This window comes from Schistocerca gregaria, chromosome 5 (genome assembly GCF_023897955.1).
Source record: "Schistocerca gregaria isolate iqSchGreg1 chromosome 5, iqSchGreg1.2, whole genome shotgun sequence".
Classification (NCBI taxonomy): Eukaryota; Metazoa; Arthropoda; class Insecta; order Orthoptera; family Acrididae; genus Schistocerca; species Schistocerca gregaria.
In genome coordinates this window covers 89,310,566-89,792,661 of record NC_064924.1, presented here as the reverse complement: position 1 = coordinate 89,792,661, position 482,096 = coordinate 89,310,566, and the positions used below count along the sequence as shown (strand labels likewise).

Here is a 482,096-nt window from a genome sequence, read left to right as displayed (position 1 = left end):
AGTGCATCTTGCAATTTTAAATATGTCTGACCAGCCTGTGATATGTCATCGTAGAAAAAACATATTTCTGGTCGTATAGACCAGCTGTCGTTTTTCACTCTGCACAATGCAGCCATATTATGTATCTTCGATATGTACTCATCTCCTGCAATACGACAACTCATCTTAGAAGACCAGAAATATGTTTTTTCGACGATGACAAGTGACAGATGGGTAAGATACAAGTTTTAACATTTCAGCATGAACCTGAGAATGGTTATAAAGTCAAAGTCACAGCTATGTAAAACAAATGGACAATTAATAGTGAAATGGCGGAAGTTTCTAAAAAAGAAGGGCACAGTGTCAGGTAATGAGAGAGGAAACAGAGTAGACGAAAAAGAGAGATGAGTGGACACCATACACAGACCTTGAGGAGGGGGATCTGGAGCCTCCTAGACCGGCCAACATTAACACTTAGGTATGCCAGAGGGTGCATTTTGGACTGAAATTTGAAACACATGGGTACAGGGACGCCCCAGAATTTTTTAATTGCCGATGTGTTGTGGAGACAGTGGCAGTGGCAAAGACAGACAAAAGTGGCAAAGGAAGACAAAATGAGACAGTGTAAGTGAGAATGGAGACAGTAACAGTGGGATATACAGTAAATCGATGGGAGAAAAATGAGATAATAGGAGAGACACATAGACAGTGACAGGGAGATGAAAGCTTAACTACAAATAGAGACTCGATAAATCAATTTAGAATATTATGTTAAAACAGCGGGAACATGCCAAAATTTTTGGTCAGCAAGGTGAAATGAAGACAGCTGGTTGCCCACCATTCTGTCGGTCTTTTAAAGAGGAACATATTCGCCGTTTATGTGCTCCGACAGGAGCATTTTTACACTGATTTATACTATTGTGCTATACGCTGCACGGTATATTGCTGGCGAAATTAGAGCGAATTTACGGTCGTTCGTGGTGCAATAGGCTGAATCAGAGAATGCGATAGTATACACACTTGTATCATCGAGCCACTGTTCACAGTAGTAAGTTCGGCTGCATACTGGCTGCAGTGTTGTCCTCTATTTCAGAACATGTGAACATTCTAGTTTCTAATTTTCTGATGTGGCAGAGGACAAGAACGTAAACATTATTTATCAATAATACAGTGTCTGCCAATGCTTCGTTTTTCCGTGCAAAAGCCAGTGCTCATCACTCCGATTTTAGATGCTTTGGCTTGAGCTGTTTTTCTTACCAAGGAAACAAAGAGCTGCTGAAATTTGTTTACCTAGTTTCGGGCATTTACGAAAATTAGGATTGACGGGCTTCCTAGTTAAAGAACTGACACTGAAAACTAAATTTACTGCTTCCATTAGGTAATATTTTTTCTTAAACACATTTTCTGCGATCACATTTTCAGTCAAAATTAGAGCTGACTGCGTTATATAGGAATTTAAATAAAATTTGTGAATGTATTTGTAATTTTCATTGTATTTAATTATAATAATTTCATAGAAAGAAAACAGTAGCATACCTAAATACGTGATGTGTCCCTGATAGGCTATGATCTAAATTTCACACTCGTTTTGGAGTGAAGTACTTCCAGCACTTTTATTCCCTCCCTGTCCGAGTACAAAACAATGCTTTACTGGATACTGTTTGTGACGGTACGTCACATAAATGGACATTTGGCGAAAGGGAAAGGAAGTTTTTGTTATGAGTCGTGTGAATTATAAATTATTTCAAGACTGTACGTGTGCGAGATGTATAACAAATAGTAAAGAACACAAGTTATTATTATCAAAACACGTATATCAATGTAATTAACAAAACACAGTTATTTTGGTATAATCTCTGTATAACATAGGCCATGAAGATCAAAGACAATGCTTTGATTGAACTAGCTCTCCTGTTTTGTTTCGTGTAGCGGTAGGCCGCCATTGTAGTGCTGTCTGATAATTAACTTAAGTTTTATCTGTATTCTGCAAAATGTAACAGAAATTGTTATTAGAAAGTGTGTATTATTGACTTAGTTGTCACCTCTCATGATCGCAACCGTTAATAATAATTAACAAAGTTTTTAAAGAACTTTGCAGTACAGGGAGCTCATCTCCCCTAGCAGGATTTAGTCGACCATTACGCTGACTGTATTATTTAATTAAAATATCATGTCATAATATTAAATGTAAATGCGAGAGACTTCTCAATTTTGATCCTTCATTAATTTCAAAATTAAAAAGAGTCAAAATAGATTTCGTTTATTAATATTTAGAATACCGAGTGAGTTCAGTATGTTTCATTTTGGCCGCCTAACGGTAGACGAGATTCTCTCCAGTTTTGCCTTGCAAATAATTAAAAAGAAAGATTAAAAAATCATTACATTACGCAATATCTCAGTTAATCTTCGTATAATTTGGAACATAAATAACCAGTAGCCCCTGTGACCCATATTAATAATTACAGTTTGCATAAGAATACGCATATTTTCTTTTCTAAATAGCAGCGCTCATGCAAACTATTTATTAGAAGGCGGTGAGTCGCGCGCTGTGTTTAAAAAATATTATATCGTGCGTACTCCGGGGCAGCCGATGTCCGCACGAGTGTTATCGCAGTATAAGTTAATTAAAAGTCTCATGCTAGCCCACAATATTTAAATCCACCCCAACCAAAATCATAAAATATATAATTATAAAAAACATAAAACATATACACTTATACCGTGATATGTTTTATAAAGCAAAATGTTAAGTTTCATGCCCTCCACTATTTCAGTAACAGCTACTACGATACATCTTATATAATGTTCTATTAAAATCAAAATTATTTGGAATGTAGTAAAACAAAACATATTCGTAAACCATATCTCCAGTTTTCCATTGCGGCTTTGAAAGAAGAAACACACCAGATGAATCATAGAGAAGTGTGCAAAGGTTAAGTATGTCGAGAAAGAATATCAGCGCTATGACGTTTTCATGGGAAGAATAGCAGTAAACTGGTTTGAAAAGTAATGTCGAAGAAAGTTGCCAGCAGCCGAAGACCACCATAGCTAGGGAACTGGATGATAGCTCAACCAAACATAGTAAGGGAGAAAACTGATAAGACTGACAAACTTGCAATCTCGGCTTCAGATGCTACTCAGTAATGTATGACTGTAAAACGCATGTATGCTCTATTTAATTTACTTTTTTAAAATTAGTTTAACTTACTTTCACTCCACTTTAAACCAAAAGGCAAAATATTATACTGAATTGTAAAAAGACGAAATGCCTGGTGCCAGCAATGCTGCAGTATGGAATGTTATGCCCCCTCTCTTTCCCCGGCGTGCCCATACGTTTCTGTAAATAGATTTCAGCGCTCTCTCAAGTAAACCGCCATTGTTCATGCAACGGGTACCACATTATAACCTATTTGCCTACAACACTGTCAATGGCGCATTGCAAACCTTTCTTTCAGGAAATTTTTCATCTAAAATCTTGACTGTTTCACTCTGGTTTCTGTAGTTACGCATTAGATTGTCAACAATGACAATAATCTGTTCTTTGTTTCATCATGAAATCATTTCCTCTTCTTAGCGCGCACTTCCCGAAATTCAGAATCGATATTAATTGCACTGGCAAAAACTTTAGATCAGAGGAATGGTGTCCCAATTTTTGCAGAGATACTTTGAGTCACTTACTAAGCTCTCAGAGTGTCTTATCTCAACATCAGTGGCAGTATTTCGAGCTTGTAGTAATTTGCTTCTCTGGTCAACTGATGCCAACACCATTAGCTAAATAGATGTCACGATGACCTGAACGATCTCACATAATCCAGAACAACTCGTACCACAGCACGTGTTTCAGTTGACAAATTTAATACCGCAAAAGCAATGGCAAGCTCACCTAAGTTAGCTGCAATTGGTATTGCAGCGCCAACCTGAGCATTCCAGAGAGTATCAGACAAGGAATATAAAAATCTTCAATACAGTGTTTCAGAATTTCCTGCCGTTGTGGATTGCTACTGAACAGGCTGTAGAAAAGTTGAATCTCTTCGAATAACGTATCAGCTTCGTGGCAACACTCAACTGCTTCTATTCCATGTATAGCTATGACAAGCACATGCTTATATAAGTGTTATTCGTCTTAAGCAAAGCGCGACTTTGTAGCTATACTTTTGTCTGAGCCATCCCTGTTGGAGTAATTTGACGGAAGGAGGCCAACGTCATTTCACCCCACTTCAGTTTCCCACAAGTGAAAGTAGGTAGCTAAATGAGATACGTTAATGTCTATCTAATGGAAGTAAAAATAACATAGCGCATCATTTTCATATGAATGGGTTCCTATGTTCAGATGCCGAGGACGCACACCAGGAAAACAGAAAGAGCTTCTTGGACGGCGGGTGCATTAAGAAATTCCGTCAACGCTGTCCGTAATGGAATTTCTATTACACAGAGCGTTACCCTGCACAACATACCAGAGGCAAAAATGTGTAACCCGTATATGGTCAATTCGACAAGATAGCGTGGAATGTTACTGGTGTATTTCTTGTGCTTTTTTGTGTCATTCTGAATGCAGTGTGTGGGACAGTTCTGAAAACTGTAACTGAGACTCAAGCCTGAAGAAGTGTTAGTTGTTTTATAGATATGCAAGAGACCAATTACTGAATACGCTTATACTTGAATCTTCTTCCCCATTTTTGTGGCTATTTTATAACAAAACTATTATTTTGTATCTATTCCATAGTTAATTAAGCTGATGTCTTCGATATTTTCCTTTTCTAAACCCTATCGTTTAGTGTTTTGTTTAATAAACATATCACATCATTGCATTGCGTCATTTTACTCTATATGTCGGGTAAAATGACGCAAGGCAATGCTGTCATAATTATCAGTTTTTTTTCCGAAAACGTGTAGCTGTATATTCGTAGATTACAGTAAACACATGCAGCTAATGCTATACGAAAAGTGAAGCCTCTAGGTATAGAATAAAGGTTATAGTCCAAATGCCTTAAGTGTGCTAAATTCGCCCACTTTCCCCTGCTATCAGGGGAAACAGCATAGAATGACGCAACTTTTTATAAGTCATCCAAGATTAGTCCGACTTCACTCAGTAAGGTTACGCCGTTGTTGCTGCCGAAGGTGTGAGGTCAGTGTCCTGATTTCGTATCCTGTACAGCTCGAAATTAACCTGCAAATGTAATAATATATTCTCAACCAATAAGTAATTTTTTATACGTTTTCCTCCAACTAGTTGCGGTTTTCCATATCACTCCGGAAGAGTGAATGACGCTCGCGAACAGATACAACGATATAATGGTTTAATAAATAGGAGAGCTCAACTATTGTGCTATTTTGTTACGTAATTTGCAAGTGGCGAATCGTCTAGATCAGCCTTTCTCAATTTTCTTTCTTTTGGGACACACCAAAGTACGTTTCAAACTTTCGTGACTCTCCTACATGTGGTTTTTTTCTAGATGCAAGAAGTCATACACACAAAACACATAGAATACATTTTATTATTATGGAGCGGTATGAGATACCAAATTTACAAACTTATCTTGTAATATTCCTGGATAGGAACATGTGAACATAAACATAAGGCATGCGATAAAAGAAACTTATTATTCTTAAGTAGGAACATAAAATTCTCGCGACACATTTGACACCAATTGTAAGTAGGCTGTTCAGGTTTTTATGTTGGTAACGCCAAGTAGCGCTCTATATGAAAATCACTGACTGTGCTGTGTGAAGTCTGTGGCTGGTTTGCATTGTTGGAATATGTGCTATTGTAGTGTTGGGCAGTTAGATGTGAACAGCGCGTAGCGTTGTGCAGTTCGAAGTGAGCCGCCAGCAGTGGTGGATGTGGGGAGAGGATGGCAGAATTTTGAGAGCGGACGATCTGGACGTGTGTCCATCAGAAAAACGAAATTTGTAAGCCTGGATGTCATATATAATGACTTTTGAACACTATTTATGTAAACACATTGTTTGTTCTCTATCAAAATCTTTCATTTGCTGACTGCACCTATCAGTAGTTAGGGCCTTTCGCAGTTAGAATCTTTTATTTAGCTGGCAGTACTGGCGCTCGCTATATTGCGGTAGTTCGAGTAACGCAGATTTTCGTGAGGTAAGTGATTCATGAAAGGTATAGGTTATTGTTAGTCAGGGCCATTCTTTTGTATGGATTATTGAAAGTCAGATTGCGTTGCGCTAAAAATATTGTGTGTCAGTTTATTGTTGATCAGAATAAGTAAAGAGAGAAATATCTGAGTACGTCCAGTTCTGCTCAGCTGTTTGAAAATCAAATAACGTAAGAAGTTTATCAGCACAGTAATTCATTAATTCTTCTAAGGGGACGTTTCACAATGTGTTATGACACAGCAGTTGAGAAACGTTGATCTAGAGCAGGGTTTCCCAAAGTCGTGTTCCGTGGAATACTGGTGCTCCGCTAGAACCGAAAAGTGCTCCGCGAAAAACTTTCAATAAAGTGACGATTCCTTTTGACATTGTTACTATACTAATTATTGTTTAAAAGCTTTGTTATGATTTTTGTACTGTTAGCCATAATTTAAAATTGAAGCAATCGCTGACTAAAACAAGTTTTTCTCATTTTTTAAAAATTTTATTAACCTTCGAAATAAACTATGTTTTCTAGCAAAGTACCAGGGTTCTCACAGTGTTCAGTCAAAGGAAAGGTTTAGGAACTCCTGGTCCAGAGGTACGCCGCGTGTCTTCAAGGTGGGACTAACTCCACCAGAGCAAGTACGTGTGGGGGCATTTGCGCATAGAACAATACTGAAATCTATCAAGAAAGATGGAACCATTGAAGATTTCCAAACGTATTCATTCCGTTGTTGTATTCCGAAATGTCAATTGACGTTTCCTATGATATTCTGCGTCACAAATCTATCATAATATTCCGGTGGAAAGAACTGTTTATCCTCGAGAGTAAATTGTATTATGCTTCAAGAATAAACGGCAGTGGCCGAGCGGTTCTAGGCGCTACAGTCTGGAACCGGGCGCCCGCTACGGTCGCAGGTCCGCATCCTGCCTCGGGCTTGGATGTGTGTGATCTCCTTAGGTTAGTTAGGTTTAAGTAGTTCTAAGTTCTAGGGGACTGATGACCTCAGCAGTTAAGTCCCATAGTGCTCAGAGCCATTTGAACCATTTGAATAAACGACAAATAGATTTATGTACGAATTTCCATATTGCACAAGGTTCTAGACTTCCAAGATCTACTGCAGAATCAGAAGACCAAGTCTGAGCTTTTGTTACCCAAGTCTGTTAATGGTTTGTCGAAAAATGGAATAACATTTTTAGCAGTCAATACTTGAAACTAAATTCAGTTTCGAAAAATATCCATATACCAGGTTATCAAAAAGTCAGAATAAATTAGAAAACTGAATAAATCAAGGAATAATGTAGATAAAGATGTACAAATTGATACACATGCTTAGAATGACATGGGATTTTATTAGAACAAAAAAAAAAAATACAAAAGTTCAAAAAACATCCGACAGATGGCACTTCATCTGATCAGAATAGCAATAATTAGCATAACAAAGTAAGACAAAGCAAAGATGACGTTCTTTACAGGAAATGCTCAATATGTCCCCCATCATTCCTAAACAATATCTGTAGTCTAGGAATAATGTTGTGAACAGCACTGCAAAGCACGTCCGGAGGTATGGTGAGGCATTGGCGTCGGATGTTGTCTTTCAGAATCCCTAGAGATGTCGGTCGATCACGATACACTTGCGACTTCAGGTAACCCCAAAGCCAATAATAGCACGGACTGAGGTGTGGGGACCTGGGAGGCCAAGCATGACGAATGTTGCGGCTGAGCACACGATTATCACCAAACGACGCGCGCAAGAGATCTTTCACGCGTCTAGCAATATGGGGTGGAGCGCCATCCTGCATAAACATCGTACGTTCCAGCAGGTGTCTATCAGCCAGGCTGGGGATGATGCGATTCTGTAACATATCGGCGTACCTCTCACCCATCACGGTAGCAGTTACAAAACCAGAATCACGCATTTCCTCGAAGAAAAAAAGGCCCGATAACGGTAGATGTGGTAAATCCAACCCATACCGTAAGTTTCTCGTCGTGCAATAGAGTTTCCAAGACAGTTCTAGGATTTACGGTAGCCCAAATTCTGCAGTTTTGGGCGTTAACAGACCCTCGGTGCCTGAAATGAGCTTCGTCGGTCCACAGCACGTTACTCAACCAATCGTCATCTTCCGCCATTTTTTGAAACGCCCACACCGCAAATGCGCTCCGCTTCACTACATCGCCAGGTAACAGTTCATAATGCCGATGAATTTTGTACGGATAGCATCGGAGAGCACGCCTCAGTGCCAACCAAACGGTAGTGTATGAAATGCCGATGCAACCTGCGACTCCACGAGCGCTGACTTCCCCGTGCATAGACGAACCCGCTACAGTCTCCATTTCTTCCTGAACTGCCTCATCAGCATTTCGCCTTGTGCTCGATCGGCTACTACGGGGTCTATCGTCTAAACAACCCGTGGCTTCGAACTTCGAAATCATTCTCGCCACAGCTGCATTTGTCAACGGACCTTTACCCGTTCGAATCCCCTTCCTATGGCGATACTAAAAGCGCCTTTCTCAGGTAACGCCAACATGCTGCGTCTGCTGGCGCATCTGATTCTCTCTCTCATTACAGCTCCTTTTATACACGATTGTCATGCGCAGTCACTGACGTTTTGCTGTCCAGCGCCATTGTCGGACATTTTGTGAACTTCGTTTTTTTTGTTATAATAAAATCCCATGTCATTCCAAGCATGTGGGTCAATTTTTACCTATCTACATTATTCCGTGATTTATTAAGTTTTCAAATTTATACTGACTTTTTGATCACCCGGTACTTAGAAAACTTTACACAGGATACAGTTACGAAACAAGGCAGCGGTATAGTGATAGGAGAGGAATTACTATTACCAAATTCTGAATAGGAGAAAAGCGTAGGTCACAAACCGAAAAGGAGTGACAAATCGGATCCTACTCCTCTGTCAGGAACGCTGCGACGAAGCCGAAAACGGATGTCAACCAAAAACTCATCGCCTGACACAGAATCTCCTGTAGGCGCTGCAGTCTGGAACCGCCCGACCGCTACGGTCGCAGGTTCGAATAGTGCCTCGGATATGGGTGTGTGTGACGTCCTTAGGTTAGTTAGGTTTACCTAGTTCTAAGTTCTACGGGACTGATGACCTCAGAAGTTAAGTCCCATAGTGCTCAGAGCCATTTGAACCATTTTTGAACAGAATCTCCGTTTACGACTCCTGAACCCCTCTAGAGATTAATCCACTTTCTGACGGGTTGTCGTCTCCACTTAACGTGTTTGCCCCGAATCAGAAACAAAGAAAGGAACGTATTTACGCTGAAGTGGAATGACAATTGAAGGTGCACTGGAGTCCGCATAGGATATGGTGGGCGACGCGCTGTGACCAGTTTTCGTCGAAAGGGCTTGACGATTTCATTCGTTTGTTCGGAAGGAGAGGCCGACGTTGTTTACCCGCTTTCGGCCGGTCAGCGATGCGGTGCGGTGACATAATCTAGGCGCACACCCTGCAGTCTTTCACAACCGATTTTACAGAAACTACTCGGTGAAAAAAATTTCATTTTTGCATTCATGATGACATGACCATCATTTCGTTGATGGTCATGGGTCCTGTGATATTTGCATATAAGTAAGACACTTCACCAAATTCGAAAATGTTGACAACGAAAAATAGGGGTCGCCATGATTTTGAGTTTGGTGCACATTACATAATGCACATGAATTTTAGCTATAGAGGCGATGTACGTGAGGACAATATTATGGAAATGGAAGATGATGTCGATGAAGATGATTGGGAGATATGATACTGCGTGAAGAGTTTGACAGAGCACTGAAAGACCTAAGTCGAAACAAGGCCCCGGGAGTAGACAACATTCCATTAGAACCACTGACAGCCTTGGAAGAGCCAGTCCTGACAAAACTCTACCATCTGGTGAGCAAGATGTATGAGACAGGCGAAATACCCTCAGACTTCAAGGAGAATATAATAATTCCAATCCCAAAGAAAGCAGGTGTTGACAGATGTGAAAATTACCGAACTATTAGTTTAATAAGTGACAGCTGCAAAATACTAACGCGAATTCTTTACAGACGAATGGAAAACCTGATAGAAGCTGACCTCGGGGAAGATCAGTTTGGATTCCGTAGAAATGTTGGAGCACGTGAGGCAATACTGACCCTACGACTTATCTTAGAAGAAAGATTAAGGAAAGGCAAACCCACGTTTCTAGTATTCGTAGACTTAGAGAAGGCTTTTGACAATGTTGACTGGAATACTCTCTTTCAAATTCTGAAGGTGGTAGGGGTAAAACACAGGGAGCCAAAGGTATTTATAATTTGCACAGAAACCAGATTGCAGTTATGAGAGTCGAGGAGCACGAAAGGGAAGCAGTGGTTGGGAAGGGAGTGAGACAGGGTTGTAGCCTATCCCCGATATTATTCAATCTGTATATTGAGCAAACAGTAAAGGAAACAAAAGAAAAATTCGGAATAGGTATTAAAATCCATGGAGAAGAAATAAAAACTTCGAGATTCGTCGATGACATTGTAATTCTGTCAGAGACAGCAAAGGACTTGGAAGAGCAGTTGAGTGGAATGGGCATTGTCTTGAAAGGAGGATATAAGATGTAAATCAACAAAAGCAAAACGAGGATAATGGAATGTAGTCGAATTAAGTCGGGTGACGCTGAGGGAATTAGATTAGGAAATGAGACACTTAAAGTAGTAAAGGAGTTTTGCTATTTGGGGAGCAAAATAACTGATGATGGTCGCAGTAGAGAGGATATAAAATGTAGTCTGGCAATGGCAAGGAAAGCGTTTCTGAAAAAGATAAATTTGTTAACATCGAGTATAGATTTAAATGTCAGGAAGTCGTTTCTGAAAGTATTTGTATGGAGTGTAGCCATGTATGGAAGTGAAACGTGGACGATAAGTACTTTAGTCAAGAAGAGAACAGAAGCTTTAGAAATGTGGTGCTACAGAAAAATGCTGAAGATTAGATGGGTAGATGACATAACTAATGAGGAGGTATTGAATAGAATTGGGGAGAAGAGGGGTTTGTGGCACAACTTGACTAGAAAAAGGGATCGGTTGATAGGACATGTTCTGAGACTTCGAGGGATCACCAATTTAGTATTGGACGGCAGCATGGATGGTAAAAATCGTAGAGGGAGACCAAGAGATAAATACACTAAGCAGGTTCAGAAGGATGTAGGCTGCAGTAGGTACTGGGAGATGAAGAGGCGTGTACAGGATAGAGTAGCATGGAGAGCTTCATCAAACCAGTCTCAGGACTGAAGACCACAGCAACGACATGAATTTTAGCTAACATATTGAAATTTTTCTGTCCGTCACTGATGTCGAGAAAACTGGCCTGATGTAGCACACTCATTTGAGAGCGCGTGCGCCAGTGATAAAACCAGAATGAAATATCCACAACATTTCTCGTACCGCTGCGCTGTATGGGTGCCGTGGACGACAACCAAAGTGGATCTGCTATGAAAAGAAAAGGCACCTCTGACCATTACTCTTGGTTGTCAGGCCGTATGATGTCAGGTTTGTATCCCACTGCTAACCGGTGCATCTCCAGACACGTCTTCGGCCTAGGATTTCGTTGACTACAGAATTTCGTTGTCTCCGGTGATGAGTCCCACTTCGGACTCAGCGAAGACGTGTCTGAAGACGCGCCGGAAAGCGATGGGGGTACGAACCTGATTCTCACCTGCCAGACAACCTGGTCTGGGGTGCCGTTTCTTTTCACAGCAGGAACCCTTTGGTTGTCATCTGTGCCATCCTTACAGCACAGCAGTCGATGATATTGTACTCCCCATTTTATTGCCCTTCATGGCAAGCCATCCTGGGCTTACATTTCAGCAAGATAATGCCTTTCTGCACATGGTAAGAGTTTCTACTGCTTGTCTTAGTGCTCGTCAAACCACATTTTGGCCAACAGGGTCGCTGCATCAATTCTCAATGGAGAACATTTGGAGTATTATGGCAGGACCTTCCAACCAGCTCCGAATTTTGACGATCTAACGCATCAGATGGACACAGTTTGATACTATGTCCCTCAGGACGACATTCACCCATTCTGACAATCAGTGTCAAGCCAAATATCTGCTTGCATAAGGGGCAGAGATGGACCAACGCCTTACGTACTGCTCGACTTGTGAATCTCTTTCTCTTGAATAAATGAAACAATTTTCCTGAAATTGTGACCATGTGTTTACCTCTACATGAATGTCACTGATTTCAGTCCTATTAGTATAATTCCCTCGTGGTGCGTCGTCTTTCTTTCTTTTTACTGTGTACCGTATTTTACAGACTATAAGACGCTACAGACTGCAGAATCCACTTTAATTTTTAAGCAATTAAAAGAAATGTTTTCACCATTTTTATTATTAGACTGCAAAGCTAGACTAAAAACATTCTTAATTTTATAACCAAAGTGGCCTTTAAAATCTATGAAAACTGTCATATGAACTTTCTTCTTCTTCTTTTCCTTTCTCCTCTTCTTCGTCGTCATCATTGTCATTTTCAGATATAAGATGGTCATCACTGCCATCGTTACTTATGCCGTACTTCTTGAAAGATATACCAATAATGTCTTCTCTCACTCTAGCCCTTGGCTGTTTTATCCACGGCTCCTCTTGTTTCATTCTAGGTCGTTTTTAAGCTACCTTCGGTATGAATTCATGCTGGGCTTCATCCATCATCCATTTGTTAATTCCTCTTCTATATACATTTTAAGTGGTTTATTTATCGAGACATCAAGAGGTTGAAATCGCGAAGTAAGTCATCCCATAATAACAGAAAGCTCTTTATTTCCCTGCCTCAATATCTCTTTGGAAGTATTTTTCAAACCACTGTAGCACAGTTCTGTTTCCGAGACAAGGACAATTATACTGCTAAAAGATGACATCGCAGTCCAGGAAGACATCAAGCATGAAAGAATGCAGGTGGTTCGCAGCTGTCACCGTGTCTTCGATTACTACCAAAGGTCACGTGCAAGCGGAGGAGAATGTTTCCCATAGCATAATACTGTTCCTGCCAGCTTGCGTTTGTGCGCGCTGCACGTTTCGAGCCGCCGTTCACCTCGATGACGGCGTTTGTGGAGACGACCATCGACCTAGTGTAGCAAAAATGTGGTTCATCCGAAGAACCGACACGTTTCCACTGATCGACGGTTGAATTCTGATGGTTCCGTGCCCGCTGCAATCGCATTTGACGATATCGTAGGTTCAACAAGTAAACACGCAGTTTGGGATTCTGCGGAGCTCCTGTTCTCCAGTGTACGATGAACAGTGTGCTCCGAAACACTTTTGCGTGGCCCAATATTGTGCTCCTTCAGCAGGGATGCCACAGATCACAGTCTGTCCTACTTTACAGAGAAGACAAGCCTCCGAACCCCACGTTATGCGAAGAGTCGTGGACTTCCAGCCAGTTAGCGCCTAGTGGTAGTTTAATTGTCCTTCTACCTCTTCCCGTATATGTTCACGACATTGCCTGTGAACTCTGACCAGCTTCGCCGTTTCCGAGAGACTTGTTCACAGGCTCTGCGTAATAATAGTCTGCCCTTTGTCAAAGTCGCTTATCTTAGTGGATTTCCCCATTGACAGTCCATATCTTTGCTAGGGTGATCCCCCTCCATGTCTGCTCCACTCACAAGAAAAGTTATTAAAAAGTCAAAAAACGATGATGTATGCGACCCAAACTGTGAATGAAAAAGCTACGGAGGCATCAAATTTGGTCAGCTATGGCACTACACAAGCGGGCGAAGTGCATACTATCGCCAGGAATTTCATAAAATCATGTGTGACAGACATAACAAAATGTATTCTCGATGAAAAGGGTGTAGAGTCGGACTATCCTTCAACGCAACTGACTTCTTTTCATTTGAGCTGGGCAAAAGAACAGTAACATTTACTGAACTTTGCTTCGGTGGTTGGCAGAACATAATGACAATATTAAAAAAAAAGCTTCCTAATATTCTGTAACACTGTGAAGAACAGTAGGGAGCTAATGTCCTTTTTAGTATTAAAAGGGTAGGTCTTGAATCTAAACAATTAATAACACTGTGCAATAATGAAAATGTAAATCGAATGAAAATAGCCAATTCCTATCAATTCTAATGTGCTGATCGTGAATATCACAAAGACAATGCAAAATTAGCTCTACTTTTCATTTTACGCTGTTCTATTACGGATTTTTATGTTAAATTTGAAATAAAATATTATAATGGTTTGTCAAAGTCATAATAAGTAGTAACAATGGATTATATTATTGTCCCTGGTCTTACTTGTGTGCAATGTTTTGTATATAACCATTTTGATACCAATTTGAGTGACCTTTTCGTCTCCCTCCTCTTCAACTGCAGTGACTTTGTTAACGCATACAATAATTTTTGCACATTTGTTTCCAGATTAACTACCAGTTGTTCAAGCTGACTGCTAATCAAGTGGACAAAAATGCCAGGAGTTTGTGTTAACAGAGCTGACACATATTGCTACGTGTATGGAGAAGTTACATTTGCTTCACAAAAACAGCAAATAGCCCCATTCATTATAGAAGCTTACAGTTGTTATTTTGGGTGCAAAATAGGTGATCAGGATAAACCCTGGGCTCCACATGTGATCTGCAAAACTCCTGCCAGCAGCCTCACGAATTGGATACATGGGAAAGGACGTTCAGTGCCGTTTGCAGTTCCCATGATCTGGCGTGAGCCAACTAACCATGTCACTGACTGCTACTTTTGTATGGTTTCTCCTATCAAGAAGGGGATATCTAAGAAGAAGAATCGGACAGTGATATATCGTAACATTCCAGTTCTTAGGAGACAAATGAGCAATAAATTACAAGGAGATTGTAGATAACATGTTGTCATCTTATGAAAAATTGGTTGCAACATGTCACTGTAATTGCATTTCTTAGATAGTCACCTTGACTTCTTCCCCGAAGATTGTGGTGCAGTAAGTGATGAACATTGGGAGCTATTGCATCAAGATATTGCCACATTTGAGAAGAGGTAAGCCGGAAAGTGGAGCTGATTACTGCTGGACTGTCATAAGGGTTGTTCCCGTGTATGTGTATAATCTTCAAGCCAAGCGAAAACGGTTATCTTCTTAATTTACCTTTGAACAAAATATGTAATTGTATACGGGGTGAGCCGGCCGGAGCGGCCGAGCGGTTCTAGGCACTACAGGCTGGAACCGCGCGACCGCTACGGTCGCAGGTTCGAATCTTGCCTCGGGCATGGCTGTGTGTGATGTCCTTAGGTTTAAGTAGTTCTAAGTTCTAGGGGACTGATGACCTCAGAAGTTAAGTCCCATAGTGCTCAGAGCTATTTGAACCATTTTCTGTATACGGGGTGAGCCGGTCGGTGCGGCTGTGCGGTTCTAAGCGCTTCAGTTTGGAACCGCGTGACCGCTACGGTCACAGGTTCGAATTCTGCCTCGGGCATGGATGTGTGTGATGTCCTTAGGTTAGTTAGGTTTAAGTAGTTCTAAGTTCTAGGGGACTGATGGCCTCAGAAGTTAAGTCCCATAGTGCTCAGAGCCATTTGAACCATTTTTATTTTGGCGAATCATAGCGGACTATGGGGAACATACGTTGGTACATGCACAATAATCACAACGTTTATATTGACCGAGATAATGAGGCAAGTACATGTTTTTTTAAATGGGACGCTATACTTTTTTTCACCATCATTCGAACGCTCTGCAAAAGACGCGTATATTGATGTAACGCATGTTGCTATTGTGATTCAAACTTTGCTTAAAAGAGGGCGGATGAGGATTTACCTACGTAGCGTAGGCCGTACGTGCTGCAGAGAGCACAACTCGGCCCGTGGGTCGCGCGAGGCGTGCTTACAGTCTGCAGCCGCTTCCCACCGCCTCTACCTTCAATCGTACAATATTTCCCAGCGTCTTTTAAGCGAAGTTTGAATCACAATAGCAACATGCGTCACATCACTATACGCGTCTTTTCCAGAGCGTTCGAATGGTGGTGAAAAAAAGTATAGCGTCCCATTTAAAAAAAAAAAAAACATGTACTTGCCTCATTATCTCGGTCAATATAAAAACGTTGTGATTATTGTGCATGCACCAAAGTATGTGCCCCATATTCGGTTATGATTCGCCGAACACCGCTTGTCAATACGTGCAATCGCCCCCGGAATAATGGGGGTGTTACGTCTTATGCGACTCACCCTGTATACTGTACACATGGACATTTAACATTTGTAATCGTTTATATACATTTGCGACCAGTTAATTTATGTATTTCCCTTTGTGCTTTACATAGTTGTGGTTCAAAGTAGACTTACAAAGTATTTTCATTCACGTAATATTATCTTCATTTTTCCTTAATATTTTACTTTTGTTCTTCCAGAATGGCACTGAAATTTGTCAGTGCATAACAGATAACATAATTCAAGTAATTAGTCACTTTTTGCTTAAGCTTCGAACGTGAATTCATATTTAGTGAGTTATTTATACAAAAATGTAGATTACTTTTTTAAAATAACTGGAGCTCAATATTTATGAAGTTGATGATTTATGTATCATTTTATACTGAAATAAACATAACTAACTTAAAATCATGCAATTTACACACTTTCACTTCAAATTTGTTGTTCAGTATGATTCGAAAAACATTCAAATTTCCGATGTGTCTGAAAGAGTAGTGCATAATGGCCACGTAGCTGACAATGGCTAAGTAAACTGAAAAACTCAGTTTTAACTTTGAAAAAGTAACATCAGAGGAATAAGAACTAATTTATATTATAAATTACATACTGAGATTAAAGTCTTACGACATAATATACTTAAGTGACAAAAATCGTGGGATAGCGATACGCATATACACAAATGGCGGTTGTATTGCATACACAGATATAAAAGGGCAATTAAGTGGCGGAACTGCCATTTCTACTCAGGTGATTCATGTGAAAGCGTTTTCGACGTGATGATGGCGGGACGAAGGTACTTAAGAGAGAACGGGGAATGGTAGTTGGAGCGAGACGCATGTGGCACTCCATTTCCAAAATCGGAAGGAAATTCGATAATACGACATCCACAGGTCAAGAGCGTGCAGAAGATACCAAATTTCAGGCGTTACGTCTCACCACGGACAACGTAGTGACCGAGGCCTTCATTTAAGGGGAGTACGTACGTCCTATACCCACAGTGTTAAATTTGCAATATTGATGACCCATTATCTCAGAACCTGTGACAGATAGAGATCTGAAATTTTTGGGATGTATAGTATCACATCTTTTCTGATTACGGAAGTAGAATCAAAATGTACAGGGAAATAATTAGGTAGTTATGATTTTTTAAAATTTGGTTCAATATTTTCTTTTAAAAGTACACTTTTTCTTCCGTAAGTAAAAAACCGTTAGAGGTAGAGATGTTTTGGGAGGTTCAGTAGCTGTATTATACTAAGTGGTAGCATAGTGTAAAATTATAGATATGTATCTAATAGTTCCTGAGATAATGGGTCAAATAATTTTAAAAATGTCATTTCCGGCAAATCAAGTTCAAACATTTTATTTGATATTAACTTACACATGGAGGCATGCAAGCTTCTAGAGACAGCCAGGTCCATAATCAGCATTATCTGGATCCTGTTCTTGACTATCCTGCAATGTTAGAAGTTTCCTCCTTTTCCTGCCTCTTGCTTCTTTAGTCATTTCCTCTGCTGCACGCTGGGCTTTCATGATCCTAAGTCGATCCATTCGCTGAAAGGCTTGCAGTGCGTTGACACCTGGAGTGATACCAAGTTCCTCTAGTACCCCAATTCTTCCCTTTATACCATCATTAAACATTATCACAGCATCACAAACACCCAAGCATAGACTTTTTCTTCCTACAAAGACATTTTTTGGTATGCGGGTCCAAATTACATTATTGAAATACTCAATCGGGTTTTGTGTTCGACTGTGGAGACATTTGGAAAGAAGGTCAGGATGAGCTAATCCTCTGTATATTGGTTTAATAGCTTCCATCACTGCAGATGGTGTGCTATTTTTGTGCCTAAATTGTTTCTCGCTACCCGCTGCCTGAACTTTGCGGTACTTGCACCATCAATCAGCACCAGTGGACAAAGACCATGTACAGCTGTGTCATCAGTGGAAGATTTGTGGAAGAATGTAGCCCAAACTGCTCGTTTCATCCCTTGTAGGTGATGTGTATTGTTTCTTATTGCCATTCCGTAATAATGCTGGAGCTCATCGATGTTTTTGTCTGTAAGTCTTCCTTTACCATTTAGAGTCTTTCCATCTGATAACTTCTCTTTTCCTTTTGTCTGCTTCAGTTTCCGGAGACGTGTTCCCATCCGTTTTTGAACGTGCCCCACACATTCAATCTTAACAATCTACTTATTACCATAAGGTTGGCCTTCCACTACTGATTTGTAGGCTTTTGAATCACCATCCCCCATATACTCAGTGTAACACACACCTCTCTCCCGTTGTGAACGTCTGAACATAGAAACAACTGCAGTAGCCTCCATACACCCACTAGTTCCCTCATAATTCTTAGCGCAATTTGTTTTATGGCTTTCACTTGTTTCATCAACTGATTTACACTGATGACAGTATTTAGTTAGCACTTCAATGTCTAAAATTTTACCTGTGTCAACACTAGTGACAGTTGCAACTGCATTTTTGATGTGTGACCTCTCTTCTGCCATGTGCCATCAACTGCCACAGATAAGTCTGTTGTGTTATTTAATTCTACTGCTTCTTTAGCAGCAGCTTTCACAGAAGCAACAGCAACAGATTTGACACATTCACCAATTACTTCTGTGTACTTACTTGATCTGGTTGGTGGGTTTAGCAAGTTCAGCGTTGCACATAATACTTCAGCTGCAGTCAATCCTTTCCATACAGGAATCTAACATTGCTCTCAATCAAGTCATTCTTGCACTTTTCAGAAGTCCAAAATGATGTCGAGAGCCTGCAAACTTCGCACTGAATATCAAGTTTGTTAGCCAGTCTAGTCCTTGCAGATGAGTCCTCAGAGATGATAATTTGCCCACCACAAATCTTTCAAGAATCTTGAAAGATTTGTGGTGGGCAAATTAGCATCTCTGAGGACTCATCTGCAAGGACTAGACTTGCAAAACTTGTCCTAACACACTCAAATCTAAAAGAACATAACCTCAACTATTTTGACCTTTGCCAATAAATAGATCCTCATGGTCTCCGAGTTTCCTCTTCAAAGCACTAGTAGGCGTGTCCTTATCAAGGGTCTGTGAAAAATCTATTTCAGGATCAACACTGGATTCAGATTTTGTGATATGCTGATTTCCACGGAAACGTCGTGTCTTAAAACAACCATTTCTTTTCGTCATGATGAAAAGAGGTATAAGAGCGTGTAATAACACACCAAACCACTATGTTTTCAGTTCAAAACTTAAGAAAAACGACAACCACAAAGTAAATACACAAAATGCGTATGTTATACCGCCATTTCTGTTTACATAGTACGTCCAACCTCTTAACACGAACATTAACATGATTTCAAGGAATAAGTAGCTGAAAACCACACAGCCTTCTAGATTGAATTGTTCAAGAGATAGAGATACATAGGCAAGTCAGTGCAAAACGGCCGGATAATTTTACACACGCGCTATTAACTTTGAAATGACAAAAACTACACTTCCAATTCGAATTTTTCGACAAATAATGCATCAAATTATTCAGGAGAGATCAAATATTAATAAGAGGTAATAATCCGAAACTGTCACTTTTTGACCAATTCCGCCATACGTACTCCCTTTAACGACCGAAAACAGCGGCGTTTGCGTGTAGTTATCAGTGCTAACAGGTAAGCAACACTGGGTGAAATGACCACGGAAATCAGTGTAGGACGTACGATGGACGCCTCTGTTAGGACAGTACGGCGACATTTGGCGCGAACGGGCTGTGGCAGCAGACGACCGACGGCAGTGCCTTTGCTGACAGGACGACGTCGCCTGCAGCACCTCCCCTGGGCTCCTGACCATGTCGGTTGGACGCCAGGCGACTGGAAATCCGTGGGCTGGCCAGAGGAGTCACGATTTCAGTCGGTAAGACCTGATGGTAGGGTTCGAGTGTGACGCATACTCCACGAAGCCGTGGACCCAAGTTGTGACGAAGGCACTGTGCGAGCTGGTGGTGGTCGCATAATGGTGTGGACTGCTGCTTAACCCATCATTGACTGGAAATGTTTATGTGACGATCTGCAGACATTCATCGACTTAATGTTCCCAAACAACGTGGATGACATTGCGCCATGTCAACGGCCCGCAGTTGTTCGCGATTGGTTTGAAGAACATTCTGGACAATTCGAGCCAATGATTTGGCCAGCCATATCGCCCGACGTGAAGTCCATCGAACACCTATGGAACGTAATCGAGAAGTCAGTTCATACACAATGTCCTGCACCGGCAACACTTTACCAACTATGGACTGCTATAGAGGCAACATGCCTTAATATTTGTGCGTGGGACTTCATCCACTTGAATCCATGCCACGTCGAACTGCTGCACTGTGCCGGGCAAAAGGAGATCCGACACGATATTAGGAGGTATTCCACGACATTTCTCACCTCATTCTTAATTGTTGTCTTTTGTTTTGAGTTAAAAATGAAGTTCCACTCTGCAAGTACCTTCTTGCACCCGGTAGCACGTAATTTATCATCATTTTGATTTGCAGCTCCTTGTGCTGGCCGTGTTTGCATTTAAAATTGTTGGATGTGAGGTCTGCAAGGGCACACTATTTAACACATTAGAGGAACTTTACAAATAAAAACAGCATAAATAAATAAAGTCTACACACACACACACACACACACACACACACACACACATGCACACGCACACGCACGCACGCACGAGCGAAAAATAGATACAGTAAAATCTACAAAGGCGCACCATTTACATACACGAGGAATACCATATAAAAGGCAACACGCACAGCTAAGAAGCGTACAGAAAACACACACATACGCACACACAAAGATAAAATACAAACAAAATTCAAATTTGGCGGCGAACTCTTTGGTGAGCAAATGAACACTGGGTTGGCTGTGACACACAACAAACCACAATCACACTGTGTTCTGGTGTAGTGAAAAGTGTTTTACTACGTTATTTGTGGAAAATACTTGTTATAGTTACGTGTGCATCACAACACCTCGCCATGATGCGGAGAATGAAAGTGCTTGCCACACGAAAACGTAAGTAAAAACGAATATAGGCGCGAAAACATTGCGACAAAGTAAATTACATTCTAGAAGGTAGGTCAACTCCCAGCATAAGACTTTCTCATCAACATCGTTTGGTTGCAGGTGACAAGCTACCTGTAGTAATTAACACACAAGTGATCAGAAAATTCTTGCTCACCAAATGTAAAGGTATTTACAAAAAGAAACGATCTATTGTCTGAACTAAACATCCACGTAATTTTATAATCATTTAACAAAAATGTTCACATTACAGAATAAATGAAAACGGAAACCCACTGATGATGGCACAGTGGTGCCAAATCATGTTTGGGTACTGAGAAAAAACGGTGTTTTGCACAACTGGCGTACCTCACATCCAACAACGTAATTTTTTCTTCAAAGCTCTTTTCTTCACCTCATTACTTGCAACTCGGTAGGTGCTTGCAGGAGTTTTAAAAGCCATGCCGACCTTCACTCTTCGTGAATGCATGATAAGTTCTTTTCTTTGTGGTTATATGAATACCTCATCAATATAAGGAAAAATATTTATTATTTAATAACCGTTATTATTTATTATCGCCGAGAAATTAGCGTATTTGTTATCAACTATTAATATTTGTCTCTACTATGCAGCTACATTCCGCGTTTTCTTCGATAAAAGGCAGTAAAAACAGAAGGAAAAAGGATTAATTCACGGCGAGTATACTGGCCACTGTATTGTCTCCCCGTACATACCACTCCACAAAAGCCGTCGGTAGGCGACCGCATCCGAGGACGCATTCGTCGACATGTTAGGAGAACCTGACTGATTGCCTAAGTTCGTAGTAATTACATGCAGTCGGATCTTACCTCGGATCTGAAGGTCTGCGAGACTACGCGATACCCTGGCTGCTTCAAATGTCTGTGCGTAACCGGCGGGTTGCTAGTACCCCTTTATGCTATTTTGTACGATTTGCAACATAGTACGAACTCTAAAGTTCAAGTAGCCATATAGTCGCCTTTTCCTTCTCTATATTTTCTCTAATCTGATCATTATCACGTACAAAAGATACAGAAGCAGGTAAGAAATAGCTGCCTGTATTAACCGATAGTCTAATTTCTCAAAAACTAATCGCAGCACTAACACCTGAGCCATCCCATGTCACTGTATTATTACTGTTTCATCTCAACAATTTTCGACATCAGAATTCCATCAATTCCGTGTCCACTTACTTCCATACGCTCGTAGTTCCTCTTTACTGTTCCTGCGCATTCAGACTACACTGACGAGAAAAATCTTAAGACAAAAAAAAGAGTGATTAACGTTGTGCCTGACAGAGGGGTCATCGAACCACCTTCACAATAATTCTCTATTATCCAAACTCAAAGAGCGCGCATACAAAACGGACACCTATATCTTTCCGTGCGAGTTCTGATTTCCCTTATGTTACAGTTCTTGTTGTTCTGGTCTTCAGTCCTGAGACTGGTTTGATGCCGCTCTCCATGCTACTCTGTCCTGTGCAAGCTTCTTCATCTCCCAGTACCTACTGCAACCTACATCCTTCTGAATCTGCTTAGTGTAGTCATCTCTTGGTCTCCCTCTACGATTTTTACCCTCCATGCTGCTCTCCAATACTAAACTGGTGATCCCTTGATGCCTCAGAACATGTCCTACCAACCGATCCCTTCTTCTAGTCAAGTTGTGCCACAAACTTCTCCCCAATCCTATTCAATACCTCCTCATTAGTTACGTGATCTACCCATCTAATTTTCAGCATTCTTCTGTAGCACCACATTTCGAAAGTTTCTATTCTCCTCTTGTCCAATCTATTTATCGTCCATGTTTCATTTCCATACATCGCAACACTCCATCCAAATACTTTCAGAAATGACTTCCTGACACATAAATCTATACTCGATGTTAACAAATTTCTCTTCTACAGAAACGCTTTCCTCGCCATTGCCAGTCTACATTTTATATCCTCTCTACTTCGACCATCATCAGTTGTTTTGCTCCCGAAATAGCAAAATTCCTGTACTACTATAAGTGTCTCATTTCCTAATCTAATTCCCTCAGCATCACCCGACTTAATTCGACTACATTCCATTAGCCTCGTTTTGCTTTTGTTGATGTTCATCTTATTCCCTTCTTTCAAGACACTATCCATTCCTTTCAACTGTTCTTCCAAGTCCTTTTGCTGTCTCTGACAGAATTACAATGTCATCGGCGAACCTCAAAGTTTTTATTTCTTCTCCATGGAATTTAATACCAACTTCGAATTTTTCTTTTGTTTCCTTTACTACTTGCTCAATACACAGATTGAACAATATCGGGGAGAGGCTACAACCTTGTCTCACTCCCTTCCCAATCACTGCTTCCCTTTCATGTCCCTCGATTCTTATAACTGCCATCTGGTTTCTGAACAAATTGTAAATAGCCTTTCGCTCCCTGTATTTTACCCCTGCCACCTTCAGAATTTGAAAGAGCGTATTCCAGTCAACATTGTCAAAAGCTCTCTCTAAGTCTACAAATGCTGGAAACGTAGGTTTGCCTTTCCTTAATCTAGCTTCTAAGATAAGTCTTAGGGTCAGTATTGCCTCACGTGTTCCAATATTTTTACGGAATCCAAACTGATCTTCCCCGAGGTTGGCTTCTATTAGTTTTTCCATTCGTCTGTAAAGAATTCGCGTTAGTATTTTGCAGCCGTGACTTATTAAACTGATAGTTCGGTAATTTTCACATCTTTCAACACCTGCTCTCTTTGGGATTGGAATTATTATATTCTTCTTGAAGTCTCAGGGTATTTCGCCTGTCTCGTACATCTTGCTCACCAGATGGTAGATTTTTGTTAGGACTGGCTCTTCCAAGGCCGTCAGTAGTTCTAATGGAATGTTGTCAACTCCCGCGGCCTTGTTTCGACTCAGGTCTTTCAGTGCTCTGTCAAACTCTTCGCGCAGTATTATATATCCCATTTCATCTTCTTCTACATCCTCTTCCATTTCCATAATATTGTCCTCAAGTAAATCGCCCTTGTATTGACCCTCTATGTACTCCTTCCACCTTTCTGCTTTCCCTTCTTTGCTTAGAACCGGGTTTCCATCTGAGCTCTTGATATTCATACAAGTAGTTCTCTTTTCTCCAAAGGTCTCTTTAATTTTCCTGTAGGCATGTCCGTGACACTCATCCCTAATTCTCGATAATACAAAACCTGATGTCCATCTTTGAACTTTCTCGGTGTACTCCGCTAATCCTGTCTGGTAAGGATCCCACACCGCGCAGCAGTATTCTAAAAGAGGACGGACAAGCGTAGAGTAGGCAGTCTCCTTAGTAGGTCTGTTACATTTTCTAACTGTCCTGCGAATAAAACATAGTCCTTGGTAAGCCTTCCCCACAACATTTTCTATGTGTTCTTTTCAATTTGAGTTGTTCGTAATTCTGATTCGTAGGTATTCAGTTGATTCTACGGCCTATAGAGTTAATTGATTATCACGTAACCGAAGTTTAGCGGATTCCTTTTAGCACTCATGTGGATGACGAAACACTTTTCATTATTTAGGCTCCACTGTTAATTTTTGTAAATCGTTTTGCAACTTCGTTTTGATCTTCTGATGACTTCAATAGACCATAAAAGACAGCATCAAGTGCAAACAACCTAATACACTTGGTGAGATTGTCTCCTAAATCGTTTGTATAGATAAGTAACGGAAAGGGTCTGTAAACTACTTTGCCGAACATAAGAAATCACTTCTGTTTTACTCGATGACTTTTCGTCAGTTATTACGAACTGTGACCCCTCTGAAATCACGAATCCAGTCGCACTACTGAGACGATATTCCATAAGCCGCTTGTGTGATACAGAGTCAGAAGCCTTCGGGAAACCTAGAAATGCGGGATCGTTTTAAAATCCCTTCTCAATAGCACTCAACTCTTCGTGTCTGTAAAGAGCTAGTTGTTCGGCAAGAACGACGTTATCTAAATCCGTGTTGACTGTGTGTCAATCAACCGTTTTCTCCTAGATACTTCATAATGTTCGAACTCAATATATACTCCACAATCCTGTAGCATATCGACGTTAGCGATATGGACCTGTAATTTAGTGAATTACTGCCTCTACCTTTCTTGAGTATTGGTGTGACCTGTGCACGTTTCCAGTCTTCGGGTACGGATTTTTCTTTGAGCGAACGGTTGTATACAGTTGTTATGCATCGATCTATTGCATCAGCATACTCTGATACTAACTGGTACTCAGTATCTTACTTTTATTAAGTGATTTAAGTCACTTCACTCCTCCGAGGACATCTGCCTCTAATTTATCCATATCGGCAGCTGTTCTTTAGTCGAATTCTTCTCTAGGGAATGAATCTCGGAAGACTGTGTTTAGTAGCTCTGCTTTGACAGCACTGTCTTCGACAATATTTCCACTGCTATCGCGTAGAGAAGGCCTTGACTGTGTTCCCGCTACCATACTTTACATACGAACAGAATCTCTTTGGATGTTCTGTCAGTCTCGAGACAAGGTTTCGTTGTGGAAACTATTATCAGCATATTGCATTGAAGTCCGCGCTAAATTTCGAGCTTCTGTAAAAGATCTCCACCCCGGGAGAGTTTGCGATCGTTTAAATTTAGCATGCTTTTTTTGTTGTTTCAGCAACAGTGTTCTCTCGCGTTTTGTGTACCATGGGGGATCAGCTCCGTCATTTGTTAATTTATTTGGATTAAGTCTCTCAACTGCTGTCAGTACTATGTCTTTCAAATCAAGCCACATCTGATCTACACGTACAGTGTTAATTTGGAGGGAGTGGAAATTGTCTCTCACGAAGGCGTCAAGTGAGTTTTTATCTGCTTTTTTTAATAGGTATATTTTTAGTTTATTTTTGGATGATTTGGGGGTTACAATATACAATCTCACTACGACAACCCTGCGTTCACAAATCCCTCTATCCGTTTTGATGCTCTTTACTAGCTCAGGATTTTTTATTGCTCAGAGGTCAAGTGTGTATTGACAACCGTTTACTTATGAACTAACTGCTCGAAATCATTTTCAGAGAATGGGTTCAGCACAATTTCGGAGAATGTGTTATGCGTACCTCAGGAATTCAATATGTACTTTTGCCAACATATCGAGGGTAAAATGAAGTCAGCACTAACTATAATTCTATGAGTCGGATACGTGTTTGAAATCTAACTCAAGTTTTCTTTGAACATTTCAGCGAGTGTATCATCTGAATTGGGTGGTCGGTAAAAGGACCCAATTATTATTTTATTCTGGTAGCGAAGAAGACTTCTGTCCACACTAACTCAATCTACTTCAATTTCGCGACGAGGTAAACTACTTCTAGCAGCAACAATCACGCCACCGCCAACTTTGTTTAGCCTATTTCAGCTGAACTCATCTCCAGCTTCAGCCAGCTTTCAGTGCCTATAACGATTTGAGCATCAGTGCTTTCTATTAGCGCTTAGAGCTCTGGTACTTTCCCAACACAACTACGACAATTTACAGTTGTTATACCGAAGGTTCCTGTATCTACATTCTTCCTGTGTGTGGCCTGCACCCATCTTGACTGAACCCATTTTTGTGTTTTCCCGAGACCCTCTAACCTAAAAACCGCCTATTCCACCTCCTGCGTATAATGATTGCGTGATCTATTCAGCGGAACCCAAAACCCAACCACCCTTTGGCGCAACTCGAGGAATCTGCAGCATACACGGCCGCAGAACCGCTTGACTCTCTACTCGTCTGTGTACCAGAGGTCCGCAATTGGTTCTGTCGGCTATGCTGCAAGTGATGAGCTCTGCTTTCATCCCCCAAGCAAGATTAGCAGCCTTCACTTCCATTAGCCGCTCGAAACCAGAGAGATCTCTTTAGATCCATAGCGACACTCATCAATGGTACCGACTGAGCCACCACCTACAGCTGGCTGCACCCTGTGCTCTTCATGGCATTCGGACGGACCCGCTCCACGTCTGGACTGACTCCACCTGCAATGCAGACAGAGTACACATTGGCTTTCTTCCCCTCCTTGGCAGCCATGTCCCTAAGGGGAAGCGTAATGCGACTAATATTGGAGCTCCCAACACCAATAATTCCACCCTTTGTGACTGCTCCAATCTTGCAGGCTGAGAGGTGTAGGTGGGATATAAGCCATTACAAATATGAAATGCTGGTACAGATCCGTCAGAATGTGTCATCACGTCTGTCTCTAAGCTGGTCGTAGGTTGTGTTTCAAAAATGAACAGCATAGAGACAGAAGTGATAACATTTTCTGCAGGACCTGACCATCATTTTGCAGGACAATGTTCAACTACTTACAGTGCGAGATGTTACTGATTTGTTTGACTGATGGGGCTGCTAAGTGCTATACCACCTACTGCACTCCCCTGACTTAAGCCCTCGTAAGTTCAACTCGATTTCTAAACTGAACGAAACACTTAACGGCATTCGCTCCAGAACTGCTACAAATTCGTCGGGCAATAGACCACGTCGCTCGAACTGTCAACACAACTGGCACTGCTAAGAATATCCTACGACTTCCACATCGCTGGCAACGGGTTATACAAAATGCTGGTGACTACTTTGAAGGTCAGTAAAACTTTGAAACACATATATATTTTGTATATATACTGAAGGACACTGATTATTTGCATGTTGCTATTTCCTTGAGACGCAGCTTTGTGAATACACAAAGCTAAGTATTGTCATTTATTTTTGTAATAAACTCCATTAATTCAATTTGCGTTCTCTAGCGATCCAAGAAAGCAGGTTTCCTAGGCATCCTTTATTAGACGAGTGGGCAGAACACAATAGAGACTGCTGACGAAATAAGGCGAGAGTCTTGCAGGGCTATAACTAAGCAGAACATCAACACTGAAGAAAGATAATCTCGCCGTTCGTTAAGGGAAGACACAGAAATAGTGATGTTACCTGCTGACAAGGGAAACGCTACTGTTCTTCTGCCGGCAACATCTTATTTGGCAAGATGAGGATTTACTGCAGGGCTCAACGTACCGTCGTCTCCAGAAGGATCCAACGGATGCAGTACAACGGAAGGCATCCGTGCTCCTCGCATCCAGCCAGTTTCCTGAACATCTTAAAAAGACTTTAGAGTACATCCGCCAGTTCCAACAGGACTTTACGGGCTGCTTAAGAACCATAAAGAAGGGGTTCCGCTTCGCCCCATTGTGAGCAGTATAGGAGCCCCGACATGTTACCTAGCAAAACATAAGGCTTCTCTTCCGAGCCTCTGGTAGGAAAATGTGAACATCATATTCGAAACTCAGTAGATTTTACACAACTACTGAAGACATTGCGTTTCGAAGCAGCTGACGTATTAGTGAGTTTAGGTGTGGTCTCTTTGTGCACACGAGTACCTCTGGTGGATTCATTACTACTTATAGGAGTTAAGTGGGAAGAGGACGTCTTACGTCTATTCATACATGTGCTTCCTCGGCTCACTTTTTATTTAATGAACTATATTTTGAGCAAACTGACAGTGTTACTTGCGATAGCCTTTGTGTCCCGTCGTAGCTAACGGTTTTATGTAAGATTCCGAGGAAAAAGTACGTCAGTCAGCTATGATGAAACTTAAATGGTTCTGGAGATATGTGGAGGACACCTTTGTAGTTTGTCCACATGGAGCAGCAACGCTCCATGCGTTTAAGGAACACCTTAACTCCCTTCACCATGGAAGTGGGGAAAAGTGGAGACCTCCCGTTCTTAGATGTCTTGGTCCGCAGAACAGAAGACGGTTACTTAGGTAACAGTGTGTTTGGTTACCCAACTTATATTGACTTACATGTACGAGCTACGATCTGCCATCACCTGTCTCAGCGCAGTGGCAGATTACGGACTATCGTTCATAGGGTTAGGATAATCTCAGATGCAGTGTGTTTACCAGCAGAGCCTACCTATCTTCGCTCTGTGTTCTGATAAACACATCCGTAACGTACTTCAATCTGCAAGCACTAAAGCTCAAGAATAGCCAGAAGAAATGGAGAACTCCACGAGGGTGGTTTTTCTACCCCATATTGACGGTGCTTCCTTTACGATTAGCAGAGTGTTCAAGACACATCAAATGTCTTCCGCCCTCCCGCGCGAGTGCAAACTATGCTGAGTTCCGTTAAAGACAGCCTAAGTCTAAGAGGACCAGCGATATACACTACAGGCCATTAAAATTGCTACACTACGAAGATGACGTGCTACAGACGCGAAATTTAACCGACACGAAGAAGATGCTGTGATATGCAAATGATTAACTTTTCAGAGCATTCACACGAGGTAGGAGCCGGTGGCGACACCTACAACGTGCTCACATGAAGAAAGTTTCCAACCGATATCTCATACACAAACAGCAGTTGATCGGCGTTGCCTGGTGAAACTTTGTTGTGATGCCTCGTGTAAGGAGGACAAATGAGTACCATCACGTTTCCGACTTTGATAAAGGTCGGATTTTAGCCTATCGCGATTGCGGTTTATCGTATCGCGACATTGCTGCTCGCGTTGGTCGAGATCCAATGACTGTTAGCAGAATATGGAATCGGTGGGTTTAGGAGGGTAATACGGAACGCCGTACTGGATCCCAACGACCTCGTATTGCTACCAGTCGAGATGACAGGCATCTTATCCGCAGGGTTGTAACTGATCGTGCAGCCACGTCTCGATCCCTCAGTGAACATATGGGGACGTTTGCAAGACAACAACCATCTGTGCACGAATAGTTCGACAACGTTTGCAGCAGCATGGACTATCAGCTCGGAGTCCGTGGCTGCGGTTACCCTAGACGCTGCAGCTCAGACAGGAGCGCCTGCGATGGTGCACTCAACGACGAACCTGGGTGCAGGGTTAGCAAAACGTCATTTTTTCGGATGAATCTAGATTCTGTTTGCAGCATCACGATGGTCGCATCCGTGTTTGGCGACATCGCGGTGAACGCACATTGGAAGCGTGTATTCATGATCGCCACACTGGCGTATCACCCGGCGTGATGGTATGGGGTGCCATTGGTTACACGCCTCGGTCACATCTTGTTCCCATTGACGGCACTTTGAACAGTGGACGTAACATTTCAGATGTGTTAGGACCCGTGGGTCTACCCTTCATTCGTCTCTGCGAAACCCTACATTACAACAGGATAACGCACGACTGCATGTTGCAGGTCCTGTACGGGCCTTTCTGGATACAGAAAATGTTTGACTGCTGCCCTGGCCAGCACGTTCTCCAGATCTCTCACCAATTGAAAACGTCTGGTCAAAGGTTGCCGAGCAACTGGCTCGTGACAATACGCCAGTCACTACTCTTGATGAACTGTGGTATCGTGTTGAAACTGCGTGGGCAGCTGTACCTGTACATACCATCCAAGCTCTGTTTGACTCATTGCCCAGACGTATCATGGCCGGTATTACGGCCAGAGGTGGTTGTTCTGGGTACTGATTTCTGCGGATCTATACACCCAAACTGGGTGAAAATGTAGTCACATGTCAGTTCTAGGATAATATATTTGTCCAATGAATACCCGTATATCATATGCATTTCTTGTTGGCGTAGCAATTTTAATGGCCAGTAGTGTATAAAATCCCACGCCAGAGTGGGAAATCATATACTGGCTAGAAATGTCGCACTATTAGGGACAGATGTGCTGAACACAGACGTTACACCAGACTGGGTCAGCCAGAAAAGTCTGCTGTGGCTGAACGCTGTGTTGACACGAGACACAGCATGAACTACGGAGAGATAAAGATCCTTTCGTCCGCCTCCACCTACTGGGACTCCATTACTAAAGAAGCAGATGCAATACATATAAGCAACGACCTAACTAACAGAGATACGGGATTTCAACTCAGCAAGGCACGAGAACCGGCTTTGGCGCTACTGAGACATCGTCGACAGCAGACGAACGAATCAGAGGCAACACAGACTGGGAATCGGAGTCCAAACATTTACGCTGGGGTCCAACACACTGGCCGCGTGCACGCTGGACCGCGATTTGCGGCGCGTTTTTCCCCCAGATGTCGCAGAACTATGTTTCGTCTATGATGACGTTACAGCACGCCCCATGGCGCCTGCGCTTTTCTCGTGAGTCCTCCTGTACATCGGCGAGCCACTGCAGCAACACGTTACTAAGCACCTCAAAACGACGAGCAGCTCTCTCGCTGAAACATTGTACAGCTTCCACAAAATTATGCGACACGACGCCCGTGAACCAGAGAAGCAAGTCCAATGCACGATTCGAAACAGATCTGGTGATCGAGCAGGCCAAAGCAAGATGTCGACATTCTATAGAGCGCAAGTGAAATGGCTCTGAGCACTATGGGACTTAACATCATCAGTCCCCTAGAACTTAGAACTACTTAAACCTAACTAACCTAAGGACATCACACAACACCCAGCCATCACGAGGCAGAGAAAACCCCTGACCCCGCCGGGAATCGAACCCGGGAACCCGGGCGTGGGAGCGCAAGTGAGACCTATACAGAATGATAATGACATAACCAGAATAATACGTAATCCCGATGGCTGGAACACAATAAATAGCGTAGCCGATATTGTATCGAACATACTCCACGAAGAATACAAGCGCCACAACCAACATGGAAGGAGGCGTAGGCAAGCACGAACAACGCAACAAACAGCGCAATTTGGAGAATGCTCAGAAAGCAAAGGCAGTTGCACTCGCGGTACAAGAAAGATCGGGAGAATGAGGGCAGGCAAAAGTTAGCAAAGATTCGTGCTGCTGTAAAATGAGCGATGCGCGAAGCATTCAACCACTACCACCGTCATACCTTAGCAAAATATCTTGCTGAAAACCCAAGGCAGTTCTGGTCTTCCGTAAAATCCGTAAGCGGGTCGAAGGCTTCCATCCAGTCACTCACTGATCAGTCTGGCCTGGCAACGGAAGACAGCAAAACGAAAGCTGAAATTTTAAATTTAGCATTTGAAAAATCTTTCACGCAGAAGGATCGTACAAACATACCGTCGTTTGAGTCTCGTACAGATTCCCATATGGAGAACATAGTGATAGATATCACTGCGGTTGTGAAGCAGCTGAATGGGTTGAAAATAAATGAATCCTGATGGGATTCCAATTCGGTTTTACAGAAAGTACTCTACAGCATTTGCTCCTTACTTAGCTTGCATTTATCGCGAATCTCTTGCACAACGTAAAGTCCCGAGCTACTGGAGAAATGCGCAGGGACGCCTGTATACAAGAAGGGTAGAAGGACGGATCCTCAAAATTACAGACCAATATCCTTAACATCGGTTTGTTGCAGGATTCTCGAACATATTCTCAGTTCGAATATAATTAATTTCCTTGAGACAGAGAAGTTGCTGTCCATGCATCAGCACGGCTTTAGAAAGCATCGCTCCTGCAAAACGCAACTCGCCCTTTTTTCACATGATATCTTGCGAACCATGGATGAAGGGTATCAGGCGGATGCCATATTCCTTGACTTCCGGAAAGCGTTTGACTCGGTGCCCCACTGCAGACTTCTAACTAAGGTACGAGCAAATGGGATTAGTTCCCAAGTATGTGAGTGGCTCGAAGACCTCTTAAGTAATTGAACCCAGTACGTTGTCCTCGATGGTGAGTGTTCATCAGTGGTGAGTGTTTCATCTGTAATGCCCCAGGGAAGTGTGGTAGGTCCGCTGTTGTTTTCTATCTACATAAATGAACTTTTGTTTTGGGGTGGATAGCAATGTGCGACTGTTTGCTGATGATGCTGTGGTGTATGGGAAGGTGTCGTCGTTGAGTGACTGTAGGAGGATACGAGAAGACTTGTACTGGTTTTGTGATTGTTGTAAAGATTGGCAGCTAACTCTAAATATAGATGAATGTAAATTAATGCAGATGAATAGGAAAAAGAATCCCCTAATGTTTGAATACTCCATTATTAGCGTAGCGCTTGACACAGTCACGTCGATTAAATATTTGGGCGTAACATTGCAGAGCGATATGAAGTGGGACAAGCATGTAATGGCAGTCGTGTGGAAGGCGGATGTGCTTCATCTATAAAGGAGACTGCTCATAAAACACTAATGCGACCTATTCTTGAGTACTGCTCGACCGTTTGGGATCCCTATCAGGTCGCATTGAGGAAGGACATAGAAGCAATTCAGAGGCGGGCTGCTGAATTGTTATTGGTAGGTTTGATTATCACACGAGTGTTACGGAAATGCTTCAGGAACTCGGGTGGGAGTCTCTAGAGGAAAGGAGGCGTTGTTTTTGTGAATCGCTACTGAGGAAATTGAGAGAAGCAGCATTTGAGGCTGACTGCAGTACAATTTTACTGCCGCCAACTTACAGTTCGCGGAAAGACCACAATGATAAGAGATTAGGGCTCGTACGGAGGCATATAGGCAGTCGTTTTTCCCTCGTTCTGTTTGGGAGTGGAACAGGGAGAGAAGACGCTAGTTGTGGCACGAGGTACCCTTCGCCACGCACCGTATGGTGGATTGCAGAGTATGTATGTAGATGTAGATGTAGAAACCACATGGGAGGATACAAACACGACGACAGATTCTGAAACGTAGGAAGGAACACTAAGTGAACATGACTCAGAAGGGATAAACATGTAAGAGACCAAAACCAATAATGTATGACACTGCATGCCACAACACAGTCACAAACAACACAACAATCATAAAACAAATAAACACCGGCACCACATACTAAGACTGCAGTAATAAGGTAATGACGCTTAGGAGAAGACTCGAAGAACTTTTATTCCGAGGCTCCTCCTCCCCAGTGGCATCCTGCATAGTGTTTAAAGTATACTGCACACAAGTTGTAATGCATTGCTCGTCTTATTGTGTCCAGACAGAAGTATATTCTCTTCTCTGTTCAAAGCTATAATCAATGAATTTCATGTATCAGAAATGTATTAAGTTATTAAAGGAGTAATGCATTCAAGTAGCAATGAACTATATTCTATTTCAACTAACAAGTTACAAACATAAGTATTTCTCATGTGAAGCTAAAATTCATGTATTCCATATATGAAGTGCTCAATCAGCATTTAATCTGTATAGTCTGTGTAAACATATATTAGCACAAACCATTTCAGATGAGAATAGTTCAAGGTTGTACCGAGACCTCATCTGAAATAGAAATAGGCCATTTCTAACCGACATGCTACTTAGACTGTATTACTCATCCAAATACAGCATATCACTTCCCTCTATATATTACAAATTATTCTTAACCACGCTCATTGTGTTTCATTTTCTGTTTTTTATTTTTCTTTGACATTTGCATTGTAGAAAATATATTCTCATCAACTAGGTAGTAACAAATTATATGGAATCATTTTAACAATTGTTAAGCACTCAAATCGCTGTAAGCTCAGAGAAATCATTATATATTATATTCTTTATATTATTTTTAAAAAAACCATTAACAATTTATACCAATAAGACTGTAACAATGAGAAGACTTTGCTATTAGGTTCAGAAGCATCCGACCCACCTTACATTTCAAGGCGGTGGGTTACTCTGTACTGTTAATGAAATAAATAAATATATAATACATAAATCTATAGAGCATGTCGGGTTAGATGGGCGAGCGTTATTTTGTTGGGAAACACCCCTGGAATGCTGCTCATGAACGGTAGCATACAGGTAGAATCACGAGATCGCCGTACAAATTTGTAGTCCGAGAATGTTAGAGTGCTCCTATTGTCATACAAAACCGCACCCCACACCATAATTCCAGGTTCAGGTCCTGTGTGTCTAGCACCAACGAAATCGCAAACGGTGGTTCAATAATGGTTCAAATGGGTCTGAGCACTATGGGACTTAACATATGAGGTCATCAGTCTCCTAGAACTTAGAACTGCTTAAACCTAACTAACCTAAAGACATCACACACAACCATGCCCGAGGCAGGATTCGAACCTGCGACCGTAGCGGTCGCGCAGTTCCAGACTGAAGCGCCTAGACCGCTCGGCCACATCGGCCGGCTCAAACGGTGGTGATTTGGGGTTAGTGGAAAGTACGTTGCAGGGCATCAGGCTCGGAGCTATCCTGGAAACAAGAGAGATGTAAAAGTTCGTTGACTCACGGTGGCGGCAACTGCTGCTCAAATTGCTGCTGCAGATGCATTATAATGCGTCAGAGCCACATGCCGAACACGATGGTCTTCCATTTCGGTAGTGCCACGTAACCGTTCGGAGTGCGATGGTCTCGCGACTATACATTCTTGTGACCAACGCTGCCAGCAATACATTCCTGCAGTATCGCAGAAGGAACAACCAGCTTCTCGTAACGTTATTAGATTACCTCATTCAAACTCACTTAGCTGTCGATGATACCGTCTTTGTCACCTTGAAGGCATTCTTGGCTAACAACTCATCACCCCCAATCTCAAAGGTAACAAACACTTACGACTGTTACTGCGAGTATTTAATGCAATTCTAATATGCATCCATTAGTGCAAAATGGCTAAGATGGGATGGCTAGAGGACAAATGTAAGGATGTAAAGGCTTATCTCACTAGGGGTAAGATAGATTCTGCTACAGGAAAATTAAAGAGACCCTTGGAGAAAGGAGAACCACTTGCATGAATATCAAGAGCTTTGATGGAAACCCAGTTCTAGGCAAAGAAGAGAAAGCAGAAAGGTGGAAGGAGTATATAGAGGGTCTATGCAAGGGCTATGTACTTGAGGACGATATTATGGAAATGGAAGAGGATGTAGATGAAGATGAAATGGGAGATATGATACTGCGGGAAGCTTTTGACAATGTTGACTGGAATACTCTCTTCCAAATTCTGAAGGTGGCAGTGGTAAAATACAGGGTGCGAAAGGCTATTTACAAATTGTACAGAAACCAGATGGCAGTTATGAGTCGAGGGGTATGAAAGGAAGCAGTGGTTGGGAAGGGAGTGAGACAGCGTTGTAACCTATCCTCGATGTTATTCAATCTGTATATTGAGCGAGCAATAAAGGAAACAAAAGAAAAGTTCGGAGTAGATATTAAAATCCATGGAGAAGGCATAAAAATTTTGAGGTTCGCCGATAATATTGTAATTTTGTCAGAGACAGCAAAGGAGTTGAACGGAATGGACAGTGTCTTGAAAGGAGGATATAAGATGAACATCAACAAAAGCAACACGAGGATAATGGAATGTAGTCGAATTAAGTCGGGTGATGCTGAGGGAATTAGATTAGGAAATGAGACACTTAAAGTAGTAAAGGAGTTTTGTTATTTGGGGAGCAAAGTAACTGATGATGGTCGAAGTAGAGAGGATATAAAATGAAGACTGGCAATGGCAAGGAAAGCGTTTCTGAAGAAGATAAATTTGTTAACATCGAGTATTGATTTAAGTGTAGGAAGTCGTTTCTGAAAGTATTTGTATGGAGTGTAGCCACGTGTGGAAGTGAAACATGGACGATAAATAGTTTAGACAAGAAGAGAATAGAAGCTTTCGAAAAGTCGTTTCTGATAGTATTTGTATGGATTGTAGCTATGTATGGAAGTGAAACATGAACGATAAATAGTTTGGACAAGAAGACAATAGAATCTTTCGAAATGTGGTGCTACAGAAGAATGCTGAAAATTAGATGGGTAGATCACATAACTAATGAGGAGGTATAGAATAAAATGGGGGAGAAGAGGAGTTTGTGGCACAACTTGAGAAGAAGAAGGGACCGATTGGTAGGACATATTCTGAGGCATCAAGGGATCACAAATTTAGCATTGGAAGGCAACGTGGAGGGTAAAAATCATAGATGGAGACCAAGAGATGAATACACTAAGCAGACTGAGAAGGATGTAGGTTGCAGTAGGTACTGGGAGATGAAGAAACTTGCACAGGATAGGGTAGCATGGAGAGCTGCATCAAACCAGTCTCAGGACTGAAGACCACAACAACAACAACATTGTTTACTGGTGGTATTATCTTTGCCTAAATTTTTTGTCGGTGTAATTTTAATTTTTTAGTTCAGTTTGGTCATTTAAGATTTTGCTCGCGTATTTGCGGCTACGATTGTAAATTTCTATTGTTTCCCGAAAATTTAAATTCGGGCCCTACGCTGTTAGGTGCAAGTTTTCTTTAGCGTATTCAGTCTGGTCTACGATGTGATTTTCTGTTTTGATGTGATGAAAGAAAGATGTTTGGTTCTTATGATTGGAGAAAAGGATGATAAATAAATGATCAATAAGTCGTAAAATACCCAAATGACCACTGTGCGTGGGGGGGCAGAGTGTAAGGGATACATAGCTAAAATGGTTACAGAAATTGAGGAAACCGGTTTTAATAGTGGAGAAGTATAATGAGAGGAATAAGAACTTATTCACGTTATAAATTACATGTTTAGAGTAAAAAGTAATGTACGTAATATAATTACGATTTTTTCCGAGGAAAAAATTATTTCTGTAGAGAACAGGTAAAGTGATTCAAAAACTTCTAACGGTAGTTTTCGCACAAATAGTCATCTCCGACCTAACCTATAGCTTCACACTTTTCGGGGTCCCACACTGTTCAAATGTGTGTCAAATCTTATGGGACTTAACCGCTCATGTCATCAGTTCCTAAGTTTACACACTACTTAACCTAAATTATCCTAAGGACAAACACACACACCCAAGCCCGAGGGAGGGCTCGAAACTCCGCCGGGACCAGTCCATGACTGTAGCAGCTGAGACCGCTCGGCTAATCCCGCGCTGATTGGGCACTTGACTTCAGCCTCAGTGTTGGAAACATTTTACGGAAACCAGCAATGCATCCGTTTCCAGGAATTTCGGCCTCCTTGTCAAAATTAGAAGGAAGTTCTTCCTCCCTGCCAGTTCTCTCCGACAACAGGATTCAAATGGCTCTGAGCACTATGGGACTTAACTTCTGAGATTATGAGTCCCCTAGAACTTAGAAGTACTTAAACCTAACTAACCTAAGGACATCACACACATCCATGCACGAGGCAGGATTCGAACCTGCGACCGTAGCGGTCGCGCGGTTCTAGACTGTAGTGCTTAGAACCGGTCGGCCACCACGGCCGGCCGACAGCAGGAGATGGCCGTAAACTATTTTTCTTGTTTTGAGACAGAAACACATTGAAGCCCTCTAAACATTTACCTATTGCAGTGGAGTGTAGATTTTTCTTCAGAACTCTTTTTCTTCAATGTATTAGTTGGAACTAGATGCATGATAGCATAAGTTTTGAGAGACGTACCATCATTAACAGTCTCTTTTGCTCCCAAAGTGTGATGTGAATGCCGTGACTGACTCCCTCCATTAAGCTGACAAAAGCTATGGGATAGCGACATGCACATATACAGAGGGCGTTAGCATCACGCACACAAGGTATAAAAGGGCAATGCATAGGCGGAGCTGTCATTTGTACTCAGGTGAATCATGTGGAAATGTTTCAGACCTTACGTCTACATCTACATCTACATCCATACTCCGCAAGACACCTGACGGTGTGTGGCGAAGGGTACCTTGAGTACCTCTACCGGTTCTCCCTTCTATTCCAGTCTCGTATTGCTCGTGGAAAGAATTATTGTAGGTATGCCTCTGTGTGGGCTCTAATCTCTCTGATTTTATCCTCATGGTCTCTTCACGAGATATACGTAGGAGGGAGCAATATACTGCTTGACTCTTCGGTGAAGGTATCTTCTCGAAACTTCAATAAAAGCCCATACCGAGCTACTGAGCGTCTCTCCTGCAGAGTCTTCCACTGGAGTCTATCTATCATCTCCGTAAAGAAGGCTTTCGCGATTACTAAATGACCCTGTAACGAAGCGCGCTGCTCTCCGTTGGATCTTCTCTATCTCTTCTATCAACCCTATCTGGTACGGATCCCACACTGCTGAGCAGTATTCAAGCAGTGGGCGAACGAGCATACTGTAACCTACTTCCTTTGTTTTCGGACTGCATTTCCCTAGGATTCTTCCGATGAATCTCAGTCTGGCATCTGCTTTACCGACGATAAACTTCATATGATCATTCCATTTTAAATCACTCCTAATGGGTACTCCCAGATAATTTATGGCATTAACTGCTTCCAGTTGCTGACCTGCTTTATTGTAGCTAAATGATAAGGGATCTTTCTTTCTATGTATTTGCAGCACATTACATTTGTCTAATTGAGATTCAATTGCTACTCTGTGCACCATGCGTCAATTCGCTGCAGATCCTCCTGCATTTCAGTAGAATTTTCCATTGTTACAACCTCTCGATATACCACAGCATCATCCGCAAAAAGCCTCAGTGAACTTCCGATGTCTTCCACAAGGTCATTATGTATATTGTGAATAGCAACGGTCCTACGACACTCCCCTGCGGCACACCTGAAATCACTCTTACTTCGGAAGGCTTCTCTCCATTGAGAATGACATGCTGCGTTCTGTTATCTAGGAACTTCTCAATCCAATCACACAAGTGGTCTGATAGTCCATACGCTCTTATTTTCTGATTCCTACATGCTGATTCCTACACAGTAGATTTCTAGTCTCCAGAAAAGTCATTATACTCGAACATAATACGTGTTGCAAAATTCTACAACTGATGGACGTTAGAGATGTAGGCCCATATTTCTGCACATCTGTTAGACGTCCCTTCTTGAAAACGGGGATGATCTGTGCCCTTTTCCAATCCTTTGGAACGCTACGCTCTTCTAGAGACCTATGGTACACCGCTGAACAACGCAGTGGCCGTCTAAAGTTAACGACCGAGAGAAGCGGCGTTCGCATAGAGTTGTCAGTGCTAACAGAGAGCAACACTGCGTGAAATAACCGCAGGAATCAATGTGGGACGTACGACGAACTTTTTAATTAGGGCAGTGTGGCTAAATTTGGCGTTAGTGTGTTATGGCAGTAAACGACCGACGCGAGTGTCTTTGCTAACAGCACGACATTGCCTGCAGTGCCTCTCCTGGGCTCCTCACCATATCGGTTGGACCCTGGACGAGAGGAAAACTATTGCCTGGTGAGATGAGTCTAGACTGCAGTTGATAAGAGCTGATGGTAGGATCTGAGTGTAGCGCAGACCTTTCAGATCCACGGACCCAAGATTTCACAAAGGCGCTGTGCAAGCTGTTGGTGGCTCCGTAAGGGTGTGCGCTGTATTTACGTGGAATGGACTGGGTCCTCAGGTCCAACTTATCCGATCTTGGACTGGAAATTTATATACCTTCGGCTATTTTGAGTCCATCAGCAGCCATTCACGGACTTCACGTTCCCCTTTTTATAGATGACAATGCGCCCTATCACAAGGTCGCCGTTTTTCATGATTGGTCTGAAGAACATTCTGGACAATTCAGGCGTATGATGTGGCCACCCAGATCGCCCGACATGAATTCATTTAACATTTATGGGACATAATCGAGAGGATTGGAAAAGGGCACAGGTCATCCCCGTTTTCAATAAGGGACGTCGAACAGATGTGCAGAACTATAGGCCTAACGTCGATCAGTTGTAGAATTTTGGAACACTTATTATGTGCGAGTATAATGACTTTTCGTGCACAAGATCCTGCACCGACAACACTTCCGCAGCTATGGTCGGCTTCAGAGGCAGCGTGACTCAGTATTTCTTTAGGGGACTCCCAACGGCTTGTTGGGTCTGTGGCCCATCGAGTTGTTGCACTACGCCGGGCAAGAGGATGTCCGAGACGATATCAGGAGGTATCCCGTGACTTGTCACCTGATTTATTCCCAATCAACGTATGGGAAAAATAATTTTTTATTATTTAATTACAATTATTATTTATTATCCTTAGGTAATATTATACTTATTATCAATCATTACTATTATTTTTACTATTGTAAGAAGTCGCGAACATTTTTAGTGTTACCTTGATGACCTGACTGATACAGCAACGAAATCAGATCGATCCCCATGAGTCAACACTGATTAATTAAGCTGCACCACCCGGAATGCGGTCTGTTGTGGTCCCTGAGCACTGTGTCCTGAGTGGCTCGCTCTTGACTTCCTATTAATCCTGCCTATGGATAAGCTTTCATTACCTAAGAAAGGAAAATCAAGCAGTAAATCACATTTGTAGGTGCTTAATAAACGGTATACTTCACTTTCAGATAGTGACGTTTTGTTAGTCAGCACGACGACGATATACACAACTGTCATCATATGTCGTATTACAGTTCCGCTTATTGGGTGATATGAAGCGAGTGTCCGCCAACTGCACACACACAGATGCTTGCGCCGCGGACAGCTGAGAGCGCGATATTCCCAAAGTTGGTCGTTTGCGACGTTGTCAGTGGATAGGTAAGAAGTGACTTGTGAGCTGAGGTCGCTACAGCACACTCACAAAGAAAAGAAGAAAAAAGAATGTTTTTACTGACCTGAATTGTGAATGTTTGCTGGGTAGAAACGGAATCGCACTTTCCTTTCGCAATGCACTTCTGTTGTGGCTGGATGATGATGGACTGGCCTGTTTCAAGGTGACTGCAGCGTCTGGGTGGTGGTTGGTGGCTGGTCGATTTCCAGGCGGGCGCCGCTGCTCTGGATGAGTGAGGTTGCAGTGTCGGTGGCTGCAGCGTGGCGGGAGCTCTGCGTCCGATGGTGGCGTGCGTTGCGGTGGCATCATCTGCACTTCGACAGGCTGGCTTGCGCCGATCGATGGACACTACTGTGTGCCCCCATTTAAAGCGGAGACCGAGCGACCTGTCATTTCTTCCAGTGACTGCGTATGGGCCTCGGTAGGATGCTTCCGGTGTTCGGCACAGTGGACCGTGTCAGAGGGAAATGTGCTCCATCGTTTCCAGACCTTTGAAAAGGAGGGTGTTTTCTGTGCTGTGCTGTTCCAACTAATCGCATGGCGTCCATTTGGTTCCGGAATTCTGTGAGGAAATCTTGGGTACATAGCAGGGAACCTGTTGTTTGAAAAACTCTCCTGGTACACACCAATGTTCGTCATACACCTGCTCGGCTCAGGAGAACTGCAGGTCTTCTTTTAATGCTCTGTGCATTCCCAACAGCACTACTGGAAGGACGTCAGTCCACAAATCCGTCGTGTGACACATTATAGCCGCTTAAAAGGAATGGTGCACGTGCTTCATCATGCTGTTTGCAGCTGTGTAGTATGGTGAAGTGCTTATTAGATGTATCTCTTATAATTTGGCCATTGCGTGAAAGATACCTGCCTACCTCTAGCTGCCCTGTTGCATGTATCTTGGGGAGAGCCGAAACGAAAAATCCAAGCACAGGTGAAGGTGCGCGCTATATTTTCGGGCAGTTTGCGTTTCCAGTGGGAATATCTGCGGCCACAGGGTGCATTTATCAATCGGCGTGAGACTGTACCGGTAGTTACATGAAACTTGTAGTGGTCCTATCAAGTCCAGGTGGACATGTGAGACTCGTGCCTCTCTGGTTTCAAAACTTCCAAGTGCAGCATGTATGTGCTGTGTTAGTTTTCACTGTGGCTAGGCAATGCAGGTCTTAGACCATGTATGGTAGTCGTTCTATGGCTGCAAAAACGCGAACGTCAGTGGCCAATGGTCTGCGCATATAGTGAAGGCAGACCTAACATGAATTTGAAGTGTCGAATGGCTTCATAGCCTGTGTAATGTATTACTATCTTTACGACGTTTCTCATCGAGCCATATACGTTATCTCGCATTTCTAGCTGCTTTTCTCACACAAATAACGATAAAATTTCAGAAATTCAGGGTCGCCACCAGCCCAAGCCCTTCCAAACTATTTTGAAAAAAAAAAAAAAACCGGAGCTACAAAATTATTAGTTTAATTACTTTAATAATTTGATTATAAGTATGCAAATTTCTTTAAGTAGCCGGATAAATAGTCATGTCATGCATGAAGTAACTTGATTAATTCACGATTGGAAATCGGAGTAAATGGGTAAGATCAACACCACAGAATTTATCTTTCACGTAGATTATTTATTGTATCTAAGTATTTGGTTGCACATCCTAACTACACATAACTGGTACCTGACTAGAGATATTTAAGTAAGAATTACCTGAGAATGTAACAGAGCACAATTTAACTTCAGCAAGAAGAAACACAGAAAACGGGGGTGGGAGACAATGATACTATCATCTCCTCTGCATTCATACCATAAAAATACCTCAGTGACATTCGCATTACGATTCTACTCATGGACTGTTCTGGACAGAGGTTTATCCAATGCACGAGGCTATGCAATAATAATTCAACACACTAACTGCGTCTGCTGCTTGCAACCGGCCGAACTAGAGCAAGTGATGCATTCCGAATCAAATAGTTGTGCTGCTTTGTAGAAAACGCACGAAAGAACAGATATTATCGCAGAAATTGTAGCTCATTAAACAAGCAAACTGTTAAAATAAAGCCTATTGCGGTGCCGTGGTGGACCAGAAGGGTCATTGATTACCAAACACGTGGCACAAAAGCGACACACAAAGACAAAAGCAACTTCCACAAAAGATAAGATTAAAAATTATTAAAAATCATACACACTTCGACACACTATTACACTCACGTGCGGTTGATGTGATCCTAACCAGCTTTTCCTAATCAGTTTTACCGTTTGGAATTCTACTTCATCGTTGTTCAAAATGAACAAAGTAACTTACACACTTAACTCAAACACCCAAAAATCATCTATTTAAAGTAATATAATTATGGCACATTCGGCAAAATAACTCGCTTTCCACGCTTCAGTTAAGCTGAAGTTCTTAAGTATTTCAACAGTTAAACATGGCGAAGTCCTAACTCAACCTGCTTCCTATCACCTGAAAGCCCCCTAAAGAGCTACGATCCGTACTCACCAAGCGTTCACCGAAGAGTGCCCCTTTCTCTTTCGAGATTACCTAGCTCCCCGTGCAGCGGGGTAGCCCTCCGTCACCAATCTCACACACAAAAATAGCCTTCAAAATGGTTCAAATGGCTCTGAGCACTATGGGACTTAACTTCTGAGGCCGTCAGACCGCAAGAACTTAAAACTACTTAAACCTAACTAACCTAAGCGCATCACACACGTCCATACACCAGGCAGGATTCGAACCTGCGACCGTAGCGGTCGCGCGGTTCCAGACTGTAGCGCCTAGAACCGCTCGGAAAACAGCCTTCGACTATGATTGGTAAACATCTCTGTTCATGTATTGGAAACCTAAGTTGGTCACCCTGTGCTCTCCTTCGAACGAGAAGCAACATCGTCTGCTCCCAGCAGACGATGACCACGTCAGCGTTTCCCACAAAACTCAACCGAAACCCCATATAAAACGCACATATAATAATCAATAGGCCTTATCTGAGTGCTCATTATTTCTGGAAGAGCTCATGAATTGAGCTAAAATCAGGTAGTAATGTGAATAAACTGTACCGAATTCGACAAGCGTCTTATGAAACGACTTCACAGACATTTCAGCTGCTAACAGTTCTGTGCAAGAGAGTGGCGAAGGGTGCAGTTTCTGTGATCTTCTTGGGGAAGAGATACAAAGACTACCAGTGCTCCTTTATGTTATGTTGCAGCATGGCACCGACAGCATGGGATGAGGCATCTGACAAAATTGTTAGTGGAGCGTCAGGGATTGGATGCGTAACGAGGATGGCGTGTTTGAGGCTCGTCTGACAGGTTTCAAATGCTGCCTCAGGTCATCAGTCCAAGTGACAGGTATGGAGCCACACAATTTGGGACCAGTGAGAATGGCATGGAGTGGCACCCGGGCTTCAGCAGCTCGAGGTAAAAGTTCATCATAGACAGATAGCAAAATACTTTGCACACTGTTTGTAGGGCCAAGTAAGTTGCAAGTGTGGCGATGCACTCAGCTGGCACATACCTACTGGTAGCAGAAACCTGAGATCCAAGAACTGTTACTTTATTAGCATAGATGAAACATGTAGCTGGACTTATGAGGATTCCTTGGTCATCAGACCTTCGGAAGACAATGTGTAGGTATCTTCAGTGTTGTTCTGTGGATGATGATGTCACCAACATGTCGCCGATATATGGAAAGCAGGAGTCCAATCCCTGCGAAACTTCATTGATAAAGTGCTGAAAAGCCTTTGCTGCATTCTGCAAGGCACACAACATGTACAGGAATTCAGTTCAAGGTGCATTTATTGCTGTTTTATGGACGTCCTCTATTTGAAATTTGGTTGTAGGCTTCCATTGAGTCCAACATCAGGAAAACGATGCACCCTGCCAGCTGGAAAGCAAAATCTCTGATGTGGCACTTAGGGACCTGCGGCCGGTGTGGCCGAGCGGTTCTAGGCGCTTTAGTCTGGAACCGCGCGACCGCTACGGTCGCAGGTTCGAATCCTGCCTCAGGCATGGCTGTGTGTGATGTCCTTAGGTTGGTTAGGTTTAAGTAGTTCTAAGTTCTAGGGGACTGATGACCTCAGATGTTAAGTCCCATAGTGCTCAGAGCCATTTGAACCATTTGAACTTAGGGTACAGGTTGGCAAATGTCCAGGCATTGAGCCCTCTACAATTGCCACAGGGCCGCCAGCCATGTGGTTTGTTTGGTACCAAGTGAAGGGGAGAGGCTTAGTTGCTTTCTGATGTCTGTCTGGATCATTGTGTCGGATTCTGCTTTTGCAACGCACAGTTTATTGGTAGCCAGCTGTATGAGCCTTGAGAAAACAGCAGGACCGGGTGCGATCCTGATGTGATGCACTGTTCAGTGGCGAGGTGATGGCGGCACGCCAGTAGGTCATGCGAATGAAGGGAATTTATTTACCTGCCACGCCAGTGGCGGTGGCGTGGAGAAGTAGTGTACTGACAGATTGCTACACTGTTTAGGCTGGCATGCAACATTCAATGCATGTAACCTGATCAAAATGGAACCGATCCTTACACACAGGATGAGGTCATAGGAGGACAGGATCTCCAGCTCTGGTATATTGAAGGTCGTATATGTGAGCATAAAACGCCACTCCAGTGACCTTTGCAACCCGATGTTCAAATTTAAAGTCATGAGTCCACAGAGTCCATACTTAACTATGAGCGAACCATTTGCAGCTGCTAAGTCGTAATTTTGCACTTGGTCCCCGTTACCACAACAGGCGCTTTGGGAACACTCACACATCCGAGCCAGCATCAGAAGAACCTGCACCTTAGTATTCCTGTTCTTTACCACTAAATGTCACAATAGTTCCAAGTACCAGTGTTGCTGGCAGACTTGCCCGCCAGGCAAGGGAGGCTGTGAGGTATTAAAAAGTCTATCTCTGGTTGGCACTGTAGTAAACACCTTCGGAGCAGCGGCATCAGCTACTGTTTCTGTAATCTGTGCCAGCCTGCTCATCTTCGCCTCTTGTGTTACCAAGAGCAGGATGCGACGCATCTCTGGCAAGTGAGTCATCCATGTGGTTCTAGGATTGGTTATGGGACGTCCAGTTCAGTCAAGATACAGATGTGTCAGGAGCTGTGATGGCTTGATATTGCCACTTTCCTTCCTGTGCAACAATTGTCTTGAGCGTTGCCTATTAGAGAGGGAAAGCCGCCAAATAAGCTTGCCTTTTAGTAACTCTCGACAGGCGGATGCGTTACCTCACTAACCTCGCTGGCAGAGTGGCTGTCGAGTAATGCCACTATATGTGCATATTTGGTTGAGCCTTGCGTTATCATAGCAGTGACAAAATGGTTTTCAGTGTGTGTGAAACAAAGTGACGGACAATCTGCCTGGAGGGCTGCTGCTTTGAATGCCACATGATTCATTTGTACTACTGGGGCGGTCCCAGGGGGTGGAGACATGTAACAGAACTGATCGACCTTGTGGTTCAGCCAGGTAGGGTGGCTGGGAAAGCATGCATGAATGTGTGTCCATAGTAACTTGACGTCGTAATTCTGAATAACACAACACTGCAATATCGTATTTATCTGACAACACTGGGCAAGCGACTTTCAAGCCAAGTGTCTCCCCTGTACAGGAGTATACGTAATGATGTAAGAGTACAGGATGGTTGGTGACATATGGAAGTTTGGGTGTGGTCAGGAGTCGTGCTCGAGTAGCCAAATGGTAAGGCGACTGCTAGCGATAAGCGGGAAATCCGGATTAGAATCCTGGTTCAAAAATGGCTCTGAGCACTATGGGACTTAACACTGAGGTCATCAGTCCCCTAGACTTTGAACTAAGTAAACCTAACTAACCGAAGGACATCACACACAACCATGCCCGAGGCAGGATTCGAACCTGCGACCGTAGCAGCCGCGTGGTTCCGGACTGAAGCGCCTAGAACCGCTTGGCTACCGCGGCCGGCCAGAACCTAGGTTCTGCACAAGTTTTCATTGTTGTCATTCTGTTACACAGCTGATGGTAGTCCACATTCGCAACTGAAAACACGTTTCTTGTGCTATTGTAGTCCCACTTGTTATTGCTACATAACGGACGTACAGTAACTGCACACACATCAGTGCTCACGCTGGCGCATACTGACCACTGGAGAGCACAGTCTTCCCAACGTTGGTGGTTCGCAGCGTTGCCAACGGATAGGTCTGTAGTGAGGTCGCTGCATGTTCATGATTTATTCCATAATTGAATTAAACATTCATTATAAACAGTTCTGTATCAAGTAGTACATAGGTGGACGGATTAACGACAATTTGGTAAGGTTCTGATGTGGATGGGAGTAGTAATTTGATAACGCCAGTTTCCTTTCATCGTTATCCCACTGCAAAGTTAAACAAGAAGCATGCAATGATGGCGAGCATATTACTGGGGCAGATTGACTGACTGAGGGTTCACTACTTCCATAGAGTTAACACGCCTATCCAGCCCTATCGTGTTGTTACTGCAGCGTGTTCTTACCGCAGTCAGAGGTGACTGGCGTCGAACCCTAATAGCGTCACTGGAGGAGGCCAACCGTCTCTCCTCAGAGTATGGATCTCAAGACTCCTCTCTAGCCATTTATGGAGCCAAAGTGTCCTCTCTCATCTCCACAGGTTGAGTATGTAATCTCCTGTCTCCACCTGCTGAGTGTCTAAACGCAACTCCTCTCGGCCTGGCAGTTGTTTCCCTATAGCCTATTATCTTTCCGAGTGATCACTGAATTTACTGCCAACACCGGCCAATAGTATATTTTTGTAATGTTTTCCACCCTCCCTCCACTAGCTCTGTAAAACTATTCTCCCATTCACGTTCATTACCACCCCTCTCAGTTTAAACTGTGGTACTCAGGACCTATGGCACAAGCTGTCTACCAATGCAGGATCATGTTCTTCCTGACAGCGCATTTTCGCCACCATAGGAAATAAAAAAGGGGAAAAAAATTCCAAGTCACTTGATGTCAGATTGATGTGTCACCAGCCACTTGATAATAAGTGAAACTCTGTGATATTTCGGGTACTCTTTCTGGAGGTGTTATCTGCAGGCAGATGCCGACAGGGTTTCTCTGAAATTCCTCACACCACCGGGAAAGATATTCTCGTTAACCTGTGGTCGCGTTGTATGGCCTACAAGTTAGACTGGGGAAATAGGAAGGGCGTAGTGTTTTAATATTTTGGCAGGATTTCGTGTATTGTCCTTCGGCACTGGCGGTCTGTGGCCTGACGCCTGGTTGGCAACAACATGGCCGTCTGTGACTCGTGGTCACGAAGCACCGTTCTTCTGCTATCCCCTGGCTGTGAGATCACTGTCCAGTTTGAAAGGACGCTGCCTCTGTCCCAAGGGACGACTCCCATTGCAATCATTTTCAAATTCCTTGACTAAATTCCAAGTGCAGTTGTTGAGTTTACTTGTTATGAACGGGCTAAGTGAACCTAAGGCTTCTCTTCAGTCACTTGTTGACCAGTTTGGTGCAGCTGTAGGAGACAGCAAAAGTGTGGTGTGCGTTCTGTAAGACCTTCGGTACACACACCATCAGATTATTTGACTTGTCGCTTTAACGCAATAGGCGAGTGTCAGCAATATGTCTCGTGGTCTTATCTTCTGCTGCTAGGTCAGACGATAGAAATGCCACTTGCACACTTAGAGTAGCAGATTGACGGCGACCAACTTTAAACAGAACTTGATTAATTTTCACACGTTTATTAAAATAATAACCAGCATAAACATTACTTAACTTAGTTCTGGGTGCTATTTACAATTGACAATCTGAAGTTTCTTTGGTCTTGGTACATTAATCTTATTTTCACATATTTCTGATACTTGACAAAGTGTCTATTCATTTATCTTCATGGCTATGTACAGGAATATGATAATATTATTAGGCGCAGACTGAAACATGACAACAGATTAATGCAGACTGACTAATCGGAGGTCTGTACACTCGTTATAATACCTCACGTGTTCTGGTATCATTGCGCGAGTGTGATCCGCGTGGAGAAAAGGTTCTACGTTAGCAGAAATCTCATTGGTTGCGTTACATATTAATTCGCGGATCGGCGGAAGCAGAATTTGGTCCGTCCCTAAGACAGCGCCATCTCGTAGTGCAGGGATGGACGAGCGCTGCGCCTGCGCTGTTGTGCTTAGCGGGGCGCGCTCTATTGGGAAAGTTGCGTACGCGCTGACTACGCGGAACTACGTACACAACAAAAAGTAAAGCAGAAAATTTAAATTTTGCATTTAAGAAATTGTTCACGCAGGAGAATCATATAAACTTATCATCGTTTGACCATTGTGCAGATTCCATATATGGACGACATAGTAATAAGTATCGTTGGTGTAGAGAAACAAGAACAGAGTTGAAAGCAAATACGTCGCCAGGTCCTGATGCAACCCAAATTCGGGGCATTGGCCCCTTACCTGTCTTGCATTTACATCTACATATACATCTACATCTACATCTACATCTACATCCATACTCCGCAAGCCACCTGACGGTGTGTGGCGGAGGGTACCCTGAGTACCTCTATCAGTTCTCCCTTCTATTCCAGTCTCGTATTGTACGTGGAAAGAAGGACTGTCGGTATGCTTCTGTGTGGGCTCTAATCTCTCTGATTTTATCCTCATGATCTCTTCGCGAGATATACGTAGGAGGGATCAATATACTGCTTGACTCTTCGGTGAAGGTATGTTCTCGAAACTTTAACAAAAGCCCGTACCGAGCTACTGAGCGTCTCTCCTGCAGAGTCTTCCACTGGAGGTTATCTACCATCTCCGTAACGCTTTCGCAATTACTAAATGATCCTGTAACGAAGCGCGCTGCTCTCCGTTGGATCTTCTCTATCTCTTCTGTCAACCCTACCTGGTGCGGATCCCACACTGCTGAGCAGTATTCAAGCATTGGGCGAACAAGCGTACTGTAACCTACTTCCTTTGTTGTCGGATTGCATTTCCTTAGGATTCTTCCAATGAATCTCAGTCTGGCATCTGCTTTACCGACGATCAACTTTATATGATCATTCCATATTAAATCACTCCTAATGAGTACTCCCAGATAATTTATGGAATTAACTGCTTCCAGTTGCTGACCTGCTATTTTGTAGCTAAATGATAAGGGACCTATCTTTCTATGTATTCGCATCACATTACACTTGTCTACATTGAGATTCAATTGCCATTCCGTGCACCATGCGTCAATTCACTGCAGATCCTCCTGCATTTCAGTACAATTTTCCATTGTTGCAACCTCTCGATACACCACAGCATCATCTGCAAAAAGCCTCAGTGAACTTCCGATGTCATCCACCAGTTCATTTATGTATATTGTGAATAGCAACGGTCCTATGACACTCCCCTGCGGCACACCTGAAATCACTCTTAATTCGGAAGACTTCTCTCCATTGAGAATGACATGCTGCGTTCTGTTATCTAGGAACTCCTCAATCCAATCACACAATTGATCTGATAGTCCGTATGCTCTTACTTTGTTCATTAAACGACTGTAGGGAACTGTGTCAAACGCCTTGCGGAAGTCAAGAAACACGGCATCTACCTGTGAACCCGTGTCTAAGGCCCTCTGAGTCTCGTGGACGAATAGCGCGAGCTGGGTTTCACACGACCGTCTTTTTCGAAACCCATGCTGATTCCTACAAAGTAGATTTCTAGTCTCCAGAAAAGACATTATACTCGAACATAATACGTGTTCCAAAATTCTACAACTGATCGACGTTAGAGATATAGGTCTATAGTTCTGCACATCTGTTCGACGTCCCTTCTTGAAAACGGGGATGACCTGTGCCCTTTTCCAATCCTTTGGAACGCTTCGCTCTTCTAGAGACCTACGGTACACCGCTGCAAGAAGGGGGGCAAGTTCCTTCGCGTACTCTGTGTAAAATCGAACTGGTATTCCATCAGGACCAGCGGCCTTTCCTCTTTTGAGCGATTTTAATTGTTTCTCTATCCCTCTGTCGTCTACTTCGATATCTACCATTTTGTCAACTGTGCGACAATCTAGAGAAGGAAGCACAGTGCAGTCTTCCTCTGTGAAACAGCTTTGGAAGAAGTGATTTAGTAATTCGGCCTTTAGTCTGTCATCCTCTGTTTCAGTACCATTTTGGTCACAGAGTGTCTGGACATTTTGTTTTGATCCACCTACCGCTTTGACATAGGAACAAAATTTCTTAGGATTTTCTGCCAAATCAGTACATAGAACTTTACTTTCGAATTCATTGAAAGCCTCTCGCATAGCCCTCCTCACACTGCATTTCGCTTCGCGTAATTTTTGTTTGTCTGCAAGGCTTTGGCTATGTTTATGTTTGCTGTGAAGTTCCCTTTGCTTCCGCAGCAGTTTTCTAACTCGGTTGTTGAACCACGGTGGCTCTTTCCCATCTCTTATGATCTTGCTTGGCACATACTCATCTAACGCATATTGTACCATGGTTTTGAACTTGGTCCACTGATCGTCAACACTGAGACAAAACTTTTGTGTTGAGCCACCAAGTACTCTGAAATCTGCTTTTTGTCACTTTTGCTAAACAGAAAAATCTTCCTACCTTCTTTAATATTTCTATTTACGGCTGAAATCATCGATGCAGTAACCGCTTTATGATCGCTGATTCCCTGTTCTGCATTAACTGATTCAAATAGTTCCGGTCTGTTTGTCACCAGAAGGTCTAATATGTTATTGCCACGAGTCGGTTTTCTGTTTAACTGCTCAAGGTAGTTTTCAGATAAAGCACTTACAAATATTTCACTGGATTCTTTGTCCCTGCCACCCGTTATGAACGTTTGAGTCTCCCAGTCTATATCCGGCAAATTAAAATCTCCACCCAGAACTATAACATGGTGGGGAAATCTACTCGAAATATTTTCCAAATTATTCTTCAGGTGCTGAGCCACAACAGCTGCTGAGCCCGGGGGCCTATAGAGACATCCAATTACCATGTCTGAGCCTGCTTTAACCGTGACCTTCACCCAAATCATTTCACAATTCGAATCTCCGTCAATTTCCTTCGATACTATTGCACTTCTTATCGCTATAAACACGCCTCCCCCTTCACTGTCCAGCCTATCTCTGCGGTATACATCCCAATCCGAGTTTAGGATTTCATTACTGTTTACGTCTGGTTTCAGCCAACTTTTTGTTCCTAGTACTATATGGGCGTTGTGACCGTTTATTAATGAGAGCAGTTCTGGGACCTTTCTATAGACGCTCCTGCAGTTTACTATAAGCACATTAATATTGTTATTCCTTGTTGCATTTTGCCTACTCCTGCCTTGCCGCGTCTCAGGAGGCGTCTTGTCGGGCCTAGGGAGGGAATTCTCTAACCTAAAAAAAACCCCATGTGCACTCCACACGTACTCCGCTACCCTCGTAGCCGCTTCCGGCGTGTAGTGCACGCCTGACCTATTCAGGGGGACCCTACATTTCTTACCCGATAGCGGAGGTCGAGAAATTTGCACCCCAGCTCTCCACAGAATCGTCTGAGCCTCTGGTTTAAGCCTTCCACTCGGCTCCAAACCAGAGGACCGCGATCGGTTCTGGGAACGATACTACAAATAGTTAGCTCTGATTCCACCCCGCGAGCGAGGCTTTCCGCCTTCACCAACTCCGCCAACCGCCTGTACGAACTGAGGATGACCTCTGAACCCAGACGGCGGGAGTCATTGGTGCCGACATGAGCATCAATTTGCAGTCAGGTGCACCCGGTGCTCTCTATCGCCGCCGGTAGGGCCTCCTCCACATCTCGGATGAGACCCCCCGGCAAGCAGACAGAGTGAACACTGGCCTTCTTCCCCGACCTTTCCGCTATTTCCCTAAGGGGCTCCATCACCCGCCTAACGTTGGAGCTCCCAATAACTAATAAACCCCTCCCCCCATGTGCCTGCTCGGACCTTGCTGAAGGAGCAGCCACATGTCCACTCACAGGCAGAGCGGGCGATGCCACACGGCCAGCCTCCACATTGACCCTCCGCCTCGTGCGCCGCGAACGCCGCTGAACCCGCCACTTCCCTTGGGGAGAGGGTGGCCCAACCGCGCCCGGTACCCGCGAAGATGTCTCGACAGCAGGGACAGTGGGTGAAGCATGTAACACCTGGGGTGTACCTTGCGACGCACCAGACTCCCCACTGCCGCTACACTCCGAGGCAGCAGCCTGAAGACGGCTGACCGCGGCCATCAACACGCTCAGCTGTTCGCGAAGAGTGGCCAGCTCCTCCTGCGTCTCTCGCCCAGCACAAAATCCCAAGCGACTAGAAAAAAGCGCAGGTGACTCCTGTGTTTAAGAAGCGTGAAAGTACGGACCCGCAAAATAACAGTCCAATATCTTTAATATCGGTCTGATGCAGAATCCTCGAACATACTCTCAGTTCGAAAACAATAAATTCCCTTGAAACGGAAAAGTTTCTGTCGTCAAATCAGCACGGTTTTAGAAAGCATCGCTCGTGCGTCGCTTAAATACCTAGGCGCAACGTTACAAAGCAATATGAAGTGGAATGAGGATGTAAGGATTGTAGCAGGGAAGACGAATGGTCAGCTTAGATTTACTGGGAGAATTTTAGGAACATGTGGTTCATATGTAAAGGAGACCGCATATAGGGCACTTGTGCGACTGAGTGCTGAGTGCTGCTCGAGTGTTTGGAATCCAAAACAGGTCGGATTAAAGGAAGACATCGAAGCAGTTCACAGGCAGGCTGCTAGATTTGTTGGCGTTACATTCTCACAACATGCAAATATTACGGAAATGCTTCGAGAACTCAAATGTGAATCAGCTGACTGCAGAACGATTCTACTGCCACTAATGTACAATTCGCATAAGGACCATGAAGATGAGATCAGACAGATTAAGGATCGTAGGGCGGCATTTAGACAGTTGTTTTCAAATGAATTATTCAAAATGACAGTTACAATCGGATTATTTACTTTGCCGCCAACCGTTTTCAACCCGCGATCGAGTCATCTTCAGGACAATTTACACCATTTGGTCGCTCGCTGGAGTCGTCACCCTGCCTCTTTGTGCGTGAGCACAGAAGAAGGTGGTCAAATGGCCGGTGAGCCTTAACTATATACAGGGTGTTTCAAAAATGACCGGTATATTTGAAACGGCAATACAAACTGAACGAGCAGCGATAGAAATACACCGTTTGTTGCAATATGCTTGGGACAACAGTACATTTTCAGGCAGACAAACTTTCGAAATTACAGTAGTTACAATTGTCAACAACAGATGGCGCTGCGGTCTGGGAAACTCTATAGTACGATATTTTACACATATCCACCATGCGTAGCAATAATATGGTGTAGTCTCTGAATGAAATTACCCGAAACCTTTGACAACGTGTCTGGCGGAATGGCTTCACATGCAGATGAGATGTACTGCTTCAGCTGTTCAATTGTTTCTGGATTCTGGCGGTACACCTGGTCTTTCAAGTGTCCCCACAGAAAGAAGTCACAGGGGTTCATGTCTGGCGAATAGGGAGGCCAATCCACGCCGCCTCCTTTATGTTTCGGATAGCCCAAAGCAATCACACGATCATCGAAATATTCATTCAGGAAATTAAAGACGTCGGCCGTGCGATGTGGCCGGGCACCATCTTGCATAAACCACGAGGTGGTCGCAGTGTCGTATAAGGTAGTTTGTACGGCCACAAATTCACGAAGAATGTCCAGATAGCGTGATGCAGTAATCGTTTCGGATCTGAAAAATGGGCCAATGATTCCTTTGGAAGAAATGGCGGCCCATACCAGTATTTTTTGAGGATGCAGGGACGATGGGACTGCAACATGGGGCTTTTTGGTTCCCCATATGCGCCAGTTCTGTTTATTGACAAAGTCGTCCAGGTAAAAATAAGCTTCGTCAGTAAACCAAATGCTGCCCACATGCATATCGCCGTCATCAATCCTGTGCACTATATCGTTAGCGAATGTCTCTCGTGCAGCAATGGTACCGGCGCTGAGGGGTTGCCGCATTTGAATTTTGTATGGATAGAGGTGTAAACTCTGGCGCATGAGACGATACGTGGACGTTGGCGTCATTTGGACCGCAACTGCATCACGGCGAACGGAAACCCGAGGCTGCTGTTGGATCACCTGCTGCACTAGCTGCGCGTTGCTCTCTGTGGTTGCCGTACGCAGTCGCCCTACCTTTCCAGCACGTTCATCCGTCACGTTCCCAGTCCGTTGAAATTTTTCAGACAGATCCTTTATTGTATCGCTTTTCGGTCCTTTGGTTACATTAAACCTCCATTGAAAACTGCGTCTTGTTGCAACAACACTGTGTTCTAGGCGGTGGAATTCCAGCACCAGAAAAATCCTCTGTTCTAAGGAATAAACCATGTTGTCCACAGCACACTTGCACATTGTGAACAGCACACGCTTACAGCAGAAAGACGACGTACAGAATGGCGCACCCACAGACTGCGTTGTCTTCTATATCTTTCACATCACTTGCAGCGCCATCTGCTGTTGAAAATTGTAACTACTGTAATTTCGAAAGTTTGTCCGCCTGAAAATGTACTGTTGTCCCAAGCATATTGCAACAAACGGTGTATTTCTATCGCTGCTCGTTTAGTTTGTATTGCCGTTTCAAATATACCGGTCATTTTTGAAACACCCTGTATATACATGAAGATGGTGACTGTTCTTTCTGAAATGACCATTTGACCATCTTCTTCTGTGCGGACGCACAAACAGTGCCCAAACTCTTACGGGAATTGTCAGTAAAGCCGTGATTAATGAGTATAATGTGCAGGGGCACTATGAATATAGTGCGGGACAATAAGTTGCGAATGTGGGTCTCACGGGAGGCGTGCCAGAGATAAGTCGCTGCAGTCGCACTATCCTCTGTGTCCTCGGTGGCTCAGATGGATACAGCGTCTGTCATGTAAGCAGGAAATCCCGGGTTCGAGTCCCTGTCGGCGAACACTTTTTCAACTGTCCCTGTTGACTTATATCAACACCTGTATGCTGCTAACGGTATTCATTTCGTTGTAACTCCGTCAGTTACTACAAACTATGACCTCTCCGACAGGAAATCACGAATCCAGTCACATAACTGAGACGATATTCCATAAACACGCAACTTCACTACAAGCCGCTTCTGTGGTACAATCTGAAAGTCTGCTGGAAATCTAGAAATAGGGATTCAATTTTATTCCCTTGTCAGTTCGTGTGAGTAAAGAGCTAGTTGTGTTTCACAAGAATGCTGTTTTCTAAATCCGTGTTGACTGCGTCAATACACCACTTTCTTGGATCATCATCATCATCATCATCATTTAAGACTGATTATGCCTTTCAGCGTTCAGTCTGGAGCATAGCCCCCTTATAAAATTCCTCCACGATCCCCTATTCCGTGCTAACATTGGTGCCTCTTCTGATGTTAAACCTATTACTTCAAAATCATTCTTAACCAAATCCAGGTACCTTCTCCTTGGTCTGCTCCGACTCCTCCTACCCTCTACTGCGGAACCCATGATTCTCTTGGGTAACCTTGCTTCTCCCATGCGTGTAACATGACCCCACCATCTAAGCCTGTTCGCCCTGACTGCTACATCTATAGAGTTCATTCCCAGTTTTTCTTTGATTTCCTCATTGTGGACACCCTCCTGTCATTGTTCCCATCTGCTAGTACCTGCAATCATCCTAGCTACTTTCATATCCGTAACCTCAACCATGTTGATAAGGTAACCTGAATCCACCCAGCTATCGCTCCCATACAACAAAGTTGGTCGAAAGATTGAACGGTGCACTGATAAATTAGTCTTGGTACTGACTTCCTTCTTACAGAAGAGAGTAGATCGTAGCTGAGCGCTCACTGCATTTGCTTTGCTACACCTTGCTTCCAGTTCTTTCACTATGTTGCCATCCTAAGTACTTGAAACCGTCCACCTGTTCTAACTTTGTTCCTCCTATTTGGCACTCAATCCGTTTATATTTCTTTCCCACTGACATTACTTTCGTTTTGGAGATGCTAATCTTCATACCATAGTCCTTACATTTCTGATCTAGCTCTGAAATATTACTTTGCAAACTTTCAATCGAATCTGCCATCACAACTTCTTGGAGGTGATTCATAATGTTCGAAAACACAATATATTTTAAAGTCCTGCTGCATATCAAAGTTAATTATATGGGCCTATGATTTAGTGCATTTCTGCTACTGCCTTTCTTAAAGCAGTTGCTCTAGGATTACAGAGTCGCAAGCTCAGATGATCTTTATTCCTGCACTGGCCATTATTCCTGCCTTTCCCCTACCTTGACACTGTCTAATCTGTACAACTGATATACCACACAGAGAAATGAGAAGCAGTTAAGGAACAGCTTGCTGTGATGACCAATTCCTAAATAATGTACGGACTGAAATTGATATCACTGCTGTCTAATTTCTCAGTAACAAAGTGGTTCAGATGGCTCTGAGCACTAAGAGGTCATCAGTCCCCTATAACTTAGAACTAATTAAACCTAACTAACCTAAGGACGTCACACAATCCATCCCCGAGGCAGGACTCGAACCTGCGACCGTAGCGATCGCGCTGTTCGAGACTGTAGCGCCTAGAACCGCTCTGCCACCCCGGCCGGCTTCTCAGTAACAGATCACAGCAACGACACCTGAGCCGTATCATATCACTTCATTATTATTGTTTTATCTTGATGATTTTGTGCATCAGAATTCTGTAAATACTGCGTCCACATATTTCCATGTATTCATAATTCCCCTTTACTGTTGCTGCGCATTTAATCTGTAGTTAATGACAGACTCATAAATCATCTGCAAGTAAAACCAAATGAGGAATGTCGACAGCGACATGTGAACCGTCGCTGCCAATATGTGGAAAACCTTACAGAATGTAACTTACTTTTTCGTCCAAGAATTCCCGTGTGAGTTAACAGAAAATTTTCTTTTGAATTGCCAAAACAACTTTTTACTGGCTGACGGGGATTGTGAAAACTGTCGTTTCCAGGGAATAACGTATAAGAGCCTGTTTCTTTGAACTTTCTGAAACTCCTCTTGTAAGCATCTCTAAGGAATGACAGATTAGCAGTGGGAAAATTTCTCGAAGGTGACTTTCTTTCTGAGTTTCTTGAAACTCGTGTTGTCATACACAACTTACCGCAGCCGTTCAAGTTATGCAAATATTTAACAGGGAGGCCACGCCCAGCTATCGCACTGCCATTGGCCAGTACCTCCTGACAAGACCAGTGGACACAGCAGTACAGCAGGCTACAGTTTTGCGCCGGGCAAAGAGGTGACTGCTGTGTTGTCCTCGGTGTACATTGGCACTGTTGTTTAAGAAGTTATACCTTTTAGCTCTGATACATTTAAAGATAAATACTCTTCTAATTAGTCAACCAGAAAGAGTTCTGTAACAACAGGGTTAAAAAACAGAATAAAATTGCTCAAAGCAGACGAATGTTGTACAATAAGCTTTACGTCTCTCACAGTCGCATCTATTTATTGTTTTAACAATAATCAAATCAACTTGCAAACCATTTTCAGGAGTAAGTTTATTCTGTGAAGTTGATGGGACGTTAAACTCTAATCTCCCATCCTTTTTTATTCTACAAGTACATAATCAAATACACATACACTAGGTTAAGGCTATTACTGTGGGATATATCGTCAGAAGTATATCAGTGCAGGCTCAAGAACACGTAAACACAGGGTGATGGACCACTCAAGGCCCCTGCCCAAGCCTCTCGGGCAATTGCGTGTGCTACATTCACGGTCCGGAGGTAATCTAAAGCCCTTCCCATGTCTGCCCATGCATATTGGCCCATAGGATCTTTAAAAATGAAGGTTATCCATCTGCTCTTCCGATTCCAGCCAAGATAATGATCTAGATCGAGGTCACCCTCCTCCTCCTACCCCCCCCCCCCCCCCCCCTCTTTTCCTCTCTAAACCAATAAGAAGATGGGGATGAAGTCTTCAAGTCCCCTATCCCAATTACTCATGTTATTACTATTCCAAACGGTCAGATTTGTCATTTGAGGTCTGTGCACTGTAGTGCAAGGATCATCATCAGCAGAGTAATTCTGCTTACAAATTTTAGGTAAATATTACCGTAAATCGCATCATGAGATGTTCTGCTAAAGGGCGGGAAATATTAATATACGCCGAAGAGCCAAAGAAACCGCTACACCTGCCTAATATACTGCGAGAACACAGGAGTGCCGCAAGACGACGTTGCATGGACTGGACTAAGTCTGAAGTAGTACTGGAGGGAACTGACACCATGAATCCTGCAGGGCTCTCCATGAATCCGTAAGAGTACGAGGAGGTGGAGATCTCTTCTGAATAGCACGTTGCAAGACATCTCAGAAATGCTCACAAATGTTCAAGTCTGGGGAGTCTGGTGGCCAGCGGAAGTGTTTAAACTCCGAAGAGTGTTCCTGGAAACACTGTAAGAATTCTGGACTTGTGGGGTGTCGCATTGTCTTGCTCGAATTGCCCCAGTCCGTCGGAATGCACAATGGACGTGAATGGATGCAGATGATCAGACAGGATGCTTGTGTACGTGTTACATGTCAGTGTTGTATCTAGACGTTTCAGGGTTCCCATATCACTCCAACTGCATACGCCCCACACCATTACAGAGTCTCCGCCAGCTTGAAGAGTCAGTCCCCTGCTGACATGCAGGGTCCATGAATTCATGAGGTTGTCTCCATACCCGTACATGTCCATTCGCTCGATACAATTTGAAACGAGACTCGTCCAACCCCATGTTTCCTTTCACCAACAGTACACTTTCTGTGCTGAAGGGCCCAGCCGAGGCGTAAAGCTTTCTGTCGTTCTGTCATCAAGGATACACGAGTGGGCCTTCGGATCCGAAAGAACGTATCGATAAAGCATTGAAATCTGCAGCAGTTTGCGGCAGGGTTGCACTTCTGTCACGTTGAACGATTCTCTTAGTTGTCGTTGGTCCCGTTGTTGCAGGCTTTTTTTCCGGCCGCAGCGATGTAGGAGATTTGATGTTTTACTGGATTCCTGATATTCACGGTACACTTATGCAATGGTCTTACGGGAAAATCCACACTTCATCGCTAGTTCGGAGATGCTGTGTCCCATCGCTCGTGCGCCGACTATAACAGCACGTTCAAACTCACTCAGTTCTTGATAACCTGCCATTGTAGCAGCAGTAACCGATCTAACAACTGCGCCACACAGTTGTTGTCTTACAGAGGCGATGCCGTCCTCAGCGTCGTATTCTATCTGTTTACATATCTCTGTATTTCAGTACGCAAGCCTAGACCAGTTTATTTTGCGCTTGTGTGTTATAAGATTCTTTTACATTACGTTTTGTGACTGGGACGCTGCTAATTTGCTGTAAACTTAAGATGTCATGACATTTCCTGTAAGCACTCCAGCGTTTGAGCACTTCCGATTGCTTTATACAATTTGTCGTGATTTTGGTGATTTTTTCCGTATGCCCACTTTTCAAGAACGGGAAACTAAATACAAGACTTCAAGTGTTAAGATTTATCACATTGTAGTACTATTAACAAATACGCCAGTATTCTACGTTAAACACTTAGCACAGTACGATATTGAAACAAATACTCCGATATCCCACGTCAGACAAATATAGCACTGCGACAAATGCATACTGAGAGTATGAGGAACTCGCCACTGTATTATTGGTGTGTTAAAATCAATGTGAGGTAATTCCTTTGGCTCCTACGGAGACACCCATTTAAGAATCTGTGTTCAAAATGGTACAAATGGCTCTAAGCACTATGGGACTTAACATCTAAGGTCATCAGTCCCCTAGACTTAGAACTACTTGAACCTAACTAACCTAAGGACATCACACACATCCATGTCCGGGGCAGGATTCGAAACTGCGACCGCAGCAGCAGGGCGGTTCCGGACTGAAGCGCCTGGAACCGCTCGGCCACATCGGCCGGCTAAGAATCTCTGTGCTGTGATGGTATCTTCTTGTTTACTTTCCGACTCTCGCTGACGTGCAGAAGGACGGCCTTCACTTTTGTATTAAAATTACGAATTTTAGTTTTGCATGTTGTTCCGGCGTGCCGACAAGCGCAAGCACGAAGATGAAGAACGCAAGGGCAGAGAAGGCTGACTATGACCGCACCGCGATAGGAGCCGCCTCTTGAATCTTGGACCTACTGATAACAAACAGACCCGAACTTTTCGACTCTGTATGTGCAGAACAGGGAATCAGTGATCATAAGGCCGTTGCAGCATCCCTGAATATGGAAGTTAATAGGAATATAAAAAAGGGAGGAAGGTTTATATGTTTAGCAAGAGTAATAGAAGGCAGATTTCAGACTACCTAACAGATCAAAACGAAAATTTCTGTTCCGACACTGACAATGTTGAGTGTTTATGGAAAAGTTCAAGGCAATCGTAAAATACGTTTTAGACAGGTACGTGCAGAGTAAAACTGTGAGGGACGGGAAAAACCCACCGTGGTACAACAACAAAGTTAGGAAACTACTGCGAAAGCAAAGAGAGCTTCACTCCAAGTTTAAACGCAGCCAAAACCTCTCAGACAAACAGAACCTAAACGATGTCAAAGTTAGCGTAAGGATGGCTATGCGTGAAGCGTTCAGTGAATTCGAAAGTAAAATTCTATGTACCGACTTGACAGAAAATCCTAGGAAGTTCTGGTCTTACGTTAAATCAGTAAGTGGCTCGAAACAGCATATCCAGACACTCCGGGATGATGATGGCATTGAAACAGAGGATGACACGCGTAAAGCTGAAATACTAAACACCTTTTTCCAAAGCTGTTTCACAGAGGAAGACCGCACTGCAGTTCCTTCTCTAAATCCTCGCACAAACGAAAAAATGGCTGACATCAAAATAAGCGCCGAAGGAATAGAAAAGCAACTGGAATCACTCAACACAGGAAAGTCCACTGGACCTGACGGGATACCAATTCGATTATACACAGAGTACGCGAAAGAACTTGCCCCCCTTCTAACAGCCGTGTTCCGCAAGTCTCTAGAGGAACGGAAGGTTCCAAATGATTGGAAAAGAGCACAGGTAGTCCCAGTCTTCAAGAACGGTCGTCGAGCAGATGCGCAAAACTATAGACCTATATCTCTGACGTCGATCTGTTGTAGAATTTTAGAACATGTTTTTTGCTCGAGTGTCATGTCGTTTTTGGAAACCCAGAATCTACTCTGTAGGAATCAACTTGGATTCCGGAAACAGCGATCGTGTGAGACCCAACTCGCTTTATTTGTTCATGAGTCCCAGAAATTATTAGATACAGGCTCCCAGGTAGATGCTATTTTCCTAGACTTCCCGAAGGCGTTCGATACAGTTCCGCACTGTCGCTTGATAAACAAAGTAAGAGCCTACGGAATATCAGACCAGCTGTGTGGCTGGATTGAAGAGTTTGTAGCAAAGAGAACATAGCATGTTGTTATCAATGGAGAGACGTCTACAGACGTTAAAGTAACCTCTGGCGTGCCACAGGGGAGTGTTATGGGACCCATTGCTTTTCACAATATATATAAATGATCTAGTAGATAATGTCGGAAGTTCCATTCGGCTTTTCGCGCATGATGCTGTAGTATACAGAGAAGTTGCAGCAATAGAAAATTGTAGCGAAATGCAGGAAGATCTGCAGCGGATAGGTACTTGGTGCAGGGAGTGGCAACTGACCCTTAACATAGACAAATGTAATGTATTGCGAATACATACAAAGAAGGATCCTTTATTGTATGATTATATGATAGCGGAACAAACACTGGTAGCAGTTACTTCTGTAAAATATGTGGGAGTATGCGTGCGGAATGATTTGAAGTGGAATGATCATATAAAATTAATTGTTGGTAAGGCGGGTACCAGGTTGAGATTCATTGGGAGAGTCCTTAGAAAATGTAGTCCAGCAACAAAGGAGGTGGCTCAAAAAACACTCGTTCGACCTATACTTGAGTATTGCTCATCAGTGTGGGGTCCGTACCAGATCGGGTTGGCGGAGGAGATAGAGAAGATCCAAAGAAGAGCGGCGAGTTTCGTCACAGGGTTATTTGGTAACCGTGATAGCGTTACGGAGATGTTCAACAAACTTAAGTGGTAAACTCTGCAAGAGAGGCGCTCTGCATCGCGGTGTAGCTTGCTCGCCAGGTTTCGAGAGGGTGGGTTTCTGGATGAGGTATCGAATATATTGCTTCCCCTTACTTATACCTCCCGAGGAGATCACGAATGTAAAATTAGAGAGATTCGACCGCGCACGGAGGCTTTCAGACAGTCGTTCTTCCCGCGAACCATACGCGACTGGAACAGAAAAGGGAAGTAATGACAGTGGCACGTAAAATGCCCTTCGCCACACACCGTTGGGTGGCTTGCGCAGTATAAATGTAGATGTAGATGTACCCGAAGAGAATGTAGAGCCGCTCCTGCCAGCCTCGGCCGGACAGCAGAAGACGGACACTAGAAGGCCCGGCATTAAAAGAGCGGTCATCCTAACTGTTAGACTGAGAATCGTGCCTTATATCAATTGCTTAAACGGACACTGTATTTAGAGAATGACACTGAATGTTTGCTTGTCGCCAGTCGCTTGCGACACGTTCTTGTAAACCAAACTTAAGTATTGTCAATCTACTTTATTGTAATAAAAACCATTACTGTGATTTGCTTCTATTGTTGTATAGCTATCCGAGAAAGCAGCACCCTTTAAGCACCCTATAGGAGGCGAGTGGCCAGCACCCCACACATGTGATGTTTCTGCTTCTCCATACTGAATACAGCTGTATGGCGGCAGTATTTGCCTTCTTTATGCGGGTGTTTACATTTCCTGTCACCACACTACCCAGATACAGGAATAAATTGAGTCTCCACTTGCTGCTCCCCTACAAACAGTAGTACATCCATGTTGCCAGAATTTATTCTCATTTCCTTTGTTTTGCCTATGTCTACCTTGAGCCCATCTCTGCATCTTTTTTCAGTGAGTTTAAATTAGCTTTCATATTTGCCAGCCTTTAAGCTACTAAAACTGAGTCGTCTGCGAAATCCAAATCGTCCAGACGTTCATGAACCCTCCTTTGAATTCGTCGTCTCCCGCCCGCTGTGAGTCTTCTCGTAATCCAGTCAAGGACAGATAGGAAGAGCGTTGGTGACAAAATATAACTGTGCCAGACTCCGGTTGTTACCTGTGTTGGATCTGTGAGTTTCCGCTTGTAGAGCAGACAATATCTGTAGCCATCATACATATCTCTGATGATGATTAGCATCTTCTGTGTTACGAAACCCGTATCAGAATCAATGAATGCCAGGTACATGGTTGCCTCTAATTCTTTGCTTTCATCTGATGTGATCCTAAAAGTATTAAGATCAACAAAACTGCGTTGTGCCCGAAAACCTGCTGTTCTTCACGCAGTCGATTTTCAAATGAATCTTTAAGGACACAGGGTACTTGTAAATGGTGGAAAAATCGAATTTTTTATGACTTTATTAAAACCTATAGTCTTTCCTGATTACAGTGATATACACATTCTAGGGTTTCAACTGAGAAATTACCTATATATACCAAAATTTGAAGTTACTTATACCGCCACGCTCCCTTTATTTCTGTTACAGAAACCAGTATTATTTCGAAAAGAGCTGTGAACTTTCTATTTCCAGCGATTATACGTATGATACATTGTATATGTTGGTAACATTTTAGGTTTCTACCTTCTGAAAATGACTATCTTTGCTAGTATTTACTTTTTTTTCACTGAAGCAGTTTGTTCACGTGTTAGTGAATATTTGCTACATATATTTGTGGAAGTACATATCCTTTAGTGTGCGATAAATACGAACTATGCCACGCATGAAGAAATTCACTAAAAGGAAATTCCGTGATAACCAGTTCACAAACAAAGCAAGCCGCACTGTACAAAGTAACCTATGTAGCAGTTCTTCAGGCAAGAAACTCCCACAAGCCACGCCTCCTGGTGATTCAGATTTTTGTGTTAACAATGACGCTGTTTGAATTGGATTTGTTCTTCTTGATGTGCGCATATTATCTTCCTGATAAAGGAAGTGGCAAAATCTAGAAAAAGTGATGGTGTAGGCTGTCTGGAAATAACTGCAATAACTATACCTCGAAAATGACTTCGAACATTATGCATAATTCATATGACGTGAATTTGAAGTTAGTGTTTGCAGTGTGTGCAATAGGAAAAGGAAAAAGAGCTGCTCAAACCTTTTGTGGTTTGATGGACTTTCCTCCTCCTCCCAGTAGGTTCAGCAAGTACATAAAAATACTTTTAGGTGCCTTGACGGTTGTGTCTAAAGCACCAATGAAACGTGCAGTAGAAGAAACTGTAAATATTAGTGCAGCCAGGGACATTGCTGTTGCACTTGATGGGACATGGCAACGTCTATGACATCGTTCCTTGAATGGTGCTGTAAGTGCTACTTCTCTGGAGAATGGAAAAGTTGTTGATGTTGAGTGCTTACCTAAGTACTGCCACACCTGCCATGGTAACACTGAAGGACATATTAAACATCAGTGTTCTAAGAATTATGATGGTTAGAGTGTAGGTATGGAGTGTGATGGAGCTCTAAAAATATTTCAGAAGTCGGTGCCCGTTTATAACGTTAGATATACGAGGTACCTAGACGATGCTGACTCTAAAACTTTCAATAAAATTAACGAGTTCAATGGTTACGGTGATACATTGGTAACAAAACTGGAGTGTTGTGGACATGTGGAAAAGAGAATAGGTGCTAGATTGAGGAAGCTATGAAGAGAAATGAAAGTAAAGTTGCTATCTGATGGAAAATGTCTGTCTGGGGGAGGCAGATTGACAGAAACTGAGACAGACCTTCTTCAGAGTTATTATGGACTGGCCATTGGACGAACTGCACCCCTGAATGATGTTACAGCAGTGAGAAAAGCTGTATGGGCCACGTACTTTCATAAGTTGTCCACAGACGACCACCCTGTTCACGGATTCTGCCCTAAAGTCTGCTTATGTAGTAGGCCTAAGTTTTATTGCAGAATCAACTAAATTTTAAAAAAATATTTTTACTAGGAAAAATTATATAGATTAAAATGTAAGAGGTGATATTTTTTATCCTTGTAATATACATAATAGGTAGAATTAAACAGGTCTAGTACCTCAGCCATCATGTCATGCATATCTGGTAAAAATTTGGTCTCCTTCAAATGAAGAGCATTGGATTAAATGGTACCTTAATTTGAGGAAGCATTTTGGAAAAAATTGCATCACTTCCTTTGTAATTTGTTTAATAACCGTAAACATGTTCAAAAATATTCAAAATACCACTAATTTCTTTAGAAAGTGTGCTGCATTACCTGATATCAACAAAAAATCAACAAAACATATACATTCTAAACAGCGCCTAAGAGAAATAGGTGTTGATTTTTACGTTATATTGGGCCGGAAACAGTACGCTGTATTCTTAATCCCATTTGAAACAACTCTCGTAAGGAACTTACTGAGCACTGACTGCAAAGTAATAGCAGCCCAGTTGTTGCAATCCGACAGATTTCCTGTTTTCGGGAGCTGTACCACCAATCGACTTTTCCATTCCTTCTCCCTCCGTCCATCTCCTCACGTGAAAACTGTCTTCAACAGGTGTCTGTAATAAAGACGTAAGAAATTAAAACGCCATGCTCCTTGCGGCACTTTTACTGCTTGAGCAGCGAATATGCAATAAGTGATAAACTTCTTTCCCTTTCATCATTTTTCGGAGGTTGTCAAAAAGTTTCGTAAAGGTTTGAAATTATGTGTAAAGTTCGTTTGCAAGCCACATTTTCAAATACTGCGTGGTTGAAGTATGTATAGTTGCGCGTCGTGGGCTGCATTGCTCATTCAACCACATCCCTGTGATAGGTATGTGGTTCTTACCCCCACAAGGGTCTTTCCAGACAGTATGTAGCATGTGTACCAAGTTTGGTTGAAATCGGTCCAGTGATTTAACATATGTGGAACATACATACATACATACACAATGTTAGCAAAAGTATCCGGACACCCCGAAAAGCATACGTTTTTCATATTAGGTGCATTGTGCTGCCAGGTAATCCATATCAACGACCTCAGTAGATATTAGACATCGTGAGAGAGCAGTATGGGGCACTCCGCGGAACTCACGGACTTCGAACGTGGTCAAGTGATTGGGTGACACTTGTGTCATACGTCTGTACGCGATATTTCTACGTTCCTGAACATACGTAGGTCCACTGTTTCCGATGTGATAGTGAAGTGGAAACGAAAAGGGATACGTACACCACAAATGCGTACTGGAAGACCTCGCCTATTGACTGACAGAGACCGTCGACAGTTGAAGAAGGTCGTAATGTGTAATAGGCAGACATCTATTCAGACCATCACACAGGAATTCCCAACAGCATCAGGATCCACTGTAAGTACTATAAATGTGAGGTGAGAAAACTTGGGATTTCAGGGTCGAAAGGCTGCTCATAAGCCACACATTACGCCGGTAAATGCCAAACGACGCCTCGCTTGGTGTAAGGAGCGTAAACAATGGACGATTGAACAGTGGAAAAACGTTGAGTGGAGTGATGAATAACGGTACACAATGTGGTGATCCGATGGTAGAGTGTGGATATACCGAATGCCCGGTGAATGTCATCTGCCAGCGTGTGTAGTGCCAACAGTAAAATTCGGAGGCGGTGGTGTTACGGTGAGGTCGTGTTTTTCATGGAGGGGGCTTGCACCCATGGATGTCATGAACTGATATATACACTCCTGGAAATTGAAATAAGAACACCGTGAATTCATTGTCCCAGGAAGGGGAAACTTTATTGACACATTCCTGGGGTCAGATACATCACATGATCACACTGACAGAACCACAGGCACATAGACACAGGCAACAGAGCTTGCACAATGTCGGCACTAGTACAGAGTATATCCACCTTTTGCAGCAATGCAGGCTGCTATTCTCCCATGGAGACGATCGTAGAGATGCTGGATGTAGTCCTGTGGAAGGCTTGCCATGCCATTTCCACCTGGCGCCTCAGTTGGACCAGCGTTCGTGCTGGACGTGCAGACCGCGTGAGACAACGCTTCATCCAGTCCCAAACATGCTCAATGGGGGACAGATCCGGAGATCTTGCTGGCCAGGGTAGTTGACGGGATACATGCGGACGTGCATTGTCCTGTTGGAACAGCAAGTTCCCTTGCCGGTCTAGGAATGGTAGAACGATGGGTTCGATGACGGTTTCGATGTACCGTGAACTATTCAGTGTCCCTCGACGATCACCAGAGGTGTACGGCCAGTGTAGGAGATCGCTCCCCACACCATGATGCCGGGTGTTGGCCCTGTGTGCCTCGGTCGTATGCAGTCCTGATTGTGGCGCTCACCTGCACGGCGCCAAACACGCATACGACCATCATTGGCACCAAGTCAGAAGCGACTCTCATCGCTGAAGACGACACGTCTCCATTCGTCCCTCCATTCACGCCTGTCGCGACACCACTGGAGGCGGGCTGCACGATGTTGGGGCGTCAGCGGAAGACGGCCTAACGGTGTGCGGGACCGTAGCCCAGCTTCATGGAGACGGTTGCGAATGGTCCTCGCCGATACCCCAGGAGCAACAGTGTCCCTAACTTGCTGGGAAGTGGCGCTGCGGTCCCCTACGGCACTGTGTAGGATCCTGCGGTCTTGGCGTGCATCCGTGCGTCGCTGCGGTCTGGTCCCTGGTCGACGGGCACGTGCACCTTCCGCCGACCACTGGCGACAACATCGATGTACTGTGGAGACCTCACGCCCCACGTGTTGAGCAATTCGGCGGTACGTCCACCCGGCCTCCCGCATGCCCACTATACGCCCTCGCTCAAAGTCCGTCAACTGCACATACGGTTCACGTCCACGCTGTCGCGGCATGCTACCAGTGTTAAAGACTGCGATGGAGCTCCGTATGCCACGGCAAACTGGCTGACACTGACGGCGGCGGTGCACAAATGCTGCACAGCTAGCGCCATTCAACGGCCAACACCGCGGTTCCTGGTGTGTCCGCTGTGCTGTGCGTGTGATCATTGCTTGTACAGCCCTCTCGCAGTGTCCGGAGTAAGTATGGTGGGTCTGACAGACCGGTGTCAATGTGTTCTTTTTTCCATTTCCAGGAGTATATATTCCCGGCAATCAGTTCAACAATTACGCATATAATAAGTTGTTGAAAGTCGTTTGTCGTGGAAAAACTGGCGACTTCGAACATCATTATGTTTTCCGCAAACAAAGTTTTATTTCACAAATGTTATTAATTGTTTGCATAATGTTAACCATGTATAGTTAACGGAAGAAGTAGAAACGATATTCCGAAACGAATACGTATAGTGTAAGTCAAACGTTCGAATTCGAATAGAGACCCCACGAACACAAATTTGCTGTGGCAGGTATGAAATATAAACTCCGCTACTCGCTCGTTACACTTGCAGGACAGATGTTGAATGGGCCGAAAATAGCCGCCGCATAACAGCGTAGTTGCCTGCTAACTTCGAAAGAAGGTAGATGCGGTCCCTAGCGCAATTATAACATCGTCGAAAATCAGTGCGGACGGGAGAGCTTCGGTACACCCTGTTAAACAAACAGAAAAATGGAGGCGGTACAATTGGAGAGCGATCCACCTTCACCAACACGCATCAGCAATTCATTAATATTTGAATTACAAAAAACTAATAATAATAAAAAATGCATGGCGCGAGATTAGATCTGGCGATCTTAGTATTACGAACCCGAGCGCTTACCGCTGCGCCACGACGCTGTAGAAAATTGTTAATCGTAGAGAGTATTTCACAGCAACGCTTTCTTTTAACTGTCGATTTTCTCGACAACTGTTGAGAAGTGCATATTGGTGCTTTGCCACATTACACCTCTGGCCATGAGCTTTTATTATGCGCAGTATGAATCGAATCTGATTTTCACAATTGGCAGCCTCCCCTTGTAGGTGCGAATGTCAGGACACTGACCAAATGTACTTCCTGTAGCCACCCCATGATCCTCCCCCCTTCCCCTGAATTTATAACGGACTATGTGTACCCCAACTGTCTGCATGTAGTGCCATTCGTGTGAAAGCAAGCGAAGTTTTCTAAATACACTCCTGGAAATGTAAAAAAGAACACATCGACACCGGTGTGTCAGACCCACCATACTTACTCCGGACACTGCGAGAGGGCTGTACAAGCAATGATCACACGCACGGCACAGCGGACACACCAGGAACCGCGGTGTTGGCCGTCGAATGGCGCTAGCTGTGCAGCATTTGTGCACCGCCGCCGTCAGTGTCAGCCAGTTTGCCGTGGCATACGGAGCTCCATCGCAGTCTTTAACACTGGTAGCATGCCGCGACAGCGTGGACGTGAACCGTATGTGCAGTTGACGGACTTTGAGCGAGGGCGTATAGTGGGCATGCGGGAGGCCGGGTGGACGTACCGCCGAATTGCTCAACACGTGGGGCGTGAGGTCTCCACAGTACATCGATGTTGTCGCCAGTGGTCGGCAGAAGGTGCACGTGCCCGTCGACCTGGGACCGGACCGCAGCGACGCACGGATGCACGCCAAGACCGTAGGATCCTACGCAGTGCCGTAGGGGACCGCACTGCCACTTCCAGCAAATTAGGGACACTGTTGCTCCTGGGGTATCGGCGAGGACCATTCGCAACCGTCTCCATGAAGCTGGGATACGGTCCCGCACACCCTTAGGCCGTCTTCCGCTCACGCCCCAACATCGTGCAGCCCGCCTCCAGTGGTGTCGCGACAGGCGTGAATGGAGGGACGAATGGAGACGTGTCGTCTTCAGCGATGAGAGTCGCTTCTGCCTTGGTGCCAATGATGGTCGTATGCGTGTTTGACGCCGTGCAGGTGAGCGCAACAATCAGGACTGCATACGACCGAGGCACACAGGGCCAACCCCCAGCATCATGGTGTAGGGAGCGATCTCCTACACTGGCCGTACACCTCTGGTGATCGTCGAGGGACACTGAATAGTTCACGGTACATCGAAACCGTCATCGAACCCATCGTTCTACCATTCCTAGACCGGCAAGGGAACTTGCTGTTCCAACAGGACAATGCACGTCCGCATGTATCCCGTGCCACCCAACGTGCTCTAGAAGGTGTAAGTCAACTACCCTGGCCAGCAAGATCTCCGGATCTGTCCCCCATTGAGCATGTTTGGGACTGGATGAAGTGTTGTCTCACGCGGTCTGCACGTCCAGCACGAACGCTGGTCCAACTGAGGCGCCAGGTGGAAATGGCATGGCAAGCCTTCCACAGGACTACATCCAGCATCTCTACGATCGTCTCCATGGGAGAATAGCAGCCTGCATTGCTGCGAAAGGTGGATATACACTGTACTAGTGCCGACATTGTGCATGCTCTGTTGCCTGTGTCTATGTGCCTGTGGTTCTGTCAGTGTGATCATGTGATGTATCTGACTCCAGGAATGTGTCAATAAAGTTTCCCCTTCCTGGGACAATGAATTCACGGTGTTCTTATTTCAATTTCCAGGAGTATATATATATATATATATATATATATATATATATATATTTGAATTACAAAAAGAAATAATAAAAAAAAAGGATTGCATGAGGCGAGATTCTATCCAGCGAGCTTCGGATTACAAACCCGAGCGCTTACCGCTGCGCCACGACGCTGTAGAAAAACTGTTAATCGTAGATTGTTTTTCCCCGCAACGATTTCTTTTCACTGTCGATTTTCTCGACAACGGCTGAGTAGTGCATCTTGGTGTTTTGCCACATTACACCTCTGGCCATGAGCTTTTATTGTGCGCAGTATTTATCGAATCTGATTTTCACTATTGGCGGCCTCCCCTTGCTAGTGAAATTCGCACCCAGAGAAGGTCGAGGAGAGGTCCTCTAATCTCTCCGTCCGATGTCCGTCCGACAGGTAGGATCTCCGACAGCAGGCAGGAGAGCCGAAGGCCTTATTTTACGGCAATGTCTGGCCGCAATAGTGTTGCCAGCAACATTGCTGCAACTCGTCAATGCCCGGGCTATATCTGTTTCAGTTCTTGTCTGTATGTGTTTGCCTTTCACTCTCAGATTCGATTGTTCTTTCTCAGTCGACAGTGTTTGTGTATCAAGTCACGTGAAACAGCATTATTTCGTTCTTGGATATTAGGTTCGTGTAATTAATTACACGAACCACTGCTCCAAGAATAGAGAAGCAGCTACAGGTATGTAAAATTGGGCAAACGAGAAAACCAATGAGAAATCCATGAATGTGATAAATACGTCTACAACTAGAGCGATAGAAACGGAAAGTAATATATACAAAGACTGAATTCTGAAAAAGGACGTTCCCACTGCTATCGTTTTAGAAGATCTGCAGTACTGAACAGACATTTTACTCTACATCTGAAACGTCCCCTTAGAAAAATTGTACAAGACTGTGCTTCAACTGAAACACAATATTTTTGGCGCAACGCAATCTGACTTCCAAAAATCCCTACGAAAGAATGGCCCTGATTAACATAAACCTATACGTTTCACAAATCACTTACCTCACAAAAATCTTCGTTACTCAAGCTACTGCAATACAGCGAGCGCCACTACTGCCAGCTAAATAAAAGATTCAAACTACTGAAGGCACTAACTACTGATAGGCATAGTTAGCAAATGAAAGATTTTAATACAGAACAAACAATGTATTTACCTTAATAGTCATTATATATATATATATATATATATATATATATATATATATATATATATATATATCAATTCATGACACCAATTCTTACAAATTTCAAAACTCCGCCACAGCACAGCACAGCCAGTGATTTTTCATGCAGAGCGCTATGTGGCGTTACCAATAAGAAAACCTAAACAGCCTAGTTGCACATCGGTTATTACGACGCCTGAAAGCTTTTGAAACTTCATCACATATCTTAAATGGGCAACAATTTGGCAACTATTATTATTTTATTGCGATGGTTGTATACATCACTTTGTACGCTCTGGTCGACTCTGGTCTACTACTTTAATAAATTCTTTGAGCCCTTCCACCAAAGCATTGCAAATGCCTTGTACTTAGAAGCATGTGGATGAGAAATGAACTGTAAAGGTATGATATTTTTCAGTGCGTCGTCTCTGGCAACTCAAAGATGTGGAAGAAAGGACATATTAAATATTTACAACAAAGTTGATAACTAATTATTTAGTGTTGGTTGACTAGTTTCGGACTTCGCCTATTTTCACAAGGCACTTCTAACACACAACAAAATATGTTACGAGTGGATGCGTTGATTGTAGATCATAAATGTATCATAAATAATATGGTTCATATGGAAACTATTTACGTATTTTGTATTTATGATGTGTTTGGTGTGGACAGTTCTGTTTATGTCACCACACTTGAATGTATCCCAGACCTGCGTTCGTAGATGTCACAATTGTATTTACACCTTACTGTACCGTATTGTGTTAATGTATGTATAACGTATATATGTGGTACCGTCATTTGGATTACGCTGGCTTATTTATTGCAGGCATTATCGTAAATTTGACAGAAACACGCTTGACACCAACATAATTTATAAAGTAGCCAAAACATGACGATACAACTATTCCTGCAGTTAAAACGAATGCAAAAGATGTAATAAAGCCTACGTTCGGCGGGCGGATTTTTAACGTGATCTGAATATGAAATGACCGAAATTTTTGAAAACATATTTTTTTCACCATCTGAATCACAAATTCCTCTCGTTTCAAAAAATGTATTTTTTATCTGTTTTTCAATTGTTGATTTGGTCTTAAACGATCTTTGAACAATGTCAGCGAACCAGCCACGCTCATGCGCCACGCGAGGAATATTACCATAAACATTTCTTGCCTGCCATAGTCATGGAATCAATAAAGCCAACATACAGGGACCTTGCAGATATAAATTACTTAGCAGATGTCTACATGGCCATACACCAAACCCTAATGAGTTTCAACAGCTGTGTGTGGCAAAGAGTACCAAAAACAGTGTTTGTTCGATTGACAGTACTCAGGTTTAGTGGATGCTGTCATCTATTTCAGTGATGGTGTAATCAGCAAGACAAAACTAATGGACAAATTAGGTATCGAACCAGGAAATAATATGATAGCAGTATGAGGTTACCTTCCATTCGGAAAGTGGGTGCACTCAGCGACTGTTATATGACTTATAAATTATAGAGTGCAGCAATCAGTCGTCCTTTTTTAGATTTTATTACGCAAATCCAGATTTCGACTAGTAGCTAGCCATTCTCAGTGCACTATTTTTTATGCTCAATGCATGTAATTCCCTGTTGTTCGGGCGTCAGTCACAGTTCCTTGAATACTATACTAATACAGATAGTATTCAAAGATTTAGAGTAGTATTCAAAGATCTGGATTTGCGTAATATAATGTAAAAAAAAACGATTGATTGCTGCACTCTATAACTTATAAATGTATATGATAGCTGTGTTGAAGATCAAAGATCGTCAGCAAGTAGTTGGAGCTGAAAGGGTTGCGAAAGTTAGCACTAACGGTCCAGAGTAAGGAAAAGATTCTTGAAAAAGTCTACAGAAGATGAAGAAGCAGCTGGCCAGCAAGAATAATGCTGCTGGAATGTTCTGTAGGAGGTAGTCGTTGAGTCAAAAACACTGAGAACAATGATTTCTCATTTTCTCGAAACTACATTTTCAGGACATTAGGTACATATATCTTAACAATGATATGAGCTATGTTCACCAAATTACTCTAGAGTGAACCGTCTCTTATACAGAATGTCGTATTTCTTATACTGTAAGAGATAATTAAATAGCCTTCCTTGTACAGTTTTAGTTAATTTCATTCAGTGTTGGTACAAAACCACAACTTCCTTCGCATTGTAGACCAAGAATAACACGCGATGAAAGCGAGGAGTAGATATGCAGCCCTTTGAACTCCAGAACCCGTCAAAAAGACATATACAGGATACATAAACAGAAGCGGAAATAACCTTTCAATTCTCAGCAGGCGCCTCAGAGAATAATACACACTCCATTGAAAATATCGAGAGAAATGTCACTACTTTACAGATGTCTTCAAAGGCCACTTGATGGACATGCTAGAAGAAATATCTGTGCAAACCTACATTCACATGACTTAGTTCCCAGAACAAATGTCATATCAACAAACAGAATCGTGCAGCAGAAAAATCATAGAAAATTCCCATAACACCTCAATCAGCACATGGAAGGCTTTCCACCATGCATTAATCATCAAATACGCAACTACAAACCATTCATGGAAACCTTGAAGAGTACCTTAATGAGCATATGAATCGCAATCTATACAGTGAGAATTATAACAGCAGAATACTATTGTAAGTAGATTTCATTTAAATACAAATTAAACAATATGTTTGCTTTCAAATAGTGCTGACAGGAAATGAAATACTTATTGTACAACTGTAATGTGACGGATCACTGTCTTACACTGGATATAGTTTTTGATCTTAATACAATCGCAAAGTAAACTGAATACATCAAAGATTATATAAGACGTAATAAAATTGGTTGCATCAACATCTGTCAAAATTGTGATAATATTTACGATAAGTAAGCGAGCGTGACGCACAGTGTAGTTCATTGAGGAGCTTTTCCATTGTATATAAAATATCGTTGTCACAGGAATCACATGATGCTGGGTTATGAAGGCACAACAATTAAGGAAAATATATATCACACAGATATTTTAATGTAATACACTAAGGTGTAGCCACAATTGCGACATATTTTAACGCACATCTGAGATAAATGTAAGTGTTATGTCATAAATAGAACTGTTCACACCAAACACATCCTAAATACAAAATACGTAAGTGGTTACCATGTCAACCATACTATTACTGGTAGGATACATTTATTATCTACATTCGACTCATCGACTCATTACAAATTTTATTCTTGCAGCAGGTGGCATCTGAATAGAGGCAAAGCCCGAAACTTGTAAGCCAACACTAAATATCTAGCAGCTCTTGTGTAAACGTTTAAAAATGTATTTTTTTTCAGCTCTTGAAAGAAGAATATCAGATCTCTGTATCAACCCCCACTAGCCGAAAACTGAACGGTCGCAACTCGTATATAGTAGGTAATAGTGGAATTGGTTTCACCAATTCTCGGCGAGTTACTTTTAAACGATATATTAGAAATCGACTTTCAGCATTCTGGAAAAGATACGTTGCCGTAATTTTGGCTGTAATTCGTGTGGCAGTTTTTTATTATTTCGTTTGGCACCAAGGATACATTACTTGAATTGAACAGCAATGATGTTACTGGTAACACAATATGCATATACTACAAATAAAATAGATTACATTCATTTATGCTAATAAAAGTCTTAGATTAGATCGATAAATCAATAATATTCATATGGATAAAAATACTAGGATGAGTTACATGTAAAAGAGAAAAAGTGGTTTTTATAAACAGTAATATTGACAAACAGAGTTTCAAGTTGTAATAAAAACTATAGGTTAATATCTAAAGTAGCCAGCCAGGAGATTGCTTCCTCAGAGACCTCATGTATGCTGGTCAGAGTTCCAGCATATTTCCGTAGGGGACACTCGGTGAGTATGTGGTGTATTGTTTGTCGTTGGTGTCCGCAGTCACACTTGGCGCTTTCAGCGATTCCCCACTGATGCTTCAAGTCCTGGCATCTTCCGTGCTTGGTGCGTATGCGATTTAGGGTGGTCCACGACCTCCTAGGTAAGTGGAATCCAGGAGAGACTCGTGTAGGATCAGCAATGAGACCTGCAAAATCGGGATTGGCTGCGAACCATTCTTCCAGCCATGCTGTTTCTGCTTGGAATCCTTCAGAAGTAAGCCTTTTTCCAAGTCTCCAGGAGGGTTTCCTGGACTTACGACGTTGCCTTTGAGTGGAATCACAGTCCTGGTGTAGCGGTAACTCGGGATTCTTGGAGCATTTCTCCCATTCCCTTTTCAATGCTGCTTGACGTCGTAACTTCGGTGGTGCAATATTAGACAGAACAGGTAGCCATTCTGTGGGTGTGGATTTTATTGTCCCGGATACGCTTCTCATGGCTACATTCAGCTCCGTGTCTATCATGGCTGTGTGAGCGCTGTTCAGCCATACTGGGCTGCAATATTCCCCGACAGAGTATACAAGTGAGAGGGCAGTTGTTTTGAGTTCTGATGCCTTAGCTCCCCAGCTTGTTCCGGAGAGTTTGTGTAATATATTGTTTCTGGTTCTCATTTTTAAAGCTGTTTCAGTTAGGTGTTTTCTATATGTTAGCGAACGATCCAAGGTCACGCCGAGATATTTTGGAATGGGTTATATAACAGCAACTGATTTCTAAAGGAAATTTGCGGTTTATAGCAAGCATGCCTATTACTCAGATGGAAGGTGGAGGATTCAGTTTTATTTCCGTTTACTTTGAGTCGCCATCGATTAAAAAATTCATCAAGAATTCGCAGATCCTCAGTGAGAGTCATTTCTGAAGTTGTAAAATCGTTAGCCTGCGTCACCAAGGCTATGTCATCAGCATAGATAAATGTTCTTGCTTTCATTTCTGGAAAGTCAGCGATATATAAATTAAAAAGTAGGGGGGCCAATACTGATCCTTGTGGTAGTCCGTCATTTAAATTGTATCCCTTACTTACTTGACCTTTTAGGTGAACTTGGAATTTTCTGTTGGACAGCATGTTATTGAGTAGTTGTGCAATTCTTTTACATGGAATTATTCTTAAGAACTTAAGAAGCATGCATTTCCGCCACACTGTATCATATGCTGATGTTAGGTCAATAAACACGGCCATTGTTTTCTTCAGGTCTTCGAAGCCCTTCTCTATGTATGTTGCCAACCCTAGCACTTGATCGCTACAACTGCGATCTCGTCTGAAGCCAGCCTGTTCTACAGGAATGTGTTTCAGGATAGTTGGTGCAATTCTATTATAGAGTACTCTCTCCAGCAGTTTATAGCAGACACTTAAAAGTGCAATGGGTCTATAGTCTTCAGGATTGTTACCAGATTTTGACGGTTTCAGGATGGCAATTATTTTAGTTTTCTTAAAAAGATTTGGCAGTCTTCCTGTTGCGAGAATTTCATTAAACAGTGCAGTTAGCCACTGCACTGCACCTTGGCCAGCATGTTTAAGGAACTCCGGGTATATACCATCACAACCAGCCGCTTTACCAGATTTCAGAGTATCTAGGGCTGAAGAGATTATCTGTGCAAATTCAGAAGGCTGTGCTTGAGACATTTTAGACTTTAGATCATGTTTTATTTCTTTGGCTTTCTGTTTGTTGTTGTTGCTTGGTGTTCTTGTTATATTAACAATCCTGGCTGCTATTTTGTTACGATTTATTTTGTCTGATAAGATATCAACTTTTGTGGCACTGCCAAGCTTTCGTAATAAATTCCAAGCTTTCTTGCTCGAGTGTTGGAAAGACATGTTTTCAGTTAGTTCCATCCATTTCTTTTGCCTAGCTGAATCTAGGGCCGAAATCAATTCATCTGATACCTTGGTGTCTCGAGTCGTTTTAAATTCGTCATACAATTCATGACATCTAGGGCTCCATCCAGGAATGTAGTTCTCTCTGTAGCCTCTTGGAATATGTTTTCTGGCAATGGAATGAATTAGTCTAACAAAGCGGTCATAGTGCCTAACTTTAGGTGGAATAAACTGAATAATATGATCAACCTCTTCAGAGAATTTTTCCCACTTGGTTTTTTGGAAGTTCCATCGTGGCTTTGGTATAGACTTCACAACTGGGATTTCGAGTCCAATTTTCACCAGTACAGGTTGGAGTTGGCTTCTAGGGAAATCACTGAGCACCTTCCTGCTGCTCTGCAAGGGTAATCCTTTGTTGTTAGTGGTAACGAAACAGAGATCAGGAGTGTAGTCTTGAGTCCATCTAGCTGAGCGGAATCTCCCTTTGTCCTTCCCGTCAAATAGTAAGAAAAGGCGTTCCATTTCAGCCCATTATGATACTTTCTCACCATCTTCATTCGTGGTTCTGTAGCCCCATTGTGTGTTATGGCTGTTGAAGTCTCCAATTACTATTCCTGGATGTGGAATATTTTGAGCAGTTTCATTTACCCATGGTTGTGCTGGGGGCTTATAGATGTTCACAATCTCTGTGTTGGCGACTTTCAGCCTGATGGTATGGATGTTATTTCCCCTTTTTTGTTTGGACATCTGTTACCTCTTCAACATCATTCTTGATATATGTTGCAGATCCGTAACTTGCATGGTATGTCGCAGCAGCTAACGTGTAGCCAGGGAGCTTACACCTGGAATGAAGTTGGGTTTCGTCTGAGCAGTGGGTTACCTGTAGTAGAACAACGTCCACCTTGTTTTCAATCAATATTTGAGTGAGATATTCACTTTTTGCTCTGCATGTTCCCTCTATGTTTAGCTGTAAGAGCCAGAGGGTATTCCTTAAGTCCTTTGTCAGGTAGTTATTGGCAGAACTGTTTTGCTTCATTGCTATGTATCCTCTAACATCTGGGATATCCTAAGGTAATTTGCAACCACCAGAGGTCCAGCAGCCGATATCTGTAGACTATTTAGCCGTAACTTAGTTACGTTGCCCGGGGTACACCACTTGGAGGCTAGTCTACTTTGCCAGACAACACTGCCGGCCTATATTGTCAGCAATACCCAATTTTTGCAGTCAGTGTAAACGTACTTTTATCTGGTGTACAGGTGAATGGGACTAGTGATGATGGAATAAGATTCGTACTGCCACATTACTGATTATGAGAAGTAATCATTTTTTCTGTTATATGATTTTTACCTATTAAATATTTGACTGCTGGGGCACTGTCAGATGTGAACGTAGTTTGATGTTGTTTGTTCAGTTTATTTTTTTATCTGTTGTGAAATGGTATTAATTATAGAAGGGTCATATTCATTGTTTATTGGAATATATGTTATGGTTTCTATTTCTTGTTGGATTTCTGTATGTTGAAGTGGAAATTTGTGTGCTCTGTGCTGCATTGATCTATAAGCAGCTTTTTTGTGGGGGGAGGGATGTGTTGAGGAGTTTGGTATAGTGGTGTCAGTGCCAGTAGGTTTTCTGTAAACATTGAAAGCTACCTTTTGGTTCTGTTTTCATATTTTTATGTCAAGACTGTAAATCTATCTCAGTACAACTTGCTAAAGCTAGAGGTGAGAAGTTCTGGCTAAGATGTGAAGTAAAACAGTTATATAAAAAGAAAGAAGACCTCAACCGATTAGCTTACAGCACCTATCTGGAATTAATATTATTAGCACATCCAGCACAGATCCCATTACTCCATTATATCCTTTGAAACATAATAAAAAACACACATAATAAAATAAACAGCACTCATCAAACGAAGCTTGACAGTTTGAGAAAGAGAAACAAGCTGCCCATCGATAAAGAATAGTAACCCCCACAAATTTTTCCCAAGAGTTGTAAATTCAACTAACACTGAATAAAGTCAGACAGAAATGACACTACTAAATAAGGGTTTGAAGCAATAATATAAATCCAAGCATCAATCACAAAAACATGAAAGACACCATATGCTCACTAAAGACAGCCAGTGACTTTGTAAAACTTAATGACACTGAACAAACAGTACTAGGCCACAAGGCTCATGAAATTATACAGAAGTACATAACCACAAAAGCAACAAAAACAAACAACTTTGAAATAAATGTACTCTGGTCAATCAATAAGAAACTACAAAACCACAATGCCCTGACAGTAAAATCTGATAAAGGTTCCACAACAGTTATTATGTTTAAGGATGATTATATACACAAAACACTCGAATTCTTTGTAAACAACCACATACTGGAAGTCCAAGTTGATCCCACACAAAAGTTTCAAGCTAAAATAAGAAAATGCCTCAACAACAGTAACTTCTTTTTCACTAAGAATGAAGTACAAGACCTTATTGTGATGAACCCAACAGCCCCAAACTCAGAGCACAACCAAAAGTCCATAAAACCAACACACCTATCAAGCCTATTGTGAACTCAATTAATAGCCCAGCCTACAAATTAATGAGAGAACTAAATGACATACTTGTAGAAAAATACACATTTGAAAAATCAGATTCCACAAAGAACGGCTATGAACTTATTAACAGTTTGAAAGATTTGACAGTACCACCTCAAGCCAAGCTTCTATCCCTAGATATTATTAACCTTTACAGCAGTATACCTGTAGATGAAACTGTTGAGATAATAAGAATGAACCTATTGAGAAACAAGACAATGAACAAACCAGAAATCATACAACTTGTAGATGTACTTAATCTAGTGCTCTCACATACTTACTTCTCTTTTAACAGTAAAATTTACAAGCAGGACCAAGGACTAGCAATGGGAAACCCTCTCAGTGGCCTATTAGCTGAAATATTTATCAACCATACAGAAAATAAAATTCTAACACTAAATAGTAACATCACAAGCAAGGTTAAATCCTATAAGACAAATGTAGATGACACCGCCATTCACTATTATGAACCTATACATCGTAAAACTGAAATATGGACGTGAAAATAACAATAATTGTGTAACTAAGTGGCAAATCTATCACCACAGCGTAACTGTAATAATGGTTCTTCATCTTTATGTAAGTACAGATATATTTTCGTCAAATGCTGCCTTACTACTTTCCGTTGTCCCACTTGTAACTGTGTAGTCACCAGCAAATAATTTTTTTGTATTTATACAGTGATCTCCAACAGTATAAACATGTACATGAATGTATAAACACCTTAGGATGGGTGCAAGCCCGAAACCGGTTGTGTGACAAATAAATGACCTTTATTGTGACTGGTAGCGGATATTTTTCTACAACCTATAAAGGAACAGTCACAGAGGTCGACAACATCCACTGTGGATAAAATTCACTACATTTTCTGATACCCTTTGCAGGAACAAAACCACCAGAGAGGTTGTGCAATTCGTACGTTATGTGAAAAGAGCCTATACTCTGGTTACGTAGACGTCTTCTAATGAAATATTTCAATCTCGTTCTGGTGTGATAATTCCCTACTTCAGTCACAGTTATAGATGACGACATGCGGTTTACAATCTGAAATGGGTAAGTAATCCTCAACCATGCAGAGATCGATCAAAATCTTTTGCCTAACTACGACATGGGACAGGAATCAGGGGGCAGGAATCAGCAGTTCTGTGCTCAGCGACCAGAGATCTACAATCGGAAGCTGTTATGAAGCATTACTGACGTATATGATTGTCTGTTACTGAGTTACTTTGTGCCAGAGACCAGTCATGGTGAGTCATCATTCCGTCAAGAGTCCAGTTCTGAGTGCGACACACCGGTGCTTGAGTCACATTAAGTGTTTCACATTTTATCAGAACCAGACTCAGATAACGATCTCTTAAGCACACACCGCTATAACTGGCTCACAGATGTTGCTGTGATGCGATAGTTACGACACCCAACACATCAACACTGTCACGAGTAGGAACCGAGTTCCGCTAGACGGCAAATTTAAGTAAGTACTTGCTTTCTTGAAAGCCTCTCTTAACAATTCCTATCATTCCTCTGAATTAAGTTAATAACGCTACTGCCTCTTATTAGCACTTTGGTGCAACGCCCATCGGGACAGTGTGTGGTCTGCTACGAACAATTTTGGTCCGGTCTGTGTCTTAGGGTCTACCACATCGCGAGTAATATTTTATGCTTAATCAAAAATGGTTCAAATGGCTCTAAGTACCACGGGGCTTAACATCTGAGGTCATCAGTCCCCTAGACTTAGAACTACTTAAACCTAACTAACCTAAGGACGTCACACACATCTATGCCCGAGGCAGGATTCGAACCTGCGCCCGTAGCAGCCACGTGGTTCCGGACTGAGGCGCCTAGAACCGCTTGGCCACTCAAACCGGCACGCAATAAGTATCTGCCATCGATGTGAATAATTAGCTGGGCCACCGCGGCCAGCTATAATTAATCAGTAGCAAATTATTTAGTTTCGCATGAGTGCTTTGGCAGTTCAGTTTTTGAATCTCTGCTTGTTAACCGCTACGGTCGCAGGTTCGACTTCTGCCTCGGGCATGGATGTATGTGACGTCAAAAAATGGTTCAAATGGCTCTGAGCACTATGGGACTTAACATCTGAGGTCATAAGTCCCCTAGAACTTAGAACTACTTAAACCTAACTAACCTAAGGACATCACACACATCCATGCCCGAGGCAGGATTCGAACCTGCGTCCGTAGCGGCCGCGCGGTTCCCGACTGAAGCGCCTAGAACCGCTCGGCCACAAGGCCGGCTGTGTGATGTCCATAGGTTAGTTAGGTTTAAGTCGTTCTAAATTCTAGGGGACTGATGACCTCAGAAGTTAAGTCCCATAGTGCTCAGAGCAATTAGACACAGTTCTTGCGTTTCCCTCCATGTCTACAATATAGTTCCGTAGCCAGTGTCGACAATCGTTTAATCGTTCGTTTTGAAAGCTAGTGACCACTTGCTTGTTGGCGTTAGTCAGTTTGTCAGGCAGCAGCGACAGGCCGAGACACAAGCAGCAACAGGGAAGTAACAGATTTTGTGACACTTTGCGAGTTCTTAACCAGGAGCGAATTGTATAGTTTCATCCGTGTGCTTCGCTAGTTTAATTTCTCGAGTTTCTGCGTCTTAATTTAATATTTAATATAGTTCTCGCGTTTTCGTTTGTGTCCGAAAGTAAACCATTTCGTGACATATTACAAGTTCCTAATCAGCAAATTATTTAATCGCACATGAGGCTCGGTATTTGAGTTTCTGAACCTCTGCGTATTAATCTAATTTATTAGACAGTTCTTGCGCTTTCGTCAGGGCCTACAGTACTGTAGTGTAGTGTATGTCAATAGCCCTTTGTCTGTCTGTGTAGTGTAGGTTTCCACGGTCTTTGGTATGGTGAGGGACTGTGACGGCTGTGTGCGGATGCGAGCCCAGTTGATGACACCATTTGCAGCGTAGTCGGCAGGACCGATTGCGGACCTTTGGTACAGAGCCCAGTGGACGGTCTGAATCAGAGACTCAGACCGTTTTGCTACCGTGAAGGCTGCAGATTCCTCGACTTGAGCCATAGCGTGGTTGGGCTTCGGGTTGTGCTGAATAGACGTTTTTCGTCGCGGCGAGATCTATTTACGAAATTTCAGTCACCAACTTTCTCTTCCGAACGCGAAAATATTTTGTTGAGCCCAACCTACATAGGGAGGAATGATCATCAAAATAAAATAAGAGAAATCAGAGCTCGAACAGAAAGGTTTGGGTGTTCGTTTTTCCCGCGCGCTGTTCGGGAGTGGAATGGTAGAGAGATAGTATGATTGTGGTTCGATGAACCCTCTGCGAAGCACTTAAATGTGAATTGCAAAGTAGTCATGTAGATGTAGATGCAGATCGCGAGTACAACACGTAGGAGGTGGCTGCACGGGTACCGAGGGCTGTGTGGCGTGGAGTGGGCGGTCTTTTTAGGTTAGAAGGTCTGAGGGAAACACAAAAAGGGCTTCAGTCTCCAAGGGTTCAGGTCTAACACAGGAAGAACTTAGATCCAGGAACCATTGGAACTGCTCGAAAGTAACGTACTCCTAAAATAGCGTGAACACCTGCGATTTATTTTATGAGCATAACATGATGACATAGGCTCAACGACGTACATAACATAATCTGCTACTAAAAAATCATCCATAAAGTACTTGAAAATGGCCTAAGGCCGAAACTTTACAATCGTACAGGAAATAAAGAGAATGGCAGCTGAAGGCTTCAATAAATCTTTCAAAAAAAATTCATCGTGGCTGCGGGCGCTATCGCACTGAATATTATGGATATAACAGTTGTAAATTGTTGGGAAAGTACCAGAGCTCCAAGCGCTAATAAAAAGCATTGGTGCTCAAATAGTTACATGCACCAAAAGCTGGCTAAAGCCGGAGATACTTTCTGTCAGCATTTTTGTGGTCTTTAGTCCAAAGACTGGTTTGCAGAAGCTCCCCACGCTAGTTTCCTCTTTGGAAGTCTCTCCATCTATGAATAACTGTTACAACCTAAATCAGTTTCAACCTGCTTGCTGTATTCATGATCAGGTCTCCCCTACAGTAGCCTCACTCTCCTCCCGCTTTCATTATTACTAAAGCGACGATACGTTCAAGCCTTAGGGTGGCTCCGTCAAACGATCTCTTCGCTTAGTCAAGTTGTGCCACATCCTTCGTTTCTCCCCAGTACGATGCAGTATCTTCTCTTTAGTTATTCGACCTGTCCGTCTAATCCTCAGCATTTTCTGTAGCACCACATTTCGAAAGCTTCTATCCTCTTCTTGTCTGAACAGCTAATCCCTCACCTTGCACTTTCGTACAAAGGCCACTACACTCTAGACAAATACTTTCAGAACAGACTCCCTAAAACTTAAATTGATATTGGATGATGACAAACTTATTTTCTTCCAGAATCACTTTTTTATATAGCCAGTTTGGGTTTTATATTCTCTCTACTTCGGCCATCATCAGTTGTTTCACTGCTCAAATAGCAAAACTCATTGACTAGTTCTGTCACCTCACTTCCTAACGTAATTCCCCCGGCATCGCCTGATTCAATTCGACTGCAATCTATTACCGTTGCTTCACCTTTGTTGATGTTAAACCTGTAACCTCTTCCCAGTACAGTATCCATTCAGTTCATCTACTCCTAATTCTCTAACGTTCCTGACATAACTAAGGTGTCATCATCAAAATGAAAACTCTTTTTTTTCTTCTGTCTGAACTTTAGTTTTCTCTCCAAATTGCTCTTTGGTTTCCTTACTGCTTGCTCAGGGCACAGACTCAATAACATCGGGGATAGGCTACAACCCTGTCTCACTCCCTTCTCAACTATTGCTTCCCTTTTATATCTTTCGGCTCTTACAACCGCAGTATGGTTTCTGTACAGTTTGTAAATAACCATTCTCTCTGTTTTATCCCTAATGCCTTCAAAACTTCAAATAGTACAGTCCAGTTAATATTGTCAAAAGCTTTCCCTACATCTGCAAATGCTATAGGTTTGACTTTCTTCAACATATATTCTAAGATAAGAAGCATGGTCAGTACTGCAGCATCTGATCCTACATTCCTCCGGAACCCAGTTTTCTCCTCCATAAGCTCGGTTCCTACAACTTTTTCCATCGTTCTGTAAATAATTCGTGTCAATGTACTGCAACCATGACTTATTTAAACTGATGTTCTGGTAGTATGCGCACCTGCCAGAACCTGCCTTTTTCGGAACTTGAATTATTACAGTCTACTTGAAGACTGAGGATATTTCTCCAGTCACAAATGTCTTGCCCACCAGGTAGATCTATTCTGGGGGACCATATTTTTGCTCAAAGTAAAAGCCTTGTCGCTGCATCATATCTGCCATCTCATCTTTATCAGCTTCCTCTTATAATTCTATAAACCGTCCGCATGGTTGCATCCCTTATGCAGACCGTCTACATGTTCATTCCATCTTTCATCTTTCGTTCTTTGCTTAGTACTGGATTGCCATCTGAGCTTTTAATTTTCACACAATTGCTCTCTCTCTCTCTTTTTTTTTTTTTTTTTTTTTTTTTTTCAAAGGTATCTTTAGTTTTTCTTCAGGTAGCGCCTCCGAGTGGACTTCGAAAAGCAATTACAGATTATTATGAAAGACTGATTAACTTTTATTCAATGCTGCACTAAATTTCAAAGTGACATAGATATATGATAATATTTTTCAACACAGTCAGCGATAATTCTCAAACAACGGTCGAAACTTTCAGCCAATCGTTCAGCTTCTCGACAACATAAATCTGATGTTTTCTTGGGGAACCATTAGAGAACTGCTGTGTGAATTCCTCATTGTTGGAAAATCCCTTTCTTCCCAATATATGGACTCGCCGATTAGCATAACCTAAGTATGTGCGGTATTAGTCAAATTGTTGGCACCATTTCACTACAACTGGACGCGACACTGCCTTTGGTTCATACGCCGACAGATTTTCACGGTGAATCAGTGTGCAATTTAGACATTTTGCCCTCAAGAATCGTAATGTCCCGCGTACGTAAACTTTGCAGTACGTTTCAGTAGCTGCTCCATTTCAGTCGCACATTGTAGAGGGCAAGGAGGAGATTAGCGTCAAACGTACCATCGACATCGAGGTCATTAGAGACGGAGCAAAAGCTTGGGTTAGGAAAGGAAGGAGAAGGAAAGCGGCCGTGCCCTTTCGAAGGAAATGTCCCGGCATTTGTCTTAAGTGATTTAGAGAAATCACGACAAACCTAAATCTGGATGGCCGGACGCGGGTTTGAACCGTCGTGTTGCCGATTGCAAGTCCAGTGTGCTCTGTCGCGCGTTATGATTCATCTGTAAAGTTCAAAATTCTTGGCTGTCCACAGTGATCAGAATTTAAACTGAAAAAAGCACATTTTGGAACTCCTAAAACAACTTGAATAAGTCACATGTGCACCTAGAGTCATTGCAAATGTTAGGGAGAGAGAAATAAGTAAGTTGACATACACGGTATATTTTCGTTCAATGATGTCTGGGGTAGCTCATCATTAAGAGAGAAAGTGTGCATTGTTCAAAACAGCGCTATAAGAATAATGAGGTGCTCATCCACCACCATCTTATAATTTAAGGAATTGGGCATTTTGACTGCTGCTTCACACTTGTTTTCACTCCCTCACGAAGTTTCTTGTAAATAACACACTGCAGTTCAAAAGGAACAATAAGGTACACAATTACAATAACAAAAGGAAAAACGACATTCATTACTCCACATAAAGGTTGTCTTTAGTCCAAAAAGGGGTGCAAAATATTGCAACTAAAATTTTTGACCCCTTACGCAGTGGTATGAAATGTCTGAAAGACTGCAAAGTAAAATTTGAAAACAAATAGAAAAAAAAATAGTTCCTTCAGAACTCTTATTCAATAGAATAATTTCTGATATTGAAATGTGTAAAAGGTTAGCAATTTCTGTGTCACATCTGTATTTAAAAAAAAAAAGAGCTCTTACAAATGTTCAGCATGTAGCCATATTTACAAAAAATTTGCGATGGAAATGTAAAATGTCTCGTTCGACATCATTACGAAGTATGGTGAAAAATCATCCGCAGAACATGTAGCTAACTGCTTAGGTCTATGGCAAGAGAACCTTTTGACAGCAAACGCTGAACATGTATTCTCTTCCGATAATGTGTCACTCTTGCGATCTTCAGTCCGAAGAACGGTCTGACACAGATCTCCGCTAGTAAATCTTGCTCAAGCCTCTCCATCTCTACGTAATTGCTGCAACCTATGCACATTTGAAACTGCTTACTGTATTGATGCCTTGGTCTCCGTCTACAATTTTTCTTCTCACACATTCATCCTTCACCAAACTGATGATACCTTAATGTCTCAGGATCAACCGAGCTCTTCATTTAGTCACACTGTGTTATAATTTTTTATTTTTTATTTTTATTTTTATTTTTTATTTTTTTTTGCATTGCGATCTAGTATTCGATTTACGCATGTAATATTATCTTCAGCATTCTTCTGTAGCACCACATTTCAGAAACTTCTGTCTTCTTCTGGCCACAATTATTTATTGCCAACCTTTCACTAATCTACAAGTTTACACTCCAGATAAATGCCTGTAGAGCAGACTTCGTAACAATTAAATCCATATTCGATTTTAAACAGTTTCTCTTTTCCAAAAATTCTTTTTCTTGTTATTGCCAGTTTGTGTTTTATATCATCTCTATTTCAGTCATCGTCAGTTATTGTGCTGCTCAAATAAAACTTCTCTCTTACTTTTAGAGTCACATTTCTTAATCTAATCCCCTCACTATCACCAGACTAATTTTTCTAACTCCATTATCCTTGTTTCACTTCAGTGGATATTCACCTTACAAATTCTTTTCAAAAGACTGTTCCTCCGTTCTAACGCTCTTCCAGGACCTTTATCACGTCTGACAAAATTACAGTGTCATTAGCAAATTTCAGAGTTTTAAGTTCTTCTCCCTGAACTGCAATACATTTTCCAACATTTTATCTTTGTTTCCTTGACAGCGTTTCCAATGTGTATATTGAATAACACCAGGGATTGCCTACAATTCTGCCTCACCCCGTCGCCAACGTCTGCTTCCTCTTCACGTCCATTTACTCTTATAACTGCATTCTGGTTTATGTACAAGTTGTTACTAATCTATCGTTCCCCTCCCTCTATTTCATCGCTGCTACCTTCAAAATTTAAAAGTGTAAATTGTCGTCGACATTGTCAAAAGTTTGCTGTAAACCTACAAATGTTAAAAATGTAGGTTTCCCTTCGTCCAGTATATCTTCTTAGACAGACATAGGGTCAGTATTGCGTCACGTGCGTCAAGTGTTACCACTCTTCTGCAAATAATTCGACTCATGTTGTTGACCGGTAACTAAATAGAGCCTTTGTGAATAGAAATGCATGACTTATTACAATGTAGTATAAACTGATTGATTTGATTATCATCCTGCAAAATAGTGAAGCGTGTGTCGCCACAGTTGGCTCGATGTGCGATATCAGCTGTTTTGATCGCGACCTTGTCTTGGTGCCTGACCAATGGGACAGAACATCTCCGAGGTCGCGATTTCTGTGGCCTTTCGATGTGTTATCGTTCGAAGAACGTTCCGCTAGCTCGATTCGGGGAAAGGTCCCGCCGCCTGCTTGTAAGACAACGTGCTCAGACTAATCTCTAATGGACCACCAAAGACACTCACGAGTTACTCACTGAGACAGTTGCTGCAGAACTGTCTGAGCGCTGCAGCTGATGTCATCATACCCAGTGTGCCCCATCGCCGTGACAGTCTAGTACAGTTTAGACACTACACAATTTGTGGCAGTAACTTAATGTTTACCCAATGTAAGGGCAATTCCATTTCGGAGGCACTGGACGTTTCACGTGCCAGTCTGTCGGGAGTGTTCCGCGAGGCATGAAGACCCAGAGAAAATCGCCCACAGTCGGTCAACCTACACTATTGGTCATTAGAATTGCTACACCACGAATATGACATGCTACAGACGCGAAATTTAACCGACAGGATAGATGCTGTGATATGCAAATGATTAGCTTTCCAAAGCATTCACACAAGGTTGGCGCCAGTGGCGACACCTACAACGTGCTGACATGAGGAAAGTTTCCAACCGATTTCTCATACACAAACAGAAGTTGACCGGCCTTGCCTGGTGAAACGTTGTTGTGATGCCTCGTGTAAGGAGGAGAAATGAGTACCATCACCTTTCCGACTTTGATTAAGGTCGGATTTTAGCCTATCGCGATTGCGGTTTATCGTATCGCGACATTGCTGCTCACGTTGTTCGAGATCCAATGACTGTTGGCAGAATATGGAATCGGAGGGTTCAGGAAGGTAATACGGAACGCCGTGTTGGATCCCAACGGCCTCGTATTACCAGCAGTGGAGATGACAGGCATCTTATCCACCTGGCTGTAACGGATCGTGGAGCCACGTCTCGATCCCTGAGTCAACAGATGAGCACGTTTGCAAGACAACAACCATCTGCACGAACAGCTCAACGGCGTTTGCAGCAGCATGGACTATCAGCTCTGAGACCATGGCTGCGGTTACCCTCGACGCTGCATCACAGACAGGAGCGCCTGCGATGGTGTACTCAACGACGAACCTGGGTGCACGAATAACAAAACGTCATTTTTTCGGATGAATCCAGGTTTTGTTTACAGCATCATGATGGTCGCATCCATGTTTGGCGACATCGCGGTGAACGCACATTGGAAGCGTGTATTCGTGATCGCCATACTGGCGTATCACCCGGCGTGGTGGTATGGGGTGCCACTGGTTACACGTCGCGGTCACCTCTTGTTCGCATTGACGGCACTTTGAACAGTGGACGTTACATTTCAGATGTGTTACGACCCGTGGCTCTACCCTTCATTCGATCCTTGCGAAACCCTACATTCCAGCAGGATAATGGACGACCGCATGTTGCAGGTCCTGTACGGACCCTTATGGCCAGTACATTCTCCAGATCTCTCACCAACTGAAAACGTCTTGTCAATGGTGGCCGAGAAACTGGCGCGTCACAATACGCCAGTCTCTACTCTTGATGAACTGTGGTATCGTGTTGAAGCTGCATGGGCAACTGTACCTGTACACGCCATCCAAGCTCTGTTTAATTCAATGCCCAGGCGTATCAAGGCCGTTATTACGGCCAGAGGTGGTTGTTCTGGGTACTGATTTCTCAGGATCTATGCACCCAAATTGCGTGAAAATGTAATCACATGTCAGTTCTAGAATAATATACTTGTCCAAGGAATACCCGTTTATCATCTGCATTTCTTCTTGGTAGCAGTTTTAATGACCAGTAGTGTATATGACTAATCACGTTGAAGCGCATCTGCTTTTCGCGTCGGCTCGTTTGACGCGTCAGTTTGGCAATATTCCGTCTTCTGCAAAAAGGCACGTAATTTAGATACGTTACTATCGACGGTAACCTGTTTGCTTCGTTGCATGCTACATGCGTGACGACCGAGCTAAGCATTGGTCAGCACACCGGACTTGCGTTCGGAAGGATGACGGTTCAAACCCGCTTCCAGCCATCCAGATTTAGGTTTTCCATGATTTCCCTAAATCGCTCGAGACAGATGCCAGGTTGGCTCCTTTGAAAGGGCACGGCCGATTTCCTTCCCCACCCTTGACACCATCCGAGCTTGCGTTCTATCCCTAATGACCTCGATATCGACGCTGCGTTAAACCGAATCTTCCTTCCATCCTTACTGCTTGCAGACGTGACGAAGCTCGACTAGCATCTGCCAGAAAGGTGGGTTGTCATGAGTTTCCAGTTGGTACGTAGCATGGCATAAGTAGGAGTCTGCTCCATATACGAGGGACGTTCCGAAAGGAAAATTCATCATTGTTTTTGAATGAGAAGATGGTACACCACATGACACAAGGAAACTCCATATGAATCTACATCCGGCGCTTGTTCAACTACGGAAGGGGTGTCATTGGAGGAGGAATGACGCATGTGCAGAACGCCAAAGAAGAGAGAGTAGCAGGAGGCCGGCGTGTGTGCTGTTATTCGAGTGTACATCACGATGGCAGACGGACGTGTACTGATAACGTGGTCCCAGGTGGAAGTGCGTGCTGTTATCCGGTATTAATGGGCACATGGGACTAGTGTGCTTGTCACCCACGAACGTCTACAGACTGTGTAGGGTGAAGAGCTCATGTCTCGCCAAGTGGCTGGTCGCTAGTGTTGCATTTCAAAGAGGGACTTCCACCTGTTCCCTGCATTGAAAGTTGCACTGAATCACTTCCAAACCAATAATGAGGTGCAGCAGGCTATGTGATAATTCCTTGTATCGCAGGGCACAGAGTGGTACGACAGCGGTTTCTTCAAGCTGATCACACGCTGCGACAAATGTCTCATTGTTGGCGGCGACTATGTTGCAAAATAGTGCACGTTGCCATGGTGAATTTGTTTTGGTAATAAAGTTTCGGTGTGAAAAACTACGAAACCTACTTTCGGAGTAGCCCTTGTTATTGTTTTCGGAAGTGTGGTCGCTGGCTGCTGTTTCACACAACGCTCCCGCCGATCTCCTGGATGATATCGATTCGGCTTCAGCAACGCTTCCCGAGTATCTTTCGCTGTAAAACTCCCTGGCAGATTGTAAAACTTCCTGGCAGATTAAAACTGTGCCGGACCGAGACTCGGGACCTTTGTCTTTCGCGGGCAAGTGCTCTACAATCGGAACTACCCAAGCACGACTCACGCCCCGTCCTCACAGCTTTACTTCCGCCAGTCCCTCGTCTCCTACCGTCCAAACTTTACAGAAGCTCTCCTGAGAAACTTGCAGAACTAGCACTCCTGAAAGAATGGATATTGCGGAGACATGCCTTAGCCACAGCCTGGGGGATGTTTCCAGAATGAGATTTTCACTCTGCAGCGTAGGGTGCGCTGATATGAAACTTCCTGGCTGATTAAAAGTGTGTGCCGGAACGAGACTCGATCTCGGTAAAGTTTGGAAGGTAGGAGACCAGGTACTAGCGGAAGTAAATCTATGAGGACGGGACGTGAGTCGTGCTTGGGTAGCTCCGATTGTAGAGCACTTGCCCGCCAAAGGTCAAGGTCCCGAGTTCGAGTCTCGGTCCGGCACACAGTTTTAACTTGCCAGGAAGTTTCATATCAGCGCACACTCCGCTGCAGAGTGAAAATCTCATTCTGAATATTTCGCTGTATTTCTGTAGGACGTGTTCTATTTGCGAAGTCATGGTTAGTTGGGGTAAATCCTTTGCACTTGCTGCACGTTAGCGTTGCATCTGGTCTTTGTTTTCTGTCTGATCAATTTCACATCGCCTTTTCACATGGACAGAAATAGCGTAACGTACTTGATTCAACCGAGAGCGTACATTGAACTGAATCTGCCACCATTCATCAACAAATGAGCACATTTCTTTGATAACTTTATTTTGTGAATACTGTGAGAATGGTCCTTCGATCTCCTGTGATGTTATCCCCTGGCGGCTATTCATAACTGCCCTTTCTGTCTGAAGCCATTTGAATTACGCCAAATTTGTAACCGGAATCAGGGTTCGTCTGTTTATTTTGTTTAATCATCCCTCGCAAGCTACTGAAAGTACGACGTTATGCACGTTCGCGACATACAACTTGTCGTACCACAATTTCTTGTCCTTTTTAATAGCGTCACTAAAACGGCCACATACTTCCTACTAACACATGTTATTGTTATAATAATGTTTCAGCACTTTTGATAAGCACTTGTACCGCAGTTTAGTGATGAACGAAGTTTCGCCGACAGCTCCATTTTATTAGATAAATTCCCTCAGAATATTTCAGCTAAATGCTCTTGATTATTCAGAGATTAACGCTTTAGTACCTAATTCAGATTCAGTGTTATTTCAGGTTCAGTGTCATTTCAGTTTCCATGGACTATGTAAACATATGCAGTACACGAGTGTATGTGTATAAGACGAACCTCTTTTCACTAAATTTAGAATGCTTAGCCTCGGCAAATCTCTTCTGGCAATACACTGGTGTGCAAAACGTAAGGACGAAAGTAACTTTCGCGCGATGTGTCGCTATCAGGTTACGTAGCTCTATGAAACATGCAGCATGCACAGAAAGAACTGCTTCAGTATACTACAGAAGATGACTTGAAGAAACCCGCAATGAGACGAATGGAAGTATCACTTTTATTCAAAGACAATAACTACACATAAGTCACTCTGATTCGCGGATCTTAATGCAGTGTGTTGTCACAGCAATGTATGCTCTGTAATGTGCTCTCATGTTGGCCACAAGGTTGGCAAGGAGGTCTCGTGGTAGGGCGTTCTATTTCTCCACCAACACGGTTGACAAACTGCTGGATGATTGTTGCCGGTGAGTGTACCGTGACAAAGACCTGGAGGTCTTATTATGCCTCCACCACACCGTAACATCTGGACCCCTAAAACCATCATGTTCGACAATGTTCCTGGCTCCATTACATATTCCCGCCTCTCTCCGTGTAGGGGTATGTCTAGCATTGTCGAACATGATCATTTTTTTCTCATTATCGTGTTAGCAAGTTTAGAATATTATGCGACCTAGTACCTCAATAGTTTGTGAATACTGGCATAAAGCGCCTTCCATGTCGATACCGCACTGTCTCGCCACGGAAAGTAGTCCTGATACACACTGCCTCACTGGACTCGCATTCGGGAGGACGACGGTTCAATCCCGCGCCCGGCCATCCTGATTCAGGTTTTCGTGATTTCCCTAAATCGCTCCAGACAAATGCCGGGATGGTTCCTTAGAAAGGGCACGCCCGACTTCCTTCCCCATCCTTCCCTGATCCGATGAGACCGATGACCTTGCTGTTTGCTCTCTTCCCCCAACAAACCCAACCGCCAACTGCCTTATTACCGCCCGTGCTACCGACAAAGCCAGGTCGACAATGCCTCAGTTCAAACAAGCTGCGCGGTCGCGCAACTAAAGAGTTCAAAAACTGAATAAGTTGCGACGACATTATGCTCACATTCCGACGCACACCATTTCATTATTTGTTGTAATCGACTGGTCTTTGACATTAACTACTATGGCTGAAGCAATATAAATTCGAATTTCCAGAAAGTTTTCCTCACTCTTTACAACCATGGTATCCAACTAACTAATTCACTAACATATCTAGAACTGACTGTTGGCTGTAAACTAAGCTCGTCACTCTGTACTACATAATACGTCAATAGAAAGTTCACGTTAAAATAGGAAAATTGCATACATTTGCGATTTATGTTTGCGTACAAACACTACGTCTTTTCCTAGCATATTCTGCTGTATGATCTTCTCCTCTCGCCAGTAAGACCCGACGGTGCACTAAAAACTAAAAATAGCTGGTGAGTACATATAGAAAATGAAAAGGAAGAAAAGTAGAAATAAAATACGGCAACAGAATGAGAATGGTGTTCATCATACCATTATCTTCATCTGCTTGTATTATACCTCTCGCGACACAACGTGATTTAGAAACATAATAATATGCATCAATCTTTTAAAATAATGTGCTTTGTATGACATGCCTGTATTGTTAGGTACCAGATGGTCTAGAAATTATCAAGCCTGTTTCTCATAATGAGCCTTTCTATTATTTTCTGTTTGTTATGATTGCTTTCATATGACATTTAATTTTCAGAAAACTGAAGTTCTTTGCAAGTCAATGTCACAGCACACCTAGGATTACTAAAAGAGGTACCACAATTCGTTTTAAATGGTATAAATGCAGTCTATTTAAAACTAGGTTCTATAAATAAACACGGACCAGTGACATTACTATGACCACCGCCTACGTTCGACGTCAGCGTGCAGTGACCACATCGACGGCAGGTGGCAGCAGTAACAGCGAAGGGTGTAAAACTGTGTCTGAGGACGTGGGAAACAGTGCAGCCGTTGTCGTAAAGCGGAAAAAGGAGCAGTTCATCTGACCTCTAAAAGAGCATTATCAGTGACGTCCAGGCTAAGGGTGGAAGCGTTTCCAAAACGGCTACGTCTGTAAACTGTGTGTGTGCCATAGTGGTTCAAGTACACAGTGAATCGCAAAATCATACTATCCGAAACTGGCGCCGCGGCAATTGTGGTGCATCACAGGCCAAAGCTGACAGTGCTGAATGATCATTGTGGAGACGTATACGGGCGAACAGACGTGGAACTGTTTATCAACAGACCTCGCACATCAACCGAGGGGCTACCATCAGTGTCTCCTCAACGACCGTTCATTGGAGACTGCTGCTTATGCGTCTCTGGAGCAGGAACACGCTCCTGTGCTGACTGCTGTTTATCGCGACGAAGCGGCGGCAGAAGTAGTATGGTACTGCCGGTACTGGCAGAGAATGCACTTTCTTGTCTGTAGTGTCACATGGCAGCTGAGGCAATTACACATGTCATATCAGCATCAGCACTTCCTTATCTCAATGTTCATACCAGGGACTGCATCCAGCCAAGTGCCAAACCCATGGACGGGGAGGGAGGGCCTCTGCGTGTGCCTGTTTGACAGCCAATGACAAGCACCTTCTTCAATTTACGTATGTGTTGTCATATGTTGATCAGTAGGAAACACCCCCTTCCCCGCGCCATCCCCCTTGACTTCGTACCCTGAGCATCCCTGCACTAATGCATAACCAATTGCATGAAAGTTCAGCTTCCCACCCTTCGACCATCTGCTTTACAATAAGTCGACTGCACGTGCATCATCGTTTGCTGTACAGCATAAAGTGCCGCCAGCAGCAGCTGTCAACCAGCTAAAAGAAGACTACTCTTAGGTCCTTTGCCAATTTATCGCGAATTACTCTTATTGTTACAGAGAAGGCCAGTTCACAGCAGTAGCCCACAGGGTGTTCAGTGTAGTCAGATTGTGCTGTAGCACGAGTAGACCAGGTGTAACGAGTGCCTGACCCATTCCTGAGAAAGGACCCTCAGCTGTTCCTGCCTCTTGAACAGCATATCTTCCCGGTCTTTTGGACCGGGTGTCGTTCGATTATGCCACAGCACAGTCACATAAGCCTACTCTCGCAGGAGTACTGTTATTCGCCAACAATGATCTCCCACTGGTTCTAAACATGTAAATACAGGGCCAACTCATGACAACGACTTCGAAGTAGTTGTAGAGATAGAAAAGGTATAAATATCAGCGCTAAACCGTAATATTCATGGCACAAGTGGGACTATCTGTGCAGTATAATGGAGTTCGTGGAGAGAAGCATGATGATTGAATGATTAGCGTGTTAAAGGGGGAGACATCAGTTATCAATATATATGCTAAGTCAGTTCCTGAGTTTAAATCTGAGTGATCAATGCATCCTTCTATTAGAGCTGCATACTATGACCTCTGTGACTATTAACGTAAGCACAGTGTGACTATAAATCAACTAGGACAGTGTAAGGGTGCCTATGTGCATGTGGCACCAAAATATGCAACTGGAAACCCTATAAGCAGAAAAATCTGTGGAGGGCGAATTTACTGAAGGAGTACCAATGTATGTAATTGCACCTATCCCTACAACACAATTCAGGTTGAATTCCAATTACACAAAAACAACTATTTGGGTACTTCTGTAAAGCTGAATAATTGTACAAGGTGTATGTAGAATACTTAGTATTGTAGAACACTCAGTATAACGTCGTTTATTGAAACTGAACTACACTTCTCGAACAATCACTATATACACACAAAAACAAATAACTTGTAGACGACCACTCATCAAGAGCGTCGGTGAGGTCCATTGGAACTGGTCCTAGCTCAGCAAGGAACTGGCTGTACTGCTGCTGCGCTGGCCTTATAAAGCCAGCGGAGGCCGGCAGAGTTCTCCAACTTTCCCTGTATCTGTAAGGCGACCTCTGCAGAAAAAGGTTCGCATTAGTCTCTAGCTAGTTTTGTTTGCTTTGAATAATTGTTTTCCTCTTGGTTGCGCCTGCAAGTGCTTGTGTATGTTATATGGTACACAGGAGTGTCTTGAGTGTAGTCCGCCTTGCAGGGGCCATCTGTGGCAGATGTAACATACCTCCCTTCCAGGGTGGAGCTGCACAAAAGATCGATAGCTGCTACGTCGTGGAGATCTCTGGCTGTAGCTCCATGGAGGAGGCTGTGGAGGCTGCCTCTTAGAGAATATGATGCTGTATGTCCTGCGATGCGGGCTGACCTGCGTACTGGTTGTGATGGCGGCATGGGTGGGACCAATGGCATCGATTCGTCTTCATCGGTGGCCAACGGCTATTGGGGAAGCAACGAAGGGGGGGGGGGGGGGGGTCGGGCAGCTGTCCGTCGGCTGTGGCTGCTGTGTTGGTGGTGGAGACTGATGCACTGAAACGTCACTCATGCAGCGATTAGATGGCATTAGTGAAGGGGTCTGTGTAGGTGGTCTGGAATGGGTTGTAGAAGTGGCGGTGGTCCGTGTCGTAGGGCGCGGTGCAGGTGTAGCAGCGTAGCGAGAACGCAATTGATTTTGGTGGCGACGAACTATGTGGCCATCGAAGATGACATCAAAAAGTTGGCGACCCCGGGAACACTAGATGATGGTGGGCAGCCAACCTGCTGTAGTGCCAAAACCTTGGGTCCAGACTAAGGAGCCAGGGAAGAACTGGGACTGTCCAGGAGGAATCTAATGCTTGGAGATGGCAAGAGAAGATGTAGGAGGGTCCTGGGTTGGCGGCCATGGAGTGCTTCCGCTGGGCTTTTGTCCTCTATTGGAGTGACTCAATAGGAACTGAGGAATAGCCTCAGAGAATCTTCATGGGAGTGGTCTTTGGTATATTTGAGCATTTGTGTCTTGTAAGTTCTGACCAGGCATTCCGCTTCCCCATTGGATTGGGGATGGAAGGGCAGGGTGAGAAGATGCTGGATGCCATTGTCAGTGCAAAAGGAGAGTAATTCCTGGCTTCGAAATTCTGGTCCATTGTCCGTGACTATGGCTTTCGGTAATCCTTCCAAGCAAAATATTTTTGCGAGGGCTGATAAGGTAATGTGTGTGGTGATTGCTGAACACTGAATGATGTACGGAAAATGGGAAAACGCAATCGTGACTAGGAGCCATTGGTGTCCCAGAAATGGTTCTGCGAAGTCAAGGTGGATGCGTTCCCAGGCACCGTTCGGCATAGTCCAGGGAAGGAATTTTTGGGGGGTATGGGGCAATTGTTGGGCACAGACAGTGCAGCACTGCACCATCTCTGTGATGTCAGATGTGAGGCCAATCCAAAAAACATGCCTTCCTGTGAGGGGTTTGGTGCAAACAATCCCCCAATGCCCTTGGTGAAGAATGTGGAGGATTGTCGGCTGCAGGGATCATGGAACGATGACCCTCGATTCTGCTGAATCTAAGTGAAGGAGGACTCCATCCACTACCGAAAGCTGGTGTCAGATGGAATAGTACAACCGGAAGTGGCGTTGATCCTGAGAAGGTGACAAGGATGGCCAACCATGCAGAACATGGTGTTGGATGACTCAGAGGAGGGAATCTTCTGCGGTGGCTGCAGCTACTTTGACAGCTGTAATGGGAAATGCCTTCAGGGCCTCTTGGATGTCATCATCAATCTGAAAAAAGAGGTCCAACTGGTCAAAAGTAGGGTACAGACCTTGTGGTAGATGCAACAAGGTGTCTGCGTTGGCGTGCTGGGAGGTGGTATGGAAATGCATGGTGTAGCGAATCTGGGATAGGAACAACGCCTAACGCTGGAGACATAGGGATGTTTTGGTCAGTATTCACGCGCAAGGCGCAAATAAGGAGAAGAGCGGTTTGTGGTCAGTAATAATGTGGAAGGACTTGCCATAGAGAAAGGGATAGAACAGGCAAAAAGCATGGCAAGTGCTTTTTTCTCGATTTGGGAATAGTTGATTTGTGGTGTGGAGAGAGCTTTTGAGATGTATGCTATGGGGCGCTCTGTGCCATCTGGCAATTTGTGAGACAGGACGGCTCCCACACCATACTCAGAGGTGTCCGTAGCAAGTATCAAAGGAAGATTTGGATCATAAAGCATGAGACATGCAGTGGATTGGAGCTGCTGTTTGAGGGTATGGAAGGCGGTCTCGCAGACTGGGGTCCAACAGAATGGGATATTTTTGCAGCAGAGGTGGTACAGGGGTGCTGCCACTTGAGCTTGAGAAGGAACGAATTTCCTGTAATGCGAAATTTTGCCCAAGAAGGATTTCAACCGATGAAGGTTCCAGAGACGGGGCAGGTTGTTAATGGCGTCGATATAAGAGAAATATGGAGAAATGCCATTCTGGGAAATGATGTGACCCATATAGGAAATAGATTGTTGGAAAAACCAACATTTAGAAATATTACATTTCAAACCTGCAGTTCATAGGCAGAGGAAGAGGAGGCGGAGGTTGGCTATGTGCTCTTCGGAGGAGTACCCTGTGATGACTATGTCGTCTGAGTAATTTATACAGGCCGGGATGTCAGTGAGAAGTTGTTCAAGGTATCTTTGAAAGATTGGAGGAGCACCGGCTAAAGCGAACATGAGTTGGTTTAGTTGGAAGAGGCTGAAAGGAGTATTTATAACAGTGTATTGTTGGGAATTTTGGGATATGCTTCTGCTAGGTCGATTTTGGTAAAGTAGGAGCCTCCTGCCAATTTGAGAGAAAGATCTTCCGGCCATGGAACGGGATAGTCGTTAACAAGAATCTGTGGGTTGACTATAGACTTAAAGTCACCGCAGAGGCGAAGGCGGCGGCCTGGCTTCTGCACGATGACTAAAGGCGTGGACCACAAGCTGAGCCGCACGAGCTGGAGAACACCATCTTGAAGACGTTGGAGTTCTTCTTTGAGCGGCTGTTGTAGTGCCACTGGTACCTGGCGTGCCTGGAAGAAGCGGGGCCGGGCGGCGCGATGGAGTTGGAGCGAGGCCTCAAAGTCCTTGGTGCAGCCTATGCCCGGTGAAAACAGGTCCTGGAATTCAATACAGTGTGCATTAACTTCAGGGAAAGGAACGTGCTGAGACGCTAGGTGGACATTGTTCACAATGGAAAATCCGAATAAGTGGAAGGCGTCCAGTCCGAATAAGTCTGCTGTGGAGGAATTGTTGACAACCAGAAACGTGACTGGACGGTGAACCGATTTGTACTTGACTTGCGATGTGAATTGTCCTAGGAGGGTTCTCTCTTGCTTATTGTACGCCAGTGGGCGCTTAGGGGCTGGAAAGAGGGGTGGTGAACCAATGTTGGCATATGAAGTGTAATTAATCAAGGATGGGGCTTCACCTGTGTCCACTTGCAGATGTTGAGGAGTTGGCTATCTGGTTGATGCCCATTGGGGTGTTGTTCACGCTGTATGGATATGGACTGGGCCTGCAGTTGCTGGAGGTGGTGGTTTTTGAACGACAAACGGACGCTAAATGGCCTTCCCTGCCGCAGTGTGTGTATTGCACCAAGCGGTCTGGGCAATCTTCTCTATCATGTGTCGAGTAGCAGGTGGGGTAGGAGGTAGGCGGAGACGATCCCCACGACGACGCTGCTGGTTGTGTTGGTGCTGTAGTGGTTTCTGGCTCCGGTCGGGTTGGTGCCACTCGGCGTCTTGTTGTGGAGTCCGTCTTCGACCGCGGCGGCGGTAGGAGGGCGGCGTTGAGCCCTGGATTGCTGTGACGTCTTCGGTGTCCGTCATGGCGTCGTCACGGATTGCTGCTACATCTGCCCAGGATTCCAGTTGACGATCGGCGGCTGTAGAATTTTCGAACTTATAGGCTAGTTCTATGATCTGCTCGAGGGATGGGTCTTCTAACTTGAGAGCGTCGCGGTGGAAAGCGGTGTCTGGGGCTGCCTGTATCAAGTGGTCACGCACCATGTCATCAGTGTATGATTCCTTGGAAAGATGTGTGTGAAACGTACATTTCCTGCTGAGACCTTGCAGCTCGGCGGCCCACTGGCGATAGGTCTGCTCGGGTTTCACCCATCATTGGTAGAACTCGGCGTGGGGTGTGAGTACATGATATTGGCGTTTGTAGTAGGCATTTAACGTCGCACAGATGGCGGTGAAGCTGAGGGAGTCGGGGTCCAGTGGCTATAGTTTCCTGAGCAGTACGTACATTTTCGAGTGGTTCCATGACAAGAAAAAAGCGCCTCGCCTGTCTTCTTCAACTTCATCGTTGAATGCTTGGAACGGCGGTGGCGTCGCAAAGCTGTGGAGGCTTCGGATTTCGGAGACAATTGTGTCTGCGTTTCCAAAAACTGGTGCAGAAGTCTTTGAAAGAATTGTTACCATTCCGTAGGTGCTACTGTCGTAACCATGATGTTCGTCAGTTCGTTCCACTATACTCGTTGCCACTGTAGAATACTCAGTATTGTAGAACACTCAGTATAATGTCGTTTATTGAAACTGAACTACGCTTCTCGAACAAACACTATATACACTCAAAAACAAATAACTTGTAGACGAGTATTCATCAAAACCGTTGGTGAGGTCTGTCGGAGCTGGTCCTAGCTTGGTGAGGAACTGGCTGTACTGCTGCTGCGCTGGCCTTATAAAGCCAGCGGAGGCCGGCGGAGTGCTCCAACTTTCCCTGTATCTGTGAGGCGACCTCTGCAGAAAAAGGTTCGCATTAGTCTCTAGCAAGTTCTGTTTGTTTTGAAGAATTGTTTTCCTCTTGGTTGCGCCTGCAAGTGCTTGTGAATGTTATATGGTACACAGGGGTGTCTTGACTGTAGTATGCTACAGCGGCCGTCTGTTGCAGATGAAACAGTATATATGTCAAATAAAAAATGTTCTATAAAATAAAATTGCTCTTATTTTGCTTCCACCCAGAATAACATTATTTTTGAAACAATCAGATAATAATAACACAGATTTAGCAAACTAATGTATAATTTTATCATCATTAACAATAATTTTTTTCAAAAATAGAGATTGTTTACATGGAGAAGACTTCTATTTACGTAATAGTAACTAATTAACTACACTGTATTTACAGCATCACATGACTAGCTGAGATACATTATACTAAGAGCAGTCGAGATTGATTTTTTGTATACAGTATTTGTCGTGTATACTATCAGCAGCAAGTGAAGAACCAACATATATATACCTTCACATATATATGAGGACACATTGTGGTAATGTATCATAGTTCAGTATCAATGTATAGGCAGGAATTGTAGGCGAGAGACTCATAGGGCCAAACACTTTACCAAATAGATTAACAGATGCAGTGTATCACCAATTTCTGTGCAGCGCTGTTGGTGATTGTTATCCTTGCAGAAAGACAAGGATGGTTTATGCACAATGGGGCAGAAGCCCAATTTTTACAGATCGTCCAACAGTACCTCACTGCAGTGTTTCATTGGTTGAGGACATCTGGTAGCATGGCCTCCTCAGTTACTGGACCTGAATCAGTTGGATTTCTGGCTATGGGGACATTTAAAGACATTGGTGTGTACCCCCACCCCATCACTTATGTTACAGGGGCATGAAACCAATGAATGAGACGCATTCCAAATGGAACTGGGTATATTTGGAGGATTGTGTGGTCCTCTGAGATGTGTCAGGCTGCTTGGTAATCACCTGGACCACTGCCTATTATGTCTACTTCTGCATAACAGACAGATGGGAATGAGTGGAGAGCTGGATCTATATCTCAACAGGTATTGGTTCCCAGACGTATTGTTACAGGAACTTTTCTTCTAGTTTGGCCAATACTACCTGTTGCAGGAATATTTGACCCTTTTTTTAAGCACCCTGTACGAAATAGGCTGATCCTTAGGGGCTCGCGACTACTAGGATTTCTACTTAGCTGGTGAGCATATTTACGTTGAATGAGGCACGACTTTTACTTATCCTTATGTTTGGGCCTCAGTGAGCGCTAAACACTGAGACGATTCACAGCACCATCATTAATTGGCAGGGACACTGTTTTCAGGATGCAGCTCACCACATGGTTAGCGATTTGCACAGTGGTGGCTCTGGCGTCAGCTACCACGGAAGCGGCCAACATCTTGGCTGTCACGTCGTTTCCCGGTCCCAGCCACTTCGTCATGTTCCGCCGTCTTTTCAAAGAGCTGGCGTCCAGGGGCCACAACCTCACAGTCGTCAGCTATTTCCCCCTGAAATCACCACTGGAGAACTACACCGACATAACACTCGAAGGCAACTTCGGAGACCCGCGGGATAATGTAAGTCACCATTTTCAATTGATGTATCGTAAGGTTTGTAACACCCCACCCGTCACTTATTTGGTTTCGGCGTGTGTTCGCCCCAGCTAATTGACTAATAGATCAACAGAGAATGTAAAACTGCCGCAATTTCGGATAACGCAAAGAAAGTAATAAGGCCCTGTGACTCCTGATTGAACTGCGGTGGCAGTGTTGACATTAATTGATTCAGAATTGATCACTTTTAATTAAAAAGCGGTGCACATTGATGTTATATTCAGCTATTGAACACCAGATGCAAATGTTGAACACAAAATTAATTAAGAAAATGATTTAGGATTTCAACTACTTGACTGAAAACAGATGCAGTCGATTAGCACAAATTTATTTTAACTCATGACCTTCAATTATCACATTACATGACTCTCCTACCAGGCAGTGGTAATAAATTGCGTTTGCTTGGAGCAAAGCGCGATAACTCAAAAGTAATTCTTATCGACTGACCCAGGCGTAATGCGAAGTGTGAGAAGAATTCTACAATACACGGCCCATGAAACCCTCGTGCAAACTTTGCCGACGTGATCAAACAAATTAATCAGTGGCCGGAGCGGGCGCAATCTCACCTAATACAGCGTGGCGGAGCGTCGTCGTTGTGTGGACGTCGGCCGACCTCGTGGTGCTGCAAGGCTGCACTCATCTATTCACTCCTAGCTATCTTGCTCAGTACATAGCTGAACTAAAACTTCTTATCTCCAAGCTCAATCGTTCCATTTGCTAAGTCTTAAACTGCAGAGGTGCTCACTTTTTCTCAGGCAAGCTGAGTAAAGAATGCCACATCCGTACTCTAGACAAGCGGGGAACGGAAGACCTCTATGGAGACTTATCCCAGTGTACTCTTCGCCTCGGTTTCCCCTCCAGCAAAATCACTTACGCCACTTGCAGCACAAGTCGCGTTAATTATGCATCACTTCCCAGCACCGACCAATGCCTGCTCTGGGAAGTGAACAAATTCCCACAAAATTTCCCTTCCTCTCAACTTCTGCCATTTAGCTCCTCCCAGGCCACCCATCAAGGTTAGCGGGCACAAACACCAATATTTCCGGAATTCTGACTCCCAGGAGAGTACTTCATATTCCTTGGTCCTACATTCCCATCGGAGGCTGGCGTATTTCATTCTGTCACTCTTTACCTGATTTACTTGACACTCTGCGGACTGTGAATTCAACATGAAGTTGCTATAGTCACGAACACGCATATTTTGACCTCTGTTGACTGCTCCACCATAGCTTTGCATGGCTTTCTTGCATGTTTCACTGAAAATGGGACGACGGACATTTATCAAGAGGTGTACAAGTTCTCAGTCTGCTTCCTGGTACACCAGCATGGGGTAAACCACCCACTCATTGTCACTCATCTTAAGGCAACTGGAGGCCGCACCCTGTTACCGCTTTCTCAGAGCTTGAGGCGCCCTTAGCTCCCTATTGTCGCTTCCCTTCGCTCCCCCGCCGGCCACGGTCAATTCTGAATACTTCCCTGGCATAAATTAGCCTGCAGTAAATCCATGTGTTTACACAAAGTTTTCATGTCATGTGAATTACTTTAAAACCATTACCCAACATTAATTATTCCAATAAGTCCATACTATACCCTCTACGAGATGCATTGTGCCTTGTCAGTCATTTTTCTGCAGCCCTACTGTTCGCTCAACGTGAGTTCGGTGATCTTTAATGCCTTCATGTAAGGGTCATAGTTCTTGCCATCTTACAAGTTCGTTTCAGCAGCTGCTAGACAGCTTGATGTTCAGGCACAGAGTTGAATTCGTGTACAAGCAGCACCTCTTCCCGCTTCGGGCTACTTGGAGTATGGCTGTTTGCTGTATACGCAGTGAGAACAAGCTGCCAGAATCTACCTGGAAAATCTTTTCCGGCCTGCCAAGCTGCCAGATTCGCACATGTGAATAGCTGAGTTTCGTTGCCCCTCCCACCAGAGGTTCGAGTCCTACCTCGGGAATGGGTGTGCGTGTTGTTCTTAGAATAAGTTAGTTTAAGTTAGTGTAAGTAGTGTGTAAGTCTAGGGACCGATGACCTAAGCAGGTTGGTCCCTTAGAAATTCACACACATTTTAACAAATCACATGTTTATCCACCGTTATGTGCGGAAATCTAGCCAGATATTGGACGAGAAGCGTTTAAGCAGTGGAAAGACCAAATACGGATTTACACGTCATCTCCTTTTATTTTTTATTTATAATTTTTTTAGCGCTTAAAAGTAGCAATCTGACAGTTGCTTAAACGTACCTATAACAAGAAGAAAGCTTGTATTATTAAAGTTACAATACAAGTACCTGATAGTCACAGTTCACGCGTGGGGGCTGGTTTCCTCCAATCAGAGTACTCAACGTCACGCCCGATCCGTTCGCCATTGGCAAACTGCCACAACCAGTCAATTTGCTTCAAATTCCTGGTACGGCTTGCTTTTGCTGATCTGTCTGGAACCCGAATAATTGGTCTGGCAGTTTTATTTCGTATTTCATCGCACATGATAACCCCCTCCCGACACACACACGGAACTATGCTCACGTTTCATAAACCATACTGGATTCTTCCGTACAAAGTGCGTTTCAGCGTCACATACATAGCTATCATAATAACAGCACGGCAAATATTAGATAAGTTTCACACGGAATTGCGTGAATTCAAATTTTTGAAGCCTGCATTTCATCGTTGCGACTGGGTAATGACAGTTACAGCTATTTTAACCATTGTTGTGGCATAGCGCGATGGTTGCCGGAGGAATGTGATGTGTAGAAGGTCTTACGTTCGAATCTCCGCAAATGTATTTTTTCTTATTTGTGAATCTGATCAAAAGAGCTTGATTGTTGCTTTTATTCAATTAATTATTGTAAATATATATTTTTTATTTCTAATTCTTCGCTGCGTAATTTTCGTCATCGTACTGACTTCATTTGCTTTTGTTTTTCTTCCTATCATTCGTTTTTCGTTTGGAATCGGCAACCAAATGCCAACGAGGACTACTCATCGGCTGATAACGCGGCATCTCGTGAGCATAATTTCACGTAACCGAAGATAGCGAGAAATTAAAGTTTGCTTTTATCCCTGACATTGATTTTTTTCTGTCTTGAGATTGTTCGTAGACGCTAGCTTTAATCGCCGTGAACAAGGCGATCGTGATTTCATTTCTACCGCTGATTGTTGACCGCTGTTTCCTCGGCTGCACAGCACATCACGAGGTCGTGGTTACCCCAGGACGTGAGTGTCAATCCAGGGCTGCAAACAACGTCGCCTGCCGCAGTTTAGTTCTCAGCCACTTAAAATCAGCTGCAGACCGAGCAGCTAGCATTGTCGACATGCCTCGCGATGGCCACTTCGAACAGTGTTCCATGTTAAACGTTAACAGCATTTGTAAAGTGACCCGCCGTATTTGTGTGTCACCTGTAACCGAGCGGTAGCCAGCAGCCCATGTCGCAACATCCTAGGGGCAATGACAGACGTCAGATTCAACTAATTTTGGTCGGACTGTATGTTCCGTGCACATTTTCCTAATTGTTGGCTTTTGTAAATAGTGCTTTACGTAAATTACAGTAAATCACTAAAACACCAAACGCTTAGGAATAATATTGTAACAGACGAGAAAGTTCAAAGTTTTGTTTCGTTCTTTGCTACTATTTTAGAGATCACCGCCCTGTTCTGAAGCAACCATATACCAAACAGTATAGAAAGAGTGAGTCACATTATAAAGATACAGATCTTGGGTACTTATATTGTGACAGCATTGTACTACCCTAGTTTACATGAGGTGTTCGATAACTAAAGTGACACTTTTTTTAAGCCAATTTCGGTTGAAAAATGACGAATTTGCTGTGAGACATCGTCGTATATCCCCGCTTCAGCTCCTATAGTTTCATGAAGTGCCGAAAGGTGACACTACATGCTGCCTTTAAAATGGCGTTAGTAACAGAGATCCATTCCAACCAGAGAGCTGTCATTGAGTTTCTTTCGGAGAAAAGCTAGAGCATCGCAGATATTCAAACACGCTTGCAGAATGTCTACAGAGACATGGAAGCGAAACAAAAGCGCGGTGAGTCGTTGGGTGGGACATCTGTCATCCTCACAACAAGGTCGTGCAAACCTGTTTGATCTCCCATTTGCTGCCTGGCCACATACGACTGTGACTCCTGCAATGTTGGAACGTGCAGACACTCATTCGAGGTGACCAACGGATCACAAAGACACACCTCGGTTCTCAACTGGACGTCTCTGTTGGTAGTGCTGACATACTCGTCCACCAGTTGGGGTACTCTAATATGTGTGCTCGCTATGTTCCTCGCCGCCTAAGAGAAGATCATAAAGAATTTTGATCTGTTTGGCTCAGTGAAGGATGCACTCCACGAGAAGCAGTACGTGAAAGATAGGGAGGCTACTGATGCAGCAATATGTTGGCTATGACGCCAACCAGCAGAGTGGTACGATCAGACAAAGGCCCTCCAGTAATGTGACATAACGCCGTCGCATTGAACGGAGAGTATGTTGAAAAATGGGTTTTCTAGCTAAAAGTGTGGGAAATAACATGATGTATTGGAATCCTGAATACAACCAACCTGCTTTCATAAAAAAGTGCTGCATTACTTATTGAATGCATCTCATATTTAACAGATAATCGAAGATTTATCCTTGCAGGACATAAAATGTAGTTTCGTTGACAAGTAGCTATCTAATCCGAAAGCCAATAGTTCAACTTTGTCATGAGACACTGAAGTTCCAAGGGTTGAACACGTGTACTGGTCCTTCTGTCGCCATAATTCAGTCATGCATGTCCAAGGGCTACACGCCCTCTCAAACACCATATATTGTAATAGGACCACTGTCTTGTATCACATTAACTGTATGTTTACAGTGGACATCCAAAGGGATGATATTGAATACCATAAACTGCAATGACTAAGAACCTGGCGCATGTGAGGGAAAATCAAATGAAAAACCCTAAGGGCATAATAAAACAAATAAAAGATGGCGACATGTAAGGGATAAATCAAATGATAACCATAAGGGTGTAATAAAACAAAAGAAAGACAGCGTCAGTAGCCTATAAATTGGTGGGTATCTTCCTAAAAGGGTAGTGTGAGTATGAGTGCTGACTTCTGTGATCGTTGACGTTTTGTGTAAAGCTTTTATGGGTATGTGAACACGTCATTATGTTATCTCATAAATCAGCATTCTTGTCTCTGGTGCAAATGGTCATCTGTTATATATGTGTGTATGTCTGACATCTCTTACCAAACCTCTGGATCATTTCAACCAAATTTCGCACAGAAACAACAGGTCTCATGCGTATCAGCATTATGGGGTTTATAATCTCCTAGTACCATTAGGAGCAGAGATAGAGGCAAAAACGTGTTTTTTCATCCCCCTGACATAGGCTTTCCTGTGTAACAGACATGTAGTGTGGGAACAGTATTGGCCTACCAAACAACCTGTTTTGCAGGACAACCTACTTGTCAGGTGCAAGAAAAAGGTTTTCAGCACCCTGACATGTAGACTGCCCCGTATGACATGTAGGTTGTATGGACCTGTTTTGCATGGCACCCTGTTTGTCACGGACAAATTCATGATTACAAAGCCCCTGACATGCACCCTGCTCTGTTTGACAGCCTACGTAGCTGGAGACGGGTTGGAATGAATAGAGGAGGAGATGGGTGAAGGAGGGGAGGATGAAATGAACAGAGGGAGGGGAGTAGGGAGGGGGGGAATTCATGAGGCAGATCCCCATAACGCTGATACTCATGAGACCTGTTGTTTCTGTGCCAAATTTGGTTGAAATGATCCAGAGGTTTGGCAGGAGATGCCAGACTTACACATATATACACTCCTGGAAATGGAAAAAAGAACACATTGACACCGGTGTATCAGACCCACCATACTTGCTCCGGACACTGCGAGAGGGCTGTACAAGCAATGATCACACGCACGGCACAGCGGACACACCAGGAACCGCGGTGTTGGCCGTCGAATGGCGCTAGCTGCGCAGCATTTGTGCACCGCCGCCCTCAGTGTCAGCCAGTTTGCCGTGGCATACGGAGCTCCATCGCAGTCTTTAACACTGGTAGCATGCCGCGACAGCGTGGACGTGAACCGTATGTGCAGTTGACGGACTTTGAGCGAGGGCATATAGTGGGCATGCGGGAGGCCGGGTGGACGTACCGCCGAATTGCTCAACACGTGGGGCGTCAGGTCTCCACAGTACATCGATGTTGTCGCCAGTGGTCGGCGGAAGGTGCACGTGCCCGTCGACCTGGGACCGGACCGCAGCGACGCACGGATGCACGCCAAGACCGTAGGATCCTACGCAGTGCTGTAGGGGACCGCACCGCCACTTCCCAGCAAATTAGGGACACTGTTGCTCCTGGGGTATCGGCGAGGACCATTCGCAACCGTCTCCATGAAGCTGGGCTACGGTCCCGCACACCGTTAGGCCGTCTTCCGCTCACGCTCCAACATCGTGCAGCCCGCCTCCAGTGGTGTCGCGACAGGCGTGAATGGAGGGACGAATGGAGACGTGTCGTCTTCAGCGATGAGAGTCGCTTCTGCCTTGGTGCCAATGATGGTCGTATGCGTGCAGGTGAGCGCCACAATCAGGACTGCATGCGATCGAGGCACACAGGGCCCACACCCGGCATCATGGTGTGGGGAGCGATCTCCTACACTGGCCGTACACCTCTGGTGATCGTCGAGGGGACACTGAATAGTGCACGGTACATCCAAACCGTCATCGAACCCATCGTTCTACCATTCCTAGACCGGCAAGGGAACTTGCTGTTCCAACAGGACAATGCACGTCCGCATGTATCCTGTGCCACCCAACGTGCTCTAGAAGGTGTAAGTCAACTACCCTGGCCAGCAAGATCTCCGGATCTGTCCCCCATTGAGCATGTTTGGGACTGGATGAAGCGTCGTCTCACGCGGTCTGCACGTCCAGCACGAACGCTGGTCCAACTGAGGCGCCAGGTGGAAATGGCATGGCAAGCCGTTCCACAGGACTACATCCAGCATCTCTACGATCGTCTCCATGAGAGAATAGCAGCCTGCATTGCTGCGAAAGGTGGATATACACTGTACTAGTGCCGACATTGTGCATGCTCTGTTGCCTGTGTCTATGTGCCTGTGGTTCTGTCAGTGTGATCATGTGATGTATCTGACCCCAGGAATGTGTCAATAAAGATTCCCCTTCCTGGGACAGTGAATTCACGGTGTTCTTATTTCAATTTCCAGGAGTGTATAACAGATGAGGCAGGTGGAAAAGTGGAGGAAGCAGAGATGAAAGAGAGAGGGGGAGGATGATATCGTCAGAGTGCAAGATATGATCAGAGAGAGAGGATGGAGGAAGTGGACAAAGAGGAAGAGATGAAGTGACAGAGAGAATGACGAGGAGGAGATAGAGATGGGAGGATGGGGGGGGGGGCAGAGCAAGGAAGACGTGGACACAGAGGGGAGGAGGTGTGTTCAATACATAAGTCGAACACATACTTGGGGGAAGCTGCTGGGAAAAGGCTGGTTAATACGTAAATCTGAAGGAGACCATTTGCAACAATGGCTGAAACACTGGTCTACAAAATAACATGGTGAGGCAGTCACATACTGGTAAAAGTTTTATTGAGACACGCAGTATAGTAGAGCACTGCAGGCACGTGCCTGATCCACACGGTGTTCATTCGGCTGCTATATGTGAGAGACAGAACAAATAAACTTTGCACAACTTGAACGAAGACGCCAAAGACGACATACTACCTCGTGAATGACACAGCTCGCGAAACTGAAGAGGACGTGCAGAGGGTGCGAAGCTGTAGTGTGTTCAGGGAGTATGATCTTCTGCTACACATTATGGTGCGTTGTCACACAGATAACCGCCGCGCTTTCTTTGCCACGTGGATGCGGCCGCGGGCCTTTCGGTGTGCAGTCGGCCAGTGCTCACCTGTCTGAAAGCGAGGAAATCGAACCGCGTGGATAGCGAGTGAGGGGGGACTACTGACACTCCCTCTGCTTCGTCACGCCGATGAATTACTCCGACGTATATTCATTAGGCTACAGCACCGTGTAAATGCACAGTGTCACAGGAATAGCATAAAGGCGACTGCCGTGTTGGCAATTTGCACCAGGGAGAAGAGTTTTAATTTATCGCAAAATGAAAGTCTAGTTTGATGACGTTTGTCTGTCACGACAAGAAGTCAGGAAATGGAGTCGGAAGTTCGCACACTGTATAATACCTTGTGAAGATATGGCCATTAGTGACTGGTAATTTTTTCTCTTTCTTTGCTATCGTTTCTTTCTGTTCCTTAGTCTAGGTATTCTTATCTTAGATGGTGTAGCATAGCTGTGTTTAGTATTAATGTTAAAATTTATTTCTCTAAAGGATATATCTGTTTTCTTATTGTTACTTGAATATGGAAAGATTTTAAAATTTTTGTTAATTTTGTCCGCATTTGTAAAATTACCTCTGATGTGAAGAGCTGCTAACTAAACCTTAGACATGAAAGCTAAGAGAGCGCTAACGAAAGTAAATCAATTCAATTATTTCTGACAAAACCTCGTATAAATACACGGCATATAATCTCGCGGAGTACATCCTCGAGAACAGTTTTCCCCACAACTTGTGGAAAATGGTGCTCTCTTAGATCAGTCAAGTCGCGTTGTTAACCCGCATAACGATGCAGCCATTGAATTCATGGTGACTGAAAACTATGATATTGAGCCTATGTTAATACACTGAAGAATATACAGAGTGGTTATAACTAAACTTTTACTACTTTAGCCAGGGTAGATGGAAAACTTTTAAGCCTACCGTATGGGTACCAAATTTAACAGGAATGATGCTCACATTCTGCGCTGCACAGTTTCCGCTGTTAGTGCAGTTAGTGTCAGGTTTTGCCGGTAGACACCGGTACTGATACATCGACGTAAGACTGAAACACAAGCATCGTTGTGCATTACAATTGCAGTTTGTAGTCAGCGTGGATCGCGAGGTGACCAGGGCTTTACTCGTAAAGCTGTGTTATAAAAAAACAGTAATAATGCTGCTGCTTTTCGCGCGTATCGACGCATTACGGAAATACTTTCTGTACGCGATTCGCACGTTCGAATTAACTGGAAATTTGGGAACGCTGGTGGGAGATGACGACAATTGCGCAACCAATTTTTGAAGAAGTCCCTGTCCCCATGGCTGAGACAAGGGGGCGCTAACGCACGTCGGAGGCTGAAGATGAGCGTAGCGATGGAGGTATCCGGCACCCCACAGGAGGTCAACCTGTAGTGCGGGTTCCAGGCTGTCGTGTATGCAGATGGTCGTCACACTGATCTACGTTTGTTACCTGGTATGTATAAACATGGTACGTAATTGACAAATGATACACTGTCGTTTGGTGATGAAATGTGTTTCTTTCAAAGATTTGTCCGCTATTTTCAGTCTTCATGTCCTTAAAAATATTTCCACCAAGTTTCATTGCTCCACGATCACTTTTTTTGTGTGGGGGCCCTCTCAAGTAGTGAAATTATAACCACCTTGTACATGTGAATAGCACAGCTTTCATTAGATCTCAGCAGGACAGTAAGAAAGTCAGAAGTGACAGAAGAGTCCAACAAGGAGATTCCGTATCACCAAAACTATTTTCAGCAGTGTTAGGAGAAGATTTCAGAGCCCTAAAATGGGAAAAGAAAGAAAGGATGCATGTGATCTACTGGTCGCCTTCTAGCGGACTGGAAAACCCTGCTTATGTGGACGACGTTGTAATCTTTGTCTCTGGTGTCATCAACAAATAAAACAATAGAAAAAGTTTGATAGTATGCTTGAATGTAATTACAGAAAGCCTAGAATAATTATTCACATACCATTTGCTTTCCTAATGTCTTCTGTTCTCGAACTGTCCTGAATTTAGTATTTAGGCTTTTTGGCAGTTAAATATTATATCAAAGTAATTTTTTGTTTGGAAACGTTAAGTTCATGAATGGTTGCAAATTGTCAAATAACGACGTGAACATGACCGGTTCCATTCAATGATTGGTTCAGTTGGACCAGAGGACACAGTGTATTCCATATAAGCGCAGCCCACATTATTATGGAGACACCACCAGCTTGCACAGTACCTTATTGACGAGTTGGACCCGCGACTTTGTGGGGTCTGCGCCATAGTCTAACCCTACCATCAGCTCTTACTAACTGAAATCGGGACTCATCCGACAAGGCCACGATTTTCCAGTCGACTAGGGTTCCAACCGATATGGTCACGAGCCCAGGAGAGGCGCTGCAGGCAATATCGTGCTGCTAGCAAAGGCACTCGATGCGAAACATCTGCTGCATAGTCCATTAAAGCCACATTTGGCCGCACTGTCCTAACGGATATGTTCGTCGTACGTCCCATATTGATATCTGTGGTTATTTCACGCAGCGTTGCTTGCCTCTTAGCACTGACAACCCTACGCAAACGCCGCTGCTCTCGGTCGTTAAGTGAAGGCCGTCCGCCTCTGCGTTGTCTGTGGAAAGAGTTAATGCCTGAAACTGTGCTGACACTGTGGACCTCGGAATATTAAATTTCCTAACGATTTCCGAAGTGGAATGTCACATGCGTCGAACTCCATCTATCATTCCGCGTTCAAAGTCTGTTAATTCCCATTGTGCGGTCTTCGTCACATCCTAAATCTTTTAACATCACTCACCTAAGTACAAATGACAGCTCTGCCAATGCAATGCCCTTTTATTCCTTGTACACGCGATACTACCCCCTTTTGTATACACTATTGGCCATTAAAACTGCTACACCAAAAAGAAATGCAGATGCTAAATGGCTATTCATTGGACAAACATATTATACTAGAACTGACATGTAATTATATTTTGACGCAATTTGGCTGCATAGATCCTGAGAATCAGTACCCAGAACAACCACCTCTGGCCGTAATAACGGCCATGATACGTCTGGGCATTGAGTCAAACAGAGCCTGGATGGCGTGTACAGGTACAGCTGCAAACGCACCTTCAATACGATACCACAGTTCATCAAGAGTAGTGACTAGCGTATTGTGACGAGCCAATTCATCGGCCACCATTGACCAGACGTTTTCAATTGGTGAGAGATCTGGAGAATGTGCTGGACAGGGCAGCAGTCGAACGTTTTCAGTATCAAGAAAGGCCCGTACAGGACCTGCAACATGCGGTCGTGCATTATCCTGTTGCAACGTAGGATTTCGCAGGGATCGAATGAAAGGTAGAGCCATGGGTCGTAACACATCTGAAATGTAACGTCCACTGTTCAAAGTGCCATCAACACGAACAAGAGGTGACCGAGACGTGTAACCAATGGCACCCCATACCATCACGCCGAGTGATATGCCAGTATGGCGATGACTGATACATGCTTCCAATGTGCGTTCACCGCGATGTTGCCAAACACGGATGTGACCGTCATGATGCTGTAAACAGAACCTGGATTCATCTGAAAAAAAATGACGTTTTGCCATTCGCGCACGCAGGTTCGTCGTTGAGTACACCATCGCAGGCGCTCCTGTCTGTGATGCAGCATCAAGGGTTGCCCCAGCCATCGTCTCTGAGCTGATAGTCCATGCTGCTGCAAACGTCGTCAATCGTTGGTGCAGATGGTTGTTCTCTTGCAAACGTCCCCATCTGTCACTCAGGGATCGAGACGTGGCTGCACAACCCGTTACAGCCATGCGGATAAGATGCCTGTCATCTCTACTGCTAGTGATACGAGGCCGTTGGGATCCAGCACGGCGTTCCATATTACCCTCCTGAACCCACCGATTCCATATTCTGCTGACAGTCATTGGATCTCGACCAACGCGAGCAGCAATGTCGTGTTATGATAAACCGCAATCGCCATAGGCTACAATCCCACCTTTATCAAAGTCGGAAAAGTGATGGTACGCATTTCTCCTCCTTACACGAGGCATCACAACAACGTTTCACCAGGCAACACCGGTTTGTGTATGAGAAATCGATTGGAAACTTTCCTCATGTCAGCTCGTTGCAGGTATCGCCACCGGCGTTAACCTTCTGTGAATGCTCTGAAAAGCTATTCATTTGGATATAACAGCATCTTCTTCCTGTCGGTTAAATTTTTGCGTCTGTAGCACGTCATCTTCGTGGTGTACCAATTTTAATGGCCAGTAGTGTATGTGCATATTGCTAGCCCATGACGTTTGTCATCGCAATGTATAGGATAAAGAAATAAATTAACATCTTTATGACGAGGGTTATGCCAGTGCTCAGCCACACTCTTTGAAAAATTGTCAGCATAGAATGAGAAAACGTCTAACCTCAGTAATAAGATGGTATCAAGTCCTAGATATTTAACTACTTGAGAGTTTCTATTCCTCCAGCAAAGTCAATTTTATGCTCTTGGGTGCACGTTGCCAAATTTGGAGCGATTCTAGGACATGTTCTGCGTGTCAAGATAAGAAATGTGGTCCTATCTCAGTATAACCGCATGCCATCGCCAAAGATAAGTATCGTCGTCTCTTTCACGGTTTCACTACCATTTTGGTTCTTCGTTGTCACTCGAGGACAACGGTTTTTTAAATCTCTTACTATTGCAGTCTAGATGTACACAAACAGCTTTGGCTAACTACGACTAATGCGTTACCCGCAGTTCCTAAATGTCAGTCCCCTTTCACTCTGGTGTTCCCGTAGTATTTTTAAAAAGGTATTACACCTTCTCATGGTAGATATTTTAAAGTATTTTTCCCATGTAGAAATTCTGAAGCTTCTGCTGTAATTAAAGCTACACTGTTTTATCTTACTGAAAATATTTATTTAAAGGAATTAAATAAGTTTGTAAAACTAGATGTCACGCTGGTTAATTAGATATCCCACTTGTCCATTTCCAATTCTACGTTTGGCCTTAAAGATTCAGATAAAAATCCATTGCGTAATTTCTAGGAAGTCTTATTTTCGCTCGGCACAGACATTTTGACCAAAACGAAAAAGGCAAAATCAGAAATGAAGTCATAAAACTCGTTAATGAGCTTAATGGGCTTTTGTATTTCGGATAGTTAAAGACAGCATCGACAGCAAAATAAATAAACGTAACACTGAAAGTGTCATGGTGTGGTTTCATGAAGTTTACGATTAGTTTATCAGCTTTGATTTAGGGCAGTGAGATACAGACGTTGTAACCAAAAATGTGAGGACGTCTGCGAGACCTTGGACGGATGAGAAAACACAAATGTACACTATCTGATCAAAAATATCCAGCTATTATTAGTGGTCGTTAATATAGGCTGTGTCCACACTTCGTCTATATGACGGCTTGAAGACTTTCATTTAAGTGTGTGAATGCCCTTGGAGTAACGGCAGGATTTTCTTCCTCAGCAGCCAACTCCAGATAAGTTAGTGACGTTGGCCTCTGAGATCTGGTCCCAAGTCAACGTTCTGTCTCATCCCACAGGCGTTCTATTGGGTTCAGATCGTAACTACAGAGAGGGCAGCACATTTTATTAATATTATTGCCCATAAACCACTGTTTCGCAGCTGTAATTTTATGACGGGTGTGTTGTCATGCTGATACAAACAATTACCGTCTCCGAAATGCTCCTCTATTGTAGGCAGTCCACAATGCTGTAGGATCTGTTTCTGTTCTTCCGTATTTAGTGTTTGACCAAGCACCATAATCGAACAAAATCCTAACCACAAAAAACACCCCCATACTGTAACACCACCTACTCCTGTCCAAACCTTTCCATCGGATTCTACAACTACATCTACATCCATACTCCGCAAGCCACCTGACGGTGTGTGGCGGAGGGTACCCTGAGTACCTCTATCGGTTCTCCCCCCTATTCCAATCTCGTATTGTTTGTGGAAAGAAAGATTGTCGGTAAGCCTCTGTGTGGGCTCTAATCTCTCTGATTTGATCCTCATGATCGCTTCGAGAGATATACGTAGGAGGGAGCAATATACTGCTTGACTCCTCGGTGAAGGTATGTTCTCGAAACTTCAACAAAAGCCCATACCGAGCTACTGAGCGTTTCTCATGCAGCGTCTTCCACTGGAGTTTATCTATCATCTCCGTAACGCTTTCGCGATTACTGAATGATCCTGTAACGAAGCGCGCTGCTCTCCGTTGGATCTTCTCTATCTCTTCTATCAACCCTATCTGGTACGGATCCCACGCTGTTGAGCAGTATTCAAGCAGTGGGCGAACAAGTGTACTGTTACCTACTTCCTTTGTTTTCGGACTGCATTTCCTTAGGATTCTTCCAATGAATCTCAGTCTGGCACCTGCTTTACCAACAATCAACTTTATATGAACATTCCATTTTAAATCACTTTTAATGCCTACTCCCAGATAATTTATGGAATTAACTGTTTCCAGTTGCTGACCTGCTATATTGCAGATAAATGATAAAGGATCTTTCTTTCTATGTATTCGCAGCACATTACACTTGTGTGCATTGAGATTGAATTGCCATTCCGTGCACCATGCGTCAATTCGCTGCAGATCCTCCTGCATTTCAGCACAATTTTCCATTGTTGCAACCTCTCGATACACCACAGCATCATCTGCAAAAAGCCTCAGTGAACTTCCGATGTCATCCACCAGGTCATTTATGTATATTGTGAATAGCAACGGTCCTATGACACTCCCCTGCTGCACACCTGAAATCACTCTTACTTCGGAAGACTTCTCTCCATTGATAATGACTTGCTCCGTTCTGTTATCTAGGAACAATACAGTCACACAATTGGTCTGATAGTCCATATGCTCTTACTTTGTTCATTAAACGTCTGTGGGTAACTGTATCGAACGCCTTGCGGAAGTTAAGAAACACGGCATCAACCTGGGAACCCGTGTCTATGGCCCTCTGAGTCTCGTGGAGGAATAGCGCGAGCTGGGTTTCACACGATGGTCTTTCTCGAAACGCATGCTGATTCCTACAGAGAAGATTTCTAGTGTCCAGAAAAGTTATTATACTCGAAGATATTACGTGTTCCAAAATTCTACAACTGATCGACGTTAGAGACATAGGTCTATAGTTCTGCACATCTGTTCGACGCTCCTTCTTGAAAACGGGGATGACCTGTGCCCTTTTCCAATCTTTTCGAACGCTACGCTCTTCTAGAGACCTACGGTACACCGCTGCAATAAGGGGGCAAGTTCCTTAGCGTACTCTAAAATCGAACTGGTATCCCATCAGGTCCAGCGGCCTTTCCTCTTTTGAGCGATTGTAATTGTTTTTCTATTCCTCTATTCCTCTGTCATTGGCAAGGGATGTAGTGTAATTCGTCACTCCAGACACTCGTTCACAGTTACCCACCACTACAAGCGTTGCTCAACTATGACTGCTGAAATATGTGGATATGAGCAAGTATTCCATCATTGTACTCCTTTTTTTATTTCTAACTCCCTACACAGAGTCATTGTGCTAGCTGGGCTGATGGTAGCAGTTTGGAACTCACGATTGATTCCTTCCTCTGATTTCATGCAGTTCTTTTGACAGCCACCCCGCGCAATGTTCGACACACCCTGTCCGTCAGTACAAGTGGTATGCTTGGTTTTGATTCAGCTGTGGCTGTTCCTCCGAGTTTCCACTTCACGATCACATCAGCAAAAGTCGACTTCGGGAGCTTTAACAGGGTTGAAAAACCTCTGATGGACTTGTTACCCAGGTGATATCCAACAACTAGCCCATGTTCGAAGTTACTGAGCTCGCCTGACCAACTCATTGTGCTGTTACTGCTTCTCTACTGAGAACACAACTCCCCGCCTCCTTTTGTACTGACGAGCCAACCTCTCGCGACATCTCCTGGTCAACTCCGTATTAAGTACACTACTGGCCATTAAATTGCTACACCACGAAGATACGGGCGCGAAATGTAACCGACAGGAAGAACATGCTGTGATATGCAAATGAGTAGCTTTTAAGAGCTTTCACACCAGATGCGCGCCGGTGGCGACTCCTACAACGTGCTGACATGAGGAAAGTTTCCAACCGATTTCTCATACACAACCAGCAGTTGACCGGCGTTGCCTGGTGAAACGTTGTTTTGATGCCTCGTGTAAGGAGGAGAAATGCGAACCATCACCTTTCCGACTTTGATAAAGGTCGGATTGTAGCCTATCGCGATTGTGGTTTATCGTATCGCGACATTGCTGCTCGCGTTGGTCGAGATTCAATGACTGTTAGCAGAATATGGAATCGGTGGGTTCAGGAGGGTAATACGGAACACCGTGCTGGATCACAATGGCCTCGTATCACTAGCAGCCGTGATGACAGACATCTTATTCGCATGGCTGTAACGGATCGTGCAGCCACGTCTCGATCCCTGAGTCAACAGATGGGGACGTTTGCAAGACAACAACCAATTGCACGAACAGTTCGATGACGTTTGCAGCAGCATGGACTATCAGCTCGGAGACCGTGGCTGCGGTTACCCTCGACGGTGCATCACAGACAGGAGCGCCTGCGATGGTGTACTCAACGATCAACCTGCGTGCACGAATGGCAAAACGTCATTTTTTCGGATGAATCCACGTATTGTTTACAGCAACATGATGGTCGCATCCGTGTTTGGCGACATCGCGGTGAAAGCACATTGGAAGCTTGTGTTCGTCATTGCCATACAGGCGTATCACCCGACACGTCTCGGTCACCTCTTGTTCGCATTGACGGCACTTTGAACAGTGGACGTTACATTTCAGATGTGTTACGCATGTTGCAGGTCTGGATACAGAAAATGTTCGAATGCTGCTCTGGCCAGCACATTCTCCAGATCTCTCACCAATTGAAAACGTCTGGTCAATGGTGGCCGATCAACTGGCTCGTCACAATACGCCATTCGACTACTCTTGATGAACTGTGGTATCGTGTTGAAGCTGCATGGGCAGCTGTACCTGTACATGCCATCCAAGCTCTGTTTGACGCAATGCCCAGGCGTATCAGGGCCGTTATTACGGCTAGAGGTGGTTGTTCTGGGTACTGATTTCTCAGGATCTATGCACCCAAATTGCGTGAAAATGTAATCACATGTCAGCTCTAGTATAATATGTTTGTCCAATGAATACCCGTTTATCATCTGCATTTCTTCTTGGTGTAGCAATTTTAATGGCCAGTACTGTAGATGTGACCGGATACGCTTGATGAGATAGTATATCTCAAGTAATAGACTGGAATCGGTGACATAATTAGGACTGCAGGAAAAATGAAATGGAGGAAATGGAGATGGATAGGAGATGTTGCGACGCGCTGACTCGAGTTTTGCGCCGAAGTAGTTTTCACTGGATTCCAAAAAATTAAAAGCAGCGACCAGCTGATGGAACGCAGGTAGAAGGCATTAGGAAGAAGCAAAATTAATGCATATCGTTCAATAGGATAATGAAAGGAAAAGTTAGAGAAAGCTTTTGTCTGATAGTCACGTCAAATGGCGAATGGTGCATATTGGCATTTAAAAGTATCACAATCTAACTGGATCACTAGAGGGCAGTGAGAAGAATTGCTTTCCAAGTAGCTTAATTTTGCATGCATTTTTGGTGATCTGAATGGGTCTCAAATATATATCTTCTCGGCTAAGTGCAATGCGTTTCATATGGAAAGTGGTCGACGGTAATGCAGGAGTCTTCCTCATATGAGCTTTCCTAGGATGCACTATTGCAGTGACACACACAACGTGTGACGAGGGCTTCCCGTCGGGTAGACCGCTCGCCTGGTGCAGGTCTTTCGATTTGACACCACTCCGGCGACTTGCGCGTCGATGGGGATGAAATGATGATGATTAGGACAACACAACACCCAGTCCCTGAGCGGAGAAAATCTTCGACCCAGCCGGAAAATCGAACCGGGCCCTTGGGATTGACAGTGTGTCGCGCTGACCACTCAGCTAGTGGGGGCGGACATTAATGCAGTGATAGTATGTAATAATTTACAGAATTTGTGTACAACGAAAAAATGTATAATTTGTGGCCCATTCACGTGAGCGGGCTGTACCTGGCTGCAGGCAGAGTACAGAGATTCATAGGCGTGGCACTAGGAGGTGATGGGTGGACCATCATCCCACCTGCCTTTTATTGCGGAAAATATCTCCAGCACTTATTTAATATCAGGATGAGTGGCATGTAGGACAATCCTGGAGGAGTGTAACGAGGAAAAATCGCCGCCCCTATCCGAGATCGAACCCGGGATCTCCAGGCCCCAAGTGCTCTACCTGCTTTTTTTTCAATAATCTTTATTGAACAAACCATATATATATATATATATATATATATATATATATATATATATATATATATATATATATATATAATGCAACAGTTCTTCAAGATACCATTTAAACATATACAAATGATTGTTAGTTAAACAAAAATATTAGAAAAACATTAAATACCACAAAATATATTTTGTCTTCTTCCTTTTTTTAGTCTATGCATGAGAACAAGGATAAGGGTGTCGCATCATGTGTCGGGTAGGCATGGTACACCCCAACTTTGAAGGGGTCAGAGAAGAAGCTGCGCGTTGTCGGTAAGATGGTTTTCGGACGAGGGTGCTATGCGCGGTCACAACTCAAGTCAAGGACTGTATGCGGACCACTCTGAAAGAGGTTTTCTAAAGCCTGTCTTCGAAACCAAATGAGTGTATGGTGCTTAGCAAGATTGTAGTGAAATGTTTGGGGCAACAACAAGAAAACTGAGGTTACCGTCGATTACGGGGCACGGAGGTAAAGGCCCACGTTTCGTTGGATGAGGAGCCATACACTTCGTTTGAGGGGGCACGTAAGACGGTGCTCGTCGGTGTCTTCGAGCTGACAGTCAGGGCAGAGTGGGGAGGCGGCCAGCACTATACGATAAAATCCACTATTAGTCGGCAATTTCCCATAGACTAAAACATACCAGAGTGTGGACACAGACGACGGTAAAGAGGGTGCATGCACACACCCCCAAACCGTTCACCAGTTGATGTCAGGGTGCTGTAGCACCATGGGGTCGCAAGGGTTGGACAGCATAATCAAACGATAGTAATCTTTTGTACGGGGAGGACGGGTGACTGGAAGATCGGTCGGAATGCAGCTGAGCTCTATGAAACAATGGCGACATGGTAAAATAATGGATTGATCGATGGATCGAGAGAAGCTAGTCGGAGGGTATCTAAGAGACTGCGTGCTAAGGACGGGACCAGCCCCCGCCAGTGCCGCAAAAGATTGTGGACAAGGATTGCAGAAGATCGTGCCCGCACGTTGACGAGTCCGAGGCCACCTTTTGCAGGAGGCAGTGTTAAGAGTGTTGTAGCGAACTTTGAAAAGTGCCCCTGCTGACACGAAATATCCAAAGGCTGATTGGATGCGGCGGCCAAGGAGTAACGGCATTGGGAGGATCTGGGCGACGTGTACCAGTTTAGGGGCGACATATATTTTGACATGGTTTAAGTTACGGTGCACTTTACCGCGAACATCGTGCCGAATCGACTGCAAAAGCCGCCAGTAAGCGAGGACCAGTATGTGGTGTGGAGCTCGTAAATTCGATACCCAAGTGACGAAGGTACTGACTGGGAGTGGGTTCGGCACCATAGCCGGGAGGCCGCGCCCAATGTGCATCATAGTCGATTTACGGACATTAAGAATGCTACCAGAAAGACGTCCATACTGGTGGATCCATTGGATGGCGTCACTGAGTTCCGTGGAGGAGCAGGTGAGAAAGACCTTCTAGACCACAATGGTCACGTAGTTGTTTTATGTCATGTTTTGCTTAATACCCCTCACATCCTTCAGTGTCGCCGTGGCGTTTACTTACGCAACTTATCTTGCACGCTATATATTTCGGTATCTCTGTATTACATAAACTGATGAAGATACAGAAACATCAGTTCAGGTAACTGGCAACACGCAACGGTGCACGTGTTTGACGATCGTATTTGTAGATAGAGGAGTTTACGAAACGGGCGTGTGTGGTACACAAGCATCTGCATTGTGGAACATGATTAGTCGAAGGGACAGTGGAGTAGAGATGGCAATGAGATACGCCGGCCATGAGGATTTCAGTGGGCTGCGTAGTTAACTGTCGCCGTTGTTTTCGAACTCAGTGTGTCATACCCCTATGGATAAGCACTGCGGACAGCAATAATTGCAGCCAGAAATGCAGGGAGTGTTCTGAGAAACTAGGTTTGGCAAACCTCGCTGAATATTCTAGCGATGGGAGCAAACGATTGGGAACCTCCTATTTAATCGATTGTTGGAAAACGTTCGACTCATTCGGTATTATTATTACGTTTCTGTTCGTGTTTTCATTCGTAAAGAAGTGAGTGAAACCAATGTGTGAGAGCAAATGAACGAAAAGAATCAGTTAATTCGCTTGTAGTTTGGTTTTACATATCGTCTGGTTTATTACTCATTATTTCTATTCATTTCTTTCTTACAACTACCTGAATGAAAATAACAGACGACGTGCGTTCTAGGTTTGCATACTGATTGAATTCTTCGTTCATTCTTTTCAAGTGAAACCAGTATGCAGTTTCTTTGTTGAGTCCACCACGTATTCGTTCTTTGGACTAAAACCACTCTTCAGTGTTTTTGTAGTATCAAACTAGTCTGTAATACTTTCATTAGCTGAACTGAAGCAGTGCTTGACAACAGCGGTGCACATAGCCCTAGTGTGCTCAGGGAGTAGGCCAAAGTTAAAATAAGCATTATACATACCGGTATTTATTTAATTATATACTAAAAAACTAAACTCACGTCCTTTTTGGAACACAAGTGGCCTTTCCGTACCAGTGTCATCCTCGGTTGAGGATGCGGATAGGAGGGGCATCTGGTCAGCACACCGCTCTCCCAGTCGTTACGATGGTTTCCCTTGACCGGAGCCGCTGCTATTCGGTCGAGTAGCTCAACAATTGGCATCACGAGGTTGAGTGCACCCCGAAATATGGCAACAGTGCATGGCGGCCATCCAAGTGCCGGTCACACCCGACAGCGCTTAACTTCAGTGATCTGACAGGAACAGGCGTATCCACTGCGGCAATTTCTGAATAGGCAAAGAAATACAGTAGAAGAAGAATGGGTAGCTCTGAGGGATGAGGTAGTGAAGGCAGCGGAGGATCAAGTAGGTAAAAAGACGAGGGCTAGTAGAAATCCTTGGGTAACAGAAGAAATATTGAATTTAATTGACGAAAGGAGAAAATATAAAAAATGCAGTAAATGAAGCAGGCCAACAGGAATACAAACGTCTCAAAAAAGAGATCGACAGGAAGTGCAAAATGGCTTAGCAGGCATGGCTAGAGGACAAATGTAAGGATGTGGAGGCTTATCTCACCAGGGGTAAGACAGATACAGCCTACAGGAAAATTAAGAGACCTTTGGAGGAAAGAGAGCCACTTGCATGAATATCAAGAGCTCAGATGGAAACCCAGCTCTAAGCAAAGAAGGGAAAGCAGAAAGGTGGAGAGAGTATATAGAGGGTCTATACAAGGACGATGTACTTGAGGACAATATTATGGAAATGGAAGAGGATGTAGATGAAGATGAAATGGGAGATACGATACTGCGTGAAAAGTTTGACAGAGCACTGAAAGACCTGAGTCGAAACAAGGGCCCCGAAGTAGACAACATTCCATTAGAACTACTGACAGCCTTGCGAGAGCCAGTCCTGACAAAACTCTACCATCTGGTGAGCAAGATGTTTGAGACATGCGAAATACCCTGAGACTTCAAGAAGAATATAATAATTCCAATCCTAAAGAAAGCAGGTGTTGACAGATGTGAAAATTACCGAACTATCAGTTTAATAAGTCACAGCTGCAAAATACTAGCACGAATTATTTACAGACGAATGGAAAAACTGGTAGAAGCCAACCTCGGGGAAGATCAGTTTGGATTCCGAAGAAATGCTGGCACACATGAGGCAATACTGACCTTACGACTCATCTTAGAAGAAAGATTAAGGAAAGGCAAACCTACGTTTCTAGCATTTGTAGACCTAGAGAAAGCTTTTGACGATGTTGACTGGAATACTCTCTTTCAAATTCTAAAGGTGGCAGGGGTAAAATACAGGGAGCGAAAGGCTATTTACAGTTTGTACAGAAATCAGATGGCAGTTATAAGAGTCGAGGGGCATGAAAGGGAAGCAGTGGTTGGGAAGGGAGTGAGACAGTGTTGTAGCCTCTCCCCGATGTTATTCAATCTGTATATTGAGCAACCAGTAAAGGAAACAAAACAAAAATTCGGAGTAGGTATTAAAATCCAGGGAGAAGAAATAAAAACATTGAGGTTCGCCGATGACATTGTAATTCTGTCAGAGACAGCAAACGACTTGGAAGAGCAGTTGAATGGAATGGACAGTGTCTTGAAAGGAGGATATAAGATGAACATCAACAAAAGCAAAACAAGGATAATGGAGTGTAGTCGAATTAAGTCGGGTGATGCTGAGGGAATTAGATTAGGAAATGAGACACTTAAAGAAGTAAAGGAGTTTTGCTATTTGGGGAGCAAAATAACTGATGATGGTCGAAGTAGAGAGGATATAAAATGTAGACTGGCAATGGCAAGGAAAGCGTTTCTGAAGAAGAGAAATTTGTTAACATCGAGTATAGATTTAAGTGTCAGGAAGTCGTTTCTGAAAGTATTTGTATGGAGTGCAGCCATGTACGGAAGTGAAACATGGACGATAACTAGTTTGGACAAGAAGAGAATAGGAGCTTTCGAAATGTGGTGCTACAGAAGAATGTTGAATATTAGGTGGGTAGATCACGTAACCAATGAGGAGGTATTGAATAGGATTGGAGAGAAGAGAAGTTTGTGGTACAACTTGACTAGAAGAAGGGATCGGTTGGTAGGATATGGTCTCAGGCATCAAGGGATCACAAATTTAGCACTGGAGGGCAGCGTGGAGGGTAAAAATCATAGAGGGAGACCAAGCGATGAATACACTAAACAGATTCAGAAGGATGTAGGTTGCAGTAGGTACTGGGAGATGAAGGAGCTTGCACAGGATAGATTAGCATGGAGAGCTGCATCAAACCAGTCTCAGGACTGAAGACCACAACAACAGACAAATTCGTCTTTTTGTTATTTAAAACTGATAAATATGTTACAGAAACAATTAACACGTAACTAGTTAAGCTGATGTACCGTTGTGCGTACAAAGTTGAGCGTAAAACTTCTCTTACGTTTACGTCAAGAAGAAACGAACATTGCCTGATTTTATTGTCAGTTTGCATTCTGTTTTACTGAAAAACGCTGATGACGCCCATTAATTTAAATCATTTGAAACTAGACCTTAAACATTTGTATTCACTGCCTGTGACTAGCAGTAGGTACAGTACTTTACGGGCATGAATTTCAGCTTGGAGCCTTGTTTTTTGTTACAGCTACTTTTTAATACTTTCCCTACTTTAGGACATACTTTAAGGTTGTTACTGGTTGCAATGATCTATAACCAGCCGTATAATTTAACAGTCATGTATCGCACCACCCATTCATATGAAATTCGTCACATTTCTTTACCTATTGTCGATCCTCTTGGTATCTTTTTGCATTTCGCTACAGCATTCTTGCGCTACAACCTCTTATACTCAATAGCATTGTCCTGGCATAGCCACACGGAGCTTCCGCCGATATTTGCAAGCGCATTTACGTATGGTTCTAACTGTAGGCTAATGTCCGTATAACACCCGGGATACTAATGAAGTTACTTTTACATCTGTCAGTCTTGCCCTATTAAGAACACTGTGCACAGTTCTGTCTGCTAGGCAGTCCGCAATCAAGTCACAAATTTTGCCTGATGTATTTGGTAAGCTTATAGTTGATTCATTAAATGCAGAACTGTACCGCATGCTTCCGAGAAGTGAAGGGACACGGAACCGAGCATGCGGATATTGTCTACGGCAGTCTGAATCTTGTTTATGAGCAGAACAAGCTGACAGCTACAAGACGTTTGCGTAAACCATCATCACTTCGATAGAGACTTCCATTCTCCAAAAACGCTCAGAGTACATGAATATAATACTTGTTCCGTAGCTTAAGTGCTTGTCAGTAATTTGCCTATGGCGACTCCGGCAAACTTTATATTCGTGGCATCACATGACCTATGTCATTGACCTTGACCTGGGTCAGTGACCTTTCGTGACGTCACCATAGCAGACCCCATTTTTGATGATGTTATACGTGTGAAGTCAAAACACATTCCTTTTTCGATTACAAAACAAAATGTTGAGAAATCTGAAATACTAATAAATCTGAAAAAGTAATGGGAAACTAAAAAAAAATTAAATATGGCAGTGTGGGTCAAATATCTCTCTTTCTCTCTCTCTCTCTCTCTCTCTCTCTCTCTCTCACTCACTCACTCACTCACTATGTACCACCTCCGTCTCCATTCCTCCAATCAGAGTATTTTAGCCTCCATATCTAGGTTATACTCAGCAGTATCTGAATGACCTGAATTATTGATAAGAAAAATACGTCACACACTTAACACACTTGAATTGCGAAATTTTCAAAAATGTTGTCAATTAATGACTTCAAAAAATTATGTATGATCTGACTTAGCAATTGCGTCATTAAATTTAATTTGCTATGGAACGAGTATAAAACATACTCTCCATGATTAGTTGAAAACCAACATTTGCTTGTGCAACGTAATTAACGAATTAGACATGAGTTTGTCGTTAAATACAATCTACAAAACTTCAAAAACGCGAAATAAAATCAGCTACTGGTTTAATCTCCCATAGCTTGTCCTCGCCAAAGGATGGCTGCCCTGGTAAAACGTTCAATGTTTTATCTGAGTACCACCGTTGGTTTAAGACACAACAGGGCTTCAGATTATATATTTTCCACATTTTGTTAAGTGTCACAACGTTTTTCCTTAATCTAACATACCTGCAAAAATATGTCTGCAAGCCAAAGAAGTTCAACGTTTGCATCAGGTATTGCAATTTTATTTTCCACTTACACACATACGTGCCAAATTAGTGACTAATTCACAATTGTCAACTCTAAAATAAGTACACAAATGCTTTTTTCACACCTAAATAGTAACAAATAACATGATAAACGAGGCCTAAGAGATCGCTGTATCTGAACTAGCCTCACGAAACTTATAACTGCAGAATATACCAGTTAGCTAAAATACTAAGCTAAGTAGACAAGCATACACACATAAAAACAAATAGCCAGTCTGATTTACTGGAAGAATGTAATTAATTAGACCTGCTCTTGTTGTGAGTCACTGTACGCTCTGAAATTAAATATTTCCACATCTAAATTGTTGTCAATGCGTCTAAGTTTCTAATCCATTCCACCGCTATGGCACTGGCATTCATAAAATCATTCCATGTGCCCTTATACCATCGCAGGACGTATTGCTCTCTTACAAGTCTGATATTGTTTCAGAGCACTACAGTCACAGCTCGTAGATTCCACAATATCCCATTTATAGAGTGACTGAAAGCACCAACTACATCCAGTGCTGATTCCATTTAATTCCACCACAGTTTCCCGCCAAGTTCGACACTCACAGTATCACAATCATATTTCTCGAATCATTCTCATTCTTGGTCATTTCCGATGTGTTGACTGTCCTTGTTTTAGAAGTGTCACTTGTAGCTAGCTGTTCAGAGTACAGCAATGGCGAGTGTCTCTGATGAAGCCTATTTCTTCCTACGACCGATGTGTCGTGAAGATTGTGTAGTTCTTAATTCTCTTTTATATTGTCGCAATCTCTAAACAGGGTCTCAGTTCTGCGAATCTGTGGTGGGTAGATATTGCTCAGCAGGGAAGCCAGTAGACAGGAGTTGGTCTGGTTGTACCAGTTGTTATGCGCATCGTCTTCTTGAGCTGCGTATCGATGAGGCTGGCATGGAAACTATCACACCACACTGAAACACGATAATCTGTGGTCGAGAAAAACCAATGCAAAAGCCGATAGCCGACTTACGCAAAGTATCCATTGAAGCCACCCAGGTTGTGCCGCATCGCCTAAGAATGACTGTTTGGAGTTTTTATCTTGGATGATGTGCTTTTCAGATGATTCTTTCAAGATAGAGTGCAACCGAGTGCAATGCCAAGGTGCTTGTGGTACTTGTTCTGACGACGTACGCAAAGTATCCATTGAAGCCACCCAGGTTGTGCCGCATCGCCTAAGAATGACTGTTTGGAGTTTTTATCTTGGATGATGTGCTTTTCAGATGCTTCTTTCAAGATAGAGTGCAACCGAGTGCAATGCCAAGGTGCTTGTGGTACTTGTTCTGACGAAGAAGACGGCCATCAAATCACACCTTGAGCTCAGGGTTAGCTTGTTTGTTGTTAAGATGAAACTCACAAACTTCGCTCTTACTGGCATTGACTGGACTTCAGTCTCCATTATTTAAAATATGAATTAAAGGCCGCGAAGTACTCTCTTAGTGTCCCCTCTGACTGACCAAGCTCTTTCGATTAACAAGCCAGAGCGATGTCGTCTGCATAGCAGATTTTCCCTGAAAGTGAATACGAAAAGTCAAACGTAGAGGCTGAACAGGAGAGGTGCGAGATCTGAGCCCTGTGGCAGGCCATTATTTAGTTTCCTTGTTGAGCTACTATTTGCAGCCAGTCAAACCTGAAAGCAACCATTACTTATCATGTTGTTAATATGACATTATATTATTCGACATTTAATTATTTTTCAGTAGTTTGTAAATCACCCTTTTCCCCAGGCAGTGTCACACGCTGCCATAAGGTAGATACAAGCCACAAATGTTTTTAGATTCTCCTGGATACCGACATCTATGAAAGTTGTCAGAGCTAGCACGTGGTCGTTACAGCTCCGGTGAAGCCTAAATCCCAACTACTCTTGTCTCCCACTTTTCTGTGAAAGAAGAAGCCTAAGTACTATTGGTTCAGACGTTCTTGAAGGTCCACTCTAGTATCATTTTCTTTGGTTGTCTTTGGTGTCTAAAGTGCCTAAAATAGATGCAATAGTGCTGAGAAGCATAAGCATTGCCTACCAGCAACTGCCACCTCCGAGTGGTGCTATTGTGGTGTGATATGGTGCCCACGTTCAAATGTGTTTGTTCTGCTGAAGCCTCTCGCCATGGTTTTTTGTAGGTTTCCTGGTGCTAAGGTATTCCCGCTGTCTGATGGACTGCCCTCGTCAGAAGGCATCGAGGGAAGTGTGAATGGTCCAGGGTGCCGCTCTCCACTTTTATAAGCTTTGATTGCTTCCAGCCTTTGTCATTCCACAGTCTTGCTGTCGGTGTCATTCCATTGTGCGACGTGTCCGTTGTAATGTCCGAGCCCACATAACTGCCTAGAGCAATTGCGTGCCAAGGCTCTGTGGGCAGCTAAAGTCGTGGCACAGATGGCTAGGTTCTGCAGCAGTGTTACCAGAGAGGCGAAAACCTTTTTTATTTATCTACCCCTTTTCACAATCGTGGACCACAGACGAAATTTTATCTCAGTTAATGGCAAAGTTTACATTTCAAACACATTCATAATTGTCTCCCAAACGACTCTCTTGCGGTTCCATATACGGCATGACAATTGTTGAACCATATGAAATAAAATCGTCATAACTTCTGAACGGTTTGCCTTAGGACGTTCAAACTGCACGGTTGACCGCGGGGCACGATGGGAATTAGTATGTGCATTCGCACGCACCTTCTCGTTGTCGGACATTTGCACGTGAAACATCGCGCCTGAGCGTATAGCGCTTGTGAAAGTCTACTATGCGAGCAATAACAGCCCAGCTACGGCTCAGAGGAAGTTTGCAACTGAGTTCAACTGCAGACAACCATTTCAAGTTTTCTAACAATCAGGAATTTGATTCGCATGTTTCAGAGAAAGAGTAGTTCGTGATGACAGTGTTGTCAATGTCGGTCGTTCAAAAAGGGTGAAACGCCTGAAAACATCGGGAAGACACGCGCTGTGTCTGAAACCAACCCCAGGAAATCGATCAGGCGAGCTGCACAACAAGTGGAAGGTGGTGGTCAACCGGGAGACACTGCCACAAATCGTTGTCGAAGACCTGCATTTCTCCCAGACAAAATTCAAACCCATCGGCCGTTAAGCCCCAGGGCTATGGAACAGCAGTTGCGTTTCGCCAACACCATTGTCCACATAATTGACGAACAGGACTTTGATGTGAATATTGTTTGATTTAGCGACGAAGCCCACTTTCATTTGGATAGGTTCGTCAGTAAGCAGAACTGGTGCATTTGGGACTTGAGGATCCGCACTTCGCAATCAACCCCTCAAAAGGCGACTGTGCGGTGTGCAATGTCCAGTCACGGAAGAATTGGCGCAATATTCCCTGATGGCACAGTGACTACCCAACGGAACATCAAGGTATTGGAAGATGATTTCATACCTATTATCAAAAGTGACCCTGTTTTCGACAAGATTTGGTTCGTGCAAGACGGAGCTCGACCCCATCGAAGTAGGAGAGTGATTTCCTGAGGAGCACTTTGGGGACAGCATTATGGCTCTGGCGTACCCAGAAGCCACCGGCTTGGACCTCCATTGGCCGTCATATTCTACAGATCTGAACACATGCGACTCATTTTTGTGGGGCTATGTTAAAGACAAGGTGTACAGCAATAATCCCAAAACCACTGCTGAGATGAAAACTGCCATTCAGAAGGTCATCGACAGCCTCGATCATCCAACACTTCAGTGGGTCATGCAGAATGTCTATTCGTGTGCATCATATCACCGCCAATATTGGCAGGCGTTTCGAACATGTCATACAGTAAATCCGAATATCTGTAGTGATGTTTACATGTTGAATAAAGCTTGTGCTCGCCGTAGTTTGTAAGTAATTTACGTTTTTTTCACATAGTTTAATAATTGTCGCACTGTATACTGGAACGTCTTTGTTACTACTGTCCTATACTTTCAAATGTGTGAGTCTTTGTTATTGATAGTGAAGCGCCTTTTGTATGAATTTTCACTATTATGTTCGTGGGATGCGTTGCCCTTCTGCTGTTGCTTATCTGTTTCCACTATCTCAGTGCGGCTGGGTAACCAGCAAGCTGTGAAAGTGAGGCGATGAAGGTCAGTGACGTGGTGTGCGTAAAATGGTGTAGGCTAATTGGAGTCCTACACTACTGTAGAAGTGATGAATGACTCAAATGGCTCTAAGCACTATGGGACTTAACATCTGAGGTCATCAATCCCCTAGAACTTAGAACTACTTAAACTAACTAACCTAAGGACATCACACACACTACAGTTCCAGACTTTAGCGCCTAGAACCGGTCGGGCACCCAGGCCGGCTATTGCGTTTCCAGTTTGATGGTAGTTGGAAGAAGTGAGCCTTCAGCATACTGTCAGAACTTTCTTGCAACCTTCTCAGCCTGGGCAATAATTCCATTTGCCATCTCAGACTGCATTATTTGAGGCATTAGTGTAGCATTCACGTGCTGCGTCGCATACCAGCTATGACATTACAGTATGCAGCTGCCTTTCTCTCAGAACTGGTAGTCCTTCCTTGCGGGTTACGTACGGTCTGTCAGTTTCGCACCTGGTTTGAACTACACCGCACACGGTAAACAACTTAGTGTCTTACGACGTGCAGATAAATTGTCTTGTTGTGGTCAGTGTACCAAACCGAAGCTGTGTTCAAGTGCAGAAACTGCCAGTGATCCTCTAGCCACAACTGGTTCTCAGCTTTACCTCTTTTATAACATAAAATAAAATTAGAAAAAAATCATAATTATTTGTAGGCCAAATGTATCAGGGTTCAAGAAAAGCCCTGCAAATCTCATTTGAAAAAAAGTTCTTTCGGCACAAATTTTAACATTAAAAAATTAAAATAAAGCTAAAGGGGCTAGAAGTGGAAGCATAGAGTATTCAACTGCAGAAACTTAAGAGATCGTTCAACGCATCACATCTACAACGAAAAGAGAATGAGTGCATCTCCAAAAGTTAGACGTTACAACACCGTGATCAAAACCGAACCTCTGCACACAAGCAAACCTTTGATGCCCAGCAGAAAAGGCGATGTGGAAAAATCCTAAGGAAGGACGAAGTATTTTGAGGAAAATTCTCGGCCCAGGAAAGAACAGGGGAGTGATACAGACTGAAAGTCTGTGAAGCAACAGAGAAATTGTCAAACGTGGCAGCATACATCAGAAAACGAACATTGGAATTTTATGGGCATGTTCAAAGACAATCAACAATCAGGCTTTGAGGGAGAATACATAGCAAGTAATTCGAGTTCCTAGCACATCATCTTCCACTGATCCTAGAACACGTTAATCTGCAGACTAGGATGAACCTGTGGTACCAACATGATGGCTGCCCAGCCCGTAGTGCCCGAAGTACTACAGCATGTCTTCACGAATTGTTTCCGAATCTTTGAATTGGACGCAGGAGCTCTGTACCTTGGCCGGCCCATTCCTCGGGTTTCACGCCTGTAGACTTTTTGTGTGGGGAAAGCTGAAAGACGCTGTCTTAAGGACGTACACTATGTGATCAAAAGTATCCGGACACGTGGCTGAAAATGACTTACAAGTTACTGGCGCCCTCCATCGGTAGTGCTGGAATTCAGTATGGTGTTCCACCCTTAGCCTTGATGACAGTTTCCACTCTCGCAGGCATGCGTTCAATCAGGTGCTGGAAGGTTTCTTGGGGGAATGGCAGCCCATTCTTCACGGAGTGCTGCACTGAGGAGAGGTATCGATGTCGGCCGGTGAGACGTGGCACGAAGTCGGCGTTCCAAAACATCAAAAAGGAGTTCTATAGGATTCAGGTCAGGACTCTGTGCAGGCTAGTCCATTACAGGGACGTTATTGTGTCACCACTCCGCCACAGGCCGTGCATTATGAATAGGTGCTCGATCATGTTGAAAGATGCAATCGCCATCCCTGAATTGCCCTTCAACAGTGGGAAGCAGGAAGGTTCTTGAAACATCAGTGTAGGCATGTGATGTGATGGTGCCACGCAAAACAACAAGGGTTGCAAGCCCCCTCCATGAATATCACGACTACACCATAACATCAACGCCTCCGATTTTACTGTTGGCACTACACACGCTGGCAGACGACGTTCATCAGGCTTTCGCCATACCCATACCCTGCCATCGGATCGACACATTGTGTACCGTGACCGCCACTCCACACAACGTTTTTCCACTGTTCAATCGTCCAATGTTCACGATCCTTACACCAAGCGAGGCGTCGTTTGGCATTTACCGGCGTGATGTGTGGTTTATGAGCAGCCGCTCGATAATTAAGTGCTCGAACATGAAATCCAAGTTTTCTCACCTCCCGCCCAACTGTCATAGTACTTGTAGTGGATTCCTGTGTGATGGTCTGGATAGTTGTCTGCCCATTATACATTACGACTCTCTTCAACTGCCGGCGGGCTCTGTCAGTCAACAGTCGAGGTCGGCCTGTACGCTTCTGTGCTGTACGTGACCCTTCACGTTTCCACTTCACTGTTTCACATCGGAAACAGTGGACCTAAGAATGTTTAAGAGTGTGGAAATCTGGCGTACAGACGTATGACACAAGTGACACCCAATCACCTGACTACGTTCGAAGTCAGTGAGATCCGCGGAGCGTCCCCTTCTGCTCTCTCACGATGTCTAATGACTACTAAGGTCACTGATATGGAGTACCTGGCAGTAGGTGGCAGCACAGTGCGCCTAATATGAAAAACGTTATGTTTTCGAGGGTGTCCGGATACTTTTCATCACAGTGTATCAACTACACCTGACGATATGCAATGACGTATTACTACAGCCTGTTAGGGCGTCTCTGCTGAAATGCTAGCACGTAGACAGGAACCGTTCTATACCAGACTGGAAGCGGGCATTACCGCTGCCCGGTGGTCAAAAAATGGTTCAAATGGCTCTGAGCACTATGGGACTTAACTTCTCAGGTCATCAGTCCCCTAGAACACAGAACTACTTAAACCTAACTAACCTAAGGACATCACACACATCCATACCTGCGGCAGAATTCCAACCTGCGACCGTAGCGGTCGCCTAGTTCCAGACTGTAACGCCTAGAACCGCTCGGCCACTCCGGCCGGCACGTATTAGGTGATTCACCGCGTTTATAAATGGGATACGTTGTTAGCAAAAATCTCGAATATTTCTTGACAATTTACTTTAGATATCAATATGAATATACGTTTCTTGATGGTATTTTCGTTCTATCGTTACAACTTCAAAAATGTGTGGGTTTTTTTTTCTTTCCGCTCGACACGTTCCGCCTTATTGAGGTAAAGCATCATAAGTGATCTGTAATCAAGCTATATACATTTTTATTTGCTTTAAGATCGAAAAACCTTTCGTTAACCGTATCTTGGTTTGTACTTACAGTGATTTTCTCTTGATTTCTCGCTTGCATCGGGAAATGCCGTCTGCTAACACATCGTTCATGTTTTTCTTCCTTAAGACACCGGTAATTATTAGTTGTTCTGCAGTACTATGCATTTCTTATGTTTTTCAAAGCACATTTTTTCGCACATCAGTGATGTGCTCTAAAAAGGGCAGTGTATTTTTAATGTGCGCCGATATTTTTATAGGCCCGTTGGTAGATAATCGACGTGTTGATACTTTTTCTCGATCAAACTAACACATCTAACGACATTTTTGTATCGATATATCGTTTTCTTGATTTTTAAAAAAATCAGCAATCCTAGTGTAAACTGTTAGACAAATTATTTCTCCCATATACAATATTTGTCCTTATATATACACTCCTGGAAATTGAAATAAGAACACCGTGAATTCATTGTCCCAGGAAGGGGAAACTTTATTGACACATTCCTGGGGTCAGATACATCACATGATCACACTGACAGAACCACAGGCACATAGACACAGGCAACAGAGCATGCACAATGTCGGCACTAGTACAGTGTATATCCACCTTTCGCAGCAATGCAGGCTGCTATTCTCCCATGGAGACGATCGTAGAGATGCTGGATGTAGTCCTGTGGAACGGCTTGCCATGCCATTTCCACCTGGTGCCTCAGTTGGACCAGCGTTCGTGCTGGACGTGCAGACCGCGTGAGACGACGCTTCATCCAGTCCCAAACATGCTCAATGGGGGACAGATCCGGAGATCTTGCTGGCCAGGGTAGTTGACTTACACCTTCTAGAGCACGTTGGGTGGCACGGGATACATGCGGACGTGCATTGTCCTGTTGGAACAGCAAGTTCCCTTGCCGGTCTAGGAATGGTAGAACGATGGGTTCGATGACGGTTTGGATGTACCGTGCACTATTCAGTGTCCCCTCGACGATCACCAGAGGTGTACGGCCAGTGTAGGAGATCGCTCCCCACACCATGATGCCGGGTGTTGGCCCTGTGTGCCTCGGTCGTATGCAGTCCTGATTGTGGCGCTCACCTGCACGGCGCCAAACACGCATACGACCATCATTGGCACCAAGGCAGAAGCGACTCTCATCGCTGAAGACGACACGTCTCCATTCGTCCCTCCAGTCACGCCTGTCGCGACACCACTGGAGGCGGGCTGCACGATGTTGGGGCGTGAGCGGAAGACGGCCTAACGGTGTGCGGGACCGTAGCCCAGCTTCATGGAGACGGTTGCGAATGGTCCTCGCCGATGCCCCAGGAGCAACAGTGTCCCTAATTTGCTGGGAAGTGGCGGTGCGGTCCCCTACGGCACTGCGTAGGATCCTACGGTCTTGGCGTGCATCCGTGCGTCGCTGCGGTCCGGTTCCAGGTCGACGGTCACGTGCACCTTCCGCCGACCACTGGCGACAACATCGATGTACTGTGGAGACCTCACGCCCCACGTGTTGAGCAATTCGGCGGTACGTCCACCCGGCCTCCCGCATGCCCACTATACGCCCTCGCTCAAAGTCCGTCAACTGCACAGACGGTTCACGTCCACGCTGTCGCGGCATGCTACCAGTGTTAAAGACTGCGATGGAGCTCCGTATGCCACGGCAAACTGGCTGACACTGACGGCGGCGGTGCACAAATGCTGCGCAGCTAGCGCCATTCGACGGCCAACACCGCGGTTCCTGGTGTGTCCGCTGTGCCGTGCGTGTGATCATTGCTTGTACAGCCCTCTCGCAGTGTCCGGAGCAAGTATGGTGGGTCTGACACACCGGTGTCCTTTTTTCCATTTCCAGGAGTGTAATTTTAAACAAAAACTGTGTACAAAACAATATGCTGTTATGCTTCGTTCCTCGCCATCGGTTTTACAAAAAAGTGAGTTGTATTTGTGGCTTATCGGCTTATGATTAGGATACTACAAGTGAATCTGAATCGCTCAAAACTTTGTAATCCTACCCATTCGCAACTAAAAACTATGCTAAATAATGTCATCGAAGCTACTATGCTTACAGAACAAGTAGGTGGAGAGGTTCCTCTCATACCTGTACACCAATGACCCCAATCGAATCACTCGTTTATCTCAAGAGGCTGAAATTCTCACTCAAGGTTTCGTTTGCAATAACAATACAGAAAGCTCAAGATCAGGGGGAGAGGGAACAGGAGATGGACAAAGAGGGGGAAGGATGAATGGACATAAGGAGAGGAAGGAGGAGATGCACAGAGGTAAGGGGGAGGAGAAGGGTTTGGACAAAGAGAAGGGGAAGGAGATGGCGAAAGAGGTGGGAAGGAGTTTAGGATGTTTATCCAAATCTCATAGATATTTAGCAATTGCGAAGCATTACCGGATTCGCTAATGATTTTACGTTTGTAGCTAGCTGTTGGCAGTATGATTGAACACGGGATGGTGGACATCCCTGAAACAACTTGTTGTCGGTTACACCCGTTCTTTTCGTTTCCTGTTCAACCTGACTGTTAAAACAGCTGCCGGCCGGAGTGGTCGAGCGGTTCTAGGCGCTACAGTCTGGAACCGCGCGACCGCTGCGGTCGCAGGTTCGTATCCTGCCTTGGGCATGGATGTGTGTGATGTCCTTAGGTTAGTTAGGTTTAACTAGTTCTAAGTTCTTGGTGACTGATGACCTCAGACATTAAGTCCCATAGTGCTCAGAGCCATTTGAACTTTTTTTTTTTTTGTTAAAACAGCTCAGAAGTAACCGGTTTTTGAGACGAACGATTTTCAGTATTTTATTGCTATTATCTTCAGTAATAAACGTAGATTTCGAAAAATGAATGTAGAATTCTAGTGGAGGTGAAAGAGTAGCAGACTATGATCGATACTGGGTCGAGTTTCCTGCAGAAATCGGTCTTACTGATGTAAGTAGGCTGTTTAGGTTTTTATGTTGGTAACGCCTTGTAGCGCTCTGTATGAAAATCACTGGCTGTGCTGTGTGCAGTCTGTGGCTGGTTTGCATTGTTGTAATGTGCTATTGTCATGTTAACAGCGCTTAGCGTTGCGCAGGTGGACGTGAGCCGCCAGCAGTGGTGAATGTGGGGAGAGAAATGGCGGAGTTTTGAGAGCGACCGATCCGGACGCGTGTCCATCAGAGACAGTAAATTTGTAAGACTGGATGTCATGAACTGATTATATATTACGACTTTTGAACACTATAACACTATTAACATAAATACATTGTTTGTTCTCTATCAAAATCTTTCATTTGCTAACTATGCCTATCAGTAGTTAGGCCTTCAGTAGTTAGAATCTTATTTAGCTGGCAGCATTGGCGCTCGGTGTATTGCAGTAATTCGAGTAACGAAGATTTTTGTGAGGTAAGTGATTCATGAAAGGTATAGGTTATTGTTAGTCGGGCCATTCTTTTGTAGGGATTATTAAGTCAGATTGCGTTGCGCTAAAAATATTGTGTATCAGTTTATTGTTTGATCAGAATAAGTGAAGAGAGTAATGTCTGAGTACGTTCAGTTTTGCTCAGCTGTTTGAAAAGCAAATAATTAAAGAGGTTTATCAGCATAGTAATTCATTAATTTTTCTAAGGAGACGCTTCATTGTCTCCGGCAAAGAATGCGATGCTGAAGCAGATAGCCGCAGCGACAGCAAGAGCGAAAGCTCACAAGTTGATGTCTTCTGTGCATCGCCATTTTTGGATGGTGTCAACTTTTCACACTGAAGCAACCACGATATTAATGGTTCAATTAATACCCCAAGTTTATAGCAAGTCAATAACATTATGAGTATATCAGTTAAATTTACTTTCTCTTCCAAGGACAATCGTGGATGCCTTCCCCTTATATGACGTCGCAATTTGTTGTGTCTCGTCCTATTTTTAATATGTTAAAGCAAATTAAGTATTGCACTTCATTACTATCGATCTTTACATAATACTTCCAAACTGCGGGTGGTACCATTGTGCAATACAACCTATGTCTGAGGACAGCAGCAAGAAACCACTGTACAGACCTGGTGGGGGCAAACCTTACAAACTGCATGCACAGCCATCTAATAGTCCACACCACAGGGGACCAGATACGTCATAGTCACTAAGGCACTGTACCAATTCTTATGCCATGCGTTTGTTGCTAGTTTCTAACTGTAGGCGTTGTTAAAGAAGTTGTGCTGATCGCTTTACCCGGTTTCTGTAACAATCAAATATTTCAAGGCAATTGAAATTTTACGAGCTAATATTAGTCATTTTTTAAAATATATTTTACCTGAAAGCCAAAAATGTTAGCATTGTTGTTATGGCATGTTGATACTCTAATCTGTTTATCCACATATTTGTAAAAAAAAATATTAGAAAGACCTATTACAACCGAGACCAAACAAATACCGAAAAATACCGATTTTTCAGAACTAAAATACCCGTTATACCATTCCAAGTTCAATAAACAGAAGTAAAAAAAAGCCAGCTTATCTCATGAAAATGGTAACTGTTAGTTCACTGAAACTTCCTGGCTGATCAAAACCGTGTGCCGGACCGAGACTCGAACTCGGGACCTTTGCCTTTCGCAGGCAAGTGCTCTACCAACTGAGCTATCCAAGCACGACTCACGCCCCGTCCTCACAGCTTTACTTCTGCCAGAACCTCGTCTCCTACCTCCCAAACTTTACGGAAGCTCTCCTGTGAACCTTGCAGAACTAACACTCCTGAAAGAAAGGATATTGCGGAGACATGGCTTAGCCACAGCCTGGGGGATGTTTCCAGAATGAGATTTTCACTCTGCAGCGAAGTGTGCGCTGATATGAAACTTCCTGGCAGATCAAAACTGTGTGCCGGACCGAGACTCGAACTCGAGATCTTTGCCTTTCGCGGGCAAGTGCTCTACCAACTGAGCTACCCAAGCACGACTCACGCCCCAACGACTCCTGCCAATCCCTCGTCTCCTACCACAGTTGGTAGAGCACTTGCCCGTGAAAGACAAAGGTCCCGAGTTCGAGTCTCGGTCCGGCACACAATTTTGATCTGCCAGGAAGTTTCATATCAGCGCACACTCCGCTGCAGAGTGAAAATATCATTCTGTTAGTTTTTTTTTTTTTTTGGACAGATTGATTTACTTTGAACTGTGATCATTTTGCAGTTGACCATGGACTCGATCAGCATAATACGGACTCCGTTCCTCGGGCCCTTCATAATGAAGTACCTCCTCAGGCACCTGTGCGCGGAAGTGTATGACATGCCGCAGGTGAAGCGGCTAGCCAACTCCGGGTCACGGTTCGACCTGGTCATCTCGGAGGACTTCCACCACGACTGCATGGCGGCACTGGCGCACAAGTTCCGAGCGCCCCTGGTCGCCATCAGCTCCAGCATGGCTCTGAACGGCGCGCACGACAGGGTGAGTTCCGCCAACAGTGTATCTGCAGAGCAGTATCCAACAAGTGCTTTTCTTCCTGGTGAGTCGGCACAGTGACAAGGCATTCGACTTGATATTCTCTTAGAGAAACTGTCGTTTATGGATCTGGTGGCTTTCCACATAGCTAATCTGAATTATACACTACTGGTCACTAAAATTGCTACACCAAGAAGTAATGCAGACCATAAACAGGTATTCTTTGGACAAATATATACTTCAACTGACATGTGATTACACTTTCACGCAATTTGGGTGCATCGATCCGGAGAAATCAGTATACAGAACCACCACCTCTGGCCGTAATAACGGCCTTGATACGCCTGGGCATTGAGTCAAACAGCTTGGATGGTGTGTACAGGCACAGCCGCGCATGCAGCTTCAACACGATACCATGGTTCATCAAGAGTAGCGACTGGCGTATTGTGACGAGCCAGTTGCTCAGCCACCATTGACAAGACGTTTTCAATTGGTGAGAGATCTGGAGAATGTGCTGGCCAGGAGAGCAGTCTAACATATCCTGTATCCAGAAAGGCCCGTACAGGACTGGCAACATGCGTTCGTGCATTATCCTGCTGAAATGTAGGGTTTCGCAGGGATCGAATGACGGGTAGGGCCACGGGTCGTAACACATCTGAATTGTAACGTCCACTGTTCAAAGTGCCGTCAACGCGAACAAGAGGTCACCCGAGAGGTGTAACCAATGCCACCCCATACCATCACGCCGGGTGATACACCAGTATGGCGATGACGAATACATGCTTCCAATGTGCGTTCACCGCGATGTCACCCAACACGGATGCGACCATCATGATGCTGTAAACAATACGCAAAAATGACGTTTTTCCATTCGTGCACTCAGGTCCGTCGTTGAGTACACCATCGCAGGCGCTCCTGTCTGTGATGCAGCGTCAAGGGTAACCGCAGCCATGGTCTCCGAGCTGATAGTCCATGCTGCTGCAAACATCGTCGAACTGTTCGTGCAGATGGTTGTTGCCTTGCAGACGTCCCCATCTATTGACTCAGGGATCGAGACGTGGCTGCACGATCCGTTACAGCCATGCAGATAAGATGCCTGTCATCTCGTCGGTTAGTGATACGAGGCCGTTGGGATCCAGTACGGGGTTCCGTATTACCCTCCTGAACCCACCGATTCCATATTCTGCTAACTGTCATTGGATCTCGACCAACGCGAGGAGCAATGTCGCGATACAATAAACCGCAATCGCGATAGGCTACAATTCGACCTTTATCAAAGTCGGAATCGTGATGGTACACATTCCTCCTCCTTACACGAGGCATCACAACAACGTTTCACCAGGAAACGCAGGTCAACTGCTGTTTGTGTATGAGATATCGGTTGGAAAGTTTCCTCATGTCAGCACGTTGTAGGTGTCGCCTTTGGCGTCAACCTTGTGTGAATGCTCTGAAAATATAATCATTTGCATATCACAGCATCTTCTTCCTGTCGGTTAAATTTCGCGTCTGTAGCACGTCATATTCGTGATGTAGCAATTTTAATGGCCAGTAGTGTACATGATCTGCAATTTCTTCAGTTTTAGTCTACAGTTCATAACCAATAGATTGTGGTCAGAGTCCACATCTACCCCTAGAAATGTCCTACAATTTAAAACCTCGTTCCTCAATCTCTGTCTTACCATTATATAATCTATCTGATACCTTTTAGTATCTCCAGGATTCTTCCATGTACACAACCTTCTTTTATGATTCTTGAACCAAGTGTTAACTATGATTAAGTTATGCTCTGTGCAAAATTCTACCAGACGGCTTCCTCTTATTTTTTAGCCCCAATCCATATTCACCTACTACGTTTCCTTCTCCTCCTTTTCCTACTGTCGAATTCCAGTCACCCATGACTATTAAATTTTCGTCTCCCTTCACTACCTGAATAATTCCTTTTATCTCATCATACATTTCTTCAATTTCTTCATCATCTGTAGAGCTAGTTGGCATATAGACTTGTACTACTGTAGTGGGCATGGGCTTCGTGTCTATCTTGGCCACTATAATACGTTCACTATGCTGTTTGTAGTAGCTTACACGCACTCCTATTTTTTTATTCATTATTAAACCTACTCCTGCATTACCCCTATTTGATTTTATATTTATAACCCTGTATTCACCAGATGCGAAAATTACCGAACTATCAGTTTAATGAGTCACAGCTGCAAAATACTAACACAAATTATTTACAGAGGAATGGAAAAACTGGTAGAAGCCGACCTCGGGGAAGATCAGTTTGGATTCCGTAGAAATGTTGGAACATATGAGGCAATACTGACCCTACGACTTATCTTAGAAGAAAGATTAAGGAAAGGCAGACCTACGTTTCTAGCATTTGCAGACTTAGAGAAAGCTTTTGACAATGTTGACTGGAATACTCTCTTTCAAATTCTAAAGGTGGCAGGGGTAAAATACAGGGAGCGAAAGGCTATTTACAATTTGTACAGAAACCAGATGGCAGTTAGAAGAGTCGAGGGGCATGAAAGGGAAGCAGTTGTTGAGAAGGGAGGGAGACAGGTTTGTAGCCTATCCCCGATGCTATTATCTGTATATTGAGAAAGCAGTAAAGGAAACAAAAGAAAATTTGGAGTAGGTATTAAAATCTAGGGAGAAGAAATAAAAACATTGTGTTTCGCCGATGACATTGTAATTCTGTCACAGCAAAGGACTTGGGAGAGCTGTTGAACGGAATGGACAGTGTCTTGAAAGTAGGATATAAGATGAACATCAACAAAAGCAAAACGAGGATAATGGAATGTAGTCGAATTAAGTCGGGTGATGCTGAGGGAATTAGATTAGGAAATGAGACACTTAAAGTAGTAAAGGAGTTTTGCTATTTTGGGGCAAAATAACTGATGATGGTCGAAGTAGAGAGGATATAAAATGTAGACTGGCAATGGCAAGGGAAGCGTTTCTGAAGAAGAGAAATTTGTTAACATCGAGTATAGATTTAAGTGTCAGGAAGTCGTTTATGAAAGTATTTGTATGGAGTGTAGCCATGTATGGAAGTGAAACGTGGACAATAAATAATTTTGACAAGAAGAGAATAGAAACTTTTGAAATGTGGTGCTACAGAAGAATGTTGAAGATTAGGTGGGTAGATCACTTAACTAATGATAAGGTATTGAATAGAATTGGGGAGAAGAGAAGTTTGTGGCACAACTTGACTAGAAGAAGGGATCGGTTGGTAGCACATGTTCTCAGGCATCAAGGGACCACAAATTTAGCATCGGAGGACAGCGTGGAGGGTAAAAATCGTAGAGGGAGACCAAGAGATGAATACACTAAACTGATTCAGAAGGATGTAGGTTGCAGTAGGTACTGGGAGATGAAGGAGCTTGCACAGGATAGATTAGCATGAAGAGCTGCATCAAACCAGTCTCAGGACTGAAGACCACAACAACAACAGTGTACGTGACAAACAGAATGCTAAAGGTTGTGCTGAATAATTCACACATTCTCAAAAAGCTAGAAAAGAAACTAGACGGCAGTTATAAGAGTCCAGGGGCACGAAAGGGAAGCAGTGGTTGGGAAGAGAGTGAGACGGGGTTGTACCCTACCACGATGTTATTTGATCTGTATATTGAGCAAATAGTAAAGAAAACAAAAATGTGGGAGTAGGAATTAAAATACAAGGAGACGAAATAAAAATTGTGAGGTTTTGCCGATGACATTGTAATTCTGTCAGAGACGCAAAGGACTTGGAAGAGCAGTTGAGCGGCATGGGCAGTGTTTTGAAAGGAGAATGTAAGATGAACATCAACAAAAGCAAACTAAGGATAATGGAATAAAGTAGAATTAAATCAGTTGATGCTGCCAGAATTAGATTAGGAAATGATACACTTAAAGTAGTAGAGAGTTTTGCTATTTGAGAAGGAATGTAACTGATGATGACCGAAGAAGAGAGGATATAAAATGTAGACTGGCAATGGCAAGGAAAGTATTTCTGAAGAAGAGAAACTGTTTAGGGTCGAGTACAGATTTCAGTGTCAGGAAGACCTTTCTGAAGGTATTTGTATCGAGTGTTCCCATGTATGGAAGTAAAACATGGACGAGAAACAGTTTAGACAAGAAGCGAATAGAAGCTTTCTAAATGTGGTGCTACATCAGAATGCTGAAGGTTAGATCGGTAGATCACATAATTAATGAGGAGGTACTGAATAGAATTGTGGAGATGAGGAACTTGCGGCACAACTTGACAGAAGGAATTGATTGATAGGACACGTTCTGAGGCATCAAGGAATCACCAATTTAGTATTGGAGGGAAGCGTGGAGGATAAAAACCGCAGAGAGGGACCAAGAGATGAATGCAGTAAGCAGATTCAGAAGGCTGTAGGTTGCAGTAGTTACTCGGAGATGGAGACTTGCACAGGATAGAGTAGCAAGCAGAGCTGCATCAAACCAGTGTTTGGACTGAACATCACAACAACAGAATATTTTAGTGACTGGGGTAAAATCACAAAGGGAGTCCCATGGGACTCAATTTTGGATCCCCTCTTATTCCTTACATATGTGAATGACCCGCCTCTTAACATTCAACAAGCAAAATTGGTATTCTTTGCAGACTGCAGTACTGCTAAAATAAATCGCGTTAGAGAGAAAGCAGCGGAGGAGTAAGTAAATGATATTTTCCAAAGAATTATTAAGTGATTCTCTGAAAATGGGCCCCCTATAAACTCTGAACAACGCACTACATTCAGCTCTGTACAATAAACAGTCGTACCATCAATTGATGTAGCTCATGAGCAGGAGTCAATAGCAGGATAGAATGCTCCAAATTTTTGGGCTTACATATAGATGAAAACATGGATTGGAAGATGTATATTACTGAGCTTCTCAACTAGTTAAGTTCAGCTACTATTCGTATAATTGCTTATCTTGGAAACCAACATATCAACATCCTGACATATTTTGCATATTTCCACCCAGTAATGTTGTACGGAGTAATTTTCTGGGGTAACTAATCACCTAGAAAGAAATTATTGCTTGCACAAACGCGAGCAGTAAAAATATCATGTGTTTCTCACCTAAGAACGTCATGTAGGTACCTCTTCAAGGAGCTAGGCATTTTAACTGTGCCGTCACAGTATATATTTTCACTAATGAAATTCATCATAAGTAATCCATGACAATCTGAGATGGACAGTGATGTACTTACCTACAGCACTAGATGGAAAAATTATCTTTATTATCCACTGCTAAAGCTGTCAATGGCTCAGAGAGGAGTTCTGTATGCAGCAATGTGTTTTTTTTTTTTTTTTGATTATTTGACCGACAGGTCGCGAAGCAAGTTTTAAATCCAATTTAAAATCGGTTCTGCAGGGCAACTGTTTCTATTCAACTGACGAATTGCTACTTCAAAACTGGCCGTTAGTAAAAAAACAAATGTAGTTACATGAGTAGGAATAAAATGATAATTTGTTCATTAATGTTAACACTAATCGTGTATACATATCCTACAAACTGACTCGTTCCACATCATTTCGATAAACGAAACGCTGTAGAGGTTAACTGGAGTACGGGATACAAATTTAGCGCACGTCGATCTCTTCACTTTCGTTAGCATTAGCATCCCATTGTTCAGTTGAACTATACAGGGTGTTACAAAAAGGTACGGCCAAACTTCCAGGAAACATTCCTCACACACAAAGAAAGAAAATATGTGGACATGGGTCCGGAAACGCTTACTTACCATGTTAGAGCTCATTTTATTACTTCTCATCAAATCACATCAATCATGGAATGGAAACACACAGCAACAGAACGCTTACTTACCATGTTAGAGCTCATTTTATTACTTCTCTTCAAATCACATCAATCATGGAATGGAAACACACAGCAACAGAACGTACCAGCGTGACTTCAAACACTTCGTTACAGGAAATGTTCAAAATGTCCTCTGTGGTACGCACAGGTAGAGTATCCCGTATGAAATTATGATAACGTGCTCCATTGAGCGTAGGTGGAAGAACATGGGGTTCAATCAAGACATCACCAACAATGCCTGCCCAAACGTTTACAGAAAATCTGTGCTGATGACGTGATTGCACAATTGCGCGCGGATTCTTGTCAGCCCATACATGCTGATTATGAAAATTTACAATTTGATCACGTTGGAATGAAGCCTCATCCGTAAAGAGAACATTTGCACTGAAATGAGGATTGACACATTGTTGGATGAACCATTCGCAGAAGTGCACCCGTGGTGGCCAATCAGCTGCTGATAGTGCCTGCTCACGCTGTACATGGTACGGGAACAAATGGTTCTCCCGTAGCACTCTCCATACAGTGACGTGTTCAACGTTACTTGTACAGTAGCAACTTCTCTGCCGCTGACATTACGGTTATCGTCAACTGCACGAAGAATTGCCTCGTCCATTGCAGGTGTCTTCGTCGTTCTAGGTCATCCCCAGTCGCGAGTCATAGGCTGGAATGTTCCGTGCTCCCTAAGACGCCGATCAATTGCTTCGAACCTCTTCCTGTCGGGACACCTTCGTTCTGGAAATCTGTCTCGATACAAAAGTACCGCGCCACGGCTATTGCCCCGTGCTAATCCATACATCAAATGGGCATCTGCCAACTCCGCATTTGTAAACATTGCACTGACTGCAAAATCACGTTCGTGATGAACACTAACCTGTTGATGCTACGTACTGATGTGCTTGATGCTAGTACTGTAGAGCAATGAGTCGCATGTCAACACAAGCACAAAGTCAACATTACATTCCTTCAATTGGGCCAACTGGCGGTGAATCGAGGAAGTACAGTACATACTGATGAAACTAAAATGAGCTCTAACATGGAAATTAAGCGTTTCCGGACACATGTCCACATAATATCTTTTCTTTGTGTGTGAGGAATGTCTCCTGAAAGTTTGGCCATACCTCTTTGTAACATCCTTTATAGGTCAACTGAAGTACGGGATACAAATTTTACAGGTGTTTCTTTCATCTCCGCTACCACTAATAGTCTGTTCTTACGTAGATAGTATTACTACTGAAGGCGGAAAGATCCACGTACATAATATTTGTATCCCACACTTCAGTTGACCTACATAGGTCAACTGAAGAATAGGACACTACTGCTAACGAAACCGAGAATATCAACGTATGTTACATTTGCAATCTGTAACTCACTTTAACTACGCGAAGGCGGAAGAAGACTACAGATATAAAATTTGTATCCCGTGTTTTGCAGTCGCTCCCATCAGCCACCGCGCCGAGAGTAACTTCGTTTGCCAGTACAATACTTCAATTGGCCTATAGCGTCTACTGACGAATGGAATACACCTTTTTTTTCTTTCGATGCTAATAGTATCGACTGAAAGTTATCATAGTCCTGCTAGCGACGACAATAAAACCAACAGCAGTCAAATTTGTATCCCATTCTTTAGTTGAGCTATATTGGTCAACTGAACAATAGAACCCAGTTGATGAAGGACTGAATTCAATGTTATGGTTTACAACAAGATGCTGAAAACCCCTATTCCCCTAATACCTATACGAAGAAAAACCATCGGAAATAATTACGGTACCCTCTGCAACGTTATCTTCAATTTATTTCACCAAAGCTTTCTTCGTTCGATTAGGAACTACTTTAAAAACTACATCATCACATTCTGGACCTGAAATTACAGCCCCCCCAAACCCATAATACTACCGCAGGTTCCACCCTGTTGTATGTGGTTTTGACAAAATGAGACTCATTGATTTCGACTATAGCACCCGACTCCTCTAAAGGCCATTTATACTTTATATATTCCCCACAAACTTCCCTACAAACCAAGTACCAGTCTACAATGGTACGCTCACTCACACGACATTCATGCACTCACAGCCACACAAGATACCTCAAACACCAATAGTATGTAATATTTATGATATCCCTCAAGGCGAGCTTAGATTTCTCTAACCACGTTCCTTGTCTAAATGAGGTCATAGCCGATCCTTGCTACACCTCCATATGAATAAATCGTGAGTACGAGGTGCAGACATACTTACCAGGCGCATATGCACTCACGACATCGAACGTAATCGGCAAGAAGACCAAACATTTGCAAAAATCGAATGGTTGCCATCATGTGTACCCCCATAGCCTGATTTAAGTCATCCATATTCATGGGAACAGAGAAAGCCATACCTACAAACGAAAATCAAAAACTAAAAATTCTTCTAAATTAAAAAACTATTTGTCTAAATTATCTCAAACTCACTGAGAATGAATTTAAGTACCGAGTGAATTGGAAAGAACCAATTATTTAAATCAGTGCACACGAAAAAAAATCTTACGCAATGTCTAGCGCTGTGTTTTAGAATCACATTCATTTTTTCAATGTACAATTATGGCGCTTATCCACAGCAAACAACCCATTTATTATCTGTGGCTCGAAAGTAATCACGTAATATTTATGAGTACCCCATTACGTCATTGGCCAAAGCCGACGTGTTGTATCCCGTTCTTCAGTAGACCCACGTTCAGGCGATGCCCCAACACATTACAAGAGAAAATCGACAAAAATATTAATTACAGATGCAATAAATTGATAATAATTCGCGGAGAGGCGCAATAGGTCTCAATCTAACCTCTCCGAAAATAACAGGTTCTTGAAAACAATCACCACTCGTGAACATGTTCGAATTGGTAAGCAAGGTTTCCAGTACTATAATATTATAACGATTCCACGGATATTTCTGAATTAAGCTCATAATTGGTTGTCATCCTCACACCAAAAACATGAATACCGTACAACTTACTATTAATGAAAATATACAGGACAGTCGTACTCTACAACGTAATATTGACACTAATTAGCCACTCGGATTATAACAACGTTGTACTTGTCATTAAAGTATTTGGTAAATTAATCCTACTTCTTAATTACAGAACTTACGCATTCCAAAATTTGTAAAAGGTTCGGCAGTTAATTATTTTTATAAAGCAATAGTCTGAGGTGAAAGATGTATTGGTTACTATAGAAACAAACGACAGTTATTTACATCCTCTGATTAGCGATACCTATGCTAATACAGTTTAAATATATTCTTTTGTACAAAATTGTAATACTTTCGTAAGCAAATCTTCACGTATTGGTCTATAATTGTCAATATTTTTAACTGTAATCCGATGTTAAGTCTCAAGACTTTACCTAAATAGTACACTTTGCGTCGTTAAACTTAGATAAAATGCTTCTCTGCTTTCTTTTTATAGACTCGTCATTCATTTATTTATATTACATCGCTGACTTGAGCGTGCTTGCTCTACTTGCAAACGTTGATGTTGATGTGAGTGAGTGACCCCAAATCTAATCCCCACACTGAACGAGATAGAAATAATAGAAAAAATACAACATAAAACCTATGCGCCACCACCACTTTCAAGCTCAACTTAAAATCAGATTTTCAAAACTCAATCACTTCTGTGTTGACTTCCCGCGTACCCACTACAAATCTAATTGTATGTCACTCGAAACGTACCACTAGAATAACGGCAGCTGTTGAATTTTCTGTCTTCAGATAGTTCGGCAAGAGCTAGGGAATCTCTAAAATTGCGTCACTAACAATGAATACGGGCTGAATACACTGATAATCACAATTCACTTTCGGTCCGCATGTTCTTATATGTGATCCTATGATCAAGAAAAACTCGAGAACGAGGCTCGATTATTAAATAATCCACAGTATACAAGTTACTACCTTGTTGTAACACTATGTTCCATAACCTACACAAACAGCTAACACTCAACTATCTTAGCGTGCTTATCCCAAAATCTTCGAACTATACGCAACAACCAAATCCTTTGGGATGTGCAACGAACTATCATAGGCAACAAAACTGGACCTCGTTAGACACAGTGGCTGACATTAAAACTTTCATTTACTGTCATATCTACAACACAGAAATACCTTTCTTCACACAGCGTACCAGCAGCGCTACACTAAGCCCGTCGCTCAAAATCGCTTGACCGCAGGTCAAGTACAAAACAAAATTACGAGGAGCTACATTCCAATAAAATTCATCAGACAGTTCCACTGATTGTGCCTTAGTATCGTCACTGCATCATGTAGTCTTGCATTTAACAACCAAAATCCCTTCATTACAAACTTCCGAAACCCTTGCAACGAAATTCACGGAAAATTTCCAAGTGTCTTGATAGTCGCTACCGAATTCTTATGGCAAAGTATCGGTACTGACACACATAAACGTCCCTCTACCCACATGCATAGTAGTCTTACAGACTCAAGATCACGTACGCTTCGGCTCTTAGATCGTGACTAACTGCTTTTTTCACAATACCACAGCTGAACCATAAATCTAGACAAACGTATGGCGATACCGTTATTATTTATCAATCAGTATGTAATTTCTTGTGGCTGTCGTTTCGTTGTATAGTGGCAAGCTCGCCCTGGTTGATCTCTGGCGCGCATTGCTGCTGTCAGCCACCGTCGTATGGATACGGTAGTCTTTGGCGCTTCTGGGTGAACACTTGTAGAGCTGGTTACAATACTGGTTTTCCAGAAAACACACACACACACACACACTGACTTAAGTTACAAGAAATAAAGCATTTTACACCCTTTATATGCTTTTCGACATTTTGCTGCTGTCATAACAGACTGAAACGACCATATTATTTACGTAACGACACAAAACTGTTAAAAAGTAATTTTGACACGTTATACACACACAAACAAATTTTTGTGCCAGGCATCATAATATTATTATTTCTCATCTCATACCTAAAACATCACTGTAAACTAAGTGCCAAAATACTTTTTCCATGTCTCAATTGCCTGTAATATTTATGAAAATGCGCAAAGATATTGGAATTTCGATCTCAGGCCTACTGAGGCTATGTTGGTAGATGTACGTAGATCGAAGTTTCATCATCTGTCGTTTTTAGAAGTTCTTAAGTAATGCATCACCTCGGAAAGCACCATTTCAGGGAGAAGACGTGCACCTTGTTCTATACTACAAAAGTATAATTGATTTTATTCACTGTTCCGAATAGCTTTTTTATTTCTTTTGCTCTTGGAAATAACTGTGGTAGCATGTTTATACACTGAGTTTACATTTTCTGCGATACAATTAAACGTCTTAAAAGCGGTGCTTTTCGACAAGATCGCTAAGAGTTTGTACCACTTAGACTGCATATTTTCGTAATATGGAAATTTAAATTTGTAATGCTGCAAACACGAAATATAGAGAAAACACAACACGATGAAAAGATGACACCCAGCATCCAACAAAGAGATGAAAGTTTGATATCTTGAAAATACAATCTTCACACCAAAATAAAATTATTCGTTGAATATGTAGATTCTTCGAATTCAAAATACACACATGTTGCTTATGTAAAACGCAAGATTAACTGCAGATCTCTGATTGTGAATGAAAATTCGGTCTTGGCGCTTAAATAAAATACTCTGCATTAGTTGCCAAAATACATAAACATTTTGAGTAAAAAAGATACAGGAAGGTGCTATCACAAATTAATTGTTCTATAAATCTAAAAATAATACTCTAATAATAATGGTAGTCACTCTGTCAGCTTACCATCATTCCCTACAGTACGAATGGGGGTTATCGTAATTACCATGATCGAGAGGTGATGGAAGTCAATGTTTCTCAGTAACAGGGTAATGTATGAGGCAGTTTGTTACAATTTGGCTTTAATATGTGAGACAAAGACGTTACCCCTACAACACAGGTGGCCTGGGCCCTGGCTCTGAACCTCACTGCTGCTTAAATTTTGAATGAAAATCACCAACCATATCAGGCGAAAACTTCGGCATAAGAAGTCACCCTTAATCTGCCTTGTCAAAGAGGGCAGAGGAGTGGGCACTCTCTTTCCTTTTGGGTAAGAAATTGCTCCTAAAAGACGGAAAAATCAGCAATGATCAGTGGCATGAGGACGAAGAAGGCAATGAAAACCACAACGTTAAACACGTATAATGCATATACACAGGACATATTGTTTGTAACTGTCATGATGATCTCTATACTGATAAAAGTTTCGAGACTGGTCCCCACTTGGATCTCCAGGAGAGAGCTGCCAAGGAGGAGGTGACCATGAGAAAAACACTGAATAATCAACAAAGGAGCAACATTCTACGAGTCAGTGTGTGGAATGTCAGAAGTTCTAACATGGTTGGGAATCCAGAAAATCTGAAAAGGGATACGCTAAAGCTCAGTCTAGTTGTTGCGGGGGGTCAGCGAAGTGAAATGGAAAGTGGACAAGGATTTCTGGTCAGACGAGTATAGAGTAATATCAACAGCAACAGAAAATTACATAGCAGGAGAAGGATTCGTTAGGAATAGGAAGGTAGGGCAGAGAGGTCGTTCTCATTAGAATCTACAGCAAACCAACAGCAACGACAATAGTTCATGTGTCTATACCGACATCTCAATCACAAGATAAGAGATAGAGAAAGTATATGAAGATATTGTATGGATAATTCAGTACATAAAGGGAGATGAAAATTTAACAGTTGTGAGGTAATGGAATGAAATTGTAGGGGATGGAGAAAAAAGGGTTGCTGGAGAATATGGACTTGCTAGTAGGAATGAGAGAGGAGAAAGATTCATCGAGTTCTGCAATGACTTTCACATAGTAAGAGCGAATACTCTTACTGATCACAGAAGGAGGAGGTATACTTGGAAAAGGCCAGGTGCTCCACAACGATTCCAGTTAGATTACATCAATGTCAGGTAGAGATTCCGAAACTAGATATTCGATAATAAGATGTACCCAGGAGCAGATATAGACTAGAGTCACAATTTACTAATGATAAAGAGTAAACAGCAGGTTCAGAGAATAGCCTGAAAGAATCAGAGTGGAAGTAAGTGGAATACTGAAGTACTGAACAATGACGGGGAGTGGACATTGCTAAAAAAGGCAAACACAGATGTTGGAGAGACAAACGCTGCTGCAAGGAAGGTAACTAAAAGAAACCTTCCGTCACAAAGCATATACCTCAGCTGATCGACGAAAGAAAGGAATTACAAAAATGTGCACGGAAATTCAGGACTACATACATACAAGTCACTCGAGAATGAAACAAACAGGAAATGCAAGGCGAAACAGATGCATGAAAAGTGTAAAGAAATCGAAAGAGAAATGATTGTCGGAAGTACTAACTCAATGTATAAAAAAGTCAACAAATCTTTTGGTGAAATTAAAAGCAAGAGCGATAAAATTAGGAGTGCAATGGGAATTCCACTACTCAATGCAGAGGAAATAGCGGATGGATGGAAAAGGTACATTGAAAGCCTCTATGAGGGTGAGCATTTGTCTGATGAAATGCGAGAGGAAGAAACAGGAGCCGACAGGGAAGAGTTTTGCGATCTGGTACTAGGTTTAGAATTTAACAGAGCTTCGGACGATTGAATATCAAATAAGGCACAAGGGATAGATAACATTCCATCGGAATTACTGAAATCATTCGGGAAAGTGGCAACAAAATGTCTATTCACGTTCTACATCTACATCTACATCCATGCTCCACAAGCCACCTAACGGTGAGTGATGGAGGGTACTTTGAGTACCTCTATCGGTTCTCCCTTCTATTACAGTCTCGTATTGTTCGTGAAAAGAAAAATTGTCGGTATGCCTCTGTGTGGGCTGTAATCACTGATTCATGGTCTCTTCGCGAGATGTACGTAGGAGGGAGCAATATACTGCTTGACTCCTCGGTGAAGGTATGTTTTCGATACTTCAACAAAAGCCACCGAACTACTGAGCGTTTCTCTTCAGAGTCTTCTTCTGGAGTTTATCTGTCATCTCCGTAACGCTTTTGCGATTACTAAATGATTCTGTAACGAAGCACGCTGCTCTCCGTTGGATCTTCTCTATCTCTACTATCAACCCTATCTGGTACGGATCCCACACTGGTGAGCAATATTAAAGCAGAGGGCGAACAAGTGTACTGTAACCTACTTCCTTTGTTTTCGGATTGCATTTCCTTATGATTCTTCCAATGAATCTCAGTCTGGCATCTGCTTTACCGACGATCAACTTTATATGATCATTCCATTTTAAATCACTCCTAATGCGTACTCCCAGATAATTTATGACTCCTCGGTGAAGTATGCTTGCTTCCAGTTACTGACCTGCTATATTGTAGCTAAATGATAAGGGATCTTTCTTTCTATGTATTCGCAGCACATTACACTTGTCTACATTCAATTGCCATTCCATGCACCATGCACCAATTCGTTGTAGATCCTCCTGCATTTCACTACAATTTTCCATTGTTGCAACCTCTCGATACGCTACAGCATCATCCGCAAAAAGCTTCAGTGAACTTCCGATGTTATCCACAAGGTCATTTATACATATTGTGAATAGTAACGGTCCTACGACACTCCCCTGCGGCACACCTGAAATCACTCTTACTTCGGAAGACTTCTCTCCATTGATAATGACTTGCTGCGTTCTGTTATCTAGGAACTCTTCAATCCAATCACACAATTGGCCTGATAGTCCATATGCTCTTACTTTGTTCATTAAACGACTGTGGGGAATTGTACCAAACGCCTTGCGGAAGTCAAGAAACACAGAATCTACCTGGGAACCCGTGTCTATGGCTCTCTGAGTCTCGTGGACGAATAGCGCGAGCTGGGTTTCACACGATCGTATTTTTCGAAACCCGTGCTGATTCCTACAGAGTAGATTTCTAGTCTCCAGAAAAGTCTTTATACTCGACATAATACGTGTTCCAAAATTCTACAACTGATCAACGTTAGAGATATAGGTCTATAGTTCGGCACATCTGTTAGACGTTCGTTCATGAAAACGGGGATGACCTGTTCCTTTTTCCAATCCTTTGGAACGCTACGCTCTTCTAGAGACCTACGGTACACCGCTGCAAGAAGGGGGGCAAGTTCCTTCGCGTACTCTGTGTAAAATCGAACTGGTATCCCATCAGGTCCAGCTGCCTTTCCTCTTTTGAGTGATTTTAATTGTTTTTCTATCCCTCTGTTATCTATTTCGATATCTGCCATTTAGTATTTCGGCCTTTAGTCTGTTATCCTCTTTTTAAGTGCCATTTGGGTCACAGAGTGTCTGGACATTTTGTTTTGATCCGCCTACCGCTTTGACATAAGACCAAAATTTCTTAGGATTTTCTACCAAGTCAGCATATAGAACTTTACTTTCGAATTCGTTGAACGTCTCTCGCATAGCCCTCCTCACACTACATTTCGCTTCGTGTAATTTTTGTTTGTCTGCAAGGCTTTGGCTATGTTTATGTTTACTGTGAACTTCCCTTTGCTTCCGCAGCAGTTTTCTAACTCGGTTGTTGTACCATGGTGGCTCTTTTCCATCTCTTACGATCTTGCTTGGCACATACTCATCTAATGCATATTGTACGTTGGTGTACAGAAGCTATGAGACTGACGATACACCATCAGACTTTCGGAAAAACATCATCCACACATTTTGAAGATAAGAAGACCTGACCAATGTGAGAATTATCACACCATTAACTTAACAGCTCATGCATCCAAGTTGCTGACGAGAGTAATATACAGAAGATTGGAAAAGAAAATCAGTTAGGCTTTAGTAAAGGTAAAGGTAAAGGTAAAGCGACCAGGGAGGCAGTTTTGACATTGCAGTTAATAATAGAACCAATACTTTAAAAAAAATAAAAGCAAGTTCACAGGATTTGTCGACCTGGAAAAAGCCTTCGACCATGTCAAATGGCGTAAGATGTTCGGAATTCTGAGAAAAACAGGGGTAAGCTATAGGGAAAGAGGGAACAACAACAGTGGAAGACCAAGAATGAAGTGCTCATACTGGACAGCGTGTAAGGAGGGGTCTAGCCTTTCGCCTCTAATGTTCAATCGGCACATACACGAAGCAATGACAGGATTAAAAAGAAGGTTCAAAAGTGGATTTAAAATTCAAGGTGAAGGGCTGTCAATGATAAGATTCGCTGATGACATTGGTAACTTCAGTAAAAGTGAATGATTGTAGGATCTGTTGAATGGAATAAACAGTACAGTGAGTACAGAATATGGACAGAGAGTAAGCTGAAAGTAATGAGAAGTAGCAGAAATGAGAAGACCTTGAATCCGAATATCAAAATTCGCGATTGCGAAATACACGAATTCAAGGAATACTGCTATCTAGGCAGCAAAGTAACAGACAGAGCAAGTAATACATATAAAGCAGACTCACACCGTCAGGCCAAAAAATACAAAAATGTATATATCGAGCACAACATTGTAAAATGGACTGTGGGAAAACTGAAACGGAAGAGAATCGAAGCATTCGAGATGTGGTACTAGAAAAGAATATTGAAAATTAGACGGACTGATAAGGTAAGGAATGAGGAACTTCTGCACAGAATCGGCGAGGAAAGGAATAGATGGAAAACACTAACAAGAAGAAGGGACAGGATAATAAGACATCTGTTAAAACATCGGGGAATAAATTCCATGTGAAACGTCCCCTCAGAAAAATTATGAATGACTGTGCTGGTAAACCTCTTACGTTATTTGATTTTCAAACAGCTGAGCAAACCTGAACGTACTCAGACATTTCTCTCTTTATTTGCTCTGATTATCACTAAACTGGCACACAATATTTTTAGAGCAACGCAATCTGACTTTCAATAAACCACAAAAGAATGGTCCTGACTAACAATAACCTATACCTTTCATGAATCACTTACTTCACAAAAATCTTCGTTACTCGAACTACAGCAATACAGCGAGCGCCAATACTGCCAACTAAATAAAAGATTCTAACTAATGAAGGCACTAACTACTGATAGGCATAGTTAGCAAATAAAAGATTTTGATAGAGAACGAACAATGTATTTACCTTAATAATGTTCAAGAGTTATTTCACAAATTTCCTTTTTCTGGAGGACACTCGTCCAGGTCGTCCGTTTATAGTAACCTCTCAAAACTCTGGTATCTCTCTCTCCACATCCACCACTGCTGGCGGCTCACCTCCAACTGCGCAACGCTACGCGCTGTTAACATCCAACTGCCCAACACTACACTAGCGAATATTCCAACAATGCCACCCAGCCACAGACTGCACACAGCACAGTCATTGATTTTCATACAAAGCGCTACGTAGCGTTACCAACATAAAAACTTAACACCAGTGGGTCCCAGCCTTTCTGAGACTATTACTGTTGTGGTTGGTAGGAGAGCGAACCGTGTTCCTAAAGGAGGCCGAAATGCATTCGTTTTAGCTCACGCAAGCTGGCGTGAGGTCTGGAACATGACAAGGGAATTAGAATTGAGAAAAACGGACGTAGCTGTTGGAATACTTAACTTTAATCCATTAATGGAGAACGTCGCTCTTTATGGTACATGATTCACAATATAAATATTACGGATACTGGCGCCTTGCTAGGTCGTAGCAAATAACGTAGTTGATGGCTATGCTAACTATCGTCTCGGCAAATGAGAGCGTAGAAGTCAGTGAACCATCGCTAGCAAAGTCGGCTGTACAACTGGGGCGAGTGCTAGGAAGTCTCTCTAGACCTGCCGTGTGGCGGCGCTCGGTCTGCAATCACTGATAGTGGCTACACGCGGGTCCGGCGTATACTACCGGACCGCGGCCGATTTAAAGACTACCACCTAGCAAGTGTGGTGTCTGGAGGTGACACCACAATTACCTCGGAGTGCAAACAGATATTGGCTAGTACCCACACCCCTCCCCCCCACCATCAACGATATTAGCAACTAACTAAACTTTAGAATAAAAAGAATTGTCTTTGAATGCTTTTATTTTTTTAAATGATGGAAGATAAATTATATTTAGTTTTCGTAGGTGTCTTATTAAACCCTAAAATAATGAGTCAATGAGACAATTGGTACTGCTCAATTCTAACAACATTTTATATATGTATAATTCTCAGTGCATCGCGATATTACCAACAACTCCTCCTCAGAAACGGAAGCTAATTTTTCACACTGATGATATACTCCTGGAAATGGAAAAAAGGACACATTGACACCGGTGTGTCAGACCCACCATACTTGCTCCGGACACTGCGAGAGGGCTGTACAAGCAATTATCACACGCACGGCACAGCGGACACACCAGGAATCGCGGTGTTGGCCGTCGAATGGCGCTAGCTGCGCAGCATTTGTGCACCGCCGCCCTCAGTGTCAGCCAGTTTGCCGTGGCATACGGAGCTCCATCGCAATCTTTAACACTGGTAGCATGCCGCGACAGCGTGGACGTGAACCGTCTGTGCAGTTGACGGACTTTGAGCGAGGGCGTATAGTGGGCATGCGGGAGGCCGGGTGGACGTACCGCCGAATTGCTCAACACGTGGGACGTTAGGTCTCCACAGTACATCGATGTTGTCGCCAGTGGTCGGCGGAAGGTGCACGTGCCCGTCGACCTGGGACCGGACCGCAGCGACGCACGGATGCACGCCAAGACCGTAGGATCCTACGCAGTGCCGTAGGGGACCGCACCGCCACTTCCCAGCAAATTAGGAACACTGTTGCTCCTGGGGTATCGGCGAGGACCATTCGCAACCGTCTCCATGAAGCTGGGCGACGCTCCCGCACACCGTTAGGCCGTCTTCCGATCACGCCCCAACATCGTGCAGCCCGCCTCCAGTGGTGTCGCGACTGGCGTGAATGGAGGGACGAATGGAGACGTGTCGTCTTCAGCGATGAGAGTCGCTTCTGCCTTGGTGCCAATGATGGTCGTATGCGTGTTTGGCGCCGTGCAGGTGAGCGCCACAATCAGGACTGCATACGACCGAGGCACACAGGGCCAACACCCGGCATCATGGTGTGGGGAGCGATCTCCTACACTGGCCGTACACCTCTGGTGATCGTCGAGGGGACACTGAATAGTGCACGGTACATCCAAGCCGTCATCGAACCCATCGTTCTACCATTCCTAGACCGGCAAGGGAACTTGCTGTTCCAACAGGACAATGCACGTCCGCATGTATCCCGTGCCACCCAACGTGCTCTAGAAGGTGTAAGTCAACTACCCTGGCCAGCAAGATCTCCGGATCTGTCCCCCATTGAGCATGTTTGGGACTGGATGAAGCGTCGTCTCACGCTGTCTGCACGTCCAGCACGAACGCTGGTCCAACTGAGGCGCCAGGTGGAAATGGCATGGCAAGCCGTTCCACAGGACTACATCCAGCATCTCTACGATCGTCTCCATGGGAGAATAGCAGCCTGCATTGCTGCGAAAGGTGGATATACACTGTACTAGTGCCGACATCGTACATGCTCTGTTGCCTGTGTCTATCTGCCTGTGGTTCTGTCAGTGTGATCATGTGATGTGTCTGACCCCAGGAATGTGTCAATAAAGTTTCCCCTTCCTGGGACAATGAATTCACGGTGTTCTTATTTCAATTTCCAGGAGTGTAGATACTTATTACGAAACGTGCTTCCTCTGCACAACTCCTCTCACTAGTGACACTTGCTTCGCTCACACCCTGCAACCCATTTTAAAATCGACTAAGTCAAATGGGGTACACTGCACCTACTACTTGTCTACCACTAGATTCCACGACTCCTTACCTCCGAAATGGTAGAAATTGGAACACTTTAGGTTGCCAGTGCTTTGTGTCTGACCACTGCCACGCAGCAGCGAAGTAGCCATTACATAGTTACTGTTGTGTTGTGATCTCAGTTAGATCGTTTATTGCAGCGAAGTGAATAAGGAAGTAGTTTCTGATCAATTGTGGGAAGTCGGAGGCATTTTTCATGAGATGCTTAAGCATATATGTACCAATTTTAATGTCACGGTTAGATTATACAAAGTATATGTGCAGTAGTAGGAGTATGTTAGAAACAAGGAAGATGTTGTTCGTGCATTCATTTCAAAAGTTGTAACCTTCACCACATTCTCACGCGTTAATGCTAATATTTGAAACAAAATATGTAATTATTGGTAATTTGAGTTATCATTATTACGGTTTTACGAGATAATGATGATAATAATAATAATAATCTTTTGGAAATAAAAGGTTTCGAGACGCAAACACTACTGAACCGTTTTTTTACCCCTTTGGAAATTTTGCTTTACCACTCAGGGGCTCTACCCCTCAGAGGGAGCTGTACAGTGTAAAAATTGTAGATGAAGACAGGGGCTGCAATACATTCAGGAAATAATTGAGGATGTAGGTCGGAAGTGCTTTTTGACATGAAAAGGTGGGCACAGAAGGGGAATTAATAGTTGGCGGCATCAAACCAGTCAGAAGACTAATGAAAGAACGAGATACACATTGTTATAATTCTGCTGTAAGATGGCGATCTATGGGGAATTTGTTCCAATTTTGTTTTAACCTGTCGATAAATGGAACGATTTTTTACAGTTTTGCTATAGAAAGGGCATTTTGTTACAATCTTGTGTAACGGTGGTGATGTATGGGCCAATTTGTTACAACTTTGTTTGTTACAATTTGGCTGCAACATGATGATGCTTGGAACAATTAATTGCATCTTTGCTGTAATATAGCGATGTGTGGAGGGTGAAGTGTAAGATAATCTCTACCGTGCGGTATCATAAGTTAGCATTATCGGCAGAAGATGGCATTCGTTTTGTATTACAAGAAAAAGTTAACACACTAGCCCGGAGTTCCCATAGTGTTTGGGTGACTTCGAGCAGACGGTACACTCACGGTCATAAATTAAGGATAACTGCAGAATGTGGTGCCACACAACGTGGCACTGCACAAAACTGGCGCTAATAGTACAGGCACATAGGGAACACACATGAGACAGATCTGTAAGTCCACGATTTTGGTGATATGTTGAGAAAACCGTCCCGTAACACATCTGTTACAAAACGTCACTGTTTCCTGCGCATGTACCCCGACATTAGTATGGTATATGATCACCATACACACGTACACAGGCCGCACAACGGATTGGCATACTCTGGATCAGGTGGTCGAGCAGCTACTGGGGTATAGCCTCCCATTCTTGTATCATTGCCTGTCGGAGCTCCTGAAGTGTCCTAAGGGTTTGAAGACGTGCAGTGATACTTCGACCGAGAGCATCCCAGAGGCTGGGTGGGGTTTAGGTCTGGAAAAGAGGCAGGCCACTCCATTCGTATGATATCTTCTGTTTCAAGGTACTACTACACTATGGCAGCTTGGTGGGGCCGTGCGTAGGAAGGTGAGACCCACTGCACCCCTGAAAAGAAGGATATACTGGTGCAAAATCACGTCCCGATGTACCTGACCTGTTACACTTCCTCTGTCAAAGACATGCAGGGGTGTACGTGCACCAAGCATAATCTCACCCCACACCAGCAAACCACGACCTCCATACGGGTCCTTTTCAAGGACATTAAGGGGTTGGTACCTGTTTCCTGATTCACACCTGATGAAAACCCGGTGAGAATCACTGTTCCGACTATACTTGGAATCGTCCGTGAATATAACCTGGGACCACTGTTCGAATGACCATGTACTGTGTTCTTGACACCAGGCTTTACAGGCTCTCCTGTGACCAGGGGTGAGTGGAATGCACCTTGCAGGTCTCCGGACGAATAAACCACGTCTGTTCAGTCGTTTGTAGACTGTGTGTCTGGAGAAAACTGTTCCAGTGGCTGCGGTAAGGTCCCAGGCAAGGCTACCTGCAGTACTCCATGGCCGTCTGCGGGCACCGATGTTGAGATAACGGTCTTCTTGTGGTGTTGTTCACTGTGGACGTCCCGTACTGTAGCGCCTGGACACGTTTCCTGTCTGCTGGAATCGCTGACATAATCGTGAGATCACACTTTGTGGCACACGGAGGACCCGTGCTACGACCTGCTGTGTTTGACCAGCCTCCAGTCGCCCTAGTATTCCACCCCTCACAACGTCATCAATGTGTGTTCTTTGAGCCGTTTTCAGCACACAGTCACCATTAGCACGTCTGAAAACGTCTGCACGCTTACTCGCTGCACCGTACTCTGACATGCACCAACACACCTCTGCGCGTGTGGACTGCTGCCAGCGCCACCGTGCGACGACCGCAGGTCAAATGCAAGGTGATTTAAACCGCCCACCAGAGCGTTGTTTCACCATGTATCAGTATTATCCTTAATTTATCGGCATGAATGTAGTTGGAAGTGGGGAGTTGAAAGGGGGTAGTTGAAAGCATATCCAACCTTTTTCATATTTATACACTACTGGCCATTAAAATTGCTACACCAAGAAGAAATGTAGATGATAAGCGGGTATTCATTGGACAAATATATTATACTAGAACTGACGTGATTACGTTTCCACTCAATTTGGGTGCATAGATCCTGAGAAATAACTACCCAGAACAACCACCTCTGGCCGTAATACCGGCCTTGATACGCCTGGGCATTGAGTTAAACAGAGCTTGGATGGCGTGTACAGGTACAGCTGCCCATGCAGCTTCAACACGATACCACAGTTCATCAAGAGTACTGACTGGCGTATTGTGACGAACCAGTTGATGGTACGCATTTCTCCTCCTTACACGAGGCATCACAACAACGTTTCACCAGGCAACGCCGGTCAACTGCTGTTTGTGTATGAGAAAACGGTTAGAAACTTTTCTCATGTCAGCACTTTGTAGGTGTCGCCACCGGCGCCAACCTTGTGTGAATGCTTTGAAAAGCTAATCATTTACATATCACAGCATCTTCTTCCTGTCGGTTAAATTTCGCCTCTTTAGCACTTCATCTTCCTGGTGTAGCAATTTAAAGGTCAGTATTGTGGCTTAGATCAGTGCATTCTGGTATGCATACTTAACTTATACAGTAGGTTTTGGATAAGTAGAGTTCTAAAAACAGGTAACTATAGATACATCCACTTCACCAAAAAAATTTATTTTTGCTTAATACTTGGCGACTCAGTGTACGATGAGAAATATGCAGAGCAATTTTTAGTGTTTCTTTACTCCCCTCGTTATATCCTGCGTACATTCCAAACTCAGTAGTGTACTGGGACCATGTAGTATCCACTGTATAACAGCATCAGTTAGCATTATCAGCGGAGTTCCACGCACATTGCCTGCAAAACTGTATGTCACTCCGGTAATTCGACCTGCTGTGATGCAGTTCATGAACAGCATACCAGACGGTGCTTTGCAACAGAATAACGCCCCCCCCCCCCCCCCCCCCCCCAGGTCACCGTTGTAACCCAGCATGCTCTACAGCATGCCGTCTTGGCCTGCTAGATCGCCAGAACTGTCTCTAATCGAACACGTATGGCCCAACATCCGACGACAACTCCTGTTTCACCCACAACCACCACAACCCGCCCCTGTACAGACTAGCCAAGTGCAGCAGGTATGGAACTCGATCCCAAAAACTGATATCCGCTACCTGTAAAACAAAATGCACCCACGTTTGCATGCTTGCATTGAACTTTCTGCCGATTACATCGTCAATTAATATACCAGCATTGTATATTTGTAATTGCTTACCTCGCGCTTACATTAACATGTGATCCTGAAGTGTTAGTCACTTAAATCCGTTGCCTAGACAAATGTGTTCCAGAAATTTAATTTCTCCACACCACTTGTTGTCTGGTGTTGCGATTTTTTTTTCCGTCGGTGTATTTAGACCCTGTGCAATGGTCCGCAGGTCGGTAACCCTGAGCACCCCGCCTACACTGAACAGTACATGGTGCCGCTGGCTGCGCCGTTCACGTTCTGGGGCCGGGTGTACAGCACGGTGATGCACATGTACCTGAGAGCCGTCGACTGGCTGCTGTCGGGCGGGCACGTGGACAGCAAGCTGCGCGAGGTGCTGGGCGCCGACACGCCCCCGCTGGCGCAGGTGGTCCGCAACACCAGCCTGGTGCTGGTCAACAGCCACTGGAGCGTCGACCAGCCCGCTCCCAACGTGCCGGCCTTCGTCGAGGTCGGCGGGCTGCACGTGGAGGAGCCCCGACCTCTGCCGCAGGTGGGCGCTCGACAGTCGATATTTCTAAAAGCATCGGTAATCGGATACATCAGTGTATTAAAGACGTCTTTATTCGCTGTAGATATATCGAACTAATGAATCTATATACCTGCAAGACGACTAAAAAATATCGATATGACGGCATATAAAAATCTTCTTTCACTTGCGCCTTTGTCCCGCAATGTGCGCAGGGTCGGCGTGGTTACAACAGATTTGGCAAGGTTAATTTAAAGGGGTGGCCGGATGCCCTTCCTCCCGCCACCCCATACACCCCAGAACGGAATCAGTGTACCCCAACTGTCTGCATCTAGTGTAAACCATGAAATAGTTCGGAAGTGATACAAATGTCTGTGGGTCGTGTAAATGAGGCGGGATGTGGAGACCATCCCGGTATTCACCTAGCGGGATGTGGAAAACCGCCTAAAAACCACATCCAGGCTGGCCGACACACCGGCCCACGTCGTTAATCCGCCGGGCGGATTCGATCCGTGGCCGGCGCGCCTACCCGAGTCTAGGAAGCTGCGCATTAGTGCTCTCGGCTAACCTGATGGGTGATGTTGTTGTTGTGGTCTTCAGTCCTGAGACTGGTTTGATGCAGCTCTCCATGCCACTCTATTATGTGCAAGCTTCTTCATCTCCCAGTACCTACTGCAACCTACACCCTTCTGAATCTGCTTAGTGTATTCATATCTTGATCTCCCTCTACGATTTTTACCCTTCACGCTGACCTCCAATACAAAATTGGTGATCCCTTGATGCCTCAGAACATGTCCTACCAACCGATCCCTTCTTCTCGTCAAGTTGTGCCACAAACTTCTCTTCACGCCAATCCTATTCAATACCTCCTCATTAGTTATGTGATCTACCCATCTAATCTTCAGAATTCTTCTGTAGCACCACATTTCGAAAGCTTCTATTCTCTTCTTGTCCAAACTGTTTATTGCCCTTGTTTCACTTCCATACATGGCTACACTCCATACAAATACTTTCAGAAATGACCTCCTGACATTTAAATCTATGCTCGATGTTAACAAATTTCTCTTCTTCGGAAACGCTTTCCTTCCCATTGCCAGTCTACATTTTATATCCTCTCTACTTCGACCATCATCAGTTATTTTGCTCCCCAAATAGCAAAACTCATTTACTACTTTAAGTGTCTCATTTCCTAATCTAATTCCCTCAGCATCACCCGACTTAATTTGACTACATTCCATTATTCTCGTTTTGTTTTGGTTGATGTTCATCTTATACCCTCCCTTCAAGATCCTATCCATTCCGTTCAACTGCCCTTCCAAGTCCTTTGCTGTCTCTGACAGAATTACAATGTCATCCGCGAACCTCAAAGTTTTTATTTCTTCTCCCTGGATTTTAATACCTACTCCGATTTTTTCTTTTGTTTCCTTTACTGCTTGCTCAACATACAGATTGAATAACGTTACAGAGAGGCTACAACCCTGTCTTACTCCCTTCCCAACAACTGCTTCCCTTTCATGCCCCTCGACTCTTATAACTGCCATCTGGTTTCTGTACAAATTGTTAATAGCCTTTTGCTCCCTGTATTTTACCCCTGCCACCTTTAGAATTTGAAAGAGGGTATTCCAGTCAACATTGTCAAAAGCTTTCTCTAAGTCTACAAATGCTGGAAACTTAGGCTTGTCTTTCCTTAATCTTTCTTCTAAGATAAGTTGTAAGGTCAGTATTGCCTCACGTGTTCCAGTATTTCTACGGAATCCAAACTGATCTTCCCCGAGGTCGGCTTGTACTAGTTTTTCCATCCGTCTGTAAAAAATTCGTGTTAGTATTTTGCAGCTGTGGCTGTATAACGGCATATAAAAATATCGGCTGCGTGTTATTGTAAATATACTCCCGCTTTTAGAGCTGTATTTTTAAGTATTGATTTATTATTAGGTATTATGTACATCAACAAGACAGCAACCTGCCTATGCCCCTTACAGCAAGAATTGAATGGAAAATGATCCACATTCACACTTAGCGATAACCACTTCGCTAACAATGGTAGCTGCATGTAAGCGGCACAATAAAAAATGTCTCATGGTTCTGTCTTCTGGTTTTGTCACATACCGGAATTGTCCAGAACACTTCATTCCATTTCCGATACGCAGCTCGTGGCCTCACGGTCACATTCTCACTTCCCGAGCACAGGGTCCTGCGTTCGATTCCCGGCAGGGCCAGGGATTTTCACCTGCGTCTAGATGGCCGGGTGTTTTTGTTGTCTTCATCATTTCATCATCATTCATGAAAGTGGCCAGATTGGACTGAGCAACAGTTGGGAATTTGTGCGGGCGTTGATAATCGCGCAGTTGAGCGCCCCACACACCAAACATCATCATCATTCTACTTCCGTGATTTTTTTTCATTTCTGCCAACGCCAGCGAACCAGCAGTTTTAGCGTCAAGATTGCATGGTGAAGCTAAATGTTGTAGTTTTCGTTGGTAGCGCCAAGCGCCAATTACGTCGTCATTTCCCCTCACACGTCTCCTACTACAACTACTATCGCTTGCGCCTTTGTCCCCCATTTTGCATAGGGTTGGCGTGGTTAAATCGGATTTGCAAGTTAATGTGAAGGGGTGGCTGAATGTCCTTCCTGCCGCCACCCCGGACCCCCTGGGACGGAATCAGATTACCCCATCTGTCTGCGACCAGTGTAAATCATGGAAAAGTGTGGATGTGTTTCAAATGTCTGAGTCGTGCAACTGAGGCGGGACGTGGGGACCGGCCCAGTATTCACCTAGCGGGATGTGGAAAACCGCGTAAAAACCACATCCAGGTTGGCCGGCACACCGGCCCTCGTTAATCCGACGGGCGGATTCGATCCGGGGCCGGCGCGCCTACTCGAGTCCAGGAAGCAGCGTGTTAGCGCTCTTCTTTTTTTCTGTCGACTAACCTGGAGGGCCTTCCCCTCACACGTCTCCATCCACCTCAAAAATCAAGTCTTGCCATTTAGAGTTTTGTTCGTCATTTTCAGTAACTGTTCTTGAAGAACGCGAAGAAATAGCGCATTACATGCCTTGAAAATTGTTTTTTAACGGAACTGGTGTGCTATTTCTTCACATCGAATATCTTGTTATTCCAGTCACACTACCACCCTTCTCGTCCGCCCGCATCTCGTGGTCGTGCGGTAGCGTTCTCGCTTCCCACGCCCGGGTTCCCGGGTTCGATTCGCGGCGGGATCAGGGATTTTCTCTGCCTCGTGATGGCTGGGTGTTGTGTGTTGTCCTTAGGTTAGTTAGGTTTAAGTAGTTCTAAGTTCTAGGGGACTGATGACCATAGATGTTAAGTCCCATAGTGCTCGGAGCCATTTGAACCATTTTGAGCCTTCTCGGCCCCCCCCCCCCCCCTCCCACCGTGCAATTGTCCTTTTTCTTTTGTGCCACATATACTGGCTTCACACAGTCAAAGAGGAAGATTGGACTTGAAAGCTCAAAAAGTAGTAAGACTCCTTCAGACAGCGAAAGGGAAATTATATTCAACTACTATTTCAAAATAAGAGCTTCAAGTATTTACGGAAAATTGTGAAAAAATATAACATAAAATAAAAATATCGGCACTCGATATTGCCATTTCTACATCGATATATCGGTGGATAACATATCGTCGGTATATATCGATATTTTATGAACAACCCTACCCAGTGTAGCTGCGTGTAACCAGATATGCCACTTCCTTTCACATCAGCAAGAACTTTTTTTAATACTTAAGCGAAAATAACACAATGAATCTCAAAAAGACTTTGACACACAATTTACTTAATGCACCATGACACCTTCCCCAACCTCGACTACATCAAATGGTATAGCCAGCTGTGTTGACCTGGTAATGTCTCTGCTTTAGAGTCTTGAGGACAACAGCCCAATAAACTCCATCTTGGCTGACACCTAAGTCATTCATCCTCCAATTTTTCCACATACGTTGGGCCAGGACGTCTTAGGGATGGATAGCGTCGCCTATTCTGATCTTCCAGCTTTTACGAAGATTTGAACGTCCAGAGATTCCAAAAGTCTCAGTTTGAGCTTGAATTCTTTTACTAACTTAGTTGACTTAAGGACGCAATCCCTCTCGGTAAAGTTGTAAGTCCGCTTCCCACGAGAAAGTGCGCAGGCGTGAGCCCATAAGTCAGGGAGTCAGGTCTAGACCTGACCGCGTCTTCGTTACTTACAAGAATAATATGAAGTCTCTCCTCAACCGGACTAATTCGCCCGAGTACTTTACGAAGGCATTGTTTTACTGAACCAACCGTTCTTTCCAACCACCCCTGCCCCCTTCCAACCAAGCCCCACGGGGAGCGATGAACTTCGAGGCAATACTTTTTTGGGTGACGTGGTGGTGGTTTCGATCACATGAAAAGGTTGAAGTTCAATATTTTTCGGATAGCCGCCTGCAATGTATTAGAGTTTTCACTATAAACTGTATGCGGGACGTCTCATCTAACAAATGTTTGCAAGGCTAATAAGAATTTGTGTGCTGTGGATGGGGCAGCGAGCTCGAGGTTGGTTACTGCACAGATAAACTGAACGATGTAACAGTTGGTAGCAGGGGACTAAAGAGCCTGAGGAATCGATTCCACGGACTTTGGAGAGTTTCTGTGGCGTCTTCCCTGTGTACGCATTAGAGCCTTCGTGTGAGCACTAATTTAGAGTTTTGAGTTTTGAACCGTTGGGCACTGGTAGGTTCTCCAATAACGCTGTAACTTCCGGGAGGAGGCACGCTGTCTGTACTGATTTGATCCATAAGGCGCGAGGTGCTGTGATTTCTTCTCTAGTAAATTCTCCCTGAAGATTCTTTCTGTTCAAGTCTCGCTCACAAGAGAGGAACGTATTCTGTGGTTCGTAAAAGGTTACATGTTTTGGTACCAGAATGTTCAGTAGAGCGCCAAGTAAATAAATAAGATACTTCCTTTGTTCTCACACCTACAACAACATTTATTTGTGCCAAGGAGAACTAGAAACCGTGAGTCACACGAAGATGTTACGATACATAATTCTACTTAATGCGCTGCGGTACGGGGTTCAGCTGAGCCAGTCTCACTTTCCTGTCACGGTACAACCCACGTCTGTTTGAATCTGTTTACTGCAGTTATGCCTAGGTCCTCCTTTACAGCTGGGAGTAATTTGTTCTTAATTCGTTTCCATTTCTCTTGCCCAGGATCTGCAGAGTTTCATGGACAACAGTCCTGCTGGAGTGATCTACTTCAGTTTTGGGTCTATGGTGAAGACGGACGACATGCCAGAGGAGAAGCTTAAGGCGATTATCGACACTTTTGCGTCAGTGCCGCAGAACGTACTGTGGAAAGTCGATCCGTCCTCTCTACAGCAGCTGCCGCCCAATGTGCGTGCTCAGAAGTGGATGCCTCAGAACGATGTTCTCCGTAAGTAGCCATCACAAAGTGGCTGTCGCGTTCTCCACAGATTTTGGTGTAGCTCAAGACCAACAACAGCAAACCATCACTGAGTACAATCTTGAATTTGGAGAACACTCTTCTTTACACAGGTAACGATTACTTTTAATTCCACCAACGCTGTCTTAATGAACGCTTAAGTTGTCCGTGTCGCTGTCTCTAATTTCCCGTTTATAGCGACTGCTACATCGATTTGCCACAGCTGCGTATGATATAGTGATGTCTTTTGTCTGGGGTATATTTGATAATTATATACAGGGTGGTCCATTGATAGTGACCGCGACAAATACTCACGAAATAAGCGTCAAACGATAAACTACAAAGAATGAAACTCGTCTAGATTGAAGGGGGAAACCCGACGGCGCAATGGCTGGCCCCCTAGACGGCGCTGCCATAGGTCAAACGGATATCAACTGCGTTTTTTTTTTAAATAGGAACCCCCATTTTTATTACATATTCGTGTAGTACGTAAAGAAATATGAATGTTTTAGTTGGACCACTTTTTTCGCTTTGTGATAGATGGCGCTGTAATAGTCACAAACATATGACTCACAATTTTAGACGAACAGTTGGTAACAGATACGTTTTTTTTAAATTAAAATATAGGACGTACGTACGTTTGACCATTTTATTTCGGTTGTTCCAATATGATATATGTACCTTTGTGAACTTAACATTTCTGACAACGCATGCTGTTACAGCGTGATTACCTGTAAATACCACATTAATGCAATTAATGCTCAAAATGATGTCCGTCAACCTCAATGCATTTGGCAATACGTGTAACGACATTCCTCTCAACAGCGAGTAGTTCGCCTTCCGTAAAGCATTGACAATGCGCTGATGCATGTTGTCAGGCGTTGTCGGTGGATCACGGTAGCAAATATCCTTCAACTTTCCCCACAGAAAGAAATCCGGGGACGTCAGATCCTGTGAACGTGCGGGCCGTGGTATGGTGCTTCGACGACAAATCCACCTGCCATGAAATATGCTATTCAATACCGCTTCAACCGCACGCGAGCTATGTGCCGGACATCCATCATGTTGGTAGTACATCGCCGTTCTGTGATGCAGTGAAACATCTCGTAGTAACATCGGTAGAACATTACGTAGGAAATCAGCATACGTTGTACCATTTAGATTGCCATCGATAAAATGGGGACCAATTATCCTTCCTCCCATAATGCGGCACCATACATTAACCCGCCAAGGTCGCTGATGTTCGATTTGTCGCAGCCATCGTGGATTTTCCGTTGCCCAATAGTGCATATTATGCCGGTTTACGTTACCGCTGTTGGTAAATGACGCTTCATCGCTAAATAGAACGCGTGCAGAAAATCTGTCATCGTCCCGTACTTCCTCTTGTGCCCAGTGGCAGAACTGTACACGGCGTTCAAAGTCGTCGCCATGCAATTCCTGGTGCATAGAAATATGGTACGGGTGCAATCGATATTGGTGTAGCACTCTCCACACCGGCGTTTTTGAGATTCCCGATTCTTGCGCAATTTGTCTGCTACTGATATGTGGATTAGCCGCGACAGCAGATAAAACACCTACTTGGGCATCATCATTTGTTGTAGGTCGTGGTTGACATTTCACATGTGGCTGAACACTTTCTGTTTCCTTAAATAACGTAACTATCCGGCGAACCGGCGAACGCTCCGAACACTTGGATGATATCGTCCAGGATACCGAGCGGCATACATAGCACACGCCCGTTGGGCATTTTGATCACAATAGCCATACATCAACACGATATCGACCTTTTCCGCAATTGGTAAACGGTCCATTTCAACACGAGTAATGTATCACGAAGCAAATACCGTCCGCACTGGCGGAATGTACATGATACCACGTACTTACACGTTTGAGACTATTACAGCGCCATCTATTACAAAGCGAAAAAAGTGGTCTAACATATTAAAACATTCATATTTATTTACGTACTACACGAATATGTAATAAAAATGGGGGTTCCTATTTTAAAAAACGCAGTTTATATCTGTTTGACCTATTGCAGCGCCATCTAGCGTGCCAACCATAGCGCCATCTGGTTCCTCCTTCAAGCTAGACGAGTTTCGTTCTTTGTAGTTTTTTCGTTTGATGCTTATTTCGTGAGATATTTGGCCCGGTCACTATCAATGGCGCACCCTGTATAAATCTATCAATTCATGACATCCGTCTCTACAAACGTCCTTTTTCTGGCGGTCACACGTCCAGGTCGTCCGTTTATAGTGACCTCTCAAAACTCTGCCACCTCTCTCTCCACATCCATCAATGCTGTCGGCTCACCTCCAACTGCACAACGCTACGCGCTGTTCACATCCAGCTGCCCAACACTACACAAGCGAATATTCCAACAATGAGTTCACCCAGCCACAGACTGCACACAGCGCAGTCAGCGATTTTCATACAGAGCGCTACGTGGCGTTACCAACATGAAAACCTAAACAGCCTACTTACATATTTAATGACCGGTTTCGACAGCCATGCCGCCGTCGTCTGATGTAATGCTTTCAGAGCGACTGATTCTCGTTTGCAGTTGTTCGTAATCTGATTGCTTTAGCCGCTTCATAACCCACGTGAGGTATTATTGCTCGACATATCCCAAAAGATGGACATCTTGGCGTTGCCGGTCTGGCGTAGAAGATAAGAATGCCTCTGCCGCATCTCGAAGTTGACAGTTTCCTCGGTTAAACCTTCTGGCAATCTCTGTGTTAATGAAGTACTTCGTCGGATAAAGAGGTCTTTTCACGCTTAAAGCGCTGCAATAAACAGTACTATCACAGAATTCTGTCTCTTGTGTGCTTAAAGTGTTCACAGTTACTAAAGCCTTAAACTGGAATATATGCTGGGAGATAGGTATCCTGCCTTTCCTTTTATACTGTACAAAGTGTAACATATAATTTGCTGCTCGCCGCGAGGGATTAGCCGAGCGGTCTCAGGCGCTGCAGTCATGGACTATGCGGCTGGTACCGGCGGAGGTTCGAGTCCTCTCTCTGGCATGGGTCTATGTGTTTGTCCTTCGGATAATTTATGTTAAGTAGTATGTAAGCTTAGAAACTGATGACCTTAGCAGTTAAGCCCCATAAGATTTCACACACATTTTAACATTTTTTGATTTGCTGCTCCCCGCATGTGTGCTACCCTTATTCGCTGTTGTAGTAGCCTCTGCCTTTTTTCTGGCTGCAGAAGGAAGGGGACTTTTCGTTCGGCCTTAAGAAAATAGGCCCATCTTTCCATAATCCTCCTAAATGGGTTTTGGTCGTAGTCAACCACACGGTTTTTAAGTGCAAGTAATTTCCCCATGACAATTGGTTTTTGCCGACAAACATTGCACGAACCTTCTTAAAGTCCTACAGGGGAGTGCCGCCTTTCAGAAGCGCTGTAAAATTAGCAGGAAGTGGTCATATCTACATTCCTCCCCTGATTACGGTTATCTGAAAGGCCTATAAGTTAAATTATTTAGTAGAGCGTTTTTTGAGGCCGCGAAATCGAGCAGTCGCTCGATAGCTCTCGAGGGGTGTAGAAGTCATGTGGCCTATGAGAGGAGGTGATGTTTTCGTTGTCTACTTCTAAAGCTGGGAATAGGTGATCCTTCATGACCAATCAACTTTCTCATTGCAGTACACAAGATTCATAAACTCCGTAGTCTGATTCCGGGTGTGAGCGTGAATTTCTACTTAGCCACTTCGCTGTCTTTCATGGCGAGGTTCGCGGATTAGTGAGTGTGGACACATTCCGAGAACAGAGGGTGGAACCACTCCCCAGCTGGTAGTGGTGCTGGGCAGAAGTCACGGACGAGATTAACGTTTGCTCATGTGTCCTCAGAGTCTTTTGTGGTGGCATGTTTCAATAAAATCTTCTCGGTTTACAGGCCACGTAACTTCGAACAAAACACACGAGCTTTCGATAGCTGTCTCCGCCACCGTCGCCAGGAGATAAAATCACTGACTAAAAAAAAGCCATAATCAGAAAAAGGTCTAGAAAAATAACGCCTGCCTTTTGAACCTGAGAAACAGTCATCACAGTTTTACACAGTTTATTGAATTCAGATTAAAAATTCACAAAATAATTTTTACTGATTTGTCGTTGCCTATTATTAAATTATTTAACTCACTTATATTATTGTTATACTTAGTGCTGCAGTATATTGTGGTGAGAAATGGAAAGAACAGAAACAAAAAGAATTTTGCCCATCGCAAGAAGTCAAAGGCTCGGAGGTTCATCCATATCACTAGGATTAAATGATTATGAATACGAATAAATACTGTGGAACACTTTCGACAAAGAAATTTATCTGCATCATCTTGCACATGAAAATAATGTACGCTGGCCTGAAACACCAGCAAATGATGTGAATATTCAACAAAGTAAAATTCCTAAGACACTGACTGCATATAGTGAAATTACCGCCTGGTGGTAAGATGAAAGCTACACTATCTTAAAATTGAAACTAAATGAAAAACAAGAAATAAAGCACACACGACAAAAGTTCATACATACATTTCAATCAAAAGAAAACTTTTAACCTATGCTCGAGTAACGAATCCGTGAACCGCATGTCCTGGATACAAAAAGCAATATGGAAAACTGGTTTGATACAGCTCTCCATGCTACTCTATCCTGTGCAAGCTTCTTCATCTCCCAGTACCTACTGCAACCTACATCCTTCTGAATCTGCTTAGTGTATTCATCTCTTGGTCTCCCTCTACAATTTTTACCCTCCACGCTGCTCTCCAATGCTAAATTTGTGATCCCTTGATGCGTCAGAACATATCCTACCAACCGGTCCCTCCTTCTTGTCAAGTTGTGCCACAAACTCCTCTTCTTCCCAATTCTCTTCAATACCTCCTCATTATTTATGTGATCTACTCATCTAATCTTCAGCATTCTTCTGTAGCACCACATTTCGAAAGGTTCTATTCTCATCTTATCCACACTATTTATCGTCCATGTTTCACTCCCATACATAGCTTCATTCCATACAAATACTTTCAGGAACGACTTCCTGACACTTAAATCTATACTCGATGTTAACAAATTTCTCTTCCTCAGAAACGCTTTCCTTGCCATTGCCAGTCTGCATTTTATATCCTCTCTACTTCGACCATCATCAGTTACTTTGCTCCCCAAATAGCAAAACTCCTTTACTGCTTTAAGTGTCTCATTTCCTAATCTAATTTCCTCAGCATCACCCGACCCGTGGCTAAACTCTGACAAAATATAAGAATTTCACTACGGAACTTGAAACTGAACTAGCAAATCAAACCCATACGTCAGTTAAAATAGCCACACGCCACCACCCTTTAACATGCTCACCAGCGCCAAGTCGCTCTTAAAACTACCATCTTTACTCAACAAAGGATCAGTCCCGAATGACGGGAGCACGCTCTGCCTGCAACGAACTTGGATTAGGTAGCCGGAAGAGACCAGAGGTCCTTTCCGCCACCAGCTTAACTACTGTCGAATGACAACTGAAAGGGTACAAATCTCTTTGTCTTGACTGAGAAGGCTGCACTGGCTACTCCTTTACTACCACAGCAGAGGGCCCCATGTGTTGGTGCCATATAAAAGAGCCAGCCGAGGTGGCCGAGGCGTACTAGGCGCTACAGTCTGTAACCGCGCAACCACTACGGTCGCAGGTTCGAATCCTGCCTCGGGCATGGATGAGTGTGATGTCCTTAGGTTTAATTAGTTCTAAGTTCTAGGGGACTGATGACCTTAGAAGTTAAGTCCATAGAGCTCAGAGCCATTTGAACCATATAAAAGACAAATTCAACATACACACGCACTCATTGATACAGAGGACAAAGAGAGAGAGAAATGCTGGAAGCGTGAAATGTAGGTAGTACAGGTAATACACAGTGCGACGTTGGATGACGCATGGTGGCATGGCGGGCAGGTGGCGCGGTAACAGAAGCAGGTAAGCGGAGCGGACACGGACGGAGGATCACTCTAGCGAAGATATGGGTTGCAAATGCGGAAATCCATTGAGATAAGCGACTTCGACAAAGATTATTATCACGCAGAGCCTGTGAACGAGTATCTCGAAAACGCCGAAGGTGCTCGAAAGTTCACGTGTTACTGTCGTGAGCGTCCACGGAAAGAGGTAGAAGGACTGTGAAACTACCACTAAGCGCTAAGTGGTTGGACGTCCACGAGTCTTCACAGAACGTGGGGTTCGGAGGCTGTCTGCTCTGTAAAGTACAATATATACAGATCTGTGGCATCTCTGCTGATAGAGCACAACGCTGGTGCACACACAAGTGTTTCGTAACACACCGTCCATCGTTCATTGTTGAACGTGGAGCTCCGCAGCAGACCACACCTCTGTGTTCACATGTTAATCCAATGACATCGTCAGTTACGACTCCAGTGGGCACGGGATCATCGGGATTCGACCGTCGATCAATGGGAACGTTTCGACTCTTTGGGCGAATCACATTTCTGCTACGCTAGGTCGATGACCGTCTCCATCGAGGTGAACGGCTCGAAAAGTGCAGCTCGCCACGGACTGGTGAGAGCAGTGTTGTGCTTGGGAAACATTCTCCTGCGCTTGCATGGGACACAACTGTGAACCACCTGCATTTATATATGCGATGTCATCTTTCAGCAGTATAATTCCCTGGAGGAAAGGAGGCGTTCTTTTCGTGAATCACTACTGACTAAATTTAGAGAACCAGCATTTGAGGCTGACTGCAGTACAACTTTACTGCCGCCAACTTTTATTTCGCGGAAAGACCACAAAGATAAGATAAGAGAGATTAGGGCTCGTACAGAGGCATATAGGGAGTCATTTTTCCCTCGTTCTGTTTGGGAGTGGAATAGGGAGAGAAGATGCTAATTTTGGTATGAGGTACCCTCCTCCACGCACCGTATGGTGGATTGCGGTGTATGTATGTAGATGTAGATTTCGATTCTCTGTGTCTCGGAGCCATAACCAAAGTACAGTGGTTTGGTTTGAGGAGCATTACAGCTAACTCATATTGATGTCTTGGCGACCAATTTCGCCTGATGTAAATCCTATAGAACCCATCTGAATTGCAATCGGTCGCCATTACCGCGTAAGCATTTCAGCGGCCCATTATTTACGTGAATTAGATGACCTGTGTGTAACATGTAATGCTGCGTACCTCCACAAACCTATCAACAAACTGTCAGATCCCTAGCACGGAGAATCAGTGATGTATTTGATTCCAAAGACGGACAAACAAGCATAATGCTTTGGCTCATCTGTGTACATAGGATGGAGTGCTTACTGGAAAAATCGACACTTTAATTTACCTCTATACCGCTGAATGGGGACAAACGCGAGGAACAGTACTAAATCACAAACGATTGAGTGTGAACAGCACGAAATACAGGGTGCGGCGGTAAAATCTGGACAAATAAAACTTTTTTAAAATAACAAATTTATTAAAACAAAATACAAATGAAATGAAATTACTTTTACAGACAAGTAGCGGTATCTTTCAAGAGTAACATTAGTCGATGTAATCCGCTTTAGACGCAATGACCGCCTCCTGAAGCGATCGCGCACACTCTTTACAACAACGTTATCCATATTCGCGAATGCTGCTTCGATAGAGATGCAACATTAGGGTGCCTCACCTTATTGGTAACTCTTTCGAATAAGCTCCAAACATAGTAGTCGTAGGGGTTCAAATCCGAACTATTCAGGTGGCAGAGTTCCTTTGACCAGACCATGTCGGTGTTATCAGAGAGCCAATTTGGAGTAAATGGCTCGTATGAGGGCCTCCTCTGCCATCCGACGCATTGTTCGCTCGCTGACGTTCAATACTGACGGCTATTGGCCCAGGTCCTCCGAAATCAGCGCCTGGGCCTTTTCGATGACTGCCGCAGTTCGTGTCACGCGTTTCCTCAAATAAAGTTTCCTCGCCGGGTTAGCGAAACCTTCCTCAGACTTCTCCGATGCATTGGACTTGGCCACAATATCGTAAACAGTTGATCTTGCGTACGCGAAGAATCGAATTATTTCAGTGGGCGCCTAGCGGCTCTTCGGTTGTACTTTTTACTTGTCCTTAACATCTCGTCATTTTGAGGTTCTGACTGTTTACTAGATGTTTCAAGAACACCAATTGCGACCTCCGGCTGAACTAGATATGACGGGAAATTCAAACTGAAATTTGTCTGGTTTAAGCGCTACACCCTGTACAAGTTAAATACGATGCGTGTTTTTTAAGTAAGTGCCATTTGAAATTAAAGAAAGACATGCTATCTCAATAATTTTATTTTTACATGAAAGCCTGTACCTTAATCTACGCACTGACGCCATTATAGTCTGATTCTTCCTTGTTTACGTTGTGTACTGAGTGTTTAAGATGTTTGAGATAATCGTGAGTCCCGCCGACTGTGAAGTACGGGCTGTTATAAGATTTCTTAGTGCTAAAGGCCTAAAAGCGATCGATATTCATCGTGAGATCTGTGCAGTTTACGAAGAAAACATTATGAGTGATGGAATGGTAAGAAAGTGGGTGAGAGCATTTAAAGATGGCCGCACAAATGTGCATGATGAACAACGGAATGGGCGTCCTTCGGTCTTTAATGAAAGTTTGGTGCAAGAAGTGGACAATAGGGTGAGAGAAAGCAGACGCTTTACGATTTCCTCCTTGCGGGATGACTTTCCTAGTGTTTCTCTTAGTGTTTTGTATGGCATTGTGGCCGAGCACTTGGATTACAGAAAATTGTGCGCACGTTGGGTACCGAAAATGTTGCGGATGTGCACAAAACCAAACGTTTAGACAGTGCATTGACTTTCCTTGAGCTGTACCACAACGACGGTGATGATTTCTTAAGCCCAATTGTTGCGGGCGATGAAACATGGGTGGCGTACGTCACACCAGAGTCAAAGCAACAGTTCATGGAAGTTGAGCAAGGGCATCGTTTTGCTGCAAGACAATGCGCGTCCACATGTGGCGAATCAGACCAAAGATCTCATCACTTCTTTTCGATGGGAAACTCTAGATCATCCTCCGTACAGCCCCGATCTTGCGCCCGGTGACTACCATCTGTTCGTGCACTTGAAGAAACACCTGGGCGGTCAGCGTCTTCAAGACGATGACGAAGTCAAAACAGTGGTTAACAAGTCAGGCGGCAGACTTCTATGAGGAGCGTATTCAAAAAGTGGTACAACGTTATGACAAGTGCTCGAGATTGACAGAAATTATGTACAAAAGTAGATTGAGGTACAGGCTTTCATGTAAAAATAAAATTATTGAGATATGTTAGCACGTCTTTCTTTAATTTCAAAACGGTGCTTACTTAACCCTAGGACGCCTAAACGCGGGGGGGGGGGGGGGGGGCGGGGGTTCGTTGAACGCACAATTTTTTTATGTCCCCTGCTTTTGCGCAAGTAACTTTCATACTACATATTCCCTTTGAGTTATTGTTTGTTGGCTATTTTATGAAACATTAGTATCAATATATTTTATAGAAAAAATAAATAAACTTATTATGGGTGCAACAACCCCCCCCCCTTAGGCTTCCATGCTATAGAAAATTTCCCTTAGTAGGATTTTGTATTTCTCATCTCTACAACAATGCAAGTTAGTTTCCTGTTGGTTGGTATTCTTGATATTCACAACAATCGGTTTACTTTCAGAGGAAGTGATTGCTGATGTCAGTCAGCTATTATTTATCTTGTAAACTAGCAGTGAGTTAGTGCAGTTCCCTACTGTTCACACCCAGACTTAGAAATGACTAAAAGAATACGTGACTCGTATTTAGAAAGAGTTCTTAAAGAAATGTTAAATGAAGATTCTGACTCGTGGAGTGAAAGTGAATATGAGGATGGTGTTATGGAGTATGATTCAGATCTGGAAAGTGATGTGGATGTTAGAGAAAATGAAGATAGCGCAGCTTCAGGCAGTGACCATCAGGATGCTATTGTGGCCAAGTCTGGAAGAAGGTACGTAACCACACAGCCTAGAATTCCTCGGAGGTCTGTTGCTAATATAGTAAGAGAGCAGGCACGAGTAACTCCAGCTGGTGTTTGCAATTCACCTGGAGAAGCCTTGAAGTTACTTCTTACGCCTGACATCATAGATGTTATAGTAAAACATTCAAATGAAGAAGCAGTTAGGCGAATTGTTACTTTGACTAATGGAAAAAGAATTGTATGCCTTTATAGAAATCTTGATACTTATGGGGGCAAATAAAGACAGTTCTGTCAGTGTACACCATCTTTGGTCAGACCTAATGGGTCGGCCAGTTTACAAGGGTATTTTGGCAAGAAAACGTTTCTAGGAACTTATTGCAATCCTAAGGTTTGGTGACAAAAGTACCCGCCAGCTAAGAAGGGAAGCAGACAAGTTCACAGCAATCGCTGATGTTTTCAACAAACTAGTGTATAAACCAGGTGTCCACCTCACCATTGATGAGATGCTCAGCTTGTTTAGAGGGCGCTGCCCCTTCAAAGAATTTATGAAGGATAAACCGGGCAAGTATGGCATCCTTATACGCATGATGTCCGATGCAGTTGACAGATACGTCTTGAATATGGAACCCTATGCAGGTAATGTTCAGAATTTGTCGAAAGAAGAACGGGGTTCAGTAGCTGTCGTCAAACGTCTGGTAGCACCTGTGAAAAATACTGGTCCAAATATTACTACAGACCGATACTACACATCGGTGGATTTGGCGGAAGAGTTATACCAAGACTACAAAGTTACTACAGTAGAACTATCCATTCAAACAGGAAGCATATTCCAGACATAATGAGGAATACGTCAAATCGAGAGCTATATTCATCAATGTTCTTGTTCACAGACCCATCAACAGGTAGGCCTCCAGTAACTTTGGTGTCCTACATAACAAAAACGAAACCAACAAAAACGTACTGATGTCAACAATACACCAAGATAAAGGCACTGTTGGAGGAGAGAAGAATAAAACCGAGATAAATGCATAATATAATTCCACTAAAGGTGGAATTGATACCATTGATCAAATGGCGTGTATATACCCCTGCAAGATGGGAACAAAGAGATGGCCTCTATCTGTATCTTACTCTCTCACCGACATTTGTGTTATCAATGCAACCACCATATTCATCCAGCAACATCCAAGATGAAACGAAAAGAAACACAACAAACGGAAACTTTATCTTCTGCAAGCTGGGATGGAACTAGTAAAATTGCAGGTAGAAGAAAGAAGTGCGACTGCAAGAGGGTTATCTAACCAAATTATTCAGTCAATGAAGACTATTCTACAAAAGAAAATCAAAGAAGTGACAACAGGAGCGCGCCAGCCTCCTGCAGGGAAAGGTTGGTGACATATTCGTGTAAAAGAAGCTGAAACAAAGAAGCAGAAGTACAAAAATCTAAGTAAAGCAAAACAGTATTGTGGACAGTGTCATAAACATGTGTGTAACACACATTCAGAAAAAACTGTGAAGTGTGTCTGTTGCCAGTTGAGTACTCAGAGTAGTCTATTGTATATGAACACAACTGTATTTTGTATTGTAATATATCAATTTTTTATTCACTTAATCCAATATTTATAACAATTAACAACATTTATAAACCGATGCCTTAGTTAAAATACATAAAACATTTTGAAAGTTGTAATTTTTCGTCAGTAAACTTATTTAATACATGTGGGCTCGCCGAACCCCCCACCCCCCACCCCTCCCCTCCCACATAGGCATCCAAGTTGGAAAAAAAAAGGCTTGGGCGTCCTAGGATTAAAAAACACGCCTCGTAGTATGAAACGAACCTAACAGAGCTGCTTCCCCGGAGCCTTTACCTTTCTGATGGTAAAGTGTAGCCAGTTCTCACGATCGTTGCCATCTCAACTGTCCGAATGCGTTTTCCTGACTTGCAGATCACCCAAACGTCCGGCTGTTTATAATGCACGGCGGGCTCATGGGGATGCAGGAGGGAATAATGGCCGGCGTGCCGTTGCTGGTCATTCCGTTGTTTGCCGACCAGCAGCTGAACGCGGAGAGGGTGGCGACGGCGGGCAACGGCATCCGACTGCACTACGACCACCTCACGTTGGAGACGCTGCGCAGCGCCGTCCACGTCCTCGTCAACGACACGAGGTAACGCACGGCCCTTGGCGCCACCCTTAAGCTGAGCGTTGAGCGCGCCGAGTATCTGACCTCATAGCGTGGAATAGCACGTTCGGGAGTCTTTCCGAACGTGCAGAGCTATATCTAGCATTTCAGATATTCTGAGCGTGAATCTGAGCGTTGACCAATCAGATCGCACAACGCCACCTACACGACAACACCCTTCAGCATTGAGCTGAGAGGCGCCATATTGGCATTCATTTCAAGCCTATATGTATATATGTCGTTTCTGAGCACCAGCAAATTGAGATTCACTCGAAAACCCGTTGTTAACTGAATGATTCGTTGCAATAAAATAATAAGAGACATCATATACGTGGCAAAAGAATTATTGTAACTTGCATATTATAGAGATGTCATTTGAAGGTAGCGACACACTGAGGGTCCACCAAAAACACATTGTTCTTGGTAGAATCTGTTATAATTATATTTCAGTTAGTAACATAGCTACAATTAAAGCATTTACCAAGTGACAACATTAGCAACAACTGAATTGTTGTCACTGTAGCGTAGTGAGTAGCGTTGATGATAGAGGATGTGGTGATGGTTCGCATCTCAAGAAGTCTAAACTTTTTTCCCAATATTCGCGTAAATAATAGGTTCTGGTGCTTTATTATTAGTTTAGTGTAGGTATGTACTACAGTATTTGATGTTATGTAAATATATGGAGTGAGTTTGTTCGATTGGCTTAATCTACAGGACATCTTGCGCTACTAGTATAAAAATACTTTGTTCTTTTTTGTTTTGAGTTTCGTAATTTACATGTTGTTAACATTCTACTACTGGGTAGGAACAGTGATCAAGTAAGAATGACCTTAGGTGTTACTAGAATGAGGAAGAGATAAAATAGTGTTTATCTTATGCAGAGAACTATTGCAAATTTGTGTCGCACTGTTTGTAATGGAACTTTTATAAGCCTGTGTCCTTATTGATTGGACAAAGTACATCCCGTTTTGTCTTAAAACATATACAACTATATTGAAGTTTTTATTTGTGTATATTACATATAGAACAATGTGATTAGGATATGAACAATGGAGGAAATGTGCGTTTTAATAAAGCTAACGTGGGAATATTGCGCGCGCCTGTTGAGTAAACACTGTCATTTACGAACTAAAACATCCCTCAACTGCCGCTGGAGTGCGTTGCGATCGCGTATACAACGTTGGGGCCCACGCACCGTATGCACAAGTCGCGTAGTTCCTGAGCGTTCAGCAGCACGTTGAACTTGGCACGCTCATCGTTTACGTTCTGATGCACGGTCCGAGTGCCGACGGCTTAAGGCTGTCGCACTGAATGGAGATTGTTGAAAAATATGGTTTTGTAGCCAAAAGAATAGGGAATAGTATGGAGTATTGGAATTCTGAATAAAACCAACCTGCTTTTAGACGAAAACGTGTTTCATTACCTATTGAACGTCCCACGTACTGTAGGGGGATAAGACGATAATCGAGGTATTTTCGTTTTGTGCAGGTACAGGGAGCGGGCTCGGCAGCTGTCCGTGTTGTTTAGAGACCGCCCGCGGCCGCCGCTGGAGGAGGCGGTCTACTGGGTGGAGTACGTCATCAGGCACCGGGGGGCGCCGCACCTGAGGTCCGCCGCGCTGGACCTGGCCTGGTACCAGTACCTGCTCATAGATGTCGCCGCCTTCGTCGCAGCAGTGGCGTCTCTGGCGCTGCTGGCGCTGTACTTCGTCGTGCGGCAAGTGTTCGCGCACGTGATGCGACTCCTGAAGAGCGATCTCAAAGCGAAGAAAGAGTGAATATGTTTGCTCTGGTGTCACAGGCATTACTATTTCTAGTGTTGTGACAGTCGAAAAATTATCGACAAGCTTTAAATGTTGCGAGACAGTTCTTGTAGAATGTAAATACTGTAGGATCAACGGAGACCAGTCAAAAAAGCAGAAGCGCTGAGTTGTCGATAGACACACAAAAGAAGAAAACTTGCTAGCTTTCGGAGGTATCTTTTGGTTAGAGTACACCGTACCTATGCTCCTACATGGTGCCCGCATTGTCAATTTAGCAGGCACCAGGTAGAGACATAGACGTATGTGTGTGTGAGTGTGTGTGTGTGTGTGTATGTATACTCTAGCCCATGAAAGGGTAACTTTCAAAGCTAGCAAGTTTTATTTCTTTTGTGTGTCCCTGTTGACAGACAACTCTATACCTCTGCTATCCAGTGGGTGATGTTCTATTATACTAAAATATTTATACTGACAAGTTTAGGTACTCTTGTAAAATACAGAAATGTGAGCATCGTTCGAGTAAAAATGCACGTCAATGCCCAGCTTAAATCCGTTTTACAAGAGCGACTTTCCAGGCAAAATCGATTACTCGTCATGGATGCGCAATTCGTGCTTGCGTGTAGATCAGCCACCAACCACGTCGCGAGTGGGTCAGCGGCGTCACTGATCAATTGACTGAGTCAAAAATCTTGAGCGTGCGGCCGGTAGCAGATGTGCAGGAACAGGAGTTGTGGCTTCGTCTGATAACAAAAGATGTCAGACCTATTCTCGCCGAACTCATTTCTGTCATAGTAATGGATTTTGTGTCATCTCAGACTCTCGTTTGCTTTGTTTTCGCCAATACATTGTAAAGGTTGCTCGATGGCCTGGTATTTTCTTTGCCAATATTATTCCATCAGAGAGACGAAATACCAGAAACCAAAAAGGTATTCGTTTTAAAATTTCTGGCCAAAGAAAAGGCCTACACTGTGCATACATGAGAAAGTGAACTGGATAAACATTTGTAGTGAAAGCTGTTTCAACAGTGAAAAAATCATATATTTTTAACAAGGAAAATAATTTTGGATGGTGTTTGACATTTAGGAAGGAAACAAGATACAAAGAATGAAATGAAATGGGGCCATTTTCTGCCTTCTAAATATTCTCTGATGTGTTTGTAGTATTTTTTCTCTAGCAAACAAGGGGGGTCCATTGGGGACCAAACTGCACAATAACCCCGGGTTTGGTGTGGGGAGGCGGTGGGGTGAGTACACTGCTGTCGGGTTGTGTACCACTGAGGGCCTCTCCATCGTTTCTAGGCCTCCATTTCAAGACATACACAATATACGTTACTGAAGTTAGGATGTAGTATAGCGTTCTATAGATATCAAGGTTAGTGGTGAAGTGGAGAACAAGCCCGAATTTACAATGATGATGCAGAAAATCGGCTATGGCTTACTGAAAGTTATCATATCTTTAATGATTTAGAGAAACAATGACAATCCTTTAGAATTCAACATCACTGAACTGTGACTCAATTAAGTTAGGATCGTAACTGTATCTGATGTAGCTTCAACTACCGGTAACTACAAATAGTCACTTGATACAATGACACTCAACGTAATTTTAACTGTGTTTCATGGACATATATAATACCCAGACCTGCATGTGCATCCACTCTTATGGGATCAACTCAGTACCGATGAAACATTTTTCACTGTGCATAGAAAATTCAAGAGTGACTCTTGGAAGACCGCACTGTCACATGATGGCAAGTTCGTTCCTAGTCATGGTAATCTGATGTAGGATCTTACTCAAATCCGCAAATGGTTTTCAAGGTGCTCTATTTTGCAAAGAGGCACAATGTCTCCAGTCCCACTAATATTTAAGTAGGTATATATTTTCCATTGTTTAGGTTTTCTGCTGAGCCGCTATTTATACTCAAGGTCACGCGATTTTGAGATCGCTGTTGTGCAGTCGGCGCAGAAATGACGTTCTCAGAGAAACGCTGTGATCTGCACATCTGTCTGTCATGCAACTGCCCTTTGTAGTGTCTTTCACGAAATCCAGTTCCTTCTAGATGCTGCAGTTTTCACAAACAGTAGCGAATTTTAACAGTTTCTAGTCCTTTCCCAACGCTATTTAGGTATTTATACGAGTACTTAGGCTGATTAAATTCACTGCACAGTGCAGTGTCGATATAGACGCGTTATGGTCTCTTTCCTAAAAATAAACTTGTGACGGGGAGGATTTATATTACGTAATTTATTTTACAAATGTTTCTGTACCGTCTTTTTTGGTGAAGCAAACGAAGCTCTTTGTATATTGATTCTCGCATCGAAATAAATTATTCATATCACATAAGTTTATTTATACAAATTATTGTAAATAACCGGTGTCAAAATGTATATTTTGATCTTTATAATAATTTCAAAATAAATTTTGACTATGTATTTCTCTGTACATCTTTCGAATTCCTATCCATAAGGAGATACTGATATCTCCGGTACATGAGTTACATGTACCATAGAATGATTTGCACGGTTTTTGTTGAAATGATGTAAAATTAAACTGTTTACAGGCTTCGAACAAATGATTTATTTTCAGCGCATCCATTGTGGATGACGAATTACAACTGTGATTTAAATTGGTAATTTCTCTGGATATAAATATGCAACCTGTCGTTTTATTTGTGTTGTGTTGGCAGAAGAGCCAACACCGTGTTACTAGAGGAGGCCGAAATGCACGCGTTTTAGCTCACGCAGGCTGGCGTGAGGAGGGAAGAACTATACTGATGTGAGGCCTGGAACATGACAAGGAATTAGAATTCAGAAAGCGGACGTAATTAGTTTGATGCTTAACTTTAATCCATTAATGATGAACGTCGCTCTTGACGGTACATGAATCACAATATTATCTGTCCAGATTACAGTAACTGAATATGGCGCCTTGCTAGGTCGTAGCAAATGACGTAGCTGAAGGCTATGCTAAACTGTCGTCTCTGCAAATGAGAGCGTATGTAGACAATGAACCATCGCTAGCAAAGCCGGCTGTACAACTGGGGCGAGTGCTAGGGAGCCTCTCTAGACTAGACATGCCGTGTGGCGGCGCTCGGTCTGCAATCACTGATAGTGGCGACACGCGGGTCCGACGTATACTAACGGGCCGCGACCCATTTAAAGGCTACCACCTACTAAGTGCGGTGTCTGGCGGTGACACCACACTTGGGTTTTAGATACTATTTGTTGTACCATTAAATAGCTTTCGATCCACAGCATGCCGATCGTCAGTTGGGGGTTTTACACGAACATCATACCGTGATGCAAGTGTAGTTAAACGCTGTTGCGAGGGGACAGGCGAAAATGACGGACATTTAAAACTCGGTAACGAAACGTTCACGAAATGGAAATTGTTGTTACGTTTTTGTCACTTACAGTGCAACTACATCGTGTTATCCACAGCAAACCTGGTGTCTCGCAAAATCTGTCCGACGCCTACGCTACATTGCAACACACAGTCGTCGGGTTGGTTGCCAGCTGAGCCCTTGCGACTACACGACTTTCCGGCTCCGCCATTTGCATCGCGACCTGCAGAGGTTCTCCGCATACGCCTGACGAAAGGGGAGAGGGCGTCTAAATCACCACGAGAGGTCACCCTACCATGAACGTTTGGGTGCATCAGCCAATGCCACGTACAGTCAATGAGGAGGAAGTGCGCCTCCAGTGTGCGGATATTTAGGACCCTATCCGCGCCGATCTCATCCGGTTCGACGCCACCTTCGCCGCATAGGGAGCACTATGGTTGGTGGTGTCACGGTATCGGCGATAGTGTGGCCCGAGCCACGTGTCTTCTTAGTCCTGGTGCAGTCAGATGGCTCTCAACTGTCTCTGGTGACGTAGCAGGTTCAACACGTGCCCGGATTTCTTCCCCCGATCGCCTCCAGTTGGCCACTTCTGCATGCGTCTGTACTTCGCGAACGTCCAGAATCTGGTCAACAGGTACGAGAACGTTCCAGACACCACTGTTGAAAGCAGCGTCAAACTACCGGTACGGTGTGCCCAGTACTTGCAGCAATCCATCTATATGTCCATCCGGCTTCGCTCAGGCTTGCAGTTTGACACCATTCAGGTGGCTGAGGCTGTTTGACAGGAGTCACAGAAAATGCGTAATGAAATAGTCAATCATTCTAATAAATGTTTTATTTTCGGTGTAACTAGGACTTTATCTTCTGTATTTCTGTATGGTACACACATAATCAAAATATTACTGTTAATGAAATACAGGAGATAGGCATAATAATGTGAACAGTGGTAATATAGCGATGGTTGTGTTTAACACTCAACAACGCAGGTACGACATGTGACGTGCTACACATGCGTGTGCAGTACAGACTAGGCATCAGTACAGGTTGTTTACGAGTAGTACATGCTTTATTAGGTCTTTCATTGCACGTCGACCTTGGCCTCTGAATGCAAATACGGAGTTCCAAAAGAGGGCAGATTATGGGGACCCGATTAGCTGGAGCACCAGTAACCAAGACAGCCAACTTGTTAAATGTTTAAAGAGCAGCCTACACAAAACATGGAAAGACATCATGGAAATGTAATAGTGCGCGCAAATCAAAACTGACAGAGAATTGTGTCAAAACAACACACAACTACGGCGGATACAGTGACTGCAGAGCTCATAGCCATCTTCGAGAGCCCGTATCTATGGACACCATTCGCGAAGAATTTCGGAAAGTAAATATTCATGGACGACCTGCTATACCGAAACGATTAGCAACGACAGCCAATGCAAAGAAGTGTACAACATGGCGTCAGCAGCATAAATCCTGGACGATTGATCAGTGGAAACACGTTACATTGCCCGACGAATCAGCGTTTTCGTTTTTTTCCAACATTGAGCGGGTTTACGTCTGGAGAACGCCAAAGGAAGCCTACAATCCTGATTGCTTGATTCCAGCGGTTAAGCATGGAGATGGGAGTGTGATGGTGTGGGCAGCCATATCATGGTATTCTGCTGGTCCCATCGTTACTTTCAAAGGTCGTGTTACAGCCAACGAATATGTGAACACTTTAGGTGATCAGTTGCACCCCACGAATCAAATGCTGTTCCCAACTATGATGCCATGTTGCAGGACGATAATGCACCCATTGACAAAGCCAGGACAGTGCAATCGTGGTATGAGGAGCATGCAACTGAACTGCAGCATCTTCCCTCGCCAGCACAGTCCCCGGACTTGAAAATTATTGTATTTGCGAAATACAAACCTGTGTCATTGGCCCAATCAAGGCGACTGGTTTCCTTCATTGGGTCAGACAGCTTCCATGTACGGTCTATAGTATAATATCAGTTAAATAGTATACACATGCAAGTTTCAGTACATTTCATATTTTTAATTTTTTTTTTTTTTTGTGCATCTGAAACCGATAAACATGTATTCGAAACGAAAGACGCTAAAGGTAACAAGTCGCCCCCTAACGAAAAAAAAGTCCCACATCTGACTGACAGTCAAAACGCTTACAAACTATTATAAAGATGTAATAAGAACCATTACTTAAATTTTGTCCATAGGGGCCTATTTAGGGCTAAGTTTAGACAAAATCCGAAGTGACTCATTCAGTGCAAATCCCGCGGCATGGCTTAACTACACCTAGTCTCCATGCACAACACGTAACTTTATCTTGTGAATATGACAAAATGGTGTGAACTGCTCATACTTTCAGTATTATATCACTATGGCGTTTCAGTCATTAATACTAGTCCGTTACAAGAACATAGTCCAAGCCTTACCTTCTTCCACTGTTGCTTTGGTTCTTCGCGGAACAATTCAAAATAGCAATTATTTGGTTACACATGAAACAATTAATGACTATCCTAGTGCGCGTATTGTAAGTATACACAGAAAATTCGGACCAGCCCATCATTGGAGCCAGTAAATCGATTGCAGGCTTATCATACATACTCACTGGCGTGGCATCGTTTTACCCTGCAAAGAATGTTACAAATATGTTCACCTCTAAACTCAGAGCAGCTACTGCCTGCAGAGTCAAAACAGAGCGTGCACAGACGAACTTCCTGAGCGCCCTCTTATGGCCAATGAGCGTGATAACGAATCGCTGACGTCACATCCCCTCCGTATGTACAGATTATGCCCCGATGCCACTGAAAATAGTCCTTCAGGATGCTGCATTTTTCCTTCTGGCACTGTAGTATCTTAAGTTGTGCCAAAGATGGACAACAAGCAATTGGACGTGTCTATTACATTCAAAAAGTGTGCAAAGTTATCAGTTCGGTTAGTTGAAATAAAAGTTCTCAATCCTAACTGTATGCTAACCTAATGAAGACCGAATGTTCGAGCTGATGATGGTATCTACAGTTCATGTCAAGAGTCTGCAAAGGATAACATTTGAAAGAAAATCTACAGTAACTAGTATTACCTAACATTTAATGATATAGTCAGAGACACTCAGCTAAATTTTAAAGATGTCACTGTTTACACCATAGCTCTAGCTGTCTATTTAAGTACCTGTACGGAAGTGAAAAGTGAAAGTAAACAGTTGTGGCGAGACGCAGAGAACAGAAGCTTAAACCTTGTGCTACAGAAAAATGCTGACGATTAGATCGGTAAGTCGACTAATGAGGAGTTAATGAATGCAACTGGGGAAAAAAGAAATTTCTGGGACAATCTGACTAGAAGACTGGGTCAATTGATAGGACACATGCTGAGGCATCAAAAAATTGTCAATTTGGTGACGGAGATAAGTTTTGAAGGAGGCGAGTGGTGAAAAAACTGCACAGGCATAGGATAATGGCTCAAACATAGAAAGCAGGTACCAATGGGTGTAGTTTGCAGTAGCTACATTAATACTAGGAGGCTTTCACAAGATAGCCTAGCGTGTATAACTACATCAAGTCAGTCCTCGGAGTGAAGAACACAATAATATGCAGTTCCTTTTGTACTTTCCCAGTCATCACCAAATCTATGTAACTATAAGCGACAATGTCCACCTCATTTTACAGACGTTGATTTTCTATCGAGGACTTTGTCTTTCGAGAGACCGTTTATAAAGGTTATAACGCTTCAGCTCAGAGTCATGCAGCATTTCGGGTAAACTTTGTACGGTAAATATTTTTGGAGTTTCAAGATGTATCTATGTAGAACACTTCCGACGAAATGGCTGTTAAATCAATTCATACACTTTAATACAAACCATATGAATGCGTTACATTTCATGAATAAACATGCATAGTCTATTAGTTTTAACAGCACGTACTGAAGTAAAATACAGGATATAAACTGCTGCACTAGGTAACCATGGCCGGCCAGAGTGCCCGAGCGTTTCTAGGCACTTCAGTCTGAAACCGGCGCGACCGCTAGGGTTGCATGTTCGAATCCTGCCTCGGGCATGGATGTGTGTGATGTTCTTAGGTTAGGTATAAGTAGTTCTAAGTTCTAGGGGACTGTGATCTTAGAAGTTAAGTCCCATAGTGCTCAGAGCCATTTGAACCATCAGGTACCCGTGATCGAGTTATGTGTATGCTAATAAACTAATTGAATCACCCAGAAGAATTATCTTCAACTACAGATGTGACATGTTGACGTACTAAGCACGAAGTTCTAGCTGTTTCTGTGTCTTCTTTAAATCACATCACGTCTACGTTAAACTGTCGGCTGAATCATCTGGTTGAGCTGATATTTTGACATTGAGTTTTATAACCGCGTCCTCTACATTTACCTAATAGTTATATTGAGGATTAAACTATCAGGGAAGTTTTCAGTGCTTCTATAAAATATTAAAATACAAAAAAATTGTGTGAAATCTTATGAGTCTTAACTGGTAAGGTCATCGGTCCCTAAGCTTACACACTACGTAACCTAAATTATCCTGAGGACAAACACACACACCTACCCGAGGGAGGACTCGAACCTCCGCCGGGACCAGCCGCACAGACCATGACTGCAGTGCCCTAGACCGCTCGGCTAATCATGCGCGCCATTTAAATACAAATAGAGGAGATAAGCATACTCACATCACAAGAACTTGGTCAACATTATCGTCTCCTACACGAGAAGGAAGTATAACAATTTGATAGATAGTGTTTTTGCTTAAAGCAATACAAAAAAAAATACTTTCGTAGAAGTCTAAGAACAATCCATACATTTTTTAAGATGACTTAGAAGGCGACGTTTGTCGAAACTTCAACTATCATCAATATACCAAAATGTTTCGTGTAAAGTTTTAAAATCATTCTGTACAAAATATTCATTTAACGGCCACCTAACTGAAGTCAAGGAAGATCAACATAGTTAATACCATGTTACGTAGAATATGCTGTTTAAAGGTTACACAAAGTAAAAGATCTCTCAAGTCACCTGCTTGTTGTTCAATGTCACTGTCCGATGATGTATTTCTGTAAAAAATATTTTCATTCGACAATAAATAATAAAAGTAATAAATATTTACTACGTTTGTGCTTTTGCTTAAGTACTCTAGTCTCTTTGTAGCTTGCATCAAACAACAATTGCAGTAAGTTACATTTATTGGAGTAACAATCAATCAAACAGGTACTGTTCTTCTAAGTAAGACAAACAATCCAGTATTTTATTTTATACCAGAGAAACAGTTGGTTTGAAAAGTGTTTCATGTAAAGGAAGTTAACAGCACGTAAAATATCCATTCAAAATTACAGCTTTGCATACAGCCAACAGCATTTGTTTTGGTATATTCTTTATCTGAAACCCGTTAATATTGCTTCAGTGGTATTCTCTTCCAGCTACAATACTTACTACGAATTATATACAAAAGGAAATAAAGGTTAGCAGTTAACACAGTGGTGACGAAGATCGTATCTAATGGAAAACTGATCATGATATTTTGTGAGTCATACACCAAACATATTTGAATTTGCTAAGAACAGTGTAATTTGGACATTAGAACTCCATAATTCCCTCATCAATAGATTTGTGAGAACATGCTTCGATGTTCGTTTCTGGAGAAGATTTACCCTCATGAAATTATTCAATAACTTTCAACCACTGTTTATTTCCGTTGTGAGAATTAACTCTACATAATGCTTTTCAATAATATCGATGCTCAGAGCCTTACCGTTAAGTTAAATTGTTTCTGCTGATGCTCATACAGCCAAATGTTTGTGAAAATAAGCTAACAGATTTATTCCCTTGGATACTAGCATTACATTTCTCTGATTAAAATCTTAGTCACTATACTAAAGTAGGAATCTATGAAGAAACAAGGTGACGATAACTTCTGCAGTTACTGCAAAAGCTCGTAAACGTGAGTGCCCCGTATATAAAATGTGGAGTACTGTTTTGTATATGGTTGAAGGCGTCTTATCATTGCTAATACTCAAACTGGAAACGTAACTGTTTGATACTCCATTTAGTGTAACGTAATGTGCAGTCTCTAGTAAATGCCCATGGCGTCAGTCTACAGTAAGTTTTCGAAAGGAGCCCGCAACGCCGAAGACGCTGTCAGCATAGTTGTTGTCTGCCGGTCTCTTGCTCTCATCCGAGGTGTACTTGTCCTGCTCCAGGAACCAGTCTCGCAGCTTCTCTGCTCTCCTGATAAACTCGTCTGAAAGTGTGAGAGAACTTCAAATATTCAGACTTAAAAATGGTTCAAATGGCTCTGAGCACTATGGGACTTAACTGCTGTGGTCATCAGTCCCCTAGAACTTAGAACTACTTAAACCTAACTAACCTAAGGACATCACACATATCCATGCCCGAGGCAGGATTCGAACCTGCGACCGTAGCGACCGCGCGGCTCCAGACTGTAGCGCCTAGAAGCGCTCGGCCACTCCGGCCTGCTTTTCAGACTTCAATGGAAAGTTTATTTAATGTATAAGAATGCAGTTTTAAGAAAATAATTGCTCGGTGTCTTATTCAAAGCAGATCTACATGCTATGAAAGATAGGCTTATCGCTCTTTTTTCTCATGCAATAAAAAAAATCGAGAACTGAGATCTGAAGTTTGTAAACCATTCACTGCCAGTGTCGAGAAGCTGATCGTTATTAATCGCAAAATGGAAGAATATTTCCTGAACAAAATGTCCGAAGGGTTACAGAATAAGGGGTAACGCTTCTGCTATGACAGGATATCAAAATTTTTCGAATGTTTTCTTTACTTAATATTGCGCAACATCACTCATGGTTACAAAGATGGATGTATTCATGTTTTTCACGGACAACACATAGTCGTAGAGAGGCAAGCTTCACTCAAACTAAGAAAAAAATATAAGCTACCAATGGTGGAAGCACTAAGAGGCAAGTTCAAAATGCAAAACCTTCAATTATGTGTTACACAATTAAATTGTTGTTGAATGTAAATAGGTAACACTATAATAGTTTATTTATGTAAGGAACTAACATACTAGTATTCTGATGAAACCTTCCGGGCTTTTAGCTGCCTTGTAGTGCCATGTTGTCGGTCGTTTGTCTGGCGTTCCTTCCGTATGCAAGGCTCACCTTGTCAACCAGGACAGCGCTTTCGAATGAACTCCGCATGGTACGTGACGTTAGCAAATATGCGTCAGGAACCCTATGTTTCTGGGGGGTCCACTGGGTCTACACTCTTCTGGTATGAGACGAGTGTGTTTCATGGACACATATAGTACCCAGGCCCGCATGTGGAGCCACTTTTATGGGATCAACTCAGTACTGATGAAACATTTTTCACTGTGCATCGAAAATTTAAGGGTGACTCTTAGAAGACCGCACTGTCACACGATGGCAAGGTCGTTCGTACTCATGGTAATCTGATGGTAGGGTGAAGCAGCTATTCCCAACCCAAGCAACGTGACTTATTCAAATCCGCCAATGGTTTTCAATGTGCTCTATTTTGCAAAGAGGCACAATTTGCCTCCAGCCCCACTAATATTTAAGTATATATTTTCCATTGTTTAGGTTTTCTTCTGAGCCGCTAGTTATACTTAAGATCATGTGATTTTGAGATCGCTGTTGTACAATCGGTGCAGAAATGACGTCCCCGGACTTGAACATTATCGAATCTTTGAGGGCGGTATTGGAGTGGCAACTCCGGAGCAGATTTCCTATTCCCTCGTCACTACAGGTTTTAGGAGAGGTCTGATCGAAGAGTAGTATAACATACACGCCAGCATTCCAAGAAGAATAGCAGTTGTATAACGGGGAAAACGAGGGTTCAACCCCTTATTAATAAACCATTCCCAAGTAGGTACAGGGGTTTATATTATTTTGCGTATCCCGTGTACCTTTCGTAAATTTTCCTGGTGTTAAGTAGTGCATTGCTTTTCTTGGTGACTTGATAACAGCTACATATACGATTACATTTAGAGCCCTGGCATCCATAAAGAGAACAGGACATTTCTGACGATGTGGACGTCATGTGATCCTACATACTTACAGGCAAACGTATCAATAGGGCCGGCTGTTCCTCCCAGCTCATCCGGGACGTCTTTCTGTTGCACGTGGTCAAACAGCGTATTCGATCCTGGCAGATGGAGACGGATCTGAAACCAGGACACGCGTATAATGAAATGCACTGAAAGCCGACGATCTTTAGAGCCATTCCGTATCATCTCATTTTCATCTAAATCTTACCAGTCTCAGCTCATATGTTCTCAGCTATATCGCAAGAAATTATCTTTTCCACACTAGCAGCATAGCATTCCTTGAGGTTACAGATTAGTTTAAATATACTACTGGCCATTAAAATTGAACACTAAGAAGAAATGCAGATGATAAACTGGTCGGGTATTCATTGAACAAATATATTATACTAGAACTGACATGTGATTACATTTTCACGCAATTTGGGTGCACAGATCCTGAGAAATCAGCACCCAGAACAACCGCCTCTGGCCGTAATAACGGCGTGCGCATTGAGGCAAACAGAGCTTGGATGGCGTGTACAGGTACAGCTGCCCATGCAGCTTCAACACGATACCACAGTTCATCAAGAGTAGTGACTGGCGTATTGTGACGAGCCAGTTGCTCGGCCACCATTGACCAGACGTTTTCAATTGGTGAGAGATCTGGAGAATGTGCTGGCCAGGGCAGCAGTCGAATTTTTTCTGTATCCAGAAAGGCCTGTACAGTACCTGCAACATGTGGTCGTGCATTATCCTGCTGAAATGTAGGGTTTCGCAGGGATCGAATGAAGGGTAGAGCCACGGGTCGTAACCCAAGTGAAATGTAACGTCCACTGTTCAAAGTGCTGTCAATGTGAACAAGAGGTGACCGAGACGTGTAACCCATGGCACCCCATACTATCACGCCGGGTGATACGCCAGTATGGGGATGACGGATACACGCTTCCAATGTGCGTTCACCGCGATGTCGCCGAACACGGATGCGACAATCATGATGCTGTAAACAGAACCTGGATTCATCCGGAAAAATGACGTTTTGGCATTCGTGCACCGAGGTTCGTCGTTGAGTACATCATAGCAGGCGCTCCTGTCTGTGATGCAGCGTCAAGGGTAACCGCAGCCGTGGTCTCCGAGCTGATAGTCCGTGCTGCTGCAAACGTCGTCGAACTGTTTTTGCAGATGGTTGTTGTCTTGCAAACGTCTCCACCTGTTGACTCAGGGATTTAGACGTGGCTGCACGATCCGTTACAGCCTTGCGGATAAGATGCCTATCATCTCGACTGCTAGTGATACGAGGCCGTTGGAATCCAGCACGGCGTTCCGTATTACCCTCCTGACTCCATATTCTGCTGACAATCATTGGATCTCGACCAACGCGAGCAGCAATGTCGCGATACGATGAACTGTAATCGCGATAGGCTACAATCGGACCTTTATCAAAGCCCGAAACGTGATGGTACGCATTTCTCCTCCTTACGCGAGGCACCACAACGTTTCACCTGGCAGCGCCGGTCAACTGATGTTTGTGTATGAGAAATCGGTTGGAAACTATCCTCATGTCAGCACATTGTAGGTGTCGCCACCGGCGCCAACCTTGTGTGAATGCTCTGTAAAGCTAATCATTTGCATATCACAGCATCTTCTTCCTGTCTGTTAAATTTCGCGTCTGTAGCTCGTCATCTTGGTGGTGTAGCAATTTTTATGGGCAGTAGTGTATCTCCACATATCTACATGGAATGGAGGTCCATTTTCGGTTTTCAACAAGAAAAAGTATGAATTTTAGTGGAGAAGGCACTGTGTAACAATATAGTTCTTTCAACGTTTAATGCATTCGCAAATACAAGGTGTCTCAGAAGATACGCTACGACTTCAATGTGTTATAGCACATTAAAGATTATAGATAATCACACTATGTTTGACATGTCTGACGGAAAAACTCTCGAAGTTTTGTTTGGCTCAATACGTGGAATGTTTTATTCAGACCAAATCGAACACGCATTTTCAAAGCAACTTCCACACACGGTATAGGAAGCATCCAACCTCGCGGACATCGATACGCCGGTGGTACAGGAATTTTGAGCAGGCTGGGAGCGTTGATGTGAAGCATTGTATTGGACTACCTGGAACAAGGAAGCAAGGCAGCAGACACAGAACGGATGCCGATGGCTTTTCAACGTTCACGGCAGACATCTATACGGAGGGTGTCGCAAGAGCTGCAGACTATGCAATTCGCCGTGGAAGTTCCTCACCATTTAGAGGAGGATGGAAATTTTCTAAACATACTACGATTTTCTGAGGAAGCAAAATCCCACATGTGTGGTAAGGCAAACAAACACAATGTCCGGTGCGGTATTGTTTGATAGCTGATCGTATTTCTTTTTCTCAGTAAACAGAGTCCTTTCTAATAATTACCGTCTGCGTTTTCACAACTGGACAAGACACAGTTGTTTTTTTTTTTTTCGAAATGGTGGTGCACCGTTACAATGGGCTGAGACTGTGTGAGATGTTGTAGACCACGTGTTTACAGATACCTGGGTTGGCAGCGCTAGTTCAATTCCCTGACCCCTTAGATCGTCTGACATTACATGGATGGAATTCTTTCTATAGGGGTATGTCAAGGACAGAGTTTACCGATTGCCTGTCAACGACATTAGTGATTTAAAGAACCGAATCGTTGCTGAGCATTGGCACAGTTGACTTGGATATGTTGCGCCCAGTGTGAAATAACTTGAACACAGACTGGATGTTGTGCGCGCCACCAAAAGCGAACACATTGAAATTGATTGAATGGCATAAAAACTTTGCGAAATAGTGTGACACATAAGTCACACATGGTGTGAATATCTTAATTAGTTGTTAAAGAAGTGCTATTTCTCATCAGACACCCTGTATTTCGGGTTTAGACCAATTGACAAACTTTTTCCGAACACTGCAGCATAACGAAGACTAAATATAGTAATGGGGAAAAAAATCACAAGACCAAGAAATAATTAATGTACAGTAATGAAATTTCTGGAACACATTTATCTAGGTAACATATTTAAGCGATTAACATTTCAAGATCGCAAGTTAAGGTAAGCGCGAGATAAAACATAGCATATGTGAAATGCTGGTACATTAATAACCGATGTAACCGCCAAAATGTTGAATACAAGCACGCAAATGGGCGTGCATTGTGCTGTACAGGTGGTGGATGTTGGTTTCTGTGTTGGAATTCCACCTTATTGCACATTGTCGATCAGTATAGGGATGGTTAATGCTGTTTGTGGAAGACGCTGGAGTCGTCCGATGTCGTCCCGTATGTGCTCGATTAGAGACAGATCTGGTGATCGAGCTGGCCAAGGCAACATGTCGATACTGTGTAGAGCATGTTAGATCACAACAGCGGTATCTGGACGAGCGCTATCCTGTCAGAAAACACCCCCAGGAATGCTGTTCGTAAATGGCAGCACAGCAAGCCGAATCACCAGACTGACGTGTCAAATTTGCAGTCAGGGTGCGTGGCGTAATCACGAGAGTGCTTCTGTTCTCATACGAAATCGCACCCCAGACTATAGTTCCAGATGCAGGACCAGCGCGTCTAGCATGCAGACAGGTTGGTTGCAGGCCCTCAACAGGCCTCATCCTAAGCAACGCACAACCACCACTGGCACCGAGGCAGAACCAGCTTTCATCAGAAAACATGTAAGTAGGCTGTTTAGGTTTTTATGTTGGTAACGCCACGTAGCACTCTACATGAAAATCACTGACTGTGCTGTGTGCAATCTGTGGCTGGTTTGCGTTGTTGCAATTTGTTATTGTAGTGTTGGGCAGTTGACTGTTAACAGCGCGTAGCGTTGCTTAATTGGAGGTGAGCCGCCAGCCGTGGTGGATGTGGGGAGAGAGATGGCGGGGTTTTGAGAGCGGATGATCTGGACGTGTGTCTATCAGAGACAGTAAATTTGTAAGACTTTTGAACACTATTAAGGTAAATACATTGTTCTCTTTTTATTACTTCTTTTTTGTTTTTTTTTCTTTTTGGAGAACAAACAATATATTTACCTTAATAGTGTTCAAAGAAGAAAGAAATACAGTAGGAGAAGAATGGGTAGCTTCGTGAGATGAAATAGTTAAGGCAGCAGAGGGCTTAGTAGGTAAAAAGACGAGGGCTAGTAGAAATCCTTGGGTAACAGAAGAAATACTGAATTTAATTGATGAAAGGAGAAAATATAAAAATGCAGTAAATGAAGCAGGCAAAAAGGAATACAAACGTCTCAAATATGAGATCGACAGGAAGTGCTAAATGACTAACCAGGGATGGCTAGAGAACAAATCTAAGGATGTAGAGGCTTATCTCACTAGGGGTAAGATAGATACTGCCTACAGGAAAATTAAAGAGACCTTTGGAGAAAAGAGAAGCACTTGTATCAATATCAAGAGCTCAGATGGAAACCCAGTTCTAAGCAAAGAAGGGAAAGCAGAAAGGTGGAAGGAATATATAGAGGGTGTATACAAGGGCGATGTACTTGAGGACAATATTATGGAAATGGAAGAGAATATAGATGAAGATGAAATGGGAGATATGATACTGCGTGAAGAGTTTGACAGAGCCCTGAAAGACCTGAGTCGAAACAAGGCCCCGTTAGTAGACAACATTCCATTATAACTACTGACAGCCTTGGGAGAGCCAGTCCTGACTAAACTCTGCCATCTGGTGAGCAAGATATATGAGACAGGCGAAATACCCTCAGACTTCAAGAAGAATATAATAATTCCAATCCCAAAGAAAGCAGGTATTGACAGATGTGAAAATTACCGAACTATCAGTTTAATAAGTGACAGCTGCAAAATACTAACTCGAATTCTTTACAGACGAATGGGAAAACTAGTAGAAGCCGACCTCGGTTAAGATCAGTTTGGATTCCGTAGAAATATTGGAGCACGTGAGGCAATACTGACCCTACGACTTATATTAGAAGCTAGATTAAGGAAGGGCAAACCTACGTTTCTGGCATTTGTAGACCTAGAGAAAGCTTTTGACAATGTTGACTGGAATACTCTCTTTCAAATTCTAAAGGTGGCTGGGGTAAAATACAGGGAGTGAAAGGCTATTTACAACTTGTACAGAAACCAGATGGCAGTTATAAGAGTCGAGGGACATGAAAGGGAAGCAGTGGTTGGGAAGGGAGTGAGGCAAGGTTGGAGGCTCTCCCCGATGTTATTCAATCTGTATATTGAGCAAGCAGTGAAGGAAACAAAAGAAAAATTCGGAGTTAGAATTAAAATCCATGGAGAAGAAGTAAAAACTTTGAGGTTCGCCGATGAGATTGTAATTCTATCAGAGACAGCAACGGACTTGGAAGAGCAGTTGAACGGAATGGATAGTATCTTGAAAGGAGGATATAAGATGAACTTCAACAAAAGCAAAACGAGGATAATGGAATGTAGTCGAATTGGGTGATGTTGAGGGTATTAAATTAGGAAATGAGACACTTAAAGTAGTAAAGGAGTTTTGCTATTTAGGAAGTAAAATAACTGATGATGGTCGAAGTAGAGAGGATATAAAATGTAGACAGGCAATGGCAAGGAATGCGTTTCTGAATAAGAGAAATTTGTTAATATCGTGTATTGATTTAAGTGTTAGGAAGTTGTTTCTGAAAGTATTTGTATGGAGTGTAGCCATGTATGGAAGCGAAACATGGACGATAAATAGTTTGGACAGAATAGAATCTTTCGAAATGTGGTGCTACAGAAGAATTCTGAAGATTAGATGGGTAGATCACATAACTAATGAGGAGGTATTGAATAGAATTGGGGAGAAGAGTTGTAGCACAACTTTACTAGAAGAAAGGATCGGTTGGTATAACATGTTCTGAGGCATCAAGGGATCACCAATTTAGTATTGGAGGGCAGCGTGGAGGGTAAAAATCGTAGAGGGAGACCAAGAGATGAGTACACCAAGCAGATTCAGAAGGATGTAGGTTTCAGTAGGTACTGGGAGATGAAAAAGCTTGCACAGGATAGAATAGCATGGAGAGCTGCATCAAACCAGTCTCAGGACTAAAGACCACAACAACAACAACAACAATAGTGTTCAAAAGTCATATATATAAGTTCACGATATCCAGTCTTACAAATTTACTGTCTCTGATGGACACACGTCCAGATCATCCGCTCTCAAAACTCCGCCATCTCACTCCCCACATCCACCAGTGCAGGCGGCTCACCTCCAACTGCGCAACGCTACGCGCTGTTAACAGCCAACTGCCCAACACTACAATAACAAATTCCAACGCAAACCAGCCACAGACTGCACACAGCACAGCCAGTGATTTTCATACAGAGCGCTACGTGGCGTTACCAATATAAAAACCTAAACAGCCTACTTACAAACACAACAGACCGCCCCCATGCCCTCCAATGAACTCTCACATGATACTACTGAAATCGCAATTGGTGGTGATTTGTGGTCAGTGGAATGCACGCTATGGAGCGTCTGGCTCGCAGCTGTCCTTGATGTAAATTATTTTGTAACAGTTCGTTGTGTCATTGTGGTGCCAACTGCTGCTCAGATTGCTGTTGTAGATGCAGTACGATGCGACGGATCCGTATGCCGCTGCTAAAAATCATGTACAATGGCTACATTCCTGCCTAGTCTTTTTACAACATCGCAGAAGGAACATCTAGCTTCTCGTAGCCCTAATACACCACATCGTTCAAACTCAGTGATGTTTTGATAATGGTGTCTTTCTCGTTTTACAAGCATTCTTGACCAACAACAACTCACCGCCGGTACAGCGTGTATTGAAAGCTAACCTGATGTGCATCCTCATAGCGGCGCTGCTAGCGCCACACTTACGCACTGGCGTGAAATCTTAATTGATATCGTCTTACTTGTTTAGAAACCTTCCTACCAACTTTCGTTGGTGTCGCACAACTCGTTCTTGGCGTTATATATTTTTTTCGTCACTGTAGTCACTTGCTTTTTTAATATGGCCAGAAATTAAAACAAGTCTGTTCATAAAAATACGTTTATGAGCAGAAGGTACATCTGTCTCTTGTTTGGGGCTGGTTAGATGCAGCTTTCCACGATAATTCTGTGGAAGTGTTTTCGTCTCTGCACAAGTTTTACAACTTACATCTACTTCCGTCTAGTACTGCAGTGAAGCCTTAAGTCTCTCTCTACAATTTTTCCCCGCCCCCTTCTCCCCACACGCTTTCGTGGATTACCAAACCGTCGATTCTTCGATGCCTCATGTTACGTCCGATCAATCGATCACTTCTGTCAGTGAAATTGTGCCACAGATCTTTGTTCTTGGCAGTTTGATTCAGTACTTCTTCGCTAGTTATTCGATCTACCCACCTATTGATGAATACTCTTCTGTAGCAGCACATTTCAAAAGCCGCTGTTCTCTTTATGTCTGAACGTTTCTGTTCTGCACAAGGCTACATTCCAGACGAACTCCTTGAGGAGAGACTTCCTTACACTTAAATTTTAATTCGATGTCAGAAGTGATTTTCTTGGTATTATCAGTCCGCATATTACATCATCTCTACTTCTTCCATCGTCAGTTATTATGATGCACAACTACCATAACTCATTTGTCTCTTTCAGCCTCTTTTACAAATCTAATTCCCTGACTATCACGTGATTTAATTCGACTACTTTCGTTTTGTTTTCGTTTAGTTCATTTTTTTAACTCTTTTCAAGACTCTATCCATTCTGTTCAACTGCTTCCCCAACTCCTTTGCCTCATATGACGGAATTACTATGTCAACGGCAAACTACGAAGTTTAGATTCTTCTCTCTGATATTTAATGCTCTTTCCGAAATTTTCAGTGGTTTCCTTCAGAGCTTGCTCTGTGTATATTAATACTCGCTCCATCCTCTAGTACTGCTTCCCTTTCATATCCTTCGACTCTTAGAATAGTTCTGACTGTTATTTAATCACGTATGCGACTAAGAAATTTCCCGCAGTGGGGTGCTGTCTTGCCTACTCAATCTTGCAAAACTGTGTGTGGCCTGTCCATCGAGTAACGTCTGCAAGGTAGGTCTAAGAAGATTACAGAACACTCTAATGAGTGTAAAATACGTTTAGTAACGAAAATGATAGAAAGAAACATGGCAGTTGCTTACATGTACACTACACGATCAAAAGTATCCGGAAACCTGGCTGAAAATTACTTACGAGTTCATGGCGCCCTCCATCGGTAATGCTAGAATTCAATATGGTGTTGGCCCACCCTTACTTAGCCTTGATGATAGCTTCCACTCTTGCAGGCATACGTTCAATCAGGTGCTGGAAGCTTTCTTGGGGAATGGCAGCCTGTTCTTCACGCACTTCTGCACTGAGGAGAGATATTGATGTCGGTAGGCCTAGCACGAAGTCGGCGTTCCAAAACCTTCCAAAGATGTTCTGTAGGATTCAGATCAGGACTCTGTGCATTTCAGTCCATTACAGGAATGTTATTGTCGTGCAACCACTCCGTCACGGGTCGTGCGTTATGAACAGCTGTTCGATCGTGTTGAAAGATGCAATCGCCATCCCCGAATTGCTCTTCAACAGTGGGAAGCAAGAAGGTACTTAAAACATCAATGTAGGCCTGTGCTGTGATAGTGCCACGCAAAACAACAAGCGGTGGAAGCCCCCTCCATGAGAAACACGACTACACCATAACATCAACGCCTCCGATTTTATTGTTGGCACTACACACGCTGGCAGACGACGTTCATCAGGCATAACAGCACAGCCTCCGAATATTACTGTTGGCACTACACACTCTGCCAGATGAAATTCACTGGGCATTCACTATGCCCACACCGTGCCACTGGATCGCCACATTGTGTGCCGTGATTCGTCACTCCACCCGGCGTTTTTCCACTGTTTAATCGGCCAATGTTTACGCTCCTTACAGCAAGCGAGGCGTCGTTTGGCATTTACTGGCGTGATGTGTGGCTTATGAGCAGTCGCTCAACCATGAAATCCAAGTTTTCTCACCTCCTGCCTAATTGTCATAGTACTTACAGTGGATCCTGACGCAGTTTGTAATTCCTGTGTGATGGTCTGCCTGTTACACATATTACCCTCTTCAACTGTCGGCGGTCTCTGTCAGTCGGCCTGTACGCTTTTGTCGCTTCACGTTCCCACTTCACTGTCACATCGGAAACAGTGGACCTAGGGATGTTTGGAAGTGTGGAAACCTCGCGTAAAGACGAATGACACGAGTGACACCCAGTCACCTGACCACGTGCTAAGTCCGTGAGTTTCGTGGAACGCCCCATGCCAGACGAACCTCCGTGTAAACTCTAATGGGACAAGGCTGGGTAAGGAAATCTACCGTCTCCATTTCAGGCATCCTGCCATTTACCTTAACCAAATTAGAGAAACAACGTAACTTAAATCTCGGTGACCCACACCCAGTCATATATTGACAGAAGAAATAATACGGTGCTTCGGTAAAGTATCTCCGCAATAACACAGATCAGACATCCCTGAAAAATGGTTTGAATTCTGCATGTGAGCCGAACCTTGAAGAAAAGTCATTCGTTGCCTCATATTATAATGAGAGGCCAACTGTGATCACTCTAAAAAGGCTGACGATTGTGTTATACGAAATGAGACAAATATATTCCGTCATTATGATGATCATTATGTTTAGGCAGTATCTCAGTCTTAGAGGGATAAGAGTACCTAATAATCAGTATATAGCGAAATGTCATTTTGCCTACTACCCTATACTTCAGAACTGTAAAATTCATTGAATTATTTCCAGAAAAAAATTGCATTTTCAAAAAGACATACAACTGACTTACCCTCTTCAGCAATTTTTCAGAGATTGCTGTCTTAGCTATTTTCATAACGAAGTCAGTTATTTTGTCCACGTTCAACACGTGTATTTCCTTCATCCTTCTGCGATTGACAGTCTGAAAATAAATTAAAAGAGAACGTTGAATAATATTACATTCTACAGCGCTCAAATATTGTTTACAACATCTGCACATTTGTGAACGTGGTAAGGTGACGAGACGACAATAGCTAAGCCCGTCTCACACGGAATAAGGTTCCCTGCAAGGCTGCTTGCCAGCTCACGCACCGGTTTCCTTGCAGGCCCCGTCGTATGCTAGCAGGTTGCCCTGCAGGGATCTGTAAGTGTTTTCCTTGATAGCTCTGTTGCTATTTTCCTTATGAGTCCCTGTAAGATCCGCTGAATATGCTACCTGCGCTAGCCAGTCAACAGTCGTGTTCGGCTTATGACGTCACAGCCTATAGGGCGAGAACTCACTGATAATGCGAGTTAGGCCTCGAGGTCAAACACAACCTCACGAGCCCACTGCCTGATCTGTGATCTTTCTCAAACGATTGTACCGAAACTATTCGGTAAAAAAATTGATTCACGCATTTCTCGTAGTTTAATTCATTGGTTTCATGACGGACTGTCTATCATTCCGTTAACACTCATATTTATTGCGATATTTCATGATAAAGCGAATGACTGCAAGAATTTCAGGAAGTTTTCAGTGTAAAATACGAGGCGCTGTGAATTTGCGTTTGTTGCATGTTAGGCCCTATGTTGCTGCATATTAAATGTAGCTAACATTTTGAATTATTCTTTAAATATCGAAGGGCATTGCTATCCATTACCTGGTTCGAGAAAATGGGTTGTACGTTAAGCACTTTATCGCGATCTCACGCGCCCGTATGAAGTATTCACAAAATTCCTCCTATCTTGTAAACTGTTTCAGATATCGAAGCAACATTTTGACAAATGATAGCACGCAAAGAGGAGAGTATTTAACCATACCTAACGTAATATTCAAGCAACTAGAGATATTTTTATGAAAAAATGTAATATTTAAGTGTCATCGATAGCTGGTGAAACGACAATTGCTGTGGGTTTGGAGCAAGATATATGAAGAAACTACAATTTATTTTTATACTGAGAATGGGGATTTTGATAAACTTGACTTGTCTGTCCCTCAGTTGCTTGTTTAGCGATATGCTGTTCCATGCTTCTGTCGCAGTTTCAACTGCATTAGAACGTTAGTGAGATGAATATTTATAAACTCTGCTGTATTTTGGCGGAAGAAACAGATTTTTGTGTCAACAATGGGAGTTACGTATTAATCAAAACTCGTCTCTGATAAGGTTTCTCTGAAGGAAATTAAAGGTAATAATAAGTATGGGGAAAGTAGATTGCTATTTCTATTTAAATTTCAGCGGAATCCTACACCCCAGTGTGTTTTTAATAACCAATGATATCGATTACAGCTGGCCAACGGGTTTTATTTCTCCATCTCAATAACTTAAGAAATATGAAAACAATTAGCAACACACAGTATACCATCTTCTCTTTCCTACCCTTACACAGAATCAAGTATTTTGCTTTTTCACCACAGACATCTTCTAGTTCGTCAAAGATATTCGTAACTGATGACTAGTTGACAGGATTTTGCCATTTCAGATGGTTTCATATTTCGCAGATCACTGAGATAAAATTCTGTGGCAAGTTTCAGCCCATATCACTAACTCTTAAAAACGCAGTGGGTTATAGGATTCTGTTGAAATTTCAACATGAGTAGTTATTTATTTTCACCAGACTCCTTATTCACTTAAATTTTCTTCAGAGAGACATTATTTGTTGTGTTGGCAGAATAGCCAACACCGTGTTACGAGAGGAGCCCGAAATACACGCGTTTTAGCTCACGCAGGCTGGCGTGAGGAGCGAAGAACTATACTGACGTGAGGTCTGGAACATGACAAGGAATGTGAATTCAGAAAGCGGACGTAATTAGTTTGATACTTAACTTTAATCCATTAATGATGAACGTCGCTCTTGACGGTACATGATTCACAATATTATCTGTTCAGATTATAGTAACTGAATATGGCGTCTTGCTAGGTCGTAGCAAATGACGTAGCTGAAGGCTATGCTAAACTGTCGTCTCGGCAAATGATAGCGTACGTAGTCAGTGAACCGTCGCTAGCAAAGTCGGCTGTACAACTGGGGCGAGTGCTAGGGAGTCTCTCTAGACTAGACCTGCCGTGTGGCAGCGCTCGGTCTGCAATCACTGATAGTGGCGACACGCGGGTCCGACGTATACTAACGGACCGCGAACGATTTAAAGGCTACCACCTAGTAAGTGTGGTGTCTTGCGGTGACACCACATTATCGGTGACGAGTATTGAGCAATACGTAAGTTCGCTTGTTGCTACATTTGCATCTTCTTCTTTTACAAAATCACAGCAGAGTTTATCAATATTCATCTCACTAACATTCTAATACAGTTGAAATTGCGACAGAATCATGAAACACCAACTGATGAAAAGACAAGTCGATAGTTTATGAAAATTCCGTTTTGTGAGTAAAAAAAATATAAGCTCATTTCTTCATATATATATATATATATATATATATATATATATATATATATATATATATATATATATATATCCCAATCCACAGCAGTTCTCGTTTCACCAGCTGTCGACGATGCATAAATATTCGACGGTGCATAAATATTATATTGCTTCACAGAAAAAAATCTGTAGTCGCTTTGAATATCGCGCTAAATACGGAAGTTTCGCAAATTAACTATATGGAGAAATATTGTCTCTTTGTTTACTACCATTTGGCAAAATATTGTTTCGACATCTGAAACGGTTTATGAGATACAAGGAATTCTCTGAATATTTCATTGTGGCTTTTTCATTGGAGCGAGTGTTCGGGACGAAGCGCTTTATATACAACCCATTTCCTCGAGTCTGGTGATAGATAGCAATATCCTTCAAATTTAAAGAGTAATCCAATATATTTGCTACATTACATACACTATTGGCCATTAAAATTGCTACAACGAGAAGAAATGCAGATGATAAGCGGGTATTCATTGGACAAATATACTATACTAGAACTGACAAGTGATTACATTTTCACGCAATTTGGGTGCATAGATCCTCAGAAATCAGCACCCAGAACAACCACCTCTGGCCGTAATAACGGCCTTGATACGTCTGGGCATTGAGTCAAACAGAGCTTGGATGGCGTGTACAGGTACAGCTGCCCATGCAGCTTCAACACGATACCACAGTTCATCAAGAGGAGTGACTGGCGTATTGTGACGAGCCAGTTGCTCGGCCACCATTGACCAGACGTTATCAATTGGTGAGAGATCTGGAGAATGTGCTGGCCAGGGCAGCAGTCGAATTTTTTCTGTATCCAGAAAGGCCCCTACAGGACCTGCAACATGCGGTCGTGCATTATCCTGCTGAAATGTAGGGTTTCGCAGGGATCCAATGAAGGGTACAGACACGGGTCGTAACACATCTGAAATGTAACGTTCACTGTTCAAAGTGCCGTCAATGCGAACGAGAAGTGACCGAGACGTGTTACCAATGGCACCCGATACCATCACGCCAGGTGATACGCCAATATGGCGATGGCGAATACACGCTTCCAATGTGCGTTCACCGTGATGTCACCAAACACGGATGCGACCATCATGATGCTGTAAACAGAACCTGGATTCATCCGAAAAAATGACGTTTTGCCGTTCGTGGACCCAGGTTCGTCGTTGAGTACACGATCGCAGGCGCTCCTGTCTGTGATGCAGCGTCAAGGGTAACCGCAGCCATGGTCACCTAGCTGATAGTCCATGCTATTGCAAAAGTCGTCGAACTGTTTGTGCAGATGGTTGTTGTGTTGCAAACGTCCCCATCTGTTGACTCAGGGATCGAGACGTGGCTGCACGATCCGTTATAGCCATGCGGATAAGATGCCTATCATCTCGTGTGCTAGTGATACGAGGCCGTTGGGATCCAGCACGGGGTTCCGTATTACCCTCCTGAACCCACCGATTCCATATTCTGCTAACAGTCATTGGTTCTCGACCAACGCGAGCAGCAGTGTCGCAATACGAGAAACCGCAATCGCAATAGGCTACAATCCGACCTTTATGAAAGTCGGAAACGTGATGTTACGCTTTTCTCCTCCTTACACGAGGCATCACAACAACGTTTCACGAGGCAGCGTCGGTCAACTGCTGTTTGTGTATGAGAAATCGGTTGGAATCGTTTCTCATGTCAGCACGTTGTAGGTGTTGCTACCGGTGCCAACCTTGTGTGAATGCTCTGAAAAGCTAATCATTTGCATATCACAGCATCTTCTTCCTGTCTGTTAAATTTCGCGTCTGTAGCAGGTCGTCTTCGTGGTGTTGCAATTTTAATGGCCAGTAGTGTATATGGCAACATAGGAATTAACGTACACCAAACGAAAGTTCATAGCGATCTCTATTTTTCACTGAAATGCTTGCAGTAGTTTACTTAATCCTGAAGTATCAAAAAAATGACCTTTAACATAATTATAGACAGTTCGTCATGAAACTGAGGAATTAAATTATGGGGTGGGTGAGAATCAAATTTTTTTACAGGATAGTTTCTTTAAAATAGTTTCAGAAAGACTGCCGTTCCGACGGCTTGCGCGCCTTGCTGTTCAAGGGGCCAAGCTAGCCAGCTACAACTGACAACACTCGGAAGAGCGGCGTGCTGATCACTTGTCCCTCTGTATCTATATCCAGTGATGCCTGTGGATTGAGGAGGACACAGCGGTCGGTCAGTACTGTTGGGTCTCCAATGCGTATTCTGACATAGTTTTGTTTACTATAAAATAATTCAGTATTTGCAACAAGGCGGCGTAACCTGTTGTAACATTACAGGACATATTGGGACATATTGAAGTATTCGATACTGTAGACTTTTAGGGGATGTCGATACAGATATGCAAAATGTAAAGGGAAACTTTGGTGATGTTTAAATATTGTACTGTGTCAATATTAGGACATTTTGCACAGAAAGAACAAAAATAGAATTAATGTAAATATATATTAGTGTTAGTAACCTATTTTCATTCAATCTTGTAATTATATTTCATTTTGTAAAAGAAAGACTCACTGTTTGCTGTAGCTCTGATTAATTGTATAAATTATCAGTTTTGAGCTAAATTATTTCGTATAATATGGACAAGATACTTTTAAAAACTCACCAGCTAAAGAGAAAGTCTGAGAATGAACGTTTAATGCACACTTCTGGAACTTACTATGGAGAAATTCTATATTATGATCGCAAAAATACGAAAACTTGTGAAAACTGTTTCATAACCTAATTTCGAAAGACGATTTGTATCAAGAAATATTGCTAAAAAGATTTATTTACGTTTTGAAACACGATTTAAATCATTTTGCATATAAATAGTTGTTCTAAATCACTCAAGAAATATCCAGAATCAAATGTCAAGATATTTCTGGAAACATCGGTACAAACCTGGTGAAGGTTATCCAGAAGCTGGTAGAAAAATGTTATAAAATCTATTTGGAAATTATGCTTGTAAGAATTTATATGTACTGATCCTTTTACTTACTTTAATCTGTACTAAAATTCTGTAATGTCTAATTTAGTTTTAAGTCGTGAATTGCTATTGTATTGTAAACAAAACATTTTCAAAGACTCTCATTGTTTGGAAAGATATTAATACACCTAGGAGTTGTCAGTTGCCAGTTCAGTTCGGATGTGCAGTGCGGTTGGCTCGGAGAGTCGGTTGTTGAGTCTGTGAAGTCTGTCAGTTCTGTTTGTAAATAAACGTCTGTAATGAAGAATTACTTGTTGTCGTCAATATGAACTCAAGACCTTTTGCACGAAGCAGACACCTCCTAATGCAACGTTTTAATTTGGTGTTGAGGAGCTGAAATGTTATAATTTGGTGCAGAAAGTCCTGGGACGTTATAATTTGGTTGAGGAAGCTGGGATGTTATAATTTGGTGGAGGAGCTGGGATGTTTTAATTTGGTGGAGGAAGCAGAGGATCTGACGACCACCCAGTGATTCTTCAAAATAAAATACGTCTCTTCTGGTATCACAAGAAGAAAATACGTCTGTTTTGGGACCACAAGAAGAGGATATACGACGGACCAGTCATTCTTCAGAAGTAAATACGTCGATTCTGGGGTCACAAGAAGAGGAGTGAATCAACCGAGCGAAACCATCCTGGAATTGAAGAAATTTCGCAAAACACGGACACCAACGACCGCCGACGGACACTAAGATAAGTACCTGCTTTCTAAAATAATGGGAAAAGACGCAGATTTCAGTATTGACAGCGGTGTAGCAAGTACACCTATTAGGGAAAGTGCTTCTGACAGTGTAGGAATGTTGGAAATGTTAAAACAAATGTTTTCAGAGTTAAAATCGAAGATGGACGATTCTTGTGCCGAATTACGTCAACAAATTGAACAGACACAACAACAGATGGACAGGTCGATTTCGAAGGCTGTGTGTGATTTAAAATCAGAAATAAATTCAAATACAGAACAGATTGCTCACACTAATCAGGTTCTCGAAGAATGGCGAATTACTTTTGAGTCAAACCAAAAAGAACTTAGTTGTCGTGTGGACACGGTTGAGAGCAAAATTTCTGTCCTTGAAACTGATTTAAGTAACGAAATTTCAAATAACCAGTCAAAACTTAAAAAAGTTGTTGATTTTGTAAATGAGGAAAATTCTCAATTGAGAAATGAATTTGACCAGACAAAACGATTTTTTGAAAGCGAAATTGAATCTTTCAAATCTGATTCTGACAAAAAGGTCACAGAAATTTGTAGTAGAGTAGGTAATGTCGAAAAAACTGTAGACAGAAAATTTGTAGAAATACAAGAAACTATGTTGCAAAAAGGTTTTAGTAATAGTTGTAATGGGGTATGGGGAAATTTTCCCATTAAAACTTATCCCGGTGACAAGAATATACACCCAAAAGACTTCATGCAATTCTGCAAGGAGCAGTTCACGTCCATAATGACAGATAGTGTTAAGATAAAATTTGTAAAGAAATTACTTGATGGTGAGGCGCTTTCGTGGGCCAATCAGAATTGTTCCGCGGAAATGTCCTTTGAAGATTTCGAAAAATGTTTTCTAACCAAATTTTGGTCTGAAACTGAGCAAGCTCGAATCAAAAGTGAATTCTTGAATGGTCCTAGTTACAGAGAATCTGATGGGTCAATGAAAGCCTATTGTGAGAAACAGTTGCAAAAATTAGTGCATCTGGATAAGCCATTTGATGAGCTAACTCAAATTGATGCACTAAAACGGAGACTTCCGAAAAGAATACAATGGTGTTTAGTATATCGTCCAGATGATTCCATAGAACAATTCTTGAAATATGTGGACAAACTTGATAGAGCCTTTGAACAAAACAATAGATTTAACGACTTTGTAGGTTCATCACACAGAGGGTGGGAACCGAACCGTGGAAATAATAACAATAATAGTGAACGAAGAAACTTTAACAACAACAGGGATAATTATAATAGCAATGACAGAAGAAATTTTGGTAGGAATGATCAGCACTTCAATTCAAACAGAGAATGGGAAAATCGAAACAGGTCCTGGGGTAATGACATGAGAGAAGGTAACCCGAGGCAGGGAAACGACAGACATAGGCCTTTAAACGACTAAATGCTCCACTGGGAGTCTGTCAGTTTGGGGCAAGGAATTTTCAAAATCAGGCTAATTTCACCCGGAACAGACAGCACTATAATCAGAGACCTAACCAGTATAGACAGTATGCTTATGATCGATCTGTAGATAGAGATAATGAAAAAATTAAATTTGACAGGAAATTTTGGAATGTCATAAGAGAAAATACTAGAAACAACTGTAATAGGAACCAGGCTACCTTTGATGAAGTAGGCTTAGAAGATGATATAATTGCAAATTTATATAATCAAGAAGAAGCACGTAATGCTGAAATGAAAGGTAAGGATAACTTTGATAATTTTGGATTGTACAAACTTATGTGTGGTGATGTTTTAGATGTAAGTTGTCATAATGATGTTCGTACTGAAGTTTCTGTAAAGTCTGATATTCATGTGGATGTGGTTGGTGAAGTTGGTGTTGTGAGTAATGTTGGTGATACTAGTAGTGTTTGTAGTGTAAGCTCAGGCAATGATGATGATAATGTTGATGTTAAGACTAATGGTGATTATGTACTAGAAGATTTTGATGGTGAATTGGATGGAATAGTTTATGTTGAAGTTAAGGAGGATGTTATAAGCAATAGTGTTGAGAATAGTTGTGCCAGGAACTCTAACTACATTCCGCATGAGAATCAGATTGTGCCAGTTCAGCTTAGTAATACATCAGGAGACAGGGGGGTTGATTGTGCTGATGCAGCTGAGATTATTTTGAAATCTGTTTGGGACAAATTTAAAGATTACAGTGATGACAATGATGTTAAGATCAAATTAAGGGAAATTTGTGAACCAGTTTCTGCTTTTAAGCCTAATGAAATCATCAAACGGGGTACTAGTCAGGATGTGTGTGAGGTAAATAGTAATCCAGACATTCCAGTAAATTCCAGTAGACCTAGAAGTTTGAAGGAAGTATTGCCTAATAAAGAAAACCTAAATATGGAACAGAGGTATGATGAGATAGCAGAAGATCTTTTGTATGAAGAACAGGAAGAAAGGGAAAACACCACTATTGGTAGTCCATGCATAAAAATTAAAGCTGCGGGTTGGGAAGGGTATTGTTTGATTGACACAGGGAGTCCAATTAGTGCCATTTCAAGCAAATTAAGAGATATAATTAAGCATGATCCTGACTTTGTTGAATTACCAGTTGTTGGAATAAAAATTAGAGGCATTACCGGCAAACTGAGCAAAATTGTTAATAGACAGGTGTTGTTGTCCTTCAGTATAAATGATGTACAGTTTACTCAAGGATGTCTTGTAATAAGTGACCTAAATGAGAATGTACTGTTGGGTATGGGCTGGATATTAAAAGCTAATGCAGCATTTGATTGGGAAAAGAGTTTGTTTACCTTTATTGATCCTAAGACGAGAGTATGTTCCAGTACTGACATGTCGGTTCAAAACTGTGCTGATAAGGGAATTGAAATTAGGGACGTTACATTTTCTAAAGATAGTGGTTATTGTGTAGAGGAAATTACTGAGGATTATGATGATGGAGAATATGGGGATATAGTTCAAGAAAAATTACAGGAATCAGATAATTTGAACCAAGAACAGAAGGTAGAGTTAGAAAGATTATTGTGGAATTACTGTGATGTTTTTGATGATAGACCTGGCAGAGTAAAGAATTATCAATGTAAACTCAGATTAAAACCACATGAGCCATTCTTTATAAAACCTTATCGTGTACCCATTGCAAAGAGAAAAGATGTAGAAAAGGAACTTCAAAAGATGGAAGAGTGTGGCATTATTGAGAGAAGTAAGAGCCATCAGTGCGAATTAAAAAAGTTTTTTGACATATACATTGGACCTTTCAAGATTCAGGACAATCCTCATCCGAATGCTTACCGTCTAGTCTACCCAAATTCTGGCAGACTGTTTGGCCTACGAAACGTGACCGAACTGAAATTGTATAAAAAAATGTAAAAAAGTATTTTAGATAATAGATGTTTATAGACTTTTATATGTAATCTTACCAGGATATTTTTGTATACTTTGTTATGTTGTATTTATCTGATTCCTCAGGGGAGCATACATTCTTTGTGTGCTAAGTGTTTGGCGAGCACTAGGTCCCCTAGCTATGCAATTGTCATATTTCATTTTCGTATTCTGGCATTGCATCTTACACTTATTCTGTGATCCTGTATAATCAATTTTCTCCATCTGTCAGTCTATCCTCTCTTAGCTTTAAGAAATTTAGAGTAAATTTTCTTGAGTAATTATACTTTAGAGAATTCAAATTTCTGTGTCCTTAAAAACCGGTCCACCGACTATTAAATGCTTTTGCTAATGTTTAACTGGGTTTGACCACTGTATGCTGTATATTCATAGCGGACTGTGCTATTGCAGCCTGTGATAGCCTGCAGTGTATATGGAAACCATACGGACTGTGAAGATGAGACTGAAATACAGTGTGTGGCATTGAGGTATACCGACCTTTAAGGAAGAAGATCACCGACCTTCAAGAAAGAAGATCACCGGTCTTCAAGAAAGAAGACACCAAAGATATGTGTAAAACTTTTCTGTTTTGTAATGTAAGGACATCAACCCTTCCGTGTTTCACGTGGAAGTGCTGATGAGGGGGTTGTGTAACATTACAGGACATATTGGGACATATTGAAGTATTCGATACTGTAGACTTTTAGGGGATGTCGATACAGATATGCAAAATGTAAAGGAAACTTTGGTGATGTTTAAATATTGTACTGTGTCAATATTAGGACATTTTGCACAGAAAGAACAAAAATAGAATTAATGTAAATATATATTAGTGTTAGTAACCTATTTTCATTCAATCTTGTAATTATATTTCATTTTGTAAAAGAAAGACTCACTGTTTGCTGTAGCTCTGATTAATTGTATAAATTATCAGTTTTGAGCTAAATTATTTCGTATAATATGGACAAGATACTTTTAAAAACTCACCAGCTAAAGAGAAAGTCTGAGAATGAACGTTTAATGCACACTTCTGGAACTTACTATGGAGAAATTCTATATTATGATCGCAAAAATACGAAAACTTGTGAAAACTGTTTCATAACCTAATTTCGAAAGACGATTTGTATCAAGAAATATTGCTAAAAAGATTTATTTACGTTTTGAAACACGATTTAAATCATTTTGCATATAAATAGTTGTTCTAAATCACTCAAGAAATATCCAGAATCAAATGTCAAGATATTTCTGGAAACATCGGTACAAACCTGGTGAAGGTTATCCAGAAGCTGGTAGAAAAATGTTATAAAATCTATTTGGAAATTATGCTTGTAAGAATTTATATGTACTGATCCTTTTACTTACTTTAATCTGTACTAAAATTCTGTAATGTCTAATTTAGTTTTAAGTCGTGAATTGCTATCGTATTGTAAACAAAACATTTTCAAAGACTCTCATTGTTTGGAAAGATATTAATACACCTAGGAGTTGTCAGTTGCCAGTTCAGTTCGGATGTGCAGTGCGGTTGGCTCGGAGAGTCGGTTGTTGAGTCTGTGAAGTCTGTCAGTTCTGTTTGTAAATAAACGTCTGTAATGAAGAATTACTTGTTGTCGTCAATATGAACTCAAGACCTTTTGCACGAAGCAGACACCTCCTAATGCAACGTTTTAATTTGGTGTTGAGGAGCTGAAATGTTATAATTCGGTGCAGAAAGTCCTGGGACGTTATAATTTGGTTGAGGAAGCTGGGATGTTATAATTTGGTGGAGGAGCTGGGATGTTATACTGTGATGGGAAATTTGGGTCAATTTAAAACCGTGCAGTTTAGTGCTAGGTGGCTGCAAGCCTACTAAACTTTTGGGCAGGATCTCACGCTTGTCTGCGATATGATAGAGGTGATAGTGTCCTCGGCGCTCCATGCGAGTGACTGAGCATGGGTGGGTATCCAGATGATGTTAGACGACCGTTTTTCCCAAATTGTCCAGTAACTGATGCAAAATCCGAAATAAAAAGACAAGTCAAAATGAAAACTAATCACCACTGATAAATGAAATATGTATCAGTACCAGTGATTGCCAGTATTTAACCAACTTGGATTACAATTTCCTGTATTGAATTGGATGTTCACCTAAATAGGAAGCCTCTATGAAAGCAAGTTGTCAGCTGTGTGGTATGAGACTCGCCATCGACGACGTCATTGATGATATCATCGATTATGTCATGGGATTACCCCACCCCCTAACCCTTGTCCCTCTGACAAAGGACAATTGCCGTACATAAAACGGCGAGAACAAATTTTGGAGCGAAATTCAAATTTTTTGCCTGGAAATTAAAAGTCAAGTGTGTTTTCTATGCTACTGGGGCTGTTATCCTTAGCTTAAATTGAAATGACCTTTCTAGGCGTGTAAACTTTATGATCAAAAGTACCCGGACCACCTATGCAATGCGAATTCGATCTTCACATTTGACGAGATTCGGAACCACCAGCATGAAAGACGGCGGGGAGTATTGTGTTGTCAACAGAGAACCAGTAACACAAATTGGGAATATGGGCTAGTCATTGGATAACATCATGACACCTGAGTAACAAATCCATCAGGGACATTTCAGCAGTTTTATTGCTGCCCACCTCGACTGTTGTTGATGTAGTTGTGAAGTGGAAACTCGAAGAAACAACCACTGTTTAACCAGGAGCATCAGACCTCGTGAACTGATGGGCAAGGACCGTCGAGAATTGCGGAGGGTGGTTGTAAAAAAGTCGGATGAAATCAGCTGAAGCAATCATTCGTGAGTACCGAAGTGCTACCAGCAGTCCAGATTTACTCTGCGTACAGAGTTTTTAAAAAAGGGGGTGGTGGTACAATGTTGGAGCAGCTCCTGTGGTGTAACAGACGACAAGTGGTCTGTTGCATGCGCCAGCTATCGCCCCTGGCCTAGCACAAATTCTAATTAAATGATGAAATTGAGTTGCGGGTTAGGATTTGTTAGTTATGTGCATAAATACTGCGGAAGTATTTGGTTTTGATATGTGCAGATAATTCAAACACCGAGTCATCAACCGGCGCGGACTTTCGTTGACGCGGCAAGTAGCGGGGCGCCATGTAGCAAACACAGTGAGGCAGAAGACGTCGCTCCATGGAGGTCCAGAGTCGCGGCGGCGGGATACGCCGAGGCGGTTGTTCGACTTCGGAGGAAAAAAACGAAGAATGTATAATGAGGAATTTTGTGTATAACAGCGAAAGTAGGAAGAAGCAATTTAACGGCCGATAACGCAGTAGGCGGTACCTCTAGAGCCGACTGTACGTAGGTATCAGAAATAAATCGCTGTAACTATTGTAAAAAAGAAGTTCTGAATAAGAGTTATTACGAGAAGCAGCCAGACAGGGTCAGTTACTGGTGAATGATCGCCATAGGCGACATTTTCTTCATCAGCTGCGCCGTCCCCTCTTTCACTGGACGAATTTAAGACAGAGCCGAACTACGCAAATAATAAAACTCATCAGTGGGGTGGGGACAGCGCGCTCATCATAACCCTCACATTTCGGCAATATTTGCTAAACTAGCTTGAGATGATGTCAGGAACGACGCCACTGGACCGTGGATGGCTGGAAACGAATGATTTGGAGTGTTGAATCCTGCTATACTTTGTGGCAGTCCATTAGAAGGGTTTGTGTTTGGCGAGTGCATGAAGAAGGTTAACCTGATATCATGTGTAGAGCCGACAGCGAAGTATTGAGGACGTGATGCTACAGTGTGTGGTCACCTTATTCCTCTTAAGGAAACGCTAAATGTGGAATGATATGAACATGTTTTATAGCATAGTATACTGCAAACGATAGGGGAACAGTTCTGAGACGATGATTATTTGTATCAGCATCAGAGTGCACTCTCTCCTACAGCAGTTTCTGTGAGGCAATGATGTGTGGACAATAACATCACTGAAATGGATTAACTTGGCCCTAGTCCCCAGCTGAACCGAATGGAATACCTTTGGAATGAGTTAGATGCTAGACTTAGCTCCAGACCCCAGAATCCAAATTCCTACCCACTCTGATTTCGTCTCTTTATTAAGGACGGGCTGCCACTCCTCCACAGACCTTCTGACACCTAACTGAAAGGGTCCACAGCAGGGTTCAGCCATCATGAAGGCGAAAGATACACACACCATATTAATGTTCACTAAGAGGAGTCTGGATTCTTTTGATCAAGTAGTGTCAGTGAACCATGTTGTCCCATTCACAACTGGAGACGCACAGCTCTCTACTGATCTGCATTGAGAATGCAATTTCAATTTAAACCCATTATAAAGCTGGCTGCATGTGGCAGATTCCGGTGGTAAAAATATAATTGTAAAAGAAGTTTTTGATGAAAGAAATACAGCTTTTACAAGCTATGACAGTGGTGAATTTGTTTAGAGGTTTGCTACCATTTCCTTATTAATTCATGCGAAACATGTTGACTTACAAATAACGTATAGTGCAACAGATACAGTCTTTTTAACCCATGAGAAATGAAAAATTCATTCTGTGCTTTGTAGGAAAATATGATAAATTTCCTCAGTATCCTTGCAATTTAGGAGACAGTGCGAGAGACACTAGTCTTATTAGGTAACTAGCAACTAAAATCCACATAAAAGTCATACACATCTCTTATGTATACAGTGTTTTAGCATGGGCAATATAGATTTCTTATTTGAATAACTCAAGTCAGTCAGCCTTCGTATCACGTACGTTTTATGCCATTTTCAAGAATTAATCTCATCTTTAAAATAAGTAGAAGTGATATTTGTTACTGTAGCATTGCTGGCTGTAAGAATTGGAAAAAAAAGTTTGGTGACACAATAAAATATTTTTCCACAGTGAATGTCCATCTCTGCAGCTGAGTTGTCAGTACAGATGACTGGCTTGTGTAGGACCCTGGTTCGATTCCCAATAATATAGTGCACGCAGAATGCTGTGGCCGGTAGATGCGCAAATGGCAGGGCACACATCGGGAGAGCAGTAGTGGTGGGGGCTGTGGGCAGGCGCTGCACGGGAAATGCTGAGCGCTGGAGGGGAAGTGCCGCTCTAAACTGAAGCCACCACTCACATTTTCCGTAAATATTAAGTGAAGCCCCACCATGCACACACCTGCATGGTGGCCATTCAAAAAGATCTACTGTCACCTTTGCTTTGGTTAGTATCTAAAAATAATTTCTTCGAAAATGCAGCAATTTGTTTTCGGCTGTCTCGTTAACCATTTGTAACTTTTAGAGAAGCGTCATGAATGGCGAGTTTTGAGTAATACCTACACCTTTCTCTGGTTGCCATGTTAAAATTTGCTTCTTTTTCCAAAACACATTGAAGCTTACACTGCCTCACCTCACTAATATGTTCTGCACATGCAGCTATAAAAGAATTCTGAAATATTGGTTTATTAGTTTATTAAGCGAAGATCTGAGGAAAAGTAAGGTCAGTAGCTTATGATAAAGCACATTCTCGGTACAAAATAAATGTGTAATGTCTTTAGTCAAGTTGTGGTATTTCACATTTCACCAACTATCAATGGGCCTTAATAACTGCAGTCTTTCATCGAAAAAGTCTGACTAAGTGAAGTAACATGGTAGATAATGAAGTTTTGCATAATAATCGTATGGCACAGTACTCTCCTCTTTACGTGATATGTTCTGCCAACATCTCATTTCGATATGTCAAACCGTTTATGAAACATGACGAATGGTATGGATACTTCTCTCTGGATTCATCATCGCTGGCTCAGCGCGATCATAAATGAGTGTGCTACATCAGATCAATTTTCTTGCGATTGGTGACAGATAGAGGCGTCAAACCAAGTCCAAAGAAAAATTCAATATGTTAGCTAAATTTCATATGCTGCATCATACGCATCAAACGCAAGTCATAGCGATTTCTATTCTTCAGTGCAAAGTTTTTCAAATTTCGCGCAGTGTCTTACTTCCACGTAAATATCACAATAATTGAATATTAACGAAAGCTTGGGCACATCATCGTGAAGCTGACATATAAAGCTATAAATAAAGCAAAAATGAAGTGTTTGTAACATCGTTTGACAAAGTCTGCAAGGCGTAATCCTCGATTCTGTCATCGCCACCCGGCCGAAAGGTGGCCAACACTGTCGGCCTCGCCTCCCCATGTAAACAAACGAATAAACTCGCCCAGCGGTTTGGACGAAAACTGCTCACTGCGCATCGGCCACCGTATGCCGCGTGGGCTATACCTGGGATTTGTCCTTCGAAGGAGTCCTGGTATGGTGTGCACTCAACATTGTGAGGCCAACTGAGGAACTACTCGACCAATTAGCAGCGGTTTCAAGGTCTAGAAACTCAACAACTACTGGGAGAGCGGTGCATTGATGCACCCCTCTCCATAACAAAAGTGAATCTCTCTTTAATGGGCAACAGACATGGAGCCTTGGGAATGAAAGTATGGGTGCTATATTCTGCAAGCATAAACGTTACTAGTAAGGCAGGCAGAATCCAGCAGTAAAATCAAAAGAATATGTTGGCCTACTGATAAGCACAAGGTGATCTAAATGAAAGTGGGATGAAATTATGATATATCACCAAGACACAAAGGAATTAAAGACAGCTGCCAGTGGGCATTGATTTATATCTATGGCATTCGAAACTGAGTCTCCTGTTCACTAAGGAGATGCGCTGACCACTATGTCATCACAACTACACCGACTACCTGAGCACGTCTCACGTCACATCCAAGTTCTCAACTTATCGAGAACGTTTACCATATGCATAATTAAGGCGATGTTAGCCAATGATTCCTTCAGTGCAGATGCACACTGAGTTCAAACTCTTAGGGGGATCGGCGAGATGCCGCAAATAATGAGGTCAATGAGTAGGGGCACTACACATGAGTAGTGTGTGGATAAGTTGAGAATTTGCGTGTGACAGGAGGCATGCTGGTATAGTCCATGCGGTTGTAGTGACCAGTGGGTCCAGATGGCTTACTGCACAGTGCATCTGCCTAGTGAACATGATAGAGCACAAATTTTCAACTTTCCCCATTAATATAAATCAATGCACACAGGCAGTCAAAACTAAACTAAACTAAACTCCACCTGAACAGTCCATGAAGGGGCAACGTTACAGGCCGCCAGCCGTGTCATCCTTAGCCCACAGGCGTCATTGGATATGGAAGGGCATGCGGTCAGCACACCACTCTCCCAGCCGTATGTTAATTTATGAGACCTGATCTGCAAGACACTGGCAGCTGTTGGCTTTAATTCCTTTCTGTCTTCATTCATTGTGGCTGCAGAATCAAATGGTGTCCGTTCTTATGGATGGGATGAATGCTAGGGTCGTCCATGCAGTTGTCGTGACCCCTGTGTCCAGATGCGGTGTGGTGATCAGCGAATCTGCCTAGTGAGTGGGAGACCCAGGTTTGAACCCCCATTGGTATAAATCAGTTCCCTCTGGCAGCTGATGTCTTTAATTCCTTTGTGTCTTGATTCGTAGTAGCTCCAGGATCAGAAGGGTGTCTTTTCTCGGACATTTCCGAAAGAAGAGGTACCACATACACAATCTGTCGTGTGTAACAGTGAAATAACTCCCATCACGTTTTGATCTTCCATAGACTGTTATCGAATCAAATTCGTCAACACATACAGCAACTGACAACAGACACTGCAATGGAACATATCATTATGGACACGGACATTTGAAATTCAGAATTATGAAAACATTTTATGAAAAATCTTTACCAACGTCCAGATGTTAAATCGTTATACAGACCCAAAAACGGCAAATGTGGAAGCTAGTGTTTTTCGACACTAATGACAGTCAAACTCAATATGTAACATAGAACTGGTCGCACTTTTTTGCAGACGCAGTGGTCTTTCCATGAATCCTTCCGATAAAGTCAACCCTTCCATTCTCCGTCTCTGCTATTATGAAGATGATATCTGATCTTTCGGACATGTCCGAAAGAACAAATACCATCGGTGACCATGCAGCTCTCTAGAATGAAATGATAATTAAATCAAGACCTTAAACTGTTGACGGGCGTTGATATACATCGAGGGGGACAGTTGAATATGTGTGCCCCGACCGGGACTCTCTTGCTTACATGACAGACACTCTATCCATCTGAGCCACCGAGCGCACAGAGGATAATGCGACTGCAGTAACTTATCCCTTGCACTCTCCCCGTGAGACCCACATGCCCAACTTAATGTCCACACACTACATTCGTAGTGCCCTGCGACTGCAGTAACTTATCCCTTGCACTCTCCCCGTGAGACCCACATGCCCAACTTAATGTCCACACACTACATTCGTAGTGCCCTGCGACTGCAGGGACTTATCCCTTGCACTCTCCCCGTGAGACCCACATGCCCAACTTAATGTCCACACACTACATTCGTAGTGCCCTGCGACTGCAGGGACTTATCCCTTGCACTCTCCCCGTGAGCCCCACATGCCCAACTTAACGTCCACACACTACATTCGTAGTGCCTCTGCCCATTACACTCATTACTCGCGGCAGACAATCTTACCGAATCCCGTAAGACTTCGGGCAATGCGTCTCCGAAAGAACAGATACCATCTTCACATAGTTAAGGCTAACCGGCCATTGACCTTCTTCTTCCGTGCGGATGCACACGCATTGCCCGACGTGTTACGGGACTCGGTAAGATTGTCTACCTCGAGTAATGAGTGTAACGGGCAGGGACACTACGAATGTAGTGTGTGGACATTAAGTTGGTAATGTGGGTCTCACGGGGAACGTGCAAGGGATATGTCCCTGCAGTCGCACTATCCTCTGTGCCCTCGGTTGTTCAGATGGATAGAGCGGCTGCCATGTAAGAAGCATATCCCGGGTTCGAGACCCGGTCGGTGCACACCTTTTCAACTGGCCCCGTTGATTATCAACGCCTGTCAACAGCTTAAGGTCTTGATTTAATTATCATTTCTTCTCTACTATTGATTTTACGTGGTGACTCCGTTTCATACTGCTTTAAACGATCTGAGGTGTTCAAGTGTTCACTGCTGATCTTGTAATAGGATGCTATAGATTACCTTCAGTTCGTTATAGACATTACCTTTCATTCATTGAGCTGCGAGGTCTGAAGCGCCGTGTCACAGTTCACACGGCTCCCCCTGTCGGATATTCGAGTTCTCCCTCGGAATGGGTGAGTGTGTTGTCCTTCGCTTAAGTTAGTTTAAGTTAGATTAAGTAGTGTGTAAGCATAGGGACCGATGACCTCAGCAGTTTGGTCGGAAAGGAATTTATCACAAATTTCCAAATTTCATTCATTCATGTTAAAAGAGAACTTCTATCCATTGTACTAAACTGAAATTTGCTTTGCATATGCGATGTATGTAGAATAAAACTCGTACTTATAGAGAAAAGAAAGACAGTAGTTTGCGGAAAGTACCTTGTAGCACAATTCGAGAGCCCGGACAACGTTGATGTCGATCCTGAGGAGGTGTCCGACGGTCACGCCGGTCAGGTCGCAGATGACGACGTCGCCGAGCGAGTAGTCATCCAAGTACAACATGTCCAGCTGCATCATCAGCACTTTCGCGTACTTGACGCACGAGATCGCCGACGGGTCCGGGTCGACGCCTGCGATTATGTGCACTCGCTGCAAGTCCTTCGTGAGTCGCGGCATTGTCACCAGCTTGCTGTCGGGCAACAATGCAGTCACGTTAACTACAAGCACACGATCAACACAAAAGCGGCGTCACTCTACTCTCTGTCCATATAGTTAGCCAGGTGTTCAGATTTATAGGAGTTTATGACACTTCTATCATCAAGACTTGTCTCGCATAAGACCTATACATGGGACACCGAAAATGCTCACTTTTAGGCCTTGGGCTGAAAAATAATGCATATTCACTTCCAAAATCGTAGAGTTCCTTAACTAAAAAACTTCTCCCGAACAGGCCATGAAGGCCCAATGGGACCGACCGGCCGCCGTGTCATCTTCAGCCCACAGGCGTCACTGGATACGGATATGCATGTGGTCAACACACCGCTCTCCCAGCCGTATGTCAGTTTCCGAGACCGGAGCAGCTACTTCTCAATCAAGTAGCTCCTCAGTTTGCCTCACAAGGGCTGAGTGAAACCCGCTTGCCAACAGCGCTCGGCAGACTGGATGGTCATCCATACAAGTGCTAGCCCAGCCCGACAGCGCTTCACTTCGGTGATCTGACGGGAACCGGTGTTACCGCTGCGGCAAGCCCCTTGGCCGAGTTCCTTAACCTATCGAATTGTATTTCTAAACTAGTGGGTGACGGTAACAAACAAAAGTAGAATACTGTGCACCAGGAAGCCGCGATCAGCCGATGAGCTAAAAACACGGCTCACATGTGCCCGAACTGTACGTTTTGAAAACATTCAGTGGCGTTGGCATCCATTGTTATAGGGGGATCTTTCAACAAATGACGCCCTACATATTTTGTCAGAACATATTTTTCTTAAGAGTTAGAATTTCGTAACAATATCAGTCAACATTTGTTTCAAAAATGGTTCAAATGGCTTTGAGCACTGTGGGACTTAACATCTGAGGTCATCAGTACCCTAAAACTTAGAACTACTTAAACCTAACTAACCTAAGGACATCACACACATCCCTGCCCGAGGCAGGATTCGAACCTGCGACTGTAGCGGTCACGCGGTTCCAGACTGAAGGGCCTAGAACCGCACGGCCACACCGCCCGGCTTGCGAGGAGCAGCTAGGGAGCAGTTGTCGAGGGGAGTCGTAAGTGGTCGTACGAAGCGCGCAGTGGAGGGAAGCCGCGCGACATGAGAGGTCGCAGCCTGCCATCATCGTGCCAGTAGCGCCGGGGGATTTCTTCGTAGTTTGCCTTTTCGCTGCACGCAGTTGTTGGTTGCTTGAGCACTGGAGGGATTTTGTCAGATTTATGTATGCATACATTCAGAGTAATATTCGTATCTTTGTTGTGGCCAGAAACCTGTTTCTTAAGTATATGAGGTGCGACAATAAAGTAATGAGACTGATGTGTTTTAGTCAAGTTTAGTTATGTCTCTTTCAACGTAGTTCCCTTATGATTGCACACACTTTTTCCAGCGCTCCTACCATTGATGGAAACATTTCTGGAACTCATCTTCTGCAATATCCTCCAAGACCCTCGCCACAACTTTTTGGACATCTTGTGTTGTTTGAAAATAGTGTCCCTTGACAGCTGTTTTGACTCTTGGAAATAGAAAAACGTTGCACGGAGCGATATCTGGTGTAGTATCTGTGGTAGTACTGAAATTTGTTTTGAGGTTAAAAATTACTGTACTGACAGAGCAGTATGGGATGGTGCGTTGTCGTGATGCAGAATCCAATTATCAGCAATGTTGGCACGGATACAAAGAACTCTTTTACGAAGTCTTTGTACAATTTCTTTGTACTAATATTGGTTAACTGTTTGTCCACGTGGCACCCACTCTTTATGAACAATTCCCTTAGAATCAAAGAAGCACACAAGCATGCATTTCACTTTTGACTTTGGCATGCGAGCTTTTGTTGGTCTGGGTGATCCCTTTGAGCACCATTGAGAACTTTGGCGTTTTGTCTCTGTATTGTACTGAAAAAAACAACTTTCGTCACCAGTGATAACACGACTCAACAATTGAGTTCCGTTTGCCCTAACAGGTCGGCTGCCACATTTTTCAGTGTTTCTCGCTGTCGTAGTGTGAGAGTTTTGCGGACCATTTTTGCACTAATCTTTCTCATACAAGATCTTCAGTTATTAGTAGACGAACCGTTTCTCGATTGATATTCAATTCTTCTGCAATCATTTTCACGTATAATCTTCGATCAGATCATACGAGTCACGCACCCTGGCCAAGTCGACATCAGTCCATGAGGTTGATGGTCACCCACTGCGGTCTTCATTTTCAACATTCGTTCTACCTTCACTAAACGTTTTACGCCAATGAAAAACTTGAGCTCTTGACATAAGCTCCTCTCCAAAATCCGTCTGAAGTTTACCGTAAGTTGTCGTCGCGTTTTCACCCACTTTAACGTAAAAAGAAATGGCATACCGTTGCGCAATAATATGCAGTTCCATTTCCGTGACGAGAGACACAAACACATGTTAACTTATTACATCACAACTCACGACTGAGCAGTTCCATCAATGTGCCGCTTGGACTAGAAGCAGCTTGTAGACCGTAAGCCTGCAGGGTTGCCACATCTTCCAAAGAAAATCAGTCTCATTACTTTATTGTTACACCTCGTACACATTGTGGAATAGTTAGAAACCTGTGTAAAGTTTGTCAGCATGTAAATTATCAATTTTCTGAATACAGTAAATTAAATGTTAAATAATGAAAGAAACCAATACAAACATTTAATTAAATGTTGAAACCAGTTAAACGTTAAAAACATGAGAAACCAATAAGAACTTTTAATTTACTGTATTCAGAAAATTGATTTAAATTCTGAGAAACTTTACACAGACTTCTGATTATTCCACAATGTCTATACTCAATAAACACGTTTCTGACCTCAACAAAGATGCGAATATTACTCTGAGTGTGTCCATAAGCAAATCTGACAAAATCCGGCCAGTGCACAAGCAACCGACAACTACTTGCAACGAAAAGGCAAACTACCAAAAAATTCTCAATTAATACCAAAGTCTCCTCCGGCGCTACAGGCCTGTACTGTCGCGCGGTTACTCTCCACCGCCCTCTGCGTTTGACCACTTCCGACTCCCATCGACAACAGCTCGCTCGCTAGTACTCGCGATAATAATATCTCAGACTCAGAGTTTGTACATACACACAGTATAATCATAGACGTCCAACTTCCACCCTTATTTGAACTTTTTCGATCTTCTCCATCAATGCCATCTTGAGAGGATTCCATACCTCACAGCAACTGGCAAAGGACGGAGAAGTGTAGTAGACCTGTTGCGTCCTCCAAGTTTTCTGCCAATTAAACGCAGTCTTTGATTTGCCTTTCCCACAACATTATCTACACGATCGTTCCAGTTTAAACTGTTTGTAATTCTAACTCCTACCTAATTAGTTGAGCTGACAGTCTTAAATTTTTATGATTTATTATGTAAACGAAATTTAGCCGATTTCTTTTGGTACCCACGTGGATGACCTCACACTTTTCCTTATTCAGAGACAACTGCCACTTTTTTCACCACACAAACATTTTGTGTAAATCACAACCTCATATGGAGATGTACACACAGTCGTTTTTCTTTCACTCTATTTGCGAGTGGAACAGTAGGGAAAATGGCAAGTAGTCATACAGCATACAGCCACACACCATACAGTGGCTTGGGAAGTACCTATGTAGATGTAGTTTTTTGTGTTGTAGCCGTGTGTAATATGTTCTACTATGTGGAGGAGTTGTATTGTGGAATGGTGGCTCTTGAATCCGAATTGCTCCGGTCTCTGAGGCGTTTGAGAATCATCTTCTCAAAAATCGTGCTGAGCGAGCAAAGCAGATTGATGGATTCGTACTTCTGTGGGAGGAGTGGCTTTTCCCTGCCTTCCTGAGCATCAGGACCTTGGCCACGTTACAAAAGTCAGGGAACAGTTGGTGTCGTAGAATAGCATTCGTGAGATGTGTGATTTATTTTATAGCTTTATCTGTGACCTCTTTAACGACACAGGTTTGAATGCCATCGGCACCACGAACTTTTCTAGCTGCGGTGTGCTTAAAAACCAATGTTACACTGAAGAGCCAAAGAAACTGGCAAAATGGTTCAAATGTCTCTGAGCACTATAGGACTTAACATCTATGGTCATCAGTCCCATAGAACTTAGAACTACTTAAACTAACCTAAGGACAGCACACAACACCCAGCCATCACGAGGCAGAGAAAATCCCTGACCCCGCCGGGAATCGAAGCCGGGAACCCGGGCGTGGGAAGCGAGAACGCTCCCGCACGACCACGAGATGCGAGCAAGAAACTGGTACACCTGCATGATACCGTGTAGGGCACCTGCGAGCACGCGGAACTGCAGCAACACGACGTGGCATGGACTCGACTAATGTCTGGAGTAATGATGGTGTGAAGTGACACCATTAATCTGTGAGAGTATGAGCTGTTGGAGATTTCTTCTGAAAAGTACGTTGCAAGGCATCCCAGATATGCTCTTAAGGGTCATGTCTCGGGAGTTTGGTGACCAGCGAAAGTGTTTAAACTGAGAAGAGTGATCCTGGAACCACTTTGTAGCAAAAGCAATTCTGGACGTGTGGGGTGTCTGTTGGAATTTCCCAAGTCCGTCGGAATGCACAATGGACATGAGTGGATGTAGGTGATCAGACAGAGTTCTTACATATGCGTGACCTGTCAGAGTCGTATCTAGATGTATCACAATCCATATCACTCCAACTGCACACGCCTCGCACCATTGCAGAGCTTCCACCAGCTTGAACAGCTGACATGCAGGGTTCATGGATTCATGTCTCCATACCCATCCACAAGCATCCGCTCGATACAATCTGAAAAGAGACGATAGGCAGCATGTTTCCAGTCATCAACATTTCTTTGTCGGAGAGGTATGAAACTTGGCGTCGTGCTGTCGTCAATGGTACACGAGTGGGCCTTCGGCTCCGAAAGCCCATATCGATGATAGCCCAACATTGAAATGTACATCAATGTGCGGAAGGGCTGCACTTCTGTTACGTTTAACGATTCTTTCCTGTCGTCGTAGGTCCCGTTCTCGCAGGACCTTTTTCCGGCCGCAGCGATGTCGGAGATTTGATGTTTTACCGGATTCCTGATATTCACGTTGCACCCCTGAAATGACCGTACGGGAAAATCCCCACTTCATCGCTATCTCGGAGATTCTGTGTTCCACCGCTCGTGCGCCGTCTATAACACCACGTTCAAACCCACTTAAATCTTGACATCCTACCCTTGTAGGAGCAGTAACACTTCTTATTTCATCATGCAGCGTCCTCGTCCACTTCAAGTGTGAATGCTGGATCGGAAGAGCCGGATTCGGTGTAAACGACGCTCCTAGCGTTGAGGGCATAAGCTCAGCCTTCTCCTCCACAGAGTATGCTGGTCCGTCAGGTTCTTGTGAAGTTGGTGTGTAGTGTTTCTTTCTGATGAAGTGACGAGCTACTTGCTACACTCCAGGTGATCGTTGCATATTATGACTGGCTGGAAGCCAGTCGGCGTTCTTGTGTTGTGTGTAGCTGCTGGTGTTGTTTTTCAGCTGCTGCAGGGTGATTTACGTGGTCCACCATGTTACTGGTGCTTGGAAGCGATGTTGGCGGTGATGGAAAAAGCACTCAGTGTTTGATCTTTGAGTCTGTGGGCGCACATGTTTGAGTATGTTGCTGCTGTTTGCATTTTGGACCTACCAGCTGCCAAGATCCGGCTTTTTCGTTTCGTTGTTCCTCTGCGGTCTTCAGTTGGTGTAGTAGGATAGCATTCCGCTTTTAAGGTCGTAACAGCGATAAGAGGGTACGTCCAGTATATTCGCCGGTGGTGTGGGTGGTGATGGTGTTGTCGTCGCTGTTGCTGTTGTGTCGCTTCCATCAGTTGGGCAACGGGCTCCTGCTCTCCCTGAGCCCATGCCCTCCGGTTGGCAGCAGTGAGGACTAGCTTCGGCTGGTACATCGCTTCCCGAAGGGTGGCGAGCGCAACGGAAACGTCGACGGCAGCAGTCGGCATTCCCAACTATTATACTGCAGTCTTACTACGACAATTTTGTTTTTACCCAGGCATAAAGGTTCTAGTCTACCTACAGAAGAGGGGAGTCCCTACGGCCTATTTGCGCGAAGTGCAATGCTCGGCTGGAAGAGAAAGGCCTATAGTGGCGGAATTGTCAGTTGTGAGCGGGCCCTTGACTGTGAAATACCCTATTGAAGAACGGGAGAGTCCAGCTGGTGAGGAAGTATTGCTGCAAGAACTTAGACCGAAGCTCTTGGCCACTTAGCGTTGTGAAGCATTTGGCAGCGAGCTTGGTGTCGAGCTTCCGAAGTGACTCCTTTGGCGGCCACCGCAGGTTTCAGCTTATTCGCGATACAAGAGTCCTCTGCCAGCTATGCCAGGTGCAGGGAGCAGGCGTTCGCTTGCGTGGGCTGCTCACCTGCAACTACACTGGACCAGGAGGCTTGTGCGGTCGGCGCTGTCAGCCGAGCAGCCAGCAGCTGTCATTACGCATTTCGATAATATTAGCACTGGAGCATGAGGAGACAGGCTGACGTGGGATTCCCAGCCATCCCGAGAACATTCCAAAAATTCGTTTCCACAGAACCCTAAAGCCAAAGTCGGTAGTATTTGTACCGAATTACTTAGGAAACACCTTGCCCTCCCTATACCCTTTCACTTTTTTGCGTCATGCCGTAAAGAGATAATTTGCAATGTTAAAGATAATAGATATTTCTGTCCTGTTGAGTAATATCGTTATTCTTCACAAACTTCGCTGTAATATCGCGTTTATCACGCAATAAATAAATTTCACATCGGAAACATATGATTCGTAAAGACACCGCTAAATTGCTTCAAAATATCTTCTGTCGCATTTATCGTTAATGCGAGTAAATCATGTCTCTATAAATATGTAATACCCTGACGTTTTCAAAACGTTTGCTCATGACAAAGCAAGATGGAACATTAACTTTTCCGAAGCATAACGATAACGGCAAAAGCATGTGGAGACTCACAGAAAACAATATAACGTGTTAGGATATTGGTAATTTGAGAAACTGTAGATGTGAGTGCTGTATTCAGTTCGCCATGAAAGGGACAGTAATTGGAAAGTACCTTTAGTCAAATGGACGATTTTAATAAAAAAAGTGGTCTGCAGGACTCTGTTAGCATGCCACAATATAGGAGACTATCCTACTGCCAGCAACGTTCCTGACCAACTACAACACAAAATTCGCTACGAGGGCTCGGAAGCGTCTGTTGTTCGCCTTCTAAAAGACAAAGGTTTTAAGTTCAGGTCATGAAACAACGGACAAAAGAGATGTTGCCTCCCCAAGGGGTACGGTTTTGCGCATTGTACGTTTATAGCATATTGAGGACAAAACATCTGTGATTTATAGGAGTAAACTTGGGTTTCGCAAGACCTTGCAAGCATAAATATTTGAAAGGTGGCAACCTATATGGGCTATGCACTCGGAGGGCAACACCCACATCAATCGCCACTTTGAATTTTTGAATAATTAATTAGGGCAGCAATGACAAGTAGCAGCATTGTGAGCGTGGGATTAATCCGAGGTGTAACATTTACCCTGTGGCTCCTGCAAGATGCAATTTCCACCCCCACACTGCTACAGAAGACAGACAGACGCTCTTAACGTTCTACAGAGAAATGCCTGAAAAACTTTCAGCAATAAATATCTTCTGGAGTCGTCCTCTCTAAGGAAATGACACAAAAATTCACAAAATATCTTACGTAACTATTGAGATACTTTGGTACTGGAGTAGTGCTAGTTAGTGTAAGAAACACATGAACTGACGAAAATTATTATTTATTTGCAAAAATTCGGAGAAATGGCACTTTTAGTTATGAATTGAACAAGTTATACCCTGATTCTTTTTGGAATGTGAAGTTACCTTTCAGGGATAGGATTCGCTAATGAAATTTCTATACAAAGTTTAAAATTGTTATTGACTTGGCAGGATGGCTGAGAGCTGCGTCTACTCAACTTGAATAATTATCCGTTAGAATGTTGCTAGGTACGGTCGAGGCTGTCATGTGTGAAATGCAGGGAAGGGTACTGTTGTAGAGGAAATATGGGGCTCGCAATAGCTGTAGCGCACAATACCGTAAGCTGCGATGACTGCTGTCTGCGCCGCTCGCTGCTGACAAATGAGGTAACTCTCGTTGTATCTGGTTTGAGCTTCGCCAATCAAACTCTCCTTTCACCTTGATGAAGTCAAGGACTCCTATTCGCCCCTAGTCTATTGGCGTGGTAGACTGGTCTGATAACCAGTCCACCACGATGGCACTGAAAAATTCGCTCGCAGGCGTTTAACTATAACTCTGTCCGTTCACACCGCACAATAAGTGTGGTGGCCAACACAGTGAACAACGCTTAATCGCGAGGACTCAGTGTAGAGTCGCACTTCGATTCGCTCTCGACACAGGTGTTCTCCCAGTGAAGTACTCAGGAGAGACCTGTTCCTCGCTGTTTGAGTACATGTACGAGTTCACACGCTCTCATTTCGTGCTCTCGCTCCAAGAGCGACAACGGAACGGCCCCTCTTCACGCCAGATGTGAAGGGGTATATCTTTCGGTCTCTCCCATTACTGCTTCAGCTCAAGGCGTCAGAAATATCGTCTGCCAATCAGCATTGCTCTTCTAAAACGGGAGAATGACGTTTCATTTAAGGCGGCAAATCTGGAAACCTGTAGTATCGCCGTTTGGCGTTTGTTGTCTCCCTGTAAAAATCTCTGAAACTGCATGCTATGTTAAAGAATGCGTAGGCTGGCCACTCCCACACAATGTAGCGGAATTTGCTTTTAAGCCGAACATGCCGTCGTTCCTCCTTTCACTCGGGCAAGTGCTGTCTGCTCTATGGGCGGTCACCGGCCGACATAGACAGGCTGGGTCGTCCTCTGAAGGGACTGGCCCCCTGGCGTGCGGTCTGCCTCCTCGAACTAATGGCTCCTGTGACCGCCGTGTCTGGAATGTATGAGTGTACGCGAGCCTCGAGTATTTCAACCACGGTGCTCTTACTTGTTATTTGCATATCGTTTACATGAATACATATAACATTGACTTTATCTTGTCGAGTTTGTATTCGAATGAAGCGTCTTGATGTGCGGAATATAATTGTGAGGGCGGAATATGTCAGGAGACCACGACGTCTTACAGCATGGACGTGAACAAATTTGCAGTTCATTGCGCTATGTCAGCAGAGAGGGCTAAGGAATGAGTAATGAGAATGTGCTGCATTGCGTTAAGTGCAAATGATTTTTGCAGATAGAGTTTTCGTTCAGGATTGTACTGAGGGTACCAGTGATGGGAAGCCAGCGGTGTTGGTACCGGCAGGGGGGAGTCTAGCGGCAGGGTTTTGATACCACCTGCGGGCCTCCTGGAGTGGCCGAGCGGTTCTAGGCGCTTCAGTCTGGAACCGCGCTGCTCCTACGGTCATAGTTTCCAATGCTGCCTCGCGCATGGATGTGTGTGATGTTCTTAGGTCAGTTAGGTTTAAGTAGTCCTAACTTCTAGGGGACTGATGACCTCAGAAGTTAAGTCCCATAGTGCTCAGAGCCATCTGAACCATTTGAAACGCCCTCGGTATTTCCGGCTGAATACTGTGAGGCAAGCAGAACGTCTCCCTAAACTGATTTACGCAGGGAGACGCTGTTTTCCCCTCGGCCGTCTGGTCCTGGGCTCACAAAAGCATAGCGGGCGACATTACCAAGAAGGAATGTAACTCCGCGAATACCCCACCCCATATTTTTTCAACGTGGACAGAGGAATGGAATGTATCCGTCTAGATGACAGCGCCAAGGAAGTGTCTGGAAAGTTATTCAGACGAGCGGCGATTCCCACAGGCTACCGCGATTTGCCAGATCGACGTGACGTAAGCGGTTTTTCCCGCGAATTCACAATCGAGCGGAAGTAGAGCTCATTGGTGGAAAATTTGTTAAAATGTTTGGATTGGACAGCCACACCAGCGGGGCGGCACGCCGCACTAGGGTTTTGTTAGAAAGGACTTTTGTTTCAGCGTCCATCCGACAAGGAAGCAGCATTCTGTAGTGGGCGATAGAGAGTGATTGTGGAACAGTAGTGTACCTTATCCGGAACTCCGGATAATTTCACGGGATTGTGTCGTGTATGCACGCTGCTGTGGTTGCAAAGACATCACACCTTATCGCCATAACAACACGACGAGAACATCCGGCTGGGGACCCTGTTGTGGAGCAGAACAGCAGAATAGGTAAGACACACAGCGCAACTGCAGGCCGTGGCACGTGCAGCCTTGCAGTTCATAGAAGTTAAACTGGTGGCCACTGGCCATTGAGCATCGCAGAACATTCTCGCATTATTTCTGTCGTTAGATGCAGGCGGAAAGTATGTGGCTTTGAATCTTGTGCTCTCATTCAGTTAAGGGGAGGTTTACTATCTTTTGGGTCAAAAAATCGATTTTTTTACTAAGAATTGCATTTTTGGATCCATAAAAATGTTTAGAATCCACCTCTGAAATGGTTTTTCCGAATACGGAACGGAAATGTTTGTTATTCGCGGTTGAACTAAAAAATGCACCTGCATGAAATCGGCCTCCTTCACGCACCAGTTTTTTTTTCTTTCGGAGGACGAGTTATTGTATCAGTGCTTGGAAGGAAACACACAAAATTCAAATGAAAGTTTGAAAGCGTGTGTTTGGAAGTTAGCTCCAAGCATTTTCATTCTGGTGCGAAGACTGGAGATTGCGACTTTCCTGGCACTGAGTAGCTTCAAGGAAGGGTATTCAGCAATTCTGAAGACCATGGCAACGATGGGCGTCGCCCTGGGACTCTATTGTACGCAGTTCGCCAAGCATTCGGACGACCACCGGATTCGAGCGGCCGAAAACCGTTTGTCACCGGCCGTACGAGCGGCTCTGGAGCAGCGCAGGATGGCCCAGGTCGAACAGAACGCCCTCTGTGAGGAAGAGGAAGGACTACTTTATGGACTCGGAATAGCACACTGAACGTACGTTGTATAATACTGCATTTATACGTAGTCAAAACTTAAAACGCGTTTTTCTCGAAATGGGGTTATCTTTATCGTGCGGTATGGTAACTTTAAATCTACAGAGTCTATTGGCATGATTCTTTGTTTCCGACGAAGCTAACTAAATTGTCTAGGAGTTGTACCACTTTATTCCGATCCATCAACTATAAATATTTTTTCTTGGCCGACGAAGTCGAAAAATCAATGAAAAACCCTATTTTTTCCAAATGGCCGCCATTTTGTTTCCTATGGTCCAAATACCTTAAGCGTGGTACAACTCCTAAAGAAACGTATATACTTCGCTAACGTATACTCAATGTTGATTTCGCACGAACCGACTGACCTGTGACATACCGCGCGTGGAGGTCTACATCGAAATTTTCTTTCGTTTTGACGGCACTTCCGCCTTTGCTCTTCGACATTTCCGGTCGAAAAAATTCCAGTGTGCAGAGGCAATACCAATAAACATTTTGACCAAATTTGACATTGATATCTATAACACATCCAGAAAACAAAATTCTCAAAGAACACGCTTTTTTCGGGCCAAAGATAGTAAACCTCCCATTAAGGGGAAGTGCCAACCCCATCGCTAGGTTTTCTAGTTGTAGGTTTGTATTACACTCCCTTCCCCTTATTAAGTTTCTAATCTTTGCAAGCTGTACCTCGTTAATGCGAAAATTCTCATATGGAATAATTCTGATTATCTTTCCCGATATTTCAGACTACCTACATTGACATACCAACCCTATCCTACAACCCAGTCAAAAATTTTAGTAGGGTTAACATGATGTTAATGATTTACATCCGTCACTACTTTGAGATCTCATCTAATCCGATTCTTCAACAGAGGCGTATATTGCATAGTCAGATGTCATTACATGGACGAGAATCATGTTGGGGAAATTTATAATAGAATTCCGAGTTCAGCAGATAATTCATATGCATATCGCCTGAAGGTAGCAAAGGAAACTAGGGGTCGTTTCCCACGTTTGGGAAGACTTCAAGGGAACTGGTAGACTGAAAATATCTACACGTAGACGCTAAGTCAACATAGTGTATATTGGTGTTGTGGGTGGTGGACGCAGAGACGAAGGTTCTGTTATAGCTGCACACACAGTCTCTTCTGTAGTTCGGGAGTATTCTCGGTCCTACTAAAAAGAACCGTCGGAACCAGATGCTTGGAGGTCAGCTTCTTTTTCTACGCAAGACCGTTCAAAATAACCGGTTTCCGTTTTTTTATTCCTATTATTTCCTGTAATAAACGTAGAAATCCAACCAAGATTGAAAAATTTTGACTACTCACTTTCAAGATATATAGAATCAAAATATTAAGTAGGAAAATGGTTCAAATGGCTCTAAGCACTATGGGACTTAATATCTGAGGTCATCAGTGCCCTAGACTTAGATCTGCTTAAACCTAACTAACCTAAGGACATCACACACATCCATGTGCGAGGCAGCATTGGAACCTACGACCGTAGGAGCAGCGCGTTTCCGGACTGAAGCGCCTAGAATCGCTCGGCCACAGCGGCAGGCAAAAAATAGGCAAATAAAAGGGAACTCAGTCTGTTCATCGTCCGTTTCTTTGCTCGAAAAGTGGAAGTGGTTGAAACTATGTAAAATTACCAATATTCTCCTACTGATTCTATTTTTTTGAAGCTCTGCTCAACTAAGCATGTTGTAATCGGGAGTCATACAGATATTTGGGCATTTCGAATGGTCGGCAATAAAAGACAAAAACTGAGGCTGAAGAACTTTATTTTACGTGTCAGTTTGTCCGTTGTCAAGGGCTACGAGCAGATAAAGGCATTTTATAAACGCACAGGCAGGAGATCAATTACATTACATTTTCATTGTATATCATGAATGAAGTCTTGTCAAGTTTTCAATTTTTACTGTTACCGTAATTTCCTTCCTCTTTTGTTATTTCATGGATAGGAGAGATAATACTTTGACCTTTCAAAGCAAATGAAGCATTATACTTCATTGCCATATCATATCGTAAAAATACTTACAGGGTAGGCTTGTTGCTATTCTGCAATACAACGGATGTCCGGCTAAGACAAGGAGAAACTACGGCAACAGGGACATTACTGTTTCAGCAATGCTGAACCAATTATTATGCCATGTGTCTGTTGCTCGTTTCTGTTGGCATTGCTATTACAATAGCACTGATAGCTTTTTCCCATTTTCTATAATAACGTAATACTTCAAACCACTGCACATTTTACGAATAAAAATTACTCCTTTTTTAATAAAAAGTTTAATTCAAAAACGAAAAAAATTAGCTCTGTTGCTATAGCTAATTGATATTTTGTTTTTTACTCTGTTATTAGTAAAAAATAAAACACACCTGTCATAACCGAGATCAAACAAATACTGGAAAATACCGGTTATTCAGAACTGAAATACCAGTTTTAACCGGTCTGTTTTTCTCATCACTAAAACACGAGATGACAGGCAAGCGACATGGAGCCTCGTAGGAGGTGCTGCTCGTGGCGTATACAAGGCAGTAAAAATTTTCTATTAAGGCGGCCCACAAACCCCTCACTGTGACTATGTAAATGTCCGCAAGAGGAGAGACAAAAGTTTTTTGTTAGACAGATCCTCACTTTAATAAACAAATATAGTTCCAATAATGTATTCTGAAAACAAACATGTTCTCCTTTCTGAGAAGTAAGGAGAGGTAAGTAAAAAAATGACGAGAATGAAAGTGAGGGTCGGCCACCATCAGACCAATAGCTGGCCGCGGTGTGTGTGTGTGTGTGTGTGTGTGTGTGTGTGTGTGTGTGCATCCCTGGTCTATAACCTAGAGAACTACCGACATTTGAGACTGCGTTCTTGCACAACTTGTACAGACAGTAAACCAACGATTCTTTAAAGAATCTGATTCATGTGTAAAACACCTTATAAGCTGTATTCATCAAAATCGGACGATGCAAAAATGCATGTATGTTGCATATCTCCTCCGAAACGACTCGACCGACATCAACCAAACTTGGTACACATATCTCTTACTGCCTCGAAGGAATCGCTGTGGGTGGAAGAACAACTTAACTGTCAAAGAGGGGGGGGGGGGGGGTTGAAAAGAAGTTAGACCAAGTCACGCGAACATGTAAATTTCATTTACCGAGAATTCAATAACGAGAGCACTTAATGAGCTGCAACAAACTTTACAAAAAATTTCAAACCTCTAAGAACCTTTTTCTCTCTGACATCCCGCTACCCTTGCACATAATGATGAAAGGAAAATATGATTATTGCTTCCAACATTTTTGCTGTTAATTTTAGTCAGGAATGACGTTCTAATTTATTACTTCTTTCCTACGAAGGGAATTATTAATAATTTTAATTAAAGTGTGTCTTAATCGTAAGGGTTTATTCATTAGTAAAATTATCTGCTGTATTCATGACACGTTTTACAAACAGTGCTGTCATATACCACTGGATGTACCTGCGAAATGATATCAATGGGATAAATTCTAATGTCCGATTCCATTCGTCGGCTTTGAACAATCACGTCATACCTAAGGCAAAGACGGGTATAGGCAATCTATGAAAGCAACGGATCATGTTCGTAAACATACGAATGTAGCACACGATAAAATTACAGTCATTTAGTTATGAATTGAATCGAAACAAACTGAAGATAACAAAATAATTAGGAACAAAAATTAAAAACAAATTTTCATGTCTGGTAAGAAGTATTCTCGTAATTTACGCGACTAGAAAGGCACAGAGAACCTTTAATTTGCATTACAGTAAAGCGCAAGCTGTTATAAAATACCGTTAATTTTATATTAATTATTGAATCTAACTGGAGAAGTGCAGGAAAGTGGGAGTTTTGGGCGGGGAGAAACTAAAATGTGTCAGAAGAACTGGAAGATTATAGGAATGACAACAAATCCGAAAGAGTAGCATAAAATGTGGAGAAACCGACACACTAAATTCTAAAAGAAAAGCCAGTACATGATAAACGAATATCTACAAAAAATAAACAATATTGGAATTGACAACTAGAATTAATATATGTAGGTAAATTCCAGTTACAGATTCCAACCACTCCATGATTCATATGTAAATTATTTTTGCAGTTGTATGCACTGAAACGTAATACCATTTCTACATCTTTAATTGCTCTCTAAGACTTCTGTGGTGTATAACAAAAATGGAATCGGTAACTAGAACTGACCTATATTGGTCAATTATAGCTACCGATTCCAATATTAGTAACTTCTTTGCAGTAGTTCAGAGTGCAATTACAAGTGCAGAAATCATATTAGCCTACATTTTAGTGCACACACATGCTGAAAAAACGATCTAATTAATGAAGCATCGAATGGCTGGAATCGGTAACTAGAATTGATCTATGCAGGAGGTCAATTCTAGTTACCGATTCCAACTTTTGGATGGATCATAATTTTAGACATTTTTGTAGTAAATCTATGGACTATGTTTTTGTAGGATTTCTAGATTTATTATTGGTCTCAGAAGTACTACGGAAAACTAATAAGTATTGTAGGTACAGCTTTGAAACTTTTTTCATAGTAATGAAGATAGTAATACTATATGTAGAAATCCTATAACACTTTAGTGCACATACTTGTTAGAACAAATATGCTCGAGCAAATACGTTTATGCCTCATCAGTTTGGCTTTCATTTTATATACTGGCACATAGAAGTACTGGTATGTGATTTTAGAGGAACAATAAGTTCTACAGTGCTGTTGTATTCTTCAACCCCAGTTTTGGAAAAAATTGTTCTTCAGTTGATCTACAAATGACCTCACACGGAACTTGACATAATTAATGTCCCTCGGTAACAAATTTGCTTTGTTATTCGCATGTAAATACCTCCTCCACTCGTAGAATCGACGGAGTGGCATCAGGTCTGCTATCTTATTATATGTTGTGTCATTTGCCCCATACATTTTCTAACTGAGAACAGTCACGATATCACTTAGTAAATGAATGCCGATGAACTGTTTCATTTCTTCGGCAGTAACATTTATATTTTGGCTTAACACTTGAGTTGAGTATAGATTAGTCTGTGTAACTAAGCTGTCAACTATAGTCTCGTCAATAAAACTTTAAAAATATTTGAGGGGGTGTACGTTCTTCATTTGGTGGATCTGAAAACTGCACAGCACATTGAACATACGTAGCCTGCAGACCCTAGCATACCCACGTATAGCTTGCGCAATTTGCATTTACTGCTCATAAAGTTTCACGCCGTGACAGCTAGGGGAGTTACGTCATCAGTAAGAGGATCATGTAAACTGTTCCGCTTCTGTCTGCTGAGGCAATGCTTACTGCACTGATGGATCATCGTCAATTTCATCATCAGAAGTAATTTCGTTGTCTGATATTTCAGATTTATCACCTCGCAGAAGAAGAAGAAGAAGAATTTCATCGTTCCATAGAACTTCATGTGTTCCACAGTTAACCTATGAAGAAAATATGTTGCAATAATGAAAACTACGAAATATTGTATAGACCAAACACAGTACACTCATGATTCAAATTCAGTTTTGCGTATCTCATACATACTAATGCATCAATGACTCCAAATGGCGTCAGTAGAAATTACGTAATAATTGCTGAAAAAAAGCATACATAACTGAATTGTAAACTTACCGTAATTATTTCCCTTCCCCCTGAGGAAGTAGATAAAGCAGGTTCCATAGCACAGACTTTTATTATACACACAAAAAACAAAACACAATACACACTGTTCACAAAGGGTGGCATTCATCTCACGCTAGATGAGGAGAGCCCTACGTCATAGTGACGTAACGCTACATCATCGTGACGTAAATAAGCCTAAATCGACTGCATGAACATGTATATCGATCTTTGCACTTGTACCAAAGAGGCTGCACTGTAACGTGAAGCTAAATGTAAATACATGTGTAGAAACGAAGTTGCAGCAGTTGTGTGGTATGTTCAGCCCAATTGAATTAGTTATTAAGCTGGAATCCTAACAATTTTGGATGTTGTTGTGTGTTTCTTGAACATAATGAATGTCTGAACGAAGGAACCATAACAAAAGAAAAAAAGAAACGCTTGCAGTAATTTTTTTAAAATCTGATGAATCGTCCATAAATCATGTGGGCAGAATCGTGAAATAATTGAAGTTGTAACCCAAAGAATTTGGGATGTTATTGGGTATTTCATGAACGTAACGAAAGTCAAAAAAAGCTTGTAGTCATTTTTAAAAAATTCCATTAATCGTGCATGATTGCGTCGGCAGAAACGTGACATAATTAATTATTAAGCTGTAATTCCAAGAATGTGGGTTGTTATTGTGTGTTTCATGAACATAACGAATATCTGAATGAAGGATCCATAACAATAACGGAAGTCAAAGAAAGCGAGTAGTCATTTTAAAAAAATCCGATTAATTGTGCATAAATCATGTGGACAGAAACGTGAAATAGGGAGAATTAAACTGTTTCGCATTTTTTATAAAAGCCAATGGATTGTACATAATTATTCTGAGCAGAAACGTTAAACCGAGAAATTAATGTGGCTCCAAAGATAATTACGAATGTTGCTGGAATTTTAATTTTGCCTTTATATTGGAGATCAATTTAGAAAATTTTGCTCTTCAGAAATAAATTATTGCTGATAATTATAATGTATAATGGAACCTGTTTATAGCACATGTCATTATTTTTCCTTATACGCTATATACTGTGAAAAAACAATGATATTTCGTCTATAATTGTTACTCATATTTTAATACTTACGCAGTATCAGCTATAAATTAAGTAAGTTTCCTAGTAGTTGCCAAACGATGTTGAACACTGACTGCTGTCTCAATGGGTGAGCTACTTGACAAAATAACCTCAACAGCCCACAGTTTTTAGCAGCACTAAGTGATGTTTCATATGCGATGGTGGAATACTGTGTTCGTTTATTCCTTCAATAGACATGGTATAAATTTTGGGGGTGTTTGGCATGATTACTATAGCTATTTCCATATTGCCTAAGAGTCATACAAAAAGTAGCTGAAAATGGCAACAGCACTCACTGCTTTCAGTTGCTTAAAATGCTGGTAAATGTGACTTGCATGTCATTTTTTTTCCACAGTATACAACGTATGAAGACAAATAATTACATTTGATAAAACATGTCAGTACATTATAATCATCAGCAATAATTTATTTCTGAAGAGCAAAAGATTCTGTGCTGATATACAGCATGAAGGCAAAATTAAAATTCCAGCAACATTCGGAATTATCTTTGGAACCACATTAATTTCTCAGTTTAACGTTTCTACCCAGAAGAATTATATACAATCCATTGGCTTTTATAAAAATAGGGAACACTTTAATTTCTCTCTATTTCACGCTTCTATCCACATGATTCATGCACAATTAATCAGATTTTTTTAAAAAATGACTATACGCTACTTATGACTTTCGTTATTGTTATGGTTCCTTCGTTCAGGCATCATTACATCGAGAAACACACTGTAACATAAAAAATTGTTGAGATTACAGCTTAATAAGTAATTCAACTGGGATGAGCATACCAGACAACTGCTGTCACTTTATGCACATGTATTTACATTCAGCTCTCACGTTACAGTGCAGCCCAGAGGCTGCAAAGACCTATACACTTACTCATGTAGTCGATTTAGGTTTATATACGTCACGATGACGTAGCGTTACGTCACTATGACGTAGGGCTCTCCCCACCTAGCGTGAGATGAATGCTACCCCTTCACAAACAAATTCAGTAGCACAACTCACGATGCTTCTTTGTTCTGTACACCAAACAAACGACCAAAAGTCATTGTGATATTTCATCATCATCGGAACGGGGGTGAAGCTGATTCCTGCACGTGGTGCCCCTGCATAGGTATCTGAAATAGGTACTGAATTGAACATCAGCATTCCAGAAGCACTTATGAGTTCAAACAAGATACGTTTAAACAAACGGTTCTTTTTAGAACTTGTTCTGACAGTTATTTCAGTAAATATTGAAGGCATGTCACGACCTAAGCAACAGCTGCTTCAAGAACTGTGCCGTGAACGGAAGTGTGATGTACTGTGCACACAAGAAACCCACAGAGATACCCAGCAAAGACGACCGAAAATACCTGGTTGGCAGCTAGCTGCAGAAATACCTCATGCTAAATATGGAAGTGCTATTTTCGTCAAGCCTGAAATCCAAGTCTTGAGTGCCTATTGCACACATGATAATAACATCGAGATCATCACCTTGGAACTCAGCAACTGTGTGATAAAGTCAGTGTACAAGCCTCCTTCCGAAAACTTCTCCTTCGTTCCTCCTAAAAACTTTGACTCACGGAAGATATCTGTGGTAATAGGGGATTTTAATAGCCACAGCCATACCTGGGGATACACCTGAGAAGATGAAAATGAAGAAGCCGTTATATCTTGGGCGGAAACTACTCCCTCTCCCTCATTCATGATAGTAAACTTCCTCCATCCTTTGACAGTGGAAGGTGGCAACGAGGGTACAACCCTGACGTCTTATTTTTGAGTGAAAATGCAGCCCAACAGTGCCACAAATCAGTGTGTCATCCCATACCTAACACACAACATAGACCAATAATGTGCCGATTTCTTCCTATCGTAAGACCCCGAGAAATTGGTTTTAGACGAAGGTATAATTTTAAGAAGGCAGATTGGCCAAAACTTTCTAAAATGCTGGACGATAAAGTTCAAACAATTAAGCCTGTGCCTGAAGAGTATGAACACTTTGTTGAGCTTGTTAAATTCTGCTCGCGAGCATGTATCCCAAGAGGCTGCAAGACAAACTACCTGCAGGGCGTAACTTCAGAAACAGCTACACTGCTCGAGGAGTATTATACCCAATACTCTGAAAACCCATTCAGTGAGGAAACCTCCCAAATAGCTAGATCTGTCCTCTCCTCAATCTCCGAGGCAAAGAGAAGACAGTGGGAGAAACTGATGGAAGACTGTGATATGAGTAGCAATAGTCAAGAGGCCTGGAGGCTTCTAAAACGCTTGAATAATGACCCTTCACAGGCGAATATGCATGCGAATGTCCAAGCTGATCAAATTGCACACCAACTCGTACACAATGGGAAACCACCTTATTCAGCCAGGCCTGGTAAGAAGACATGTGGGAGACGACCTGACCAAGAAACCAATACTCTGCTTCAACCATTTACCCAGACTGAGGTGGATCTCGCTCTGAGTAAGTGCAAAAATGGGAAAGCGGCAGGCCTCGATGATATAAGAGTTGAGCAGATAAAGAACTTTGGGCCGCTAACAAAAGCATGGCTGAGAGACCTAATGAACAACTGTGTCCAATCCTGCAAGATTCCTAAAATCTGGAGGAAAGCCAAAGTTGTAGCTATCCGCAAGCCAGGCAAGGACCAAAATGATCCTAAAAGCTACCGCCCTATATCTCTCCTATGTCATCTGTATAAACTCCTTGAAAGACTCATACTACACCGACTAACGGAGAAGCTAGAGACAATATACATCCCACAGCAGGCTAGATTTAGACAGGGAAGCAGCTGCACATTTCAAGTGTTGAAACTAACACAGCACATCGAAGATGGTTTTGAAAGGGAAGAGATAACAGGAGCTGTATTTATAGATCTAACAGCAGCTTATGACACCGTTAATCATAGAAGACTTCTAATGAAGCTGTACAATGCCACTAGAGACTACCAGCTAACCTGCTTCATAAGGAATCTTCTTGAAAATAGAAGATTTTTTGTTGAATTCCAGGGCAAGAGAAGCAGATGTAGATCACAGAAAAACGGATTACCCCAGGGAAGTGTGCTTGCTCCAGCTTCGTTTAACATCTACACCAATGATCAACCACTACCTGAAGGAACACAGAGCTTCATCTATGCAGATGATTGTCCTATCACCGCCCAAGCCCGCTGCTTTGAAACTGTTGAAGAGAATCTGTCCGAAGCAGCTTACTACAGGGAAAATCAGTGAGACCAAATCCTGGAAAAACACAAACTTGCGCTTTCCATCTTAAAAACCGACAGGCAGCTAGAGCCCTCAAAATCACCTGGGAGGAAACATCACTAGAACACTGTACGTATCCCAAATACCTAGGGGTCACCCTTGACCGTGCATTAACATACAAGAGGCACTGCCTAAATACCAAGCAAAAAGTGGCACCCAGGAACAATATCATCAGAAAGCTAACAGGCACAACGTGAGGAGCACACGCCAACACTGTGAGAACCTCTTCCCTTGCGTTGTATTACTCTGCCGGAGAATACACAAGCCCAGTGTGGTTTAATTCTTGCCATGCCAAAACAGTAGATGTTGCTCTTAATGATACTTGTCGTATCATCACCGGGTGCCTGAAGCCTACTCCTCTGGATAAACTGTACAGCCTCGCGGGAATTGCACCCCCCGACATCCGCCGGGAGGTAGCAGCAAAAAGCGAGAAGGAAAAATCAGAAACTTCTGCAGCTCACCCCCTATATGGCTATCAGCCAGAAAACCCACGACTAAAATCCATAAAGAGCTTCCTCAGATGTACCGAGGCTCTAGTTGGGGCACCACAGCAATGCCGAATCGAACTATGGCGTGCAAGGCTTACCAGTACTGTGGGATGGATTACACCAAGCGAAAGACTACCACCCGGCAACACAGAGAGTTGGAGTACATGGAGATCCCTCAACAGACTACGCTCGGGTGTCACGAAATGTAAGAGTAATCTGACCAAATGGGGTTTCCTAGAGGAGCCGACACTCTGCGAGTGTGGAGCAACGCAGACTACCTTCCACCTGCTCCAGTGTACCCAATGTCCAGCAACATGCACAGCAGAAGACCTGCTACACGCAACGCCAAATGCAATAGAGGTCGCTAACTTCTGGGCGGCAAAAGTGTAAATAATTATCTTGTAAATGTATCTACAAACAACATGTAAATAGTCTACATTATTTTATATATTGTAAATGCTTCTGACACGAATAAATAAATAATCATCGGAACTATTCGAAGCGATGCCAAACGACATCGCTGAAACATTTGATAGCTCAAAGACGGCAGAAATACTCAACGATGCCGTTTGGAATCCATTCGCAGAAAGGGTTACATGTTTTTAAATTCAAATGATGGTCACATACATTACTTCCATAACGGCGTAAACCAATATTTCACCGCAAAAACGCAATTATATTCATTTTTACCAAGCATAAGTATTACAAAGGGTAACAGAGATGCTTGTGACCTATCAAGTTCTTGTGACTGACGGTCTGGCAACAGCACACTAACTGCCACCTGTCAGTACGTCTTACCAGAGCTATAGCAGGATACGCAGATGCAAATGCAGAGGATGTTAATTTTCGCAAAAATGGTTTTGTACTGATTGATTTCAGAAGTGTAAAGGTATGCTGTTGCTGCATTGCTTCCTCGCTCTTAAATTATTATAATTTATTGATTCGGGTTGGTCAGCTTGATTGTCGTGATGAGATTTAAAAAATTATCCGCTCACTTGGCTTGGTCTCAGAGTTATAGAATTCATCCTCATTTACCATTTCATTAACGAATTACTTGTTAGAGGTATATTTTTTCATAAGAAGTTAATTTTGTAGAGGTTGTTGTAATAGTTACAAGTATGTTTCACAATTCGGTTTATAAATGTTAATCTCTTATACACCATTTAGTAACCTCAGTTTCTTTCTCCGTCCCCTTACTAAAGTTTTATTTTGCAATCATGTCACCGCACATAACACAGTGGCTGAAGCTTAAAGTATGCTGTTCTTAGCATGATTGCGTTTCCTTGCACTGCGCTTGGGGAATGTTTATTTTAGTGGTTTCTGCTGCGCTGCATTTTAACGTTCACTATTTTAGAGGTGTACCGAGTTTGCATTGCCACAAGGAAAACTACAAAAAATTGTTAGTGCCAGTTTAACCTCACGTATTATTTACAGTCAAACATAAAATTTCAAAATTATCGTCAGATTCAGTTCAATTAAAGTTTAATTCAGATCTCATTTCTGCGTCAGGTACTCTTATTTGTACAGAACAGTGTTACATCTTCGCGTGTCTACAATTTAATGTTCGGAATTTTACTTGGTCAATTTTGTTACGTAAATTTATACAGCATTTTCACAAAAGCATTTTAGACATTTATTCTTTCAAAGTACCATTTGTAAATTTGTGCAGGATTTTTACTCCGTACTGTGTGTTAGAATTGCAAGAAACGTACTTCCTTAATAAACAGTTTTAAGTTTTCTCACTATATTTAGTAAAAGTTAATTGTAATACTACACAAATTCTGGCGGATTTGGCAATTCTTTCCATCAGATAACTTTTACATGAGAACACCTCTTGCACTGTCCAATTGTCAGAACGTTCACATTATGTTATGCACACACACATGAAAGTTACGACTGGGAGGACACTATACAAAACAAAACAAACTAAATAGTTACAACTGGTCTCTAAGCTAAGCGCAGATTTGGGTATGCAATAGATCGTTTAGTTTTAGATGTATTATCAGGATCCTCTGGCATTTACAGTAAGTGACCTTAAGGAAACAAATTTGCAATCGTGGCGCATTTACTTGTCACATATAATTTCTCTACACATATTACGTTTGGAAACTTAGCAACGTACATGGAAAACATACAGAGACTGTTTGCTTGAAACTTATTTCTTACCATGTCAGTGTAATGTTATCTTAGTGTCAGAGAGATATATTGATAAATTTGTTACAAGTGATCGTTGTCCTATAGCGTAGAATACTTCTCAAATATTACCTCAATAGTTGTCTCACTATCACATGTATATTAAGTTTGACGGAGCACAAGCTGAGTATATTCTTCTGAAATCATTCTACTTTGTGATAGTGGCACACTGCTGTTGACCTGATGGTGTCCTGTTCACCTCTATTCCCTCATTACAACTCCCCTCCCTGTCCACCAATTACCATCCGAGAACAACTGCCAAAATACCGGGAACTACAAAACAAAACACTCTTCCCAGAACACGAAGTCATGATCTCTTGGGCCGGAAATCAGAATGTAAGACGTGTTGCACGATGTACATTGGTCTGCTACTCTTCCAGTCCCTGATGCATGGCGAACAGTATACTCTCAGAACTAGCGTAGGGTGAGGTACACCACAGGTCGTAGTTCTACTTACAGATGCTGCTTGGTGTACGAGACCTCAGGTCCCATGGGATCCCTGTTCGTCAGTATCTCAGGAAACTTGTTCCTCAGTGAGAAATAGGCGTCCAACGCCAGCTTAACCCGTTCTCTGCTGCACTTGCAGTCGATATACGTCCGTTCGATGCGCGCGTCATCTGGAACACATGTCAAAGAAGTTACACGAGGGTAGTCATAAGGCTTTACTTATCACCTCAAGCAAGTGAAGTTGCGCAATTAATCTTTTGTTTATTCTTCTCTGTAGCCCTGCTATTAGAGTCGCGCTCTAACAAATCTACAATTTGGTATGTTTCGTACACTACATAAATGTATTAAATGGTAGGATTACCCGTAATATTACTAGTATTGGTAGGGGAAAAATGTAAGTGAACATGTAAGAGAGAAATGAAATGATTGTGTGACTTTGATGGCCGGTAGGCGCTATCCGGGGAAGTTCGGCCGCCGAGTTGCAAGTCTTTTAAGAGGGAAACTGAGAACCGACGACTTCTCTTTCCTTTTTGTTCTCTTCGTATGATTGTTTTGTACATCATTAGAAATGCACATCATTCAGTGTTAGTCTATTGCTTGTTACACATCCTTACAGAATATAAATTGCATTTCATAACTAATGAAAATTAGTTGAGGGCGTAACTTCTGCGCTTTTACGTAACCATGCAAGTAGAGTTTACTTGCACAAACGTAAATAATGTGTATAATTATTGTTCTTATTTTGTACTCAATACGACGTTGTTCGTCTCGATCAAACGCAAGAGTTTCGAGTCACTATTGACAAATGCTAAAGTTTTATGTGAATAACAGAAACATGTTTTATACCAGTTCGACGAAGTAGTTAAGAGGTATTTGAAATATTGCTATTTTTCAGTTCTTTTATTTTACCTTACTGTTGAGTAACTTACGTTTTCTAGCGATATATGATAAACCTGTGTAGTTTCCTTTACTTTTACTACAGCATCCCACTGTTTCACTTTACAAATCAACAATTTTCGAATAAAACCTGAATTAAACTTTGACAATGCCAGTTTTGCTGTAAATACTGTTTATTTTTAAGTAATTGACTGAAGGATAACTATGTAAACACATAAAAAAAGTTTTGCATCACCTGAGTTCCGAGACTTCCGGAACATGTACAAAAAATTGGAAACTGAAAACTGCCAAGTTCGAGTTTGCTATAAATATAGGTAGGAGAATTGTAGGACAAAAATGTTTCGTAGATAATGCGGCCCTTTATACCCTGAAGGGCCAAAGAAACTGGTACACCAGCCTAGTATCGTGTGGGGCCCCCGAGGGCACGCAGAAGTGCCGCAACTGGACGCGGAATTGAAGTAGTGCTGGAGTTCATTGACACCATGAACCATGCAGGGCTGTCCATAAGTCCGTAGAGTACAAGGGGTTGGACATCTCTTATGAGCAGAACGTTGCAAGGCATCCCGGATACGCTCCATAATGCTTATGTCTGGGGAGCGGAAACGTTTAAATCAGAAGGGTGTTCCTGGAGCCAGTCTGTAGCAACTCTGGACATGTAGGGTGTCACATTGTCCTGCGGGAATTACCCAATTCCGCCGGAATGCGCAATGGGCATTAATGGATGCAGGTGATTAGACAGGATGCCTAAGTACGTGTTACCGGTCAGAGTCGTATCTAGAAGTATCAGGAGTCCCATATAACTCCAAATGCACACGCCTCAGAACATTGCAGAACCTCCACCAGTTTGAACAGTGCTGACATACAGGGTGCTTGGATTCATGCGGTTGTCTCCATATCCGTACACGTCCATCCGCTCGATACAATTTTAAACGAGACTCGTCCGAGCAGGCAACATGTCTTCAGTCATCGACAGGTCAATGTCGGTGCTGACGGGCCCAGTCGAAGGTGTAAAGTTTTGTGTTGTGCAACCATCAAGGGTACACGAGTGGGTCTTCGGCCCCAAAGCCCTTGTTGATGATGTTTCGTTGAATGGTTCGCATGCTGACGCTTGTTGATGGCTGAGCATTGAAATCTGCAGCAATTTGGGGAAGGGTTGCACTTGCGTCGCGTTGAACGATTCTCTTCAGTCGTCGTTGGTCCCAATCTTGCAGGATCTGTTTTCGGCCGCAGCGATGTCGGAAATTTGATGTTTTACTGGATTCCTGACATTTACGGTACACTCGTGAAATGGTCGTACGGGAAAATGTCACTTCATCACTTCCTCTGAGATGCTGTGTCTCATCGCTCGTGTGCCGACTATAACGCCTTGTTCAAACTCACTTCAGTCTTGGTAACCTACCATTGTAGTAGCAGTAACAGATCTTGTTGTCTTATATATGCGTTGCCGACCGCAGCGCCTTATTCTGCCTGCTTACGTATCTGTATTTGAATACGCATCCCTATACCTGCTTCTTTGGCTGTTCAAAGTATATCCTTACTCAGTTTCTAGATGGTCCACCGCTTCCGGGTTTTATGGGAATCTAGTAAGACACTGACAGCATAGGTAAAGTTGAGGTAATGTCCAATAGGTATGGAACACACCTAATGTACAGGTAACATGTGTACGATCTTAATTGACCAAAGCTACTAGGAAAGCTTTCTTACGACAGTCTACGGTAGCCCACGGTAGTTTTACAACTCTAAACCCAGCTGGTAGTGTTTGCTCACGAGACCCATTAAGTATTAGTTACCGGTGTCCACGTTGATGCCATGTTCCCTGACTTCCGGAGGGCGTTCGGTACAGTTCCGCACTATCGCCTAAGGAACAGAATACGAACTTAGGGAATATCAGACCGGCTGTGTTAATCGGACTGAAGAGTTCCTGGCAAACAGAAAGGACTATGTCATTCTCACTGGAGAGAAGTCTTCAAGCGCGCACCTGTACCCCAAGGGAGTGTTGTTGGACCAGTACTTCATCGGAAGTTCCATGAGGCTTCCTCCGGATGATGCTGAGTTTCACAGAGAAGTCGCATCGCTAGGAACTTGTAGCGGCATGCAGGAGGACTTGCAGAGGGATCACGCTTCGTGCAGAATTTGGCAGTTGTAATGGAACTGCTCAGGATGCCTCGTTTTTCGTTAAGTATTGTAGCTTACATACATTAAATAGTAATTTATTAACCTTCTTGATACATCATGAACATAACACTTATCTTTTCCTATAATCATTGCTCTTATGAAATTTTATGAGTATTTGTACCTTTTTAGAAATAATTTCGATCATATCGATACTGTACACATATCTTTGTAATACGAAAGAACTATATAATCTAATACCTGTGAACTGAGGTATCATGTGTTGCTGCACTTCTTGATTTGCTTGTGTAGCAAGCAGTCGTGAGCCTGCAACAGTTGTCTGAGGGCGTAGATGGTTGGACTGTGGAATCTGGTGTTGTTCAATCATGATGCACTGAGAGGCAAGAAGTCATGATGAGCTGTATTGAATGTTGGTTTTTGTAAATATTTTCGTAGAATTATGCAAACTGTCTTGATGTTACGAAGTGAAAGAATCGACATACATTAAAAAGTTGACGTGAAAATAGAGTTCCTGTTTCATTATTACATTTCACAGTTCATATATGAAAACAAGAACCCATCCCTCTAGTAGAAAGTGAGATAATCGATCTAGACAACCTGCCAAGGAAGAAGTCGACGTCAACGAGTCCAAAGTTAAGTAACGTTTATTGTTTTTAACAGCCACTGGCTCATTTTCGATTATCACGCAGACTTTGCATGATATTTGTTGGCTGCAAGATAATTGAAGCTAACAGAGCGGAGAGGCCTGTTGAACAGTTTATCTTCAACATAAACAAAAGTAACGTACTGCGCGTAAATAGATAGAAAGATCCATTATTGTATGATCACACGAATGCAGAACAATCATTGAAAGCAGTCAGATCCATAAAATTTCTAAATTTGTGGTAAGTTCCTACAGGACCAAACTGCTGAAGTCATCGGTCCCTAAGCTTACACACTATTTAATCTAACTTTAACTAACTTACGCTAAGTATAACACACACACTCATGCCCTAGGGAGGACTCGAACCTCCGACGGGGGAAATATCTAGGAGCATGCCTATGGAGCGATTTAATGTGGAAGGACTACATCGCAGGTAAGGCGGATAATCTCCAAACTCTGTCCGAACAGGCCGCCGACGGCTCAAAGGCACCGACAGACTGCCTTGTCATCCACATCCAATAGGCATCACTGGAAGCGGATATGGAGGGGCACGTCGTCAGCACACAGCTCTCCCAGCCGTTATTAGTTTTCGTGACCAGAGCCGCTACATCTCTGTTATATACTATAGTCCCTCAATAGGCCTTGCAAGGGCTGAGTGATGAGTGGACCACACTTGCCAAGAGCGCTCGGCAGAGCCGGACGGTCACCCATCCAAGCACCAGCCAAGCCCGACAGCGCTTAACTTTCGTGATCTGACAGGAAACGGTGTTAACACTACGGCAAGGTTCAAATTCAAATGGCTCTAAGCATTATAGGACTTAACATCTGAGGTCATCAGTCCCCTAGTCTTAGAACTACTTAAACGTAACTAACCTAATGACAACACCCATATCCATGCCGGAGGCAGAATTCGAACCTGCGCCCGTAGCAGTAGCGCGGTTCTGGACTGAAGCAACTGGAACTGCGGCAAGGCCTTTGGCAGGTAAGACAGATTGGAAATTGAAATTTATTGGAAGAATCCTCTGAAAGAGTAGTCCAGCCATAAAAGAGGTATCTTACAAAACCCTCCGTTCGACCACTAACTGGGATGAGTCTGGTATGAGTACCATACAGGATTGATAGAGGAAATGGAGAAGATCCAAAGAAGAGCAGCACGTTTCGTTACAGGTTCATTTAGTAAACACGAAAGCGCCTCAGGGAAGCTCGCACAACTATTAAGTTTCCGGGACCATACATTCAGAGGAGAGTCAACCAATCTATTGTTTCTTCCTATGTATATCATTCAAACTAGAGAGATTCGTGCTTAGAGGCAGGCTTTTAGACAGCCATTCTTCCCTTGAACCACGCACGAATGCAATAGGAAAAGGGGGAAGTAACAATGGCACACAAAATACGCTGAGCCAATATCGTAAGGTGGCTTACGGTGTGCCGAAATCCGTGACAAGAATGAGGCAGAAAGTGGCAGGTGTGTTGCAGCGTGAGGGAGGACGCATCATTCTAAAACATTTTCATGAGTGCAGTTGATAGGTATCATGCAAAATTTTGGTATCTGAATCGATTGTGAGCGAGCAACGGTGTTGTAAAGCTGTATCGCAGAAGTGAGGCTATTATCATTGTGCGTGGAGGCGCAAGGGCAGATAACGTAAGCTGTGTTGGAGTAAGGAAGCAATTGTAGTGTTACATTTCAAATGTAAACTCTCAATTTTTCAATTTTTTATGTGAATAAAAGATTGTAACGGAAACTGATATGTGAAGGAGGACGTTCAATGGAACTAAGTGTATACCAGAAGTGGAATGTCAGAGGTAAATATTATATTGGTGTTTCTTTCTTTAATTATTGCTGCGTCATAGGACTGACATGGTTATTTTACTGAGAGTTGCTAGATTTGAAAGATAGGAAAGTGTACTGTTTGGATGTTAAGATGTTCATTAAATTTAAAATCAGCCATGACTTAGTGTTGTCATTTATACCCATATTTCATTTTTCACATACTTTTCTCTTACAATTTTTCATGGATCACTGTTTTTTCAAAAGTAGAAAAGGAACCAAGTGTCTTCGGAAAATACTTCGATTTGCAAGTAACATAGAACTCATTGCACCTCACGAGTGTGTAGATACAATAATTTGCAGTTTTAGCGTAGCGGCGCGCAAGACAGAGCAGTACTGCAAGCGCAGAACAGAGATAAGGACTAAATATTTTGATGTTTTTTTATTCACTCAGGGCAAACTTATGTGTTTCAGAGACAATTAGATTTTCTGTACTGTGTGTCAGTTTTAGTACAGGGAGCTGTGATCAGTTTTGCAAAACTAATTATCATAGGTTTTATGTCAAAGTTCATTGTTCAGGCAGTTTATACGGTTTAAAATTTTGCCGTCAGGTTGCTAATTTTTACAGTATGAAAGACTTTCCTTTACATTACGACAATTTATTATTATTAAAATGCAGCTTTGCCTTCGCATTACGACAGTATAAGTTTCATTACGACTGTTCATTTATTATTACAGGTCAGATCTTACAATCAGAAACAGCACATCATGCGTACTTTTTTTATTTATTTAGACAACTTTCACATTTAGATCAATCTTGTAACTGTGACTGATTTGAAGTGGCACAAAGGAATGAAAGACATTGGCCACAAGCGGGCATTGATTGAAATCAATGGGGAAAGTTTGGTCCAGGATTCGAACCTGGGTCTCCTGCTTACTAGGCAGATGCACTGAGCATGAAGAGGTTAGCATAACATAAATATGTTAAATCTTCTCACCTCTTCACTGTACTAATCCCTTAGAAGTAATATTGGCCTAATTCTCTATTTGTGTGTAAATGGTATGAGTAAGTAGCTGCAGCAGCAGTTAATATATTATTACCTGCTGTGTCTGCCGTCACACGGCAGAATCAATTTCCACTGTGGCACCTCAGACGCCACAGCTAACATGGATCATACTACGCTTCCCCCATAAGCCATATCCATCCGCAGTAGTTATCCCCTGAAGCCACATAGGGCGATTGTAACAGGAAGAACATCCTGCTTACGCTTGACGCCAGACAGACAGTTTGCAAATGAACGTTGAGCCCCCCCCCCCTCCCTTCGCCTCCCTCCCTCACCGATCGCGGATAAAATCGGATGCACAGCTTCGCTCGGCCAGGTGCCGTCAGTCGCAAGTACTTAGTTGCATGGGCGTAGTACAGTGGTACAGCATCCGCCGAGAGGGGCAGTGTGTAGCTATGAACAGAGCCAAGGCTCACATACTGTCACCGACAGCAGAGTTTTTTTTTAATTATGTGATACGGTACACTACAGCACCACCAGCCTTCCGCGGTCTAGCTGTGTTGGTGAGCCAGTAAATGTAAACCATAGGGCAGTGACATTGCGTCAGTGCAATAGACTTTGGAGGCATGGCGGTGGGACTTGGAGTCCCATACCACTCTGCAACGGTGACAGTACTCTTTTGTCCGGAATAAAACGTAGTCCGACACGGGTAGGTAAGATTGGAAAGTCGGGGACGTGGAATGGAGGGTTAGTCCTGGCAAAGGAGGCAGCCGTGGTGGGCGTGGCAGGCACAGCGCTAGTCCTGGTCGGAAGTCGATTCGTCGAGGATGGTCAGCGGAACCGGGTGGCGATGTCTGGAATATGGATGTGTAGTTCCAACGTGGCGTAGCCCACGGACAGTTTCCCGCAGGGCAGCCACTTTCTCATACAGCCGCCGTGCGTTGTTGCTTACGGTCTCCTTGGTATCTGCTTCCTCGTGGAGAGTCACAATTCGCGTGAGTGGCGGGGAGTGCAGGCTCCACCTGAGAACCTTGTTCTGCAGGCGCTACAACGTTCGCATCCTGCGTGAGGGCAGGCAGGATAACGGCCCGGTAGATACGGAGCTTGGTAGGCAGGTTAAGGTCCCTGCTGCAAAGAGGGGGCACAAGGCCCTGGTCAGCTTTTGCCTCTTGTTGGCGACACAGCAGAGTCAGAATGGAACTACTACTTGATTAGACAGTCATCGCTCACTGAGTTGAGTTTAAACCAGACCTTAACATCAGTGCCACATCTTGTAATCGTCATCACACTAAAGCTGAACATTTGTGTTAAGCTTTTACGAAGGGCGTTCGTTAAGTATTGCACATTTGTTTTTCGACCAATTTCGTTGCGGAATTTGTTATAGACATTGTGGAATATTCCCGCTTCTGCCTCGGCGGTTCCGTAAAGTTACGATAGGTGGCGGAGCTACACACAGCCTTCAGAATGAAGTCAGTACAGGAGGTGCAATCCAAGCAGAGAGTAGTCGTTGAGTTTCTTTTGGCGAGAAATCGTACATATTCGTAGGCCCTTGCACAATGTCTATAGAGACCAGGCAGTGAACAAAAGCACGGTGAGTCACGGGGCGAGGCGTGTGTCATTTCTGCAACAAGGTCGCCCAAACCTTTCCGATCTCCAGCGTGCCAGCCGGCCGCGCACAGCTGTGAATCCCGCAATGTTGAGATCTGCACACACTCTCATACAAAATTATCGTCGGATCACAATAAAATAGCTCGCTTCTTGACTGGACGTCTCTGTTGCTACTGCTGACACACTCGTCGACCAGTGGGGGGACTGAAAGGTGTATGATCGCTGGGTTGCTGGCCGCCAAACAGAATGACATCTGTGGTATTCCACCTGTGCGGAACCACGTGCGCGCACGAGATTGATCGTGGCGATTTTTTGTCTCACACCGTCACAGGGTCACCGCTTCGAATCGAAAACAAAATAGCAATCCATGAAGTAGCGCCACACCACATACCCTCCGAGTAAAACGCTGAAAGCCGCACCCTCGGCCAGTAAAGTCTTGAGGACGGTCGCCTGGAACTTTGAAGGTGTTATTCTCTACATCTACATCCGTACTCCACAAGCCACCTCACGGTGTGTGGCGGAGGGTACCTTGAGTACCACTATCGGTTCTACCTTCTATTTCAGTCTCGTATTGTGCGTGGAAAGAAGGATTGTCGGTATGCTTTGCGTGGGCTCTAATCTCTCTGATTTTATCCTCATGGTCTCTTCGCGAGATATACGTAGGAGGGAGCAGAATACTGCTTGACACCTCGGTGAAGCTGTGTTCTCGAAACTTCAACCAAAGCCCGTACCGAGCGTCTCTCCTGCAGAGTCTTCCACTGGAGTTTATCTATCATCTCCGTAACGCTTTCGCGATTACTAAATGATCGTCATTTTTTTGATAAACTTCATACAGATATAAACAACATACATAAAAATATTCAATTTACCATAGAAAAAGAAACACAAAAGCAAATACATTTCTTGGATATAACAATAAAGAGAGAGAAAAATAAACACACATTTGACATCTTCAGAAAGCCTACAGCCACAGACATAATCATACATGCTTCATCCAACCACCCACAGAATCAAAAATTAGCGGCCCTACGACACATGTTACACAGGCTAAATAACATTCCACTCAGCAAAGAAAATTATGAAAAAGAGTTACAAACAATACAACTGATAGCCACTAACAATGGTTACAGCACCCATATAGTACAAAAACTCAATGAAAAAATTAAAACACAACTAAAGAAAAATGAAAACAAGCAGAGATTACAGAACCCCACAAACACTACAGCACACACAGAAACACAAAACAATAACACTCATGACATGAATAACAGAAAAAAATGGTATACTCTCACATACAAACACAAAACAACACACAAGATAGCAAATATATTAAAGAAACAGGGATTACAAATAGCTTACAGAACAAGAAACACACTCCAATCACATTTACAAACAACAGAAAAACCAGACAAATACCAAGGAGCAGGTATATACCAGCTAGAGTGCCAAGAATGTAAAGCAGTATATCTGGGGATGACAAGCAGGAACTTTAAAACTAGGTATAAAGAACATATAAGAAGTTGGAAATATGAGAACAGTCATTCTACCTTTGCCGAACACCTGATAAAACATGGACATGAACCATCGAACATGGAATGTGACATGACAGTTATCAGAGTGAATAATCACAACAAAAACCTCCTGACATTGCAAGAAAACTTCCACATACAAAGAGCCATTGCAATGGAAAAGAAGGTACTCAATGACCAAATCCATATAAACAATAACTCGCTGATCATGCTAGCCACCAAAACAACAACAAACTGAAGTGCAACCAGGATAAATAATTAATGAATATCCTTCCCCTCTTCTCTCTCTCTCTCTCCCTCCTACCCCCCCCCCCCCCCCATACACACACACATACTCACAGACAAACACATGAACCACAGAAGAAGAAAAAAAAAAAAAAAAAAGAAGACATACAGACATACAACAAATGAAAACCACAAAACACAACAGAAACAAAAGACAAACACATAACAACAGTTGGCAACACTACACACTGCAAACACACATATGTTGATCGCCAAATGGCAGTGAAAGTGAAATGTGATGTGACAAGTGGCTAAACAACACCTTATTCGGCTAACTGGAGCATGAAGACCAACAAATACATCTCCAGAAACACATATATGTGTTAGCAGTGCTGGAAATCGTAAGTAAAACGAAAGATACATCATTTTACGGAACTTGTGCTACAAAAGTTGCTTCTAACCTTAAAAAACCCGACAAAATGTAAAATATCAACCTATTATATCTAGCAGATAATACGCTTATTGTATATATAAAATGAAACATGTATTTCAGGCCACTGATGATGCTTCCCAAATAAATGAAGCGAAACGCGTATGGCAACAAACAAACTGCCTTCATTTAGTTGCATAGACGGCACATACCTCCACGAATTACTAAATGATCCTGTAACTAAGCGCGCTGCTCTCCGTTGGATCTTCTCTCTCTCTTCTATCAACCCTATCTGGTGCGGATCCCACACTGCTGAGCAGTATTCAAGCAGTGGGTAAACAAGTGTACTGTAACCTCATACAGAGAAGCAACGGAGCGCCGCCATTGAGGTCCCACTTCGGATGTATTATCGACTATCGATTTTCTAATTTTTTATTAATTGTCACTGTTTCATTAATTACCTAACACTTAAGTATACGGTAATTGTTTCGTCATGCTAGAAGATTTCGTTCCATACATGTGATTTTATTCTTAAACTTTTTATACTGACTTTTACACAGACCTATGTTTTACTTTGCCAGGCTAGGCTTAGCTGTAGTGCCCTCTGCTGGTCTCAATTCTTATGTATAAATACGAAACGCATTCTGATCATCACCAGCACTTACTATGTACCTACATGTTCAGCTTAACGCTGATACTACATTAGAATATTTTACAGATTTATCGTCAGCAAACTGTACTTAGTTGGTTACTCCCTGTTTTTCCCACTTGTTTGAAGATGGCAGTAGGCAAAACCAGTAATAGTGATGTGTAAAGGTCTGTGTGAGCAAAGCGGACCCGTAAAATAAAGGATCAACACAGAAGTGTATTCTGCTACCCCCAGGAAATTGAAGACACGACATCAGCGTTTTCGTCGTCACAAAATTGCTAGCTAACTTCTCCCTCTCTATGACAACCCAAGGCGTCACACAAGTCTACGCACCCGAGAAGAGCTGACAAATTCTCATTGAACTGTTCTCCCTCATCCACCCTACAGCCCGGACCTCGCACCTTCCGACATCCATCTGTTTGACGCTTGAAGGGTGCACTCCACGGATGAGGCGAGGGGTGGGGTGGGGTGGGGGGGTGCGCTCAGAAGTTGGCTCCGACGTGGACCAGTAGAATGGTACTACCCGGGGATAAAGCCCCCCCCCCCCCCACGCACCCACCCACCACCACCACTAAGGTGGCGTAAGGCCGTCACACTGAAAGGAGATTATGTTAAAAAATAGGGTTTTGTAGTCAAAAGAGTAGGGAATAAAATGGCATCTTGGAATACTGTGTAAAACCAACCTGCTTTCAGAAAAAAATTCCTAGTTATTGAACGCTTCTCGTAATAAGCGATTCTTAATTGTCACTCATTGTTTTATACAGATTATTTACTTTGCAGTCTAATTTATCCTGTGATAAGGCCGTTGCTGTGTGCAAGCACGCTGCTTCTATACAGCGACTACATCCTGTGGTAGTTCGGCGTCAAACGTTTTGGTGAATAAAAAAATACTGAATCTGTGTATGCAACTACTGAAGCGCTTTTTCTGGTCTACATACTCGTTTCGTTTCATTTGGTTAAAGCACCATCATTTCTTGTTTACAGTATAAAAGCTCGTTTCTTTAAAATTTTCCTCTTTGTCATTGGTACCGTATCACAAAAATAAAAGGTACGAGGGTGGTTTGATAAGTCTGGTAAAGAGCAAGAAAAAAATGTTTGTTTCGTAAATAGCTCGCCATGCGTCTCCACAGTCTCCTTTGAGGGGTATAATATTGGTACAGTGATCCTCCAGCTTTTTCATCCCACCGAAAAAATAGGTTCTGTCTCTGCAAAGTGTTTGTTGACTGCAACTATAACTACCTCATTTGATGAAATTTTCCTCCCAGCAAGTTAAAGAAAAGGAAGAAGTCACTTAGGGATAATCCTGGTGAATAGCGCGGATGAGCACCCGAGTCCAAGCCCAATTCGTAGACTTTGGCCATTATTATCGTTGATGTGTGAGACGGTTTTATTCTAGTGAAAGAGCACTTTTTTGCGTGCCAATCTTGTTCTTTTTTCAGCCAACACAAGTATCAAACAATCCCAAAATAAAGCATAATATGACGGTCGAACTATGTCTCTGTCTTTTTCCAAGTGATCTATGAGGATTATTCCTTGGGAATACCAAAAAACAGTGGCCATCACCTTATCAGCGGCAAGTACTTTCACCAGCCTTTGTCCATTGTCTTGATTGCCGTTTTGACTCTGGCGTGTAACGATGGATCCTTGTTTCATCAACAGTCACTAATCGATGCAAAAAGTCTTGTGGATTGCTATTAAACGTCGTCATACATTGTGCTGAAATGTTGTGCCAGATGTGCTTTTGGTCTACTCCGAGCAATCAAGCCCTCACATCACTTATATCTTCTTCATCGCCAATTCTCCTTGCAGAATATTACGCACTTGGTCATTTGAGATGCCTACAGTCTCAGCAATCACACGGCTTTTTATTCGGCCCTCTTGGATGGATTTTGTCAATGACTTCCTTTGTAGTGTCCTCAGTTGGTTGGCCAGAGCGTACTTCAGCTTCTGTGCTTGTTCGACCATGTTTAAATTCGTTAATCCAAACGTAGTTTTAAGTGATGGTGAAGAGTCTGCGGTATTCATCTAGTTCTGTTTTGATTTGTGCGCAAATCTAGGTCCTCAAATGAAAAAATGTTTAATAACAGCACGAAACTCGGTTTTCTCCATTTTTGATCGCAGTCGAGACACTGACCAATTCAGACTGCAGTCAACAATGAACTGTACATCCTTTCAATGGTTAAGCTTACTAACCATGAAGGGGCAACAAAAATGTTCCTTCTTTAATGAAAATTTACCAGACTTGTGATACCACCGTAGTATTTGGGAACCAATAAACAGTGAACAATGAAACACAAAAAAGCTGACAATGAAGTCTACTAGCCTGGTCAACAACACAGGAGATGCGCTGCTGCAGGGCGGAAGGGGTTGGTGGAAGGACAGTCTTACCATTGCCCGCCACTCCCCTAGCAACTGTTCTTTTCAGCTGGCTATAATCTGTCAGCAAGCTGAACAGCAAGCAGGGAACTCCCCACTCTCTACCCCACTACGTCACAGGAGCGCCTGGTGCGCCAAGGAGCGAGGTGTGGGAGAAAAGTAATGAGTCTGACAACACTGCGAGCGATCTGGCAACACTTTCTTGTTCTACCTTTGTAGACCGATGCGCTAATTCTTTCCAGAGCCACAGTCCAAGTTTCAGCTCCATACAGCCACCACGTGAATTTTGAGAGTGCTATCAGTGGAGCTGTGTTTTTGTTGTGCGCTACGAAAATGGAACAGTTGAATTTAGAACAACGTTATGCCATCACGTTACACTTGAGAAATCCACATATGTGAAAAGTTGAAACTGGCCTATGGGAAATATTCCTTATCAAGAGCACAACTTTTTCGCTGGCACAAATCATATTTGGAAGGCTGAGGACATGTCGAAGATGAGACTCGCTCAGGGAGACCTTCAATGTCGAAAACGTCGAATGTGTGCTTGCTCTTGTGAGATCAGGCCGATGTTTAACAATAAGCACTTTGACTGTACATTAAATTTTGACCAAAGTTTTGCACATGCGAAAGGTTTGTGCCAAAATGGTGTCGAAAAACCTCACAACTGAGCAGAAGGACAAATGGAGAAACGTGTGTGTTGATGTTCTTTACAGGCTTGCCAATGACCGCTAATAGTTCAGTCGCGTGATCACAGGTGATGAATAGTGGATTTTTAATTACGATCCTGAGACAAAGCAGCAAAGCTCGAATGAGAATCAAAGATAGAAGCAATGCTGATTTACTATTTTGACCGTATGGGTATCATGCATAAAGAATTTGTTAAGCCTGAACAAACGGCCAACCAAGTGTTTAAGAAAGACGTCCTTGCAAGGATCGGAAATGGGTGAATCAGGAGAGACTGGACATAGTAGACAAGTGGATGCTGGATCATGACAGTGTCTCATGTCACACGGCCACTTCTACCACGGAATTTTAGATCTTCAGAGACATTCCTGTAGTTCCACAGCCACCCTGTTCACCTGATCTGAGTCCCTGTAGCTTTCTTCCCCAAATTGAAAAATGTCTTAAAAAATATTATTTTGAGACTCTGGAGAATATTCGAAAGAATGTGACCGACGTATTAAAGGCCCTACCAGTTGAAGCCTTTGAGCGCTGCTACCAAGACTGTGTTAGTGACTCAACCGGTGTACAGCAGGCGAAAGGGACTGCTTTGAAGGGGATAATACTGTTGCTTGAAAAAAAATTGGAAGATTAAAAATCAGTCTTATTACGTTCCCCCGTAGGCTGGCTGAAAAGCATGCCTTTTTAATCAGAAGCGATGCACTGCACAGACACGCCCGGGGGATGTCTGTATTCAACAAAATGCGTCAACACTACAAGGAATACAGAAATAAGTACCTGATATAAGCAACGCAAGATACGCAGACAAACAAAATGTATATAAGGCACAGCAGATAGCACTGAACTGCCAGACAGGAAATTGATTCTTAGACATCCTCTACTAGGATCGTCGTATCTAGTTGGGACGTCGTTGGAACACTCAATGGGGGTGTAGAAATGAAGTAAAAAATTTATTTAATATAATTACTCCTTATTTAGAACACAAATGGAAGTAGTTGCTACATCGTATTTTTCGGAAGATTTGCAATTTTTCAGCATGTGTTTCTACTTTTTACGCATTTATAAAACTTCATGGAAGTCAGCCTTACCTCCGTCAGTTACTGAGAATAAAACAGCTACAAATCTCAGACAGTACTTTGTAATGGGGCGTCCTCCTCTAGCGTTACTTTTCCTCAACAGCTGTTGTCGACACCAGTATTATTTTTCGAATTTTAGACAGCCAGTAATATCTCAGTTGCTTTTCTGAAAATTTTCATATAATTTTATACACAGTATGTTATATTCCAAGCTAAAATTTATGAAAAGGAATTACTTAGAAAATATTTTTGTTTCGATGTTATAATCGATAATTACTAATTCTGGATGTACAATTCCAATTATTTTTTAGGAACATTTGATATTACAGATTATTTGCACTCTTACAGTTTCTACTATTAATTACGCAAACCTGTACTGTTTACTGTGTTTACTTCTGGATTAATTTGTGAAATAATAATCTAAATTAATAATGGAACGAAAACTAGTAGGAATTCATTTGTTAAGAAAAATTGTAAACCTTTTGGAATACGCTTATTTCCGCAGAGTGGGAGAGTCCTAAGCTTGCATCTGAGATTTTTGTATAATATGTGCGAATAATGTAATTTCGGCTTTGTTAATGTGAAAAATCAAAATACTGTATGATATACTAAAATGTGAGAAAATATATTTACATAAAAAAATTCTGGAACAACAATCTCCAAATTTATTTAGTTCAGACCAGCCGTAGGGACCTGATGTTAGATTTTCAGCTTCGAGAATCAGATTCCTAGATAAGAAGAAGTGGAGCCATCTCAACATGACAACCTATATAAATCTGAAAGTTTATTGTAATATTCGCGTCTCTCAAATCTTCATGAAAGACTTTGTTATTAATTACTTGGACTGGCCATTGTTTAATGCGGACAATAGATGGAAGAAGAAAGGAGAGGGAAGATTACAACTTCCTGATCCATACGTCCTTTCTTGACAAAAGACCACTCTTTTGTGTAATCATCCGAAAAGCACTTTCCTTTTTTCATGCTTAGGCATTTTCGTAATCTATGATGAGATAAATTTATTAAACGGTAAACAGTTCACAATAACACTTAAGTCATCGAAGTCACTATACAATTCACGCCCTATATACCCACAGTAAACACTTCAGACAATACTAATTACCACGCGGCTGCTACGGTCGCAGGTTCGAAACCTGCCTCAGGCATGGATGTGTGTGATGTCCTTAGGTTAGTTAGGTTTAAATAGTTCTAAGTCTAGGGGACAGATGACCTCAGTTGTTAAGTCCCATAATGCTTAGAGCCATTTGAACCATTACTAATTTGCACTCGTTGTTCGCATTACGTTTAGAAAGAATAGTCTTATCAGATCGCTATTCGAATGGGAACTGCCCCATTCCTGCCAGTCCCGTGCTACTGGAGAAGTCTGGTATTTTCTCGAATGATGGCGCTACATCTAGAAGGTGCTTTCATTGTCGATACAGGATACGCAACATGCAACGCCATCTGTGAAACGATCTTGTCAATATAAACTTGTGACATAAATAAAACTAACTGAGGCTCCATGTACGTGATGCCGTTAACAGATGGCTTTACTTCAGTACTTGAGCCACAAACTGGGGTCATGTGGGGATGTCTGGACTGGAACGTACACAATGGTGACATTCCCGATACATCGGGACGGACGGCAACCGTACACTCTACGCAGTTGTAGTATTCTCCACCGTTAGCGCTGCCAGCCCCTCAGCTGCAGACAGCCTGTAGCCCTGAGCTACTGACCTATGTGGTCCGGCAGATGGGGCTGCACCCTGAGCCAGGCGCGCAGCGACGCGACGGCCTGGCGGATGTCTTCCTCGTCGGTCCCCAGCTTACTCCGGATGGTCGCCACCTGCTCGGCGGTTGCCGGGACAAACTCGTGGCTGTCAGCCATGCCCTGCAACATCGCAACACCACGATGAAATGAAGTACCCAGAACACATGAACAGTGCAACTTCATTCATGTACACACAATGAAAAGTCTCTATATGAGCCATTTCATAACTCAGCACTAAACTTTAACTGCATTCTACCTGTCTTTAGCATCCCAACTTTCCGTTTAATAAATGATGTCGGGAGAAAGTATCAGCAGCTTAGTGTGTCCTCGTTAGGCACAACTTCACACATTTTCTCAATTCATGTTTGTTGTGTATCTGTTTTACAGGCATACACACTGAAGGGCCGAAAAGATTGGTATAGGCATGTGTATTCAAATACAGAGATATGCACATAGGCAGAATACGACGCTGCGGTCGGCAACGCCCACATAAGTATCTGGAGCAGTCGTTAGATCTGTTACTGCTGCTACAATGGCAGTTTATCAGGATTTATATGAGTTTGAACGTGGTGTTAGAGTCGGCGCACCAGCGGTAGGACACAGCATCTCCGAGGTAATTAAAAAGTGGGGATTTTTCCGTGCGACGATTTCACGAGTGTACCGTTAACATCAGGAATCTGGTAAAACATTAAATCTCCGACATCGCTGCGGCCGGAAAAACACCCTCCAAGAACGTGTCCAACGACGGCTGAAGAGAATCTTCCATCGTGACAGAAGTGCAACGCTTCCGAAAATTGCAGCAGATTTTAATGCTGGGCCATCAACGAGCATCAGCGTGAAAACCAGTCAACGAAACATCGTAGACATGCAGTTTCGGAGCCGAAGGCCCACTTGAGTACTCTTGATGATTGCACGACACAAAGCTTTATGCCAACGGCCTTCACTTTACGACCGAGAGCAGCGGCGTTTGCGTACAATTGTCAGTGCTACCAGACGTGCAACACTTTAGTGAGTTTGTGGGTGCTATTCTGTCATTCTGCGCAACGGATTAATCTGAGATATACCATTTACCCTTTGCCTGCTGCAAGGTGCAATTTCCACCCCCATACTACTACAGAAGTCAGACAGACGCTCCTAACGTTCTAAAGAGAAATGCCTAAAAACTTTCAGTAATAAATATCTTCTGGAGTCGTCCACTGTAAGGAAATGGCAAAAAATTCACAAAATTTCCTACGTAACTAGTGGGATACTTGGGTACTGGAGTAGTGCTAGTTAGTGTAAGAAAAACATGAAACTAACGAAAATTTTTATTTATTTTGCAAAAATTCTAAGAAAGCACAATGGCACTTTTAGTTATGAACTGAACAAGTTGTTTCCAGGTTCTTTTCAGAATGTGAAGTTACCTCTTAAGGATAGGGTTCGCTAAATAAAGTTTAATATTGTTATTGATTTGGCAGAATGGCTGACAGCCGCGCCTACTCAACTTTAATAATTATCTATTAGAATGTCGCTAGGTATGTCGAGGCTGTCGCATGTCAATTGCAGTGAAGTCTATTGTTGTGGAGAAAATATGGGGCTCGCAAGAGCTGTAGCGCACATTACTGTAAGCTGTGATGACTGCTGTCTGCGCCACTCGCTGTTGACAAATAACTCTCGTTGTATCTGGATTGACCTTCTCCAATCAAACTCTCCCTATGCCTTGATAAAGTCAAGAAGTCCTATTCGCCCCTAGTCTAACTACTGGCGTGGTACACTGGTCAGATAACAAGTCGACTGCGGTGCCACTCAAAAATTCGCTCGCTGATGTTTAACTATAACTCTGTCCATTCACACCACACAATAAGTGTGGCGGCCAATACAGTGAACAACGCTTAATCACAAGGACTCAATATAGAGTCACACTCCAATTCTCTCCCGACAGAAGTGCTCTCCCAGTGAAGTACTGAGGAGAGATTGGTCCTCGCTTTTTGAGTACACGTACGAGCGCACACACTCTTGTTACGTGTTCTCGCTCCAAGAGCAACAACGGAACACCTCTCCATGCCAGACATGAAGGGGTATATCTTTCAGTCTCTTCCATTACTCTTTCAGCTCAAGGCGTCAGGAATATTGTCTTCCAATCAGCATTCCTCTTCTAAAACGAGAGAATGACATTTCGTTTAAGGAGACCAATCTCGAAATCCGTAGCATTGGCGTTTGGCACTTGCTGTCTCCCTGTGAAAACCTCTGAAACTGCGTGCTGTGTTTGTAAAGAATGTGTAGGCTGGGCGCTCCCACACAATGTAGCGGAATTTGCTTTTAAGCCGGACACAGGGTCGTACTTCCTTTCGCTCGGGCAGACACTTTCTGCTCTATGGGCGGTCACTGGCCGACGTAGTTAGTTTGGCTCGTCCTCTGAAGGGACTGGCCCCCCGGCGTGTGGTTTGCCTCTCCCGAACTGAAAGCCCCTGCGACCGTCGTGCCTTGAATGTTTCTGTGTACGCCTGCCTCAAGTATTTCAATCTCAATGCACACTTGTGATTTACTAGTTATTTGCATATCGTTTACATGAATTCATACAACATTGACTTTATCTTATCGAGTTTGGGTTCGAATGAAGCGTCTTGATGTGCGGAATATGATTGTGAGGGCGGAATACGTAAGCAGTGGATGTCAGGAGACCATGACGTCTTACACTGTGTGAAACAACCATAGAAAATGTGTGACGTATCCTTTAGCGCAGTGCGACGTAATTTGGTGTTAATGGCATTTGGCACCAGACGACCGATAGGAGTGCCTTTGCCAACAGCACGTCGTCGGCTGCAGTGCCACTCCTGTGCTCCTGACCGCAGCAGTGGGACCCCAAGACGACTGGAAAACCGTGGCCCGGTCAGATGAGTCCAGATTTCAGTTGGTAAGAGCTGGTGCTAGGGTTCGAGTGTGGCGCAAACTCCATGAAGCCATGGGCCCAAGTTGTCAACAACACACTGTGCAAGCTAGTGGTGACTCCATAATGGTGTGAGTTGTGTTTTCATAGAATGGACTGGGTCCTCTGGTCAAACTGAACCGATAATAGTTTGGAGATTGTTATGTTAGGCTACTGGGAGACCTTCTCCAGTCAAACAACGACGGAATTTTCGTGTATGACAATGCACCATGTCACTGGGCCACAGTTATTCGTGATTGGTTTGCAGGACTTTGTGGACAATTACAGCGAATAATTTTGCCACCTAGATAGCCTGACATGAATAGCATCGAACATTTGTGGGGCGTAATCGAGATGTCAGTTCGTGCATAAAATCCTGCACCGGCAACCCTTTCGCAATCATGGACGGCTGTAGGGGCGGCATAGCTCAACATTTCTGCAGGGGACTTCCAACGACTTGTTGAGTCCACGTCAAGTCGAGTTTCTGCACTACGCAGGGCAGAGGGAAGTCCTGCAGCATATTAGGAGGTATCTCATGACTTTTGTCACCTCAGTATACAAACAAAGTTGCAGATGTGTCGTTGGGTATTATGGGTTATAAAGGTAACTACTTGATTTACTCAAACTATACAACGAAGCACAATAAGAACTATTTCTCTTGGGGAAAACACTTTTGAGACAGACATGCTCAGCATTTGCTGCTTCTGTTTGCATAAAAGAGTCGAGAGAACTTGCAATTGGACCTTTATGAGACGTGATATACGGTACAATGAGCAACAGACGAATAAATGCTTGTGCAGTAGCTTAAATGTATGACGCGAACATTTAACGAAAGAAAGGATAGAGCAATGTCTGCCTTGTAATGATGCACTAAAACGTAGGACACAATTGATATTTTTGAACGTAATAATTTTGCAAGGACTATAACTAAAATAGCGTTTAAAATACTGGGAGCCGAGCAGAGAAACGAAGAGGACACTTATGGTTATTGCGTGTTTACGGGCTAATGTCAAGAGCCGGCCAACAAAATGTGAAGTAGCTCACAGCAGGGTGTCCGAGACTTTGTAGAACTGCCGCAGGGGAATTGAGATAATTTAGGTCACAACGGGCAGCTGCTCCGGTAACGATATCAGATTCTCTTTCAACGATGGATAAAATCTTTATGATGCCGTTCACAGTAACTGATTAAGAGCTAAGAGGGAGCAAGGATTAAATATTAGGACAGCAATAAGATATATCATTAATTAATTAAAGCTATGATTATTTTTCAGGCTTAGCATAATGTGACTTGTAACTAATTAGCGCCTTTTGATTTAAGGAATACTTCTAATTGATTCACCTAACGGAGACACGAGAAAGAGATGGAGAGAATATCACTGGAATGCCCCAGAATTAACGAGGGAAGATATCAACTGCCGGCCGGAGTGGCCGAGCGGTTCTAACTGCTACAGTCTGCAACCGCGCGACCGTCGCAGGTTCGAATCCTGCCTTGGGAATGGATGTATCTGACGTCCTTAGGTTAGTTAGGTTTAAGTAGTTCTAAGTTCTAGGGGACTGATGACCTCAGACGTTAAGTCCCATAGTGCTCAGAGCCATCTGAGCCAACCAGTTTCAACTCACCTGCGACTGCAACCGCAATCCAGGCGACTCCCGTTGAAACAATTAATATTTTGCACGTGAAGAGATTTACTTTTTGTAGGAAAAACGGCAAGGAGACGAAACCTGGAATGTAAGTTAGGTTTTTGTGTTTAATTATTTGATATTGTTAGCGTAAATAGGACGGCAAAGAGAAATGAAAAATGGTGATGCAATAGATAAAAATGCCCGACTCTGTGCTAAAATTAGTAGGATAGGTACCTATGAAAAATAATATGAATTATCTTAAAATAAACAATCACATTACGTCATGAGAATAATTAGATAAGGTCGAAATAGTATGAAATTCCATCACCTTCAATTAGTTTCATTAATAAATGAAAAATCATTCTGTTATTCTAAGTGAAGAATCCACTTAGAGGTAGCATTCTCGCTTCCTATTGGCTGAGTGAAGCCCTCACTTACAAGATAGCGAGAATTTTGTAGAACATTGATTGGCTGAAAGGGTAGAGGAAGCAGTTTCGTTGTAACCGATGGATGAGTTGGGTGGCGGCTGTTGTCGAGTGTAAGGTCATTGTTCAATAGTTGGCAAAATGTGTGAATTATTTTTTTCGAACGTGTTAATTGTATCACTAGGGTAGCAACGGACTGTGTATGTGGCGGACTTAGTTGAGATCGCGTATGTTAATTACTTTCATCAAGAGTGCTAATAGCATGAGCTGTAGTATACATAAACCAGTTGACGCTCAGCTTGTTAATGGTACAGTGTTATTAAGAATTATTGCAGTTGTAAGATGACGATTTACACGAGTGACAGGTTTCGTAGTCATTCGGTGTAGTAACAGTGACGTGGCAAGACTTACAACACTGAATAAACTTGGCATGTCGTAAACCAAATTGAAGTGCTCGTTACTGAAAAGCAGACCCTCACCTGCACATCTGCTGCACATCTGCAACTACAGCTGTCAACTGTGTGGCCGTGCTGCTGCAACGAGCCACTTGGGGCACGAATTTCAGAGCATTGCGAAATTATCTGTGTCTTTTTCAGAGGAATCATCCCAAAACTTGCCTTACTCGATCTAGGGACACTATGGACAACCTGAACAACTGAATGTGGATTGGACCCATCGTTCTCCCCACTGCTACTTTCCAGTGACCTACCACTGCAACAGCCCCACTCTTTGTTGCTTTGTTGTTTAGTTTTCTACATCTTGTTATAATTATTAAATCTATCACTAGGCGAATTGAATTGAGTCAGTTAGAGCCATAAGGACCCAAGTTCTTGGAGTAACACATTTTTGTTAATATCAAATTTGCGCTTTTTTTAAAGCGAAGTCTAAACATCCTATATTTCCTTCGGAAAAATAATATGCCTACTTTATGTTATGAAAAATAAATTAATATTTAGGTTTATATTTTATTAATATTTATCAAAATGTTTCCATATATAGGTTACAGTGTGTATTGACAGTTATAAAGTTTGTAATTAATGAGAAACTAGCATCGGAACACACAATTAGGACCTATTCCATCACTTCATTTTTCTCATTACTAAGATTTTCATTAGCACATTCTGTGGCTTGAGGTTCAGATAAAACTGCTATATACCTCCTATTGCGAAGTAGTACTAACAAGTAGCTTATAGACATAATAGCGGAAACTCTTCCCTAAAACGTCGACAGTGCTCCCGAGCTCCTCCTAACTGCTTGAGTTGGAAACAAAACCCTGGAGTGAACAGATGATTTACATTGTGGGACGTTGTCAGAAGACTTTATTGTCATGTCGGCTTACTTTTATAGAACTGTGAAATGGTTGGATGAGGGAGTATATGTGTTATATGCGGTTGTGGCAACTTCAAACAGGAAAGTAATCCAAATCGTCCTTCAGGTTCTCGAAAAATAAAGATATGTAATTATGACAGATTGAACAGGTTATCATTAGGCCTACTCTGATTGTTTGTTTTAAATGAGCAGCTCTTTCGCGCTTTTATTTCCCTTATTTTTATAATTTGTTTATAAATGCAGCCAGTGGATTATTCGTAGCAGAAAATCTGACTTGGATCAACTTTTGAAAATGAATGATCCAGATCATTTATTTATTATTATTATTATAACGATTGTTCCCCTTTAGGAGAGCGATTGAACTTGAATTCATAATTTCATCTCTGGATGTTTTTCTTCTTTGCTTCCCAAAACCTCCTCATCCTCTCAGAATGCTCCTGCTTCCGTTCCTCTGTCCATTCTTTACCAGGCTGACGCGATGTTGTTTCCCCAAACTTCACACTTGTGATTTTATGCCGGCACTCGGTGCGATCTTTGAGGTTTTTTATGTTGATCTGCTGTAGATCCCTCTGGACTTTTTTCAGCCATTCTGTGCCACATTTACTCCTTGTTATAATATTGAATAATTTCTTTGCTGTTCTGGAGTCTTCCATCCTGTAGATGTGTGTATAAAATTTGGCTCGGCGCTTTCTGATTTCATCTGTTACTATGTTGATCTTTCTATAGATTTCGTTTTGTGGTCTCTTCATCCAAATGCCATTTTTGTTGATTGGACCGTAAATCTTCCAGAGAATTTTTCTTTCCTGTTTTTCTATTTCTTTAATTTTTGAATGACCATCAATCACCATTGTTTCAGCTGCATAGATTGCTTCTGGAAGAATCACTGTTGTATAATGCCTTAATTTTGCGTCTGTCGAAATGCACTTCTTGTTGTAATGCGTCCGTGTTAGCTTGTAGGCCTTCTGGAGCTTGGTGATTCTTTGTTCATTGGCAATTCGGTTTAATCCTGAGGACTGTATAGTTTCACCGAGGTATTTAAAATGGCAGACTTGTGCAATTTTACCATATTTTGTTATTAAAGGGGATTTATTTTCTGGTTGCCTTTCCATATATTGGGTTCTTTCATAAGATATCTGTAGTCCGCTTTTTGTGAAATTTCATGTAGTTTTTTCCACTGCGTGAATCGCTTCTGTTCTGTTATTGGTGATAACTGCAATATCGTCAGCGAAAGCAAGGCACTTGACTTTAATTCGATTCTCTTTCTTGATACCAATTTGGATACCCTGTACGTGAGGTTCCCATTCCCTGAGTATCTTTTCTAGAACAATATTGAAAAGGATTGGGATAGTCCGTCCCCCTGTCGGACTCCAGATTTGATTTCGAAGGGTTCTGATACTTCGTCCATGAATTTCACTTTGGCCGTTGTTCCTGTAAGTGTTTGTTCTGTGATTTTTCGTGTCTTTCGGTCGATCCCAAATTCTTCCACGGTCCACTGAATCATATGCTTTCCTCAAGTCGATGAATGAAACTACTGTGTTTTTGCATTTCCTCATTTGTAATATTGTCTTTAAGCACCAGATCTGTTCCGCACATGAGCGTCCTTTTCTGAATCCGGCCTGGTATTCACCAATTAAAGTTTCTGCTTGGGATTCTATCCTGTTTAAAAGCGCTTTGGAAAGGATTTTGTAAGCGACTGGGAGCAGGGAAATTCCTCTGTAATTGTTCATGTCTGTCTTGTCGCCCTTTTTGTGTAGCTGGTGAATTAGAGAATTTCCAGTCCTCTGGTATCTGCTCCGTTATCCATATGTCTGACAATATATGGTGTAATTTCTGCATAAGTATAGGATCGTTTAGTTTCCAGAACTCAACAATGATCCCATCTTCTCCTGGTGCTTTGTTATTTTTCAACTGCTTGACTATCTCCATAATTTCTTCAAGATCCGAGGCATGTGAGTCTGGGTGTGTGAATACTGGAGAAGAGAAGACAAGTTTTTCTTGAGGTGGTTCGCAGTTGAGGAGGGAACTGAAATAATGGGCTAAGATTTTGCAGTTATTTTTCCTGTTGGTTTCCAAAGACCCATCGGGTTTCTTGAAGCACAAGCTAGGCGCTTGGTATCCTTGTAAGTTTTCTCTGAAAGTCTTATAGAAATGTCTTGTATTATTTTGATGAAATCCTGCTGGATTTCAGTGAGTCTGTTGTTGTCATATCCCCGTTTTTCTTTTCTAATTATTTTTGAGGTCTGTTTTTCAGTTTTAAGAAAGTTCTCCCAGTTTTCTTCAGTTTTGTGACTGCTAAATTTTTTCCATGCAGTCATTCGGTTGTCGACTGCCTCATCACAGGTTGCATTCCACGAGCGATGTTTCCTGTTGCGAGGGGGTTGTCCTAATTTGAGGGCTTCCTGAATTTTCTCTGTTAGTTTCTTCCAGTCTGTTGATTTTTCCTGATTAATTTGCATGATGATTTTTTCTTTGTTGAGTTGCAGATATTCCGGATCTGGTTTGGTACTTTTGGGTGGCATTTTTAGCATTCTGTTGGGTTGGAATTTTGTTTTTATTTGGAGAAGATGATGATCTGATTCAAAGACACCTTTGCGGGTTCTGATGTTTTCAATTTCTTTTATGTTTTCTTTGGAAATTGCGACATGGTCTATTTGGTATTCACCCTGTCTAAGACTGGGTGATCTCCATGTGGTTAATTTATGTGCAGGTTTTTGAAACTGGGTACTCATTTGAATAAAAGTTACTTTTTTGTATGTACAGACTACGCTTTAGAAAAAGCCTTCAAAATTTGACAAGTTACCCTTTTGTTCTCGCGCGTAGTCTTTCAAAAAAATATGATTAATGTAATATAACAACAAATGTACGATGGCAAGTTTCATTTTAATCACTAGCACAATACCTTCACTCTCAGCTTGTTATATTGAAGCATAAGTTTTGTTTTATGAAACACGACATGGCTAAACATAAAATTAAAATAATGCCTTACAATTACCTTGTCTTTTTCAGTATTTGGCTTGGCGCAGTGCCTTCATTTCTGTTGCCTGTGACAAAGGAAACTCTACGCGGAAGCAGTCCAAGGAAAGAAAGGAGCAGATGATATAGCTGGTAATTATGACGGTCTTGGTGAAAGTAGTCAATGTAGAGAAAAAAAAGACAGTGTGAAGATTACTAGCAAATGAGAAATATGTAAGAGCATTACAGAAAGCACTGAGCGTGTACAGGTCAACTAACATTAAGAACTGAAGTACGACAGTTGAAACAGGAGTGACTGTGTGTGACTGCAGTAAGTAATACGCCTAATGATGTTTCAGGACAACCTTGAAAAACATCCATCGTTATATAGCATTCGGTAATTTGCTTAAAATTGAAAGGTATACCCTTGACCATTACTACCATAGCCATGTTGCACAAATGTCGCTCTGATAAACTGGAGTTTATTAAGCGAACATCTCAACCTAAATCTTCAATCAAATCGTTCTGTGTAATGTAAGTCAAATGTGGTCTAATATGCATTTCATGAAATGCTATAGATACAATCGTTTCATAGACTCCATCTTTTGAAATTTCATTTTCAGTAGCTCAAGAACCATGTTGTTTACAAGTCTGCGTTTTCTAACCAGTTCCGCAGGGCTCTAGCGTTAGCTTTATAAGCTTTTTGACACCACTATACACGTGATGTAGACACTAAATTTATGTTGGCAAACCTAGATAACAAGCGACCAGTGCAGCGCAGCAGTATTATATTTCGTACTTTGGGCCCATATGGAAATGAATATCAGAGAAATTGGTGAGACAGGTATTCGTGAACGTATAGAAAGAGTAGGCCAAAAGTATACACAAAGATGATTCAGCATAAGATCCATAGATGTCGGGAGCAAAGAAATATGCTAAAAACTCAAAATCTACGACTATGTGCTTGCCGCGCGGGATTAGCCGAGCGGTGTGAGGCGGTGCAATCATGGTCTGTGCGGCTGGTCCCGGCGGAGGATCGAGTCCTCCCTCGGGCATGGGTGTGTGTGTTTGTCCTTAGGATAATTTAGGTTAAGTAGTGTGTAAGCTTAGGGACTGATGACCGTAGCAGTTACATCCCATGTGATTTCACACACATTTGAACATTTGACGATGTGGTTAGGCGCTTATAGTTATCAGCGGTTCATTAGGAGGACAAGTGCACAAGGCACACACCCACCCACCCACTCACCCACCCACCCACCCACACACACACACACACACACACACACACACACTAACAGTCTACTTCAAACAACAGAAGTACTTCGTTGAAGAACCGGACTCGACAACAGTCTTAAGCAGAAGTCAGGAAAGACACTGTCACCTTCGAAAGTGCATAAATAAAGGTGATATTCGTCAGATAGTTAACTGCTAACATACACTGAGGTGACCAAAGTCATGGAAAACCTCCTAATATCGTGTCGGCCCAACCTCTGTCCCGCGTAATGCAGCACGAACTGATCTCTCGATTATGACCCATAATAGTTCCATGGTGTTTATGTCGGGAAATCTCGGTGGCCAAACCGTTCGCTCGAATGTTATTCAGACCAATTTCGAACAATTGTGGCGTATAATTGTTTGGGGACATGAAGCCCATGAATGCTTGCAAATGGTTCACAAGTAGCCATATGTAACCATTTCCACTCGATGATCGGTTCAGTTGGAACAGAGAACCCAGTCCATTTCCTGTGAACTGCCGACCACACCACTATGGAGCCACCACTAGCTTGCAGATGCCTTGTTCACAAAATGGGTCCATGGCTTTGTGGTGTCTGTGCCGCGCTCGAACCCTACCATCAGGTCTTATACCAATTGAAATCGGGAACCAGGCCACAGTTTTCCAGTCGTCTACGATCCAACCTTTATGGTCACCAGCCCACGGGAGACGCTGCGGGCTTTGCGTCCTGTTACCAAAGGTATTCACGTTGTCCGTCTGTCCCCATAGCCCATTAAAACCAAATTTCGCCGCACTGTCCTAACGGATACATTCGTCGTACGTCCCACATTGATTTCTGCCGTTATTTCAGGCAGTGTTTCTTGTGTATTAGCACCGACAACTTTATCCAAACGCCGCTGCTCTAGGTCGTTAAGTGATGCCGTGGGCCACTGAGTGGTCCGGGGTGAGAGGTAATGCCTGACATTTGGTATCCTCAGCATCCTATTGACACTGCAGGTCTTGGAATATTGAACTCCCTAACGGTTTACGAAATGGAATGTCCCTTGCGTATAGCTCCAAGTACTATTCCTTGTTCAGAGTCAGTTAATTCCCGTCGTGCGACCATAATCACGTCGAATACCTTTTCCAATTAATCAACTGAGCACAATGACAGCTCCGCCAATACATTGCGCTTTTATACCTGATGTACGCGACACTACTGTTATCTGTATATGTGCAGATCGCTTTCACATGACTTGTCTCCTTAGTTTATAATATGTAAGACACTTAACGGAGAGAATTTCTTTGTCAGAATATCAGATTTCAGAAAGCAGGATAAAACACCAAGAACACCCTAGCTGTATTTTAGAACAACCGTGGCGTATTGAATCGTATAAAAGCACAATAAATTTGGCGAGAACTTACGCTTATAAAGCTACTTAAGCACGGCATGGTGGTGTCTAGAATATTTACAAAGGTAATGGGCATCTGTATAAATGAACTAACATTATTGGCTCTTGTGTTGTTCGTATGCTCGAAACTTCTTATACCACACTATAAGATGACGTTCTGTAGTCGTATACGTATTTCGAAAGATCTTCTCAACGTCAAGATTACAATCCGCTATAATACAATTATGAAATACAGAAAATAGATTGTGAAATTAAATTTCAGTAATTCGTAGTACGATATGTCGTTCTTCAGCTCTATGTAAACTATAGACCTACAGTCTCTCCACTTCGTAAATGTAAGTGGCTTTTCTGATAAATTAAAATATACTCAGAATTCTGTTCAAACTGATTGTGGCAGGAAACATTACAATTCATTCTGGTGAAACTATTACATTTGCTGTAAGTCGAGAGATCTTACCTGTGACTGTTTCCTCGTATGGAAGAGCGGCGACTGTTCACTCACTGACAGAAGTTCGGGGAACTTGGCGGTTAGCGATGTTCCCAGCGAACAGGCACGTACAGATAACGAACCTGACAAACAAAGATGGTCAACAGCTTCAGCTGCGGGGTTGTTGTTTATTCAAGAAGTACCGTCTTCCAAAAACCTGCCTGTAGCCTTGGCGTCGATGCTGTCACAGGGAGCTGTTTTATTTTTCATCTTTTTAGTACAGGTAAAGGCATCCATGATGCCCTCATCGTTTCAATTACTGAACACCAGATTTCACAAAGTGATAAACCGTATTTGGTGGCCTTTTATAAGGACTTCTGAAGCCTACGACTCTGCCTTGCTCCCACGCTCAGTGCAGCAGTTAAAGAACCTGAGCATACAGAGCACGTTCGTTCGAAATCGGTACCATTTGTTGAGCAGCAGACCATTAATCTCACCTCAGCATCAGGGACACATAGGGCAAAAGTTTCCCTCAAGGTCCGACATTATCGGCATTTCTATTTAATCTGTAAACTGCAGATTTGCATCCCATTCTGATAGACATTCTTAAGGTTACAAAATACACGGACGTGTATCAAATACATGGCCTGTATCTCTGGCCATGAAAACGTTTCAGGATAGGATGTATCAAAATTGCTTAGAAATATTCGACAGTCATGTCTGCGGTATTTGCATGTAAGATGTCCACGCGACGCAGTCAGCAAGAGCGAAGAACGATGTTATTGAATCCACACACAGCGGCCAGAAACATTAAATTAATCGGAGGGTGTGGGGAAAGTCTACAGACAGGATGTAGATCACCAGGGGGTCTAGACGGGAGATTCCGTTCAAAAAGTTGAAAACATTAAGACCTAATACCACTTTTTGGAGCATTCTGGATGCCTCAAACCGTATAATCCAATGGCGGTTAAAACTTCTAAGTTGTGCCAATGTAAACTTGAATTAAAACGTATTTTGCTATTACCGAGAATAAAGTATAAAGCATCAATTTACAGACGGTGCGTATATGATTCTTATGTATTATGTACCATACGAAATGGCAATAGCCCTAAGTTCTATCCACATACAGGGTGTTTTTTTCCACGGTGTACAAACTGTAGCCATTGATCGACGCGGGGATACAGAACAAAAAAGGTCTAATGAACTTATGTCCGGCAATGCATGGTGTGGTGTGCGTACTGTAAGACCTTCGGTACACACACCATCAGATTATTTGACTTGCCGCTCTAGCGAAGTAGGCGAGTGTCAGCAATATGTCTTGTGGTCTTATCGTGGCGTGTTTATCTTCTGCCGTTATGTCACTTGCACGCTTAGAGTAGCAGATTGACGGTGACCAACTTTAAACAGAACTTGATTAATTTTCACAAACATTTATTAATATAATGACAAGCATAAAATAACTTAACTTGGTTCTAGATGCTATTTACAATTAACAATCTGAAGTTCCTTTGGTCTTGGTACGTTAATCTTATTTTCACATATCTCTGATACTTGACAAAAGTGTCTATACATTTCTCTTCATGGCTATGTACAGGAATATGAGAACCTTATTAGGCGCAGACTGAAACTTGTCTACAGACTAATGCAGACTGACTAACCGGAGGTCTGTACACTCGTTATAATACCTCGAGCGTTCAGGTATCACTGCACGAGTGTGATCTGCGAGCACAAAAGGTTCTACGTTAGCAGCAATCTCATTGGCTGCGAGACGTATTAATACGCGGATCGGCGGAAGCAGAATTTGGTCCGTCTCTAAGACAGCGCCATCTCATAGTGCAGAGATGGACGAGCGCTGCGCCTGCGCTGTTGTGCTTAGCGGGGTGCGCTCTAGTGGGAAAGTTGTGTACGCACTGACTACGTGGAACTATGTACACAACACATGGTTTGCATGCTAGAGACCATTTATTCAATCATACTTTGTTACAGAGACTGCAATCTCATGCATGGTGTACCATGCAGCCACAGTTACAGTGAACATGGTTTCCTCCTAGAGCGTGGTATTGTTCCTCATACGTCATGCCCTAGCGGCGTCTCCTGCCATAGTAATTGGTAATGTTCTGGCCGATTCACTTCTCTTGCTGACTCACCTTGTAGTGGATGTGATACAGCCTTGTACACAGTGGTTCCATGTTAGAACCGAGTTCCTGCTGACATGATATGTACGGAAATGCAATTGGCAACGGGCGGCGGGCAGCAGGGTTGTATCAGGAGACCTATCACAAGACCCATTATACATATTCAAACTTACCTAAATTTGTTCGAAGTATGCTTGTTTATCAAGTACGAATCTATTTACAATTTCTACTGACCAAGGGATAGAATAGGTCGCGCGGCAGAATGTATCATGTGCTCTGACTTGCATAAGTACCCATACCCAGTGATTGTAACGGGTCTTCCGATAAATATATCGGCAATTTGGTTAAGCAACTATGTCAGTTCACTTCGTTGCTGGTCATTCAAATAAGTGTATTTGGCTATGTTTTCGACAATATTTTGCTTAATGTTCCGTGACTCCTGCACCCAGGCATCTTCTGTATGACTTTCACTCTCTACTGAGAGATTGTTCACCCCCATCAGCGTGGGACTGTTAGGAAGCACTACACTAACGTGCCAACAATAGATCGTGCGTGCGTCAGGCGTCCTGATTAACACCAATTAGATCTGCTTATTGTGGTATATTAAGATGCAGATGCCCCTTGCCAGGTCAGTTTTCGCCTTCATTTCAACGAGCATCTAAACCCAGGATACAGGGTACGGCGAAATTTCTAACCATCAGGAATGAGCTTGTAAATGTTTCTTTTTCCAGTTTCTTTTTCTACCTGCACCTGGTTTTTTTATTAACTGCCCCTTCCCTCGTAGAGCTCCTACCACTACAGTTTTCCACTGGTAAAATCGGGAGCTTCCTGATCTTGTCTACACAACAGAACAGTTGTTCATCTATAACGGATATGGTGGCACCGATGCCCAGAATCACTCTCATTAAAATATCGTTAATTGTAGCCTAAAAGGCTGCCTGAATTAATTCCATGTTATCCGTACTTCGCTGTCACGGTTCAGTTATTAGTTCGTCCTTTAAATGCTGGCCATCACTGTATCTCAGCACACACACATTTACATTCTGCGCATCCCCACTCTTCTAGAGATGGGCAAAACTGTTCTTTTCAGAGATCGGATCAGAACTGATCACTCTCTGAAATGAACTAGCTCTTATTCATGACTCACCACTCATTCACAATAGAAAATAAATGGAAGGCACATTGCCCTTTAAACTCGGTTTATTCCTGTACTCTACCTGTATTTTGATCTTATTTGATCCTATTTCGAGGTAACACAGATAATGAGTACGAATTTTGTATTGTTTATTCAAATTTCCACGATATGACAAAGCTTTTCATTATTGATGTATTTTGCACTATTGTGGTTTTTTGGGTGATCGGAAAATGTTGTAACTTGAGATTTACATTAACAATATATTTGGCTATAATGTATCAAAATTTCATTAACCTCATACAAATACATTGCAAGCCGTATATTTTTAAACTGAACTTTTCCTTCCAAAGACGCCTAAAATCGCAAAATCCGTACCAGAATAAGAAAAAAATGTATATAAATTTGACTGTAAGACTAAAGCGCTGCATATAGCCTTACGCAGAATAAAACAAGGAAAATATTGATGTATCACATTTTGCGATACGTTTATCTGTTCGCTCGTAATTAAAGCGTAAATTCGAGTGTCCATAATAAAAATCCTATAGTAAGAGGATTCGTCAGGAACCTAATGTGATCAGTTTAAACAAATAAAAATAAAATAAAAACAAATGATGTATACATAACATAAAATGTAATATACCTAGCGGTATTACTACGAAGAACAATATCCAGTAGAGACCAACTCGGATGCAGAGGCGCTGAGTCAAGCAGGTCGAGCCACGAGCTGTATTACTGCGTGAGCTAAGACTGCAGAGACCATGACACCTGAGTTGCTTTGCTCAACACTCTCGCTAGAGTGGAGAACGGTGGGGTGAGCGTTGAGCGGGCGAGTTCCGAGGGTGGGAGGAGCGGTGAACCGCCACCAGTCACCCGCTCCAAGGCAAATCGTCCGTTCTCTTGCGAGCGGTTGTTGCAGGTAGTTCTTATGTTCTCCGCTAGGAGGCTCTCTGTCCTGTTGCTCGCATCAACTGCCCAGAGGGCAGGACGTGCTACTGAAACGATCGCTGGCTAAGTTGAGGTGCGCCAGACACTGCACGCCGCAGAGTAAGCACAGAGACGGCACGGCATATGTGAAACACAAAATCCAGTGGGGCACTGCACAATGCAGGCAGCCAAGGGGAGAGGCCGGCGCTGGCTGTGTTGTGTGGCGTGCAGTGGGCTCTGACCAGCAGAGGTCCCGCTGATATGCTCCGTCTCTCTCTCTCTCTCTCTCTCTCTCTCTCTCTCTCTCTGCTGTGGGAAACGTTTGGAGCTACCGTTCTTTCTTCCTGAATCACTGACTGTTCACTCCTTTGAAAGATTCAACTCTATGAATCAGTTCAGCAGCGTATCCCCCATCTGTACACTGACGACCGACTGGAAGGGGCCTACAGCAGTCGGCCGGTGTTTGACAGCCTGTCTCCTGCTGCAGGTGTCTCAACTGTGACGTCTACAATTCTCACGCTCTCGTTTTGAGCGCAAGACTGACTCTGTGGTACATACACTTGGGCATTAGGGCTATGTGGATGCGGCGGTGGCATGGGTATTATGTTTATGTGATGGATCGGTACATTATTATTTGATCTTTGACTTTGTGCCTGCCAGTTTGCCGACCCTGGGCGTTGTCAGTGGTCGTTGGTAGTGCCCATGTTTTTCTGTGAGAAGTTGTGGTTACACCCTCCTTCACTGTGCCTTTTACGGTTGTATGGTTCATTGCCGTTTTTACTCGGTGAGTAAGTAGATCGTGAATATTGGTTTCCTTCCGCATGTTTAGGATGCCGATTACTGTTACTCGGTTGCTGGTTATACCCTGTCTGCCTTTTATTGTACGCTTCACCATTTGAAAAGACATTATTCTTCGCGAACCCGTTCTTTCTGGGGTTACTACTATTTGACCGTGGTGATTTATTATTGTTTAGATTGCTCCCCGAATTGCTATATTCGTTTTGACGTGTATCTTCTTGGATTAAGATATCTCTCAAAATACTTTCTTAAATTCCCCTGGCGGGGATTGAACAGTTCAGGCCTGTAGACCTGTTTTCTTAAACGTTCTTGTACAGATCGGGACCAGAACCTTGCAAGAAATTTGTTTTCGAAGTCAGAAAACGACGCGCACTGTTCGCCCGTTTCTAGTGTCCACAGCGATGCATCTTCTGTTACAGCGGAGGCAATATGTTTCTAAAACTTTCTATAAAGATGACAGCATGCACAACCTTTTCCTATCATTATATATCTGAAACTGTCTATGCTTCATCAACGATTCCTCAAGGGCAAGGGTTGGTAATACGCCTGAATCCGCGGCACCAGCAATGTTGGAGTCTAGTACGGTAGACTCTCGCAGACAAATTTATCACCACGGCGTATATTAGCTGGAAAGTCCTCGCAATTACGAAACTCCATTGTCAGCATAGCTCTGCAGAATTGTTTCATTCTGGCGACTTGGCGTTGGGTTGAATTGCAATTGGGTATACTCTCTAGGGATACGCTTATCAATGTGTTGGTCTTGGATTCGAGTGAGATCATCAACCGTCCAGCTCATAACCTTTGCTTGACCTTCAAACACGGCATGGGCATTGTCGAGCTTCCTTTCTTTACCGTGAAGTTTTATTCTACAAGTTCCCAAAACTCGTTGTTTTATCACATTCATCTGTTATGGTAGATGTGAGATGATGCCTTATCTCGTTCTTCTGAAAGGTCGTTTGATCTCTGAACAAGATCACGATCTTTCTCTTTTCTCCCTAGCCAGGGCTTCAGACTTCTCTCGTTCGTCAAGAGCTTTGGCTTGTACCCTTAACTCACGTTGTCTGTCCCGGATATCTAATTGTGCTGACAACATCGCAAGAAAATCAGGGCTAGGATCTGCTGCTACTGATGCACCATCAGTTGACGCTGAGGCATCAGTCTTCGTTTCTGTACTAAACTCATGAAAATGTGTGCTCCCTTGAGCTTGTTCAGTATTTTCAGTAAAATCTTGAGATGTTGGTTCCAGAAGTGAAATTGTCACAATATACCAAAAAAATACACATACAAAATTAGAAATTTCGACTTAAATTCATTTTCTTTTAGTTATGTAAGCCTAATATTAACGAAAATTCTTTCAAATTAGCTCAAACTTGACTCTGTACATGAATTGAGCTAGAACACCTATACAGAACTTTCTGCAACTGCAGTGCAAGTTTTACCTATACTGAATTGTTTATTATCAAAAACACTCCAAAATTATCTTGTGATCTATGCTCTGAAGTTACCTTTGTGCACTCTTTAAATCACTTTACACTAAATCTGGCAAGCAAATTCGTGTGACGTATGCACTGCACTAAACTATGTCACACACTCAAATTGAACACTATCATTCACTGCTTTTAGTAAATGAATCGTTTTGACTTCACTGCAGAAATATGCAAATGTAAATTCTCTAAAATATGTAGACAATTTAAAATTTTTCAGTGTGCAGAGTGCCTGGTCCCCCTGCCCATTTATGTCTTGTCCACAGGCAACAGTACTTGTATCTACACTCTTACCTTCTGTAATTTTTTGGTTTATTGTTCTGGTTATTTGTATTTTTCTTAAAGCTGCAGCAAAGGATCAGTTACTGCAGGCCCTTCTCAACATGGATAGGTTGCTTGTATGATTTTGATGGGAGTGGTACATGAAACAGTTTAATTTTGCACTATTAAAATATGTACCACGTAGAATATCTACATACACAAAATATACATTTACATCTAAGTTTCAGTTTGAGATTCTGAGTTTAAGCATAAACTACATAGTCCTATATACCTGTTTGCACATCTGTTCGTGTATGTTTAAGTGGTTCGCGCTGCACGCTTTGGGTCCTTTATGCACATCCAAAACGTATATTTATGTGCCCCATGTTTGGGCGTCTTTGTGGTGGTTCTTTATGTGTTGGTTTTTATATATTATGGAAAGTTGAAGTTAAAAAATATTATTGTGCCTGCTTCACAAATAGAAATTTTTTTACATCAGTGCCTCAGTTGTGGTGCTTCTCGCAGTTAATTTGCCCGACACGGTGTTTCTATATTAAAAAACAATACCAACAAAGAAAATTCCAGATTTATGACTGTATTTCTAACTAAAATTGATTGCGTTAATTAAATTTTACTATTGAGGAAATGTGATGCTAAGGATATTATCACGATTTCGTTAAGCGAGGTTCGAAAGAATTTATTGATATGATTCAGTATTGGAAATATGGGTCACATTTATTGTTTCAAATGAAGAACCGCTAATCAAGCGAAATTTCCTACATTTACATTTATTTTTATTTGTCAAAATTAGAGAATATTAAGATATTTGTTAAGAGTCTGGGCCGTTATCATTTAGAACAATGGTGCTGACCTCTGCACCAATGTTTCCTTATAAAATTTGCATAAATAAACTAATTTTACCACTTCATGAATACAGGAGTTCGTACAGATAAACATGTCAAGTAATATTTGATTATATTTAGGCTAAATATTAGATGAAACTTAACACGTTTCCGTGCCTCGTCACAAAGTGGCTTCTTAACTACGAAGAAACAAAAGGAAAGAGAGAGAGAGAGATTGAAAAAAAAAGACAGAGATTGCAGTTGCATTCACAGATCATATTACATGATTACAGAGTCTTTGTTATTTTCCTGAGATATTATTTATATTTAGTTACGTCAGTTTTTGTATATTTACGAAGTTATTCAATATCATTTTATCACGATATGTGGCGTACCACCATATTATTCGATGTTATTTACTGATGTCCATAAGTGATTATTCATCGTACTTTTAAATATGGCTTACATGATGAAGTCCTAAACTTTTATCTCTCTCACTCTATACTCGGTTCGTTCTGAGTGGTGGAATATCATCCCTTAGGTCTGGAAGGCTCTTGCTCCTCCCCCCATCTTTGACACTGTACAGCCCTGGCACAAAGAGAAGTGTAATGCTCTCAAAAGTGACGCTACCTTTTCCCCAGCTCGTCTTTCATTCAGAAAATCCTCACCTGTTATCATGTCCACCTTTAATTTCGGTATGATAACGCAATTGGCTTCGATGTTTTGACCTTGGCACAAAAGGGTTAACCTTATTTGTTTATTGACATCCGGAGCATGATTTTTGATTGAACCGTTCACTTTAATCTTCTTTATGTTCAAGATCGGTAATTCTTCATTACCATTGCATTGGTTACATAAATTCTCCGAAATCGCGGTTAGCTCGCTTCCTCTGTCTACGACTACATTAATTGGTATTTTCGCTATCATATCTCTGTGACTTCCATCAAGAAGTGCATAATTATAATTTTTTTTCACCTTCCGCCAACTGCGTTTTATCCTCCTTGAGCTAGTGTTCCCTGGTCTCAGCCTGAAATAACTGTGCAGTTATAATTACTTCGTCCGTATTCTGTGCCTTCTTCGTCGGTATACTCCCAATTAATTTCTCGGCAGCATGATGTTTATCCGTGCGATCCTATTTCCTCCTTTATAATCTATTGTGACAAAATGTTTCTCTCTCTTGGAATCGGCTCTCCCTAGTTTCAGTATTAAATAACTCTGCAATGCTAATTACTTTACCTCTTGTCGCAACTTCCGACATGTCTGCTTCATTTTGTTCCGGCAGTCCCTTTTTTTTGTGAAATCCTCCCAACTAATTCCTGTCCAACCTGATGTTTGCGATATTTCGACTTCTCTCGGTCCCTGCGGCTCTGTTCCTTCATCTTTCACCTCTCGCGTGTCCGCCCCCGGTAGCTGAGTGGCCGCCTCCACGGTAGCTCAGCTTGTTCAGTCAGAGGGCTGCGTGCCCTCTGTAATAAAAAAACTGAGTCAATGAATCAACGATCAACTTGAACGGATGTCTTGAGACGTCCGCCCAGACCAAACGCAACGAACTATATCGAACAAAAAAAAGTGGTTAGAGCGACAGAATGTCAATCCCATTGGCCCGGGTTCGATTCCCGTCTGGGTCGGAGATTTTCTCCGCTCTGGGATTGGGTGTTGTGCTGTCCTAATCATCACATTTCATCTCCAGCGACGTGCAAGTCGCCGAAGTGGCGTCAATTCGACAGATTTGTACCCGGCGAACGGTCTACCCGACGGGAGGCCCTAGTGAAACGACATTTGTTTTATCTCTCGTGTCCAAGTTACGTTGCTGCTGCTTGCTTGGGTAGGTGCATTGTTCTCCTTGATTTCGGCGCTCTCTCGTCAATTCGAATGTTTATTGGGGTTTAGTGGCCTTATCTCTGTCTTCTTTCGTCCTTCCTGTCTTTGTTCGACTTGGTGACACGGGTTTCGTTGCGGGTAATCTGTCGGCCAGTTTGTCCTCCAATACTCATCGCGATTAGCATTATCCCCCCAGTAGCAATTATTGCCAATCCTGGGTGGATAACCGTTGCCATTTCTTGTTTAGTATCAGTACCCATTCCTCTGTTGGAATCGAATGTCATTTCTCAGCACGTAGTTATTACACGGTTCGTAATAGCTTACATTCCGTCGTGCAGTACCCAGCGCATTTCGCGGTCTTTCATTCACGTTTTCACGTGGTTTTCGATTTTTCTTGCCTTATCTTCCGAGAATATCATTTCTAATTCTCTTAAAATTCCTTTGAAGGCTTCCACATCATCGCCTCCAAGACTATCAATGACTGTTGGTATTTTAGTGGCAACTTCATGGTACACAAGTTAATCAATTCTCCATCTCTGTATGGCACATCCAGATATTTGTTTTACTTTGCCACTGCTTCGAAAAATTTTACAGAGCTTGCCTTCGGAATTCTCGAAGTGTGGATTTTTTAGTAATTCATACTTCACTCTATTTTGCGCTTCACTCGGCCAGTAGAGAAACGTATCTCTGAAATCTTCATATGATCGACATATGGGCACATATAAAGTCTAATTTGTGTGCTAATGTCCAATGTTCTGGTAGTCCTACACTGAACTGATCAATGGAGGTTCTTTTTGTTTTGTCTTGAGCTGCAGCAAGATATTTTCATGCCAGGTTCGGTTTAATTATAGCTAAAGTAACCGCTTTTATATTGTGAAAAGGTATCTCGCATTTCAGCGTGTTTTTCGAACAATATATTTAAATTTTTATCAGGTTTGTCTACAGATCTGTGGAGTTCTCCTGTTGTCTCGTATCAGTGTCCCTCTTAACTATCACAAATCCCAGCTAGGCAAAATGGAGTCCTTTGCTAGCCACTGTCAAGACAACTTGGAATTAGGAGGTGAGACCAAGTGAACCAGCTAATTGGGAATCAGGGGAAATTCATCAGTCTTTTCGCCACCTTCAACTAGTAAAAGCAATAGTATCTTCAACTTTATGCTTCTTCATTATTCTGGTATGTCTTAAAGAAATATTTCCCACAACTGGTAAAAATACCGTAGACTTTAAATCTGTTTCTTCTTGCTCTTCCTTCGCTTGATCTGGCACTTTCGTATAGAGAGCACACGTACTTTAATTTTTTGTACATCCATTTACCTGAATACTGCTTCCAAGTATACCAGTTCGCCCCATAAGCTGTGAGTGTAGGGCACTGTATAGGACTTACGTAATACAGTCTTAAGCACGATCATAATTTGCGAAGGATGATGGCAGATGAACACCTGCAAGCATAAACCGTTGCGGGTGGACTTAGGATGGAGGCAATGCCCTAAAAACCCATCCTCCACACGTCGAACTAATACACACACCCAAAAACAGTAGTCAGCCAATCACCTGCTCTCACATGGGAAACCTGATATTTTCATGAATGGAGTTAAGATGCTCAAGAGATTCCACGATTTTATCGTCACCCTACGGTCAAAGAATGAATGTGTCATCGATGTGTCTCTGGAAGATCGTAGGCTTTCAGAAATACTCCGTTAATAAACTAGCTACGGCAGGTGAGACAGGGCTACCCACGGCGACATCGCACACCGGCGACCCCGTCAACGCCGCCACTGAACTGGCGCGCCACACTGACCACGTCACCGCACTACGGTCGTCCTTGCATTGTTCACACTGGAGAGAGTCGACCGCCTACTTCCGCGACACGGTCGGAGTACCAGCAGCTACAGTCCTGATTTAAAAAAAAAGGAAGCAATCAGAAACGCCATCGGCGAGAACGTAAATGATGAGATGTACACTGAACCGCAAAGAGACTGGTATAGGCATGAGTATTCAAATACAGAGATATGTAAACAGGAGGAATACGGCGCTGCGGTCGGCAAAAACTATATAAACAACAAGTGTCTGGCGCAGTTGTTAGATCGGTTACTGCTGCTACAGTGTCAAGTTATCAATATTTGAGTTTAAACGTGGTGTTACAGTCGGCGCACGAATGGTGGGCACAGCATCCCCGAGGTAGTGATGAAGTGGGAATTTTCCCGTACGAACATTTCACCAGTGTACCGTGAATATCAGGAATTCGGTAAAACATCGAATCTCCGACATCGCTGCGGCCAGAAAAAGATCCTGCAAGAACGGAACCAACACCGACTGAAGATAATCGTTCAGCATGGCAAGAGTGCAACCCTTCCGCAAATTGCTGCAGGAAAACGTTGTCTCCGGCGTCGACCAGTAGAGTAGTACCAGCAAGGCTGTGTAAGGCCGGAGGCTTTCCTGAAAAATAGGGTTTTGCAGCCAGAAGACTGTGAAATAATGTGGTCTGTAGGAACCCTGAATAAAACCAACCGCCTCTCAGGAAAAACTCGTTGCATTACTCGTTGAAAGCTCCTCAAATAAATGGCGGAAAGACAGTTAACATTATATTTCATTTCACGAAAGTATTTAAAACAGATGGTTTTTTGAAGTTTTTCTTCCCTTTTTTCATTTTTTGCTTTGAGTGGGAGGAGGGCAGCCACGGAACGGTGTAATCTAGCGTGTGTGTATGTGAGTGGTGATTGCGGACAGGATGGGAGGGGACTAGATGTGCGAGACGAGGTGTGGGCTACGTTTTGTTGAGTTGGGAATGGGGTGGAATGCGGTTAAGGATGCAGGTGGGGAAACGGTCTCTATTTAATGAATTTCCACCAGCGCCCCCATGAGTGTATTTAAGCCCCTGACACTTTGTTGGGTAGAACAGAATATCTCAGTGTTTTAAAAACATTTTATTCGATTGTAGTTATTGGACTTGTGCATTTACGTTGTTAGTTGGCCTTAGACCCACTTCACATGGCCTGAATTAGGAAAATTAAGATTTTACATTTGATGTAGGCGCTGCATTGCCAATACCTGTTACTTATACTAGGGACAGTCGCAGGCGAAATAAGGAGCAGGTTTTCGAAAATTCTCATTCCCAGTGTTTTTATGCTCATCTGTATGATTTTACTTTTGAAACGGAAGAAGGGAATTGATTTTAGGAAAGTAAAGTATGGCGGTAACTTGACACATTTATTACATTTTCAGCTTTACCTGTCGAGACGGGTGGAAGGAATAACATAAAACGTTAGGATAGCGATATTTGGGACATACACCCTATCACACACACATGGTGATTTTGCTAAATGGTGACAAAAAAAACGGCTCTGAGCTCTATGGGACTTAACATCTTAGGTCATCAGCCCCCTAGAACTTAGAACTACTTAAACCTAACTACCTTAAGGACACCACTCACATCCATGCCCGCGTCAGGATTCGAACCTGCGACCGTAGCAGTTCCGCGGTTCCGAACTGAGCGCCTAGAACCGCACGACCACCGCGGCCGGCTGGTGACAAACTGCTGGAAACACCCCTGAGAGGCTAATTAGCAAAAAAGCTCAAATGGGCTTATGGCCGGAAATTTGTTCCGAAAGAGCTACATGCACTTGAGAGTGGAAATTAAAGATCTTTGACAGTGACCCCGGTATCACGACCTTGTAGGAGGCCCGCTAGGATGGGATATGTCAGACATTTTCCACTTCCACTGACTCTCTCCGTATCATTTACAATACGTGCAGGCATTATTACCTTCAGAATCGCCTCTGCACCGACAAGTTTGTCACTGGTTCGACGCTTAGGCCACCAATGTGCTGGAGTTTCTGTCATGCATCCTACTTACGAATGTAACTACCTCTACAAGGGCGGTGTCGTCAATCTGCTCAACACCCGTCTATGGGCTATGGAGATTTCCCTTGAGATGGCGGCAGCAAACCTTCAGCACAGTTCAAGCTCCATGTGTGGGCGGGGATTACTGGCGATCGTCTCGTGTTACCAGCAATCCTTCCACAACGCCTCGTAGACAATGCACACGTGCACTTTTCGCTGGTGATCCTGCTGTGCTGGGGTGAAGGCTAATGTGGGTACTTCATGGTGGTTTTCCGGCAACTGCTCTCTACAGCGTAGAGCTGAAACTTAAGTACAGACAGAACATTCTCACTTGCTTGCTTTTTTTTTTCTTCTCGTCTGTCCTATCAATCACTAAGACATACTGTAATGCAATACTCGGACTCTGGTGGTAGTAAGACCTGAAATATCTTCGTTTGCGTGTCTGCTGAAATAACTGATTAAAAACTTCTTAGTTTGTGTCTTAAACTGCTGACTGCAACAGAATCTACTGTCTCGTTACTTATTATTGTCATTTCAACACTGGCGTACAGAATTTTCCTTGACAAAACACAACTCAAACTTATCCTCTTCATTTATTACCCACAATATAGAAGGGCAATCTGACTGCTTTAATAATGACAACCAGACTTCAAATAATAATTAACTCAAAAGAATGATCCTGAATTGGAAGAAATCGTAACTGTAACCCATAATTTTCATAAGTCACTTACCTCACAGAAAATCTTCATAAAACGAATTACAGCAAGCAGCAACTACAGCCAGCTGAATGAAAAGATTCTAACTACTAAAAGCTCTAATTACTAATAGGCATATGCTTAGCAAAAGAAAGATTTTGTTAAAGAGCAAACAATGTACTTAGCAGATTTTACCTTAATAATGTGACATCCAGCTCCAAAAAATATACAATCCGCGAACACAAAGACATGATTAATACTAAGGTGTAGAACATCTTACAGCGCTCATAAATACTAGCTGTAGCTCAGAAAGATGACGAAGTAAACCATTAAAGATTTTCTTCGCGGCAAGTTTTCGTATGCTCAGCTGCCTAATTCTAGTGAAAGTTCTTGGCCATACCGGCACGTAAGTTTGGTTTGGTTTTGGTTTTATTTTGCTTTAATACAACTGGGCTCATACGCGGCTAAGTTAACTATAGAACACGAAGACAGAGAGGAGTTTAAAAAAAAACGGCTACGCGTCAGTCCCAGTGGACATAAAAGAAGACAGCTAGAAACAGGCACGTGGGAAAGGGGCTAAAAAAGACACCATACAGAAACGAAGGTTCGAAACTAAAAAATAAATGGCCTTCGCCATATTGCTTCGGCGGCAATTGACAGCCAGCGCGTCATTTATTAAAACGGGCGATAACTCAGACCAATTTGTGACGCATTTCGGGAAATTTTGACGTTATTGTAGAAATTATCTTTTGCATCGTGACGAAACAAGCGCTGTATCATTTGAGAGTTACAGAGACGAGCGAGTGTGCCGGGACTTACCCCAGTTCACTGCTAGTAGCACCACGTCACATACAGCATCTGCGCGTAACACACAAGTATTGCACCATAATTAAGAATGAAATTTAAAGTTAAAGTTGCTTTTTCAAACTTTGTCAACATATACTTTAGTGTAATAATGTTTAAACTGTCAAGTATCAGACTGATTAGGTCAATACTTTACCTGAATACATCATTCTAAGAAAAAATTAAAGGGTGGCTAAATAATGAAGCTGGTAAGCCATAAATTGGTCGTAATGTGCAGGTGTATGTCAACATAAACTGATTAAACGAAAAATTTGGTCAGAATCTGCGTTTTTAAGAAAAATTGAGGGCACTAAATATAAATGTGAAAATTTGTATGACGCTTCAGTTCAACATTTAAATAATGACTACGTGATCCCATTAAGCTACCTCTAATAGTTTTCGAGTAATCTTCTGAAAATTCAATTTGGAACAAAAACGTCATTTTTTTTGTAGTAGATTACTTATCTATTACATTAATGCTAGAAAGTTTTGGGTACAGCACATGATGAAACCTATTAAATAATATGGCTATAACAAGTTTTAGGACGTTGTTTTTTTTTTTTGTCATCAGTCTTCTGACTGGTTTGATGCGGCCCGCCACGAATCCCTCTCCTGTGCGAACATCTTCATCTCAGAGCAGCACTTGCAACCTACGCCCTCTATTATCTGCTGGATGTATTCCAGCCTCTGTCTTCCTCTACAGTTTTTGTCCTCTACAGCTCCCTCTGGTACCATGGAAGTCATTCGCTTATGTCTTAACAGATGTCCTGTCATCCTGTCCCTTCTCCTTATCAGTGTTTTCCACATATTCCTTTCCTCTCCGATTCTGCGCAGAACCTCCTCATTCCTTTACTTATCAGTTAATAATAACCAATACATGGTCTCTTAAAGTTTTAGTTCAGAGGTCATATTCTACTGTCAGTTCTAAAAATTCTAGAAGGCAAAGTTTTAATGCAACCTATTCTGTGATTTTAACCAACTTACCTGCATGCATGCAAAAATTACGAAGATTTCAAAGTGATGCATAACATTTTTATTAAATATTATGTGCCCGAGAAAGCGCCGTTTAGAGGCTGTTACTGTGGGCATAGGGCGGATGACAGCAGGTGTTCCCTTGGCCGTCTGCTTCACCACATATATAAATACAGCCCGAGAGGCAAAACTAGGCTTCACTTCGCACCCAGCCACGGTAAGATCCGCGTAAGTCAATGGCCGGAGTGCGCGCTTCCTCGGATGACGTCAGAGACAAGACTGTGACAAAACGCTTATTTTTAGTAATAATAGAAAGTGAACTGGCGAGGGCTGTACACCGTCCTGGATCGCTTAGAATTCGCAAAAGTAAACGTTAGTGTGACTACCGTAATGTTAACAAATCTGCATGGGAAGTGGTCACAATTATTTTCCACTTTTGTGGCGAGCATTTATTTTGATTATCAGTAGCCAGGGCGAAAGACAATTTAGTAGGAACTTACCACAAAGGTCGCCTCTGAACTGCTTACAGTGCTGTTTAGGACAGAAAGATTTCCTGTCAGTATGAACATAATTTCCAGTATCCTCCTATGACTGATTATCATTCATTTCTAATCAACCTGCCGCCCCCCGCACATGGTGCGTATCGCCTGGGAAAATTGAACAATGAAAGTGATCGGTAGAAAACAACGAATTCGGTAGGCACTAACAGGATACCGAAGAGAAAGAGGCAGAAACCAGTGCGGGAACAGGTTTACTCGCGAGTGTGGTAAATAAACTGTGAATGCTAAGTCACAGTAACCTTGATCGTGACGGAAGGAGGGAAGAAGACGACACTAAATCACGGATACCAGCAGCGCTGAGGTTAGAAGACGACCGTGCGTCATCACGGAGTTGCGTGGACCTGCGAGGCGCCTGCAAGCTGCTGCGCGCGCTCTTTTACCAGTACCCCACCCCTCCTGGAGCTACTGCAGTAGGCGATACCCGCCGCCATCCTCACCACCACAGCTGCATTAAGTCGCTTCATGTTTGCTGGTACACCGCGCTGGCGCCATTCGTCGAGGTCAAGCAATTAAGTCAAGAATATTTAAAGTATTTGTTAGTAGCTGCTAACAGGCTACAAAAAATGGAGGACTACGTGAAAGTTAAGACAACCAGTCTTCAACAACGAATCAAGCAATTAAGTCAAGAATATTTAAAGTATTTGTTAGTAGCTGCTAACAAGCTACAAAAAATGGAGGACTACGTGAAAGATAAGACAGAACCAGTCTCTAACAACGAATCAGATCCTGAATTTAATGGGAATGGTTCCGTCGAATCAATAAATCGAAAAGCAGAGTGCGATTTCACAAAAGTAGAATCTGATTTGAATTTCAATTATACTGCAAAGTTAGAACATTTTCTGATGACGAAGTAATTGAAACAGAGGTAAAAAAGGAGAAGATAGAATTAATAACATTATCAGATCATGAAACTGAGTTCAATATGTCGGAAATTCAGCCATGTCAGGAAATGCGAGAAACTCCTTTAAAATCAGTGAAAATGCCAAGTGGCAATGTAGAGGCTCCAAATTTGGTGCAATTACTGTTTGCTAAACTTGAATCGCATCGTAAAGAACTGAAGGATAGTAATAAAGAACTAAACAGTAAGATTGAATCCCGTAGTAAAGAGTTAAAGGATAGTAATAAAGAACTAAACAGTAGGATTGAGTCTGGTAATGAAGCATTAAGGGATGAAATAACCACAAAACTGAATAGTCTAAATTAATAACTTGATGCTAATCATCATGATCTGAAAATCTAAGTAGGATAACAGTTAAATAATCTGCATTGTTCAAAAGCGAAACTGCCAAAGTTCGCAAAGATTTCAAAGAAGCAGATGAACTTCTGGAAGGGAGGTTGTCAGAAAGAATAGACAATGAATCCAAACATTGTTCTAAAAGATTTGAAGAAGTAACTAGCAGAGTAAATGTTTGTCAAAAAGATGTTAAGAAAGTAAAATCTAACTGTAAGAAATTATGTGAGGATGTGAACAAAAGATGTTCTGACAGAGTGGAAGCAGTAGAAATATATGTAGAAGAACTAATTGCTGGTATTACTTACATAGAAAATAGAGTAACCTGGTAGTGTTAGTAATACTATTGTACAGCATGTGACTTCAGCTGACGCCCCTTTCATCGGATGTCGTTGATTTTTACGTTTTGGTCCAGACAAAAAAGTTCACCTGTTAGAGTTCTGTAATTATTTTGAGGATGTTTTGCCCGATGAAAGGTCTGAGCGAGAGAAAATTTCTTTCTTAAGAAGAGAGGAGAGGCTTTGCGGTGGTCAGCTGACTTAATGATAAAACACAAAAATCTTTCTGAATTTAAGTCTGCATTTATTTGTAAGTACTGGTCACACAACAAACATAACGATGTCTTGAGATAGTTTTGAGTGGTAAAAAGTTTGCTCCAGTACGGGAATCAGTAAAAGAGTTCTCTAGAAAGTGGGTTTCACGGCTGTCACATCTGACAGAAAAGATGAAACCGGAAATGATTATTGCGGGTCTAGAAAGTAAGTTGCCTTGCTACCGGCAGAAAGGAATCATTTCCGCACCTAGAGATAATGTGGGTAGGTTCACTGAAGATTTAGAGCGAGTAGAAAGAGTAGCTGTTTCTGAGGAGCAGATGCAAAATTATAAGAGATCTTCTAGCAATTATGCAAACAACAGAAATAATGACTATGGGAACGTGAATGTTAGAAGTGTGGTGGTTCGGAATACAAGGTCTAATTATCATAATCAAGGCCGTGGTAGAGGAAGAGCGGGTAGACACACACCATGCTTTCGCAACAGTTACTATGACGAAATCAGAAATGTAAATCTGTACCGTTGAGACAAAACAGAGAGCAAAATACTACCGTATGGGATGCTGTATCAAATGAACATAACAGGCCGCGTGCTGGAAACCATGTCCCGTCTATCAGGAAACTGGCGCTCACAAGGCGGTAATAGTAGCACAGTCAGGAACAAAACCACAGACCACAGTCAGCCAACACACGCAAACAGAAAACATGGATGAGGAAATAGGAACACACAGTACCAGTGATGTGTTAAACCACTCTCATAATATAGTTGATAGCATTTTTGATACTTTGGAAAAATAGGTCAAAGAAGAGCAATATAGATACCCTATAGATAATAGAGAGGAAGAAGTTAACGGGTTTGAGTCTGATATGGACGAAGATGAGGTGAAAGCTTACATCTTCGGCAATGATGCCAATCTGAAGGCTAAAGTTGCGGTAGAGGAAGTAGAGTCAGTTTTGCAAACTTTTAAAGCGCAGGAATTGATGAAGGGGATAGCATTATGAGGTCAAGGAATCTGATAGCTGTACTGAAGTGCTGCAAACTGTAAAAACTGACGATAGTATCATTGGTAGCAATTTTGCGCAGGGGCCCAGTTGCTCAGAGGTAGAGAATAGTTTAGCTGATGCGCAGCAAATGGAAGTAGAGGGAGTCGTCCTGTGTTTTGATTTAAAATTGGTAGACAGGATTGAAAAGGCAGCTAAAAATGTGGAAATTGATGAACCCAAAACTACTTTAGGTGGAAACAAATTGAAAAGGATTTATTAGAAGATGTTTATGAGAAACCTGTTCAGAGTAAATTAACTCACCCAATTATAAGAACTAACATCTCAAAAGTAACAGTTCTCGCCGATGTCGCAGCTTGTGATAACAGTAAATTGTCATCTTGACAGTGGCAGTGACGCAAGTGCTTTGTCCCAAGCATTTTTTTTTTATTCTATTCCTAATAAGAGTGAATTAACTGTCATGAAAGTAAGTTGTTTGGAAACAATAGGTGCTACTGGGAAAGTTTCTGGACTAGTACAGCACTAAGCTTTGATACCCCTTGGCATAGGTGACGAACACGCGCAGTCTCGCCTGTGTTGTTACCAGGCCCTCTTCGGCGACACCGCGCTCCTGTCTTGTCAACCTTGCGACTACCCAACCTCGCCTCACGGCCCGCGAGAGGCGCCCCGAGCTGTGAACGATGCTTAAGCCGCCTCGACACTTCCAAATTCTCCGGCTGCCCGCCGGCTTCTGAGGTCGCTCCGAACAACTGGCTGTATGCCCTCGACAGCATCAGCGGACTATGTTTTCTGGTCGACACCGGATTATATATCAGCATGTCACCTCACACGTCTATCTTGTCTATGTCTGAAGATTCACAGCTTCGCTCAACAGCTGCTAACTGCTGTAGGCGTTCGGGTTATCCAGACACGGACTGTAAAACTCGGCTTCGTTACATCCTGTCGACAGCGTATGGACACACAAAAGAGACACTCACCTCCGACAGGACAACGCGTCCCTTGTCTGAACAGCACAGACAGAACTCGCAGAGGCTCGGTCCACTGTAGAGCACCTCCATTATCTGTTGCCTACACTTGCAGACCTGCACCTGCTACCTGACACCTCAAGTCACCTGACGCAGCCACCCTTGCCTCACTGCCTGCCCAGGTCGGTACATCAACTGCCACTCATTCCTCGCCTGCTCCTTCGCCACCTGCTGCCACCTGCACTGCGCCTGCACAGCCGCTGCTTACTTCCCCACCCTGCAACTGTGCCTGGCGTCGCTTGCCACACCGCAACTGTGCCTTCCCAGAATGCCGCCTTCTGCTCCGCACCCACACCTGCACAGAATGGCCTCACCCACACTGTGCCCGTGCCTGCACAGTAAAACACTGCCCGTGTAAGCCAGTTCCTGCACCCAGTACTACCTGCTGTGCCACAACCGAACCTCTGCAGCTCGCCGACCGCGCCGCACACGAGCTTACACCGGCCGCGCCCGGGTAGCCCAGCTGTAATCTGCAGCTGCCATCTGAAGCCGTCGTCTCCCAGACTGAGCCAACAGCTGCACGCGGCACTGCCTCCCTCGCTTCATCCAAACCTCTGCAGCTCACTGAACGTACTGCGCATACTACGGCCATGCTGGGGCAATGTGGCTCCGGCCTACAGCTCACATCTGATGTCATTTCTGCTCCACGAGACACCGAGATCCATGCGAGCCGTGCTGACAAACCCACAACCAATCGCTCCAACCCATATGAACTTTTTATCTTGTGAGCCATCAACAACAGAACGGTGTACCGAATTGACACTACACCCATTCTGCCAGTTACTCCGCGTCCCAGATATCTACCCCATAATTGTCTACACAGGCAATGGTGGACGAGTTGTTATAAGCTGGCATTGTTCACCCATCAGATATCAACTGTGCCTCATCCCTAAGAAGGATGGCTCGACCAGACTTTGCAGGGACTAGTGTGCCTCATGTGCCTGCACAGAAAAAGACCCTCAAAGGCAAAAAATACAACCAATCACAGGAAGCTCGAGTGGACCATGGACATGCAGTATGCCTTCCAATTGATCAAGAATGATGTCGTTCAGGCAGCCACCTCACCTCACGCGATTCCAGAAGCTCCCTTGTCCATCAGTACTGACGTTAGCATTTTAGCGATAGGAGCTGTCATTCAGCAAGAGGCTGATGGCTCGAATCGACACTCGTGCTATTTTCTCCAGTAATCTGCATTCACAGCGCATGTGGTCTGTTTACAACCAGAAGTTAATGGCTATTCACGAGTCCATGCGGTATTTCAGAGGAGATATTGAAAAAGACCGCCTTCCCATTTAAATGAATCACCAGCCCTTAGCTGACATCACCCATATCCCACGTAATGACGAGTGCCTCCGATGTCACCGTCACCTCGAATTCATGACGCAATTCACTAGGGACGTCCATCACTTGAAAGGTGGAGACAACGTAGTCACTGGATACTTGTAATGTTTCAACCCCATCTCGGCCTTGAACGACTTCAACAAGTCCCCACAGGCTCAGCAGGACGACCCTCAGCTACAGGAACTCTTAAATGGTGGCTCCTCGACCCTTATCATTGAGCCGACAGTTATCCCCAGATCAACCCACGCTATCCTCTGAAACACATCCCAGGGATGCACGCACCCACTCATCCCACAACAGTTTGGCAGAATTATTTTCGACCTGTTTCACACCCTTGCTCACCCCAGTGTCAAACCTAATACATGCCTTATAACTCCGTGACGTGTTTGACCCCATATTAAGTGAGACTGCAAGTTCTGAACGAGGCCTGTGTACCATACACAGTGATGGAAAACTACCCGGGACACTCAGCCCCCACTAGGCATCTTTCACATACCAAAGTGACACTTTAAACACATCCATGTGGATCTGATTGGGCCGCTTCCCCCATCTGGCAGTTACCGTTACTTCCTCTCTACTGCTGACTGGGTAACACGGTGGGTAGAGGCTACCCACACTCAAGACATCGCTGCTGAATCAGTTGCCAGAGCTCACCTGTCAACCTGGTTCGTGCATTTCGGCTGCCCTGCCTCCATAACCACTGAACAAGACCGGAAACTCGAGTCCTTGCTGTTTCCCAAACTCTGCAGACTATGTGGCATTACCTGCTGAAGAACCTACAACTACCATGGTCAAGGCAGTAGGCTTGTCGAGATTGACACTGGACCCTAAAGGCTGACCTTTTTTCCACAGGGGTGAATGGTTTGATGCACTCCCATGGGTGCTGCTGGTTGTCTGCATGGTGCATAAACAATATTTCAATGCCTCACTAGCTGAGATTTAATACGGCGAGACACTATCCCTCCCAAGTGATTTCATCTCTTCCGACCACCCCCCTACGCCAGCCTTGCCTTCCACCTTGGTTGACAGCATCTGGCGTCACATTACCAAACTCTCCCCATACCCCTAAAAGTTTCATCTCCAAAGACCTGGCCACGTGCGACCACATCATGCTGCGTGATGATACTGTCCATGCCGCTCTTCAGCCTTCATTCCTGGGCCCACATAAACTTTTCCGACACAGTCCCAATACCTATGACATTCTGCATTTTGACAAGCCAGTCACAGTCTCCTTCAACCAATTGAAACCTGCCTCGTATCTCATCGACAAGCCTCCCGATATGGACTCTACCATTATGACCATTATGGTGGATTCCCACCCCCACCCCCCAACTCCTGGCCCTCCTCCCTCTGCAACTGTGTCCCCTTCTTTCCAGACGCTACTCGACATCAGCTGCTTCTGCCCAGAGAATTACAGAAAAGATAATGGCCGTCAAAGGGGCCCACGATGACTGCACAATCTCATCTGAGTTCCCAGTGGACCGTTCCCGGGACTTGGCCTCATCCATAATTTTCCGCCATTCTTTTCTGGACTTGGCTGTAGACTACCAGTCACGGCAACCAACTAGGGTAGTGTCTTCTCCAACCTCATCGCTCCATTTCAACCACCGTCGTCCTCTTGCTCTTCTTCTTCCAGGTTCACTGCAGCAGGCTTTCCTTGTAGGATCTATCTCATCGAGTAATATTACATGTCCAGCCCATCACATTGTACACAACTTTATGAACTTGACCAAATCATCCTCTTTAAAGTGGTCATAAAGCTCGTCATTCCTTCGTCTTCTCCAACTCCCATTTTCATGCACAGGTCCAAAGCTTCTCCTCAATATACTTCCTTCTTGTAATCTCAGTCTATTTTAGCCCTCCTTTGTAACTGTCCACGTTTCTGAACTATCATAGGGCTATCACCCCAATTTGCCACACTAACTGGGCTAAGACAAGGGAATGGGTATTCCTGCCTACTCTTCAATTTGGCACTCGAAAAAGTGGTGCGTGAATCGGATATCTAGACAGGAGATACTGTCAACTGTAAGTCAGTACTATTGTTGGAATATATAAATGATTTGAACCTAATGAGTAGAACATTTAGAGATCTACAAAGTGTCTTCTTAGCTCTACAAATAAGGACAGAGTAGGTGGCCCTGAAAATGAATGAAGGAAAGACAAAGTATATGTATAGTGTTACAAATCAATCTTTACAGCCCACAGTAAGCCTTGATGGAGTGACCTTTGAGCGAGTTGAATGTTTCACTTATCTGGGCGCAAGGTCAGAAGCAAATGGCAGCACTTCGACTGAAATTACGGCCCACATAACTGCATCTAGTCGATCTTTTTTTGGAATTCTGCGACATTGTAAATCCATGCTTCTATCACGAGAGACCAAGTGCAGACTCTGTAAAACGCTGATACGCCCAGTGCTTTTGTATGGTTCAGAAACACAGTGAGTTACTTTTGGCCTTTAATTAGATTAGCGTTTATTATTTCACTAAGCTTAATGTTTTGTTTCAATACACTGTTTGCATGCGCAACAAAGGGTCAACCTACAGTCATTATTATTCAGCATTTGTATTGGATATCTAAAGCACACTTTACGAGAGACAACAGTGTTTGGAAAAAAAATCACTATTTTTATCTACAAATAAATGTATACAGAAAGCTCACAATACGACCTTTATTGCTCTTCATTCTCTGTTTGTCCCCACTTAACAAAATCACCCGTTATACCACTTCGGTACATCTACATCTACATACATACTCAGCATGGCGGAGGGTACCTCGTACCACAACTAGCATCTTCTCTCCCTGTTCCACTCCCAAACAGAACGAGGGAAAAATGACTGCTTATATGCCTGTGTAAGAGCCCTTATCTCTCTTATCTTATCTTTGTGGTCTTTCCGCGAAATATAGGTTGGCGACAGTAAAATTGTACTGCAGTCAGCCTCAAATGCTGGTTCCCTAAACTTCCTCAGTAGCGATTCACGAAAAGAACGCCCCCTATCCTCTAGAGACTAACACCCGAGTTTCTGAAGCATTTGCGTAACACTCGCGTGATGATCAAACCTGCCAGTAACAAATCTAGTAGCCAGCCTCTGAATTGCTTCTATATCCTCCCTCAATCCGACCTGATAGGGATCCCAAACGCTCGAGCAGTACTCAAGAATAGGTCATATTAGTGTTTCATGAGCGATCTCCTTTACAGATGAACCACATCTTCCCAAAATTCTACCAATGAACCGAAGACGACTATCCCCTTCCCCACAGCTGCCATTACATGCTTGTCCCACTTCATCGCTCAGCAATCTTATGTCCAAATACCGGGTGATCAAAAAGTCGGTATAAAATTCAAAACTTAATAAACTACAGAATAATGTAGACAGAGAGGTAAAAATTGACACATATGCTTAGAATGACATGGGATTTTATTAAAACAAAAAAAAAAAACACCCCATATTGCTAGACGCGTGAAAGATCTCGTGCGCGCGTCGTTTGGTGATGATCGTGTGCTCAGCCGCCACTTTCGTCATGCTTGTCCTCCCAGGTCCCCAGACCTCAGTCCGTGCGATTATTGGCTTTGGGGTTACCTGAAGTCGCAAGTGTATCGTGATCGACAGACATCTCTAGGGATGCTGAAAGACAACATCCGACGCCAATGCCTCACCATAACTCCGGACATGCTTTACAGTGCTGTTCACAACATTATTCCTCGACTACAGCTATTGTTCAGGAATGACAGTTGACATATTGAGCATTTCCTGTAAAGAACATCATCTTCGCTTTGCCTTGTCATGCTAATTATTGCTATTCTGATCAGATGTAGGACATTTGTTAAACTTTTGTATTTTTTTCGATTCTAATAAAACCCCATGTCATTCTAAGCATGTGTGTCAATTTGTTGATCTCTATCTACATTATTCAGTAATTTATCCAGTTTTCAAATTTATACTAACTTTTTGATTACCCGGTATTTAATCGACGTGACTGTGTCAAACGCTACACTACTAATAGAGTATCCAAACATTACATGATTCTTTTTCCTATTCATCAGCATTAATTTACATTTATCTATATTTAAAGTTAGCTGCCATCTTTACACCAATCAGAAATCCTGTCCAAGTAATCTTGTATCCGTCTACAATCACTCAACGATGACACCTTCCCATACACCACAGAATCATCAGCAAACAGCCGCACATTGCTATCCACCCTATCCAAAAGATCACTTATGTAGATAGAAAACAACAGCGGACCTACCACACTTCCCAGGGGCACTCCAGATGATACCCTCACCTCCGATGAACACTCACCATAGAGGACAACGTACTGGGTTCTATTACTTAAGAAGTGCAAACAATAACTCTGATAGTAGCAGTCTTTATTGAGGCAACGAGTTTATGTATAACGTAATTGAAATGTACTTTGTCAGTTGTAACATTACGCCCATTGTAGCTATAAAAACAAAGTCGCCATGATAGACTCGTACTTCTAAATTCGACAAAAATACAAATATTTTATGTTTCGACGACAGACGCACACGGATGGAATTCAGAAGTGTCGACTCAGGTGCTGCGATGTTCATCTGGTGGCGAAGTGCGCCCTGAACGGCCTGGGAGCGGCCGTGAGCCCCGGCAGTGGGTCCGTCGACGGCCTGGGCTCGCCGGCCGGCAGCGACACGGCCAGGTCCTGCAAGATGGCGCCCAGGAAGAGGAACAGGTTGTTCTTGGCCAGAGGCATCCCGAGGCAGGAGCGCGCGCCGGTGCCGAAGCTGATGACGTACGGGTCCCGCGTGAAGGCGCCCGCCTCCCTGTCGAGGAAGCGCTCCGGCCGGAACACGTGCGGGTCGCCCCAGTGCCCCTTATCGTACATCGCGCACCACAGGCTGATGAAGAACCACGTGCCCTGCACACAGACCAGCCAGTCAGCGCTCGTACGAAGTCTTAAGCTCCAGCAAAGATTAGAGTGCGCGTCATTTACGACGGCGGCCGAGTCTAGGTTTGTTCTGCGCATCTGACATCAGAAAACACAGGCAGCCAATGTACAGAGAACGACGTTGCCAGAGCTCGACTGCAGGGTAGAGCACGGACGAGTGTCTTCAGTTTTAGAACCGTTCAGTCATAAATAAAGTAATTGAAGGAAAGCAGTGTCTTGATAGCAGACTTTCCTCAACAGAAAGTTGGGAAAAAGCATTCATTATACCAATTGCTTCATATTCTATTAATTAATTAAACCAAACAAGCAATAAGCCTCCTAATTCAGGCGATAGCAAGCAAATTCATTCTCACTAACCACTTTTTCGCAATAAAGAACACCGGTAATTGTTTATTTCCTGTTGTACTTCGACGAAACGTGAGTAATTCATAGTCATACCAACAGTGTTTGTCGGTATTTTGCGTGATATTTTACAGTCCTCTAGGAATTCTATTGAATGACGAGCTGCGTTAGTATAATGCTCAATGTGTTTGGCTGCTAAGCAAAAGATTCTAAGTTCAAACCTTATTTGGTGCTTAATATTTTCTTTATTTAAAAACATTATCGAAGTGTCTTACTTCATGAATTTTATTCGTTTGAATGTAATTTTTTGAAATTTCTAGTGGCAACTAAAATCGACCATACAGAAAGAATACGCTGTGGACTTTTACCTCTCCACACTCTTCAAAATTTCGTTCAATGGTTTACTACATTTAATGCTGCACGCATTGAACATCGAAATAAAATTAAGTCATTTGTAGGGGCAAGGCATCGCTCTAAAAGACGTGTAAAAACCAAATTTTTGGGCCAAATAGTTTTTCTGAAATCGAATGATAAGTGCGTCAAAGCAGTCGGAACACCGTGTGTCTGCACAGGCGAGCAATGCAGTGATGACAAAATCGCGCACAGCGCGGAATGCGGGGAGCACGTCTCTGTAGCAGCGAAAGTGTTAATGCGGCCTTGATGGCTTTACCTCATAAACTGTGCGCTCCTCCCCTAAACGTAAGTTTGCGAACTATACTATACTATAGCACTGCTTCTCTTGGCGCGTGCAACTGTCAACGCAGCAATCTCCCGCGTCTGGGCGGCCATGCGCGATCCGTCAACATAAAGGAATTGTACTATAGCGCCTGTTAAAGCTGTGCGTGCTGAAATACGCAGGCACACAACATTAAGTTAACAATATATTTGAGGAATAGTATGGCATGTACACTGAAGCGCCAAAGAGATTGGTATAGACATGCGTAATCAAATACAGAGATATGTAAACAGCCAGAATACGGCGCTGCGGTCTGCAACTCCTGTATAAGACAACAAGTGCGTAGCGCAGTTATTAGATCGGTTACTGCTGCTACAATGGCAGGATATCAAGATTCAAGTGAGTTTGAACTTGATGTTATAGTAGGCGCACGGGCGATGGGACCAGCGTTTCCGTGGCAGCGATAAAGTGGGGATTTTCCTGTACCACCATTTCACGAGTGTACCGTGAATATCATGAATCTGCAACATCGCTGCTGTCGTAAAAAGATCTGCAGAAACAGAACCAACGACGGCTGGAGAGAATCGTTCAACGTGACAGAAGTGGAGCCCTACAATAAATTGCTGCAGGTTTAAATGCAGGGCTATCAACAACTGTTGCCGCGCGAACCATTGAACGAAACGTCATCGATATCGGCTTTCGCGGCCCTTGATGACTGCACAACACAAAGCTTAACGCCTCGCCTGGGCCCGTCCACGCCGACAGCGGTCTGTTCATGATTGGAAACGTGTTGCCCCGTGAGGCGAGTCTCGTTTCAAATTGTATCGGGCGGACTGACATTTTTGGATATGGGGACAGCCGCATGAATCCATGGACCCTCCACGTCAGCAGGGGACTCTTCAAACTAGTGGAGGCTCTGTAATAATGGTGTGGGGAATGTGCAGTTGGAGTGATAACGGACACCTGATACGTCTAAATACGACTGTGACAGGTGACACGTACGTAAGCATCCTGTCTGATCACCTCCATCCATTTATGTCCATTGTGAATTTCGACGAACCTGGGCTGTTCCAGCAGGACAGTGCAACACCCCACACTTACAGAATTGCTACAGAGTGGCTCCAGGAACACTCTTCTGAGTTTACGCACTTCCGCAGCCCACCAGGCTCCCCAGACATGAACATTATTGAGTATATCTGGGATGCCTCGCAGCGAGCTATTCAGAAGAGATCTCCAGCCCTAGCACTCTTGCGGATTTATGGACAGCCCTGCAGGATTCATTGTGTCAGTTCCCTCCAGCACAACTTCGGACATTCTTCGAGTCCATGCCACGTCGTATTGCGGCCCTTCTGCATGCTCGCGGGGCCCCTACACGACATTAGGCAGATGTACCAGTTTCTTTTGCTATTCAATGTAGCATCTAAATATAAGGGCTGTCCTATAATTGCTTACAAAAAAGCTTTAAGAGGAAACATTTTTAGTAGGCTAGATTTGTTCAGAAATACAGACTTTCTCCACGAATTTCATTAATGAAATCTTCTCGGGTTGTTAGCCCCTTCGAGCGTCGTGTTGTCTCAGCGTCTCGACGAGTTTCCTACTCGTAATCTTCAAGCAAGACATCAGTTTCATGTCCACTTCGTTCCTTTGTATCTGCTACAGTGAGGGATCAATGGGTGGGCTAGTCGCTTGCTCCCGAGAGACATCTTACGGCGGATAGTGGGAGGTGCCCACAGTGTGACAGTGCATCAACGAACGACGCATGTTTGTTTTTGAACAGACAAAGGCGCTGTTCCGAAGCAACAGCTTCTCCGATTCCGCCATCCAAGACGCAGCTAGAATAAGAGTACGCGATGATCTTGTCAACCGGGACAGCGATTCCAAGCTGAGCTCCACCTGGGTTGTAGCATTAGCAAAAGTATTGAGGGAACGGTCTGAGGTGAAAGCTCTGGAGGCAGTGAAAGGAACACACAAGCAGCACTGGGATTCGACGTCCGGACCCCCGCTGAGGGGCTCCCACCACTGGCTGCGACATCTGTTTCAGGATCACGTGACTGGCCCACCCACTTGGCCCTGGGGTATAAAGGAACGAACTGGACGTCCACCTGAAGATGCCTAGTAGGAATCTCGTCAAAACGTTGCAGCTATACGATGCCACAATACGCCTGATAAACTGAGATGATTTCATCAATGGAGAACAGTATTTCCATTTATTCGTTCACTCATCATGTTCTATCAATTCCATCACATCATCCCTTAGCAAGCACTACCAGCAACTCCAGGTTGCTAGTATAAGCTATAGTAACTATAAATTGTGACTACTGCCAATCTATACAAACTGATTATTATCCGAATGACACTATTTTACTGGCATATTAGACAGAGACCAGCATTGCCCAGGACGTTTAATACCTGCCACTCAAAGTGATTGGCCCTGTGCCTCGTTGACACTCAAAGCGTACGTAAGTCTCATAGGAAACTGCAGTCGCTTTAAATCGAAGGGCTTATTTGAATCATTGGACATCAACGGAAAGTGACGAATGAATACGTCTTCATCGGTGGAAATCATTAAAATCAGGTTCTAAGATTCTGGTTCTGACTTTTTGATCACGACTCGAACAGTTTACGTCATGGTTCGGGAAATCTCGGGTTCTGTTCTATCTTTTAATCGGCCTGCGATCTAGAGACTGTTTTTGGTAACATTGTATATCCTCGAACTGTCTTCACGCTAGTATGGCACTATAGATTTCGGCCGCATCTCGTGGTCGTGCGGTAGCGTTTTCGCTTCCCACGCCCGGGTTCCCGGGTTCGGTTCCCGGCGGGGTCAGGGATTTTCTCTGCCTCGTGATGGCTGGGTGTTGTGTGATGTCGTTAGGTTTAAGTAGTTCTAAGTTGTAGGGGACTGATGACCTTAGATGTTAGGTCCCATAGTGCTCAGGGCTATTTTTTGAACTTTGGATTTTAAAAACAAAAATAACTGTGAAACGAGGACTTAAATATCTTCTAGGGTATATGCCATATGTAACAACAGCAACTAATCAATAAATAAGATTTAGCAAGTATGTTTCTATCAAATTTTCGAGATTTCACTCGTCACCGCTCTAGTATCGTCTGATTGTACTATGTCTAGGACGGATATTGCAGCTGTAATTTGTTCTCGCGGTAGGAAATACGGTCAGTTTACCACGATATATTTTGTTTGTCAGGCCTTTAATTTTTCATTAATTTTCTCCACTGTTCCATCTGAAACTAGAAACCCGAAGTAAATCGATCAAGTACTTTTCGAGATGTTTGGTAACAACGTTTCTCCTTCATAAACATTATTTATATTTTTATACATTATGTATATTAAAAACAAAGCATGTGTCCGTCTAAATATTCGTTTCGGCATCGTGTAGAAATTTGAAGTAAACCGGCTAAGAACTTTTAGAGTTTTGGTAACAGCCTTGCACATTTATACAGGGTGGTCCATTGATCGTGACCGGACCAAATATTTCACGAAATAAGCGTCAAACTAAAAAAACTACAAAGAACGAAACTTGTCTAGCTTGAAGAGGGAAACTAGGTGGCGCTATGGTTGGGCCGCTAGATGGCGCTGTCGTAGGTCAAACAGATATCAACTGCGTTTTTTTTTAAATAGGAACCTCCATTTTTTATTACATATTCGTATAGTACGTAACGAAATATGAATGTTTTAATATGTTGGACCACTTTTTTCGCTTTGTGATAGATGGCGCTGTAATAGTCACAAACGTGTAAGTATTTGGTATCACGTAACATTCCGCCAGTGCGGACGGTATTTGCTTCGTAATACATTACCCGTGTTAAAATGGACCGTTTACCAATTGTGGAAAAGGTGGATATCGTGTTGATGCATGGCTATTGTGATCAAAATGCCCAACGGACGTGTGCTATGTATGCTGCTTGGTATCCTGGACGACATCATCCGACTGTCCTGCCCGTTTTCCGGATAGTAAGGTTAGTTTAGGAAACAGGAAGCGTCCAGCCACATGTGAAACGTCAAAAACGACATGCAACAAATGATGATGCCCAAGTAGGTGTATTAGCTGCTGTCGCGGCTAATCCGCACATCACTAGCAGACAAATTGTGCGAGAATCTGAAAAACGTCGGTGTTGAGAATGCTACATCAACATCGATTGCACCAGTACCATATTTCTATGCACCAGGAATTGCATGGCGAGGACTTTGAACGTTCTGTCACTGGGCACTAGAGAAATTACGAGACGGTGATAGATTTTTTGCACGCGTTATATTTAGTGACGAAGTGTCATTGACCAACAGCGGTAACGTAAACCGGCATAATATGCACTATTGGGCAACGGAAAATCCACGATGGCCGCGACAAGTGGAACATCAGCGACCTTGGCGGGTTAATGTATGGTGCCGCATTATGGGAGGAAGGATAACTGACCTCATTTTATCGATGGCAATCTAAATGGTGCAATGTATGCTGATATCCTACGTAATGTTCTACCGATGTTAGTACGAGATGTTTCACTGCATGACAGAACAGCGATGTACTCCAACATGATGGATGTCCGGCACATATCTCGCGTGCGGTTGAAGCGGTATTGAATAGCATATTTCATGGCAGGTGGATTGGTCGTCGAAGCACAGTGCTCACACGTTCACTGGATCTGACGTCCCCGGATTTCTTTCTGTGCGGAATGTTGAAGGATATTTGCTATCGTGATTCACCGACATTGCCTGACAACATGCGTCAGCGCGTTGTCAATGCATGTGCGAACATTACGGAAGGCGAACTACTCGCTGTTGAGAGGAATTTCGTTACACGTATTGCATTGAGGTTGACGGACATCATTTTGAGTATTTATTGCGTTAATGTGGTATTTACAGGTAATTACGCTGTAACAGCACCCGTTCTCAGAAATGATAAGTTCACAAAGGCACATGTATCACATTGGAACAACCGAAATAAAATGTTCAAACGTACCTACGTTCTGTATTTTAATTTAAAAAACCTACCTGTTACCAACTGTTCGTCTAAAATTGTATGCCATATATCTGTGACTATTACATCGCCATCTATCACAAAGCGAAAAAAGTGGTCCAACTAAAACATTCATATTTCTTTACGTACTACACGAATATGTAATAAAATTGGGGCTCCTATTTAGAAAAGCGCAGTTGATATCCGTTTGGCCTATAGCAGCGCCATCTAGCGGGCCAACCATAGCCCCATCTGGTTCCCCCTTCAAGCTAGACAGGTTTCGTTCTTTGTTGTTTTGTCGTTTGACGCTTATTTCGTGAGATATTTGGCCCGGTCACGATCAGTGGACCACCCTGTATATATTACATACTCCTATGTTTCATGTCAGATTACGAAATCTTGTGTAGACAGTGATCTTCCACTTGGCTTAGAAGTAAAGTGTGTAAAATTTCATTGAGATTGGAATAAAACTGTAGGTTTGTATGAATTACAACCGAACAAACGGACACTCGTCTTCCTGTAATTATGTAGATAGATGTATTACCATAAAAGTTGCTACCTTGGAAAAGAGCCACTGCTCATTTCTTTTTACTGTTAAGTTGCCGTTTTTCTGCACGGATGGTGATATTTAAATGTTCATTACTTGACTGGGCACCCATGAAAAACGAATGTTCGTCGGACAATGAAACTTTGTGGGAAAATTTGTAAGGACGTGTGGAAGAGAAATATAACGAACAAATCACTGAGAAGGTAACATTTGTTAATTGTGTAGCGCGTTTAAGTTCCGAATTACCAATATTGCTAAATATGGCGACCATCTGTACCCACGAGAGCCTGGAACCGAACCAGAGATAACCATTACACAATTGTTCGCAGCAGTTTTCGATCGGTGGATCATGGAATGTTCAGCTGTCGCGACACACCTCGTGCACTGCTTGAATATCGCACACTGCGTCCATCATTCTCAACCGTGTCAACAGTAACTTCTTCAACAGTTTGTGGCTCAGCGGGCTGTCGGTCTCTCCAAGAAGCAGTTGACAAATCACCAGATAACACGAATTTCCGAATTATGTTCTTCAACGCCGATGTGGAAAGAGGACCTCTCCGTATTCCTTTAATGCGCCGATACTCGCGAAGAGCAGCAGCAACATCGCTGTTGTAATGATAAAACACCTTTACGAGTAAAAAGTCCTGTTCACCCTGTCCTTATACATGTTGATTGTCTGCAGCGCGCCCGCGTCTCGTGGTCGTGCGGTAGCGTTCTCGCTTCCCACGCCCGGGTTCCCGGGTTCGATTCCAGGGGGGGTCAGGGATTTTCTCTGCCTCGTGATGGCTGGATGTTGTGTGGTGTCCTTCGGTTAGTTAGGTTTAAGTAGTTCTAAGTTCTAGGGGACTGATGACCTAAGCTGTTAAGTCCCATAGTGCTCAGAGCCATTTGAACCATTTTTTTTGTCTGCAGCGCAACGCACACTGATGCTCGAGTTTCAACCCTACGTCGCCGTATCAGTAATGGCATCTAACGGCAAGCCATCACACTAACACTATTAACAACGCAAATCTTGCAGTGCACAATCTGAACTACCCATACGGTAGTTGTCCGTCTCCACTGGCTTAAGTATCGAAATTTTAATTACAACCACCCTGTACTATTTCATAATAGACATTCACGAAAGATTATGATATCTGATAACGTTATCAACTAACTACATACCAGAAAAATTAGAAATCCGTTCAACACAAACATTGATGTTAACCGCTATTAACATGATATAAATTATACAACTAGTGACAATTAGGCTGTATTGCTTTACTTTGTTTCTGAGTATCTGGAGATTTCCAGTTCCCAGCGTCTGATGTTTGCTAACTACCTGTTAGGAATTTTTGCACGTCTAAACTTCAATCTGAACCCTAGACTGGGAAGCATCGTCCATATGAAAATTATTTTTTTTATTTCTGTTATTACTAGTATTGTACTAATACTTAGAATCATTAGCAATACTTCCATAACTGCAGCACGCGCAATATTGTTTCAACGCCACTATAATGTAGCAGTGCTAAAAAACTCATCCTTTGTAAGAGCAAAAACGATATTTACCTATCACATATGAAGGACTTATGTTAATCGTGGTACAAGTCCACTTTTCTTCATTCTGAGACACAAAGTCCTAAATTAAATGAGCGCTGAAAAACCTACAGTTGAGACACCAGAAATATTCAAGCATAAGGCTTCTTGCTACAGATGAACCTTTCTTTCTGTATGCTTGACCGCCGGCCGCTGTGGCCGAGCGGTTCTAGGCGCTTCAGTCCGCAACCGCGCTGCTGCTACGGTCACAGGTTCGAATCCTGCCTCGGGCATGGATGTGTGTGATGTCTGTAGGTCAGTTAGGTTTAAGTAGTTCTAAGTCTAGGGGACTGATGAGCTCAGACGTTAAGTCCTATAGTGCTCAGAGCCATTTGAACCATTTGTTTGCTTGACCATTAATGTCAGAAGCGTTATAGACAGAAAAGTAGAGGTAATGGACTTGTACCACTATTGAAATAAGTCCTTCATACGGCCTTCCGTAAAACAATCGCTATGCAGCCTTTGTTTCACTGATTCGATCATGATTAAAATCACAAAATGGAAAATACGCCTCACGTCTCTTACGAGCCAATCCGCAGATTGTGTTACGGCGTCACAGCTCAAGTTTTGAAAATTTATCTCCTGAATTATATTAATGTAAATATATGGAAACAGACACTGTAAAGTGCGCAAACGAAAAGTATAAAACTTTAGGGATATATAAACTGAATCAGAGATACCAGAACCGTAACCGTAAATTTAATCTCTAAATGGACAAAGATCATCGACATATGTGCTTAAGTAAACCAGTGTACAAGGGTCCACGATATCACTTTCTTCTTCTTCTTTCGTTTCACCCTCTTTGGGGTACGCTGGATCAATCGTTTCTTTGTGCGTTGTTCTTTTCTTAGGGCACAGTATATCTTCATTCTTTCTGATCTCCTTTTCCTCTCTTCTTCCGAGATGAATGTATAACCTCCCAACTGTTAAAAATAATTATGTATCATTCATATTTAGCGTAACCTCCCAATAGTTAAATTCCGTAACCTCGCAATAAGAACGTGACTAATCTCTCAATAAAATTGTGGCTCACTTATATAACCTTTCAATGATTAGCTGAATGTGTGTCTGAACTGGTTCAGGATTGTATGATAATCTATTTGTCTGTCATTGGTAGGAATCTAAGTCACGTACTCTCTGTAAATTACCTAAATTATACTGGCTGTGTGAGTGTGAGAAATGTTCGGAATGTGGCGTATGCTGTGACGTGTTACAGGCTGAAACACTTTTCATTTCTGTCACTTCTTGCTGTAAAGATGACAATTTTCTAAGTAATATATTATTGGACGAACCTATCTCACTGATTGTCTGCTGTATGTTTTGGAATTCAGGTGTTTGATTGAACGAAACTGGTGACGTATCGTCTGATTTGGTGTCATTATTATTTTCGATAACGTCAATTTATCAAATGTTCCAGTCAGTACTTTTACCTGATCGTCATTTTTAGTGTCACAAGCATTAATTTGTTTTTGTATTTTATGTGTGATTTTGTTTAATTTCTTAACGTCTGCTTTAATGGCATCAGGATCGTGTGTTAATTCCAATTGTTCAAGTCTGCTGGTCATTGTCTGGAAGTCTACTGTGTGTTTTAAGATCGGAGATTTCATCATGCAACTCGGTGTTCAACTGTTTGATAGTATTGATTTCGTCTGATACTGTAACAATGTTGTTGACTATGTATGTTTTTGCTTTCGTAAATAACTTACGCTTATCTTCCTGTCCCTGTGCAGTAATTGTTTCCACGACTTGTTTATTTACTTTAATCTGTTCTTGTATAAATTTACGGTAAAGCTTTTCACTGTTTTGTAGGTGGTGATGAAAACGTTCGTCAATTTGGCTGTTCTGTTGTTCGAATTTCTTGTTGCTTTCGCATCCAGTGTCCGTGAAAGTTCTGCTGACATTAATTTAAACTCGTCGCGTAACTGTGTAGCGTTTTCTGAACATTGTTTAGCAACTACAGTAATTTCATCTCTATGCAACGGATCTAACTTCTTCACTACTATTCCTCGCACTAGCCTTAATTTCCTCACGTAACTGTTGTTTAGTTTCGTTACATTGCTCGGCAACGGCTGTAATCTGTTCAGTAAGTTGTTCAGTGGAGGTGTCAAGTTTTTCATTAATCTGTTTGAGATTTTCATTAAGTTGTTTGTTCGATTCATTAACTCGTCTATAATTGTTGTCTTGTTTCTCATTAGGTTGTTTGAAATTTTCATTAAGTTGTTTGTTCGATTCCTTAAGGTTGTGTTTTTCATTCAACTGTTTGAGATTTTCATTAAGTTGTTTATAATTGTTGTCATGCTTTTCATTAAGTTGCAGCAATACTGCCATAACTTGATCCAAGCCAAAATTACCGACTCTTTTCTCTGTGCTGTGTGATGGTGTATCTGCATGTGTCACGTTTTGTGTAACCATTTGGTCATTGTCTGATTCACAAAAAGGTTTGCTAATCGGATGTGCACTGTTGGTCCTACATCGAAATCAAATAAATCAGACGTATTTTGAGTACATTGTTCGTCTTCGTTAGAAACATTTATCTGTTCACTGTGTAAATTTTGTAAATCATGTGTATCAAACTGGGCAGCGTTAATTGTATTGGAACGTGCAGCGTCATCAACTGTCGTTTAGTTAAGTGTAGACATGATTGAATTTGTTTGTTCATCATCTGAAATAAAATCATTACTGGTGGTCGGCACGCACTGATTATCTATAATTGAAGGATTATCATTACGGCACTGAGTGACGCTGGTATTATCAGTCAAATTAAGGTCGGCTTTTTCACTCATTGCGCATCGCGATGTGCTGTAAGCAGTTTTTCGCGGCATTTTCACAAGTCATAGGTAAGCAAAAATGGAACAAATACAATAACAACAAAGAGCAATAAATTGCCGATGATCTGTGAAAGAAAGAGTGACAAATAAGTAAATGCGTTGCGCCAGATGCAAACTACATTTAACATTAAGTAAATAAGAGCAGATATATAACTGACTACTTCTCAGAAATTCACAAAAATACGATCCTGGCCGGTTGTTGACAAGTGTAACCTCCCAACAGTTAAAAATAAGTGTATAAGATCCACATTTAGTGTAACCTCCCAACAGTTAAAAATAATTGTACATCATTCATATTTAGCGTAACCTTCCAAAAGTTAAATTCGGTAACTTCGCAATAAGAATGTCACTAATCTCTCAATAAAATTGTGGCTCACTTATATAACCTTTCAATAATTAACTGACAGAAACTAAACTGGTAAATTTGGACGTCAGCAGTGCTGCCTCATGGCCGTGAAAGATCATATTGAATAAATTGAAAATTCTGACCTCAATTAAGGTCGCCGGATAATGCATATATATCAGCTCCTAAAAGAAATTTTTCTGCCACAGCCCAGTGCAATGCTAGCCGATAGATTTGTCATGTATAAAAAGAAACAACAGATTTTTCTTTACAATAACCGGGATGACCATGGCTTGGAGAAATTAGTAAATTCTTTAAATTGAGGTGAATGATTGTCAGAAGTTAATTTTTATAAGAAATATTATTATTAAGAGATTTAAAAAAAACATTTACATGGGACTTGATATAACAATAGTACATATGGGCGAGGCTGCTTTTACCTTATACTACATCGCTCAGACACCGCCATCGCTCCACACGACCGGCCAAGCCAACTCGATACACACGACTGCTAGCTACTACTTACTCCTACTGCCACACAGTTCCTACTGCAGTCAAAACTACGCTCTGTTCTGCGATTCTCTTATAGCTTACATATCACACGCAGCGCGTGAGCAATCCATCGAAATTACATCTGCTCGAGTGCGCTAGCAATAAATTCCTTAGTCATGGACCTCTTACAAAGGGTTTGTCCTTTTGTGCGGATTTGTCTTGGAACCTTATGTTTTCATCTTTAGAAATTAATTTAGCTGTTCGATAAGCGAATTTTCTGAAATCTTTAATCCTGCTAGGTCTTTCTCAGTTTCTTCGCCGCGCAGAGTGGCTGCGCGGTTTAAGAAGCAATGTAAAGGATTGCACGACCCCTCCCACCGTGGTTCGAGTCCTCCCTCGGGCACGGGTGCGTATATTGTTCTTAACATAGGTTACTTTAAGTTACTTTAAGTAGTGTGTAAGTCTAGGGACCGCTGACCTCAGCAGTTTGTCCCTTAGGAATTCACACAAATTTGACATTCAGTTTCCTTAAACCAGTTGGGTTTCGTTTTGCAGTTACGGAAAAAGTCAAAAATTTGTTTGGTTAATGTGTTGGAATTCATTCTGAGAAGATGACCATAAAATTAATCCTCCTTTTTCGCATAGTGTCTGAAAGTTTTCAATTTTCTTGTAGAGAGTTTCATTTTTGATGTCTATAATCTTAGTGTCTTGAAATGTTGGTCCTATGACTTTTCTTAAAATTTTTCTTTCCTTTAGCTCAAGTTTCTCCATTTGACCTTTGAAATTCATATTTAGTGTTTCTGTTGCATACAGTGCTTCTGGCTTAATCACTGTCTTTTAATGTGTAATTATGGACCCCCATGAAAGGGATGTTTTGTTGTATGTATTTTTTGTTAGTTGGCAGGCCAATTCAAGTTTATTTTTTCTGGATTCCATTGGATTGCTTTCCCCAGCATTCCAACTAATCCATTCTCTGAGATATTTGAATTCTTTTACTGTTTCAGTCTTTTGTTCTTGAACTTTGAGGTATTTACATGAATGCTTGATGTTTGTCAATATCTTCTTTTTTTCAAAGCAGATGTGAAGACCTATTTGAGCTGCTTGTTTCTTTAGTTCAAGGATTTGCTCCCGTGCTTCTGATATCATTTTTTGCTTATTTTGCTCGCTCGCTTTGATAGCTCTCACGATTCTGAATTGCGCCGGCTTTGATCTGATGTTAAATTAGCTGGATGTTCAGCTTTAACTCCTATCCGGAGAATAAATATTTAATCAGATTTCGGCAATAATTAAATGTTTAGGAATCATATAAAAGTATTATGTTCACATCATGTAAGAGCAATCTGACTAAATGGGGTTTCCTAGAGGAGCTGTCACTCTGTGACTGTGGAGCAACACAGACGACCTTCCACCTGCTCCAGTATACCCAACGTCCAACAACATGCACAACAGAAGACCTGCTACATGCAACACCAAATGCAATAGAGGTCGCTAACTTCTGGCGGCAAAAGTATAAATATTTGTCTTATAAATATACTACGGAGTCCAGTTATAAATTACATATTTTTTCTGAAAGGCAACAGCATTAAATTTCACGGTTGATTTATAGATTACCGAAAGCACTGTCTTGCAGGTACAACCGTGAGCCGTAGCTATTTTAAAGTTGGTTCTGAAACTGTTTAATAATCTACGTAAAAACAATAACAATAGAAAAAAGAAACTATATTTCTCGAAAACACGTCCCAGTTTTCTTTCACGTTGCCATCAATTGTAATTATTTCAAGTCACAATTTACAGAAAGTTCGATTCATTTAAAGACAGGCGGTGGCGTTGATGTGTTTGTGTGTGTGTGTGTGTGTGTGTGTGTGTGAGAGAGAGAGAGAGAGAGAGAGAGAGAGAGAGAGAGAAGAGAGAGAGAGAGATATAGGGTGGGGGTCGGGGGGAAAGAGAGGGAGAGAGAGAGAGAGAGAGAGGGGGGGGGGGGAGGGAGAGAGAGAGATTTTGGTGAAAGTGGTGCAGAGAAAATTATCTTTAGTTAAAGAAACAACATCAAATTTTAATATGCAAATTCGATCTTACTTTAACAATTATGTATAGCAAATTGAGTCATTACCTTCTGGTTATACAGATATCTAAACCGTTATGCGTATTTTAAAGCAGTACAATAGTAAACTGTATTACCATTAAACCTAACTATGACGTGGAAAATAATAATGTGCACTTAATAGTTGAGTTTCGTATGATCGAACGAACGTTGCCCCGTATGAGAAAGGAAAAACGGAAGAATTTTGTTCCTAAAAATATTTCATAGTGTGACAAATCGCTAATCTGCTGCAAGTCATAGCTACAGATTTTATGTTTTTTGCGTACTCTAAAGTAATTTATTAATGCAGCGGTAACATAATTTATTGAAACAGAGGGGCGGCAGTACGATGAAGTTGAATTCGAGACATAACATAATAGCACTGACTGTCATTGTTTTCCTACATCTACATCTACATTCATACTCCGCAAGCCACCCAACGGTGTGTGGCGGAGGGCACTTTACGTACCTCCCTTTTCTGTTCCAGTCGCGTATGATTCGCGGGAAGAACGACTGTCTGAAAGCCTTCGTGCGCGCTCGAATCTCTCTAATTTTACATTCGTGATCTCCACGGGAGGTATAAGTAGGGGGAAGCAGTATATTCGATACCTCATCCAGAAACGCACCCTCTCGAAACCTGGCGAGCAAGCTACACCGCGATTCAGAGCGCTTCTCTTGCAGAGTCTGCCACTTGAGTTTGCTAAACATCTCCGTAACGCTATCACGGTTACCATATAACCCTGTGACGAAACGCGCCGATCTTCTTTGGATCTTCTCTACCTCCTCCGTCAATCCGATGTGATACGGATCCCACACTGATGAGCAATACTCAAGTATAGGTCAAACGAGTGTTTTGTAAGCCACCTCCTTTGTTGATGGACTACATTTTCTAAGGACTCTCCCAATGAATCTCAGCCTGGCACCTGCCTTACCAACAATTAATTTTATATGATCATTCCATTTCAAATCGTTCCACACACATACTCCCAGATATTTAACAGAAGTAACTGCTACCAGTGTTTGTTCCGCTATCATATAATCATACAATAAAGGATCCTTCTTTCTATGTATTCGCAATACATTACATTTGTCTATGTTAAGGGTCAGTTGCCACTCCCTACACCAAGTGCCTATCCGCTGCAGATCTTCCTGCATTTCGCTACAATTTTCTAATGCTGCAACTTCTCTGTACACTACAGCATCATCTGCAAAAAGCCGCATGCAACTTCCTACACTATCTACTAGGTCATTTATTTATATTGTGAAAAGCAATGGTCCCATAACATTCCCCTGTGGCACGCCAGAGGTTACTTTAACGTCTGTAGACGTCCCTCCATTGATAACAACATGCTGTGTTCTGTTTGCTAAAAACTCTTCAATCCAGCCACACAGCTGGTCTGATATTCCGTAGGTTCTTACTTTGTTTATCAGGCGACAGTGCGGAACTGTATCGAACGCCTTCCGGAAGTCTAGGAAAATAGCATCTACCTGGGAGCCTGTATCTAATAATTTCTGGGTCTCATGAACAAATAAAGCGAGTTGGGTCTCACACGATCGCTGTTTCCGGAATCCATGTTGATTCCTACAGAGTAGATTCTGGGTTTCCAAAAACGACATGATACTTGAGCAAAAAACATGTTCTAAAATTCTACAACAGATCGACGTCAGAGATATAGGTCTATAGTTTTGCGCATCTGCTCGACGACCCTTTTTGAAGACTGGGACTACCTGTGCTCTTTTCCAATCATTTGGAACCTTCCGTTCCTCTAGAGACTTGCGGTACACGGCTGTTAGAAGGGGGGCAAGTTCTTTCGCGTACTATGTGTAGAATCGAATTGGTATCCCGTCAGGTCCAGTGGACTTTCCTCTGTTGAGTGATTTCAGTTGCTTTTCTATTCCTTGGACACTTATTTCGATGTCAGTCGTTTTTTCGTTTGTGCGAGGATTTAGAGAAGGAACATCAGTGCGGTCTTCCTCTGTGAAACAGCTTTGGAAAAAGGTGTTTAGTATTTCAGCTTTACGCGTATCATCCTCTGTTCCAAAGCTATCATCATCCCGGAGTGTCTGGATATGCTGTTTCGAGCCACTTACTGATTTAACGTAAGACCAGAACTTCCTAGGATTTTCTGTCAAGTCAGTGCATAGAATTTTACTTTGGAATTCACTGAACGCTTCACGCATAGCCCTCCTTACGCTAACTTTGACATCGTTTAGGTTCTGTTTGTCTAAGAGGTTTTGGCTGCGTTTAAACTTGGAGTGAAGCTCTCTTTGCTTCCGCAGTAGTTTCCTAACTTTGTGGTTGAACCACGGTGGGTTTTACCCGTCCCTCACAGTTTTACTCGGCACGTACCTGTCTAAAACGCATTTTACAATTGCCTTAAACTTTTTCCATAAACACTCAACATTGTCAGTGTCGGAACAGAAATTTTCGTTTTGATCTGTTAGGTAGTCTGAAATCTGCCTTCTATTACTCTTGCTAAACAGATAAACCTTCCTCCCTTTTTTTATATTCCTAATAACTTCCATATTCAGGGATGCTGCAACGGCCTTATGATCACTGATTCCCTGTTCTGCACTTACAGAGTCGAAAAAGCAGTATCTAGGTTCTAGTACTTACTACAAACAAGCGAAGCGCCTTAGCTTTTATCCTTGAAATATTTAAGCCAAATTCATTCCAGATATCAAATGCAAACTGTTACGATCCGTATGAATGGTGTGTACATGATCCATTATACCATTGAACGGGATCTGTTAGTACTAACGATGTAATGGTGATGACATTCAAAATCTACAGTCCACTTAAGGGCAATTCTCTCACCTTACCGTAACCACTTGACTTTGAAGGAAGCGTGCGTTGGCTACAGAAATTCTGTTCTGCGCCTCTGAATGGTCACTCCACAGATATTCCTACAATTGTGTAGCAAAACACGACTCCTAAGATTTCGATGGTTTCATATCAGATAAAGATAACCTTAGGTCTATGAAATACTGTGTCTTTATTTAAGAAATCTTTGATGCTTTTTGTGGACTAGAATGATGGCTGAAAAACATAACATTCTTTGAAAAGCCCTACCAAAAGATTGCCTAATGAGGGTGGCTGCACCTTTTTAAACTTCAACTGCGTAAATGTGCTGTCGCCAGCACACCGGTCGGCAAATATGCAGCAAGAAGATCGATACTAGACACTGGATCAAGCGAACCTGCCAGGAGAGAGGCCAAAGACAGACTCGCAAGCAATGTACCGCCAACGACGTCTCGACCAAAAGTACACTACTGGCCATTAAAACTGCTGCACCATCAAGATGACGTGCTACAGACTCGAAATTTAATCGACAGAAAGAAGTTGCTGTGATATGCAAATGATTAGCTTTTGAGAGCATTCACACAAGGTTGGCGCCGGTGGCGACACCTACAACGTGCTGATATGAGGGAAGTTTCCAACCGATTTCTAGTACACAAACAGCACTAGACCGGCGTTGCCTAGTGAAACGTTGTTGTGATGCCTCGTGTACGGAGGACAAATGCGTACTATCACGTTTCCGACTTTGGTAAAGGTCGGATTGTAGCCTACCGCGATTGCGGTTTATCGTATCGCGACATTGACGCTCGCGTTGGTCGAGATCCAATGACTATTAGCAGAATATGGAATCAGTGGTTCATGGACGATAATACGGAACGCCGTGCTGGATCCCAACGGCCTCGTATCACTAGCAGTCGAGATGACAGGGATCTTAACCGCATGGCTGTAACGGATCGTGCAGCCACGTCTCGATCCCTGAGTCAACAGATGGGGACGTTTACAAGACAACAACTATCTGCACGAACAGTTCGACGACGTTTCCAGCAGCATGGACTGTCAGCTCTAAGACCATGGCTGTGGTTACCCTTGACACTGCATCACAGGCAGGAGCGCCTGCGATGGTGTACTCAACGACGAACCTGGGTGCACGAATGGAAAACGTCATTTTTTCGGATGAATCCAGGTTCTGTTTACAGCATCATGATGGTCGCATCCGTTTTTGGCGACATCGCGGTGAACGCACATTGGAGGCGTGTATTCGTCATCGGCATACTAGCTTATCACCCGGCGTGATGGTATAGGGTGCCATTGGTTACCCGTCTCGGTCACCTCTTGTTCGCATTGACGGCGCTTTGAACAGTGGACGCTACATTTCAGCTGTGTTACGACCCGTGGCTCTACCCTTCATTCGATCCCTGGAAACCCTTTCTCGATGCAGAGAATGTTCGACTGCTGCCCTGTCCAGCACATTCTCCAGATCTCTCACCAATTGGAAAAGTCTGGTTAATGGTGGCCGAGCAACTGGCTCGCCACAATACGCCAATCACTACTCTTGATGAACTGTGGTACCGTGTTGAAGCTGCATGTGCAGCTGTACCTGTACACGCCATTCAAGCTCTGTTTGACTCAATGCCTAGGCGTATCAAGGCTGTTATTACGGCCAGAGGTGGTTGTTCTGGGTACTGATTTCTCAGGATCACCAAAATTGCGTGAAAATGTAATCACATGTCAGTTCTAGTATAATATATTTGTCCAATGAATACCCGTTTATCATCTGCATTTCTTCTTGGTGTAGCACGTTTAATGGCCAGTAGTGTATTTAGATCGCCGCAGCTGACAAGAGGGGTCAGTCTCAGTCGCAGTCACTAACTCAGTCACTAGATCAGTAGCTATTCTAGTTGGCCTAAGTCAGTTCACATCACCGGCTACGAGAGTGTCCGCCCCGATAGCTGAGTGGTCAGCGTGAAGGATTGCCATTCTACGGGCCCGGGTTCGATTCCTGGCTGTGTCGGGGAATTTTCTCCGCTCAGGGACTGGTTGTTGTGTTGTCTTCGTCATCATTTCATCCCCATCCGACCCGCAGGCCGTCCAATGTGGCGTCGACTGTAATACACTCCTGGAAATTGAAATAAGAACACAGTGAATTCATTGTCCAGGAAGGGAAACTTTATTGACACATTCCTGGGGTCAGATACATCACATGATCACACTGACAGAACCACAGGCACAAAGACACAGGCAACAGAGCATGCACAATGTCGGCACTAGTACAGTGTATATCCACCTTTCGCAGCAATGCAGGCTGCTATTCTCCCATGGAGACGATCGTAGAGATGCTGGATGTAGTCCTGTGGAACGGCTTGCCATGCCATTTCCACCTGGCGCCTCAGTTGGACCATCGTTCGTGCTGGACGTGCAGACTGCGTGAGACGACGCGTCATCCAGTCCCAAACATGTTCAATGGGGGACAGATCCGGAGATCTTGCTGGCCAGGGTAGTTGACTTACACCTTCTAGAGCACGTTGGGTGGCACGGGATACATGCGGACGTACATTGTCCTGTTGGAACAGCAAGTTCCCTTGCCGGTCTAGGAATGGTAGAACGATGGGTTCGATGACGGTTTGGATGTACCGTGCATTATTCAGTGTCCCCTCAACGATCACCAGAGGTGTACGGCCAGTGTAGGAGATCGCTCCCCACACCATGATGCCAGGTGTTGGCCTTGTGTGCCTCGGTCGTATGCAGTCCTGATTGTGGCGCTCACCTGCAGGGCGCCAAACACGCATACGACCATCATTGGCACCAAGGCAGAAGCGACTCTCATCGCTGAAGACGACACATCTCCATTCGTCCCTCCATTCACGCCTGTCGCGACACCACTGGAGGCGGGCTGCACGATGTTGGGGCGTGAGCGGAAGACGGCCTAACGGTGTGCGGGACCGTAACCCAGCTTCATGGAGACGGTTGCGAATGGTCCTCGCCGATACCCCAGGAGCAACAGTGTCCATAATTTGCTGGGAAGTGGCGGTGCGGTCCCCTACGGCATTGCGTAGGATCCTACGGTCTTGGCATGCATCCGTGCGTCGCTGCGGTCCGGTCCCAGGTCGACGGGCACGTGCACCTTCCGCCGACCACTGGCGACAACATCGATGTACTGTGGAGACCTCACGCCCCACGTGTTGAGCAATTCGGCGGTACGTCCACCCGGCCTCCCGCATGCCCACTATACGCCCTCGCTCAAAGTCCGTCAACTGCACATACGGTTCACGTCCACGCTGTCGCGGCATGCTACCAGTGTTAAAGACTGCGATGGAGCTCCGTATGCCACGGCAAACTGGCTGACACTGACGGCGGCGGTGCATAAATGCTCCGCAGCTAGCGCCATTCGACGACCAACACCGCGGTTCCTGGTGTCGTGCGTGTGATCATTGCTTGTACAGCCCGCTCGCAGTGTCCGGAGCAAGTATGGCGGGTCTGACACACCGGTGTCAATGTGTTCTTTTTTCCATTTCCAGGAGTGTAAACCTGCACCACGGCGGCCGGACCTGCCCCGCAAGGGGCCTCCCGGTCAATGACGCAAAACGCTCTTTTCCATCACCGGTTACGAGAGTGTAAAGCGACCAGAGTAATTCACCAACGGTGAGGCAAACATGGAAGAACTTGTACCACAAAACATGGGCGCTTTTAAAGTTAAGTAGCAGCTATCTGTTTAAGTAAATAAGGTCTGTCTTCAAGTAAATAAAGAACCATGTTAATACATGTATGCAGTTGTGTTGTAGAAAAAGGATACCGGCCACAAAATAATGTCCTCTCCCTTGCTTTCCATGGTACAAGGTACTACAGTAGCGACAAGGACACAACAATACGTACCTTAGGTATGTTGTACCCGTGTAGAGTGGTGTCCTTAAGCGCTACGTGCGGGGGGCACATGGGCGCAGTGGTGTTTATGCGGGAAATCTCAGCTATCACAGCCTCGAAGTACGGCAGCCTGAAAACAAAAGTTTGGTCCAAAAGAAGAAAAGTAAACGTTATTACACGTGATTAGTTCCTTAATTTTCTTCTTTGACTAACCGTGGTCTGTCTTCGAGTGAAATTCTTCTAGAATGGCCGACTACAGTATCCAGCTCCTTCTGCACCTTCTCTTGGACCTCCGGATACAGGATCATGTACATTATGGCGAAGGCCAGAGTGTTGGAAACTGTATCAGATCCAGCAGCAAAGAGGTCGAAGATTATAGCCGCAAGTCCATCTTCTGAAAGGCAAAACAGTCCCGAGATACAAGTAAACTGACTCAGCCATTACTGAACAAAAATATCTTGACACATTAGCACCTAGAGTCAAAATAAAATTTGGTATTTTTGAGAACTATAATCACTTTTCTCATCATAAGAACAAAAATGATGATAGTAATATTTTGATCCTTTGATCTCCATACATTCACACAGACACTCTCCACCATTATTCTGAAAATTGAAGTAGCTATTTGAAAAATGTTTGAATATAGCCCAATAGTCGATTACACGTTGTGACCCAGCCGATCTCGCGGCCAGTAATCAACGACAACATGGAGGGACCGGAGCTGCCATCAGTGTGGCTGTAGAGTTTCTTAATGTTGAATGTGGACAAATCTCCATAGACTTCTTGAATACAGAATACCGCTAGCTTGGGGTGTGTCGGGCTGCAGTTGGTCGTTGTTGACCGGCCATTGTTAAATCATTCTGAGGAAACCATTTCGATGAAATACAGTGAAACACTTACAGGTTGTTCAAGAAGGTCAACGTGGCAAACGCTGGTGGTTGGTCTTCATTCTGTGATGCGGACTGAGGCTATGATCCTCAACAGGTCGAATTTCAATTATAAACTAATGTAGACAGAAAACTTTTTACTAAAGATGGTCGTTTCGAAAAAAATCATAACATAATGTCGGTCTTGACTTGTATCCAACAGTAGTCCAAACGAAATTCGGGATAATGTGCTGAAGAAAACCCGTTAATGAATGACGTACATCGGAAGAGAAGAGATACAGTGTTGTGTAGGTGCATTAATTTCCGTAGTGAATCACAGCAAACTAGATTCAGAAACGCTTTCTCTCTCTCTCTCTCTCTCTCTCTCTCTCTCTCTCTCTCATTTTTTTTTTTTTTTGCAATCACTTTTATCAACGCCGGTATTAATAAGTATCAGGGTCCGCCCCCATAGCTGAGTGGTCAGCGTGACACATTGCCACCCTACGGGCCCGGGTTCGATTCCCGGGTCGGGGATTTTCTCCGCTCAGGGACTGGGTGTTGTGTTGTCTCCATCATCATTTCATCTCCATCTGGCACGCAGGTTGCCCGATGTGGCGTCGAATGTAATAAGACCTGCACCATGGCGGCAGGACCTGCCCCGTAAGGGGCCTCTCGGCCAATGACGCCAAACGCTCATTTCCATTTTCCGTAAGTATCAGAGTACTACATGTGACTAGTTTACATTTGTGTAGTTTTGTTGAAAACTGAATCTCGTGTTTGACACAGTAGCAGAATACATACCTGAGTCACTTCTGTTGCTTGATGCGGACCTGTCCACTCACTCGACATGGCGTTCGTTAGTGTCATATTCTTCAGGAACACCAGATCGCTGTGCATAATTTGATATTATTCATAGTTTTATGAGCGTTTGCCCAATTACGGCCCTGGCAGGAATTTCATCAATATGTTGAAGTTTCTGCAGAGAGGCCGTAGTTAATGTGCTCGCCACCCTCATCAAGAAGCGAGCATCAGAATGTATCAGCTCTCTTATTTGGATGAATGAACCAGGGTTGGCTAAAAATTAGGTTTTTTGTACCCTTTCATTAGGTAAATATGTATCTTGTGACACCTACCCTGGACAGGCCTTTCAATTTGACCGCACTTCGTCTGCATTCGCGGTAATCTGGCTGCCCATTTTATCAAACAGCTTTGTTTGCACTTGGCCTCATGAAACTGAGCGGGCCCCTTTCCACAGCTTTCTACCGCAAATGGCAATTGGAAACCGAACCAGGGACCTTCGCAGCAGTAAGTTAACTACATGACGACGAAGGCGGCACTACCATTTAATTAACGCAGACGGATCTGAAAATGACCATTCCTGACTGAAAGTAGTAATCAAATAAAATACAAAAAATTTCTTGCCATCAGTGCTTAATGTAATAAACGTTGCAATTTCAAACACAGACCATATCACAATTCATCAACACATCAGGGACCTGCTCACCGCGTTACCAGCTTAGAACTCCTCGACTTTTATTATTCATTGCTTGGTAGACACAGTGGTGGAAGGAGTGACGTCCTATCTAGGAAACAAAATTATCATGATGGCCGAAGTAAGGAGGATATCAGAAGTATTAACTACTGCTTCCCAATTTATTTATTTGTTAATGAAATTCGTCATATACACTCCTGGAAATGGAAAAAAGAATACATTGACACCGGTGTGTCAGATCCACCATACTTGCTCCGGACACTGCGAGAGGGCTGTACAAGCAATGATCACACGCACGGCACAGCGGACACATCAGGAACCGCAGTGTTGGCCGTCGAATGGCGCTAGCTGCGCAGCATTTGTGCACCGCCGCCGTCAGTGTCAGACAGTTTGCCGTGGCATACGGAGCTCCATCGCAGTCTTTAACACTGGTAGCATGCCGCGACAGCGTGGACGTGAACCGTATGTGCAGTTGACGGACTTTGAGCGAGGGCGTATAGTGGGCATGCGGGAGGCCGGGTGGACGTACCGCCGAATTGCTCAACACGTGGGGCGTGAGGTCTCCACAGTACATCCATGTTGTCGCCAGTGGTGGACGGAAGGTGCACGTGTCCGTCGACCTGGGACCGGACCGCAGCGACGCACGGATGCACGCAAAGACCGTAGGATCCTACGCAGTGCCGTAGGGGACCGCACCGCCACTTCCCAGCAAATTAGGGACACTGTTGCTCCTGGGGTATCGGCGAGGACCATTCGCAACCGTCTTCATGAAGCTGGGCTACGGTCCCGCACACCGTTAAGCCGTCTTCCGCTCATGCCCCAACATCGTGCAGCCCGCCTCCAGTGGTGTCGCGACAGGCGTGAATGGAGGGACGAATGGAGACGTGTCGTCTTCAGCGATGAGAGTCGCTTATGCCTTGGTGCCAATGATGGTCGTTTGCGTGTTTGGCGCCCTGCAGGTGAGCGCCACAATCAGGACTGCATACGACCGAGGCACACAGGGCCAACACCCGGCATCGTGGTGTGGGGAGCGATCTCCTACACTGGCCGTACACCTCTGGTGATCGTCGAGGGGACACTGAATAGTGCACGGTACATCCAAACCGTCATCGAACCCATCGTTCTATCATTCCTAGACCGGCAAGGGAACTTGCTGTTCCAACAGGACAATGCACGTCCGCATGTATCCCGTGCCACCCAACGTGCTCTAGAAGGTGCAAGTCAACTACCCTGGCCAGCAAGATCTCCGGATCTGTCCCCCATTGAGCATGTTTGGGACTGGATGAAGCGTCGTCTCACGCGGTCTGCACGTCCAGCACGAACGCTGGTCCAACTGAGGCGCCAGGTGGAAATGGCATGGCAAGCCGTTCCACAGGACTACATCCAGCATCTCTACGATCGTCTCCATGGGAGAATAGCAGCCTGCATTGCTGCGAAAGGTGGATATACACTGTACTAGTGCCGACATTGTGCATGCTCTGTTGCCTGTGTCTATGTGCCTGTGGTTCTGTCAGTGTGATCATGTGATGTATCGGACTCCAGGAATGTGTCAATAAAGTTTCCCTTCCTGGACAATGAATTCACGGTGTTCTTATTTCAATTTCCAGGAGTGTATAATAAATTACCTTTTCAAATCAAGAGTGCATTTCATGGAATCAGTACTAGAAACACACGGTCGAGTCACATTAATATGATCACCACCCAAGTGGTATAAGCATTCACAGACGGCAGGTGGCAGCATAAGCAGTTTACGGTGTATAAAACATGTCGGGGGGACGCAGATAACAGGGTAGTCACTATCGTAATGCGGGAACGGAGCGATTTACGTGACGTCCTAAAGCGGATGATCAAAATGGTTCAAATGACTCTGAGCACTATGGCACTTAACATCTGAGGTCATCAGTCCCCTAGACTTAGAACTACTTAAACCTCACTAACCTAAGGACATCACACACATCCATGCCCGAGGCAGGATTGGAATCTGCGACCGTAGCAGTCGCGTGGTTCTAGACTGAAGCGCCGACAATAAAGCGGATGATCATCGGCTTTCGGGCCGAGGCTGGAAGCATTTCCTAAGCGGCTAAGTTTGTAAACTGTTCGCGTGCCGCCGTGGATAAAGTATATCGTGCATAGCAGAATGGCGCTGGCCAAAACGAGTGACGAGTCAACTGTAGTGCACCATGGGCTATATATGAGGGGTGGAGGACGGCTGCGGAGATGTGCGAGGACGAACAGACGTGCAACTGTCGAGCAACTGACCGCTACCAGCAGTGTCTCGTCAACGACCGTTGCTGTGTATGGGCCTGCACAGAAGGCGCCTGGTTCATGCACCCCATGCTGACTGCTGGGTCCATGACGAAGGCTGTAATTTGCATATCTGTACTGTAACTTGACGTCCACTGAGTGGCCACAGGTGGCCTTTCCAGATGAATCGCGTTTTATGCTCCATCGTACAGAAAGCCAACAACCTGCAACAATCGTTGGAAGGGTCTAGGCCGGAGGAGAGTGCGTTATGGGAGGGGATGTGTTTCCATGGCATCCCCTAGGCGATCTGGAAGACACAGTGGATCAACACAAGAATGCTTCTAATCTTGAGGATCATGTCCACCCCTACATCCAGTCTTTTTCCTCGGCACGGTGCCATCTACCGACAGGACAATGCAACGTGTCACACAGCTCAGGTTTTACAGTACTCCTCCGGCCACCAGACTCGCCGGTTTTAAACCAAGTCGACGAACTCTGGCACCATTTCGATCGGACTGTTCGCGCCATGGATCCTCAGCCGAGTAACCTAGCGCAGTTTGACACGGAACTAGAATTGGCACGGTTCCACATCCTTGTCGCACCTTCCAGAACTTCACTGACTCTCTTCCTACACGTCTCGCAGTGGTCCGCACTGCAAATCGTGGTTATTCAGTACTTTGATAGGTGGACACATATATGTGAGCGGACGGTGTAAACATAAATTTTACAAAGATCTGAAGCCGCTTAATTGGTCTAGAAAGGTGCAGCCGGCCGGTGTGGCCGTGCGGTTCTAGGCGCTTCAGCCTCGAACCGCGTGACCGCTACGGTCGCAGGTTCGAATCCTGCCTCGGGCATGGATGTGTGTGATGTGTGTAGAAAGGTGCCCAGTATTCAGGAATACACGTTTTCAGTAACTTGCTAGTAGCTGTAAAAAGTTTAGCTCCTAATTAAATTCAATTTAAGAGCAGCCTAAAGGATTTATTGGTGACGAACTTCATCTTACCTCATTACGATGTACGCATTATTAATATCAGATACTGTTAGCGTTATGTAAAACGGATTTGTGCACATCATCGGTGCAGCACTGTAATCGATGTAAATAATTGTTGTCCACTGATTTTGCGTTTTATGATGATTGGCTACAAAACTTGAGAATTATCACACACGCACTCCTGTATACATTTACATGTTTTGTGACAAGTAAGTTATTATCAATGTAATAAAAAGATTTGCCCTACATCCATGACGACTATTTCATGAAGCGCCTATGGAAGGAATGTTAGCATTTTTTAAAAATTTGATTTGGTTTAGTGACACATTCTACATACTGGAGGAAATTCTCACTACAGACTTGTGGTGCAAAAATTGTATCTAATCTAATCTAAAAAAATGGGTTTGCAAGGATTAGCAGACATATACACACATATTATAGAAGATTTGAACTAGCAATTCCGAATAGAATTATAATGGCAACGGCCTTGCCGCAGTGGATACACTGGTTCCCGTGAGATCACCGAAGTTAAGCGCTGTCGTGCATGGTCGTGGTGGGCTTTGGTCAAGAATACCATCGTAACGACCGGGACAACGGTATGCTGACCACACGCCCCTCCTATCCGCATCCTCCCCTGAGGATGACACGGCGGTCGGATGGTCGCGATGGGCCACTTGTGGCGTGCAGACGGAGTGTAATACAATTAGAATTCTGCTGAACAATCGGTTGGCAACATATGAATATTTGTGCTGGACTGGGATTCAAACCCGGATTTTAAGCTTTACGCGAAATATTGCTTTCACCATTTCGGCGATCGGAGCACGCCTTCCAGAACAACACAAACAGCCACATGTCGCCTTGTGTCCACATCCTGCGCTCCCAAAGTTACTGTGATTCCTGAACAATTAGAGAATTACTTATTACTGTCGCGGCCTATCCAGGCATTTAATACTATTATGCAGCCATGCGAAATACACACATCAAAAATTGTTTTGCATCATCTCGGCTCCGAGAGTTACCGAACCTGTATAGAAAACTGGAATAGAGATCTTTCCGCCCTTTTTATTGCTCATGAAACCACACATTGCATGTTGTACCACCATAAAACGAGACCTTCAGAGGTGGTGGTCCAGATTTCTGTACACACCGGTATCTCTAATACCGAGTAGCACGTCCTCTTGTATTGATGCATGCCAGTATTCGTCCTGACATACTATCCACAAGTTCATCAACGCACTGTTGGTCCATATTTTCCCACTGCTCAACGCCGATTCGGCGTAGATCCCTCAAAGTCATTGGTGGGTCACGTCGTCCATAAACACCCCTTTTCAATCTATCCCAGGCATATTCGATAGGGCTCATGTCTGGAGAACATTCTGGCCACTCTAGTCGAGCGATGGCCTTATCCAGAAGGAAGTCACTCACAAGATGTGCACGATGGGGTCGAGAATTGTCGTCCACGAAGACGAATGCCTCGCCAAGACGCTGCCGATATGGTTGCACTATCGGTAGGAGGATGGCATTCACGTATCGTGCAGCCGTTACGGCGGCTTCCATGACCACCAGCGGCGTACGTCTGCCCCACATAATGCCATCCCAAAACACGTCTCCGACGATTGTCTGGTTGAAGCAACACTCATCGGTGAAAACATGATGCCAATCCTGAGCAGTCCATTTGGCATGGTGTTGGGCCCATCTCTAGCGCACTGCATGGTGTCGTGGTTGCAAAGATGCCCCTCGCAATGGACGTCAGCAGTGAAGATGCGCACCATGCAGCCTATTGCGCACATTTTGAGTCCTGTGGCTGCACGAATAGCATTATTCAACATGGTGGCGTAGAGTTCCTCCGAGCCATAATCGGTAAGTAGCGGTCATCCATTGCAGTAGTAGCTCTTGGACGGCCTGAGCGAGGCATGTCATCGACAGTTCCTGTCTCCCTGTATCTCCTCCATGTCCGAACAACATCGCTTTGGTTCACTCCGAGGCGCCTGGACACCTCCCTTGTTGATAGTCCTTCCTGGCACAAAGTAACAATGCGGACGTGACCGAACCGCGGTATGGACCGTCTAGGCATGGTTGAACTACAGACGAACCGTGTACTTCCTTCCTTGTGGAATGACTTGGAACGGATTTCGGCTGTCGGACCCCCTCCGTCTAATAGGTGCTCCTCATGCATGGTTGTTTACATCTTTGGGCGGGTTTAGTGACATCTCTGAACAGTCAAAGGGGCTATGTCTGTGATACAGTATCCACAGTCAGCATCTATCTTCTGGAGCTCTGGGAACCGGGGTGTTGCAAAACTTTTTTTGACGTGTGTAGAAGAAATATAATTTTTATTATTGGTTGGCACTACATTACATGAATGTGGATTCTGGCAAGTTACAGCCACAAATATAGTCAGCAATTTCACTAAAATGAATTACTGTGGTCAATTGCGCCGAGAAAATTCTCGCGTTACACTGTTGCAACAGTAGCCAATCGAAATTAATGAAATACCACTTACGTGATACACGCGTCTCGACCGCGGAGTTGGGGCCGTACGAAGGTCTAGGCGCCAGATGACGACAGCTTTGGGGACTGTCCGTCACTGTTACACAACGTCGTGCAACTTCGGCCGCAGCAGCCTACTTGTGATGATCTTCATGCATTCAACTGTATATTAACGCATGAACAATACACTGTGAGTAATAAACAGCGGGAAAAAGCTTATGCACGACATTTACGAGATGCATACTTTTTTTAATCGGAAATATATTTCTGAATACTCTTCTCACCTCAGTATTTTCTACGTAAAGTCACATGTGTAACTGAGGTAAAAGTAGATACTCAAGAATAGGTGAATGTGTATTGTGTATACTCTTCAGATCGCCGTTTCAGGCTTCATTTGTTACTTGTGGCAAGAAATGTTTTGACTTCGAGAATTGTCCACTGAATTGGCATATACCTAGCTATGTCATTAGAAGATTCTGCTATTACCGTTAGACACGAAACGTGGCAGTGTATACCTGTGACTTGCATTGGCAACTGGCCACCTCAACACTCTTCTACGACGACCGTCAGGCACCAGACAAATCCCGCACTTGTCGGTGAAGAGAACCCTACGCCATCCATATACAGGGCGACTCAGGAATATAATTTGTGAGATGATTCTACATGTGACAATAAACTGAACAATTCCTATAAACATTTCAGGTGGTTGCAGAACTGGAGTGGGCTGAAGGCTACTCACATCCATGGAGGATTATTGAGACAAATGCGAATATTGCTTACCGAAATGCTGTGTAGCTCTGTGATGAACAGTATAATGATGGGACAGATGACTGATCCATCCTACAACTGGTGTTCAAAAACTTCCCCAACCACCTCAACGCACTTGTCAGAGCGTTGGAGGGTGTGTTGTAGCCTAAATCGAATATCACGTTGGCGGGCTCTAATGCGGGTACCAGCGTTGGCGGTGCGTACAACAAGTTGTTCATGAGCATTCACCTTAGTAGTGTACACGTTCCCCTTTAACCAGCCCCATAAACAGAAGTCTAGCGGGGTTAGGCAGGATGATCTGGCAGGGCAGTTAATGGGTCCGCCACGGCCAATCCACCGTCGAGGAAATGTATTATTCAGATATGGGGATACTAATCTGGTACAGTGAATCGATGATCCATCATGTTGCAGGTGCATATGCCGCCGTTTCTCTAACATCACGTCTTCCAAAGGTGCAGGTAAGTTTTCTATGAGGGAATGTGCTTATGTTGACGCTATCATGAGATTTAGCAGGAACACAGCCCCTGTCGCGAGGTCATCAATAATACCACACCAGACGTAAACTGAACACCTAACTTGAAATTTTGTTTCCCTAGTGTCTTGTCAGCTCTCACGAGAATCGCAGGTGCTCATAATACCATTGCGTGTAAATATAGCCTCATCTGTAAATTAAGCGTATTGCACGAATTCTCTGTGTACAGCCAATCATTCACAAAGCTGTTATCTGTTTACTAAGTCACCTGCATGCAGATGTAGATGTAGATGTAGATGTAGATGTTGCCCTGGCTGCATATGGAATGGGTACAAGACCTCAGAACGGAATGTACGCCACACTCGCATTTGTGGTATACAGAGCTGACTGCTAATGCACCATATACCGGTGGTGGGACTCTGCTGTGCGACTGCAATAATGTATTCCTTTTCCTCAACTAACTGGACAGCCTTACGTTCGTACATCATGGAAATGTCTCTGGTATTCTGCCTCAGCTGCACGGGTACTGCCATAATGCCGTTACACAAACAACATGTCTTCGTATTCTGCATGGGTGAACATATGCAGCATATTGGTATTCACAGACACAGTGGACACTTAGTCACGACAGTCACATGGTCTCATTGACCCGACCCAAGCATGACAGTGGGTACGTGTGCAGCTGCTACCTCGCTGGGGACTAACAGTGCTACCATGTGTTTGAGGACTCCTATACCTCTTACAGGAAGGATAAGCCAAATGTACCAGCATTATTCTGTCCACCACGTAGCATTTCGATCAGTAATATTCACACTTGTCATCATATTCATTCATGGATGCGTGTAGTCTTCAACCCACCCCAGATCCGTAACAATAAAAAATGGGATATGATTTTTTCGGTTTATTTTCACATGCAGAATCACCTCACAAATTGTGTGACATTCCTCATGAATTAAGCTGTAGGATCACTGTCAAACAGGGCACTTACAGGAGGAGAGAATTTTGGGACTCAATAGGATGCTCACAGCAGGAGACTCAAGGCTACCCAGGGGTCTGATTAGCACTATTTACTATCCGACTAATGACTACATTGAAGGCCAATTCTAAACAAGCAAAACAAAGGGTGCAACTGGTTGCACAACAGAAGTGAGTGTCTGAGTTTGTGCAGTGAGAGCTGACAGAAATTGCAAGCACTAGAAGCACTGTGATATATACACTTCTGGAAATGGAAAAAAGAACACATTGACACCGGTGTGTCAGACCCACCATACTTGCTCGGGACACTGCGAGAGGGCTGTACAAGCAATGATCACACGCACGGCACAGCGGACACACCAGGAACCGCGGTGTTGGCCGTCGAATGGCGCCAGCTGCGCAGCATTTGTGCACCGCCGCCGTCAGTGTCAGCCAGTTTGCCGTGGCATACGGAGCTCCATCGCAGTCTTTAACACTGGTAGCATGCCGCGACAGCGTGGACGTGAACCGTATGTGCAGTTGACGGACTTTGAGCGAGGGCGTATAGTGGGCATGCGGGAGGCCGGGTGGGCGTACCGCCGAATTGCTCAACACGTGGGGCGTGAGGTCTCCACAGTATATCGATGTTGTCGCCAGTGGTCGGCGGAAGGTGCACGTGTCCGTCAACCTGGGACCGGACCGCAGCGACGCACGGATGCACGCCAAGACCGTAGGATCCTACGCAGTGCCCTAGGGGACCGCACCGCCACTTCCCAGTAAATTAGGGACACTGTTGCTCCTGGGGTATCGGCGAGGACCATTCGCAACTGTCTCCATGAAGCTGGGCTACGGTCCCGCACACCGTTAGGCCGTCTTCCGCTCACGCCCCAACATAGTGCAGCCCGCCTCCAGTGGTGTCGCGACAGGCGTGAATGGAGGGACGAATGGAGACGTGTCGTCTTCAGCGATGAGAGTCGCTTCTGCCTTGGCGCCAATGATGGTCGTATGCGTGTTTGCGCCGTGCGGGTGAGCGCCACAATCAGGACTGCATACGACCGAGGCACACAGGGCCAACACCCGGCAACATGGTGTGGGGAGCGATCTCCTACATGGCCGTACACCTCTGGTGATCGTCGAGGGGACACTGAATAGCGCACGGTACATCCAAACCGTCATCGAACCCATCCTTCTACCATTCCTAGACCGGCAAGGGAACTTGCTGTTCCAACAGGACAATGCACGTCCGCATGTATCCCGTGCCTCCCAACGTTCTCTAGAAGGTGTAAGTCAACTACCCTGGCCAGCAAGATCTCCGGATCTGTCCCCCATTGAGCATGTTTTGGACTGGATGAAGCGTCGTCTCACGCGGTCTGCACGTCCAGCACGAACTATGTTGCCTGTGTATATGTGCCTGTGGTTCTGTCAGTGTGATCATGTGATGTATCTGACCCCAGGAATGTGTCAATAAAGTTTCCCCTTCCTGGGACAATGAATTCACGGTGTTCTTATTTCAATTTCCAGGAGTGTATATATACTGTATATGGTTCAAATGGCTCTGAGCACTTTGGGTTTAACATCTGACGTCATCAGTCCCCTAGACTTAGAACTACTTAAACCTAACTAACCTAAGGACATCACACACATGCATGCCCGAGGCAGGATTCCTACCTGCAACCGTAGCGGTCGCGCGGTTCCAGACTGAAGCGCCTAGAACCGCTCGGCCACACCAGCCGGCGCATTGTGAGGTATGAACTTTGACAGCAGCACTCCGAGTGAGAACAACAGCTTTGTCGGAGTGTACTCCAAGCTTTGGTTTTTAAAGGACTGTGGTGGCGCACTATTTGCCCCTTTCTATATTCGGCCCGCAAACCCACCAGCACTTAACTAGCTTCAGCCGATCTGATGAGTGGCTCTGCATCTCCAGGGCGCCTCTGTCCTACCACATTCAGATCACTCCCCTTATACTCAGTAGGTATTTGATGTATCTGGACTTTACATTAACAAGCGCCAAATTTGGTAGCAACACCGTTCAGCTGAAAGCTAGACGTTACTGCCCATCCTCTTATGGCCAACAAGTGTTTTACGCCACATGACCCTGCCAAGAGGCCTCTCGTGAGTGGGAACGCCTGTGGTACCTCCCTCACCTGTGTAAACCCAGTGACGTTGCATTTCTCATGTGCAGGTATCAAGTTAGCTGGCTCTACTAAGACGTGCCGTTTTGTGGTTATCTTCTACTATGAGGCCTTACAACAGCGTGTTAACTTTCTTGAAATGAAACTGCTCCCCTGTATCAGCTGCCCTGAACGTCTGCAATTCACAGCACTCTACCGTTACTGTTTACCTCTGTTAACCAAAACGCCACTACTTCTGTCTGTTCTCTGCATTGTATCTCTGATTTCTTTCTCGAAATGCCTTTACTGGCTACCAATAGCCTTAAGCTTAACAATGTACAAGTCATTACATCGTCAACATTCGACAAAGCACCTAAATGAAAAAAGACATCTGCTCTACTAACCAGTGAACGTGGGATCTTCGGAGTTCTTCATTTCCCGTAAGTAGACGTCGATGAAATCTCGTGGGTTGTCCTCATCTAGAGTTTTCATGTGCTCGTGTATAGCCTCCTAGAAACACAACCACAAAATATATTGACACTGAAAATATCGACTTGATTAAAAAAAATGGCTCTGAGCACTATGGGACTTAAAATCTGATTTCATCACTCCCCTAGAACTTACAACTACTTAAACCTAACTAACTTAAGGACATCACACATGTCCATGCCCGAGGCAGGGTTCGAACCTGCGACCGTAGCGGTCTTGCGGTTCCAGACTGAAGCGCCTAGAACCGCTTGATTCCACAATAGTCAATAATCATAGTACACACTTCAAAGAAAGAAAAAATAGTGCTTCCAGTAAACCTACAATTTCCGTTCACTTTTCCTTAAAACGTTGGAAAATTGAAAACATTTTAGCGCTGTTGCATGTAGCTGGTTCAATAACATTGCCAAGACATCTGTTACATCACTTTTGTTGTTGTATTCTTGTTTCTGGCTCTCGATCTGTGAACCATACTAACACTGCCGTTTTGTTCGAGTATCAGTAGGAATGCGGTGCATATAATTTTTCTATCCAGAGTTCACTGACAATGTTGCTGTTGCTTCAGAACGAGTTCTTACTATTAATTATAAATCTCGTGAGCAAGTGCGTGCATAGACACGCTAGATTCGCAACCTTATTAACAAACAAATGCTGAACGCTGTCAAAACAACGGTAACGACGGTTTTGCAAACATTCAATGGTTAATAAATTGAGATCGTAACTGCTGAATTCTCAATAAACGCTAGTAAGTTTGAGTCCTACCCAAAATTATGCAATGTAACGAAGTCTTTCGTCCAAACACTCTTCGACTAAGACGCCGTCCAAAAGGAAGGTGACGAACTGAAGACAGAAATAGTGCTCCTTCGAAGATCACAACAAAATTTCTTCGTGCGACCGTCGCAAGGATGCGAAAAGCACAGATACGGAAAGAAGTGAGTGCAAGATAGAGAAACGGCTCAAATCGCTCGAAACAGACCTAACGGACTGCCCTTGAGAGACAATATAGGATGCACGCATGAACTAGTCTCTGTTTTACTGATGGGGCGTGGAACGTGACTGGGTATGGGTATAGGTTATTTCGTTGTATAAGAAGATTTGTACGACCGACTTGTAAAACTGTTAAGCCTCTGTCATTTAGAAGATTTTCGTGTAGAGTTAGGAAAATACAATGTTATCGTGTATGATGACTTTCCTGGAGACTGAACAGCTCCTACTTAGGAATCAATACGGTTCCCTAAGGCACCTGTCGTGCAAATTCCATCTTCCTCTGCTCGTTCAAGAGATTGGGAAGGCGGTAGACGGCAGAGCTCAGATTGCTGCCGCGTTTCTTCAGGGAGCGTTGGATACTGTACATAAAATACGCGAGTGCAGATGGGAAAGTCTAGCAAGCAGGAGGTAGTGTTCGTTCTTAACATCAGCAGCGAAAATGGAGTTCGGCGTTCCTCAAGGCAATCTGAAAGTCCATTTCTATACAAGAGACAAAGAAATTACCTGACGGGTAATGTGTGAAATTCGACAGGGCTCCCTGGAGGTAACGACAGGAGATGTGACAGCATCGAAACCTGCAATGGATTGAAGAGACAGCTGATCACTGCCAGGCGCAAAGACTGGCTTTTGGCTCGAAACACGCTGTCTGCGGAAAAAGTGTAAGTGGGCTGTTTAGGTTTTCTTATTGGTACCGCCACATAGCGCTCTGTATGAAAAATCACTGGCTGTGCTGTGCGCAGTCTGTGGCTAGTTTGCGTTGTTGTCTGCCATCTTAGTGCTGGGCAGATGGATGTGAACAGCGCCCAACATTGCGCAGTTGGAGGTGAGCCGCCAGCAGTGGTGGACGTGGGGAGAGAGATGGGGGAGTTTTGAAATTTGTGAGACTGGGTGTCATGAACTGCTATATTCATTGTGACTTTTGAACACTATTGAGGTAAATACATTGTTTGTTCTCTATTAAAATCTTTTATTTGCTAACTATCCTTATCAGTAGTTAGTGCCTTCCGTAGTTTGAATCTTTTATTTAGCTGGCAGTAGTGGCGCTCGCTGTATTGCAGTAGTTCGAGTAACGAAGATTTTTGGTGAGGTAAGTGATATGTGAAAGGTATAGGTTAATGTTAGTCAGGGCCGTTCTTTTGTAGGGATAATTGAAAGTCAGATTGCGTTGCGCTAAAAATATTGTGTGTCAGTTTAAGCACAGTCATGTATAATTGTTCTAAGGGGACGTTTCATATGTCGACCCTTAGCCGAGGATACCTCACTGGAGTCTTCTGATTTTGTTCTTGTAGTTTGTGTAATTGGTGTAGCTATTGTTTATTGCTAGCGCGTATCACAGAGAGAATTTCCTTTGTAGTTTTAGTTTTTCATTCTTGTACAGTAAAACAGTTGGGGCATGCATGTAGATTTGCACCAAGTATTTCGCAGCTGCGCTTGCAATTAACGAGATACTATTTTAAATGTTATGTAAATGTGTTTTCTTGTTTTGCTCTTCAAATTCTGTTTCTCTGTGTTATCATGTGAAATATTGTGACAATAATGGTGTGTGGAAAACGTAACACTAGGCTCCAGATTAAACTGAGAAATAATAGTGACGGCGAGCGTAGCTTACCAGCACCACTGTGTAATGAATTAACAGACATTCAAAGTAGTAATTTGGTAACTGTGCATAGGGAAATGGAGCGGGCGTCAAATAATGGTGTAGACAGTGAAACAGGTAGTGAACAGGGAAGCATTATCGATCGATCGGTCGGCAACAGCTCGCCTCAGGAATCGGGAATGACAGAACACAATATTGCAAATACTGTAGACTCAGTTTTTGGGTTCTCACCGTTTTCTCAAATGAGTCAAGACACATTTTCCGCTTGTCAAAATGTGAATGTTGCCGGTGCAAATTCACTGCCGAAAAGCACTGAGGAACATGTTTCAGACACCAGTGAATTGTTATTTTAATTAATGCAACAAATAGGACAAAAGCTTCAAAAGTTTGACACAATGGAACATAGCACAAGCTTCAAAAGTTAGACACAATGGAACAAAATCACCAAAAGTTAGACACAATGGAACAACACCAGAGACAAACACAGCAACAGTTAGACACAATGGAACAACACCTGAGGGTATTATTCATTAATCCTCAGGGGGGTACACGCTTACTTTGTGTACCATGTGTATGGCAAGCACAAGGAGCCCTAGCTAATATGGTATTTGCTAATACAACTTTACACATCAGTACCATATTTCTCTAACACAGAATTATACAGCTATTTTATCAGTTAACTGAGAGAGACAAATATTTATTGTACTACATCAGTGACAGATGTTTACGTAATTACATGGTTGGATAACTTCACACTTATGAAATTGTATTTTATCTGTACTTTGTGAAATGTTCATATTTTTTCGGAACCATTGTGATACTATGAGAGCTTTGAATGATGTATTTGGTATGGGATCATATTTTTAAAGTATGTTTGAGGCAGATCACACTTTTGACATAAGCAGAGAATTTTTTTAGGTTTTGAAATTATTGGAGGAAGCTACGACGATTTTGAGAGTTGACTGAGGTGTTATGATATTATTACGATGACTATGCGTATTATGCTGTTGTGGTATGTTTATGATCAATAAGCTGATGCTATATGAGTTATCTGATTATGCTACATATCTGTTATGATGAAATATTGAAGAAGTGTCGACGAATAAGGTAAGGAATAATGAGTAGTGGTTAGGGACTCTGGTTTGTGGAAAAAGTTGTTGGAAACCAAGAATCGTACTTTTAGAGTCATGGAATGTATATAAATGCCTGAATGTATTACAATGGCGACGAAAATTTTTTGGACACTGTTATATCAATAGGATTTTGTTTCTACAGATTTGTAACGCAAATTCTTGAACTGTGAAATATTTTTATATGAGACTGTCACTGTAGCGAAAACTGTTGTCGTAAATATTTCGGTAAGAAAGTTAAGTGACCACCTTCACGTAATGTGTCGTGGGCACCCAGCTGCGCGACAGACGCCTGGAAAAAAGCCATTAGTGTGTGCCTTTCAGAGGCACAGGTGGAGAAGAAAAAAAAAGAGGCCATTATCCTCGCTATTGACATTCCTTTGTAGAAAGCATCGCAAATACGACACGCTCAAACTTGAAAACATATGATTATACTGTGGAGCTCGTAATTTATGATATTTACTAAAATGCCTAATGAAACTACGTGGGTATCCCCGAATCCAGTCTGTGGGGAGAAACAACTTGACCATGTTGCTATAAGCAGACTGTCTGCATCAAAGGTACTCAATGTAAAAGTTGCTAAGAGTGTAAGTTTAGATTGAGATCACTATCTATCTGTCGTTAAATTCAAAATTAGACCAAAATGTAAGAGAAAGAGGGAATATCAAACTAAAAAGTTTGACACTCAGAAATTAACGAAGGAACACAATTTCAGGACACTTTTGGAAAAGAAAACACCTAAAACATGGGAACAACTTCAAAAAGATATAGTACAGACAGCAGAAGAAACCATTCTCCTTACCAAAAAATGGAAACATGTCTGGTGGAATGATGAGTGTGACAAACTAATCCTAACAAGATAACGAGCTTGCAACATTTGGAATGCAAACAAAAATGATAAAAATAGGAACTCCCTAAAAGAAGCCCGGAAGCAAGATTCAAAAGGTCTTAAAAAGATCCAATTTCAATACATGAAAGACCAACTAGCATCAATAGACTCCAACTTCAAACAGAACAATGCTAGGGACTTTTACAAAACTTTCAAAAGTAACTTAAAGAAATACTCTCCTCCTAGTCTATTTTTCACGGACCCAAAAACGCAGAAAACTGCATACAATAGCATAGAGAACTGTAGAATACTTGCTGAATATTTTGAAGAACTACATAACTGTTATCCACCGAAAGAAAAATTTAATTTCAATATTGTAAACCCAACACCACCAGACTCCAAGCCGCCAACCACAGAAGAAATAAAAGAAATCATAAAAGAGCTTAAAAATAATAAAGCCCCTGGAGAGGATACTATAGTTGCTGAACTATGGAAGTACTCTAGTGACAACATGATACAGTGTCTATCAGAAATACTAAAAGAATTTGGACAACACACAGATTACCACCAGACTGGACATCTGCATTAATACATCCACTACATAAAAAAGGGAAGAAAACAGATCCTAGCAATTATAGGGGAACCTTCCTCTTACCAGTGTTTATAAGATCTTGTCTAAGGCGCTTTTAAAAAGAGCAGAAGAGATACTTGACAAACAGCTAGGAGAATATCAGGCTGGATTTAGGAAGGGAAGGTCATGTACAGAACAAATACTAAATTTAAAGAACATAATAGAAATGAGGAAAATCAGGAACTTAAAATATGTAATAACTTTTGTGGATTTAAAAAAAGCCTATGATTCAATTGACAGAAATACACTGCTTGATATCTTAAAAGAATTTGGACTCGATGCTAAAACAACTGCAATAATTAAAGGTACTTTGACAAATACAAAATCGAAAGTAAAATTTAGGGGAGAGCTCTCAAAATTGTTTGAAATAAAGTCAGGTGTTCGACAGGGAGATGGTCTCTCACCTCTACTTTTCAATTGTGTCTTGGAGAAGGTAGTTCGAGAATGGAGGAAGGCCGTCAATACTAAAGGGATTCAACTAGGGAGAAATCCAAACAAGATCACTGTCGACTGTTTATCCTTCGCAGATGACGTAGCATTGATTACAGATTCACTAGACAATTCCCAAGAACAAATAACAGAACTACAAAAACAAGCAGCCAAAGTAGGACTACAAATATCCTATGAAAAAACAAAGTTTATGACAAACATCTGTGATGCTCCTCAAAATATTGCAGTTGACAACAACACAATACACTAAACAGATTCCTTTAAATACCTAGGAGAGTGGATTACATACAATGCCAAAGAAAAGATAGCTATAGAAACTAGAGTGCACAAAATGGAAAGAGTGTTTCATATCACCAAAAAAGAATGTAACAAAAAATCCTTGTCCTGGAACACGAAATTAAGACACTACCAAACAGTGGCCAGATCTGAAGCTCTCTATGCGGCAGAAACACTTAAACTAACAAGAAATGGAGATCTTGAGAAACTAGAGAAGGTCGAAGGAAGAATTTTAAGGAAAATACTGGGAGCTAAAAGAAACGATAATGCTAAATACAGGTTAAGACCAAACAGAGAGCTATATCTGAAAATGGAGAAACTAACTGATGTAATGAGGAAGAGGAGACTACAGTTTTTTGGACATATATTCAGAATGGATAACAACAAACTAACCAAGCGGATATTCACATTACTCAATAGCTACAAATCCAAGCCAGCATGGTTCATAGAGACTGAAAAGGACATTGAAAACGCTGGAGTTACAATAGACACAATAGAAAACAGAACACATTTCAGAAAGGCAGTTCAAAAGGCAGAATTTCAGTAGAGAAAGAAAATAACTAGACGAATGTGGACTCAAGAAGAAAGGGAACAACACTCTAAAAGGATGAAGGCCATTCTGCATTTTTTGTCATTGCTGTTTGTGTTAATTATTTTGTGCTGCTGCATTGCCTCGTCCCTTTGTTTATGCATCTGAGCTCAGTAGATTTAAGTTAGCCTATGAGGGGGTCGACTGTATAAGAGAATGAGTTGTGAAGAATTGGAAGAAATGCATTGAGAAGCTATAAGAAAATGGTCTGGCCAAAAAAAGGTAGGGTACAGTGAAGAAAAACTATTTGTGAAAGAGGATGTGAACAGAATACAGAAAGCATGCTTGGATAGGATTTTTGTGGTGGAAACAAATGTTGAAATAAGAGGAAAGATCTACAGAATGAAGTTTTGAGTTGGACTGCAGTACCAAATGTTACACTGATAACGAACACTGTCTTTCGTTTTGTATTATTCCACTATGTGTTTATGTACGTTTGTGTATTTGTCTTTTCCTGTCTTTATGTGTTTAGCTACATTCCTCGTTTTGCTTTTGTTGGTGTTCATCTTATATCCTCCTTTCAAGACACTATCAATTCCGTTCAACTGCTCTTCCAAGTCCTTTGCTGTCTCTGACAGAATTATGATGTCATCGGCGAACCTCAACATTTTTATTTCTTCTCCATGGATTTTAATACCTACTCCAAAATTTTCGTTTGTTTCCTTCACTGCTTGCTCAATATACAGATTGAATAACATGGGGAGAGACTACAACCCTGTCTCACTCCCTTCCAAATCACTGCTTCCCTTTCATGTCCCTCGACTCTTATGGCTGCCATCTGGTTCCTGTACAAATTGTAGATAGCCTTTCGCTCCCTGTATTTTACCCCTGCTACCTTCAGAATTTGAAAGAGAGTATTCCAATCAATATTCTCAAAAGCTTTCTCTAATTCTACAAATGCTAGAAACGTAGGTTTGCCCTTCCTTAATCTAGCTTCTAAGATAATTCGTAGGGACAGTATTGCCTCACATGTTCCAACATTTCTACAGTATCCAAACTGATCTTCCCCGAGGTCGGCTTCTACTAGATTTTCCATTCGGGTGATGCTGAGGGAATTAGATTAGGAAATGACACTCTTAAAGTAGTAAAGGAGTTTTGCTATTTGGGGAGCAAAATAACTGATGATGGTCGAAGTAGAGAGGATATAAAATGTAGACTGGCAATGGCAAGGAAATTGTTTCTGAAGAAGAGAAATTTGTTAACATCGAGTATAGATTTAAGTGTCAGGAAGTCATTTCTGAAAGTATTTGTATGGTGTGTAGCCATGTATGGAAGTGCAACATGGACGATAACTAGTTTGGACAAGAAGAGAATAGAAGCTTTCGAAATGTGGTGCTACAGAAGAATGCTGAAGATTAGATGGGTAGATCACATAACTAATGAGGAAGTATTGAATAGGATTGGGGAGAAGAGAAGTTTGTGGCACAACTTGACCAGAAGAAGGGATCGGTTTTGTAGGACATGTTCTGAGGCAGCAAGGGATCACCAATTTAGTATTAGAGGGCAGTGTGGAGGGTAAAAATCGTAGAGGGACACCAAGAGATGACTACACTAAGCAGATTCAGAAGGATGTAGGTTGCAGTAGGTACTGGGAGATGAAGAAGCTTGCACAAGATAGAGTAGCATGGAGAGGTGCATCAAACCAGTCTCAGGACTGAAGACCACAACAACAACAACATGTGTTTAGCTAATAAGATTTATGTTGTAGAATTTTTCTAATACTATGTTATTTACTTTGTAAAGATGTTTAGACATTATTTGTTCTGTTTTGTTTTAATGCTCACGTGTAAAGTTGATGTTTCGAAAGCTATTCAAACCTTTTATGGATTTAATTATGTCATATTTACTGTAACACTGCTGTATATGTTTATTTCTATTCTTTTGTAAAGTCCCTATTACTACAAATGTTATCTGTATTGTTATGTTCTTTAATGATGTATTTTGTACCTTTATTATTATATTCTTATGTTATAAAATTGTAATTGAGACCAGTTCATCAAATTAAGTAACTTGTAAGTTACATTTCACTGCACACATTTCTGTTGCTCATAGTGTATGGACAATATGTGAGAAGTAGGGACTGATAGTGTTTGCATGTGTGTTGATAATTCAGCAAGGGACTGTTTAACAGAATTGCTGGTTCTAAGGACAATTCCAAAAACTTTGTGAATGTACAAGTGGTGGTTTATGGACTTGCTACATTGTCCGCAAGACTTCGATGGTGGTTGCGCACCTGCACAGTTACAACAGATGGCTGCTGGCCATCTCTACAAGGACTACAGTGGGTCCGCATCTTTGATGACCCACCAATACCATTATTTCTACAAGGACTGCAGTGGGTCTGCAACTCTGGTGGCCCACCAATACCGTAATCTCTACCAGGACTACACTGGGTCTACTCTGTGACGACCTACCTACCAATATTCTTCAAAACTTCGACTGATTCTGCTGTGGGTTTGCTCTGTTGTGGACCATTACCTGTGTGCATGTCAAGAGTCAGCACTGTCTTTCCGTTGGAAGGACAAAACTACTTCTTCAAGGCTACAATACTTCCGTGTGCATTTTCTTTTTACTGCTCAGACTTTGAGAAAAACACTGTAATTTTACTGTGATGAATGATCAGGACTGTGTTTATGGACTGTGAGAAAATTTTAGCTTTTGACCAACATTTTATCAATAAATGTGTGCATTTGATATCTTTCTTACTGTAATTATGAAAAATTTGGTCAAATCTGTATTGGCCAGTTCCCAAAACAATTTGTAACTGCGCGTAGCATTGCGCAGTTGGAGGTGAGCCGCCAGCAGTGGTGGATGTGGGGAGAGAGATGGCGGAGTTTTGAAATTTGTAAGACTGGGTGTCATGAACTGCTATATTCATTATGACTTTTGAACACTATTGTTTGTTCTCTATTAAAATCTTTTATTTGCTAACTATCCCTATCAGTAGTTAGTGCCTTCCGTAGCTTGAATCTTTTATTTAGCTGGCAGTGGTGGTGCTCGCTGTATTGCAGCAATTCGAGTAACGAAGATTTTTGGTGAGGTAAGTGATATGTGAAAGGTATAGGTTAATGTTAGTCAGGGCCATTCTTTTGTAGGGATTATTGAAAGTCAGATTGCGTTGCGCTAAAAATATTGTGTGTCAGTTTAAGCACAGTCATGTATAAGTGTTCTAAGGGGACGTTTCAAAAGGAAGCAAGAGCATCCTGCTACTTCTACCACTATCACTGCCAACTCCAGATTAACATGCCTACCATCTGAAAACAATGGCTGAAGGCTAGCAAAAATAGGAAGAGTAGCCGGCATGAATCACAGGTGCCTACAAGTTTCTGATCAAAGTCATACAATGTGGAACGACCAAACAAGTCTAGTAGCGAAGAGAACTAAGGCCACACTCGTAGTTTCATGAAATAATTTTCTTTGCTTCAGTCACTTATTGATATTTATCCGCAAGTCCGCCTGCATAGCTGAGTCGTAATGTGCTTGCCTCCCATGCAGCGGGCCCTGGTTCGATTCCCGGCCGGGCTGAAGATTTTCTCCGCTCGTGGACTGGGCGTTGTGTTGTCTTCATCATTAGTTTATCTTCGTCACCGGCACGCAAGTCGCTCAATGTGGCGTCGACTGAAATACGACGCACTGGGCGGCCGAATTCCCCCGGATGGGGTCTCCCAGCCAACAATGCCACACGCTCATTTCAATTCATTTATTAGCAAGACGCGTTTTAGCAGTGTGCTGCTATCACCAGTTGCATTACAGTTACATGTACGTTAACTTGAAGTTTGGTAAGGATTATTTGTTCAATGCGATAGTGTGGATCCTAAGACAGTTGTATATTTAAGTCATTTCATTCGTGCCTTTAGTGAAATTTTACTCGAAATTTATTTGCTTTCGACATGGAGAACAGTAATAATAAATAAACCATCACTTAAAGCTTTCACATTCATATGCTTAAATTCCACAGACTCTTTAACTACTAAGATCTTATTTCAGTTGCTAAGATACTAAAAACAATATTTTTCTGTATATGTGTATGTATGTCATAGCGCATATTAAATTATTCAGTATTAATATTTTGTATTTCTTGTTTATCCAAACAACATAACCGAAAAATCAGGTAACACCAAGTAATCATACTCTTTAATATGTGCCATGATATAATATTTATAACTAGCTGTACCGGGCCACACTTTGTTGTACCTGAGGCTGCTTAAATGGAAAAGGAAGAAAATCGAAAGCACACATTTCTAGTATGTATGGGAATGGGATACACTACGTAATCTCCTTCTCTCCCCTGTCCTTCCACCTCCCCTTCCCCTTTCTTTGCCCATCTTCTCCTCCTGCTCTCTCTGTTCATCTTCTCCCCCACCCCCTTCTCTCCCCATCTCCTGCTGCCCCCTCTCTCTCCTTCTCTACTAGTCCGTCACCTCCTCCCGCCTTTCTCTGTCCATCTTATCCCACCTCTCTCCATTCCTCCTGCCCCTTCTCTCTGTCTGTCTTCTCCTTCCAGTTTTTTATGTCCATTTCCCTCAATCCCTCTATCCCTCTTCCTCCCTCTCACTGACCTCGAGCCTTGTTTATTGCTATTGCAACTTCAGACTATGTTGTAATATTCTTATCATAAATCAATAAGCCATAAATACAACATTCCTTTTTGCTAATAACTATCGTGCATTTTATAACCTTATTCCACTATTAAATTCATAAAAAAATTATGTATTACATAATTTAAAAAGTGAGGAAATAGAAACAAGCGCGTATACCACTAGAACGTTGTGTCAGAATTTCAAAGCAATCGGTCAAGAACTTTAGGAGATTAAAGATTTTGAACAAACCAAAATTTACATTTTTATACCCTTTACCCTTTTATTATAAACAGATTACGCATATACCTGACGGCGTTCCAGTAAGTATATTCGAATCTAATGCTGTGTCAAAATTTCAAAGCAATCCGAGAAGAACTTTCGTAGATTTGGGATTTCGAAGAAACGAACATTTACATTCTATTTATATTGATTTATAATACAGTCGCTCACCTGAACGAATTCCACAGCACGGATAAATTTAAATACACTAGTATTTGGTGGAAGAATGCTTAAGGACGTGTCATTCGCGCTCGAATTAGGCCGCTTACAAAACCCTCTCGTTTCTAATGATCTTGTCGACGGGACGTTAAACGTTAGCCTTGCTTCCTTTCACAAAACCCCTGTTCGACTAGTTTTGAGCATTGTTCCTTGGTCTGACACCGTTACAGATTTGGATTAGTTGAGGAGATAAAAAAATTCACAGAAGAGCAGCGCGAACAATTCTCAACTACTGGTTCAGGAGACGTTACAAGAGAGATGACTGCATCGCGAACAACATTGTTCATGAAATTAAGAGACCCCACTTTCCAAGACGATAAAGCAGACTTTCTACACAGCGTCCGAGAAATCGCCGTAACAGTAACTCAAACAGTTTATTGTACATAGGAGTACTTACATACAAAAACCATGTGTCCAGAAAAGCTGTAGGCTCATCCACGTACTATTCACAGACACCTGCCCATCTCCACGTACGGCTTGACACCTGGCCGAGCATCTTAGGAGCTATGCCTCGAAAGGCTTCTTCAACACTTAGGCGCAATATCTCATTAGTCTTGTACTGACGTTGAGCCACACTGGGCTTGATCAATCCCATGGTGTTCATTTCAATGGGTGAAAGGTCTCTGTTGGATTCCTTTCATGTTAATTTCTTAAATCTGCTGTCATTTACGGCATAAATTCCTCTTCTAAATTTCCTGTGGTGTTTCTGACTGTCTGGGAGGAGACTGAGCAGTGAAAAGTGTTACTTTTACACATAAACAAGAACGATCTGTCACACTACTACACTTTAAAACACAGTTTATATGTAATTCATGTCACACAGTCTCATAGGGAACCTACATCCGCTTTCTTTTATATACTGTGTATGGTAAGATATTGTCATCCCCCTTCCCTTCTGTGTGAGAGGATGAATGAGCAAATGTATTTCTAGTTGCATGCTTGATGGTAGCAGACAAGCCTGTCTGCTAGAGAACAGTAGGACCAACGTCGGAACAGGTAGCTACGCTTTCTAAAAGCAGAGAGGTTTCTATTCTTAGTATGGTCTTGTCCGTCCCTTGTCATGTTGGTATAGGAAACTACCTCGCTGGTCACTTCCGTTTGTATCTGTTAAGCGCGCTCGGTAGGGGCCTGGGTCAGTCTGTCCGCGGCGAGCGTTTGAAGTGGTAAGATCTCCGGCTAAGCGCGTGTCTGCTAAGTCCATAGGACAATGGATTTCTTAAGTGCAGACTAACTGAAAATTTAATCACCATTATTTCAGGTTTAGCTCTAAAATATCTAATGTTATCTTAAATTGCGTCGCAGTGTAATTCGAGTGTGAAGTTCAGAATATCTTCCGGTAGTTGCTTTGTCACTACTTTGTTAGTAAAGTGGAACCACGTGTTGATCAGTAACTCTAACTAAGATCATCAATCTTAAATTGGAATGTGCGTGAGTTTATAACATCTCGTCTTGACAGTATTTTTCAATATAGCAACTTTTCTTTATGTTCAACCCACGTGGGGTGTACTTTGTGAGACCAGTACCACGTGCTTATATAATTGTTTGACCCATCAGGTTAATAGTAAGACGATAGTAACCAGTTCGAGGTTTTTCTTTTGTAAATTGCGTTCCGATGTAATTTATTTTAATTATCAAAATTATTGTGGAGTTACACTCTTTGTGTAAACCAAGTTGACCACGTGAAGCATGTGGTGTAAGCATTAAAGTAGCCCTCACCTATTCTTTTCGGGAAGATTTCACAGAGAGTTAGTATGAATTTAGTATACCAGTGTGTGGTAATTTCATGACGGACAGGATTGCGCTACGAACGTAACTTCTTTGGGTGAAAATTGAATCGGTTGGTTGTGGTTGATTCCCTCTTGGATATGTTTCAACGTTCTTCGTGTGTTATTTTATGAATGCAGTGTTGTATGTAGTCTCCCAATCTTGGCTCCCTATTTGATGGTTTCCGTAAGATTAAAAACTCACATTTTCACAATCCTAAATAAGACACCAATTTAGTTATGAATCAAGTTTGATGTGCTGAAATGTTAACAGAACAATGAACAATGTTAAAATAAATGTCCAAATATAAATTGATTTATTTCTTTTTATTTAAATTGTCTTATATATATATATATATATATATATATATATATATATATATATATATCACCGGTTATCCTAAGATAAGTACTAAAAGATTATAATTAATGTTAGTCTGGTAGGGAATTTGGTAAGCTAAACTGGATACCCGGTGAAACAGTTGTGCAGTAATGCTAGGGTAACTTCCTCAGATAGCTCACAGCATTTAACACACTTTTATGGTCTTGAATATCAGCGCCGCTTTCAGAATAAATTAGTGCAACAACATTACATGCGGACCAAGCACTCTGGAGATTGTTCATCAATGAACTCATGCAACTGAATAGCAAAGTACTCTGGAGCTCGGTCCTATTGTCACTGCACGTGATCCAAGATTCCTCATGTCTTCAAGTTGATGTAACCCTGTTTGCAACATGTTGAAATAAGAAGTCCCATTTAGGTACCCTTCACACAAAAAATTGTCCTTCAAATAAAAACTGTCCGAACAGCTATCGTGATGATCTCTCAGCGCTTATCATAAACACGAGGCAGATTCAAAATGGCTCTGAGCACTATGAGACTTAACTTCTAAGGTCATCAGTCCCCTAGAACGTAGAACTACTTAAACCTAACTAACCTAAAGACATCACACCCATCCATGACCGAGGCAGGATTCGAACCTGCGACCGCAGCGGTCTCGCGGTTCCAGACTGTAACGCCTAGAACCGCTCGGCCACACTGGCCGGCGAGGCAGATTCCTTTCCAACTCTGTCACATAATGCAGATTTTACGTAGATCAGAATACCGCATTCCACTTGTGTCAACTGCGATGTATCGCATACTCTTAATAAAATAACACTCCTGAGCGAGACATGACGTTTGGTAATTGTGTCTACAAACCACGGAAGGGTGCAGCTCACTGCTCCATATCATTGCCAGATAGTTTGCTCACAAACATCGGTCTAAAACCCTTCATTTTCAAATATTTTAATGTAGTCATGCATTGCTGACCGCGACACTTGAAGTTGGGCTACTGTTTTGCGAACATTTCTTTGGGGACTGCTCAGTAGATCAAGCGACTGCAGTCCACGTCCCGTCACTCATCTTCTCACGTTCATTGCGGGGCCTGCCTTTGACAATGCCTGAAACAAAACCACGTTGCTCCCAGTCTATCAAGGTTGCTATACTAGGTAGGGCTATCTCCAAACGCACTCATTAAGTCTCTCAACTTTTGCCCTGTCTGTGGACGTTCATACACAAACATAAACGTTACTAATTGCTCCTTATCTGAGTAACTTTTTTCCGCTCGCATCACCCATGACTGCACAACTGTAACTATACAGACTGTCAAAAATACTTTTCGTCAGCTTCATAGTACGAGCAGCAATACAACAATTTCATATTTTCGAAGTTGTTCCAAGTCAAGAGCGTACGGCGACTTTTGAGACGCACCGCACTTCCTCCAACTCGTATCTAGCGTAATGACTTTGATGTTAAAATTATAGATACCCTGGCTCACACAGTGGGTAACCGACCGCCGTTCTTCTCAGGAACTATCCGCAAATCGCAGAGAGAGAGTGTGTGAAAAGTGATACTACTAAGCACTGCACGCTCTCATTACTCCAACTTGAGCTTTCGATACCTCCCGGCAGCTTTGAACCGTTACGTACTACTGTGTTAGCCGACGACGTCATTCATCAGCCCCAGATTAAACATTGTCTCTGGCTGCCATAGTAACGAACGAAAACAGTTATTACAATTAACATGAACTTGGAACTATTGACGAATACTTGATCCTTTCGAATATAGAGCTCTTTCCAGGTGTGTTACATGCTTTGAGAGGTAGGGTCTCAGTTTGTACGTTATAGTGATGTTAGTTTATTAATACTTTGTTTTGTTTCGATACTGCTTTTCATTGATTGCCCCTACTTTTGACTAGGTGTATTGACACCTATTTTTATATAACCATCGTTTTTTGGCTATTTTATTGGTGTCAGGAATTGAAGTCGAACTATGTAGGTCAATTGATGTTTTCGATACCGCGTTACGTTAATTCTCCCGACTTTTCGCTATGTGTAATGGTACTGTCTTTTGGCTTCCAGGTCACGCTTTAGTTACTTGATTCGTGCATGTATAGAATGGGTATTAAGAATCAGTCTGAAAAACTTGTAAGGCTGTTGCAGGGTAGTTCGTGCTCAGAAATAACTGTAAGACAAAATTCGATAAGTTGCGCCGTTTCCGACTCAGATAGCAATGAAGTTAGCTAATCGGTTGTTGCGCCCGCAAATTCACGCAGCCTGTGCGAGGCAGTATCGCCAGGCGTGTTCTTCATTTGGTTTCCTGACACCGTAGCTTCTGCTCTCCCCCTTGAAATTTATCACCTCCGAGGAAGGCACACAGTAACTGATGATGAGAGTTTTAACAAGTGGTAACTCACGGATCCACAGACGTCTGTGCATTACCGTATTTAAGCTGATGCAAGCGCTGGAATTTGCGCATGCGACGTGATGCTACTTAAATCGGAAACGGAGTGACACATCGATTTTTTTCCTCAACAGCTATTTCTGAGCACAACCTAGCCTGCTACACCCTTTTAAGCTTTCCAGACTGTTCTGATCACCCTGTGTATACTGGTGGTTAGGGTTATAAATGCAGATATTTTTATTGGTGACTAATGACGGTTACTGAACATTATATCAGTATTTACTTCATTTGCAGACTAATGATTACACATATTACGAGTAGTACGTTTTTATGTTGTCTAGTACATCAGAGTACGCAAGGCACAAGTAAGTCATTAATGTTTATTTTCCCCTGCGCAGCAGGTCGGGTATTAAAGTTTGGACGCCTGCTTGCAAAATGTTTATAAAGATTGACGCAAAATGTTTATACAGGCAGGAGCAGTTATGACTGTGCAGAAAACGTCAGGTAGTAAATTATGTGTCGGGTTTTGAGAAGACCGTCAGACACAGAAAACACAACGAACACAATGAAGTGGGTATGATTACAATATCTGTACCTGTAGTCCTAACATTTCACAATTCATTTTACGCACTTCTAGAGATTGTAGATGAGACTCGTTACAAACCTCAAGGATGGTGGAGAAGGATAAATGTACAAATTTGAGGTAAGGGCCCTTTTCTCGAAACAATAGAGTCGAAGTTATAAGCGAAAACCGTTCTGATTCCTCTGACCATGAAATACAGGTACCGGCATTGCTGTTGCTAAGATTGTAGGGTAGGTAACCGTCAGAAGGGGTAACATGGACCAAAACAAGAAAAATGTCTAGTAAACTTGAGACCTAAAATCTTAAGAGCTACGAGCGCTTTTTCAATTGAGGCGTGTTTTACAGAAGCGAACATGAACAATTGCTCAAAGTTCCTCAGGTATGCATTTTAGAGCCCATGTTTGCTTGAATTTTTTCTTGTTTTGGTCCACACTACCAACTATGAAAGTTGGGCACCCTACATACTTAGCAACAACAGTACCGGTACATGTACGCTGGTGTCTAAAATTAAAGCAATAAACGGAAATTTTGAAAGGTTGTGTTTATTTTACCGCAAAACAATGTAAACAGTTGATAGTGAAGTAGAAACAGTGTAAAGAAAACAGAAAGTAAATAACTGCAACGTGCATAACAGCAAGCAAAAATGTTCCGCGTTTTTTCAACTTAATTGGTTTGCTCGTACATTCTGACAACTGGTTAATGTGCTCAGTACGGAGCGTGACCACTTCTGGTTGCAGTAAAGGCCTGACAAACGACGGGGTATGCTGTGAATGGCGTCATCAATCTCATGTTGAGGCAATAACGCCCATTCTTTCTGCAGAGCTGCTCGCAAGTCTTGGAGATTGGTTGGTGGATGCTGACGCAATGCAACTCGTCTCCCTAGTGCATCCCAGACATTCTCCATGGAATTAAAATCGGGAGAGCGAGTAGGCCGCGCCATGCGTGCAATATCTTCCAAGAAAAGATCAGCCTTATGAGGTCGAGCATTATCGACCGAGCGAGGTGGCGCAGTGGCTAGAACACTGGACTCGCATTTGGGAGGACGACGGATCAAACCTGCGTCCGGCCATCCTGACTTAACTTTTCCCTGATTTCCCTAACTCGCTTCGGGTAACTGTCGGGATGGTTTGCTTGAAAGGGCACGGGAGATTTCCTTCTCCATCCTCACCTAATCCGACGGGACCTATGATCTCGCTGTATGGTCTCCTCCCCCAAATCAATCAATTAATCGAGCATTATCGTCCATGAACACTAAGTCTAGGTCCACAGCACCTCACAACAACTGCACATGAGGTCCCAAGATCTCGTCACGATTTCTGACAGCAGTGAAAATTTGCCGATTAACCAGTACAATTTCATGAAGAGGTTAATTTTAAATTAACAAGAGCCTCAGTTGCAATGTTTACTCAGATTTATCTAGCTTTCAGTTGAGATAACCCAACCGTCTTCAGAATAAAGGGAAGTACGATTTGTCCATAATGGACAACGTCAAAAACTAAAAACATTATGGACAAATCGTAGTTCCCTTTATTCTGAAAAAGGTTGGATTATCCCAACTGAAACCTAGGTAAATTTAGGTAAACATTGCAACTGAGGCTGTTGTTAATTTAAAATGTGCCTCTTCATAAAATTGTACTGGTGAAATTAATATTTATGCAGTTGCTGACAGGGCCGCGGAATGTTGAAAATATCATGAAGAGGTATTCGAATGGTCAACATAATCCCTACCCACACCATTAGGGATCTTTCTCGATATCCGTCTCTTTCCACAATATTTGGGTCCAGAAATCGTGTTCCACGTGCCGTACAGATGCGAACCCGTCGAGAATCACTCTCCACAAGAAATCGGAACTTATCTACGAAAAGAAAACTGGCTCACGTTTCGACCGTCCAGGTGGCATGTTGACTGTTCCACTCTAGACGTTCCCTTCTGTGAAGACACGCCAGAGATAAACAGACAACAGATTTCCAATAATAAAGGCCACTCTGCTGTAGCCTTCTGTTACAGCGTTTGTCTCGATACAACACGTCCAGTGGATACTGCGAAGTCAGATGCCAGTTGCCATGCAGTACTAAGGCGGTACTGTCGTGCCCTTACTGTCGAATAAAGGTCTTCTCTTTCTGATTTCGCTCGTGGTCGGCCCTGCCCTTGTCTTTGGGATACATTCCGTTCTCTATAAACTGTCGCCTTTCCCGAGAAACAATAGAACGATTCACATTAAGCCATCGGACGAAGTCAGTTTGTGATTGTCCTGCTTCCATTGTTCCTAAGACCTTCCACCACAGAGAGTCTGATAGGCATCTTCTCTGTGCCATACTGCACCGTCTGTGACTGTAGACAGCGATTTTGGATGTGGGAAAACCCAACAAACACACGTCATCGATGGCGTCGTTACCCGTTGACCAGAAATTTGGAAATTTGTGATAAGTTCGTATAGAACCAAAATGCTGAGGTCATCGGTCCCTAGGCTTAGACACTACTTAATCTAACTTAAACTAACTTAACGCTAAGAACAACATACACACACCCTTGCGCGAGAGAGGACTCGAACCTCAGACGGGTGGAGCTGCACGAACCGTGACAAGGCGCCCTAAACCGCGCAGCTATCCAGGGCGGCTATCCTGCGCGGCTCATGGATCAGAATGCCATCTTCCGTGCAGAACACGATTGTACGAACATATGTAGACAGTTTGTATGATTATATCGTGAATGAGACACTTGACGGAGAAACAGCGGTTTGTTGCTTTAATTTTGGACAGCAGTGTATTTCAAAGTCAGAGGTTTTCGCTTATAGCTTCCGACTCGTTACTCTCCGGTACAGGGACACTGATCTCAAATTAATACATGTTTCCTTCTCCATCATCCTTGAAAGCTTGTAATATCATCATGGAATCACCCTGTACATACAGACATTTAGAGGCGCTGCCACTGACAACTTTGGTGCTCCCTAGCGCCGTTGGATGACGTTTCCGTACATGAGATCCTATGCAAAACTTGATTTACTAACTCCCCTCTACAATCACTAGAAGTATGTAACGTGAATTGTGAAACACTCTCTTGTATGTGTGTGTGTGTGTGTGTGTGTGTGTGTACACGTATGTTTGCAACAATTATGTTCTGTTTTTCTTGTTGTTTCGCTTTGTATGATATTGCAGGTGATATCGAAGGCTCCTGTTTATCCGGACTTCCTACTTTTACTTGTCCGCCCCCGGTAGCTGAATGGTCAGCGTGACGGATTGTCTCTCCTCTGCGCCCGGGTTCGATTCCCGACTGGGTCGGGGAATTTTCTCCTCCGAGGGACTGTGTGTTGTGCTGTCATCGTCATCATCATCATCATATCATCCTCATCGACTGCAGGTCGCTGAAGTGGCGTCAAATTGAAAGAAAGGCGCCCGGCGAACAGACTGCCCGACGGTATAACGTCCCCAGGGAAATAATAAGAAAAGACAGTATTTATAAAGAAAAGACCTTTAAAAATTGAATAATATACATTTTTCTCTTATATTCGTATTATAATAATTTCTCTGTGTAAGTTTCAGGGTAAAGAAATATAACCAAATGATCTAAAGAGACGACAAGATACGGTATTTTGTTAATTTTTTAGTCGCCTTCAGTTCTTCTCTTGTCTTGGTTGCGCGTAGACGGACATCTTGCGAGTGCTGCCATATGTAAGCATATTTGTACTAATTAAGCAGATAATATAGTCATTTAATATTATTGTTCACTTTTAATTTGTAAGAGGTGATCCCGATTTCATGTCCGCCTTCCTTTGAATTAATCTGCATTTACACTTCAACAACCGCAGCGGCCGATGCAGCCAACGACGCCGTTACGTGGCGATATTAACTTCTAAAAATTAGCGGAAGCGAAAAACTTGTCCGATATTAACATAATATACATTTTTCTTCACAGCCGGCCGACGTTGCAGAAAATTTGAGATTCTTATTTTCAGTAGCGCAGCCGAGAGCCAGGGCCAGAACTCCGACTACAATGCAATGGTTAACGGGGGTAAGAAGAAATACTCTCGCGGAAAAAGTGAACTGACTAGCCGAGGAAATTAATATGAAAAGTTTATTCCATTGTTCAACTAATATTTTCATGCTTTAAGATTCAGTGAGTCTAACGTTCATTAACGTAAAAAAATATTTCCACTTAAGTTTAATATTGTTACAAAAAGAGAACTTCAGAAAAGCATTTAATTGTTGTTATGTACATAGTTCTGTGTGGTAAGCGCGTACACAACTTTCCCACTAGAGCGCGCCCCGCTAAGCACAACAGCGCAGGCGCAGCGCTCGTCCATCTCCGCACTACGAGATGGTGCTGTCTTAGAGTCGGACCAAATTCTGCTTCCGCCGATCCGCGTATTAATATGTAAAGCAGCCAATGAGATTGCTGCCAACGTAGAACCTTTTCTCCTCGCGGATCACACTCGCGCAGTGATACCTGAACGCTCGAGGTATTATAACGAGTGTACAGACCTCCGATTAGTCAGTTTGCATTTGTCTGTACCAGTCTATAGTCAAGTTTCAGTGTGCGCCTAATAAGATTATCGTATTCCTGTACATAGCTACGAAGAGAAATGTATAGACACTTTGTCAAGTATCAGAGATATGTGAGAATAAGATTAACGTAGCAAGACCAAAGGAACATCTAACAACCCTACCACGACAAAGGTCAAAATTTTAATAACGATTGTGGTGTTGCTCACGATGCTAAGTACTGCATTTTCGGTCAACATCAGTCATATTATGTGGCAGGTGTCATTAGTGCACAGTTAATAGTCATTTCATGTAATAATGAAAAAACTAGGCACTCATCTTTTTGTGTTTCCCAGGCTGGTGGCGTATTATCATGGCTCAATTATTGAAAATCTAGGTGATTATGATTCCAAGTTCGGATGTAAAGAGGCCTAGGTTTTATTCTGCTATATTTAAAAGTTTTGTAGATGCGCTTCTCAAACCATTCTTGGAGATTAAATCTTTCAAAGTTAGCACAATAGTGATGTAAAAAAAAATCAGCACTCCGAATTTAAGTTACATTTCCTTTTAATTGCTTTTATTGGAATATGACGTAACACACAAAACATCACTTCACAATACAAAACATACTTGAAAACATGTTCCTCGCATTTTATAAGCCAACTACAATATGCATCATTCCAACATGACGTCCTCCTCTTGACTTTCTCAACGTCCGACTCTCTAACAAGTTAACAACTAACTAATTATCGCTTACGCGCCCAAAAATCAGAGTTACAAGTACGTCAAAGATCATAGTGACGAAAGAAAGAATGCACATCAGAATAATATCATTGCAATATAAACATATCGATGTATCACAAATGAAATCAAATCTGAATGTTGTCTCAGTAATATGTTAAGTAGTTAACAGAAATACAATAGAATATTACTGGTATCGAGAGGTTCATGTGAGGTACCATAATGGTTACGTAATTCAAGTACCATTACAAACTTCAGATTATCAATTGTAAATAGCATCCAGAATCAAGTTAAGTAAGATTTATGATTTTTATTATTTTAATAAATGTGTGTGAAAATTAATCAAGTTCTGTTTAAAGTTGGTCACCGTCAATCTGCTACTCTATGCGTGCAAATGGCACTTCTATCGTCTGACATAACGGCAGAAGATAAACACGCCGCGATAAGGCCACGAGACATATTGCTGACACTCGCCTACTTCGTTAGAGCGACAAGTCAAATAATCTGATGGTGTGTGTACCGAAGGTTTTACAGTACGCACACCACAATTGTAAACCAAAAGTGAATTAAATACGAGGGCTGTCCAGAAAGTAAGTTATGATCGGTCGCGAAATGGAAACGACTATGAAAATCCGATAAAGCTTTGCAAAGATGTGTTGGGCAGTGTCTCTAGTATGACTCTAGATAGCATTATGTCGCTCTTTTCATTCCTGAGCTCTTAGTGAGCGCGTAAAGATGTTATAGAAAATAGTGTCTCCCACCAAGTACGAGGGCCTGGTGAGAATTTCCCCTGAAGCTATGCAACCAACATTACATAACTGTCGTGCGGTTTCTTCTTCAAGGCAATTCTCGGCCTCATTCTGCAGGGGCAATGAAGATGTTCCTGCATCGTTTCAGTTGGAAATGTTTGGTTACCCACAATACAGCCCGTAATTGTCTCCCACTGAGTTTCATCTCTGTTCAAATGAACCGCTGGCTATCAAGACAACATTTTTTCACAGACAACGAGCTTTAGGCCAGCGTAGAGAATTGGCGGAAAGCACTGGCTGCTGCCTTCTATGATGAGGGTATTGGAAACTTAGTACAACGCTACGACGAATTTCTGAGTCACAAAGGCGACTACGTAGAGAAATAGCTGAAAGGTGTAGCTAACTGTTACAAATGAAACATTTCTGATTTTCACTGTGATTTTCATTTCGCGATCAGTCGTAACTTACTTTCTGGACAGCCCTCGTATTTTGATTAAGGCCCACCACGTAAGTCGGCAACAATCACCATCATCAACAAATTTTTGTGGTAAATAATATATTACATTACGATGGCCGACTGACGCGAGAACGGGGGCCCTAGCCACACGATTGAATAAATAACTTTGGCTTGCGGAGCACAGCAGCAGGTATTTACGGACTCACCCGTATGAAGCGGTACAGCTCCTTCCGGGACTGGACCTCTTGCTCGTAGCCCACGAGCCTGGGGGCGAGGGTCCTGAGCACGGGGAAGATGCGGCCCAGCGTGGCGCCGGTGGGGTTCCCGGAGCGGAACGTCCGCTGGACGCCGTCTATTAGCTGGCGCAGGCGGGCGTCGTGGCGTTCGTAGCGTGCGCCAGCCGTGACCGCCCACAGGATGTTCACCATGTGCACCGGGAACAGCTCCGTCACCTGACGAACAGTACAGCACCTGTCCAGAATGAGATTTTCACTTGGGAGCGTGTGGGCGCTACTCTGTCATTCTGCGCAACGGATTAATCCGAGGTGTACCCTTTACCCTGTGACTCCTGCAAGATGCAATGTCCATCCCCACACTACTACAGAAGTCAGACAGACGCTCCTAACGTTCTAAAGAGAAACGCCTGAAAAACTTTCAGCAATAAATATCTTCTGGAGTCGTCTGCTGTAAGGAAATGACACAAAAATTCACAAAATTTCTTACTTATCTAGTGGGATACTTGGGTACTGGAGTAGTGCTAGTTAGTGTAAGAAAAACATGAAACTAACGAAAATTATTACTTATTTTTGCAAAAATTCTGAGAAATCACAGTGGCACTTTTAGTTATGAACTGAACACGTTAATTCCGGGTTCTTTTCGGAATGTGAAGTTACCTCTTAAGGACAGGATTCGCTAATGAAATTTCTATACAAAGTTTAAGATTGTTATTGACTTGGCAGAATGTCTGAGAGCCGCACCTACTCAACTTGAATAATTATCCGTTAGAATGTTGCTAGGTACGGTTGAGGCTGTCGCATGTGAAATGCAGTGAAATGTATTGTTGTGGAGGAAATATGGGGCTCGCAAGAGCTGTAGCGCACATACCGCAAGCTGCGATAACTGCTGTCTGCGCCGCTCGCTGCTGACAAATAAGATAACTCTCGTTCTATCTGGACTGACCTTCGCCACTCAAACTCTCCCTACACCTTGATGAATGACTCCTATTCGCCCCTAGTCTATCTACTGGCGTGGTACACCGGTCAGATAACCAGTCCACCGTGATGCCACTCAAAAACTCGCTCGCAGGCAATTAAACTGTAGCTCTGTCCGTTCACACCGCACAATAAGTGTGGCGGTCAACACAGTGAACAACGCTTAATCGCAAGGACTCAATATAGAGTTGCACTCTGATTCGCTCTTGGCAGAGGTGGTCTCCCAGTGAAGTACTGAGGAGAGACTTGCTCCTCGCTCTTGAGTACACGTACGAGCACACGTGCTCTCGCTGCAAGAGCGACAACGGAACGGCCCCTCTCCACGCCAGACGTGAAGGGGTATATCTTTCGGTTTCTTTCATTACTCGTTCAGCTCAAGGCGTCAGAAAAATCGTCCGCCAATCAGCATTCCTCTTCTAAAACGGGAGAATGACGTTTCGTTTAAGGCTACCAATCCGGAAATCTGTAGCATCGGCGTGTGGCGTTTGCTGTCTCCCTGTGAAAATCTCTGAAACTGAGTGCTATGTTTGTAAAGAATGCGTTGGCCGGGCGCTCCCACACAGTGTACCGGAATTTGCTTTTAAGCCGAACACAAGGTCGTTCCTCCTTTCACTAGGGCAAACGCTGTCTGCTCCACGGGCGGCCGCCAGCCGATGTACATAGCTCCCTGTGAAAACCTCTGAAGGGACCGACGTCCTGGCATGCGGTGTTTGCCTCTCCCGAACTAAAAGCTTTTGTGACCGTCGTGTCTTGAATGTGTGTGTGTACGCCAGCCTCGAGTATTTCAACCATGGCGCGCACTTGCGATTTATTAGTTATTTGCGTATCAGTTACATGAATTCATACAACACTGACTGTACCTTATCGAGTTTGGGTTCGAATGAAGCGTCTTCATGTGCGGAATATGATTGTGAGGGCGGAATATGTAAGCAATGAAGGTCAGGAGACCACGACGTCTTACACACTCTGCAGCAGAGTGTGTGCTGATATGAAATTTCTTGGCAGATTATAACTGTGTGCCGGAACGAGACTCGAACTCGGGACCTTCACCTTTTGCGGGCAAGTGCTCTACCGTCTGAGCTACCCAAGCAGGACTCACGCCCTGTCCTAACAGCTATACTTCAGCAAGTACGTCGTCTCCTACCTTCCAAACTTCACAGAAGCTCTGCTGCGACCCTGCAAGTCTGCGATTACTTATGAAAGTCTACAGTAGCCTACGATAGTTTTACAATTGTAGGCATGAGGAAGGGGCGACTGACCTCGACAGTGCTGTTGCGGATGGAAGACAGCAGGTCCTCGACCTCCTCCAGGATGCGTCCCTCCATGCTGAGCTTGCCAAAGCCGAAGTCCCGCAGGTGGCGCAGAGTAAAGCGCCGCTGCTGCACCCAGGCCGGTCCGTCGTTGAAAATCATACCTGTTGTTGTGCACCGAAGCACAGTGATTACTCACTGTGATATCTACATTCGTTTACACCGTAGAAAAACTGTAAACACTTCTAGTCAATAGCTGATGAGCATCGCCGGCCGGAGTGGCCGTGCGGTTCTGGGCTCTACAGTCTGGAACCGAGAGACCGCTCTACGGCCGCAGGTTCGAATCCTGCCTTGGGCATGCATGTGTGTGATGTCATTAGGTTAGTTAGGTTTAATTAGTTCCAATTTCTAGGCGACTGGTGGCTTCAGAAGTTGATTCGCATAGTGCTCAGAGCCATTTTGAACCATTTTTTTGATGAGTATCAATGGTTTACCTCCATCATCTTCAGTAATGTCTACATATTTGTCTCGCCTTGTGCAGTACACCGTCGACCATTAAAATTGCACCCCCATGAAAGTGACACGCAACAAACCTCATAATGGCATCAGGTGCACTATATACAGGGATATACAGGGTGATTTTGTTAAACGGGAACAAACGGCAGGTTCAAATGGCTCTGAGCACTATGGGACAACACCTGAGATCATCATTCCCCTAGATCTTAGAACTACTTAAACCAAACTAACCGAAGGCCATCACACACATCCATGCCTGAGGCAGGATTCGAACCTGCGATTGTAGCGGTCGCGCAGTTCAAGACTGAAGCGCCTAGAACCGCTCGGCCACACCGGCCGGCCAAACGGCAGGAAAATGTCCCTTAGACGAAAAGAAGCCAAGAAATCAAACGGACATGTAGCCGGAAATGCGTTCAAGGGAGGTGTAGATAAAAGATCTTTGACAGTGATCTGGTTATCAGCGCCGAGCAGCTGGCCCGCCAGTGGGGGGTCAGCCAGGCTGTGTGAAACTTTCTCCACAACTGCCACTGCCATATCACTTATACCTTTATGAGGGTCAACATTCACAATACTGATCTATGGGATATGGAAAGTTCCCATGATATGGTGGCAGCGAACCATCTGCACCAGTTCAGCCTCAGTGTGTGGGCGGGGATTATTGGCTATCGCTTAGTAGGACCAGTCATCCTTCCACAACTCTTTCAGGCGACACACGTCTGCACTTCTGCGAGTGAACCTTCATCCCCTAGTGGAAGACGTGCATCTGGTTGTACGAAAGGTACTGTCGCCACTATTTGACTGTGCCCCAGATCGCTGCTCTCTTGAGTGACGAGCTGAATCTAGCACGGACAGAAAATTCCTCCCTGTCTGGTGTGTTCCCATCTCTGCTTTTAATCTCTAAAATCTACACTGTTACAGGTCTTTTATTTCCAAGTGTGTATACCTCCATTGGAACGAGTTTCGGCCGTATGCCCTTTTCTGCTTCCTATCTCGTTAGGGATTGTTTCCTACAGTTTGTTCCTATTAAGGGAAGGGTAATACAGTGACTTTTTGAAGCACAAAACGCAAGTGGCAATGCCATGACATCTGTCCAGACCAGTCATCACCACAAAGGAAGAGGGAGTAAGAAAACTAATCCTTTAATTCTGATCACAGATTCGAACTCCACATAAAATTACGAGTAAACTGATACCTAACTCAGACCAGTCGGTAAATTAATTAACAATTCATCAAACTTACGTAAAGAATTGATGTTACTAAATTAATTTTGCCAAGTCTGCAGAGACTACCGAGGTATTCTCTACATAGATTACCATCGGTTTGAGGGAGAGGACATATTTGACATTCGCCATTTAATTAACACCCAAGCTGGCGAAAGCTAGCTTGGTTTTCTGGCCCATATTTCGAATCATCGTTGAAGCCACGGGGTGCTGGAAGGACATGCCGTTCTCCCGCGTTCTGAGAATTCGCGCCAGTTCAGGTCATCCATTATGACGGCCGGAAATCGACCGCTACAGGCGACCAGGACAGCAGGAACCGTTCCACCTCTCACCCCTGTTAGGTTGGTTCGTGTACCGTGGACCGAGTCTACTACATGATGGAGCAGCTATCCAGCTCATTCCGGTGCAGTTTCAACAGGAGCAGAACAGTGCGATGTTTAGTGCACGGTACTTACCGCCATTTAATGGTTAGTGCTTCCCATGACCTTGGTAGCAACCTAGGTTAATCATCCGCGAGCCACTCGTTTTGTTTAGAGTTATTAAGCACATAGCAATCTTAACGGTTGCGGTTGTATTACAGCTACGTCAGCGAAACAAGATAGTGGTCCTGCAGATAGACAGTAGCGCGATAGCCGGCCGCGGTGGTCTCGCGGTTCTAGGCGCGCAGTCCGGAACCGTGCGACTGCTACGGTCGCAGGTTCGAATCCTGCCTCGGGCATGGATGTGTGTGATGTCCTTAGGTTAGTTAGGTTTAAGTAGTTCTAAGTTCTAAGGGACTGATGACCACAGCAGTTGAGTCCCATAGTGCTCAGAGCCATTTGAAGCATTTGAGTAGCGCGATAAGCTGTTTTTGCCTACTAGTTTTACTGGTGTCATAAGCGTGGACCAATTGTTAGTGCTTTCTCTGGAGACTGGTCTTTACTCTGGAGACAGTTTTGTTGTGTGAGCTTGAGTATTTTCAAAATGTCACACAGAGTGTCTGTAGCTCGTCCAATAGCTACATTCGATGAGAGATAATCTATGGAAACTTGTGACACGGTTTCACTTATGTGTTTATTTTTTGATATATGTTTTTCCAGATTACTCCGAGTTTCAATGTTTATAGCTTCCTTACTGTCCCCTTTTATAAATACCTCACTAGGCGATGAAACACTTGTTGTAAGAAACGAAGTCCGATGCCTGGGACAGAAGATCCGCAGGTGAGAAATCTGCTAGGGAACAATCACGCGGCGCTTCTTTGCCAATCTGCTACAGTTGCAACTACCGAGACTCATGCGCTGCAAAAGTAACTCTCTACAAATTATCATCATTTGAGCACAGCCAAAAAAAATCAGTAGGGGCAGCAATATAAGCATTTTGCTGAACCAACACAGGCTGGCATTCAAAAGTGTCTTGTGGAGACTGTGATATTGCTGCTCGCATCATGATCCCACGAGTGTCAGTAGGATTGGAATCAGTGAGTTCAGGACAGCCATTCCTTAATGGCGGGCATGACCTCTACGGCCCCACCTGACTAGCGCCTGTAAGGGCAAAGATATTGTTTGCTCGGCCATGTCGGGTTGTACACCCACGTCACACACACCTGGAGTCAGGAAAAGGACTTGTTTCTAGCAAGACAAGGAACCACACAGACGGGTTGACATTGACACGACCGCGGAGAGAGGTATACTGGCAGTGGTGCGTCCAAAAACAACTCTGTACACACAAGTGTCACCACACGAACTTTTCATATGAGTCCTGCTTCTGCATACAGCATTACAATGGACATATCCATGTGCGTAGCTTCTGAGGAGATCGAAAGGTGCCAGATTGCTTTTGTCATCATCATAGGGGCTCAGCACCTGGTGTGATGCTATGGGCGCCATTGAGTACATTACACAACACTGTATCTCTGCGATGGTACAGTCATTACTATTTTCTGGTTTCTCCCGTAACATCTTTTACGTGAAATACACTCCTGGAAATGGAAAAAAGAACACATTGACACCGGTGTGTCAGACCCACCATACTGGCTCCGGACACTGCGAGAGGGCTGTACAAGCAATGATCACACGCACGGCACAGCGGACACACCAGGAACCGCGGTGTTGGCCGTCGAATGGCGCCAGCTGCGCAGCATTTGTGCACCGCCGCCGTCAGTGTCAGCCAGTTTGCCGTGGCATACGGAGCTCCATCGCAGTCTTTAACACTGGTAGCATGCCGCGACAGCGTGGACGTGAACCGTATGTGCAGTTGACGGACTTTGAGCGAGGGCGTATAGTGGGCATGCGGGAGGCCGGGTGGACGTACCGCCGAATTGCTCAACACGTGGGGCGTAAGGTCTCCACAGTACATCGATGTTGTCGCCTGTGGTCGGCGGAAGGTGCACGTGCCCGTCGACCTGGGACCGGACCGCAGCGACGCACGGATGCACGCCAAGACCGTAGGATCCTACGCAGTGCCGTAGGGGACCGCACCGCCACTTCCCAGCAAATTAGGGACACTGTTGCTCCTGGGGTATCGGCGAGGACCATTCACAACCGTCTCCATGTAGCTGGGCTACGGTCCCGCACACCGTTAGGCCGTCTTCCGCTCACGCCCCAACATCGTGCAGCCCGCTTCCAGTGGTGTCGCGACAGGCGTGAATGGAGGGACGAATGGAGACGTGTCGTCTTCAGCGATGAGAGTCGCTTCTGCCTTGGTGCCAATGATGGTCGTATGCGTGTTTGGCGCCGTGCAGGTGAGCGCCACAATCAGGACTGCATACGACCGAGGCACAAAGGGCCAACACCCGGCATCGTGGTGTGGGGAGCGATCTCCTACACTGGCCGTACACCTCTCGTGATCGTCGAGGGGACACTGAATAGTGCACGGTACATCCAAACCGTCATCGAACCCATCGTTCTACCATTCCTAGACCGGCAAGGGAACTTGCTGTTCCAACAGGACAATGCACGTCCGCATGTATCCCGTACCACCCAACGTGCTCTAGAAGGTGTAAGTCAACTACCCTGGCCAGCAAGATCTCCGGATCTGTCCCCCATTGAGCATGTTTGGGACTGGATGAAGCGTCGTCTAACGCGGTCTGCACGTCCAGCACGAACGCTGGTCCAACTGAGGCGCCACGTGGAAATGGCATGGCAAGCCGTTCCACAGGACTACATCCAGCATATCTACGATCGTTTCCATGGGAGAATAGCAGCCTGCATTGCTGCGAAAGGTGGATATACACTGTACTAGTGCCGACATTGTGCATGCTCTGTTGCCTGTGTGTATGTGCCTGTGGTTCTGTCAGTGTGATCATGTGATGTATCTGACCCCAGGAATGTGTCAATAAAGTTTCCCCTTCCTGGGACAATGAATTCACGGTGTTCTTATTTCAATTTCCAGGAGTGTATGTCTGTGTTAGATATACACCCCGAGTGCTCTGCTCATCTACTGTTTATATCAGCATAAAGTCCGAATGGCCGAAAAAACAAAAATAATTGACTTCTTTAGCTCAGACCTAAGAAATGTTTTCTACGATATTGGTTTCCGAAGCTCAGGGTATGGAACACGTGATTCACAGTTTATGGGATTCGTATCGTTCTACACAACAGAGCCTCGTACCTGATTCTCGGATTTCAGAGACATTTTTTTATTCCGTTAGATATCTTTCCTTGTTTCTCAAATTGTTGAGGAGACGGATGTAATTTGTATCATTTCTAGTGTCCGTCATTAGCTGGAAGTTAGTTGACAGTATTCTTTCTTGGACTGTACACATCTGAGTATGTTTAAAGTAAATACCTCAATAGCTCCCAGTAGGATAATATTCTACGCTGTATTGGAACCTGGTACTTAGATCCACAATTTCGCGGTGAACACAAGCACGCATTATCATCATTAATAGAAACCGGTTGGTATAATAAACTATCTGCGAAGCAGGGGCATTTTTCACAGTTAAAAAGTAATTATATTTGGTTGGTGCGTAAGTTCGAAGCGTTTTGGTCTGCAAGTTGTTATTCCAGTAGCTGTGAGTTTATCTATCGGTTGTCATATCTTATTTGTAGTTCGCTGTTGCTATTTAAGTTTACATATTGTCATTTTCTCATTTGGAGATTGTGGGTGCGGCTGTGAACGCTAGAAATTGGAGTGACAAGTGGAGAAATCGGAATATTTCCGACATATTCTTCTGCTTGAGTTCAGTATATGGGTGTCAGCAGCGGAGGCTGTCAGAATCTTTTGCGCCGTGTGGGGGATAATGGTGCTCGACAGAGCACGGCAAGAAAATTGTTTTCATAGTTAACTCTCGACATTCAGCAAGTGTGTGTGTGGAATCTTATGGTACTTAACTGCTAAGGTCATCAGTTCCTAAGCTTACACACTACTTAACCTAAATTATCCTAAGGACAAACACACACACCCATTCCCGAAGGAGGACTCGAACTTCCGCCGGGACCAGCCGCACAGTTCATGACTGCAGCGCCTAAGACCGCTCGGCTAATCCCGCGCGGCCATTCAGCAAGTCCTTTGGTGTTTGATGAATGTTATTTAAACGCATGACACCACAATGATCCACGTCAGTGTACTCGAGAACTGGAAAATGTGATGAAATGTCGTCATTCCACCATAATGCGACGCTTGCATGTAGTGGGTAATATTCAAAAATCGGGTGTATGGATACTGCATCCTCGAAGCCAAAATCACAAAATCAGCGGCTGCACCTTCGCTTGCTCGTCATCAATTGGTTCTTGAACAACAACGACAGTCACTATCCTGTACCGTTACTGCCAATGGGAAGTGATTTCCTTACGCTAACACAAAGAAAATAAAGGAATGGTTGAGCCCAAATTAGCAACTCAATGTACTTGTGCATATCCACAAAAGATAATGTTATGCACGTGGTGAGCGATTGTGTGTTGTACTGTGAACTGTCAACAGCTGACATGTCTAGCAGATGCAGTCCAAGAACAAGTAGTGATGCTGCTTTACTGTAACGTGCACCCTCATTGTGCTAGACTGACAAAGAGCATTATACAGTAATTGGATTGTGAAGTCATTGCCCCAGATGTAACCATCATTGCCGACATTTACAGTCAACAGCTGAGATGTCTTGCAGATGCAGTCCAAGAACAAGTAGTGATGCTGCTTTGTTGTAACGTGCACCCTCATTGTGCTAGACTGACAAAGAGCATTATACAGTAATTGGATTGTGAAGTCATTCTGGACACACCTTATTCATCTGATTTTGAGCCCTCAGATTTTCACCATTTCTGGTGTCTGTCGAACAACCTTCAAGGAGCTTGCTTTCTAGGTGAAAATGTGCTCAGAACATGGGGTGACGAGTTCTTCTAGTCAAAACCACGTGATTTCTACAACTGCAGCATCGAAAAGTTACCTCAGTGTTTGAAAACTGTTGTAAATAGTAAAGGAGAGTATATTGTTAATGATTAAACTCTCTGTTATGTATATTTGTTGTGTATATTAAACTTATAAAAAAAGTTATGATCTTATGCACCAACTTCATATTAAGCTAAATAAGAATATCGTTAGGAAGTTCTAATCCTGTAAAAAGGAACAGTTCCACTAAATTCTCACTGACCTTTAAGAAGCGATACGGAATGTGACAATCACACAAACATTAGTATTGGCTAGGCGAATGCTAGGCCTACGTCCGTAGGAAGAATTCTGGGAACTTTCAGTGCATATGTAATGGAATCCCAAATGGTTCAAATGGCTCTGAGCACTATGGGACTCAACTGCTGTGGTCATTAGTCCCCTAGAACTTAGAACTACTTAAACCTAACTAACCTAAGGACATCACACACATCCATTCCCGAGGCAGGATTCGAACCTGCGACCGTAGCAGTCGCACAATGGAATCCCATACAAGTCACTATTGCTCCAATACTGAAGTTTTGTCCAGCGTTTGGGTCCTTATCAAGCATGCCTGACAACAGACTTGGAACGATTTCATCATAATTGGCTGGTACAGTCAAAGTAGAAGTGTAGTAGAAATGTTTGTGTATCCTTTGAAGAAAGAGGTCGTAGTTCTCGGGAATTTCTGTTGAGTACATTTAAGGAGCCTTTATTTCAAGAAGACTGCGGAATCAATAAGCTGCCACCATGATATATCTTGCACAGGCATCATGAGAAAATGATAATAGATGTTAGGTCAAGTAAAAAGGCTCAGTAAGCACTTGAAAGAGAAAAGAAGATTGATAACTTTTCCTTGCACATACACTAATGAGCCAAAATATTATGAAATTGGTCCATCACTAAACTGAATGCCACCTGCAGTCACGTGACGCTGTAGGAAAGCTAAGTACACTGGTGACCGAAAGCTTAAGGACGAAAGTAACTTTTGCATGTTGACTAACTGCTAGGTAACACAGCGATGAAACTTGGATCTAGTGCAGAAAGAACTGTACAGAGCAGTAGAGGAGGTAGCTGAAAGCAGTGCATAATGAGACGAACTGAAATGATACTTTTATTCAAAGACTGTAATAATTACACTCAAGTCACCACAATTCATGATGATCCACTGGGCGTTGCAATGAGTGGTTTCTGCTTTTTAATAGAATTCTTGATCTCTACTGACAGCAATGCTTACTCTGCAACGACTCACATGCTGGCCATGAGACTAGCAAAAAGTTATTGTGGTAGGGCCTTTTATTCCTCCACCAGCGCCACTGACAACAGGCAGATAGATAGTCATTGGAGCATGTGGACATGCTGCAATACTTTCCCCCAACACATCCCACATGTGCTCAATGGGATTTAAGTTGCGGGATCGGAAGTCATGTCCATTTGCTAAATGTCCTCTCGTTCCAAGTTCTCTTCCACCTGGACTGTCCAATGCGGTTATGCATTGTCATAGATAAGAATCGCATTAGGGGTGAATACAACACTGAAAAGACGCATATAGGGAAGAAGCACTATGTGATAGTAACACTGACTGATGAGTGTATGTGCTCAAAGATTTGGTCATTACACCGACGCAACATTATGCCTCCACACAGCATAGCACCTCGAGATGATCAAGAATGCTGCACGTACGCTCAGATGACGAGAGGAGAGAGCACACAGCCCACTGATGAACATTGTTGTTTCCATGGTCCAAATGCTATGGCATGGGCAGGTATGATGTTGCATGGGTGTACCAACAGCAAAATCTTTGAACACAATATACTCGCTGGTCAGTGTTATTCTGACACTGCACTCCTACCCAACGTGTGTCTTATAAGGTGTGCATCTGGCCCTGACTACATTTTAATGGGCAACAGTGCACGACCGCATCCAACTGCAAAGCTTGAGGAGCTCTTGGAATCAGAGGATATGCAACGAATTGACTGTCCTTCCCATTTCCCCAACTTAAATCCTTTTGAATATGTATGGGATGTGTTGGGAATGTCGGTCTCACGGGAGGCATGCCCCTGTAGTCGCACTATCCTCTGTGTCCTCTGTGGCTAAGATGGATAGAGCATCTGCCATGCAAGCAGGAGACGCCGGGTTCGAGTCCTGGTCGGGGCACACATTTTCAACAGTCCCCGTTTACTTATATCAACGCCTGTATGCAGATAGGGGTATTCATTTCATTGTAAGTACATCCAAATACACCAGCGACCATCCAGGAGTTTCCACCTGTGATGGTGGAGGAATAGAATGCCCCACCACAAGACCTTCTTACCAGCTTTGTGGCCAGCATGGGAGAACGGAGCAGAGCGTGCACTGCTATCAGTGGTGACCACACACCCTATTAATAAGCATTTTACGCCTTTTGCAAAGCCTGCAGCACCACCATGCATTGTGGTAACTTCAATGTAATTATTATCTTTGAATAAAAATGTCACTTCTGTTCACTTCATTGCATATTTTTCTCAGTTGCCGTCTATATTAACTGCAGAAGGTCTTTCTACATGTGGTCCAAGTTTCATCAAGCTATGTTAATTCGCAATTGGACACCATGCGAAAGTTACTTTCGTCCTTATGTTTTGTATGCCAGTATATACAGGGTGGTCCATTGATCGTGACCGGGCCAAATATCTCACGCAATAAGCATCAAACGAAAAAACTAAAAAGAACGAAACTCGTCTAGCTTGAAGGGGGGAACCAGATGGCGCGATGGTTGGCCCGCTAGATGGCGCTGCCGTAGGTCAAACGGATATCAACTGCGTTTTTTTAAATAGGAACCCCCATTTTTTATTACATACTCGTGTAGTAAGTAAAGAAATATGATTGTTTTAGTTGGACCACTTTTTTTCGCTTTGTGATAGATGTCGCTGTAATAGTCACAAATTTATGGCTAGCAATTTTAAACGAACCCTAGGTAACAGGTAGGTTTTTAAAACTAAAGTAGAGAACGAATGTGCGTTTCAACATTTTATTTCGGTTGTTCCAAGCTAGACGAGTTTCGTTTTTGTAGTTTTTTCGTTTGATGCTTATTTCGTGAAATATTTGGTCCGCTCACTATCAATGGACCACCCTGTATAAGTGAAGGACACGCGAATAGGGAATCATTGTAGCGATGATATGGGCCAAAATCCACTAACATAAAGCCTTTAAGGAATGGTACAGTCATATAGCCTGTAGCGTGGAATGAGGATCTTGGGAATGCCCACTGATGACCTTGTCTATGATATTGCTGTTTATCGCCCTCTGCCATAAATCATCCTGATCATGGAAAATGCCAATCTTGAAGGACTGCCTGTGCGCTACTGCCCTAAGCATCTGTGGTTCAAATGGTTCAAATGGCTCTGAGCACTATGCAACTTAACATCTGTGGTCATCAGTCGCCAAGAACTTAGAACTAATTAAACCTAACTAACCTAAGGACGTCACACACATCCATGCCCGAGGCAGGATGCGAACCTGCGACCGTAGCAGTCGCGCGGTACCGGAATGAGCGCCTAGAACCGCGAGACCACCGCGGCCGGCTAAGCATCTGTGGAAAGTGGTTGAAGGACAACATACCACGAGTATACCACAAGATTTAGAGAATCTCTCGTGAAATTTGGTGGTCGAAGGGATGCACGCTCTTGTAAAGCATGATAGGCGACTATCTGTGTCAGATCCAACGACAGAGTACAATACTGTTGCAGACATGATTTGAAGCATTAAGTGCTGACGAACCCTAGAAGTCCCCACATTGAGTCAAAGACATCATAAGTTACGAATCCAGTAGGCACAGCATCAACAAGTGTGGACCGAGATGAATGGAAACATGTTGCTTGGGCAGAAGAATCACATTACACTAGGCCGATACTCGTGTCAGTATACGCCATCATATCGAGGCGAATAGGAGCTCGAAACTTGCTCTGCACAATGGGTGCAGACCATTGGGGCAGTATTATGTTATGAGAGACATTCACCTGCGCTTCCATTTGAACTGTGGTAGTAAGTGGAGGTACCATCATTGTGGACTATGTCAACATTACTATGGGTCCCTGCATTGCTTCATGATCCGTGTGTTCAACAATGGCGATGGCATTTTCCTGCAGGATAACTGTCACTGTTGCCAGGCCACAGTAATGCTACAATGGTTTTAGAAGCCTCACAGTGAACTCACATTGTGGTCTTGTTCACCAAATTCGTCTGATCTGAAAGTGATGGAACACATGTGAGGTGGTGTAGGTCACCAGTGTGGCATCCACGAACCTCTGACCCATAATTTATGGGAAATGCGTAGCCTACGTGTAGAGATATGGTGCAACATACATCCAGATACCCATCAGTGAGTTGTCGAACAGATTCCACGCACGGTCATTGTTGTATAACTTTTCACAAATGAACCAGACTGATACTTAGCTGTCGGACGGAGTGGCCGAGCGGTTCTAGGCGCTTCAGTCTGGAACCTCGCGACCGCCACGCTCGCAGGTTCGAATCCTGCCTCGAGCATGGATGTGTGTGATGTCCTTAGGTTAGTTAGGTTTAAGTAATTCTAAGTTCTAGGGGACTGATGACCACAGATGTTAAGTCCCATTGTGCTCAGAGACATTTGAACCATTTGATACTTAGCTACTAAGCTCATCAGTGGATATACAGTATTTAAACCGACAAACTCTGGGAGGTTCTAGGGGACATCAAAACAAATATTTTTCCTTAATGTCATTTCTTCCTAAGAGGAGTATTTAACCCGGTAGAGGAAGATTCCTCTGATGGCAAATTAATTAAACCAATAAACACTTTTCCATTTATTTATGACCAAGAGAGAACACATTAACACAACCGAATTTCAATTACAGTATATTTTCAAAAATACCTCCATTGACACGTAAACGAAGGTTCCACCGTCGGATCATATTCTGTCTGACACGGCAAAAACCCCAGGAGTATCCTGTATTGTTCCTGCTGCTGCTACTATTCGGGCAACCAGACCCTCTTCTGATGCAACAGGAGTAGACTAAACAAGGCTGCGCATCTCTCCCCACACAAAATAGTCCAGAGGGGACATACCTGGGGATCGAGCAGGCCATGGTACAGGACCACCTCTGCCAATCAACGTTTCTGGGAACCGTCGGTCCAGGAATCGACGCACACGACGACTGAAATGCGCCGGCGCCCCTCATGTTGGAACCACAAGCGTTGTCTTGTAGGGAGCGGGACGTCTTACAGCAGTTCCACACGCTGTATGTAAGTCTGCAGGCTTTCGTGGCCGTTGTCGCTGAAGTTAAAATCTTCTGGGTTATTAGGCCGCGTCATGTTTCCACTACTGCTAGTTCTGCAGTTCTAGCAGTAGTGGACACCAAAAGATCCTGAGGAAGATCCCAACAGAGGGGTCGAAACGTCGAACGTTTTAGAAGAAACATGACGCGGCCTAATAACCCAGATTTTAACTTCAATTCCACATGCTGGAAGGCAGCTTCCTCAAATTGCAGCGTTGTTACCGTGAGGCGGCGTCCCAGTCCAGGTAATCTGCTAAATGACCCGGTGTCACGCAGACGTTGGTACACAGCACCAAAGGTCATACGATGCGGGATACGGTGATTAAGATATTGTTGATAAACCCGCTGTGCAGCTCGTACATTGTGGTGCGCTACGTCGTACGCACCAACCATGTCGGTGTACTCACTCCAGGTGTATCGCTCCATTAGTAAACAGAAACAATGCACCACTACACTGGTGGATAGCAGTTGCTTACAATTGATGAGCGTAATACGCCCTCTAACAACTGAAGATCGTAATACGACCTCTAACAACTGAGGAGCATAATATGGCCTCCACCGGTTTAAATAATACTCATAGGAAAAAATGGCATTAGGGAAAAATACACTCCTGGAAATGGAAAAAAGAACACATTGACACCGGTGTGTCAGACCCACCATACTTGCTCCGGACACTGCGAGAGGGCTAGACAAGCAATGATCACACGCATGGCACAGCGGACACACCAGGAACCGCGGTGTTGGCCGTCGAATGGCGCCAGCTGCGCACCATTTGTGCACCGCTGCCGTCAGTGTCAGCCAGTTTGCCGTGGCATACGGAGCTCCATCGGAGTCTTTAACACTGGTAGCATGCCGCGACAGCGTGGACGTGTACCGTATGTGCAGTTGACGGACTTTGAGCGAGGGCGTATAGTGGGCATGCGGGAGGCCGGGTAGACGTACCACCGAATTGCTCAAAACGTGGGGCGTGAGGTCTCCACAGTACATCGATGTTGTCGCCAGTGGTCGGCGGAAGGTGCACGTGCCCGTCGACCTGGAACCGGATCGCAGCGACGCACGGATGCACGCCAAGACTGTAGGATCCTACGCAGTGCCGTAGGGGACCGCACCACCACTTCCCAGCAAATTAGGGACACTGTTGCTCCTGGGGTATCGGCGAGGCCCATTCGCAACCGTCTCCATGAAGCTGGGCTACGGTCCCGCACACCGTTAGGCCGTCTTCCGCTCACGCCCCAACATCGTGCAGCCCGCCTCCAGTGGTGTCGCGACAGGCGTGAATGGAGGGACGAATGGAGACGTGTCGTCTTCAGCGATGCCTTGGTGCCAATGATGGTCGTATGCGTGTTTGGCGCTGTGCAGGTGAGCGCCACAATCAGGACTGCATACGACCGAGTCACACAGGGCCAACACCCGGCATCATGGTGTGGGGAGCGATCTCCTACACTGGCCGTACGCCTCTGGTGATCGTCGAGGGGACACTGAATAGTGCACGGTACATCCAAACCGTCATCGAACCCATCGTTCTACCATTCCTAGACCGGCAAGGGAACTTGCTGTTCCAACAGGACAATGCACGTCCGCATGTATCCCGTACCACCCAACGTGCTCTAGAAGGTGTAAGTCAACTACCCTGGCCAGCAAGATCTCCGGATCTGTCCCCCATTGAGCATGTTTGGGACTGGATGAAGCGTCGTCTCACGCGGTCTGCACGTCCAGCACGAACGCTGGTGGAACTGAGGCGCCAGGTGGTAATGGCATGGCAAGCCGTTCCACAGGACTACATCCAGCATCTCTACGATCGTGTGCATGGGAGAATAGCAGCCTGCATTGCTGCGAAAGGTGGATATACACTGTACTAGTGCCGACATTGTGCATGCTCTGTTGCCTGTGTCTATGTGCCTGTGGTTCTGTCAGTGCGATCATGTGATGTATCTGACCCCAGGAATGTGTCAATAAATTTTCCCCTTCCTGGGACAATGAATTCACGGTGTTCTTATTTCAATTTTCAGGAGTGTATTTGTTTTAATGTCCCGTACCAACCTCCCAGAGTTTGTCGGTTTAACTGCTTTTCACCCTGTAGATGTAACCCTACAATTGGCGTTAAGTGTTGAATTGGAAAACGGAACGTAGCGAGTGTGTGACAGAAGGGGCGGCGCTGACCGAGGCGCTTGTTGAGCGTGCGCTCCCGCAGGTCTGGGTCGTCGGGCCGCCCCTGGAACTCGTCCCGGCGCAGCGTCTCGAAGACGGCGTCGGCGCCGCAGACGGCGACGGCGAGGACGCTTCCGGGCAGCACGAGCCCCACCACGGGGCCGTACTTCTCGCGCCACGCCTCCAGCCGTAGGTGCGGCTTCGCACCGGCCAGGGACAGGACACTGCCCAGTACGGGCAGGCACGGAGGGCCTGCCAGCATGACCACAGGTTCCCGTCACCACTCACACGGCACACAATGTTACAATCAAAAGAGAGTTAAAAGTTAAATATTCATTTTCAGGAATTACAAAATGTTCAAATGTATGTGAAATCTTATGGGACTTAACTGCTAAGGTGTCCGCCCCCGGTAGCTGAGTGGTCAGCGCGACAGACTGTCAATCCAAAGGGCCCGGGTTCGATTCCCGGCTGGGTCGGAGATTTTCTCCGCTCAGGGACTGGGTGTTGTGTTGTCCTAATCATCATCATTTCATCCCCATCGACGCGCAAGTCGCCGAAGTGCCGTCAAATCGAAAGACTTGCACCAGGCGAAAGGTCTACCCGACGGGAGGCAGTCGTCACACGACATTTCATTTCATTGCTAAGGTCGTCAGTCCCTAAGCTTACACACTACTTAACCTAAATTATCCTAAGGACAAACAAACACACACCCATGCCCGAGGGAGGATTCGAACCTCCGCCGGGACCAGCCGCACAGTCCATGACTGCAGCGCCTTAGACCGCTTTTTTTTTCTTTCCTACCGCTCGGCTAATCCAGGGCGGCAGGAATAACAAGGAGCTGAGTAAAGGACAGCGTTATGCTGTCCGGGAGGCACCACATCGATTTGAGGCACTCTGTGCTAATTTCTGGTATCCCAAAACAACTAAATTTTTCTGAAGAGTCAAATGGAGGCTCAAAAAAAAATCCATAAATCAGGTGATCCACATAGTAGGTACATTTATTGAATAGTTAGTACAGAAATTATGATATTCTTCTCACAAGAAACAGATCATTTTCAACTATTGCGAACAGTGACTAACAGAATAACTATAAGGAATACATATAATTTTGTGGCTTGCCGTAGTATATCAACAAAGTTTTAGCGCCAACATTTCGCTTTGCTGATCAAAATTCACGTTGCTCTTAGCTTAATCTAAGAAACTGCTATCAATTAATTCAGGATCATTAACTTGATATCTTCAACTCTTGTAGTCCTGTCTTCCTCATCTGCGTGCCGGCCAGTGTAGCCGAGCGGTTCTAGGCGCTTCAGTCTGAAACCGCGCGGCCACTACGGTCGCAGGTTAGAATCCTGCCTCGGGAATGGATGTGTATGATGTCCTTAGGTTAGTTAGGTTTAAGTAGTTCTTAGTTCTAGGGAACTGATGACTTCAGATGTTAAGTCCCATAGTGCTCAGAGCCATTTGAACCATTTGAACCTCAGTTGCGTGTAATATTACGGTATATTGATAATTTTTGCTTATGGACTGTCTGACAGCAAACGAATAAAACACAATTTTAGTGCCATACGCTTTTCGCCCTTATTTTATGCAAGGTATCATCAGTGGCCCGGAATATGTACATACGTTTGCTATTTAATTTACATATGTTAAGTCCCATAGTGCTCAGAGCCATTTCAACCATTTGAACCTCAGTTGCGTGTAATATTACGGTATATTGATAATTTTTACTTATGGACTGTCTGACAGCAAACGAATAAAACACAATTTTAGTGCCATACGCTTTTCGCCTTTATTTTATGCAAGGTATCATCAGTGGCCTGGAATATGTACATACGTTTGCTATTTAATTTACATTTTTGTCACTGTACCTATAGGTTATAAACAGCACACAGCACAAAAAATTACATCACACCAAAACACACACACACACACACACACACACACACACACACACACACACACAGACACGCACACATGCATACACGAACAGATCACAGATACTTCAATAATTACACTCTAAAGTTTGGCAAAAACATTTGACAGTCGGCAACAGAAACGAAAACATTGCATTGAAACAAGCGTTCAGTTCATAGTGCTGTGGAATGTGGGGAAAAACCGCAAATTGGTGTTCATAAGAAGAAGAACAACACCAAAAATGCAACAGGAGCGTAATATGTAAGAAATTGTCTACGCAATCTGTAAGTGCAGTTCAAAACTTAATAGGAAATAGCAACCACCAGAACTGTTTATAACCTATAGACGTACAATGACAAAAATGTAAATTAAATAGCAAACAAATGTACATATTCCAGGCCACTGATGAAGCCTTGCAGAGAATAAAGGCGAAACGCGTATGGCACTAAAATTGTGTTTTAGCCAGTTGCTTTCAGACGGTCCAAAGGAAAAATGATACCGTAATATCATTAACTTGGACTGTGACTTCGTACTGAGTCACGGATAAATAATATCCACGATGCACCGCAGGTACAGTGAGTCCTCAAAGTATCTTGACAATGGCGGCCTCGTGTGTCTCGCTTTGCAGAACGCTTAAGGTTGGCAGCACATTTAAGTCTGGCCTAGTCACGTGGAGTAGCCACACGGTCTTGGCGCCTTGCCACGGTTCCGCGGGTTCCGCCGTCGAAGGTTCGAGTCCTCCCTCGGGCATGGGCGTGTGTGTGTGTTGTCCTTACCGTAAGTTAGATTAAGTAGTGTGTAAGCCTAGGGACCGATGACCTCATCAGTTTCGTCCCAAAGGAATGTACCACAAAATTAAGTCTCGCCTGCACGTGTTCCGTGAACCTGCAGGCGGTAGGGTGCTGGTAGTCGTGTCACGGGTGTGGTGCAGGTGGTAGGTTTGTTATTGGCGAATTCTTGTGTGCGCTGGGTGCATTGAGAATGCTTACTATGGGAAAGAGAGCATTTTTAGTAGTAGGGAACTTTACAGAGCATGTGAGGTGGCAGTTTAGATTGTGTTTTTCAGATCGTGACACTGTATGTGATTCACCTCGCCAATTCCAAACAACAGGTTTAGTTCATGATACACCATGAACTGGTAGGCCCATAGTTTTAACAAAACGGAAGCTCGACGACATTTTAGTCATCAGGTTGTGGAGTCCAACAAAAGCAGTGAGGAGACTGTCGCAAGGGGGTAAAGTCTCTCGTACAACAGCGCGTAAGGCCATAATCAAAGAACCATATCCGGATAAAATTAGTTCTGTGCTACAGTTACATTGTATGGACCATCCGTTGCGAATAGCGTACTGTGAATCGTTTCAGCAGTTTGTTACTGGCATGGAGCCGCTGTTTTAGATCGAAGCTTTCTCGCTGACGAGGCTTGGTTCCACCTACCTGGCTACATTACTTCCTAAGCTTCACGAATTTGGTCTCCAGAAAATCCACATACCTTAAGAGAAACACCACTGCCTGCCGAGGAAACTGGAGTCTGGGCTGTGATAGCGTGAGCGACAATTACACTACTGTTCTTTTTCGATACCACCGTCACTTCCGATGTGTATCGCTCCCAAATAATTTATCCATTTAATGCCCTACTGAATGAAAATGAGTTTAGTAATTCATTTTTCCAAAACGACAATGCTACTGCTTATGCGGCACACCAGACCCTTCAACTTTTAGATGTAATATTTGGAGGCAGAGTAATCACGAAAGGTGTCTGACCCCGGCAGTCACCGGATCTGTCTTCACCTGATTGTTTCTTTTGGGATGTGGCTAAAAATCCGTGTATCAGAATAACCCAAATACAATAGATGAACTGAAGACAGCGAAAATTTATTGCCTGTATTCGATTACACGTGAAACATTGGTAAAGGTGTTCACAAATAAATGTTAATGTGTTGAACTATATCTTCAAGAAAGAGAAAAACATTTCCAGCACCTACTGTGATATTGGTGAGTATAGTGTATTTAATTGTAATTAATATAATTAATTAATTTCGCTGTTTTGATTATAATTATGTTGAATCCCATCTCCAAACATAACTGCAGCCACGAGCAGTGAATTGCAGCCCCAAGCTTACACAGCGACATGAATGTGGTGCCAACCTTATGTGCACTGCAAGGCGAGACACGTGGAGCTCACCGCTGCTAAGTGACTTTCCAGATGCACTGTTCATAGTGAAACGAGTCCATGAGGTCTGACAGCTTCTTATGCTGAACAGCAATAGGCCTACGATTTTCTATTACGATAGTAATCCTTGATGTCTTCTTGATATTCATTTCAAAAAAGTCACTACAAAAAGTGTGCTTCACGAAAATTGAATCTGGATTTGACGTCAAAACTTTGAACACTGTAGCTTCTGAAAAGTTAACAGAATGTCCATCCAGTACTGTTTTTGTTGATTAGGAGTTAGGTCTTCCTCCATACAGAAGTTCAAGAATTATCAATAGCCTGAATCCACGAAACTGCACTGAACAACACAGAAATATAACAGCTATGTAATGGCAAGCCACAATAACCCCCGTAGAGGCATCTACTGCATTCCAACTCAGGCGTAACAATCGTTTACAGTTTATGGGCTTGACGTAAATATCTTAGAAACTGTCCCATGTTTCATGGTTCCATTAAATATTCTCAGTATAATGTACAGGTGGTAAGTGTTGTTGAGAACCAGTTGTTGCCTAAACGCAATAATACTCCTCCCGTGTAGTTCAAGTCAAATCCCTAGTACATTACTTGCCAAACTGTGCTACTGTCTGGTATCTTATCAGCAAAACAGGAGTTCAGTATCAAGCAAAGTCAATCCCAATAGTTAACTTTCTTTATGAAGTATGCTATTACTGGGTACAACTTTGCGTATTTATAGTTCACTTGATTACTAATAGAACGTCGGTTCGATTCCCGTTTTCTTTCAATAGAAATCTGTAGGGAAGCAAATGCAGTTCAATACCTTGCCATTACACTCAGTCAAGGTCATAAAATAAAAATTCTTTCACAGGAATAACGTTATCTGCATATCACTAATTTAATAGTAGCCGATAGTGTTATAGTGGCTGCAGCCCCGGCACCTGAGGCTAACATTTCAGTAATCAAAGTGACAAAAAGTTACGTGAGATGGTACTGTTAATGTTTGCAACGATTCTGTCTAAACTGTTACATGCTATACGGAAGTTGCTTATGTCCACAGGGAAAATTTCATCTCTACGAAAGTTAGTAGTATCTTTTGTATTTGTTCTTCCTAAGGATTTAATTTTATATTAATGGAACAACTGTGAAAATATTAATCGTCTGATTTTCAGAATCATAACATAAATTGCCACAGAATACGGTGACAGTTCTAACCATGTTGCCAAATGTTTTCTGGAATTACTTGCAGTTTCAGTTTTCATGAAGATAAGTGTGTTTAAATATGGTACGAAAATTGGTAAATATGGTACGAAAATTCCAGACAGCACTGTATGTTTACCTCTTAGCACAATCTTTATTTGGCATTCACATTTTATGGCTTCATCAATGCTAAACCAACTATAAAACTTTTCTCAGAGCAAATTAGCTTCTTGACCCATTACCTCGACCATGTATATGTTATACATCTATGTCTGAGACAAAGGGTTCTTACAACGACATTCGAACATCAGTCGACAGATGGCAGGCGGAATCGAATGTTAACTGCGCTGCTTAGTTGCTACTTGCGAATTGTCACTGAAGTCGCAGCTAGATTCGACAGCATGACACAAGGTTCACAGAGAGAGGTACTAAATTCAGCATGCGGCTTTCATTGTCAAATACTACTTTGAGTTGCGATTTCAGTCACACCTAGACAGCCTGATTCTGCTAAATTGTCATTGTGATATCTGTGACTTCTCAGTCGTTGTGATTTGTAACAGATACGCGATTTCGTGCCCACCCTCGCAATTACTAAGGCAGTTGCCATTCCTGCAGGCGTTTGCCTCTCTTTTGTTTTTGACTGAGTGTGCGTACAGCGTTTGTGTATTACGAAAATGAGTGATTTTAAGTATGAAGTGTATGGGCACGAGTATAATTACTGAAAGAATCCCAGGCAGCATGTTTGCAAAATCCGTCAACAGCAGCCGCCTGTTAACCACTGAAGCGCCTGCAGCTCCGCACGTGTAGGCTTACCCGCATTCTGCTGTGAGCGAGCTTGGAGACGCCCACCGCCTATGCAGCAGCGGCTTGAATGCCAACGATGGCCACTCTCACTTAGTCGCTGCACATCTATTTATGCTATTTTTCTCCAACTCGAATACCACTTGAAAACTCGCACGGGTGCACAACACCCAGATATGAAAGTGGCCTATACTGGCTGAAAACTGTCGTCTACAGAGACAATTAGAATATATAAATAAAAAATAAGGCGATTGGGGCTAGAATATGGAAAGCCACACACTGCGTGAAATGGAGATTTGTACCTTTTTCTTGTCTGCTAGGGGATGGCAAGCAACAAGCCGAGTAGTAATTGAAGTACCAAGAGATAGCAGCACATACTCGAATTTTATGTGTTGCACGAAGACACGGCACGTCATTTTTGTGATTTAGTATGGTAAGCCACAGCTAAGATGGCGACTTACTGAGGAAATAGCACGAGTTGTTCGGATGAAAAAAAGGTATTGTGGAACTAATACGGAAGCTGGAAGCTGGAAGTGAATCCCTGGGAGATGACAGCGTTGTAGATGTGGATTATCTGCCAAATCCGTGTGCTGTTGCATCATCATCACAGTTAAGCGTCAATAAAACGTATTTATGAGGCATACAGTATCCTAGCATGTGACTATGTGGCCCACAATGATAGTGTACTACAGTCTTAGAACTAATATTTAATGGAACCGTGAAACATGGGACAGTTTCTAAGATATTTACGTAAAGCCCATAAACTGTAAACGATTGTTATACCTGAGTTAGGATTCAGTAGATGCCTGCTATAGGTGTTATTGTGGCTTGCCATTATATAGCTGTTATATTTCTGTATTTTTCAGTGCAGTTTCGTGGATTAAGGCTATTGATAATTCTTGAACTTCCGTAAGGAGGAAGACTTAACTCCTAATCAACAAAAACAGTATTGGATGGACATTCTGTTTCATTTGTAATTACCTTGCCAGTTTTTTACTACATCTGTTTTCTTTGTTTTTAAACAGACCACCTGAAATATCTGGGTAATAAGTAATTCTCACTGACACTGAAATATATAAATTAAAAAAAAAACACACTTCAAACATTCCAGACAATTGGTTTAAGGATCATGAAAGTAGGTTGTGTACGTGGAAGAGACACGGAGACACCAGAGTGTTTCAGTCTCACTGTGCAATGGTAAGACAAAGATTCCTAAACTAGATATTGTGTTGCATGGCATTTCCAGGAGTGAATGTAGACTCTGGCCTTAATGTATTAATTATGAAGTCGAGATTAAAAACTGAGAAAAAGGGGAATGGTAAATAGGAAATTTAAAGAACCGAGGTTTTGAGTGTTTCACAGGCCGCATTACGAAACGATTGACTGGAACAAAGGAAAAAAATGCAACAGAAGAAGAATGAACAGTGTCTGAAGTAGGGCATCAAATAGACGAAATGACAACGCCCAGTAGATTACGCACACATGTAATGCTGAATTTATTTTCTGAATAAAACCGACTTGATCCCTTGTATTATCTTATTTCTGAGTTTGTTTTAGCTACTGACATAATTACATCAAAATTCAGAGCTTGTAAAACAGTGTTCAGTGTTATTCGGTAAAACCTCTCCTTATCCGTTGGTTACTGATTGACAGTGAACATTTTTCCTCAAGTTCTAAGTTTTGACATGATGATGGCAGTAGCTTAAATGACGCTACAAATAAATTAGTATATTAAGCGATCTAGGCGACTTTATTCTCAAAATATCCACAACTAGCTTACGCCCTCTGCTTCGCTCGCGTAGACCGTATGGCCTGCAGAGATTTTTTTTGTTTTGTTTCTGTTTAATCGAATTTTTAAGCTGTTCACAAATTGCAACAACTTCAAAGCTTCCCACGCTAATTAAAGCCATGTAACTACATCTTTTCCAAATGTATTCCTGATCAAAAAACGATTCTGATAGCTGGTGTACGAAGTTTTCGTTAACATGCCTTTTGCTGTCTTGTGAAGATATTTCCATAGCAACTTCCATTCCCACACAGATTTTTTTTATATCTAACCGACAAGTGAACACCAGTTTCATAAGTTTAGCTTTAGAAGTTTTTAATGTAAGGAAATATTTCCTTAAAGCTTTTCATCCCCTATTGCACTCCCTTAGGGGTTGAATTTTCAGAAACACTGAAACATGTATTTTTTGTTATTTCTAAAGGAAAAATCAAACGCCAGTCGTCACAGGCGAAGCCTTGAAATCCTCCAGTAGTTATTTAATAGTTTTTCTTTTTTCAAAAAGACTTTCACCCACTATCTTACCCACTTAGTGGTCGAATGTTCAAAAATGGTGAAACACGAATTTCTTTTATTTTCTGACTGAAAAACCAAATATCAGTTTTCGTAGTTCTAGCTTCAAAATCCCCTTAAGAGCGACATACTTTTAAAAAGCCTTTAATCCCCTATTTACCCACTTAGGAGTGGAATTTCGGACAATCCCTTCTTGAACGATGCCTACAGTATACTATCACCACCCTCTCCAAACTTTAAGCTTCCATCCCTAGCGGTTTGGACTGGGTGTTGATCAATCTGTGAAAGTCTGATCTTATATCACCCCCTTAGTGGTTGAATTTCCAGAAAGAATGAAATATATTATTTCACCTTTCTTGACCGAGAAGTCAGACACCAGTTTTCAACGATTTAGTTTTAAAAATGTTTTCGCAATGAAATATTTTCATAAAACGTTTCACCTCCTATTTCACCCCATAGGGATTGAATTTCCAAAAACAGTGAAACATCTATTTTTATTTCTAATTGACAAGTCAAATTTAAACTTTCATAGATTTAGCTTCAAAAATGCTTTCAAAACAAAATATTTTCATAAAAAATCTTATGCCCTGTAATTTCCAAAAACACTGAAACACCGAGGAGTCAAATACCAATGTTCATAGATGTACCAATAAAAATAATTTTTAGTTCTTTAATAATGATATATTTTCAAAAACAGCTTTGATCCAGTATTTCACCCCCATAGGACTAAATTTCCAAAAATGATTAAAGACGTATTTCTTCATTTCTGATCGAGAAACCAAATATCAATTTTCGTAGGTCTAGCTTCAAAATTGCTGTAATAGCGACATTTTTTAAATAAATCTTCATTTCTTACGGTTGGAATTTCGGAAATTCCTTTCTTAAACGACGTGTATAGCATAAGATCCACACCTTCTCCAAGTCTCAAGTTCCCCTCGTTACCGGTCTGGGCTGGGCGATAATGAGGCAGTCAGTCAGCAGTGAGGATATTGCCTTTCATATGTGGAGACGTCCGCCCCGATAGCTGAGTGGTGAGCCTGACGGATTGTCGTCCTACGGGCCCGGGTTCGATTCCCGGCTGGGTTGGGAATTTTCTCCTCTCAGGGACTGGGTGTTGTGCTGCCTTCATCATCATTTCATACCCATCCACACGCAGCTCGCCCAATGTGGCGTCGAATGTAATAAGACCTGCACCAAGGCGGCAGGACCTGCCCCGCAATTGGCCTCCCGGCTAATGACGCCAAACTCTAATTTCCATATGTAGAGATTATCACAGACTAATTCAGCAAACTTATTTCCTTTAGATTAGCGAAAGTAGAAAGTATGCATAAAATGCAGTAAGTGAAGCAAACTAAAGAACGTAAAGACCTCTAACAATTTTTTGGGTACTTATCATGAGGATGTTGTACTGAACCATACGGAAAATGTACAATCTGTGCGTAATAAATGTTGGCAATCAATTGGTCTGAATTCCCTCATCGTAATGGGGTGCATAGAAAGTGATCCTTCAGCGTATGCCTCCAAGAAAAAAATTTGAGTGCGAAGATAAACAGAAAAGAGTTGTATTCTTTGAAATAGGAATGTAATAATTTTGAAATTTAGGGTGTACAATGCCTTGACCAGTTTTGAAACGTCAAAGAGACACAGATGTTCTTGGATTTAGTGCTTTACCTCGTAGCCAGAGAGGAGGAAAGTACTTTTATGGAAGTACATATATTGAATGTTGTTCAGAACTGTTAAAACTCGCTGAGCTCTTTCTTTTAAAGTTTTCCGTAGCACATTGTCGTTGAAAGAACATTCTCATCAATAGCTACGCAATAGATTCACAATAGAAACCAATTAAAAAGTGAAACCATGATAAGTATGCTGATGGTACGGTGGAATTTACAAGAGTTTTCGTTCGGATTTTTCTGCAGTTATTTCTTGAACAAACTCAAAACTCTACTGAAAACTTGTGTCTTAAGAAATAAAGCAATGGAATTTTAATCAGCTGTAGTTCATTAATTAAAGCTGTAGCTGCATTTCTTGTATTCCATTTTCTCCGCTTAAGTCCTATTTTTTAGAGCTGTTTATCCCATGTACCACGTTTGTTCGTCTCGTCACCCTGGAACCCGGACGGGAATTGTTCTTTACTAACTTGCTCTTCGTTTGAATGTATAAACTGTTTGCTTCATCTCTCTTTTTTTCTGCCCTGTATTTCCCATTTGGCAAATTTAGTGTATCTATCCTTGGCCTGCGCGTACCCCTATAGTTAGACACGTGGGAAAACTAAATGAGTTCGATTGAAGTGCGTCCTAGGCAACTCGCTTCTGCGCATACAAGGCCGAATTTTATAAATCTGTAAATCCAAAATGGTGATCGAATTATTAGTCTGAAACGCACTGCCGAAGAATGTCTTATGTTACTAAGGCAAAAAAAAGAAAAAAATCCTGTCGCCACTTACCTGGAGGGAAGTTCTTGGGTTTCATCTTGACCCAGCTGAGCAGAAGCCAGAGCGCCAGGGAGAATGAAGCCAACACAAACAGCAGCATCTGTACAGACAACACAATGTATTTCCTATGGACATTGGAATGTTGTGGTGTAAACGAGGCTACACATTACACGAATATATTCTGTCGTTTTAACAGTATCCTATAGTTATTGACTACTGAAAGATGTTAAAATTTTAATTCTGTATGGCCCTGAAGTAAAGTAATGCTGTCGTCTAGTGAGGGATGTAGTGACGTGCCCAAATGTAGGTCTTTTTTGTATTGCTGTTTCTTTCCCGCGTTCCAAAGGGGTGAGCTTGGACTGGCAGCGAAACGACAGTAATCCAGTCCTTAACCAAATTAATTTAAGGGGAGTATAAATGGGCATTTTATTGAACAATTTTAATTCTTCTATGCCAAAATTTTATTTGGAATTTGATGATTAATTTGATGTATGATTTATTCAATTTGACTGGCCAGAAGTATATTTAATTTAATGTAATTAATTAGTTGTGTAGCACATTTTTAGGATTTCATAAACCATTTCTCAGTGAAGAATTAATATCTCATGAGCCATAAGGTCTAGATGGGTGAAGTATAATTTAAATTCGAGTGGAAATCTTGCTGCATAAGTCTGTAGGCCAGCCATAACAGTTGTGATCCTTTTTTTACGCTGTTCGTGCGGTATTCTTGGTTTAACGGAGAAGTATGGCTGTTGCAGGCACTGTTGTCTGACGATGCGATACTAGCAGGCGTCTAATACACAATATCATCAATCAGCTACCAGAAAACTATGGTCAAACCATAAGAAGCAACGCAAAACCCCAGATGGTATGAAAAAGGTTGTGTAGGCAATTTTTTCCCATAAAATATCAACAGATGGCAAAGCAATCCACAACATTCATTCAGGCGAGTGGCGTAAATATATAAAAAAAGCTGAATCAGATGTCACTTTAGATAAGTTTACCAACAAGAACTCTTCACCTGAGGCTACTAAAGTGTACAGAGGTTTGAGAAATTCTGTTCTTCTGAAATGTCTGCCAGTGAGAACATAAAGTGTGAAGGAGTCATTCAACAATGTAGTTTGGAATAAGAGTACCTAATAATGAATTTGTGGGGATCCACATAATTCGGTTTGGTATGTATGATGCTCTAATCATATTTAATGATGGCAATACTGCTAGACTGAAAATCTTAGAGTGGAGTTGGGAGTGAAGGCGGGTTGGAACACGCGGACCGTGCGGGAGGAACTGTACGGTGAATGAATTGACAAAGCTGACCTACCAGCCCGAAAAGTGTCCAAGGACGCAAGATCTTTGAGGAGGAGGAAGTGGATGGAGTGATGCAATGTACAAGATCACGACAACTACAGTGCTGCTACGTTTTAACTATTGTTTCTACTAAAATGTGTGATTTGATTTAAATTACTTTGTAACTGCAATTCCGGAAAAACAAAATTTTCTCAAACAAATTACCCATTTCCACAGGAACTATAGGAGATAGTTTCATGATTTTTTTACAGTTTATTTATAATACTCTTGTGATACTACACGTCTAGAACGTATATCCCCAGTTGTTTGTTGTTGTGGTCTTCAGTCCTGAGACTGGTTTGATGCACCTCTCCATGCTACCTTATCCTGTGCAAGCTTCTTCATCTCCCAGTACCTACTGCAACCTACATCCTTCGGAATCTACTTTGTGTAGTCATCCCTTGGTCTCCCTCTACGATTTTTACCCTCCACGCTGCCCTCCAATACTAAATTGGTGATCCCTTGATGCCTCAGAACATGTCCTACCAACCGATCCCTTCTTCTGGTCAAGTTGTGCCACAATCTTCTCTTCTCCCCAATCCTATTCAATACTTCCTCATTAGTTATGTGATCTACCCATCTAATAATCCCCAGTAAGATGCACAAAAATGTAAGGAAGATATGAAACAAAAAGAGATAGAAAAGAAAAATATTCTTGCTAACGCCTAGAATATATACCAAGTGTAGAAGTATGAAACTGGAATTTCGTTGCAACAATTGCACGTCTATTATCTGAAACTGATGAACAATAATTTATTCAAAATAATCTCCATTGCTACTCAAACATTTCTCCCACCTTTCCGGCAGGTTTTGAACGCCACGCCAAAAAACAGTTCTTCTTTTGAAGCAAACCAGTCAGCGAGTTATTTTCTTACATTTTCATACGAATTGAAGCGTTGTTCAGCGAGAGTGCGTCCTAGTGATGCAAATAGATGATAATCCGTCGGAGCCAAGTCTGGAGGATAAGACGCTTGCCCTGGTATTTCGCAACTGAACGCCCCGATCGTTTCCCTGACCCGTTTAGCAGTGTGTGATGGGGCGCTATCATGGAGCAATATCACTTTGTGCTGTCTTTCCCATATTCCAGTCGTTTCTCATGTAATATTCGATGTAAATCGATCATTTGCTGTTGGTAGCGATGAATGTTAACGGTTTCACCAGGTTCTAGCAGATCATAATAGATGACAACCTTCTGATGCCACCGAACGTAGAGCATTCTCTTCTTTCCAAAGCGGTTTGGTCTTGCAGTGGATGTCGATGGTTTGCCTGAATTCACCCATGATTAACGACGGTTGCGATTCTCGAAATCTATCCATTTTTCATCATCTGACACTTTTCGATGTAGAAACTATTTTCTTTTGTATCTGGCGAGCAGCATTTCACAAGTGGTCTTTCGATTTGCTTGCTGTCATTCATTCAGTTCATGCGGAACCTATTTTCCCATTCTCTGCACCTTTTCCATAGCTTTCAACCGAAGAGAAACGGCTTTTTGCGTCACATTCAACCATTCCGCGAGTTCCTGTTGAGTTGGAGGATCATCTTCATCCAATAGGGCCTGCAACTCGTCGTCTTCGAATTTTTCCAGTGGTTTCCCACGCTCGTCGTTTCTCACATCAAAATCACTACTTTTGAATTTTTTGAACCACTAGAGACGCTGTGTTTTCTCAAGAGCATGTTCGCCGAAAGTTTCGACAAGCATTCGATTCTATTGTGCAGCATTTTTCTTCCAGTGATAACAGAAAACCAATGCTGTCCGCAAATCGTAATGCGTAGGCACAAAATTCGACATGTTTACTCGTTTGGAATTCATACTTGGGTTATTGTGTGTTGACATCCGTCGTCAGCCGTCACAGAAAGCAGAAGACGCTGCAGACGCGGTCCCACGGGCCCTACACTGACGGCTAGCACAATCTTTAGGGAAATTCCGGTTTCATACTTCTACATCTTGTACTACAACCAAACTAGAGGAGCATGTACACGAAGCACGTATAAGTAACCTACGAACATTTCATTAAGTTGTATGAAGTTGTTCTTGAGAAAATAGGTCATGAACTTAGCAAATACAACATTAGCAGGATAGGTCATTCATACTCTGTATCTTAGAAGAGGCAGTGGTGGGAAAGTTAGTGTAAATGGATGAGCTATATAGGGTGTTTCACTATTACAGGTAAAAGCGAAAGAAGCGAATAGAGGACACTCAAACAAGCAAATAATCGTAACAAACGTATGTCCGGAAACCAACGGGTTTTCACGATAGGAAGCATGCAGAAGTGCAGTCATGCCAATGTTACAACACTACCTAAGGCTACGTTTATTCCGAAACACCACTTGTGGTGCATAAATTACAAAGGGACAGCCTTCGTTTGATTGTATTATCATTCTGGATACCTAAGTACTCGTAGTGGCAACAAAACGACTATTCACGTTGGTGTGTAGAATATGTGAGTCTGGCGACATACCACCTGACTTTCGGAAAAGCATCATCCACACAATTCCGAAGACGGCAAGAGCTGACAAGTGCGAGAATTATCGCACAATCAGCTTAACAGCTCATGCATCGAAGCTGCTTACAAGAATAATATACAGAAGAATAGAAAAGAAAATTGAGAATGCGCTAGGTAACGATCAGTTTGGCTTTAGGAAAAGTAAAGGCAAGAGAGAGGCAATTCTGACGTTACGGCTAATAATGGAAGCAAGGCTAAAGAAAAATGAAGACACGTTCATAGGATTTGTCGACCTGGAAAAAGCGTTCGACAATACAAAATGGTGCAAGCTGTTCAAGATTCTGAAAAAAGTAGGGGTAAGCTATAGGGAGAGACGGGTCATATACAATATGTACAACAACCAAGAGGGAATAATAAGAGTGGACGATCAAGAACGAAGTGCTCGTATTAAGAAGGGCGTAAGACAAGGCTGTAGCCTTTCGCCCCTACTCTTCAATCTGTACATCGAGGAAGCAATGATGGAAATAAAAGAAAGGTTCAGGAGTGGAATTAAAATACAAGGTGAAAGGATATCAATGATACGATTCGCTGATGGCATTGCTATCCTGAGTGAAAGTGAAGAAGAATTAAATGATCTGCTGAACGGAATGAACAGTCTAATGAGTACACAGTATGGTTTAAGAGTAAATCGGAGAAAGACGAAGGTAATGAGAAGTAGTAGAAATGAGAACAGCGAGAAACTTAACATCAGCAGTGATGGTCACGAAGTCAATGAAGTTAAGGAATTCTGCTACCTAGGCAGTAAAATAACCAATGACGGACGGAGCAAGGAGGACATCAAAAGCAGACTCGCTATGGCAAAAAAGGCATTTCTGGCCAAGAGAAGTCTACTAATATCAAATACCGGCCTTAATTTGAGGAAGAAATTTCTGAGGATGTACGTCTGGAGTACAGCATTGTATGGTAGTGAAACATGGACCATGGGAAAACCGGAACAGAAGAGAATCGAAGCATTTGAGATGTGGTGCTATAGACGAATGTTGAAAATTAGGTGGACTGATAAGGTAAGGAATCAGGAGGTTCTACGCACAATCGGAGAGGAAAGGAATATGTGGAAAACACTGATAAGGAGAAGGGACAGGATGATGGGACATCTGCTAAGACATGAGGGAATGACTTCCATGTACTAGAGGGAGCTGTAGAGGGCAAAAACTGTAGAGGAAGACAGAGATTGGAATACGTCAAGCAAATAATTGAGGACGTAGGTTGCAAGTGCTACTCTGAGATGAAGAGGTTAGCACAGGAAAGGAATTCGTGGCGGGCCGCATCAAACCAGTCAGTAGACTGAGGACAAAAAAAAAAAATAGTACTCGTAAGCAACGGTTCAACAAGTGTATCGGCCGTTGCTTGCCAGTACTATAGCTTGCCACGTCCTCCAACTTGAATCTGCCAGCTCTTTTCATTGGGAATATTTTAAAGCTCTGCTGCATTCCAGCCCTACTGACAACCGTCGATGAACTATGGGAATGCGTTGTGGATGGTTGTCAGTGCACTCGGAACACGTCTGGCGTTTTTGAACGAATACAGGCGTGATGAAGACACGTTTGAAGCCTGCTTCACATGAACAATGTCTTGTCCAGTTCTGGAACGTCAAAGACAACACAGATATTCTTGGATTTAGTGGATTACCTCGTACTCATAGAGGAAAGTACTTTTATAGAAGTGCATTTATTGATTGCTGTTCAGATCTGTTAAAACTCGCTGCGTTCTTTCTTTTAAAGCTAAGTGGACAACTTGTCGTATTGTGTTTGTCCTTAATGTATATCTGTAGTTTGGATTCTCGAGGACTCTCTTTCAATGTGTTCACATCACATCGGGGAAGCCATTGGTTTGCGGAACAGTGTTTATTAGGACTGTCTGCTTCTTTCATTATCCTCTAATCGCCCCATTCTTTTATAGCTATAATAGTATGGAGAAGCTTTTTACTAATGACATTTAAAATATTGCGTATGATAACTTTCGCATAACATTTAAAAAACAGTGAGTTGCGAGAAAGATAAAACATACACTGAAGCGTATTGCACTACTATACCAGATGATGCGAAGGACCTGCATTTAGGACCAGTGATGGGGAGAAGAAAGGTGGCTTCATCCAAATTGTTCAAATGGCTCTAAGAACTATGGGACTTAACATCTGTGGTCATCAGTCCCTAAACTAAGAACTACTTAAACCTAACTAACCTAAGGACATCACACATCCACGCTCGAGGCAGGATTCGAACCTGCGATCGTAGCAGCCGCGTGGTTCCGGACCAAATCGCCTAGAACCGCTCGGCCACCGCGGCCGACTGGCTTGATCCTTTGGGATAGTTAGTTTATGGAGCTAACTGGCTCACATGAGCTGGATTGTAAGGATAGGTATAATGTGGTCGACAGGGAAGCGCTAGCTTCGGGATATAGACCGCTAGGAGGGGCAATGTCAAGGTCAGAAGGAAAAAATAAAAGTGACATAGTGGGAGATGAAATCAGAAAGGGGTAGGGAGAAGCGAGTTGAATTTGATAGGAGGGATCAAGGCAGATTTCGTTGTCAGGAAGTCGAAGCGTGTCACGACAAGAAGAGTGTGTAAGCGGCTGTCACTAAGATACTTTTGTCACGTGTATCTACTGAGAGTAGCGAATAGTATACGTCTCGGTAGCTACACAGAGGCAATAGTGATTAAAGTTTTATTGATCAGTGTAATGGCGCAGTTAGCCTATGTCCCGTTACTTCCCTGGTTTCCATCTTACAGACTGTTGTAAAATGACTCACTGATACGAATAAAAATATGTGCTCAGACTTTTCGTAGCGTTAACTGATTATACAGGGTGTTTCAAAAAGAATATACGCATTACAAAGTATTATTTTGTCCAAACTATCGATCGCTGCGCCTCGGCTCGGCTATTGGAGAAACGAATACATAATCTAGTATATATTAACAGTCTCTAGATGTCAGTTGTCTTTTGTTTTGCTTGGTAACCGTCATATGTTTGAAATGGCTACGCCGCAGTAGTAATCATTTTGTGCTCTCGAGTTTGCGAAGTGCAGTTCTGTGATTAAAGCGCAGCAAGATGATGAAATTGCAGTGATATACATAGTCAATCACAAGGAAGAAAACCAGCAGTAGACATCACTGATTTCGATTTATAGCCATACAATGCCCGCTCCTTCCCCCCCCCCCCCCCCCCCCTCCCCCAAATGCCGCACCAGCAGCTACAGTAAAAAACAATGGACAAAGAGTTCTCGATTAATCTAGTTTAAGACTGTTTATTTTAAGTAACATTTCTCTATATGTATATATGTATGTATGTATGTATAAACGCCTAAAGAAGAACAGAGCATGTTCGAAAGGCGTTTCATTATGTTAGATGAAGCATAAAATAAAAAGTGACTGGTAGCAGAAACGTGAAATAAATAATTAGGGATCTCCAGACTCCTTAGCGTAAACACAATGAGGAAGGCGCAAACTAAAACGTGTCTCAAGCTAGATTTTTTTCGGTTAGAATTCGAAAGAGATTTATCTGCAGTCCTTAGAATAATTGAATGGTGAGTTTATGCTATTTTTACTTTCACAATTCCAAATTTCACAGAATGGTTGAAATTCTTTCTCTCTCTCTCTCTCTCTCTCTCTCTCTCTCTCTCTCTCTCTCTCTCTCTCTCCCTCTCTCTCTCCCTTTTTTTTTACCCCACTCCAGATTGAGGCAAACTATTGAGGCTTTTTGATGTAGCAGGATGTATCTGAAACTGTTGTTTCTGAAACAAATTTATAATGGTGCAGTCACCTGTGCAGGATACGGCCGGTGTTGATGCAGCGCTACTTCACGTTTTTCCTCCTCACTTAACACAATAACGTCAACTGCACAGCGATGGTGGCATGACCTGTGGCAATTGACCGCGGCCGGAGGAGGTCGGTGATCAAAGAGACCATTGTGTAGCCATTAGTACACAGCGGCGGTCTCTGACCTCGGGTCGGCTCTCTCAGGAGATGCCGACGCCACAAACACTGAGACATACACAGCAATTCCTCCAGGAATCGTCTTACTATTTACGATAGCTTTAAAAGAAAATATTCAAATCTTTAAGGGAGATGAAAATTTAATTGCGATGGGAGACAACAATGGGATAGTGGAAGAAGTAAGAGACGGAAGAAACAGCAGAAGAGCATGGGCTGGAGGGGAAATAATAGAAGTGGGAGTCACCTGGTACAATTTTGCGCAGAACACAGTTCAAACATTGAGAGCGATTTGAGAAGTATCAAAGAAGTTCTATATGTGGAAGAGACCGACAGACAACGGAAGGTTTCATACAGATAATATTGTGATCAGCCAAAACGTATAAACAGTTACTAAACAGCCTGTTTGTCCACCTCTGATACGCGATGAAGCAACAGTTCTGCGTGGCAAGGATTCAACAAGTCCTTAGTGAGTTTCCAAAGGTATGTAGCACCAGATGTCCCGGCACAATCCACTCAATTCCTGGAAATTCTGGACTTGGGCTTTATGGGCGCAGAGCTGGAACCCGAAGGCATCCCAGAAGTGTTCCAGCACGATCATATCACGCGGGTTTGGTGGCCATGACATCAACGTGAGTTCACTATCATGCTCCTCAAACCACTGTAGCACGATTCTCGCCTTGTAACACGGGCAATTGTTCTGCTGGGAGATCCCTTAGTCGTTGAGGAAGATACAGATATCTAGCACGAAGCAACACGGATGTTCGGTGATGATGTTCGGATAGTCCACCGTCGGAATTAATAAAACGTTCCGGGCCTTTATGCCGTGGTCGAATGGATTACATATTCAACGTTCCGTCACCATCGAGGGAAGACATTTTGATGGCGGATCATAGCTTCCTTGAGTGTCGAATCATACCATTGCTCGCTACTGACTGCAGCAAACTAACGTTTATGTGGGCTCCCGCGCAGTGGCGTGATGTCACATGCTTTAAATACCCGAGGGCAACTGGCAGCTGTCGGTCGCCGTCGTCCGCTGTGGACGACTGGTACACGTGTTCCGCATAGGGATCCAGGTGTCATGCAGTTTTACACCCTGCTCCTTCCTATTGAAATTCCTGGGGTGTTTAACTATCTCTATGGCCTCTCTGTATTGCTTTCCTTGGTATACGCTTCTGGCTGCCAGTATTTGAGTCGTATCAAAATGAATGTGACAGTCTCCTGGTTGCAAAGCACGTACCGCAACAGCTGATCTGACAATCTAGCCCCCTTCTACAGTTGTCCTTCTGCTCTGTAAGTTGTTTCTTGACCGTTCTTTCTGTAGTACCCATAACAACACGGAACCCTATAAAGTTCGGTTTTTTCCGGGGGTTTGCGAGCATCCTTGGTCAAATTTAGGTGATCCTGTATCTTCGTGGTGAGTTTGTAGTTTACCACCTTCTTCCGTTTTTTCAAAATTTTTCGTGTGGGGTCAGTAACGTCCTTAATGAAACGCAAGAAAATTTTCCATTTCACAGGCGCTTGTGCATCGCTATGATTTTTATGCTGCGGTCTTGACACGCTTTTTACCTCAACAGACGAATAATCATTCTTGAACAATGCACTGTTGAGCTGGTTTAGTTACGCCTCAAGCAGCTCTGGTTCGCAGATGTTTCCTGCTCTGTCCACCAACGAAATACGATGCCTCGCTTTTGTTGTGGATGGTGGTTAGAATCCTGGTGCAGGAAATGGTCAGTGTGCGTGGGTTTTTCGTAAACTGTATGGCCTGCAGCGATTTTCTGTAAAGGCCAGGTCGGTGCCAGGGGCACGCCCACCGGGATTGGCTCGGTGGGAACGGCCAAAAAGTAGGTTTGTACATTCACTGGCACGTCTGTAACGCTGCAGGAGCTAGCTTCAGAATACTTACATTAGAGTACAGAGACTAGTTCTTACCCATTGAATAACTAACATCTCACATCCTGTAGCATGTAAGAAGGTTAGAAATGGAATTAGTAAACGCTGCTAAATATTACTGAATGTACTGTAGATCTCAGGACCCACTAATGTATGAGGTGCTGGATTATCATGTATGATATTATTGGTTTGAGAAAAGATTATTTTTTTTAAAAAACAACTGTGTGGCCTAAGCTACAATCTCGTTTCTTGAAAGCTAGAACATCAAGAAAATTGAATCTTCCATCTGACTCATCCTGCAAGGTAAACTGAATATTCAGATCAGTCTCGTCGAGACTGTGAAATCGGTCTAGTTCTCCTCTGGCGTGCCTCCACAAAACAAAGTACCATCCCTGGCTGGGCAGTTGTTGTCAGTTTCCAGCGCCCGCTCCCCGAATTTTTTAATAAAGTAATTCACTATAACGTGGCTTGAGGCGCTTCCCATAGCCACGCCATCAGTATTTTTGAAGAGCTCATAATTCGTTTTGCAATCCTGCTCGTGAGGCAATATTTAAACACTTCTTCAACATCGGGACGGAAAATCCGTAGAGCGGAATCATCGTAAGTACCGATGTAACATCAAAACTAGCTAATATGTCTCCCTACTGGGCCACTATGTCGTTTAATTTATTGATAAAATGATAAAATATACTGAATTCTTGATCTAGGAATCCGATCAGCCCATCGGAACATTTTATTAATTGTCACATTTCAGGCCGTGAATCGTCACGGCTCTTTCATTACTATCGCAAGTCGCATGGGAGACCAAGAGACTGCCTCCTATAGCAAAATACTATCTCCCCTCCCCGCCCCTCCCCCCACCCCCGCCCAACCGCGTCCATGGCGTGGTGCATGTTTCAAGTAGCTGTTTCTCTGGATTACAGCGTATCCCGACACGACCATCGTCCTGGTGTAGCAAGAATCGTAATTCATCCGACCAGGTGACACGTTTGCATTGATCCAGGATCCATTGTAGATTATCCCATGCCCACTGCAATCGTAACTGAACATTGGGTTAACAAACCAAGACGAATGGATCGTCTGCAGCGCAGCCACGCGTTCAATAACGTGCACTCAACGATGTTTTCTGAAACGTGCCTGCACCGCCACTGTACTCTGTCGTCAGACCTTCCACACATAGCCGCCTATCCTGCTTTACAGAGCCGGCAAGCCTCCTACCAGCACGTTCCGCCATGAGTTACGGACGTACGCCTTCATTTACATCTACAAACATACTCCGCAAGCCAGCGTATGGTGTGAGGCGGAGGGCCCACTAGTCGTTTCTCTTCCACTCGGAAACAGAGCGATGGAGAAACGACTGTCTTTGTGACTACGAAAGAGCCACAGTCTCTCTAGTCTTATCTCAGTGGTCCTTACGCGAAATACACGTTGGTTGCAGTAGGGTCGCTTTGCAGTCAGCCTCAAATGCCAGTTTCCTCAATAGCGCTCCTCAAAAAGAGCGATGCCTTCCGTCCAGTTATTCAGATTTGAGTTCCCGAAGCAGTAATTAAAACTTCAGAGCTAAGAAGTCGTGGTCGAAAGATAGAAATTCTATATGTACATGACAGACCCAAAGAAACTAGTGCACCTGCCTAAAATAGTGTATGGCACCCCTGAGTAAGCAGAAGTGCTGCAACACGACGTGGTATGGACTCGACTAATGTCTGAAGTAGTGCTCGAGGGAACTGACACCGTGACTCCTTCAGGGCTGTCCATAAACCCGTAAGACCGCGAGGGGGTGGAGATCTCTTCAGAACAGCACGATGCAAGGCATCCCAGATATACTTAATAATGTTCATGTCTGGGGAGTCTGGTGGCCAGCGGAAGTGTTTAAACTAGGAAGAGTGTCCCTGGAACAACTCTGTTGCTATTCTGGACGTGTGGGGTGTCGCACTGTCCTGCTGGAATTGCCCAAGTCCGTTGGAATACACAATGGATATGAATGGATGCAGGTGATCAGACAGGATGCTTGCGTAGGTGTCACAGTCGTATCAGCTGTCCCGTATCACTCCAACTCTCCAACTGCACACGCCCCACACCATTACAGAGCGTCTATCAGCTCGAACAGTCCCCTGCTGCCATGGAGGGTCCATGGATTTATGAGGTTGTCTCCATACCCTTACACGTCAATCCGCTCGATACAATTTGAAACGAGACTCGTCCGACCTGGCAATATGTTTCCAGTCATCAACAGTCCAATGTCGGTGTTGACGGGCCCAGGTGAGCCGTAAAGCTTTGTGTCGTGCAGTCATCAACGGTACACGAGTGGGCTTTCCGTTCTGAAAGTTCATATCGATGATGTTTCATTTAAATGGTTCGCACGTTAACACTTGTTCATGGCCCAGCAGTAATATCTGCAGCAGTTTGCGGAAGGGTTGCACTTCCTGTAACGTTGAACGATTCTCTTCGGTCCCGTTCCTGCAAGATCTTTTTCCGGCAAAAGCGATGTGGAGATTTGACGTTTTACTGGATTCCTGATATTCAAGGCCGGCCGCTATGACTAAGCGGTTCTAGGAGCTTCAGTCCGGAGCCGTGCTGCTGCTACGGCCGCAGGTTCGAATCCTGCCTCCGGCATGGATGTGTGTCATGTCCTTAGGTTAGTTGGGTTTAAGTAGAAAATGAACTACATCGTAAGTTGTAATTCTTACAATAGTAACAGATGAAATTGTGGTTTTTGGGCATCGTTTGCACATGAGTGAATATAGAGGCTCATTTGTATTCTGTATTTTGCCGTGAACGTACCTTTTCAGAAGTTCAGAATGAGGTTGAAACCTGTATCCTGGATACAACTTCGAAACTTCTCCTTGTGAGTGTAGGGGTTGTTACCGCCCTGAACCTATAGATACGAGTATTTCCAGCAGATTATCATTATGAATCGTATGTTCATCTGTCGACGCAATCTGGAAACGTAGCTCTTCGTACGCTTTTCATTTCATTTACACTGCATAGAGCCTAGCATTAGTGAGCGATGGTACAATCGAACACTTGAGTAAATCTCCGTCAGCAGCACAATGTAAAACAAGAATTGCTTCCTTGCAAACAAAGCAGATGGTTTGTTGTTGTTACAAAGACACCGGAACAGAGTCACACATGATCTATAAAACCAGAGTATATACCACAGCCTGCTAGGTACATCCTGTGCAAGTTTGCTTGGAAGTAATGCAGGGAAGCGTTGTTCACCGAACTACTCATAGTATTGAAGTGTTGCTTCAAAACATGGGCGTGGCAGGAAGGTAGCGTCCTCATTTAATTATTTCTGAGTCACTTCAGATGCGATTTCGTCATTGAAACTTTGAGTATTTATCGTGCAAGAGTTCTACTCATAAATAAAAAATGAATTGAAAATTGACGTTCACAGCGAATTTGGTAAACGTCCCCCTTAACATCTTAATCATTTTTCTTTTCATGTGGTTTCGTCGCAAAACCCTCAGAAAACCTTTCACACACTTGAAACCATGCGGCTCTGTTCTTAGTCTTATTATGGTCCTCCTTCCGAGATGTGTCCGTATTTCAGGGCATTTCTTCAACTATTCAGTACAGATTTCCACATCCAAACCGGCTGGAAATGGCAGTCTTACTGATGTAAATCTGAACTGGAAGAAAATATTACCGAGTTTCTCAAACAATTACGTTCATCTACTTTTGTTCTTCGTATAACTCCTGGTCTTGGAAACAGACGAGTTAATTTCCTGATATATTTTGCATTTTCCCACTCAATAATGTCTTATAGAATAATTTTCTGCGGTAACTGTATTAGAGATTAGATTAGATTAGTACTTGTTCCATAGATCATGAATACGACACTTCGTAATGATGTGGAACGCGTCAGGTTAACAAAAGGTGTCCATACTAGATATTACATTACACAAAGTAGTACATCACTCTTCATATTTTTAATTTTTTTGGGCGGGGGGGGGGGGGGGAATTACCCACTTACTATATCCAAAAATTCATCTAATGAGTAGACAGAGTTACCATTCATACATTCTTTTAACTTCTTTCTAAATGCTATATTAACTTCTTTCTAAATGCTATATGGCTATATGGCAGACTTTTGATACTATTAGGTAAGTGACCAAAGACTTTTGTGGCAGCATAATTTACCCCCTTCTGAGCCAAAGTTAGATTTAACCTTGAGTAGTGAAGATCATCCCTTCTCCTAGTGTTGTAGCCATGTACACTGTTATTACTTCTGAATTCGTTCGGATTGTTAATAACAAATTTCATAAGTGAATATATATATATTGTGAGGCTACAGTGAAGATCCCTAGCTCTTTAAATAAGTGTCTGCACGATGATCTTGGATGAGCTCCAGCAATTATTCTTATTACACGCTTTTATGCAATGAACACTCTTTTACTCAATTATGAGTTACCCCAGAATATGATGTCAAACGAAAGCAGAGAATGAAAATAGGGGTGGTAAGCTAATGTACTGAGATGTATATCACCAAAATTTGCAATGACCCTAACAACATAAGTAGCTGAACTCAAGCGTTTCAGCAGATCTTCAGTGTGTTTTTTCCAGTTCAACCCCTCATCAACGCATACACCTAGAAATTTTGATTATTCTACCTTAGCTACCGACTTCTGATCGAAGTCTATAACAATGGTGTCATTCCATTTACTGTGTGGAACTGTATAGTTATACTTGCACCGTCGGCAAAAAGTACCAGCTTTGCATCTTCGTGAATATAGAATGGCAAGTCATTAAAATACATTAAGAACAGCAAAGGACCCAAGACCGAATCTTGCAGCACCCCATTCTTGATTGTTCCCCAGTTTGAGAAATCACCAGTTCTTTGCATATTATGTGAACTGCTTATTTCAACTTTCTGCACTCTTCCAGATAGGTAAACCATTTGAGCGCTGTCCCATTCATATCACAGTACTTGAGCTTATCTAGAAGTATTCCATGATTTACACAATCAAAAGCCTTTGAGAGATCACAAAAAATCCCAACGGGTGACTTCCGGTTACTCAGAGCATTTAATTCTCATTAGTGAAAGTATATATAGCATTTTCCGTTGAAAAAACTTTCTGGAAACCAAACTGACATTTTGTTAAAACTTTATTTTTTCAAAGGTCTGAAGCTACTGTACAATACATTACTTTTTCAAGAATGTTGGATAAGGCAGTCAGAAGAGAGATTGGGCGGTAGTTGTTGACATCAGACATATCCCCTTTTTTATGCAGTGGTTTAACAATGGCATACTTCAGTCTATCTGAGAAAACACCCTGCTTCAGAGAGCTATTACATCTGTGGCTAAGAATCCCACTTGTATCTTAGGAACAAGCTTTTATTATCCTGCTGGAAATGCCATCAATTCCATGTGAGCTTTTATTCTTGAGAGAGTTTATTATCTTCCTTTCAGAATGAGATGTAAGTGGAATTTCAATTGTATCAAATTGTGTGGGTAAGGCCTCTTCCATTAACTGCCTTGCTTCTTCTAATGAGCATTTATATCCTATTTTCTCTACATTTAAAAAATGATTATTCAAAATTTGTGATCATTTGTCGAAGAACATAAATTGTCTGATAGGTACTGAAACAGATTTTAATTTTCCCTAAAATCATTTTTTCTGGACAGTTTATTCTTTAAAAATTGAAAGCCTCTAAAAAAACCTTGTTTTCATTGTAGGTGCGTTAGTAGTACTAAAAACTGTAGTATTCTTTAATGACAACACCACTCACACACACACACACACACACACACACACACACACACACACACATATATTTATCTTGTAAACTAATTCGTTCCACATTATTTCGATGGAAAAAACGTTAAAATGATCTATGGAGCACGTAAGTAACTAATGTACTAGCCATAAATGTGAACGTGTTTGTCTACAGCGATCCGACTTTCATGGATCAACAGAGCAAGCTAGGTTTCTCAATATCTCTGTTTATCGTTGTTGAGGACATTTTTCGCTACCCATAGAGGCCATCAACATAAAATGCTTTCCATAATTGTACTACGACAGACGTCAGTGATACACGCCTAAAATTACATACATCTATTCGATGACTCTTCTTAAAATCTGGAACGATCTGAGAATTTTTCCAATCACTTGGTCCGTTTCGTTGTTCGATAAACTACTGGTAGAGTCTTCTGACTGGTTTGATGCGGCCTACCACGAATTCCTCTCCTGCACCAACCTCTTCATCTCAGAGGAGCACTTGCAACCTACGTCCTCAGTTATTTGCTGGATGTATTCCAATCTCCGTCTTCCTCTACAGTTCTTACCCCCTCAGCTGCCTCTGGTACCAGGGAAGTCATTCCATGTTGTCATAACAGATGTCCTGTCTTCTTGGTAGTGTTTTCCATACATTCCTTTCCTCACATTCTGCGCAGAACCTCCTCATTCCTTACGTTATTAGTGCACTCAATTTTCAACATTTGTCTGTGGAATCTTACAATACCTTTTCAGATCCGGATGCATTGCCATTCTTGCAAGATTTAAGTCTTTTTCGGTGTGCCCAATCGGCTAAGAGGAACTAACAGGGTACTCCTGAGTTATTACAATCCTTTCGAATGCTACATTGTAGAAGAAAAAAATATTTCCTCAAAGAAAACAATTTGCATTTCAAAAGAGCATACCTTTTACTGTTGACTATTAAACATTCTTACTGTCTAATTAAATCTTCTATTGCAAAAATGTGATGTAAATAAGTACCTGCATTACGAAATAATGTGAAATATCACGGAATGATTCTAATCACCAAGGAAACATTCTCGTCAGTATTTAAAATGAGTTTTGACTGAAAAAATCTGCTTAGTCGGAAATAGTTCCTATTTACTTCCTGCTTCATCAGGGAATTACAAGCTTTCATTTTACAAAAAAATTGGACACTGGATCATAAGCGACTTACTTTTAGTAACAGTTAAAATTTAGAAAAATAAACACCTACCTATAAGGTATTTTTACTTTTTACTCGTTAACCACACAATAACTTAATGAAAAGTATTTTATTTGACAAGCAGAAGAAAAATGGTACCTTATATTGTAATAACAGAATTAATGTTATTCTTCAAAAGATAACCCTAGTTACATTTTCCACTAATTCAATGTTTGTTGCCAATAACTCCTGCAAAGATCCCATGGAACCTTACATTATATCTTTCACACTTTATCCAATAAACCTTACTTCAGTTTTAACAACACATTACGCAGCAAAAACAGCAAGAGACGTTCTCATCTTTGACCATTTTAGCTTGTGTGTTCCTTAATGTTAGAATGACATTTTCAGTTGAGCGACAGGCTTCCTTCGATCTTTCTGCTACACTTCCTTCTGCTACTTGACTTCTTCTTTCGAGATGTAATGATTTCAGACTATGGTGAACTGGATGTGAAGACCCTGAAACCTTCCCGTCTCCTCTATACCTCTTGTGTTATTACGCAATAACCGTATCCTCTATATCTCTTTTGTTACGCAACCTTCCCTTTTACAATAACCTATGTAACCTTTCCTTAGGATTTCTATCTCTTGCTTCATAATAACAAATGAAATCTTCCTTTTGAAATTTATTCTCTTTCTCAATCTTCGCATACAAATTTAACTGCTGCTTATTAAAAGTGATTTTCTGATTATTTAGACGAAACATAGAATGTGTCGTCGTCGTAGCCCTCCGTCGTTATCTGCAATAACACAAAACTGTTCCTTACCTTTTTTACTGTTACTGGATCGCCATCTGACTGTTACATCGAACTGCGACATGAATATATTTACTCTGGTTTACTATACTCTATTAACTGCTGGTGGGCTGTCATAGTATGTGGCTGTATTTATTACCACAGCTGACGTTATTCTTTAATAGCAAAGCTGACATTATTCTTCAGTTAAGTTGACTGAAGTTACGTAATTCATAGTTAAACTTTTTCTTGACAACAATAAAATTTTTGCAAAGTTTTATGTTGATGGTTTTTGGGATGGATTATAATCAGTAATGCAACATTGCTGGCAAAAATTAATTATATTCTGAAAACGCTTCAAATATTTGCTGTTGGTAATGAAATGATTTTACAAACGTTCAAATGGGACTTACTTTTTACAATAATCTTACAACTAGCATTGCGCAAACATACCTTCAGTACTCTTGAGTTTCGCAAAGAAAATAATTAAATAATATTAGTTCCTCTTATGATAATAGTTTGTTGATGTCTCTGTACATCCGTTTATAACCTCTTGTAAATCTGGCAGGCACACCGCCCCTCTCAAACTCTCGCTTCAGACCTGCTACCGACTCGCTTCACTTCGCGGTTACTATTGACTTCCTACGAACGCTCAAGTGCGGTCTCTCCTGCCAACAATGCTTTCTGGTGCAGACAATCCCTGCTACCATTACAAAATGTATCAATGCGCGGTCTTTCCCTCTCTTTTCTTAAAATGTATCCATACGCGGTCCCTCTCACCCTTTTTTAAAAATACATCAATTTGTCTTCTCTCTTGCAACAATACTTTGTTGCAGACATTCCCTGCCACAACAATTATTTCCAACATGACAAATATTAATTATTCCTACTTAATCCTATTAATAAAATATAAACATCTTTCATAAACTGTGATTTGACAATAGACAATAGAAATATACACGTCTTACAACCCTTGCAGCAGGTGTGTTTGAGGGTGACTCCAGGTTACTGCAGGTTACGATGGAGCATGAAGATTAGGAGAGTTTGCAATGACAGAGGTTCCTGTCCATAATCAGAAAGTATTTTCATCGACACTCTGTGACTCGGAAACTGGTGAAGGTACAATCAAAAGATACGTTCATTTACGTGTTTCAGTGCCCGTCGTGTCCATAAAGGAACCTCGCAGAAGAATTTTGCTTTCTATTAACTTCTATAAACGCTATCTTCGAAAATGATAAAATGCGGTCTAAAACTACCAACAGCTCTGCAGCAGAACTGTGACGGTCTCACCCCCTTCAGTGGTCTCAGCTTCACAGCCACATGACTTTCTTTCACAGCTACTAGTTTTGACTGGTTGTTGTTAAGGGTTGACGTTCATGAAAAACACCCACTATTTAAAAGATGCAGCAGTCCGCAGTTTTGAAGATACGGCAATGTAATTTTGTACCTTGCTTAACTTTTTTATGGAAATTTGAAATTTTGCTTTCAAAAAATTATACATTTTTCTCAGAAATTATTTAAGATACGAGGGCTATGCCGAAAGTTTTTAGTAGCCCGTAAACCGTAAGGCGGGGGACAATGAGGTTGTTTTCAGTCAAAAGAGCGATGTTTTTCGACCTCGGGACGTGCGCGCGCAGCCCCTGTATAGCGGTGACCCCCTCCCCCCCTCCCTCACCACACAGTGCGGTAAGAAAGCACAGGCAGTGCTGAGTCAGAGACGGTGCAGGTTGGAGCTGTCGCACCGCAACTTTCGCGCCATGATTTTTTACGATTATAAAAAGGGTTCAAGTGCCGAAGAATGCCATTCTTCTTTGCTGTGTGTTTTTGGTGAAGCTTCCCCTTCCAGGGCCACAGTTGGAAATTGGTTTCGCGAGGCCGGCCGCAGTGGCCAAGCGGCTGTAGGCGCTACAGTCCGGAACCGCGTTACTGCTACGGTCGCAGGTTCGAATCCTGCCTCGGGAATGGATGTGTGTGATGCCGTTAGGTTAGTTAGGTTTAAGTAGTTCTAAGTCCTAGGGGACTGATGACCTTGGCAGTTAAGTCCCATAGTGCTCAGAGCCATTTGAACCATTTGAACTAATAAAATTATCTGTCAGGTCATTAATGTACATGATTAATAGCTAAGATCCTAGCACAATTTCCTGTGGTACGTCAGAAGCTGCTATATGTTTGCCGATGACTCTCCATCCAAAACAGCGTAATGCGTCCACGATACCAATAAATCTTCAATCCAGTCAAAAATTTCGTTTGGTGCGCCATACGAAGGTACTTAGCTAATAAGCGTTGGTGTGATAGTGAATCACACTCTTTGTAGAAGCCCAGAAATATTGCAACCACTTGATTAATTTGATCTGTGGGTCTTGAGGATGTTACGTGAGAAATGCGCAAGCTTTGTTCTGTGTGATCCATGTTTTCGGAACTCATGCCGGTTCGCATAGATGCCCAGAATACCAAACTTCAGGCAGTACCTCCCAACAAGGACAATACACTGACCGACAGCCTTCACTTAATGACTGAGAGCACTGGCGTTGTGTGGAGTTGTCAGTGCTAACAGACAAAACCATTTGATCGTGTTTCCCGGCAGCAGTGGTGTTTTTCAGCAAGATAATGCTCCATGTCACAAAGCCAGGCGTGTGATGGAGTGGTTCCAGGAACACAGTGGCAAGCTCCAATTGATGTGTTGGCCCACCAACTCGGCAGATCTCAACCCTGTTGAACGCATGTGGGACATGACTGAATCCAGCGTCTGAGCTCATTGCCTCCCTCCCCGGAATTTACGAGAATCAGGCGACCTGTGGGTGCAGATGTGGTGCCAACTCTCTCCAGCTCGTACCAAGCCTCACTGCTACCATGCCATGACGCGTCACTGATGTTACCCATTCCAAAGGTTGATGGTATACCAGCTTATCAGTGTATGTTGTAAAATGGCAACGTTTTGCTTAAAATTGGAAGTATACTGATATCTATGATGACAGGCTGCAGTCGAAACGTACTCTGATTCATCTCCACCCAGCCATCACTCCGAGTACGTTTACATGTTGCACAACAAAAACCTTTTTTAGCAGTGCTGTTTACTTGCTAATCCTGAACCAATTTTGGTAACCTGACCAAATATCGGAGTTCCGAGCGTCAGTTGTTTTACACGAACAATGTCTGTAAATCTACTTTCCTATTTCGGCTGCACGATGAAGCGAGGTTGTGAATATTTTTGTAATATTTTTGATAAAGACAGGATGGTTTCATTACAGATCTCGATGAACTCGTAAACAGAAGCTGGCTCTACAACAAGAAGAGTTAAAAAATCTTAACCGAGCCAAATATGCGTTTGAAACTACGAGTGCTTTTTTAAACATATTAAGCGCATTGTGGATAAAGTGTGGGGTGGTCACTAGCGGCTGATCATCCTATTCAACGTTTTGATTGGAAATGCGTAGAAAGCTTTCTAATGAATGAAGACGCTTTCATATTCCAGTGCTCACCGAAATACGGCAGATTGTAAGGGGAGTTCAAAAAGAAACGAGCCGAAGTCAGGAATGCGCAAACCGGTGACAGAAGGGTAATATCGTGGCGTGTGTAACGAGGTGTGGTTCCGATCAGAGCGCGGAAGTTCACAGCCCGTCGCTAGAGGTCACACGTGCACGTCACGTGATTATACAGAGTTAGCAACACACGTATCAATCGTCCAGCGCTGCCAGTCGCATTGCAAACAGTGACTTGGGGGCGTCAACAGAAGAGCAAAACGTTTTCTGACGGCGGAAGGGGTAGGAGGAACGGGCATTCATCGACGAATGTCACAAGCGTGAACCGAACATTGCATGTCCCTTGTAATGGTCAAGGAGTGGCACAAGCGCTTCAGGGAAGGACGGGTGTCGTTAGCTGGGTGTCTGGAGCACCACACTGCATTACCTATGACATCGTCCTGCTGGTGGATGCAGTCATTACCCAGACTGCGGAGTGACAATGAAAGCCATAGCTGCCGTGATCGGATTGGGCGTCGGAAGTTTTCACACCATCATGAAGGAACAGCTGCTAATGTGTGCTCAATGGATGCCTCACAGTCTTCAACCACACCAGGAAGTATGTCGAATGACCCACTTTCTTGCTCATCTGCAGCGCTAAACTCGGGAAGGGAATATGTTCCTGGCACGAGAGGTAGCTGGAGATGAGTCATGGTGTCATCAGTTCTAACCAGAATCAAAAAAAAGTTTCCAGTGGAACAATCCAGGGTCACTATCACAAAAAAAGCCAAGGCCATACACACGAGTGCTGGGAAGTTTATGCTGACATTCTCCTTTGACCGAGATGGCCCCCTCCTGATTCACTTCCTGCAGCACGGGACAACAATGAATGCCCAGTGTTACTCGCAAACCTTGACCACCCTTCGCCAAGCGATCAAATCAAAAGGACCAGGCAATCTCATCCATGGGGTCATTCTGCTACACGACAATGCAAAGCCATAAACGGCCGTCACAATCGCGGCACTCTGCAGAAATTCAAATGGACCTCTCTCCCTTAAAAAGGTTCTGAGGGGCAAACGATTCGCCTCGGACGACGACGTCCGTGCGGAACTGGCTAACGTCGCAGCCCCGGGAATTTTATGAGACAGCCATTCGCCGCCTTGCGTCACAGGGGGACAAGTGTCTCAACAGCCAGGGTCAGTACTCCTAACATACAGGTACTGGTTTCTGTAATTATGGCTCCGGGTCGTTTCTTTTTGAACTCCCCTTATACAAATGAGCCATCTCTGTCGAATACAGGGATGCTGCCCTTCAATTCAATTTTGGTAATGCAGCAATATCATCATTTATGATTCTCTTTCCCATGGAATAAAAATAATGTGTTTTTCTTTATTTAAGTAAAGGAAATGGGTAGCTTTCTGCTCAGTGGCGTTCTTTTTTCCACTTCTCAGGTTAATCAACGTTTTTAAATCGAAACAGGAAGGTGACAACTGAATCATGTTTCGAAAACGGTGAAGCACTTACCTAGGAGCAAATACCGATGATCAAACAGAAAATCCGGCAGCTAGAACCGCGTTTCTAAAATCGATATCGAGAAAGACCTCAGACACAGTCAGCGAGTGTTGTGTACTGTGAACAAGAGAACGATGCCATGGGAGAACCGATTAACGAGTGCGGGCTTGGCCATCCGACCGACATTAAGATAAAATACTGAAGAATTTCATCCAAATAAAAATGGTGTATGTGAGTGGGAAATACTGAGGTATTCTTAGATAGAGAGAGGCGCAGTTCAGAAGAATTGAATGGCAGAATTTTCTCAGACTGGAGAGGGACGAGATAGAAATTAAATAAGTTTCTCAGTCTAGTTACAACGATGCTTAGGACCTCAGACTTTCACTAGAAGATTTAATACGGGCAAAAAATGAAATGAGCGTATGGCATCGTTGTCCCGCTTGCATGGATGGCGAGCACGTTACCACCCAGCCAAGCAGGTGGACAATAGAGACAGAACGCAGCATGTCATTCTCTATGGAGAGAAGCCTTCCGAAGTAAGAGTGATTTCAGGTGGGCCGCAGGGGAGTGTCGTAGCGCCGTTGCTATTCACAATATATATAAATTACCTTGAGGATAACATCGGAATTTCACTGAGCCTTTTTGCAGATGATGCTGTAGTATATCGAGAGGTAGTAACAATGCACAAGTGTACTGAAATGCAGGAGGATCTGCTACGTATTGACGCATGGTGGAGGGAATGGCGATTGAATCTCAATGTAGACAAGTGTAACGTGCTGCGAATACGTAGAAAGAAAGATCCGTTATCATTTAGCTACAATATAGCAGGTCAGAAACGAGAAGCAGTTAATTCCATAAATTATCTGGGAGTAGGCATTAGGAGTGATTTAAAATGGAATGACCATATAAAATTAATCGTCGGTAAATGAGATGCCAGACTGAGATTCATTGGAAGAATCCTAAGGAAATGCAGTCCGAAAACAAAGGAAGTAGGTTACAGTACGCTTGTTCGCCCACTGCTTGAATATTGCTCAGCAGTGTGGGATCCGTACCAGATAGGGTTAATAGAAGAGATAGAGAAGATCCAACGGAGAGCAGCGCGCTTCGTTACAGGATCATTTAGTAATCCAAAAGCGTTACGGAGGTGACAGATAAACTCCAGTGGAAGACTCTGCAGGAGAGTCGGTCATTAGCTCAGTACCGGCTTTTGTTGAAGTTTCGAGTGCATACCTTCACCGAGGAGTCAAGCAGTATATTGCTCCCTCCTACGTATATCTCGCGAAGAGACCAAGAGGATAAAATCAGAGAGATTAGATCCCACACAGAGGCATACCGATAATCTTTCTTTCCACGAACAAAACGAGACTGGAATAGAAGGGAGGACCGATAGAGGTACTCAAGGTACCCTCCGCCACACACCGTCAGCTAGCTTGTGGAGTATGGATGTAGACGTAGATGCTGCAGGAGAGATTTTGTGCATCCTTTTCTTAAATAAACTTTGTACCCCTTAAATAGAGCGGACTGTTCGAGTGATGAACCATTGTTCATCATGGAGAGGTTTATCGTTACAGTTTCTAGAGAATTCCTACCACGAAGAACCAGGCGACATGTTTTGCTAAGTTGACTCGCCGAAACAGCAGAGAAATTAGGATTTACGCACAAGCTTATGCACAGTCCTCTTACACACCTACCATTCACGAATGGAATAGAAAATGAGTAAGTTGATAGTAGTCCCCCAAATGTCCACTGCTGCACAGATGTTACAATAAACTTGTATGGGCTGTACAGGGTGTCTTGAGGAACAAATCGAGCATAGAAACCTGTGTCTGGAAACGTCATCCAACGACGCTACAGAGCGTCGAATTTGCAGGCATCGGCAGCCACCACTATGCTGTCCCTTCCGCAGCAAACGTGACACAGTAAGCTAACGGACCGTAGCCGGAATGTTATGCTGTGTTGTTTGTGATTCAGTGATCTCGACTGATTGCCAGGATCTCCAGCGGAGTAGGTGGAGCTAGCTGCTATAGACAGGCGTTGTCTCCTATGATTGCGATGCTCTGTTGACTCAACGAATGGCGTTTTCAGATACAGGTTGTCACTTACAGTTTATTGGTCTCTTAGAACCCTCTAAAATCTCCAGCATTTTTCGTTACACAAGAGAAAAATAAACTGCAGATGGAAACTCGTGTCCAAATTCCGTCATCCAGCGAGGCAACAAAGCTTTCGTAAGAGACAAGACCTTTCTAGGCAACAGCTAGCTGTAGCTTCTCCATTGGCGATCGTGGCAATCAATCGCGATCACTGAGTAACAAACAACAGTACGAGACGTTCCACCTGTGGTCTGTCAGCGAACAAAGTCACGTTTAGTGCCGAAGGTGCCAGCGCCCACAACATCGACGCTCTGTAGCGTCGTTGGATAATGTTTGCGGACACAGGTTGGATTTGTTCCTCAACACACCCTCTACAACCCCTCGAACTTTGTCGCACATTTCTGTGACGGAATGTAGATGTAAATATGCTGCGCGAAACAGCTACAATTTCCGTCAAGACAATTTCGCAGAACTGAGTGACTAGTATAGGTCGCTGTTTGCGGTTGGAGAGTTAGCAGCTGTGTCACCGCTTATCATCCAGTGATAAAGCGACGACCTTTGTGTCCCCAGCACTGCTGGCTACTAACTCCATCTCAACTACTGTGTACCGCCCACGCTGTTTATCATCTCAGCTGCAAGTGACATACTAATCGAGTCGCAAATGTCGACTGCCCAAAGAGGACCTGCGTGTTTTTGAGTTTACACCCCCTGCGGCGGCGCGGTTCTTTCTGCCCCTTTGCGATGAACCTGCACCTACCTGTGAATATTGCCTCAGCAGATTATCAGTAGGAAAGCCGAGCGAAACCTACTGTACTTCGACGTAAACCAGGCTGCAATTAAAGTTACTAATCTACGTTTCGGGAGAAAGTTTTCACACGAAATGACAGTTCGGAAATTTTGTCCTTAATTAATATATTCTGAAACTTAGGTGAACAAGTATCACTGCCATGCCCATGCTAGTTACATAACAGTAACTCACAATCCCTTTCACTCACGTTAGCAAGTTTATGGTGTTGCATTTCCCGAAAACGTAATAGCAACAAAAACACGGATTGTTTTTGATTGAGAATCCTCGCCAAATATTAAGTCTGTCGGTACCTAATGCAGTCACAGTTTTTAGCCACCGACCTGCTCAATACGCCACGCGGAATTTATGTCTTTTCTCGTCACAAAATTCACTTAAAAACTCCGAAATTTCTACACACGCATCGGAATAATTATGCCGTCACTTTACAACACTTTTGATGTATGAAACACTGCTACATCCGGCAACTTATCATTTCCATCGGAACCACTGCTACACACGTCCGAACTGTTTCATGGCTAGGCTCCGACTCCTCTCTACATCTTTTCTACCAGCAGAGAAAGGCGCCCGAAGAATATTGCTTTACCATTGGTCAGTTTACTCAACAGCCAATAGCAAAACAACATTCTCCCGCGTCAGTCCGCGCTTTTCATCAATAACCAATCACAAAAAAACAGTAAACATAACGACTGGACTTTTTACCGACGTAATTATCTAATATGCTGAAGTTTTGTTTATGCATAAAGTTATTTACTATTGTTATTTATACCTGAATTAACTTTACCATAGACTTGCTTTACAAGATCTACAAAAATCGCCATTGTCCACATCCACTCTTTTCGAAATGTTCCCACACTAAATCCCACTACATATTTCATTATACAAATATCTTCAAATTAACCTTAAACCACACTCACGCATCTTTCATACCGCTAAAACACATTCATAACATTTTACCTTCACAAAAAAACATAATAACACTTTATGAAACTACTAAAACAGTTTATGAAAATCATTCAATTACTTAATTTTTAGTGCACTCTAGTGGGCACAATCGAAACTAAATTTGTCCCCTATCGAATATTGTCCTCTATCGGCTTATACATAGACTACGTGCGCGTCTAGTCTCGCGTCACCATGTCACTATCCAGCTCTGAGACACATCTCCCACTTAACCGCCTCCAAGGCAGGATCGGTGTACGGTGCTACGCCTCACCCTCTCTACTAACAGTGGATGAAAGAAAAGATTTCCGACTTTTAAAATTGTCTTGCCGCTTTCGGACGTTCTTAACATTTCGCAATGTTTCATACTGATTTGTTTGTTGTTGAGACTTCAGTCCAAAGACTGGTTTGATACAGCACTCTATGCTACTCCATCCTGTGCAAGCCTCTACATCGCCGAATAACTACTGCAGCTTATAACCTTCTGAATTTGCTTACTGCATTCACCTCTCCGTCTCCCTCTGCAATTTTACATCCCAAAGTTTCCTCCAATACTATATTGGTGTTCGCTTGATGTTTCAGAACTTATCCTAACAATAGCTCCATTCTTCTATTCGGGTTGTCCTATAAATTTCTTTTCTCCCCAGTTCTATTCAGTATCTTCTTATTAATTATGTGATCTACCCATCTAATCATCAACATTTTTCTGTAGCACCACACTTCAAAAGCATCTATTCTTTTTTTGTCGAAACTATTTATAGTCCATTTTTCGCTTCCATATATGGCCACACTCCGTAGAAATGCTTTAAAAAGAGACTTCCTAACGCTTCAGTCTATATTCGATATTAACAAACACCTCTTCTTCTTCTCAAACGTTTTTCTTGCTATTACCAGTCTACATTTTACATCCTTTATATTCCAGACATTATCAGTAATTTCGCTGAGCAAGTAGCAAAATTCATCTAATATTCTACATGTCTCGTTTCCTAATTTAATTTCTTCAGCATCACCCGAATTTATTCGTTTACAGTCTACTATCCTCGTTTTGTTTTCGTTGATGTTCATCTTATACCCATCTTCAAAGAAACTGTCCATTACGTTCAACTACTCTTCCTAGTCCTGCGCTGTCTCTGACAGAATTACAATGCCATCGGCAAACCTAAAAGTTTTTCTTTCTTCTCCGAGAACTTGAATGCCTTCTCGAGGATAGGCTACAAGCCTTTCTCACTCCCTTCTCAACCACAGCCTCGATTTTACGCCCCTCGACTCTCGCTTCTGTTCAAGTTAGGAAACAGCCGTTAGCTCCCCATACCTTACCCTGCTACCTTCAGAACTTCAAAGAGAGTATTCCAGGCCGAAATGATTTGTTTACGAGAAACAAACTACTGCTGTCAGCGGTTTTTACAAAGTGCAACTAAAACCTTCTGTGAATAAATACAGGTACACGGCATATTATGAAAAATATAACTGCACATATGTGATAAGACATGTGGAGGAGTTATACACACCTCGATTAAGCAGAAGACGTTAATGGAGATGAGCTGGAAAAACAATGCTGTAATGTTCGAATGCAGTATTAGTGGTGTGCTGGCAGAAACCGTCATGTCGACTAAATATAGTAGCGTAACGCTAAAAATGTAAAGGTGTAAGTAGGCTGTTTAGGTTTTTATGTTGGTAACGCCACGTAGCGCTCTATATGAAAATCACTGACTGTGCTGTGTGAAGACTGTGGTTGGTTTGCATTGTTGAAGTATATGCTATTGTAGTGTTGGGCAGTTGGCTGTTAACAGCGCGTAGCGTTGCGCAGTTGGAGGTGAGCCGCCAGCAGTGGTGGATATGGGTAGAGAGATGGCGGAGTTTTGAGAGCAGATGATCTAGACGTGTGTCCATCAGAGACAGTAAATTTGTAAGACTGGATGTCATGAAGTGATATATATATATTATGACTTTTGAACACTATTAAGGAAAATACATTGTTTGTTCTCTATCAAAATCTTTCATTTGCTAACTATACCTATCAGTAGTTAATGCCTTCAGTAGTTAGAATCTTTTATTTAGCTGGCAGTAGTGGCGCTCACTGTATTGCAGTAGTTCGAGTAACGAAGATTTTTGTGAGGTAAGTGAGTGATGAAAGGTATAGGTTATTGTTAATCAGGGCCATTCTTTTGTAGGGATTATTAAAAGTCAGACTGCATTGCGCTAAAAATATTGTGTGTCAGTTTAGTGTTGATCAGAATAGGCAAAGAGCGAAATGTCTGAGTGCATTCAGTTCTGCTCAGCTGCTTGAAAATCAAATAATGTAAGAGGTTTAACAGCACAGTAATTCATTAATTTTTCTAAGGGGACGTTTCAAAGGTCGTGTGACTGGGGTCTCCCGTCGCGTAGACCGCTGGCCGGGTGCAAGTCTTTCGATTTGACGCCACTTCGGCAACTTGCGCGTCGATGGGGATGAAATGATGATGATTAGGACAACACAACACCCAGTCCCTGGCGGAGAAAATCTCCGACCCAGCCGGGAATCGAACCCGGGCCCTTAGGATTAACATTCTGTCGCCCTGACCACTTTTTTTTTAACCTCATTTTGTTCGTTTTCGTTCGTTTCATCTGCTCGGGGCGGACGTCGCCAGACACCCCTATTCAGCTCGTCGTTGATACATTAACTCAGTTTTTATTTTATTACAGAGGGCAGCTAACCCTCTGACCGAACACGCTGAGCTACCGTGCCGGCTGCCACTCAGCTATCGGGGGGCGGGACTGCGTAATGCTGCAAGGCGATATGAAATCAATTGAGCACATTAAGGTCGCCACGTAATACAGGCGAATTGTCGCCTTTGGTTTATTGAAAGAATCCTAGAAAAATGTAAATTATCGATAAAGGAGAAAAAATATAGAATACTAAAGCTATCCATTCTTGAGTGTTTGCGTTCCCTACCAGGTTGAATTAAAGGAAAACATTGAAGCAATTCAGAAGCGGGTTGCTAGGTTTGTTTCCGGAAGTTCGAGCAACACGCGAATATGAGACTTAACTTTTCCCGACGAATCGAATGTTCAAATAACTTACGAGTTTGCTGCCGGGTGACGTCGTCGAACACCGCCGATATTTCGACAGGAGCACAACCTGCCATTCTCAAGGCACAAATGCAAGGAAGAAAAAAATGTCCAAGCAAATTTAATACCTCGGTTCACAGAGGAGAAACAAGGAAGACACCACACACAGAACAACTGTCAACACAACCGAAGATAACCAACATCAGGAATATCGATAGTTACTATTAATCAAGAGGTGAGGTAGCACTAATTCTGTGCCTGTGTTTTTTGTTGAGAAACAGAGCCGGATTCCAAGCAGCATATAAACAAAATCCACCATCTCTGTTAATAAGATTGCTTGATAGTCTGATTTAAACAGCTTCCTTAATAACAGTATCCCAAAAGCTGGACGTGCAAGCCAGAATCTCCGTGTTGTTGTGTTCCATAGGATGACCGGTGTCAAGGCAATGTTCTGCAGTCGTGTCGCGCGGTCTGATGAAGCACGCTTCCTGGTACACCAGTCCCATTGGCCGTGTCCGAATAGGCCGCCATCTAGGTGAAAGGTTGCTCGAAACAAGCTCCGCAACTCGGACGCACGCCAATAGGGGCACTGGTTTGGAGGCAGGAGCGTAGATTGGGTTTAACGGCCCATCGACGTAGAGGTCATTAGAGGTGGAGCACAGGCTCGAACTGTGTCAAGGACGGGAAAGGAAATCGACCACGACCTTTCAAAGAAACCATCTCGGCACTTGCGTGGAGCGATTTAGGGAAATCACGGAAAACCTGAATGTGGATGGCCGGAGGCGGGATGGAATCGTCGTCCTCCAGAACGCGAGTCCAGTGAGCTAACCACTGCACCGTCTCGCTCGGTGCCAATGTTATGGGCCAGGAATGGCGGTTTCCGGTTGAATCGGGTTCTCTCCATTCGGGTTTAACATGACTGTTAAAATCGCTCAAAGTAACCGGTTCTCGATCTTTTATTCTTATTATTTCCTGTAATGTAAGTAGAAATGGAACAAAGACTGAAAAATGTTGACGCACTGAGTTTCAAGATACGTAGCATCAAAATATTAAATTAAACGGGCAAAGAAAACTGAGTCCGTCTCGGTTCTCCGCTTTTCTCGAGAAGTAATAAGTGGTTCCCCCCATCAACCATGGACCTTGCCGTTGGTGGGGAGGCTTGCGTGCCTCAGCGATACAGATAGCCTTAGCGTAGGTGCAACCACAACGGAGGGGTATCTGTTGAGAGGCCAGACAAACGTGTGGTTCCTGAAGAGGGGCAGCAGCCTTTTCAATAGTTACACGGGCAACAGTCTGTATGATTGATCTGGCCTTGCAACATTAACCAAAACGGCCTTACTGTGCTGGTACTGCGAACGGCTGAAAGCAAGGGGAAACTACGGCCGTAATTTTTCCCGAGGGCATGCAGCTTTACTGTATAATTAAATGATGATGGCGTCCTCTTGGGTGAAATATTCCGGAGGTAAAATAGTCCCCCATTCGGATCTCCGGGCAGGGACTACTCAAGAGGATGTCGTTATCAGCAGAAAGAAAACTGGCGTTCTACGGATCGGAGCGTGGAATGTCAGATCCCTTAATCGGGCAGGTAGGTTAGAAAACTTAAAACGGGAAATGGATAGGTTAAAGTTACATATAGTGGGAATTAGTGAAGTTCGGTGGGAGGAGGAACAAGACTTCTGGTCAGGTGACTACAGAGTTATCAACACAAAATCAAATAGGGGTAATGCAGGAGTAGGTTAAATAATGAATAAGAAAATAGGAATGCGGGTAAGCTACTACAAACAGCACAGTGAACGCATTATTGTAGCCAAGATAGATACGAAACCCACACCCACTACACTAGTACAAGTTTATATGCCAACTAGCTCTGCAGATGACGAGGACATTGAAGAAATGTATGATGAAATAAAAGAAATTATTTAGATACTGAAGGGAGATGAAAATTTAATAGTCATGGGTGACTGGAATTCAGTAGTAGGAAAAGGGAGAGAAGGAAACGTAGTAGGTGACTATGGACTGGGGCAAAGAAATGAAAGAGGAAGCCGCCTGGTAGAATTTTGCACAGAGCACAACTTAATCATAGGTAACACTTGGTTCAAGAATCATACAAGAAGGCTGTATACACGGAAGAAGCCTGGAGATACTAAAAGGTATCAGATAGATTATATAATGGTAAGACAGAGATTTAGGAACCAGGTTTTAAGTTGTAAGACATTTTCAGGGGCAGATGTGGACTCTGACCACAATCTATTGGTTATGACCTGTACATTAAAACTGAAGAAACTGCAAAAATGTGGGAAATTAAGGAGATGGGACCTGGATAAACTGAAAGTACCAGAGGTTGTACAGAGTTTCAGGGAGAGCATAAGGGAACAATTGACAGGAATAGGGGAAAGAAATACAGTAGAAGAAGAACGGGTAGCTCTGAGGGATGAAGTAGTGAAGGCAGCAGAGGATAAAGAAGGTAAAAAGACGAGGGCTACTAGAAATCCTTGGTTAAATTAAGAAATATTTAATCTAATTGATGAAAGGAGAAAATATAAAAATGCAGTAAATGAAGCAGGCAAAAAGGAATACAAACGTCCTAAAAATGAGATCGACAGTAAGTGCAAAATGGCTAAGCAGGGATGACTAGAGGACAAATGTAAGGATGTAGAAGCTTATCTCACTAGGGGTAAGATAGATACTGCCTACAGGAAAATTAAAGAGACCTTTGGAGAAAAGAGAACCACTTGTATGAACATCAAGAGCTCAGATTGAAACCCAGTTCTAAGCAAAGAAGGGAAATCAGAAAGGTGGAAGGAGTATATAGAGGGTCTATACAAGGGCGATGTACTTGAGGACAATATTATGGAAATGGAAGAGGATGTAGATGAAGACGAAATGGGAGATACGATACTGCGTGAAGAGTTTGACAGAGCACTGAAAGACCTGAGTCGAAACAAGGCCCCTGGAGTAGACAACATTCCATTGAAACTACTGACGGCCTTGGGAGAGCCAGTCCTAACAAAACTCTATCATCTGGTGAGCAAGATGTATGAGACAGCCGAAATACCCTCAGACTTCAAGAAGAATATAATAATTCCAATCCCAAAGAAAGCAGGTGTTGACAGTGGAAGACTCTGCAGGAGAGACGCTCAGTAGCTCGGTACGGGCTTTTGTTAAAGTTTCGAGAACATACCTTCACCGAAGAGTCAAGCAGTATATTGCTCCCTCCTACGTATATCTCGCGAAGAGACCATGAGGATAAAATCAGAGAGATTAGAGCCCACACAGAAGCATACCGACAATCCTTCTTTCCACGTACAATACGAGATTGGAATAGAAGGGAGAACCGATAGAGGTACTCAGGGTACCCTCCGCCACACACCGTCAGGTGGCTTGCGGAGTACGGATGTAGATGTAGATGTAGATGTAGATGTGAAAATTACCGAACTATCAGTTTAATAACTCACAGCTGCAAAATACTAACGCGAATTCTCTACAGACGAATGGAAAAACTAGTAGAAGCCGACCTCGGGGAAGATCTGTTTGGATTCCGTAGAAATGTTGGAACACGTGAGGCAATACTGACCCTACTACTTGTCTTAGAAGCTAGATTAAAGAAGGGCAAACCTACGTTTCTAGCATTTGTAGACTTAGAGAAAATTCTGAAGGTGGCAGGGGTAAAATATAGGGAGCGAAAGGCTATTTACAATTTGTACAGAAACCAGATGGCAGTTATAAGAGTCGAGGGACATGAAAGGGAAGCAGTGGTTGGGAAGGGAGTGAGACAGGGTTGTAGCCTATCCGCGATGTTATTCAATCTGTATATTGAGCAAGCAGTAAAGGAAACAAAAGAAAAATTCGGAGTAGTTATTAAAATCCATGGAGAAGAAATAAAAACTTTGAGGTTCGTCGATGACATCGTAATTCTGTCAGAGACAGCAAAGGACTTGGAAGAGCAGTTGAACGGAATGGATAGTGTCTTGAAAGGAGAATATAGGATGAACACCAACAAGAGCAAAACGAGGATAATGGAATGTAGTCGAATTAAGTCGGGTGATGCTGAGGAAATTAGATTAGGAAATGGGACACTTAAAGTAGTAAAGCAGTTTTGCTATTTGGGGAGCAAAATAACTGATGATGGTCGAAGTAGAGAGGATATAAAATGTAAACTGGAAATGGCAAGGAAAGCGTTTCTGAAGAAGAGAAATTTGTTAACATCGAGTCTAGATTTAAGTGTCAGGAAGTCATTTCTGAAAGTATTTGTATGGAGTGTAGCCATGTATGGGAGTGAAACATGGACGATAAATAGTTTGGACAAGAAGAGAATAGAAGCTTTCGAAATGTGGTGCTACAGAAGAATGCTGAAGATTAGATGGGTAGATCACATAACTAATGAGGAAGTATTGAAAAGGGTTGGGGAGAAGAGACGTTTGTGGCACAACTTGACCAGAAGAAGGGATCGGTTGGTAGGAAATGTTCTAAGGCATCAAGGGATCACCAATTTAGTATTGGAGGGCAGCGTAGAGGGTAAAAATGGTAGAGGGAGACCAAGAGATGACTACACTAAGCAGATTCAGAAGGATATGGGTTGTAGTGGGTTCTGGGAGATGAAAAATCTTGCACAGGATAGAGTAGCATGGAGAGCTGCATCAAACCAGTCTCAGGACTGAAGACCACGACAACAACAATAAGTGGTTGAATACTACAAAAATTCTCTGGTATAATTCTATTGATTCTAATTGTGAAACTCTTCTCAAAAATCATACTGTAATTGTGGTCGTATCTCAGTCTGGCCACTATGATAGTCAGTGCCAAAGAGTGAAAACTGAGGTTGAAGAATGTTTTTCTCAAGAGCTGATAGCAGATAGAGCCATATTTTGTACACAGAGGCAGCAGGTCAGCTTCTTTTTATTTTTATTGTAAACTATAAACGCATTGTTGTTAAGTTTTGAATTTATTACTGCTATCATAATTTCCTTCCTCTTTTATTATTTCATAGAAACGGCAGACAGATCTTTAATCCTTTAAATCAATAAAAGCATTGTAGTAGGATTGGTGGCATTATGTAATAGAACGGATGTCAGGCTGACGGCAAGCGAGGAACTATCGTACAGACCGCACACTGCACGTTCACGCGTACCGTAAGCGACACACATTTTATGCCATACTAACTATACTCGGCGAACTTCGTTCCGCCTCTGAAAATCTTTATATGTTATAGCTGACCCGGCAATCGTTGTTTAGCCATATAAATTATCTCTAGTCTATAACAATAATGATACGTGTAACGCAATGTATACGTGTAACACAATAGCAGTTGTTGGAGCTCGTGACACAAACAATAATAATGGCCGAAACTGTGTAGGGTGTGAGAAAAGGTTTAGTGGGAAGTCCGGCAGTACCGGCTAGCCGGTCGTGGAGGTCTCGCGGTTCTAGGCGCGCAGTCTGGAACCGTGCGACTACTACGGTCGCAGGTTCGAATCCTGCCTCGGGCATGGATTTGTGTGATGTCCTTAGGTTAGTTAGGTTTAAGTAGTTCTAAGTTCTAGGGGACTGATGACCACAGCAGTTGAGTCCCGTAGTGCTCAGAGCCATTTGAACCATTTTTAGTACCGGCTACGATTGGTCCTAGCGTTTCTACGGTATATTGCGCGGATTTAACAATTTCAGCCAATACACGGTTCGTCCATGAGCATACAAACATAGCGGCAATTTCGTATCGAAACGTGTTTGCCAGCATTATGAATAAGGACAAGCGTACACGCATCGATTTTTATCGTACGTAAAAATATTGTACGATTAAATTCTTTTAGAGGAAGGAAGGAGAGCATAGGAACATCCTTGTTCCACTAAAAGAATTTGATAGTACCATATATTTCCCTACGATAAAAATCGATGCGTGTGCGCTAGGCCTAAATGTCGGTTTGGCGAATGACGTGTGCTACCTAGTTAAACTTCTCGGGCTAGTTACGTCAATATTCGAGTCGTTGTTTTTGGTACGTTTTCTTCAATTACCTATCTATCGAATAGTGAAAGACTATCACCGGTAGACACCTGGCGGGGATAACTGATCAAGTGATAATTGATCAGTTATCGACTGAGGTTGAAAATGATTCAGTTACTAAAATAGCTATTAAAAAACAGGAGTTGCGGTAAAAGGGTGAAAATTTGGGGATGTGTATTTTTTAATGCTACACCATAAAAAAATAAAAATAAAAAGTTCTGTTCAAAAAATAAGAAAACATTTTTGGGATGGACCACCTTTATCACTTAGGGGTGTGAAAAATAGATTACGACCGATCCTGAGACCTACCGAATATACATGTAAAATTTCATTCTGATCGATCCTGCCGTTTCGGAAGAGTGTGGCAACTAACACTGTGACACGAGAATTTTATACATTTTATACGGCACTGTTATCAAAATAGCACTGGTCTCTTTCCCGATTTCCCGTAATAACGCAATATTCCAAATCAATGCAAATTTAATGGGTAAAAATAACTCCCTTTTTTTAAAAAAATATTTAAAAACGAAACATTTTAGCACTGCTGCTATTTGATATTTCGGTTTTTTATTTCGTTTTCAGTAAAAAATAAAAAATAGCTGTTATAACCGAGCTGAACCAAATATAGGAAAACACTGGTTGTGTAGAACTAAAATACCGATATCAGTTAAACCGGTCGGTTTTTCCATTCCTAGTACGGAGTTGGTGCAGGCACGACTATTTCGGAGCAATTTGTTGAATATTGCGCAGCAGAACGATCGCTTACGTGTTATCATGTTGACCCAACGACATCAGTTACGACTGCAATGGGCGTGGGATCAACACGATAGTGACGCCTGTCCGGGTGGTTCACGTTTCTTGTTACACCACGACTATGGTCTTTTCTCCGTATACGCCGTCATCCAGGCGAACAGCTGTCGAAACATGTTCCGAGCCAAGGACACAGACTAATTGGAGCAGTACTATTGAAAGGTCTCTGTTGGATTTCTTTCATGTTAATTTCTTAAATCTGTTGACATTTACGGCATAAATTCCTCTTCTAAACTTATTGTGTTGTTTCTGACTGTCTGGGAGGAGACTGAGCAGTGAAAAGTGTTACTTTTACACATAAACAAGAACGATCTGTCACACTACTACACTTTAAAACACAGTTTATATGTAATTCATGTCACACAGTCTCATACGGAACCTACATCCGCTTTCTTTAAATACTGTATATGATAAGATACTGTCATCCCCCTTCCCTTCTGTGTGAGAGGATGAATGAGCAAATGTATTTCGAGTTCCATGCTGGATGGTGGCAGACAAGCCTGTCTGCTAGAGAACAGTAGGACCAACGTCGAAACAGGTAGCTACGCTTTCTAAAAGCAGAGAGGTTTCTATTCTTAGTATGGTCCTGTCCGTCCTTCGTCATGTTGGTATAGGAAGCTGCCTCTCTGGTCACTTCCGTTTGCATCTGTTAAGCACGTTCGGTAGGAGCCCAGGTCAGTCTGTCTGCGGCGAGCGTCTGAAGTGGTAAGATCTCCGGCTAAGCGCGTGTCTGCTAAGTCCGTAGGACAATGAATTTCTTAAGTTCAGCCTAACTGATAGTTTAATCACCTTTATTTCAGGTTTAGCTCTAAAATATCTAATGTTATCTTAAATTGCGTCGCAGTGCAATTCGAGTGTGAAGTTCGGAATATCTTCCGGTAGTTGCTTTGTTACTACTTTGTGAGTAAATTGGAAACACGTGTTGATCAGTAACTCTAACTAAGATCATCAATCTTAAATGCGAATGTGCGTGAGATTATAACGTCTCGTCTTGACAATATTTTTCAATATAGCAACTTTCCTTTATGTTCAATCCACGTGGGGTGTACTTTGTGAGACCAGTACAACATGCTTATACAATTGTTTGACCCATCAGGTTAATAGTAAGACGATATTAACCAGTTCGAGGTTTTTCTTTTGTAAATTGCGTTTCGATGTAATTTATTTTAATTATCAAAATTATTGTGGAGTTACACTCTTTGTGTAAACCAAGTTGACCACGTGAAGCATGTGGTGTAAGCATCAAAGTAGCCTTCAGCAATTCTTATCGAGAAGATTTCACGGAGAGTTAGTATGAATTTAGTATATCAGTGTATGGTAATTACATGATGGACAGGATTGCGCTACGAACGTAACTTCTTTGGGTGAAAATTAAATCGGTTGGTTGTGGTTAATTTCCTCTTGCATATGTTTCAACGTTCTTTGTGTGTTATTTTATGAATGCAGTGTTGTATGCAGTCTCCCAATCTTGGCTCCATATTTGATGTGTCCCGTAAGATTACAAACTCACATTTTCCCAATCCTAAATAAGGCACCAGTTTAGTTATGAATCAAGTTTAATATGCTGAAATTTCAATGATCAATGTTAAAATAAATGTCAAAAAATATATTGATTTATTTCTTTTTATTTAAATTCTCTTTCTATATATATATCACCGGTTGTCGTATGACGATTAAAAGATTATATTAATGTTAGTCTGGTTGGGAATTTGGTAAGCTAGACTGGATACCTGGTGAAACAGTTGCTCAGTAATGCAAGGTTAACTTCCCCAGACAGCTCACAGCTTTTAACCAGCTTTTATTGTCTATCAGCACCGCTTTCAGAACAAATTAATGCAACGACATTACACTATGCCATGAGGGACATTCACTTTGGCTTCCATGGCACCTATGGTAACAATCGAAGACACCAACAGCAGCTATGGACTACGTCAACATTATTGCGGAGCACCTGCATCCCTTTGTGTTTCGTGTCTTCCCGATGCCGATGGCGTCTTCCAGCACGATGAAATGAAATGATCGTACGGCATCGTTGGCCGGGAGACCCCATGCGGGGTGTTCGGCCGCCGAAATTGCAAGTCCTTTTTAGCTGATACACAACACCCAGTCATCTCGAGTCAGAGAAAATCCCTGACCTCGCCGAGAATCGAACCCGGGACCCTGTGCGCGGGAAGCGAGAACGCCACCGCAAGACCACGAGCTGTGGACTGCAGCACGATAACTGTCCGCATCACAAGGTCACATTCGTGCGTGAGCATCTGGTTTCCGAGGCGTGCTCAAAAAGTAAAGGGAATTTTTTGATTTCGCGGCCTTTATACATCCGATTTTCAACAAAAAAACTCTTTCCCGATGTACCAGTATGAAACCGTAATTTCCCTGTAGGTGACACTAGCCATCGGTGTAGGGCCCGTGAGACATCTGCAGCGCCATCTGCTTCCTGTAATGGCTGACGACAAATGTCAACACACAGTAACCAAAGTCCCATACATCGCTATCTGCTTCAAACCCGAAAACATCTCGGATTTTCTGCCAACGAACTACGGTTTGCGGACGGCATTGGTTTTCTGTTAGCATTTGAAGAAAACTGCTGCATAATCGCATCGAATGCTAGTCGAAGCTTTCGGCGAACACACTCTTGGGAAAACACAGTGTTTCAAGTGGTTCAAAAAATTCAAAAGTGGTGATTTTGACGTGAGAAACGACGAGTGCGGGAAACCACCGAAAAAGTTCGAAGACATCGAATCGCATGCGTGTTTGGATGTGTGGAACTCGCGGAACAACTGAATCACTGATCGCTACCAACAGCAAATGATCGATTTAAATCGAGCATTACGTGAAAAACCGCCGGAATATGGAAAAAGGCAACACAAAGTCATTTTGCTCCATGATAAGTACTCATGACACACAGCAAGATGGGTCAGGGAAACGATAGAGGCGTTCAGTTGCGAAATACCAGGGTATTCGGCTTGTGCTCCAGACTTGGCTCCGTCCGATTTTCATCTATTTGTATCACTGGGACACGCTGTCGCTGAATAACGCTTCAATTCGTATGAAAAGGTACGGAAAGGGCTCGCTGACTGGTTCGCTTCAAAAGAACTGTTTTTTTGGCGGGGCATTCGTATCCTACCGGAGAGGTGGGAGAAACGTATAAATAGCAATGGAGATAATTTTTAATAAAATATTGTTTATCAGTTTGAAACCACAGATGTGTAATTATTGCAACCAAATTCTGGTATCACGCTTCTACACCTGACATGTCTGCATTTTCATCTATTTTGGATATTTAGTTTATTGCTAACAGTCGAAAGGACTATACGTGTTTTCGAGCCTTCGGCGAAGATGGGTCAAATAATTTGCATTAAATTTTGTTTCAGAAATGGAATGAAGTGCAGCACTGCATTCGCAATGTTGACTGTTGCTTTTTGGCCAATCCGCTATCAGTACGACATCAGTTTGCTAGTGGTATAAACGTTTCAAAGAGGATGGAGAAGACATAGAAGACGACGAGCGCCACGGACGCTCTAACGTATCAATTGCTAACGACAGTGTGGAAAAAAAAAATGGTTCCGGAAAGATCTCCGAATCACTATCAGAGAGGCTGCTGATGATGTTGCCATATTCTCAGGCACACGCCAAGCAATTTTTCCGGATGTTTTGGTCATGAAACGTGTAGCAGAAAAGTTTGTTCTAAATTGGTGAATTTCGACCGGAAACGTCGTCGCACAGACATCGCTCAGGAACTGTGAACGAAGTCGACAACGATACAGAATTTCTAAAGGAAGTTATAACAGGTGACGAAACATGGCTACACGGCTATGACGTGGAAGTCAACACCCAGCCGTGCGTACGGAAACTACCTGTAGAGCCAAGACCGAAATAAAATCGACAAGTTCCCGTTACATGAGAAGGTTCTTCCCAACGTTTTCTTCGACTACAATGGAACAGTGCATCACGAGTTCTTGCCTTACGGTCGTACGGTCAGTAAGGAATACTATCTGGAACTTATGTGCCGTTTGCTTGAAGCAGTTCGAAGAAAACGATTAGATTTATGGCAAAACCACTCGTGGAAATTGTATCACGTTAATGCTCCCGCTCATATCTCAATGCTTGTTCGTGGTTTTTTGGCAAAAAAAAAAAAAACGTTATGTTGGCTCAGCCAGAGTATTCGGCGGACATGGCCCCCTGTGACTTCTTCCTATTCCCCAGGCTGAAGAGAAGCATGAAAGGACGCCGTTCTGCCACCATTTGTGAAATAAAAGCAGAATCGCTGAAAGAGCTGAATACTATTTCGAAAAGTAAGTTCCAGAAATGCCTCCAACATTGGAAAACGCAATCGTCCAATTGTATTATATCTGAGGAAGATTGCTTTGAAGGGGTCAAAGTTGATGTTGTTGAATAGATAATGGTACTGTACAAAACTTCCAGTTACTTTTTGATCACATCTCATAGCTTCAGAAACATACCACTGAATCCATGTAACGCAGAATCGTTTCAAAGACAGACCAAAAAACTATTAAACAGACTGCTATAATGTTTTGGTTCGTCAGTATATTATACGCAGATCCTTGCGTGACCCATACGTCATTAAGCTACAGATGTTAGAGGTACCTTATAAGCACGAAAGACAGTTTTTTTGCAAGATTTGTTTAACAGAACACCATACATCATAGGACACAGCACTCATACGACCTGCTACAAGCTCGCAGCTTCAGAACTGCACATCTGCAGACAATTTCATCGCTAAACGTTTTTTCAACTGACCAGTCAATCGTGGCAAGTTACGAACCTACTTTTCTTGCGCTCTCAAGGACTTGACGCAGAGACCAGTTTGACTTCTTACGTGTCCTTGGAATAGCTTGCTTGTCTCGTTAAATGGAAGTCATATGAGTTTATTTACTAGTAGACATTTGCGTTAATTCATCCTGTCATTCCGGCCGGGGTGGCCGAGCGGTTCTAGGCGCTACAACCTGGAACCGCACGACCGCAACGGTCGCATGTTCGAATCCTGCCTCTGGCATGGGTGTGTGTGATGTCCTTAGGTTAGTTAGGTTTAAGTGGTTCTAAGTTCTAGGGGACTGATGACCTGAGAAGTTAAGTCCCATAGTGCTCAGGGCCATTTGAACCATTTCATCCTGTCATGCATCCACATCCTACATGTAAATAATAGCGTTCTTATAGTGAATTGTGTCGCTAACTTCTGTTATACGAAGACTCGCCGTTCATGTTCTTTTATGTGTCCACCTTAGGATGCAATACGACGTTATGTGTCTGTTCTAGCAATAAGTGTCTGTCACCTGAAAGCAGGTGATTACTACAAGGCGATCATGGCTTGAAGGCGCAAAAAATTAGTATCTAACAATAGTTGCCTTTAATTGTGCAGGGTCTTCAACCGTATCTCAATAAAAACTTGATTTCTATGATGTTGGAGTCTCTTGATGGTTTCACCTCCAGGTTCGTTAGTGGTGCTGAATTATCAGAAAGCCGTTAACTTAGAATAGAAACACAGACATTTTTTTCTAAATACAAGGCTCATTTAAAAATATCCATTACTCCTTCTGATGTGGTGAAGTTTTCGCATTGCTCAGTTCAGAAATGAAAACATGATCTCCGAAGAGAAAGGCAACCATTCTTATAAAATTCGTTAAGTTATCTTTTGTAATGCCAGTCATCTCTCTCGCTACCAAAAACCCTTTAGTTTCTTGTCGTTGTAGTCATTAAGGGTTTAGGTCAGTACTGAATAATAATAAATAATTAACCGTTTATGTTTCTTTCTTCGCACTATTAATTTCATAATTAAAAATGCATTCATCAAGGACAACATTCAGATTTTTGGCGGTACACCTGATTCGCAATTTCGTCTTCTGCAACTACTTGACATCGGCAGTTCCCTGCAGGACAAAGCAGTATCTGTTTCGTTCAAAAAAGCTGTAACTGAGAATTAGAAGGGTTATCTTCTGTTCAGCGGCTAATAAGTGCTTAAAAACCCGAATCAGATGTTACGGTAAAAACTTGCAATTTGTTCAGTGACACCTGTACAAAAAAATTTGTAATACGTACATAGTTACTAGAGACATATTCTTGTTATTCTTTAATCCTACTTTAGATTGATGGTTTCCGCTACGGTACACTTACACGGACAAAAATATCAGTTAATTTATCTGCATCTCAGTGTTTTTTATTTATTCATTGTTCCTTATTACAAAATCTGTAGGTATTTCAGTATCAGCCTGCCAGCCAGTTTCGATCAATAAGATTCGAATCCAACGTAGTCCATGATCTAATTTTTGTTTCGCTGGTACTTTTCAGTGATTCGTCTTTGCTTGTGGTAGTAGTAGTAATAGTAGTAGTTGTAGTTTTATTCATTCCTAGATTTGAAACCAGGCCAACAATCGAAGTGGGATCGAATCCTACAACGTACACAATAGTATTTCACATAGACTAGGATAGTTCGAGTTTAAAACTAAATTATCAGAAAAATGCAAACTCCACGTTTAGTGGAAAACACAACAAAAAATTTCAACGCATCAGTACCGACAGCGCCGGTCTTCATGGATTGGAACAAGCCCTTCGACAAACTATGTAGAGATTGTGAAGATAAGTTACTCAGATCAAAATACCGGACTACATACTAAGATGACAGTTTCCACGCAACGGAAAAATCATTGATCCATAGACGAGAAGAAGTCAGAGACAATAAAAATAAAAACTGGTCTCCTACAAGGGTTAGTACTGTCTCTACCCTTTTCATCAGCTAAAGAAAAGGCATCCCACAGTAACAAGCACAGCTAGCAGAATACGCGGATGATACAGTGATGCATACGAGCAACAAACGCTGCATAACAAGTGAACGTCACCGCAAATCAGTGTAGAAAAATCAAAGTGTCAATCAACAATGATGAAAGTAAAAATATATACTTCTCAAAAAAGTCGCTGCACCTTCGTGGCAACATCAGAATCAGCTACAGAAACATCGCATGATTAACAAATGTTAAATGCCCCAGAATCGTATTAAATCAACAAATTTTCTTCAAGGTTGACAATACTCCGAAAGTAATTACTTTTCTACAGACGGTGAAAGCATTGGCACGCTTTCTTGTTAGTTTCGAATCGGAAAGAGAAACCAAATTAGGACTATGCAGATCCACAATCTTCCCGGCAATAGTTAATGGCGGCACAATGCGGGACACAGCCTCAGCGTCATAACAGAACAGATTCCAACCGATCCACTACAAAGTCCCACGGAGACTGTTGAAATCACCTCCTGGGAGCAAATCAGAAACATGCATATGATCTTAAGGAATGCCACATTGAATATAGCTATTCTGAAGAACGTGAATTAGTTGTACAATGTAATAAATTGACTGAAACAAGCGATCCCAAATGAAACGTAATATTTACTACACAACCACGCTCCTGGAAGAAAATGAAAGAGCAGTTTATCATTTTAGAAGAACAATGACATAAATACAGTAGCCAGCCACAAGTGTGGCATACAAAATTTATTCACGTTTAACCATTTACCTTTTTCGTGAGATAGGCTCTTACACGTTTCTATGATGGGGCCACGCCTTGTGCTCGTTAGCTGTTAGGTGATGTGGCCTTAAGTTTCTGAGTGAAGCTTTAGTCGAATATTTCTACTGCAGTTCTTTAAAAGTTTTTCCCGTGCTTTGTTGTTAGTTTTATTTGGTTCTCAGAGTTTGTACTCTATTTCCCCATCGAGAACACGTGGTTACATTGAATACCTAATTGTACAGAGAGAAATACAAAAATGCATATTTAAATAATTGAATGCTCAAGCGGTAAACCTTTGTACAAGAGATGTTTAACAAATAGAACGATGAGTAAATGGGACATATTAATGTTATCAATACACACTGTTTCTTAAATTTAATAATAAGTGATACAGATAAATGAAAATATGAGTCCCACAGATTTTACCTTATACTCTTAACCCACTGATGACTAATATATACTGGCGAATGTCTTTAGAAACCAAAAGAGAGGACGCTGATTGAAATAGGAGGTTACCCATACTCTAAAAGTGTTCATAAGTTCCGATGGTTCGTTGTCAAATGTGGAACACGGGGAAAAGACGTGGTTTACATCAGCTTCTGACTCGGTATCGCTCTCACATGGGGAATCGTAAATGTTGATTCTATTTTTCTATGTTCAAAAATAGTTCAAATTCGAATGGTTCAAATGATTCTGAGCACTATGGGACTTAACATCTGAGGTCATCAGTCCCCTAGAACTTAGGACAACTAAAAACCTAACTAACCTAAGGACATCACACACATCCATGCCCGAGGAAGGATTCGAACCTGCGACCGTAGCGTTCGCGCGGTTCCAGGCTGAAGCGCCTAGAACCAATCAGCCACAACGGCCGGCATTTTTCAGTGTTGTATATGCATTATGTATTCTTGGTACAGTTCGCTAATAATTTAACAACCATCATTCTCCGTTTTAGTGCACCACGTGCTATGTTCAACATTCACAAAACGTGGCACAGCTTCACATGCGTAACGGAAAAAAATGGGAAAAAATGTTGAATGGTGAGGTAGGGTAGGAATAATATGAAACATAAATAGTCGCAATAGAGGGACAACACAACACCCACGCCTATCCCATAAAGTGCGAGTAAAAAAAGTCTCCATCATACAAAGACACCGGTTCTGTTGTTGACGTGAGAGACGTCACAACCGCAGTACCACAAGTCACAAGACACAGAGGCTCATTCGTAGTAGCTAACGGCACAAAAATGTGCGCTACATAGTCTTCATTGCTGGCGATTAGGTTAAGTAATCACAGCGTCAGAACACACTCGATGTAAAGCACTTTGCTGTAGCCTCTTACAGCTTCTTTTGTCGCTTTCCCTCCCGCTGCCCCTGCCCACTCTACACCTCCGCACCTTTCCCCCACGTCGACGTTTTTGATGATTCAGCACGTCTAGTAAAGACCGATACTTACAGCACTCGTACATGAAACGCGTTACATGTGCAGCGTTTGGTAAAGTAACCGGTGCCGTGAAACGAATGAACCTCTTTGTGCAATCGAGGCTTTTGGCGCGAGTTGAAGTGTTCAGAAACAAGATGTTGGCCATGCCGTGTGCGCTTACTCACATCTGCGAGCTGGCCGCGCCGCCGCCAGCCGTTGTGTTCTGCAAGCCGGCCGCTCTGCTACTGGCGAGACGAGCTCGCTCGGTTTGGACGCGACCTCCCTCACGGCACAGTGCTGTGACTCGGCAGACTTGGCGTGCTCTTGGCCGTGACCGTCTTATCTACAGCAGCTGCTCTCCGCGCACATTCGCTTACTAGTGTTGCAACTGACGTACTCTAACCACTCTTCTATTTAGGTGGAAGATGAGGTGCACAGGTTCTTGACGATTAACAAGCATAAGGAAATAATATTTTAAGAGTGTACAGGGTGTTACAAAAACGTACGGACAAACTTTCAGGAAACATTCCTCACACACAAAGAAAGCAAATATGTTACGTGGACATGTGTCCAGAAACGCTTACTTTCCACGTTAGAGCTCATTTTATTACTGCTCTTCAAATCACAATAATCATGGAATGGTAACACACAGCAACAGAACGTACCAGCGTGACTTCAAACACTTTGTTACACGAAATGTTCAAAATGTCCTCCGTTAGCGAGGATACATGCATCCACCCACCGTCGCATGGAATCCCTGGTGCGCTGATGCAACCCTGGAGAATGTCATATTGTATCACAGCCGTCCACAATACGAGCACGAAGAGTCTCTACATTTGGAACCGGGGTTGCGTAGACAAGAGCTTTCAAATGCCTCAATAAATGAAAGTGAAGAGGGTTGCGGTTAGGAGAGCCTGGAGGCCATGGAATTGGTCCTCCTCTACCAATCCATCGGTCACCGAATCTGTTGTTGAGAAGCGTACGAACACTTCGACTGAAATGTGCAGGAGCTCCATCGTGCATGAACCACATGTTGTGTAGTACTTGTAAAGGCTTATGTTCTAGCAGCACAGGTAGAGTATCCCGTATGAAATCATGATAACATGCTCCAATGAGCGTAGCTAGAAGAACGTGGGGCCCAATCAAGCCATCACCAACAATGCCTGCCCAAACGTTCACAGAAAATCTGTGTTGATGACGTGATTGCACAATTGCGTGCGGATTCTCGTCAGCCCACACATGTTGATTGTGGAAATTTACAATTTGATCACGTTGGAATGAAGCCTCATCCGTAAAGAGAACATTTTCACTGAAATGAGGATTGACACATTGTTGGATGAACCATTCGCAGAAGTGTACCCGTGGAGGCCAATCAGCTGCTGATAGTGCCTTCACACGCTGTACATGGTACGGAAACAACTGGTTCTCCCGTAGCACTCTCCATACAGTGACGTGGTCAACGTTACCTTGTACATCAGCAACTCCTCTGACGTTGACATTAGGATTATCGTCAACTGCACGAAGAATTGCCTCGTCCATTTCAGGTGTCCTCGTCGTTCTAGGTCTTCCCCAGTCGCGAGTCATAGGCTGGAATGTTCCGTGCTCCCTAAGACGCCGATCAATTGCTTCGAACGTCTTCCTCTCGGGACACCTTCGTTCTGGAAATCTGTCTCGATACAAACGTACCGCGCCACGGCTATTGCCCCGTGCTAATCCATACGTCAAATGGTCAGCTGCCAACTCCGCATTTGTAAACATTGCACTGACTGCAAAACCACGTTCGTGATGAACACTAACCTGTTGATGCTAGTACTGTAGAGCAATGACTCGCATGTCAACACAAGCACCGAAGTCAACATTACCTTCCTTCAATTGGGCCAACTGGCGGTGAATCGAGGAAGTACAGTACATACTGACGAAACTAAAATGAGCTCTAACATAAGCGTTTCCGAACACATGTCCACATAATGTCTTTCCTTTATTTATGTGTGATGAATATTTCCTGAAAGTTTGGCAGTACCTTTTTGTAACACACTGTGTATATACTTAAAATATCGAAAAGTTCAAAAGAACTAAGAATAATGGAGTACAAGGCAGATAAACTGGTAGTTTCATATACAGGGTGGTCCATTGATAGTGACTGGGCCAAATATCTCACGAAATAAGCATCACACGAAAAAACTACAAAGAACGAAACTCGTCTAGCTTCAAGGGGGAAAGACGCTTTGGTTGGCCCGCCAGATGGCGCTGCCGTAGAACAAACGGATATCAACTGCGTTTTTTAAAAAATAAGAACCCCCATTTTTATTACATATTCGTGGGGTACGTAAAGAAATATGGATGTTTTAGTTGGACCACTTTTTTCGCTTTGTGATAGGTGGTGCTGTAATAGTCACAAACGTATACGTACGTGGTGTCACGTAACATTCCGCCAGTGCGGACGGTATTTGTTTCGTGATACATTACCAGTGAAACTTCCTTGCAGATTAAAACTGTGTGCCTGACTGAGACTCGAATTCGGTCCCGAGTTCGAGTCTCTGTCCGGCAAACAGTTTTACTCTGCCAGGAAGTTTCATATCAGAGCACACTCCGCTGGAGAGTGAAAATTTCATTCTAGAAACATTGCCCGTGTTAAAATGGACCGTTTACTAATTGCGGAAAAGGTCGATATCGTGTTGATGTATGGCTGTTGTGATCAAAATGCCCAACAGGCGTGTGCTATGTATGCTGCTCCGTATCCTGGACGACATCATCGAAGTGTCCGGACCGTTCGCCGGATAGTTGCGTTATTTAAGGCAACAGGAAGTGTTACGCCACATATGAAACGTCAACCACGACTTGCAACAAATGATGGTGCCCAAGTAGGTGTTTTAGCTGCTGTCGCGACTAATCCACACATCAGTAGCAGACAAATTGCGCGACAATCGGGAATCTCAAAAACGTCGGTGTTGAGAATGCAACTTCAACATCGATTGCACCCGTACCATATTTCTATGCACCAGGAATTGCATGGCGATGACTTTGAACGTCGTGTACAGTTCTGACACTGGGCGCAATAGAAATTACGAGACGATGACAGATTTTTTTCACGCTTTCTATTTAGCGACGAAGCGTCATTCACCAACAGCGGTGACGTAAACAGGCATAATATGCACTACTGGGCAACGGAAAATCCACGATGGCTGCGACAAGTGAAACATCAGCGACCTTGACGGGTTAATGTATGGTGCGGCATTATGGGAGGAAGGACAATTGGCCTCCATTTCATCGATGGCAATCTAAATGGTGCAATGTATGCTGATTTCCTACGTAATGTTCTACCGATGTTACTACAAGATGTTTCACTGCATGGCAGAATGGCGATTACTTCCAACATGATGGAAGCGGTATCGAACAGCATATTTCATGACAGGTGGATTGGTTGTCGAAGCACCATACCATGGCCCACACGTTCACCGGATCTGACGTCCCCGGATTTCTTTCTGTGTGAAAGTTGAAGGATATTTGCTACCGTGATCCACCGACGACGGCTGACAACATGCGTCAGCGCATTGTCAATGCATGTGCGAACAATACGGAAGGCGAAGTACTCGCTGTTGAGAGAAATGTAGTTACACGTTTTGCCAAATGCATTCACGTTGTCGGACATCATTTTGAGCATTTATTGCATTAATGTGGTATTTACAGGTAATCACGCTGTAACAGCATGCGTTCACAGAAATGATAAGTTCACAAAGGTACATGTATCACATTGGGACAACCGAAATAAAATGATGAAACGTACCTACGTTCTGTATTTTAATTTTAAAAACCTGTTACCAACTGTTCGTCTAAAATTGTGACTATTACAGCGCCATCTGTCACAAAGCGAAAAAAGTGCTCAAACTAAAACATTCATGTTTCTTTACGTACTACACGAATATGTAATGAAAAATAGGGGTTCCTATTTTAAAAAACGCAGTTGATATCCGTTTGTCCTATGGCAGCGCCATCTAGCGGGTCAACCATAGCGTCATCTGGTTCCCCCCTTCAAGCTAGACGAGTTTCGTTTTTTGTAGTATTTTCGTTTGAGGCTTATTTCGTGAGATATTTGGCCCGTTCACGACCAATGGACCACCCTGTATATACTGAAGCGCCAAAGAAACTGCTATAGGCATGCGTATTCAAATACAAAGATATGTAAACAGGCAGATCACGGTTCTGCGGTCGGCAACGCCTATGTAACACAACAAGTGTCTGGCGCAGTTGTTAGACCGGTTACTGTTCCTACTATGGCAGGTTATCAAGGTTTAAGTGGGTTTGAACGTGGTGTTTTATTCAGCGCGCGAGCGGTGGGACACAGCATCTCCGAGGTAGATGAAGTGGGGATTTTCTCGTACGGCCATTTCACGAGTGCACCGTGAATATCATGAATCCGGTGAAACATCAAATCTCCGACACCGTTGCGCCGGGATTAGATCCTGCACGAACGGGGCCAAGGATGCCTGAAGAGAATCGTTCAACGTGACAGAAGCGCAACCATTCCGCAAATTGCTGTAGAAATCAATGCTGGGCCATCAACGAATGTCAGCGTGCAAACCATTCAACAGAACATCATTGATTTGCGCTTCCGAAGCCGAAGGCTAGCTCGTGAGCCCTTGATGACTGCACGATACAAAGCTTTACGCCTCGCCAGAGCCCTTCAATACCGACATTGGACCGTTGATGACCAGAAACAAGTTGCTGGTCGGGCGAGTCTCGTTTTAAATTGTACCGAGCGTATGGTCGTGTACGGGCATGGAGACAACCTTATGAAGCCAAGGACGCTGCACGCCAGCGGGGGACTGTTCAAGCTGGTGGAGACTCTGCAATAATGTGGGGCGTGTACAGTTGGAATGATATGGGACCCCTGATACGTCTAGATACGACTCTGATAGGTGACAGGTACTTAAGAATCCTGTCTGAGCACCTGCATCCATTCATGTCCATTGTGCAGTCCGACCGAATTGGGCAATTCCAGCAGGACAATACGCATTGCTGCAGAGTTTAAGCTACTGAGTTAGACACTTTCGCTGGCCACCAAACACCCCAGACGTGAACATTATTGAGCATATCTGGGATGTCTTGCGACGTGTTGTCCAGAAGAGATTTCCACCCCGTCGTACTCTTACGGATTTATGGACAGTTCTGCAGGGTTCTTGGTTTCAGTTCCCTCCAGCATTACTTCAGACATTAGCCGTGTTGCGGCACTTCTGCGTGCTCGCGGGGGCCCTAGACGATATTAGGCAGGTGTACCAGTTTCTTTGGCTCTTCAGTGTATTTAAATAATACTGAGATTGAGAAGGTCGGAATAACTAAGAATAATGTAGTATAAGGCAGATGAAGCTACCTGTTGTGTGTGCATCTGTATCCCCTTGGCTATCTTCAATGGGGATCTCTAAAGTCTGTGCAGTTTACTGCAACTACTGTAAATAAAAAAAGACACCGTAATGTGATTTTATTCCTATTGTCCCCTTAATCTGGCTTCTCCGCCTCAGGTCCCCTACCTCAAATTGTTGAATGGAACATCCCTTGTGTCCTGTTAAATTTTTGCACGCTCTTAGAGAAACACCATATATATACATATATCGCCTTGTTTCGCTGCTGTTCAGTTCTTGGTGTGGCGGAGCGGTTGTAGGCGCTTCAGCCTGGAACCGCGGACCGCTACGGTCGCAGGTTCGAATCTTGCTTCGGGCATGGATATGTGTGATGTCCTTAGGTTAGTTAGGTTTATGTAGTCCTAAGTTCTAGGGGACTGATGACCTCAGATGTTAAGTCCCATAGTGCTCAGAGCCATTTGAACCCTTTTTTTTTTTTTTAGTCCTTCGGGCTGCTAAGATTCGTCTCTCTTTTTGTTAGGTTCCTGTATTGCGATAGGAGAAAAATATAACTGTTTTAATGGAAAAGTTAATTTCTTTTCCGATTTATCGAAAAAAAGGTATTGGGAAGATAGTTACATAAAAAGAAATGTAGTGTATAAACAAAGTTAACTGTTTCTGCTAGCAACAGTTAATGTCTCTGGTTGCATGCGCGTAACTATCAGATACAAATACTACATTCGCGTTTTAAGACATCCAAAAACAAAAAATTAGCTATAAAATTATAGACACATACACCCTTTAAACGTACTTACGATTTACCCCTCTTTGTTATCCCAGTGGCGTTTCTTTCTGTGAAAATAGTTGCACAACACTGAAAAAAATGTAATACCCATTCATTAAAATGTACAACCCAAAACGACAGGTCCTGGTTTCTCGTATGCACCTATGTACAGATGCGGAAGTATGGCAATATGGTTGGTCGCTGTGACGCTCTACTAGTATGTTCGGCGAACTTATACAGTATGTCAATATCGGCCATTTTCATCAGTAACCCTACCCATACCTCAGTGTATGATTGAAAATGTGTAACTATCACAGCAGGGAATACAAACCCGAGACAGGGACAAGCAGGACTGGACACAAGCTCGAAGGCGAAGACTAATGTGGGCACTGCTGTTATCCACCAAAGTGCCGTGACTGAATGGAACAAGTTTGTTTCAACACAAGGAACACGGCGCATGTCGTCGAAACTTGCAGTGTTGTGTGTAGACAGTTTCAGTGCAGTACATTTAGAAAGATAAATCGGGATAAGAAGTGAAACGATCCAATTACTCTTCAAAGAGCCACGAATTTCTTACATACTGACGGAAAAAACCGAAACACATGAAATTTCGGGAATACATTTTTCTACACTCATACTCATAAATTAAGGATAATGCTGATACATGGCGAAACAACGCTCTGGTGGGCGATTTGCGGGTTTAAATCACCTCGGGGTGTGGCCATGTGGAGCATTTGACCTGCGGTCGTCGCATGGTGGCGTTGGCAGCAGTCCACATAAGTAGAGGTGTGTTGCTGCATGTCAGAGTACGGTGCAGCGAGTAAGTGTGCAGAAGTCCTAATGGTGACTGGGTGTTGAAAATGGCTCAAAGAACACATATTGAGAACGTTATGAGGGGTAGAATGCTAGGGTGACTGGAGGCTGGTCAAACACAGTAGGTCGTAGTACGGGCCCTCTGTGTGCCACAAAGTTCGATCTCAAGATTATGCAAACGATTCCAGAAGACAGGAAACGTGTTCAGGCCTACAGTACGGGACGTACACAGTGTACAACACCATCAGTGACCGCAGACGGCCACGGATTACTGCAGGTAGCCTTGCTCTGGACCTTACCGCACCCACTGAAACAGTTGTCTCCAGACACACAGCCTACAGACGACTGAACAGACATGGTTTATTCACCCGGAGACTTACAAGGTGCATTCCACTGAGAGCCCGTAAAGCCTGGTGTCAAGAACACAGTACATGGACATTGGAACAGTGATCCCAGTTTATGTTCACGGACGAGTCCAGTTATAGTCTGAACAGTGATTCTCGCCGGGTTTTCATTTGACGTGAACCAGCACCAGATACCAACCCTTTAACGTCCTTGTAAGGGACCTGTATGGAGGTGTGGGGTGGGATTATAATTGGTGCACGTACACCCCTGCATGTCTTTGACGGAGGAACTGTAACACGTCAAGTGTATCGGTACATCATTTTGCACTAGTATGTCCGCCTTTTGCCGGCCGGAGTGGCCGTGCGGTTCTAGGCGCTACAGTCTGGAAGCGAGCGACCGCTACGACCGCAGGTAAGAATCCTGCCTCGGGCATGGATGTGTGTGATGTCCTTAGATTAGTTAGGTTTAATTAGTTCTAAGTTCTAGGCTACTGATGACCTCAGAAGTTAAGTCGCATAGTGCTCAGAGCCATTTTGTCCACCTTTTCAGGGATGCAGTGTCCCACTTTCCTCGTGATGGATGATGACGCACGGCCCCACCGAGCTGCTATCGTGGAGGAGTAGCTTGAAACAGATCAGGCGAATGGAGTGGCCTGCCTGTTCTCCAGACCTAAACCCCATCAAGCACGTCTGGGATGCTCTCGGTCGACGTATCACTGCACGTCTTCAAACCCCTAGGACACTTCAGGAGCTCCGACAGGCGCTGGTGCAAGAATGGGAGGCTATACCCCAGCAGCTGCTCGACCACCTGATCCAGAGTATGCCAACCCGTTGTGCGGCCTGTGTACGTGCGCATGGTGATCATATCCCATACTGATGTGGGGTACATGCGCAGGAAACAGTGGCGTTTTGTAGCACGTGTGTTTCGGGACCGTTTCCTCAACTTATCACCAATACCGTGTGTGTTCCCTATGTGTCTCTGCTATTATCGCCAGTTTTGTGTAGTTCCACGTTGTGTGGCACCACATTCTGCAATTATCCTTAATTTATGAGCATGAATGTATAATGCTTGCCTGTACAGTGAACGAAATTATTCAAAAATGTATTAAATATTTTAAGCTGTAGTGTGTGATATGTTCTTAAACTATTACGAGAAAAAAACTGACGTCCAAAAAACCCTTTCTGAAATACAAAGAACAACAATTTGGTAAATATTCCTGTTTTACTGTTTCAACGAGTTAGTAATTAAAAGAAGAAAAATTTTTTTGAATCTTTGTTTTGAATAGTGTGGAAGTATAGTGTACCTAAAATAAAAATTACATGTAATTCAGTACGTAAGATAAAAATCAATATTCACTTCATTACGCTTCCAGACCTTTATAATTTTTTCACATAGAAGTTACATTATACTTATTATGTGGTTAGAGTTTCATTCTAATGTCTGTTAAATTTAGTGAGTTATTAAATTCCAAAATACTAGTAAAAATTATAGGCCATGACATCCATGTCCCCTTAAACCTCAGTTTTCCTTTGTGTGCTTCAAACAAACATTGTACCATGGGACGGACCTGATCAGCCTTAGTACTAATGCGACCTTGCCGAGTAACCATGGGATCCATCTAATAACGCGATACAGCTGCCCAAATCATCACCGAACCCCCGCCTGTGAACGCAAATGTGATACAAGACCCATCCGACGAAATGACTTTCTTCCATTGCTGCGTAATTCAGGTTTTACGGCTTCTGCAGCACATTTTCCTGTTCCAGGTATCTGGAACTGCAATTTCCAGCTTATGGAGCTCCGTTCGTGTCGTTTTGGTGCTGACAGGGTTCGCGAGTGTTTCGTTCAGTTCTATGGTGACTCTTATTCCTCGTCACGGCCCTCTTCAACGACCGCTTGTCACGATAATTCAAATCTTTGATATAGCGTCCTTGAAACACTGAACGCTTTGGCTACCTTTGTTTACCGAAGCACTCACCACACGAGCACCAACAATTTGCCCACGTTCGGATTCACTTAGCTCTGACATAATACATCACAACTACACAGGACACTGTTCTGACACTTGCTACGTATGGAGGACATTGTACTGGTGCCGTTCGTGGTCAAACACAACAGCCTCACCTGCAGGCTTGGCTAGAATCTCTATTTGTGTTCAAGCATCCGTTTCTTGCGGTGTTTCCATATTTTGGTCCAACCCCTGAATCTTTTATATAAATGCACTTGCAGCCTTGAGTAACTTCTTGCAATTATGATTAGGATAAAAGTTTTCATTTTCCTTTCACAAATGGTAATTGCACCCACCACAGAAAGCACGACACATCCAGACGATATTATATTGAACCCTTCCCATACATTCGCTAGTCTGTAGTTCATTCACTGTTGCAGGTACTGGATGCGCAACCTCCCTGTCTCCTCTATATCTCTTTTGTTGCGCAACCTTCTACAATAAAATATGAAACCTTCCCTTAGGATTTCTATCTCTTGCTTGATAATAACAAATGAAATCTTCCCTTTGAAATTAATTCTCTTTCTCTATCTTCGTATAAAAAAAATCCTGCTTATTAAAAGTGATTTTCTGATTATTTAGACGAAACATACAATGTGTCGTCGTCGTGGCACTCAGTCGTTACCTGTAATAACACAAAACTGTTCCTTACCTTTTTTACTGTTACTGGATCGCCATCTGACTGCTACATCGAACTGCGACATGAATATATTTACTCTGTTTTACTATACTCTATTAGCTGCTGTCATAATAAGTAGCTGCATTTATTAGCAAAGCTGACGTTATTCTTCAATTAATTTGTCTGAAGTTACGTAATCCACAGTTAAACTTTTTCTTGACAACAATAAAATTTTGCAATGTTTTACGTTGATGGTTTTTGGGATGGATTTTAATCAATAATGCAATATTGCTCGCAAAAATTAATTATATTTTGAATGAAATGATTTTACAAACCTTCAATTGGACATACTTTCTGGTGAAGAGAATCCCTAAAACCATTACAAAATGTATCAATGCGCGATATTTCCCGCTTTTTTTTTAAAAAAATGTATCCATACGCGGTCTCTCTCGCCCTTTCTAAAATTGTACCAATGTGCGCCTTGTTGGTAAGGAGGCTTGCGTGCCTCAAGGATACTGATGACCGTACCGTAGGTGCAACCAGAACGGAGGAGTATCTGTTGAGAGGCCAGACAAACGTGTGTTTACTGAAGAGGGGCAGCAGCCTTTTCAGTAGTTGCAGGGGCAGCAGTCTGGATGATTGACTGACCTGGCCTTGCAACATTAACCAAAACGGATTTTGCTGTGCTGTGCTGGTACTGCGAACGGCTGAAAGCAAGGGGAAACTACAGCCGTAATTTTTCCCGAGGGCATACAGCTTTACTGCATGGATAAATGATGATGGCGTCCTCTTGGGTAAAATATTCCGGAGGTAAAATAGTCCCCCATTCCGATCTTCGGGCGGGGACTACTCAAGAGGACATCGTTATCAGGAAAAAGAAAACTGGCGTTCTACGGATCGGAGCGTGGAATGTCAGATCCCTTAACCGGGCAGGTAGATTAGAAAACTTAAAAAGGGAAATGGATAGGTTAAAGTTAGAAATAGTGGAAATTAGTGAAGTTCGGTGGCAAGAGGAACAAGACTTTTAGTCAGGTGAATACAGGGTTATAAAGACAAAATCAAATAGGGGTAATGCAGGAGTAGGTTTAATAATGAATAAAAAAAATAGGAGTGCGGGTAAGCTACTACAAACAGCATAGTGAACGCATTATTGTGGCCAAGATAAACACGAAGCCCAAGCCTACTACAGTTGTACAAGTTTGTGTGCCCACTAGCTCTGAAGATGATGAAGAAATCGAAAAATGTATGATGAGATAAAAGAAATTATTCAGATAGTGAAGGGAGACGAAAATTTAATTGTCATGGGTGACTGGTATTCGAGAGTAGGAAAAGGGAGAGAAGTAAACATAGTAGGTGAATATGGATTGGGGATAAGAAATGAAAGAGGAAGCCGCCTGATAAAGTTTTGCACAGGGCACAACTTAATCATAGGTAACACTCGGTTCAAGAATCATGAAAGAAGGCTGTATACATGGAAGAATCCTGGAGATACTAAAAGGTATCAGATAGATTATATAATGGTAAGACAGAGATTTATGAACCAGGTTTTAAATTGTAAGACATTTCCAGGGGCAGATGTGGACTCTGACCACAATCTATTGGTTATGAACTGTAGATTGAAACTGAAGAAACTGAAAAAGGTGGGAATTTAAGGAGATGGGACCTGGATAAACTGAAAGAACCAGAGGTTGTACAGAGTTTCAGGAAGAGCATAAAAGAACAAGTGAGAGGAATGGGGGAAAGAAGTACAGTAGAAGAAGAATGGGTAGCTCTGAAGGATGAAGTAGTGAAGGCAGCAGAGGATCAAGTAGGTAAAAAGACGAGGGCTAGTAGAACTCCTTGGGTAACAGTAGAAATATTGAACTTAATTGACGAAAGGAGAAAATATAAACATGCAGTAAATGAAGCAGGCAAAAAGGAATACAGAAATCTCAAAAATGAGATCGACAGGAAGTGCAAAATGGCTAAGCAGGGATGGCTAGAGGACAAATGTAAGGATGTAGAGGCTTATCTCACTAGGGGTAAGATAGATACTGCCCACAGGAAAACTAAAGATACCTTTGGAGGAAAGAGGACCACTTGTATGAATATTAAGAGCTCAGATGGAAACCCAGTTCTGAGCAAAGAAGGAAAAGCAGAAAGGTGGAAGGATTATATAGAGGGTTTATACAAGGGGGATGTACTTGAGGACAATATTATGGAAATGGAAGAGGATGTAGATGAAGATGAAATGGGAGATACGATACTGCGTTAAGAGTTTGACAGAGCACTGAAAGACCTGAGTCGAAACAAGGCCCCCGGAGTAGACAACATTCCATTGAAACTACTGACGGCCTTGGGAGAGCCAGTCATGACAAAACTCTACCATCTGGTGAGCAAGATGTATGAGACAGGCGAAATACCCTCAGACTTCAAGAAGAATATAATAATTCCAATCCCAAAGAAAGCAGGTGTTGACAGATGTGAAAATTACCGAACTAACAGTTCGCGAAATCTCTACAGACGAATGGAAAAACTAGTAGAAGCCGACCTCGGGGAAGATCTGTTTGGATTCCGTAGAAATGTTGGAACACGTGAGGCAATACTGACCCTACGACTTATCTTAGAAGCTAGATTAAGGAAGGGCAAACCTACGTTTCTAGCATTTGTAGACTTAGAGAAAGCTTTTGACAATGTTGACTGGAATACTATCTTTCAAATTATGAAGGTGGCAGGGGTAAAATATAGGGAGCGAAAGGCTATTTACAATTTGTACAGAAACCAGATGGCAGTTATAAGAGTCTAGGGACATGAAAGGGAAGCAGTGGTTGGGAAGGGAGTGAGACAGGGTTGTAGTCTCTCCCCGATGTTATTCAATCTGTATATTGAGCAAGCAGTAAAGGAAACAAAAGAAAAATTTGGAGTAGGTATTAAAATCCATGGAGAAGAAATAAAAACTTTGAGGTTCGCCGATGACATTGTAATTCTGTCAGAGACAGCAAAGGATTTGGAAGAGCAGTTGAACGGAGTGGACAGTGTCTTGAAAGGAGAATATAGGATGAACATCAACAAGAGCAAAACGAGGATAATGGAATGTAGTCGAATTAAGTCGGGTGATGCTGAGGGAATTAGATTAGGAAATGAGACACTTAAAGTAGTAAAGGAGTTTTGCTATTTGGGGAGCAAAATAACTGATGATGGTCGACGTAGAGAGGATATAAAATGTAGACTGGCAATGGAAAGGAAAGCGTTTCTGAAGAAGAGAAATTTGTTAACATCGAGTCTAGATTTAAGTGTCAGGAAGTCATTTCTGAAAGTATTTGTATGGAGTGTAGCCATGTATGGAAGTGAAACATGGACGATAAAGAGTTTGGACGAGAATAGAAGCTTTCGAAATGTGGTGCTACAGAAGAATGCTGAAGATTAAATGGGTAGATCACATAACTAATGAGGAAGTATTGAATAGGATTGGGGAGAAGAGAAGTTTATGGCACAACTTGACCAGAAGAAGGGATCGGTTGGTAGGACATGTTCTAAGGCATCAAGGGATCACAAATTTAGCATTGCAGGGCAGCGTGGAGGGTAAAAATCGTAGAGGGAGACCAAGAGATGAATACACTAAGCAGATTCAGAAGGATGTGGGTTGCAGTAGTTACTGGGAGATGAAGAATGTTGCACAGGATAGGGTAGCATGGAGAGCTGCATCAAACCAGTCTCAGGACTGAAGACCACAACAACAACAACATCAATGTGCTGTGTTCCTGCGAACAATACTTTAGTGCGGACATTCCCTGCTGCCACAATTATTTCCAACATGACAAATATTAATTATTCATACTTAATCCTATTGATAAAATATAAACATCTTTCATAAATTGTGGTTTGACAGTAGACAACAGAAATACACACGTCTTACAGATGTCGTATTTCACCGGAAGATAATGGAAGGACACAGACGTAGTCTTTCACCAAAGAATCGCCTACCATCAGAGCTAGTGACCTTGGAGGACAACGTCCCTAACTCTGTACAACATGTAGTACCGTACTGTCGACGAAATTCACGCACGGAAAGTTCCGTGGAAGAGGGGTCAAAATAAGCGAACACGTGTCTTTGCTTAATCTCATATACTCTACCGTTTCTTAAAAACGTTTTCGCCGTAATTTATATGCCTTTTAGCAATTAGGTCGTTGAGCAGAAGCGGTGGAACAGTGGCTGCCATCGCAGCTTTACACTTTTGCGCCACGTGTTTGAAACATGATTTTTAAAAATTTCATTTAATCTTGTTTACGAGCATCTACCCATGTTCGTAGAAGTTACTACAGAAATTTTTCTTATCGAATTAGGGGATACTAGGGCGTTATATTAGTTGTAACACTGCAACTGGGTTTCATAAGTGTCGTACATTTATTGTATAAAATATATGAGTGTACGGTATTTTCTTTTTAAATTCTCGTAGTCTTATATTTCATCCTTATACTAATTATTATATTGATTCTTACATTTTTTCTTTTGTTTATTCTTCAGGAAGATTTAATGCGTTCCCTTGTATGACACTGATCGTAGAAACTTCCGAAACGTAGAAATTCCGAACTCCATGAGCTTCGCGCAAATGCACGTTTACCACAGTGACATTTTTTCGTATGAATGTCACTTGGGAAAGGGACGTGGTTAACATAGCTGAATAATTCACGCACTGGCAATAATTTCGCGGCAAACCACGAATAACGGATCATTTTTCCGAAAACTGGCGCCTGCAATTGATTATGAATTTAGATTACAGGAATTTCACCGAAAATAATTTCAAATAATTTTCTCATTCTTTTACTTTTTTTTTATTCATTCACCACACAGACAATTAGCAGACGAATTAGGACGAAGTTATTACAACATACACTGGAGAGCCGGCCGGTTTGGCCTTGCGGTTCTAGGCGCTTCAGTCTGGAGCCGAATGACCGTGACGGTCACAGGTTCGAATCCTGCCTCGGGCATGGATGTGTGTGATGTCCTTAGGTTAGTTAGGTTTAATTAGTTCTACGTTCTAAGGGACTGGTGACCTCAGATGTTAAGTCCCATAGTGCTCAGAGCCATTTGAACCATTTGAAAAAAATCGTGTAGCGATCTTCTACGGATATGGCTAGATGAACGAAAAACAAAAACAATAATCTGGTTCCGAACAAGTGATCGGAAACTGTTAAGCCACACCGCTAACCACTGTGCCACCATTTTTGTAAAACTTATCATCCGCAAAAAGACACATAGAGTACTTCAAGAGCTTTGACTGTCGTTTTGTGAGAAACGGTAGAGCATATACGGATCCGTACCAGGTAGGGTTGATAGAAGAGATAGAGAACATCCAACGGAGAGCAGCGCGCTTAGTTACAGGATCATTTAGTAATCTCGAAAGCGTTACGGAGATAATAGATAAACTCCAGTGGAAGACTCTGCAAGACAAACGCTTAGTGGCTCGGTACGGGCTTTTCTTGAAGTTTCGAGAACATACCTTCCCCGAGGAGTCAAGCAGTATATTGCTGCCTCCTACGTATATCTCGCGAAGAGACCATGAGAATAAAATCAGAGAGATTAGAGCCCACACAGAGGCATAACGACAATCTTTCTTTCCACGAACAAAACGAGACTGGAATAGAAGAGAGAACCAATAGAGGTACTCAAGGTACCCTCCGCCACACGCCGTCAGGTGGCTTGCGAATGTCCGCAGCTCGTGGTCATGCGGTAGCGTTCTCGCTTCCCACGCCCGGGTTCCCGGGTTCGATTCCCAGCGGGGTCAGGGATTTTCTCTGCCTCGTGATGACTGGGTGTTGTTCGATGTCCTTAGGTTAGTTAGGTTTAAGTAGTTCTAAGTTCTGGGAGACTGATGACCCTAGTTGTAAAGTCCCATATTGCTCAGAGCCATTTGAACTATTTTCTATTTTTCTTTTTTTTGTGTCTTGCGGAGTGTAGGTGAAGATGTAGAAGCTGATACTTTTATGCTTGTTTTGAACCCTCTTTCACTGAGCGAAGTTTCTGAGATGTTGATTTATGGCAATGACCGTGTTGTTCTCGAGAGTTGCACGTGTTAGACCAGAGACGGCTAAACCCCTTTTGTTATCATCGTTTCGACTGTACACTCTTTGGGTAACTAGCGAACAAGCAAGCAAACGAGCTACTTGCGCCAGGGAGACGTCTACAGCCAACCACATTATGGTGTTACCACACTGGGACACCATGGCTGCTCTGTTGGCAACGACCTGGTCTGGCAGTAGGAGACGCCAGAGGAAATCCTCCAGTATGTCCTCAGCAGAAGAGCTAGTAGCTTCGTGTGCCACTTAGAAATAAAAGTAGAATGCAGAAAAAAGTTCTGGTTGCATCCGGTCATTGCTTATCGTGATATAAAGGTAAACAAGTTATTTCACACGCTGTACAATAATTTAAGAAATTACAGTGCTAAATTTTTCAGTTTTGTGAGAACGTCGCTACGTTCATTTGACGAGTTACTGAAGATCTCCCGAGATGAACAGAGGAAAAACGACACTATATTAAGGAAAGTAATCACGCCAACAGAAAAGATGTTCATCACCTATCTTATTAGCAGTTAATTATTTGTTGGCTGCAGTGTTACGTACAGTTTCAGTTGTAGCTGCCAAAGTATACATAGACGTGATTTTTCAGTTGTTATTCGAAAAGTACATTACTGTGAATTCATATTGAGCTTACAAATATTTTAGACAAAAAGTAGGAAACCTGCATCATATTTTATTTCTTAAAATAATTCTACAGCGTCTGATGTACTGGATGCTTCATAATCACCTGCTGTACCTGTTCTATTGGCTTGGTGCATAATCTTGTAAGTAGGCTGTTTAGGTTTTTATGTTGGTAACGCCACGTAGCGCTCTGTATGAAAATCACTGACTGTGATGTGTGCAGTCTGTGGCTGGTTGGACTCATTGTTGGAATATTCGCTTACGTAGTGTTGGCCAGTTGTATGTGAACAGCGCGTACCGTTGTGCTGTTGGAGGTGAGCCGCCAGCAGTGGTGGGTGTGGGGAGAGAGATGGCAGAATTTTGAGTTCGGACGATCTGGACGTGTGTCCATCAGAAAGAGTAAATTTGTAATTGTGCATATCATGAACTGATATATATATATATATATATATATATATATATATATATATATATATATATATATATATATATATGATGACTGTTGAACATTATTAAGGTAAATACATTGTTTGTTCTCTATCAAAATCTTTCATTTGCTAACTATGCCTATCAGTAGTTAGTGCCTTCAGTAGTAAGAATCTTTTATTTAGCTGCAGTATTGGCGCTCGCAGTATTGTAGTAGTTCGAGTAACGAAGATAAGGTATAGGGTATTTTTTGTCACGGCCATTCTTTTGCAGGGATTTTTGAAAGTGAGATTGCGTTGCTTTAAAAATATTGTGTGTCAGTTTAGTGTCGATCAGAATGAGTAAAGAGAGAAATGTCTGAGTACGTTCAGTTCTGTTCAGCTGTTTGAAAATCAAATAACGTAAGAGGTTTATCAGCACAGTAATTCATTAATTTTTCTAAGAGGACGTTTCAATCTCACAGCGTTTTTCCATAAGTTTAATAAACACAACAGCTGCATGTAACGGAGACTTTAGCCACCAGTAAACAACAATCTGTCAACACTGTGGTAATTTTTAATTCCAAGACTGTAGAAATCACGTGGTTCAGAGACGAAGAACTCGTCGAGCCGTATTCGGAGTGCATTTTCATCCGGAAAGGAAATCCGTGAAGGTTGTTCGATAGAGAGCGGGAAGGTAAAAATCTGAGGGCCCAAGATTAGGAGCCGAATGACTTCCCTACCAAACTGTTGTATAATGTTTATATTTATTTTTTTCAGCCTAGTAGAATGCAGGCGGGCGTCTTCGTGGAGTAGCATCAAATTTACGCAGTCTTCCTGGTCGTTGCTCTTGAGTTGCGTCTACATGACGTATCATTTGTTGACAATGGATGACAGCAGTGATGGTTACACCTAGGGGAACCAACTCGTAGTACACCACACAGTCACTGTTCCACCAGATGCATAGCATTACCATTTGCGGTTTCGCGCAGGTCTTCGTACGGTAAGTTGCTGCTTTTTTTTGGATTCAACCTTTCCTTTCTTTTCCTCGTAGTGGCATAAAGACAGCATTGCTCGTCACGAGTATGGCTACAGGATAGTAATGGTCGGTGTTGTTCACAAGCCAACTGATGACGAGCAAGCAGAAATGCACATAGGGCCACATGCAGATTTTTTTAATTTTCGGTTAGTGCATGAGGTACCCACACACCCAATTTTTGAATCTTTCCTATTGGATGCTTATGTCTCGCGATGGTAGAAAGATCACAGTTCATCACATCTGCCAGATATACACTGACGAGGATTATTGTGGTTTAATGCGTTTAACCTATCTTCATGAAAAGACGAAGTTCTTTCTGAACGTGGAGAGTCACTAACGTGAAAACGATCCTCCGTAAAACGAGAAAATCACTTTCTTGCTGTGTTCTGCCCAATGGCATTATCTCTATGTTTCTGGCTGCCTCCGATGGTGTTAGTTCTCTACTGAACTCAGACAGAAGAATATGTCGGAAGGCGAGATGTATTTTCACACCGCCACATCTCGTCACATAAAACACTGATTTGAGTAACGAAAGAGGCCAAGAGCCATTTATATGCCAATGTATAATATTCAACTACGCATTGTAATTATGTATTTTGACGATTTACAACGAGAAATGAATCCAGTGCCATTGAGGCGCCTAAGAGACTATAGACTAATTCAGCCCGCATGTAAAAACATCGATATTAAAGACAGACTCTGAATTTGAATATTACAAAAAACAAGAGCGCAACCAATCGTCCTCTGCCGGACGATATATCTCTCTTTTCATCTCCTGTTTAATACGGACGCTACATTACATACGCATCATTATAAGAGTTGTAATTTGTTTAAGTTTATTGAGAAATATGGTTACTTTGTTGCGTGTGAGACTAGTATGTGTGAAAAACACGGAATGGTTACTGAATGGCCATTTCTACGTGATTTCTAAACTTTTCAAACCACTCACGCTCTGTCATTGTTATTGACACAAGTGTTAACATGTTATCTGTACGTTAAGTCCAAGTTGTTAATTATAGTGTCAATTACCCTAAATTTGTGTTTGCTTAATCATTTACTTTCTATGTGCCAAGTTTTTTTTTTTACAGAGCCAACCGTGTCCGACGTGTCAGTGTGCGAACAGAGCAGTCGAGGCCGACCTTAACATACTACTTATATTTCCCCCCTGTAATATTCTTCAAACCCAGTTTTAAACTAGCCCTTAGGTACATTTTAAGTGCGAGTGACTTCCTGGAATTTCTTAGCAAACTTTACTTCTCCAACCGCACATCGCTCGCACAAAGCCTCACTGTTCCGCAATGGTACGCGGCACTTCGTAAACGGGAAAGGGAGCCACGCAAGTATATGTTGCTTCCCATTCCCAATCTGATACTTAATAATTATCAAGACACTTAATACTTAATAATTATCAATATTTAATAATTATCAAGACACTGAAAAACAATAGAGCCCCAGGAGAAGATGGAATTATTGCAGAACTATGGAAACTAAATGATGAAAGATTAACAGAAAAGATTCACAAAATCATATTAAACATATGGGAAACAGAACAGATCCCTCCTGAATGGAAATGCGCACTCATTCATCCACTCCACAAAAAGGGGACAAAACTGAACCAAATAATTACAGGGGTATCTCACTCGTACCTGTCACATATAAAATCCTATCAAAAGTTCTCATGAATAGATTAGAAGAACAAGCTGCCCACAAATAGGAGAATACCAGGCTGGTTTTCGCAAGGGACGACCATGCATAGAGCAGATCTGGAATCTGAAAATGATTCTCCAGATGAGAAACACCCGAAACACAGTGGTTACTTTTGTAGATTTCAAAAAGGCCTACGACTCAATAGACAGAGTAGCGCTCTGCAAGACGCTGGAAGAATTCAGCATTGACAGAAAGACAAGAGCAATCATTCGGGAAACATTAACTGACACAGTCTCCAAGATTAAATTTATGGGGGATATCTCGGAACCATTTGAAACCCAAACTGGAGTGTGACAGGGTGACGGACTTTCACAATTACTCTTTAATATCATTCTTGAAAAATTTATCAGGACATGGAAAAAAGTAGTCAGAGGAATCCAAATTGGTATTAGAAAAGATAATAGATTCAATGTGAAGTGTTTAGCTTTTGCGGACGACCTTGCAATCCTCACAAATAATAGAAAAGAAGCCACTAACGCCATAGAGAAGTTACACGAAATTGTACAAAGAACTGGCCTGCAAATCTCACATGAGAAAACCCAGTACATATGAAGAGTGCCACAAGACAAATTGCCTATTGTGACAACCCATGGGAAAATCGTACAAGTACCACATTTTAAGTACCTGGGAGAAATCATCCAGCCATCAGGGATCAACCTAAAGGCCAATGAGGAAAGAATAAAAAAAACTACAGAAAGCATATAAACTCACGTGGAACTATTATAACAAAAAGTCCATATCCAGTAACGCAAAACTGAGGCACTACAACACTGTCGTACTTCCAGAGACACTGTATGCATCTGAAACAACAAAAAAAAACGGTGGGCAAACTAAAATTAAAGAAAGAGAGAAACAAGAAAGGAAAATTCCCAGGAAAATTTTTGGTCCGATACAAGAGCAAGGAATCTGGAAGAAGAGATCAACATCAGAATTACATAAATACACAGACAAGATTACGGATATAATAAGGAAAAGAAGAATGCAGTTCTACGGACATATCCACAGGATGAATGAAAACGGAATTTCAAAGCGAATTCTTAAAGTCATCAACTCAGGCAGGGGAAAAACAAAATGGATAAAAGAAGTTGAAGAGGACCTCAGACAAGCACACATAAAAGTAAACGATGCAGAAAATAGAACTGAATTAAGGAACATCATCAAAAAACATAAATTTAACACCATAACACAGAAGTGACCAGGATGCAAATGGACAGCGGAGCGAAAGAAGCAACACAGTAAACACATGAAGAAAATTTGGGTTCAGAAAAAACATAAACCATCGCCATAAAGGAATTCAAGTTCAAACGCTCTCTTAAATGGGAATAATCGATAATAATAATAATAACATTTTCTTACATCAGAAAGGGTTTCGATTTCTCCACTTGGCAATCCACTCACTATATCCAAATGATAAAGTGACAATACGTAAACTCAAATAGCAACAGTGAACTACAAACATTAAAATGACAAAACCGTAACAACCGGAATACTAACATACATAACAAAAACTCTACGAACTTATGCATCAGCACATTTCGTGTGACTGAACGTGGAGAGCCTTATTCATGACGCTCATGACTCCCTAGAAGTTCTTTTTACAGTTCGTCGTTTCAGTAGCCCTGAGCTGAAGTGTCCCATTTTGCTGCTCTTATCTCAACTCACAGATAGAAGAATTAGTGCGAAAATAGTATAAGGTAGCACTTGGCAGGCCTGCCGGCATTCTGGTGTGCTAATGGCCATCAGCCACCGTGTGTTGCACTCGCAGCGCTGCCAAACGCACATAGATGTGCCCCAAGCTCCCTTGTGTCCTATGCTGGTTTCTGGTGTCTCTGCCGGTAGAGATGGTCGTGGCTTCCGAGTGCGGTAGGACTGGCAGCTTGCAGCTGAAACCAAGGTAGACTTTTAGTTTCGATTCCTAAGTTATAGTTTTATTTCATGTGTAAGATATTGTCTTGTGAAATCAGGTGAATCTCCTTGAAACACACCCAAAAGTATCATATTGCAGCGTCCGTGTTATTCCAAATTACGATGCAAAGTTCCTCATGCCAGAATAAACCGGCACTGCGGTGACTACATCCGTAGACACAGTAAATGTATTCGCAGTTCTGACTATGGCCAACCATCAGCTACATAGCGGAATGACGACAATAAAAGTTTCTGCCGGATCGGGACTAGAATTTGGATTTCCCGCTTATCGCGAACGGACCGCCTTACCATTTGGCTATCTGAGCACGACTCACGGCGTCTTGAACCACGTGTCTACAACCTGTACTCGTACATCCATTATGTATATTCCCGTACAGGAGAAACATTTTACTTGAAAGACGCATGCCTGATGTCGATGCATAAATACGACATTGCAGTGGTTCTGTACACTACTGGCCATTAAAATTGCTACACCACGAAGATGTGCTACAGACGTAAAATTTAACCAACAGGAAGAAGATGCTGTGATATGCAAATGATTAGCTTTTCACAACATTCACACAGGGTTGGCGCCGGTGGTGCCACCTACAACGTGCTGACATGAGGAAAGTTTCCAACCGATTTCTCATACACAAACAGCAGTTGACAGGCGTGTTGTGATGCCTCGTGTAAGGAGGAGAAATGCGTACCATCACGTTTCCGACTTTGACAAAGGTCAGATTGTAGCCTATAGCGATTGCGGTTTATCGTATCGCGACATTGCTGTTCGCGTTGGTCGAGATCTAATACTGTTAGCAGAATATGGAATCGGTGGGTTCAGGAGGGTAATATGGAACGCCGTGCTGGATCCCAACGGCCTCGTATCACTAGCAGTCGAGATGACAGGCATCTTATCCGCATGACTGTAACGGATGGAGCAGCCACGTCTCGATCCCTGAGTCAACAGATGGGGACGTTTGCAAGACAACAACCATCTGTATGAACAGTTCGACGACGTTTGGAGCAGCATGGACTATCAGCTCGGAAACCATGGCTGCGGTTACCCTTGACGCTGCATCACAGACAGGAGCGCCTGCGATGGTGTACTCAACGACGAACCTGGGTGCACGAATGTCAAAACGTAATTTATTCGGATGAATCCAGGTTCTGTTTAGAGCATCATCATGGTCGCATCCGTGTTTGGCGACATCGCAGTCAACGCACATTGGAAGCATGTATTCGTCATCGCCATGCTGGCGCATCACCCGGCGCGATGGTATGGGGTGCCATTGGTTACGCGTCTCGGTCACCTCTTGTTCGCATTGACGGCACTTTGGACAGTGGTCGTTACATTTCAGATGTGTTACCACCCATGGGTGTACCCTTCATTCGATCCCTGCGAAACCCTACATATAAGCAGGATAATGCACGACCGCATGTTGCAGGTTCTGTACGGGCCTTTCTGGATACAGAAAATGTTCGTCTGCTGCCCTGGCCAGCACATTCTCCAGATCTCTCACCAATTGAAAACGTCCGGTCAATGGTGGCCGAGCAACTGGCTCGTCGCAATACGCCAGTCACTACTCTTGATGAACTGTGGTACCGTGTTGAAGGTGCATGGGCAGCTGTACCTATACACGCCATCCAAGCTCTGTTTGACTGAATGCCCAGGCGTATCAAGGCCGTTATTACGGCCAGAGCCGGTTGTTCTTGGTACTGATTTCTCAGGATCTATGCACCCAAATTGCGTGAAAATGTAATCACATGTCAGTTCTAGTATAATATATTTGTCCAATGAATACCCGTTTATCATCTGCATTTCTTCTTGGTGTAGCAATTTTAATGGATAGTAGTGTATGTAGGCTTGAAACATAAAGATAAAAATCTTTAGTAGTTTTCACATAAACAAATCTGAGACATTAATTCTCAGCCAGCCCTCGTAGAACATCAAATGAACCAGGGGCAGAGGGCCGTACAACAACTAAATCGTACATACGAGGTCTGTTCAAAAAATTCCTGAACTTTGTTCACAAATTTTTTCCAAGCTTACGTTTTAGTTGTTGTGCGCGGTCTCCGTCAACTTACTCTCCTCCATAATTGATACACTGTTCCCAAAGCCGTTTCCTCTTCCGGAAGCAGTCTTGGCCCTTGCTGGACCGCGCGAAGTGCCGTTTGCGAATTTTCTTTTATGTCGTCTACCGTCGCAAACCTCCGTCCTTCTGGCGTAGTTTTCAACTTTGGAAATAAAAAAAGGTAAGTAGAGGCCAGGTCTCGAGAGTACGGAGGATGAGGCAGTACAGTGATTTCGTTTTTTGCGCAACAGTCACGCACCAACAAGGATGCGTTGTCGTGATGCAAAGCCATGAATTGTCTCGCCACATTTCAGGCCGTTTCCTTCTCACATTTTCTCGCAGTTGTCACAACATGTCCCGATAGTACCGTCGATTAACAGTTTGTCGCTGTGGCCGAATTCATATGAAGTAATCCTTCAAAGTCAAAGAAAACAACAGCGTAGCTTTGTCATTTGACCTTATCTGACGAGGTTTTTTGGTCCAGGAGAACCTTTCGCAATCCCTTGTGAAGACTGAACCTTGGTCTCAACATCATAACCGTAGACTCACGTCTCGTCACCGGTTATAATTGTCTTAAGGATCATCTCGTTCTCATTTGCTCGATCCAAAAGCTCTTCAGAGATGGTGAGGCGATGGTCTTTCTGGCCTTGACTCTCGAGCCGTGGGACGAACTTGGCGCCAACATGGTGCACTCCTAGATGCTGTGTCAGAGTTTTATGACGTCATCCAACTGAAATGTTACGTTCCTCTGCAACCTACAGGACAGATACCACAGTTCATCAAGAGTAGTGACTTGCGTATTGTGAAGAGGCAGTTGCTCGGTCACCATTGACCAGACGTTATCAGTTGGTGAGAGATCTGAAGAATGTGCTGGCCAGGGCAGCAGGAGAACATTTTCTGTATCCAGAAACGCCCGTACAGGACCTGCAACATGCGGTCGTGCATTATCCTGTTGAAATGTAGGGTTTCGCAGGGATCGAATGAAGGGTAGAGCCACAGGTGGTAATAACACATCTGAAATTTAACGACCACTGTTCACAGAGTTTCGTCAATGCGAACAAGAGGCGACCGAGACGTGTAACCAATGACACCCCATACCATGAGACCGGGAGATACGCCAGTATGGCGATGACGAATAGACGCTTCCAATGTGCGTTCACCGCGATGTCGCCAAACACGGATGCGTCCATCATGATACTGTAAACAGAACCTGGATTCATCCGAAAAAATGACGTTTTGCCATTCGTGCACCCAGGTTCGTCGTTCAGTACACCATCGCAGGCGCTCCTGTCTGTGATGCAGCGTCAAGGGTAACCGCACCCATGGACTCCGAGCTGATAATCCATGCTGTTGCAAACGTCGTTGAACTGTTTGTGCAGATGGTTGTTGTCTTGCAAACGTCCCCATCTGTTGACTCAGGGGTCGAGACGTGGCTGCACGATCCGTTACAGTCATGCGGATAAGATGCCTGTCATCTCGACTGCTAGTGGTACGAGGCTGTTGGGATCCAGCACGGCGTTCCGTATTACCCTCCTGAACCCACAGATTCCATATTCTGCTAACAATCATTGGATCTCGACCAAAGCGAGTAGCAATGTCGCGATACGATAAACCGCAATTGCGATAGACTACAATCCGACCTTTATCGAAGTCGGAAACGTGATGGTACGCATTTCTCCTCATTACACGAGGTATCATAACAACGTTTCACCAGGCAACGCCGGTCAACTGCTGTTTGTGTATGAGAAATCGGTTGGAAACTTTCCTCATGTCAGCGCGTTGTATGTGTCGCCGGCGGCGCCAACCTTGTGTGAATGCTCTTAAAAGCTAATCATTTGCATAACACAGCATCTTCTTCCCGTCGGTTAAATTTCGCGTGTAGCACGTCATCTTCGTGGTGTAGCAACTTTAATGGCCAGTAGTGTATTTTGAGCCCTCTGCCGCTAGAGGTCTCCGGATTGTGGAGTGTAACATGGCAGCGTATAACGTAACTCCATCGGTCGATGAGAAACAGCATACTGTAATCGAGTTTCTCCACAAATGAAGCAGCAGATGACTGGCAAGCGCCGCTTCATCTGCAAAAATTCGACGTCTCGGGTTCACTGTTATCGATCATCCTCCATATTGTCCCGAAGTGACCACTTACGATTTTCATCTGTTTCCCAAACTTAAAGAACACCTCCGACGATTTCACTCTGATGGTGAAGAAGTAGTGCAACCTGAGGTGAGATTGTTGCTCCGTCAGCAAAATCAGACATTGGAAAAAAATTTGGAAATTTGTGGCAAGGACTATGGGACCAAACTGCTGTGGTCACCGGTCCCTAGGTTTACGTACTACTTAATGTAAGTTTAACTTACGCTTAGGACAACACACACACCCATGCCCGAGGGAGGACTCGAACCTCTGACGGTGGGCCAAAGTCAGACATTCTAGGGTGACAGTATCAATAAACTGGCCTCTCGTTGGGAGAAACCTGGTCGTCGCCAGGGTGACTACGCTGAGAAACAAATATGTGGACATGAAGAAATATGTAGAACGTTAATAACGTTTGTTTTATTTAAAAAGCTTTAAAAGTTTTGACATAAAGAATTTGGAGGCATTACTTCTCGTATATCCTTTTCAAAGATTCAAGATATTTGAAGTCATTAGCAATGTTCCCGTAACTAAGCACGGCTCCTTCGGCAGATCCTATTAGGAAGTATGTGTATAAAACACGTAACAAATAGGACTAACAGGTGATTTTCAACGTTTCCAAAGGGGGACAGCATCAATTCCACATGTTTGTTTGGCCTCAGGGTAAAGCTGCATAAAAATTCTGCAAACCCAGAAGTGACAGGAGGCGCTTAAAGGTGGTCCCAAATTATCCCACGAAAGCCAACATACAAAGAGTCAGGAATCAGATTTAAATGAAGAATCTACTAATACAACACAGCCCACTCGGTATCTCTACCGCAGTGATTACGAAGACACGATTCGCTTAATTACAGCGCACATCGCGGTATTCAAACGGTCATTATTCCCGCGATCTATACGTCAATGGTACGAAAAGAAACTAACATGTGGGAGAGATCGGGAAGTAGCCCCTGCCCTGCGTTTCACTACGGTTTACACAGTAAGAGTGAACAATGCAGATACACAGTCGTTAGTCTGCTTTGTTACGTAAGTCTGTTTTCGTAGACACTTCGCGCTGCATGACTGTGCAAAACTGCGTAACGCTCATCAGTTAGTCACTTATCAGGAAACAAAAACTGTTTTTTTTTCTGACCCCGGTGGGGAAGACGACCAGCCGGCCCCCTATAATAAATTTCAATTCTGACTTCAGCATCTCGTCTGCTCATTCTTACGTAAACTACACATTGGTCCCTCGCTGCTACTGAAGCACTGCGCTGTAATTTCTGCATTACGAGCTCCAGGTACATTGACTACACTGTAAGTGTGTAACACAAATGCAAAATAGGCCTAGTGCTAAATGCTTACGTTCGACTGAAAAGCGATAACAACGCGCGGAAAACGAAGAAAAAAAGGAATCAGTTGAAGGAGAATTCCTCTGGCGAATTTCCGATCGTTGCGTCAGAAATGCACAATAGCTCTACAACGTAATGCGTTGACATCAACATTAACGCCGAGCCATGCGACTATTCTTTATTCTGTTTTGCATCTTTATTGTAAACTGAGTGGCTAAGGGTCACTGGAAGGTTTATCCCATTCGTACATGCCAGTATGTCCCCCTTAACAAGGGCAAGTCCTCCAGTCCAGATTGTATACCAGTAAGGTTCTTTTCAGAGTATGCTGGTACTGTAGCTCCATACTTACGAGAACAGGGTAAGTGCCATAACCCGATTTCCAAAAAACTTCGCTCAATGGAAGACGAGGCAAAATAAGCGAACATGCGTGTCGGCTTATCCGTAAATACTGGACCGTTTCTGAGAAAACGACTGTCTAAGTTTTCAACTTCGTGTAGACGTCTTTTAGCGCGCGTTGGTGACATAGTGGCTATCATCGCAGCCTCTCAATTTTGCGTCCCGTACTGGAAATCCGTTTATTGTTTTTCTTTTTCTATTTTTTTATTAATCTTGTCATGTTACATACAAGTTACGAGGTACAAGGTCAGTATATTACCTGCAAAATCACATCTGGGTGTCACAATAAGGGTCCATGCTATTTTTGGGGGTCACAATCTTTTCAAATTCTCGTATGCTTATACTTCATTCTTAAATCAGTTCTTAATTCTTATATTTTGTTCTTATGTTTATTCTTCAGGAAGCTTTGCTTCATTCCCTTGGATGATACTGATCGTAGAATTATTCGCAACATAGAAATTTTGAACAGCATAAGCATCGGGTGAAGACAAGTTTGCAACAGCGACGTTTCTTCGTATAAATCTCACAACAGAAAGAAACGTCATTAACTGCCAATAATTTCGTGGCAAACCACGCATAACGGATCAGATTTCCAAATCAGACGCCTAAAGTTGATTACGAATCTAGATACACTGCAGGAATTTCATCGAAAACAAATTCAATAATTTTTTCATTAATATAGTGTTTCTATTTTTCTTTTTTTAAATTCATTCACGAGACATACCAATAATGGACGAATAAGGACAACGTTATTTCAATATACAGTGGAAAACATTCTCCCGCGCCCGGGTTCCCGGGTTCGATTCCCGGCGGGGTCAGGGATTTTCTCTGCCTCGTGATGACTGGGTGTTGTGTGATGTCCTTAGGTTAGTTAGGTTTCAGTAGTTCTAAGTTCTAGGGGACTGATGACCATAGATGTTAAGTCCCATAGTCTCAGAGCCATTTGAATCTTTTCTTTTTTTTTTTTTTAAGCATTCGTGTAGTAATCTTCTACGGACAAGGATAGATACATGAAAAACGAAAACAAAAATAATAATCGAGTTTTGATCACGGGGCACGAAAACGCGAAGCCGCGAATCCAGCCACTTTGCCACCGCTTATGTTGAATTACGTACTGGTTAAAATGCACATAAAGTACCACCAAAACTTTGACCGTCGTTTTCCATAAAAAACTGAATATCTACAGATAAGCAGAAACAAGCGTTCGCTTATTTTCACCACCCTTCCATCGAGAGAAGTTTCTGGGAAATCGTGTTCTCTCCGTCACTAGTCATATACAACCGATCGCTCAAAAAAAAAAAAAAAAACTAACCTATGGACATCACACACATCCATGCCCGAGGCAGGATTCGAACCTGCGACAGTAGCGCCGCGCCTAGAACCGCTCGGCCACTCCGGCTCAAATCACGTTAAGATCCGTACCTAAAGACTGGAAAGCTGCACATGTCACAGCGATACTCAGGAAAGAAAATAGGGATAATTTGCTGAAATACAGACCCATATCACTGACGTCCATCTGAAGTAGGGCTTTGGAACATATAGTATGTGCGAGCCTTATGAATTTCGAGGAATACGACCTATTGACACGTAGTCAGCATGAATTCAAAAAATATCGTTTTTGTGCACACAACTAGCTCTTTATGCGCTCCAAGTAACGAGTGCCATCGCCGGGGTTCCAAATTGATTCCATATTTCTGTATTTCCAGAAGGCTTTTGACACCGTAGCTGGCAAGCGACTTTTAATCAAATTGGGGGCCTATAGAATGCTGTCTAAGTTGTGCGAGTGGATTCGTCATTGCCTGTAAGAAGGGCTATCTGCAGCTGGGCTGTTGCGTAAGTCCGTATCATTTTTCCGTAAGAAACAAGAGATACACATAACAGGGGATTTAGTCACTAATGATGCACACATCAAAAAAAGTTTTGCATCACCCCGGTTCCCAGAACTCCTGCAGACAGACATTGACTGTGGATATTGTATCACAGACACAGTCCCTTTGACTGTTCAGACATGTCACTAAACCCGCCAAAAGATGTAAACAACCACGCATGAGCAGCGCGTATTAGAAGGATGGGGTCCGACAGCCGATCAGTTCCAGTCATTCCACCAGGAAGGAGGTACACAGCTCGTGTTGTCTGTAGTTCAACCATGCCTAGATAACGCCGTTCGATCGCGTCCGCATTGTTACTTTGTGCCAGGAAGGGCTCTCAACAAGGGAAGTGTCCAGGCGTCTCGGAGTGAACCAAAGCGATATTGTTCGGACATGGGGAAGAAATATAGAGACAGGGACTGTCGATGACATGCCTCGCTCAGGCCGCCCAAGGGCTACTACTGCAGTGAATAACTACTACCTACGGACGAACCGTTTCAGCAACGTCATCATGTTGAATAATGCTTTTCGTGCAGCCTCAAGACGTCGTGTTACGACTCAAAATGAGTGCAATACGCTGCATGATGCGCAACTTCACTCCGTACGCCCAAAGCGAGGTCCACCTTTGCAACCAGGACACCATGCAACGCGGTACAGACGAGCCCAACAACATGCCGAATTGGCCTCTCAGGATTAAAATCACGTTCTCTTCACCGATGAGTGTCGCATATGCCTTCAACCAGACAATAGTCAGAGACGTGTTTGGAGGCAAACCGGTCAGTCTGAACGCCTTAGACACACTGTCCAGCGAGTGCAGCAAGGTGGAGATTCAATGCTGTTTTGGGGTGGCATTATGTGGGGTCGACGTACGCCGCTGGTGGTCATGGAAGGTGCCGTAGCGGCAGTACGATACGTGAATGCCATCCTCCGACCGATAGTGCAACCATGTCGCCGAGGATTTCGTCTTCATGGATGATTATTCGCGCCCCCATCATGCTCATCTTGTGAACGACTTCCTTCAGAATAACGACATCCTTCGCCTAGAGTGGCCAGCATGTTCTCCAGACATGAACCCTATCGCACATGCCTGGGATAGATTGAAAAAGGCTGTTTATGGACGACGTGATCCACTAACCAATCTACGCCGAATCGCCATTGAGGAGTGGGACAATCTGGACCAACAGTGCCTTGATGAACTTGTGGACAGTATGCCACGACGAATATAGGCATGCATCAATGCAAGAGGACGTGCTACTCGGTATTAGAGGTAGATGTATGGTGGTACAACATGCAATGCGTGAGTTTCATGAAGAATACAAGGGCGGAAATGATATTTATATAGATCTCTATTCCAATTTTCTGTACAGGTTCCGGAACTCTCGGAGACGAGGAGATGCAAAACTTTTTTTGATGTGTGATTCTCCTTCACCATTTACCACAGAATGCCAAGACTGGGGTAACTTTTCGATTCCGCGACTATAGAACTAAAGTGGTTTTGAGGTGAAGAGCTCATGGAGACATACCAGGAGAGCATTTTCATCCGGAAAGCAAGTTCCTTGAAGGTTCTTCGGTAGAGAGCGGAAAAGGTGAAAATCTGAGGACGCAAGATCGGGTGAAGAAGGTGGGTGCGGAATGACTTCCCAACACAGCTCCCATATAGTGTTGTAAGTCTAGCAGAATGCGGGCGGACGTTTTCGTGAAGTCATGTAGTCTTCCTCGTCGCTGTTCTTGGACTGCGTCAGCAAGTCGTCTCAGTTTTTGACCATAAATGTCAACAGTGATGGTTACACTTCAGGGAAGCAATTCGAAGTACACCACACTGTCGCTGATCCACCAGATGCGGAACGTCATTTGTGGATGAGCGCGATCTATGTACATGGAGTTGCTGCTCCATTTGGGCTCAACCATTCCTTTCTTTTACTTATGCTAGCGCAAAGACACCACTTCCCGTCACTGGTAACGATTCAGGATACGAATGGTCGGCGTTATTCACGATCCAACTGATGACAAGCAAGCATATGGCCATCCGCTGTGAACCGTGAATTTACTTTCAAAACCTTTTCTTAAGAATTTATTTACTAGCGATTCATGAAGAACATTAACACATTTTATCACACTATGTGAGCGTGGAAGTAGTTGCCAATTGGTAACTGATGAAACAAATTTTTTTTTGATAAATGGAAATTTGAAACAGTTTTAAAATTATAATCAGAAAGCACCCTGTAAATATCAAGTTACAATTTATTCAGAGGCAGAAATAACAAAAAAAATTTAACAGTATGAGCTTTCGGGCTGAGAACCTGGCCGCTTCCTTTTGACACGGCCATAGTCACGACCGCTCACAACAACCTCTGAAAGACTACGCTGGTGCCAATCTTCTACACACCAGATTACTTCCAACTAAAAATTTTAACAACTCACACAACCACATAAACTATGCACCCCGTAAGAGGGATGAAAATGGTACAAAACACTCACATTAAAAATTATTTACCACTGAAAGTGCAACTTGTTTTTAAATGAACTCTTACGGTGGAAAGGTGGCAACCTTATATACTAAAATGATCATTTAAATAAAAACCCATGAAATGCAGTCTTACATAAAATATACAAACATGCTCTACATTACACATATACTACCTCTCAAGATGATAGGCAAGATAAAAACATATTTCAGGGATTCAGCATTTACACTTTAAGCAATAAATTCGTTAACACCGAATCTGACAAACATGACAGAGGCAGCCATTAACGTACGGCAGACCGACAGATAGACATACACTAACTGCCTAACAAATGCGGACGAGAGACAGATGAGCAAGCTGGGGGCGAGTGATTTACCAAGAAGAAGGGTAGAATATAACAAGCAACTGAAACGACATATCACGAATCACTTAACTTCTAATAACTGCGACTTCTGGCGAAGACCTGGCGCAGCACCACCAAAACGGACTCCCGAACCGTCCGCTGCCAGCCGCTTCAACGGACACAGGAAGGCGCGCCGATCTCCCGTCTCACGGCGGCGCAGCTCATGCCGGCCAGCCCGATGTCGTGGGTCGACTCCTGTTGCTCTCGTGTCGGCCGCGAAGCCGCTACCCCTCGCTATAAGGCGCGGCTCTCTGGACTGACGTGACGACCTCACATGCGCCGACGCTCAAGACGGACAAGTCGTCTTGTGTCTCAGTGCGCGACCGACCAACCGATCGATCCAACCGCCAATGTCCGTTGCCTGAGCAACTCGAGCAGACTGGTGGCCTAACACATACTAGCACTCCAGACGACAGACAGACACTGACTGGCCCACACTGACCCGGCTGACCAACTGACTAGACTCGCCGAGACTGACAGACTCCCGACTCAGACGGACGAACTGACGAGCTCATAGCGCCCCTTAAATGCACGTGAACAGGCAACCTTTCCCACCAGTGGGAGACACCAAAGCTAGGATTGCCACAGCGGCGCCACCGCCAGAAACGGAGGGAGACTACTTCACACTACGCGCTGCGGCGCGCTATTCAAAAAAGCAATTTTTTTTTTACCACGGCTCACGGTGATTTTTGTGGTTTTGACTTGAAACTTACGGTACCCATACACTCGGTTTTTGATGCTAGCGCAATGCATGTAAATGTCGCCCTATTCTGGAATAATCACAGTTCATCACTTTTGCCAGTTCTTGAGTAAATTGACGTGGGTTATTGTGGGTTAATGCGTTTAAACGATCTTCATCAAATCCCGAAGGACTTACTGTACGTGGAGAATCACTAATGTCTAAACGACCTCCTTGAAATGAGAAAACAATTTTCTTGTCGTGCTCTGTCCAATGCCATTATCCACGTTCACGGAGCTAATGCTTCTGGCTGTCTCCGCTGTTATTGTTGTGGTTGGCAGGAGAGCCAAAACCGTGATACTAGAGGAGGCCGAAAGGCACGTGATTTAGCTCACGCAGGCTGGCGTGAGGTCTGGAACAGGACAAGGAAACTAGAATTTAGAAAAACGGACGTAGCTGGTGGAATACTTAACTTTAATCCATTAATCACGAACGTCGCTCTGGACGGTACATGATTCACAATATCAATAGTAACTGAACATGGCGCCTTGCTAGGTCGTAGCAAATAACGTAGCTGAAGGCTATGCTAACTATCGTCTCGGCAAATGAGAGCGTATTTTGTCAGTGAACCATTGCTAGCAAAGTCGGCTGTACAACTGGGGCGAGTGCTAGGAAGTCTCTCTAGAACTGCCGTGTGGCGGCGTTCGGTCTGCAATCATTGATAGTGGCGACACGCGGGTCCGACATATACTACCGGACCGTGGCCGATTTAAAGGCTACCACCTAGCAAGTGTGGTATCTGGCGGTGACACCACAGTTATCTCCCCTCTATTGAACTCAAACAGAAAAATATGTCGGCAATGTTCCGATTTCTGGACTTGGTACAGCTCCATTCACTATATCCAAAGGACAAAACGACAATACGTAAACCCAAATAGCAACAGTGAACAACAATCAAAAAACAATCGATAAATAAACCCATAGCACCCGGAATACCAACGTGAAGAACAAAAACTCTACGAACCTATGCACCAACCTAATAGAAACGGTTTTGGAGACAATGTGAGCTGACCCCTTACATTGCAGCTGATTCTGTCGCTTACCAACTTGTTAAGTCATCATCAGAAGATTAAAACAGTGGAACAATGATTTAGACAAGCTGTCAGTATTGTGTGAAAAGTGGCAATTGACCCTAAATAACGAAAGGCGTGAATTTATCTACATGAGCACTGAAAGAAGTCCAATAACTGTCAGAAATCTAAAGACTGTCAATACAGCTAAATACTTACGGATTACAATTATTAATAGCTTAGACTTGAACGATCACATAGACAATGTTGTGGGGAAGGCGAACCAAAGACTACGTTTTATTGGCAGTATACTTACAAGAAGCAACAAACTGTGCTGTTCCGACTCGCTCCTGGTAGGAACTACAAGTTATGACAGCTACGACGAAATTCATTATCAGATAAGGACTTTTTGTTTCTTTCATCGATGATGTCGTGACCATGCTTCTTCACGCCGCAGGTACACAATCGTAATCTAACCAAGAACAAAAGGAACCCACATAATCATCGTGCAATTAATTCTCCTTCTGCTGAGCCCAGTTTTTCAATAGCCCAGTTTTTCGCTAACAAGAAGTAGAAGCAGGAAGATTTTGGATGAAGAATATTGGATAGGTGCGCAGGTAAAAAGTCTGCAATTTTGTGAAACAAATGAAGTCTCAATAAGTCGATATTAAAACCGTTCGTTAATGTGTTTTTGCAGTTTCTTGTTTTATCTACATTCCTGTGTTTTTGCAGTTTCTTGTTTTATGTACATTTATAATGATAATTTCTTCCGATAAAACCTTCCAGAATACAGAAACGTTGAAATAACTGTCTCCATTAACTGTCACACTGCAATCTATGTTAATATAAATTTATGCTTAAACTGACTGCAATGAACCTGTAGCATTCACAGTTGGGTTTTGTCGCGAATACACACACACACTCACACACACTACTTATCCAAACAAACACACACACAAAGAGAGAGAGACAAAAAAATTCAAATTCTCAGTAACCCATGGGAACGCAAAAGAAAATGGATCTGCTAAAGTAAAACATAAGTAATAGCAAACATTTGCGCGAAGTATTTTGGCACAACCTAGTGGCATTAACATAGTTTGGTTGCAGATGACCCTCTACCAGTGCATGATAATGTGCAAATGATCCTGCAGAAGCGTATAATGTAAAATTAAGATAATGACAAAAATTGTTCCTTGGGCCTTATTTTCATAGATTATGTATCACTCAAAATACACTGACGGAAATAAAATCGCAACACCAAGGAGAAGAAGTGCGATATAAAGGAAAGGTGGTAGTCATGTTCCTACATCTGAAAGACGATGTCTATTCAAATTTCGTACCAGTCGCATATGAGTGACGCTATTAAGGCCACAATTACAATGAAAATCAGGTTTTCTTTCAATACACGCTGCAACGGTCGTGAGCGTTTGTTGCCTTCGAGAGTGGACGGGTGGGTTGATTTCAGTCAAGAATACCTTTAAGGCGACAAATACACCATTGTGTTTGAACGAGGTCTCGTAATAGGGCTAAGAGAGGCTGGATGCTCCTTCTGCGATACTGCAGAAAGACTCAGTAGGAATGTAGCCACTGCACATAACTGCTGGCAGCGGTGGTCACGAGAATGTACGCTCGCAAGAAGACCGGTCTCTGAATGGGCGAAGACCATCGTGTTTGGTGTATGGCTCTGTCGATCGTACTGCATCTGCAGTAGCAATTTGAGTAGCGGTTGGCACCAGATTGTCACAACCAACTGTTACAAATCGTTACTTCAAGGACAGCCCCGAGTCAGACGCCCTGTGGCGTGCATTCCAGTGAGACCAAACTAACGCCATTTGCGACTTCAGTGGTGTCAGGCGAGAACTCATTGGAGGGCAGGATGGAGGTCTGATGAGTTTTCTGTTGAAAGCTTGTTCTGCCTCCGGGCCAGTGGTGGCCATGTGTTGGTTAGATGGTGGGCAGTTGAGAGCCTGCAACCAACCTGTCTGCGTGCTAGACGCACTGGACCTTGTGATGTAACAAAATAAAAGTGATGTTATTCAATTGAAAAGTTGGAGTTTGAGACTTCGATTACTGTTTTATCAGTCACAATTGGCGTAAGAATCGTGGATTGACCATTGTCATAAAATATTGCATTATGAAATGTGAATAGTCTTTACTTGCAGTTTCTCGTGGCTTGAAGCAGTCACAGCTAGCGCGCTATTGACTAAGAAATTGCATTATCGTCTTTCTAATTACTTCATGATCGTAGGTACGATCATACGCGGTTGTGAACTTATTGTTATGACAAAACAATTTCTTAAGGAACCAGAAAGTTCTTAAGGGCGCGAAAACAACTGTAACGTCACACAAAAGGGAAATTCAGTATTAAAGCTGATGCAAGAAGACGATAAAGCAGTTTTCTTTTTGTCAATGTAACACTCACATTGGTCTGCTGCTCTTGGTGTCTGTAATCTTAGCAAAATGCATAATTAAAATGAAAATAATACTGAGGAGATAATAGGAATGAGCACTGCTAAATGATTTAGTATTTCCAGAACAAATATTTATTATAACTAAAACATATATCCTACCTTAAGCTTAGTACTACAATGACAGTAGATTTTTATGTCCGTTTCATGTCCATTGAGCCCTCTTTTATATAGCCATTGTCCTCTTGAGTCGCTCGTGCGTCGTCGCGATAAGTTATAACAGTTCTTCTTTTTACACTTCACTCAAACTTGGACCGAACAGGTTTTTATACATTTAGTAAAAGTTAGATCAGACTGCCACAAATCTCCGTCCGTCTTACTTAAGAAAAACAGTACAAGTCTTTTGCGCTCGAGGCTTCATTTGTTCTTCAGCGAACAAGATAGTGAAGGATCGCATATCCATCCGTATTCTACTGTTTATGTTGCCGCCCAAATACGACGAATTACATTATTTAGGAAATTCCACCATCGCAATACACGCCTTATTACACATTAATCGTTCTTTATAAACAAGTATTTGCCTTCTGGCTGAAAGTATTAACTATTTGCTGTTTTAATGAAGCCAAAAATAGCGAATATCACAACCTACACCTGGAGTTATGGTGGAAGGTGCGATTTCGAATGACGGCAGGAGCTCTCGTGGTTATCCCACGCACACTGACTGCAAATGTGTAAGTCCGTCTCGTGATTCGGCCTTCTGTGTTGCCATTCATAAACAGCATTCCAGTACAAAAGGCGTGGAACTCCATTCGACAAACTGACGTCCGGCAGCTGTATGACACAAGGCATCGACGTCCGCATGTTTGCTTTCAACATTCTGGCCGTTACACCGGTTATTAATGTACCAGCATTTCACATTTGCCATGGCTTATCTGGCGCTTGCATTAACTTAAATATATTTCCTAGACAAACGTATTCCCGAAATTTCGTTACTCTACTTTAATTATTTTTTGGTCTTGCAATTTTTTCCGTCAGTGTATCTCCACATTTTACAGATTTTAATAAAGAAACCCCACTGATGATGGCACAGTTCTGCTGAAACATGTTTGGGCCATGTAAAAAATAATGTTTCGCGCATTAGGTGAACATTCTGTCCCATAATACGGTTAGTAAGGTTACCTAGATTTTAATTTCAATGGATTCTGTTACTATGGAAAGTTAGAAGTTGAAGTACTATGCCAATATCTTCTTTTCGTTGAAATTCGTAGTGTGTACCGTTTCCAAGCAATGCTCAGCGAACGCAAACCTGACTGGTCGTCCCAAGCGTAAGTTCCGTTGGTGTTCAACCAGCGTTCTTCCTTGGCCCTGACAGTTCGGCTGCTGTTGTTGTCTCAGTCCAGAGACTGGTTTGATGCAGCTCTCCATGCTACTCTATCCTGTGACAGCTCCCAGTACCTACTGCAACCTACATCCTTCTGAATCTGCTTTGTGTACTCATCTCTCGGTCTCCCTCTACGATTTTTACCCTACACGCTGCCCTCCAGTGCTAAATTTGTGATCCCTTGATGCCTCAAAACATGTCCTACCAACCGATCCCTTCTTCTAGTCAAGTTGTGCCACAAACTTGTCTTCTCCCCAATCCTATTCAATACCTCCTCATTAGTTACGTGATCTATCCACCTTATCTTCAGTATTCTTCTGGAGCACCACATTTCGAAAGCTTCTATTCTCTTCTTGTCCAAACTAGTTATCGTCCATATTTCATTTCCATACACGGCTACACTCCAAACAAATACTTTCAGAAACGACTTTTTGATACACAAATCTATGTTCGATGTTAACAAGTTTCTCTTCTTCAGAAACGCTTTCGTTGCCATTGCCAGTCTACATTTTATATCCTCTCTTCTTCGACCATCATCAGTTATTTTACTTCCTAAATAGCAAAACTCCTTTACTACTTTAAGAGTCTCATTTCCTAATCTAATTCCCTCAGCATCACCCGATTTAATTTGACTACATTCCATTATCCTCGTTTTGCTTTTGTTGATGTTCATCTTATATCCTCCTTTCAAGACACTGTCCATTCCGTTCAACTGCTCTTCCAAGTCCTCTGCCGTCTCTGACAGAATAACAATGTCATCGGCGAACCTCAAAGTTTTTACTTCTTCTCCATGAATTTTAATACCTACTCCAAATTTTTCTTTTGTTTCCTTTACTGCTTGCTCAGTATACAGATTGAATAACATCGGGGAGAGTCTACAACCCTGTCTCACTCCTTTCCCAACCACTGCTTCCCTTTCATGCTCGTCGACTCTTATGACTGCCATCTGGTTTCTGTACAAATTGTGAATAGCCTTTCGCTCCCTGTATTTTACCCCTGCCACCTTTAGAATTTGAAAGAGAGTATTACAGTCAACATTGTCAAAAGTCTACAAATGCTAGAAACGTAGGTTTGCCTTTTCTTAATCTTTCTTCTGACAGTTCTACGGAATCCAAACTGATCCTCCCCGAGGTCCGCATCTACCAGTTTTTCCATTCGTCTGTAAAGAATTCGTGTTAGTATTTTGCAGCTGTGACTTATTAAACTGATAGTTCGGTAATTTTCACATCTGTCAGCACCTGCTTTCTTTGGGATTGGAATTATTATATTCCTCTTCAAGTCCCTCCAATACTAAATTGGTGATCCCTTCATGTCCTACCAACCGATCCATTCTTTTATTCAGGTTGTGCCACAAATTCCTCTTCTCCCCAATTCTATTCAGTACCTCCTCATTAGTTAAGTGAGCTACACACGAAATCTTCAGCATTCTTTTGTAGCACCACGTTTCGAAAGCTTCTATTCTCTTCCTGTCTAAACTATTTATCGCCCATGTTCCACTTCCATACATGGCTACACTCAACACAAATACTTTCAGAAAAGAATTCCTGATGCTCAATTCAGTACGCGACGTTAACAAATGTCCCATACAGCTTGACTCCGTAACAAAAACAACGATCTTGAATGCCTGCCACTAACTGACCGAAATGCAAATTACGGGTAATTCTTTTCTGGAAAAAAATGTTACGGCTGAAATTCATATGTAGGATCACCGCTTTGTCAACATGACCGACATTCAAGCCAATGTGACAGGTGAGATGAACAACATTTCAAAGAAGGAGTTTTCTGACAGTTTCACAAGGTTGTGATACGTTCTGTGCGTTGTACACTTGTTGGGGAAGAATATGTAGAAACACTAGACGCATTAAAACCACCACTATAACTTTTCTCTACTATTTATTAATCCAGTAATGTGCGGCGTGAAAGATGCCTGTTGATTCAACTACCGTCCACCTGGATCACGTATTTTTCCCACAGATTACAGGAGAACACAGTACTTTGTTTTCCGATAGGACGTTGATCGATTTCGATATTTATCTGTGCTACATGGGAAATATTTACGTTTTACTAGTGGTCTTTGGAGTTAACAGCTCGACCAATGAACGGCTAGGGCGTGATATGCTATGTCAGCACGTAGAATTTGAAAGGAGGATGGAGAAACAGTTGAACGTGATCAGCGAGTCTGTTGTGGTCCGACGTGGTCAGTCCTAAGCGATCTCGCCAGTAGGCACAGAGCAGTGTTAGAATTTTTTTAAGTGCCTGGTATTGTGAGTTTGTGCAGGGAGGCAGCGCCGAGCCGGAAGAAGCCGCCGGGAAGTTTTCTGTATCAGACAAGTTGTGGTCTGATAATTCTGCTGCCGCTCAGTTGAACAGAAGGAGTGCATATATTTGAACTGCTACAGTGAATGGCTACACTATTTTATCTTGAGACAGTGCGCTATATTGTTTTAACTGATTATAGCTTGCACATATCGCTCCTCTCTTTTAATTCTGTTCAGCGATACGAAGTAACGTGTTATTATTTTCCTCATGTTAAGCACAGGCAGTGTGGCTACTTAGATTTTTCTATGGAGTGTGCAGCAGAATAAGATTAGACTGAGAGCAATATGCAATATTTTATTTACGTTCACACCTAATGTTCCACTTGCATTCAGGAGTTTGTAAATTGTTGTTTTATTCACCAAATAGATTGGCAATGTCTGTATATGATTGTTTTTAATGTTTCTGATGCAGGAATCGAGCAAAGTGTGTAGGTTCGAGTCGTAGTAACCTATTTGGGGGTTTGTCGTAGTATTACTCTAATAAATAATAAGTTTATTTGAAATTTTCATTTTCTTTACCTCGATCAGACTAATATTCCCATCTTATGCCTGTCTAAAGTAATAACAAATAGATATTTTGTGATTAATATCTGTCTGGGTTTTTAACTTATTTCAGCCTAAGTGAGTCGATTATGAAAGTTCACTGTTGTATAATAGGGTCAATTTTGTAAATGTATGGTAAGCCACGCTGTAGAATGACGAAACTACATGTGCCGAGTCTTATGTTATTCTTTTCTGATGGTGTGGCTTGTCAGTCCGAGTTTCTTTATCCAGTATGTAAGGATAAAGACTGGTCATTAGTGATATACTGAGGTTTTTTATTGGTTGAGTCACACCAGTACATCTTCGAAGTAATGACATTGTACCGTTGCACAGTATATGTACCGATGTCTGTTTAAACATGCTTGGATGTAGTCAGATGCATATTGATGCTACCATAGACGAATACACTTGACTATTAACAGACGCCGTACACACGGAATCTATTTTTATTACGTAATATTCAGATCCTAATATTCAGTAAAGTCAAGTCTTCATCGCTGGATAAAAACTATAAACCGTATTCGCTACTGCCAATGCCTGTGCTGCTTGTACATCTTCATCTCCTTTCCTCTTAATACAGTGTGGGAGACTTGTCATTTCTGCAGCCTTAGGAAAACAGATCGTTTTAAAACTGGTTGGTTCTGGTAGCTGTCTTCAGGCAGGTATAGAGGAGGGCATGGCAATCTGTCTGCACAGGATTCTCGAAGAGGCCGGGCTGTATGCCACAAGAACTGCATTGTGCGAGAAGTGAATAGGAATCCTTTTTTAGCTAGACATGAAGCCTGGTGAAAACACAGAGCTTTTGAGTGTGGGAAGAGCCACTGAACACTACCGTACCATCCTGGAATGTCTGTTCAAATCTTAGTAAGGGGTTCTGTGACTGGCTCACAGTGACTATGTCAGTAGAAGGGGAACGTTCCTGTGTGTGCATACATGCAGAGCTTTTGATTGGTCAAGCTGTCACGTAGTGGGAGAGATTTTCTGATTGGTTCCCCCACTACACCTTACTTCTTAACCACGAGTAGGAACTGTTAAAGTTAGTTATAAAATTATTCTAGTTTGGAACTGGAAAATTTCTGCTGCAAATGGGCGGCGAGACTCCGACATGGCCAGAATGAGGTAAGTTTTTCAGAGTAAAGTCGCGATACACTTGTGTCAGGAGATAAAAAAAACCACACTTGCTTTGGGGTGCCGCACACATGACAATTGTTCCAAGTGCTGGAGGCAGAGCTGTGGAGAGAGATATCTCCAACATAGAGCAAAGTACAAAGGCCAAGTCTTCTACACTCACACAGCTTAAGACGAGTAAGCATGTGCCATCGACAATGCTGCCAAGACGAAGCGATGCGAAGCTATTAATTTCCATCAGGGTTTCATTGTGCACATCTACTTTTCACAGCCAGCTAGTTACATCCACCATGCACTTTGACGGAAGTATTTGCGATCATTCGTGCTTTTCTGGTGACCTTCTCATACATATACTTTTCACAGCCAGCTAGTTACATCCACCATGCACTTTGACGGAAGTATTTGCGATCATTCATGCTTTTCTGGTGACCTTCTCATACAGCCAGGTGAAAAAAGTCGTGGGATGACCTCCTTCTTCCCGGTGTAGTGCACCAATTCGACGTGCCATGGACTCAACAAGTCGTTGGAAGTCTCCCGCAGAAATATTGAGCATTGCTGTCTGTACAGACGTCCAAGTTGCCAGCGCAGGATTTTGTGCACGAACAGACCTCTCAATTACGTCACGTAAGAGTTCGATGGGATTCAAGTCGAGCGATCTGGATGGCCAAATCATTCACTAGAATTGTCCAGAATGTTCTTCAAACCAATCGCGAACAATTGTGGTTTGGTGACACGGAGCATTATCATCCATAAAAATTCCATCGTTGTTTGGGGACAGCTGCAAATGGTCTCAAACTTGCCGAACGTAGCCATTTCTAGTCAATGAGCGGTTAACTTGAATCAGAGGACCCAGTCTATTCCATGTAAACATAGCCCACACCATTATGGAGCCACCACCAACTTGCACAGTGGCTTGAAGACTTGGGTCCATGGCTTCGTGAGATTAGCATCAACCTCGACCCCTACCATCAGCACTTATCAGCTGAAATTGGGACTCATCTGACCATGCCACAGTTTTACTGCCGTCCAGCATGCAACCAATATGGTCACGAGCCCAGGAGAGACGCTGCAGACTATTTCGTGCTGCTAGTAAAGACTTTCGCGTCGGTCGTCTGCTCCTATAACCCATTAGTGCCAAATTTTGCTGCACTGCCCTAGCGTATACGTTCATCGTACGTTGCACATTGATTTCTAGTTTTATTCCACGCAGTGTTGCATGTTTGTTAGCACTGACTACACAGTCACCGGTGCTCTCGGTCATTAAGCGAAGGCTGTCGGCCAGTGTGTTGTCCCTGGTTGGAGATACTGCCTGAAATTTGGTATTCTGAGCACACCAGTGACAATTTGAATTTCGGAATATTGAAGTCCCTAATGATTCCCGAAATGGAATTTCACACAAGTCTAGCTTCAACTAACATTCCGCATTCAAAGTCTGTTAATTCCCTTTGTGTGACCGTGATTACGTCGGTAACCTTTCCACATGAATCACCTGAATACAAATGACAGCTCCGCCAATGCACTGCCCTTTTATGCCTGGTGTACGTGGTACTACCGCCGTATGTATATGTGGATATCGGTAACCCACGACTTGTCACCTCAGTGTAAATCATAACCTTTTTCACAGTCACTGGTCGTATTTGTGATGTAGTTTCATATACCCACCAACCCGGGCTTCGAATTCCTTATCCACCTATTAAATCCTATTAAACATTTATACACGTATGCCTGATTCAGTAATAAATCATTTTTTAACATCTTGTGATAAAAAACCATATTATTATCGTGACCACTAATTTAGTTCGTAGTTTGGTGGCTGCCATGCATGACATTGATTCTTTTAAATTTGCGTGACCTTATAGGGAGCTTCCCTTCCCTGTATGTCATCAGGGATCAGATCTGTAGCATCTTAGGGGTATGCCAAAGAACTTAACCAACACCTCATATAGCCTCGAAACATTTTGTACTGATGGGGTGTGTTCAATACGACATGGTAGTCGTGAATCCCACACTTCAGCAATACTAAAAGGTGGAATGCACAAGTGTTTTTAAGCTTTTGTAAGATGATTGTGCTTTCACGGTATCCTACAAATACTACATACTCCGTCGCTTGCTTTTCCTGTGATTGAGACTATGTGATCATTCCATTTCATATCTTCACAAATTGTTAAATCCAGTTACAACTCATAAATTGTATGAGCTGATTTATTCCATGTGTGGTTCATTGATACTGTAACCATAGGATATTACTTTCTTGTCTTTCGTGAAGTGCAGAGTTCTGCAATTTCTGTATATTTCATTTAAGTTTGTTACAGCCTGTTTACGCCACTTAGAAATCTTATCACGATCTGTCTGGATATTTGTGCTTCGTTTGTCAAATTGTTCTTCATTTTACAAAATTTCATCATTAGCTAAAGGTTTGCGGTTATGAATAAAATTATCTGTCAGGTCATTAATGTACGTGATTAACAGCAAGGATCCTAGCACAATTTCCTGCGGTATGCCAGAAGCTGTTTCTATGTTCGTCAGTGACTCTCCATCCAAGACAGCGTAATGCGTCCACACTACCAATAAATCTTCAGTCCAGTCACAAATTTCGTTTGGCGCGCCATACGACGGTACTTCTGGTAGTAAGCGTTGGTGTGGTAGTGAATCATATTCTTTGTAAAAGTCAAGAAATGTTACAACCACTCGATTAATTTGATCTGTGGGTTTCAGGATGTCACGTGAGAAACGCGCATGCTTTGTTCTGTGTGATCCATGTTTTCGGAACTCATGATGGTTCGCATAGGCGAAATTATTTTGTTACGTTTGAGCTCAGAATATCGTTGAAACAAGAAAAACAAATGTTTATTTAGCAGTTTTTGGCGGTTTGAACATGTCATTCACGAAATGAGAGTTATGGACCAATACCATCAAAAAGATATCTAGCGGATCTCCTTCAAGTCTCTGTATTTCGTAATAAACTGCTAATGCTGTCACTTCTCTGTGAACTACTGAGCTGTCCATAAATAGCTTCTCAGAGCACAGAAAGAGTCACACAAAACTCGACTAACGGCTGTAGAGAAACAGCTGCGACCCCAAGCCTACGACAAAGACAGGAGGGTTGGCCTGAACCCGCTCGCTCACTCAGCTCAGCAGACGAACTGCGTTTTAGGCATCTTAACTCGTAACTGAGTATTTACATTGAAGCGCCAAAGAAACTGGTATAGGCATGCGTATTCAAATACAGGAGCATATGTCAACAGGCAGAATACGGTGCTGCACTTGGCAATGCCTATGTAACACAACAAGTGTCTGGAACAGTTGTTTGATCGGTCATTGCTGCTACAATGCAGGTTATCAAGATTTAAGTGAGTTTGAACGTAGTGTTATTGTCGGCGCACTAGCGATGGGACACAGCATCTTCGAGGCAGCGATGAAGTGGGGATTTTCCCATACGGTCATTTCACGAGTGTACCGTGAAAATCAGGAATCCTGTAAAACGTCAAATCCCCAACATCCCTGCTGCCGGAAAAAAAAATCGTGCAAGAACGGGACCAACGACAACTGAAGAGGTGACAGAAGTGCAACCCTTCCGCAGATTTCTGCAGATTTCAATGCTGGGCCATTAACAAGTGTCAGCGTGCAAACCATTCTACGAAACATCATCGATTCCAGTCTTGCACCCTTGATGACGCACGACACAAAGCTTTTTGCCTGGGCCCGTCAGCAGCGACGTTGGACTGTTGACAACTGGAAACATGTTGCCTGATCGAATGAGTCATATTGTATCGAGCGAATGGACGTGTATAGGTGTGAAGAAGACCTCACGAATCCATGGACCCTGCATCTCAGAATGGGATTGCTCAAGCTAGTGGAGACTCTGTAATGGCGTGATGCGTGTACAGTTGGAGTGATATGGGACCCCTGTTGCGTGTAGATACGACTCTGACAGGTGATAGGTACGAACCATCCTGTGTGATACCTGTATCCATCCATGTCCATTGTGCATTCCGACGGACTTGGGCAATCCCAGCAGGACAATGCGACAATCCGCAATTCCAGAATTGCTAGAGAGTGGCTCCAGGAACACTCTTCAGCGTTTAAACACTTCCGCAGGCCACCAAACTCCCCAGACATGTACATTATTGAGCGTATCTGGGTTGTCTTCCAACGAGATCTCCAACCCCTTGTACTCTTACGGATTTACGGACAGCCCTGCAGGATTCATGGTGTCAGTTCCCTCCAGCACTACTTCAGACACTAGTCGAGTCCATGCCACGTCGTGTTGCGGCACTTCCGCTTGCTCGCGGGGGCGCTACACGATATTGGGCAGGTCTTTCAGTTTCTTTGCCTGTTAAGTGTATGTACAAACGAGAGTAACATTTTCTGCTGGAATACATCATTACGGAGTCTTACTGATTACTAGTACTACAATGGAACAGAAACTTGGCATTATGTTGTAATTTAAGAGCTACGTTCGACATTCACCGATCAGCCAAAACATTATGACCACTGCCAACCGCGACGTTGGTTGTCGTATGGTGGCACTGCGGGCACGTGACGTTGTAACAGAAGTATGTAAGCGGAACAGACATGGACGAGGGATCACTCTGTCGAAGATATGATGGGCTGCTAATTGGGAAATACTTTGAGATAAGGGACTTTGAGAAAGGGCAGACTATTATTACGCAGAGCCTGTGAACGCGTATCTCGGAAACGGCGAAGCTGCTCGAATGTTCACGTGCTACTATCGTGAGCATCTACGGAAATAGGAGGACGGTGAAACTACCATTAGACGATAAATGGTTGGATATCTACGATTCTTCATAGAACGTGCGGTTCGGAGGCTTGTCTGTTTCGTAAAGCAGGATAGATGGTGATCTGTGCCATCTCTGCCGAAACAGCACAATGCTGGTGCTCGCACAAGTGTTTCGGAGCTCATTGTTCATCGTAAATCGTTGAACATGGAGCTCTGCAGCAGACCACCCTACGTTGACCCAACGACATCGTCGATTACGACTGCAGTGGGCACGGGACCATCGGGATTCGACCATCGATCAGTGGAAACGTGTCGAATTTTCGGGTGAATCACATTTTTGCCACAATAGGTCGATGGCCGTCTCCACCAACGCCGTCGTGGAGGTGAACAGCGGCTCGTAACGTGCAGCGAGCCACCGACACAGGCTGGTGGGAGCAGTATTGTGATACTGGAAACATTCGGCCGCACTTGCATGAGACCTGTGGAAGTAATCGAAGTCACGCTGACAGCTGCGAACCACCTGCACCCCTTCTTGCTTCTTCCCCGATGACGGTGTCTTTGGCCGTGTCTTGTAGCTAGAGCATTATAGCGAATTCACATTGATGTCTCGTAGACCAAATTTGCCAGATGTAAATCCTATGGAACCCATCTGGGTCGTTATCGGGCACCGTCACCGCTTAGACAGTTCAGCGGCCCATTATTTACGCGAATTACATGACCTGTGCGTAGACATCTAATGCCACATACCTCCACAAACCTATAAACAAATATCGGATCCACGATACACAGTATTAGCGATATATTCGTTCCAAAGAGGGACAAACAAGTTATTAAGAAGGTGCTCATAATTTTTGGCTCATCAGTGTAAATGGTTTAACGACTTGTTCATACCATTCAGTCTCTTCTTCTTAACAGTCCCCATATCATAACAAAATGCAGTGTTCCATGCAACCTAAATCATTCTGGCATGATTTTTATACCTAGTACAGCCATAACAAATTAGTAGTAGGTCTGTGGGCATCCAGTCGTTG

The 482,096-nt window shown here is 43.0% G+C and overlaps 3 protein-coding genes and 1 non-coding gene across 6 annotated transcripts; 1 reads left to right on the top strand and 3 right to left on the bottom strand.

The window, feature by feature from the left end:
* The first annotated feature begins 104,261 nt into the window (after nucleotides 1-104,261).
* On the top strand, nucleotides 104,262-185,325 carry LOC126273235 (UDP-glucosyltransferase 2-like). The gene is made up of 6 exons (XM_049976778.1): nucleotides 104,262-104,513; nucleotides 141,879-142,133; nucleotides 165,730-166,050; nucleotides 171,214-171,436; nucleotides 183,314-183,533; nucleotides 185,037-185,325. The coding sequence occupies exons 1-6, from the start codon at nucleotides 104,262-104,264 to the stop codon at nucleotides 185,323-185,325; spliced, it is 1,560 nt and encodes a 519-aa protein (XP_049832735.1).
* Trnas-cga (transfer RNA serine (anticodon CGA)) lies at nucleotides 141,270-141,344 on the bottom strand. Its single transcript has one exon. It is a non-coding gene; the product is annotated as a tRNA-Ser (tRNA).
* Nucleotides 185,326-206,384: 21,059 nt separating the features above from the next.
* Nucleotides 206,385-299,094, bottom strand: LOC126273234 (uncharacterized). The gene is made up of 6 exons (XM_049976777.1): nucleotides 299,014-299,094; nucleotides 266,620-266,773; nucleotides 249,877-250,036; nucleotides 225,506-225,755; nucleotides 206,458-206,568; nucleotides 206,385-206,390 (listed from the first exon to the last, which is right to left on the bottom strand). Exons 1-6 carry the CDS (start codon nucleotides 299,092-299,094, stop codon nucleotides 206,385-206,387), a joined length of 762 nt encoding a protein of 253 aa, XP_049832734.1.
* Nucleotides 299,095-304,754: 5,660 nt separating this feature from the next.
* On the bottom strand, nucleotides 304,755-434,828 carry LOC126272979 (methyl farnesoate epoxidase-like). Of its 3 annotated transcripts, none has more exons than XM_049976320.1 (9): nucleotides 434,676-434,828; nucleotides 389,563-389,650; nucleotides 378,754-378,993; nucleotides 364,245-364,399; nucleotides 361,981-362,226; nucleotides 338,629-338,734; nucleotides 326,050-326,230; nucleotides 325,849-325,966; nucleotides 304,755-305,295 (listed from the first exon to the last, which is right to left on the bottom strand). In XM_049976320.1, the coding sequence occupies exons 2-9, from the start codon at nucleotides 389,648-389,650 to the stop codon at nucleotides 304,972-304,974; spliced, it is 1,458 nt and encodes a 485-aa protein (XP_049832277.1). In that variant the 5' UTR covers nucleotides 434,676-434,828; the 3' UTR covers nucleotides 304,755-304,971. The 3 variants fall into 3 exon arrangements, with proteins under 3 accessions (XP_049832277.1, XP_049832278.1, XP_049832279.1); XM_049976321.1 differs by lacking the exon at nucleotides 434,676-434,828 and adding an exon at nucleotides 433,078-433,298; XM_049976322.1 differs by lacking the exon at nucleotides 378,754-378,993 and having other exon boundaries at nucleotides 434,676-434,748.
* Between the last annotated feature and the right edge of the window lie 47,268 nt (nucleotides 434,829-482,096).

Bases quoted from the DNA above. Each gene is read 5' to 3' on its own strand.
- LOC126273235 (XM_049976778.1), top strand. From the start codon at position 104,262: ATGCAGCTCACCACATGGTTAGCGATTTGCACAGTGGTGGCTCTGGCG. The intron at 166,051-171,213 runs GTGGGCGCTCGA...TCTCTTGCCCAG, and splicing joins AGCCCCGACCTCTGCCGCAG to GATCTGCAGAGTTTCATGGA. The intron at 183,534-185,036 runs GTAACGCACGGC...CGTTTTGTGCAG, and splicing joins GTCCTCGTCAACGACACGAG to GTACAGGGAGCGGGCTCGGC.
- LOC126273234 (XM_049976777.1), bottom strand. From the start codon at position 299,094: ATGGAGGTGCTCTACAGTGGACCGAGCCTCTGCGAGTTCTGTCTGTGC. The intron at 225,756-249,876 runs GTAAGTAGAACT...GTTGCCCGACAG, and splicing joins TCGTACACCAAGCAGCATCT to CAAGCTGGTGACAATGCCGC. The intron at 206,569-225,505 runs GTACTTTCCGCA...ATTTATTTTCAG, and splicing joins CTCTCGAATTGTGCTACAAG to ACTGTCAATCGCAGAAGGAT.
- LOC126272979 (XM_049976320.1), bottom strand. From the start codon at position 389,650: ATGCTGCTGTTTGTGTTGGCTTCATTCTCCCTGGCGCTCTGGCTTCTG. The intron at 362,227-364,244 runs GTCAGTCGCCCC...ACTGTTCGTCAG, and splicing joins TCCGCAACAGCACTGTCGAG to GTGACGGAGCTGTTCCCGGT. The intron at 305,296-325,848 runs GTACGTATTGTT...GTCTGTGTGCAG, and splicing joins ACGGGTACAACATACCTAAG to GGCACGTGGTTCTTCATCAG.